Source organism: Felis catus, chromosome B3 (genome assembly GCF_018350175.1).
Source record: "Felis catus isolate Fca126 chromosome B3, F.catus_Fca126_mat1.0, whole genome shotgun sequence".
NCBI classification, from domain to species: Eukaryota; Metazoa; Chordata; class Mammalia; order Carnivora; family Felidae; genus Felis; species Felis catus.
This window is the reverse complement of record NC_058373.1, coordinates 28,745,658-29,184,563: the sequence shown is the minus strand read 5'-3', so window position 1 is coordinate 29,184,563 and position 438,906 is coordinate 28,745,658. Positions and strand designations below refer to the sequence as shown.

Sequence of the window (438,906 nt, the reverse complement as noted above, 5' to 3'; positions counted from 1 at the left end):
GTGGTTTTCATTTACATCTCCTTGATATTAATGATGCCAAGTATTTTTTCATATGCTTTTTGGTACATGAAGACATTTGTATATATTCTTTGGAAAAAAGTCTATTCAGATTCTTTGCCCTTTTATAAAAAATGCATTCTTTTTTATTATTGGGTTGGAAGTGTTCTTTATATATATTCTGGATATAATCCCTTACCAAATATGTGATTTACAAATATTTTCTCCCATTCTGTGGAATGTCTTTTCACTTTCCTGATGGTGTCCTTTGAAGTACAAAGTCTACTGATAATGTCTAATTTTTCAATGTTTTCTTTCATTGTTCATGCTTTCAGTGTCATATCTAGAAGGCTTTACCTAACCTGAGGTCAAGATGATTTACTCTTATAGTTTGTTCTAAGAAGTTTATAGTTTAGCTCTTACATTTAGGTCTATCACTTATTTTGAATTAATTCTCATGTATGCTGTAAAGAAGGTACCCAGCTTTGCATGAAGAAACCTCACAATGAGTTACTTTTTCAAGAAGAAGCAAAAGAATGAGCTTCTTGATGCTTGGCCTCTCATTATTGCATTTAAAATTCAAATGATTAGCTTCTAGCTTTTGCTGTGGCCCTGAATTCCCTTTTATTTCCTTCCTCCCTCCCTCCCTTCCTCCCTCCTTTCTTTTTAACCTTCCTTCCTCTTTCTTTTCTCTTTCTTTCTTCCTTTCTTCTTTCTTTCTTTCTTTCTTTCTTTCTTTCTTTCTTTCTTTCTTATTTCTTTCTTCCTTTCTCTTTTTATAGTTGTTGTCAACTTCTGTTCTTATTCCCCTAAGCAACACCTGCTGTACACCTGTTACTTCACCATGTAATGAAGGGGAATATGTACAAGACATAGACTCTGCCATAAAGGAGTTTACAATTCAGTTGAGGTAGTGAGTGTCACATATATCAAATATTAACTCAGGGGACCTGGGTGACTCAGTCAGTTAAGTGTCAGAGTTTGGCTCAGGTCATGTTCTTGTGGTTCTTTAGCTCGAGGCCCCACATTTGACAATGCAGAGACTGCATGGGATTCTCTCTCTCTCCCTCTGTCTCTTTGTCTCTCCCCTACTAGCTCTATCTCTCTCTCCTTCTCTCAAAATAGATAAAAAAAAAACTAAAATAAAAAAAAACATTAATCCCTAAGGTCAATAACAACCTAAGGCTCAAACTGGCCCCAGGAACACAGTGAAATATTTGTATTGTGGCAAAATGACAAAGTCATATATAGATCAATGGAGTACAATCAAAGAGATGTGGATATGAGAGCACTCAAACACTGCTGGTGGAAATGTAACATGGTGTAGCCACTTTGGAAAACAGATTGGTAGTTCCTTAAATGGCTAGGCATAAAGTTGCCAATTCTAATCCTATAGAAGTGAAAACATATCCAGACAAAAACTTGTGCACAAATGTTTATAGCAGCATTATTCATAAGAGCCAAAAAGTGGGAAAAACCCCAAAACATCCATTAACTGATGAATGAATAAATAAAATGCAGTATGTCCATATAAAAGAATATTATTCAGCCATTTCAAAATACATGTTACAACACAATGAACCTTGGAATGGTTATGCTAATTGAAAGAAGCTAGTCACAAAAGACCACAGATTATATGATTCCATTTACTTAAAAAATGTTCATAATAGGCAAATGCATAATCAGAAAGTAGATGAGTAGCTGCTTCAGGCTTGAGGGGCAGGGCGATAAGGATGTGACAGCTGGAGTGTGAGATTTCCTTTTGAGGTGATGAAAACATTCTAAAATTGACTGTGGTGATGGTTGCACAACTCTGAACTTACCAAAATAATTTATTTGTAAAAATTTAGTGGGTGAATTATATGATGCATGAATTATATCTCAATAAAGTTGTTATAAACAAAACAAAACAAAACAAAACAAACAAGGGCTCCTTGGTGGCTCAGTGGTTAAACATCTGGCTCTTGATCTCAGCTCAGGTCTTGATGTCAGGGTCTTGAGGTCAAGCCCCACCTTTGGTTCCTCACTGGGCACAAAGCCTACTTAAGCAAACAAACAAAAAACAAACAAAGAAGCAAAGACAACCAAAGCCAGAGGGATGAGGAAAAGGGAGAGATAAGTGCAGGTTGGGAGGTCTAAAAAGGCTTCATAGCAAAGGGCTCAACTCTTCATCCATCTATTCATTTGTTCATCCATGAAGTATGCATTGAGCATTTACATGTACCAGATATTGTTCTAGATACAAGGGATACAGCAGTGAACAGAACAAAGCCCTTGCCCTGAAAAACAAAACATAGAAGAAGGATAAAATGGAGAAGGGGCTACATATCAGTGGTTGAAGAAAGCTAAGACCTGACTGAAGAGTGGGAGCAAGCCAGAGTAGAAGCTCTGCAGGAAAAGCTTTCCAGACAGAAGGAACAGCATGTACAAAGGCCTCAAGGCAGGAGCATGCCTATGCATTGGAGATAGAATAAAAGGGTACCTAAAGTAGAAGAAAAGAGATAAAGCAGAGAGCTGAGTAGGGGAAGGTCAAGGAATGATTTGAAGACACCATGAGAGCTTTGGATTTTTTCCCCTCAGTGTTATAAGGGAGGGTTTTGAACAAAGATGGTATAATGTGGTTTATAGTTTAAGAGCATCTCTATTTGTGTTGAGGAGCACAGCCTGTGAAGGCAAGAGCAGAGGCTCAGAGACTAGTTGGGAGGCTTCTGCAATTATGCCAGTGAGAGAGAACATGGCTTGGACCAGAGTGGAAGCAGAAAGCTAAAACCAACAAGAGTTGCTGATGGACTGAATGGAGGATGTGGGTCAGATTTCAAAATGAAATGTTTCAGTTATGTTTCTATCAAGCTGGCGACCAGCTGGGCATGTTTGTGTGGATATGTGTTCTAATCAACTTCACAGAGGTGAAATTTATATATGGTAAAATTCACCAATTTTAAATGTATAGTTTTTTTAGTTTTGATAAATGTATATACTGTCATTGTAAACAGACTACAATCATGATATAGAGCATTTTAATCTCCCTGGAAAGTTCCCTCATGCCCATTTGCCAGGCTTAACTCCTAGAAACGACTGACCTGCTTTCTTTTCCTATAGTTTTGCCTTTTGCAGACAGTCATATAAATAGAATCATACGTCTTTTGTGTTTGGCTTCTTTCACTTAGTATCGTGCTTTTGAGATTCATCCATGCTGTTGCATGTGTGAGTAGTGTGTACTTTTTTTTATTGTTTTACAATGAATGCAATAGACCATACTTAGTCATTTGGGGAAGCCCTAACAAAATACCATAGACTGGATAACTTAAACAACAGAGATGTGTTTTCTTACAGTTCCAGAAGTCTGAGATCAGGGTGTCAGCATGATCAGGTTCTTGTGAAGACCCTCTTCCAGGCTTGCAGATGGCCACCTTCTCTTTGGGTCATCACATGCGGGAGAGAAGAAGGGCACATTAATCCCATTATGAGGGCTCCATCCTCATGGCCTCCTCTACACCTAATCATCAAAAGCCCATCTTCAAATATCAAATTGGGGGAGGGGGATAAGGCTTTAACATATGAGTTTTGGGTGACACGTTCAGTCCACAGCACCACTGACTATACTAGACCACAATTTGTTAATTCATTTGCTAATTAATAGGCATTTAGATTATTTCCAGTTTGGGGCTATGGCAAATTAAGCTGTTATAAACATTTGAGGACAATTTCAACGTAGGTCTTGGGCTAAAATAATCCAATAAAACTTTACCACTGTTAAGTTGTCAAACTGCTATATGATAGGATAAGTCACGATATTCAGCATTTCTGACACACCAAAAATCTTGGAACTGACAATAGTCTACTAGAGTGAATGAAATTCACTATTGACACTGTGAGAAAATAACATGTGATAGATTAAAAATATTTTCAGGGGTGGCTCAGTTGGTTAAGTGTCCGACTTTGACTCAGGTCGCGATCTCAGGGTCCATGGGTTTTAGCCCCACGATGGGCCCTGTGCTGACAACTCAAAGCCTGGAGCCTGCTTCAGATTCTGTGTCTCCCACTCTCTCTGTCCCTCCCCTGTTTGCACTCTGACTCTCAGTCTCTCTCTCTCAAAAATAAAACATTAAAGAAATTTTTAAAAATATTTTCAATGAGGGGCGCCTGGGTGGCTCTGTTGGTTAAACATGTGACTTTTGATTTTGGCTCAGGTCATCATCTCACAGTTAGTGAGGTGGCCTCTGTGCTAACAGATGGAGCCTGCTTGGGATTTTCTCTCTCTCCCCTCTCTCTGCCCCTCCCGCACTCGCATGCACAAGTGCGCATGCGTGCTCTCTCTCTCTCTCTCTCTCTCTCTCCCTCAAAATAAATAAATAAACTTAAAAATATTTTTTTCAGGGGCGCCTGGGTGGCGCAGTCGGTTAAGCGTCCGACTTCAGCCAGGTCACGATCTCGCGGTCCGTGAGTTCGAGCCCCGCGTCGGGCTCTGGGCTGATGGCTCAGAGCCTGGAGCCTGCTTCTGATTCTGTGTCTCCCTCTCTCTCTGACCCTCCCCCATTCATGCTCTGTCTCTCTCTGTCCCAAAAATAAAAATAAACGTTGGAAAAAAAAATAAAAAAAAAAATAAAAAAAAATATTTTTTTCAATGAAGTAACTGCTGATGCACAACACAGTGAATACCTATAGGCTTTGCACACCTTGCATTTTTGCAAACTTTTACATTTGTCTAAGTCCTTTCTGCTTCACACATATTTTTACCACCATCAGTTGTAATACATCTTTGCAGATTCCACTTCAGGTTGTATTGAGTTAGTGTTTCCTCAACTTCTTTGAAAATTCTGTTCATTCAGAGTATTGATGGAGACTAATCCTACCATCATTTCAAATATGGCGTTGACTCCTTGAATAAACAATAATGACTGAGCAGTATCAGTAACATCTATTAACTCATCAAAGCCAAGGGAATAATCTGCTTTGACTTTCAATTGATTGCTGTCTTGCTTCCCACGTTCTCTTCTGCCCCCAAATTTCATAGTAGTAAACAAGTTAATTTTCTCTGCACACATTTTGTCAGCTGATGCAATCAAACCCAATTTAATTAATTCACCATCAGTAAATGGCATTTATTGTTCGGATAACAAATGACTCAGTAACTTCAGCTGCAGCTTCATTTTCCTTCTCTACATTTTTGAAGAAGTTCTGATGTAATGAAATAGTCTTTTAAATATCTCACGTAGAAGATATATTCTCTCTTAAATTTTCTAGTTTTTTCTGATGGGTGTTCTATGAGTCAAGAATGTTGTGTTGAGTTTTTAGTCGATAGATATCATATTTTTTTGGCTATCATTTTATCGCATAATAAACACAATGCATTGCCATCTAATTCAATAACAGAAAATTCACATTCCTTTGGATTATTGTTCAGGCCTACACCTCAGCCCAGCTTCTCCTTCTGCCTAATTCTGCTACTGTCTCACCTTCCACATGTGTGCATCCTAAGAGCGCCCTCCTACTAGCCATCATGTTTCTTGTTCCAAGAGAAAAGCCTGCTTCTGAGAGAAGTAGAAGTGTAGGAGTGGTCTGAGAAAGCTGGTGATCAGATGGGGGTTTTGGAGCTGTATTGCCCTTTGCTAGCCTCACACTGAGGACCCCCTCACTGCCAGTACCTGGAACACAGATAGCTCGTAACATAAAGTGATGGTCCAGTTGTGAAAATGTTCACTGGTGGTGAATTGAGATGGTATGCCTACGGAAGGGAATGTACCAGGCACCTGAGAAACATGGAGGGGGGAAACTAACAGCACAATGGCACTGGGTGGCAATTACTAAGCTTCACTGAGGCCTTAGGGAAAATCTTTTTTAAAGACTAGGAGTAATTAACAGGCAATTGGAAACCATGTATAAAAGCTAGAGGGCCTTTCTGGCAGCATACAGCAAAGCGACCTTCAAGGATCTAAAGAATCCATACTCTTTTTCTTTTTTTTTTTAAAGTTATTAATTTTTTTAAGTTATCTTTACACCCAAAGTGGGGCTTGAACTCACAACCCCAAGATCTAGAATTGCACCCTCAACTAACTGAGCCAACTAGGTGTCCTTCCCCATCATTTTTCTATTTAACTCACCAGTATTGTTCCCACACAAATCAGACGAAACCTAGAGAGTGGAAGTAGATGGCCAGACAAGTCACCCAAGGAGGAGCCCTATTGCAGCCCCCACACCAGGTTTCGTATCTTTGCTAGAAAAATCAACACAGTCTTAGATACATTTTATGTGGACATTGATTTGATGAATGGATTCTTTTTAATCCCTATGAGAAGAATGGCTGAGAAACAGTATGCATTCACATGGGACATAAACCAGTATGTGTACATCTATGGTGTTCCCCCAGAGCTATGTTAACTTTCAGCCTCTCTCATAATGCGGCCACAGAGATCAGGACCGTTCGGACATCCCACAGAACATCACACTGATCTATTACATCGATTGCATCATACTAATTCAGCCAGATGTACAAAATGCAGCCAGCACATTAGAGGCCTTGGTCTGACACATGTACTCCAGAGGTGGGAGATAAGCTGCATAAAGTTCAGGAGCCTGTCCTATCAGAAAGATGTTTAGGGGTCCAGTGTCAAGGACATGCCACATATCCTGTCCAAAGAAAATGATAAATTATTGCACCTCCTACAATGAAGAAGGAAGCATAATGCCTGGTAGTTCTCTTTGGGTTCTGGATATAGTATATTGCACACTAAGAATATTGCTCTGGCACATATACCAGGTGATGCAAAAAGCTACAGGCTTTAATTTGAACTCAGGAAAGGAAAAGGTTATACAGCAGGTTCAGGCTTTGGTGCAAGCAGTCTTGCTACTTGGCCATATGCTTCTATATATCATATAGATGGTATGCATGATATTAGTGTTTTCAGTGGTAGAAAAAGAGGCTGTGTGTAATTTATGGCAATTTCCACTGGGAATCACAACATAAGTCCTTGGGGTGTTGGAGCAATGCCATGCCATCTATAGGAGAGATTTATGGGCCTTTTGAAAAAAAAACCCAAACTGCTGGTGTACTACTGGGTCTGATTTTGAGATGCCAAGTGAACACATGTCAGGAACTACCTTATGAGCCAGGTTCTATCAAACCTACTAAGACATAATATCAGGCAGCCAGCAACAATCCATCCTATGGTGGAAGTGGCACATCTGGGATTGAACACATGTAGGCTTACAGATGGTTTACACAGGTTTTGCTTGAGCAGGCAGCCCAGATGCCAGGCCATCACACCACCATTATAATAGCACTTCCTCAGCTCACACTGATGGCTGTATGTAGGATCCCTTACAACCAGCTGAAAAGAGGAAAAATCCTGTATTTGGCTAGTGTAAAGTTGTCTCAGTTTGTGACCTCAAGCTGAGAATGGATGGCAGTTACAATACAGCCTGAATTAGCGGTGGCCTTGAGAAACAGTGGTGAAAGATCTCAGTGCGCAGAACTTCAGGAGGTGCACCTGGGCATCCACTTTGTGGACAGACAAGTGCCCCCAAGGTTAGAATATATATGAACTCAGGGGCAATGGTAAAGACTCTATGGCTAGTAAGGGCCTGGAAGAAGAAATTTAGGAAGATTAGGGACAAGGATTGTGGGATAGAAGCACAAGGATGGATAGGTGTATAGGTGCATCACCACAAAGTATGAAGATCTTTTTTTAAGTAGGCTTCACACCCAACGTGGGGCTTGAAATCATGACTCCAAGATCACGATCAAGATCGGTGCTTTATTGACTGAGCCACCCAGGCCACTAGTATGAAGATCTTTGTATCACATGTTGACACCCACCAGAAAGCATCCACCATGGAAGAGGCACTAAATAACTAAGAAAAACAAAATTCACTTGGCCAGATGACTTCAGCTAGTCTCTGTCATCAGCCACCCAGTGCTGGCACTAAGGACACGTGAATAAAGAGGTTACAGCAGCAGAGACAGAGGCTAGTATGAGTAATAGCATAGGCTCCCACTTACAAAAACTAATTTTAGCTACTGTTGCTATTGAATATACCCCCAATATAATAACAACTATTCAGGAGACTAATCGGCAATATAGTGGCAAGTTGACTACATTGAACCCCTTCCATTATGGAGGAGCCATGATTCATCCTAACAGGAATTAACATATATTCTGGATGCTGTTTACTTTCCCTGCCCGCAAGATCTTAACCAGCACCATTGTCTGAGGTCTTTTTGAATATTTCATTCACCAGCACAAGTGATCTTACATAACATCATGTCAGATCAGGGACCCAACTCACTGAAGTGGAGGTTCAGGAATGAGTCCATAATCACAGGGTTTGCTCATCTAGTCATATACGGGACCACCCAGAAGCTACTTCCCTGATAGGGCATTAGAATGGCCCTCTTGAAGTACCAGCTTGGAGGCAATACTTTATGAGGATGGGGTTCATCTTCCAGGATACCATGTACATCTTGAATCAAAGACTTTCATATGGTGCCGTGTCCCCACTCAGAAGAATTCATGGACCCAGGAACCAAGGGGTAGAATCAGGAGGGACCTACTACCATCACTCTCAGTGGGCACCTGTGGAATTTGAGCTTCCAACTCTCACAACTCTGGACTCTGCAGGGTTAGAGATATTTGTCCCCCGAGGGGGAATCTTCCACCAGAGGATACAGCAAGAGTACTATTGATCTATAAGCTATAGCTACTACCTGAGCACTTTGGGCACCTTGTTTGCAGGGACCAACAGGCAAGAAGGAGAATCATCATCTTGGCCAGTTTGAATGCTTCTCAGTACTCTCTTGCTCGATTTTGACAATAAGGGGACAAGTGCAGTGACCTTGGCCTGAGAAGGCATGGTGGTCAGGGGCTCATATCTTCAGGTAAGCCACTGAGACCAGAGGAGATGCTAACTGAGGGTGAGGAGAATTTAGGATTGAAAACAATGAAGGAGGCAATGAGTACTAGTTGTGGCCCCTGGACAGGAACAGTAATTGGGGCTGTAGTTCGTCCCACTAACGCTCATCTTCTAAGTTTCCATCAGGAATTCTGGAGGAGCTCTCCTGAAACTGGCCTGTGGAGAAGAAAAAAGACAGTGAGGTGTTTTCCAAAATAGACTGGAGTGTTGTCTTCTAGGGTTGACTGTGGCAAATCCACCCTCCTTTTCCTCACCCATTTCTTCCTTCCTTTTCTCTTTGGACAAACATTTCTATTAACACTCACTAAACATCCACATACATGAACCAGATAATAAAAACCATGGGTCTTACCACCAAAGCAGCTCATAAATTAGTGGGAAAAACAGACACCCAAACATGTATACAGAAATTGCGCTAATATAAATGTTTTAGTGTTCACATTTTGGTAGTACTTGACCTCCATGTAAATATGGAACTCCTCCACACTCCCCCCGAAACTCCCCAGGGAGCATCTCATGTGTGCTCATGAGCAGGTCTGGTCAGTTATTGCAGACTTTGGCAGTTTTCTGCCTTTACCTCTCTTCTGGCTCTGCTCTTCCAGAAATCATCCTGATCCATGGGTATTGCCCTTCTGCTGGCACAGATGCTGCTGATTCACTGGAGCCTGGGAGGTGACAAAGCTGTCCTGTGGTGTGGGGCTAGGGAATGTTCTCCCTCCTTTTCTGTTTTGCTTTCTCATGGGGGGAGGGCATGAAGGAGGTTAATTTGTGTACCATTTTTTAAACATTGCATTTAGTCCCTTTTAGTTTTTACTTAAAGTACTCTTCACTTTTCCTTACACTTCCACAGAACTCAGACATGAGTCCAGTGCGGGACCAGATTGGGAGGCAAATGCAGTGCTGAATGGAATACTGCATTGTCCTTCCCACATATAGATTCACTGGGGGCATCCAATGGCCCGAGTCTACTCATGGGCACAGACATGGTCTCAGTGGTTGCAACGTATGTTCAAGCTGAGTCCTTGTTTGCAGAACCAGGAGGGTGAAGGAGAGGGAAGGATTCATTTATCCTGGAAGATCAGGGAAGACCTTACAGAAGAAATGTCACTTGAGCTGAGTGTTAAAGGTGGAGTAGAGGTGGGGAAGAGGCAGAGCAAAAACTGAGCACAGGCCCCTTAGAATGTTTGTTGACTCAGTGTTCTTGCCCAGGGAACTTACATTCCCATGGAAGCAGATCAACAATAAACAAATGAACAAAAATGTGCATCCTGTTAGGTGGTGACAAATGCCAAACAGAAAAATCAAACATGAGGGAAGGAGGCTATTTTATCTAGAGTGGCCAAGGCTGGCCTTTCTGGAAATGTAGCTTTTGGGCACAGACCTCAGCAAAGTGATGAAAAGAGTCTTCTGGATCCCCAGGAAAGAGATTTCAGGCAGAAGGAACAACCAAAGTGCAAAGCCCTGAGATGAGAGCCTGTTGGTGAATTCAAGAGCAGCAAGGCCTATGTCTGGGGCACGGTGATAGAACAGGGTTTTGAGCAGAGGACACAATCAGTTTGCTATTTGGAGAAGAGACTTCAGGAGGCAAGGGGATAAACAGAAAGAACAGTTAGGAGGCTCCTGAATAATCCGGGTGATAGAAATAGGGACGGTGTAGTGGTAGAGAAATAAATAAAGAGGTGTTGGTATAAGTTGTTGGATTCTAGGCATCATCTGAAGGTAGAGCCAATGGGATGTATTAGTTAGACTTCACCAGGATGGAAAGGTTGTTGATAAATTGGGAATTGAGACCATTTCTGAACATATGACTCCCCTGCTTAAAAGTGTCATGGTAAAGTTCAGACCTTTTTAGTGAGTCATTGATTGGTTTGTTGATTCATCCAACAAATACTGACTGAATGCTTACTATGAGCCAGACACTGTTGAAGACACAATAATTTAAAAAAGGTAGGACATACAGTCAGATGGATGAGACAGACAAGTAACCAGGTCATTACAACCCATGTGACAATTGTCAATAAAGGGGAAAATAGGGGCACATGGGAGAGGTATCCAATTCAGAGTTGGTGGGGGGAGGAGTTTCCAAGCTGAAATTTCAAGAATGAATAGGTATTAAACAGTTAAAGGAGTAAAGGGAGAGTGAGGAAGAAGAGTGGGGAGGCCGAGGGGGTAGGGCATGGAGGATAGTTCTTTATGGCCATGGGGGATGAGAGGGAGGGGAAAGACAAAGCTCAAGAGAAAGGGAAGGATGAGCTCACAAAGGGCTCATAAGTTATATTAAGGGGTTTGCATTTTATCCTAAAAGCCAATGGGGAGTCACTGAAGTATATTCAACAAGGGAGTAATATCACCAATTTACCTTTTTGAAAGAGTCTTTTGGTTGCAATTGGAGATGGATTGGAGGGTGAAGACTAGAAGGTGGGAGAACAGTGAGAAGGAAACTGTAACCATCCAAACACAGAGAGGGGTAGAAAAGAGTCCTAGATGGATTTGGGAGCTATGTGGGAGTGGAATCACTAGAACTTAATGACTGATAGGGTAAGTGGATAAAGGGGAGAAAGGAGTCAAGTATGGTCCCTAGGTTTCTTGCTTGAGCAGTTGGGTGGAGGTGGAAAGCATTTGCTGAAAAGGGGAGTACAGGAGAATCAAATCTGGAGGGGGATGCTGTCAATTGTGTACATGTGGGTTTGAGATGTTGAGGGACATCCTGTGGAGATGTCCAAGTAGGTTGGGGGATATGTGGATCCAAAGGTCAGGAGAGATTTGGCACCAACAGCACTGAAGCCAGGATGTGGGTGGGGTGCCCAGGGACAGGTAGAGGAGAAGAGGAGAGGAAGAGGATAAGGCCAGGGAAGGGGAGAAGGCCAGGGTCGGCCCCAATTCCCCAAATTCAAGGCTTTCCCCAACTACTGTTCCAGTTGTATCTCCAGCCATCCTGCCTCCTTTTACAGCCAGCACACAAAGTTCTGCCCCTGTCCTTGGGTCTTCACCTCACGTTCCTTCCTGGTTTTTGCCCACACGGTTCTTTCCTCCAGAACCTAGCTCAAACATCATCACTTCGGTGAATCCCTCTTTCCGTAATAAGAAATTTGTATGTTTCCTTCAGAGTCTGGTGAGGTCAACTTCTTATGCATCCTTTTATTATATTCCCCTGACCTGGAAAATGTGTTTAGCACGTTACAGGTGGAGCGTTGACATGCGTGAATAAAAAAGCAAACAAAAGAATAACTGGGGGGGGGGGGGACTTCATCCAGAGGGCTGGTAGCCAGGAGACTGACGTCATCAGCTCAGGGTGAAAGTTCACTTTCAGAACGTTGCCCACTGTGGGGCTGAGAGGCATTCTGGGCCACCACTGTCGCTGGTAGTTCACGAGCTCCGCCAGCCATTCAGCCGCTGCACTTCACCCGAGCCTCACCTTTGCCCTACTTCCAAGCCCAGTCCCTAACTTTCCGCCAACCCCGTTGGTTGCGCGACTGCCCAATGGGCAGACAGAAACCGTGAGCTCTCGCTCTTCCCTTGAGCCGTTTCCGCTCTCGTTAGCGCGTCTCGCGAGCGTTACAGTGACTCGCAGAGGCGGCGCTGCTTGGTTAGGCTACCGGAGGCCGTGAGACTGACGGTGCTTCTAGGCGGACGGGAATAGAGACCATGTTCCGAGCGGCGGCTCCAGGCCAGCTCCGGCGGGCGGTGAGTCCTGGAGGGAAAGGCAGAGCCCGATGACGGCCCATCCTCAGTGTACTGCCCCTGTGAGTGCCTTGGCGAAGGTCTTAGTCTTCCACAGACCTGACCAGCCTTAACGCAGGCAGGCCCAGCACGGTCTGTGGCTCAGGCCCGAAGTTCTGGGGTCTGCCCTTGACTCCTTCCCGGTGGACCGCGAGGTGGCCGATGTCAGAGGTCAGGGTGACCCAGAGTATGAAGCCGCGCTTCTGTTTCCCAGCCCCTCTTGAACCTTCCGGATTTACTCCGCATTCTGCCAGGCCTCCAGGTTCTCCAGTTTGGCGGGGAGTGGGCAGCTGCGTCCCGGGAATCTTTACCTGAGGAAGGAAAATGTTGCTGCTGGGATGGCCTCTTGGAAAGAGTTTAAAACCTGAATTCACCTGGAAGCCAACATTTCTGGAAGAATTAAAACATTTTCTCTGGGCGCGTAGGGGCTGCTGCAATCCACTCACAGCCAAGTGCTGGGGGGCTCCGGGGTAAGGGCGGTGTTTTAAGAACTTGCTCTGCTCTCTGATTTATGGGGCAGTGCTGAGTTTAGGGGATTGTAGTGTAAAGTCAGTCATCCAGTTTCACAGCTTTAGCCAGTTTTATAAGGCAGGCGTCTTTTTATACAGTAGATTGTTGGTTAAATAGCCAGGGAACTATTGGTAATGGTAAGTTTTTGGTGCTTTCCTTAGTGACAAATCAAGAGTTTACCACATTTTTCTCTTCTCTCGTGAGAAACACTGACAGAAAATATATTTTTGTCTTTATGCTATGGGGACAACCGTATTTGGAGGTTGACTGATTACAAGGCAAGTAACAATTTATATTGTGGGTTCTGTAAGTTTTCTAAGTTACAGTTAGGTTAAGTGAAAAACAAGATTGCTAAATTGGGTCAGAAACTTTATGGACGTTTTTTTTTTTTTACTTTTTCTGTAGTTTGTTTTATGCATGAATATTTTCACATCCACCACTGGGATTTTTCTCCCTGAAACATAGTTGGCAATATTCCTAGATGTCTGTAGGCTCTTTTCTTGTGTATTCTTTGTTTCATTAAAAAAAAAAAAAAAGAAAAGAAAAGAAAAAAGAAAAATCCTGCATGCCCCTCTACTCTGTGAAAAAGTTCAAATCCCCATCCTTCAGGTCGCTGTTCAGTTTTCTCCCAGGAGATTTTTTTTTTCCTCAGAAGATCTAGACATAAACAAGTTACAGTTGTGAATTTGGGAAAACTCCAGGTATCAGAGCCAGACTGGCAGAAAAATAGCTATGCAGTAATTAGAAGGTAGTTTTGTGGACAAGTTAGGAGTCTGGCATAAGTGAAATAATTTTAGTGGGGGCAATTTAGGACTCAGATGTTTTGTAGATCTCATGGAAAAAATGGAATGATTAGCTTAAGTGATTCTTCTTGTCAACACAGTTTGCCAGTGTGCATACATGGTATTTCCAAATCTTTATTGTGGTTTGCCAAAGAGTTTGACCTTGCCTTATTTTGAGAATTTGAAGTCAAGCTAAATAGAGTAGTTGCTCTAAAGTCATAAGAATGCTTCAGAGTTGAATTTCAAGTATCTAAGGAAGTGGTGGGAACACTTCTAAAATGGATCCATACATACACATACATATTTAACTTTTTAAATTTTGAAATAATTTAAGACTTAGAGAAAAGTTATAAGAATAGTGCATATAATTCTCAAAATCCTTTCAGTTTCACCAGCATTAACAGTTTGACATATTTGCTTTATCTCTTTTCATATATACTTACTATTATTTTTCTGGACTACTTGAGAATATGTGGCAGATATACCACTTATTCCCAAGTAAGTCAGTGTGTATTTTCTAAAAACAAGGAGGTTCACCTTTCATTTCCATGGTAAAATTGGCAACGTCAGGCAGTTTTAACAACGATAAAATACTGTTGTCTAATCTGCAGACATGCAAACATTGCCAATTGTCATATTAATATCATTTTTAACAGTTTTTCTGGCAATTTGGTCTAGGGTCCTTGAGAATCATGCCTTACATTTAGTTTTCTTGTATCTTTAGTCTTTGTTAGAAAAGCTCCTCAGCCTTTCTTTGGCTTTGATGGCATTGACATTTTTGAAGAGTACAGGCCTTTTTTGTTGTTGTTGACTGTCTCTATTTAGGTTTGTCTGGTGTTTCCTCATGATTAGATTTTGGCAGGAGTATCACAGAAGTGATACTGTGTTTTCAGTGCATCGTGTCGGGCGGCTCATAATGTTAATTTATCTCATTATTGGTGACGTTGACTTTAATTCCTTGCATAAAGTGTTGTTCACCAAGTTTTTCCACTCTCAAGTTACTACTTCTCCCTTTGTGATTTTTAACAATTTGTTAAAATTAGATACGTTGAGATTATGTGAGTCTCCTGTTTCTCATCACCTGTTGATGTTGAGATATTACTATGATGTAAAATGGTAATTTTTCTAATTCCATGATTCCTTCTACATTTATTATATTCTGTTATAAGGAAGAATATTTTCTTCTTGCTTATTTTTGTATTTATCATGGATCCTTTATTTAGTAGGTTATAATCCATTACTACTCTTACATTTTTTGATGCTTTTAAGTTGTCTTGTATTTCTAAAGTGGGAGTCCCTTCATGGGACTTCTGTTTACTTATGCTTCTGTTTACTTACAATGTCATAAAGTCAGAAAGCTTTTGTGAAATCTGTACTCTTGGAATTAAAAAAAAAATAGTTCTGTAGCCAACCATGAGTTTTTTTGGAAGATATTTTTCCACAAAACTATATTTTTACTAATAATCTATTAAAAGATTATCTTAAACTGTTAACAATGTGTATAAAGCTAACTATACCCTTAAAAATGATTAATATGATAAATGTTATGTTTTTTTACTGCAATTAAAATTTTTTTAATGTTTATTTATTTTGAGAGAGAGGTGGGGAGGGACAGAGAGGGAGGGACAAAGAATGAAACTTCAAGCAGGCTCTGCACTCAGTGTGGAGCCTGATATGGGGTGCGATCCCATGACCATGGGATCATGACCTAAGCCTAAATTAAGAGCTGAAAGCTTAACCAACTGAGCCACCCAGAAGACCCTGTTTGTTACTGGAATTAAAAAAGGGGCGGGAGATGCCTTAAACTGTTAGAATGTAAGTCAAATGACTTGCATTTGGTATTCAAGTTCTCTTTCCAGTGTTAACCTGATTTGTGCCCTTGAGCAAATTCCTTCATCTTTCGGGGGGCTCCTCAATGTCATCTGTTTAATGAAGGTGGTATTTTACATCTGCAATAAGGAGCTTAGAGAACACATTAAGAGGGAAATAGGTAGGGAAAAAAAAGAGGGGAATAGGTAGGCATTTGCAATTAACATTCTTGCAAGGAAGTTAATCTGAATTATGAGTATTATTTTATATTCATTTGCATTTGAAATTGATTTGTTGACTAATAAGATACCAGAAAAATACTTTATGTGGAGAGTGAAGCAACACTTCTCAAGGTCAATTGAGTGTCCTGTTTTTGTATTCATTACTAGATGGAAGGCATAACAATCATGATTCAGAAGCTATGAAACTGGTATGAAGGAACATGACATTTTTCAGAGGCCATGGCCTAGCATTGACAAATGAGATTGAACTCTATAATTTGCATGCAAATTTTAATTTCTTTTGAAAGAAGAAAGAGAGCCAATTTTGATGGAGTTCTAAAAGATTTATTGTATAAGGTGAATTCCATAAAATTATGCTGCTTGCCAATGTGTCTACCAAGGGTCTTGTCTGTTTTAAAAGTGAAGTAAATTGAGTGTGTTTTTAATATTATAATCAATGTCATATGACATTTCTAGTCATGATTAAAAGCTATCATATTTTATTACTAAAGAGGTTAAAGTAAGTTATTTAAGTACAGAAATGTAATATACATTTTATTATTACAAAATGTATGTTAAAATAGGGATAGTTGACTTTAATTATATATTATTTATCTTTTGCATTAGAACTTGTAAAGATTTTATAGATTATTCATGCCTTTTTTAATTTATTATTTTTTTTTAACGTTTATTTATTTTTGAGACAGAGAGAGACAGAGCATGAATGGGGGAGGGTCAGAGAGAGAGAGGGAGACACAGAATCTGAAACAGGTTCCAGGCTCTGCGTTGTCAGCACAGAGCCTGACGCGGGGCCCGAACTCACGGACCACGAGATCACACCCTGAGCTGAAGTTGGACATGTAACCGACTGAGCCACCCAGGCGCCCCTCATGCCTTTTTATTTTTGAGTTAAGAAGTAAAAAGACCCTCACATTCTCCTTCCCCTTACCCATATCCCACTTAGTTTGCAAAGATGGTGGGGGGGGGGGGTAGTAGGCTAAGTTATTATTTAAAAACATTTTTTTTTTACATTTATTTATTTTTGAGAGACAGAGTGAGACAAAGTGAGAGTGGGGGAGGGACAGAGAGAGATGGAGACACAGGATCAGAAACAGGCTCCAGGCTCTGAGCTGTCAGCACAGAGCCCGATGCCGGGCTTGAACCCACAGACCGTGATATCATGACCTGAGCCGAAGTCAGACGCTCAACTGACTGAGCCACCCAGGTGCCCCTAGGCTAAATTATTCTTACTACTTTAGGTTTTGAGTGGGTTTGTAAGGGAGTTAGATTCTACCTTTTTTTTCTTCTAAGACTTGTGGTAGTTTACTACATGAACATAGAGTTTGTCTATGTTCAGCAGGAACTCTTAAGCAGTAAATCTCCTTGGTTGCTCCTAAAAGACTGAAAAAATCAAAAGCAGTGTCATAATTGTTAAGGTTGAATAAGAGAAGGACCAAAATATTTCCATTGGACTTACTCATAACGAGGTTGTCAGTGACTTTGAAGAGATTGGATTCAGTGTTGTGGTGGAAATGAAAGTCGGTTTGCTGTGAGTAAAGGAGACAGAGAGATGAGGCAGTAGTTGGTGCTTACAGATATCATTTTCAAGAAGTTTGTCTCTGAAAGGGTGGAACCCTTTTAAGCCCTGCCCTAAAAAATTATACTCTCTCATAAAGGCCAGTCAACTCTATGAGGGTATGTAGTTGGTATACAGAAGAAAACTTCTCACATTTTATTACTTAAACTCATTTTAGTCAGTAGTCTTGGTAAGTTTTCTAAGAGCATGATGGGTAGTGATTTAACAAGTTTATATACTGTTCTTGGTAGGTACACATGTAAGTTCTTAGGTAATTAAGTTACCAGTGAGATACAAAGAGTTGCTTTTTAGTTTTTTTATCATTTTGGGGAAACTTCATTTAGTCACTAAACATTCATTGAATATCTGCTGTGTGCCAGGCACAAAGGTAGGTACTAAATTCACAGTGGAGAACAAGACAGACCTAATTCTTGCCCACATGGTATGAATAGATAAGGGAAGAAAGACATTGAACACATTATTTTAAGTATAATCATTGTAACAGAAAGTTGTATAGGGTATTTGGGGAACAAAATGGCAGGATTAATCTAGTTGGGGGGCTGGAGAAATTCTGAAAGGATATCTGAAATTACTTTGTAAACTGAGGTGCTTTACAGTTGTTATTGAGTGATGAATTAATAGTAAGAGGAAAAGATTTTCTTTAGACAAAAAACATCATTTTTGAGTTTTGTCTATCTTAGATCACTTATTTAGTATTTTAATTCTGTTCATATTGTATGTGTTCTTATTAGATATCTTGGTTTTTAATATGGATTGTTTCCAGGCTTGAACTAGAAACAGAAACAGAAACTAGAAACAGTTTGATCGTTCAAAACAAAACAAAATTGAAAGTCCATGTGAATTTTGTCTAAGGTAAGGTGGAACATGCTGAAGGAACCCTGGAAATTAAGAAAAAATAGTCTGGAGTAATGACACCACGTGAAAAGGAATATCTGTAGCACCCTGGCTTCAATTCTGTATGACCCTGAAGGGCCTGCATAGCTTCAGGCCTCCTTGTGAGATCAACTGAGATCTTTGTTGTGACTGCATCACAGTGTTTCGGTTTAGCTTCTTCCACTGCTCAGTCCTGTTTCCTTGATGTCTCATAGATGTTGTTTCCAGGAGTACCCCCCAGAAAACTTCTTCCACACTTACACACACAGAAGGAAGATATGATTGTAAGGTGACAACAAGCATCTAAAGCATCCACTGTATGCAGTGAATTAACTTACTCACCTATGTATCTAGAATGGTCCTAACTGTCTGTGTTCATTCTTGGGAGAATTAAGACAACAGTCATTTAGATTTTCTCTGGCTCAGATAAGCAACTTTGGAGAAAGGTCTTAAAATTGCTTTCTATAGCTCAGTGTATACAGTAGAAGTATTTAAAGGATGTTTTTAAAGCAACAGAAGATTTAAAAAAAAATAGACTTATTTGGAAAAAAAAGACTATATGGGGGAGCAGTTTTAGACTCACAGCAAAATTGAGGAGAAACTACAGAAAGTTCCTATATATGACTCCCCACCCATCCCTACCCCCTCCCTAGCCTCTCACTATTAACATCCTACACCAGAGTGGTACTTTTGTTCCACTTGATTCTATACATTCATTTGACAAATGTACAGTGGCATGTATACATCATTATAGTATTGTAAAGAATGGTTTCAATGCCCTAAAATCTACTGTGCTCTGCTTATTTCCCTCTTACCTCCCTGCTCCCACCCCCTGGCAACTACTGATCTTTTCACTGTCTCCATAGCTTTGCCTTTCCAGCATGTCATCTGAGTGAAACTGTACAGTATATAGCCTTTTTTTGGCCTGATAGCACGTTTGTTTTTTTTTTTAAGTGCTGAATATTCTGTTTTCTGGATGAATTACAGTTTATTTATCCATTTACCTACTGAAGGACATTTTGGTTGCTGTCAAGTTTTGGCAATTATGAATAAAGCTGCTATAGACATCCATGTTTAGGTTTTTGTGTGTAAGTAATTTTTTAGCTCATTTGGGTAAATACTAAGGAATGTGACTGTTGGATTGTATGACAAGAATATATTAGTTTTCTGAAAAGCTGCCATATTCCAAAGTGGCTGTACAATTTTTAATTTCTCCCAGAGTTCCTGTTGCTCCACATCCTCACCAGCATTTGGTATTGTCAGTGTTTTGGATTTTTGCTATTCTAATTTTTTTTTTTTAATGTTTATTTTTGAGAGAGAGAAAGAGAGCCAGATCACGATCAGGGAAGGGGCAGAGAGAGAGAGGGAGAAACAGAATCTGAAGCAGGCTCCAGGCTCTGAGCTGTCAGCATCGAATTTGACGTGGGACCCGAATGCATGAACCGTGAGATCATGACCTGAGCTGAAGTCAGATGCCCAACTTGACTGAGCCACCCAGGCACCCCTGGATTTTCATTATTCTAATAGTATATGCAGTAGTATCTCATTTTTGTTTTAATTTGCAGTTCCCTAGTGAGACATAATGTTGAACATCTTTATATGTGCTTATTTACCATTTATATATCTTCTTGGTGAGGTGTCTGTTCAGATATTTTGCCCATGTATAAAAACCAATTTGTTTTTTTTTTTTTAATATTTATTGATTTTTGAGACAGAGAGAGACAGAGCATGAACTGGGGAGGGTCAGAGAGAGGGAGACACAGAATCTGAAACAGGCTCCAGGCTCTGAGCTGTCAGCACAGAGCCCGACACGGGACTCGAACTCACAGACTGCGAGATCATGACCTGAGCCGAAGTCAGCCGCCTAACCGACTGAGCCACCCAGGCGCCCCAAAACCAATTTGTTTCTTATTGTTGAATTTTTAAGAGCTCTTTGTGTTCTTTTAGATATCTTTTTATCAGATATGTCATTTGCAAATATTTTTCTCCCAGTCTTTGGGTTGTCATCTCATTTTTTGTTTTAAGAGACAGGGACAACATGAGTGGGGGAGGGACAGAGGGAGAGGGAGAGAGAAAATCTTAAGCAGGCTTCAAGTCTAGCACATACCCCATGTAGGGATTCATCTCACAACTGTGAGATCATGACCTGACCAGAAATCAAGAGTCAGATGCTTAATTGACTAAGCCACCCGGGTGCCCTGATGAAGAGGTTTTTAAAATCAATGTTCGGTTCATTTATTGGATATTTCCTTTGTGCTAGATACTGAAGTAGAAGCTAGGGTTATAGTGATAAGAAAATCAGACATGGCCCCTGTACTCAAAATCAAGTGGGGAAGACAAAATAATCTAGTTAGTATAATCAAGTGTGATAAGTGCTATAAGGGAGGCAATTCAGTGTACTGTGTTGGTGCTAACAAAGTTAACTAGTCCAAGGAGAACCAAAGAAAGCTTTTGTGTATAGCTAACATTCATTGAGCATTTATTATGTTCCAGCCACTATTCCAAATAATTCAATCCTCACAACAACTCTGTGAGGTTATTATTATTATCATCTCCATTTTATGATCAGGGAATTGAGACACAGAGAAGTTATGGTGGAGGTGGAATTCAAACCCAGGCAGGGTGGCTCCAGAGCCTGTATGTTTACCACTGCTCTGTACTAAGGCTTCTTGGAAGGATTGGCATTTAAGCAGAAAACTTAAGGATGATTGGAAGCTAACCAGGTAAGAAGGGAAGAGGTCCTCTAGGTAGAGGGAACAATGTGAGGGAAGGCTGGAGGTCAGAGAGAGCAGGCAAGTTCAAGTATCTGAAAATAAGGTATAAACGGAGAGAGGATATATGGCTAGAGAGGTAGATCACACCATAAAATAAATGCCTGATAAGCCAACATAGAGTCTAGTTTACCATATCCTAAGGGGACAGGAAGCAATTAATGTGTTTTAAGCAGAGGAATAACAGGCTAGATTTATGTCATGGAAAGCTCACTGAGAGGAATGGATTGAAGGGGAGAAAGTTAGGTTGGGAGATGGTTGGGGTGATATAGGAGAGAGATAATGGCCTGCACTAACTAGGTGGTGGCACCGATGATGGAGAAGTGAATAGATTTAGGAGATCCTGTATTTAGAAGGCAGAATTGTTATGATTGGCAGTTTATTGGATGTGAGGGTTGAGAAAAAACTCAGATCTGAGTTTCAGATCATGGTTTGTGCAGCTTGTTAGAGAGTGGTGCATCCCCTGAAGAACTCTGGAGAAGGAGTATGGTGAGAGGCTAGAATATCAGGGGAAAGATGAGTTAAGATTTGAATTGCTGAGTTGGAAAGTGATGAGACAGGCACGTTAAGCAGTTGGATATGCAGATGTAGCCTAATTGTAGGTCTGGCGCTTAGCAAGGTTTTTTATCTCTTTCTCCCTCCTTCCCCCAATATATATGTGATTCATGTACAGGTGGTAAATTATAAATTAAGCCATGGAAATGAGAGTGGAATAGTCCATAATTTCAAATAATGCTGAGAGAACAAGTAAGGTAAAGCCTGAATCATATCTGTTGGTAATTTTAGTGAGGACATAAACCAGAATGCATGTAGTTGAGGCATGAATGGGAGCTGAGGAATTAGAGAACTGGAGTGGAAGGTGGGGCTAGTGGGTTTTTAATTTTGGGCTTGTTTAAAATTGGGAGAGCCTCGAACATGTTACATGTTGATGGGAAGGAGCCCTGGAAAATGAAAGAGGTTGGAGACATGACTGAGAGGAGATTATAGAAAAAGTCTTTGACTAGATTTGAGAGGACAGAATCTAAAGCCCAGATAAAGATACCAGATCTAGGACCTGTAGCAGCTTCTATTTTGACAGGGCAGGGGCAGGAATTTTTGTTGGATATCAGGAAAGTGCAGCAGGTCCCCTCTGATGGCTTCAGTTTTCATTGTGAATAAGGAAGTGAGGTGCTTTTCTGAGAGTAGGGAGCAGACTGTTGGCAGTTGAGAACATCAGAGGGGAATCTTTGAAATGGTTGTATGGACAGTGAGAGTGCCAACATGGATATCATAGTAATATTGTCAGGCAGTTTTGAGCGCCCAGATAAGGTTAATGACCCAGAATTTATCGTGACTGCAGTGTGCATTAAGTAATTATAATTTCAGTGTTTTGAAGAGACTGAGATTCCTTTTTTGGCTGTTACCTAATTAAATATTTGGGTAGTTTATCTTTAATGTTTAAGGACTTGGTTTCTTTTCCCCCATAAAAAATAGAGCCCTTTGGGGCACCTGGGTGGCTCAGTTGGTTAAGGCAACCGACTTTGGCTCAGGACATGATCTCACAGTTCGTGAGTTCCAACCCCACACGGGACTCCGTGCTGACAGCTCAGAGCCTGGAGCCTACTTCAGATTCTGTGTCTTCCCTCTCTCTACCCCTCCCCTGCTCATGCTCTGTGTCTCTCTGTCTCTCAATAATAAATAAACGTTAAAAAAGTTAAAAAAAAAATAGGGCCCTAAGTATGCAGATGCAATGGATCTTAAGATAATAAAATGTAACTTTTGTTTAAAAACCTTTTTGGTAATGGACCTGTACCTTTTGAATCTTTAGTGGTATCTATCCAACTCTTCTATATAAAATTGGATTTTAGGGCTATGGAATTTTTAGAGCTGGAAAAGAGGGCTTTGACATCATTTGTTTGTTTGTTTCTTTTTGATCAGTGCTGTTTTTAAAAAAGCAGGGAAGTATTTGCTAAATGAAATCTTATAGGAATGACTCATATACATGTTTCCCCTGTTATGCAGAATAGAGCTTTCCTATGAAACCTTTCATAAGCTGAAATGGTATAAAGTGAAGAAGCAATTGCCATTAATTTATACAGAAAAATGTTTAAGCATTTTCAGACCCCAAAAATAATCTCTCTTAGGCTTAAAAAAATTTTTTTTAATGTTTATTTATTTTTGAGACAGAGACAGACAGACAGAACTCGAGTTGGGGAGGGGCAGAGAGAGAGAGGGAGACACAGAATCCGAGGCAGGTTCCAGGCTCTGAGCTGTCAGCACAGAGCCCAAAGCAGGGCTTGAGCCCATGATTGTGACCTGAGCCGAAGTCAGATGCTTAACTGACTGAGCCACCCAGGCGCCCCATCTCTTAGGCTTTTCTGATACCATAGGACACATCTTGCTAATGGATGCACAGAGTAAGTTGAGACAAATCACAGATGCTCACACAGTTCAAAGCTATGGTGGCTTGATGCTGAGGGTATATCCAGGGAAGGAGCTTTATGGTTCCATTCTTGCTGCTTTGGGATGTGTGATGCTTTGGGTTACAGCTTGCTGCAAAACCAATGCTGAAGGCTATTTTTGCTTGTCGCCTTTTTTTCATAAAAGTGAAAATCCTCTTCGGATTTCTTTTGGTTAGTGGAAACAGGAAGATGTTTTATAAAAGTGAAGTGGTATAATGTGAACTTTTGAAAAGTGGGGAATACCTATATAAGACAGCTTAAAATGATGGTACTTTGATGTGAGCTAGTAATTAAAAACTCAGATTCTGGAGTCTGACTACTTGCACTTTTAAGCTGGCTTTGTTTTCTTAGTTATGTAGCCACTAAGCTTCATTTTCCTTGTCTGTAAAGTCAGGATAATACAGTACCTACATCATAGAGTTATGTGTTTTAATTAAGATATACAGTTGTCCCTTGAACAATATGGGTTTGAACCTCACTGGTCTACTTGTATGTGAAAATTTTTGATAAATAACTGTATAGTACTGTAAGTGTATTTTCTTTTCTAATGATTTTCTTAATATTTTCTTTAGCTTTAGTGTAAGAATACAGTGTGTAATACATATAACATACGGGTTAACCAACTGTTAATGTAATTGGGGAGGCTCTGGTCCAACAGTAGGCTGTTAGTTTTGGGGGAGTCAAAAGTTACATGTAGATCTTTGACTGCACCAGGGTCAGTGCCCTAACCCCTATGTTGTTCAAGGGTCAACTCTATATATTTTGGTTTAGTTAATTTGGTTAAAGCAAAGCCGAGGAGCCATTCTGGGAACCCTGCTTGCCTAGTTCTCACTTCATCCTATGTGGTGGTTCCTGAGATGCCTCCCTGGAACTCTTAGCTTCTTTATATGGAGTATAGTTTGAAACCTTCTGATCTAGTTCATCTCCCTCAATTTGCATGTGAAGAAACTGGGCTCTAGATTGAGGCATATCATTTTATTTTTATTTTTTAAACAATCTGATTTTTAAAGTCTATTTATTTTAAGAAAGAGAGAGTGTGAGTAGGGAAGGAGCAGAGAAAGGGAAAGAGAATCCCTAGCAGGCTCCACACTGTCAGTGCAGAGCCTGACGTGGGGCTCGATCTCACAAACCAGGAGATTATGACCTGAGCTGAAATCAAGAGTCAGACACTTAACCAAATGAGCCCCCTAGGCACCCTACAGCATAACATATTAAAGGCTACAGGCCAATTTCTCCTGCTAAACACAACTATTATTGCTATATTAAGCCATATAACCATGTTTAGATGCTGTAGGTTTTCTTTACATGGTATCTGAGGAATAGAAGGTAGAACACTGAGTTAGAAGGAAGCTTAGTATTAAAAAAAATAATAACAAGGAGTCAATTGATAATGTAACATAGAGTGTTGGGGCTCTGGGTGGCTCAGTCAGTTGAGTGTCTGACTCGATTTTGGCTCAGATCATGATTGTGGGATTGAGCCCCATGTTGGGCTCAACACTGAGCATGGAGCCTATTTAAGATTCTTTCTGTCTCCCCTGCTTTCTCTCTCTCTCTCTCTCTCTCTTAAAAAAAAAAAAAAGTAATATAGAGTGCCTTTGTGATGTATATAGTACTTAGTAAAGATTGATAAGGCAAATGAACTGAGTGTGTTCTTACATATATTCTTTTGTTGTTTACTCTTATAATTTTGAATAGTCTTTTTAAATTTTTTTTATTTTTGAGAGAGAGAGAGAGAGAGAGTCTGAGCAGGGGAGGAACAGAGAGAGGGAGACACAGAATCCGAAGCAGGTTCTAGGCTTTGAGCTATCAGCACAGAGCCCGATGCGGGGCTTGAACTCACGGATCGCGAGATCATGACCTGAGGTGAAGTCAGATGCCTAACTGACTGAGCCACTCAGCCGCCCCTTGAATAGTCTTTTTAAAAGAATATACTGTGTCCCCCTAGGAGTTCTAAAAAGCTTGAGGATTCCTTGGGAGGATGGCCTACTTTATCTTATGATAGGAATATAATTTATAGCAATTATGGGCCTTCTGCCACCAAATCTTGGATTTATTCTTCAAATGGTGATGGAAATCTCATAATTTTTATAGTAAATGATGTGTGAAACATAATCAAAAATATGGTGTCTGATATATATTGGTAATAAGTAGCTTGTTACTGGCAATTCTTGTGAAATGTGATTTAAATCATAAATTATGCCATTGAGTTCTAATTAGAGTTCTTTGCAAGATACTGTGCTCTTCTGATTAAAAAAGAAAAAGTACTATATATTTCTACAGATGTGTATTAAAAAAAAAAAAACAAAAAACATTGTAGCAGACTCTTTGAATAGGCCTGGTATTTGCCTTCTAAGAACTTTTATTCCCTCCCAAGAATTGTGAACTGTTGTGAATTGCCACAACTTTCTGGAGAACAGTTTGTGCCAGTATTAAAAGCCTTAAAAGTGTGCCTGTCTCTTGATCTAACACTTCTAGGAATTTGTCATAAGAAAAGAATCATAAGATCTGCATAAATATTTCTAACCTTAACTTTAACCACTTCCTATAAGAAGGCAATTTTTTTTATCGTTATACAAGCAGGTACTCGATCTGGCAACAACAAAAGTCTCATTTTCCCTCCTTTACTTGCTTCCATTGAGTAAAAAAAAAAAGGGAGGGGGAAAAAAAAAAACAAGAAATGCCATCCATGATACATAATGCAGTGATTTCTTCCTCTGTCATGTCCCTAGAGTCTCTGGTCCCCAGCTCTGGGATTGGTTCATCAAGGATAGAGGGGGTTAGAGGACTGAGGAGAAGGTTGAGGATGAACTGGTAAAGGTAGAAAGCTTAGGGGAGGAAGGGTCCCTGTTGGAAAGTTGCACAGAATCTGGCTTAGTCTTCTATGCAAGCAGAGAAGCTAAAGTCTGGCCAGGTTCTTTTTTTTTTTTTTATTTTTTTTTTATTTTTTAAATGTTTTTATTTGTTTTTGAGAGAGAGAGAGAGAGACAGCATGAGCAGGGGAGGATCAGAGACAGGGAGACACAGAATCTGAAGCAGACTCCAGGCTCTGAACTGTCAGCACAGAGCCTGATGTGGGGCTTGAACCCACCGACCACGAGATCATGACCTGAGCCGAAGTCAGATGCTTCACTGACTGAACCACCCAGGCACCCCATGTCTGGCCAGATTCTGATCAGAAGAGTCTTTACAGACTGAAACAAACTCTTATTTGTTGAGGATGAGTGCAAAGATTTCGCTATGAGGATGGTCTTCCCTGCATTTTTAAAAAAATGTGTTATTTATTTATTTATTTATTTATTTATTTATTTATTTATTTAAAGTAATCTCTGCACCCAACGTAGAATTCAAACTCACAGGCCTGAGATCAAGATTTGCACACTCCATTGAGTGAGCCAGCCAGGCGCCCCTGCATTGTTTTTACAGATTACAGAACTGGTTAAACTGGTATGCTCATATACTTAACACCAATAAAAAGGAAAAGTATTAAAATATGGCAATAGGTATTTATAGTATAGTAAATGAAAACATAAGTATTTTCCAAATTTAATTGTGTAATGAGCATTGTAAGTCCTATGCCTCCCTGCCTTTCATTCATACCCTCCTGTGTAAATTTCCAGCTCTGGATGTAAATTTTATACCATGCTTCCTTCACTCCAACTCCATATCAAAGATTATTGCTGAATTAAGCCATATAACCATGCCATTTGATTTTCAGTGCCTATTTTTCTCATTTCTCATTGCAATTTTTCACAAGGATAATTCCACAGTTTTCTTATTTTCTTAGACTTCGTCACACCTGTGGTACCCTTCCTTATGTTTTCACAAGACAGGAACACCTAAGCTTGTTCCTTTCTTACCCTTGATTCTGTGCTTCATGATCTGCAACCTCCAGCAGTTTGGATCGCTTCATTAACTGAAAAACTGTCTAATAATTGTATGTAACAGGTTTTATTTCCCTTAAAATCTTTGAGCACAGTGAGCATTCTTATTCATTTTTGTGTTCCTGGTGTTTGAATTTATTCCAGATGACCATGAGCTTGATCTCTTGATAGTCCACAGTAGATATAAGTGGATACTGGTTGGTTCCAAGATGCTGTCTGCAAGCTTCTTTTTTGAGTTCAGAAGCATGTTCAAGCAGTTGAAACCTGAGCAGAATTACTGTGTAGCATTTAAAGACATTACATTATTAGTTATTTGGGTATTGAATGCATTTTACGTGAAGCAATAGAAATCAACTTTAGTAAGTGTTCTAACCCATTATTTCTAGATATACTGTATCTTTAGGAGTTTGCTGCAAGTGAGTGTAATTGGTAGTAGTTTGATTCCTGGTTTGATAATTAATCGGTACAACTTAAGAATTTTAAATTTAGATGTATTTAGCAGTTTCTCATTGAACATACAGTATTGAGAAACATATATTAATGGGAAAGTTGTTTTGAAATAATTAAATTTTTCTAACAGTAGAATACAAATGCATTTTCTGTTTTAATTAAGAATATTAGTAATAGAATGATAGACACAAATAGCTTAATTTTTGCCATTGAGCAAGTATTTTATGAATATATTTATAGAACTGAGTTTTGTGTACAGTTTTCTTTGAGGCACACATACTTAATAATTAGAATTTTGAAAACCCTGTTTGCATTACAATATTCTTTTTCACCTTTTTTTTCCTTTTAGGCCTCATTGTTACGATTTCAGAGTACCCTGGTGATAGCCGAGCATGCAAATGATACTCTAGCACCCGTTACATTAAATACCATCACTGCAGCCAAACGTCTTGGAGGTGAAGTGTCTTGCTTAGTAGCTGGAACCAAATGTGACAAGGTGAGAAATTTTTAAGGTCAACCATAGCAAATATAATCTCCATCAAGAGACAGGGAAAGATGGCAACAGAGAATTATGCTGAAGACTGTAACCCAAACTGGGCTCTAATCCTCATTAAATGGCCAATGTCACAATCATTACTACGTGTGAAAAAGGAACTAAAAGGTTTGCTCACTAAGCATTTTGTCTTTTGAAATGAGGTAAAATACTTGATTTAGTTCTCCTGGCACCATCATATGCCATCAGGTACCAAGTAGAATGATAATATTTGAGTCCCCTTAGAGGTTAATAGCCGATCTCTTTTTTGTATTGATGAATATACTAGCTAATTGCTTTTAATTCCTGAAAGTGGGAAATCTGGACAAAGTATCATAGGTGTTAATTTTTAATTGGTATAAGAATTCAGATGGAACTACTATGCTTTTCAAACTGTAGCTCTGACTAAAAGATGTTCTTAGTTTTTGTTGTTGTTGAAATAAGATAATAGCTTTGTAAACTAACCCCTGGAAAGGTACTGTAACAGGGTTTGCAGGCTCTGTACCACTGGGCAGCTGTGTAGTTGAAATCATGCTTCACTTAAGTTGAGCCACCAATTCACTCCCATCCTGTATAGAAGTTACCAAGTGTGCAGTTGGGGACTTGGACCTCAGAGGAAGAAATCTGGAAAAAGCATGTTTCTTTTTAGAGGATTTAATTTATTTTTTTATTAAATGACATTGATGAAGAGCATGTAATATAGTGCAGGCTCAGGATACTACTGTCACTTTTGTCTAATTTCTTACATGAAATTAGTATCTTCAAAGAATGTATTCTTGCGGGTTTAGGGTTAAGTTGTGTGGATTACTTTGCCTAAATCCTGCTAACAACTGTTGAATCTTATTTATTTGATAGTGACCACAATGTATGATAAAATGGCTAAGCTGTCTTTTTTGGTTGCCCTGTATTCATTCATTCATTCATTCACTCGTTTATTTTTTTTATTTAATTTAATTTAATTTTATTTATTTATTTAAAAAAATTTTTTTTTCAACGTTTATTTATTTTTGGGACAGAGAGAGACAGAGCATGAACGGGGGAGGGGCAGAGAGAGAGGGAGACAAAGAATCGGAAACAGGCTCCAGGCTCTGAGCCATCAGCCCAGAGCCTGACGCGGGGCTCGAACTCACGGAACGCGAGATCGTGACCTGGCTGAAGTCGGAAGCTTAACCGACTGCGCCACCCAGGCGCCCCTCGTTTATTTTTTTTATAGAGAGGGCAAACTGGGGAGAGGGACTGGGAGACGGGAAAGAATCTTCAGCAGGCTCCACGCTCAGTGCGGACCCCGGAGCCCGATGCAGGCTCAATCCCATGACCCTGGGATCATGACCTGCACTGAAATCAAGAGTTGGATGCTCAACTGACTGAGCCACTCAGACACCCCACCCTGCTTTTAGATATACAAGTTCTGGGTTTGATTCTTTGGCTGTGATTTTAAATAATTATTCTAATATTATTTTTTAAATATTTGAAATGCTATTTTATTTGTACTATTTTGAGAAAAAGCAGAAATAATCTTCTCTTTAGTTACATTCTTATTGTTTTGTCACATTCTAATCTGAAAGAAAAATAATCAGTATCTGCATAAAGAGACTCCATTAACGGCTAGGCAGATTTCAGTTTTTTGTAGCTATCTATCAAAAGCAGCAAGTGATTCTTCTGTGTAGCGCCAGAAGTTTTTGCTGGTAAAAAAGATAATTTTGATAGTACAAGATAGTCTGCCAGTGATCTGCCAGTGAATTCTTGGCTCAGCAGAGGTACTCTTGCAAACTTGAAAACAGTGAATATTGTTGCAATCTTAACCTTCCATTGATGGGGGCAAGAGGAATAGCTCTTTATGCCTACTCATCAGTGAATCAGTAAACAAGAAGACAAGACCATAATATGATTGTTATGTCTCTGCTAAAGCAGAAATCAGTCTTGGCTGTAATTAGATAATTAAAAGGGGGAATTCTAATTATCTTCTATATATAAGAAATCTGAGTGGTTAAAATTTTATGCTTTCCCAGAATTTAATTATGATTCCACACAGGAAAAATGAGGAAATAAAAATAAAAATTATTTAGCTTCATCATAGATAAATAGATGTAGGTGGGCAGGAGCTCAGTAGTTGACAATGGACTATTATATAAGACTTCTTCTATTGCCTAGATTCACTAATTTTAACAGCAGAAATTATTATTATCAAATAAAGTACAGTGTCCTGTAAACAAATGTGGTTAGGTCCTGTTCTTTACCTCTAGGAAACCCTGAGTCTGAAATATATTGGCTGTGTTATTACTGTATGTGTCAGACCGAGAACCTAAGCACTGCCTCATTTTCACCATTTCTAAAATGATGAATTTACACTTACATTGAGTGAAAGGTAAAGGGCACAATCTACAATTAAATTTGAATAGAGAGCTGTGCTGATTTTGGCTTACCAGATAATACTTATTCAAAGTAAGAATTTTTATTTAAGGTCAGTTGGTAGTAAGATCAGTTGGCCTAAGTTTTGTTTTTGTTTTTGTTTTTTGTTAAAGGGTTTTCTTTTTTCCCCCTAAGTTTCCCTTTCTCTATTAAAAAAAAAAATTTTTTTTTTACTGTTTATTTTTGAGAGAGAGAGAGCAAGTGAGTGCAGGGGAGAGGTAGAGAGTGAGGGAGACACAGAATCCAAAACAGGCTCCAGGCTCTGAGCTGTCAGCATAGAGCCTGACGCAGGGCTTGAATTCATAGACTGCGAGATCATGACCTGAGCCGAGGTCGGATGCTTAACCGACTGAGCCACCCAGATGCCCCTAGTCGCCCTTTTTCTAATAAGAACAATTTCTATAGTTGACCCTTAAGATTTTATGCTCTGTTGGTATTTGTAGTGGTGGCTCTATTTGTATCTTTCTGTTAGATGGATAATTAAAAACTCTTTTAATTATAGGTGGCACAGGATCTCTGCAAAGTAGCAGGTGTAGCAAAAGTTCTGATTGCTCAGCATGATGCATACAAAGGCCTCCTTCCAGGTGAGATTTTTCCATTGGAAAAAGTGCAACGTCTAAATTATACTTGAATATAAGAATATGAAAACATTATGAAGTGTATTTATCAAATGTGTTTAATTCTTAGAGGAACTGACACCGTTAATTTTGGCAACTCAGAAGCAGTTCAATTACACACACATCTGTGCTGGAGCATCTGCCTTTGGAAAGGTGAGAAGATTGAGAATGTGGAATCTGATGTCATTATTTGGAAGGGTTATTAGATTTCATTGTGCTTGAAATGTACAACAGACTGTGTTTAGGTAGCTAATCCTGGCTTTCTGAATTAATATGGTAATAGTTTTGCTAAAATGTATTCTTTTAAGACTTTGTTACAATTTCTGTAAAAATGCCACCTCCACCTTTTCAAATTTTGTCATAGAGACAACTCTGTGCTTTCAAGATTTTGTCATAATTTATTAGAATGCCTCTTCCAGAGTTTCAAATTTTGTCATGGACAAAACTCTAGGATATTTTTTAAAATTATTTTTCTTTAAAAACAATGTTGAACTGTCTCTGTGTGTGTGTGAATGTCATTGTTGTCGTAACCGATCTTAAGCAATGGTTTATTTGGGTGGCTGATAGATATTTACAAAGGCCAAATTCTGTCTACTTGGGGGATTTGGTAATGGCTGTGTGGTAGTTGAAAACATCCTTAGGGTAAAGAAAGCTATAATCTGATCATGTGCATTGTGATATGTCTGAAGAAAGAATGTGCTGTCGGGCAGTTAGTTATCTGCATGAAGTTTTAAAAAAGGGGGAAACTAAGTGGGAGCCCAAGAGAATTTGTCAGTGGGTTGTTCTTGCTCTCTCTGTGGCCATGGGTATTCTAGCTCCCTTTTATCCCATTCTTAATAAGCTGCTGTTTTTAGTTTTTGTTTTACTTTTAAAGATTATAAATTAGTTGTACACAAATACATTTTTATTATAGAGGGTGCATGTAGTACTGAGCAGTATGCAGAGCAGAGCAAGGTATCAAAGTCTCCCTTTCTTCCCAACTCCCTCTTCCCACTTCAGAGGTACAGGTGTGAACAATTGTACGTTCTTTTAGTCCTGCTGCTATGGATTTTGAAATTGTAATACCTGTACAAATTTTTTTCTTTTACTCCTAAGATAATATAACATGAATTATTTTGAGACTGGTGGTTTTTACTTAAGAATGTGTCCTGAAAATATTTGCTCATGTCTGTCTCATTTTTTTGTGGCTGCATAATATTCAATATTTAGCTAAGGATGGACAGTTAGGTTGCTTCTAATTTTTTGCATTTATAAGCCTTACTGTAAATAAATGTCCCTGTACATACATCTTTGTATACATGTGCTGCTATTTATTTAGAATAGAGCTTAGAAGTGAAATAGCTGGGTCAAAGACTGCTTTTAAAATTTTGACATATATTGCTAAATTGCTGTCTTAAGAGGATGTCTTGCCAGCACTTGGTATTATACATTTTAACATTTTCCCCCAATCTTATGGGTGAAAAATTATATTTTGTAACTTTTGCATTTCTCTGATAGTAAGATCAAACATCTTTTCATATAGTTATTGGTTGTTTTTATTTCCTTTTTTGAACTGTCTTGATTTGACTTTTTTTTCTTTTACTATCATAATTTTGGTGTAATTGATTTTAAAGTTTATTTATTTTGAGAGAGAGAAAGAGAAAGCACAGGAGGGGCAGAGAGAGAGAGAATTCCAAGCAGGCTCCACACCACCAGAGCAGAGCCCAACATGGGGCTCGAACCCATGAACCGTGAGATCATGACCTGAGCCGAAATCAAGAGTTGGACGCTTAACTGCCTGAGCCACCCAGGCGCCCCTGTTGTAATTGATTTTAAAATATTAGTTTGAGGAATAAGATATAATCTCTTATATCAAATAACCATGTTGAGTGATTAACAGTGAGCTCCCAACATACTGATCTTGTTTCTTGTGAAATGAATAGTGTTTGTGAATATTAATCTGTGGTATAGTATTGCTTCTAGGCATGAATCACTGCAAACCATGTAGAGAACTTGCAGAATAACTCATGTAAATTGGTGTAGTTTGTTTTTAACCTCTAGAATTATCAATTTGAACTCACTAATTTTTTTCTTTTAAGGTTAACAGAATTTCTAGGCAGTAACAATGTTCCACCTACAATGTAAACACAAGTTTAACAAACAATTATTCTTTTATTAGGTTATCACATTGCAGACTATCATACATTTTTCAGGGTTTTTTTTTATAGAGTTTAGTGATTGATAGGTAAGATGAGTCCACAGACATATATGACCTTGGGCTAGTCATTTTACCTTCCTGACGTCTGTTTTTCTTGTACGTAAAATGGTGTAGTTTGATCAAGTGATGTCTAAGATCTATCAAGTAGAGATGTTAAAAAAAAAAAAGAATGGGTTTCCTCTGTGGTAGGTTGCCCTTTCTCTGGAAAAGATTAAGTCAGGATTGACATCTCACCACTGTTATAGATGAGCATTGAAGTAAAAGATCTTTGTGGACCATTCTATCTGAGGATTTTGATTTGGTACTAGATGATTTAAACAGATTTCATGAGTCTTGAGTTTCTGTGTTGACGGTTCATCTAAAATATTGTTAAACCAAAAAAAGGGCATTCATTGCATCTAATTAGCTAGATTTTAATAGTCTGAGCTTAATTGTGGTGTTGCAACATATGAGAGTTTTGAGAACAAGGGTCACATAATAGTAGCTTGTGCTGTATAGCCTCTGAATGGGTTTGGAATGAAAAAGAGTCCATTAGATGAAGCTGAGCAGTCTGCTCTGTAATAGTCCTTTACCAACTGTGGTTTGAGATTGCATACTTCATACTGGTATGCTAGAATTTAAAAATCTGTCATCCTTTTGTACATGAAAAAACACTGACAGTTGTTTCATCTCTTTCCCTGAAATCATGTGGTCAAGCCTGTTTGGACAGTGTAGAGATAGATCTGTTTACATCTACCCTGTCAGGACATTTAAATGAAAGATCAGATCTGGAGAAACATAAAGCCTTTAAGCACCATGATAAATTTTTTTTCAAGATGTGCTAAATAAAACAGGGATAAGAAGGTACAAAAGGTATTAAAATGCAAGCAATTTAGAAAGTTTAAAACTGTAAAAAGAGATACAGTCTGCACAGCCTAACATTTGTAATAGAATTTGCTCGACCAGATAACAGTATTCCAATAGTATTTCCTGAACAGTTAAAGAAGGTGATTTCTTTTTTTTTTTTTTAATTTTTTTTAAATTTATTTTTGAGACAGAGACAGAGCGTGAGCAGGGGAGGGGCAGAGAGAGAGGGAGACACAGAATCCAAAGCAGGCTCCAGGCTCCGAGTTGTCAGCACAGAGCCTGACGCGGGGCTTGAACTCACGAACCATGAGATCATGACCTGAGCCGAAGTCTGCCGCTTAACCGACTGAGCCACCCAGGTGCCCCAAGAAGGTGATTTCAAGAAGAGTTACTTACTGAAGCAGGCTTTAAATATTGTCAAACTTGATTTCTTTTAAAAGTAGGCATCTTCTGGGGCGCCTGGGTGACGCAGTCGGTTAAGCGTCCGACTTCAGCCAGGTCACGATCTCGCGGTCCGGGAGTTCGAGCCCCGCGTCGGGCTCTGGGCTGATGGCTCGGAGCCTGGAGCCTGTTTCCGATTCTTTGTCTCCCTCTCTCTCTGCCCCTCCCCCGTTCATGCTCTGTCTCTCTCTGTCCCAAAAAAATAAATAAACGTTGAAAAAAAAAAAATTAAAAAAAAAAAAAAGTAGGCATCTTCTAAACTTATTTACCAAGTTAGAAGTATATTTAATGGCATTTAAAAAAAATTTTTTTTCCAACGTTTATTTATTTTTGGGACAGAGAGAGACAGAGCATGAACGGGGGAGGGTCAGAGAGAGAGGGAGACACAGAATCGGAAACAGGCTCCAGGCTCTGAGCCATCAGCCCAGAGCCTGACGCGGGGCTCGAACTCCCGGACCGCGAGATCGTGACCTGGCTGAAGTCGGACGCCTAACCGACTGCGCCACCCAGGCGCCCCTTTAATGGCATTTTAATTGTTTTCCCAAATGCTTCATTTTCTAAGAGATCTTAATTTTTCTAATTGTGGTTTTATAAACTGTGGTACTTTTCAGTGGCTCTTCTGTCATGGTTGAAGGAGAACTGCTATGTAATGAAGGTAAAAATAAACTGAAAGTTAGAAAGTCTTTCCTGTTGGGAGATATGACAGGAGGAAAATTGACTCAGGCTGTCAACCCTTGTTAGCATCAATATATATAGAACTGCTTGCTTATCAGATGTAGGGTAGGGACCCAAGAGGAATAGAAGACACAAAACCTCTACCCTGGGGGTGCCTCTGAGTTTAGTCGTGAATCATTATAGTATGTATATTAAAATTATTTTAAAACTAACCACATGTTAGTGCCAATTAAGTAGTGTAATTTTACATGCAAGTGGGTAATCCCAGGAGAATTCTTAGAGAACAAAGACGGTTTGGGGATGGAATTGAGAGAAAGTTGAATACTGTTAGAGTGAGAGTTTGCCTCCTGGAGATGGTTTCATGTACCAAGTTCAGGAGATGCCCTGGAATAAGCTCTGTGTAGAAAGCAGTGTAGAATTCAGCTTTCTATTTGTGTGATAAAAGCAGCACTTCACTTTTTTCATTACACTTAGATGATGTTATCATCTAAGAAAACCTTTGAGTCTAGAAAGTATGGACATTCAGTCTTCACTAACTAACTCTGTTTTAGAGCCCTAGAGTCATAGAATTTTAGACTAGAAGCTAGGAATTACCTTCCTGTTATTTGTGAGGTGACGTAACTGAGACTTTGGGGAAATCGTGGCTTTCCCAGTGATCCCTGCTAGTGAGGGCAAAGTTATCACACATATCTATTCCAGAGATGTTCTGTGCATATACAAGGAAAAGAATATACATTACTTTTGTTGCTTCTGTACATATTATACAGCTGTGCTTCACCTTTCTCATATGGTTACATAGGATTCCATTATACGGATGAGCTATAATTTATAAACCTATCCCTTGTTGATGGGTATTTAGGTGAGTTTTGATCTTTTTTATTGCAATATTGATTTTTAAAAAGGTGAAAATGTCTGCTTTGATACTTTTTCTTTCATATACATTAAATATATACATGTCTAATCTTTTTCAGTATTTGAGAATTTTATTACTCCTCTAAATATTTTTCTATCTTATCTAAATTAAGTAATCCACAAGGGTCACACTTTGTGAGTAATATTCATTAAAGTGAATATCATATCTTACAATTCAACTTACTGAGTTAAGGTGGTTTATTACTGTAAAACTCATAAAACTCTTAATGTAGTTAGAGTAATGGTAGACTCTTACTTAATCTTTTTTTTAATATGAAATTTATTGTCAAATTGGTTTCCATACAACACCCAGTGCTCATCCCAACAGGTGCCCTCCTCAATGCCCATCACCCACTGCCCCTCCCTCCCACCCCTCCATCAACCCTGAGTTTATTCTCAGTTTTTAAGTCTCTTATGGTTTGGCTCCCTCCCTCTCTAACTTTTTTTTTCTCTTCCCCTTCCCCATGGTCTTCTGTTAAATTTCTCAGGATCCACATAAGAGTGAAAACATATGGTATCTGTCTTTCTCTGTATGACTTATTTCACTTAGCATCACACTCTCCAGTTCCATCCACATTGCTACAAAAGGCCATATTTCACTCTTTCTCATTGCCAAGTAGTATTCCATTGTGTATATAAACTACAATTTCTTTATCCATTCATCAGTTGATGGACATTTAGGCTCTTTCCATAATTTGGCTATTGTTGAAAGTGCTGCTGTAAACATTGGGGCACAAGTGCCCCTATGCATCAGCACTCCTGTATCCCTTGGATAAATTCCTAGCAGTGCTATTCCTGGGTCACAGGGTAGATCTATTTTTAATTTTTTGAGGAAGACTCTTACTTAATCATAAAGACTATCCAAAAAGTTGTACTTGAAGTTGTAGTATGTCTAAAGATACATATGAAATATAAAATACTTGAATTAAAACTTCTACAGAATATGCATTTAGAGAATGTTATTGTTGATAGTTGATAGCCATCCATAAGTATGTATGTGTGTAATTCACTGCTTATTTTGCTTTTAGAACCTTTTGCCCAGAATAGCAGCCAAACTTGATGTTGCTCCAATTTCTGATATCATTGCAATCAAATCACCTGACACATTTGTGAGAACTATTTATGCAGGTGAGTACCCAAGGAAAATAATTAATCAACATAATAACTTTTGGTGAATTTTAAAAGCAGAAATTAATTTGAAGATAGGATTTTATTTATTTATTTATTTATTTGATTTTTTTAAAATATAATTTATTGTTCAATTGGTTTCCATACAACACCCAGTGCTCATCCCAACAAGTGCCCTTGTCAGTGCCCATCACCCACTTGCCCCCTCCCCTACCCCCCATCAACCCTCAGTTTGTTATCTGTATTTAAGAGTCTTTTATGGTTTGCTTCCCTCCCTCTCTGTTTGTAACTTTTTCCCCCTTCCCCTCCCCCATGGTCTTCTGTTAAGTTTCTCAAGATCCGCATATGAGTGAAAACGTATGGTATCTGTCTTTCTCTGACTTACTTCACTTAGCATAATACCCTCCAGTTCCATCCATGTTGCTGCAAATGGCCATATTTCATTCTTTCTCATTGTCAGGTAGTAGTCCATTGTATATATAAACCACGTCTTCTTTATCCATTCATCAGTTGATGGACATTTAGGTTCTTACCATACTTTGGCTATTGTTGAAAGTGCTGCTATAAACATTGGGGTACATGTGCCCCTATGCATCAGCACTCTTGTATCCCTTGGGTAAATTCCCAGCAGTGTTATTGCTGGGTCATAGGGTAGTTCTATTTTTAATTTTTTAAGGAACTTCCACACTGTTTTCCAGAATGGTTGCACCAGTTTGCATTCCCACCAAGAGTGCAAGAGGGTTCCTGTTTCTCCACATCCTCTCCAGCATGAAGATAGGATTTAAAACAAGCCATACCTTTGCTTTAAATGGACCATCTTAAAGGTTTCTGAGAAAAACCTTAATCTTAGAATTGATACTAGACCATGACATTTCATTCTGTTTGATAGATCCAGAGCACTTTTCTTTCCTGCCTGGTTATTCAGTTTACAGAGTGACGAGATTTTTCCAATCATCAATAAAGATTAGATTCACTGTTCAGTACATTTTGTAAGTGGCACCTGGAGAAGCAAAACTTTTCCATTTAAAAAAAAATAGTATTCTTAATCTTTGCTGCTTCTATTCCATTTCCATCTGCATTAAGAAATTCATTTCAGTGTCTCTTTCGTTGATTGATCTTCTAAGCACTCTGGTCTCTAGTGGGGCTAGAGAAAGCAATGAACTCTTTGTTCTTTCTGATTGAAGTTCTGTGTTTCAATTTAATGGTCAGTTCTCAAATTAGATCTTTCGTCTTTAGTAGTTTGAGGGGAAATATTGGTCAAGTTTAGGTCACTCTTACGTGATTGCTAATCCATAAGAAATGTCTTAAATTCTTTTAAAATCCTGGCATATCACACCTCTTGTTCTTTAATACCCTATCATATTTTCATTTGTTTTCCTCTCTTAGCATGCATAGTGGCTTCAGTCTTAAGTTGTTGCAGCTAATGTTGTTGAGTTATGGATTGTTTTTGGAGAAGGAAGCTTTTGTTTATATTTCTTTTAGGAAGACCATGCCTTATTAGGGTGGCTGCCTAGTCTATTCCAGTTCCTTACTTCCAGGCAGGTCAGAACTTGTCCTTCTTTTAAAAACATCCAAGGTTATACAAATATCCACTGATCAGTTTTTTCAGTGTTATGATCCTTTTCCCTGCACTTAGTAAAGGTAGAAAACAATTGGTCCACAGTTATTTCTTCCCTGTTTTCATGAAGTAAATTCTTAACCTCTAAGGAATACATGTCTTTCATGAGTGTTTTTTTAAAAATAAATTGTGTATTTCAGGAAATGCTTTATGTACAGTGAAGTGTGATGAAAAAGTGAAGGTGTTTTCTGTCCGAGGAACATCTTTTGAAGCTGCAGCAACAAGTGGAGGTAGTGCCAGTTCAGAAAAGGGTGAGTGTTCATTTGAAGTTTGTGTTTGTTTTGTTTCTTGTTTTTCTTTTAGTTCATGGATTATTTTAGAGTAAGAGATGGCCTCTGGTTAGATTTCTAATACACAGTGTCTGAGAGCTCAGTCTAAGTAATATTCCCAAGCTTATACAAAAGTAACGTGCCTTTTTCATATCATTTTTGGTACTAGTATAGTTGTTTTTGTAGATCAGAGGGGTGAGAGAAAAGGTCCATTAAGATTAATCTGTTATGTTGATGTTAGGATTTTTTACTTTTCTCTCCATTTCCTATTATAGTACTTGAGAGGTTCAGTGTAATGGAAGGATGTAATTAAAAGTAAATGTTTAGGGGCGCTTGGGTGGCTCAGTCAGTTAGGCTTCCGACTTCAGCTCAGGTCATGATCTCACGGTTCATGGGTTCGAGCCCCGTGTTGGGCTTTGTGCTGACAGCTCAGAGGCTGGAGCCTGTTTCAGATTCTCTGTCTCCCTCTCTCTATGCTCCTCCCCTGTACACTCTGTGTCTCTGCCTCAAAAATAAATAAACATTAAAAAAAAATTAAAAAAAAGTAAATGTTTAGAGGGTGTTACTCTTTATTGTATACAGTATCTTATTTGAACCCCATAAAGAGAGGGTCATTCCAGTTCTGTAGTAGACTCAGCGAAGTAAATGACTTTTCAAAAGTCGTGTAGCTGATAAGGTAAAAGCTAGAACCCAGTCCCTTTAATTCTTTCCAAAAATCCCAGAGAATGAAATGAACACAAAAAATTCACAGTAACTAACAAACTTCAATTTCATGGAATTAATTCTTTGTTTATCTTAAAAATTACTATTATTGAACTTTAACTCGTGGTCATTGTTTTGTTATCTGTATCAATATATACAGCATCAAGTACTTCCCCAGTAGGGATATCAGAATGGCTTGACCAGAAATTAACAAAAAGTGATCGACCAGAGCTAACTGGGGCCAGAGTAGTGATATCTGGTGGTAAGTAGATTATTATAATTTATTAATTTTAAAAGATACTTTGATTTTAAAATACTTTGATTTTATTAGTATTCATTTTAGAGGAGCATAGGGTTTGTTTTTTTTTTTCCAAATGTAACAAGTTGGTAAGTTGCAAGTATTATTCCCATTTTAGCAATTAAAATGAAATCATGAGCTTGATAACCCACTTTGGGCTCTTTATTGCACATCTGTATCTCTGGCACCAGGGGGAGCATGGCACAAGTCATCTCTGTAGCTGTATAGAATGGAGCTTGTGTATTCTTTATGGAATGGAGTTTAGGTTTAGTTAAATTGTTTTTCCCCCATCTGTTTTCAACAAGGCCGGGGTTTGAAGAATGGAGAGAACTTTAAGTTGTTGTATGATTTGGCAGATCAACTACATGCTGCAGGTAAGGTTATTTTCTTTGGTAGAAAAATATTCTTTTTTTGTTGGATATATTTTTTCCTTATTATTTCATTTATACAGAGGTCATTCAAGGCTGCAAATTATTTTGCTTTCTCTGGTTTTGACTTTTCTCTCTGAAATGGTTTTTCTTAGTCTCCAAGTAGCATTCATTGTGGAGACGGTATCCTTATGCTTTTTAATTATTTATGTCACACTCTTATATTTGCCAAATCTTTGTATTTTTTTCTATTAAAAAAAAATTTTTTTTTTAATGTCAGCTTTAGTGTCTACTTCTGATTCAGGAATGTCCTTGTTTTTCTCTTTATTGGTAGTCTAATATAAACCTCTCCTAAAAATAGAAGTTAACATTATCTAAAAATTGTAGTTAATCAGGGGCGCCTGGGTGGCTCAGTCGGTTGAGAGTCCGAATTTGGCTCAGGTCATGATCTCGCAGTTTGTGGGTTTGGGTGCCACATCAGGCTCTGTGCTAACAGCATGGAGCCTGGAGCCTGCTTCAGATTCTGTGTTTCCCCTCTCTCTATCCCTCCCCTGCTCTCACTCTGTTTCTCTCTCTTTCTCAAAAATAAACATCTAAAAAAGAATTGTAGTTAACCATTTATAGAAAAGCTAGTACGTATTAAAAATGTGCTGATCAGAGTGGAATGTCTTTTGAAAAGTCAGAAAATTGACAATATTTTAGTTTTTAATTATAGAACTATTACATGAATATATTCTTTTTTATAAAAAGTCTCCATTCTGTCTTTCCTTATTTAAGGGTTTTGTGTATAACTTTCTAGGTTTTCCCTATGCTTTTATATGAGTATATATTTATATATGTACTCACAGAAACCGTAATGGCTTTGTCTGAATAAAGGCATGATATTGACTCTTTATGATCAGATGGTGTTATTTGAGGGTGTTTCATTCACTTATTCTTTAATTGAAGAAATATTTATTGAGTGTCTGCCATATGTCAGGCATGATTTTAGGAGCTAGGGAAATAACAGTGAGTAAAATAAGCAAAGTTATGTTTGTATTGGGTGAGACTGGACTTTGTATTAGGTTCCTGTGGCTGCTGTAACAAATTGCTGTAAACTTGGTGGCTTAAAACAACAGAAAATTGTGCTCTCACAGTTCTAGAGGCCAGAAGTGTGAAGTGTGTTGAAATCATGGTGTTGGCAGGACCACACTCTGGGAGCAATCTGTTCATTTCTGTGTCTAGAGGTTTCCCTGACATTTCTAGGCATGTGGCTGCATCACTCCAATCTCTGCCTCAGTCTTTATATCACCTTCTCCTCTGTGTATCTGTCCCACATCTCCTTCTGTATCTCTCTAATGAGGGATACGTGTGAAGACATTTAGAGACCACCTAGATAATTCAGGGTAGGCACCCTCTCCTAAGATCCTTAACTTAATATCATATCTGCTGCCATGTTTGTTAATACTCACAGATTCTGGGGATTAGAAAGTGAATATATCTTTGGAGGGGCTGTTTTTCTGCCTACCACAGACACTAAACAAAATAAATTAGTAAATAATATATTAAATTAAGGGTAGTAAACGCTATGAAAAGGATGAAGAGGAGGAGTTTGGAGAGGGAGGGTTTCAGTTTTAAATAAGGTGGTCAGAGGAAGCCTTAAGAAGGAGACATCTGAACAAAGGTTTGATGGATGTGAGGAAGCAAGCCATGAGATCTGAAAGAGAGAGTGTTTCAGGTAGAGGAACCAGTAAAGTAATAAAGGGCCTGACTAAGGCAGAAGCATGTCTGGTCTGTGTGATGAATAGTAGGGAGGCCAGTGTGGCTGGAATGGGAAGTGCAAAAAGGAAGAGTAGTTAAGAGACAAGATTGGGGGTAATAGACCAGACCATGCCTTTGTAAAGAGATTGTTTTTCTCTGGATGAAATGGGAAACCATTGAAAGATTTGAGAAGAGTCACATGATTTGTTTTGAGTCACATCTAGCTACAGTTTTGAGCACAGAGTATAGGGAAATAAATGCATTAACAGGGAGATCAATTAGGCTGTTTCAATCAGGTGAGAGACATGTGTGGTTTGGATAAGGTTAGTAGCAATGGATGTGGGGAGAAATAGTTTTGGGATATATAGTTGAAGGTAAAGAACCACTGGGATTTCCTGACAGATTGGATATATGAGAGAGAGTTTTTTTTTTAAATTTTTTGTTTACATTTATTTATTTTTGAGAGACAGTGAGACAAAGTAAGAGTGGGGGAGGGACAGAGAGAGACGGAGACACAGAATCTGAAGCAGGCTCCAGGTTCCGAGCTGTCAGCACAGAGCCTGATGCAGGGCTTGAACTCACAAACTGTGAGATCATGACCTCAGCTAAAGTCAGATGTCCAATCAACTATGCCACCCAGGAGCCCTGAGTACAGACAGCTCTTTAGAGAAATTTTGCTGTATAGGAGAACAGCAAAATGAACATTATTTGCGGGGGGGGGGGGGGGATGGGGCCAACAAGGGTGTTATAAAGAGGGGACAAATAATAGCATGCTTCTGTGCTGATGGGAATGCTCCAGTTGAGAGGGAAAAATTAATCATATAGCAGAGGGAGGGGAGAGTTGCTGCAGTGATGTCCTTAAGTAGGCCACAAAAAATATTGGTCACAGCTTCAAGTTTATAGGTGTATGTTAGTTGGAGCATGTGAAAGTTTGCTTGTGATTATTTCAGTTTTTTCAGTGAAATAAGAAGCAAGCTCATCAGCTGAGAGTGATGATGTTAAAGAGTATTGGAAGTTTAATGAGAGAAGGAAAACTATGAAATTATAGTTTAGGAAAGAGTGAGAGAATTAAGGCCTATTTATTTAAAGTAAAAGCCAGTTAGCACAGCTTGGTGTTGGTGTTTTTCTCCAGTTATGCTGAACTACAGGGGGACAGGTATGGAAAAGGTAAGGGAGGTTATTTAATCAATTAACCAGAGATGGAGCTTTTCCCAGTTGGGTGTGATGATTTAAGAGGAAGGCAAGGAGGGGCGCCTGGGTGGCGCAGTCGGTTAAGCGTCCGACTTCAGCCAGGTCACGATCTCGCGGTCCGTGAGTTCGAGCCCCGCATCGGGCTCTGGGCTGATGGCTCGGAGCCTGGAGCCTGTTTCCGATTCTGTGTCTCCCTCTCTCTCTGCCCCTCCCCCGTTCATGCTCTGTCTCTCTCTGTCCCAAAAATAAATAAACATTGAAAAAAAAAAAATTTTAAAAATAAAAAAAAAAAAAAAAAAAAAGAGGAAGGCAAGGAAATTGCAGGTGTATGCAACTAAGTGATTAGAGTCATTGATGATAGAATTTAAGCTAGGGTAAAGAAGAGCAAACACAGTGGGAGAGAGGGACAGTGAATAGAAATGTAGATCCCAGTGAGGTCAGAGGATTGTTGGAGTTGGGTATGAAGTGAGTCAGCTGGAAAGAGTAGGTCACAGAGAGACATTGGAAATTGTCAGGGGATTGGTAATTGAAAGTTTGGGGGATATGACCATGGGTGTGGCTGAGGACAGAGATGACTGCAGGAGAGTTGTTTAAGGAACCAAGAAGCCAGGTATTAAAATCTTCGAGAATTAAGACTAGTATTGGAGAAAGTGACAATGACCCAGAAGCTAAAAATCATTGAGAAATGAAGGAGATTGACCTAGTGGTTGATAGATAACACAGCAATACGTGGGTGATTATGATGACATGAGATTCAAAGCTGAAGGCTTTTAAGGAGGAAGGAGGGAAAACTTTCTGAGGGTGTCAATGAGGTGCCCGCCTATAGGCCCAGTGGTATGAAGTTGGTGGCAGATAACTCTGCTGGAGAGGATTGCAGGGGAATCATTGTCCTCAGGGAGCATCTAGACAAATAGGAAGATGGGTGAAGATTAGGACGTATTTAGGGCATTATGGAGACTAGTGTGTGGATTATGAAGGATAACCTTTGAGTCTGGGGCTTGTTGTAGTGACCGATGCAAGTAAAGGGCAGGATGTGATCAGTCATCACTGGTCTAGGTAGTGTTGAGACTGAGCATTAGGAGGTAGTGAAGAGTACTATTTGTGACTTCCTCTTGTCCTCTGTAGATGAAGATGAAGAGGATTGGAGGGTCATTCAACCCCTACTGTGAGAGGGGTGACCTTATTCCCAAGTACAGGGCTCCTTATTGACTCCAGATGAAGGAGGATAGAAGGCTAGTTAACTTCTCATTTTTTTTTTAGATAGCAGATATTGGTTAAAACTTATCTTGTGTTATACGTAACTTGTCTTTTTCTGATCATAGGAAATAATGATATAGTACCTTTCTTCAAAAGTTGTGAAGTTGTCAGGGTGCCTGGGTGGCTCGGTAGGTTGGGCGTCAGACTTCGGCTCAGGTCAAGATCTTGCGGTTCACGAGTTCGAGCACCGCGTTGGGCTCTGTGCTGACAGCTCAGAGCCTGGAGCCTGCTTCGGATTCTGTGCCTCTCCCTCTCTCTCTGCCCCTCTCCCGCTCATGCTCTGTCTCTGTCTCTCTCTCGAAAATGGATAAACATTAAAAAAAAAATTTAAAGAAAAGGAAAAGTTGTGAAGTTATTGAGGCATTTGGGTGGCTCAGTTGGTTATGTGTCTGACAGCACGGAGCCTGCTTGGGATTCTCCCTCCTCCCCTCCCCAACTCGTGTGTGCACATGCTCACTCTCTCTCAAAAAATAAATAAATAAACTTTAAAAATCTTTAAAAAAAATGTGAACTTACTGCATAAAGGACCATTATATAATGGCATGCTAAACAGATTATAATGTATGTTTTATGAATGCCTGAATGTCTTTTTGATAAAGCAATCAGAGGACTTCAGCCAAATTTAAAATCTTAAATCCTTGGGTATAAGTAGAAGGCATTTCTTGAAGTTTTGTGTGTAAAATGCACTAGCACTTCATTTTAGAATTTTTGACCAGTGACAGGAGGATTTTTTTTTAAACAAGGCCTTTATAAAATAAAATTCTGATTGTACTTGTCAGTGTCTTTCTAATACACTTATTAGTGAATATCCCAACCAGTGGAATAAGAGCTTAAAAAAATGACAAATATGTTTTTCCCCATTTAGTTGGTGCTTCTCGTGCTGCTGTTGATGCTGGCTTTGTTCCCAATGATATGCAAGTTGGACAGACGGGAAAAATAGTAGCACCAGTAAGTATTGCAATAAAATATGCCATCCAAAATTCTATGGAGATAAAAAGTGTGTGTATGTGTATGTGTTTATATTTGTCCACTTTATATATATGTATAATTTACTGAATAACTATGTCAGTGATTTATGTTCTATTCAGTGTATCTAGGCAGTTAGCCATTACCATGGTGAACGTGTCCTCCTCACAAGGTCTGTGGATTTCTTGGTCTCAGTAATGTGCTTTGCAGTTCTTAAATCCAGCATTGTCTTTCAGATATTTTCTTAAGTTTTTATTCAAATTCCAGTGTCTTTCATGGGGTACCTGAGTAGCTCAGTCAGTTAAGTGTCCAACTCTTGGTTTCACCTTAGGTCATGATCTCATGGTTTGTGAGTTCGAGCCCCACCTCTGTCATTATTGTATACATTGACCCACATTTGGCCAGTGAGAGCCTCTTTGAGATGGTGGCTCCTGTGTCTTTTTTGACCTGTTCCCATCATTCTTTGAGCCCTTTCTTACTTTCTAACAGAACAATATGTTCCAGGCTCATTTTGTACTTTTCCTATCCCAGCCTGGAATTCGTCTTTTCTCCAAAGAGTCTTGGTGCCCTTTAGCGAAGAATAGTATTTTGTAGGCAACATCTGGATGCTAGTTGCATTCATTGCTATTGGGATGTTGTTATTCCCAAGACCTCTCAGTGAAAAAATCTAGGGAATGTATATAACTTTGTGTATGTGTAGGCAAACACACATTCATAATTACATACAGTACACATTTACATCTGTATTTCTGAATCAGTCTCTATATATTGAAAAGTGTAAGGGCAACTGAGTGGCTCAGTCAGTTAAGCATTGATTTTGACTCTTGATTTTGGCTCAGGTCATGATCTCATGGTTTGTGAGTTCAAGCCCCACATTGGGCTGTGTGCTGACAGTGTGGAGGCTGCTTGCGATTCTCTCTCTCCCTCTCTCTCTGCCCCTCCCCTGCTCACTTGGGAGCTCTGTCTCTCTCAAAATGAATTAAAAAAAAGAAAACTGTAGTTCACTTTGATACTGCCAATTCCAGTCTAATACCACAGAGTCAATTCCAGTTCTCTCCCTTTATCTTTTGTAATGCCCTTACCCCACTGTAAAAAACCTGGACCCTCCCAATATCCTACCCTGCACAGATGCCCTCCTTGCCCTGCTCAGGCTCTGACACTCTGCACTGAACAGTCCTTCTATATAGATACTCTTCCCACTTTGCATGGACTCTGACACCCCTTTCTGGATCATTTCTTCCCAAAGTCCAGTTTTACATTCCTACCAACAATGTATTTGGGTTCCAGTTGCTCTTCATTTTTACCTACCAACATTTGGTGTTTTAGCTGTTCAAGTGCATGTGCAGTGGTACCTTATTGTGGTTTTAATTTGCATTTGCCTGATATCTAATCATGATGAACATTGTTGTATTTTGGGGATTCACATGTCTTCCTTAAGAATTGTCCATTTAACTCTTTGGCCCTTTTTTATTGAATTGCTTGTCTTTTGTTACTGAGATGTTGATATTATATATATTTATATATATAGTTATATTATGTAATTGTATAACCTTCTTGTCAGATATATTTTGCAAATATTTTCTCCCAAAGTGTGGCTTGCCTGTTTATTTTCTTAATGGTCTCAAGTTGAGGAACTTCCCTACTATTCCCAATTTGTTGAGAGTTGTTACCATGAATGGTGGTTGAATTTTGTCAAACGTTTTTCTATGCTTACTGAAATGATCATGTTTTTTCCTACTTTATTTTGTTAATATGATGAGTTACATTTTTGATTTTTGAAAGTTAAATCTGAAAGTTAAATCACTTTGAATTATAGTGATAAACCCTATTTGATCATGATAGGTTGTCTTTTTAAAAAAATTTTTTTTAATGTTTATTTTATGAGAGAGAGAGAGAGAGAGAGAGAGAGCGAGCGAGCATGTGCGGGAGCCGGGGAGGGGCAGAGAGAGAGGGAGACACAGAATCCAAAGCAGGCTCCAGGCTCCGAGCTGTCAGCACAGAGCCCTATGCGGGTCTCGAACCCGCAAACAGTGAGATCATGACCTGAGCTGAAGTCAGACGCTCAACTGACTGAGCCACCCAGGTGCCCTGTGATAGGTTATCTTTTTAATATATTGCTAGTTTTGATTGACCAGTATTTTGTTGAGGATTTTGGGGTCTGTCTTGATCAAAATAATCTGCAACTTTCTTTTTTAAAAATACTTGTCTAAAAAAAATGAAAATACTTGTCTAATTTTGGTATCATCGTGATGCTGGCTTCATAAAATGAGTTGAAAGATGTTCCCTCCTGCTCTATTTTCTGAATGAGTTTGTGTAAGATTGTATTTACTTTGTTTTGTCTTAAATGTGATAGAATTCAGTAGTGATGTCATTTTGGCCCGGAGTTTTCTTTGGTGGAGTATTTGAGAGTTGACTCAATTTCTTTAATGGTTTTAGGGCTATTGAGATTTTCGATTTTATTTTGAGTCTGTTTGACTAAGTGATATGTTTCAAGGAATTGGCCCTATTCTTCTAAGTGGTCAAATGTATTAGATAAAGGTGTTTATGATACTGCTCTAATTGCTTTTTATTGTCTATAAGATCTTCTGGAGTGATAGGTCCTCTTTAATTTCTGCAGTTGTAATTTGTGTCTTCTCTTTTTTGTTCACCTTCTCTTCATCAGTCTAGTGAAAAGTTTCTAAAAAATTTTTAAGGGTTGTGTAGGTGACTCAGTTGGTTAAGTATCCAACCCTTAATTTCAGCTCAGGTCATGATCTCTCAGTTTGTGAGATCAAGCTCCACGTAGTGCTCTCTGCTGACCGTGTGGAGCCTGCTTAGGATTGTTTCTCTCCCTTTCTCTCTGCCCCTCCCCTGCTAACCCATGAACATGCTCTCCCTCTCAAAATAAATAAATAAACATTAAAAAAAATGTTTTTTTAAATCTCATTGATCCAACTATTTTAGAATAACAGCTTTATTGAGGTATAATTCATATACCATACAATTCATTTGATTAAATGTTTAATTCAGTGGCTTTTAGTACAGTCACAGTTATACGACCATTACCTCAGTTAGTTTTGGAACATTTTCATCGCCCCCAAAAGAAACTGCATAGGTGTTTTGTTTTTGTTTTTGTTTTTTTCTCCAACTCCCCCAGGCCAAGGCAACTAACATTCTACTTTCTGTCTATGTAGATTTATTTGCCTATTCTGGATATTTCATGTTAATAGAATTATATAATATGTGGTCTTTTATGTTTTTTATTTTCATTTAGCATAATGTTTTTAAGGTTTATCTATGTCATAGTATTACTTTTTATTGTTAATAGTATTCCATTATGTGGATATGCCACCTTTTATTTATCCATTCATAATTTGATGGACATTTGGGTTTTTTTTACATTTTGACTATTATGAATAGTGCAGATATGAACATTCATGTATAAGTTTTTGTGTGGACCTGTATTTTAATTTTTTTTGAATGTGTATCTAGGGCTGGAATTGCTGGATCATATGGTAACTCTATGTTTAACCTTTGGAGGATCTGCCAAATTGTTTTCCATAGCAGCTATACTAATTTTTATGAACCAATTTTTGGCTTTGTTAATTGTTTTCATTTTCTTTTTTTTTAATTTTTAATCGATTTTTTTCTCTCTTAATTTTCTCCCTTGTGATTACTTTGGGTTTACCTTGTTCCTAAAGTAGAACTTTACTTCATCAATTTTGTATTGTTTATTTTTAAAATTTTGTAAAAAGTTTGTTTACTTACTTACGTACGTATGTATGTATGTAATCTCTATACCCAGCGTAGGGCTTACATGCTTTTTTGACTAGGTCAGTCAAGTGCCCCTCTACTGTTTATTTTTAAATTTTTTTAAATTTGATGTTTATTTATTTTTGAAGGAGAGAGAGGCAGAGCATGAGTGGGGGAAGTGCAGAGAAAGAGGGAGACACAGAATCCGAAATAGGCTGCAGGCTCTGAGCTGTCAGCACAGAGCCCGATGTGGGGCTCGAACCCATGAACTGTGAGATCATGGCCTGAGCATCTGAAGCATCTGAAGTCAGATGCTTAACTGACTGAGCCACCCAGGCACCCCATGTATTGTTTATTTTTAAATATAAATATTAAATATATAAATTTCCCTCTTAAGCACTACTTAAGCTGCATCCCACAAATTTTGATATATTTTTATCTTTTTATGTAAAAAATATTTTCTAATTTATAAAATTAGAAATATTTAATTTCTAAATATTTGTGGGGTTTTTTCCCTAGAAAGCTTTCAATTATTGATTTCTAATTTAATTTTGGAGAATATCTTCTTAATATTTCAGTCTTAAACTTTATTGAGATTTATTTTAATGGCCTAACAAATGCCCTATCTTGGTGAACATATGCACTTGAAAAGAGTGTATATTTTGCCATTAGACACTGCAGGAATAAATGTTAGTGAACTTTGAGGATATGATAGCAAAACTATCTGAAATGACAGAGAGAAAAACACACATACACATACAGGAAAAAAAAAAATAGAGCATTGTTGAGCTGTGGGACAACTTTAACAGGCCTGCTATATGTATGATTGGAACAGCAAAACTCTTTGAGGAAATAATGACCATAAAAGTTTTAAATTTGATGAAGTCTGTAAACCCACAGATCTCAGAAGCTCAGCAAACCCCAAGAACAGTAAACATGACAGAAACTGCAAGGCACATCATAATCAAATCGATTAAAGATTGATAAAAAAGTTCTTAAAAGCAGTAAAGAGACAAATGTGATTTAAATGCTCTAATCAAAGAGCAGAGACTGTCAGAATGTATAAAAAGCAAGACCTCATCTATGGCAATCCTAGTAATTGATAGAATAACTAGACCAAGAAATTCAGTAAGGGCATGAAGAGTATTTAGGCCAGGGGTCAGCATACTTTATCTGTAAAGAGTTTAATAAAGCAAATACTTTTTGTTTTATGGGTCATAGAATGTCTCTTGTAACTATTTAACTCTACTGTTGTATAGCAAACTTAGCCATAGACAGATCAGTAAATGAATGAATGTGGCTGTATTTCAGTAAAACTTTATGTATGGAAACAGACAGCAGTCCACATGTTCAACATTTACAGAACAGTGAGCCACATATCTTTCAGTACTTTTATGCTGGGACTCCAGTTACACATATTTTAAATATCTTTATATTCTTCCACAGGTTATGGAAGTTCTGTTCATTCTTTTTCATCATTTTCCCTCTGTTCTTCAGATTGGGTAATTTCTGTTGGTCTACCATCAGGTCACTGACTCCTCTATAATTTTTAATTTGCTGTTAAAACCATCTAGAGAATTTCTTATTTTTGATTTTATATGTTTCAGTTCTAGATTTACATTTGGCTCTTTCTATAATTTTAATTTCTCAGCTGAGATTTCTTATCTGTGTAATCATTGCAGATATCTTTTCCTTTACATCCTTGATCATACTTAAAATAGCTGCTTTAAAATCTTTGTGTGCTAGTTCTAAAATTTAGGTTATTTCAAGGTTGCCCTTTGATTGTATTTTCGCATTTTCCTGTTTCATTATTTGTGTGGTACAATGGTTCTCAAAATTTTTGTCTTAGGATTCCTTTTAAAAATTGAGAGCTCTCAGAGCTTTTGTTTATTTGGGTCATACCTGTTGATACTTATGGTATTAGAAATTCAAACAGAAAATTTTTAAAAATTTGTTGGAAAATAATAAAATCATTTTTCATAATATAAATAACATTTGGGTTAAAAAAACCAAATCTTCCAAAACAAAAATAAATTTAATGGGAATAGTTGCATTGCTTTACATTTTTGGCTTCATATTTGGTTTAATAGAAAATTACTAGAATCTCATTTCTGCTTCCAGTATGTTTTTTTTATATTAGTCTGATTGAAGTATATGAAGAAAATCCACCATCACACAGATATATAAAGTTGGAAAAGAAGGGAATATTTTAATAGCCTTTTCAGAAAATTGTGGATATTCTTCTTTTATACTACACCAAAATTTGACAAGTAGTAATTTCTTAAAGGTTATTTGCAATGTGGAATACAAAACCATTTGATGAACTTTTCATATTTTTATATTAAAATCCATTGGTCTGTATTGCGCTTTGAATAGATGTTTTACCATCTTGTAACATCATGCATGGTTCATTTAGAAAATACAGGCATATCTTGTTTTATTGTGTTTTGCTTTATTGTGCTTCACATATATTATGTTTTTTTTTTTAAATAAATTAATGGTTTTTGGCAACCTTGCATTGAGGAAGTCTATGAACACTATTTTTTCAACAACATTTGCTCACTTTGTGTCTCTGTGTCACATTTTGATTATTCTTGTGATATTTCCAAGTTTTTCATTATTTTTGTATTTGTTATGCCAATCTGTGATCAGAGATCTTTGATGTTATTATTGTAATTGTTTTGGGGTACCATCACCTCACCCATATAAGGCAGTGAATTTAATCGATGAATGTTTATCACACAGAATACTAAAAAGATGTGTACTCAAAGGCCACGATTTAAAAAACTAATAATTTGCTTCATCATGAACAATCTTAAGTGAAACCAGCTTTTTTATTTTTAAAGTTTTTTAAACTGAGTATGTGGCCATGAAGAATGCAGTGACAACTAGTTCAGTTTGGTGCAGCTATCTTGATTAATGCTAAGGCAGCAGCATTTTGACCCACTATTGTTTTTTGCATCATCAGTACAAAAGTCAATACAGTTTTTCCAGGATAAATAATGAGATTCAAAAAAGTTATTTAACACTGGTTATTTAATTTAGCACCATTTTTGTTGCCAACCATTCACATAAAGGAATTCTTTGATGATTAGTTGTTATTGATTCTGGACAAACAGAACTAAACACAAAACTCAAACTCCAAACTCTGTCTTCTCTTTTAGTTACCAGCCAGGTTACTTAAAAGCCATCTCACACATGTCGAATGCAGGCATCACCAGAGTTTTGAGCATGGTATATATGCAGTCTGTGATTCTCTGGATTTTTTTCCTTCCTTCTCAGCTAATGTGGCAGCCACAAATTCTGTTTCTGTGTTTCCTTAACTGGTAAGACTGCAGGTTTCCATCCAAAGTGACTACTTTCTGACTAGCTTTTATCCCCTGTGGGAAATCTGGAAATGCCCCAAGGGAGAAAATAGATGTATAAGGTAAGCCCATCTTATTATGCCTCCCTCCCCTACAGAATTCTGCCTTCTCCAGTGCTGCCTGTCTTGTCTCCAGTGCACTTAAACAGTTGCTGTCTGTATTTTCAGGAGGTTTTAGAGTTTTTCTCTGCAGGAGGATTAGTCTGATACAAGCTATTCATTCCCTCAGGGCCATAAGCAGGAGTTCTAAGGCCCAGAATTGAATGCATTATTTCACATGTGCTCTGATGAGTACAGAGTTGGATTATTATCTTCCTGAATAATATTTTAATTAATGCTACTTAATATTACATTAGGTTTTTGGCAGCCATATCCCACTGTTGGCATGTATTACACTTGTGGACATCCAAAATCTTAGTCTTCTCCTTCGCCCGTATTTTATTGCCAACCATGTCTCCCTTATCTAATAATAATAAAGTATTCCTTTGTGTTTAAAGCTGAACTGTTACTTTATTAAATTTGGGTTTTTGTTCTCAACCATTGGAAACCTCTTGAATCTTTTTTTTTAATTCTTTTTTTTTTTTACTGTTTCTTATTTTTGAGAGAGAGACACACACACACACAACAGAGCCTGAGCGGGGGACGGACAGAAAGAGAGGGAGACACAGAATCTGAAGCAGGCTCCAGGCTCCCAGCTGTCAGCACAGAGCCTGACACAGGGCTGGAACCCACAAACCATGAGATCATGACCTGAGCTAAAGTTGGACACTTAACCAACTGAGCCACCCAGGCGCCCCGAAGCCTCTTGAATCTTTTAAAGCTTGTTTTTTTCTATTCACATTCCGGTCAACTTTATATTCTTTGAAGATCCTGTGTTCTATTTTGTTGCTATTTTGTATAGCTATGGAAAGCATCACCACAGTTTTCTCTGATGAAAATAGTAAGAAGTTCCCTATTCAGGTAAGGGGACACAAAGGCAAATTTTGTTATCCTCACAAAACACTTTTACTTTTGTTTTTGATTATTTGAGAAAATGTAAAATGCCCAGAAAATGCCATGAATTTAGTTATACTATTAAATACATTTTTATTTTATCATTCACAGCAGTTTATACCATATAGATATGGAAGATTATTGAGTGTGTGTGTGTGTGTGTGTCGCATGTTTATGGATTCATGCTTCCTGCAAGAATTAAGAATTTAGACCGAGGGATAGGGAACCACTGGTTCAGCTTACTGTTGCAACAAAGACTTCCATATTCCTCTTTATTTTTTAATTAACTTTATATTTGGAAGTAATTTCAAACTTAGAAAAAGTTGAAAATTAAAAATAGTACAGTATAGGGGTGCCTGGGTGGTTCAGTTGGTTAAGCGTCCGACTTTGGCTCAGGTCGTGATCTCACAGTTGGTGGGTTTGAGCCCTGCATCGGGCTCTGTGTTGACAGCTCAGAGCCTGGAGCCTGCTTCGGATTCTGTGTCTCTCTCTCTTCTCTCTGCTCCTCTCCCACTCATGCTCTGTCTCTCAAAAATGAATAAACATTAAAAAAATAAAAAGAATAGTACAGTACATATGTATATACACATATATACACAAATTTTCCCTGAACATGCGACAGTAACATCATGACCCCTAAATATTTCAGTGTGTATTTCCTAAGAAAGAAATATTTTTTTATATAACCAAAGTATAAAGTATATTTGGATTTTGTCAGCTTAAATTCTAATTCCAAGTTTCTATATTATAATGGGATATTCCAACTTTATCATTTAGCTTAGTAACCTTCATTATACTACTGTCCCATCTCCATATGGAATCCAGTTTAGAGTCAAGTATTGCATTTAGTTGCTATAGCTCTTTAGCCTTTAGTCTCATGGTTGTAGTAAGGAATAACTCTCACTTCTTATTTAGCCTCAGTCTTAGGCAGGCCCTCTGTACCCAGACCTCAGGGCTGGGGCTTTCTTACTCCTGTTCCCCACCCCTCTACATGTAGCCAAACTCTGCCTTTTGTCTCTTGCAGGGAGGTACTGGGTGGCATTTTGGTCTTGAGATAACTTAGGTGGAAGATAGAGTTTGGAGATACGTAAGAAAATAAATTTTATTCTGTCCATTTGCTAGAGCTAGTCTGTAAGTTTGGCACTAGGCTTTTTAGGAGCCGGTTCATATTGGGAAACAAGATCAGTGTCCTGATTTACAGTGTCCCTAAGGTAAAAATAAACTAATTGCACATGGGAAGCGTAATTTGGCCTGTTATCAAGATCAGAGAGAGATATTTATCCCTTGAGCCCTCATAAAGAGGACACTATTGATTAACATCCTCAACAATACTTTTACTATAAATAGGACAGTGGTTTCATAGGGTGTTTTTTTAATAATGTCCCTCAGTGTCAGCCAGTTGCCTAATATTTTAGGTACAGTTCTGTAAGGAGCCAGAATTATTTGGTTTGGGGCTTGCTGGTGTGGTTTTCCCAGCATAAAATTTCAGAGTAGTGATTTAGTTGTAGAACTCTTCTTCAGATGAAATCTTCTCAGGAAGCCCCATGAGTAGCAGGGAAAGTGGAAATGAAGTGGGGTGGTATAACCAAGAGGGCTGCTAACATAGCCCTTTCCTTTTTCCTGAAAAGGTCTCTATGGCCCCTCTGCAGAATAACTAAAGCCCTGAGCACATTTTAAAAAATCACTTGTCCATGAAAAACTGGATTGCATAGCCTCATATAGTTTTCCACAAATAGATCTACCTGAAATGAATTTTGATTTTGCCCTCTGTTAGCGTATGTCAATATTACGTTGTACCAATTTTTCAAGCTCTTTATTTAGTATTATTTCCCCTATTCTCAGGCACTGATCTTTCTCCTTCTACTTCAGAAGTCAACTTGTTCTCCCTATAAAAGCAAAACAATACAACTTACCTTTATACATCAAAGAAAGAGGTGAGCCCTTTCTAATTTAATGCTAATCTCTCTAACCTGTCCTTGGATTCCATAAATTCCTACCTCCTTCAGGATAGTCCATTATTTACTCCCATGGTCTGGATTCAGAACCTCTCTGTCTCTACTGGCTCATTTTCATAATCTTTTTTTTTTTTTAATTTTTATTCATTTTTGAGAGAGGGGGTCAGAAGGGGCAGAGAGAGCAAGAAAGAGAATCCCAAACAGTCTCTGCCTGTCAGCTCAGAGCCCCATGTGGTGCTCGAACCCACAGAATGTGAGATCATGACGAGCTGAAATCATGAGTTGGATGCTTAATAGACTGAGCCACCCAGGCGCCCCTCCTTTTTATAATCTTAAAAAATAAAATTCAGGGCTCCTGGGTGGTGCAGTCGGCTGACCATCAGACTTTGGTTCAGCTCATGATCTTACATTCGTGAGTTTGAGCCCTGCATTGGGTTCTGTGCTTACAGCTCAGAGCCTGGAGCCTGCTTTGTATTCTGTGTCTCCCTCTCTGTCTGCCCCTCCCCTGCTCACGCTCTGTCTCTCTCTGTCTCTCAAAAATTTTTTTAAAAAGTTAAAACAAAAAAAAATCCTTTGTCTTCCCAACAGCCTCTTTTCCCCACTAAGCTATCACCCATTTCATCTCTCTTGTCAGGCTAAGCTTAAAAAAGTAGCTTAATCCACTTTGCTTCCCATTCTTTTCTATTCATTTTTAAAATATGCATATATAAAAATAATATAGTAAACACCTTTGTTTTTACTACTAAATTAAAAAATATTATAATACAGTTGAAACCCCTGTGTACTCTTTCTTTAATATATATGCTTCCCTTCTCTCAAAAAGTAACCATTACCCTAAATTTGGTGATGGTGATTTCATACATCTCACTTTTACTGTGTATCTACAGTTCCCTAAACAGTCTGTAGCTGAACTTTTCAACTTGAGTACTATGAATGATTTACAAGTGTGACGAGATGTTGATCCTCTCAGCCTTTGGAACAGGAGACATTATGACTAGCCGGTTTTGTAGCCCAGTGCATCATACAAATGGTACCATTTTCTGTGTGCCATGTTGTAAAAAAGTTGAGAAACACTGATAGGTAATATTGTTTTGTATACATTTTGAAAACATTATATCAACAGCATACTGTATGTGTTCTTTATGTTTTTAAGTCTCATGTTTGAGATTCTTCCATTTTAATTCAGGTGAAGGTTTTTCATTTGTGTTTCATTGATGTATGGTATTCTGTTATATAAATATATCACACTTCACCCATTTTCCTACTAATGGATGCTTATTTAGGTAGTCTATAATTTCTGCTGTTATAAATACTGTTCCTTGAAGATTCTTCTGGCTCCTTGTATGTTAATGTTTCCCCAGAGAAGTGTGCCTGAGAGTGAAACTGCTCGATTACCGAAATGAAGTGTTCACCAAAGTGGCTGTTTACACTTACCAGCAGTTTATAAAACTTACCTTCTCCCATCCTCTTTGAACTTTGGTATTTTTGGTTTTTTAAAGTTTTGTGGTTCTGGAGATAGATGGTAGTTCTGGAGATAGCAGTGATGGTTTGCATGACAAGGCAAGTATACTTAATGCCACAGAACTATGCTTAGCAGTGATTAAAATGGTAAATTTTATGTTATGTATACTTTGCCACAATTGTTTTAAAAAAAGCTTTGCTAGTCTAATGGGCATGAATCTCAGTTTTTTATTTGCTTTTCCCTGATACTAGTGAGGTATCTTTATATTCTAAATTCCATTAATTTTTTTTTTTCTCTCTGAATTTCCTGTTCCTATCTTTTGCCCATTTTTCTATTGAATTGTTCTTATCAACTCTTGGAAGTTTTTAATATCTTTTGGATACTAATCTTTTGGTTATGTGTGTCGCATACATGTTCTCAGTTTTTAGCCATCTTTTTCTTTATATCTTTTGATAAACAGAAGCTTTTAATTTTAATGTGGTTCAACTTATTGTTTCCTTTTTTGGTATCTACTGTCTGTATTGTGTTTAAGAACTATTTTGGGGCGCCTGGGTGGCTCAGTCAGTTAAGCATCTGACTTCAGCTCAGGTCATGATCTCACAGTCCGTGAGTTCAAGCCCCGCGTTGGGCTCTGCTGACAGCTCAGAGCCTGGAGCCTGTTTCAGATTCTGTGTCTTCCTCTCTCTCTGACCCTCCCCCATTCATGCTCTGTCTCTCTCTGTCTCAAAAATAAATAAATGTTAAAAAAAAAGATTTTTTTTAAAAAGAAGTATTTCCTGGAGCGGCTGGGGGGCTCAGTCGGTTAAGCGTTCGAGTTTGGCTCAGGTCATGATCTCACAGTTCATGGGTTCAAGCCCCACATGGGGCTCTGTGCTGACAGCTCGGAGCCTGGAGCCTGCTTTGGATTGTGTGTCTTCCTCTCTCTCTGCCCCTCCCCTGCTCGTTCTCTGTCTCTCTCAAAAGTAAATAAACATTAAAAAAATATATTTCCTAAGACAAGGTATTATGATACTCACCTGTATGTGTTTTGAAAACTTTTAAAATTTGCTTTTCACATTTTAGTTTATAATCTACTTGGTTTTATTTTATTTTTTCTTAAAAAAATTTTTTTAATGTTTTTATTTATTTTTGAGACAGAGAGAGACAGAGCATGATCAGGGGAGGGGCAGAGAGAGAGGGAGACATAGAATCCAAAGCAGGCTCCAGGCTCTGAGCGGTCAGCACAGAGCCCAACACGGGGCTTGAATTCACGGACTGTGAGACTGTGACCTGAGCTGAAGTCGGACGCCCAGCTGACAGAGCCACCTAGGCGCCTCTACTTGGTTTTATTTTGATGTTTGGTGTGAAGTAGGTGTTCAGTTTTTTCCTTGTATGACTAATCTCCTCCTCCACTGATCTCTAGTGTTACCTCTTACAAGTTTATATAGCACACAAGTCTATTTCTGGGCTCTCTGTTCTGTTCTGTCAGTCAGTGGTTTATCATTGTACCTGTACTGTATCTAAAGCTTTAGTAATAAAATTATGTAGTTGGGCAGTATCCCTTTTCCCCATTCTTCTCCAGAATGGTCTTAGCTGTTCTTGGCTCTCTGCCTTTCTCTTGCAGTTTTAGAATTAGTTTGTCAAACTCCACAGTTGAAGTTTTGATTGGAAATGTAGGTTGTTTTGCCCAAATTTAGTGTGATTCTTGCTATTGTGTAGTTATTGAAAATTCAGAGAACCTTTAAATGATAAGAATTCACCAAAGTTTTCGACATAATATAAAATATTTAAAACACCAATTACTTAGTTGTTTCACACTTACTAAACTCATTATTTAGTATGTTTCTGGACAGAAGGCAGTGATACTGGATGGTATCAAATATTTCTTCTGCATTGCTCCAAACATGTATGAATTGTTATATGAATAAATAATGAAAGATTTGCTAAAGGCAGATAATTCTTAGTTAATAACCAACGCCATATAATATACTGATTGAGGACTTTCCCAGGTGAGATTTGGTCATGAGAATTAGGAGAATTCAGTGGTGAGTCAGGGTGCATGGGAGGAGTTGGTAAAGGGGCTCACATTCAGATGCTGAGAGGTGATGGACAGTTTTCTTGTCTCCTAAGACTCCAGAAATAGATGCTGTGAATCATTGTCCAAAGCCAGGTAAGCAACAAGATTAAAAAAATCTCAAAATGGATATCTCTTTGTGTTCCCATTAATTGTAGTTATACAGTGTGAACATAAGATACGATCCTGTCAAATAGCTGAGATATAACTGTTGAGTGGACACAAAAGTCTCTGAGATTCATAAGCACTTTACATGTGCACTCATGCAAATTCATTATTATTCTGTAAAAAAATTTATTTGAATAGTGAGTTCTGGATTTAAAAAGTACAAGTTGTAACAAATATTCAGGCAGCAAAAATTCAAGTGAACTTATGGATGCATAGATTCAATGGGGGTGAGTTGACATCTTTGCAATATTTTGTCTTCTATACAACACCATGATTTTATTTCTCCATTCAAATAGTTTTATAATTTCTTTATAAATGTATACAGATAAATAAGGAATGCTATTGATGTTTATATATTGCTTTCATTAACTTATCTGTAGATTCTTGGGTGTTGTACATGCATAGTCATGTCTTGTCTTCTGGAAATAATGAAATTTTGTCTTATCCTTTTGTTTGATTTTTTTTTTTTTTTTGGTGCTGTGTCAGCTATTAACCTGGACATTGTTAATAGAAGTGATTAAGAAAAACAAGAAACAGAAGTTTTCTATAATAGTGTCATATAATTATTGCTTACTTGCTTGCTTGCTTGTATAACCTTGGACAAATCACTTCTGTGTACCACAGTTTTCTCAACTGTATAATGGTGATAATAGTCTCTATCTCATGGTAAATAGTAAAGATAGAATAAGTAATATGTAAAACACTTAAAACCATACCTCACATATAGTACAAGTGCTATGTGTTGGCTATTTTTATAATTATAAATCCTTGTTTGCGAAGAGATTTTTTGTTTTGAAATCATGAACAGATATTGAAATCTTATTTCTATAACTCATATTTGGCAGTCTCATTGGATTTTGTTAGGACATTAATTAATATTTGTTGAGCTTAGTAGAGTGTCAGACTTAAACTATGACTAGAATTTAATTTGGCTTTTTAAGGCTTGGCATATTTATTGGTACTTCCCGTTTTACGTTTTTCTCTGAATTGCCTTTTAGAAGCTCTGTTTGACTTTATGTCCTATCCATCCAAACATATAGGCTTATTGCAGTCATTAAAGAATCTGTTATCTACTGCCAGGGAAATATGTTTTTACACTTAGTGCAACTTCTTAGTGGAAGTAGATTACTTTGTATTTTGGTATTTTACTAACAGATCAGTGGTCTGTTTATAACTCTGAGAGTAGGGGAATAGTTACTAGGTGAAGAAGCAGTTTGGGGGAATTTACCAAAACAAGAAATTTTGTTTTGGGGGTTCTGTTTTGAAAATTCATTTATGCTGAAAAAGTCTGTGTAGGAGCAAACTTTATATAGAGTTATTTGTATACAGCTGGGACTGAATTTATGGACTGCTTTTCTGACTTGCTAAAAAGCTAAAGATTGACAAGCCCTTTCGTACTGCATTATCCAGCTTGGCTTTTAACTCCAAGAGAACTGTGTTCACAAATTGATGCTCTATTCCTTTGGGGTTGGTATAGAAGCATTAAATTGTACTAAAATATTCATATGTGAGTGCATTTAGCTGAAAGCAATTGATGTTCTATTCCCAAGAGGGCAAAGAGAAATGGTGTATGGACCTGCAGTCCAGAAAACACCCTAAGCATGCTTCTTAAAGGTAATTACGTGGCCAGGATGATCAGAGTCCTTACAGTGAAGCTTAAAATGACAAAGGAGAAGTTGTAGAATTTATAAACTGAGGTTAATATGTATAAATTGTTCAGTTGTGCAACAGTTAAAAACTTAATTGGTAAAAATTAGTTCTAATTACATCTTTGAGTTCAAATTATAGCTTTGATTTATTTTCTTAGCTTATTTTCTGATTTTTATTAGACTGATTTCTTTAAACATTTATTCCCAAAGACCAAGATCAGTGAAGTTTTTTATTCATTACTATTTTATATATGAGGTTGAAATTTTTAACTTTTGGAGAGTCTTGAGCTCTTTTTACATGTATAACTGTTTAAAAGCATGCCACTGTTATGATAAACTGACATGTCTTGTAGGCAGTCAATCTAATTTAACAACTGGCATGAAAATCAATAAGAGTAGACAGATCTTTGTTGCTTTGTTGTAGCTATCTTTGTGTGCTAACTTGGAAAGAATAAAACTATTCTAAATTTCTATTTTTATTCTAATTGTATTTTTGGTTCTTTCATGTAAAAGCTAATTTATTTTCTCATGTATAGTTTCAGATGTGATAAACATGCACACAAATGTCAGAGAACATAAGACATTGTAAATTAAATAAAATGGAGAATCGATCATTTAGCATACATACTTCTGTCCTTGTGTTCACTTTAGGGCCAAAGATAATTGAGCACTAAAATCTTGTACAAAAGAACATTTGAATGACTTAATCTAATATCATTCTATATTAATATTAACTGAACTTAGTCTGAAAAGGAATTTGGGAAATGGTGTTTGGGACAGAAGAATGTATTCCATTTCCTTTTTTGTTTTTTTAAAGTTTATTTTAGAGAGAGCATGTGGATGAGCTGGGGAGGGGCAGAGAAAGAGAGAATCCCAAGCAGGCTCTGAGCTGTCAGTGCAGAGCCCAACATGGGGCTCCATCTCAGTGAGATCATGACCTGAGCCGAAAACCAAGAGTCAGTTGTGTAACCGACTGAACCACTCAGGCGTCCCCTCCATTTCCTTAAAGTGGGGTTACTTAGAGGGTCTCTGGTTAGGTTGGATGAATAGTAAATTTATTATTTTCTTACAGGTACTTTCTTTTTCCATATTATTAGTGCCACTAAAAGTCTTATAACTTTAGAAAGTACTTCAAAGAGTCTTTGTGTAACTTGGGCTGAACTTTACAACTCTGGTTGCTTTTTTTTTTATCTTAAAAAAAATTTTTTTAACGTTTACTTATTTTTGAGAGAGAGGCAGTGTGAGCAGGGGAGGGACAGAGAGAGAGAGGGAGACACAGAATCTGAAGTAGGCAACAGGCTCTGAGCTGTCAACACAGAGCCTGATGTGGGTTTCAAACCCACAAACCACAAGATCATGACCTGAGCTGAAGTCAGGCACTTAACCAACTGAGCCACCCAGGCGCCCCTAACTTTTACTTTTTAGAACAGTTTTAGCTTTACAGAAAATTTGCAAAGAAACTACAGAGAATTCCTATAAATCTTGTACTTGGTTTCCCTATTATATTTCTTTAACATTATGTGAACTATTTATTTTTTATAATTGTCAAGACCACAAGATTCTAGAACTTAAGTTTTTTGAAGATGGAGAATTATGTGAAGGCTTCTGTCAAGGTGATAACTTTCTAATAACTTTTTTATTATGGTATAAAATCTAATAAAATCTGCCATTTCAACCATTTTTGAGTGTACAATTCAGTGGTATTAATTACATTTACAGTGTCATGCAACCATCACCACTATCTATTGTCCAAAATTTTCATCACCCCAAACTGAAACTGTATACCCATTAAGTGGTAACTCTCCATTGCCTAACCCCCACCCCTGTTTCTGGTAATCTCTGTGTACTTTATGTCTCTGTGATTCTTGCCTATGCTAGGTATTTCAAGGAGGTGGAATCATATAATATTTGCCCTTTTGTGTCTTATTTCATTTAGCATGATTTCAGATTTCATTTATGTTGTAGCATGTATTAGAATTTCATTTCTTTCTATGGCTGAAAAATATTCCAGTAATCTTCCATGAACATTTTGTTTATCCATTTATCTGCTGGTGGGTATTAGGTTGGTTTGTTTTCACCTTTTGCCTATTGTGAATAATGGTGCTATGAACATTCACATACAAGTATCTGTTTGAGTCTGTTTTTAGTTGTTTTGAGTATACATCTAAGAGTAGGATTGCTGGGTCTTATGGTAATTCTGTGTTTAGCTTTTTGAGGAACCTTCAAACTGTTTTCCTCTGGTTACTTTATAGCTCTCATGAGGTCCTGGGCATAGAAGTTACCTTAAGAATTTTAGAGTAAAGATCAAGAAATCCTGTGCAGAAGCAATGGCCTAACTCTTCTTAGTAGTTTTAGGAAAGCGGCAGCTTGGTAAGTGAAAAGAATACTGCCTGGAGGTCAGGTTCTGGTGCCATCTCTGTTTTGTGGACCTCAATTTTTTCATTGATACAATAAAGTGATTACATAGATAATCTTAGAGATGCTTTACTACTCCAAAATTCTATGTATGTATATATAATTTAGCATGTTCTGACTTAGATCAACTAAAACCTTGCTGACAAAAAATTTTATAGTCAGATTTCTTACTTGACCTGCTAAAATGCAAAGGTCTGTAATAGACTGATTGTATATCTAAGTGTTTTGATGGCATATACCCAAATATTTCAATGTAAATTAATCACCTGAATAATTTTAGTAAAGTATATAATAATATTCACTTTTTCTGGCTTATATTTAAACTTGCATTGCAAGTCACAATGCAGTTGATGTTCTTATTTTCTAAAAAAAATCTTTTAACTTTGCATTTGAGCAAATGGGTTATTAAATTTATATTTTGAACTAAATAGGTGTATAATGAAGTATATGCTAGTGGTATAATTTGTCATCTGCTTTGGACATATTGTAACTAAGCTGTTGTGAAGAAGACATTTACTTGGCTTCTTCTGGGGAGAAAAGGTAGGCCGGAGAAAGAATATAGAAGTACTTATGTCTAAAGATGAATTTAGGATTTCAAAGAATCTTTGTCTAAAAAATCCAAGCTATATATTCTGTGCCTGGTAAACACCAAGTCCATCACATTCATGTGAGGAACCTTCAGAGGCTACATGAAGACTGTTACTTTTTTTCCTAAATGGGCTTTCTGGCTTTGCTTCTAAGCCTTTCCCATTAGGTTATTTAGAACCAGATACTGACTTCATTGAAAACTGGATCAAAGTTTTTATCTGAAAGTATTGGCTAGTTTTTAGTACATGTTGTATAAACATTGTCAACAACAATTAAGAAATAATTTCCAACTCTTGCCTCTTCTGTGAGTCAGTCTCTGACGGACTTGTAGCTAGTCTGTGTTTATGGAGGGCCTGCAAATTCCAATTGATATGCAAGTGGTTGGTAGAGAGAGGAATGTAAAAGATGTAGCTTATGTCCCTTCTCAGAATATGAAACTTATAGCTGTTGTACTAACTGATATCTTTAATAACATGGGATAAAAATTGTTAGCTAAAATTGATAGTACTTTTTTATATATAAACTTCAGTTTATATATAACTTAAGTTTATATATAAGTTAGCTGTTCATTTCATCTCATCTTGTGTTAGTGTTTTTTCTCTAAGGTAAATATGCTCACTGCACTTTTATAGACTAGTGGCTTCAGTTGAAGCATATTACCAGTACTGTCATAATATTCAGTTATTTCTGGTGTAGTAGAAAATGTACTGAATTTAATATTAAAGTACTTGGGTCAAGAAGCTGGCTTTTTATAGGTACACTATATGTATAACCTTGAACAACACACCAAGCCTGCCTGAGCCTGTGCTTTCTCTTCTATAAAATGGGAATACTTTTTAAAAAATTTTTTATTAAAAAAATTTGTATAAATGTTCATTTATTTTTGAAGAAGAGTGTGAGTAGCGGAGGGAGAGAGGGAGATATAGAATCTGAAGCAGGCTCCAGGCTCTGAGCTGTCAGCACAGAGCCTGATGTGGGGCTCGAACTCGTGAACCATGAGATCATGACCTGAGCCGAAGTCAGATGCTTAACCGACTGAGCCACCCCGGTGCCCCTAAAGTAGGAATAATTTCTATCCCATAGAGTTATTGTTATAGTTAAGTGAGATAATGTATGTAAGGTACACCATGGAACTCTAATGATTAGTATACCATCTTGACTCCTGATAAAACCTGAGGTAGTCCTAGTATAGGAGCATTGTCTAATGGCTGGGACATACCTTCAGCTTTAAACCAAGAGTATGGGTAATGTCCTCCATTCATGTTAAAACTCAGTTTAGCCATAATCCTGCCTGAGAACTTCATAATATAGGCAGAGAACTGTTGGAGAAAAGACCCATAGATAGTTGTGCCTTGTGTTTTGGAGCCTCTTCCAAAAAGAAAAGAAGCTTAACACAATTTGGCAAACAGAGGAAATAGTTTGGCCTTATAAATGAGCAACAGGATGAAATACAGCAATATTAATGCACAGGAGACTTGCAGTAATTAGAAAATATAGTTTGGTGAATCTACTTCTCAGAGATATTCATTATTTGCTATGATAAATTCCATTTAATTCCTAACATGGCATTTGTCCTCTATTTGTGTGTTGTGTTTTAGCTGTAACAGTTGCTGTTTAAGATAATGCCTCTGTAGTCTTCTAAATAAGAAGGTTGAGAAAGCATTTGTTATCTTGTAAAACTGTTGTCCTATCTGCGACAGTCTTAGGGGTATTGTTTTTGAGCACGTAATATTGGATCTCTGAACTCTGGAATTGCTTTTATGTTCCTTCCCTAGCTCTGGAAAAGGAGGCTGTTGGTAGAAAAGAAGTTTTAAACCTGATTTTTAAAGAGATGAAGCAAGGGTGCCTTTGTGGCTCAATAGGTTGAGCGTCCGACTTTGGCTCCCGTCATGAACTTGCAGTGCGTGAGTTTGAGCCCCGTGTTGGTATCTGTGCTGACAACTCAGAGCCTGGAGCCTGCTTTGGATTCTGTGTCTCCCTCTCCCTCTGTTCCTCCCCCCTTGGCACTCTGACTCTCTCAAAAATAAATAAAGATTTTTAAAAAATTATTTTTAATTTGCTTAAAAAAATAAAGAGATGAAGCAATGTTGGCTCAGCTTCTCTGCCCTGAAAGCTTCTAATTAAACTAATATATTCTTATTTTGTATAAACAAAAAAGTAAATGTTTACACCTTTCCTTTCTACTTTATTTATTTATTTATTTATTTATTTATTTAATTTTATTTATTTTTTTTATTTTTGGGACAGAGAGAGAGCATGTACGGGGGAGGGGCAGAGAGAGAGGGAGACACAGAATCGGAAACAGGCTCCAGGCTCTGAGTCATCAGCCCAGAGCCCGACGCGGGGCTCGAACCCACAGACCGCGAGATCGTGACCTGGCTGAAGTCGGACGCTTAACCGACTGCGCCACCCAAGCGCCCTCTACTTTTTTTAAAGTAAAGCAGATCTGAAGTTGCTATAGGCAGAATACTGCCCAATTCCAGGAAAAAGTGAATGTATGAGTTTATATCATAAAACTCATGTAATTTCAATTTCATATATATATGTTTTACATAGCCAATATGGGTCTTGGTATTGAAACTGGGGAATGTATCTCTCTATATTAAGATTGTGTTCGAATTTTGCAAAGAAATTTACCCCAACTTTCTAAACCAGTCTAGGAAGTTGGGCGAATTTCTAGCTTTACAGCTAGTGCTAAATGCAATAAAGAAACTAATAGGTATCAATGAAAAGAAATTTTTCCAATATATTATCCCAGAAGAATTGTATCAAATTAATAACTTCCTTGAGATGCTGGTAGTTGCCGCTTTAAAGTGGAATTTAGGGGTGCCTGGGTGGCTGAGTCAATTGACTCTTGATTTTGACTCAGAGCATGATCCCAGTGTCATGGGATTGAACCCTGCATCAGGTTCCATGCTGCGCATGGAGCCTGCCTGAGACTCTCTCTCTCTCTCTCTCTCTCTCTCTCTCTCTCTCTGCCCCTCTCCCCCACTCTCTCTCTCTCAAAATAAAAAAAATAATAAAAAGTAAAGTGGAATTTAGATAATAGTTGGCTGTCCTTTGCCTTCTACTTTAGAGATTTAGTGATCATTTAGTAATAATAACATTAATAATAACACCAAACATATTTTGAACACTATACATGCACTGTGTTATTTAATAATCACAACAGTTGTATTAGCTGCAGTTATTTATCTCCATTTTGCACATGAGGGGATTGAGATTTTGAGAGGTTAAATAATTTGCCTGAAAACAGATGGTAGGGAAGAGTTAAGATCTGAACCCATCTCTCCCTGATCTTTCTTATTTAGTTATATTAGTGATTGAATAAATGTAGTGGTTTTGTGTTGTGTACTTACGCATTTCAACTTTCTTGAGTTGAGATCTTAGCTCGTTAATTTTCTATCCTTGTTTCCTAATATAAAAAAATTTTTAAGTTATAAATTGTTTTTTTGTTTTTGTTTTTTTGTATTACTTTAGCTACATCCTACAGGTGCTGATATACTTTGCCCTTTTTTGGTGTTTTGTTCCAAGTATTTTGTGTGTGTGTGTGTGTGTGTGTGTGTGTGTGTGTGAGAGAATATTCTGGCCATGTTGATTCCACAGGTTGGTTAGATTTCTGTAAAAGTATTTTAAGACTGTATTGTAGTCATCTTTCTGTTTATCAGACATGCAGGTTTATCAGTAAGCTAGGACCAGTAAAACCTGCATTTAATAGTGTGTGTGTTTATTTTATTTATTTGTTTTGAGAGGGAAAGAGAGTGGGGAAGGGAAAGAGAGAGAATCCCAAGCAGTCTCCCTGCTGTCAGTGCAGAGGCTAATACAGGGCTTGAACTCATGAACCATGAGATCATGACCTGAACTGAAATGAAGAGTCAGGTGTGGAGCACCTGGGTGGCTCAGTTGGTTAAGCGTCCAACTTCAGCTCAGGTCATGATCTCATGGTTCATGGGTTTGAGCCCAGCATCCAGCTCTGTGCTGATAGCCTAGAGCCTGCCTTGAAATCTCCCTCCCTCTCTCTCTCTCTCTCTCTCTCTCTCTCTCTGACCTCCTCCACTTGTGCTGTCTCTCAAAAATAAATAAGCATTAAAGAAAAAAAAATTTAAGAGTCAGGTGCTCAGCTGACTGAGCCACCCAAGCTCCCCTTGTTCCAAGTATTTTTAAATTTATATTTAAACATTTTTTTAAAAACTCAGATTATTTAGATACTTTTTTTTGGAAAAGTATGAGTTTTTAAGGATAGATTTTTTAGGTCCTTCTAGAGTTTTAAGAAATATATTACTTATGAGAGGACAAAACTTGATAGTTTCTTTTCAGAATAAAAATTAACTGTATTAAGCCAGTAGTTTTCGTGTGCTTTTGGTTTTCCTGTAATAGTCCACACTACCTGAAATTTGATGGACTTTTGTCATCATTTATGACACTATTGGCTGCTCTTTTGTTTAATCTTGATGCCTCTCATGCTGGTCTTCAGCTTTGTTATACTACTGACTTTTCCTTTTCTTTCTCTTTCAAAGTTTAAAACAACCTATAAATGCTCTTATTCTGAGCCAATACAAGCAAAGCAGACACGTAAAACTAAAGTCGTTTTATCTGTAGCTCTCCTTTCAGACCATGTGCTACAGTACCTTTGTAGAGTGTACAAGAAAGTTCTTTAGCTTATTCTAAAATTATCTTGGATCTGTGCTATCCAGTACGGTAACCACTAAACTACATGTGGCTGTTGGACACATGAAATGTAAATTAGTCTGAATTGAGATTATTATTAAAATTAGTTTCACCTGTTTTTTATTTTATTTAATGTGGCTAATAGAAATTTTAAAATTAAATATGTGGCTCACACTATGTATCTTTTTTGGATTTAACAACATTAGACAAAAATTGGCGTTAGACAAAAATCACAATGTGTAAGTCAGAGACCACTTTCTCCTTAGCTTCTGCACTAAAATCCTCTGGAGAGTAGGACTCAGATAACACCCCTTGAATTCCAGGTTTCCTGCACAAGGTTTGGGTTAAGCAGGAGTGATGTTAGTACATTCTTTCTGAAGAAAGTAACTGAAATTCAAATAATCTACCAGAGAATATTCTGGCCATGTTGATTCCACAGGTTGGTTAGATTTCTGTAAAAGTATTTTAAGACTGTATTGTAGTCATCTTTCTGTTTATCAGACATGCAGGTTTATCAGTAAGCTAGGACCAGTAAAACCTGCATTTAATAGCTTATTTTGTCTGAAGGACTAAGGGAGCCAGAGTAGATGGGATAAGCTGCAAAAGTGGGCTCCTCTTGGGCAGAAGATAGAATTGACTACAGAGCAGTGTCATCCCCTGACCTTTTCATTTCTCAGTGGCAGATACTGAAAGCATTTGCACAAGAGACCAGAGCTCTGTCATACTTTGATGTTTTTTCCCTTAGCTTGGATTATAGATTTTTATTACTTTACCTTAACCTATGTTGCTAGATTGTGAGCTTCTTGAGGACATGGGACAAAGAATCATAGTTGTCTTTATAGCCCCTATAAAGTATAACAGCAGTATCAACAACTATGAAGTCATAGTTAACTCTCAACTTTTTAGTCTCTCAACTTTTTCCTGTTATGGCATACTTAGAAAATTACAGTATTTGTACCACAGAGAATTTTGGCTTCCCTGTGCTTCTAGTCTATACAACTTTTTTGTATGAATTAGGAGAAAAGTACCCCTTTCTCAAGTTACTTTACTGCCATCTGTTGGAAAATTATTGTAATAAATATGCAGTTCTGTAATGACTATAAGTGATGGCTCCCTCCAGAGCTGTTCAGTGTACATAGTACATAGTATATAGTACATAGTTGCTCAGCTGTACATAGTAGCCTTGAGATTACCTCAGGAGCCCACCTGGCCAATGAGTGGGCTGAGAAAATCAATATTTGAGCATACCTGAAGGCACATCAGTGTCTTGGGAAACTAGATACTATGCCAAGGACTGAAGCCTCACAGTACCCTTTGAAGTAGGGTTCTTATAATTCCAGTTTTTCAGGTGAGCAAGCTGGGGCATAGGCTAAATAGCTGGCCCACAGTCACAGGTCTACTAGGTGGCTGAACTGGAATTTAAACCTAGGCAATGAAATTCTAGAGCCTAGGTTCTTAATCATAGTGATATACTCCTCTTGTAAACCTTTGTTAAACCACACTGGATGCAGCACTTTCCAAGCCCTATTCCTGTTTTCATCTCAGCCCACTGTAAGGTATTTTAGAGCCCTGCCCCTGAATTCTTTTGTTGAGCCTGTAGTTGTAGTCTTTTTTAGGTTTTGACAAGAGAAGAGTAATTTGTGCTTTCTCCTACTGGTCCTTGTTTCTGTTGAAGTGAATGCCATCCCTTCTTTCTATTTCAGAATAACCTCTGGTCCTCTTACCACCCTGGTGGCTTTCTTTTTTCCCACAGTCCCATCCCCATTCTTCATTTGCAGAATGACCATCCCAAACTGCTGCCAGCTCATGTAGGTTGATCTAGTCTCACTTCTAGATTCTCTCCCTTTGTTAAGGCTGCTAGGATTTTATCTCCAGAACTACCCCTCCCTACTTCTGTGTCTGTTCCTTTCTTTAATCCTACCTTTTTTTGAACCCTTAATTGCTGTTCTTCCCTCCAAGTCACCTCTCATTTTCTCTCCAAACTATCTTACTTACTATCTGATTTTAGAAGGAAAGTGCCTCAGGGCAGGGATTGCCTTGTTATGTTGTGAAGCAGTGTCTAAAGTGCTCCATAAATTAGCATCTGTGGAGAGTTTTATACATACTAATTATTATTATTGAAATACAGAAATGCTTTCTGAGCCATGAGGAAGCATCCTAAGATAATAGTCTAATTGCCTGTACATGTTTTTTAAAAAAGAAGAAAAAAGTCTCTCTTCCTGCCTCAGAGAGCTATCAGATCTCAGAACAGAAGCCCAAATCCCAGGACTCTTTCTGATTATTATTTCAATGCTTTTATATTTATTCAGAGAACCATGTTTGTAAGACAGTAAAATAAGATCCCATTGGTCATGTGAACCTATTTGGACCACTTATACTGGTCAGAGAGGCAGGAATGGCCCCTTGGTTTGCTTTGGCCCAGAATCTTTTATTTCCTTAGTGACATTTATGGTTAAAGTCAATGGTATTCATATCTCATGGGGTTTAAAGTAAATTTCATTTATATTTATGTAGATGTTTACTGCCAGGATGATCATTTTTATTAGCATTTTATGATGCAAATGGAGAAGCTTTTAAGACTTGTTGAATTTTAATGTAGACATGTATGTTAGAAGGACTCATTTACAGAATTATTGATCCTTTACAATGCTTGCTTTGAGAATACACTTGGAAGAGTGGTTAGTGAGACAGTTTTCTATCTGTACGTTTGTCTTTCTAAATAACTTGCTTTATAAATCTTATTGTCCTGGTTTTCCTGAATGTGAGATTTATTAGTAAGTGTATTTTGATTAACAATTTAATGAATGATCTTTTGTGAAAAAAATGCTAGTCAAAATAAACTGAAATGGTGTTAAAATTATCATTTGAAGTTACCTGTAAATCTTTAATAAAAAAGTGGTGCTTTTTCAAAGAAAAGAAGCTTGTTGACCACTCCATGCCTGATCATATATTATATATATATATATATAGATGAGATATATACATCACATATATATGAGATGTATATACCTCATCTATATCTATATCTGTATCTATCTGTATAGATAGATTGTTGGGATTGGGATTGTTTTTTATCCTTTCCCATACATTTTACTTCCTGCAGCCTAAGACAGTCTTTTAGGCCAAATTGCACTTACTTATCTTTATAGAGCAAGTTGAATTGGGAAACAAGCCCACATAATTTTTAGATGATTTAACTTACTTTGGGGATTAAGTTGTTTCCTTTTACAGGGTACACAGTGGTACCTTGCTGCTCTAGAAGCAGTTGGACAATTTATGCCTTTAAAGATAAGACCCGGGGGATATACCATCCCCTGGCCTGGTCCTGCTGGAAAGAGTTAATAGATTTCAAGCTGCATAAGAGCTTATGGATCATCTATTCTAGTAGTTCTTAGCTCTGGCTGCACATTAGAGTATCCTGTGGAGCTTTTTTAAGAAGCTCTAGTGTTGGGGCTGTACTGCTTCTGTTTGCAATTGGGGAAACTGAAAGAGGGAGAAATTGGCTTGTATCCAGCCACATACCACACACGCTTAGGTATTATGAAAAATCCTTATTCTCAGATCTTAGTTGAAATGCTGTCACATTTTGGAGTGAGCAGTTATTAAATTAGATCATAAGCAGTGCAGAAAACAGGGTGGGACCACCTGACACTGTCATTGACTTTGAAGTGTCTACCCAGTAATAAAACATATAAAAATAAAAAGCCACCTTCAGTGCCTTCCACCTTAATCATATTGAGGAGAGTCTTTACTGTCAGTTGTGATGAAACCGTAGTGTCAATCTGTTTACATAGTGGGTGAACCCCCCTACCCAAGGTAGGACTTGCTAGTTCAGTTTAGGTGTGGGGAAAAGCTTTTCAGTTAAAGCTTTAATTATATCCAATAGATAGAATGGAGCAGCTAAGCTCTTTTAATTAAGCACTGATTAAATTGGTTTTCCATGATAGTTTTAATTTTCAAACATGGACACTTTAAATTTTTTAGATAAGGGGACAGAGAGCAGCAGTCAGTTATCATTTTCTTTATTACTTCAGTTATTACTGGGGGTGAAGGGTTAGGAGGAAGCACAAATACTGTCATCAACATTTACTTAGAAACTACAGTCTGGGGGCCCTTTTATTAAGTGCTAGAAATACAAAGTTTACGCCTATGCCTTCAAGAAGTTTATATTCCTTACTTAGGGAGACTGTGTGTGCATGTACACATGCATATGTGTCTGTTAGAACCTCTTGAGGCTGATTTGTAGTTTTGGTTTTTCTGAATATGAAGTCTCCTAATTATCATTTTTAACAAATTTCTTTTTATGAGAAGCCAGACAAATAAGTCAAAATATATTTTAGTATGTGTTTATATGTTAATGTACATTGTGTGTATATTGTGAATGGGTATATACAGAATGATGAGTTAAAGTGTGATTATCTAAACGTAGCCCAGGGACGCCTGAGTGGCTCAGTCGGTTAAGCGCCTGACTCTTGGTTTTGGCTCAGGTCATGATCTCGTGGTTTCGGGAGTTCAAGCCCTGTGTCTGGCTCTGCGCTGGCAGTGTGATCCTGCTTGGGATTCTCTTTGCCCTTCCTCTACTCGCGCTTTCTGTAAATGAATGAATAAATAAATAGCCTAGACAAAAAGTGCTACCTCACAGGAAATTGTGAGATTAAGTGAAACAGGTGATGTAAAATGCTTAATATAGTGGTTGGCACATATTTAATGCTCATAGATTCTCATTATCCACATGTTTATTATTCAGAGGAAAAAGAAGACTATGGATTAGGGAGATCAGGGAAGGAGGTAAACATAATTTAAGTAATACATATTGCATCTTTTCTATTTAAAATATCTTCAGTCTGAGACCTGAATTGCTAATAGCACATACTGTGGAAGATACAATATAATATATATAATTATGTATTAATGATAATGGTCTCTTTTGTTTCAGGAGCTTTATATTGCTGTAGGAATATCTGGAGCCATCCAACATTTAGCTGGGATGAAAGACAGCAAGGTAACTACACAATAATAATGATCCTAAAAGAAAGATTTTTATATTTTAAAATTTTGGTTTCACTCTGTTTCCATATAGTTATACAGTGTATGTAAGTTCAGCCATTCAGATTAACATTTCTTTCAGGAACTGAAAGAAGTACAAGCTGCTGTTCACTGATTGAAGGTGTACCATTGGTAGGAGAGGCAGTGACATGTCAGGAAAAAAAAGTGTGACCCTGAGTCCCAGCTTTGCTACTAGCTTACCACATGATGTGTCCTGTCTGCACCTCTGTTCTTTGCCTAACACAGGTGTTGGTTGATGATGTCTGAGGTCCCTTTCAGCTCTGAAATTAGTGGATAGAAAATTTAGGGTGAAAACAGCTTGATGAGGTTCTGACCATCTAACTAGTTTATGAGATTTCTCATCCCTGATTCTCTGTCTGCTTTACCCTGGTCCCCTAAAAGTCCCACCCTCATATGTCAGCACAGCTCCTCTTCTCAGGCTGTTACTAAAGTGTGACGGACGCATTTGGAGTTGGAGCATCTTAATATCTGAGTAATTGTTAAAAATACAGGATGTAGAGGAAACACTTGATTTTAAATTGCTGCTTGGACTGTGTCGGGAAGTCCTGTGTAATGACTCTGTGAACATATATTTCAGAATATGACACATTAATTCATGCATACGAATGTACAGTTTGAATTATGAACTTAGTCTTTCATGAAGACAGAGATGCTTCTGGCACTCTGGCTTTTATGCATTCAGATGGAAGTTTGATATAAAAGGTAATAAAACTTTTAACAGGTTTAACTTCTAACTTGAAAAAAATGCATCCACTACCTCCTTGTAACCTCTAAATGAATTGGCCCAAAACCAGTCAGATTTCACAGTTGGATGGCAGGTTTCTTTACTGAGATATGAAAACAAGCAGTGCCAATGGGGAAAATGTTATTGCTGCATTAAAGAAAAAAAAAACACTCTAGTACAGTAACCTTAAAAAATACTTTTAGCTGGGCCAGTTCAGACATATCTAATTCTGCTTCTCTAAAATAAAAGATTCTTCCTGCCAAGAAGTTCCTGGTAAAAATTGTCATCCCATGCCAGCAGGACTAGCTTGCAGGAGAGATGGAGTAGCTAGTATATGTTAAAGCAAAAAGGGAACAATTGAAGTAAGGAGACCAGTGTTTGGGAACAATCTATAAGAAGAAATTTGAGCCAAGAGTTTGTCTGTTTATGCAGTCAACAAATATTTATTAAGCACTTAGTTTGTACCAGATGCTGGGGATGCTTAAATGAAAAAGGCATAGCCCTTGTCATCAGTGCCTTATGTGGGAAACACAACAAATTTTGGTTAAGGTCAAAAATGGGATATTAGAGTAATTGGTTTATGTCTGATAATCACACTGCATACAAGCTACAGTTTTAATTAGCATCATGGTATAGTTTAGAGAATATGAGATTTGGTCGTTATATCAAATAGTCACTGTAATGAAAGCACTTTTTGAACTATATATGTATTAATTTCATTGAATACAATCTGTGCTTTAAAAGTTGTGTAAGGAAGGGGAGCATTCTTAAATACTTTAGTGGTTCCTTGCCCACAGTTGTGTGCTCTTGCTTTAAAAATAACTGCTATACAGTAGGAATGAAAAAGCTTTCAGATGATTAAACTGTCAGGTGTTTGACTAGGTGGCCTCCAGGAAAATCATTAACCATCATTAATTAAATAAATCTCTGCTAGTTGCTGTGAAGCAGGCTTACATATTCCCAGAAGAGAAACACCTCCATACAAATCAAATGCTTGTGATTCAAAATGTTAGTCCTTGTGACTTTGGATTTAAGGTTCATATTGAAACCATCATTTATTGTCTTTGACCACACATGTTTCTCTGGAATAGTAGTTACCTGGACTGCACTGTGCTCTAGTCTCAGATATTCTGGAATATTTTCATCTCTTTGAGGGACCCTAGAGGAATTACACATATGTCATAGAGCCTATATTTTAAGCCAGCCTATATATCAAAGTTCTTCTAAAATGTGTTCCAGCTGTTTTCATGTGATAGAGTAATAGGCATTAGAAACTTAATTTTACTTCTAGAGAAATGAATTATTATAATCTATTAAAATAACACCACATTAGGGGCGCCTGGGTAGCTCAGTCGGTTAAGTCTCCACCTCTTGATTTCCACTCGGGTCATGATCTCTCCATTTGTGATATTGAGCCCTGCATCAGGCTCCTTGCTGATTTTATTTTATTATATTGGCTTCTTGGGATTCTCTCTCTTCCCCTCCCCCACGTGCACATGTTCTCTAAATAAATAAACATTTTTTTTTAAAAGCAAACATTTTTTTAAAGCATTAGAATCAAATATTAGAGTCAATACTTATTTTGAGAGTGAGTGCACACGTGTACACGTGTGCATGAGTGCAGAGAGAGGGATACACAGAATCAAGCAGGCTCTGGGCTGCCACTGCAGAGCCCCATGTGCGGCTGGAACTCACAAACTGTGAGATGATGACCTGGAGCCAGTATCAAGAGTTGGACGCTTAACCGACCGAGTCACCCAGGTGCCCCTAGAGTCAAAACTTTAATTGCAGTGGTGTTAGAAGCACCTATGGAGAATACCAAACACTTTGTAACATATACGTAAATCTGTTATTAATAAATTGGATAATTGGTAAATGCAGCACCTTTTTGTGTGACTATTTCTCCTTAATCTGTTACTAATTGGTCATTATAATCCTTCATGTTAAAAATTCTTGTAGGAGATAAGAGGACCTTTTGGTAGTTCTTGTAGGAGACATAGTAATTTATTATATTATATTTGCTGCATACCTAAGGACTTAAACCTTTTTGTTTTAAAGTTCCTTACTAACAGGCTGACTAGATAACTTCTGTATTGTAATAAAGACCCAGGATAATAATTTAAAAATAGTAAGTGGAATGCAGTATATGGAAGATAAATAGTTTGAGCTACAAACTATATGAATTAGGGTGTGTATTTTTTCTGGTTTTGTTTTTGTCTTTTTTTTTAAGTTGAAATCCAACATTTAAAATCACAAGTTTAGGAACACCTGGGTGGTTCAGTTGGTTAAGCGTCTGACTCTTGATTTCGGTTCAGGTTTGATTTCACAGTTGTGAGATCAAGTCCTGCATCCAACTCTGTGCTGAGCGTGGAGCCTGCTTGAGATTCTCTCTCTCTCTGTCCTTCCCAGACATGCACATGTGCACATGCTCTCTCTCTTTCAAAAATAAAAAAACCCCGCATTTAAATTTATATATTGTTAACAGGACATAGAAGATATTAATCATTTTATAAGTGAAATAAGCTAAAGGTTGACTAATCATAATAAATATCTAATGATTTAATAAAGTAGACTTCTAGCTATCATATTGAATAAAACACACCAAACATAAGGTACTTAATTTTTCATTCAAAGGTTTTATTCAGTGTATCTAAAGTTTTTTGATAAACTGCAGAACTTTTCAGTTACCTTTTGTTTAAGTCAGATTATTGAAGTATAATTTATATATAGTAAAATTCAACTTTTTAAGTGTACTCTACTTAAAATTCTGTGGTAAAATACACATAAAATTTACTATCTTTACCTTTTTTAGTGTAGAATTAAAAATTGTGTACACATTGTCAGTGATATTAAATTATTCATAATGTTGTGCAACCATCACCACCATCCAATTCCAGAATTCTTTTCATCTTGTAAAATGAAACTCTGTACCCATTAAACAATAAGTTCCTAATTTCCCCCCATACCTCCCACCTCCTGATAACCACAGTTGTTATACTTTCTGTCTCTATGACTTTGACTATTCTGAGTACCTCAGATAAGTGGAATCATCACATATATTTGTCTTTTTGTGACTGGCTTATGTCACTTAGCGTATGTTGTTAGTGTTCATCCATGGTGTAGCATATGTCAGAATTTGCTCCTTTTCTGGGCTGAATAATATTCTGTTGTATCTGTATAACACATTTGGCTTATGTATTTATCCATTGATGGACACTTGGGTTGCTTCCATATTTAGGTATTGCAAATAATGCTACTGTGAACATGGGTGTGCAAATATGTCTTTGAGCCCTGTTTTAATTTCTTTTCAGCATATACCCAGAAAGTGGTATTGCTGGATCACATGGCAGTTCTACTTTTAATTTTCTAAGGAACTGCCATAATGTTTTCCACAGTGGTTGTACATTTCACATTCCCACCAATGGTGTACAAGAGCTCCAATTTTCCACATTCTTGCCAATACTTGTGGCTATATATATTTTTTAATAGTAGCCATTCTAATGAGTGTGAGGTGATATCTCATTGTAGTTTTGATTTGCATTTCCCTAGTGATCAGTAATGTGGAACGCCTTTTCATGTGCTTATTTGGCTGTTTATGTATCTTCTTTGGAGAAGTGGTTATTCAGGTTGTCTTTTTGAATAGGCTTATTTGGGGTTTTTTTGTTCAGCTTAGAAGTTTTATTAAAAAATATTCTGTATATTAATCCCTTTTCCAATGTATGATTTGCAAATATTTCTCCCTTTCTCTGGATTGATTTTTTACTCTGTTTATAGTGTCTTTTGATTCACAACATTTAAAAATTCCCATGAAGTTCAGTTTGTCTTTTTTTCTATTATTGCTTATATGTTTGATGGACTATCCAAGAAATTATTGTCAAAAACAATGTCATGCAGCCTTTCCTCTGTGTTTTCTTCTAAGAGTTTTATAGTTTTAGTTAGGTCTTATGCTTAAATCTGTGATCCATTTTGAGTTACTTTTTGTTTTGGTATTAAGTGTCCCAACTTTATCGAGTTTTCCCAAAACCATTTGTTGTAAAGGCTCTCCTTCTGCATTCAGTGGTCTTGACACTCTTGTCAAAAATCGTTTGACCATATATGTGAGTGTCTATTTCAGAGCTCTCTCTATTCTATCCCGTCCGTCTGTATGTGTGTCTTTATGCCAGTACCACACTGTTTTAATTACTGTATCTTTGTAGTAAGCTTTGAAATCAGGAAGTATGGGTCCTCCATCTTTGCTCTTTTTCTAGATTGTTTTAGCTATTCAGTGTCCCTTGAGATTCCATATGACTTTTAGGATAGGTTTTTTTAATTTCTGCAAAAAGAATGTCATTGGAAGGACAGTTTTGATGGATATAAAATTTGGGGTCAACAATTTTTTTCTTTTAGCATTTTGAATATATCAATCAGCTCACTGCCTTCTGGTCTCCAATATTTCTGATGAGAAATCTGCCAATATTGAGGATCCCTTGTATGTAATGAGTCTCATGTCCCTGTTTTCAAGATTCTGTTTTTATCTTTGGCTTTTGAAAGTTTGACTATAATGTGTCTTGTGTGGGTCTCTTTGAATTCATCTTTCTTGGAGTTTGTTGAACATCTTGGATGTTTATATTAATGTCCTTCATCAAATTTAGGAAGTTTTCAGCCACTGTTTCTTCAATTCTTTCTGCCTCTTTTTCTTTCTTCTGGGTCTCCCACAGTACATATTTTTGTTTGTTTGTTGTTGGCCCACAGGACCCTTCACTTTTCTTTAATCTTTTTCTTTCTATTCTAAGGACTTGATAATTTTCATTGTCCTACTTTCTTTTTAAAAAAATTTTTTTAAATGTTTATTTGTTTTTGAGAGAGACAGAGTGCAAGTGGGGGAGGGGACAGAGAGAGAGGGAGACACAGAATCCAAAGCAGGCTCCAGACTCTGAGCTGTCAGCACAGCCCGATGCAGGGCTCAAACCCACAAACTGCGAGATCATGACCTGAGCCAAAGTTGGATGCTTAATTGACTGAGCCGCCCAGGCGCCCCTCCATTGTCCTACTTTCAGGTTTGCTGATTCTGTCTTCTGCTTGTTCAGATCTGCGTTTGAGTCTCTCCAGTGAATTTTTTATTTCAGTTATTATATTTTACATCTCCAGAATTTTCTTTTTGGTTTCTCTTTAAATTTCGCCTCTTTTTTGATATTTCCATTTTGTTCATACATTGCTAGCTTGACTTCCTCCACATCTTTATGATTCTTTGAGCATCTTTAAAATGGTTGTTTTAAAGTCTTTCTATGGTAGGGCTGCCTTTGGATCTTTTACATTAAAAAAATTTTTTTTAATGTTTATTTATTTTTTAGAGAGAGAGAGACAGAGCATGAGTGGGGGAGGAGCAGAGAGAGAGAGGGAGACACAGAATCTGAAGCAGGCTCCAGGCTCTAAGCTGTCAGTACAGAGCCTGACACCGGGCTCGAACTCACCAACCATGAGATCATGACCTAAGCTGAAGTCGGACACCCGGACGACTAAGCTACCCAGGCACCCCGGATCTTTTTCATAGGCAATTTCTCCTGATTTTATTTTATTTCTTTTGCCTTTGAATGGAATTTTCCTTGATTTTTTTTCCTGTTTCTTAGTATGTCTTGTGATTTTGTTGTTGTTGTTGAAAACTGGATATTTAAATCTGATAATATGGTATTCCTGTTAATCAGATTCTCCTCCTTTCCCAGGGTTTGCTGTTTGTTTTTAAAAAAAAAATTTTTTTTTAACATTTATTTATTTTTGAGACAGAGAGAGACAGAGCATGAATGGGGGAGGGTCAGAGAAAGAGGGAGACACAGAATCCAAAACAGGCTCCAGGCTCTGAGCTGTCAGCACAGAGCCCTATGCGGGGCTTGAACTCAGCGGGGCTTGAACTCACGGACCGGACCCTGAGATCATGACCTGAGCTGAAGTCAGACGCTTAACGGACTGAGCCACCCAGGCGCCCCGCTGTTTGTTTTTATTTATCGTTCTTTTTTGATTGTTGTAGGCTCTTTGCCAAAGATTAACCTGAGGTATAAATTTAAGGTCTTTTTGTGTCCTTTCTCAGCCTGAATGTGTGGCCAATTTGTAATTTTCCCTGTATCAGCAGTTGCTTTTGAGGAAAAGAGAACAATGAAGGGAGGCAGCAGAAGTGCTTTAAGGCTTTAAATCCCCTGGAGGTAACTTTAGCCAGAGTAGGGGAGGGACTTGCAACAGTGGGGAAGTGCAACAGCCATGGCCATCCTCCTCTTTGTATGCATCTCTTTGATCAGAAACAGCAGTCAGTAACCAAAGCACTGGTCCCCCAGTAGTTGGGGGACAAGAGTTCTTTTTGCCCACTCTTATTCCTGCAGGCTGTGTGCAAGCTGCTCCAGGAATATGTGCACAGCTGCTTGCCACTGGGGGTGAGGACTGTTACTGCACTAAAGAGCTGCAGTTTACTTTGCAAGCCATGCCCTGGAAGTTGCAAGCTCCAAGAGTTCCAAAATGGTTACATTAGACAGATTCTGCCAGTGCAGTTGTTAACAGTCTAGATGGGGAGACAGATTGCTGATGCTTCCTACTTTGCCATCTTCCCAGAATCCTCTCCTCTGATTTATTACTTCCTAAAATATTTTCTTTCCATAAGTCAGAGAAGAACTTAGAAAAATAATGGTTTAAAATCTTTTAAAATACTGTGATGGGCTAGTGGGGAGTGGGAGATAATTTTGTTATGTGCCAACCCAGAAATTTATAAATTTACAATATTGGCACAAATGAATCAGATTAATCTTATTTGGTAGACATTTTTAACCATATAAATTTGTTGTTGGGAATGTTAAAATACAGCCATCAATCTATATGTTTTCTTGATAAAGGCCAAACTCTTTATTTCACAGACAATTGTGGCTATTAACAAAGACCCAGAAGCTCCAATTTTTCAAGTGGCAGATTACGGAATAGTCGCTGATTTATTTAAGGTAAGCTGGCCATCAGAGAGGTGGCTGTTACCTAGCTTGTCATCCAAGAACCTTTTAGAGTTGGTAGAAAAGAGGCTATTATAGGAAAATCTTGTATGTGTGTGTACTATGTGTCTTTATATATTAATACATTTACCAGTTTTGAGCTACTTAAAGTGAAGTTGTCCTGATAAATACATGACATTTATATAAAGTGTTATAACTTTCCCTTTAAGAGGGAGTCCATTGGGGCCATTTCTGTTTTTCGTACTAACTTTTCCTCCCACTGGTATATCTTAGTGGTCAAATGACTGCCGTTAATTACTGTTCTTATGGGGGCTCCTGGTTGGCTCAGTGGGTTAAGCTTCCAAATCCTGATTTCAGCTCAGATCATGATCTTATGGTTCCTGGGTTCGAGCCCCACATAGGGCCCTGCGCTGGTGGTACAGAGCCTGCTTGGGATTCTTTCTCTCCAGTCTCTCTCTCTGCCCCTACCCCGCTTGCTCTCGCTTTCAAAATAAATAAACTTTAAAAAATGAAAAAAAGAGGTAATCCATATTGTCTTTAAAATATCCACATGACTTTTGGCATCTCGTGTGCATAGTTAGTACACAATGTGAAGTGATTCAGGTAATTATAACCTAGAATCATATTTGACAGGTACCTTAAAGAAATTCACATCAAATACCCTCATTCAGAAATTTGCCAACAATGCTACAGCTTTTCAGGGAAAGAGGGGGCATTCAAGTCCATTTTATCTGACTCAACAAGTATGCTCTGCTTGAGAGTTAAAGGCCTTCCTAACCTGATAAATGTAGGGAGAACACTTATTTCCCACTCTTCATTGTCTTCACTGTTTTGAGTGTTCTTTCCACCCTGCCACCACCCCTGTAGTTACCCTACCCATGAGTGAAATTACTTTAGTGATATTGATGTGCACCTGATACTCATTTGGCCACATTTAAAGGTGATAGCTCATGCATGGCCTAACTGCTTTTTGTCCCTCAGGGCCTGCCTACAAACTTCTAGGTTGCCTAGAAGTGCAGAAAGCACTCATGCAGGCATTGAGGCTCTGAAAGTAGCATCTAGCCCAGGGAGAAGTCGGTTTGCTAGAGTGAGGAACCCCTTGCACAGAATTATAGTGAGCTACCGTGGGCCTTAATAGAGAGGCTGCAGCCTGAGAATAGAGCCAGGGTGGTCCTCTTGGCAAGAGGATTGGCCCATTACCACGGCTCCACTAACAGTGTATATGATCCAGATAAACTAATGAGTGTATTTTGAGAACACGTCTAAACTGTGAAGTATGTGTTCATAGGGCATCCTTCACCTCAGGAGCGCCCCCCACCCCATCCCTCAAAGGGCCTGTATCTTGCCCTGGAAGAGTACAGCCCCACTTCAGTGATCCTGGGGTCCTATAATTGAAATTTAGGATTTAGGTAGTTCTTCTGCAATTGTTACTTGGCCCAGCTGTGTAAGAACAATATATATAAGTTTTAAGTTTATTATGTTGAGAGAGAGAGAGAGCTAGCGCGCACATGCGTGGGTGAGTAGGGGAAGGGCAGAGAAAGAGGGAGAGTCCCAAGCGCAGAGCCCGACGTGGGGGTCAACCTCACAAACCGTGAGATCATGACTTGAGCTGAAATCAAGAGTCCGATTCCTAACCAACTGAGCCACCCAGGAGCCCCTGTAAGAACAGTAATTAATGGCAGTCATTTGACCACTAAGATATGCCAGTTGGAGGAAAAGTTAGTGTGAAAAACAGAAATTTTTTGTATCTCTGTACAAGGATAACTTTGTTCAAGTACCAAGCATTTAGCTCCAGTGAGAAGGGGTAGAGGGGTAAAGACCTTTTAAATAAAAAATATGAAATTAAACACTTCTGAACCCTATCCATGTATTGTGTTGACACATTTGCAAACAGACATCTACTGTAGTTTGCCTTTTATTTTTCTTCAAGAGAATATTTTAATAAATTTGCAAGTTGTTTTGTTTATGTTTTTCTGTTAGCGTATTGTATATTGCAACCTACAGACAGGGCTTCCTTGATAAATGGATGAAGTATTAGTTGGAAATTTGTGATGTTTATACGGTGGACACCTGCCTTGGGGCAGGAGCATCTTTGTAGCAATTACTGATGGAATGGTATCACACACACTGTGCTTCTTGCATTTAGGGGAGCTCCCAGGTTTGACATGAGAGAGAGACAGAGAGGTATGTGAGCGAGTGAGAGCTTGTGTGTGCTGAGAGAGGTATCTTGTTGAGAGAGTCCTAGGATAGTAGAAGTGGAAAGGGACCTCAAGAATCATTCAGTTAGACGATTTCCAACTGGAGATTCTCAAGCTGTTCTTGGTGTTTTAAGAAGCCTACATTTGATAATGTGTTTGGACTAAGACCTAACGTTTATTTGCTTTTAGCTAGAATTATATTAAGTTAGTGATTATCTCATCCTGCTCCGAAGTTCTGAAGCACAGTTATATATACCTTTAATTAATATAAAGGGAGGAAAGTTAATCCTTTAAAAAGCAGTCTGATTAGATTATAAAATATCAAAAATATTGCTTGGGGGGCACCTAGCTGGCTTGGTTGGTAGAGCATGTGACTCTTGATCTCGGGATTGTAAGTTCAAGCCCCATGTTGGGTATAGAAATGACTTAAAAATAAAATCTTTAAAAAAAAATTACTGCTTGAGTTGCAGCTTCCCATTAGCTACTACATGTATAACACAAATGAGTCATGTTCTTTTTTAAATTGTCTATGTCCCAAAGAGATGTGATTTGGGGAAGTTATGCTGCAAGTTTTTGGTACAACTAAGGCTCCTGATTCCATCCTTTTCACTCATCACCCTGCCTTCCCATCTCATCAGGGACTGCCAGGTGGTTCACCACTACTGCTCTTTAATAAATCGCAGTAAAAAGGACTGCACCTTTGGCAGACTCTGGGAACTTAGACAGTATCCATCAGATTGTTTTGTCAGTTGAAATCAGAATGAGTATAATATAGATGAATATTGTAGTAATTCCGACCGAAGAGTGGACAAGGTAGTATAGTGACTATACTCTTCAGGGTCACCCTCTGTCTTTTAAAAATCAAATATTTAAAGGTATAACAATACATAAAAGTACAATTATGCAAAATATGAGTGAGTGAGAGCATAATCTATTTCAGATTAAGACTTTAAAGAAAATACTGTAAGTCAGGGGTGCCTGCCTAGCTCAATTGGGAGAGCATGCAGATCTTGATCTCAGGGTTGTAAGTTCAAGCCCCACGTCAGGCGTAGAGATTACTTAAAAAAATAAAATCTTAAAAAAATATATCATAAGTCAAATAATAGTTATGTAAAAAGGACTTTTTTAGACTAAATTTCTGTGTAAAAATTTTAAATTTCAAACTATCACACATAGCATGACTAATAATTCTCTAAGTGATACGGTATCCACCAAACTTCATGTCTGGAGTAAATGTAAATGTAAATGTAAATTTATTCTTTAATATTTATTGTTTTATTTCACCCTTCAGTAATCATGAGTTAGAGATGACAAGTTGTTTTTTTTCTTAATATAAGAAAAATAATATGGTACAGTAGTTAAGAGCTTTAATTCAGATTCTGTCTTGGCCACATACTAGTTAAATTATCTTGGCCAATTACTTAATTTTTCTGAATGTAAGCTTCCTCAAAAGTAATATAAATAATATACTACCTACCTTACATGGTTGTATTGAAAGTTAAATGAGATTATGCTGTACCTAGTACAGTCTTGGTTAAATATTAGCCTACCTGTTTGTATTTCTTTTCATAATAGGTACATAATAGGTGTTCAATAAATGGTAAATATTATAATCGGAGTCAGAGCGACAGAGCACAGGACACCACCTGACTGGTTGTTGTTGTTGTTGTTTTTAAAAGCTTTCCTGAAATTTAATTCACAAATCATAAAGTTCACCCTTTTAAAATGCAAAGTTCAGTGAGTTTTAGTATATTCAGAGTTATGCAACCATTAGCTATTTAATTCCAGAACATTTTCTTCTCACTGAGAAGAAACCCCATACCCATTTGCAGTCACTCCCTGTTCTGCACTCTCCCCAGCCCCTGGCAACAACTAACCTGTTTTGTGTTTCTATGGATTTGCCAATCCTGGACATTTCATATAAATAGAATCATGTAATATATGGGCTTTCTGTGGTTGGCTTCTTAGCATAATGTTTTCAAGATTCATCTGTGTTGTCTCCTATATCAGCACTTTCGTTTCCTTTTAGTGCAAAATAATATCCATTGTGTGGATATGCCTCATTTTGTTTATGCATTAATCATTTGATGGACATTTGAGTTTCTACTCTTTGGCTATTATAAATGCTACTGTGAGCATTTAAGCTTTTATACATACATATAGGTTTTTATCTTGTTTGGGTATATATCTAGGAATGGAATTTCTGGGTCACTTGAAAACTCTATTTTTAGCATTTTGAAGAACTGTCAGATTGTTTTCCAAAGTGGCTGCCCCATTTTACATTTCCACCAATAATGTATATGAAGGCTCCAATTTCTCCATACACTCACTAACACTTCTTACTATCCCATCTTTTTTGTTATAGACTTCCTAATGGGTATGAAATGGTAACTTGTTGTGGTCTTGATTTGTATTTCCTTGATAGCTAATGATGATGAGCATTTCTTCATGTCTTTATTGACCATTTATAATGTATTTTCTTTGGAGATATGTCTGTGCAAATCCTTTGCCCATTTTAAAGTTGTGTTATTTGTCTTTTTGTAGTTGAGTTATAAGAGTTCTTTATATATTCTGGATACAAGTTCTTTATTAGGTATATGATTTGCAAATATTTTCTTCCATTCTGTGGGTTGACTTTTCCTTTTTTCTCTCTCCCTCTTTCTTTTCTTTTCTTTTCTTTTCTTGTCTTTTCTTTTCTTTTGCAATTTACTTATTTATTTTTATTACTGGCTTTATTAAATGAGTCATGAATCAGGCAGCATCCCATCTAACAAGTAGAGGGGAGCTCCTGTCTTTTCACTTTCTCGGTGTCCTTTGACGCATACAGGTTTATATTTTGTTGAAGTCCAGTTTATTTTTTCTTTTATTGCTGTCCTTTAGTAGGTGTCATATATGTGAAACTTTTGTCTAATCCAGTACAATGATTATAGGCCTACAAATATCTGTTCTAAGTCCCCACTTTGATTTCCTTTGGGTATATACCTTTGAATTGCTGGATAATGTGATAATTCTGTGTTTAGCTTTTCAAAGAATCTCCAAGCTGCTTTCTCTAGTGGCTGCACCACTTTACATTCAGCAGTGTGCAAATGTTCTAGTTTCTCCACATCTTTGTTAACAGCTGTTACTTTTCTTTTTTAAATATTTTAAGACAGAGAGAGAGAGAGAGCATAAGTGGGAATGGGGCAGAGAGAGAGGGAGACACAGAATCCAAAGCAGTCTCCAGGCTCTGAGCTGTCAGCACAGAGCCCGATGTGGCGCTCAAACTCATGAACTGTGAGGTCACGACCTGAGATGAAGTCGGATGCTTAACCGACTGAGCCACCCAAGCACCCCAGAATATCTTATTTTAAATGTAAATTTATTTTCATTTAGTCTTACTGAATAGAGAGCTGCCTCTACAATATCTAAAATAAAAGTAAGAATCCGGATCTTTGAGTTTGCTCAGGCTATAAGATAGTCAGTGAACCGGAGTTGGCATTTTCTTTTCCCTAAGTAAGGCATTGTGTGGTATGCCTGGAAAGTCTGAGGTTGATCTAATAAAAAAGGATATAGATGATGGACAAAGTCCTCTTAACCCTATTTTGGGTAGTGTGGCAGGGAGACGTTCTGTAAGGTTTTTAAAAATTGTGCGTTCTAACTCAGGTTAAATGTTTCATTTAAAAGAAGTTGTTGGGCTCTAGCCTATTTTTCATGAAACACGTCGGTCCCATGTGAGGCTTGTTTAGCATGTCATCTGTGTGACTGGCATAAGCTCATGGTCTCTCCACCGAGGAAAGCTGGGACAAGTGGTGCCAGCACCTAATGCTGCCCCTGAGCTAATGCCTGCTGGCTCCATGGTAAACATGGGCCTTTTAACAGGCTGGAGACAAAGTGACATTCGGAAGAAACAACATGTCGACAATTTCCTTAATAAATTTTGTACGAACACATTATTTCCACCTAATGGAAATGTAGCTCTCTTAAATAATTGAGAGGCTATATTCATCAGTGGCGAGTTCAACTGGGATCTCTCTGAGCTAGGACAGTCGACAGCCCCATGGAAGACTGGGTAATTGATGTTTTACACAAGTGGCTCGGCTAGTTTTCAGGTGGGCTCCGTGTGACCCTCCCCTGCAGTCCCCACTCACAGCCTCCTCTTGTCCAGGCTGAAAGCAGCTTCACGCTGAAAGTTCCAGTTGCAGCCCCTGAACTGCCAAGACTAAGGGTTAGTAATTAATCCATTTTAAAATGGGAGCCAACTCCGTCAGTTTTCCTGTTGACCAGACATGGCATTAGCACAACCTTTATTTTCATAAAGAATGGTGAAATTGAATGTTCAGCGTGAAGCCTGTTTTTAAGTGCAGAAAGATAGTAACGTGCTGAAGAAACAACTGTAGTGTTTGTGGAAGGAAAGATGAGTGAGCAAACGAACAATGAGAAAACAAGTGCTGGGGGGCCAGCAAGAGTCATGACTAAGGAAGAGACTTTGGTATGGACTTTGAAGGAAAGGCCAGAGTACAATAAGGGAAGGAAGAATGCCCAGAAAACATGAAGGTAAAAAATACACATTACTCTCCTCACAAAAGAAAAATTGGACTCCTGTTTCTGTGGTGCCTTTGTAAGGTTTGTGGTTGTGTCAGAAAGGTTCCTAGGCAGTGCGTGGGCCAGTGGTCCTGCCAGCCGTGTGTCTGGGTGGTTTCTCCCTGCAAACGTGTATAGTCTTCCCACAGATGGGAGGGAGGCCACCCAAGGGGGGAGTTGGGTGGGGGAGGGGCACCTCATGCCTCAGCAGTGATGCGCGTGGCTTCTTTTGGCCTCCGTGTACTTCTTAAGGAGCTATGACTGTAGCACACTAAAGGCTCAAATTGCTTAATTACTTTTATTTTTTTTAATTTGCAGGTAGTTCCTGAAATGACTGAGCTGCTGAAGAAAAAATGAGTTACCATATTTCAAGAAGGAATATATGTCAAAGTATTCAGTTGAAGTAGAAATTCATGGCTAGTATAATCAAAAGTATGAAGAGCTAAATATCGTAATTTAAGAAAAAATTCTCACAGATGCCAGAATGCTTTTTTATGAGCCTGTTATTATATTTCTTTTTAATTATTTGTGGTTCCAAACAATTACTTTTTGAAATTTTCTAATTCTGTAATAAAATATATAATAATAAAACATTTCCACAGCTTTAAAACTACTACCAGAAATATGCCTAGCTTCATAAAGAAAAAAAACTGAAGAAAATGAGTAAAAATTGATTTTTTCTTTGCCTGTCTTGTTCATGGAGGACTCTGGGTTTTATGCAAGATTATAAAAACGAATGCTCCCACCAGACTAATCATCTTAATATGATTATTGAGAGAAGGGAACTAGATTGGCAAATTCAGCTAAAAAAGCATGAATATTATCTTAAATATATTCCAGTCTTCAGAAAACCATAACTAATATGACAAAAGCAGATCTGATAAACCTGAATCTACTGAATATATTTAGTTGGCTTAAGTTAAATTTAATTTTCCATTTCATTTTAAAGTTTTGTCAGCTTATAGAGGAATTTGTGTCTGTAAAGAAGAGGGGAATGGAGAAGGAGGGGCTGCTTTGCCACAATATGGCCTCTTTTGTTAACAGATAGTTTGATATTATGTTTAAATTCCTGCTCAGAGATTGCTTTGGCTTTTCTCTGGCCCTCCTGATGCTTCCTTTGGGTTCTCTTAGGAAGCAGCCAGGCATGGGAGATGGCCACACTTGCGGTTGCCTCTGGCACTCTCACTCTGCCCCCTAGGGCACAGCTGAGATCAAGAGTGCCACAGGGGCTAGACGCTAGTATGAGTGCGAGACCAAGAACAGAGGCTAGTGAGGCTTGGTCCATTCTGTGGGAAGGTACAGGCAGTTATCTGGAGTCCTGTAAAAGCCAGGAGCCAGCAGGCAAGTAGAATGAAGACAGCTGTGTCTGAAGCAGGTCTGCAGAAGTTGTAGTAGTTAACAGGACGAGGAAACCTCAGGGAGGGCATAGGAAGTGACCAGTGGTACATGAGGGAGGGGTGGATGTTGTCAAACAGTCCCTTTATGTGGCCAGCCTGGGGCTTGGCTAGTTGAACTAACCAACTAGTTGAACTGATTTGTGTCATAATCCCTTGCTATGAAACTTTTAGAAGTTAAATGCCTCTGGCATTTCAGCCTTCTTGAACCTAATAGGATGAAAAGATGGCAATAAAATGAAGCACAGCATTGTAGAATGTCAGGGCTGAGAGCGATCATCTGGTTCAGCTCCCTCGTTCAGATGGGGCACTGAAGCACAGAGAAGTGGTGAAGAAAACGAAGACTTGTCCAAGACCACAGGTTTGAGGCTCTTCCCAGGGGAGTTCACCTTGCTTAGGGCCCTCTCCCTTTACCCTGTTGGACACTGAACCTTGGGGATAGGAGAGATGCACAGGTGACAAGTGGAGAGGGACCCCTAGTCTGGGGTGTGCTGGCTCAGGGAGGACCAGTCCCAGGTGGCACGTCTGTGTGGTTCTCAGCCTCAGAATGGAACTGATTGGTCTCTCTCTCCTTTGGTTTCCTCCTGTCATGACCACCACACCCCATCTCCATAATAGCATCAAGTACCACGCACTTACTATATGCTAGGCGCCACTGGAACACTTCACACTTGTTAAACCTTCAGTCATCACAGCACCCTGTAGGATAAATGCTATTATTATCCCTATTTTTACAGATGAGGAAGCTGAGGCACAGCGAGGTTCTGTAACTTGCCCAAATTCAGATAGCCTGTACATGAGAGCCAGGATTTTTTTTTTTTAACGTTTATTTATTTTTGGGACAGAGAGAGACAGAGCATGAACGGGGGAGGGGCAGAGAGAGAGGGAGACACAGAATGGGAAACAGGCTCCAGGCTCTGAGCCATCAGCCCAGAGCCCGACGCGGGGCTCGAACTCACGGACCGCAAAATCGTGACCTGGCTGAAGTCGGACGCTTAACCAACTGCGCCACCCAGGCGCCCCGAGAGCCAGGATTTGAAACCAGGAAGTCTGGCTTCAGAGCCATGGTTTCACCAGTGTGGGTTTCTGCCTCACCTCGACCCAAGGAACAGGGAGACTTGCTGCACAGTAACCTCAGGTAAAGGGCGCTAAGTACCCAGTGCCAGGTGGGCTGGGCACACATTCAGGATCCTAGCTGGGGAGGAGAGATGGTGTTCTGGGTTTGTCTCGCCAGCAGGATTTTATTCAACTCAGAAGCCCCTCTAAGTGCCTACTTAGAGTTTACCTTAAAAAGGCAGCTGTGCAGGGTGGTGGCAAACTGTTAAAACTATAATATATGCCAGAAGGTGCAATTTGGTGTGTTCTTTTCATACTGTGTTTTATTGGACACAAAGCTGTCAGCTCCTAATGACTCTGCCCCTATATCAGGCTTGAGGACTCAGAAGAACAGCTGGAAGCAGTGTGGGGAAGGATGTTAGGGGTAGCTTTCTTTAGTGTGGGTGTGGGTGTGTGTGTTTTCTGCTTTTCTCCCTAGTTTTTTGAAGTCTTTGGTTAACCTCCTACAGCCCCTGGGAGTTGGGTGGTCTGATTACTTTGGCCAAACAATCCCTGAGAGAACAGAAATACACATGTTGAAAGCCAGCCCTGTGAGCAAAGAGCTGAATAGGTCCTTGAGGCCATCTAAATCAAGCAAATGACTACCTCACTCTATGGACTGAGACCCAATGAGAGCCTGATCTCAGCTTTTCAGTAGTTGAGAATGCACGAAATCCAGCATTTTCCCTAGTGTAGTTCTCTCAGCAGTACTGTGGGGGGACATTCCCTGCTGGGTTCCCTGGCCCACCTGCTTTGCTGTGTGGGACTACGGAGTAAACACCTAGAAGAGTCTGGCCCAGCCACTGCCCTGAAGTAGCATCCTGCTGGGTTCTAAGAATACAGGCTTCTGGAGGCACAGCCTTTCCCCCCAAGATTTTGCAGCTACCATGAGTGATTAGAAAAGCATACAGTATAAACATATACAGAGAGGGCTTCCTTAGTGGGCCGGCCCCGTCATTCTTTCTGGGGTAGAGGCTTTGATATCAGTATGTGGGGTAGAAGTAGAAACAGATCTGAGCTCACATAGATGCTTGAAGTGGTCAGAGATGGAGACTGGGATTGGAGGGGGTAGTCAGGAAGGGGGTTGAGGCTGATAGGTAATTAAGGCCAGATTGTGGAGGCCATTGACTGATATACTGAGGAATTTGGACTTTTCCCTCATAAGTCAGTGGTTCTCAAACTTTGCCCTCAAGGAATACTGCTATTTTAGGAGCTGGACCAGGAATGGTACCGGGAAAGGTATAGAGGTCTTTTCCTGATTTGCAGGGGAAATCACTAGAATTTTCCCAATCCTGTCTTACATACTTTTTTCCCCCCTAAAACTTTGGTGGCTGCTATGCCTTCTCTTAGGAATATAAGCAATATGTCTGTATATCGGGGCGCCTGGGTGGCTCCATTAGTTAAGCAGTTAAGTTTCTGACTTTGGCTCAGGTCATGATCTTGTGGTTCGTGAATTTGAGCCCTCCATCAGGCTCTGTGCTGAGAGCTCAGAGCCTGGAGCCTGCTTCAGATTCTGTGCCTCCCTCTCTGCCCACCCCCGCCCTGCTCGTGCTCTCTCTCGAAAATGAATAAACGTTCAAAATTTTTTTTAATAAATATGTCTGTATATCAAGAATGTTCCACAAAGTGCTACCTGACTTCCTGAGATCTTGCCACCTGAGCAAGTCTTAAGCACCCTCCTAGCAAAAAATTGACATTTTTTTCAGGAGGGTCCCATAATCTAACCTAGGGAAATAATCTAACCTGGTGGTATATTCAGGATAGATGGAGCAGAAGATGGAAGAGATTGGAAGGCTGTTGCAGGAATCCTCTGGCCTTTTGCCCCAGATGGGTTTGACTGAAAGCTCTTTGGTTACAGAATGGGTCCCTGGAGACTATGGAAATGGGTCCAGTCCTGTGGACGAGGCTGGCAGAGAGTGGGGGCTCTTCCTCCTGGGATAGTGTGGGAGCCATGCTGCCGGTGGAGCCTGGGCGTGTCTATACAGGGCTGGAGGGCTTAAAACGCCAGCCATAAGTGCTCTCTGCTATCTTTCTGAAAGGGATGATCAGCTTGGTTGCATTTCACGCTCTCACGAGGGATTTTTGTCTTGGTCTACATAAAAGTGGGCTTAAAAGGCTGGGAAACCCAAAAAACACTTGATTACAACAGATGGATTTGGTTAGCTATTGCTGAGCTAAAGGAAGTTTGATAATCTTGTAAAAAGCCCATATAGGGTGATATACTGCCACAATTTCATAGTGCCCTCGGTTTTAAATGTTTTGTGGAGAGCACAAGTGAAGAAGAGTTGCTGATAACTGTTGGTTTATAAAACACTTTCATGTAAGTTACCCCATCAGAGGTGGAAAGGGTGAAGAAAGGCTCTCAGAAGGTGATTTCCCCAGGTCACAAAGCAAATGGTGAAACTAGAACACACCAGAATTTGTGGCAAATATTACTTATTAAGAATCTACTAGGTGCATTTTATTATCCTTCCCTAATACAACAATCCCCCAAATGGATATTGTTATCCCTGCTTCGTGGATGAACAAATGGGCTGAGAGGTAACCAGGGAGGCGCAGTGAAATGTGGAATCTGAACAGGACTCCAGGTCTAGAGTCCCTTTCCACCACACCAGGCTGCCTCCCAATGTCTCCCAGCTTCTCCAGGACTCTTCTTCTGCTGACATTGCCCCAAAACAGTGAGCTTGTCATTAGAAGCATGGAACAGAGATGGAATTAGGAATTTATTGGGAAGGAAGCTAGCTGGCAATTACTTTCTACGGTACCTGGATTGGTGCGTGGTCAGGTCCTGGTGAGGCTTCACTTGTCTGGGTTTCTGTCTTTGCCTCCCACAACTGGTTGTCAGGTTTGCTACTATTTGTGCGCTCACCTCCAGCTCAGAGGGCTGTTCTCTTTCCCAGTGTGGGGTTGCATGGGGAACATTGGGGACGGAACAGTTCAGGAGGACTGAACACTGAATGGGCTGGTCATAGGGACACTTGTGTTCTTATCCTGGTTTTGTTACTGCCTCAGAAGCAACCTGGTCATGTTCCTTCTTTTGGGATTCATTTTCATCATCTGTAAAATGGCAAATTGGATTTGGTAATCTTTCAAGCTGTCTTTAAGCTTTAATCTTAAAGCTTAAATGTGTTGGCAGATCTCAAACAACTTAGGCAGATGGAGACAAAAATTATTTTTGAGAGCTTTTTATGTCCAGGATGCTCTGCTGAACCCTTTACATATACTACCTCATTCTCGCCTCCTAATCCCACAAGGCGTAGTAGCGGTCCCCACTCTCCAGGTAAGAAAACCAACACCTACAGACCTTAAAACACTTGCCCAAGGATTCATGACTGGTAAATGGAGACCTTAGGCCAAATTCTGTCAACTACATATCCTGTCCTCTCTGGGATCATGGTGGACGTATCTAATGAATGCAGCCTGGCTGAGGCAGGCTGACATGGAGAGGAGCAAGATGAGACAGCTGAGCCAAGTTCAGAGGGATCTGTCAAAATAACCAAAGAACTGCACCCAAGGCAGAAGGCCCAGCAAGGACAAGGAACAGAAACACCAAGAACATGACTGACTCTGGACCCCAGTCCCTGAGTCCCCATCTAGCCCAACATTCCTGAATTCTGAGCCAGTCTTTGCTAAGGGAAGCAGGGGTCTTTGTACTAGAATCTGGATCTGGTCTGCACACTGGCTATCTTTTGCAACATTTAGCAAACCCAGGTCCCAGAACCCCACGTCCCTTCTTTATGCAGTGGAGGCAGAGGTGAGCCTACCTAGTTATGAGACATAATTGATGTTGAGGAGGCTCCTAGAGCGCTTGGTGAAAGGTGCCCCGTAAATCTCAGACACTGAAGGATTCTTCCACATTCATCACAGTGTTTAATGTCCTGATTGATCTCTAGGGTAGTCAATTTCATTTGCTTGTTTCAAGATGAACAGTCTGCTCCCCTATGCTGTAGCCTAGGGCTCTGCATAAGATTATGCTAGCGTGGTCTCTTTGGTAGCGTGTAGTAAATTCAGCAAATGTTCCATCATTTTATTTGGATAATTGAATTAACTATTCACCAGGAGACACTACCAAACTTTTCAGCACTGGAGCGAAAAAAAAAAAAATCCTTGCTCAGTTTATGTTGGAAAAACAGGCTTTTAGCTTGTACTGGAAAAGGGGGAGGAAAGGCAGATAAGGTGCTTCCTGTCTGGGGAACAACAGTGCTCTCTTAGCTAACTCAGGGTGACTCCAAGGCATTACCTACAAAGGAACTGTTGGGGATATGAGAGCAGGGATGAGCTCTGTAGGAGCAGACAGTGCCTTGGCTGGCAATGGGGCTGGGGGGCAGGGCTCATACCCTGTCACCACCCATATACCTCCATACACCACACTAGCTGCTGCAGCAAATGAAACAACTGAGCATCTCCTGCACAGCTTTCCCCAGAAGTGCTGAACATGGGCAGGCAGTGCAACACCCCAGACATCTATTATTAATAAAGATGGTTTCTGTTTGTGTCTCCCTTGACACATTCTCAAAGGGCTTTCCCTTCCATTATGTCATTAGCTATCCCAGCAACCCTCATGGGGGCAGGGAGGCTGGGAGTTATTATTCCTGTTGTACAGGGGGAGGAAGTGGGTCCAGGGATTCACTTGGAGCCGTGTAACTGGAAACAGTGCTGGATTGAGAATCCAACTGCCTGGGCTTAGACACACTCTAGATGCAGAACAGTACCTGAGGTGAAGGATGGAGGTGGAGTGATCCTGACTTCTCTCCAGTCTTGAGAAGTCCATTCAAAAGTTGGAGTTAACCATGCCAGCCCCTAGAGTTGTTGGGTGTCCTTGTTAAGCAACTCTACACAAGTATCCTGTTGACTGGTTAGTAAGAAACTCTTTTAAGAAGGCTTCCTTGGACCTTATTTGAGGCTCTCTGTAGCTCAGAGAGTAGAGCTTCCATTCTTAGTCTTTCTCTTTAGAGATGAGGAAGTTGCATCAGAGAGGAGCATGGAGGCAACACCAGAACAAGAGCTTCTGTCAAGAGCTGTCTTGGAGTGAGATAGAAGTTCCTGAACTGAGGGTCATGGATGGAATGAATACCCACCACACTAAAGAGAATTCCAGACCACTAGCCTCTGACCATGCAGGATCTATGAAAATCCCCACAGTTGTGGACTTGATCTGAAAAGCCAAGGCTTGGGTTGGATGCATTGCACTGAGCTGGCAGGCAAGGGGCCGGTACGTTCTTCAGTGGGGGAGGGCCTTACAGCTCTCCTGTCCTGGGCAGACTTTGAACCAGGTCTGCAGGGCTCTGGCCCAGCTCTGCTGTGAGCTGCTCAGTAGCCCTGCTAGCTCTGAGCCTTGTCCTCTTGTCAGGGTGGCATCCCGGCCGCAGGATTGGCTCATCTCCAGCTACGGTGGAAAGGCTGAGCAGGGAGGCTGGCTCTGCAAAAGGGACCATGGCACTCTGCAGACACAGTGGGCTGGTACCTCTAGACTGAGAGGGCCATGTGGGCTGATGAATGGCCTGGGGGGCTGAGTCCAGATTTCTATCTCCTGCTTCTCCCCCACCCCCTTTTTCCTTCTTTCTTTTTAAAGAAAGTGCAAGAGTGTGTGAGCCTGGGAGGGGCAGAGGGGGAAAGAGAGAGAGAGAGAGAGAGAGAGAGAGAGAGAGAGAGAGAGAATCTTAAGCAGGCTCTATCTCAAGACAGTGAGATCATGACCTGAATGGAAATCTAGAGTCGGAGGCTTAACTGACTGAGCCACCCCAGTGCCCCTAGCTACTGCTCTCTTATTGACACCCAGTTTAATTCCAGGAAGCTCAATCCAGCATATCCGGCATGACATCTGACTGAGATATACCTGGGTTTGAATCCTGCCACTAGTTTACCACTTAGCTGTGTGCCCTTGGGCAAGTCATTTAATCCATCATTCTGTGCCTGTTGTTTCCTCTGGAAAGCAAGGAAAAGAATGCCACTTTGCAGATTGTGATAAAGAGGGAAGGTGGCAGAGAGCACCTGTGACAACAGGAAGTGAATCAATGGGAGCCATTATTGTTATCACCCCCTCATTGGCTCATAAGAGACAGTGGCTCTTACCTAAGCTCTATTTCCTTCTGGGAGGGCACCAGAGTGGGCTCTGTGAAAGGGTGGATGAGTAAGGGGAAACCATTTCCCAGAGCTGCAAACCTCCCAGGGAGTGCTCAGGCTCCATCTCCACTGACCCCCAGCTGCCCACCAACCATAACTCTGGGCTATGGCACCCAGGGGAGCAGTGAAAGCCAAAGCTTTTACCCTCCTCCTCCTGCATTCCAGGCCTTGGGACTCCACCCCATGCCTGTCCCCAGGCAAGCAAGTGGCTTCCTCCATCCGTGTGCACCCTCTAATGCTATGATTGTGGGCTCTGTCCTCTGAGAGGACCTCCTCTTGGTATCTCTGTCCTCAGTTTTATTTATTTATTTAAAAAAATTTTTTTAACATTTGTTTATTTTTGAGACAGAGAGAGACAGACCATGAATGGGGGAGGGTCAGAAAGAGGGAGACACAGAGTCCAAAGCAGACTCCAGGCTCTGAGCTGTCAGCACAGAGCCTGATGCGGGGCTCGAACTCACGGACCGCGAGATCATGCCTGAGCCGAAGTCGGCCGCTTAACCACTGAGCCACCCAGGCGCCCCTGTCCTCAGTTTTAATTGGCCCAATGCTAACACCGGTACTGCCCGTTCAGGCATGAGGCCAACATTGAGTGCTCAGGCAGACTTTCACCTCACAGCAGTTTGCAAATTCCCTAAGAAATCAGCTTTCAAAAGTAGAGCTCTTCTGTAAACCCCATTTCTAGATGGGGAAACTGAAGCAGAGAGCAGGTGCCACTTGCCTAGCATCTTACCCCATTGCTCTCCTCCCTGTCCTGTGGTTTTCTCTGGAGTAGAAGTCCAGAGCAGAGGCGAGTGCTGGCTAGGAGTGGGGTCTCACCTCTGGTGCAGGGCAGGCTCCACCACCTGTTGGGGTACCCTAAAAGCTGGGTTTGGCTGAGGACTGTAGCTGTTTCTAGTCCAGCAGGTGCAGACCACTAATTACAGACCCTTATGGCTCCTGCCCTAGAGATTATAAATCATGTAATACCCTCCACCCATTATGTGACAAAAGCTGAGAGTACCACTTTGCTTCCAAAAGCTCTGAAAGCTGGGAGCCTTAGCACTCAACACACTACCAGGTGGATTTGGGCTCCAGGTTCAGTGCCTCTCTTATTAGTGTCTGACCTCAGGAAAGTCTCTTAAACCTATCTGAACCTCAGTTTCTTTCATCTGTGTAACAGGGCTAGTATACTGGCCTCACAGGATTGTTGGAAGGCTTAAAGGAGCTCCAGTAGAGGCCCTAGTGAAGAGCTCAGTAACGGAAACTGTAATGACATTGCTAGCCACTCAGAATGCCTCAGATTACTCCCCCCAAATGGCTCAAGTGGACACTGCTCATCTCCCCAGGAATCAAGCGGATGCTCTTTGCCTGCATGTGGTCATACCTTACAATTTAGCCATCTTTCCCAAGTGGCTCTGCCCAAGCTTGTGGCCTTTTATGCACAGTTCTGGGGTTCTAATGGGACCCAGGCCTGATCCCTGTTTTTGAGGACCAAGGGGAGGCAGGCAGGGAAGCAGATGCTGACCCAGCCATGGGATCACTGCACTATCATGATGAGTCCACATGAGGACACAGAAGTCCTGAGGACACCCTGAACTATAGTGAGGGACTAGTGAGATACAGTGAGAACCACCTAAAGGTGGAGGGGACAAAGAACAGGTTGGGAGGGTAGCCAGAAGGACAGGTAAGTGGAAGGGGCTATGAACACACTGAGAAGTTCAGCTGGGGCAATGGGAGCCCTTGGAATTAAGTCTTCCCTTTGGTGTACATATAAAACAAAACATAGCGGTTATAAACACAGAATTCCTTGGAGGCTTTTCAGCGAGGGAGACACGCACCAGGCTCATCAGCCTGGAAGGACCCACTAGTGGAATGTGGAACCAGTGGTGGCGCCTGGGCCTCAGCAAGGCTGTGATGGGGTTTAGGGCAGGTGCTTTGAAGGGCAGAATGGCCAGGATTTACCACTGCTTGTGAGGGATGAGGAGGGAGCCAATGATGCCCATGCCATGCATGGTAATAGCTGGGTAGATGATGGTGCCCTGGCTGGGAACTTGGGAGTAACAGCAGGCTTCAGGCAAGATACTGCACTCAGTTGTGGACCTTTGGAGTTTGAGGTACCCAAGGAATGGAGACCTGGGTCAGGGAACTGGGTGTGGGAACTGGTGTTGTCAGCAAGGAAGGCAAAATTCCAAGCTCTGTTTTGGTGGGGAGATGAAGGAGCGGGAAGAGACCAGTGCAGTCACACAGCCAGGCAGTGTGAGAGCTTCCTGCCTGGGGTCCAGGGCTCCTTCCACTCTGTAGAGGCCTCAAGAGCTGCTGGGTGCGGCTTGGGCCTACCTGGGTGGCTTTACACCAGGCCAGGCCAACCCAAACCCACTCATGCTTCTTCACCTGGGCTAGCAATTGCAAAGGAAAACCTCTGCCAACCAGAAGTCTCAGTGCAGTTGGTTTTTATTATTAAAGCCAAGATTGGAAAACAGCTGTCCCCCCACCCCCCCCAGTGACCCTCCCACCCACCTCCAGATTCATCTCATTATGTCCTATGAAGGTGAAAACTAGACTTGTCTGGAAAAGACTCAGAAATGCTCATGCCGAATGAGAGAATGAGGATGAATGAAATAGGCTCAGATGGTGGTCTTTGTATGATTGTGTTGGCTCCACCCAGGATTCCCAGAAAAGACGGCTTGGGGGTGGGGCTAGATAGCCCCTGCTCACAGTGCTGTTCCCAAGGGTCCGGGGTGGGCGCCAGGAACAAAGGCAACGGAAGAGGCTGGGCTGCCCCTGCGCTCTACCCTGCTGAAGCTGGGCCACAGGCTGGTTTTTGTAAAAATGGTTTAAAAAGACCCCAGCCATGAGCACCACCCTCCCCTGAGCAGGGCCAGAGGAGGCGCCAGCTCTGGGCTTTGAGGTCTGAGGCATGTGGCCTCCTGGCCTGGTGACACCTCCCTGGAGGCAGGCAGCACCCTGAGGGAGGCCAGGTGGGCTCCCGGGCCTTGAGTGATGCCCCTGGTTGCCTCTGGGGCTCTAGGAGAGCATCCAGATAGCTCTCCCTCCTCCTCCCACGCAGCCCAACTGGAGGCTCTAGGCTTCAGGGACCCTGTGCAACTTTTGCTCTTTGGATTCCAAAGATCTGAATTTCTCCTCCAGCAGGGGTGCAGCAGGCTGGAAGTGGATGACAGGCTTGATCTGAAAGACAGTGAAGCCCTCCTGATTCTTCTGGTTGAAAAGACTTACCCTGTGCTCCAGCTCGGGGCTGGTTTGGGCCGAGCCCGCTGGGCTGGGCCAGGTGACAGGGGCTGGGTCCAAGGCCCTCTGGGATGGGCAGGGGTCCTCTGATAGGGAGGACAGCAGGTCCTGGACCGTGGCCTCTGCCATCTGCTGCTGGGGTGGTAGAGGCAGTGGCTGAGGAGAGGGGCTGGGCTCTGAGGACGGCTCCTCACGGGCGGTACTACAGTCTGTGGAAGAGCCCAGTGTCTGGCTGCTGTTGCTCTGGGCCCGGGTGACGGAGCTGTGAGCAGAGCGGGAGGCGCTCTCGGAGGTGGCACTTGCACGGGTGCCATTGCTGCTGAGCTTCAGGGGCACATCGACTGAGAAGAGGTCAGAGGAGACGTTGGGCTGGTGGACATCGATGGCAGCTGTGGTGACTACACACACAGCTGGCTCTGGAACACCACTGTCTGCAAGAAAGGAGGGGATGCTGGTAACACTTCTCCCTATGCCACACCTCTGCAGGCCCTGATGCGGGTGGCTCTGACCGGAATGGTGGACAGTGAGTGTGCCTGGGCTCTGCTGGGGGGGTAGGGGGGGTTGGTCTGTGGTCCAATTTCCCAATGTTTGCTGGCCTGCCCTGAGGGAGGATTATGCCCTGCCCTCGTCTTGGTGAACTCGTGTGGACCTGGGACACGCACTGGTCAATTATCTGTGAGAACTGATCTGTGGCATCTATATAAACGGTAAACGGCTGTTGCTCTGCCTGGCAGTCAGCAATGCTCTAGAATAGATGGTAGCTGTTCTGCCCACTGGGTGCTGAAGGAAAGATGACAACCTGGGAGCAGAGTACCTGGATGATCTGCCATGGACCTTTGTTGATTTAGTTAAACCACAGTGCTGCTGGGGTTATTAATGCCAACATCCTAACTCAGAAGGCATGAGGTGCCAGGACAAGGAATTTGGGTTTCATGGTCAGGGGGAGTCATTCAAAGTTTTAACTGGGGCTAGTCTGAGAGTGACATGATCAGAGCTGTGTCTTCAGAAGACTGATTCATCCCTGAAGGAAGCATTGCAGGGGGAGGACAGAGGACACTTCAGAAGGTCTTTAAGTGAAAAGTATCCAGGGGCCAAATTATAGTGGGCAGGCACAGTGAGGGCAAGGTCTCTCTCCCCAAAGTTGTGGGGTGAGTGCACTGGGTGAGAGGTCTGAGCTAGAGATGATGGTGTTTGAAATCAGCAGATTGGATGAAGCTTTGAAAAAGAGAGGGAGAAGAGAGATCTTGAGGGGGCTAAATTATAGAGAAGAAAAAAATCCAATGCATTATACATGTCACACAATGTAACATTCTAGTCTTACAATGGAATATATAAGGATTTGAAGGCTGTGAAATACAAACTATAAGGTTTAAGACACTGGCTAAGGAGAAACAAGACACTGAAGGCCTGCGTATTATTTTACACTTGATCTTAGCCAAAAGGCTGAGAAGCAATAGGCCTGCGTATTATTTTAAAACTCAACCTTTCCCGTAAGTGGAAACCACTAGGCTCCCCTGAAACTTCTTTCAAGTGCAAGAATGAAACGTAACTGGAGCAAGGACATGCCCCACACCTGTTGCTCCTCAAGCCCAAATACCTCACCCCCATCATGATCATGCTGAAAGGGTCTCAGGTTGAGAGGCACTGAGGTCACTCAGATTTCTAACCTCCAGCCCCCCTTTCATATGAGGGTCCCACATGCAGCCCTCATTGGTAATCACAGAGTACTCCACCCTTGACATCCATAGCTGGGTGCTGGACTTGGCTGGGAGTTAAAGCTCCAGGTCTTTGAACTCTGCCTGCAGTTATGGTTCACAGGCAACAGGAGATGGGCACGCCAGGCCGAGTTGTCCCCACTCTCAACATTAGGGGTTGCGTGGGGCCACAGAGAGGTTCTGGTATGTGCAGATCGGCCCTGGACACAGACTCACCACTGCTGGGCCCATTGTAGTACTGACTGATGTAGCTGTTCATGTCATCTTTCACTGCGGCATCTATGCAGAGGACAGAGAAAGGTGAGTGTGGTGGCTCGCCAGGCTGTGGCCAGTTCATGTCCCTCCCCCAGTACTAAAGCCCCTACCCATCACCATGAGAGAAGGCGTTGTCTCCCAGAGGCTCTCTGCTGCTTTCCAATCCTCAGTGGGGCTCTTCGCCAAGGCTGGGCTGGCCTGGGTATCAGGGACCCAGGTCCTCATGAAGCATCTGGCTTGATGTGTGACACAGGCAGGGCCCTTTCCTTCTCTGTCTTCAGTTTCCCCATCTCTGAGATGAGGAGTGTGGAAACAGTTCCTCAGGGTTTTCCCTGCCTGGATGGCCTAAGTCTCTGAGTCTACCTGAGGTTCTCAGGGTGACCGGAAATGCCATCCTCAGTACAAAAGTCTCAAAGCCCTGCAAGTGGCCACACACAGACAGCTGCAGAGGCTGATCACTGATGACATCCCCTTGGCTCATCTATCTGAGTACCTAGTCTCCCATGCAGTACAGGGATGGACCAGGGGCTGCGCTTCCCCACTACCTAGTACAGGGTGAGTGCTCAGTAAATAGTTACTGCATGAATAATGCATGACAAGGTATAAAGCTGTTCAGATCAAAGGAGATGACATGGGATCAGGATCTCAAAGAAATGGTGGTTCATCATCCTGATAGGAATGAAGAGGGAATGGGAGAGAGGAAAGGTGAGAAATTCAGAGTGGCCTGAGAATGGGAGGACAAGCAGATGACTGGAGACCCCAAAAGCCATCCCAAGGAGCTTGGCCTTCTTATGAGGGCAGTGAAGAACCACATGAAAGTTTGAATGCGGTCAGGTGTGACTCACTCCCAAGGTTGTGGGGTGAGTGGTTCAGAAGGTGCCAGGATTTAGGCAAGGAGACCAGAGACGATGCCCAGGTGAGGCTGACAGGTCCTGGGGAGGGAAGTGGTGCCTGATGGGACAGAAAGGAGGGATCAGAGTCAAGTGATAATCAGGAGGGACCTGGCATGGTTTGGAGAGTAACAAGATGATCTTTGACTCAGTTTGGTAACTTGTCAGCTGAGCTCAGGGTATGCTCCATTAGCAACCGTGGTCTCCCCTGGGTCCTAGGGTCCTACAAGGACCTATGAGAATCAGACCTGATTTCAAACCTCGACCTACCACATTTTAGCCAAATGGTCCTCTCTGAGCCTCTGTTCCCTTATCTGTTAAGGAGATTAAGCAAGCTAACGAATGTCGAATTTCTCCAGTGGGGTCAGGCACACTAAGGCCTTCAACACACAGAAGTCTAGTTCTTCCTCTCCTATGGACGTCTGAGGGAGTCCACACCCCTAGGTGCTTCTCCTAGGAGCCGTGGTCTACAGGTGAGTGGACCAGATGCTTTCTACGGCTGCCTTCCTGGGCACACCTGAAATCACTGCTAAGGCCAATCTGTCCTGATGCTGGAAGTCTGTGAGCACAGGCAGACCTGGCTCTTAGAAGCTTTTTTGGCCTCTTTTGATCTTTAAATGCCTGTGGTGAGAGGTGTGTTTTGCATCAATGCCTCAGCTGAGGGAGGGGCCCGAGGGAGTCTCGCTTTAGGCCCTGTTCCAGGATCAGCCAGCAATGCTCCCTCAGAATCAGACAGCAATACAATTCTCCATGGCTCTTTATAATTTATGTTGTAAATGCTGTCTAGCCCTGCAGGTCACCCTGGGAAGTAGGTGGTGGCTGGTGTGGCTGCTCCCGGCAAGCAGTGACAGGAGGGGGTCCCCCAGGCCTATTGGGCCAGACAGGAGGTTAGGGTCCCTTCCTTTGCGCCATGGCTGCAGGGGCCTTGTGACATGGGCAGAACTATGAACTCGGCTAAAATATCTGCAGACCTGTGAAAATTCATCCTAAGGGAGTTACACACAGAAGGTGGCCTGGGGTGATGAAGAAAAACCCAGACCCTAGAAAATTACATGGACAGCTACATGCAGAATGAAACTGGACCACTTTCTTACTGAATGAGAGAAGTTATCTGCAAATCATATTCGATAAAGGGCTAAAACCCAAAATATATAAAGAACTCCTACAACTCAGCAGTAAAAAAAACCAAACTAATTAAAAAATGGGCAGTGGACCTGAACAGACATTGTTTTCAAAGAAGAAATATAGCTGGCCAACAGACACATGAAAAGATGCTCAACATCACTCCCCATCAGAGAAACGCAAATCAAAATTACAATGAGCTGTTACCTCACACCTGTCAGAATGGCTAAAATCAACAACACAAGAAATAAGAGGTGTTGGCAAGGATATGGAGAAAGAGGAACCCTCTCTTGCACTGTTGGTGGGAATGCAAACTGGTACAGCCACTGTGGGAGACAATACGGAGGTTCCTCAAAGAATTAAAAATAGAAAGACCATGGAATTCTACCAGTGGGTATTTACCCAGAGAAAATGAAGACACGAATTTGAAAAGATATATGCATCCCTATGTTTACTACAGCATTATTTGCAAAAGCCAAGATGTGGAAGTACCCTAAGTGTCCACTGATAAAAGAACAGATAAAGAAGATGTGGTGTACACACACAGAGAGAAATATTACTGAGTCATAAAAAAGGATGAGATCATGCCATTTAAGGCAACATGGACAGAACTAGAGGGCCTTATGCTAAATAAGTCAGAGAAAGACAAATACCATATAATTTCACTTACATGTGGAATCTAGAAAACAAAGAATAAACAGTGGAAACAGATCTGTACATATGGAGACTGACTGATGGCTGCCAGATGGGAGGTGGTGGGGAGATAGGCAAAATGGTTGAAGAGGAGTGGGAGATACAGGCTTCTGGTTATGGAGTAAGTCCCAGGAATGAAAGGTAGAGCATGGGAGATGTTGTCAATGGTATCGTAATAGCATTGTATGGTGACAGATGGTAGCCACACTTGTGGTGAGCACAGCATAATAAACTTGTTAAATCACTGTTGTACGCTTGAAACTAATGTAACATTGTATAAACAAATTGTAACAAACAAACCCAAAACCCAGATCCTGGGTCTTGTCCTGGGGCATGCCACTGCCACAGGAGCCTGAGGTCACATCCTCTCTCTGGTCCTCAGTTTCTTCATCTGTACCACCAGGGGCGGGTGAGGCCCTTGCAGATTGTGATGTTGCTGGGCTAGATGGCTTCCAAAACCTCTGCCAGCTCTAAAGCACCCAGCGGTGAGAGAGCAGTGTGGGAAGGGACCAGAGGCATCTGGGCTATCACCTCACTACCTCCTGATGGGGGGCTCTCCCCTCCATGGCCTGCACACCTGGGGAAGGGAGGGCCTACCTCTTTGTTGAGGAGCTCTAACAGTCAGCTGTGGACAGTTAGGATTTGTGCTCAGTAGGATCACAGTGTGCTGGACCCTGTGCTGGGTACTGAGGCCAGGAGTCCTGGCCTCTGAGGAGCACAGGCGGGGCCTTACCAGGATGTCCATTCCTTGGTCAAACAGCCAATCTCCATTTAATCAAGCCTTGCAGACCCTAGTCCTGTCTTTCACAGGTACCAAGGCTAAGCCCACTGCTCCTCACCGTCTATGTGATGGTGACAGACCATCCAACACTTAAACACTTAAAAGGCCCTCCTGAGAAGTCTCCTCTGGGAAACCACTGTCCATTTTCTACCCCTCCCCAGTTTTCCAGCCTTTCCACTCTGAAGGCTTCACTAGGGGTTACAGATGTGACCAAAACAGGTGGAGGAGGGGAAGGGAGGGAGCATTCACTGTGCCTTCATAGCTCCACACCTTGGGGTTTGGCACTACACACACCGAGATCCTTTAATCCTGGCCACTGCCCTGCAAGGCCAGGATTACTTAATAGACTGGTCCTTCCTAAAATCTGGCGGGATTACTCCCCTAATGCAGTCTGACATTTTCCAAGTGGGTGCAGCAACCGCCCTACTCCACTGACTCACGAGACACCCAAGGCTTCTCTGCAGTAACTGGGGCCAGGCCAAACCCTTACCACACTTGGCTGTGTAACCCCCATGGAGGATTCCTGTTTCTCATCCCAGGCAAATGTCAGTACAGAGGTGCAGCCTGCTGAGGAGGACTTTTTTTTTTTTTAAAGTTTACTTATTTATTTAGAGAGAGAGAGTGGGGGAGGGGCAGAAAGAGAGGAGAGAGAGAGAGAGAGAGAGAGAGAGAGACAGCGAGAGAGCAGGGAAGGGACAGAAAGAAAGGGAGAGAGAGAGAATCCCAAGCAGGCTCCATGCTGTCAGCATGGAGCCTGATGTGGGGCTCGAACCCATGAACTGTGAGATCATGACCTGATCGGAAACCAAGAGTTGGAGTTGACTTAATCAACTAAGCCATGCAGGCACCCCAGAGAACTGTTAATGTTGGTTCAGTCCAAGGTATTAGATCTTTCTCCTATCTCAGTGTTGACTGTTTGAGGTTGCCACATCTTCATCCAAGCCATTGGAAAACACAATCTAGGCTAGGTGAATTGTAGCCCTGATGTCTCTCTCGAACTTCTGACTGATCTGGCAACTGGCCAACTTCGTCTGAATGACCTCTAGCTACTTCTGATTCAACATGTCCCAAATAGAACTGTTTCTCCCTCCACCTCCATCTTGGTGAATGGTTTCTTTGCCCACCCAGGCTGGGAGACTGGCCACTTCTCAGTGCTTTCTCTTTCCTCACCCGACTCCTACCAAGTCTGTGACTATTCGAGGGACCCCTGATGCCCTCTGTTATGGTCCTGTGGTCTAGCCATAGGTCAGATGTCGTGCTTTCCCCTTTGGACTCTTGTCATGTCTTGGGTTTAATGAATGGGATGGCTAGCTGCATGAATATGCCTGACAAAACCTAGGGCCCAGGTGGCCACTGGAGGTTTGTCCAGTCTGCATTTGCTCCCTCTATTCCCACACAGAGGCCTCAGGATGAGCTTTAAGATACAGATCTGAAAGCGAGGCCTGCTGGACTCCTCTAGCAATGCTGACACTGTTCATGCCTGCTCTCTGCTTTAAGCAGGCCTTCTTCTCCAGAACTGACCACTTGGGCTGGGGTTCCATCCTGACCCACACAGGGGCCACATTTTCTTCAGCATCTCTCTAGCACTTAGCATGAGTCTTGCCATATGCCAGCGTCCAATAGTGTTGACTGGACAGATGACTGTGTCTGGGGGCCTGCAGGACCTCCCAGGACCTCCCCCTCTGGGATTCTCTCTCACTGTTCAGCACACAGCCTCTCTCCTTGTCCCTGATCCCTGCCTGGAGACTAGAGACTGTTGGGTGACTGGGAACTTGGGAAAAGGAGAGGAGGTAGACACAGATGCTTGTGGCCAGGAACAGGCCACCATTCATCCTCTACACGAGGGGCTGCCCACCTTCCACCTAAGAATAATCTCCTGCCCCAGAGTTTCTTTTGATTTGGCCCCAAGGGGCCCTAGGGCCATGGAGGAACCACCCCATGGGAGGACTGAGCTGGCTGCCCCTGGAGGGGCTGGAAAGAAGGGTGGGCACAAACACAGGCTCCAGGACAAAACAGCCACCTTGTGGTCTCAGGCAAATCCCTAGGCACTCTGAGCCTCAGCTTCCTCACAGGTGAAATGGGGATGAGAAACACCAACCTGCTGGGAAGCTGTAAGATTTAGTGAGATAATGAATGTCAAGTCTAGCCCTGGGATGTCCCTCACCTTTCTGAACCCCTGGCCCATGGCGTTCCCTACCAACCCCAAAGTCTTGAGGCTTCTGAGGCAGCTGCAGCAGCTGCTCTTGGCCACCTGGCACCTTTCTTCCTGGGGTGTAAACATTCTGAAAATGCATCCGGGCTAATCCTCCCAAAGCCCTTCGAGTGCTGGCCATGGCAACGCTCATTATGTGTGTTTGCCCTTGGGGTGGAGCCCCAACTTGCCTGGCAAGACTGAGGTTGAAAGAAAGGCTGAGGTTGAGTCAGCTGGGCCTCCTGGAAGGGGTGAGAGTGGGTGCTGTGGGGCAGGGTCCCAGGACCCCACATCCATACATCCTGTGCAGACACAGGCCCCAAAGTCCATAGGGAAGCCCTGATTCCTGGTTTGGGGCTCCTGGTCCCTGACTCGGCAGCCCTCATAGAAGGAGGCACGGACATTCACTGGGCACCTGCTGTGTACCATACACTAGAGCTGTGCCTGTGACCAAAAGCCCAATCCTTTGCAGAGAAGATGTGCTTCTGCTACTGTCCTCATTCTGGAAAAACTGGGGCTCAGAGACAGGACGAGCAGGATTTTGGGGTCCCTTGTTCAAAAAGCCAGATCATGGCACAAAAACAGACACATAGACCAATGGAATAGAATAGAAACCCCAGAACTAGACCCACAAACGTATGGCCAACTCATCTTTGACAAAGCAGGAAAGAACATCCAATGGAAAAAAGACAGACTCTTTAACAAATGGTGCTGGGAGAACTGGACAGCAACATGCAGAAGGTTGAAACTAGACCACTTTCTCACACCATTCACAAAAATAAACTCAAAATGGATAAAGGACCTGAATGTGAGACAGGAAACCATCAAAACCTTAGAGGAGAAAGCAGGAAAAGACCTCTCTGACCTAAGCCGTAGCAATCTCTTACTCGACACATCCCCAAAGGCAAGGGAATTAAAAGCAAAAGTGAATTACTGGGACCTTATGAAGATAAAAAGCTTCTGCACAGCAAAGGAAACAACCAACAAAACTAAAAGGCAACCAACGGAATGGGAAAAGATATTCGCAAATGACATATCGGACAAAGGGCTAGTATCCAAAATCTATAAAGAGCTCACCAAACTCCACACCCGAAAAACAAATAACCCAGTGAAGAAATGGGCAGAAAACATGAATAGACACTTCTCTAAAGAAGACATCCGGATGGCCAACAGGCACATGAAAAGATGTTCAGCGTCGCTCCTTATCAGGGAAATACAAATCAAAACCACACTCAGGTATCACCTCACGCCAGTCAGAGTGGCCAAAATGAACAAATCAGGAGACTATAGATGCTGGCGAGGATGTGGAGAAACGGGAACCCTCTTGCACTGTTGGTGGGAATGCAAATTGGTGCAGCCGCTCTGGAAAGCAGTGTGGAGGTTCCTCAGAAAATTAAAAATAGACCTACCCTATGACCCAGCAATAGCACTGCTAGGAATTTATCCAAGGGATACAGGAGTACTGATGCATAGGGCCACTTGTACCCCAATGTTCATAGCAGCACTCTCAACAATAGCCAAATTATGGAAAGAGCCTAAATGTCCATCAACTGATGAATGGATAAAGAAATTGTGGTTTATATACACAATGGAGTACTACGTGGCAATGAGAAAAAATGAAATCTGGCCTTTTGTAGCAACGTGGATGGAACTGGAGAGTGTGATGCTAAGTGAAATAAGCCATACAGAGAAAGACAGATACCATATGGTTTCACTCTTATGTGGACCCTGAGAAATTAACAGGAACCCATGGGGTAGGGGAAGGAAAAAAAAAACAGGTTAGAGTGGGAGAGAGCCAAAGCATAAGAGACTCTTAAAAACTGAGAACAAACTGAGGGTTGATGGGGGGTGGGAGGGAGGAGAGGGTGGGTGATGGGTATTGAGGAGGGCACCTTTTGGGATGAGCACTGGGTGTTGTATGGAAACCAATTTGTCAATAAATTTCATATAAAAAAAAAAGCCAGATCATATGTGATAAGGGGCTAATATCCACCACGTATAAAGAACTCATACAACTCAACAGCGGAAAGAACCAAACCAGTTAAAAGCTGGGCAGAGGATCTGAATAGACATTTTTCCAAAGAACATATATAGATGGCCAACAGACACATGAAAAGATGCTCCACATCACTCGTCATCAGGGGACTACAAACCACAATGAGATACCACCTCATACTTGTTAGAATGGCTATTAGCAAAAAGACAAGAGGTAATTTTGGCAAGATGTCAAGAAAAGTGAACACTTGCACAGTTTTGGTGGGAATGTACATTTTATAGCCACTGTGGAAAGTAGTATGGAGGTTTCTCAAAAAATCAAAAATACAACTACCATAGAATTCTACTCCTGGGTATTTACCCAAAGTAAACGAAAACACTAACTTGAAAAGATGCACCCTCACATTCATCACAGCATTATTTATAATAGCTAACACATGGAAACAACATAAGTGTCCAATGGTGGATGAATAAAGATGTGGCATGTGTACATACACACAGACACACACAGATACACACACACTGGAGTATTTCAGCTATAAAAAAGAAAGAAATTGCGCCATTTGCAACATGGATGTCCCTTGAGGGCATTATGCTAAGTGAAATAAGTCAGGGAGAGAAAGACAAATACTATATGATCTCAATTATGTGTAATCTAAAAACAAAACAAAAATAAGAAAACTCTGAGCTCACAGATACAGAGAACAAATTGGTAGTTGTTAGAGGTGGGGGTTGGCGAAATGGGTGATTGGGGTCAAAGGGTACAAATTTTATTGTAAAATAAATAAGTTATGGGGATATGCTGTATTGCATAGTGACAATAGTTACTAATAATGTACTGCATATTTGAAAGTTGTTAAGCAAGTAAATCTTAGAAGTTCTCATCACATTAAAAAGAATATTTGTAACTGGGGGGTCTGGGGGGTTCAGTCGGTTAAACGTCTGATTCTTGGTTTCGGCTCAGGTCATGATCTTATAGTTCCTGAGATCGAGGCTCACATCAGGCTCTGTGCTGACTGCATGGAGCCTGCTTGGGATTCTCTCTCTCCCTCTCTCTTTGCTCCTCCCCTGCTTATTCTCTCTCTCAAAATAAATAAACTTAAATTTTTTTTTAATTTTATAAATATGTATGGTTACAGATGTTAACTAGATTTATTATGATCATTTTGCAATATATACAACAAATATCTAATCGTTACATAGTATACCCAAAACTAATAAGCTATATGCCAATTACACATCTGTTAAAAAAAAAAAAAGCATTAAGGATTTCAAGTAGACCACAGCAGAGCACTGAACCAAGTTCGAGCCCCTGTATGACCAACCAAGTCACCAGGCCATGGAGCCAGTCCTGATCAGAGAGGTAAAGTAACTTGTTCAAGGCTGAGGTGAGATACAAACCCCTAGCCCTAGCCCTCTGCCCTGTCAACTGTCTCACTATTTTGTGTGAGGCCCTACAGCTCGGGGCTTCCCTGGGTCCTCAGTGACTCCACTAGGAACACACGTGAGGAGGCCAGCAGAAACCCCGACTTGTCTCCATAGCACATAGGTCTCTGCTCTCCTAAGGGTACACCCTGGTGCCAGCTGCTTGGCAGAGGGAAGGCCCTCTGGGGGGACCGCCTGGCCTGGTGCACCTCTGTGGGGGTTTCTCTGAGTGCTGGGGCAGCATACAGGGACACAGAGGTTTCTTGTGATATACAGTGAAACTGTGGCACTCCCACCAGTAGCTGTAATTCATAAATTATGGGCAAGTTTCAAGACTAATAAATTTGGGAGGGAAGTATTAACGACTACACAGGGGCACTGTGAACTTGGCAGGCCCCAAAGTCTGGAACTTTGCAGCCTGGGTTTTAAAAATGATTTGTGCCAGAGCAAGTCTAAACAGAAGCTGGTCGGCGTTAGTCTGGCTCTGACCTGCTGGCAACTGTTGAGACTGTAGGAACCACTCAGCACTCCTGCCCCTCAGGGCCACCCTCCCGCAGTGAGCAAGGCCCCCTCCAGAGGCTCCTGTCACTTCTCACTCATTTCTGCAGGTTAATCCTTGGAAAGTCTGTGTGCTGTTGTGACACAGTGAGCTTCGGAGCCCTCACTGGCTTGAAGGTCATCGTTAGCAACAAAGGCTGCCCTTTCTACATCTCCAGAGTAGCCCAGGGCATCCCTAGCTTGTCTGGCCATAATTTCTAATGTCATGGAAATCCCTCCCTGGACACAGCTCCTGATCAAAGAGAAATCAGCTGGGGGATGCCCTGTCTCACTGGCCCACTGGAGGCTATGAATCACACATGCCACTTGCTGGCCCCCCAGCTTCTGTCCTCTGCTTCAGCAGTGTTGGCTTTGCTACTGATGGCTCTGGAGGTTGGCAGTGAAGTGGCAGAAGTGGCCTGTGGGGGAGTGGACTGTGCATGGCATAGACTGGGGCAGGTACAGGGCAGGTGTGCGTCTAGAGAGATTGGAGGTAGGGGTGTCACAGAACAGATAAAGGAGAGCAGGGGTGGGTTCCAGGTATAGATGGGCAGGGCATTTGCAGCTGCTCCCAGGGATACATGTTTGGCATCTCTATGGGAGGCCTGGGTGCCTTGTTCAGACACCTCCTAGTCTCAGGAGGGTCAGCACAGATGCCATGACATCCTGGCTAGTGACACACAGCTGATCAAATTTACCCTGAGTGGGCTTCGAGTGTGACCCAGCTTTCTCCCTTCTTATTCTGCCACCCTCCATCCCTCCTGGAAGTTGTTCACTATGGGGACAGCAGAGAGAGGGAGCAGGATGGAGAGGCAAGGACTCCTAGAACGTGTAGGATTATTTCAAAGGCTTGGTTTGTTTGTAGACTCTCCAAACCCAGATCTTGACTCCCTGTGGGCCCAAATGTGGCATCAGGTGTTGAGGGTCTGGAGGTCACTGGCTCAGGGACAATAATGGCCATGCTGTTATCGTGAGAGCTAAGGATCCTGATGATAGAGAGGTGCTATAGAATGTGTGGCTGTTTGGAGGTGCTCACCTGAGCTCAGATGTTTATAGGTGAGCACATGTGAAGAGACAACAGAACCAGGCAGGCCTAAGCCCCAGGTGAGCTGCAGCCTCGAGATGGGCTGTGAGCACCACTGTGGGCAGAGGAAGGAGGCTGGCTGCCCAGCAGCTGCTCCTCTGACTCATTCTGCTTTATCAATGAGGAAGACCCTGGGATGAGCTGGAGACTGTGAAGCTCCTGTCCTTGGGAAGCAAGACAAGCAGGCAAAAGCTGCTGACTTCTAAAAGAACTTGCAAAAAGAATATTCTTATATTCTTTTATTCTGGATTCCACAAACACCAGCCTAGGGAGCTGAAGGTCAAGAGGGGTTTCTGAAGTGCACTGCTGCCAGATGGCCCCTGAGCTCAGAGCACTGTAAGGACCCACATTAGCACAAGTGACATCCACAAGCCTTCTTTTGTTCTTTGATCAGTTACAGACTTGCACATTACATTTCACACAACAAGCACTACACGGAGCCTGCTGAGGGCCAGGCCTGGGTGGGCTCTGGAGATAAACAAGTCTTGGGGGGAACACACACATAAATGGTCACAGCAACACGACACAGTTGATTGGGGCCTCATGGGAGTTCATGGAAGTCTAGAGGGGAGAGAGTGGTGGCTGGGAGCTCACCTGGAGATGGGTTCTAAGGAGGAAGAGAAGTTTGGCAGGCAGGCCTGGCCCGCCAGTGATCAGCATGTGGAAAAGTTCCAAGACCTACTGCTGCATAGAACACAGAGCTAAAAGATGTTTCCCTTGCCCACAGTGAAGGTGAAGACAGTGGGAGGAGTTGAGGCTGGGCAAGCGAGATCATTAAAGGTCTGTATGCCACCTGTTAGAGGGTGAATCGTTGTGTCTCCCCCAAATTCATACGTTGCCCTAACCCCCAGTACCTCAGAATGGGGTCTCATTTGGAAATGAGGCTGAAGCAGAAGTCACTAATTAAGGTGATGTCATACTGGAGTAGGGTGGGTCCCCAACCCAGTATGACTTGGGTCCTTATAAAAAAGGAAATGTGAACACAGACACACACACAGGGAGAATGCCAGGTGAAGAGGAAGCCAAGGAACACCCAGCATTATGAGCAAACCACCAGAAGCTAGGGGAGAGACCCTCACAGCCCTCAGGAGGAACCAACCTGCCAAGACCTTGATATCAGACGTCAGCCTCGAGAGCCGTGAGACAGTAAACCGACAGTTAAGCAGTTTGCCGTGCTTCATCACCGTTACTGCAGCCCAAGCAGCCATCAGCCAACGTGTTAAGTCAGGAATCAAAGAAGCTACAGCCCAACACAGATGGATGTAAAGTGCTGCACAGTGGAATGGGAGCAGGGAACGGGGATGGGGGGGCCTCCCAGGGAACACGGGGCGGGGGGCCGGGTCAGCTGTGAGCTCAGGCCAGGCAGCCACATCTAAGGGTTCTCGGTTCAGAACAAAAAAGCAGGGGTGGCCCCTTAGCACTCCACCCTGGTCTTGCAGCTCCCCAAGAACTGTGTTCTGTTCTAGATGTCACTCTAAGAGGAACCAAAACACTGGAATGTTCAAGGAGAGATGATACAGCAAGAACATGGAGAGTTTCTCTCCTGAGGGTTGGCTGTGGGAATGCAGTGACAGTCCCCACAGGAGAAAACACTCAGAGGCCAGTCTTTGAAATGACACCTCAGTATAACACTGTATGTCAAACAGACTTCAATAAAAAAATAAAATGAAAGGTGCCTCAGCTGGGAGGGCATCCACCAAACCAATGCAGAACAGCTGCAGCCAAGTAGGAAAGACAGGTGCTGGGGGGCAGACCTCAGCCCAGAACAAAGAATTCTTTTCTAATAAACAGAGCCATTCAAAGTTGGGTTGGTGTGGGCTTCCCTGGGCGTTCAGGAGCACCTGTTGTTAAAGAAGGTAAGCTGAGGCCAGGGAGCCTCTTGGCAAGAGTTTTAGATGGGATGAACACATCAGCTGAAGGTCTATCCCTCCCTCAGAGAAGTCCCTCCCAGCCCCCGACTTCTACAGTTCTAAGATCCGAAGTTCTCTCTAAAAGATCATAACAGCAATCATCCCACTCCACAAAACCTGTCCACAGTGACTTACAGCCTCCAGAGCTTTCTCATATCCACCAGCTCCTCATGCTACCTGTGAGGCAGGCAGAGCTGGAGCTGTGAGGCACTTTATAGAAGGGAACACTGAAGCCTCAAGTCACAGAGCTGGGGAGTAGTGGAGCCCAAGGCTCTGGCCTCCTGCCTCCCAACCCACGCAGCTCTGCTGGGCTGTCCTGGCAAGGGGAACCTGGCAAGCCAAGGTGAAGTGGGCCCGAGGTCAAGCTGGGGTTTAGGGCCCCACAGCCTGGGTTCTAAGCTCAGCACCATCATTTCCAGTGTGTAATTCTGTGAAATTCTTTTTTTTTTTTTAATGTTTGTTTGTTTATTTTGAGAGAGACACAGCAGGGGAGGGGCAGAGAGAGAGAGAGAGAGAGAGAGAGAGAGAGAGAGAGAGAGAGAGAGAGAATCCCAAGCAGGCTCTGCACTGTTAGCATGAAGCCCAATTCAGGGCTCGATCTCATGAACCCTGAGATCATGACCTGAGCCAAAATCAAGAGTCAGACACTTAACTGACTGAGCCACACAGGTGTCTCTACCCTGAAATTCTTTCAACTTCTCTGGGTCTGAGTTTTCTCCTCCATATGAGAGAAAGGTGACGCGAGGATGAAATGAGATCACACTGTAAAAACCTCCCTCCGGGGAAGGGGCGATTTGATGAACTTTTAATTCCCTTACCTTCAGGTAAAAAATGTAAACTTGAAAATGTATCCTGAATTATTAGGGGAGGTCAATATTTAAAAGAATTTTTTGATAAAGTGACGTAACCCCTTACCCATCACTTTAGTGATAACATTTTCAGGTACAAGTTAGGGCAGGGAGGACTCAGACAGGAACACAAAAGGTGCCTGGGGAGGGAAGTCTGTGTTGAGAGCTCCTAGGATCCCCTTGGGGCCCTAACGTGGGCGCTCATCCTCCTACCTGGCTCCCCAGCCCCCTGAGCTGAGGTAGATCCCTGACTTGGGTCCATTTGAACACAGACTCCCCAAATCCTGCGAAGGTCCAAACTTGACAGGGCTGTGTCACCAGGCAATATCATCTGACATTTGCAGGACTGTTCTGCAGCTCTGGAGGCCACTTGCACCCACTTCCCTGAGCCTCACAACAACACTGTGAGGAAAGCTCAGCACCGTTCCCATTTGCCAGCTAGCACAACCAAGGCTCAGAAGGAGGAAGTTCCCTGTTCAAGATAACACAGCTGGCCATCTATACAGTACTCATGCCCCATGCTCCCATCTCCACTAATCTCTCCTGCCCACCAATTTGTTACCACCTCCAAGACTTAGGTTCTGGGCTGTACTGGCCCTAAGGATGGACTGACTATCTGGCCCCTGCGGGCAGGGTAGTCCAGAAGGAAAGTCTCAAGTCTCTGGTTTGAAGCCTAGCTCCGCCATTTATTAGTGATGCGCCTTTGTACAACTTTTATTTCACCCGTAAAATAGGTAAGTCTTACTTCTAATGCAGTGAGGGATGGGGAGACAATAATGCATGCAAAGCACGCCAGCGGCCCACAGGCATAGACTGGGTGCAAGTCACTGAGATGACTTCGTGGTTGGGGCAAGGCAGCCTGACTAAACGCTTGCTCCAGGGCTAGGAAAGGTCGTCCCGGGGGCACCCCCTCCTGAGGTGAGCCCCTCCTCCCACCAGTCCCGCAAGGAGGCTCGCCCGCCCTCAGGATCCTGGGCCCTCAGCATCCTGGGCGCAGAGGCCTGGGTGGGGGCGGGCCGCCGGCGGGCTCACCTTGCGAGGGCTGCAGCTCCTCCACGACGCTCTCGGCGGCCGTCTCCTCCGCCCACGTGCCGGCCTCCACCACCTTGTAGCGGCTGCGCGGCTGGCTGAGCACGTGAGGGGCCTGCAGCGCCGCCTCGCGCTCGGCAGCCAGGTCCAGGTCCTGCTGAGCCAGGTGCGCCCGCAGCTGCCGGATCTCAAACTGCAAGAGGAGAGGGGCTGTGGGGGGTGGGCTGCGCGCGGGAGGGCGGAGCCAGGGGCGCTTTGCTCCTGGGGCGGGGGCCAGGAGCCTGGCGCTGAGAGTCCTGAGGGGTGGGTGGGGCCTTCCTTACAAATCTCCAACGACACCAGTCGCTAGAGCCTTTGACGTGTATGGAGTCTTTTCCAAGTAATAAAGTGCGTTCCTGTGTGTCATCTCTGGGATACTGTGTAGTCTGGCCCCATTGTGAAGACAACATGGCCATTAGGGGAAACACAGCTGTGGTCTGTGGGAAGAGCACTGAAGGAGAGGCGAAAAACACGGGTTTGAATCTTGTTCTAGTTACTTGCCTAAATGTGAGATCCAGGTGTGCCTTAATTCAGGTGTCTTATACTGATGATGAATGTAAGACAGGATACCTGGCAACATCCAGGGCCAGCCTAACCAGCCGTGGGAGCCCATCCTGATGTCAGGGATCATCACCTGCTTGCTGGGCTGTCGACTGTCCATTTGTCTTCCAGCAACACCCACTTTCCTCTTTTAGGAGGTGTTCAGAAAGGGTTGGGCCCTAGTCCAGGCTCTGTAGCTTCCTGACCATGTGGCTGGGTTCCCTTATCTGTATAACAGGGGTTCTCACACCCTAGATCTCTCTGAGGACTTGGGTACTAAATAAGGGCTTTGAAAAAAGCTGCACACATTTTGATTTTGGTTAATTATTTTTTGTTGTTGTTGGGAAAAGCCAACAAACCCAGATGCTTCTTGGGTTTGTGGCTGAAATGGCTGTTCATCCTCGGGCCTTTCTGGGCCATCTGTGCGAAGACAAAGTTGACGTCTGTCGTTGAAGGGCCTGGCTGTGGGCTCAGCTACAAGGAGAGCCTTCACTGCCACCTAGTGTCCTAAGAACACATTGCATCACTTCTGCACAACCTCCAGACAAACTCTCAAAGCCTGAAACAAGTGGTGGTGGAGGAGGGCAGTCCCAGGGAAGCCCAGTGCCTGGTCTCCCTACCTAGAAGATTACCTACTTGCCCATGATGCTCAGTGTCCTGCTCTGACCCCTCCCTGTAATGTTAGCCTCACACCTCCAACTCCTACCCGACAACAACATGGAACTGGGTCACAGGAATCACCAACTCAACTTGGTCAGAATAGGACTCTTCACTGCATCTGAAAATCACTCCTCAGGTGGTTTCATCTCATCTTAGCTGGAGCCAAAAATGAATCACCTCCTTTGTTTCCTTGCCTTCCCTCCCCCACCATGCAATCTGTCCCCAAGTCCAGCTCCACCTCCAAGTGCTACGCCAAGCCTGCCTGCCCCACCCCCCACCACCTCCACTGCCAGCCCTCACCTGGGCAACTGCAACTTCTACAGCCTTTTGCCATCTATTCTCCAGAAGAAGTCAGAGAGATTCTCCCAAACCTAGATCACATCATGTCACCATCTTGTCTACAAATCTCAACTGGGAGGAAACTCAACTCCTTACCCTTGGCTTACAAAGCAGGTGCATGATCTGGCCCTGTCTATCTGGCTTACTTCGCCTCATCCTTTCTCTCTTTACCTCTCCCTGTGATGCAGGGCTTCTTGTAGTTCCTTAAACACACCAAGCATGTGTTGATCTGAAGGCCACTTCCCCAGCTGTGCCGTTTGCTCACAGATCACATAGTCAGCTTCCCCGCTCAGACCCAACCCCCCCCCACCTGAGGCAGCCACCCAGGTACTTTGTCATGCCAGCCTGTTTGAATTCTCTGCATTGGACTTATCACCTTCTGATATTTTATAATCTATTTTAATATTTTATTATTTTTCTTTTGGTGTAAATGAAATGCACAATTAAAGCATTAGTTAACATTACGGTGGTCAAGTAGGAGGCTGACGTTGGGACAACCTCCCAATGTCAGTGTCCACAGGTTTTGTCTCTGGGACCACTCAGTTTTTCAGAGAGCTCATCAGCCTCTGGCAGCCTCTGTGCTGGGAGCAGGGCAAGGGAATGGGGCAGAGGGTCCCATCATTATACGGAAGGATTATCACTTAATCCTCGTTTTCAGCCCTGTACCCCTTCTCTGACCCTTGCCTAACCCAGGGACCACCTGCAGAGCCCTCTGGTTCAGTTTCTCCAGAGGAAAAACCTCTATGATTCTTGTAGGATGCAGGTGTGTGGTCTCCTGGCTGTTCAGGATTGGGATGGGGCCTAAGGGGCTCAAATATTGTGTGTACAGGCTTTTAGCCAACCCCTCTCCCTTTGGTCAGCTTCCCAATCACTCCTTTCTTCCCAAACTCTCAAGGGTTCTGAGGGCAGAATTAGCCCATTTCCCTCATTATCCTCTGCAGGCACTTGAATTATAAATTCTCCATTCTGCTAGATCGGTTACCCCTTTCTCATCCACTATTTTTCTCAAATCCACTTAAGTCTCTATATTCTTTGTCCTTATGGACAGGACTTAAAGAGACACTTTCTTAATTCTTATGTGTTTATGGTTTTTTAAATAATGATTTTAGTGGAGTTTGAGAAAGCAAATATGTGTAGTCACTCCATCATTTTCTTTAAGGACTATCTTTTGGTTTTCCCCTCCCACTGCAGTGATGGTATGATGGTTAAAAGAAAAAGAAAAAGAAAGAAAGAAAGAAAAAAGTCCTGATGGGTAGTTAATGCCAATCTCTGTGGTGTAAATACTCCACCATAGCCAATTTCAAACTACCAACACAATGTCATGGAGAATTGGGAAGACATGTACACAAGTGGCTGTCAGGGATGAGGGCTCTAGCACAGCACTGCCACCTTCGCCCCCCTAATAAAATATAATCTCTGTAAGAGCAGGGGTCTTGACTGTTTTGTTGCCTGGTGTAGAGAAGGCACGCAATAATTATTGTTGAATTAATGAATGAATGAAACTAATCAGCTCTGCTCAATTCTGTGGTTTCAGACCAAGCCCCAATCTTAGCCCAAAGCTGAGATAGTCTGAGCCCTGATCCTGCTCACACACTAAGCTCTGACTGTGAGCCCCAACCATGGTTACACACTGAGCCCTGTACCTGCTCACACACTGTGCCCTATCTCTGCTTTCAGTCTAGGCTCAGACTCTGGACCTCAACAACTCAGTACTTACATGGGGCCATTGGTTGTAGACGGTAAGAAAGCAACCCTGGCTTATTATACGGTGGTCTTCTGTGCAGGGGGAGAGTTCAAGCTACCTCTCTGGCAGCAAGGTCTCAGAGGTCACAAGGGGCCCATGAGGCAACCTTCCTGAGTTCTGCTGGGGCTGGAAGCCCCTCCTTCCCAGGCTGATCTGAACTTCCCATGGGCATATGTAGACCACTTTCTCCAAGGCTGCTCATCAGGGCCAGTAGGCCCAGCTAATGGCCTTCTAGGCCACTCTGAGCAGATGCATTATTGATAACTTGTAATTGATATAGAGCTGCCCATGAGTGTCCCACTGGAATTCAGGCCAGACAGCCAGAGGCCAGGGCTTGCCCAGCCCAAGCCCACATGTGCAGACATAGGCACATACATTAAAACAAGTTTTAGGCTACAGATATGAACCCCAAGTATATGGGAGTTCTCCTAGACATTCATTCATTCATTCATTCATTCACTCATTCAGATAAAGCATGGTGAGGGCTATGTTAAAATTCTGTTACGTGTTTTAGAATGAAAATGTGTCTCTCAGCTTGGAAGTGAGTCCTCAGTGGCCCCATGTGAGGGGGACCGTGTCTGCTGCACTGCGGGGAGTAAATCTCCCAGGACAGTCTCAAGGGGTGACACCGGGTGGCACTTGTGGCAGGGGAGGCACGATGTGTCCAAAAGACAGAGGCCTGGTAGGTAAGAGAGCCTGGGGAGATCAACAGAAGCCACACCAGGCAGAGCCCTTTAGCTACAGCAAGATGTTTCTAGGATGTCGGCCTTTAAAGAGTGACAGGAAATCACTGAAATCTTTTGAACGGAAGGACAGGTGAGGGAGGAGGTGTTGTGGTGACTCAGGTGAGCACTTTGGAAGGACTGTGCTGACAGCATGGCGAAGGATTGGACAGAGATGGGCCAGGGTGGACCTGGGAATACCAGCTGGGATGCTATTTCTGCAACCTAGGCCAGATAACCAGAATTTGGACTAGGTTGGAGACAGTGGAGACAGGAGGTTAAGGCGACTAGTAGGAGGTAGAAGTGTCAGGATGGGCATGGATTGGAATGAGGGTGAAGGAGAGGGACATATTTTTACAAGCTTCAGAGGGTATGAGTGGCTGGATGCTCTCAGCCCGTGCCCTGAGGAGGAATGACTGACTTCCTACAGAGGAAGTGCATATAGCTAAATGGCTCTCAGCTCAGCTCAATTCAGCTCAGCTCTAGGGGGCTGTCAGGGTATTGCAGCTGGGACACTCAGAGCCTGGCTTCTGCTTCTCCTCTACTGAACATGGCCACATGTACTTCCCCAGCTGACTGAAGGGCTGTCAGGGGTCCTAGGATATCAGGACCTCATTAGTCAGTGGGTGAACTGGGGCTCCAGGGTTGGAAGAAGCCTCTGTGCTGGGAGACAGGGCAGGAGAAAAGCTAGGTCAACAGGGTGCATCAGAAACAAAGCTAGGCCCAGAATCCAGGCCTCTGGCTTCTAGCTTCACAGACTTTGTGTCAAGGAACTCGAAGCCTTAGAGACAAGATGGAAGAGACTAGGCTCAAGCAGAATACAGAGGGGTTGATGGCTATAGGGACCAGGAAAAAGCAGGAGGCTCCAAGTGGGGAAAAAGCAAGGGCTGGAGGCAGGCACCAGAATTCTCAGCCCTTCACCCCTCCCTCACTCTGACTTTGGGTGAGTCTCTGTTCCTCTTTGGACCTTGGTTTTACTGTGTGTTCAATAAGGCAAATGGACTAGCTGAACTCTGAGTCTATGACAAGCTCTGTGCTGGCTCTGGGAGCCTAGCTGGGAGGGAATAAAGTACAAGTGACAGGTGGCTCCTGGTGCTGTCTTGAGGGCCATCCCCTGCTCCCTGATGAAATGCCCCATTCCCGGAGGGCCGACTCTTTACAGAAAGATAACATAATCCAGAATCTCTAAAACACATTAACAGTGTGTAGTACACAAAAAGAATTACTATTCATGCAAATGAGCAAACACACACACACACACACGCACACACACACACAACCAGTGTTCAATTATCAAGACATAAAACAGTCAAGAGGCTGCTTAGAATTTTCATAAAGACTGGCTTATCTAATATTTGAGTTAGCAGATAAGGACTTCAAAATAACTGTGATGATTATATTGAATTAGGAGGAAAGATGAACAGAATGGATGTAGCATTTCAGTGGAGAAACAGAACTTGTAAGAGGAATCAAATGGAACTTCTAGAAGTTCAACATGCAATATCTGAAATTGAGAATTCCATTGGATGGGCTTAACAGCAGACCAGACATTGTAGAAGATAAGATTGTTGGACTTGAGGGCAGGTCTACAGGAAAATATTGCAACATATGGCCAAAAAAAAGGAGGCGGGGGGGGGGGGCGGGTAGGGAGAATGAGTGATCAAAATAGGTCTAAGAGAGATGTGAGACATGCTCAAAGGGCCTAACATAGGCAAGCAGAATTTCAAAAGGAGAAGGAAAGGATAAAGCAAAACAATCAGTAAAGAAATCATGGTCAAGAACTTTCCCAATAAAAAAAATCCACAAATTCAAGAAACTCAGAGAATCTGAAGCATGATAAATACAAAATATGCACACCTAGGCACTCTGTGGTCAAACTGTTGAAACCAGTTAAGAAGAAACATCCAAGCTCTCCAGGGCTCACGTGGGCCTGGGCCTTGGGCCTCGAGGGGCAAAGGCACATGGTGGCTCTGATGACAAAATGAAGCAAATTTTCCATTGGCAAACTGGCCTGGGGGAAAAAAAGACCATCCTGAGACTCAGGGAGAATGAAAGTGCAGTCACAGCCCTTCTTAATGCACATCATTAGCTAAGTATTTCTATCAGATAACCTGACCAGATCAGCCAGCATCCACAGGGAAGCCCTCAGCATGCATTACAGAGTGAGTCAAGGCCTCTTCCATTGGGGCTGGGCTTTTAATGCATGCCCAGGTGGGGCCAGACCCCTGGGGCGGCAGAGCTGGCACACCCAGTACATCTCTGCCTATAATGGTCTGGTTTGTGGAGTACACTTGACACGGCCTTGGCCTGATCAATGCACACTCTGGCCAGAAGCTCGATGCTATCTAATGCAAGAGCAATAATTTTCTTCCATCCTATTAGTGCTGTCTGCACAGACTGCCCTGCCTTCAAACCTATCTGCTATTGGGATGGCATCCAATGTTTATTTCCATTAGTTTCACCATTGTTGGTAACAATAAAAATCAGGAGACAGTTGCAAACTAATGATTTAGGAGCAGGGGGAAGCTGAATTCGACCTTGGCCCCTTTCCATCCATTGTGAAGATGACTAGTAGTTGGCCATAAATTTAAATTATGGCAAAAGGATAACATAAGTTATTCCTCTGATGGCTAATTTTATCAGCTAAATAGGCTTGTCATTAAAGCTATCGGCTGTTTTACAAATCACTTCCCATGCTTAAACACACACACACACACACACACACACACACACACACACACACACACACACTTCCCTTCCCACAGTGGAGATCTTGAATAATCCAGGTAACAAAGGCAATTGTGCTGAGCTGGGGACTTGTGGCCTCTGCGGGAAAAGTGGGGGGCTCTCTGGAATGAGTCAGATCAAGCACCACCCCTAGAACCAGGATAGGACCCTTTTCTGCTCTTTCCAATCTCCTGATGGCCATGGAAGCCCTTCTCTGAGTTGGTGGCCCAGCCTCAAAGGTGAGAATCTGTGCAGCCGTTGGCGTTCTCTCAGAGGTGCTGAGCACCGGGGATCCTGGGTCCCAAGCAAGGTCCGCAGATCACCTCCCACCACCTAACAAGTGGGTTATGACCCCTGCATGATCCCTGCACCTGAAAGTGGAGCGGATGGAGAGGGAGGAACAGGACAAGGCCCTTCCCCCCACCGCCTACTTCCACCAGAAATGCCTATTGCTTGGGGTCAAGATTATTATTCTGTTTTTTACAGAAAAAGGTCAAGGTGACTTGCATCATCCAGAGAGGATTAATAGATGTGATTGTGCCCATGGGATGGGGGAAAGGGGTAGAGAACGTCGTGAGCCCATGGGCCTCATTTTATGGATTAGTCCCCGTGCAAGTGACTGTTTTCTTGCTGGGCACATAGACCACTTTGGTCTGCATCTGGTGCCTTAAGTGCGACTGTGAAACTGAGTCCCATCTACGAAATGGGGGCAGAAGCCTGGCTAATAAAAACCTGTACACAGTTCTCTACTCTCCCCTTCTCTACTTCTCCCCTGCTGAAGGAAGAAAACTGCAAGGACTTAGAAGGAACTACAAAATGGGAGGAGCCTGGAGGCCAGACTGACTGTGTCGAACAGTGGCCCACCACCCCCTGTCCACTGCAACCTGCATTGGGCTGTGATGTGAGAGACAAACTCTTCTTGTGGTAGGTAACTGACATTTCCGTATTTGTTTGATGTAGCAGCTTGTGTTACTCTGCCTGACAGTGACTTGTACAGACACCCCAGGCCTAGTGTAGGCAAGCAGACCCTGACGCTGCGTTCCATCCCTGGCCCTCTACCACGAACTGTGTGGCCTGGGCAAGCAACGGCCTCTCTCAGACATTGTCTTCCCATCTATAAAGGGGTTAATAATACCTAGCCTACCCACTCTGACCATCAAAGCCAAAGGGAGTTAAAATACACTGGAGCGCCTGGGTGGCTCAGTCGGTTAAGCGTCTAACCCTTGGTTTCAGCTCAGCAGTTTGCATGAGCCTGCTTGGGATTCTCTCTGTCTCTCTCTCCCCCTCCCAGGTGCCCTCTCCCTCCCAAATAAATAAAGAAACTTAAAAGAATTTTTTTAAGTACATGGAAGCACATTTGTAAATGGCCACCATTATACAAATGATTTAGTATATTTATTTTCTCTCTCTCCCCTTTTTTTTACATTCCCAGAAAGACTCTGGTAGGCTGGACTTTATATATGTTACTTGACTTAGTCTGATCCTTATAGCATCCTGGTGGCATAAGCCTTGTTTCCTCCGTTTTTCCAACAAGGAAATGGAGGCCCAGGGATTAAGGGGGAAACTAGTCATTGGTGGAGTGGAGGCTGGAATCTTGCTTGCTGGCTCCTTGTCTAAGAGGGCTCCCTCCACCCTCCAGGCTGCCCCCACACAGGACTCCTCTTTCAGGGACTGAAGCCTGCCCAGGGCCCGAGACTGTCCTAAGAGGTTCACTGAGCTCCACTGGCCTCCTTGCGGGCTAGGCCTCTAGTCGCCCTAGATACCTGGGTTTTTGCTAATGGTCTCAGGGTGAATGGTACTCAACTTAGAAAGAGAACTTCCTTCTGTCCTTCCCAAAGGACCCTGGAGAAAAGAAATAAATTTTGACTGTGAGCCAGGTTGGATCCTATTAACACTGGGCCAAAGGCAAAGCTTACAGGGCAAAGAGCAAGTACAATGGGGACTTCAGAACAGGTTTCAGAATTAGAGCAAGATCCTGCGCACAGCTGTACATAAAGCTTCAGAAGTGGTTTCTTAAGACGAGTTAGAAGAATATACAGTGATTTAACCGCTGTTATCGAAAACAGCTTTAATCTCTGAAGCAGTCAGAACACAGGGACCTAAAGCTCATGCTATCTCTCCAAAGGATAGTAACTAGCATCCCACCTCTGGAATCCATCTGTGTATCAGCAAAATTAACCCCTAAGGACATCCTGGCCAGGACTCTCAGACAGAGAATAAAACACAAGTGAATGAGAAGGAACTTTCATCAGCAGAAGGACTGTTGAATTTGGGGGTCTGAGGCTATCTGCTTCTGTCACAGAAGTGAGCAACCTGGAAGCAGGATGCAGAAGGCCTGCCAGAGCTTAGGCAGGGGAAGACTGACCAACAGAGTATCCTCCTTCCCCGCTGGCCCCAGATTTCCAGAAGGAATCTGTTCAGGGTGAGCTGGGCCCATCAGTCAGAAGAGATGATGGAAATACGGGAAGCAGGGCAATGAACCACAAGAGACTTCTGTTTCCATCCTAATCTTCTAACTGCTGTGTGAGGTTGGGCACACCTCTCCCCCTCTCTGTGCCTCAGATTCCCCCATCTGCCAAATCTAGGATTCTGCCAGACGCCCTCTAAGGATGCTTTCAGTATAACATAAAGTGGTTCTGGGGCACCTGGGGTGTGGCCTGTGGTAAGAAATGAGCTGCCACATGGCACAGAAGATAAAATGTACAAGATATTCATGTAAGAAACCCACAGACTGTGTCACCCAAGAGTCTCTACAGCACTTTACCTCTGTGGTCTTCCTCCCCAAACCCATAACTCCAATCTAGTCATGAGGAAAACATCAGACAAATCCCAACTGAGGAGCATCCTACAAAATACCTGACCAGTACTCCAAATGGTCAATATCATTAAAAACAAGGCAAGTCTGAGGAACTTTTATAGCCAAGAGGAGACTAAAGAGACACGATGACCAAATGTAATGTGGTGTCCTGAATGGGATCCTGGAACAGATAAAAGATGTTAGATAAAAACTAAGGAAACTGGAACAACGAATGGACTCTAATAATAACATACCAATATTGATTTATTAATTGTAAGAAATGCATGATATTAATGTGAGATGGTCGCAGGGAAATTGGGTGTGGGGTATACACGGGAACTCTGTACGATCTTCATGACTTTCCTATAAATCTAAAACCGTTCTAAAAAAATAGTTTATTTTAAAAAGAGCTAAAGATGAGTAAAGTCTTGAGAAATATTTACACAGATACATCTTGGGGAAAGAGCAGGATGAATGCAAATTTGGTGTTTCATTAAACTGAAATTCTACACACTTCATGGGAAGTTTGGTAAATTTCAACGTTTTAGGTAGTGCATACAAATTCGATTTGGAAATTGTTTTATTAAACTAGGAGAATTCCAGCAGGGAGACAGAACGCAGGAGTGTTTGACAAAGATGATTGAAATGACCTGGAGTGGGGTTGGAGGTAGCAGGGAGGTGCGCAGCAGGAAGAGACTCTTAGGAATGCTGTTGAAACAGCTGAGTAGAGCTGGGTCTGTGCCTGTGGGAGAGCTGCGCTCAGGCTGTGGTTTAAAGATACTCTGGTGCATAATCTGGCCAATGCCTTCAACTGAGCACCAAGAAGCCATATGAATAGAAAAATAATGTAGAAAGACTCTAAGCAAGGTGGGCTGGGAAAGAACAGTATTCCATTAGGACAACTGAGTCTATTCCTGGCTCTAAAAGCCCTCAATCAACTGTGAACTCTTGGGAAAGTCACCACTCCTCAATTTTCTTAACTGTAAAATAAATGGGTGTATGTCAGGGAGGGGCTGGGCTGACATTAGTTGCCATTCATCATGTGCCGGGTTTTAGGTGACATAATGTCAGAACCATCCTTCAAGGAGTTTTACTATTGCTCTTTTTCAGACTAGGAAAACCAAGGCCCACACAGGTCCCACCAGTGACCAAAGCTACAAGGCCAGGAAGTGGCCAAGCTGGCTTTGCACTCAGGTCTGTTGCTGAAGTCTCTCCTAACCATCCCAGGCGCTATCCTCTCAGAGTGGTTGGCTGCCCTGATAACGCCACGAGCACCCTCATTTTTTAAGGGTATTTGTAGCCCAGTCAAGTCTCAAACCTAGTCCCAAAACACAGGTGGAAATGAGGTAGGTGTCCACTGGCCCCGCCTGTGGAGTGGAGAGCAGCATCCATGGTTCCTCTGCTCTCACCGGGCCCCCTCCTGCCCTCCCTGTGGCCTCCCTGTGAATGCCGCTGGGATTCCAGTCCAGCTGCCTCTTTCTGCTGTCTCAACTAAGATTACAGGCTTCAGGTGTTTTTTAAATTAAAACGGTTTGTTTCTTTCTGTTCATCTCTTTTCCAGATGTCACTACCTAGAGGGAATCTGTCTTTATTTATTGGCTCTTTCCTGTGCAGAATCCAAGGGAGTCTCCCTCTGGCCAAGCCCCCTAGGAAGGAGGGCACATGTGGGGGGTGACTTAAACCAGGACAGCAGGAACACGGGGTCTCTGGGGGCTCAGGACAGGAGTCCTGCTGGAAACCGCTGGGGGTGGGGTTGCCATTAGGGTTTTCTCTCAGCTACGTGGCCCATGTGGTGTTGATGTGAGGCTGCTGTAGGGTCAGCTTGTTCTCTGCCGGGCTGGGAGGCTGTGTGTGAATTTATGAAGGGCAGATGTGGCACCCTGTGGGCGTCTATCATGTGGCCACTGAGGCAGAGTGTTCATTTTCCGATTAGACAGTAGACTGAAGGCTTCCTAAGCTCTAGCCAGGTCCTGGATGTCACCCAGATCTGTCCTCTCCCCTCTTCCTCTATACCTCTGTCTGTCCCAAACCTAGGCCTCTCTACCCAGGCATCCTGTCTCCATTCCTGCCCTCGCCCATCCTGCCTCCAACAGCAGCCAGAGAGATCCATCAGAAACTCCAACCTGATCAGATCTCCTACCCCTGCTTCTAACACTCCAGGCCTCACCCTTCCCTATAGGCTGGAGCCCAAGCTCCCTGATCAACCAGGCAGGCCCTTCCCAAGCCTGCCTCCAGATCCTCCTACTTTCTCCCGCTGCTCATACTCTGAATGGCCTTAAGCGCCCCTGGTACAACAGCCACTCTAGTGCCTCATCTGTCCCCTCTGCCAAACATCCGTCTCCAAGAGACCCTGCCCATGTCAGCTCCCCTGGAAACCCACCACTCTCCTGTCCCCGTGGCATGCAGAACCCCCAGGCACGTCCCTGCTGAAACATGCATGCACCAGATTGCCACTGTTTATGGGCCTGCCACACTCCTTGAGTCACCCAGAGCCGCATGAGGGTAGGGGCCAAATCCTCTCCACGACAGTGCTCCTAGTGCCTGGCACAGGTTGGGATGGTGCTGGCTGACCAGATGTATGGGCGAGAAAATGAAGCTAACTCCAACTACTTAGGGGCTAGGATATTGGTCTTCCCGTCCACAGCTCTGGATAGACCGCCCTACACCCAGGATCCCTTGGATAATGTGCTCCTGAGGGCTATGTCCCCTGATGTCCCCTCATCACCCATAAGCATTTTGTGTTCCCAAAGTAGATAAAAAGATTTGGTTCCCTGACAGACATTCCAAAGAGATGATTTTGAAGACTCTGTGTGCCGGTTCCTGTGGGACATTTCTAGGGATCCATTTGTGGTGACATTCCACAGATTTCCCACCCCCCCCCCCCCCCGCCCAGCTCTTCCTCCAGCTATGAGAGGTTGGGGTTGAGGGGCCAGGAGACCCACAATGTGCAGGGTGCTGGGCTGAGTGAAAACATGAGTCAGGCGAGGCCTGCCCTTGTGGAGCAGTCCACTCAGTGGGAGAAACAGTCCTGGGTGCAAATAATGACAGCCCATGGCAGCAAGTGCCCCATGCTCTCTGGAGGCCAACAGCAAGGGCTGGCGGGTAAAGGAGCAGTGGCTGTGGTGAAGGGGGAGTGCCATGTTTTGTGGAAAAGCAAAGACTTGCAGGCTGTGCACAGGTTCTATAGGCAGAGCTTGCAAGGGGTAAGGATTCAGGGGAGGGGCACAGCACAACCAAAGCTAAGAGACGGGATGGCATGGGGCTTGTCAGAATGACAGGTGACTCCACCTGACTCCATCAGAGTGTTCACGTGCGAGATGAATGAGGCATGAGGTCGACAAGAATGACAGCAGTGTGCGGCCCTCAGACCCTCATTGCGAGTGCCTGGGTGCTCGGCTATGGGGCAGGGGGAGGGAACCAAGGGTGTCCATCCTCACCACACCGCAAGCCAGAAGTGCTCAGCCCCACATGGGGCAAATAGCTGGGGCATTCTATGCCTGGATTGGCCCTGGGCACTAAGGGCGGGGGCATAGCTTATGTGGCTCACAGGGCAAGGGGCAGTGGAGTGTCCTCTCCCCAGCAGCCAAGGCGTAGGCCGGAATGACAGTCCATCCTCTCACATACCTTCCACCACCTTGCTAGCTAGTCCCCTCTCTGGCATTCCTACCCTGCGCACTGGGTACTAGAACATTTCTTCACTGGAGGCTGTGTTTCTACAGAGCTCTGGAGCCTTGTTGCAGGACCCAGCTAGATAAGCCCTCTCCCTGGCCCAGCTGCCCAGCCCCCCTGGCTCTGCTGAGCACGGCCTCCCAGGGCCTGTCACCTTTTTCTCTTCCCCGCAGCTCCTAGAAGACAGAGAACTGCTAACACCTCTTTGGGGTGTCTGCGGTGGAGGGGAGGGGGTCCTGAGTGGTGACTGGCCCACATTGGTGCCCGCAACCTCTGCAGACAGAAGTTGTCCCCTGCTCTAGAGACCACTGAGCTGAGAAGACTCTGATGAACTGAGCTGGTGACTCAGCTGGCTCAGGTTGGAGAGCTGACTGGTCACTGTGGTACCAAAACAAAAGCACCCAGGCCTGGCTGCGCTGAGCAGGAGTGACCTTAGAGACTTGTTTCCCACTCTCGGGGCCTCAGGCTCCCTTTGTGTCCTTGGGGGCCCAGCTGCTCTGGCTTCCTGCAGCTTTAGGCACCAGCAGGGCCCTCAGCCCTGGACAGACTGGAAGTGGTAGGGCGTTACCCCTTGCTCCTGACAGATCTGCGTCAGTCTCTCCAGCTGCTCGTCTTGGATGACCTTGGCCTTCTCGTATTGCTGGATGACCATCTCCATCTCCACCTTCACAGGCAGGACGTAAGCTGGAAGAGAGACAGCTCTGTGAAGAACTTGGCAGTAGCAGGGCTCAGGCTGGGAAGGGGCTGGTCCCAGCATTCAGTCAGCAGCAGGTTCAGTCCAGGAGCAGTTCCTAGAGGGGCCAGGGGTGTAGGGCTTGGGGGGAATGTCTAGGTACCCAATAGCATCCAGGCAGTAGAAAAGGGCCAGAATCCTAACCAGTGGTGACTGAGATATCTGTTTTTCTTCTTTTCCCTAGTGATAACACCCTTACTTTTGGCTGTGTGCACAGCTGCCTAGAGCAAGGACTATGTTTTCTAGTCTCCTAGGCAGTTATGGGCAGCCATGAGACCACACTATGGACAATGGGATGAAAGAGGTGTGATGCAGCAGCTTCCAGGAGCTGGTATTGATGAGGAAGTGGAAATATTGGAACCCTCACTCACTGCCACTTTGGAAAAACTCTTTAGGAGTTTCTTAGATGGTTAAACACAGTGACTACATGGCCCAGCGATTCAATTCTTGGGTGCCTAGGAGAAATGAAAACATATGTCCACACAAAAACTTGTACATGAATGTCCACAGCAGCCCAAAGTGGAAACAAACTTAATGCCCATCAGTTGATGGATACAGAAAACGTGCTCCATCCATACAAAGGAGCACTATTCAACAATAAAAAGGAATGAAGTTCTGATAAATATGCTACACATGGATGAACCTTGAAGACGTTTTTGCAAGGTGAAAGAAGTCAGACACAGCAGACCACATATCATATGGTTCCGTTTCTATGAAATGTCCAGAAGATGCAAATCTATAGAGACAGGAAGTGGACTAGTGCCTGCCCAGGGCTGAGAGGCTAATGTGGAGTGACTATTGGTGGGTATGGGCTTTCTTTCTGAAGTGGCAAAAATGCTCTAAGCTTAGATTTTGGTGATATTTGCACGAATCTATGAATATACTAAAAGCCATTGAATTGTGCACTTCAAATGGGTGTTTTACGGTGTGTGACCTATATCTTAATAACGATGTCTAAAAAGAAAAGGCATCTGGAACTTTCCTTTCGCCTCTTTATCTTCGTCTCTTCCTTCTTCCTAGCTGCTGAAATGAGGATGTGATGGGTGGCACTGGAGCAGCCATCTTGGGCCATGGGTGACTTTGTAAAGTAGACTATATGCAGCAGAGCAACAAAATGGGAGGAGCATGGAATCTTGACTACAGAGAGTGCCACATCAGCCCCGGACTGCCTACCTGCAGACTCTCATGTGACAGAAATAAGCTTCTGTTTTGTTTAAGTCCCTGTTATTCTGGGTCTGTTACTCATAGACAATCATATCAATCACTGATGCACACACTGAGACCCAGAGCAGAGAGACTAGACTCTGGATTGGAGGGTCCCAGTGGTAGCCCCATAGGCCCCTCCCTTGGGCAGTTCTCGGCTCTGTGGAAGTCAACTCCTGACCCAACCCTTATGCTCTGGCCTTCACACTCTCATATCTCACAGAACCAAGCTCTTCCTGAATCAACAGAAACCCCAGTCACATGTCTCTATTGCCACTGTATTCTACAATCTCCACATCTCCACTCTTCAAGTCCCTTTTCCACCCACAATGTCTCACCCTCCAGATGTTCTCTGGCTGCTGCAGGGATCATGCAGAAGAGAAAGCATAACTCTTGCTTGCTTCTAAACTTGAGGGCAGCTCACATGTCCTGCAGACCTATCTCTAGGTTCCAGAGGCTGGACCAAGCGGCTTCTGCCTCCTCAGATCTCTGCTGAAGCCAGTTCACACCCAGGGCAAGAGAAACAAATTAACGCCCACACATGCACACAGCACATGCCTATCCTGCAGCTCCCAGTGGCACAGCAATGCCTGATTTGTATCAGGAAAAGGGGAGGGGACAGCTGGGAAGAGTATCACAAGGGCTGTCAAGATCCATCAGTGTGAGGGTGTCCAGCTGTCCACAGCTGGCAGAGAAGAGCCAGAAGGCACTGTTCCTTCCCTGAAGGGAGAGGATGTTCTCATAAATGGAGCCAAGAGCAGGGCCCTGAGCAGATGGGGGTGAGTGAACGTATGAAGAACACTGGTGGGTGCCAACAATCCTACTTTCCACTTCTGGCTCATCGCCTGCTCTGCTGTGTGACAATTCTCCCTCTTGGTCTCAGTTTCCCCAGTTACCAAATGACAGGAATGGACTAGATGATCTCTCAAAGCCTTCCCACTTGGGCCTTTCAGTTTGATAAAGATTCTGGATTAAGAGATCCCTGACAAGACATCATACCTCACACCGCTAACTGGGTAGGATATGGGGTGGGGACAGGGAAAGGGTGCCCTGCCAAGGGATGAGACCCCAGAATGAGGCTGTCCTTTCTGCCTCAGGCTCCCTAGTCCCTGACAAAGGTTGTCGGGGTACTCTCACAGCCACAATTTCTGTCATTTGCAACCAAAATTCAGGGCTGGAATAACTTTAGAGTCTATATACTATACAGTCTATAGTCTTAGCAGTCTATCCCAGTGATTTAAAAGTGCTCCAAAGGGCCAGAAGATCCTCAGAGATGCCCCCAGGGAGAAGAGAGGGGGCACAGAGGTGGGCTCTGGCGCTCTGCTCCGAGTCATCCAGAGCAGCCCCACTTTTAATCCATTTTTCACACTGGGTAGCTGCATGAGATTTTGCAGAAGAAAGGGGTTTGCTACTTAAAAAAAGACTTAAAAGCTTAGGACTCCTCATCTGGTCATGCCTTGCCCCTCCATGTGACCACCTGGCCTGAAGCTGCCTGCACTCCAGCAGAAGCCCACCTCCTAGAGGCAGACCAGCCCGTCTGTGGATGGTTCTGTGCCTAGTCTACCTGAGGAGAGTGGGCCTCCCTGTCATGTCCCCAGAGGTCCAAGGACCATCCTCTGGAACCCAGAGTTGGTTCCACCCTCTTCCCCCTCCCCAGACCACCCATCCCATCCCAGTACCCTGTCCTGTACTTCAGGGACAAGGCTTCCGGTCTCCTCTTCAACCAAGCATCCCTCCTCTGGGGGGTCACACTCTGGTCTGTCACCACTTTCTGGAAATACATGAACCACCCGGGTCAGGGCACAGCCCTCTAGATGAGGTGGCTCAGGAGGAAGGGTGGCCTTGCCTCTGATGGTAGCAAAGGCAATGATAAAGTGGAATGGATCAGACACTCACTGGGATGGACACCCAGATGGGAGCATGTGCTACTAAAACTGGGTGAAGCACCAGCCAAAACCCAAACCAAGCCAGCAGCTCCCATAGAAACCTTCTCTAGTTGTTTGTAGCTTGACAGGCTTGGGAGGGGCACCCCCCTGCTGGACACACAGGTGAGATGGACCCTGCGGGGAGCAACACCTTGACCAGTAACCGGAACAAAGCCAGTGGCAGCAGGGAGCCAGGGTAGTTGTGCATTGGAACGCTCAGGATGTACAAAGCCACTGCTCCCAGAATGGCAGGCCCTGCTGTGAGCACTCACGTGAAGGGCTGGCCATCCAGACATACCATAAATAGTTATGTGGTAATGAATGCTCAAGTGTTTGCACGTGACATCTGGCCAGTATGCGTGGTTCCTGAACACATGACATCAAGTGAGCAGTGACAGGCTTGGTCTCTCCGTTGCCAATAGTTTCCATCCTCCAATCCCTGAGGCTGGCGGGGTCATCCCTCCCTCCCACCCCATATCACATGGTCTCTCTCCTTAGTTGATAGCTCCATGTTCTATAGCAGCTACCTACCACCCTGCCAGCTCTGCCGACCCATTTGGACCACTCACCATCAATGACCCTCTTCACCCGCCAGATCCGGAGCATGATAATGAGGCTGATGGCGTCCCAGGGGCTCCTGGGCCCATTGGCCACGGTGGACGCCACCATCGGGGCCAAGGACAGGATGATCACAGCTCCGTCAAACACCTGTGAGAGGAATTGGATTTCAGTGCCCTGGGCCACCTTCCTGAATGTCCCAGAAACAGGCAAAGCATCTGGTGCTGGCCAGGACCAGATGCTTTGCCTGTTTCTCCAGGAGGTCTGTTTCCACATCAGAAGGTCACCCTTATCCGTGGCTGCCTCTCCTGAAAGTCCTCAGTCTTTAGGGACCTCCCACTCACAGACATGCCCCTGAGCACTCTTTCCTCTTAGAGACCTCAGCCCATCCCCAGCCTTTGTTCAGATGGCCTTGGGTTGCTTCCAGCATCTTGTGCCTTGGGATGGGGCCTGCATTCCACGTCCCAGAGTTCCTGCTCCAGCCTTGCTGAATCCCTCACTGGCAGTAGGGGCTGAACGCAGGACCCTTCCCCTGGGGTAACGGGAGCCCAGAGCCTGTATCTCATTTCTATCTGGCGTTGAGTCTCTCACCGTGCAGGGAGGCAGGGCTAGGAGAGGAGGGGGCCCAGCACGGGCGATACAGCCTTGGGCCCTGACCTTCTATCTGCCTGTTCCAGCTTGGCCTTGATCTGTGACTTCCATGGGCCAGGCCTCTATGTTTGCTCCCAGCATTAGGCCCAAAGAGGCTAAAATGTGGATGTTGGGTGGGGTTGGGGGTGAGGAAGCAGTTGGGCAGCAGACACTAACCACCTTGCCTTGTCCTAAGTGCACAAACCCCCCAGCAGCAGCCAGGCTTCCTTGGCACCTCATCTCCACCCACTGCACCCCACCCCCTACATGATGCAGAGCAGCTGGATGCTCTACAGAGTCACAGGCTAGGAGGTGCCTGTATGGTTTCCTGCCCAGCTCTCCGACCACCAGGCCATTTTAGAGTGGACTTACTTGTTTGAAAACACCTTTCACAGCTTTTCCAAATGATTCAAGAATAACTTTTCAAATTTTGCAGAATTTAGAGAAGTTTTAGACTGTCCCTTTGCCAGGAACCTTCTCAGTCTGCCCGCTTCCCGACCCTCAACAGCACAGCCGCAGGGACTCCTGCATCCAGTGGGGGAGGACAGGGCCTTTTTGATGCTCCCACCCTGAGGTGGGTGGGATAGTGGCATTTTCCAGCTCCCAGGATGGCTAAGCGTAGGTAGGGGGTAGGGGTGGACACTGGCCTTTACCTCTATTTTGTTTTCGATGTAATCCCAGATCCCAAGTACTATAATCCGCAGAACAGTCTGAGGAGAGGAAATGAAAGAAGAGGTTATGTTTACTGCTCTCCAGCCCCTGCCCCTCCCCCTAGCAGAGAAGATTCTGGAGCTCAGAATCAGAATCAGGGTGGGCCGCTGCCTCCTTATTCAGTAATGGGAACCATCTTCACTATCTGCTGAGTGTTTCTCAGACCACATGCCCTCTCCACCACAGGTCGAGTGCCTCAGCTCGTCTGCATCACCATCACCGTCTGTGCAACCCCTCCCCACCATCTGCCCCTGCTCAACACCCTGCAGTGCAGAATATACCTGGGTCCTTTGAAACAACACTCAAACCTGTCTCCCTCTCCAGAGTCATCTCCTGCACTCCTGTCATGCCACAAATCTACAAACATGCAAGCTCTTTCCTCTTTTGCCTTGTCTTTGCATGTGGCATACTGACTGTTCACTCCTCTTCCCTTTAATCTCTTCTCCTTTTATTTTAGAGAGAGAGAGAGAGAGAGAGAGAGAGAGAGAGAGAGAGAGAGAGAATGCACAAGTGCAGGGAGGGGGAGGATGAGGGGGGAGAGAGTGAGAATCTCATGCAAGCTCCATGCCCAGTGCAAAGCCTGATGTGGGCTCCATCCCATGACCCTGGGATCATGACCTGAGCCAAAATCAAGAGCTGGACACTCAACTGACTGAGCCACCCAAGTGGCCCTCTTCTCTCTTAGAGAATAATTGGATAATTAGCATGGTTACGTAGCCAAAGACGATACTTCCCAGCCCTGTAGACACTAGGTTCCTTCTCCTCTTTCCCTCTTCCCAAAGACTAGAATGTGGGTGTGTAGGTATGGTGGTGAGCCATCTTCAGGTAGGGAGGGCAGGGCAAGATGAAGCATCCTGGGTCCCCACTAGCCCCACACCACCATGTCTGCTTTCACTGTTCACTCCACTTGTCCTTCTGTGAGAGAGAAATGAACCCTGCGTTGTTGAAGCCCCATTGTATTTTCTGTTGTCTTGTTAGAGCAGCTCGGCCTATGTGCTAACCATCAGGGCCATTTCCCTTCTCTGCCTGGAAAGGGCCTTCCTGTCCTTCTGGCATCTGCTCCAGTGTCACCTCTGTGAAGTTCTTCCACATTCCCCAGGCTCAGTGCCTCTTTCCTTGGCATTCCTGTAGAACTTGAACACCAATAACTCTCCACTACACTTCATCATACCTTGTGGTGATTACCTCCCTGATCCCCCGATCAAGGCTCAAGAGACACTGATTTCTCTCCATTACCCCAAATCCCTGACATAGAGTAGCCACTGAATGATTATGCAGTTTGAGTGAATGAACAAATGCATGCATGAATGACTAATTCCTTAAAACCCTCAGTAATTCACTCCAATGCCGTGCTTCAGGAGAGGCTTCCTCACCAACAGTACATCTTTCTACAAAGAGAATATTTAAAAGCTGGTCTCATATTACTGGTACATTTGTCTGTAGGCCCTTCCTTAAACCAAGATGACTAGTTCACAGTAATTCACACCAGGTGGTGTCCCTTTTCCCACACGCTGCAGTACAAGGCCAGCCATCTGGACTCAACAAAGCTGCAGAAAGCCCATGGATCTTCACCCACATTTATGCCACAAAAAGGCTTAGCTGATAAAATTCCCCTCTTCCTTAGAAAAGACTATCCTGACTTCCATGAGGGCATGAGTAGGTGGGACACAGGTGGCATCTCTGAGAACAGAGAGGGCCATACAGCAGCCTGATGTCTGTTCCTACATGGCTTCCTTATCTCCAGGTTGGAGGACCCCTGCTTCACTGCAAGACAGCTCTAAGTGAGTGGAGAGAAATCTGGGTTGAGGTCCAAGATATCCTGAAGTTACAGCTCAGTAACAGGCTGGTTGTGTAGCCTTGGGCAAGTCAAATCCCCTCTCTGGGCCTCAGTTTCCTTTCTGCCAGAGAGATGGGTTATAGGATATGAATCTTCCAATTCTTTATGAAACTAACCTTTGCCATGTACTCATACCAATACGTGCCAGGCCGTGGGCCAGCCCTCCATACATGTGATTCTCACTTTGCAGAAAGGGAAGCTGAAGCTCAGAGAGGTTAAGGAAGCTGCCCGGGGTCCCTCAGGCATTGCATGGTGAGCTGACATTTGGACTCAGAAGTTGACTCCGCATGTTACACTCAAGTGGCGTAAGAGCACCACACATGGGCCTGGGTTTTGTTGTTGTTGTTGTTGCTGTTCATTCTAACTTGTGCTGACATTGAAATTTGGTGTGTGTCTCCTCTGAAATGTTACACCAGCCACATCTGCTCCAAATTCCCAACTGTGAGGTTTCCAAGGCACAAAATCCAGGCCAGGACAGGGGGGAACAAGGCCTGGTCCAAATAGGACTTCTCCAGCTGCTGCTTCTCCTCCTTCTTTTTTCTGTTTCAAGATTGTGGTAAAATACACAGAACATGAATTTTACCATTTTAACTATTTCTAAAAGTGTACTGTGGGATTAAGTACATTCACATTGTCACACAACCATCACCACCATCCATCTCCAGAAGTTTTTCATCATTTACATTAAATACTAACTACCCCCTCCCCCTCCCCCCTGCCCCTGTCAACCACCATTCTCCTTTCTGTCTCTGAGCCTCACTGTTCTGGGAACCTCATATAAAAGGAATCATCTCACTTCTCTATAAACAAGGCAGCAGCCCAGGGGATATGGGGTTGGGGGAGGAAGAGGGAGCTGGCCAGGCATGAGACTCAGCAGACCCCCCCATGAGGGGATGAACAGGCATCACACATGGAGCCCTGTGCTCCAGGAAGGGATGGAAGTTTAATGGGTGGATGACTGAAGTAGTGATGTATAAACAAGCAGAACAGCTGGAGCACTGGCTACCTGCCTCCCTCCAGGCTGGCTCATCCACATGGGATCTATCCTCTGAGGCCTGGCTCAGCTCACCCTCCTCTGGGGAAGCCTTTCCTTCCTAACCCAGCCCATGGAAACAGAACAGCCAAAGGCAGCCGTGGAAACACCTCCTGGTCCAGCCTTTTGGCATAGATGGGGAAATGGTGGCCTGGAGACAGCTGCTCCAAATCAGAGTCAAAGCCAGAATGAGAACGCAGCTCTGAAACACCCCACCTGGTGGCTTTCCCCTGCAGCATCTTTTGCCGAGATCCCTCATCCATGGAGACAGGGACCTGGCCACACTGCCCTGCCAAGGGCTGACCAATCCAGCTGTGGCTATGTTTCTCAATGTACAGGCAAGGATACACTGCTTCAGCAGCATCTGGGGATTTGTCTACAGTGCAGATTCCTGGGGTCTGATGTAGATCCAGATATCAGAATCTCTGGGTGCAGGGCCCAGGAACATGCGTTTTTAACAAACTTCCCCCAGGGCGCCCACCAGAACCACAGGGATGTATAAAGTGACAATTTCCCGAGTGAAAACAGGGAGGCTACATGCCCTGATGCAAGAAGGAGAAAGAACATTATATGAGGAGTCAAAAGTCTGATCCTCTTTCTGTTTCTGACCAGCCCTTACTGACCATGTGACATCGGCTGGAACAAAGGGCGACGAGCACCCCATGCTGCCTGCCTCCCCGAAGCTCCACGGGGAAAGACAAGTGCAGGGCAATGAGGTGAGACTATTTTATCACCCACTCCCACCCCTAGGACCCTCGGTCCTGCAATCCTGCCCCCAAAGTTGCAAAGGGCTTTGAGGAAGGGTCCAAGAGAACCCAAATCCTCAGCTCCACCTGCCTCTTTCCCACCTGGGACTCAAGGTTTTCAGCCTCCTTTGTTCCAACCTTGCCTTCAGGAGACAAGGATGCTCTGACACGTGAGATAGGCCAAAGTCTTAGCAAAACTTCATGGATAGTATCATTTGAGTATTACTATAAGCCCAGCTCTCGTGCCATCTTACAGATGCAGAAACAGGCTCAGGGAGAAACAGATAAACAGGGTCCTCAAGTCCCTCTTCCTTCTACCACAAGTACCCTCATCTTTTCCCTCAGAAAGCCCTGTTTTCTGGAAGGATACTTCTCCTCTCTCCCCAGAGAAGGGATTCAGGCTTCAGGTAGCAGGAGAGCAGAGTGAGAACCTTGCATCTAATCCAGGCCCTGTGTTAGTCAGGTGGCAGCAAGGCCTCCTGCCCTTCCTGCTGAGGCCCAAGCCTCATGTTTTAGGGGACTGAGCTTCTCTCCCTGGGATAGGGTCTGATGAGCTCCTAGGGTTTGGGAACCTTGGGGGATACAGGCAGAAGCATCTGCTGGTCTGTAAGATGCCTCTATGCGAATTTTTCAAAGGTACTCATTTTCCAGGCAGAGGGAGATCCTGGTTCACAGCCTGGTGAGCTGAGTGGGGGCTGCACCCTCGCTCTCTGCAAAACCATTCTGAAACCAGGCCTACCAGCGGGGGAGAACGAGGCAGTGCATGCCTGGCCCTGAGCCTGTGTCCCTGTAACCCTGCAGCTGGCCAGGGTTGGGAGGTGCAGGCTGGCCTAAGGAATACCCACAGTGCGTACTAGGTGCAGAGGGCTGGCCCCAAGCACTTCTTCAAGGAACAGATCTACTCTTGGGCAAATTTTCCCTGCAAAGAGAGCTGCTGGCTCCCTCCTCCAAGTAACCTCCAGACCCAGAGTTAAACTAGAGCAGCAAGAGGAAAACATGGAATCCACATTCCAGTTATGAGGAAAAATTAAGAAATGTGGGAGGGGCTGAAAGCACTCCTGAATTGGTGTGCAGAAGAAAGGTTTTTGGGTAACAAGTGCAGGTTGAGGGGTGATAGTGGGGCAGCACAACAGTGTCTCCTAGGCTTAGGCATCGACAAAACAGGAGCAGAGGGACCAGCTTCACTCCTCCATCCGCACACAGTCAAAACCCATGGAGACAGAGCACGATGAGCCAGACATAGCGCTCTCCCCAGGAGGGTGGCCTCTTGCCTAGGGATCGAAATGTGAGCCCCCTCCACATGCAATAGCCAATACCTCTGGGGGACATGGGTTCACAGGTCCCTGGTGCTAGGTTCATTTTGACAGGAGGTTCCCAGCTACCTTAAAAGAATGGGTACAAGACCTGTAGGGTAGAGAATGGGGTGGTGGACCACATGAACAAATGTCAGTCCCTTGAACACTGACTGTGTGCTCTCTGTGCCCACCCTGGGGTGAGAGGCAGACTGAAACACACAGATGTGCAAAGTTGAGTTCCAGAACTTCCACTTAGCCTAGAAACCTTTTTAGTTTCCTCCATTCTAAAAAATCCCTCACTGACCCCATGTCTCCCTTAAGCCACTCTCCTCTCTCTCTCTTCTCCCAGGTTTTGAAGAGGTGTCTCCACTTAACTCACCGCAATCTGACATGAGCCCACCACAGCAGTGGAACCACTCACACCTTGGTTACTGATGACTATTTGTTGTCAGATCTCATGGGTAATGTCCTGCAATTGATCTTAGTCTGGCAGCATGTGGGGCACTGAGCACATCCCTGCTCTTCAAGGACTCCTCTTTCCTCTCCAGGGAGCTGCATGCTCTGCGTTCTCCTCCCACTGCCCTGCCTATATCTTCTCGGTTACCTTTGCAGATTTCTTTTCCTCCCTCCATACCAAGATTATTTCCCAGGGCTCCAGTTTCTTCTCTTTTTCCTCCCCACATCCCTGGACGATCGTACCCTTGGCTGCAACTCCCACCAATATCCTGAAGCCCCCTAAGTCCATGTGTCTGGCTTAGGCCTCCTCCTGCTGCAGTTCTGACTTGGCAAACCCCATCACTATCCCCTCTCTGTCTTGTCTTCTCCACTGCCACACTCTCTCCCAACCCCTGGCCACCAGTGACGAACATTCCCAAGTCCCACAAAATACAGCTCTTTAATTCATCTCCAGTTTGTCCCTTCCTCCATCTCTACTTGCACTTTCTGGTTCAAACCTTTAACCCCGCACAGCTGAGCCATGCCTCCTACGTGGTCTCCAAATTCCAGTCTTCCTCCTTCCTCCAAACCCAGCTCTCAGGGTGATTTTTCTAAAAAACCAATTTCATCATGCCCCATCATGTCCCTCTTCTGCCTGGAGGCCTCCCGGGTCTCCCCACTCCTTGGGCCCCAACTCCCAAAAGAATGGTTGGGGTCTTAAAAGAATGGGTACAAGACCTGTAGGGTAGAGAATGGGGTGGTGGACCACATGACCAAATGTCAGTCCCTTGAACACTGACTGTGTGCTCTCTATGCCCACCCCAAGGGCCAGTGAGGACAGGCTTCTTTCCTACTAGGTACCTCCTCCAGGAGTTAGAAGTATCATCCCAGTTCTCCCCACTTGCCCAGATCAGTTGCTGCTAAGAATGTGGTGGTAAGGTGCACCTGGGTGGGTCAGTCAGTTAAGCATGGGACTCTTGATTTTGGCTCAGGTTGTGATCTCGTGGTTCATGGGACCAAGTCCCAAGTTGGGCTCTGTGTTGACAGTGTGCAGCCTGTTTGGGATTTTCTTTCTGCCCCACTCCCTCAGTCTCTCTTTCTCTCAACACAAACAAACAAATAAAGGATGTGAGGTAAGCGGAACATTCTGGACCTGAAATTATTCCTAGAATCTCAGAGCTGGAGGGAGAACCTTAAATGTTATGTCGCATGGCCCAACCCCTTTCCGTTGTTTTCATCCCTTATCCAGTAGCCCAATGAGTGGGTCATCTAGCCTGAGCCTGCAAACTTCCAATGACAGTGAGCTTGACACTATCTAAAGTAGTACATTCCAACTTGTCTAAAAAATTCATCTCTGTATCCGACTTTCACGCTCCCTAAGATCACTGCCAAGGTCATGGCAAATGAAAAAATGGAAATGAGATTTTGAAGAATAATTTCTCAAATGTTTATTCACTCCTTCAATGATGAGTGTTAGATGCCCAATCCCATACCAGGTGATCAGGGGAGACAGAAGAATATACTAAGGCTCCTGTCCTACTGCTCACAGCAGAAGGGGAGGCAAAACCTGGGCCCAAGGGAGTGAAATAACAATGGGTTCAGCTTAGAGTAGGGGAGGTCTACATGGGCTGGTGAGGACAGGATGCCTGAAAGAGGTGAAGGAGGGGGACCTGGGCTGAGCCTTGAAGGAAGGGAAGGTGTCAGAGAAGCAGTAGCAAGTAGGACAGTCCTTCCAGGCAGAAATCACAGGCATTTCCAAAATAAGTACATGGAATTTGACAGGGCCACCACTAGCTTATGTGGTACCTCCATGCAAATGGGGAGGTTCCTGACCCTATGGCGCCTCTATCTACTGGAAAATGGTTATGATACACTCACTTTACAAATGAGACATTTGGCTGCCATCTTCCAGGAAAGTGTCACAACACACAAACAGATCTATAATGTGAGTTACCCCCTTTCATGTCCACATAACCCTGCATAGTGGCATTGTTTTTTTTTTTTTTATCTCTGCACAGTACCAGGTGGGGCCTGGCTGGGGTGTGAGGACAAAGGGCTCCTGGCAGTGCTGAAAAAGCAGCAACAAGTCACTGCAGACTTGCTCTAGCGCCAGCCCAACAGAGGCAGGAGGCACAGGCTGGGGATGGCAGGATCGAACCTTCTAAATCAAGTCTGGTCCCTCTAGAAGTCCACTGCTCTGGGCTCTTACCCACTTCTTTCTCTTCAGTCTGTTTAAGGCATGTTCATAAACCTATCAGGCTTTTCCTGTGAGGTGGCGGGGCAGCTGCTGTTCACGTTACAGATGGGGCAAGGGAAGTCAGAAGTGGCAGGATGGGCAGGGACTTCCTCGGCTGGGGGTGAGGCAGGTCTGGGACCCTGATTTCCTTCCACCTCTCTGGAAGTTGGAAAGGGAGACAGAAATTAAACTCTCCCCTAAGGGCAAGCAGTGGCTCCACCTCAGGTGGGGTCAGGAAGGCAGCCTCTAGGACAGCTCCAATTCCTTCAGGTCAAAGATGGGGGAAGCCAAGACACGGAGAGAGGCGGTGACTTGCCCATGGACATATAGCAAGTCAGTGGCCAAACAGGCTCCCTTCTGTTGAGTTCTCATGGGGCTCTGAAGGTACGCAATGGCATCCTCATCTCTCAGCATAAAGCCTTCTACCACCCTCTTGCCTTCTGTGTGGTTACTGAGGCTCACTCCTGCTTGGAAGCAGCGGGTAGGAGGGGGACCCCCTCATGAATCCAGAATCTTGGGGTGACTGCTGATTTGCTAAGAGGCGGCCTTGGTTCAGTTCAGTTGGCACTGGCCTTCTCTTGGCACACGGCACAGGTAACAGGGCAGGCCACACTCCCTCAAGACTGAGAGGCTGCCTTGGGAGAGGAGGTGGCCCTAAGAAGCCTTGATCAACTGATGGGCAGAAACATAAAACGTGGTCTATCCATCCAAAGGAATAGTATTCAGACGTAACAGGAGTGAAACACTAACCCATGTTACAATGTGAGTAAACTTGAAAACATGTTGATATAAAAGACCATGTATTTTGTGATTCCATTAATATGAAATATCCTGAATAGTTAAGTTCACAGACACAGAAAGCAGATCAGTGGTCGGCAAGGGTTGGGTAAAGGTGGAATGGGGAGTGACTGCGTAATGGGTTTGGGGCCTCCTTGAGAGTTGAGGAAAATGCTTGGGAACTAGAAAGAGGTCATGTACAACACTGGTTATGCACTGAATGCACTAGAGGGTAGAGTTTAAGGAGTTATGTTATGTGCAAGCACCTGGGTAGCTCAGTCATTTAAGCATCCAACTCCTGATTTCAGCTCAGGTCATGATCTCACAGTTCGTGGGTTCGAGCCCCATATTATGTAAACTTTACCTCAATAAAATAATAATAATAATAGGAGGAGGAGGAAGAAGCAGATGTTGCCACCACTGCTTTGAGGCTCCTATCTAGAGGGCCAGCCATGGGTCAGCTTTTTCTTCTTCCAGGAAAAGAGCTGGGCTTCTCCAGATCCCCCCACACCCAGCATTAGGGGACAGGGCCAACACCTCGTGGCCTGCACTGGAGCTCTGCTGCAGGGTGGCCCAGTCTGGCCAGGCCCTAAATCCTTGTACAGTCAGGAAGAGAAGCAGCTGGACCCCCTGGCTGCACGTGGCTGGCCGGTCCTGGTGTCAGCCAAGGGTGGGGCAGCCTGTGTTTTTGCAAACACCATTTGTACAATTCTCCATCTGGATCCCAAAGGCTCTGCTCGTTCTTGGGTGCTTCAGAGCCATCTGGAATATCAGGGCCCAGGAAAAGTTCAAGGGCACCCGCTTTCACCTTGGTCACCTTGGGACCCCGCACAGACTGCTCAACTGAGGGAGACTCGCTCTTACCACTTTGAGAAGCATCTGTCTCACTGGAAAATAGCACAGCCTGTTTGAACAGATGTCCTCAAACTAAGCCCAAAGCAGCCTCATGCTTCCCTTCTTTGAGTCTAGATCTGTCCTCTGGGGCCTGCACAGAACGGAGTAACCCATCTTCCCTGAAGGAGCCCTCAGAGCACAGAGATGGGCAAAGGACGACATGGAGCACTTACACACCCACCTTCTGGTCCAGCCTGTCACTCCTGCAGACCCTGGGCAGCTTTCCACGCCTTCCCAGGCCTCAGTTTCCCAATTTGTAAAATGTCACACCCACATTCTGGGTTGTCCTAAAGCTCAGTGGAGACAAGGAGTGGAATATTGCTCCGAACAAGTCAAAAGGTACTATGGCATCAGGAGCCCTTTGGGTCAAACCTTTGTAGAATTTGTCTGTGAATTAACACCCACGCATTAAGTCTAACCAGTCTTGGAGTCCTGGAGAGACCCCCCCACCACCACCTGTGGCCCAGAGACATATCTCTGGGTATTTCCGGAGGAAGTATTTCCCACTCAGCCTTGAAGGAGTGATATGGACGTCACACTAGAGGAGGATGAGCCAGTAGCACTGGGTCTGGGGTCAAATGCACTGTAGGGTTGGACTTCTTCTTTCTCAGCTCCTGGCCCTGGCAGCCCTTCTCCAAGATTCTCTGTCCCCTCACAACCTGCTGGCACCAGGACCACAAAAATATGCAGCGGTGACAGACCAGATTAGGAGCCCAGAAGCCTGGGCCCAGTTTGGGCTAGAATTGGCTGTGTGACCCCAGGCTGCTCCCCTTGTCCGTGTGATTTTTTAAAAGGGTACAACTGGCATTTTCAGGGGGCAAATACACTGGCGTGGTGCACTACTCAGGGAAATTGGCTGCCCTGGCCTTTCTCACCAGAGGTGCTCCGGTCACACAACTCCAAACCCTCTGAGGAACAGGCTAGGGGGACATCTATGAGGCTATTCTAGCTCCTTCTGATGCTTGGTTCTTCCGGGCACTCCATGACATGTGAGAGCCCAGGCTCATAAGCTGGGCTGCCTCATCACAAGATCACTGTCCCAGCCCCTGTGTTCATGCTGGTCAGGGTGTGCTGGGGAGACAGATCTCTCCTGTTACTCTACTGCTAGCCCTCTGTTGCTCCACCTGTTACTCTTCTCTTACTACCTTGTTACAGCTCCACCCAACCCTCTCTTCGACAAGGTCCAAGGTCAGGGGCACAGTCATTCTCCTCCAGCTGGGCCTGTGGGAAGCCCCAGGCCCATCCCCCTCTGGATGTGTGAATGGGAGTGAGTGGGGGGTTTGAGACTGAGATTCCTTTGCACAGGGGCTTGTCTGTTTCAGGTGGCTTGTCTCCGGCAGTGACAGGAAGGGAATGCCAAATTCACGCTGGGTAATAAATTCTGCAAAGGCAATAAAACCAAAGCGGAGGGATAGATGGAAGAACCGCAACAACTGATTAAACATTTTTGTTGGCAGTCACAGACACATGACACATTTTCTGAGGTTTGTAGCAAGGAGACATCTGGCCTTGGCCCATGTGTTTGTGGGAGGGAATCATGGTGAGTGGAGGCCAGGGAGCTGGAGAGGGCAAGACCCTAAAAAGGCAGCAGGCTGGGAAGCAGGCACTGTTTAGGGGGTACTGAGGCACCTCCAGGGCAGCGGTCTCAGCGAGCCGCTTGGGACACTCCCAGGAGGGGCAGTGTCAAGATCTGCCCCCACATTCACAGCTTCAGGCCCAGGCTTGCTTGCCAATTCCGTGGACTGCAGGAGTCGAGGCCTGGAAAGAGAACGCTTTGTGCTTGGAACGCCTGCTGCCCAGCCCCACACCCAGACTCAGGGTTCTGGACTGAAGGCCTGAGGCCCAACCCTCCCCTGATTTTTGCAGGGTATCGAGGGCCATCATATAGGGCCTCCAGCTGGCCCAGAAGAGGACCTTGGGACTCTTAACTCCCTGGGTTTCCTGATCAGGTCTCAAAATATTCTGTACTTCCATACCTTCACTCATGAGGTTCCTTTCCCACTTCATCCTGTCCTTCAAGGTTCTGCTATGCTCTGAGACCCAGAGGCCCCTTTGCCACCAGGGAAGCAGCACCCACTGATCTGTATGTGTGTGTCTGTGTCTGTGTGTGCATGCCTCTTCCCAACAGGCTCTTTGCCTTTTCTCCCCTGCCATTCTCCCCATGCCTGCTGCCCACTGAAATGCCCCACTGGGGCTCTGCGTGAGCTAATGTGGACCTGTGGCAGTGGTGGTAGAGCACATGGGTGGAGAGGGGCAGTGACCAGCCACCTGACTTAGACTAGCCTTCTGCTCTCTTGAGAAGAACCAGATTTCCACATGCAACTCTCCAGTCCCTCAATGACCCACCACTGCTCACAAGATAAAGCCCAGCCTTGCCAGTCACCCTGGGAGACCCCGCCTGCAGCAGGCCCAAGTCAACAGCACTGAAATGCAGGCCAGGGTATCACTGTGACAGTCTGGAAACTGCTTGAAAGAAGTGTCATGCACCCCTGTGTAAAGGCAGAGCAATGTCCTGGGATCTGGTTTACCACATATTTCAGTCCCACACTGGGCTACCAGCTGGCATTAAACCCAGTGCCCACAAGGCCCCAGGAGCTTTTCCCCTCTCACATAGAGATACTGACTTAGGTATCTCACATAGAGATACCTCTCACATAGAGATACCTGACACACGAAGATACCGACTTAGGCTTTACTGGCTGACTTGATAAAGGGAGCCTCTCACCCCTGATCCCACCACTTTGTTCATGTGCCCCTCTGTTCATACCAAGGGGGCAGCTCTCGGCCTAGCCAGACCCCATGGTCCTGCAGCACCTGCTCAATCCACTGGCCAGGCATGCGACTCCATCCTCTCTGCCCTCTGCAGGCCTGAGCATCCCCCCTCAAGGGGCAGCTTCCAAACTGCTCTCTCTACCTCCAGGCCCCCGAGGCATCAGCCCAGACTCTTATCTATAGCTCCTTACTGTAAACATGACCATTTGCTCTCCTTCAGCTATGCCCTACTCAGTCTCACCTTCACAAATGTCATCCCCGCCCCTTACTTGGACAACACCTGCCCATCCTCTCATATTCCATGCAGGGGTCACCTCCTGGGGCCCAGGCCTCCCCGAAGGGGTCGACAGCTGCTCCTCCAGCGTCATTTCCCAGCACAGAGCTCAGTTCTCTGTATTGTTTCTCCCTCTTTGCAGCCTTGAGGGCTAGAAGAGGGCTGGATGCTAGTAAATATTTAGAGAATAAAGCTTGGTCTCCCCAGGGCAGGAGTTGCCCTACAGAAGTTCCAGGGCCCCAGTCTTTACCTACCTCTGAGAAGAACACAGAGAGAATGACCAGACTGATCCAGTGAATTATGCCAGCAAACTGGAATGCACTGGAAACTGCAATGAACACAATAATGGACCAATTTTAGGCACAAGGAGTTAGGTGCATTGATAGAGGACCTTCACAGCATGGAGGCAGACCTCTGCGAGCCCGGGGCCCACTCATGTGAACATTTGGATCCGGACAGAATCAGGCCAGAGAACATCCAGGGCAGCTTTAAGTGGTGTCTGCGATGGAGCTGGTAGGAGGGTGCAGGGCCAGTGGTGCTGCTCCTCCCTCTGTCTGTCCCCCCATAGGCCATGCCTCAGAATTCTAGCTCAGTCCCATCAGCTATGGTGGGCTGTGAGCTATAGCCATCCTCCCAGAAAGGAGCCCTCCAGAAGGGGGCTTATCAAGACATTCGTGGCTGTCAGAGCTGGGTAGGCAGCTTCAGTCAAGTCTACCTGAGCTTTTGGAAACCCTTACCACAATTCACAGCCAAAGCTCTGGGCACTGGGTGGGACTCAAAGCGAGCTTGCTTTGAATTTTCACTGTGAAAACCCTGATGTAGAGATGGCTATGCTGGCAGGGGTATTTGGAGTGAGGCTGGAGAAAGGCCTGGAAGAGGGAGCCAGGCCTGGTAGGGAGATGTCACCTCCTGAACATGACAGCTCAAGCAGCTGGGGTCTGCCATGCTTCCAAGTTGCTCCATTTGCCCTCCAGACTCCATAGTGAAGTAGGGAGAGCCATCAGCCCCTGAAAGCTCCCAGCCCACCTTCCACCAGACAATCCTTAGAGTTAAGGCGCTATCTCTGGAAGACCCCTTTAAAATACGGGAGCCATGGCCAACTTCAGAGCCTAATCAAGGTGTAGTTTATCATGTAGTGACGCCAAAAGCAGGGTTCTGGGCCCAGGACAAGGGTTAGGTGGGCTCTGATGGAGAATGGATGGGAGGGGATGCTTTCCAGAAGGCAGGCCTGAAAGACAGCCGGGCAGAGCAGTGGGCAGGGCCAAAACAAGGTGGAGGAATGCTGCCAAGAACAGGCCTACATTGCTTCTCTGCTGGTCAGGCCTGCTTAGCATGTAGCTAAGAATTCCCTGGGGGCTAAAAGAAAAGTACCCCAGGCAGGACTCAGTGGGGAAGGCTGACCTGAAAGAGAGGAACCCAGAGCCTCCCCCAAAGCTCTGGGATCACAGAGTGGGCAGAAGCCAGAACCTGGAGCATGTCTGGGAGAGAGAGGCTGCGGTACCAGGTTCCAGGTGGGAGACCTCAGGGTCCCCTGGTATTGGGCCAATGTGACCGACCCTTAGAAGCTGGGGCCTGGAGGCACCGTGGATTCTTTCCATCTCAGGCCACATGAATACTAGTGGGAACCGAGAGTCTGAGGCCTGTGTGACTCTGAAAAGACCTCCAGATGATTCTGAAAACATAAAATCTCTCCCCATTATTTCTCAAATGAATTCCTGTGCCTTTTTTTACGGTTTGCTTTAGAAGAGCAATAAATCTCTGATTGTGCGTTTTATGGAATTTAAGATGCCTTTTATGAGCTGCTATTGGATCTCCCACCAAAATCAATCTCCTGGATACTTAATTTTAAGCAAAATTCCAGTGTCGGCCAGGTTCTCAGTTCTATTCAATGCCTTGTCACAACCTGAGCAGCCGAGGGCCCCAAGTATAACCTACAACAGGGAAAGAAAGACTCTGTTATGGCCAGACCTCATAAAAAGCAGACATATGGATGAGTGGGAGGGAAAGTATACAACATGGTTTAATTGAAGACAGGTTGAGTGTAAAATCAGTGCTGGTCACTTTATGCTGGAAGATACTTTGATTGGAACCAAGGGGCCACCAGCTGCACAAAACCCAATGAGGCTTATCAGACAAAAGCAATTCTGTACTGCCTGTCATCCTCTCTAGAGAGTAGGGAGGGCTGATAGGGCATGGAAGGAGCTTTGATGGACCCTGAGTACAGAGGCTCCAGGAAAAGAACTGGGGGCATTTGAGAAAACAAGTCTAAGATGACTGACTGGGTTTGAGGATGGATCTATAGGTCTACACTTGGCCAATGGTGGAATCTTGCAGGCCAAAAATTTTGTCTTTTTTTTTTTTATTTGCATTTGTATAATCCGCCTTCTGAATTGGGGAAATATAGGGATCCAGGAGCTCTAACAGAAACTGCTCACTCATCTGAAGCCAAGAGTAAAGACACCTGGCTCTCCCCAGAGAGCCAGATAGGGGTCTGCGAGGGTGGGGGGCAAGAAGTGGGCACCTCCCAACAGCCATATTGCCATGGGACATCTAGAAGGACAGAAGAGGTAGCAGACAAGCCATTGACTGCCATGTGCATCAGGCTCCCATAAACACAAGACTAGAACAAACACCAAGACTCTATGGTGGGAAAAAAACTGGCCATGCCATTAAATGGCCTGATGGCTTGAAGACCCTTACCTAGGGAAAGTCTCTAACTTCTCCAAATCTTAATTCCCTTGCCTATAAGGTGAGATAAAATCAGTCATGCCACCTCACAGGGTTGCTGCGAGGGTCAAATGTATGGAAAAGTCCTTTCAAAATGATCACATTATGTGTAAATAACACTGCCAAATTATGGCTGGATAAAAACACAAGCAATCATATCATCATTGTGGTTGCTATTATTATTAGTTAGTAGAAGGTGATATGCCTCCACACATGAGAACTCTCTTTAAGATACAGAAAAGTCCAACCTGGAGAATTCCAAATGGGAACAATAAAAAGAAAAGTGCATACAGGGGTCCCCAACATTTTTGATCTCATCAGTTTCTGATCACGGAATGCTAGGGAGGGGGACTGGAGAGGCCACATTGGGTAGAAAGGGGCAAACAAGTACTTGGGGGGACAGAGAAAGAAGCTGTCAGATTTCCTCCCCAGGCAGTAATCCCCATGAGCCATGGGGCCAGGGTCATAACAGTGGCATTGGGCTGGGGGCATATTGCACTGCTGGTTGGGGACCCCTGATGGATGCACACTGAATATTGACATCATATGTATTTGCATATGTATCTCTCTTGCTACTCACACTGGAGAAGCTTTATATCTATTAGAAGTTCCAGAGTCAGGAGAATCACCACCAATATTACACAGGCTACCAGGAAACTGTTGAGACTTGCACTGAGCAAAAATACCTGCCACACGGCTGCTCTCTTCCCACAGCACGGCTTCAGCCAGGTAGACCTGTGGGGACACAAGAGGGAGAGGAGGTAAGATCCTGGCCACAGCCCTGGTCCCAAACATACCCTCATCATTCCTCCCAGGCTCTACGTTTCCCAGCAAAATGCAACCTTATTCAAGAGGCCACTGGGTAGAATCACAAAGAGCAAAACCAATCATAAAAAGGTGCAGCTAGGTTTATAGGCTGACCTGGGCAACACACAGCATCCATCTGGGTTTCAATCTCCTCATCTTTACAGTGGGTGTGAAACCCACATCTCATGGGCTTCTTGCAAACACTGGAGATCACAAAGGTCAGTGGAGAGCCTGGCTAGGTGTAAGAACTGCATGAAAACGAGCTGTTATTACTGTCTGTCTGTCTAGTCATGGAACCTAGCACAAACTCTGCATTTAGGAGACCCTCAGTTCGCCTCTAATGAATGATTGATAAGTTAATGAATGAATTTTCAGTGGTTTTCAGCTATATAAGAAGAGATCTGAGCTAAATCCCTATTTCTCAGAGGGGGTTGTATGGAATCCTAGTTCCACAGAATGTTAATGGTTGTTACTTGATAATTCTATGGTTGGATAGGTTTTGGAAAATTGGGGTCAAAGCCAAATGGCTATTTTTCTAGGCAGGACATTGCAGTGCCTTTAATATGTTATTTTACATCATCATGCTCAAAAGGGATTATAGTATCAGTGCTTTCCAAACTTGCTGGACAGCACCCTCATGTCACAGGGCATCTGGTGGGACTAGTGCTTCACGGAAGATCTTTTCGGAAACCCTGCCTAGATGATCTTGAACAACCACAGGTAGAGATCAAGTCACCGAGGATGGAGTTTTTCCTGAGTAGGACTGGAAGTGGGAAGGAGGTGAAAAACCTCAGAGCTGGGGCAGGCATTTGATGTACTCCCTTCAGGAACACAAGATCCTGGGAAAAAGAGGTGCCTCTGAGGGGGCAGGTGGTATTGAGGCCAAACCTCATTGCCGTCTTGAGGAAGAATTAGACATCCTGAAGTAGCAGAGACAGTGCTAGTCAGGGAGTCCCCACTTCTGGCTCTACCTTCAGACACACAGGACTATGTGTGAAGGTTATCTGTGTATTTCAGGCCTCAGCCTCCCATTTGTAAAACTCCTTAACTCCTAGGATTGTTGCAAGTTAAATGAGGGAATGTATCTGATCTATAAAGCACCATGGAGCTGAAATGGATTGCTAATGATGATGATGATGATGTTGGAAAGTTATCTGATGACCCAGACAGCTGGCTGTCCCCATCCTCTGCACACAGGGATGCTTTATAACTAAAGTGTCCGCTGAAGTGGGTCAGGGCCCGATGCCCTGAAGATCCTAAAGTGTCACTGGAAGAGGGAATTCTGAGATGCTCTCTTCTCCCCAAAGGAATACTGTGAGTGCTTCAAGGAGGAGTTTCTCCCTCAGAATCCATCTAGGGAAAGCTTGACGGAGCCCCCAGTTGTTGGAAGGTGGTACAAAGCTCATGGCTCTTCAAAAAACCTGGCAGGAAATTTGGCTTATTCAAGTCATTCTGGAGAGTTTCCAAAACCTATGGGAATGACAGGTGCTGTCTTGGTTCTAAGGGAATGCAAAGACTCGGGGGTTCAGTCTCCAGCCTCAGGGATCTGGTCCCACAAATAGGGGTAGAAGGATTTCAACAGGTGACTGTGGAAAAGGAAGAAGGTATTTTGGACAGGGTTGAGAGGGGACTGATGTGAGCCCCACCTGGCCCAAGAGTATGGGGTGAGGATGAGGAGACCAGCCAGGCCAGAGAGAGTTCTCACTAAGGGACAAGCAGAAGACAGGGAGACAAAGGTGAGTGGAGACCAGATTGTGAAGGCCATTGATGAATGCCTCCATCACTCACTGCAGATGGGTTTCAAAGTCTGATGCAGAAACACTTCTCTCCAACTTCTTGCAGACTCACATGGGCCAACCCATAAGCAAGAGGCTACAGGGTAGATCCCAAACTGACATCATATGGAGCTCAGTAGGGTTGCCAGATAAAACACAGAACATCCAGTTAAATCTCAGATAAACAATGAACAATTTTCTAGTGTGAGTATATCCCAAACATTGCATAGTTATACTAAAGAAAGTATTCATTGTTTATTTGAAATTCAACTTTAACTGGGTGTCCTGTATTCAGGGCAGAGGGGTGTTGAGGGGGCCTGGTAAGGGTGGCTGTGATTTGGTCAGGTGAGAAGCCAGTGCCTGTGAAGGAAAGGCCATGAGAAGGGCCGCCAGACAGAGGACTAGGTGTGTCTGTCCAGGGTGGGCAGGAAAGAAGGACAGGGGCGCCGAAGCCTCCACCTCACAGCTCAGAGGGATGGAGCCCCAGAGAAGCTTAGAGGCTGCTGCCCACAGGTGCTATCAGCTGCATGTGGATATGAAAGACCCTTTGAACTGTAAGATCTCTTTGGCCATCACTACTCAGCTGACCTCTCCTGATTCATCTGCATGTCTCACCTACTCCCCCTTCTTCCTCTCCCAGTGTGACATTCCTGCCCCCACTTTCCAGTGGCCCTATTTTAATCTTTCACACCTCTCTTGTGGCTCATCACTTCCCCTCCCGCCCTCCTGTCAAGTTCTCCCGGGTCACCGGATCACTGATCACTGCAAGCACTGTCATTGCCATGCCCCAAAGCAGACATCACTCCAGTTCCACATCTTCTCGAAAACCCAGTCCAGTTACTTGTGGCCCCTAAAAATGATGGCCTTTCACTGTCATCTGAAATGTGACGCAAGCACCTCCTGCAGTTATAACTAAAGAGGGGAGCTGCAAGGGCCGTTTGCCTGGGCCGGCGTCAGGGTGAGCAGCGAGCAGGAAGACGGCCTGCACGTTAAACGGAAGGAGCCAGGCCATGTTTTGGCCTCTGTGCCTTGTATACCCCAGAAGAATGGCATACGCCCCTCAGAGTCTGCTCCTTCTACCTCAAGCACAAGGTTCCAAAGAGAGAAGGGGATGAAACAAACTATTTGTTTCCCCACAAACAGGAGACTCCAATCTGTACCTGCTTCCATGGGACGAAAAGTCATTTTATGTTGCTCCTTAAAATGCTGAAATGTCGGGGCTCCTGGATGGCTCAGTTAGTTGAGCATCCAACCTCGGTTCAGGTCATAATCTCATGGCTCGTGGATTCGAGTCCCATGTCAGGCTGTGTGCTTCCAGCTCAGAGCCCGGAGCATGCTTCAGATTCTATGTCTCCCTCTCTCTGCACCACCCCTGCTTACACACTCTCTCTCAAAAATGAATAAATGTTAAAAACAAAAATTAAAAAAAAACCCACTGAAATGTTGATTTTTGTTTTTTTGTTTGGATAGCAAAACTTCCTAACCGGACCAAGGTCTGGTTATTGGAAAGATGTAGGTGTGAAGTGGGCTGGCTGAGACTGGGAACTCACAGCCAGGTAAAGAGCTACTACTGGCAGGTGTCTGGAGCCACCCACAGTCTGCAGTCAGCAATAGCGGGCCTGGCCCTGAGACTGCAGCATGCCTTGGGGTGCAGCCAGGCAGGGCACCAGGCAAGCAGCAGGATTCAGAAACCAGGCAGGGGAAGGTCTGGGAGTCAGATGAATGCCAGTACCCACCACGTTGCTACAGAGGCACTGTCATCAAAACAGGCAACAACCCTCGGACAGCTTACACTTGAGTGGGTGAGAGAGTCAAACAACAAACATAACAAATTATGTTTGTAAATTATGTGGTTTACTATAGGTGGTAGGTACTGTAGGGGAAATACAGAGCATAAAGGGTGACACTTCAGATAAGGCGGTCAGCATAGGCTGCACTGAGAAAGTGACATTTGAGAAAGAGTTGGAGGGAGTGATATCCGGGGACATGGTGGAAATGTACACTAAACAGCGACTCTTCATGGTAAAATTCTACTCAGCCCCAAAGAACGTCTGACAGAATAAACACCAGAACAGGAGCCAGGAGTTGGGCTGAGTGGAGACATCCTCCTTCAGTGCAGAGGGTGGTTTACCAAACCCCACCTAGGGCAGACGCTGCAGGCATTTCTACAGTCCTTGGTGCAATGCACATGGTTCCCAAAGAACCCCAAGGCAGCTGCAGAACGAAGCCTGTGCCCCACTGCTCTAATCCTGTTCTTCCACTCTATGCCAGCTCCACAGTCCCCTCACACTTGCTTTCAACTACCAGTCCTTCAGCCAGGCCCACCTGGGAGTGACTTCACGAAGCCCCAATTTTGCACAGGTTCAAGAGGTACAATTTGCATCATGGTGTATGTGAACCCCAGGACCCCAGGGTAATACACAGGGAGATGGACTGGACTAAAGATGGAGGGAAGCCAACCTCTAAAAGAAAGGGACAGAGTATCTGATGTAGAGCAGATGCCTTGGGGCCCAGAGGCTGGAATCTGCACTGTGGTCAGTGGTCCTTAACATTGGCTGCATCCTAGGACCACCGAGAGCTTTAACAATTCCAGTGCCCAGATCACACATCAGACCACTTAAACCACAACCTCTGGGTTGAGACCCAGGCCTCAGAATGTTTTGATCTCCTTAGGGGGTTCCAATGTGCGGCTGAGATTGAGAACCACTGCCCTAGGTCTCCAGGGATCAGCAGCATCAGCATCATCTGGGAGCTGGTTAGAAATGCAGAATCTTGGGCCTTCTCCGTGCCCTCTGAATAAGGGTCTGCATTTCAGTGAGATCCCAAGTGATCTAGGTGAGAACTGCTTTGAACTTAGCAAGAGGTAACAGGTATTTCAGGAGATGGATGGAGCACAGCAAGGGGAGTCTGGGAGCAAAAGAGATGAGACAATGAAGGCAAGCAGGTGCCAACCCAGGCCCAGGGAGTGGTGAGGCAGGCGGGTCCTCTGGAGGGGCACCAGCTCAGGGGAAGCAGGTGGCAGGGACACTCACTGAGACTGAGTGCGTGCATTTGTTTTTTTTTTAATTAAAAAAAATTTTTTTTAACGTTTATTTATTTTTGAGACAGAGAGAGACAGAGCATGAACGGGGGAGGGTCAGAGAGAGGGAGACACAGAATCCAAAACAGGCTCCAGGCTCTGAGCTGTCAGCACAGAGCTTGACGCGGGGCTCGAACTCATGGACCGTGAGATCATGACCTGAGCCAAAGTCGGCCGCTTAACGGACTGAGCCACCCAGGCGCCCCTGACTGTGTGCATTTGGGGGCGAGGAGTGGGGGGCGGTGGGGAGTGCCAAGGCCTTCCTTGGCCATGGATGTGAGGCTGAAGCCTGAATCCAAGAAGGCTCTGGGCTTCTAGCTCCTTGAAGAGCAGGACCATGGATTCCAAGCCTCCAGGACAGAGGATGGGTTGAAGCAGCAGACTTTCTGGCTGAGGGATTGTTTGGAAATTCCAGCCTGCTAATAAAATTCCTGTGAAATTCAAATGACTCAGACATTCCTAAGAGACTGTGTTTTAGCAGAAAAATAGAATGTGTCCAGTTTCGAAATACTCTTGAGTGGTTAAATAATGACTCAAGGAGCTTAATGGGCCAGAAGGGAAATCAGCATTGACTTGTTAATTAGAGAAGATACTTCCTTCAGCATCCAGCCCAATCAAGGCCCTGGCGCTGGTTCTCAAGATGGTGTTATCCCTGGAATTGTCACTAGAGGGCAGGCGTCTCCCAATTTCATATCTTGGTACAGCAACAGCAAAGGGACAGCTCCAGGAGGCAGGATTGGGCTGCCAAAGTCTGTAAATACCAACAACCAGATGGCATCTCCTGGCAGGTAGGCAGGTGTTCTACCGTGGGTTCCGCTAGTTCCTGAGGCCTCAGAGAAATCCTGGGTGGGAGGGGAGGCTGGGTACCTTTGCTGCTTCTGCTTTATATTCTTAGTTACCTTGATAACACGTTTGAGAGAATAACTTCTAGAAAATTAAAAAGAGCTTTGGCAAATTTCTGATGTACTTTTCATGTGAGGTAAGGCCACGGGGGTGGCCAGAAGCAGGCATCTCCAGGTCACTGCTCCATCAGGCAGCATTCCCAAGCCTGGCACTGGAACAGCCCCTTTCTGAGAGGTGAAGCAGAAATACAAGTGCCAGGATAGCAAGGGCTCTTTGCTCCTGTGGGGAGTGGCCTCTCCTGCCCTGGCAATCCACTAAGCAATTGGGCCACCGTGACTGCCAGGCTGGTGTGGCTGGGAAGATGCACGATAGGAGAAGGGGCAGTGGCTAGAGTCTGGGGAATGTGGAGAACCTTCAAATTGTTCAAAAAAGGTGCTCACAGGCAGTGGAGAGGCATGGTGTCCCCAGAGGAGGTAGCAGGCTACAGAAAAACCTATTTCCCTGTAGGCAGCCAGACCAGATGGCCTTGTCAGTCCTACATTGTGATTTTCATCCCATCAAATCTCCAAAGAAAGGAGCTGAGGGAGGGGGTGGAGTGAGTCAGAGGCCTGTCTGGTAATGGGAGTGGAATGAAGTCTGGAGCACTGGGATTCCCTACCTGCCCCTAAATGCTGACCTTGGGAGGCACTGCTAGATCTGAACCTCAGAACCCTTCTAAGCTGCAGAGCTCTCTGACAATAGATGAAAATTTTGGCCCTATGCCTGGAAAATGCATGAAACCACAACACTGTGCATAACATTTAAGGGGTGCATGGACCTTCTGGATCTCACTGATGATCTCACTGATTAAAGGATACCTGGGTTCCAGGTTCAAACTCTGAGTCCCCTCCTGGCCCCAAGTGCTCCAATTCTGTGATGCTGAACATCTGGGGCTGGATGTCGCAGACTTGGTGGCGGTGCCAAATGTCCACAGAACATCCCATGGCCCCACTTTACTCGTCTTTACTGTATTTATTCCAGATGATTAAAACACTGTCAGTGAAAGCCATGAGGCTGACTTTAATCCAACCTCTGGCATTGACCTATGCTTGATTCTTACTGATTTAACAAACACTTATACAGCATTTACTATGAAACAGGAGCTTTTCTGAGCACTTTACAAATGTTAACTCAGCTAGTTGTTTTAAGGCAATTCTTTCCATTTTTTTCGCTGTTAATGAATGGTGGGGGAAGCTAGACTTTTCCACCAATTGGGTTGGGCCACAACTGGAATTTCCAAATCACGGCCCCATGACTGACTGAACTCTGAGTGTATTCTTTGAGCCTTAGTTTCCTAATCCCCCAAATAGGAGTATTATCTTCCTTTGCAGGCTTGTTGTTCTAAAATATTAAAAATAACATATGTAAAGCCCATAACATAGTGCTCACTACATGCCTATAATACGTATCTACTATGATGATGATTTACGTATGTGGGCATTAGAAAAGGGGTTAATTATCTAAATAAGGGAAGTCTTGACATTCATTCCATTCCATGCATGGTTATTATGTGCCCCCTAAATGTCACTGTATTAGGTGATAAGCACATGAGAGTGGACATGGCCTTCATCCTCACAGAGCCTGAAGCCTTGTAAATGAATTCTGACTAAGGAGTGAGCTCCTAGTACTAGTCCACTCTGAAAAGCAAAACAAATAAAGGGAGAAAAGAAACAGGAGAGGGAATGAGCTCACACACATAGGACTTCTCCAAAGAGACAAATATCCACTAGTGATGATAACTCCATGCCCACAGGGATACCTTTTTGCTAAATATCTGAAATGGTTTTTGGGGCTTCTTTCTCTCCCAGGGAGAACCAGAACAACAGGAAAAGCACTGTCTGGCATCCTCTTTGTTCCTGTATCCAATTCCAGGAGGCAAACCACAGCGGTGCACACAGACCCAGAAATATGAGCACATAAATCTACTTCGTGTAACAGGAACTCTCAGGTTGGAGGTGAGAGATGACTGTCTTAGCCATTTGTGGGAACTAAAGAAATTGGTTTCCATACTGGCAGCTTCAGTTCTGCAATCAGAGCTAAAGGTTAGCCCCATTGCCTTGGGGAAGAGAGGGCGGCATGCAGCTGGGGTCAAATGCAATCTGACATTTGCTTGTCCAAGAATCTCAGATTTCTTGCATCCTCTGAAAGGCCAACTCTGGGAAAGACAGCAGGGTGTGGCAGTAAGAGCTTGAGGCTGGGTGGTAGGAGCCATCACCTACCTTGGTGAGTCACAAAACCCCCCCTCTGGGGATACAAAGGCCCACACACACCATGGACTGGCTGCTCCTACCTGGGGGGACCAAGGGTGTTGTCCACATACATTTGAAGGGTTGCTACAGAGTTCACCCTGACTTATTAGGCAGTGGGGTGCTGTTGGACCAAGTGGCTATAAAGGCCTCCTACCTCAAGAGTCCTCAATTCTCAAAACTGGCCACAAATCTGAGACTCTCCTTTTGTCATGCTTTGCAGTAGGGATGCCTGGGTAAGCTTCCTAACCAGATGGGAACCAGTGGGCTATAGTTTTCCAATTCTCTCTCCAGCTCTTTGGTTCTGAGCTGAGCCAACCACACTGCCCCTTCTTCTATTTGGCCAAAGTGTGGGTTCCAGGTGCCTCCACAGATGACTGAGGACCCCCCAACACCATAAATGCAGCTCACTTTCCCTGGGGAACTTGTCCTCGGGCTTAACACTTTGCCAATTCCAGGCAGCTCTCACGCATTGGGTAAAGGTGGTCAGAGGCACTCTGACACCACCTAGTGGTAGCCTGCAGCCGTATACACTGCACCTGTCAGAGGCCGTGTGGATGGGCGGTTTATTTTGCTGAGAAATAATAAATCTGTGGATTTATTGCCTTAACCAAAGAAAAATCTTTGAGGTTTTTGGACTACCGGAAAGAAGCTAACCTGGAAAATTTCGCCAGGAAATTTTTTTAATCTTAATTAAACCTTTATTGCTTGGCTGGGGCATCAAGAAGAACCTGCCTGGAAGCCTTAGCCTACTAAAAATATAAAGGGTCCCAGGTCACAGGGCTTGGGGTCCAGCTGGTATGCCACAGGAAGAAGTGGTGTTTCATTACAGACAAATCTTACTGACATCACAAAAATGGATTAATGAAGCTCCTTTCAAACTTTTTTCTCCTTGGGGGAAAAATGATACAAAAGACTTTGCCAGCCAAGTGAAGATACAGAACTTCTAGACTGCATTTGCAAGGTCATGGCAGGGATGAACCTGCCTTTTAGCCCTGAACTCCAAAAGGCTTTTCCTTCTTCTAAAAGGACACTAAAATTGTACTAGGTGGAGTTGCCATGTTCTGAGGCATATCTGATTTATTTTCTCTAGGATGACTTTGTGAAGGGTGTGTGGAATTTCCGAGGTGGGCCAGCCACAGATCACAGCCTTGCATTCTGGGGTCTGAGAAACCTAGTGCCTCCCTTGTGGCTTATCCTTGACCCCACAGAGGTCTGGGAGACAGCCCCTAATTCTCTCCAAACAGAACTGGCTTCCACTTCTCTTCATCCCTATCTTAACACAGCCCCATCCATTCACTCACTCATTCATTCAACTCATTCCTTCTTTCCATCAACACTGTCTCTGTTCCAGGCTCAAAGGATCTGATCCTTGCCCTGAGGGAGCACATGATCCAGCACTGGAGGCAGACTGGTGAGCGGACGAGCAGAGTCCAGTGTCAAGAGTGTTGAGATAAAGGGAGATAAAGGGCTAGTGGTACACAGAGATGAGGCCCTACCTTGGGTGGGGTGGGGCACAGAGGAGGAGGAGGAGGTGGTCCTTGAATGAGATAGTGTAAGGAGAAATGAGAGTATTTTGGGCTGTGGTTTAGTAGGTTCCTCCCCTTCCCCTTTGCTTCCAGCTTGGTTTGCTGGCATATCTAAAATTAGTTTAGTTCTTATTTAAAGATGTTGCTATATTGGACCTGTCTCCCCACCACCACCCCCCCCCCCACCTCCAGTCTGACATCTGAAAAACCATCCCTGGCACCTATTATGTTTTTTTTCCTCTGACTGAAGTTCTGACAGAAATGTGCCAATGGCATCATCTTTAAGTAATAACATCCCTTTCTGTCTACCCATCCTTCCTCCAAGCTTCTGATGTCAGGACTTTAGCCCTGACCTCTCACATTAGACCTTTTAGAAGCCTAAAATATAAATAATTACAAAAGACTGAGTATCTTTCATTACTTTATTTTTATATTTTTGACAAAGACTATCCCATCATGTCTCATGACTCTCTCTGCACCCTCTTTCCACCAAAAAGATGGACAGCACTATCTTTCTTTGTGGCCACAGAGTCTCCTCTGTAAAACGGGGGTGAACAACTCTTGCCTTGTACTGCCTTCCTCAACACATTCTATCACCATCATCTCCCTAGGGTGGAGACTCTGGGATTCTCTGAATTTTCTCTTTTGTGGCCTCTTGTCCAGCCCAGACTCTGTAATCCAACCAGGACTTCAATGTAGTGTACCTGATTATAGAAGGTAGAACTTCCAGTCTACAACATGAGGTAGCCTCTTGCAAACCTAGTTTCCCTCTTCCAAAAGTGGACAGTTGGTTCGCTGAGAAGCAATTCTGTGCCTCACTTCTGCATCATTGAATGGGGTTATGTCCGATGCCAAAGAATGAGAACCAGGTAAAGGAGGCTTTGGTTACATGGAAACATAAGCACTATTCACCAGGATGACAAACACAAGTCAAAACTGCATCAAGTGAAAGAATCAAGTTGACTAAGTTATAGAAGAAACAGTCTAAGAAGGCAGACATGTTCCTAGATCTTTCCCAAATGATGGTAAGAAAAGCTGAAGAGGGGCACCTGGGTGGCTCAGTCAGTTGGGCGTCCGACTTCGGCTCAGGTCATGATCTCACAGTTAGTGAGTTTGAGTTCCGCATCAGGCTCTGTGCTGACAGGTCAGAGCCTGGAGCCTGTTTCAGATTCTGCGTCTCCTCTCTCTCTCTGCCCCTCCCCCGCTCACACTCTGTCTCTGTATCCCTCAAAAATAAGTAAACCTTAAAAAAATTAAAAAAAAAAAAAGAAAAGCTGAAGAAAAGATCTAATTCTGGATCAAAGGCTATGAATGGAGACTTGGCTCTCTTAATGGCTGTGGTAACTAGGGTGATTCTCCAATATCCATCCCACTTCCACCCCAGTAGGTAACAGCAATGTGTTTTGGGAAATGATACAGTTCAAGTGGTGGGTCTGACTGGCCAACACATTTTCCCATATCCTTTGTGACCCAATTCCAGCCAATGAGACATGAAGAGAGAGCAGGTAAAGGTTTCTGGGAAAGTTCTTTGTTGCTCTTAAAAGGGAATAATGGGCAGTCATTGTCTCTTACCAGACATGAATGAGGAAGGCAGGCAGCCCTCTCACAAACTGAAGGAAACCTTACAGCGTGAGAATGAAATCAACACTGTTGGCAACAGAATGGAGAGATGGAAGGAATCTGGTCCTTGTTGATGCTGTTCAGACTCTGGAACTGTGCTCCAAGTTACATGGGCTAATGAAAGTCCTCATTATTGAGTATGAGATGGGCTTTCCTTTGTATGCAGTTCACAGCAGCTGGCTGATAGTCACTGATCCTTTGTGAGAAGGGTGGTATAATGAAGAGATATTAAGGCAGCAGAAATTTATAGGACCCGGAGATGGCAGAACATGAGGGATGAGGGCAAAGGAACTGAGCTGCTCCCCCAGGTTATTGATGTAGTACACCATTGTGACCAGCTCAGGTGGGTTTCAGACATGCTCAGATACCTTCTCTGTTCCCCTTCTTCCTGTCTCCTGAGTGTTTACATCTGTGGACATACATGAAGACTTTTTTTTTTTTTTAAGTTTATTTATTTATTTTGGGAGAGAGAGAAAGACAGCTAGCGAGCTGGAGAGGGGCAGAGACAGAGGGAGAGAGAGAATCCCAAGCAGGTTCTGCACTGTCAGCGCAGAGCCTGACAAAGGACTCAAACTCACGAACGGTGAGATCATGACCTGAGCCGACACCAAGAGTTGGACGCTTGACTGGCTGAACCACCCAGGTGTCCCAAGGTTTGTGTTTTATCACTACTGAAGGATGAGGCACTGGTCAGGGAAGGAAGAGGCAGGGAGGGAAAGATTGATGACACAGTGGCAGGATGTGGCAGTGTGGCCCTTTGCACTGGATTGGATACTTGGTGGTAAAGAAGCAAAGGTCAGAAGCACATGGGACCAGAGCTGTGGCCACAAGCAGAGCCACTTCTGGGTTCACTGCTAGTAGAGTACAGTCTGGGGGTGGGTGGGAGGGTGGCTTTTCTTCCTCACCTGGCATGGAGCGCACACTGCATGGGTACCCTGTGGCCTTGTGGTTTCTGAAGTCCCTGAACTGGGCACAAGCATTTCCACAATGGATACTGTTGATGGCAGTGGGTTCATAGGCAGTGGACATGGATGAGAGGAAGCCAGGGGAGGAGGAAGGACACAAATTCCAGTGGTGACCACACACCTGACTAGCTGCATGGAGCTTTGGTGTCTTGGAAACCACTGGCTCCAGGTGAGGCAGCAAGGAGGCTCAGAGTCTCTCTAAATGAGCCAAAATGCACATGTAGCTCATTCTGGTGGTAATGGGTTGCGGAGGCCAGGCAGCTAGGTACATGGATTGGAGCCATAGAAAATACATTTTGGGAAAAGACAGTTCAGTTTCAGGCTGAACTGGTTGTGGTTCCTCAGGCTGGACACGAGTGCTCTTAATGAAAGGGCTATTTTTAGCAATGACTTGTATGGGGACAAGTTTGTGACCAACTCAGAAGAATAGATTATTCCACAGATACTTGTTAGGATTCTGAGGTGTGTTTAGGATCCCTGTGAAGACATCCAGGAAGCAGTTGGATATAAGCCAGTAGTTTGAGAGAGAGAGATCTATACTAGAGACATGGCTTTGAAAGTATAAGTTGAGGGGTGCCTGGGTGGCTCAGTCAGCTGAGCGTCCGACTTCAGCTCAGGTCATGATCTCATGGTTTGTGAGTTGGAGTCCTGCATCAGGTTCTGTGCTGACAGCTCAAAGCCTGGAGCCTGCTTTGGATTCTGTGTCTCCCTCTCTCTCTGCTCCTCCCCCACTCACTCTCTGTCTCTCTTTCAAAAATAAATAAACATTAAAAAAAAAAAAAGTACAAGTTGAAAAATACTAAGTTATGGGACTGTATGGAAGTATCCAGTGTGTAGAATTAGTAGAGACAGAATGACCAAAGACAGAAAATGAAGAGCTCCAACACTGAGGAACCAAGCAGAGAAAAAACAATTTTTAAAAGGCTTAGAAGGAAGAGCCAGAGGGACAGGAAGAAAATCAGGAGCTGGCATAGCAGCTGACACAGGGAGGCTGTGATTTAAGAGGGAGGGGTGGCTGACAACTTCAAATGCTGGGCAGAAGATAGCATAAGGATTCCAGCAAAACACAGGCCATCAATGACCCTGAGGAGAATAGTTGTCACAGCACAGATGAGGCTGAAGCTGGATTGAAGTAGTCTCAGGAATGACTGGGAGGAGAAAGGGGACACGGCAAGTGCAGATGAGGCTTTCAAGAAGTCTGGCCACAAAGAGGAAGAGAGAGAGGGTGGCAGCTAACAGGAGACGAGCAATCAAGGGAGAATGTGAGAGACCCATGTGCATGCCGAGTCAGAGTGAGGATGCAACTGATGGAACCACATTCAGGACAAGGTGGGAGGGGAAGGGAATCAGAGCTCAGAGATGAGACAGGCCCCAGAAGGAGCGGGGAGGACTGAGGGGGTGGGGTGCAGCCCCACTGGAACTGTTTCTACTTTCATAGCAGGAGCAGAGGAGGTCATCTGCTGGGGGCAACAGGGAATTTGAGGAAAATGGAAACAATCTGAAATAACCACTGGGGACCAGGAGCGGCAGCTAGCCAGGACCACAGAGGAACACTGTAGGGCAGAACCAAGAAAGAGAGACTAGAGACATTGAGTCTGAGGAGGTGCTATTATGGATCGAATGTCTGTGTCCCCCCCAAATTTTATGTTGAAGTCCTAACCCCTCAATGTGATGGTATTTGAAGGTGGGGCCTCTGGGAGGTGCTTAGGCAAGGTCAGGGTGGGAATAATGCCCTTATAAGAAGAGGAAGAGACCAGAGCTCACACTCTCCCTTTACTCACATATAATGAGGAAAGGCCATATAAGGACAGTGAAAGAAGGTGGCCATCTACAACCCAAAGAGTCCTCGCCGGCCCTGTTGGCACCTTGGTCAAAGACTTCTACCTCCCAGAACTGTGAGAAAATAACATTTTTAACGTTTAAGCCACCCAGTCTATGGTCTTTTGTTATGGTAGCCTTAGCTGACTAAGGTGCCGATCTGGACAGATGTCTGATTTTCCTCCCTGAACCGTCAGCAGCCTGGGTGTAGAAATGAAGAGAGTAGACAGTGGGTAGCTGTGTAGTCTGGGCTCTGCTAGGCAGATACGTAAGGACAAAGGGCTCTTAGGAAAGTCAAGGAGCTTGATGGAGATGGGGCTTTTCCCCACTGACTGTCTCCTGTACAGTCCCTGCTCCTTCTTCACAGGGCTTTCCTGGGCAAAAGGGAAAGTGGACTTAAAAGCACCCCAACAAGTTAAAGGTATCTGAGAGTGTAGCCTCGCAAGGCATGTTAACCACAGTCACAACTGTGATGTTATAAAGGGATAGGTGACAAACAGAAGCCCAATACTGCGAGTCTGAGTCAGGAGCCAAGAGATGAAGCTCTATTTCAGACTCTGTTGCTGTGTGACCGTGGGCAACACACGGGCGTCCCAGGGCGTCCAGGACGTACTGGACTCTGGACTCTGGAATATTAGAATATTTAGAATAGATGCTTTCTAAGGTCTTTTTCAGCTCTAACATTTTCATATTCTGGGTAATATAAAAGCATTGAAATATTGCTAAGTTCAAAAGAAGTGAATGGTGGGGCAGCTGGGTCACTAGGCACTTTCCTGCTGGGGTCCCTGAGATCTCTTCATTTCCTACAAACAAGATTCACGTCTCTATATAACACTGCCTGTAGCAGTGTTAAGAAAGAGACAAGTACAAAATGGAGTCACCTTTGCTAAGCCCCACATCAGCAAACTGAAACTTAATACTTAGCCTAATTGTAGCTTCAGCCTCTCCCAGGAATGTAACCTTTAACCAGTCAACCTGGAATTACCTGCACCGGTAATCTTCCTGACAGACACCCCCCTCGAGCCACCCCCCATCCCCTGAAGGAAGGTGGCTTTGCCCGAAACAATCCACTCTTTCCTAGAATAACTTCCTTGCCCTGACTCCTGCCTATACAAGCCTTTCATTTTACACAGCTCCTCAGACCTCCTTTCTATCTGCTAGATGGGGATGGCACTTGATTTGTGAATTGCTGAATAAAGCCACTTAGATCTTCAAATTTACTCAGCTGAATTTTGTTTTTTTAACCGTAGAAAGAGGTGTTTTTGATGAGACTTACATCAAACCTTTTTGAAGGCTGACCTGAACTGTAGGTAGTGTTATTTTGCAGCGTTTCAGAAAGGGCCAGGTTGCAAATTTTGGGGAAACCCCAGGAAATGCAGCAAGAGCCAAGAAGCCTTGTGAAGAGAGGCCTGTCCCCTCTGCAGTATGCTTTTGTTTCTCTTCCTCTTCCTCTGGCTTCTGCCCTGTGCCTGCTCTTCCTTCCTCTGGGAAGCCCTCTGGCTGCCAATGGAGCGCCTCACTGAGAGCTCCAGCAGCTAGGCAAATCCCTCCCAAGCCGCTTCCTATTTACCCAACAGGAGTGGCTTTCCAGGGCACACCTGGAGGCTCAAATCAAATCAAGAGCCTCCCTGCCTTGCGGGCACTTCATTTGTATTCTCCCTAATCAGAAGAAACCCTGCAGAGGCCTAGTTCAGGAGCCAGTGGAATGAGAAAGCAGAACTCCTGCCCTCTCTGGTGCATGGGAGGGAGTGGCACACGCCCTGTACAGTGTGCCCATAGGCTGCATGTGTGGAAATTGCCCTGAACCTGAATCCTTGGAGGCTTTCCCGGTTCTTTCCCCACCTTCTGACTGTAAACTTGAAAAAAAGGGCCTAACACTGGCTCCGGCTGGGTGAGAAAGGAGTCCCTGGTGATAAGGGAGCAGAAGGCAAACAAGCAAGGCCCACCCCCGCCCCCAGATGGGATATGTGTGACATTCCTCAGGTACTCCTGGCTGCCCAAGAACAAAGGAAAGGAAAGAAAACAAATGGTTAGCTGATAAGAGATCACAGTCATACAGTACCTGTGTCTCCATCGGTTTACAAATGTCTTAGTAAATTACAAGAAAAAGGCAATCTTATCTATAGCCTAATCTCCAGAAACCTACAGACTCAGTTTCCTGGAGCCCCTAATATCACCCTCCCCTCCACAGTGATGTGGGGAACAAAGTCAAGAAGGAAATGGCAGGTGAAATTAAATTTCCTTATAACCTGCAGCCCATTGACAAATACTTGAGGCAAATACAGAGTATAACATTTCTCTAGGAACCCCCTTCCCTCCTAATGTTAATGCCTTACTAGGGGGAAAACAACCTTAGCTTGACAATAGCAAAGCCCCTGGCATCTTACGAGTCTTCTTTAGCATATCAAAGTACTTCTGGAGGCCTCCCTTTTGTCTTTACCTCCCCCAGCTCCATAGTATATAACCAGTCTCTCCTGAGGACCCAGAGCAGCTCTTTCTGCCTCCTGGTCCTGTCCCACTGCTTTAATAAAATCACCTTTTTGCACCAAAGACATCTTCAAGAATTCTTTCTTGGCTGTCAGCTCCAAACCCCCACCAGCATTCCAAAACCTCACCATTGGGAAAGACTGGAACCTGTTATCAGGCTGCACTCCTACTTTTGGCCACCAGACTGCAGTGATATGCATGATGACCAGGGAAGGACCTAGTTTACAGGCCCCAGTGAAAATGCATGGCTCTTTGTTCAATAACTATTAATTTCAAGGCTGCAGCAGTAAAACATTAAACTAAAGATAGGGCCTTTGCAACTGCACAGGTCACATGAGAATGAGGCTGGCCCTGGCTGGGGCTCGAGGACCTGGAGATCCAGGAGAAGCCAGCCCTGCCATCAGATGGGTGCTGACAGTGCTCGGGATTAGTCTGTCACCACTGATAGTCATCCCTTGGCCATCTCCCACCTGCTTGCCTGTCCTTCTCCCCCAGTGTCCTGCTGACTCTATGCACAATACTTAGAGAAAATTATATTTTCAGAGAAAGCCACTAGGGTACAGTTTTTGAAAAAGGTGCATGGTTTCACAATTGTTAGGAAATTTCTCTCGGGAAGTGGGAGAGCCTCTCTGGGAAACAAGCACAGAAAATCCAAGGTCTGCAAATTTAACTTTAGCTAAGCCCTCTCACTTACTTCTAAAATAACCCAGCAACCTTTCATTTTTATATTCAAAGCAGCCAGCATGTTCCAAAATATGTACAGACACCTGAGAAAGAAGAGTGGCCCAGAAGTGGCTCCCAAGGTCCTGGTCGATGTTTAAAATCCTGTATCTGAGAACAGGGTGGGGCTGGGAAAAGTCTGACCTGCCCTGAGACCCCAGGACATGTTGTTCCTACCCTTCAGGTTCCCCCAGGTAAAAGGAAAAGTTAATTGGGGAACAAAGGCATTCAATCTGCTTTGAATCTAACCACTCCTTTGAATCAAGGACTAGCATATCCTGCAAGTCCTCCCAGAAAAGGGAGCAGGAAAGTCCACAAAGCTCCTAGCTAAATGGTGCTACATTCCCTTACACACTCACATGTTACTGCATGCAGAATGCTTTCTTCCCAGCCTCTTCCCTGGTGAGAGTTGGCTGATAGAGGAGAGCAAGTCCAAGTCCACCCACTATGGGCTCTGTGACCTTGGGCCAGTCCCTAATCCTTATGGGTCTCCTGATTCCCAAGTGTACAGAGGAGGTTGGATGGGCCACTAAGGAGCAATTCAGTCCTGAAACAATTTTATGAATGTCTGAGTCCCAAGTAAATGTCATATTAGAGGTTGTCTAGCAGCGACAGGTATTTTCTGTACCTAAAACATTTTTCTGTGGAAGCAATGCCTGAGGAGAAAAAGAGCTCGGGTGGCAGATGTGAACCTGGGGTCTCTAATCTCTGTGCTGCTTCATTGGAGGTACCCATGGATTATGGGGGTTATGCAAAACAGACTTCTTAGCTATTCAACAGCCCCAGCACCTACCCTTCTCTTTGGTAATCTTCGTCCAGATTTGACAGGAGCTGAGAGCCCGCCGTGGAGAGGTCGACTGCAGCCAGGGGCAGATCACGATAGGCAAAGTTCACCAGCTGCACGGGAGCAATGCTCTTGGTTTCTTCGTCTACTTGTTGGGAGATGATCTCAACTTCAGAAATTCCTCCTTCTATGGCAGGCCTGAGTTGGGGAGAAGGGCGACAGTCAACCCTTAAGAACAAAATAATTTTTCTACTCTCCAAGGAAAGGAGGAGGAAATGCATCAGAATGTATGCTGTGCTGGTGGAGAGTGGGGAAGCTTGAGGTCACCATTCTTACACACTGGCCACCTAAGGGACTGGACTGAAGCCCCATTCTCCTCTACCAGTTGGGGAACAGTGGAAGAATGGAAAGAGGAATTGCTCAGATCTAAAAATATGAGCAATGGAGGCAGGAGCCTTATCAATGGGGCTAAAGACCCAGATGGAAATTCTGCCAACCAGAAAAACCAGGGCTTAGACCTTTAGGATTTTTGGTCCCTAGAGTTTATATCGGAGTAATATATTCTTGTAAACTGTCTCCTGAGTTTCTGTGTACAAGTCCTTTGAAATGTTTCTACCATCTATACCACAATAGAGAAGAGAGGTTTCTGTTCATGACTGGATGTACTGCTGGTGGTCGTGGAGCCCACCTGGAGAGACAGAGTGAGCCTTGGACAGTGAGGACAGCAGGAACCAGCTGTCACTGGGTGCCACTCCCTTCTTACTTGAACTGGTCCTACTACTCTCTCCTTTTAAGGTTGAGAGTAGGAAATGGAGGCCACTTGATCAAACATCTGTGGAGTTATCGGTCTCCTATGTCATTGTCAGGCTAGGGCACTGCAAATAACTGAACTCTGGCATTACAGGGCTTCTCATCCAGGGGCAGTATCCCCTCCCAACCTACCAGGGGATTTCTGGCAATTTGTGGAAATTTTGGCTGCCACACTGACCACAGGAGGTCACTATTGACCTAAGTAGGAGTGGACATTACACATCCTCTGCCCAAACACCAAGAGACACCCTGTGGAGAGATGCTGGGCTGGATCATTTTGCTTTAACTTCCTGGGGTGCCATCTTTGCTCCCCCAACACACTCCTGACCCCATCTTATCCTGTAGAATCTGAGGGGCTGGGTCTTATGCCTCGGGCCAAACAATGAAGGTCAGAAAGAAAAATGGTGTGGATGGAGAGGAATAAAAATTAAATATTTGGGGAAACACTGAGAGGTCAGTTTGAATACTGAAGTGGCAGCCAGTCTTGGCAGCTGTGCCTGGGCTCTGGTGCCCCATCTCTAATGCTGACTTCCATTGGGCTTCTCTACAGCCTCAGTTTCTCCAACTGAAACACACAGGTAAAACAGAGGCTCCTTAAGGGCCATTCTTTCTTATGCTACAGTCTGATATGGATATGAAATATGGGGCACCAAGTGGGGGGAGGAGCTCTGCAGGGACAAGTTCCTACATTCGGGTGGGGGACTCTAAATTCTAGACTTTTCTTTTCCAACCATCACTGAAATCTAACCAGTAATACACAGTGGCAGTTATCCAGGAAGTTTAGAGCTGAATTTGCCTATTGCTCATTTGATTGAATCATCCAGATAATTGAGGAAATAGTGGGATTTTTATTTGAATGCCCCAGGATGGCAGCCTAAACTACCTGGATTCACCAAGTAATTTCCAATGCCCCAATTCTCTTTGGTAGGCATTATTTAAACCTTTGCTTTTTGCTACCTGTCAAGCACAGATAATAGTACTCATCATTGTATGACATTTATAAAATGACTCAAGATCTTTAGACAGAACAGTCATAGGATAGGAGGCTTCTGTGTTTCTCAACAACTGAAATACAAGTGGTGGGTGTTCAGTGGGGGAATCCTGGCTCCTCCAGGTATTTCCAAAAAAGTAGATGCTGAGTTGGGGTGCCTGGGTGGCTCAGTCAGTTAAGCATCTGACTTTGGCTCAGGTCATGATCTCACAGCTTGTGAGTTTGAGCCCCACATTGGGCTCTGTGCTGACAGCTTGGAGCCTGGAGCCTGCTTCAGATTCTGTCTCCCTATCTCTCTGCCCCTCCCCCACTCACACTCTCAAAAAATAAACATTAAAAAATTTTTTTTGAAAAGTAGATGCTGGGTTGAATTTGTTGTTTTCTCTTGGACTACTCAAGGAAACTACGGGTGGCTTAACTGAACAGACAGAACTTTTTGATTAATGGGATGTTCATTGAGGGCTAGGGTGAGTTTCTGAGACTAATAGGATGTGGCTCTGAGAAGCAGGGAACAGGGTACTACTGCCTTTCTTGTTCTCTGTTACCCTCCTGCCAGTGGCCATAGCAGCCAGCACCATCTCTGGTCATGTGGTCATCTCAACAGGAGGAAACAAGGCCTCCCTTGGTAGGACTGAGGGTCCCACAGTTCATAGCCTGGGTATTGATACAAACCTCTGGTCCTGGATATGAAGAACAGCATGATGGACAACATGTATTAATGGCCCCATTCTTCACCCCTCCCTTTGCCATGTGACTCCATAGAACTACTCCCATCAGAAAGAAGAGTGTGTTTTTCCTCCCTTGATTCTGTGTTTTTTTTTTTTTAATTTTTAAAAATACTTATTTATTTTTGAGAGGGAGCTGGAGCAGGGGGAGAGAGAGGGAGACAGAGAATTCAAAGCAGGCTCTACAATGTCATCGTAGAGCCCGACGCAGAGCTTGAACCCATGAACTGTGAGATCATGACCTGAACCAAAATCAACAGACACTCAACTGACTGAGCCACCCAGGTGCCCCATGGGTTCAGTTTTATGATCTGTTTTGGTCAAAGGGATGTCATGTTAGCAGACATGACACAAGCAGAGGCATGAAAAGACACTTGAATTTCTGCTTGTGATTTTGTGTATCTGATATTGCCATTAGAAGGTGACCAGTCTAGCCTAGGGGAGGCTGAGAGGCACCTTGAGCAGAATCCAGTTTCACCTAGATCAGCTGACAGAAGTCAAGCCCCATATCTGAGAGTGATCCCAGATTGGTGGAACTATCTAGCTGGCTACCCCAAACATAAAGTGATAAATACTTATTGCTGTATTCTATTCAGGTACCATGGTTGGTTGGTACACAGCATTACTGTGGCAATAGATAATGGGTTCCTGCTCCAGATGACAGCAGCCAGTCCCATAAACAGGCAGGCTGGGGCAGTGTGGTGTAACAGAAAGATTGCTGTTCTCATCTTGGTATTTTTGCCAACGTGTTGCAGGACACAAATGAGTGACCACTTTGCTGGTATTTGGTAAGACTAGGTGGTGGTCAATGTGGCGTCTTAGATTTTGGGAACTGAAAGCACTTCTCCCTTACAAGTTCTGCCCTTGGTTTCATAAAGCCTGCTTTTAGAAACCCTCTCACGATTTCTAAATTTCCTTGCCAATTCTCATTTTGTTAATTCACCTTAAGTACTTCCTAATCTTATCTTGAGGTTTGCTTTTGAAGTTTTCCTCATTTTCTGAGGCCTCCTACTAGAGGAAGTGTGTTTAGTGGTTGTCTGAATCAGAAGATCCTGTCTTATGGAAAATTCATAGCAACAGTTTTGGACTGCAGAATTCCTCTGTTTTTGTTTTTTTTGTTTTTTGTTTTTTTTTAAGAGAAAGAGGGGCAGGAGTAGAGGGAGAAAGAGAGAATCTTAAGCAGGCTTCACGCTCAGTGTAGAGCCTGATGCAGGGATCGATCTTATGACCACAAGCCCAAACCAAGAGTCATACTCTTAACCGACCAAGCCACCCAGGTGCCCCATCCTTTGCTCTTTCAAACCAAAAACTGAGATGACATTAGTGGGGCAACTCAGAAAAAGCTTAAATGTGAGGTTCAAGGACAAAGTCACCTGGAACGCCTCCATCTACATAGGGCTGAGGAAGAAACTGTTGGTTGCACCCATGATTCTGAATTACCAACTCAGCATCCACAGAGAGGAGATCCTGGTGTTACTTACTGTGGATTGGTCATGTTGAAAGATGCAACCAGAGCCATGGGTTTTCTTGGTGTCTACTGTGGCTCAGCTGTCTTGAAGCTTGCTGTCAGCATTTCTAAGCGTGAGTTCTTACAAGACATAAAAATGGTACCTTGAAAACAAATAATTGAATGGTAGGAATTTATCACACTCAGATGTCAAACCAAAGTCCTCCTAAGCTCATCTAAAAATGGAAGTCCTTAGAACTTTGTTCCATACAGCACTTTTCTTCAAAGTTATGTTTGAACACAGTACATGTTGAAAAGATTCTTACAATTACCCTATGGTAGAATAGGCAGAAATTTTTTTCAGAGATGAACAAATAAGTCAAGAATGACAAAATGACTTTTCTGTGTCACACACAGATAATGGAAGAGCTAGACTGGACCCAGTTTTTCTGACTTTTCATCTATAGTTCTTTCCACCAAATAGCCATGCCTAAGCAAACCATGGTAATGTTCTACTCCAGCTTTGGGAATCTTAAAAATCTGAAGTGTCTTCCCACAAGGAGAGAGGCAGCATACCCTGGAGCCAGACTGCCTGGGGTCAGAACCCAGCTCCCACTTATAAGCCTTGTCACCCTGGGTAAATTCCTTAACCCCTTTGTTCCCAGTTTCTCCACCTATAAAATAACAATGAAAACAGGACTAACTAAATGAGTTAATGCTTGTGAAACACTTAGAATAGTGCCTGGCATGTAGTGTTGGCTTGTATTATCACAAGTATTATTTTATAAATTTAGATTACAGTCTGTTGAATCTGAGCACATTCCAAAACATTTGGATGGCTGGGTGTAAGATTTCCTCTTAAAATTTGGATGAGGTAAACAGAATATACTTTTCTATAAACCACTGCTATGGCACCACCTGGAAGTCTTCTAAGAGACAGTAACGATCTGGCAAAAAGTACACAAAGAGACAGATCCGGGTTCTGGGTGATTGTGTACAAGTTACAACAGAGAGTATTCCAATCCTTGTGGAGACTGTCTCCTATTGCAAAATGCTTTTCCTGCAAGGCAGCAACATGAGAGCAACCCCCTCTCTGAATCCCAAAGCTCAGCAATTAGAGGCACTTGAACGGGAGAGACAATCATGTAAAAGGAAAAGACGCTCCCAGGGTGAAAAGTATCAGGAGATGGTTGGTAAATCTGCAAAGTGGGGAAGCTCCTTCAAGTTCAGTGTAATTAAGAAGTGACAGTTGAAGTTAAAAGTACTTGAGGAAATTTTGGGGAAGTCTTACAGTAGTTACTCTAAGAGAGATGGGGAACTCTAAGAGAGTAGTTACTCTAAGAGAGATGGGGAAGAGAGATGGGGAACTTTCTAAAATTAGAAGGGCTTCAATATATGAAGCCACCGTTTCCATATCAGATGGATGTGGGGCAAAAAAAGAAAGGGACAACCACATGTAGTAAGACGGTTCTGAACATTAGAATCAAAACTCTTCTTTACAGTATTGGGAATTGTGAATTAATTGTATACTAAGCTTTATACACATACATATACATATTATTCCATAATAGAGACATCGTCGGTCTCAATCTTTTTTGTTCTCTTTATAAAGCCTGAAGCTAAGAAACACCCTGGTAGGAAGACTGGTCATGTGGAGTGCTTCAACTCAACTGACAACGAAGCCAAGATCAAGGTACCCACACATGGGAGACCAGCTGAGCAATGCCCCCTTCCAGAATGGGGTTTTCACAAGTTGTATCTCCAAGTGAACACTTTACATGTTTCATAAGGTATTAACCCTATGAAGGACATAACAGGAAGATCTTTGCTCTTATGGACCTTCCAGTCTGGTTGGGCTGACAAGTTTGAAACACACAAAACTTGAAATTTTGTGTGTGCCCTTGGTAGTGAATGAGTAAAAATGGATAGATCTATATAAATAAAAAAAACACCAACTACTGCAGTAATATAGTATGGTCAATGATGAGGGAAACAAAGGCAGAAGGAAATGGCAGGTAAAATTAAATTTCCTTATAACTTGCAGCCCATTGGCAATACTTGAGGGAGGCAGAGTAAAAAGTTTCCCCAGGAACTTCACTGTCTTAATGCTAATGATTTGCTAGAGGGAAAAACAACCTTAGCGTGACAATAGCTAGGCCTCAGGGATCCCGTGAGTCTTTCTTAGCATATGAAAATCTCCTGGACTTCCCCCAACTCCTAGTTATGTAAGCAGTCTCTCCTCAAGGTCCTGGGCAGTTCTTCCTGCCCAGGGGTCCTGTTCCCATGCTTCAATAAAATCACCTTTTTGCACCAAAGATCTCTTCAAGAATTCTTTCTTGGCTGTCGGGTCCGTACCCCACGAACCCGACTATCACCCCTAAAACCTCATCAGCCAATAGAAAAGAAAATTATTTTTAAAAATTCTTTGACTTTTTAGGAAGGAAAATTCCAAATATACATTATTACAGGGAATTACAAAAAGGACTTCCAGTTACCTATCACCTAACTTCAACAGTCATCAACTCATGGATAGTCTTGTTTTCTCTATATTCCTGCCCATTCCTCACCCCTCATGATGTCATTTCATTCATCTATAAGCATTTCAGTATGTAGCTTAAAGGATAAGGAATCCATTTAAAAGATATACCATAAAATCGTCAATGCTCCTAAGCCAGCAATATTTTCTTAATATTGTTAAATATCCAGGCATTGTTCACATTTCCCCATTTGTCCTGTAACTTTTTTAAGGTTTATTAAGTCAGAAGCCAAATGAGGACCACATGTTATGACTGGTTAATATATCTCTTAAGTCTCATTGAATCTGTAGGTTTCCCCCTCTATCTCATTTTTTTCCATGCAATTTATTGGAAAAACTGGGTCATCTGTTCCAAAAGTTTCCCAGTCTGGATTATGGTAACTGTAACTCTTTCATGTCATGTTCCTGTCCTCTACTTTTCCTGCAGTTTTTAGTTAATCTATAGACTTCAATCAGATTCAGGTTCAATTTTTTTTTTTTTTTTGCAAGACTGCATAGGCATGAAAGTGTCATGACTTTCATCAGGAGATACATGTCTTCTTCTTCTTCTTTTTTTTTTTTTTAAGATTTTATTTTTAAAATACACCTAATGTGGGGCTCGAACTCACAACCCTGAGATCAAGACTCACATGATCCACCAACTGAGCTAGACAGATGCCCTAGGAGATACTATACATAATATCTTCTTGTTCCTCTTTTTTGTGATATTAACAGACATTGATGATCACTTCCCAGATCCATAAATTCATTAGGATTTGCAAAAGGGGCATATTATGATTTGTATCATTCCTTCTTCATTTATCAGCTTCTATGAAAACAAATTCCTCCTCACCAACTATTTGATTCCTCTAACATACATTTCACATAGAAAAGAAAGGATAAATGCTTAACTTCTTCTGTTTATTGATTTTCAAAATAATTAATTGGTATCGTTTATCCTCCAAACTTATCAATGAGATATTTTTTTGTTTTCCACAGCATCATGGATTTAACCATTCACTCAGCAGGGGTGGAGTCAAAGAGCAGACTCCCTGGTAAGCAGAACGGTAGTTTCCTGAGGAGATGTGGGAGTGGGTGAGAAATGACTGGCATCTCCAGTACAAGATAAAGATGAGGCAGGAGAGAGGGTAAATCATATTTGGATGGACAGTGAGTAGGTGTGGGACCCAAGGAATTTAACAAAAATCCCCTACCCTTGGACAAGCAGAGCAAGACTAACTCCATTTTGTGCTACACCCATTATCTCATGTATAACCCCCACATGACCTACTTATTGCTTAAGACACTCCCCCACCCTAGTCAAGCCGCTGAGCACACCTTTACTGGAAACCGGCTCATTTAGGAATTCGGAACCCCTAACCGCCAAAGAATGTAAACCCCGCCTTTTGCCCGCCAAACTTGCGCGCCAATTCTGACCAGAGTGATAGGCTAGTTCAAACAGTTACTATAGGGTAAATTGTAATTCAATTGGCCACCTGCGTGTGGACTGACATGACTATGCAACTTTCTGTGTGTGTTACAATCTCATTGGCCACTGGCCCCTATAAAACTGCTACGCCTCTTAACCTAGGGGTCCAAGTCCCTGCTCCACTGTGTCGGGTATACTTGGGCCCAAGCTCGAACTTGCAATAAACCCTCGTGCGTTTGCATCGGTATTGGCTCCTTGGTGGTCTCTTGGATTTGAAATCGGGGGCATTACAGTAGGCTGCTTCAGTCAGTGGTTTTGATCCTTAACAAGCAGCACATTTTAGAAAGCAAGTTCCTTGAAGGTGATGTTATTTAAAAATAATATTCTCCAAATAAAATAACCCCCAAAGCACAAGCCTAGCATGAAGCAGGTGTAGTCTAGCACTCTATAAATGAACATCTGAAGTGCAAACCTGCTGTCTCATAAACCTAGTAAAAGCAGAAGAGAAAACCTGTTTTGGATTTACAGGGTCTGGCTATGGTGGGTGGTGAGGCTGCTTTTTTGACTTTAGCAAAATCCCAGTTTCTTCCACTTGTTGCTCATTCGTCTTTGTAATTACCAATATCATTTGCTTGCTCCAGCCAGATCTGCAAAACTCAAGCTGGCATCCTAGGAATTTTAAACCTGAAAAAGGCTTCTAAAATCAAGTTGTCAGTTCCCTCACTTAACAGGTGAAAAAGTCCATAATACAGCTCACCTGTCCCCAGAGGCACCCAGGTCAATTCCTCATCCCTTACTTGTGTAACAGCCCGATGGCATATGTGACCTGCTTTAATATGCATCCCATTCAGGTTTCCAAGCCTGGTTTACTCAGAATCATCTGGGGGCCTTTGGAGATGTATAGATTCTTAGGCTACCCTGCAGAAATGCTGAATCATAATTCTGCAGGTAGAGTTTGAGAATCTTTTCTTAAGTTCCTCAGGTGTTTCTGACATGCAACCACTCTATTTGACTCTGTATCAACGTTCTCAAACTTTCCATTTCACCAGAATCACCTGGAAAAGATTATTGGCCCCACCCACAAGCTTTCTAATTTAGTATGTCTGGGGTGGGAGCCTGAGAATTCATATTTTCAACAAATTCCCAGGGGATACTGGTTTGCTGATGCACAGACCACGTTCTGATCTTCTGAATCATAAACTGTACTTGAGGTAAAGATGGCATTTTTATCCCTATTTAGCAGATGGAATTTACTGGCTGCAAAGCTACTGTGGTGGAACTGTCAGTAGAACCTACCTGGTCCAGGCTGAAAGAGACTGAGTATATCAGTTGGGAATACTTTCATTTGCAAGTAACAAATATCTGACTAACAGTGACTTAGGCAGTGAAGACTTAAAATTTTTTTTTTGAGAGAGAGGGAGACAGAGGGGCCAGGGGGGACGGGGGTGGGGGGGGTGGGGGTGGGGAGAGGGGGAGAGAAAGAGGGGAGGGAAGAGGGGAGGAGGGGGAGGGGGGAGAGGGGGAGGGAGAGGGAAAGGGAGAGGAGAGAAGGAGGAGAGGGAGGGAGAGGAGAGAAGGAGGAGAGGGAGGGAGAGGAGAGAAGGAGGAGAGGGAGGGAGAGGAGAGAAGGAGGAGAGGGAGGGAGAGGAGAGAAGGAGGAGAGGGAGGGAGAGGAGAGAAGGAGGAGAGGGAGGGAGAGGAGAGAAGGAGGAGAGGGAGGGAGAGGAGAAAAGGAGGAGAGGGAGGGAGAGGGGGAGAGGGAGGGAGAGGGGGAGAGGGAGGGAGAGGGGGAGAGAGAGGGAGAGGGGGAGAGAGAGGGAGGGAGAGGGGGAGAGGGAGAGAGAGAGGGAGGGGGGAGGGGGGAGAGAGAGAGGGAGAGAGAGAGGGAGGAGAGGGAGGAGAGAGAGAGAGAGAGAGAGAGAGAGAGAGAGAGAGAGAGAATCTTAAGTAGGCTCCATGCTTATTAGGACAGAGCCTGGCATGGGGCTCGATTTGATGATCCTGGGATCACAACCTGATCTAAAATCAAGAATCAGGGGCGCCTGGGTGGCGCAGTCGGTTAAGCGTCCGACTTCAGCCAGGTCACGATCTCGAGGTCCGTGAGTTCGAGCCCTGCGTCGGGCTCTGGGCTGATGGCTCAGAGCCTGGAGCCTGTTTCCGATTCTGTGTCTCCCTCTCTCTCTGCCCCTTCCCCATTCATGCTCTGTCTCTCTCTGTCCCAAAAATAAATGGACGTTGAAAAAAAAAATTAAAAAAAAATAAATAAAATAAAATCAAGAATCAGACGTTCAACTGACTGAGCCACCCAGGTGTCCCATCTTAAGTAGCAAGAAGTCTGGAGGCTGTGGCTCTCTGATATTACCAAGGACTCAAACTCTTTTCATCTTTCCCCAATCCTCTGTGTGATGCATTACTCCTACTTTATGCCCTGTGGTTGTAGAATGGCTACTGTAGCTCCAGCTTGCACACCAGCTTCACACAAGAAAGAACCAAAGGCTTTCTCCTATTTTATTCTGCAGGAATGATCTTTCCAAGCCCTGTAGCCAACATCTCCTGATGTCTCTTTGGGCAGAGGTGGGTCACATGGTCGCATGGCTGCAAAGGAGTCTGGGACAATGGGCAGCTGGCCAAAGGAGTAAGGGGTGATATGAGAGCCTAGTTCAGTCATAATTCATCCCTTGGGGCTGGGTATATCGTTTCCATAAACAAATCTCCATTTCTCAGCAAGTAAGCAGTGGGAAGGAGCAGTTGCATGCATAACTAATTGTCTGCCAGGCCAGGTTTGAACACTTCTGATATGGTTCTGAGGCTCAGCTGGATAAGTTTCCTGGGTCTCCAAACAGACTGACCAAATATTGGTAAATGGCTGGCAGGAAGTATAAAGGATGTGCTCTCATAAAATCTCAGGGTTCTTTTATTTAGAAAGCATTGCATGTGTGTAAGGTTCAGTTTTGACATCACCAAGCTTGCTGTAGAATCTGTCCCTAGGGAGAAGCCACTGAGTGCTGGCACCTTTCATGGACATGATGTTCCACACCCCCAGGAGGAGAATGTTGTGTTTCTTGTGCTGAATGAGAAAGGTTTCTGTATAACAACACAAGGTCATCCTTGTTGTTGCCTTGACCTATTAATACCTTGCTCCATTAACAAGGAACTAAAATGAAGACAATCAATCATGTATCCAAGCATTCTCCCACTCTAATCTCCAGTCTTTTGTAAAATTCTTAGCTACCAAATGAGTGGGCAGGGAGCCCACAGTGGCTGTCGTTTCTAGGTGGAGCACAGTGTCTTATGGACACCTCTAACTTTCTATTGTTTGCTCTTCTTCACTTAGACAGTGATGCAGCCTATCAATTATTATGAGTCTCATCAAGTATGGGAAACATAAAACAAGATCATGCAAAACTAGACCAAATCATCCCAAATTACTTGAGTGTTCTGAGAAGAGAATCAAGAAGACTGTTATCATAATCTTTCCATTTTTCTCAATATTTTTTCCTAACAAACACTCCCCTAAATTGAACATACCGTATCCCTGCTGGGACAAAAGATCCACTGCCTTCTCATCCTTAGCTAGCCTGGACAGAAAAGGATGCCACCTAGCAGGCACTCCTCAACCCCAGCCTGATGTCATTTTCCCTCTGGAATTCTGCAGAACTTCTGGAAAACTCCATCATCTATGATTTGGGGAAGTACCAACAATGAGGTAGAGCTGTAATGGCTGCCCTGTTATCCCTTCCCCATCTTCCTGGGTCAAGCAAATCTTTATTTATTTATTTATTTATTTATTTACATTTATTCATTTTTGAGAGACAGAGAGAGACAGAACATGAGCAGGGAAGGGTCAGGGAGAGAGGGAGATACAGAATCCGAAGCAGGCTCCAGGCTCTGAGCTGTCAGCACAGAGCCCAACACGGGGCTCGAACCCATGAACCATGAGATCATGACCTGAGCCAAAGTGGGACACCTAACTGACTGAGCCACCCAGGTGCCCCCGGGTCAAGCAAATCTTAAGTGTATATGCCCCACTTTGCAAATCTCCAAAGCAATATTTTGCTTTATATGATATTAATTAAAATAGATTAAGAAGCCAGATATAATTAATTTTGCCACTAAATTCTACATGACACCAGGCAAGTGACCATTCTTACGTAAACAGAGGGGAGAAAGTCCTCTTCCTTCAATACCTTTTCTACTGCAAATGGTGTGATGTAAACGTCATCCTCATTCTTTACCCTCCCTATATCAATATCTCCTTTGTTACAGACTGAATGTTTTTGTCCCACCTCAAGAGTCCTATGTTGAAATCTTAATCCTAATGATGGTATTAAGATATAGGTCTTTGGGGGTGCCTGGGTGGCTCAGTTGGTTGAGCATCCAACTTTGGTTCAGGTCATGATCTCATGGCTCGTGGGTTCAAGCCCCATGTCGGGCTGTGTGCTGACAGCTCAGAGCCTGGAGCTTGCTTTGGATTCTGTGTCTCCCTCTCTCTGCCCCTCCCCTGCTCATGCTCTGTCTCCCTCTTCCTCTCTCTCTCAAAAATAAATATTAAAGAAAAAAAGATATAGATCTTTGGAAGGTAATTACGTCTTGGGGGTAGTGCCCTCACAAATGGGATTAGTACAGTTATAGGAAAAGACACTTGGCCATGTGAGGATACGAGAATACAGCTGTCTGCAAACCAGGAAGAGAGCTCTCACAAAATACCAGATCTGCCATCACCTTAATTTTGGACTTCCCAGCCTCCAGAACTGTGAGAAATAAACATTTGTGGAAGTCATCCAGTCTATGGTATTATATTACAGCAGCCTGAACGGACCAAGATAGTTCCATAAATTTTCATTGCCCTTTTACCCTGTCTCTGGGTTTGGCCATGTGACTTGCTTTGTCCAAGTATATTGGAAGCTGTGATGGTTAATTTTATGTGTCCCCTTAATATTGATATTAATAATATCAATTCTATCATAAAAGGATAAACATGATTTCTAGGTATGTCTGTGGAGGTGTTTTTGGATGAGATTGACATTTGAATTGGTAGACTGAGTAAAGTAGGTTGCCCTCCTCAATATGGGTGGGCCTCATCCAATCTGTTGGAAGGCCTGAATGGAATACAAGGTTGAGTAAGAAAGAATTCTTTCTCTCTGCCTCACTGTCTTTGCATTGGGACATCAGTCTTCTGCTCTGACTCAGACTCAAACTTATACTAGTGGCTCTCTTGGCTAGACTTCTCAGCTTCCATAACCATGTGAGTCAATTCCTTGTAATAACTCTCTTTATTGATACACACACACACACACACACACACACACACACACACACACACACACAGTATTGGTTCTGTTTCTCTGTAGTACCCTAATATATGGGCAAACATGAAAAGCACTCACATGATTGGGCTGGACCTCTCACTTGTCCGTCACCATGACAACATACACACCCAGGGCTGACCTGCTGGAGGATGCCTAACTGCCTCATTCAAGGCCAGCCACAGACAGTTGCCCCCCAGATATGTGAGTGAGCTCAGTTAAGACCAAAAGACTCACCTAGCTATCCCCAGCCTAGCTAGCCACCTAGCTATTGAATCCAGACCCATGAGTTAAATAAAGTTTTTTAAAAAAATTCTTTATTTACTAGCATCTTTAGCATCAGTTCTTTATTAGCATCTCCCATGTTCTAGGAACAATACTAAAATAAACACTGACATTATTATGATAAATGAGACATGGTCACGGCACTCAAACTTGTGGGCTAGTGATGGAGACAGATGCACAGATAGAAATTAAAATTCAAAAAGGTGAGAAATAATGAAACATTACAAGAGTGTTTTGAAAGCTGTAAATTTCTTTATAAATATTAAGTAACTTATGATTCCTCACACTGGCAGGCATAATTCCCTTCTTCCTTCAGCCATCTGTCAAGGGAAGGCTTGGTTTTTTTAAGCCCACCAAGTTCGGGTATAGTTTATTATGTGATATTACTGTGGCAATAGATCACTGGTACATTATAGACAAATGTCCACTGCAACACATAAAATACAAAGATGTATATTTTTATTTTATTTTTAAAATCTTTATTTTTGAGAGAGAGAGAGAGAGAGAGAGAATGAGCAGGGGAGGGGCAGAGAGAGAGGGGGACAGAGGATCTGAAATGGGCTCTGTGCTCACAGCAGCAAGCCCAATGTGGGGCTCGAACTCGTGAACTGTGAGATTATGACCTGAGCCGAAGTTGGATGCTCAACCGACTGGGCCACCCAGGAGCCCCAGTGTATGTTTTTAAAACACAAAACTTCCCTCCATCTTCCTTATTAACCTTTCGTATCTCAGTTGAGGTCCCTATGTTAGCACCCAGGTATAGAAATCCTTGCTCAGAATAATGTAAGCATGTATTCACATATACAGGCCAATTTTTGTGGGTTTGTGCTTAACAAAAAAAAAAACACCACCTTTGCAATTTGCTTTTAGCACATATCAACATATAAGGACATCCTTTCTGGTCAATAAAGATTTACATTTTTTCTAACTTCTTAATTCACATATATACACACATGCACATATATAACTTTACATAAATTGCTTGTCATAAAATTCAAGTTTTTAGTGATGCTTGCATCCCCTATATTACCTGCCTTACTATTGTCCTCCCCCAACAGACCTATGTGCACACACACATAACCATGTTAAACCTATGTGTATCTTTCCTTACTATTCTGTGTGCTTATATAATTACACAAATGGTTGTTTTATTTAAAAATATATATTATTCAGGGGCACATAGGTGGCTCCATCCATTAAGTCTGACTTCAGCTCAGATCATGATCTCACAATTCTAGGAGTTCGAGTCCCACATTGAGCTCTGCATTGACAGCATGAAGCCTGCTTTGGGTTCTCGGTTTTCCTCTTTACCCACCCCTGCGTGTGCACATGTGTGCATGTTCTCTCTCTCTCTCTCTCTCTCTCTCTCTCTCTCTCTCTCAAAAATAAACATTAGAAGATGTATATATATATTATTCATACTTACCTACTTCCCCCCCCCCCCCACTCAATATCTGGTAGAAACCCCCTCTCCCAAGTCAAGCAGAAAACTCTCATTGTTTAATTAATGGTTGTATAGTATTTCAAGGTGTAGATGTGCCACAATTTAGTTAACAATTTACCCACTGATGGGCAGTTTTTGTTTTTTTGGCCACTGTGGAAAATGCTACAATAAACATCCTTGTATACATTTCAATTTGTATTTATTTTTAATTTATTTTTAATGTTTATTTATTATTAAGAGACTGAGAGAGACAGAGCATGAGCATGGGAGAGGCAGAAAGAGGGGGAGACACAGAATCTGAGCAGGCTCCAGGCTCTGAGCTATCAGCACAGAGCCAGACACAGGGCTCGAACTCACAAACCATGAGATCATGGCCTGAGCCGAAGTCTGACACTTAACCGACTGAGCCACCCAGGTGCCCCATTTGTATTTATTTTTTTTTTTTATTTTTTTTTCAACGTTTATTTATTTTTGGGACAGAGAGAGACAGAGCATGAACGGGGGAGGGGCAGAGAGAGAGGGAGACACAGAATCGGAAACAGGCTCCAGGCTCCGAGCCATCAGCCCAGAGCCTGACGCGGGGCTCGAACTCACGGACCGCGAGATCGTGACCTGGCTGAAGTCGGACGCTTAACCCACTGCGCCACCCAGGCGCCCCTATTTGTATTTATTTTTAATTGGATGGGATAGATTCTCAGGAGTGGCATTAATAGGATGAAGAGTATATATTTAAAATTTTCGTACTTAAAACAAGATTGCTTTCCAAAGGACTGTAATACTTCATACTACACAGCAATTCTTTGAGGGAAGAGTCTAAATCATTCACAAGCTGTTGAGGGTGGCTGTGAACCAGATAAGTCCACATACTTGCTTAATTATACCCTCTTCTCCATGTATCACTAGAGTAAAAACAGAAAACAAAGGTGAAAGCAAAACTAGTAATATATATCTTTATACCACAACATACTCAGGTGACTTAGGGACCATCCTGTCACAGTATTCCTATGAGTTGTTTTAGCAACACTCAATCCCCTGGGAATCCTACTTTCTTCCTTGTGCCACAAACCCTAACCATCCAAAGCAAACCAATCAAATAACCAGTTTCTGGGTTCCCTCTAGTGCCCTAGTGCCCATCCCCTGCTTACTGCCAGGGCTTATAAGCTGGCAAAGAGAAGGAGTAAAATTATGGTGAGTTTAAACTACATATAGCTCCTAACCAACTAGATATATTCTCAAAGGAGAAGAAATTTAGGAAGAGTCACTCTCTTTTTTAATAACTTGAGTAGATCAATATATAGGATAGTGCCCAAAACATTACCAGAAACTGTCAGAAGGTGACACCAGAATTTCCTGAAGTTGTCCCCTTCAGTGTTGTGCTCTCCTGTCCTCACCTGCAGAGAAGTCAGGTCTCCTTTCACAGATCATAGGTCTTTGCATGATCACAATGGTCAAAATGTTGGCCAATGGCTCATCTGAACACCAGCGGCACAGTGTCCATTGGCACTAAGCTGGGGTTCTGTTTTAGGTCAGGATTTGGGGAGAGGTACCATCACCAATACCTCTCTTTGGAGAACCCAAGTCTTTTTGAAGGCTCCCAATTTTGAGCTATCCCTTTATATGATGTAGTAGTGTCATATAGATACAATGGTGCATACATCTCCTGGGATGCTGAAAAGATAGCACTTCCTTCTAAACAGCACTGTATATTTTAAAAGGGTAGAGACTGGAGCAAATGCAAGTCAAGGTGTCTACTACATGACTTTATATTGGTCAGGACCCCTCAGAGAACAGGCATTTATAGAGATCCCAGGAAGGGCAAAGCTTGGTGCTGGGTACTGGGATGCAACATGGTCTAAGGCCATCCCTGCTCTCAAGCTTTCAATCTCACCAGATGAAAGTTTCCAAAGCAGCAATATGTGGATAATGATTGAAGAGGACATGTACAGAGTGAAGGTGTGGCAAGAATAAGGAAAAGGAAGGCAGCATGGGCTGTACAATTGAAAAGGCACTGGTTCTTCACATGGATGTGGTGACCTGGCCTTGTCCTGGACCATTTATCCAGTCAGTGGCAGAAGAAAAAAGAGAACACCAGCTTTCTGGCCTCAAGGCCAAGGGTGTCCACTAGAGGCTCTAGCTGCATCAGACCTGAGACCCACCTACAGAGCTTGTCTAAAATGCAGATTCCTGAGTCACTCTAGTTATCCTGATCCAGGTAGCCAGGAACTGGAGTTTCCTGGGAGTCCTGCCTCACTAACTGCCCCCCCCCCACCATTGGCTTTACTTTTATGTCCCTCCTTCAAGAACCACAATCAGAGTTAATTACACAAACACCTCCAGGCTTCAGTTCATTCCAGTGCACTCTGCTGTCAACCCTCTGTAAACCTACTACCATTCCCAGCTTGTGTGCACTTAGTAAATCCTCCATCAGCTCTAGAAGCGCCTGGCCCTGAGCTCATTTTGCTGGCTTCAATAGTCTTTTCTTATCTGCCTTCAACTCAGAACAAACTACAGATATTCTCACCAAAGTTTACATTCAGGCTCAGAAAACACAATAAAACAACTCCAAGACCCCAACTGGTCAAAACACCCACCTGGGCTCTTCACGCAGTTCAGACTGCGTGGGACAGAGGTTTGGAAACTAGGGAAAATCCCTTAGAGCCCAGTTTTGCCACTGGGATGACATGTGACTGATCCACCTCAGGCACTGTCACAGTATGTCGTTTGGTCCTGGTATGTGACAAAGTAGGACTGCACGTGAGAAAATTTTTTACTGTTACTACCACATATCATTGTCTCTAAGAAGCCATCAATGTAAGGTACAGAGTCAATTTAATAACAGCCTGTCAATGAAAAAAAACTTACATACTGTCACATTAAATCTGTGCATCAACTGTAAGACCCTGGTGGTTTCAATATAGGGGAAATATTAATTCAGTGATAGCACTGAAGGTTGTGAATCTGGTGCTACTGTTAATATTGAACATTTAAAACATAAGACGATAAAAAATAAATATAAACTGAGTATCAGGATATCTGAGGAAGAAGGAAGTCTAGAGCCACCTTACAAACCCAGCCTTCTGGTAATTGGCTAAAACGGCCAAAAAGCAAAGGGAAGGGAGAGAGGGAACTCATATGTAAAGGTACAGAAGGGGACAACGAGACCCTAACAGCCAAGAGAGAATCAATTTGAGGAACCATCTCACTGAGACTCCTAATCTGGAAGGGTAGGGGAGGTCTCTTGGGAGAGCCAAGGGATAGATGTGGCTGCCACACCGGAGGCAACTTTAATATCCACTATCAGCACTGCCCCCAGGCTGCAGAAGTGGGCTGCAAAAGAAACACTTAACATGGCCTTAGCTGCTCTGCAATCTGTTCCTCTGACCCAGTTTCTAAGTGGTGTAGACTTGCTCAGGTGTACCTACAGGGGTAGGTCCAATCACGGAAGAGCTTAGGGCCAATGCTACCCTTGAGGGCTTTTCTCCAAAGTGGCTGTTCAAGTGGGAAGTAGGGAACTGTCAGGAACCAAAGAGTGACTTCTGTCCAACTTCCAACGGAACAGGATGTCCTTCCAGCTCAGAGGACAGAGATACAGGGAAGAGCCCAGTCACAGCCTCACTCTGAGGGGTGCAGACAAGGGAGACTGGCTCCTGGGACTGTGATTTCCACAAACCAAATAAAAGTCACAGACACTAAGATGGTCCACCTTATCAGTAAACAAAGACACATAAATTAAAGCCACCTTTCTCCTAATGGACTGGGAAAGATTTATAAAAACTAGTGCTGATGATGGTATGGGAATAATAGCCATTCACACACATTGTTGATAGGACTGTAATTTGTTGAAAATTTGCTCAGGGTAATTTGACAATATTTATCAAAATTATTTTAATGTGGGGTGCCTGGGTGGCTCAGTCGGTTAAGCATCTGGCTCAGGTCACGATCTCACTGTTCAGGCTCACTGCTGTCAGCGGGGAGCCTGCTTTGGATCCTCTGTCTCCCTCTCTCTCTGCCCCTCCACAGCCTGCGCGCGTGCACGCTCTCTCTCAAAAATAAACATTAAAAAAAATAATTTTAACATGCACACTTTTTGACCCAGCAATTCCAGTTTTAGGGGATACATTTTAAGGAATTAAGCTATTAAATACACACACACACACACACACACACACACACACACACGTGTGAACCATTGTTATAACAGCACCATGCCTAACACATAGCAGGTGCTCCAAAAATATTTGTTGATACAGGAATAAATAAAGTAATAAATTGAAAGCAATATAAATGTCTATCAATAGGAGACTGGTTAAATAAATAAGGAACATGTATGTTATGGGATTGTTACCCAGTTATTGAAAAGGATGAATGTCGCCTAAGAGCTGAGGGTTGGGAGACACTGCCAAGAGATATGAGGGAAGTCTCTGGAATAATGGAAACATTTTAAATCTTGATTTTGATGAGATGATGGTTGCAGTGTGATTTAAAATGAGTGCTTTTTATTGTTTGTTAATTATACATTCAGCAATATGGCTAATTTAAAAAAATGGATGAAAGTATACTATTCTCATTAACATGGAAACTTGTCTGTAATGTAACATTAAAAAGTAGGTTACAAAATAACATATATAATGATCCCACTTATGAAAAATACATATTGGGGCACCTGGGTGGCTCAGCTGGTTGAGCTGCCAACTTTGGCTCAGGTCATGATCTCGTGGTTCGTGGGTTCGAGCCCTGCATTGGGTTCTGTGCTGACAGCTCAGAGCCTGGAGCCTGCTTAGATTCTGTCACCCTTTCTCTCTGCCCCTCCCCTGCCTGAACTCTGTCTCTCTCTCTAAAATAAACATTAAATTTTTTTTAAAAAAGTAGGCTACAAAATAACACATATGATGATCCCACTTATGGAAAATACATAGAAAATGTGTATGTGACAGGGTGTGGAATGGGACTATCCTGTTGTCCTAGAGTTGCGTAGATGCCTTTTAAAAGAGATGCCAGACCATCTATTTGGAATATACTAACAGATGGTCAAGCTGGTCCAGTAACTGCTACTCCCAACAGCATGTAGGAGGGAAGGCTACAGAAACCTATGCCAGACTCCCAGGCTGGCTGGGGCAGTGGGAGATGGCCAGGTGAGGACAGAGGGCAGTGATGGGAGCAGCCTGTCCTTAACCACCAGCTAAGCAAGGATGTGACACCAGTCAAGGTTCTTAGTGAAAATTAAACTCAATAGTTTAAGCAGAGCATGGATTTTTAAAGGATACTGAATCCTGGGTGGGTCAGAGAGCCAAGCATAAAAAACTACATAGTCAGGAACACCAACCAGACCTAATGCTACTCCAGTAAAAGCATCACTGATGCTACTGCACCAAACATCCTCTCCTTTCCCTTCCAAGTCCTAGACCCCACAACTCCATCTCATTGGCAGAGACAGGACAAACGGCTGCATCAGGGCTACAAGGGAGGCTACTACCTTGCATGGGGGTGGGGCGGTGGTCTCAATTTGGGAATTTCCCCGAATCTGGAAAGGCCATTCAAAGGATGTAGGATGGTCCCAGATAAGGAACCACCCTCTATAGTTATAGATTTCCTATGGGCATGTTGACAGGACTCCACCTAAGAAGGCTGCCTCCTAGGCCAGAGGGACCCAGGGACATAGTGCCAAAGCAGGAACTAAGAGTAGCCCTAAAAAGTTAGTGTGTTCAGTGGAATGGTGCATGCAACACTCTCTTCCCTGGCAGAGTGAGCAGAGGGGCTGAGGTGTGTCAGGGCAGCAGAAGAGCTGGTCTGCAGGTCAGGCTGTGTTGACTGGATGAGAAACTGAAGTTTTGATTTGGATGGGATATTTTAACACCTGAAAAATGAGTCTGTCCTAAATCCCGAGAGTGACTAGAAAAGCTAAGGCACCTTCAAACATTCGTATCAGGTGATGGAAAAGGGGAGACAACAGAATATTGGATAAAGTCATAAGCTGAATGCTTCCCCATCAACTTCCATTCACCTAAAAGGTCTGGATGACTATATTCCCAATTACTAATGGCAGTTATACATAGGGAGGCAGGGAAGTGGTATTCTTGAGGAGGGTTCTCAAATCTCAGTGCTTTTTGTTTGCGAGCATCTTTTAAGAAAAAAAAAAAGGATATTTCCATTAAAAAAATCTAGATATAATGAAATTTGAAAACACTGTACTAAGTGAAAGCCAGTCATCAAAGGCCACATATTGTATAATTCCATTTACATAAAATATCCAGAACAGATAAATCTCCAGAGGCAGAAAGCAGATCAGTTGTTGCCAGGAGTGGGAGGCCAGAAGAATGGGGAGTGACTACTTGATGGGTACAGAGTTTCCTTTTGGGTTATGAAATGTTCTAGAATCAAACAGTAATGGTTGTACAACAATGTGAATGTACTAAATGTCAGTAATGGTAAATTTCATGTTCTATGTATTTTACCACAATTTTAAAAACTGGGACAATTAAAACAAAACCCAATGACAACAAAAATCTAGATATATTGATTGACAAGGAAATTATGTCCACCATATATTAGAAAAAGTAGGTTTTAAAACAATGCCCAATATAAGAAACCCAATGTATGAATATATAAAGCATCTGAGGGGCGCCTGGGTGGCTCAGTGGGTCGAGCATCCGACTTCAGCTCAGGTCATGATCTCACAGTCCGTGAGTTCGAGCCCCACGTCTGTCTCTGTGCTGACAGCTCAGAGCCTGGAGCCTGCTTCGGATTCTGTGTCTCCCTCTCTCTGTGCCCCGTCACCGCTCATGCTCTGTCTCTCTCTCCCTCAAGAATAAATAAAACATTAAAAAAAAATTTTTTTTAAATAAAAAAAATAAAGCATCTGAAAGGACAGATCACATAATGTTAACAGTAGTTATTTTTGGGCGGTAAAAATACTGTTAACTGCCTATATTTCCATATTGTCTAATTTTCCTTTACAATGAATGAAATCTGCTTAAAAAATGTACATAGTGTAAAAATTAGTTAAGTGCATAAGAGAGGTACAGAAAAGGGGCCGTGGAAATTCAGAGGCAGAAGAGATGGCTTCCAACTGTATGTGTTCTTGTTACTTCCTTAAAGCAGTCTCCTGACAGGTGTCATTACCTCCAGGCTTCTCTTTTCATATACATCTTATATGCTTCTGCCAGATGACTCTTCTGAAGCACAGCTGTGATTTGCTCATTCCTCGACTCAAATATCCTCAGTGGTTCCCCACTGCTTACTGAACACATAGTCTCAATTCCTTGCCTGTGATTCAGATCCTTCCACTATCTTGTCTCAACCTTTTAAGCCCTTCCTTATCCTTCTCCATGCACTTCACTCCAGCCATCTTACCCAGACACTATATTACTAGTGTGCATGCACGTGCGCGCGCGTGCGTGCGCGCGCGCGCACACACACACACACACACACACACACACACACACACAATTATCTACCTTTCTGCCTATAGAATTTTCTCTGCTTGGAACATGGATTCCCCTATTCTATCGTGCCTGGCTCTCTCACCCAACCTTCTCTAAACCAGTGTCATTGCCTCCACTTGAGGACAGTGGAGAGGAGACATCTTTTTCCTCTCTCCCACCTATTTCAATTGTACCTCTCTCAGGGCATGAATTACTTTTTATTTCCTGTTATAGTGGTTTATGCTCATGTACTTTCTACTTTAGACTATCAGCTCCTTAAAGGTCAGGGTTCCTAATCAGCAAATTAAAAACAAAAATCTCTGGCACGTTTCTATGTACCAGATTTAGTCGGTGGCTTTTCTAAAGACAGAAAAATAATGAAAGGCTCTTGGATGGCCCCATGAGTGTGCTTCCCACATTCAAAAGGTATTCCTCAATAATCCATCAAACTCAAGGACTGTTCTCCACGTGTCAACGCTGTGCTGAGGCAGCTTGCGAAGTGCCATCAGTAGTGAATGTGCAAGGTCATTTTTGTGCCTAAGGAGAAACTGAGCTGAGCTGTTATCCAGCAACTGATTTCCTTTCAGAATTCAGCAACACATGAAAAAAATTAATAGGCTTTATTTAGGGGGGACACAGTTTTAGGCTTATAGAAAAATTGAGCAGGAAGTACAGAGCACTCCCATGTACCCACCTCCCAATAGTTTCCACCATTTTTAACATGTTATGTTAGTGCGGTACATTGTTACAACTGATGAACCAATATATATATGTATCTGTATGTATATACAGATATATATACATATGTATATATATCTGTATGTATATACAGATATATATATATGTATATATATCTGTATGTATATACAGATATATATATATATATATATATATATATATATATATATATATATATCTTTTGATTTTTTTTTTTTGAGAGGTCACAAGTGAGAGAGAGAGAGAAAATCCACAAAGGGCAGAGAGAGAGAGACACAAACAGACAGACAGACAGATGGGGCTCACCTGGGGCTCGTGTTCACCCAAAGTGGGGCTCAACACCAGTGTAGGACTCAAACTCACGAACTGTGAGATCATGATCTGAGCCGAAGTCAGATGCTTAATGACTGAGCCACCCAGGTCTCCTTGATAACCAATACTGATACTTAATAAACTCTTCAGTTTACATTGGGGGTCACTGTGTTTTAGATCTTGTGAGTTTTGACAGATTTATGTCATGTGTCCACCATAACAGTATCATATGGAATAGTTTTACTGCCCCTAAATGCCCTCTCTCCATTCCTCCCTCCATCCCCCTGAATATCTGACAACACTCATCTTTTTAATGTGTCTAGTTGTGCCTTTTCTAGGATGTCATATAAGTGGAGTCAGACAGCTTGTCACCTTTTCAAATTGGCCTCTTTCACTTACTAATATGCATTTAAAGGTTCTCCAGGCCTTTTCCATGGCTAGATAGCTCATGTCTTTTAATTGCTGATTAAACTCCATTGTCCAGATGTACAACGGTTTGTTAATCCATTCATCTATTGAAGGACATCTTGGTTTCTTCCAGTTTTGGGTAATTATGTTCTTTCTTTTTAGTATTTATTTGTTTTTGGGAGAATGTAAGTTGGGGAGGGACAGAGAGAAGGGGACAGAGGATCCACAGTGGGCTCTGTGCTGACAGGCTGACAGCAGTGAGCCCAATGTGGGGCTCAAACTCACGAACCAAACTGCGAGATCATGACCTGAGCTGAAGTCAGACGCTCAACCAACTGAGCCACCCAGATGACCCTTTGGTAATTATGAATAAAACTGCTATAAAGATTCGTGTGCTGGTTTTTGTGTGGACAACTCCTTTGGGTCAATACTGAGGAGTGCAACTGCTGAACTGAATGGTAAGAATATGTTTAGTGTGAACCTGCCACACTGTTCTCCAAAGTAGCTGTACCATACCACGCTGCAGCCCCACTAGAAATGAGTGAGAGATTTCCTGTTGTTCCACATCCTCGCCAGGGTTTGGTGCGTTCAGTGTTCTGGGATTTTTCCATTCTAATCGATATGTATCGATCACTGTGGTATCTCTTAATGACACAGGATGTGGAGCATCTTTTCATATGCTTGTATGACATCTGTAGATCTTCTTTGGTTAGGTAACTGTGCAGATATTTTGCCCACTTTTTAGTTGGGTTTTATTGGGTTGTTTTCTTATTATTGAGTTTTAAGAGTTCTTTGCATAATTTAAGCACATGTCCTTTGTCAGGTATGTTTTGCAAATATTTTTCTTCCAGAAGAAAATATATTTCTTCCAGATATTTTCTTTTGTGGCTTGTCTTTTCATTACATATTGTTTTTACCCTTGGGAAGATAAGCACCACAGCGGACAGACTGGGCCATCTTTGACCTCCGGCATTTACTGAGCAACTCTGTTTGGCATCCAGGTCTATGGACTTATGCTTGGCTCTGTATGTGTGCTCAATTCACTGGCTTCAAAAGAATAACTGATTTTTAAGTCAAATAGAAAAACTTGCCATTGCCACTTTTGAAGTGTGCCAGGAAGTGTGTAATCATTGCTAAGCATATGGAGTCTTTTAATATGTCTTGACCTTCCTTTGTATATTTGTTCAACAAATGGTAGAGCCCTTGAAGGAACTGGGTGCTGGTCCTGGCTCCTTGCTTGCAAAGCAGCCTCACCCCCTCTGCCACATGCTCTGGACACCACATGAGATGAGCCCGCAGCCTTCTCTCTCAATCCATGGACTGAGTTCAGAACGATTCAACATGACTCCCTGGATTCTCTGCCATCTCCCACACTACACCTTTCCCACTTCTATCCTCACCTTGCCCTTGAGGTTTGGTACCTGCTGAGTTCTTCTAGTTCCAGCTTGGGGTCCGCTCCACTGTGCCTCTGATCCCAGAAGCACCTGGTGCAAAAACCCTCCCAGTTGGCCTAGCCTCAGGTAAATGTGCTTTCCACAGCTCATGTGGCCTCTCACATGGGACTCAAAGGGAGATACACAGAAGAGTAAGATATCACCTTGCTTCAAACAGTCTAGCTGGAACAGGATATTAACATAAAGTGGTCTGTGATAAGTGTCAAAGAATTCTGCAGATAGCAAATACAGTTGGTTAGTATAGTTAATATTGAGGAGACTTCTACTGTGATTTTAATTGTAATCCCTCCTCCTGAGTTTCCTCACCTATAACAAAGGCTGACAGAGATGAATTAGATTCATTCTTTTCAGAGTGTGGTCCCTGGACTAGTGGCATCATTCGCATTCCCTGAGAGCTTGTTAGAAATGCAGATTCTCATCTTATCCCAGACCTAATGAATCAGAGAGCTGTATCATAAGATTCCCAGGAGATTTATAGGACATCACAGTTTGAAAAGTGTTGGGAGGCATGATCTTTAAATTCCCTTTCAGTCCTAAGCTTCTGCAATCTGTGCCATTTCTTTTGACCCTGTCAGAAGGAAGGCTGCTAGGAGTTCCTGGGAAGACGCTGATTGGCTGGGCTTGAGGAGAGCCTGAGGGTGCCTCAGCAACCAGGCTCTTGTGCCAGGCGCCCAGGCACGGTAGGTAGGCACCAGCTGCTGGTTGGCACAACCCTCCTGGAGATTCGTGCTGCCTTCCTGCCAGGGAAACAGCTCAAGCTGTCATGATGGAGCATGACCCAAGGTGGAAGTTAGGGGTAGAACTCACATGAGGTGAGCTCTGTCTGTTTATGCAGCTTCCCTTAGAGACCTGGCCTCCCCATCACTGAGCAGGCTTGGCTACTCAGCACACCTTTCAGTCTGCTGAGTAGGGAGAGTGAAGGGAGAGAAGGGAATTTGCAACATTTATGGCAAGTTCGGAGGCTGTAGATTTGGTAGTGGGGGAGAGACAGTGTCTACTAAACCTCTACCTGCAAATACAAAGAAAGTTTCAGATGTCAAATTCCCTTGGTTGCTTTGGGCTGATCACTTGCACCACAACAGAAGGACATGGAATAAGAGTTACGCAGTGGGAATCGGCAATGCACGTTCTAACCCAGACTTCCCTCTTTTGAGGGATTTGGTTAAGTTTCCTTCCTTTTCTGGACCTCAGTGTTCACATCTGTAAAATGAGACCAGATTTGCTCATCCAAATATTTCAGCTCCTGGGATGAGCCTGACACTAGGCTAGATGCTGGGAACACAAGTGATATTTAAAGAGTTGACAGTTTGGAAAAAATTTTATTTTTAAAATTTATTACGAGAGAGAGAAAGAGAGAGTGCGTGTGAGTGGGGGAGGGACAGAGAAAGAGAGGGAGAGAGAGAGAATACCAAGCCAGCTCCTTGCTGTCAGCATGGAGTCTGATGTGAGGCTTGAATACACGAATCATGAGAACTTGGGCTGAAACCAAGAATTGGACACTTACGACTGAGTCACCCAGGTGCCCTATGGAAAAAATTTTATTTATTTATTTTTTATTTTTTAAAAAATGTTTTATTTATTTTTGAGAGAGAAAGAGGGAACATGCGCACACATGTGCAAGCTGGGGAGGGGCGGAGAGAGAGGGAGACAGGGGTCCGATGTAGGCTCAAACTCATGAACCAGGAGAACATGACCTGAGCCAAAGTCAGATGCTTTACTGACTGAGCCACCCAGGCGCCCCTCCCATGTGCCATCCTTCCGTACCCTCAGTGTGACCGTAGTATGACCGGTCACTGACAAATATGCCAGGACCTGTATGTTCAAGGGAACATTGTCTGTAATACATGTTCCTTGGCAGGCCTAAACACTTATTCTAGTACATCCATTCATCTCTCATCCTCTGAAACATTTTCTGAACCCCTACCTGGTACCCAGATCCCCCAATGGTATGGGGGCTATAGAGTTAACTGAGACACCATCCCCACCATCTCCTTGAGCAAGGGTTGGCAAACTAAGGCCTGCAGGCCAAATCCAGCTGACTGCCTGTTTTTGAAAATAGAATTTTATTGGAACACAGCCATGCCCATTCTTGTATGTATTGTCTGGCTGCTTTTGTGATACAATGGCCAACTGAATAGTGTGACAGATTGTATGGCCCATAACAGCTAAAATATTTACTACCTGGTCCTTTACAGAAATGTTTGTGACCCCTCCCTTACAGCAACAGACACATAAGCAAATAATGACAATGTGACATGATCAGAATTCTAAGACAGGGATGGGAAGGGAGGGAGGGAGGTGCCAGAGGTGATTCCCAAGCTATGCCTTGCAGGACCATTGGCTTGTTGGGAAGATAAGCTGGTAGGAAAGTGGAAAGGACCCTCCAATAAGAAAAAACTGCATATGTGAACACATAGAGGCAAAACAGGCTGGATCTGGCAAGAACACACATGTCAAGTAGACACTTGGGGCAGCCCAGCAATCTCTCTTCCATCCCCTAATCCCATCACCTTCCCTCTTTCCCAGATGGCTGCTTGATGCCTTCTCTCTCCTCACACCTCCAATGCCTCTGTTCACACTCAGCTGATGACCTCTTTCCTACAGCCCAAGAAAACTAAGACAATCGCTAGAGAAGTTCCACGTGCTGCCCTTCCCACAGTTTCCTCTTATCTGCACCTTGCCATGGCCTCTGCCTTCCCTCTTCCCTTCAGAGGAACTGTCCAAATCCTAGCCAAGGACTACCCTTCCACTTGGGACTGGATCCCATCTGCTTTCCTTGCAAACAGAGATAACTCTCCACCGTCTATCTTCACTCCTGCATCACCGATTCCTCCCTCTCCCAAAGTGCGACATGCTACAGAGCTCCTCCCATCCTGAAAACCTCCCTTACCATAACCAGCCTGTCCAGCGGCACCCTTTTTTCCTGTTCCTTTCCAGCACATTCATTTGAAAAGGTGTGTACATGTGCTGCCTCCAATGCCTTTCTTCTCCTTCTCTCTTGAATCCACTACTTCACTCAAGCTTTTGCCTCCACTTCCTCAAAACTGCTCTCATTGAGTTCACCAATGCCCTACTTCTTTTTTTTTTCAAGTTTTATTTAGAGAGAGAGAAAAAGAGCACAAGCAGAGGAGGTGAAGAGAGAGTGGGAGACAGAGAATCCCAAGCAGGCTCCATTCTCACAGACCAACATGGGGCTCGGATTCACGAACCACGTGATCACGACCTGAGGCAAAACTGAGTCAGACGCTTAACCTACTGAGCTACCTGGGCGCCCTGACCAATGCCCTACTTATAATCTACTGGTCAAATCTCAATCTTCAATCTCCCTGGCCTAATTGCAGCATCTGACCTGGTGAATCACTCACTCCCTCTTCTTCAATACACTTTCATTACTGGCATGTAGGAATCTACTCCCTTCTGGATTTGCATCTTCATCTCCCCATCTAATAAATGCTCACTTTTTTTGGTATCCGTTCTGGGAATCTCACCAATCTCAAGACATATAAACACTGTCCAACAGAACTTCCTGCAACAATGGAAAGCTACTGTGCCCATGTTGTCCACTATGGTAGCCCCTTGCCACATCTGGCTGTTGAGCACTTGAAGTGTGGCTAGTGTGACTCCTGGCTGGTGGCTTCTATGTTGGACAGAGCAGGTCTATTTGCTGATGATTCACAAAATACATCTTTACCCTCAACTACTCCCCTTAATTCTAGACTTGTGGACCCAACCGCGTACCTGACATCTCCATCTAAATAAATGTCTCACCTGCCCCACTATAGCCTCTCCCATCTCTGCTAATGACAACTCCATCCTTCCATCAGTCCAAAAAGCCTGGGAGTCATTTTAGACTCCTCCCTTTCATGCCCCACACCCAGTGTCAGCAGATCTGTCAGTGCTATTTCAAAATATATTCCCAATCTTCTCACCATGTCCCCCACCCTGTCCAAGCTCCTGTCATCTCTCAGCTGGTTTACTGCAACAGGCAACTAATTGCTCTCCCTACTTCCACCTTTACCTGCCCTCCACACAGCAGACACGTCCCTTCTCTGCTCACCACCTCCCAGTGGTTTCCCATCCTGGCCAGTGTGTGATGGCTTCTAAGTTCTACACTCTGCCTCCTGCTGCCTCTCCAACTTCTGCCCTGCTAGCCACACCAACTTCATTCTTCAAAGACATCAAGCACAATCCCACCTCTGGGCCTTTTCTCTGCCCAGGAGTGCTCTTTCCTCAGGTGTCCCATGGCCTGTCCCATCACCTCCAGGTCTTTGCTCAGCTATCACCTCATTGCCAAGGTCTTCCCTGACCACCCCAATTCAAATAGCACGCTCTGCCCACATGTCCTATCTCTTCTACTTGCTTTATATCTTTCTTCACAGTATGTCTCACCATCTGCATACTATATATAATGGTTATTTATTTATTATCTCCTCCACTAGAATGTAAGCTCCTTGAGAGCAGAATTTTTGTCTCATTTACTATGGTAGTCTCAGCACCCAGAAGAGAAGGTGCTCAGGAAACATTCATTGAATGAATGAAGTGTAAGTGGAGGAGTAGGGAAGGAGGAGAGGCTAGAGAGGCAGATGGTTCATGAAGAGACTAAGGGCACAATGCTGGGGGTCTGGACATGGGTGGAGAGTCACCGCAAGTGACTTGGCCCTCTGTCCAGGTAGTTTCTTGGCCAACCTTCTTGGCCCTCTGTCCAGGTCGTTTCTTTATCCTCCCAGTACTGCTGACCTCCCACAAGCCTCCCTCTTTAGGCAGTAGGAGGAGGACACACCCCTGCTTCCAGTTGAGGAAACTGGATCTTCCTTTACTGTGCAAGTAGCTGGAGTGGTTCCAGGTCCCTCCTCCAATGGAAGGCAGTCTCTGAAGCATAGTGATCTGCTCCTGACTCCTACTCCTTCTTCCAGTTCGAGTGGGCAGCTGACCAGGGATGGGGAAGTTACCTGCCTAAGGGTGCCTCCCTCTGCTCTGGCTGTCTGTAGGGGAGTAGAGTCTGTGCGTGACAAAGGGGTAAGAAGAGGGGTATTTCCCATGTGAGTCTGAGGCTGGAGTCCCCAAGGCAGCAGGCTCTGCCTTTTCAGGATACTAATGAGACATTTTGAAGCTGTGGTGTTGGGGCATTTTCACGCTGGAAGAACCACTGGACATCATCTGGGGACTGGTCTAACTATCTCACTTCTTTTTCTTTTTATTAAATTATTTATTTTTAAAATAAATTTATTTGGGGGGGGGATGGGCAGAGAGAGGGAGACACAGAATCTGAAGCAGGCTCCAGGCTCTGAGCTGTCAGCATAGAGCCTGATGCGGGGCTTGAACCCACCAACTGTGAGATCATGATCTGAGCCAAAGTCAGACAATTAACCAACTGAGCCATCCAGGTGCCCCATAACCATTTCACTTCTAAGGTAAAGAAAAAAAATGCTCAGAGAGGGTTGGTGACCTGCCCAAAGTCACTCAAGGAGTTAGTGCCTGAGCCAGGACCGGAATCTAGGTCTGTCTCCTGTATCTCTTCATAACATGATGGTGCCTGGATTAACAGTATCCTCTGGGTCAATTTCTCTTGGCTCCTCTCTGAGATCAGGCCCAGTGGTTTCAACAAAATGCTGATTCCTGAGTCTAGGAAAGGCTTCACTGTCATAGCCTGGGTAAGGAGCTTCCTCTTTTGGGCCTTAACCTCTGTGGCTGTATGTAAGGTTCTGACCCTGATCCTTTCACAGATGACGGAAATGAGAGGACAGATTGCAGTTGTCACAGCAATAATGAAGGGCATTTGCACCAGGTACTTCAGCTGTTTGGCATCCCTTAGCAAGATGGTTTGCTAAATCTCAGCAATGACCAGCCATGTTATCTTGGGAAAGTCACTAATTCATATAGCTATCCACCCACTCATTATTCACTGACATCCAAAAAGAATTTGTGCCAGCTTGCAATATTACAAAATGTGGCCACCAAAGGAAAAGTAAAAGCTTAAAACAATGTTCAGATAAAAATACGGAGATTATAGGGGAAAAAACTCAAGCCAAGAATTGAACATGTATTGTTTTGGTAATTAGAAAAAAAAAAACTTAAGAATCTAAGCTGATATAGGGGTGCCTGGGTGGCTCAGTTGATTAAGCGTCCAACTTCAGCTCAGGTCATGATCTTGTGGTTCATGGGTTCGAGCCCCACGTCAGGCTCTGTGCTGACAGCTTAGAGCCTGGAGCCCACTTCAGATTCTGTGTCTCCCTCTCTCTCTCTCTCCTCTCCTGCTTTTGTTCTATCAAGAATAAATAAACATTAAAAATTTAAAAAAAAAGAATCAAACTGATATAGTTATTATCTTTTAGCTGTGGGCTTTCAAGCCTTTTTGTTCCCTAGCTTCAATTTCCTCATGTATAAAACGATGGGGTTGAACTTAATGATCTAAAATCTATGTCAGTATTGCTATTCTGCGATTCTGTCTTTATAGAGGGATGGAGCAGAGTGTCCACTCTGCATTTCTCTCTCTTCCCATCTCCTTTTCCCCAGTTTCAAACAATGACCGACACATGGACATACTTAAGCTACATTGTCCAAGTTCTCTGCTTTGAAGGGAACAGACAGTCTGGCATTAGCAGAAGCCACTCATCCAGTTTATTCAACATTTACTGAGCACATACCATAGGCAGGGCATAGTGCCAAGGCTATGGAGATAAGCCAGATAAATCTGACAAAGATGCTGTCCTCAAGACATTTTCAAAGGCAACTGTAGTAAAGTCAGCAGTAGCGGGTTCTAAAGAGGGCAGAGACAAAGCCCTATGGGAGCTCAGAGGATGGAGAGGCCATTTTTTACTGAGGGAATCTGGGATGCTTTTGGAGGAACCTCTTTAATATGGCCTTGAAGTAAGAGTAGGATTTTTAAATGATGAAAGCAATCCACGCACGCACATAGTAAAAACAATTCAAATGATTCAAAAGTATATAAAATGACAGAAATGAAAGATTTTCCCCTCAGCCTCCCACCCCTAGTCCTAACCTACAGAGATAACCACTCCAGGTTACTTTAAAAAACATTCTTAAACATCTGGTCTGCTGCATCAACTTGGGTTAATATACCCTATCAGGATGTGTGATAAGGTCAGTGGCACCTGGGTACTTCTCTCTGCCTCTCCTGAGGAAACAGAACAGTGGAATGTAGATGTAGGCTCTGGAGCCAGACAATGGGGGTACCAATCTCAACGCTTCAATTTTCTAGCTGCATGACCTTTGGCAGGGTACTTCACTTCTCTGTACTTGAGTGTACTTATCTGGAAAATGGGTATTAAAATAGCACCTAACTCAAAGCATTGTTATGAATTCAATAACCCACAAAAGGCTTAGAATAGTGACTGGGACATAATAGGGATTCAATAAACGTTAACCAGCATATTGTTAATATCCTTCCCAACTTTCATCCTGCCAACTTTGATTGGCTGTACCAATGCTTTTTTTACATGGCAAGATTTAAATAATTTAGATTCTGTTTTCAAGCTATATGAAGTTTTTCATGCTTTGCAAATTGCTTATAAATTGAATCTAAAACTTCAATACCACTAAGTAGTACTTATACTTAGGATTAAATTCACAGCAGAATCAGGTAGTGTGAATAAATCATGAGAGAAAGGGATATAATACTATTTCATTAAACCCATGTTGCTAGATGGAATTGTTCAAGTATATAGGTTTATCTTTACATTCCATTAAATTGCTCGAAATCATGGTATATTTCAGCTAGCTTCATATTTAGTCCAGACTTCTTGCACAAGTTTTTCTTTAATGAGGTTTCTCATTGCCTTTTTGGTTATAGAAAATAGAAATATATGTTTTCTTTATCTGATGGTAAGACCGCCAGGATCCCTAATTTTCCTGTTAAGTGGCCAGTTTGGGACACATTACTCAATGGACTTGCTGCATGACTGTCATCCTGGCTTGGCTATATTTTTTTCTCTCAGATTTCATGTCTTCTTTGTTGGATCCATTTAATCTTTGCTGGAGCACGTCCTCAAGTAAATTTTCCTCAGTAAAATTGTGTGGAAAGGAAATTTTCTGAGTCTTTATATGTCTGACATTATTTTACATTACACTTGCTCTAAATTTTCTCCTCTTACTTCAACACTATGGCTTCCATCTCTGGTCTCCAATAAAGTGGTTTTTCTCTGTTAGCCAGTGACGTCCTAATTACCCAAAACAGTGGACACTTTTAATCCTATACTTTTCTGTAGAATTTGACATTGTTGATGACCCTCTGATTCTTAAAACCCTCTGTTCTCTTGCTTTGTGGGACACTGTGTATTCTTTGTTTTTTTTCCTCTCCTTTTCTTTTTATTTCCTTTGAGGTTTTTCCTCCTCTTCCTAACCCTTCAAAACTGGTATTCTTTGATGTCCCATCTCTGCCCACTGATGGTCTTTCTCTGCATGGGCTTTCTGAAATAGCTCATCTAACACTAGGGCTTCAGCCACCATCTGTGTGTTGAAACAGAGCTCTAACTAAATGTTGCATAAGAATTTCAAAATTAGTATGTCCAAATCTTAATTATCTTACCTCCATCCAAAGACTGTTTCCGCTCTTGTGGTTTTAATTTTGGTTCATGGAGTCACCATCCACCCAAATCTCCTTATTTAAGAACTATGGAGTCATCATCAACCTTTCCCTCTTTCACATTTCCCAACCAGGTGCCAAGTCTTCTCAAGTCTATATCAAAACTATCTCTGGAATTTCATCATCTTCTCTATTCTCACTGCTACCTTAATTCAGTTCCTCACTATTTCTCACCTGGCTTACTGAAAGAGCCTCCTAACTGGCCTCTCTGCCCCCACTCTCTCCCCAGCCTCTCTACCCTTCATTCAGCTAGTTATCTTCCAAAGAAAATTTTTTTTTGTTATCATGCCTTTCCCTGTTTAAGACCCCATCTGTCTCTCTGCTACATATAGAACAAAGCTTAAAATCGTTAGGGTGACACACAACACTTTGCAATTTACCTGTCTACATTTATTTACATTTTGAACCCCCCCTCACCCTTCAACCCCACATTTTCTATACTTCAGCCACAGAAATTTCTGAGGATCCCATTCTTCTCATGCACTTCCCTTCACAGCTTTCTTATTTACTGTTTTGTTCCTAAGTTCTTCAAGCCCAGTTGTTTCCTCTATATTCCTGGAGTACCCTGCTAATAACTTCTGAATTTACAATGTTATTGATGTGTGTTTCCATCTTCCTTTGTAGCTATGCTGTACAGTTCTGGGACATCAGTTTCACTTACTGGAATCATCAGCACCCAGCACAGGTCTGACCACTAGAAGATGCTTCAGTTCTATGTTGAGGGAAGAAAATAAGACAGAACCTTGGAGAAGGATTATGCTCAGGAGCAGGAAGAGGAGCCATGAGGGTCACGTGAAGGTAATGACCCTGCAGAGTAGTAAAGGACTAGGCGAGAGAATTTCAAGGAGGAGGAGATGGTCAGCAATGTCAAATGCTACAGGGAGGCTGAAGACGAGGCTGGGAAATAGGTCAGCAGATCTGGAGACTTGGTGGCCTCTCGCCACACTCAGGAAGAGCATTTTAGTAGCATGAGAAAGGAGCTGAGATTTGAAGGGCTTAGGAGAGAGGGAGTAGTGAGGAAGCAGTTCTTTTCTGATCTGACTACTACAACATTTGACATCCACCTTTCCATTATTGAATCACTTTCCCCTTTTTTGGCTTCTTTGATACAACATTTTAACATCACCTCAGATTCCTTCAAGGGCTCCTTGTTCTCTATCACCCTTTAAATGTCAAGGATACAAGGGTTCTGTTTTTTAATTCTTGTCTCTGTTACTCAATAAACTCTACTATTCATGACGACTTCAATGATGCCTATCTCTTGGCAACCCCACATCCTTATTGGCAGCCTGGGACTCTCCCCAATCTTCAGACACATATTTAGTTCTGCCCATTGGACGTGTAGATGCCCCAGAGGTACAACCTCACATTTCTGGAACTCATCTCCTGCAACCAAAACTCTCCCCCAAACACCTGCTTCCCAATTTCCACCAACTATACCTACGCTACCAAAGGGTATAACCCCACTGCTACTGCTTAAATCCTAGCCCTAAAATTTCTCAGCTACTTTCTTACAATCTCCCCAAGTCAAGTCTCAATCCTTTCTTGCAGCATTCTCCACACTGTTTCCAAAGACGCCTTTTTCCTCTAACGTGTAAAAAATTTGATGCATAATTTACACACAATAAAACACATATATTAAAAGCACATGGCTTGGACTGTTTGAACAGAACTACCATTCCAATTGAGATACAGAAGATTTCCATTGCCCCAGAAAGTTCCCTGGTGACTCTTCACAGTTGAACCCCTGACACCCAGAGGCAAGTGCTGCCCGAATTTCTAGTACCAGAGATTGGCTTTGCCTGTTCTTAAACTGTATGTAAATGGAATCACATGACATAGATTATTTTGTGTCTGGATTCTTTAGTTCAACATAATGTCTGTGAAATTCATCTAGGTTCTTGCATCTATCAGTAGTTTGCTCTTTTATACTGCTTAGTAGTGTCCAATTGCATGGATATACCACAATTTATTTTTCCATTTATCTGCTGATGAAAAATTGAGTTGTTCCCAGTTTTGGTTCTTTTGAAAAAGTTGCATGAGCATTCTTGTAGAAGTCTTATTTGAATATATATTTTTAACTTTAGGTAAGTATCCAGGAGTAGAGTTGCCAGTTTGTAGGATAGGTGTACGTTGAACTTGATAAGAAGCTGCCAAACAGCTTTCCAAAGTGGTTGTACCATTTTATAATTCCACCAGCCATGTATGAGAGTTCCAGTTGCCAAAAGAAGTTTTTTTAAAAATGCAAATCTGTCGTACCATTTTCCTACTTTAAACTCATCTCTGTTTTTTTCCATACACGTTCAAATTCCACAGGATGTACGCAAGGCCCTCCATTTTCTGTGTTCCAACTGTCCAGCCTCATCTCTTGCTATTTCTCCACATGCTCCCTTTTCTCCAATCATACCAACCTTACTCAGTTCCCTCAATTTTTGAAGTTCTTTCATAGTTTCGCAGAAGTCCTTCCCTCTGCCACAATGCCATTTTCTGAGTAGCTTTTCAGAGGTGTTTGCTGATTACTTCACACCTGCACCCACACCCCTGTGAGCTAATTGCTGCTATTCCATACTGCCTTGACATACAGGGTATAACTCCATTATAATACTCTGCTTGAAGCATCAGAATACCTTATTTCCTTCTCTCTACCTGACCAGCTCCTGAAAGACACTCTCCCTCGCTTCCTTCTATGATTGAATGATGGCCTACCACCAGACAGAGCCTATGCTAGGAGCTATGCCTAGAATGAGTAGTAAAGACAGTCATGGTCCAGGCTCCCACAGAGCGGTAGAGTGGAAAACAGTCAAGTAATTATGCTCATAAATGCAAAATTAGAAACTGAGTTAAGTTTTCTAAACAAAAGGAATGATGAGTCTATAAGAATGTAACAGATGAATCTGTCCTAAGTGGGGTGGCAGATGAGGGCATAAAAGGAAGGGTTCCCTGAAGAAATAATGCTCAAACTGGGATCAAAAGGAGGTACAGGAATTAAGTAGGTGAAGTGTGTCCCCTTTTTGTGGTGGAAGAGAACTTGGGACTGTTCAAAAAACTGAATGAAACTAACGTGCTAAGGACAGTACAGAGGCTGATGGCCCCACACGAGGGAAGAGAGCTGAGCAAGGCCAGAGCAGAAGTTGCTGAGGTCACTATCTTGCTTGAGACCAAGGAGCAGCGGAACTGGTAGTATTATCCTTTGCCAACAGCCCTGATGGTAGCCCACTGTCTGTCATTGTACCCAACACATTGTCACGCATAATAGACATTTGTGAATTAATAAATTTTAGATGTGTTCAAGAAATTGACAGCTAAAGGAAACACACCTCATGTATCTTGAGTGGGCTATCGCCTTGAAGGAAGAGTGTTTTTAAGAAAAGCATAACTTAGAATTTGTTGAGGGAATACAGCTAACAGAGATCAAGTGATTAAGTATGTATATACAGTTCTGACATAGGTGGGAAGGTATGCAACCATGAATACAAAGATTATTAGGAACAATTCTTCCTTTGAGGTAAGACAAAAGGGCAGGAAAATAGGAAAGCTGTAGAGGAAAAACACTGTTGGGAGAGGCATGATTATAGTCATGTGGCTCTGGGGACATTTTCCTGAATCCATGTGGTGTTGTTAGCCACTTTTTCTCAGCTGTGCCATGGATTCTGGCCAGGATCACAGTAAGCAGATCTATGGAAGGGTGACTGTACAACTGGTGAGGTGCTAGAAGTTTTCATGTACATTCCCCATCTCACTGAATTTTCACAACAACTCTGCAAAGTATAGAGTTTTAGTCCCAATTCACAGATATTTACAGAACTCATGTTCAAAGAAGTTAAGAAGCTTGCCTAGGTCTACCCTGTCAGCGAGTAGCTGACCTGGAATTAGAACCCAAGTCCATCTAACTCCACCACAAGGAGCCACAGCAACTTCGGAGCCTGGTCACTCCATTCCCTTCTCACTGGTTTCAGATGTTTTGTTCCAATATGGCTAGAACATCAAGTTCAGTGAGCCCAGGCATAGAGCAGTGGTGGAAGCAGTTTTTGCCTGCAAAACGGGCTTAATCTGCATAATGTGACTCCCAGGGTCTCGAATGAATGAATGAGAAATAAAAAGGAAGTTTGGGAACCTAGAATGTAATAGTCTGACATAAAACACATTATCTTCTTATTGGGATGGGAAGAATCAGAAAGAAACCAATACTGCAGTGCCTCATAGGTCAACTGAACTAAAGGTAAGGACAATGACTTGTCCATAGTCAATGGCAGGGCAGAAGAAAACTGGAGATATGTCTTCCTGTGACCTTTTGAGCTCTGTACACAAATGCCATGATAAGAATAACTTAGGTGGTAATTACAGTGATTATGGGTGGAGTAGCTCTTAAAAGAGAAACCTATCCCATGGAAAGCTACAAAGCGGTGAAGGCTCTGGGCCAGGAGACAGGTGGCCACACCAGCAGAGAACAGCAGGTGATGTGGCAACTAGCCCCATCTGTAGAGAACAGTACTGCTGGAGTGGTCTCAATTAGATGAAGACAGGAGAGCCCAATGGGCAGGTAGTTGTTCCCAGTTTGGAATGGTGCCCTGGGAGATCTTAACAGGAGACATCACTGTGTATCACTGCTGCCACCAGATAGGGTGGACTCTTGATCTTTATCAAGTTTCTTTATGATAGAGTTCTTACAGTTACAAATTGGGGCCTACTTAATCTGTTGCTATAGTTGACTTATATTTGTTTAGCATAACCTAAGACTCATTCAAGCCTTGGCATCTTTTCCAACTTTAGGAGCTGCCTATAGCAGGTTGAATAGTGTCCCTTCACCCCCAGCCCCCAACAAATTCATGTCTACTCAGAACCTCAGGACATGACTTTATTTAGAAATAGTTTATAATTAGTTAAAATGAGGTCATATTAGATTAGGGTGAGTCCTAAGTCCAATGATAAGTATCATAAGATACAGAAGAGAAGGCTATGTGAAGATAAAGGTAGAGACTGGGGGTGCCTGAGTAGCTCAGTTGGTTAAGTGTCAGACTTCAGCTCAGGTCATGATCTCACAGTTCGTGAGTTTGAGTCCCATGTTGAACTCTGTGCTAACAGCTCACAGCCTAGAGCCTGCTTTGGATTCTGTGTCTCCCTCTCTCTCAGCCCCTTCCCTGCTCGCACTCTGTCTCTCTCTCTCTCAAAAATAAACATTAAAAAAAAAAAAAAAAAGGTAGAGACTGGAGTGATGTGGCCATAAGCCAAGGAAGGCCTGGGGCTACCAGAAGAGGCAAGGAAGGATTCTCCCTTAGAGCCTTTGGTGGGGGGAGTGTGGCCCTGCCAACACCTGGATCTTGGACTTCTGGCCTCCAGAACCCTGAGGAAATGAATTTCTGTTCTTTTAAGCCACCTATTTTGTGGTGCTGTTACACCAGCCTTAGGAAACTAACACAGGAGCCAAGGTCATTCTTCCTAAAGGGACATGTTGAGGGGCTTTCCAGCCCCTAGCAGCCCCTTAGAGTAATTTAAGATTGTAATCTTAAATTAGAGCAATGTAGAAAAATGTCTTCCAGATTTCAAATTGAGGGAGAAGTGTGATGTCTACTGAGGTAGCACAGAGGGCTCAATAACAGTATGATAGTCTCCGGAAGACCCAAAGGCTGTACATCAAAAGGTCTTATTGTATGGTTTTAGCTGGCAAATGTACTGCGTCAGGATGTGGCCTCTAGTTTTGTCAATCTCAAGGTTGAGTCAACCTTTAGCATGATTAGCTAAATCTTGCTGATCAGATTTGCAAGAAATAAAAATTAGGTTGCAAATGTATTCATCTGTACATGTGTGAGAAAAAGAGAAAGCTTCTCTTGCACTATCCGAAATGCTCATGTGCATGACCAGGAGCCCAGAGTCAGCATACCTGGAAGCTGATCAGTGAATGTAAGCTGCATGAAATCAAAGCACGGAGGCAGAGTACCACCCAGCAAGCAAAGACAAGGGGACTCTATCCAGGCCGTGAAGAAACCAGTGGCCCTCTGTGTACCACAACAATGTATTTGTCTCCAGCACACAAAATTTAGGCCTGATAGTCTATGGCATTCATTACAAGTTTCTAGGTCTCTGGCTTCTTTTTATGTTCTGGGGCCAACTGCCCCACTTCTACCCACATAGCTTTTCTCTAAATAAGGTGTTAAATAATTAATTTTAAACTTGCTAAATTGTACTTATGTTCTGAACTTGCCTCCCTAAGACCACAAACCATATCATCTTAACTAATGTACCAGGCTCTTCTAAATTCACATTTACAATTTGTTCATTCTTCTAATAACTAATACCACTTGTATGAATTTCCTATGGCTACTACAACAAATTACCACAAAGTTGGTGGCTTAAAAGAACAGAAATTTATTCTCATGGTTCTGGAGGTGAAAGGTCCAAAATCAGTGCCAGCAGAGCTGTGCTTCTCTCTGGGGGAGAATCTGTTCCTTCCTTTTCCAGCTTTGGTCACTCCAGGTGTTCCTTGGCTTGAGGCCACATCACTCTAATCTGTCTCCGTGGTCCCACTGCCATGTCCTCTTCTCTGTGTCTCATCTCTCTCTGCCTCTCTCTTATGAGCACACTTGTGATAGCATTTTTCAACCAACAATAATCCAGAATTATCTCCTCATTTCAAAGTCCTTCACTTAGCCACATCTTCAAAGACCCTTTTTCCAAGTAAGGTAACATTCATAGATTCCAGGGATTTGATGTGGATACCTTTTAGCATTTTAGGGCCTACTACACTACCATTTGTGGATTTTGAAGACTGGGACCTATCTGTCTTGATTTACCTTCAGTGTCTCATACACAAATGGATTGAATAAAGTAAAGCAATTTTATCTCCAAATTCTTTTTTTTTTTTTTAAGTTATTTACTCTGAGGTGGGGGGGGAGGAGAAAGGAGAGGGAGAGGGAGGGAAAGGGAGAGGGAGGGAGAGAGAGGGAGAGAGGGAGAGAGGGAGAGAGGGAGAGAGGGAGAGAGAGAGAGAGAGAGAGAGAGAGAGAATATCCCAACCAGGTTCCACACTGCCAATGAGAGCCAGATGTGGGGCTCCAACCCACAAACTGTGAGATCATGACCTGAGCCAAAATCAAGAGTTGGCGCTCAACTGATTGAGCTACCCAGGTGCCCTTATCCAAATTCTAAGGCAACTCACTACCACTAAATCCTATCAACATCACGCTAAAAGGTAATCTAGAACCTTTATACTCAAAGGTTTCTCAAGACAAGTCAACATGATTGGGTTTCATGTGTACGTGACTCAATGTGAATTATTTCTGACAATGAATCCATCTCTTTAGGTCAATCTGTCAGTACAAATGTAATCACAATCAGCATCAACTTTGACTATGATATCAGATATCTTACGTTATTATCTTTTTCCCTACCTGTTCAAATCCTTTCTACCTTTCAAGGCCCAGCTAATGCCCCACCTTCCTAGGAACCTTCTATGACATTTTCTTACCCTTCACACCTCAAGATCCTATCTTCCTTTGAGTTTTTTCTGCCCTGCCTTGAGGAATCATTTCTGCCTGGGTCTTGGTAAACTCTTCCTGAGTGGAATTTTCTTTCTCAAGTAAGACTCAATGCATATAATATATTGTTGGACTTTTGTTAAATAATTGTTGGTTAGTGAATGTAAAGGGAACTATTGATTGTTAGAGTACAGATTAGAGTCCACGACAAATGGACTGACTGCTCTCTATTTGGAGCCAGAAAAAAACAAAAAACCAAAACAACAACAACAAAAAAAATAAACACCTATTTGCTTGGAGGGTCCAAGAGAAGACAGAATATTTGTTTTGGGTCAATTAACTTAGAAACTTAGGTGACTGTCTCTTGGAGGATGTATTTAACATTCAGCTAGAAGGGAAAGTTCTCTTACATAACTGGTAACTGGTAAGATAGTCAGGAAATGAGAAAAGTGATTTTCTAGCAAGAAGACTTTGGTGGGAACCACCATCTTCCAGTAATTTGCCAAAATGACCAACACAAAGAAAGGAGAGGAGAGGCACCTGCTATATGTTCTGTAGGCCTTTTAGAACACAAGGATGTCCCTTGTGGACACCAAGGGAATGGGCCGTGTTCAAAAAGGCACACACCACAAATGTTACTGTGGCAAAACTGGAAGAGTCTACAGTGTTAACCAGCATGCTGTTGGCATTATTGTAAACAAACAAGTTAAGGCCAAGATTCTTGCCAAGAGAAATAATGTACCACTTCAGCATATTAAGCACTCTAAGAGCCAAGATAGATTCTTGAGGCATGTGGAAGAATGATCAGAAAAAGAAAGAAACCAAACAAAGTTATCTGGGTTCAACTGAAGTGCCAGCATGCTCCAACCAGAGAAACACACTTTGTGAGAACCAGTGGAAAGGAGGCTGAGCGGCTGGAACCCATTCTCTGTGAATTCATGGCAGAAGTGTTAAAAAAAAAAAAAAAAAAAAAAGACCTCAGACCTTAAAAAAAGAAAAAACGAAGACCCTGGTGACTGGACTCACATCTCAACTACCAGCCATGATCTTCATGTTGCTAAATACAACCCTCAACCTCTCAGCCACCTTAGACACAAATAGACACAACTGATCACTCATTCCTCCTTCTTGAAATACTTTGTTCTCTGGTCTTTCAGGAGACCATACCATCTGGTTTTTCTCTCTCCTCACTGGATGTTTTTTTTCTCAGTTTTCATTCTGGGTCCTCGTCCTCGTCATCCTCCTCCTCTAAATGTTGACATACTCCAGGGTTCTTTACTCAGATCTTTTACCTTATCCATCTATCCTCTCTGCCGGGGCCTAGGTGAGCTCACTCAATCTCATGGCTTAAAATGTCATCCGCATGTGCTGTCTTCAAAATTTTTATCTCCAGCCCCATCATTTCCCCTGAAATCCAGATTTGCATATCCAGGTGCCCGCTTGACACCTTCAGTTAGACATCTATTAAATGTAAAACTTAACACTGAAACACAACTCTTCATTTCCCCCACCTAAAATCTACTCCTTCTCCATCTGTAACCTCAAAAAATGGCAACTTCATCCTTTCAGCTGCTCAGTCCCTAAACTCTGAAGTCCACCTTGAACCCTCTCTTTCTCTCCTACCCCACACCCAATCCATCAGCAAATCCTAGCAGTTCTAGCTTCAAAATACATCCACAATCCAACCACTTGTCCCCGTTCCACTGAGAGCACACTGGAGAGCCACCATCATCTCTCACCTGGGTTACCCAAACAGCCTCCTCATTGCTCTCCCTTTTCTTCTCCTACCCCTGCAGTCTACATCCATACAGCAACCAAGTGTACCTTCTAAGACAAATTAAATCATGTCAGTCCTCTGCCCTCAACTATCCAAAGTTGTTCCATCAAATTTTAAATAGAATCCAAATTCTCACCATGGAATACAAGGCCCTACAAACTCCCTTTCCAGTTTTATTTCCTACTCCATTATCACAGCACTCTCCTTACACAGGCTTCAGCAGGTTATTAAACTGCACACATAATACCTTAAAATATAAAATATAGTATAAACAGGAAATTTGTGACATCAATAACATAAATTGTGTGTGTGGAGCTGTAACGGAGTAGAGTTTTTTTGTTTAATGGGTATTAAGTTTCAGTTTTGTGAGATGACAAGAGTTCTGGACATGGGCAGTATTGATGATAGCATAACAATGTGAATGTATTTAAGATCATTTAACTGTGCACTTCAAGACGGTTAAAATGGTAAATTTTGTTATGTGTGTTTTAAAAATGAAAATTTTTAAAAATCATGCATATTATGTCTCAAAGGAGAGGCACAAAAGGTGAATAATAACTATAGTAGGATGATAGATGATTTTTTTCTTATTGCTAAAAATGTTTCCAGTTTATGTATTGCTTATGTGTAACTTTTATGTATTAGTTCTATAATAAAAATACATAAAAAGCTGCATATAAAACTTACATCTAAAACTTACACAACTTACACAAACACAGAAATAGACTCATATAGAGAGCAAATTGGTGGTTGCCAGAGGGGTGTGACGGTGGGAGAATAGGCAAAATAGATGAAGGAGGAAAAAAAATCCCATTATATTTAGTATAGTATTTAATTACATAAAAATCTGGAAATAAACCATATGTGTCACTAGCTACAGACCCCAAACCCCCCACTGAGTAACATCAATTTTAATGGACACATTTCCACAGGAACTGGACAGGAGGTCTTTAATCTAAATATAGGAGTGCTCAGATTTTCAAATGCAGACTGTGGATGCTATCTGACATAGGCCAATCATGCTATAGATGAAGGAGCTGTTGCAAAAACTCTGAACATCTCCATACTTTGTCATTTGATAATGTGGTGTCTTTTGACACAGACCAAGCTACAGAGCTGCCTACAGTGTATAATTAAGGGTTTCGGATGTACTCCTGCCAAATGCCATTCATCTATGCTTGACTCTTCCAACAACTATAACCGAAGTATAATTTGTAAAGCAAGATCACCGTGTGAATTATTTTGTCCTGCTGTTTTAAGGTACTGCACAGATCAGAGTAATTATCCTGGAATCCCTAAACCACAAAGCCTAATCCCATCATTTTTTGGGAAAGGATGTCCAGACTCAGAAGAGGGAAGTGACTTGTCCAGAGTTACATTTTTAGTGTATGGAATGAATGGTGTATGAGCTGGACTCCAGAAATTCTGATGCCATAATCTGATGCCTCTCTTCAAAACATAGAATGTTACCTTTGGAAAAGGAGAGTAACAAATAACAGTCTCAATGTGGTTACAGCTAGAAAAGGCTTTATTTCTAACTTTTGCCTGTAGGCTCCATAGCTTTCTGGTTATACTTTTAAGAACTACCTAATTTCAGCAAGTAAGACTAATTTTCAGGTGTTAAAAAAAAATTTTTTTTTCTGAGGCAGATAGATTCTTGATAACCTGGTAAAATCTGAGTTGATCATGATATATTTGTAAAATATTTTGTTTAGAACCTTAAACTGTCTTTTTCGTAACATCTAACCATGTCTAACCAATCCTACAACAATCCTGAGATAAACAGGGCAAGTATAAGAACCCTGATGCTTACAGAAGAGATGAACCACAGGTTCTAGGGTAATCAGTAAAAGCCAATATGACGTGAGGTGGTATGAAAAGGGAAATGTACAATGGACTAGAAGTCAGGAAACCTAGGTTCTATGTTCTAGTTCTGCCACTAACCAGTAACTTGAGCTTTGGCAAGTCATTTGCCTCTCTGGGTCCAATTTCCTCATCTGTACAATGAGGATGCAGAATGTGTTAGCCGGGCCTGTAATAAACAAATACGTACACTGAATGGCTTAAACAACAGACACTTATTTTCTTATAGTTCTGGAAGGTAGAAATCCAAGATTGGGGTCCCAGCATGGTCAGGTTCTGGTGAGAACCCTCCTCCTGGTTTGCAGATGGCCACCTTATCACTGAGTTCTCAGATGGTGAAGAGAGTGAAAGAGAAATCTTTCTCTTTCCTTTAAGTTTATTTATTTTTCTTAGTAATCTCTATACCCAATGTGGGGCTCGAACTCAAGACCCTGAGATCAAGAGTCACATGCTGTTCCAACTGAGCCAGCCAGGAACCCCTCTCTTCCTCTTCTTAGAAAGCCATAGTACTATTGGATTAGGGACCACTCCTTATGACCTCATGTAACCTTAAGTACCTCCTAAAGACCCTATCTCCAGTCATGTTGGGGGTTAGGGCTTCAACATATGCATTTCGGGGTGGGGGACACAATTCAGTCCATAATTATCTTTGGAGTTCCTTAAGCACAAGTCTAGAACACAGAAGATGTTCACAGTTGTCTGTGGAATGAGAAATTCTACCTTGCCTCCTTGATTTGAGAAATTGCATGAGGTGTATTTCTAGACTATTGGTTAGTGATCATCTTGAAGGTCTTCTATGTATGTCTTCCCTTAAAATTTTTTTTTAAGTTTATTTATATTTTGAGAGAGAGAGAGAAAGAGGAAGAGAGAGAGAGAGAGAGAGAGAGAGAGAGAGAGAGAGCGAGGATCCCCAGCCCAATTCAGGGCTCGATCTCACAAATTGAGATCAGAACCTGAGCCAAAATCAAGAGTCAGATGTTTAACTGACAAAGCTACCCAGGTGCCCCTATGTTTTCTCTTTTTAAAGGTAATTACAAGCCAAAGGTGATCTTGGGCCAAAGCAGGTCTCTCCCAAGGTTGAAGCCTTAATGCTCTTCAGAAAGTAGTAAGTACATCTAACTGTTCAGCCCTTGGGTGTGACATGCAACTTGTGCTGCTGCATTTAGAAAAAACCATAATGGTGTCAACTGGAGGTGGGTTTGATGGGCCTTCTTTTTTTTTTTTTTTAATGTTTATTTATTTGAGAGAGAGAGAGAGAGAGACAGAGTGCAAGCAGCGGAGGGGCAGAGAGAGAGGGAGACACAGAATCTGAAGCTGGCTCCAGGCTCTGAGCTGTCAGCACAGAGCCTGATGCGGGGCTCCAACTCACAAACTGTGAGATCATGACCTGAGCCGAAGTCGGACACTTAACTGACTGAGCCAAGCAGGCACCCCAAGTGGAGGTGGGTTCTAAATCAGAAGTCTACAGCTAAATTTTCTTTTTTTTTTTTAATTTTTTTTAACATTTATTTATTTTTGAGACAGAGAGAGACAGAGCATGAACGGGGGAGGGTCACAGAGAGAGGGAGACACAAAATCTGAAACAGGCTCCAGGCTCTGAGCTGTCAGCACAGAGCCCGACGCGGGGCTCGAACTCACGGACCGCGAGATCATGACCTGAGCCGAAGTCGGCCGCTTAACCGACTGAGCCACCCAGGCACCCCCTACAGCTAAATTTTCGAACAACCACGAAGATTACTGAGCAATTGTGGTCCTTCACCAAAGCACAAAGTACTTTGTCATTCCTAAGTCGCCCCTGAAGCACCTGAACATGTTTAGAGCAGCTTTGGGATCAAAAACAGCCTCTTGGGGGCTCCTAGTGGGTTAAGCATCCTTACTCTTGAATTCCACTCAGGTCATGGTCTCAGGGTTGTGAGAGCCTGCTGGGCATGAAGACTGCTTAAGATTCTCTCCCTCCCCCTCTCCTTCTGTCCCTTTCCTGCTTGCACGTGCAAGCTCACTCTCTCAGAAAGAAAGAAAGAAAGGAAGAAGAAAGAAAGAAAGAAAGAGAGAGAGAGAGAGAGAGAGAGAGAAAGAAAGAAAGAAAGAAAGAAAGAAAGAAAGAAAGAAAGAAAGAAAGAAAGAAAGAAAGAATCAGCTTCTGGTAGGGAGAACCAGCTTACCTCAGGTCAAATATGATTCCCTCCAATGGCGATCAACTCAAGAGTTCTCCAGTCATTATTTTTTGTTTAATATACTTATTGTCAAAAGTATAAAAGTATTTGGGGCACTTAAATACATTTCAACAAAAATACCCCAAGGATGATTAGGATATTGCATTCGAGTTGTTGTATTCAGACCCAAGATCTTTTAGGAATATGACAGTCTGAATTTCTGTAATTACTTTATTGGTTTACTTCTTATTTATGATATAAGCCACAACTGCTTATACAGACAGTCCCCCAATTGTAATGGTTCAACCGATGATTTTTTGATTTCATGATGGTACAAAAGCAGTATACATTTAGTAGAAATTGTACTTCAAATTTTGAATTTGGATCTTTTCCCATGCTAGTGATATGCAGTACAGTATTTCCCCTGATGCTGGACAGCAGTAGCAAGAGGCAGCTAGCTCCCAGTCAGCCACAGGCTGTCAGGGTAAACAACCGATACATTTACAACCATTCTGTTTTTCACTTTCAGTAGAGTATTCAATAAATTCAGTAGAGTATTCAGTATTCAATATTCAACACTTTATTATAGAATATGTTTTGCATTAGATGATCTTATGCTAATGTAAGTGTTCTAAGCATGTTTAAGGTAGGTTAGGCTAAGCTATGATGTCAGGTGTACTGGGTGTATTAAATGCATTTTCCATTTAACAATATTTTCAACTTATGATGGGGTTATGAACCAAAGATCTGTAGACACTAAATTTTCTCTATGTTAGTGATTTCAAACCCAAATTTACCTTTCAAGCCTATTACAATCTTCATCTTCACTTGATCCAAACTGTCCGAGTTCTGATATTTTGTGAATTGGGAAGACACTTGAGTTTTCTGGATTGATCCTATAGAGCAGTGGATCTCAAATGGGGATGATTTTTACCCAAGGGGACATTTGGCAATGTTCGGAGACATTTTTGATTATCATAACCGAGGAGGGGGCTGGTAGTACAACTGGCAGTAATGCTTATTTTGCTTGGGAGGGATGGCATGGGGAAAGAAAAAAGTCCCAAACACTTTATAAAAAAAAAAAGAAAAAAGCTTCAAAGGTTGGTAGAATTTCAAATTCCTTTTAAAAATAAGTTACTCCCGGGGCACCTGGGTGGCTCAGTCGGTTAAGCGTCTGATTTCCACTCAGGTCATGATCTCACTACTCATGAGTTCAACCCCATCGGGCTCTGTGCTAATAGCTTGGAGCCTGGAGCCTGCTTCAGATTCTGTGTCTCCTTCTCTCTCTGCCCCTTCCCCACTCACGCTCTGTCTCTGTCTCTCAAAAATAAATAAATGTAAAAAAAAAAAAAATAAGTTACTCCCTGTGCTCCCATTATTTTAGTGATTTCTATATATCCCTCATCATTCCAAAAAGGTTCTGAAGTGGTTAATTCTCCCTATGGTGTTGACTCAGTTTTCCCATATAAAGCTTACATGGGCTGTAGGACTGATCAATACAAATTTCAGTTTAGAAAGAAAAATGGTTTTGGAAGGACCAAGAAAAACCATCATGTTTTGGCAGTTAGAAGATAGGAGTTAATTCCTACTATGCACATAGTGCTATATGCTGAGAAGGGTATTTTTAAAAAGTGTAAATCACAGCTGGTGTCCTTAAGTGATTTATAATTTGCCTGAAAGAGGTAGGCTCGGTGCCCAAGGGAGGACATCTTCCATTACACACGGCCTGTGCTAAGGGCCTCCAGGTGGGCACAGCCCTTCTGGCTCTCCCTCCTCTGGCCAGGGAAGCAGGGGCAGAGCAGAAAGGGGTGAAGGTGGTCCTCAAGTGGGGACAGCATGGATAAAGTCTTAGAAGTGGGCACATATTGGGAAAGGCCGGGGGCAGTAACTAAACTTAATTACCTGCAGATACAAGGGAGTCTCTGAAGGTATCCAAATAGAAGTTACAATGATCAAAGTTGGCAGTTACCAAGTGCTTTACTCTTTACCAGGCACATTCATTTAATCCTCTTCCTGACAGCCCTAATGACCTAGCTATTCTTCTTCCCATTTTATGGATAAAGAAACTGAGGATGCGGGGGGGCAGGACAGCTTTAAATAACTCACTAAAGTCACACAGTTAGCAAGTGCTAGAGCCAGGGTCCAAACCCTGGCCAGAGCCTATACTCGTAACCACTTCTCCAGACTGCCTCTTGCTAGACAGGAATGATGAGAGCAGAGCAAAGACCAGATGCCTTAGGAGGGTGCTGCCAACAGAACATTTCAAGGAGTAGAAGAAGTCAAAAGGGTCAGATGTTGCTGAGCCATCAGGAACGAAATCTGAGAATCGGCCATCGGATTTGTGATTAGGCAATCACGGGTGACCTTTAAGAATTCTGTTTCAGTAGAGGGGTAGGAACAGGGGTTCCTTGTAGGACATCAAGGGAGGAGTGATAGCAGATAGAGCCCCCAGGGAAGAAACTGACAATGAAAGGACATGGAGAGACAGGAGAGAAATGTCCAAGCTTTTCTTTTGAGATGATGTCCCCAAACAATAGAACACTTTATTTCAGGGACTATAGTATATTTCACCCTGTTCTTTTGTCTTGGAAGGGCAAAACTAACAAAGTTGAGTAGTCATGGTTAAAGGAGAATTAGCAAGTGTCACAGAAATTGTTCATTAAAAACACTGCATCAAACTGAGGTACAATACAACAATTTAACTGTTTGAAGGGACACCATTATGGGTGAAAGGTTACTTGACTTTATATACTGCATTGGCTGGACACGATGGCAGTTTCGTAACTAAGGTAAGAGACCGTGAGGGAATCACAGATGAAAGAACTCTTTTCAGATCTTTTGAGCCAAAAGAGAGCAGCCAAAATGAATGTGTATGTTCTGGCTTTAGACTGAAATCCAAAGAACAGCTGCCTGATCCCAGTCTGGACTTCCAAAACCCTGGCCTGCAAAGAGCAGAATACTTATTAAAATTCTTTGTTTTAATGAGCTGTGGGAACATGCATTATCAGCCCCTGTCCTAGCTACGGAGTAGTTTTTATGATAAACCAAAAGCAGTTTTAAGGAGGCTGCATTTTTTTTGAAGGGGAATTCTCTACTGGCAGGTAATTCAGGCTGCCTAGGGCAGCAATTAAAGTCACAGAGGAGGAGGAAAACAGGAGGAGAGGAGGAGGAGGAGCCAGAGTGTGAGGCCACCCTGTGGCTGAGGAGCAGTTTCACTGACTTTATCCCATAACCATGAACTCCCTCCAGCACCCCAGTGTACTAAATTCTAAAGGGTTCTAAGGCTGACTTATTCCCCCAAATGCCCATCATTGTGCTGGGGCCCAAGAACTACTGCAAACCACAGATGTATGAAAGGTAACCAGAAGTCTGGGACTGCTTGGGCCAAAAGAATCTCAGGCTGTGATGCTGTTGGTACATGCTTCCTGCCAAAACTCAGACACACGAGCTAAGTGCTTTGGCAATGAACTCTCACACTCTGGCTTAAACAGGAAAGACACCAACAGGTATTTAATCTTTAAAAAATGCAACAGGCTGATGCCGGTAATGCAGTGATTAATCTGCCTGTGTGAGTGTGTAGATTCTTCTTCCTTTCTAGTTAACTCAGGCCACTAGGAAAGTTGATGGAATCTGGTGTCTCCTTCTTTGGAAGTCTTCAAAAAACATTATGTATGCCAAATAGAGGGGAAACTACACAGGTCTCCTCTTCCTCTCTGGCCATCTCCCCCTGTACTTCCTGCTACCTTGTCACACATCCAACCCTCAGGCAACTTTCTTTCCATTTTCCTGAGTCTACCTGGGAGGTTCCTCTCTCCCAGACACCCACTTAAGAGTAAGATGAGATCTCTCCTGATTCTTCTCTACTTCCCTTGCTGTTCCCCACTGCTCACTACATGGAAGTGTAAGGGCTAACAGAAACAAGACGAGTGGAAGGCTGGAAAGATTCAAGGATGCCACAGTGACTTGTCAGTTCTTTTCCTTAAATCAGGGTTCGGGAAGTAAACAAAATAGATAAAATCCCTGTGTTCTAGAGCCTTCATGCCCGGGGTGGGGGTGGGGGTGGGGGTGGGGGTGGGGGAGATGGGCAATAAACAAAATAACCAATTTATATGGTAAATTAGGAGGGGCTATGAATGAAAACAAAGCAGGGAGGAGAGCTAAGAATGCTCATTGGAGAGTGCTTCATTTTATTTTTTTTTATGATTTTATTTTATTTTTGAGAGAGAGACAGAGTGTGAGCTGGGGAGTGGCAGAGAGACAGGGAGACAGAATCTGAAGCAGGCTCCAGGCTCTGAGCTGTTGTCAGTGCAGAGCCTGACGCAGGGCTTGAACTCACAGACTGTGAGATCATGACCTGAGCTGAAGTTGGAAGCCCAACCAACTGAGCCACCCAGGTGCCCCGAGTGCTTCATTTTAAAGGAGTAGTTAGATTTCAAGCAAAGCCAAAAGGAGGTGAGGGAGCAAACCAATCAGATATCTGTGGGAAGGACATTCCAGGACAGGGAACCACTAATGCTAAGGCTATGAGGTAGGGGGAACAGCAAGGAGGTCAGTGTGGATGGGCACAGGCAGAGTGCTATTCATTCTGTATTCTGAAAAAGCCCTGAGTTTGAGCCACACTGATCTGGGCTTGAACTTAGCTTGGCTCCTTAAATCTCCTGTACCTTGGACTCCCCTGTCTCCACACTTATACACAGTTAACCACAAAGGATAACTGTAAAGGGTTAAAGGAGATACAGAATGTAAATCTACCATAGGACACAGATCGTGCCCAGTTCCTACCCACCACACATTAGTCCCTTGCCTCTTCTCCTGGTTACAGGGTTCCTTTCATCTAGCTCTCATTGTGGTTGAGCAAACATGTCTAGAACTATGCCATTCAAGGGTCTCTAGGAGTACAAAAAAGAAAAAAAAAACCTGCAAACCAGTATGCATCTATGTATATAGTACCGTTGGCAAACAGTAATATTTTAGTATCCACATTCAAAAATCTAGAATTCACACCTAACTATTAATGCTGACTATTGCTGAGGAGTAAGATTACTAAAGATTCTAATCATTGATCTTCTATCTTCTATATTTATGTAATGCTTGACATTTTACAATGAATACATACTACATTTGCAAGCAGAAATCACAATATAGGCTAGTGTTGATGCAGAAGAAGTGATTTCCTGGCCCTCTCCTATTGAGTAGCCACCATTCCATCTTGCTTACCCAAGCAAGGCTGCCTGGTGTGACCTAACTTTAGGAACTCTTACACCTTCTATGTGGGGAAACTGGGTACAAATAAGGCCAAAGGGAGCTAGAGGGTTCACAGATCAGACCTGAACTACAGGTCTTATGGTGGGTGAAGGTCTTATGGTGGGTCTTATGGTGGGTGTGCCTGGCCAGCAACTGTGAACTCTGGTCCAGTTTGGAAACGGAATGGATTAACTTATGGATTGTGAACCATTTTCTTAATAAAATTAAAACTTTTAAAATGGCTGCCACCAAGGGGAGAAAAAGAGACTGATGAAAATAAAGTATCTTAAAAATAAGCTGTGAACTTCTTTTATGACTCAAGATTGTTGACCCTGAAAAAAATATCATTTTAAAGAATACTAAATTAAGAATACTATAACAAAAAACACATTTCACAACTAAGTAGTTTACAAGGTCAAAGAAAGACAAATAAGCCAGTTTCCAGTGTCTTACTCAATGATACATTAAAATGTGCATTACAATCAGTCATTGCAATGCATGCTAGCCATAGCTTGGCAAAATTTTAGTTGTTCTCACCTCCAAAAAAACCCCAAAAAGACACTTGGTGAGAGGAAAAAATAATGCTTAAGCATCCATAGTTGACCATACGGTTTTTCCTAGTTTAACTTTTTTTTAATGTTATTTATTTTTGGGAGAGACAGAGAGACTGACCATGAATGGGGGAGGGGCAGAGAGAGAGGGAGACATAGAATCTGAAGTGGGCTCCAGGCTGTGAGCTGTCAGCACAAACCCCAACACAAGGCTCAAACTCACCAACCGGGAGATCATGAACTGAGCTGAAGTCGGATGCTCAACTGACTGAGCTACCTCGGTGCCCCTTGGATGCTTTTTAATTATGAGATTTCTTACTGAAGAAGATAGTGATGCTCTACATAGGAAAACCCATTTCCTCTCCAGAAATCAAACAACACCTCTCTTTACTTTCTGCTGCTTCCCCAGTAACACCAGGACTCAACTTGAGTTTATCTGAAGCATAGACTGGAAATCCCCACGGTGGGAAGACTCCATCTCAGCATTTCCATAAGCACTAGGGAATGTGCTCTTCCACAACCGAATGTTTTCCATGAGGCAAAATGGCTACACAAACTGCTTTACTGTCAACACAACACAGTATAATGAAAAAAGTAAGAATACGGTGTTCTAAAACCAGTCATATTGTCCAAGGAAGAAAATTTACAAGATAGTCTTATATTTCCTACCTAGTATCAGTCACCAATTTGTGATTACAAACTTGTAACTTCCATGGGATATCATTTTCAAATAATCTCTTATATTTACCTATACCTTTTTCACAACCATCTTAAATATGTGACCTGAATATAAAAGTTTGTAGCCCCATAGAGTGCTTTTTCCATTGATGCAACTATAGCAATTTCTAAGTCTATGGAGAACTACTAGGAATGTGTAGCAAAATCCAATATTTGCATTATAATAATGCGCTTGCAAAAAATGATTAAGTAGACATCCATAGCTGAATGCACAGATACTAAGATTTTCAAATGAGTAACTGCAACAATCGCAGAGACTGGATTATGGTCCGTGACTGGTATGGATTCCTTCACCCCATTAAGACACTCACATACAAGTGTGATAGGTAATGTTGTTCTTATGACTAGCAGTGAGACCAGAAGCCAGTGTGCAGGGTGGCAAGACTGGAGTGGGATGCAATAATGAAAAACATGAGTGACTCATTCTATCTGATGCATATACATTTTACAGATTTAAATCTGAAGGGAAACAACTTTTTGAACTTAACTGCTTGTTTGAGAGAGTTAAATGGAAGCATGTTTAAGACACCATTTTTTATAGGCTCAGTGCCACCTCAAAAAATTCCACAGACCCATTCTGAAACAACAGTTTCTCTTACTGGAAAGCTGCAAAGACTGATGTGGAATCTATGAAATGGAAAATCGGATCCAAGCATGTATGCTCATGCATAAGCTTGATCTAAATGCAAATGTAGATACAGCAGCAGCACCAGGGTTAAAGGTTCCTTCCAATACCCCTCCACCTCCAGCAATTACATGCTTTTGAGTGTGCACCTTTATCTGGCTCTGTGTGACCTTGGGCAAGTTAGCTAACCTTTCTTAGTCTTAGCTTCTTCATCTTCAACATGCAGATAATAGGTTTGTTTTAAGGACCAAATGAGATTGTGCACAAACAGCCTTTAGCTCAGTACCTGGCACATATGAGCATTTAAGAATGTGTCCTCATGATTAGATACGGCACACAGACTATATTTTACAAGCTATTAGTTCTACTGTCATATCCCAATGTCTTGTGATAACCATTTATATTCTACGCTTCTAGTTTTTACTATTCTTTTTACCACAGTGAAAACATATATCCCGCTTTTCCGACTGATGCTTGAAGCAAGGTGAGAAGCTAGGAAATAGGTAACATACACACTAAAGAAATTTAGTCTTTAGGATATGATGTTATTAAGTATATGGAATATAAACAAATCATGTAATTTATAACATATGGAGCATCATATCAGAGGTTTTATTTTAAAAGAAACAAAAGCCAAGCAGTATTAAAGAAGATAGGAAGAACCAGTATGGGCTTATCGCTAGGTATTAGTGACTGAAGCAAGGATTGGTGGGCTAAATTATGGAAGATTTCATGGGGTCTGACTTCCAACAGGTGGCAAGCTTTAGTCATCTTCAGATGCAAAACCTTAATGAGTTTGAGTATGCAAGTCTGGAGGGTTCTGTTCAAGGCCTCCTCTTGGCAACCAAGGGAAACAATTTTCGGGGTTTAAGCCTCCTTGGCAAGTTAGCAAGCAGGGAACTGTATGCCCTAGGTTGCACCTGTCCCCTGAAGGGGATTCTGGCCTGACGGTGAAAACCCACCATCCTTTCCTGACAGCCCATCCTGCCGCTGTAGCGCCTCCAGACAAATGGGGGAAGCCCAGTAGGAAGTGGTCACGACCAACCAAGCCACAAATGCCCAGGGTGTGGGATTTCCACTTCAATACCACGCCTGAAAACCGAAAATAGGCGCCACTCATCCCATACTGCAATGGGATTCCCCCAGCAGCAATCCACCACCCCCCCCCCACACCCCAGCTTGCATGTTTTATTAATAAATGCAAGATGGCACACGGAGGCAAAGAATGGGAGGTAAAACATCTGCAGCTGGACCCGAACCAGAGCAGTTTGCAAAAATAAATAAGGAGCATGTGACGAGAAGCAGATTCCCAGGCTGGCACTGAAGTCCTGGGTTGCCCCACGCACCCTCCTCTTGCTCCCCTGGCGAGCGGGGATGAAGGTCAGCGGTGAGATCCCAGCCCTCCCGGACACGCATCCTGCAAACCTCGACTGGCCCCTACCTCCGGCCCGGCCACAGGACCCGGACACAGAGGCGGGGAAGCCCCGGCCACGGCCGGCTTCGAGGACACATACCTGCTGCCTGGGCTCGGGATTCGCTTGGCTCTGCAGCGGTGCCGGCCGCAGCTCGCGCTCCCGGGGCTCCCCTGTCCGCCCCCCTGCCCCCTCGCGGCTCTGCCGCTCCCTGGGCTCCTCCGCCCACCGCGCTCGGGGGCGCGCGCGCGGTCTCGCTTCGGCGGCTTACCCGGGCTCGCGCCTGCGCCCTCGCCTCCCGCCGTCCGCGCGCGCGCCCCCGGCGGCTGCGGAGCGGCGGCGCGGCTGTCTAGGAAACAGCAGTCTCGGCGGGTCCGGCTGGCGGCTGCAGCCGGGCAGGGGGCGGGGGCTGGGCAGCCACCAGGGCCCGAACGCAGCGCGCCGGCGCCGTGGCGTGGGTGAGGGGGTCGCGCGGCCGAGTCGGGGGGCGGGGTGGGGGCGCGTGTGCATGTGTGAAGGAGAGGAGGGGGTAGCGAAGGGAAGATCTGAGCTGGAGGCGGGCGGGGCGCCTCGGGGAAGCAACAAGTGCGCTGGCCCGCAGGGCCCCGCCTGGGGGATTTCGTACGATCGAGCTAAGAAACCTCCTTTGGCTTTGGTGCAGCGCTTTGCAGTTTCCCGAGCTCTTTGCCGGTTTTTCGTTACATCCGCACATGGCACTCGGTGAGGGAGCGAATGGCAGGCATTACCCTCTACGTTTTGAGGCCACCCAGGGGAAAACCACCTCTTTCTGGCCAAGGTCGTAACAGAATCAGAAACCCTTGACCCTCCATGTGCTGTCTTGGGATAAAAATACCTAGCAGAAGCCTCATTTGATAGTCTCAGCCCAGGACCCTTGTAGGGCAGTGTTTCTCAACCTTTTTTTTCCCTATCCATTATCGTCCTCTTAAGACATTTAGACATTTTGCTCACGAATCGCCGCACCCCCACATGAAATTCAAATATGATTGATAAACTGTATAGTTATTTACAGTTAAGTGTAGCTGAATCTTATACATATAGTAAGATTTCACCCCTTGGAGATGATACTGACCTCACTGAGTTCTAGGACCATAGTTCTTGGTTAGCAGGTGGGTAAGTGGAGTAGGTGAGGATTCTGGATGCAACCACAAGTTTTTCTCTGTAGGTTAAAAGAGTCCTCGCATATATATGCACGAGTCTAATGTCTGCAGGTGCCGTGAGCAGTGGAACATGGTCTCTATGGCAGCTTCTGGGATTCATAGCTTTTATTTGTAGTCTGTATCAACTCATGCTAAAAATACAGCCATTTTCCTATGGGGTCCTGACATTTTTGTTAAGATACTTGAAAAGTTTGGAAATCTTCCTTTCTAGGACACTTCAGTGTAGCCTTTGGCTCTGCAGACAACCTTATTTTCTGGATCTCCTACCTCTTCTGAAGCAGATTTTGGTTTTGTTTAGGCCCATTTGGCCTCCCAGGAGTGTTTTTGTCATTCTTGCTTCCTCCTCCCCTTCTGCTTTCCTAGCTAAAAGATGAAAATTGTGGAGTTGAAAGAGTAAAAACCTAGGTCAAGGAATTGCCCCAGGGGCTGCATCATGCTCTTCTCAGACTCAGGAATGTCTGGGTAGGGTGTGAGTATCTAATTTGGCAAGCTGGGAATAGGTAAAATTTCTTTTTCAGGCCACCCCTCATCTGTGTTTCTTACCCTAATGGTGCAATTTCAGAGGGAAAAAAAGCCTTGGAGGTGATATTTGTAGAAGCTACCTGGGTTGCCAGAGAATTTTTCTTCCACATTTCCAGAAGAAAGAAATGTGGACTGGAAGGGAGAAAGTGGGGATGTGTCAAGAAATCTTGGGAGGATGGATGAATTGGGGGTGAGGGGAGTATAGTTTTCTGACGGGGTGGAAGCATTTTAATTACACTCAAAAAAAGGTGTAAAAAAAAAAAAGCCTTAGCATAGTTGGCCAACATTGTTATCCACTCTAGTTTTCCCCCACTTCGTAGAACTTTAAAGATTTGGTTAATACCGTTGAAAAGCACCCAGTTACAATGCTAGTTAAAAGAGTAGGACAAGTATTTTGAAATTTACAGACAAATTGGAACATCACTTTAGTTACCTGGAGTCTTTGTAGTCTAATACAATTTTTGGTTCCAGGTACAATGCTACTTCAAGGGAACTTTCTGTCTACAATGGCTGTTCATAAAGACAGAGAATGAGAAAACTGTAGAAATTGCGTACTAACATCTTTTACCTGTGTCTTCTAAGTGTGGTGCCCCAACTCCCCCCCCCATCCCCCGTTTTTTGGTAATCTGAGTTTATGGAAAATGTAGGTGCAACCATTTTAGGTGGTAGTGTTAAGTCAAAAATCCCTGAACACCTATAATTTGTCAGCTCTATGCTGACCCCTGGTGGTATCCTACTTCACAGCACATACTCCAAATTAAAATCTTCGCCCCTTTAGGTAAATTATACAGGGTGTTGAAAACAGAGATAGGTAGACAAGATGGCGTTCTGCTTTCTCCAAACTTGTCCTGTTCTTGTTTTCAAATACCCCTAACACCCAGGGGAGGACTAGCCCTTGAGGCTGATCAGTTTAGAGGAACTGAACAGCTCTGGCAGGCCTCTAGCTTGTTCTTAAACTTGCCTACAAGAATCACTTGGGGACTCTTGTTTAAAATCAGATTCTGGAGCCTTACCTCAAATCCATTAAAATCTAATCTGCAGGAAAGTGGCATATGATTTTTATTTTTAACTGCCCCAGGGGCAGTTTAACTGTTTAACTGTTTAAACAGAACAGGTATGCTTCAGAAGACTAGGTAACTAACCAGAGGGAATTTTGTGGGTGAGGGAGCCCCCCAGCCATAGGAAAATGGGGTTATCAAGCAAGAGTGGAAGAAATTAACTGGGTTTAAGCCTTGTATGTCACTTTCTTGCCAGATATACCCGGTTTTAACGTGGTTGTAATTGGCATAATATCCCATACCAAAATGTCTTTTGAGGTAAGTCTGATTTTGTTTAAGTTAAAAAGACTCTTTCAAGAGTACTAGAATCACATATCAGAAAGTTTGTGCATGTATGCCGCTGTAAGATTATGAGAGGGCAGATTAGAGATTATGTTGATCTTGTGAATATCTGAAAAAAGATTGATATCAGGGTTAAAATTTGTTCTCTTGAGGTAGTTGCTTGTAAAAATGGAACATATAAATCTGATGCCACATGATGTGAAATTTAATACCAAGAGATCTTAAATTGTTAATGTTTATGTATCTGTTTTAAAACCTTTTTTAAATGTTGGTTTATGATGCTTCTTCATTTATTTGGAACACACAGGGAGAAGGCAATCTGAGTTAGTGAGAATCCTGAAAAATGGAATATATGTGACTTTGTGTGATACTTTTTTAAACATTTAAGTATAGACAGTAAGTGCTAACAAAAGAGCTCTTAAAAAAATCCTGCTGAGATGGCTTTAATGAATAAATATGATTGAATTAAAATCAGCAAAATTCATGTGCATACAGTCTTGTGTGGATAAAACACAAAGCATACTACCATACACGCAGTAGGTCTTCAATTAACATTCATATTAGGGGCACCTGGGTGGCTCAGTTGGTTAAGTGTCCGACTTCGGCTCAGGTCATGATCTCACCGTTGGTGGGTTCGAGCCCCACATTGGGCTCTGTGCTGACATATCAGAGCCTGGAGACTGCTTCAGATTCTGTTTCCCTCTCTCTCTGCCCCTCCCCATCCTGTGCTCTGTCTTTCTCTCTCTGTGTCTCAAAACCAAATAAACATTAAAAAAATTAAAAATTCATATTAAAAAGGTTTTCTTACAAGTAGGTTAAATATAATTCAGCAAACCCATCTTCAAGGATAGTACCTTGATGGTAGATTTCACCTTGAGCAGTGGCATTCAAAGAGTGGGGCAAAAAGGGCATCACCTTGGGTATAGGCAGTAGTAATTCTCATTGTCCTTAGAAAATCTAAACTATCACAAACCCACTAAAAGTTTGTCTACTTCTTATTACTGGTAATTTTTATGTATCAGAAATTCTAAACAATGTCGGTGATAAAAATCTATCAGTCTAAGTTCTAAACAATTTCTCTAGTTTTAATGTATATATAAGCTGTAAGCATATTTTAATTACCATTTAATAACTATATTCTACATGGAAGTTAATTCACAGAACTCCCAGTTATACAGTTGGCCTTCAGTAAACATAGACTCATCTGTATGGGTATTTCCCCAAGTAGATTCATAACAGTTCGGGGTAATTCAGAGCTTTGGGCACAGTTCATGTCTACAACTCCTTTGGTCTATATCTCTCATTTAAATAATTCTTAATTATTAATAAACAGTGGTAGCACAGTGATTATAAGGATGAAGAAACAGAAACTGATTGCTTCAGTGTTGTTACTCTGTGTGACCAGTTAGAGTTTTCATTTGTATGGTAAACTCAAGAGTAAAACAAAGTGCAAACTTGATGGTGTAATATTTTGGGCTGGTAAGTACACATTTTAGTTCATATGTGAAATCATTGTTTTAAATAATTGAATCAGAGAATATTTTTAACTTTGAAAATTATTCTTTTTGTTAATATTTGCTTTAAAACTAAAGAACAAATCAAGAGACTAGGAGATGTAATGTTTTTATTTAGTATGTCAACAAACCAATATGTAGGTTTAAGTTTTTCCTTTTTTCAAAAACATTAATTCCATTACTTTTTTGGGGGTACTATAATACTTATATTGGCATAGACGTGGAGTTGAATAAAAGAATTTCATGATCTGTTTCTTTCCTGGATATTATTATTTGTTTCATTTCATGATCATTACTTGAAATAATTTTGTCACATAGGAGAGGAGGTGTTAAAGGCAAACCCCCTCTGTATGTCATGTTCTGAATATACCATTGGGCTAAAATGATCACAAAGTGGATGGTATTCAAATGAATTGAGCTTTACTATAAGCTTAATATTTGGAACTTTACTTGTTCTTCATGAGGAAACTGTTCTTTTGGTTACATAATTCATGTGTCAAAATGGAATATCAGTGTATATATATATATATATGGTATGTGTGTGTGTGTGTATAATGAATATATATGTATATAATGAATATGTATGTGTATATAATGAATATGTATATAAGGAAAATGATCCTATATTCCAACTATAGTAAGATTGGTCTATTTTAAAACTTAGCAAGCACATGACTATGTGTTTATTGATGGAATCCTATTTTTCTTAAAACAGCCCCTATTAGGAAGGTATAGTTATAGATGAGAAAACTGAGGTACAAAGGGATTAAGTAACTTGCTCAAGATCACATAGCTAGTAGGTTCAGGAACCAAGATCCTGATTCACAGACCCAAGTTCAACCCCAGTGCCTCAAGTGATTCACATGTATACATCAAATTGTGCCTCAATGAGTTTTTGATGTTTTGCAGTTACAAAATTACACTATTAATAAAACTTTTATGTTCATTATTTGTAGGACTACAGAAGGAGCATAAACTTATTTGGGATTGTGCATTCCAAAAATTGGCTTGTTATAAAAACTTATGTTATTCATATATGCTACTTTTATATAATTAAGGTCTTGTGAGCCACTGCCTTTATCTTCTCAGTGCCATATAAAGTAAAGCCTTTTGGGGCATTTCAATACTACCTTATTGAAATGACAATTCTTATGAACTCTCTATGCATAATATTTTTTCTTGGTAGAGACATAATACAAAAAATAACTTTTATAATAAAAGAAATATAATTCCTTGCCATCCCCCAGAACTCCCTGCTTGAAAGGGCATTCCCCCATTCAATACCCTTTTAATAAAATTCTATTTCCCTCTTAATCCAACTTTTAGCCTTGTATTTAATAATGAATAGTTTTCCTGTGGCTTAAAAAAAAGGTTGGGGAAGGAGGAGAAATTAAATATATTAACAAAGTAAAATTTCTGCTAGGGTATCACTAGGTAAAAGAAAGGCTCATACGAAATTGGTAAACATTCTACTTTCCTTCTCTTCATATGTTACTAAAATTGTTACGTAAAATATTTCCCATTTTTATGTTTCTTTATGGCTGCCATAATTTCTATCAAAGCAGAAGAAATAGAGGTGAACTATAAAGTGAGAGCCAGTTGCCTCTCTACTCTGCAATCTAGGAGGAAAAAAGTTTCACCCAAGGACAAATCAGGTAAGTATTTGTTAATTCTTTCTAATGTTTTGGAACCATACATATAGCCATGATTTGTCAACTGTAACCATAGATTATGGGTTTAAATTAACTAAGAGACAATAAGGTAGACTCCACAGTATGGAAGTTCTGTAACCTTTAATTTATAGTTCTGTATAAGAGACAATAAGGTAGACTCCACAGTATGGAAGTTCTGTAACTTTTAATTTATAGAAGCTGGAGTCTCATTTCAGAAGCCTGTACGTGTAGAATCCTGTTCAATTATGTATTAGCTATAAAAGCATTACAGACAACAAAGTTCTGTAAACTGGCTAAATCTAAGTCTGGTCTTTGTGATTTAAAAATAATACGGGTAGAACTAAAGAAGGTTAAGAAAGTTTTGGAGAATAGGAGTCTGGAAAATAGTCCAAGTTGTTGAGCTTAGAAAACAAAGCCTCAGAGGTAATCATACTTTTCAAGCAGGTAAGATATTGTCATACTGAGAATGGTACCTGTCCTTTTCCCATCTCCTTAGGGGAAACACAGCAGGATAAATTTACATTAGAAAAATCAAAGATTTTGAAATTAAGATGTTTAAGATTAGAAGGATTTATGTTAGGAAATTGTAGAATCTGCTTTATAAAAGGTCTAAGTAGACTGATCATCTGCCAAGAATAGCTTATACATCCATCTAATCCACTTATACATCCATCTAATTTTATGATGCTATGGTTGATTTTGAAAAACACAGTGATTTATGTCTAAGGCAGTAGCTAACATGGTATATTTCTAATGACAGAATATGTAAATTTATAGAACTTGACTTCAGGAGTATCATGGAAAGTTATAAAGTTATTTTATGAGCCCAGAAATAGTCATATATTTTATTCAGTTCCATTGTTGGCCATGTGACCATTATTAACATGTTTAATTTTTCTGTTTCACATATGAATATATATTAACACTGACAGAAATGGAATTATGGACTCTTAATGAATCACTTTTATCAAGACTCAAGAGAAGGATGGGAGGATAAATTTAAAGATGAGTGTGTTCAGGATTGTTGAGGACTGCTCTCTGAAATGTGCGATAAGGTGGCAATGTCAAACAATAAGTGGACCACGGTGGGATAGTCTGAACATGGCATTTGGGAACAAAGACAAGACTGTTCTCATTTCTTTCCATTGATTCCGAGAAACAGGGGAAAGTAAGGACTAAATAGTTATATTGGAAAATGCACCTTGTGAGTTAAAGGAAAACCAGATTTTTATTAAAAATGAACTGCAGAGAAGTAAAAAATAAACTTAGGATAAAAAGAGTTTATCCTTAGAGAAATGGACTCTAGGGGCACCTGGGTGGCTCAGTTGGTTAAGTGTCTGACTTTGGCTTAGTTCATGATCTCACAGCTTGTGGGTTCAGGCCCCTCATCAGGCTCTGTGCTGACATATCAGAGGCTAGAGCCTGCTTCAGATTCTGTGTCTCCTGCTCTCTCTGCCCCTCCCTGCTCATGCTCTCTTCTCTTCTCTCTCTCTCTCTCTCTCAATAAATAAACATTAAAAAATTAAAAAAAAAAGAAATGGACTCTAGTCGATGGGGAATGGGGTGGAGAGTTAAGAATGGCTTGAGAAGTTGAAGAATTGGAGTGAGTGTGATTTAGGGGGGTTGAGTGTGAAGATGTGATGGTCAGTGTGATTTAGGGGGGTTGAGTGTGAAGATGTGATGGTCAGAGGCAAAAGGAAAAACAACATGCTGATGGAGGTGACTAAAACAGAAATGAAGGTAGTATTTGAGTTAAAGAGAAAAGTAGGCACATGTTAGAGGAAAATCAGGGCCATTAAGAGAATATTTCTTTATGAGCAAGAAAATATTAAAGATGACCAGTTATGTATACTGAGGAAAATGGGAGAAGATAGTAATTATTCCAGGCCTGAGAAGGGCACATACATGTGAAAAATCACTAGGCTGACTGACCATTTATTTCAAGAAGAGTTTTCCTGGGACAGTGTTCAGAGACTTAACTCTGTTTGGATGTTGATTGTAGAGTGTCTAGTCTTCAAAGCCATAGGAAACCTTTAGAAAGGCTAGGGTACTAGGGATAACATTAAGGGGTTGGGTTGGAAAGCTATGATTTTTATCTTCTTTATATCTCTGTGTAGAGCTGTAGCATTTTGTAGGAGACCTGGATAATTCGAGACTATTCTTAGCAGCAAAGAATGGAAAGTTTGCTATGGCCACGTGGCAGTAGCTTAAAAGAGTTACTTTATTTTACTTTTTTAGAGTGCACAAGTGAGGGAGAGGGGCAGAGGGAGGGAGATCTCATAATCCTGGGATCATGACCTGACACAATATCAAGAGTGGGATGCTCAACCAAGTTACTCAGGTGCCCCTTGAAAGTTTTTTAAATCACTCACCAGTCAGCTTTGAAACTGTAATTCTTGATGAATTATTAATTTGGGAGAATCTGTGTTATTTCGAATTTTATATATAAAATGAATCTTTATTATCAAATCATTTCCTATTTGCGTAAAATGCAGCCATGCACTATTTAGGTTTTCCCATTAAGAGTAATAATAGCTGGGATACCTGGGTGGCTCAGTTGGTTGAGTGTCCGACTCTTGATTTTGGCTCAGGTCATAATCTCATGGTTTGTGGAATTGAGGCTCACGTGGGGCTCTGTGCTGACAGCATGGAGACTGTTTGGGATTCTCCCTCTCCCTCTCTGTGCCTTTCCCCTCAAATAAATAAATAAACTGAAAAGAAAAGAGTAATGATAGCTAACATTTGTTGACTGTTTCTTATGTGCCAGGCACTTTACATGTATAGATTCATTTTATATTCAGAAAACTCTTTGAAGTAAGCACTATTATTCCGCCTCAAGCTGCCTCGTATAGGTGAGGAAATTGGGTGCAAAGATTTTACCCAGTGTCACACATTTATTCTGTGGTGGAATGCTTCAGTGTGGAACTGGGATTTGCATTCTATGTCTCTGGTTCCAGAATCCATGCCCTTAACCCTTATACTACATACCTTTGTATATATACTTACACTTATACATATATTATGTATAATACATAATGTATAATACATATGTATATAATTATACATATGTATACATAATGTATAATACATATGTATACATAATGTATAATACATATGTATAATATGTATAATACATATATTATGTATAAGTGTATGTATATATATGAAACATGTATATGTGAAATATATGTATAATATATATATAAATTGTGAGTTGAAGGTTGCTTGAAACTATTCTTTGAAACATTGGTGATTTGAGTATATTGATAAGTGGCACAATTTACATAAAAAATGGCTTTTGTGAGCTGCTGTGTAGAATGAAAATTGACTTAGTGCTTCTTTTAAAAATTTTTTTTAATGTTTATTTATTTTTGAGAGAGAGAGAGAGCATGACAAGGGGAGGGGCAGAGAGAGAAGGAGACACAGAATCTGAAGCAGGCTCCAGGCTCCAGCTGTCAGCACAGAGCCTGATGCAGGACTTGAACCCATGAACCGTGAGATCATGACCTGAGCTGAAGTCAGATGCTTAACGGACTGAGCCACCCAAGTGCCCCCCCCCACTTTTTAAAATTTTTTTTTCCCTTCTATAAATGTGTTAAAGAAGTCATGCCAGTACACTTAGTGATGTGAAGGGCTATTGCTTTGGTTAGGCCAGTTGCTGTTATTCAGAAGACCACATTGGTAATATAACCTTACTTAGTGAATTTACCAGGATCTGAGTCTCAGTTTTGTGGTCTTAGAAACCTGATCTGGTCATTAAATGTCTCATAGAGCATTACATTAGTCTAACAACCTCATTAGCTGAATATGTAAAGCCAGAATGTAAATTTATTACTTTGCAGTGAGATAAAACTGTTACATAAACCAGTCATACCAGGATGCTCAGTGTATTTTTCTTTCAGGTGTTGGACCTAGATGGGAAACCAAATTATAATCAAGAAGTTTCTTGGTGAACAACAAGCACCATGAATATGTCTTGTTTTTTTGTTTTTTGTTTTTTGTTTTGGTTTGTTTTCACAAAATTTATCTCTTTCAGAAATTCCTCAAGGATATCATCAATAATAGCAGTCCTTAACTTATAAATAGCCTCCACCCCTGTGCCCTACCGCCAGGGGCTCTGCTGCCATAGAAACAGTTGTTAATAAACATGGGTATTTTAGAGAATCTGTGGGTTCAGAATTGAAGGAAGGGAAAGTCTGTGAAAAACTGAGTTGCTAAAGGGTGCTAATTTCAGGGATGGACTCCTATGTAGGATGAGTAGAGATCTCTTTACTTAAAATATATTTCTGTAGCACTGCCTGAGGTCCTTACCCCCACCCCTGCCACTTCTGTTATATTGCCTGAAATTTCACCAAATAGAGATTGGTTTTTATTTGTTAAATGTTCTCTTAAAACTATAGATACCTATGCATGGCAGATATTCTTAGTGACCTTTCTAATACCCATTCCCTGTTGCTCACCTTCATTTTCTTAGGGGCAACAATGTGCCCATCTTCAAGCAAAAAACCCTAGTTAAAGTCATTTATAACCATCCCATTCTCTTTTGCCAGTGATCCTGAAGACAAGTCTGCTGACTTTAGGGAAGGCTTTTGTTTTCCTAATATAGAGACTGTTAGGTGGCTGGTACTTTTTCCACTTTCTTTGTGCCTTAACTGCAGACATGCAGCTGGGAAATGTAGCAGCCATCTTGCAACCATGAGATGGCAAGCATGATACTGAAAATGTTGATTCCAAACAAACTGAGGACTGTGGAGGAGAAGGATCAAAAGAGTCGAGAACATTTTTGGACAGTGTGTCCAACCTTAGACTGCCTACCTCCAGGCTTATTATGGGGGAAAAAAGGGGGAGAAAAGTTGTAACCTTTGTTGTATAATAGCAAAGCATTTGATTAACCTGTGCCTACTGTTTCTTGGAAGGCTGACTGTGCAAATTGAAGCTGCAGTGTTAGGAGAAATGATAGGAGAAATTTGGAATGTTGTCATGTGTTGGTTACTTTTTGTGGCTTTTCAGAAGGATCCTAGAGAAGGGGTGAACTCAAATTACTGCCCCTCAGCACGAGAGCAGTGGAGGCAACAAAATATAGCTTTGCTATGTAGGTATTCTACCTTTAGCTCACACTCTAAATGGACAAGGAGTCTCATAATTTGGAATTTTGTAGGATTATGTGCAGTACCTCCTCACCTAAGACTATTTTTAGAATTGCTTCAAATCTTTCATGAGAGTTCAGAGGTCAGTAGCTAAGAGATGAAAATCTCCAAGCCTAAAACTTATTTCCAGAAATGATTTTTGGCTATGGTTACTCATACAAGGAATTGATCTGGAGAAAATAGTCCAGAAGCTTGATGCATCTTTGAGGGAACTATAATATAGAGGTGGCAGCTAGTTGTGATTGTTTTTACCTTCTAAGCAGTCCACATTCCTTCTTTCCTAAGTCAAACCAACATGAAGTAGACTACAAAAGCTGTGGAGCCCCTGAGAAGGGCATCTGCTTCAAAACCTACCTTAGATATGGCCATAGAGGACAATGTCAACGCAGATATTCCAGAGATTTAAACTAAGAGCTGCCAGATTGGCTAACCAGGGAGTTTACCTTATTGCCTGCTAAGGAATCTCTGATTTCTGACCAATGAGATTATAATGTGGGTTGTGAACTGTTGACCACTGTGTGCTTCCTGTTGTCCCCTTTTCGCAATAGAATTTTTATTGAGGGGCACCTGGGTGGTTCAGTTGGTTAAGTGTCTGACTTAGGCCTAGGTCATGATCTCACCATTCCCGAGTTCAAGCCCTGGGTCAGGCTCTGTACTGACAGCTCAGAGCCTGGAGCCTGTTTCAGATACTGTATCTTCCTCTCCCTCTCTCTGTCCCTCCCCCATTGGTGCTCTGTCTCTCTCTCAAAAATAAATAAACATTAAAAAAAATTTAAAAAAAATAGAATTTTTATTGAGGCCACTGTGTTGTTTCTTTTTCATTATTTTATAAATATATATAGAAAGGGAATCGTTTAGAGACAGGTTATCTTTTAGCCATATAGATGGTCAGATAAGAGTTGCCATATTTGTACTACATAGAACAGATAGAAAATCACCCAGACATCCGATTTCATGCAGTAATTGGGTGAAATAGTGGGGTTGTCTTCCTTGAAGAAATGATAAGTCTGTTCTTTTTAACATATGTGTAAGAAATTGTGTGTGTGTGTGTGTGCGCACACGTGTGTATTGAGTTGAGGCCTGACAGACATTGTTGGTTGGCCATCCCATATCCATTCCTTACTGCCACCATAAAAATTAGGAAGTTAAATATTTAATTGCAACCTTTCTTACTGCTGCAGTAATATAATTCTAATCCATGAATCTGGGGCGGGGGGGAGAACTTCATGGAAGGCTTTCCCTGTTTCTAAATAAAGGGTCAGACAGGGCTGGGGTTAACCCCATTTTCTTGCTTTGACCTTAGATATGATGTTTGGAGCTGCAGTGATCATCTTGCAATCATTAGACAACAAATATGAATACAAAAGGTCAATATATTCAGTGTAGTGGAGCAAAAATATTGAAGATATTGATGAATTCATTCACTACTAAACCAACCTTAGCAATCACTGAGTTCAAGATTTTTTGTTTTTTGAAAATAATGAGTCCATATTTGTATATGCTATTGTGAACTAAGTTCTCTGTTCCCTATAACCCAGTGTCCTTAACTGTTACAGTATAAACGTCTATTTCTATACAATGTCAAGGATAGTTTTTGTTCATTGTTAGTCATGATGTCTTATTAGTAAATAATGGTTATATGAAGAGAGGAAAAGATTTTTTAAACTTTTTACAATAGACTGATTCACATGTGAAATTGCATTATTGAAGTGTTAACTATGGCATCTTCTCAATATGTGGCCCAGATTATATTTTTTTACTTTTTGGAATCGAATATTGCCATAGCTCAGCATTGCACTTTTAATATAATTAAGAAATACCTTTTGAAAATTAGTTTCTCATGCTGAGTTATATAATAAGAAATGCTAAAGATTGTTAGAACCCTGTAAAAGTCTTCAGGAAGAAATTGCTGACTCCAGTGGAACAGGTCGATATAAAAGTCTTGGCTTTTGTGTGGAACAGTCTTTTAGTTCTGCGTCATTGACTACTAGTAAATGTTTATTCCAAAGTGATGTTTTACTTTAACTGCCTTATATCAGAGCATGTACTTTTTCTTCCAATGTCCATTTAGTGTTTTTGTTCACTTCAGACATTTGTTTTATTCCAGTTGTTAACTCAACTTTATGAGGTTTAAGATTATGCTTTTTTATTTTTGCCCTTTTTAAAATTAATTAGAAGTAATAGCCAAGTGTGCCAGTTTTTGTAACATAAGGAAATGCTTGAACACCATACAAAGGTAAATATGGAGCTAAGCAGAATAGACATGTTTCTTTGGGTGTATTTCATAGAAAAATTATATTTGGCTTCAGGAAAAACTCGCTTTCTAATTTTTATTCACATTGACAAGATGTGATCCAAGTACTTTCTTAGGAAGAGAAAGATTATTTTGACCTGATGTTGGGTTTTTTTTTTTTTTGTACATTCTAAAAACAAAAGCTTTTAAAATTATTTAAGAAATAAGCTGAAAGGCCTAACACTAATTATTACTGTATTACCATACCATCTATTATTACCATACCTAAATACATAGTAAGTAATTTTGAGGTGTTGAGATGTACTGGTCTCCACTGTGGTTTTGTTGCTGGCCTCATACATAATATTTTGTTTTTCTTTCCTAATGTGCCCTGAGTCAGGCCTGACAAAAAACTAATATTGTAAGATTGTTAGCAAGCTAACATCTAAGTGGGAGGCTCTTAAATGTATTATAAGGGTGGTTTTAACCAACTGGCTAGAAAAATCTGATCTATTTCTAGGGAGATTTATACATTCTACAGGAAGAATTTGAAACAAAATTTAAAGCTTGGGTTTTTCGTTATTTAAATTACTCTTATTTTTAAGAATGTGTTATTAGAGTGGTGGCTTTTATGACTATCCTATAAAGTTTTTCTGCTGGATGATTCTCCTATCTACTTTTCCTGGCTACCTTGTTTACAGGCTGTTCTTAAATTGTATTGATATACATGTGCCCATATTCTTTCACTGTGGGAGGCAGCATTGCTGTGTGGATACTTTCCTCTCTGACCTCATCTCTTGCCACTATCTGCTCAAACTGCACAGCTCTTCTAGTTAGCTCACTATTTATTATTTAAGCCCCCATAGTCATGAGATTGCAAAGGGAAGCCAAAATTATATTCAGATGAACAGATCACTTATAAAACTAGTTGTCCTTCATATAGGCATGCCTGTTTAGTCTATGGGCATTGTTAGCCAGTCTTTTCCGGGTTGTTGAATACTCCTGTAAAACACTTAATGCAATACAAAGTGATTTTAGGGTTCAATTGCAAACTTTGAAAAGATGTAGATAGATGATGAAAATGATGTTGTTGAACTCAAATTACAAATGAAACTGAAGACAAATGAAGGTTTGGCAGAGTTAGGCCACTGCAATTAAAAAACAGAGAAAATAGAAAGATGATGCTGACCCTCTCATCTCTTAAAAAAAATTGAATATCGGGGCGCCTGGGTGGCGCAGTGGGTTAAGCGTCAGACTTCAGCCAGGTCACGATCTCGCGGTCCGTGAGTTCGAGCCCCACGTCAGGCTCTGGGCTGATGGCTCAGAGCCTGGAGCCTGTTTCCGATTCTGTGTCTCCCTCTCTCTCTGCCCCTCCCCCGTTCATGCTCTGTCTCTCTCTGTCCCCCCCAAAAAAATAAATGTTGAAAAAAAAATTAAAAAAAAATTGAATATCATGATTAAAAGAAGGTCTTGGAAAAATTGTCAACAATCTCAGATTTTTTACAATAAAACCTTCTTTACAATTATGATATAGAAGCTAGACGTTAGGTGAAGTTAGTTTGTATGTAACAATTTTGTTGGAAAATTATGCCCAAATCTTTACTTCATTTGTTCATGATTAAGAATTAGTACATAATTGCAATTATAACTGAAATTTGTTAAATATAAGATAAACTGATCAAAATTCTTACCACTATATGTGAAATTTTCATCCCTTTTTTTAAAGTTTATTTATTTATTTTGAGAGTGTGAGCGCAAGCGATGGGGGAGAGACAGAGAGAGAAGGAGAGAGAGAGAATTCCAAGCAGGCTCCATGCTATCAGTGCAGAGCCTGACGCGGGGCTTGATCTCACGAAGTGTGAGCCAAAAGCAAGAGTCAGCCATTTAAGAGTCGGCTTCTTAACTGACTGAGCTGCCCAGGTGCCCCAAATTTTCACCTGCCTTATGTGGACTGACTTTAAATGGCTTTTTTCTAATACCAATTATATTTAGAGGAAGAGGATCTCATATACACTCTGTAACTGGGATTTAAAAGAATTTTGTATATTTTATATCTGGTATTTAGAGAATATAATTACATATTACATTCATACATAAATTCATAAGAATAAATATGCATGGTGTACTTACCATGGCAAATTCTTTATAATTCCACATATAAGAGGCTGCTTAGTTAACGTCCGCCCATTCTTCAGATCTTGACTTCTTCAGGAAAACCTCCCCTGACAACTGCAATTTTATATATATGTGTATGATTCCTTCATATGACTCTTTCATAGCCTTCGAGGTTCCTGAGGTAGGGACCTTTTTGGATTGTTCATCATTTTATATTTTCTCTGCCTGCTAGGGTACCTTGTCTGTATTAGGCATTCAAAAATACATTTTGAGTTTTTTTAACATTTATTTATTATTGAGAGAGGAAGACAGACCATGAGCATGGGAGGGGCAGAAAGAGGGGGAGACACAGAATCTGAAGCAGGCTCCAGGCTCTGAGCTGTCACCACAGAGCCTGACATGGGTTTCAAACTCACAAACTGCGAGATCATGACCTGAGCTGAAGTCAGATGCTTGACCAACCAAGCCACCCAGGTGCCCCTCAAAAATATATTTTGAATCAATGAGGAATGATATGAGTGTGCCATCTGAAATGTGGCGGACCTAAGTTTAAATTGTGGTTCTGCCACTGACAAGCTGTAGTTTTGGGACAATCCATTTAACCTCTCTTAGATTCCATTTCCTTCTCTCTAAAATGACAATAATCTACATTGCGAGATTATTGGTAAGGCCTGTATAATATATGTGAAATTTTTATTTCTATTATTTTTTTGCTTGGAATTTTTTTAATTTTATTTTTATTCCAATGTAGTTAACATATAGTGTTATACTAGTTTCAAGTGTACAATATAGTGATTCAACAGTTCTGTATATTACTCCGTACTTACTATAAGTGCACTCTTTAATCCCCCACCTAATTACCTATCTCCTCACTCACCTCCCCTCTGGTAACTATCAGTTCTCTACAATTAAGAGTCTGTTTCTTGATTTGTCTCTCTTTCTCCTTTTTTTCCCTTTGCTTTTTTGTTTTGTTTCTTAGATTTGACATATGAGTGAAATCATATAGTATTTGTCTTTCTCTGACTTCTTTTGTTTAGCATTATGCTCTCTAGATCCATCCATGTTGTTGCAAATGGCAAGATTTCATTCTCTTTAATGGCTGAATAATATTCCATCATGTATATATACTACATCTTTATTCATTCATCAGTCTGTGGACACTTGGGCTGCCCCCATATCTTGCCTATTGTAAATAATGCTGCTATAAACATAGGGGTGCATGTATCCCTTTGAATTGGTGTTCTTGTATTTTTTGGGTAAATACCCAGTAATGCGATTGCTGGATCATTCGGTGGTTCTATTTTTAACTTTTTGAGGAGCCTCCATCCTATCTCCCACAGTGGCTGCACTAGTCTGCATTCCCACCAGCAGTGCACGAGGGTTCCTTTTTCTTCATCCTCGTCAACACCTGTGGTTTCTTGTATTATTGATTTTAGCCATTCTGACAGGTGTGAAGTTATATCTCATTCTAGTTTTGATTTGCATTCTCTGATGATGAACATCTTTTCATGTGTCTGTTGGCCATCTGTATGTCTTTATACCACATCCTGTTTATCCATGCATCTATTGATGGATCTATCGATAGATATCTATCTAGATATCGATATCTGTCTGTCAATAGATAGAACTTGGGCTGCTTCCATAGTTTAGCTTTTGTAAATAATGGTGCAATAAACATAGGGGTGTGTACATCCTGTTAAGCAAGTTAGTGTTTTCTATTCTTTGAGTAAATAGCCAGTTGTGCAATTACTAGATAATAGGATAGTTCTATAGTTAATGTTTTGAGGAACCTCCATACTGTTTTCTACAGCAGCTGCACCAATTTGCATTCCCACCAATAATTCATGAGAGTTCCTTTTTCTCCATATGCTTGTCAATACTTGTTTCTCATGTTGTTGATTTTAGCCATTCTGACAGATATTAGGTAATATCTTAATTGTGATTTTGATTTGCATTTCCCTGATGATGAGTGATATGGAACATCTTTCTTTTAAAAATTTTTTTTATTATTTATTTATTTATTTATTTATTTTTATGTTTGAGTGTGAGAGGGGAGGGGCAGAGAGAGAGAAAGACAGAATCTGAAGCAGGCTCCAGGCTCTGAGCTGTCAGCACAGAGCCCAAAGTGGGGCTTTAACTTGCAGACTGTGAGATCATGACCTGAGTTAAAGTCTGGTGCTTAACCTACTGAGTCACCCAGGTGCCCCATTGAACATGTTTTCATGTGTCTATTGGCCATCTGTATGTCTTCTTTGGAGAAGTGTCTGCTCATGTCTAATGTCCTTTTTTAGTTGGATTATTTTTTGGTGTTGAGTTGTATAATTCTTAATATATATTTTAGATATTAACCCTTTGTCAAAATTTCATTTGTGAATATCCTTTCTTATTCAATATGTTGTCTTTTAGTTTTGTTGCTTGTTTTCTTTGTTGTGCAGAAGATTTTATTTTGATGTAATCACAATAATTTATTTTTGCTTTTGTTTCCCTTGCCTTAGGAAACATATCTAGAGACATGTTGCTACTGGTGATGTCTAAGAAATTACTGCTCCCTTCTTGAATTTTTGTGGTTTCAGGTCTCACATTTAGGTCTTTAATCCATTTTGAGTTTCTGTGTATGCTATAAGAAAGTGGTCCAGTTCCATTCTTTTGCATGTAACTGTCCAGTTTTCCCAGCACCATTGTTGAAGACACTCTCATTTTCCCATTGCATATTCTTGCCTCATTTGTTGAAGCTTAATTGACCATGTATTCTGGGTTTATTTCTAGGCTTTCAGGTCTGTTCCATTGTTCTGTGTGTCTCTTTTTGTGCCAGTACCATTCTGTTTTGATTATTACAGCTTTGTAGTATAATTTGAAATCCGGGATTGTGGTACCTTCAGTTTTGTTCTTCTTTTTCTTTTTTTTTTTTTTAATTTTTTTTTTCAACGTTTATTTTTATGTTTGGGACAGAGAGAGACAGAGCATGAACAGGGGAGGGGCAGAGAGAGAGGGAGACACAGAATCGGAAACAGGTTCCAGGCTCTGAGCCATCAGCCCAGAGCCTGACGCGGGGCTCGAACTCCCGGACCGCGAGATCGTGTTCTTCTTTTTCAAGATTGCTTTGACTGTTCAGGGTCTTTTGTGATTTCATGCAAATTTTAGGATTTTTGTTCTAGTTCTGTAAAAATTGATATTGGTATTTTGATAGGGATTATATTAAATCTGTAGATTGCTTTAGGTAGTTTGGACATTTTAACAATACTTCTCCCAGTCCATGAGCGTGGAGTATCTTCCCATTTATTTGCATTGTCTTCAGTTTCCTTCATTAATATCTTATAGTTTTCAAAGTACAGGTCTTTTACATCCTTGGTTAAGTTTATTCCTAGATACTTTATTATTTTGGATGCAGTTGTAAATAGAACTATTGCTTATTTTCTTTTTTTTGCTACTTCATTATTAGTGTCTAGAAAGGCAATGGATTTCTGTATATTGATTTTATATTTTGTAACCTTACTGATTTATCAGTTCTAGCAGTTTTGGCAGAATCTTTATGTTTTCTTTTTTAAAAAAAAATATTTTTTTTTATTTTTGAGAGAGAGAGCATGAGCAGAGGAGGGGCAGAGACGGGGGGATACACAGTGGGTTCTGTGCTGACAGCAGCAAGCCCAATGTGGGGCTCAAATTAATGAACTGTGAGATCATGACCTGATTCGAAGTCAGACACTCCACCAACTGAGCCACCCAGGCTCCCTGAGTCTTTAGGGTTTTCTATATATAGTATCATGTCATCTGCAAATATTGAAGGTTTTACTTCTTCCTCACCAATTTGGATGTCTTTGATTTCTTTTTCTTGTCTCACTTCTGTAACTAGGACTTCTAGTACTATGTTGAATAAAAGCGTGAGAGTGGACCTCCTTGTCTTGTTCGGGCTCTTAGGGGGAAACTCTCCGGTTTCTGCTATTGTATATGATGTTAGCTGTGGATTTTTCATAGATGACCTTTATTGTGTTGAGGTATGTTCCCTCTAAACCTACTTTTTTGTATGTTTCTACCATGAATGGTTGTTGTACTTTGTCAAATGCTTTTCTGCATCCGTTGAAATGATCATATGGTTTTTATCTTTTCTTGTTGATGTGATGTATCACGTTGATAGATTTGTGAATGTTGAACCATGCTTGCATCTGGGAATAAATCCCACCTGATCCTGGTGAGTGATTTTTGTAATGTATCATTGCATTTGGTTTGCTAATACTTGTTGAGGATTTTTGCATCTATGTTCATCAGAGACATTGGCTTGTAGTTCTCTTTTTTCTGTAGTGTCTTTATCTGATTTTGGTAGCAGGGTAATAATGCTGGCCTCATAAAATGAATTTGGAATCTTCCATTTTGGGGGGATATCTTGAGAACAATAGGTATTAATTCTTTAAATGTTTGCTAGAATTCACTTGTGAAACCATCTGGTCCTGGATTTTTTTTGTCGGGATTCCATTTCCTTGCTGGTAATCAGTCTGGACAAACGTTCTGTTTCTTTCTGCTTAACTTTGGTAGGTTATATGTTTCTAGGTATTTATCCATTTCTTCTAGGTTGTCCAATGGGCTGGCATATAGTTTTTCATAATAATCTCTCATAATCCTTTGTATTTCTGTAGTGTCAATTATTGTTTCTACTCTTTCGTTTCTTATTTGAGTCTTCTCTTTCTCTCTTTTTCATGAGTCTGGTTAAAGATTTTTCAATTTTGTTAATCTCTATAAGAACCAACTTCTGGTTTCACTGATCTGTTGTTTGTTTGTCTGTTTTACTTTCTATATCCTTTTTTTTTCTTATCTAATAATTTACTTTTTATAATTTACACCCAAGTTAGTTAGCACATGGTGCAATAATGATTTCAGGAGTAGATATCTTAAGCCCCTTACCCATTTAGCCCATCCCCCTCCCACAACCCTTCCAGCAACCTTCTTTGTTCTTATATTTAAGAGTCTTTTATGTTTTGTCCCCGTCCCTGTTTTATGTTATTTTTGCATCCCTTCCTTTATGTTCATATGTTTTGTATCTTAAAGTCCTCATATGAGTGAAACCATATGATATTTGTCTTTCTCTAACTGACTAATTTTGCTTAGCATAATACCCTCTAGTTCCATCCACGTAGTTGCAAGTGGCAAGATTTTATTCTTTTTGATTGCCGAGTAATACTCCATAGTGCGTGTGTGTGTGTGTGTGTGTGTGTGTGTGTGTGTGTGTGTGCGCGCGCGCACTCCACATCTTTTTTATCCATTCATTCATCAATGGACATTTGGGCTCTTTGGCTACTGTTGATAGTGCTGCTATAAACATTGGGGTGCATGTGTCCCTTGGAAACAGCATACCTGTATCCTTTGGATAAATGCATAGTAGTGCAATTGCTGGGTCGTAGGGTTAGGGAACCTCTATACTATTTTCTAGAGTGGCTACACCAGTTTGCATTCCCACCAGTGGTGCAAAAGAGATCCTCTTTCTCCACATCCTCGCCAACATATGTTGTTGCCTGAGTTGTTAATGTTGGCCATTCTGACAGGTGTGAGGTGATATCTCGTTGTTGTTTTGATATGTATTTCCCTGATGGTAAGTAATGTTGAGCATTTTTTCATGTGTTGACTGGCCTTCTGAATGTCTTCTTTGGAGAAGTGTCTATTCATGTCTTTTACTCATTTCTTCACTGGATTATTTGTTTTTTGGATACTAACCCTTTATCTGATATGTCATTTGCAAATATCTTCTCCCATTCCGTCGGTTGCCTTTTAGTTTTGCTGATTGTTTCCTTTGCTGTGCAGAAGATTTTTATTTTGATGAGGTCCAAATAGTTCATTGTTGCTTTGGTTTCTCTTGCCTCCAGAGAGGTGTTGAGTAAGAAGTTGTGCAGCCAAGGTCAGAGAGGTTTCTGCCTGCTTTCTCTTCGAGGATTTTGATGGCTTCCTGTCTTACGTTTAGTCTTTTATCCATTTTGGGTTTTGTGTGTGTGTGTGTAATGTGTAAGAAAGTGGTCCAGGTCCATTTTTCTGCATGTCACTGTCCAGTTTTCCCAGCACCATTTGCTGAAGAGACTGTTTTTATTCCATTGGATATGCTTTCCTGCTTTGTCAAAGATTAGTTGGCCATATGTTTGTGGGTCCATTTCTGGGTTCTCTATTCTGTTCCATTGATGAGTGTCTGTTTTTGTGCCAGTACCATACTGTGTTAATGATTACAGCTTTGTAATACAGCTTGAAATGTGGGATTGTGATGCCTCCAGCTTTGGTTTTCTTTTTCAAGATTGCTTTGGCTATTTGGGGTCTTTTGTGGTTCCATACAAATTTTAGGATTGTCTGTTCTAGTTCTGTGAAGAATGCTCATGTTATTTTGATTGGTATTGCATTGACTATGTAGATTGCTTTGGGTAGTATTGACATTTTAACAATATTTGTTTTTCCTATCCAGGAGCATGGAATAATTTCCCATTTGTATGTGTCATCTTCAACTTCTTTCATAAGCTTTCTATAATTTTCAGTGTATAGATTTTTCACCTCTTTGGTTAGATTTATTCCTAGGTATTTTACGGGTTTTGGTGCAATTGTAAATGAGATCAATTCCTTGATTTCTCTTTCTGTTGCTTCATTATTGGTGTATAGGAATGCAACCGATTTCTGTACATTGATTTTATATCCTGTGACTTTGCCGAATTCATGGATCAGTTCTAGCAGTTTTTTGGTGGAATCTTTTGGGTTTTCCATATACAGAATCATGTCATCTGTGAAGAGTGAAAGTTTGACCTCCTCCTGACCGATTGGATGCCTCTTATTTCTTTGTGTTGTCTGATTGCTGTGTCTAAGACTTCCAATGCTATGTTGAAAACAGTGGTAAGAGTAGACATCCCTGTCTTGTTTCTGACTTTAGGGGGAAAGCTCTCACTTTTTCCCCACTGAGGATGATATTAGTGGTGGGTCTTTCATATATGGCTTTTATGATCTTGAGGTATGATCCTTCTATCTGTACTTTCTTGAGAATTTTTATCAAGAAAGGATGCTGCATTTTGTAAAATGCTTTTCTATTGAGAGGATCATGTGGTTCTTGTCCTTTCTTTTATTGATGTGATGTATCACATTGTTTTGCAGATATTGAACCAGCCCTGCATCCCAGGTATAAATCCTACTTGGTCGTGGTGAATAATTTTTTTAATGTATTGTTAGATCCAATTGGCTAGTATCTTGTTGAGGATTTTGCATCCATGTTCATCAGGGAAATTGGTCTATAGTCCTCCTTTTGAGTAGGATCTTTGTCTGATTTTGGAATCAAGGTAATGCTGGCTTCATGGAAAGAGTTTGGAAGTTTTCCTTCTATTTCTATGTTTTTTGGAACAGCTTCAAGAGAATAGGTGTTAACTCTTCCTTAAATGTTTGGTAGAATTCCCCTGGAAAGCCATCTGGCCCTGGACTCTTGTTTTTTGGGAGATTTTTGATTATTGATTTGATTTCCTTACTGGCTATAGATGTGTTCAAATTTTCTATTTCTTCCTGTTTCAGTTTTGGTAGTGTATATGTTTCTAGGAATTTGTCCATTTCTTCCAGATTGCTCATTTTATTGGCATATGATTACTTGTAATATTCTCTTATTATTGTTTTTATTTTGGCTGTGTTGGTTGTGATCTCTCCTCTTTCATTCTTGATTTTATTTATTTGGGTCCTCTCCTTTTTCTTTTTGATCAAACTGGCTAGGGGTTTATCAATCTTGTTAATTCTTTCAAAGAACCAGCTTCTGGTTTCATTAATCTGTTCTAGTGGTTTTTTTTGTTTTTTTTTTTAATTTTTTTCAATGTTTTATTTATTTTTGGGACAGAGAGAGACAGAGCATGAACGGGGGAGGGGCAGAGAGAGAGGGAGACACAGAATCGGAAACAGACTCCAGGCTCTGAGCCATCAGCCCAGAGCCCGAAGCGGGGCTCGAACTCACGGACCGCGAGATCGTGACCTGGCTGAAGTCGGACGCTCAACCGACTGCGCCACCCAGGCGCCCCTTTTGGTTTTGATAGCATTGATTCCTGCTCTAATCTTTATTTCCTGTCTTCTGCTGGTTTTGAGTTTTATTTGCTGTTCTTTTTCCAGCTCTTTAAGGTGTAAGTTTAGGTTGTATATCTGTGACCTTTCTTCCTTCTTTAGGGAGGCCCAAATTGCTATGTACTTGCCTCTTCTGACCACCTTTGCTGTGTCCCAGAGGTTTTGTGCTGTTGTGTTGTCATTTTCATTGGCTTCCATGTACTTTTTAAATTCCTCTTTAACTTCTTGGTTACCCCATTCATTCTTTAGTACGGTGGTCTTTAGTATCCAAGTATTTGTTACCTTTCCATATTGTTTCTTGTGGTTGATTTCGAGTTTCATAGCATTGTGGTCTGAAAATATGCATGATATGATCTCGATGTTTTTGTACTTGTTGAGGGCTGATTTGTGTCCCAGTATGTGGTCTATTCTGGAGAATGTTCCATGTGCACTGGAGAAGAATGTGTATTCTGTTGCTTTAGGATGAAATGTTCTGAATATATCTGTTAAGTCAATACGGTCCAGTGTCATTCAAAGCCATCGTTTCCTTGTTGATTTTCTATTTAGATGATCTGTCCAATTCTGTAAGTGGGGTGTTGAAGTCCCCTCCTATTATGGTATTATTATCAATGAGTTTCTTTATGTTTGTGATTAATTAATTTATATACATGGGTGCCCTCACATTTGGTGCATAAATGTTTACAATTGTTAGGTCTTCTTAGTGGATAGACCCCTTGATTATGATATAATGCCCTTCTTCATTTCTTGATACAATCTTTATTTTAAAGTCTAGATTGTCTGATATAAGTATGGCTACTCTGGCTTTCTTTGGCAAACATTAACCTGATAGATGGTTATCCATCCCCTTACTTTCAATCTGAAGGTGTCTTTAGGTCTAAAGTGGGTCTCTTGTAAACAGCATATAGATGGGTCTTGTTTTGTTATCCATTCTATTCTGTTACCCTATGTCTTTTGATCAGAGCATTTAGTCCATTGATGTTTAGAGTGAGTACTGAAAGATATGAATTTATTGCCATTATGTTGCCTGCAGAATTGGAGTTTCTAGTGGTTTTCTCTGGTCCTTTCTAGTCTTTGTTGCTTTTGGTCTTTTTTTTTTTTTTTTTTTAATCATCTTTTCTCCCCTCCGAGAGTCCACCTTAAAATGACTTGCAGGGCTGGTTTAGTGGTCATGAAATCCTTTAATTTTTATTTGTCTGGGAAACTTTTAATCTCTCCTATTTTGAATGACAGCCTTGCTGGATAAAGAATTATTGGCTGCATATTTTTCTGATTTAGCACATTGAACATATCCTGCCACTCCCTTCTGGCCTGCCACATTTCTGTGGTAGGTCTGCTGTTAACCTGATCTGTTTTCCCTTGTAGGTTAAGGACTTTTCTTGCTGCTTTCATGATTCTTTCCTTGCCTGAGCATTTTGTGAATTTGACTATGACAGGCCTTGTTTGATGATCAGTTTTTGTTGAATCAAATGGGAGTCCTCTGTGCTTCCTGGATTTTGATGTCTGTGTCTTTCCCCAGGTTAGGAAAATTTTCCACTATGATTTGCTCACATAACCCTTCTATCCCTGTTTCTCTCTCTTCATCTTCTGGTACCCCTATGATTCTGATGTTGTTCCTTTTTAATGAGTCACTGATTTCTCTAATTCTTAAATCGTGCTCTTTTGCTTTAGTCTCCTTCTTTTTTTTCTGCTTCATTGTTCTCCATGAGTTTGTCCTCTATATCACTGATTTGGTGTTCTGTGTCATCCATCCTTCCGCTATGTCATCCATGGAGATTGCAGCTCAGTTATAGCATTTTTTATTTCATCCTAACTTTTATTGCTGCAGAAAGGGATTCTAATGTATTTTCAACCCAGCCAGTATTCTTGTTATTGTGATTCTAAATTCTGGTTGAGACATCTTGCTTGTATCTGTGTTGATTAAGTCCCTGGCTGTCATTTCTTTCTGTTCTCTTTTGGGGTGAATTCCTTCGTGTTGTCATTTTTAAGGAAGAGAAGGAATTAAAACTGCAAAAAAAAAAAGAAATTAAAATTTAAAAACTAAAAACAACACAAAAACATCAAGTAAAGGATGCTATTTCTTAGGTGTGCTCTGCTCTGGTTGTTGAAAGGAGCTTGACAGATTAGAGAAAAAAGGGAATGATAAGAAAAGAAAAAAAAAGAAATGTTTGATAATTTGAAAAAATGAGTACAATGAAATAAAATGAAATGATGGAAGTAAAAAAATATAATTTGAAAAATTTACAAAACGTTAAAAAATATAGTAGAAAAAATAAAGAGAAATATTTTTAATAAAAATTTAAAATAAATATAAATTTTTTCTCTTTCTGTATTCATGAATTAAGTGAAGAAAATAATTAAATAGATGGACCAGCAAAAAGACTGAAGTATGATTGAAATTATACTGGTTTCCCTTAGAAGTCAAACTATGAAGTGCTTTACAGTCTATAAACTAAGCAGGCAGAGAGACTCGTGGTGTTCCTGAAGAGCGAGGTTGGCCCAGTTTGGTGGGGCTTAGTGTAACAGCTCAGTTCTCCACTGGATGGCGCTGCTTAGCTTACTGGGGTGGATTGTTGTAGCGCATGTAGGTGTGTATGTGCATGAGTGGGAGGGGTGAAAATGACATCACCCACCTACCCAGTCTTTAGTATCAGAACCCTGTGCTCTCCCCAACCAGCAATTGTGCACCCCTCCTTTGTCTCCAGCTTCCTACCACTCCTCACTTTTACACTGTCCGTGACCAAGCTGTCAGATTGCCAGGCGGCACCTCCCTCCTGAGTTTTATCTCAGATGCGGCTGTGTTTCCCAACCCCTCACTTCTGAGGGATTGTGGCTTTGACCCATTCTGACCCTCTTGGGGAGGGTCTTACTGAGCAATGGCCGGGTGCTGGCCCACCCCCAGGAATGTTCACAAGACCGTGCTGCTGCCGATGCCCAGAGACTGTGGCTGGGTGCCACAGAAAAAGTTCACACAATCAGGTAGCAGCAGTGTTTCAGGGATTATGGTTAATCACAACACATATCTGGCACCAGGCTTCCCCCTTAACATCTTTGTTCCAGTATCAGCAAATGTGGTTCTGGAACACAGGACCTGCTGAAACAAAGAGTCGTCTGGGCCCTTCACCTTTGGAGTGGCCGCACAGCCTTTACCAAATGTTCTCCCAGCAGGGGACCTGCCTCTCCCTTTCTGGCCCAAGGGCCCTTTGGACCTTGCTCTCTGCTCCTGGGTATTGGCCCTTCCCACCAGAGCACCTCCAGGTATTGAGCTGTGGAGTTTCAGACTCTGCTCTCCCCCTGTTTATAGAGTCTTAATGGAATTTAAACCCTCTCTTTTCTCCTTTATCCCTTTTTTGTTCAGTCCCTTGCATACTCTTTTCTCTCCAGCTGCTTTCAGGCAGTGGGGGTGGGGGGATGCTTTTGTTACTCTCCCCGCCCCCCAATCTCTCTCCTCTCTCCACAAGCAAAAACAGCTCCCTGCCCTCTGTGACATTCTCCCCCAGTTCATCTTTCCATGCCGCATACCTGCTGAGTTCTGTGGTTCAGGTTGTGCAGATTGTTGTGTTAATCCTCAAATGGGTTTTCTAGGTGTTCAGGTTGGTTTAGTGTTGATCTGGCTGTATTTCAGGGATGAGAGATGCAAAAAAACCCTTCCATGCTATTCTGCCATCTTGGCCCCTTGAGAATATATCATTTATTTCTGCTCTAATCTTTAGTATTTCCTTCTTTCTTCTGGCTTTGGGGTTTGTTTATTGTTCTTTTTCTATATACTTTATGTGTAATGTTAGGTTGTTTATTGGAGATTTTTCTTCATGGGTTTTCTACATGAGGTAGGCATGTATTGTTGTAACCTTTTGTCCTTAGGACTACTTTTGCTGCATCCCAAAGATTTTAGACCATTTTGTTTCCAATTTCATTTGTCTCTGATTGTTTTTTACTTCTTCTTTGATTTTTTGGTTGATGCATTCATTGTTTAGTAGCGTGTGGTTAATCTCTATTTATTTGCGTTTTTCCAGATTTTTGTTGTTGTTGATTTCTAGTTTCATAGCATGGTCAGAAAAGGTGCATGGTATGACTTCAGTCTTTCTGAATTTGTTGGGACTTATTTTGTGGCCTAACATGTCTGGAGAATATTTTAAATGCATTTGAAAAGAATGTGTTTTCTGCTTTTTAGGATGGAATATTCTGAATATATGTTAGATCTATCTGATCCAATGTGTTATTCAAAGCCACTTTGCCTTGTTTTTGTGTCTGGATGATCTATCCATTGATGTAGGTGGGGTGTTAAAGTCCCTCCTTTATGTTTATTTGTGGCTTTATGTATATGGATGCTTTCATGTTGGGTGTATAAATATTTGCAATTATTTTATCTTCTTGTGGTCATATAGTGTCTCTTTTTGTTTCTTGTTACAGTCTTTGTTTTTAAAGTCTATGTTGTCTGATATAAATATTGCTTCTGTGGCTTCCCTTTCACTTCCACTTGCATGATAAATACCTTCCATCTTTTTTCACTTTTAGTCTGCATGTGTCTTTAGGTGTGAAATGAGTCTCTGGTCTTGCTTCTTCATCCATTCCATCACCCTGTGTGTTTTGATTGGAGTGTTTAGTCCATTTACATTCAGAGTAATTATTGATAGATATGTATTGACTGCCATTTTTTTTTACTAGCTTTATGGTTGTTTTTGTAGTTCTCTAATGGTTTGCTGCCTTTTTTTAGTTCTACTAGATTCCTTTCTATTTATTTTTTGCATATCTGTTATTGGGTTTTGACTAATGGCTTTGACCATTAGGTTTATATATAACATCTTATGCATATAGCAGTCTATAATACGTTTGAGCCCATTCTAAAAGCACTCAGTTTTTACTCTTCTCCGCACCCCCACCCCATTTTAGATGCATGGTATCATATTTCACATTTTTCTTTTATTTTTTGAATCCTTTGACTGATTATTATACATATACTTACTTTTACTGCTTTTGTGCTTCCTACTTTTCTTACTCCTGTTTATGGTCTTTCCTTTCCACTCAAAGAGTCGACTTTAACATTTCTTATCAGGCTGGTTTAGTAGTGATGAATTCCTTTAGCTGTTGTTTTTCTGGGAAACTTTTTATTTCTCTTTCTATTCTGAATGATAGCCTTGCTAGATAGAGTATTCTTGGTTGCTGGTTTTTTCTTTCAGCACCTTGAATATATCATGCCACTCCCCTCTGGCCTGCATAGTTTCTGCTGAAAAGCCTTATTTTGTTTCCCTTGTATGTGACTGATTTCTCTTGCTGCTTTTAAAATTCTCTCTTTATCACTACTTATGAACATTTTAATTTTTGTGTCTTGGTATGGTTCTACTTGGGTTGATTTTATTGACGGCTCTCTGTGCCTCCTGGATCTGGATGTCTTTTTCTTCCCCATATTTAGGAAATTTTCAACTATTATTTCTTCAAATAAATTTTCTGCCTCCTTTTCTCTCTCTTCTTCCGGGGTCTGTATAACATGAATGTTATTATGCTTGATGGGATGTCTCTGAGTTCCCTGACTCTATTTTCATTTTTAAAAAATTTTTATTTAAAATCCAGTGAGTAAACATACAGTGTAATATTAGTTTCAGATGTACAATATAGTGATTCAACAGTTCCATACAACACCTGGTGCTCATCACAAGTATACTCCTTAGTCCCCAATCACCTATTTAACCCATCCACCCACCCACCTCCCTTCTGGTAACCATCAGTTTGTTCTCTGTACTTAAGAGTATGTTTCTTGGTTTGTCTCTCTTTTTTCCCTATGCTTGTTTGTTTTGTTCCTTAAATTCCACATATAAGTGAAATTATGTGGTATTTCTTGTTCTCTGACTAACTTATTTTGCTTAGCATAATACTCTCTAGCTCCATCCACATAATTGCAAATGGCAAGATTTCATTCGTTTTTATGGCTGAGTAATATTCTCTTGCATATATATACACCACATCTTCTTTATCCATTTATCAGTCAGTGCACATTTGGGCTCTTTGCTATTGTAGATAATGCTAGTTATAAACATTGAGGTATGTATATCCCTTTGATTTAGTGTTTTATATTCTTTGGGTAAAACCTAGTAGTGTAATTGCTGGATTGGAGGGTAGCTCCATTTTTAACTTTTGAGGAACTTTCATACTGTTTTCCAGAGTGGCTGCACCAGTTTGCATTCCCACTGACAGTGTAAGCGGTGTTCCCCTTTCTCCACATCCTTGCCAATATCTGTTGTTTCCTGTGTTGTCTATTTTCATTTTTTATTTGTTTTTCTATCTCCTTTTCAGCTTGATTGCTTTCTGTTACTCTGTCCTCCATGTCACTGATCCACTCTTCTGCTGCCTCTAGTATTTTATTCCATCTAACATACTTTTAATTTCCGTTATTGAATTTTTCATCTCTGATTGGTATTTTTTTAATGTTTTCTGTATCTTTGTTGTAGATCTCACTGTGGTCCTCCACTGTTTTCTCAAGTACAGTGAGTATCTTTATGACCAATACTTTAAATTCTCTATCAGGTATTTTACTTATCTCCATTTTGTTTAGCCCCCTTGCTATGATTTTGTCCTGTTCTTTCATTGGCAACATATTCCTCTGTCTTCTCATTTTGTCTAATTCACTGAGTCTGTTTCTATGGTTTAGGAAAGTCAGCAACATCTTTTGCTCTTAAAAGTAGTAGCTTTTTGGGGTGCCTGGGTGGCTTGGTCGGTTAAGCGTCGACTTCAGCTCAGGTCATGATCTCGCGGTCCGTGAGTTCGAGCCCCACGTTGGGCTCTGTGCTGACAGCTCAGAGTCTGGAGCCTGTTTCAGCTTCTGTGTCTCCCTCTCTCTCTGCCCCTCCCCTGTTCATGCGCGCTCTCTCTCTCTCTCTCTCTCTCTCTCTCTCTCTCTCTCAAAAATAAATAAACGTTAAAAAAATTTTAAAAAGTAGTAGCTTTTAAAAAAAATTTTTTTTCAACGTTTTTATTTATTTTTGGGACAGAGAGAGACAGAGCATGAACGGGGGAGGGGCAGAGAGAGAGGGAGACACAGAATCGGAAACAGGCTCCAGGCTCTGAGCCATCAGCGCAGAGCCTGACACGGGGCTCGAACTCAGACCGCGGACCGCGAGATTGTGACCTGGCTGAAGTCGGATGCTTAACCGACTGCGCCACCCAGGCGCCCCTTTTTTTTTTTTTTAATTTTTTTCCAACGTTTTTATTTATTTTTGGGACAGAGAGAAAAAGTAGTAGCTTTTTAAAGAAGTCCTACAGTGTCCTGCACCGCAGTGTCCTCTGTTCACCATTGTCTTCTATGTGTGTTTTATGCCCTTCTTTTGTGGCCGAGCCACCTTTGTCTTCAGTCCAGTCAACTGTAGTGGTTCTCTTAGCCTGTTGTGGGCAGGGTTTGATCCCTGTGTTGTTAGTGGGCCAGTCTGAGGCCACCTTGGGCTTGAATTGAGTTGGACCAGGTGTCTGCTAGAGCTGTAATAACTGAACTCCCTATATCACCCCCTGAGAAGCTTTCACTGATGGGCAGGGACCTGTAGTCAGACCTGACATCTGCCCCTGGCCCACTGCTGTGGCTGCAGTTGGATTGGTGTGTGTGGTTATCTTACTCTTTTCCCAGTACAGGAGTCATTTTGGAGTGATGGTGGATCCTGTCAGGGCTGCCATACTCTGCCAGGCTTGTGGCACTGCCTTGGATAGCCTCTTGCCAAGGTCACATTAGAAAGTTGTTATCTGCAGGAGAATGTGGTGTGTAGTGTGTGCTGCCAGCCAGCATTGTGCTGGTCTGCTGTGGCAGGGGACCTGCAGCTACCTGGGAAAACTCCTGCAGGGTCCAGGCTGGGATGCAGGGGGCAGGTCTGCAGAAGAGCAAGATGGGTGCATGCTGTTAGCAAGCTAGGGGAATGGTAATGCTGCACTGGTTCCTGCATGTGTCTGTGTATCTAGACAGGGGCAGGGAGAGAAATGCTGTTCACCAGCTCTTTTGTTCTTGGAGAAGTCTCCTAAGGATCCCTGCCCTGCACAAGCTGAGATTAGTAAATAAGTCTTCCTGTGTACCCCAAGCATTTTTCAAACTGCTGCTTATATGCTGTATCTCAGTGAGGCTGTTTGTTGTGCTGTGTTTTTAAAGGTTGGGACTCAGTTTCCTCTTGCCCTCCCAGCTCTTCTAGAGCTGAATGCTGCTTAAAAAAAATTTTTTTTAATGTTTATTTATTTTTGAGAGAGAGGGACAGAATATGAGCATTACAGGGGCAGAGAGAGGGGGAGACATAGAATCTGAAGCAGGCTCCAGGCTCTGAGCTGTCAGCACAGAGCCTGATGTGGGGTTCGAACTCACGAACCATGAGATCATGACCCAGGCTGAAGTCAGACACTTAACCAACTGAGCCACCCAGGGGCCCCATGAATGCTGATTTTTTAAGTTCCAGGGGCACCTGGCTGGCCCAGTTGGAAGAGCGTGCAACTCTTGATCTTGGGGTTGAGTTTGAGCCCCACACTGGGTACAGAGATTACTTAAAAATAAAACCTTAAAGTGATTGTAAGAACCTGTGAACTTAGACCCCTCTGTTTTTCACAGCCAAATGTTATGGGAATTAGTCTTCCTGGCTTGGGACCTAAGTTCCTGATGTGGGATCTACTCCTCTCCCCTCTCCACACCTTTGGCGTCCCCCTACCTCCCCTGGAGTTTCATGGGTTAATTTGGCTCCTGACCACATTTCTGCGCTTCATACCCTCTTCAGTGTGGCATTTTCTCTACATTTAACTGTGAAGAGTTTGTTCTTCTAGACTTCTGGTTATTTTCTGCTTTATTTACTCTGATGTGGGTGTTCTCTAGGTGTAACTTTGGGACAAGGTGAGCCTAGAATCCTACTCTGTTTTCTCTGGACATCCCTGAAACTTTTTTCCCCTAATGTTTATTCATTTTTGAGAGAGAGAGAGAGAGAGAGAGAGAGAGAGAGAGAGAGAGAGAGAGAGAAGAGAGAGAGAGAGTATGGGGGAGGAGTAGAGAGAGAGAGACACAGAACCTGAAGCAGGCTCCAGGCTCTGAGCTGTCAGCACAAAGCTGGACGTAGGGCTTGAAGTCATGAACTGCGAGATCATGGCCTGAGCTGAAATTGGATGCTTAACCAATGAGCCACCCAGGTGCCCCAGAAATGTCTTCTGTATTTTTATACCACAAAAGCTAAAATAAGAGCCTTGGTATAAGGAAACTATTCTTATGTAGTTGAGTACAGAAATGTCCATGTAGTATGATAAAAGGCATTTGAAAGAAAGATCTCATTTCCAGTTTCCCTTTTGATGAAGTGAGGCCAGCGTTGCCTCACTGTTTCCTTTCACCAGGTGCCTTGGAATTAACAGAAATGGAAGAGAGTAGTTAGGGCTCAGACTTTCTAGCCAGCTAGTACTATAGTGAGTGACCATAACTAGCTGTTCTTTAACAATGTGTTGGGTTTTAAATTTATCAATTGGGAACTTCTTGATGAATTTGTTTTTTATACTAATAGAATTTTACTGAGGTGTAATTTATATGCAATAAAGATTACAGATCTCAAGAATTGAGCTTAATTAATTTTGAAGAATGTGTAGCCACCACTTCAGTCAAGATACAGAACATTTCCATTACCCTAGAAAATTCCTGCCAGTCAAATCCCTGCTCCCAGAGGCAGCCACTGTTTTTATCACCCACTCTTAACTTTGCCTGTTCTTGAACATCATTTAAATATAATCATTTGGTTTATACTATTTTGTATATGGCTTTTTAAGCTTAGTATTATTATGTTTTAGAGATTCACTTATGTTATTATTTGTGTCAGTTCTTTAAATTGCTGAACATTATTCAGTAGTATGACTGTACCAGAGTTTGTACACCCATACTCCTGGTAATGGGCCATGGATTGTTTTTTGGTTTCTGACTATTAAAAATAAAGCTGGTGTGGATATTCTTGGACAAGTCTTTTTATGGACATAGGCCTTCATTTCTCTTGGATATACTTAGGATTCCTGGGTCATAGGTTAATTGAATGTTTAACATTAAAAACAGCAATAATGGTTATACCATTCAACACCCTCACCAGTAATATATGAGAGCTCCCAATTGCTCTGCTTCCTTACACTTGCTATCATCGGTTCTTTTTAAATTTTCTTATTAATTTTTTTAATGTTTAATTTTGAGAGAGAGAGAGAGAGATAGTGTGAGCAGGGGAGGGGCAGAGAGAGAGGGAGACACAGAATCAGAAGCAGGCTCCAGGCTCTGAGCTGTCAGCACAGAGCCTATCGCAGGGCTCGAACCCACGAACTGTGAGATTATGACCTGAGCCAAAGTTGGATGCTCAACCAACTAAGCCACCCAGTTGCCCTGATATTATCAGTTCTTTTAATTTTGGCCTTTCTGAGGTTGTGTGATGTCCCATTTCAATTTTCATTTGCATATCTGTGATAGCTAATGACATTAACACTTTTTCATATGCTTATTGGCTGTTTGAAAAAACGTTTTTATCGTTTCCAAATCTTTTGCCCTGTTTAAAAATTGTTCTAAGAAATCTTCACAAAGCTGTGAAGATACTCTCCAATTTTTCTTTCAGAATTTTTATAGTTTTAGCTTTCACAATTAGGCCTATGATCCATCTCAAATTAATTTTTGAATACGATGTGAGGTAGGGGACTAAAGTTAAAGACTTATCCAGAACTAGTACAGACTCACTTCTATTGTATTTATTGGTCAGAGAAGTCATCAGGCAGTCCAGATTCAAGATGGGGAGAAACACTCCACCTATTTATGAAAGAATAACGTGTGCATACAGAGAAAGAGGAATTAGTGTGGGCCATTTTTGGAGATAAGCTACTATGTTAATCTGAAGTAAGATTGACTTTAGTATATCAACCTTGTATCCTGTGATCTTGCTCAATTTACTTATTCTAGTAGCTTGTGGGTTATTTTGGGTTTTCATATACATAGTCTTGTCACAGGTGAATAATGACAGCTGTACTTCCTCCTTTCCAGTTTTTATGCCTTATTTCTTTTTATTGCCTAATGCACTGGTAGAGACCTGTATAATGTTGAATAGAAGTAGTAAGATTGGATGTCCTGACCTTACTTGTAATTTTAGGGGAATTTTTTTCAATATTTCAATATTAAGTATGATGTTAATATTAGGTTTTTATTAGATACTGTTTATTGGATTGAGGAAATTTTTCTAGTTTGTGGATATTTTTCTACAGGTGTTGAATTTTATCAAATGCCTTTTCTGTATCTTATTGAGGTGATGGTATGCTTTTTCTACTTTATTTTGTTACTGTGGTGAATTATATTAATTCATGTGGGGAATAAGCTTAGGAATTCCCTGAGCCTGCACCTATGGGTTAACAAGGCATAAAGAATTACAAAGCCATAGGATGCTCACACCCAAGTTTGGGTAAACAAGATTAGGCAAATAAGGATGGAAAAGAGGGGCTAAGGCCTCCAGAATAGAGTAGGGGGTGCAAAGGCCCCCAGAATAGAGCGGGGGCAAAGGCCCCCAATACAAAGGTATATGAGGTAAGCAAGATTAGGTATTCAGGGCAAAAGCGCCCCCCAATTTATTACTACAGCAGAAAGCTGCTTTCACAGGAAGGAAGGGCCAAATTAGGGAAACAGGTAAATAGGGCTATAGACTGCTGTGCTGCAGGTGAAGCTGCCCAGACTGGAGCTGATTTACAAAGAAAGGTGCCTTGTTAACCCTGAGGTTGCATGCTCTGTCTTACCCCTAGGCTAGCTAAGATAAATAGACACGGTGCCTCCTGTCTGCTGTTAACAACCATCTGCCCATCCACCCAGTGCCAGGATTTTGTTTTGTATTAACCCAAACCTCTAAACCCTAATATCTTCAAGACCCTCTTCCCCTTACATCCATGAGTTAATGTTCACACATTTATTGTCTCTTTGTGCACGTCCATCACCATGTTTGTAAGCCTTGCTGATCCTAATAAAAATGGAGCGAGGACCCTTAATCAGGACTCTTGTCTTTTCCCAGACATTAGCCATCTCTCTCATTTGAATTCTGCATCTGCTTTCTTGCTGGCCAAGAAAGAACTTTAGACTTAGAGTCTATGACAGATTCATATTTGTTAAACTAACCATGCATGCTTGTGATAAATTCCACTGGTCATGATAAATTATCCTTTTACCCTATCACTGAATTCACCTTGCTAATATTTTGCTTAGGATTTTTAATTTTTCAGTTCATGTTCATGAGGATTAATGGTAATTTTATTTTAATATTCTTGTCAAGTTTTGGTGTCAGAGATATATTGGCTTCAGTAAAATGAGTTGTGAGATGTGTATTTTTTCTCTACTCTCTACAAATTTGTATAAAATTGTTATCAGTTTTTCCTTAAATATTTGGTGAGATTTACCAGTAAAGTCATCAAGGCATGGTGTTTTCTTTGTGGGAAGATTTAAAATTTTTATTTTTTTATTTATTTTTGAGAGAGAGAGAGTGACAGAGTGCAAGAAGGGGAGGGACAGAGAGAAGGGGACACAGAATCTGAAGCAGGCTCCCGCCTCTTAGCTGTCAGCACAGAGCCCGATGCAGGGCTCGAGCTCACAGACTGTGAGATCATGACCTGAGCTCAAGTTGGACGCTTAACCAACTGAGCCACCCAGGTGCCCCTAAATTTTTTTTAATGTTTATTTATTTTTGAAAGAGAGAGCGAGCAAGCAGAAGAAGGGGAAGGGCAGAGAAAGAGAGAGGGAGACACAGAATCTGGAACAGGCTCCAGGCTCTGAGCTGTCAGCACAGAGTCCAACCCAGGGCTTGATCCCACAAACTGTGAGATCAAGTCCAGAGCCAAAGTAGGATGCTTACTGACTGAGCCACCCAGGCACCCCTAGATTTCTATTTCTTATGCCACTTTCAGAAATTTTTACTGTTTTTTTAAAGTTTTTTTTTGTTTTTTGTTTCTAACATTTTTATTTCTTTTGAGAGAGAGAGAGAGAGAGAGAGAGAGAGAGAGAGAGAGAGAGAACATGCAAGCAAGGGGAGGGGCAGAGAGAAAGGGAGAGGGAGAATCCCAAGCAGGCTCTGGACTCTCAGAGCAGAGTCCAACGTGGGCTCAATCTCATGAACTGTGAGGTCATGACCTATGCCAAAATTAAGAGTTGGAGGCTCAACCAACTGAGCTTCCCAGGCACTCCTGGAAAGTTTTACTTTCACAGGAATTTTGTTTCATCTAAGTCATCAAATATAATGGCATGAAATAATTCATAGCAGGCTTTTATTAAAATGTATGAATCATTGTAATGATGTTGCTTTTTTTATTCCTGATATTGGTAGTTTGTTTGTATGTTCTTTTTCCTCTTTATCTAGTCTGACCACCTATGTCTTTTATTTGAGGTATTTAGTCCATTTGTCCTTAATACTTAATGATAGAATGATAGGAGAGGGCATAAGTCTTCCATCTTGCTCTTTAATATCTGTTTCTCCCACCTGTTTTTTGTTTTATGATTCGTACTTTCTGACTTTCTGCCTTCTTTGGTTAAGCAAGTTTTTTTGTTTTAAATTTTAAAAATTTATTTATTTTGAGAGGGAGTGCAAGTAGAGGAGGGGCAGAAAGAGAGAGAGAGAGAGAGAGAGAGAGAGAGAGAGAGAGAGAGAGAGAGAGAATCCCAAGCAGACTCTGAACTGCCAGCACAGAGTCTGACATGGGACTCGATCCCACAAACCTTGAGAAAGTGACCTCAGCCAAAACCAAGAGCTGGACGCTTAACCAACTGAGCCACCCAGCTGCCCCTGTTTAAGCAAGTCTTTTAAAAAATATTTCATTTTATCTCCTTTATTGCTGTTTTAGCTATACCTGTGTATAATTTTTTTTAGCTGTTCCAGTGACAACAATAAGCATTCTTACATTGTCACAATTTACCTTGAACTATTAATCATTTCAGATGTGTAACAATATTATGTTATATTTCCATTTCTTCTTTGCTGTTCTTTAAGTTACTGCTGGCATGAATTTCTACTTGTATTATAAATCTTACCATCCATTTTTATTATTTTTGCTAAAAATAAGTTTGTATTTGCCTATATGTTTGCCACATAGTGTTCTTCATTCCTTCTTTTTTTTTAATATATGAAATTTATTGTCAAATTGGGTTCCATACAATACCCAGTGCTCATCCCAAAAAATGCCATCTTCAATACCCATCACCTACCCTCCCCTCCCTCCCACCGCCCATCAACCCTCAGTTTGTTCTCAGTTTTTAAGAGTCTCTTATGCTTTGGCTCTCTCCCACTCTAACCTTTTTTTTTTTTCCCTTCCCCTCCCCCATGGGTTTCTGTTAAGTTTCTCAGGATCCACATAAGAGTGAAAACATATGGTTATCTGTCTTTCTCTGTATGGCTTATTTCACTTAGCATCACACTCTCCAGTTCCATCCACATTGCTACAAAGGGCCATATTTCATTCTTTCTCGTTGCCACGTAGTACTCCATTGTGTATATAAACCACAATTTCTTTATCCATTCATCATTGGATGGACATCATTGGATGGACATCCATTGATGGACCTTTAGGCTCTTTCCACAACTTGGCTATTGTTGAGAGTGCTGCTGTAAACATTGGGGTACAAGTGCCCCTATGCAACAGTACTCCTGTATCCCTTGGGTAAATTCCTAGCAGTGTTACTGCTGGGTCATAGGGTAGGTCTATTTTTAATTTTTTGAGGAAGCTCCACACTGTTTTCCAGAGCAGCTGCACCAGTTTGCACCAACAATGCAAGAGGGTTCCTGTTTCTCCACATCCTCTCCAGCATCTATAGTCTCCTGATTTGTTCATTTTGGCCACTCTGACTGGCGTGAGGTGATATCTGAGTGTGGTTTTGATTTGTATTTCCCTGATGAGGAGCGACATTGAGCATCTTTTCATGTGCCTGTTGGCCATCTGGATGTCTTCTTTAGAGAAGTGTCTATTCATGTTTTCTGCCCATTTCTTCACTGGATTATTTGTTTTTTGGGTGTGGAGTTTGGTGAGCTCTTTATAGATTTTGGATACTAGCCCTTGTCCGATATGCCATTTGCAAATATCTTTTCCCATTCCGTTGGTTGCCTTTTAGTTTTGTTGATTGTTTCCTTTGCTGTGCAGAAGCTTTTTATCTTCATGAGGTCCCAATAGTTCATTTTTGCTTTTAATTCCCTTGCCTTTGGGGATGTGTCAAGTAAGAAATTGCTATGGCTGAGGTCAGAGAGGTCTTTTCCTGCTTTCTCCTCTAGGGTTTTGATGGTTTCCTGTCTCACATTCAGGTCCTTTATCCATTTTGAGTTTATTTTTGTGAATGGTGTGAGAAAGTGGTCTAGTTTCATCCTTCTGCATGTTGCTGTCCAGTTCTCCCAGCACCTTTTGTTAAAGAGACTGTCTTTTTTCCATAGGATATTCTTTCCTGCTTTGTCAAAGATTAGTTGGCCATACTTTTGTGGGTCTAGTTCTGGGGTTTCTATTCTATTCCATTGGTCTATGTCTGATTTTGTGCCAATACCATGCTGTCTTGATTATTACAGCTTTGTAGTAGAGGCTAAAGTCTGGGATTGTGATGCCTCCTGCTTTGGTCTTCTTCTTCAAAATTACTTTGGTTATTCGGGGCCTTTCGTGGTTCCATATGAATGTTAGGATTGCTTATTCTAGCTTTGAGAAGAATGCTGGTGCAATTTTGATTGGGATTGCATTGAATGTGTAGATAGCTTTGGGTAGTATTGACATTTTAACAATATTTATTCTTCCAACCCGTGAGCACAGAATGTTTTTCCATTTCTTTATATCTTCTTCAATTTCCTTCATCAGGTTTCTATAGTTTTCAGCATACAGATCTTTTACATCTTTGGTTAGATTTATTCCTAGGTATTTTATGCTTCTTGGTGCAATTGTGAATGGGATCATTTTCTTTATTTGTCTTTCTGTTGCTTCATTATTAGTGTATAAGAATGCAACTGATTTCTGTACATTGATTTTGTATCCTGCAACTTTGCTGAATTCATGTATCAGTTCTAGCAGACTTTTGGTGGAGTCTATCGGATTTTCCATATATAATAGCATGTCATCTGCAAAAAGTGAAAGCTTGACTTCATCTTTGCCAATTTTGATGCCTTTGATTTCCTTTTGTTGTCTGATTGCTGATGCTAGAACTTCCAACACTATGTTAAACAACAACGGTGAGAGTGGACATCCCTGTCGTGTTCCTGATCTCAGGGAAAAAGCTCTCAGTTTTTCCCCATTGAGGATGATATTAGCTGTGGACTTTTCATAAATGGCTTTTATGATGTTTAAGTATGTTTCTTCTATCCCAACTTTCTCGAGGGTTTTTATTAAGAAAGGATGCTGAATTTTGTCAAATGCTTTTTCTGCATCGATTGACAGGATCATATGATTCTTATCTTTTCTTTTATCAATGTGATGTATCACGTTGGTTGATTTGCGAATGTTGAACCAGCCCTGCATCCCAGGAATGAACCCCACTTGATCATGGTGAATAATTCTTTTTATATGCCGTTGAATTCGATTTGCTAGTATCTTATTGAGAATTTTTGCATCCATATTCATCAGGGATATTGGCCTGTAGTTCTGTTTTTCTACTGGGTCTCTGTCTGGTTTAGGAATCAAAGTAATACTGGCTTCATAGAATGAGTCTGGAAGTTTTCCTTCCCTTTCTATTTTTTGGAATAGCTTGAGAAGGATAGGTATTACCTCTGCTTTAAATGTCTGGTAGAATTCCCCAGGGAAGCCATCTGGTCCTGGACTCTTATTTGTTGGGAGATTTTTGATAACTGATTCAATCTCTTTGCTGGTTATGGGTCTGTTCAAGCTTTCTATTTCCTCCTGTTTGAGTTTTGGAAGTGTGTGGGTGTTTAGGAATTTGTCCATTTCTTCCAGGTTGTCTAGTTTGTTGGCATATAATTTTCATAGTATTCCCTGATAATTGCTTGTATCTCTGAGGGATTGGTTGTAATAATTCCATTTTCATTCATGATTGTATCTATTTGGGTCCTCTCCCTTTTCTTTTTGAGAAGCCTGGTTAGAGGTTTATCAATTTTGTTTATTTTTTCAAAAAACCAACTCTTGGTTTCATTGATCTGCTCTACAGGTTTTTAGATTCTATACTGTTTATTTCTGCTCTGATCTTTATTATTTCTCTTCTTCTGCTGGGTTTGGTGTGTCTTTGCTGCTCTGCTTCTATTTCCTTTAGGTGTGCTGTTAGATTTTGTATTTGGGATTTTTCTTGTTTCTTGAGATAGGCCTGAATTACAATGTATTTTCCTCTCAGGACTGCCTTCGCTGCATCCCAGTGTTTGGATTGTTGTATTTTCATTTTTGTTTGTTTCCATATATTTTTTAACTTCTTCTCTAATTGCCTGGTTGACCCATTCATTCTTTAGTAGGGTGTTCTTTAACCTCCATACTTTTGGAGGTTTTTTCAGACTTTTTCCTGTGGTTGATTTCAAGCTTCTTAGCATTGTGGTCCGAAAGTATGCATGGTATGATCTCAATTCTTGTATACTTATGAAGGGCTGTTTTGTGACCCAGTATGTGACCTATCTTGGAGAATGTTCCATGTGCACTGGAGAAGAAAGTATATTCTGTTGCTTTGGGATTCAGAGTTCTAAATATATCTGTCAAGTCCATCTGATTCAATGTATCATTCAGGGCCCTTGTTTGTTTATTTACCATGTATCTAGATGATCTATCCATTGTTTTAAGTGGGGTATTAAAGTCCCCTGCAATTACCACATTCTTATCAATAAGGTTGCTTATGTTTGTGAGTAATTGTTTTATATATTTGGGGGCTCCCGTATTCGGTGCATAGACATTTATAATTGTTAGTTCTTCTTGATGGATAGACCCTGTAATTATTGTATAATGCTCTTCTTCATCTCTTGTTTCAGCCTTTAATTTAAAGTCTAGTTTGTCTAATATAAGTATGGCTCTTCCAGATTTCTTTTGACTTCCAGTAGCATGATAAATAGTTCTCCATCCCCTCACTTTCAATCTGAAAGTGTCCTCAGATCTAAAATGAGTCTCTTGTAGACAGAAAATAGATGGGTCTTATTTGTTTATCCATTCTGTTACCCTATGTCTTTTGGTTGGTGCATTTAGTCCATTTACATTCAGTGTTATTATAGAAAGATATGGGTTTAGAGTCATTGTGATGTCTGTAGGTTTCATGCTTGTAGTGATGTCTCTGGTACTTTGTCTCACAGGATCCCCCTTAGGACTTCTTGTAGGGCTGGTTTAGTGGTGATGAATTCCTTCAGTTTTTGTTTTTTTGGGAAGACCTTTATCTCTCCTTCTATTCTAAATGACAGATTTGCTGGATAGAGGATTCTCAGCTGCATATTTTTTTCTGTTCATCACATTGAAGATTTCCTGCCATTCCTTTCTGGCCTGCCAAGTTTCAGTAGAGAGATCTGTCAGTAGTCTTATCGGTCTCCCTTTATATGGTAGAGCACGTTTATCTCTAGCTGCTTTCAGAATTTTCTCTTTATCCTTGTATTTTGCCAGTTTCACTATGATATGTCATGCAGAAGATCGATTCAAGTTATGTCTGAAGGGAGTTCTCTGTGCCTCTTGGATTTCAATTCCTTTTTTCTTCCCCACTTCAGTGAAGTTCTCAGCTATTACTTCTTCAAGTACACCTTCAGCACCTTTCCCTCTATCCTTCTCCTCTGGAATAACAATTATACGTAGATTATTTCTCTTTAGTGTATCACTTAGTTCTCCAATTTTCCCCTCATACTCCTGGATTTTTTATCTCTCTTTTTCTCAGCTTCTTCTTTTTCCATAATTTTATCTTCTAGTTCACCTATTCTCTCCTCTGCCTCTTCAATCCAAGCCGTAGTTGTCTCCATTTTATTTTGCAACTCGTTGATAGCATTTTTTAGCTCCTCCTGGCTGTTCCTTAGTCCCTTGATCTCTGTAGCAATAGATTCTCTGCTGTCCTTTATACTGTTTTCAAGCCCAGCGATTAATTTTATGACTATTACTCTAAATTCACTTTCTCTTATATTTAAATCATTTTTGATCAGTTCATTAGCTGTTGTTATTTCCTGGAGGTTTTTTTGAGGGGAATTCTTCCGTTTTGTCATTTTGATAGTCCCTAGAGTGGTGCAGAACTGCAGGGCACTTCCCCTGTGCTGTCTTCAATAAGTTGTGTTGGTGGGCGGGACGCAGTCTGACCTGATGTCTGCCCCCAGCCCACCGCTGGGGCCATAGTCAGACTGGTGTGTACCTTCTCTTCCCTTATCCTAGGGGCGGGATTCACTGTGGGGTGGCATGGCCCATCTGGGCTACTTGCACATTGCCAGGCTTATGGTGCTGGGGATCTGGCGTATTAGGTGGGGTGGATCGGCAAGGTGCACAGGGGTGGGAGGGGAAGGCTCAGCTCACTTTTCCTTTGGTGGTCCGCTTCGGGAGGGGCCCTGTGGCACTGGGAGTGAGTCAGACCCACCACCAGAGGGATGGATCCACAGAAGCACAGCCTTGGATGTTTGCTTGGTGCAAGCAAGTTCCCTGGCAGGAACTGGTTCCCTTTGGGATTTTGGCTGGGGGATGAGTGAGGGTGATGGCGCTGGCAAGTGCCTTTGTTCCCTGCCATGCTGCGCTCTGTCATCTGGGGCTCAACAACTCTCCCTCCCGTTGTCCTCCAGCCCTCCCGCTCTCCGAGCAGAGCTGTTAACCTATAACCTTCCAGATGTTAAGTCCCGCTTGCTGTCAGAACACACTCCCTCCAGCCCCTCCACTTTTGCAAGCCAGACTTGGGGGCTCTGCTTTGCCGGCGGGCTGCCCCTCTGCCCCGGCTCCCTCCCGCCAGTCTGTGTAGCGCGCACCGCCTCTCCGCCCTTCCTACCCTCTTCTGTAGGCCTCTCATCTATGCTTGGCTCCAGCGAGTCCATTCTGCTAGTCTCTTGGTGGTTTTCTGGGTTATTAAGGCAGGTGTGGGTGGAATCTAAGTGATCCACAGGACACAGTGAGCCCAGCGTCCTCCTACGCTGCCATCTTCCGCTCCTTAAAATCTCTTCATTCCTTTTTGTGGAATCAGGCTCCAGTCTGGGATCATTTAATTTTAGACTGAAGAAATTTCTTTGGGACTTTTTGTAGTGTTGGTCCATTAGTCACAGATTCTCTATAAACCTTTTTTTTTTTAGTTTATTTATTTTGAGAGAGGGAAAGACAGAGAGTGTGCATGTGCACAGGTGGGGGAGGGACAGAAAGAGAGGGAGAGGCAGAGAATCCAAGTAGGCTCCACGCTGTCAGTGCAGAGCCTGATTCAGGGCTCGGTCTCACTAACCACAAGATCATGACCTGATCCAAAATCAAGATTCAGATGTTTAACTGACTGAGCCAACCAGGCATCCCTCAACTTTTGTTTTAAAATATCTATTTTGTATAATTTCTTTGTGTCATTGTCAAGAATATTTTTGTTAGGAAATGAATTCTAGGAATTTCTGTCTTTCTTCCAACACTTGAAACATCATTTTGTTATCTTCTGACTTTTGCAATGAAAAATTAACCATTTTTTCATGTGTCTGTTGACCATCCATAAGTCTTCTTTGGAAAAATGTTCAGATCCTCTGCCTATCTTTTAATTTGATTGGTATTTTTTTTTGGTGTTGAATTGTATGAGTTCTTTATATATTATGGATATTAACCTCTTATCAGGTATATCATTTGCAAAAATCTCCCATTGAAGTTGCCTTTTCATTTAGTTGATTGTTTCCATTACTCTGCAAAAAAATTTTAATTTTATGTAGTTCACTGTTGCTATTGTTTTCCTTCCTGAGGAGGCCGATCTAGAAAAATATTGCTAAGGCTGACATCCAAGAGATTACTGGCAATGTTTTCTTTTAGAAGTTTTATGGTTTCAGGTCTAACATTTAGATCTTTAATTCATTTGAGTTTCTTTTTGTATATAAGAAAATGGTTTGGTTTCATTCTTTTGCATGTAGTTGTCCAGTTTTCTCAACACCATTTATTGAAGAGACCATCTTTTCCCCATTGTATATTCTTGCCTCCTTTGTTGTAGATTAATTGACCATATAAACACGGGTTTATTTCTGGGCTCTCTATTTAGTTCCGTTGATCTATGTGTCTTTTTGTGCTGGTACAATACTGTTTTGATTACTATACCTTTGTAATATAGTTTGAAATCTGGGATTGTGATATTTCAGGTTTTTTTTTTTTTCTCTCTCTCAAGATTGCTTTGGCTATTCAGGGACTTCTGTGGTTCTATACAAATGATAGGATTATTTTTCCTAGTGCTGTGAAAAATATTATTGGTATTTTGCTAGGGATTACATTGAATCTGTAGATTGCTTTAGGTAACATGGACATTTTAACTTCCAATCTTTCCATTTATTTGTGTCATCTTTAATTTCTTTTATTAATGTCTTACTATTTTCTGAGTACAGGCCTTTCACCTCATTGGTTAAATTTATTCTTTCTCCTAACTCATTATTAGTGTATAGAAATGCAATACACTTCTGTATATTAATTTTGCATCCTACTGCTTTATTGAATTTTCAGTTCTAACAGTTTTTTTGGTGAAGTATTTAGGGTTTTCTACACATAGTATCATAGAGTATCATGTCATCAGCAAATAGTGACAGTTTTCCTTTTTTTACACTAATTTGAATGCCTTTTATTTTTTTCTTATCTGATAGCTTTGGCTAGGAATTCTAATACTGTGTTGAATAAAAGTAGTGAGAGTGTACATCCTTGTCCTGTTTTTAATCTTAGAAGAGATTTTCGTTTTTTATCTTTGTGTTTACTGTGAGTTTGTAATACGTAGCTCATATATGGCCATTGAGGTTTCTTCCCTCTAAACCCACTTTGTTGAGAGTTTTTATCATGAAAGGATCTTAAATTTTGTCAGATGCTCTTTCCGCATCTATTCAGATGATTGCAGGATTCTAATCTTTCATTTTGATAATGTATATTATATTGATTGATTTGTAGATATTAAACCATCCTTGCATCCTCAGAATAAATGCCACTGGATTGTGGTGAATGATCTTTTTAGTGTATTGCTGACTCTGTTTTGGAGATATTGCATTGAGAATTTTTCATCTACCTTTATCAGGGATATTGGTCTGTAATTTATTATTGGAGGTGTCTTTGTCTGGTTTTGGTATCAGGGTATTGCTGCCCTTGTAGAATGAATTTAGCAGCGTTCTTTACTCTTCTGTTTTTTGGAGTAGTTTGGAAGGGTAGGTGATAACTCTTCTTGGGGCACCTGGGTGTCTCAGTTGGTTTAAGTGTCCAACTTCAGCTCAGGTCATGATCTCACGGTTTGTGAGTTCGAGCCCTGCATCAGGCTCTGTGCTGACAGCTCAGAGCCTGGAGCCTGCTTTGGATTCTGTGTCTCCCTCTCTCTCTGTCCCTCCTCAACTTGTGCTCTCTCTCCCTCTCTCAAAAATAAATAAAATGTAGGGGCGCCTGGGTGGCTCAGTCAGTTAAGTGTCCAACTTTGGCTCAGGTAATGATCTCACGGTTTGTGAGTTCAGGCCCCACGTTGGGCTCTGTGCTGACAGCTCAGAGTCTGGAGGCTGCTTCATATTCTGTGTCTCCCTTTCTCTCTACCCCTTCCCTGCTCATACTCTGTCTCTCTCTCTCTCTCAAAAATAAACATTAAAAAAGTTAAAAAAAAAAAAAGAAAAAAGTAATTAAAAAAGGGGGGAGCGCCTGGTTGCTCAGTTGGTTGGGCGTCAGACTTCAGCTCAGGTCATGATCTCACTGTTAATAAATTCAGGCTCCGCGTCGGGCTCTGTGCTGACAGCTCAGAGCCTGGAGCCTGCTTTGAATTCTGTGTCTCCCCCTCTGTCTGCCTTTCCCCAACTCATGCTCTGTCACTCTCTCAAAAATAAATACACATTAAATTTTTTTAAAAATAAAAAACAAAATAAAATGTAAAAAAATAAAAATAAACTCTTATTGTTTTATTTAAATTAAATGAAATTTAACTTAAATTTTATTTAAAAAAATTTTTTTAACATTTATTCATTTTTGAAAGGCAGAGAGACAGAGCACAAATGGGGGAGGGGCAGAGAGAGAGGGAGACACAGAAACAGAAGTAGGCTCCAGGCTCTGAGCTATCAGCACAGAGCCTGATGCGGGGCTCGAACTCATGGACTGTGAGATCATGACCTGAGCCAAAGTCGGCCACTTAACTGACTGAGCCACCCAGGCACCCCACTTAAATTTTATTTTAACTTAAGTTTTATTTTAATCCAAGTTGGTTAACATATAGTGTAATAATGATTGTAGGAATATAATTTAGTGATTCATCACTTACATATAACACTCAATGCTCATCCCAACATGTGCCCTAATTCCCATCACCCATTTAACCCATCCCCCCACCCAACACCCCACAGCCACCCTTAGTTTGTTCTCTGTATTTAAGAGTCTCTTATGGTTTGCCTCCCTCTCTGTTTTTATCTTATTTTTGCTACCCTTCCCCTATTTTCATCTGTTTTGTTTCTTAAGTTCCACATATGAGTAAAAACATATATTTGTCTTTCTCTGACTGAATTATTTAGCTTAACATAATACCCTCTTGTTCCATCCATGTTGTTGCAAATGGTAAGATTTCATTTTTTTGATCTCTAAGTAATATTCCATTGTACATATATATACCACATCTTCTTTATCCATATGCAGTTGATGGACATTTGGGCTCTTTCCATACTGTGGCTCTTGTTGATAGTGCTGCTATAAACATTGGGGTGCATGTGCCCCTTCAAATCAGCATTTTTGTATCCTTTGCATAAATACCTAGTACTGCAATTACTGGGTTGTAGGGTAGTTCTGTTTTTAATTTTTTGAGGAACCTCTATACTGTTTTCCAGAGTGGCCACACCAGTTTGCATTCTCACCAGCAGTGCAGAAGGGTTCCTGTTTCTCCACATCCTCACCAACATCTGTTTCATGAGTTGTTAATTTTAGCCATTCAGATAGGTGTCAGGTGGTATCTCATTGTGGTTTTGATTTGTATTTCTCTCTTGATAAGTGATGTTTCAGGTATCTATTAGCCATCTGGATGTCTTCTTTGGAAAAGTGTCTGTTCATGTCTTTTGCCCATTTCTTCACTAGATTTTTTTTTTTCAGTGTCAAGTTCGATAAGTTCTTTATAGGTTTGGATACTAACCGTTTATCTGATATATTATTTGCAAATATGTTCTCCCATTCCATCGGTTGCCTTTTAGTTTTACTGATTCTTTCCTTTGCTGTGCAAGAAGCTTTTTCTCTCCTTTTTTTTAAATTTATTTTTTTTAAGTTACATGCAAATTAGTTAGCATATAGTGTAACAATGATTTCAGGAGTAGATTCCTTAGAACTCCTTACCCATTTAGCCCATCCCCCCTCCCACACCCCCTCCAGTAACCATCTGGTTGTTCTCCATATTTATGAATCTCTTATTTTTTTCCCCTCCCTGTTTTTATATTATTTTTGTTTCATCTGTTTTTTCTGTTAAAGTCCTCATATGAGTGAAGTCATATGATATTTGTCTTTCTCTGACTGACTAATTTCACTTAGCATAATACCCTCTAGTTCCATTCACATAGTTGGAAAAGAAGCTTTTTATCTTGATGAGGTCCCAATAGTCCATTTTTGCTTCTTTTTCTCTTTCCTCTGGAGATATATCAAATAAGAAGTTGCTGTGGCCAAGGTCAAAGAGGTCATTGCCTCTAGCATTTTGATGGCTTACTATCTTATGTTTAGGTCTTCATCCATTTTAAATTTATTTTTTTGTATGGTGTAAGAAAGTGGTCCAAGTTCATTCTGCTTCGTGTCGCTGTCCAGTTTTCCCAACACCATTTGCTGAAGAGACTCTTTTTCCCTTGGGTCCTCTTTTCTGCTTTGTCAAAGATTAGTTGGCCATACATTTGTGGGTCCATTTCTAGGTTCTCTATTCTGTTGATCTATTGATCATTGATCTATTTATCTGTTTGTGCCAGTACCATACTGTCTTAATGATTCCAGCTTTGAAATGCAGCTTGAAGTTGAGAATTGTGATGCCTCCAGCTTTGGTTTTCTTTTTCCGCGTTACTTTGGCTATTTGGGGTCTTTTCTGATTCCATACAGGTTTTAGAATTATTTGTTCTACTCTGTGAAGAATGCTGGTGTTATTTTAACAGGGATTTCATTGAATATATATAGATTGCTTTGCATAGTACTGACATTTTAATATTTGTTCTTCTAATCCATGAGTATGGAATGTTTTTCAATTTTTTTGTCTTCAATTTATTTCTAAGCTTTCTGTAGTTTTCAGTGTATAGATTTTTCACCTCTTTGGTTAGATTTATTCCTTAGGTATCTTATGGTTTTTGGTGCAATTGTAAATGACATTGATTCCTTGATTTCTCTTTCTGCTGCTTCATTATTGGTGTATAGAAATGCAACCAATTTCTGTACATTGATTTTATATCCTATGACTTTGCTGAATTCATGTATCAGTTCTAGCAGTTTTTTGATAGAGTCTTTTGGGTCTTCCACATAGAGTATTATGTCATCTGCAAAGAGTGAAAATTTGACTTCCTCCTTCCTGATTTGGATGCCTTTATTTCTTTGTGTTGTCTAATTACTGAGGCTAGGACGTCCAACACTATGTTGAACCACAGTGGTGAGAGTGGACATCCTTGTCATGTTCTTGACCTCAGGAGGAAAGCTCTCAGTTTTTCCCCATTGAGGATGATATTAGCTGTGGGTCTTTCATATATGGCCTTTATGATCTTGACGTATGTTCCTTATATCTCTACTTTCTTGAGGGTTTTTATCAAGAAAGTTTGCTGTATTTTGTGAAATGCTTTTTCTGCATCTGTTGAGAGGATCATGTGGTTCTCATCCTTTCTTTTATTAATGTGATGTATCACATTGTTTGATTTATGGATATTGAACCAGGCTTGCAGCTCAGGAATAAGTCCCACTTGATCATGGTGAATAATTCTTTTAACATACTGTTGGATCTTGTTGTCTAGTGTCTTGTTAAGAATTTTTACATCCATATTCATCCATGTTCAAAAGGGAAATCATCTCCTTTTTAGTGGTGTCTTTGTCTGGTTTTGGAATCAAGGTAATGCTGGCCTCATAGAATGAGTTTAGAAGTTTTCCTTCCATTTGTATTGTTTGAAACAGCTTCAAAAGAATAGGTGTTAACTCTTCTTTAAATGTTTCATAGAATTCCCTCCTAAAGTCCCTGGGCTCTTGTTGGTTGGGAGATTTTTGATTACTGATTCAATTTCTTTCAGGCTATGGGTCTGTTCAAACTTTCTATTTCTTCCTGTTTCAGTTTTGGCAGTTTATAGGTCTCTAGGAATTTGTCCATTTCTTCCAGATTGCCCAGTTTGTTGGCATCTAATTGCTCATACTATTCTGTTATTATTGCTTGTATTTCTGTATTGTTGGTTATGTTCTCTCCTCTTTCATTTGTGAATTTATTTATTTGGATCCTTTCCTTTTTCTTTTTGACTAATCTGGCTGGGGGGTAGGGGGTATCAGTTTTGTTAATTCTTTCAAAGAACCAGCTCCTGGTTTCATTGATCTGTTCTGTTTGTTTTTTTTTTTTGATTTCAATATCATTGCTTTCTGCTCTAATCTTTATTATATCCCTTCTTCTGCTGGTTTTGGGCTTTATCTGCTGGGTTTTTCCCCCCAGCTCTTTTAGGTGTAAGGTTAGGGTTAGGTTGTGTATTTGACACCTTCCCTCTTTAGGGAGGCCTGAATTGCTATGTACTTCCCTCTTTTGACCTCCTTTGCTGCATCCCAAAGTTTTGGACTGTGGTGTTTTCATTTTCATTGGCTTTTATGTACTTTTTAATTTCCTCTTTAATTTCTTGGTTAACCCATTCATTCTTTAGTAGGATGCTTTAGTTCCAAGTATTCATATCTTCCCAAATTTTTTCTTGTGGTTGATTTAGATTTTCATAACTTTGTGGTCTGAAAATATGCATGGTATGATCTTGATCTTTTTGCACTTGTTGAGGGCTGATTTGTGACCCAATATTCAACCTATTCTGGAGAATGTTCCATGTGCACTGGAGAAGAATGTGTATTCTGCTGCCTTAGGAAGAAATGTTCTGAATATACCTATTAGGTCCATCTAGTCCAGTGTGTCATTCAAAGCCATTGTTTCCTTGTTGGTTTTTTTGCTTAGATGATCTGTCCATTGTTGTAAGTGGGGAGGTGAAGTCCCCTACTATTATGACATTACTGTCAATGAGTTTGTTTATGTTTGTGATTAATTGATTTATGTATTTGGGTGCTCTCACATTTGGAGTATAAATGTTTACAATTATTAGATCTTCTTGGTGGCTAGACCCCTTAATTATGATAGAATGCTGTTTTTCATCACTTGTTACAGTCTTTATTTTAAAATCTAGTTTGTCTGACATATGTATGGCTACTCTAGCTTTCTTTTGATGACCATTTACATGATAGATGGTTCTCCATCCTCTAACTTACAACCTGCAGGTGTCTTTAGGTCTAAAATGAGTTACTTGTAAGCAGCATATAGGTGGGTCTTGTTCTGTTATCCATTCTGATATCCTATATCTTTTGATTGGAGCATTTAGTCTATTTACATTAGAGTGAGTACTGAAAGGTATGTATTTAGTGCCATTGTGTTGCCTATCGAGTTGGTGTTTCTGGTGATGTTCTGTGGTCCTTCCTAGTCTTTGTTGTTTTTGTTCTTTTTTGTTTTGCTTTGTCTTTTCTTCACTCAAAGAGTCCCTTTTAAAATTCTTGCAGGGCTGGTTCACTGGTCACAAACTCCTTTAGTTATTGTTTGTCTGGGAAACTCTTTCCTTCTTTTTTGAATGAGCGCCTTGCTAGATAAAGAATTCTTGGCTGAAATTATGGAAAGAGCCTAAATGTCCATCAACTGATGAATGGGTAAAGAAATTGTGGTTTATATACACAATGGAGTACTACGTGGCAATGAGAAAGAATGAAATATGGCCCTTTGTAGCAACATGGATGGAACTGGAGAGTGTGATGCTAAGTGAAATAAGCCATACAGAGAAAGACAGATACCATATGGTTTCACTCTTATGTGGATCCTGAGAAACTTAACAGAAGCCCATGGGGGAGGGGAAGGAAAAAAAAAAAAGAGGTTAGAGTGGAAGAGAGCCAAAGCATAAGAGACTCTTAAAAACTGAGAACAAACTGAGGGTTGATGGGGGGGTGGGAGGGAGGGGAGGGTTGGTGATGGGTATTGAGGAGGGCACCTTTTGGGATGAGCACTGGGTATTGTATGGAAACCAATTTGACAATAAACTTCGTATATTGAAAAAAAAAAAAAGAATTCTTGGCTGCGTATTTTTCTGATTCAGCATGTTGAATATATCTTGCCAGTCCTTTCTGGCCTGCCTAGTTTCTATGAATAGGTCTGCTGATATGTGTTCCCTTATAGTTTAAGGACTTTTTTCTCTTACTGCTTTCACAATTCATTCATTGTCTATGTATTTTGTGAATTTGACTGTGATACGCCTTGGTGATGGTCGGTTTTTGTTGAATCTAATGGGAGTTCTCTGTGCCTCTTGGGTTTTGATGTCCATGTCCTTTCCCAGATTAGGAAACTTTTTTGCTATCATTTGCTGACATTGACCTTCTGCCCTGTTTTCTCTCTCTTCTTCTGGGACTCTTATGATTTGGATGTTATTCCTTTTAAATAAGTCACTGAGTTCTCTGAGTCTTGTTCATGATCTTTTGCATTTGTTTCCCTCTTTTTCCTCCTTTATTATTCTCTATAACTTTATCGTCTGTATTGCTGATTTGCTGCTCTACTTGGTCCATCCTTGCCCTTGTGGCATCTATTTGAGATTTCATCTCAGTTTTAATATTTTCAATTTTGGCCCAGCTAGATTTTGTATCTTTTATCTGAGCAGAAAGGGATTCTCTGGTGTCATTTATTCCTTTTTCAACCCAGGTAGTATTATTTTCATGGTTCTAACTTCTAGTTCAGACATCTTCCATCTGTGTTAAGTCCTTGACTGTCATTTTTTCCTCTTTCATCTGGGGTGAATTTTTCATTTTGTCATTTTAGAGCAAGAAACAATAAAATTAAAAATTTAAATAAAAAATTTAAAAACAAAATAAAAAATCAAATAGGCATCTTGATCTTAGGTGTGTTTCAGTGTTCTTGTTGAAAGAAGCTTGATAGACCAGAGAAAAAAGGGAAAGGAATAAAAAGGTAAGAAAATAAAAAATTTTAAAAATTATATAATAAAATATATAGGAAAGGAAAGGAAATAGAATAAAAAAAATTTTTAAGGAAAAAAGGGGCACCTGGGTGGCTCAGTCAGTTGAGCAACTGACTTCAGGTCAGGCCATGATCTCACATTTTGTGAGTTCAAACCCTGCATCTGGCTCTATGCTGACAGCTCAGAGACTGGAGCCTACTTCGGATTCTGTGTCTCCCTCTCTCTCTGCCCCTCCCCCACTCATGCTCTGTCTCTCTCTGTCTCAGAAATAAATAAACACTAAAAAAATTTTTTTAAAAAGGAAAAAAATTTTTTTTCTCTCTTTATCCTAAGAAAGAGAAAGAATGAAAACAATTTTTAAATAAAAAATAGAAACAAAGAAAAACAACAAATAAGTGAATCAGCAAACAGAATGAAACCCGAATGAAGTTATACCCAGATTCCCTAGAACTGAAACTACAGTATGACTCTATAGTCCATACACTAAGTAGGTGGACTGACTTGGGCTTGTCTTCTGGGGGATGTGCTTGGAGGGTGCAGTTGGGTGGAGCTTTGAGTAACAGCTCCATTCTCCACTAGGTGGTGTTGCTTAGCTTTTTGGGGTGGGAATGTGTGTGCCCAGATGTGTGTGTGGGGGAGAGGTGGAAGTGGCTTTGCTCATCTCCCTTGTCCCTGGCACAGGAGCTTTGCACTCTCACCAACCCAGGATCAAGCACCCCTCCTCTGTCTCAGGTCTTTGTCTACTCCCTGCCTCTACCTGTCCATGTCCAAGCTGTCCATCTGCCAGATGGCAATTCCCTCCAGAGTTTTATCTGAGATGTGATTACCCCACACTTCAGAGAACCCTGTGGCTTGGACCCACACCATCTGTCTGAGGATGTTTCACTGAGCAATGGCTGGGTGCTGGCTTGCCCCAGAAAACGTTCATGTGAGTGCGCAGTGGCAGGGGATCACACATTATGGCAAGTCACAACACACAGCTGACACCAGGTTTTACCACACTATGGCATCTTTGTTCCAATACCAGCAAATATGGCTACTCTCTGGGGTCCGCTGGGACCTTTGCCTGTGAGGAGGCCATATGGTGTCTACCAAATGCACTGCATTCAGGGGAATTGCTTCTCCCCATGTGTCGCGACCGGCGCGACAAACACCGAGGTCAGGGTCCTGAGGGTAGGGGAATGCAAGAAAAAAAGAGAGAAGAGAAAGTTTGGGAACAGGAGGGTCCCCTGGGTGATGGCCCAAGTGACGGCTTTATTGTTGCTGTACACAATCTTTTATAACCAGACTCTTATGGGTTAGGTCATTCTAAGAATAAACAGGTTTCACATAATTGCTGCCCACCAAAACATTTAGTTCTGTGTTTCTTGTGCATTTTCTAGACGGGTCACAAGACCTTGTTGATAAGATTGCTAGCAAAACACAATTCCCATGTTTGTTTCTATCTGACTCGGGGTAGAAAAAGGGAGGTAGCATTACTGTCAACACCTGCAGACCACAGTCTTCAGGAATTAACTTTCTCAGCCTTGACAAGGCTTTCGTATGCCCTTGAAAGTGGGGGAATGGGAGGGGGAACCACCGGGTTGGCTTGAGTCAACAGGGAACGTTGCTCGACCCGGTCTCAGCCTGGCGCCGGGGCCCGGCCTCCCACATGAATGGGAGGGGGAACCACCGGGTTGGCTTGAGTCAACGGGGAACATTGCTCGACCCAGTCTCAGCCTGGCACCGGGGCCTGGCCCCCCACACCCATGTGGCACAGGGACCCCTCAGACTGTGCTGCCTGCTCTTGGGGATCCATCCAGCTTCCTCACCATAGCACCACCAGGCACTGAGCCCCGAAACTTCAGACTCTCCACTCCACTGTTTATAGAATGCTGTTGATATTGAAACCCTCTCCTTTCTCCCCATCAATGGTTTTGGGGAACAGATTTCTTGTTCAGTCCCCTGCGAGTGTTTTCACTCTTTGTCTCTGGCTACTTTTGGGGGGGAATGCTTCTCTTGCATGATCCCAGTGCACCACATTCTCCCCCTTTTTCTTTCACTCTTGGTCCTCTCTCCAAGAAAACAGCTCCCTAACCTCTGCAGCCTTTCTCTTCCCCAGTTCATCTCTCTGCACCATGTACCTGCCAAGTTCTTTGGTTGACATTATGCTTATTGTTGCGTTTAACCTCAGATCAGTTTCCTAGGTGTTCAAAATGGTTTGGTGCTGATCTAGCTGTGTTTCAGGGACAAGACAAGCTCAGGGTCTCTATGGTGCTCTGCCATCTTAACTCTGAGACTTTAACTCTTCTTTAAATGTTTGATAGGGGCACCTGGGTGGCTCAGTCGGTTAAGTGTCTGACTTCAGGTCAGGTCATGGTCTCGCGGCTCATGAGTTTGAGCCCTACATCGGGGTCTATGCTGACAGCTCAGAGCCTGGAGCCTGCTTTGGATTCTGTGTCTCCCTCTCACTCTGCCCCTCCCCTACCCACGTTCTGTCTCTCTCTGTCTCTTAAAAATAAATAAATGTTAAATATTTGATAGAATTCACCTGTGAAGTAGTGTGGTCCTGGACGTTTTTTTGTTGTGAGTATTTTGATTACCAATTCATTTTCATTACTAGTAATTTGTTCAGGTTTTCCACTTCTTCCTGAGTAAGTCTTGGAAGATCATATGTTTCAAGGAATTTATCCACCTCTTTTAGGTTGTCCAATTTGTTACCTTATAATTTTTCATAGTAGTCTTTTATCCTTTTCAATTCTGTGACATTAGTTGTAATTTCTTTCTTTTCTGATTTTATTGTTACTCAGTTTTTGTATCTTAAATTTAAAAATTTTGATTCCACCATGGTAAACATAATCATACAGTATTATATTAGTTTCAGGTATACAGTATACTGATCATCAAAATAAGTATAGTCTTAGGTTGCCTGAGTGTCTCAGTCAGTTAAGTGTCCAACTTTTGATTTCAGTGGGATTGAGACCTGCATCGGGCTCTGTGCTGACAATGTAGAGCCTGCTTAGGATTCTCTCTCCCTCTCTCTCTGCTCCTCCCTTGTTTAAAAACAATTTTTTAAATGTTTTATTTATTTTTGAGAGAGACAGAGTCAAATAGGGGAGGGGCAGAGAGTGGGAGACACAGAATCTGAAGCAGGTTCCAGGCTCTGAGCTATCAGCACAAAGCCCGATGCAGGGCTTGAACCCATGAACCGTGAGATCATGACCTGAGCTGAAGTTGGAAGCTTAACCAATTGAACCACTCAGGCACCCATGCTCCTCCCCTGTTCATGAGTGTGCGTGAGCTCTTTCTCTATCAGAATAAATAAACATTTTTTAAAAAGGTAAATGTACTCTTAATCCCCTTCATCTATCTCACCCATCCCCCACCTAACCTCACCTGTGGTAACTATCAGTTTGTTCTCTATAGTTAAAGGAGTCCTTCTTTTTGTTTTGTCTTTTTCTCCTTTTTTCTTTGTTTCTTAAGTTCCACATATGAGTGAAATCACGTGGTATCATTTCTGATTTTGTTTGAGTCCACTCTCTTTTTTCGATGAATCTCGCTAAAGGTTTATCAATTTTGCGTATCTTTTCAAAGAACCAGTTCTTAATTTCATTGATCTTTTCTATATAATTTTTAATTTGTATTTCACTTATATCCATTCTGATCTTCCTTCCATCTAGTAACTTTGTGCTTTGCTCTTCTTTTTCTAGTTCCTTTAGGTGGGAGGTTAGATTGTTGAATTTTTTTCTTGTTTCTTGAGATAGGCCTGTATCACTATAAACTTCCCTCTTAGAATTACTTTTACTGTGTCTGAAAGATTTTGAATTGTTTCCATTTTCATTTGTCTCCAGGTATTTTTCAATTTTTTCTTTGATTTTTTTCATTGACCAATTAACTGTTTAGTTGCATGTTGTTTAGCCTTAATGCATTTGTGGTTTTTTTTTTTTACAGTTTTGTTTTGTTTTTGTAATTGGTTTCTATCTAGTTTTATGCCATTGTGGCCAGAAAAGCTGCTTGATATATCAGATTTCAGTTGTCTTAAGTTTATTGAGTTTTGTGGCCTAAGATGTGACTTATCTTGGAGAATGTTCCATGTTCACTTGAAAAGAATGTAGATTCTCTTCTTTTTAGATGGTTCAGTATAAAGTCATCTGACCTGCTTGGTTGTTCAAAGCCACTGTTGCCTTATCTGATCTAGCCATTGATTTAGTGTATTGTTATTATATTACTATCAATTTCTCCCCTGATGTCTGTTAATATATTTTTTTAAGTGTTAGGTGCCCCACATTGGGTGTATAGATATTTACAACTGCTATGGATCTTCTTGTTGGAGTGACCCCTTTATTGTTATGTAATACCCTTCTTTGTCTCTTGTTATAGTCTTAAGCCAGAAGGCTGAGAAGTGATACTACCTGATTTCAAAATTTGCTGGTAACCTGGAGTAATCAGTAGAGTCCGGTTTTTCCAGGAAGAAAAGAAAAATGCTAGTTTTAAGCCACTATCTTCAAAGGAGATGTTTTTCTGTTTAATTTCTTGTTATTGTGACTGTAATCTATTTGGTTAGTCATCTGCAGAGTTTCTCCTTGTCTGTAGTGGGTAGTGTTTGGATCTTGGCCAGATTATGGCCAGTTTTAACTAGGTGTGCTCTGGAGTGTCTGTTAAAAGAGACTGGATGCTATTTCCACTAGAGCTGAAACTTTGCAGAACTCCATGGTTCCTGTAGAGGTGCTGGTTTTCTGGGGGAGGGGCCCATTGTGCTGGTTCTCAGGTACACTTTCTGGAGAGAAGCAGTACCAGCAGAGCACAGGGGAGGCAGGGGGGTTGGTGTAAGCAGATTAGGCAGCCAATGTTGGCACTGTGCTGTTTACCAAAGTTAGTTTAAGCTGAGGAGGGGAATGGTGCCAGGGTGCTCCTCTGTCCCTGGAGAGGGGAGCTCAAGCCTGCTGTTGTCAGGGAAGCCCTTCTAGAAGAGGGAACAATTTTGCATCATGAGTTCTAGGTGTTCTCAGATGGCTGTTCTCATGCAGTCTGTCTCTGGGTTGCTTGCCTACCTGGAGTAGTGCAGTGCATCTTGGGCTCTATCCTAGCCAGGTCTGCTGAGATCCAGAACTTTGAACTTGAGGGACCTGGTGTGGCAGGAACTCAGCAGGTGTCTCCGTGCCTATGCTGAGGGACAAGGAGGGAAGTGGCACCTGCTGGTTCTTTTGTCTTCAGAGAGGCAATGCCACCTCTCTCAGATGTGATCCAAGAAGGGAGAACCATCTGTCTCAGTGTGTCTCAGGCAATCCTCAGATGGAGCCTTCTGCCCTCTGGTTACCTGCCTGTCTTCTCTACTGGAGCACTGGAGCACCCTCAGGTTCTATACCAGCCACAGCATGGACCTCTAAAACTCTAGTCTTTTAGCCCTGCTGGTTATCAGAACTCATGAAAATCAGTCTCTTTTGTTTTCCCAGTCAATGGCTTTGGGGAAGTGTTTTCCTTGTGTGATCTCCTGTGTGCTCCTCTCTCTCACTTCTGTCTATGACCAGGGCACCCTTTCCCTCCACAGCCCCCTCAATCCCTCTCTCCCCACAAACCATATCTCCATACCTGCTACTTTCTACAACGTAGCCTCCTCTCTCCCTCCAGGTGTGCACTTTGTTCTGGCAGTCCTCAGATTGATTTCTTGGGTATTCAGTATTTTTCTAGCTGTGTTTGGGGGAGGTAGCAAGCCTACGGTCCTACTACTTAATGCACCATCTTAGCTCTTCTACTGTAATCTGTTTGGGATATTGCAAAGGCATAACCATCATGGGTATTGAAAAATTTCAGCAAGTTTTCTGGTTGATGAATTTTTTTGAGATAAGATTAGTAGCAGCTAACATTCTTTCTCATGTTTAGAAGGTGAACCAGAGGAACTTATAGAACCTGTAAAAATGTGATTTAAAGGCATGTCACTGACTGGTATGTTCATTTGGGGAATTCCATGTCATTCCATACAAAATTATTTTTTAGGGTTCATGAAACAAATATTTTTTTAATTTATTTTATTTATTTTTTACTTTTTAAAGTTTATTTATTTTGAGAGAGAAAGCATGAGCAACGTGGGGGCATAGAGAAAGGGGAAAGAGAGAAACCCAAGCAGGCTCTGCACTGTTAGTGCAGAGCCCTATGCAGGGCTTGAATTCATGAACCGTGAAATCATTACCTGAGCTTAAACCAAGAGTTGAATGCTTAACTGACTAAGCCACCCAAGTGCCCCTGAAACACATATTTCTATATAGCTTATATTTAAGAAGGTGATGGTTGAGGTGATGATAATTTGCCTTACTCATATACATTAAAATGAAATATGGAAAGACTGATATGCTCTTTCAAGAGAATGCCTTAATAATTATTCAAAGTTCTAATATTTTTAGTAAAATGTAAGTAATTATAAGTGACTCTAGCAGTCAGCCATCAACAATAAATTCCTAAAAAATATTTGTTAAACATCTACCATTAATAAAGCAACAGGCTAGATTAGGCAGAAGGAATAAAGATGATTAAGACGCAATTCCTGGTTTAGTAAACCTATAGTCTAGTTAAGGAAATAAAGCATATTCTTATAAAGACTAAAGAAAAATCCAGTGTAGTAAATGAAGAAAGTTTTTGAGTTTCTACTTTTTATCTTTTCTCTACATGATTCATTCTTCATTTTTCCTATAAGAATTTTGTTCCCTTCATAAACCTGGTAGTGTCCTTTGGATCTACTCAGTACTAAAATATGCTATACAGCACAGAATACCATAGACATTCAAATTGTAGACTAATCTGGTGGTTCTCAAAGTGTGGTCAAAGACCAGCAGCACTAGCATCACCTGGCAAATTGTTACAAATGCAAATTCTCAGACCGTATACCAGACCTATTGAGTTAGAAACTCTGAGGGTAGAGCCTAGCAGGCTGTTCTTTAACAGACCTTCTGAGTAACTCTGATGTATACTAGTTTATCCCTTCACCTGTTGATGGACATTTGCATTTTTCCATTTTGGGGCTGTTGGGAACAATGAATACCCACATACATGTTTGTGCAGAAATGTTTTTTACTTCTCCTGGAGAAATACACAAGAGTGGAATTTCTAGATTATATGTTAGGTTTATTAGTTATTTATTGCTGTATAACAAATACTCAGAAGTTGAAAATAAAAATTTATTATCTCACAGTTTCTTAAGGTGGGGAATACAGCAATGACTTAGTGAGATAGTTCTGGCTCAGGACAGTCAAGGCGTCAAGGTGATTTGTGGCTTTGCTCATCGCAAGGCTTGACAGAGAGAATCCACTTCTAAGGTAATACATATGGCTGCTGTCAGTCCTTAGTTCCTTGTTATATGAGCTTTTCTACGGAGCTGCCTCATTATGTGGCAGCTGAATTCCCCCAGAACAAAGCAATCTAAAAGGGAAAAAGAGAGCATATAAGACATAAGCTACAGTCTTTATAATCTAGTTTTGAATGCGACATCTCATCACTTCTGTCATATTTCTTCTGTAGAGGTGAACCAGTAAGTCTAGCCCACATTCAAGAGGAGAAGATTAGACAAATAGCATAAATATCAGAAATGGAATTCACTGATGTTCACCTTAAAGGCTTTCTACCATAGTAGGTATTTGTTTAAATTTATAAGAAACTATCACACTGGGGCGCCTGGGTGGCGCAGTCCGTTAAGCGTCCGACTTCAGCCAGGTCACGATCTCGCGGTCCGTGAGTTCGAGCCCCGCGTCAGGCTCTGGGCTGATGGCTCAGAGCCTGGAGCCTGTTTCCGATTCTGTGTCTCCCTCTCTCTCTGCCCCTCCCCCGTTCATGCTCTGTCTCTCTCTGTACCAAAAATAAATAAACGTTGAAAAAAAATTTTTTTTTAAAAATAAAAAAAAAAAAGAAACTATCACACTATTTCTCAAAGTCTTTGTACCCCTTTATACTTCCACTAGTGATGACAGGCCTCTTTCATTTTAGACATTCTAACAGGTATGTAGATTTTTACTATGGTTTTGAGTTGCCTTTGTCTGATGATTAATAATACTGAGCATCTTTTTCATGTGATTGTTAACTATTCATATATCTTCTTTGGTTAAAATGGCTTCACATTTTTTGCCCATTAAAAAAAATTTTTTTTACATCTATTTATTTTTGAGAGACAGAGAGACAGCGTGAGCAGGAGAGGGGCAGAGAGAGAGGGAGACACAGAAACCAAAGCAGGCTCCAGGCTCCGAGCTGTCAGCACAGGGCCCGAAGCGGGGCTCGAACCCACGAACCGTGAGATCATGACCTGAGCTGAAGTCGGACGCTTAACCGACTGAGCCACCCAGGCACCCCTTTGCCCATTTTTAAAAATAGTTCATATATATGTGAAATAGTTGCAATACTTCACATATATACATATTTTAATATGTAAATATATACTATATACTAGCAGAATTATTAACTAATATTTATGATAATATATAAAATTATATATTATAATACAAATCTTTTGTCAGATACTTGTGTAAGAAATATGTCTCCCAGTCTATGGCTTCCCTTTCCATTTTCTTAATCGTGTTAAGCAAACATTTTTATTTTGATCAAGTCAATTTATCAATTTTTTTATGGTTCAAATTTTTTATATTCTTTTTTTTTTTTAACATTTATTCATTTTTGAGAGTGAGAGAGACAGAGCATGAGCAGGGGAGGGGCAGAGAGAGAGGGAGACACAGGATCAGAAGCAGGCTATAGGCTCTGAGCTGTCAGCCCAGAGCCTGATGCGGGGCTCGAACTCATGGACTGCAAGACCATGACCTGAGCCGAAGTCGGATGCTCAACCAACTGAGCCACCCAGGCACCCCAATATTTTTATATTCTAATAAATCTTTGTTTTCTCCAAGGTTGCAAGGATTTTTCGAGATTTTGTTTTTATTAATGTAAACTGATGGGTAATTGGGAACTCTCAATATTATAACAATGTACTATAGCAATTAACTGTGTAATTTTTGTATATATGGTATATATAAGCTGCTTTGTAGGACTATACATTTACTGTTGAAGTTTTTGTGTTTTTCATCAACTAGACTGTATATACTCAGTAGAAAATTAAGAGTAGAAAATTGTTTTGATTCTTTTTTTTAATATATTTTTTTAATGTTTATTTATTTTTGAGACAGAGAGATACAGAGCATGAACAAGGGAGGGGCAGAGAGAGAGGGAGACACAGAATCCGAAGCAGACTCCAGGCTCTGAGCTGTCAGCACAGAGCCAGACATGGGGCTCGAACTCATCAACCATGAGATCATGACATGAGCCAAAGTCGAAAGCTCAACCAACTGAGCCACTCAGGCACCCCCCAAAATTGTTTTAATCCTTTTGTGTAGCTTTCCTTGCCTGGTATAAAGTAAGGACTCAGTAAGCATTTGTTGGTTTAATGATGTGTTTTGACTTTAAGGTAGCAGTAGGGTACTTACATTTAAGTGTTCAAAAGTGGAGCTTTATCAGAATGATTAGGGCTGTAAATAACAAATGAGAATCTTTTCAATACAGTAATAATTGAAGCCATGGGAATGGATGAGATCTCCACAGAAGAGAATGTATAGAAATAGGGTTGAACCTGGGAGCGTAGCACCTCTGAGCCATAATGAACAAGGATGCTCCTGAGAAGGATGAATATGGATCAGTTATTTGCATTATTTTGACATCTCTGAATGTGCTGTGTCTAAGACATTGAATACTAAAACAGTATTCTTCATTTTGAGTAGTAAGAATAAAATCTTTCAGTAGTCAAAAATTAATTTTCTGTCCCCTTTTCTCTTCTTCTTGGGACTCCTATAATACATATGTTATTACATTTCATGGGGTCACTGAGTTCTCTAAGTCTATTCTCATGTTGCACAATTCTGTCTCTGTTTTGTTCAGCTTTATTATTTTCCATTATTTTATCTTCTAGTTCACTAATTTGTTTCTCTTATTCTTCCAGCCTGTTGTTCATTGCATCAAGCTATTTACAATCTCATTTCTTGCATTGTTCATCTCTGATTGTTTCCTAACTCTTTCATCTCTGTTGTAAAGGTCCCACTGATGTCTTCTATTCTTTTCTCAGGCTCAGTGAGTATCTTTATGATTGTTGCTTTAAATTCTCCATCAGACATGTTACTTACATCTCTTCACTTAGATGTCTGGCCCTAACCTTATCTAGTTCTTTCATTTGGGATGAATTCCTCTGTCTTGGCATTTTGTTTAGGTCTCTGCCTTCTTCTCTAATTTTGAAAATCCAGTTATGTCTCCTACTCCAAAAGTAATGGTCTTATGAAGAAGAGGTCATGTAGTGCCCAGGGCCTGGCATTTTAAGGGCGTGTCTCTGGTGTGTGCTGCGTGTGCTCTGCTATTGTGTTTTAGTTGTTCCGTCCTTCAGATGCTTCAGATCTACAAATGCTATCTTTGCCTATTGTGGGCAGTGTTTTGTTCCTGGTCTGAGTGTGACAAGTTTTAACTAGATGTGCTCTTGTCTGGTTGTGAAATGAGACTTGATACCAGTTACACCAGAACTGAGGTCCTGCAGAACTCTTTGGTTGGGAGATGTGATGTGGGCAGGGGTTTATGCTGGTGTTATTGGGGAAGGGCCTTCTGCACTGGGACTAAGGCAAGCTTGACTGTGAAGAGTCATCCCACCAGTACACTGTGGTGTGAGGCTTGGTGTAAGAAAGTTTGGCAGCCAGTGTGGGCGCTGCACTGCTTCCTGCAGGTAGCTCTGTATTTATGTGATGGACGGTATAGGGACATGGTGCCAGCCAGCTCCTTTGTTCCCGGAGAGGCATCTCCATGAATGCTGCTTCTCAGGGATGTGCTCCCAGAAAAGCAAACAATGTCCCCCCCCCCCCACAACCTCCCCTCTGCCGTCCTTAGGCATTCTTCAGATCACAGTCTCCGCACTATCTGCCCCTGGATTTTTTTGCCTGCCTTAGCTCCAGGAGTAGCACAGTGCCCTCTGGGGTCTATCCCAGCAAAGATGACTGATCTTTAATACTCCAGGCTTTAAGCCCCATGGTTGTAAGAACTCACGAAATTCAGCCCCTCTTGTTTTTTTTTTTTTTTCAACGTTTATTTATTTTTGGGACAGAGAGAGACAGAGCATGAACGGGGGAGGGGCAGAGAGAGAGGGAGACACAGAATCGAAACAGGCTCCAGGCTCTGAGCCATCAGCCCAGAGCCTGACGCGGGGCTCGAACTCATGGACCGCGAGATCGTGACCTGGCTGAAGTCAGACGCTTAACCGACTGCGCCACCCAGGCGCCCCAGCCCCTCTTGTTTTTCAAGCCAGTGCTTTTGGGAAAATGTTGTCCTTGTGCATTCCCCTGTGTTTGTCTCATACTTCTCAGTGGCCTTGGCTCCCTTCTCTCTGCAGCATCCATGATCCCTTTTTCCCCTGAACCACATCGCTGTACTTCCTACCTTCTTCAATGTGGCCTCCTCTCTTCCTTTAGTTGTGAAGTTTGTTCTGTTACTCTTCAGGTCGATTTCTGGGGTATTTAGGCTGATTTGATAGTTATCTAGTTGTTTTTGTGGGACAAGACAAGCTTAGAGCTCTCCTCTACCACTATCTTCCACCTCTCTAGCACACCTAGATTTTTATATATTGATTTTGTATCCTGCATCTTTAGTGAATTCATTGATTTCTTCTAACAGTTTTTCTTGTTGGAGTGTGTTGGCTTTTTATATATAGTATGTCCTCTAGAAACAGAACTGTATTTCTTTCTTTCTGATTTGTATACTTATTAAATCTTTTTCTTGCCTAATTGCCCTGGGTAGGGCTTCCAGTACTGTGAATAAAAGTGGTGAGAGTGACCTAATACCAAAACTAGATAAAGACACCACAAAACAGAACTACAGGCCAATAAATCTGGTGAATATAGTTGTGAAAATCCTTGACAAAATACTAGCAAACTGTATCCAATAATATATTAAAAAATTTAGTTATCACAATCAAGTGGAGTTATTCCCAGGATGCAAGGGTGGTTCAGTATTTGTAAATCAATCAACATGATATATCATATCAAAAGGGGAAAGATAAAACCATATGATAATTCTGATACAGAAAAATATTTGACAAGTACATTAATTCATGATAAATGTCTTCAACAAAGTAGGTTTACAGAGAGTATACCTCACAATAATCAAGACTACATTTGGAAAACCCACAACAATCATCATACTCACTGGGAGAAACAGAGCTTTGTCAGGAACAAGACAAGGATGTTTAGTCTGTCTCATCACTTTTATCCAAGACACTACTGGAAGTCCTAGCTACAGCATCCGACAACAAAAAGAAATAGAAGGCATCTGACTTGGTAAGGAAGAAGTAAAACTTTGACTATATATTTGCAGATGACATGATGCACTATATAGAAAACCCAAAAGACACTAACCCAAAAAACTGCTAGAACTGATAAATGAATTCAGTAAAGTAAAACTTTGACTATATATTTGCAGATGACATGATGCACTATATAGAAAACCCAAAAGACACCCAAAAAACTGCTAGAACTGATAAATGAATTCAGTAATGGTGCAGGATACAAAATCAATGTGTAGAAATCTGTTGCATTTCCAGATATAATAATGAAGCAGCAGAAAGAGAAATTAAGGAAATAATCTTATTTACAAGTGCACCCAAAATAATGAGATACCTAGGAATAATCCTACCCAAAGAGGTGAAATATCTGTACTCTGAAAAGCATAAAACATTGATGAAAGAAAATGAAGATGATACAAAGAAATGGAAAGACATTTCATGTTCTTGGATTGGAAGAAAAAATATTGTTAAAATGTCTATGTAGCCAAAGCAATCTATACATTTAATGCAATCCCTATCAAAACACAAACAATAGTTTTTACAGAACTAAAGCAAAGAATCCTAAAATTAATATGGAACCAGAAAAGACCCTGAATAGCCAAAGCAACCTTGAAAAAGAATAGCAGAGCTGGAGTGTATCACAATTCCAGACTATATTGTATATTACAAAGCTATAGTGATCAAAATAGTATGGTACTGGCACAAAAAGAGACACATAGAACAGAAAAGAAAACCCAGAAATGAACCAACAATTATATGGCCAATTACTTTTCAACAAAGTAGGAAAGGATATCCAGTGGGGAAAAGACGGTCTCTTCAACAATTGGTGTTGAGAAAACTGGACAGCAACATGCAAAAAAATGAAACTGGACCACTTTCTTACAGCATGCACAAAAATAAACAAAATAGATTAAGGACCTGAATGTGAGACCTGAAACCATAAAAATCCTAGAAGAGAGCACAGGCAGTAACGTCTCTGACATGGGCTGTAGCAACATTTTTCTTGATAGGTCTCCTGAGGGAAGAGAAATAAAAAATCATTGGGATTCCATCAAAACAAAAGGGTTCTACACAGCAAAGGAAACAACCAACAAAACTAAAAGGCAACTGACAGAATGGGAGGAGATATTCGCAAATGACATCTGATAAAGTGTTAATATCCAAAATATATAAAGAACTGATACAAGTAAACACCCCCCAAAACAAACAATTCAAAGAAAATGGGGAGAAGACATGAATAGACATTTCTCCAGAGAAGAAATGGCCTAGAGACATGAAAAGATGCTCAACATCACTCATCATCAGGGAAATGCAAATCAACACTATAATGACCTATCACCCCATACCTGTCAGAACGGCTAAAATCAAAAGCACAAGAAACGACAGGTGTTGGCGAGGATGTGGAGAAAAGGGAACCCTCTTGCACTGTTGGTGGGAATGCAAACTGGTGCCGCCACTCTGGAAGACAGTATAGAGGTTCCTCAAAAAGTTTAAAGTAGAGCTACTTTAGGATCCAACAATTGCACTAGTGGATATCCCCAAAATACAGAAATACTAATTCAAAGGGATAAATGCACCCCTTTGTTTATTGCAGCATTATTTACAACCATCAAAATATGGAATTCCCCCGAGTATCCATCAGTTGTGAATGGTTCAAGAAGAGGTGTTTTATATACACAATGGAAAATTATTCAGCCATGTAAAAAATGAAGACTTGCCATTTACAACAACATGAATGGAACTAGAGAGTATTATGCTAAGTGAAATAAGTCAGAGAAAGACAAATACCACATGATTTCACTCATATGTGGTATTTAAGAAATAAACCAAAAGAGCAATGGGGAAAAAAAAGAGACCAACCAAGAAACAGTTTCTGAAGTATCAGAACTGATGGTTACCAGAGAGGAGGTGTGTTGGCGAATGGGTGAATTAGGAGATGGGGATTAAGGAGGGCAATTGTGATGTGTACTGGGTGATGTCTAGAATTATTGAATCATTATTTTGTCCACCTGAAAGTAATATGACACAGTTAACTATGCTGGAGTTAAACAATTGGTGGTGAGAGTGACCATCCTTGTCTTGTTCCTGATCTTAGACGAAATGCTTTTATGTTTTTACCATTCAGTACGATGTTAACTATGGGCTTGTCATATAAGGCCTTTATTATGTTGAGGTACATTTACTCTGTACCTAAGTTGTTGAGAGTTTTTCTTATGAAAGGATGTTGAATTTTATCAAATGTTTTTTCTGCATCTATTGAGCTGATTGTAGGATTTTTGTCATTTTGTTAATGTGGTGAATCGTATTTATTGATTTGCATGTGTTGAACCATCCTTGCATCGCAGGAATAAAGTCCACTTGAGTAGGTTGTATGATTCTTCTGTTGTTCTGAATTTAATTTGCTAGTTTTTTGCTGAGGATTTTTTGCATCTGTGTTCATTAGAGATATTGTCCTGTCCTTTTTTTTTTTTTTTTTTTTTTTTTGTAGTGTCCTTCTCTGGCTTTGGTATCAGGATAATCCTTGCCTTGTGAAATGAGTTTGTAAAAGTATTCCATCCTGTTCATTTTTTTGGGAACAGTTTGAGAAATATTGGTATTAATTCTTTAAATATATGCCTCAAAAGTTGGATAGAATATGACAGGGAAGCCATTTGGTCCTGTACTTTTGTTTTGGGGGAGGTTGAATCTCCCTGATTCAAATCTGATTGAATCTGATTGAATCTCCTTACTAGAAATCAGTCTGTTCAAGGTGACTACTTGTTCATGATTCAGTCTTGGTAGGTTTTATTTTTCTAGCAATTTATCTATTCCAGATTATCTAATTTGTCGATACATGATTATTCATAGTAATCTCTTATGATCATTAGTATACCTGTGTTCTCAGTTGTAATGTCTCTTGTTTCTGATTTTGTGTCTTCCTTCTTATTAGTTCATTAAATGGTTTCTTTATTCTGTTTGTCTTTTCAAAAAAAAAACAGGTCTTTGTTTCATCATTGATGTCTGTTATTCTAGTCTCTATTTCATTTATTTTCACTCTGATGTTTGCTATTTCCTTTCTTCTACTAACTTTGGACTTTGTTCTTTTCTAGTTACTTGAGATGTAAGGTTAGGTTATTTATTGGAGGGCTTTCTTTCTTTTTAAATGTATGTGTTTACTGCTGCAAACGTTCCTCTTAAAAGTGCTTTTTTTGCATCTGATAAGGTTTTGTATGTTGTGTTTCCATTTTCATTTGTTTCAAGATATGTATTTTTTATTTCTTTTTGACTTATAACGTATTAGTTATTCAGGAACATGTTGTTTAATCTTCACACATATGTGACTTTGTACCAGCTCTTGTATTGAATTTCTATTTGCATACTATTGTGGTCAGAAAAGATAGTTGATATGATTTTAATCTTCTTATATGAATTAAGATTTTTATTTTGGTGGCCTAACTTATGATATATCCTGGAGAATTCCATGTGCACTTGAGAAAAATGCGTATCTTGCTGCTGTTGGTTGGAATACTATATCTATTTGTTTAGTCCATCTGATCTAATTGTGTAGCTTAAGTCCAGTGTTCCCTTATTGATTTTCTGTTTGAATGATCTATCCATTGATAAAGGCTGGGTATTGAAGTTCCCTGTTAATCATTGTATTGCTGGTTATTTCTCCCTTCAGATCTTTTAATTGCTTTATAATATTTAGGTGCTATGATATTGGGAGGATAAATACTTAAAATTGTTACATCCTCTTGATGAATTTACCCTTTAACATCATATAATTACCGTGTTTGTGTCTTGTTACACTTTTTTTGACTTAAAATCTTTTTTGTCTGCTAAATATAGCTACCCTATTTTCTTTTGGTTTCCATTTGCATGGGATATCTTTTTCCATTACTTCACTTTCAGTATATATGTGTTCTTAAGGCTAAGTAACTGTTTTCTAGACAGCATAAGATTGGTTAGAGTTTTTTCATTGAATTCAGCCAGTCTGTATTTTGATTGGAGAAGTTAATTCATTTAATTTTAAATTTTTTTTTCAACGTTTATTTATTTATTTTTTTGGGACAGAGAGAGACAGAGCACGAACGGGGGAGGGGCAGAGAGAGAGGGAGACACAGAATCGGAAACAGGCTCCAGGCTCTGAGCCATCAGCCCAGAGCCTGACGCGGGGCTCGAACTCACGGACCGCGAGATCGTGACCTGGCTGAAGTCGGACGCTTAACCGACTGCGCCACCCAGGAGCCCCTAATTCATTTAATTTTAAACCAGTTATTGACAGGTATAGATTTTCTAGTAACATTTTGTTAATTGTTTTCTGGTTGGTTTGTAATTCCTTTGTTCCTCTCTTCCTCTTTTGCTTTCTTTGTGATTTGATGATTTTCTGTAGTGTTATGATTAGATTCCTTTCTCGTTCTCATTTGTAAATCAACTATAGGTTTTTATGGTTAACAGGAAGCTTACATAAAACATAGTAATGATAGTATATTTTAAGCTGATAACAATTTAACTTTGAACACAAAAGCACAACATTTTTATACCCTTCCACTTTGTTTCTGATGTCACAATTTATATCTTTTTTAGTTGTGTAGCCGTTAAGAAATTATAGTAGTTATAGTTATTTTTATTACCTTTGTCTTTAACCTTTATACTAAAGTTATAAGTGATTTACCCACCATCATTACAATGTTAGAGTATTCTGAATTAAATAAGAAATTTCTTTTATCACTGAATTTTATACTTTCATATGTTCTCATGTTACTTATTAGTGTCCTTTCATTTCAATTTGAAAGATTCCTTTTAACATTTTTTATATGAGTGGTCTGTTGATGAACACCTTCACCTTTTGTTTATAGGAAACTCTTTTTTTATCTTTCCTTCAGTGCTGCAGATCAACTTTGTTTGGTGATGTATTCTTGGTTGCCATTTTTTTTTTCTTTCAGTAATTTGTATCATCCCATTCCCTTCTGGCCTTCACGATTTCTCCTGAAAAATCTGCTCAAAGTCTTATGTGGGTTTTGTTGTATGTAACAAGGTTGCTTTTCTCTTGCTGCTTTTAAGAATCTTTCATCATCTTTTAACAATTTAATTATAATGTATCTCAGTGTGGGTCTCTTTGGATCCATCTATGACATTTTTTGGGTTTCTTGGATCTGGATGTCTGTGTCTTTCTCTAGGTGAAGCAAATTTTCAGCTATTGGTTTTTTTTTTTTTTTTTGAATTAGCTTTCAGTCCCTTTTTCTTTCTCCTCCCCTTCTGAGAATGGGTGTCCTCTTGTCCTCTTGCTGGTGTCCCAGAAGTCTCTTAAACTATCATCTCTCCTTTTTTTTTTTTTTTTTTTTGTTCCTCTGATTGTATGATGTCCACTGTCCGGTCTTCCAGGTCACTGATCCTTTGTTCTACTTGGTTTAGTCTGATTTTGAATCCCCCTTTTGAATTTTTCAGTTCAGTTATTGCTCATCCATATGATTTGTTTGGTACTATTTTGTATTCTTTGTGAAATTCTCACTTTGTTCATGCATTTCTCTCCTGATCTCACTGAGTACCTCTGTTATTGTTATTTTGAACTCTTTATGGGACAAATCACTGCTCTCCATTTCATTAAGGTCAGTATCTGCAGATTTAGCTTGTTCTTTTGTTGCAAACATATTTTCCTGTTTCTTCACTTTCCTTGATGGTTCTGTGTTGGTTTCTGTGCATAAGGTAAAATAGCCACCTCTCCCAGTATTGTTAGACTGACCTCATGTAGGAGATGAACCTCATCAGTCAGCTTAGCCTGAGTCTTGGTTGCCTCCCAAACCTTTGTGTTTGCCTGAGTTGCTGTGTGTGTGTGTGTGTGTGTGTGTGTGTGTGTGTGTGTGTGTTTTAGTGACCCCAGTAGTCATCAGTGTGTCAGATCTGTCAGTGTTCTAAAGGTATGGGAAATGCCCATATCCCTGTTAGGTTCTTAGAGGGCTACTAATTGCCTGTTTAGTTTCCTCATGCAGGTTTATTGGAAGCGGACCTTCTAGCAGCATTTGGGAAGTCAGGACATCAGATATGCAATCTAGCCCCTGCCAGGGAGAAACTGGGAGCTACCAGTTTATGCTTACTCATTCTGTGGTAATCCAATGAGAATAGTCACTGGGCATGCTTCTAACTTGTTCTCAGATAGAACCACCTCTTTGTTTTGTGTGGTTGCAGAATGGTGAATGCTGAGCTCTAGAGGTAGGTAATTTGAGAGTCATTTCCTTAGGTGGCAGCCATAAAAGTTGAGGGCACCTTGTAGACAAGGTCCTTTTAGGGAGAAGCTGGAGACTTGTTTTTACTGTTGGAGTGAGCTGAGAGAAGACAATTGATAGGAGGTACCACCAACTCTCTATAAGGTTCCTGGGGGGATCCCAGTCAACTTCCACATGAAGGCTGATTAGAAGCTGGACCCTCAGGCAGCAGGTGGAAAATTATACAGTCAGATCCCTTCTAGGGAGAAACCGTGAGATGGCATTTTGTCTCCTCCCTCTGTGCTGAGGGAAGGGGCAGGAGACAATATTGCCTGAGGTGCTTATATGCCCATTTGAAAACTGCTCTTTAAAATTTTTTTTAATGTTTGTTTATATTTGAGAGAGAGGGAGAAGGAGAGGGAGAGCGAGAGAGTGAGGGAGAGAAAGAGAAAGAGAAAGGGAAAGAGAAAGAGAAAGAGAAAGAGAAAGAGAAAGAGAAAGAGAAAGAGAAAGAGAAAGAGAAAGAGAAAGAGAATGAGCAGGGGAAGGACAGAGAGAGATGGAGACAGAATCTGAAGCAGGCTCCAGGCTCTGAGCTATCAGCACAGAGCCTGATGCAGGGCTCGAACTCACAAGATGTGAGATAATGACCTGAGCTGAAGCCTTAAGCTTAACCGACTGAACCACTCAGGCACCCCCAAAAATTCTCTTTTTAAAATATTGTTATGTGGGACTTGTGAATGCTGAGCACTGTTGGCTATGACAGCTAGGTGATTTGAGGGCCTGTCCCTTTGGTGGCAGCTGCAAAAGATGAGGTACTTTATATGTGGACAAACTCCTTCCAGGGTGAAGCTGGAGACTTGGTGTTATTGTTGGAGTGAGCCAGAGGGAGAATGTGTGGGAAGTGCTCCCTGGCTCATTCAGGCTCCTGGGAAGATCTCACTTGGCGCGTAGATTCAGGCTAATTCGAAGTTTGACCTCAGGCAGCAGCTGGGAAGGTGCGTAGTCAGACTCCCTCCAGGGAGAAACTGCAAGTTGGTTGCTTTTGCCTGCTCCCTTTTCACTGAGCCAGGAGGGAATAGTCACATAAAACTGTGTGTCTGCTAAAACCACTTCTTTTTTTACTGTAGTCTTGTAGGACTTGTGAATGCAAGCTGTGTTGACTCACAGAGATTGGTAATTTGGGGACATGTCCATTACATGGCAGACTTAGAGGCTGAGGTATTGTATGTGTGGTACAAACCCTTTGCTTCTCATGGAGAAGCTGAGAGTTGGGAGATCCTTTCCTATTGGAAAGTGTTATGCCAGGGGTAGGGTTTGTAGTGAGAATGTATCTCAGCCTTTCCAACCTGTTTCCATGTGGGTATTTTCTCAGTTGCCCAATATGCAGTAATCACTCAACTAGTTTCTGCATTTCTCACTAAGAGAATTGATCTGTGTGTAGCTGTGTATTTGGTTCATCCAAGATAGGATGGAAATTCAGGAGACTTCTGTGTTGCCATCTTGGTGATGTTCCCCACCCCCCTGCTGAGTTTTTAATTTCAGTGAAATATAACTTATCCTTTTTTCATGGATTGTACCGTTAGTGTTGTATCTAAATGGTCATGATCAAACCAAAGATATCTATATTTTCTTCTATGTTATCTCCTACAAATTTTGCACTTTACATTTAGGTCTGTAATCCATTTTGAGCTAATTTTTGTGAAGGATGTAAGGTCTATGCTAGATTGATTTTTCTAAAGGTGGATGTGAGTTATTCAGCACTATCTGTTAAAGACTGTCTTTTCTCCATTGTATTCACTTTGCTCCTTTGTCAAAGATCATTTGACTATAGTTGTGTGGGTGTATTTCTGGGCTCTCTATTCTGTTCCGTTGATCTAGTTGTCCATTCTTTCACCAATACCGTATTATCTTGATTGCTGTAGCCTTATAGTAACTCTTAAAGTTAGGTAGTGCCAGTCCTCCAACTTTATTCTTTTACTTCAATATTGTGTTGGCTATTCCTGAGTCTTTGGCCTCTATATAAACTTTAGAACCAATTTATCAATACCCATAGAATAACTTGCTGAGATTTCAATTGATATTGCATTAAATCTCTAGATCAAGCTGGGAAGAACTAGTATCTTGACAATGTTGATTCTTCCTATCTGTGAACATGAACTGTCTCTCCATTAGTCTTTTAGTTTCTTTCTTCAGAATTACATTTTCCTCATATAGATCTTGTACATATTTTGTTAGATATGTTCCTAAGCATTTTATATATTGGGGTGTTAATGTAAATGGCATTTTTGATCTTAATTTTTTTTAGGTAATCTCTACACCCAACATGGGGTTTGAACTCATGACCCCGAGATCAAGAGTTGCACACTCTACTGACTGAGCCAGCTAAGTGCCCCAGCATTTTTCATTTTAAATTCTGGTTGTTCATTGCTGGTATATTATAAAGCAGTTGAGTTTTGAATATTAACTTTATATCCTACAACCTTGCTAATATTCACTTATTCATTCCAAGAGCTTTTTGGTTGATTCTTTAGGGTATTTTATATAGACAAACATGTCACTGTGAACAAAGACAGTTTTGTTTCTTCCTTCTGAATCTCTGTACCATTTATTTCCTTTTGTTTTAAAACATTAAGCTAAGTCTGCATTAGCTAAGACTTACAGTATGATACTGAAAAGGGGGTGGTGAGACGAGACATTCTTGCCTTGTTTCTGATCTTAGTGGGAAAGCTTGTAGCTTCTCACCATTAAATATGATGTTGGCTGTAGATTTTTGGATAGATGTTCTTTATCAAATTTAGGATGTTCTCATCTTCTAGTTTGTTGAGATTTTTTTTTATCGTAAATAGATATTGGATATTATCAGATGTTTATTCCTGCAATTATTGATTTAATCATGTGATTTTTCTTAAGGCTGTTGATATTGACAGATTACATTAATTTTTGTCTTTTAGATTATACTGATATTTGAATTTGAACTAGATTTGTGTAAGTGGAATAAAGTCTACTTGGTTGTGGTGTCTAATACTTTTTAGACACTGTTGGACTCAATTTCCTAATATTTTGTAGAGGATTTTTCAATTTGTGTTCATGAGAGAGAATGGTCTGGCGTTTTCTTCTAAAGTCTTTGATTTTGGCACTAGGGTAATGCTGGCCTCATTTAGTGAGTTAGAAAATATTCCCTCTGCTTCTTTCTTCTGGACAAGATTTTATAGAATTGGTATAATTTCTTTCTTAATTGTTTGGCAGAATTAGTGAACCTATGTGGGCTTGGAACTTTCTGTTTTGGTAGGTTATTCTTAATTCAGTTTCTTTAATGCAGATAAGTCTTTTGGGGACTATTCTTTTGTGGGCTTTGGTAGATTGTGTCTTTCAAGGAATTGGTCCATTTTATCTAGGTTATTAAATTTGTGGGCATAGAGTTGTTAATAGCCCTTTATTATTTCTTTAATGTCCATAGTATCTATAGTATTTTCCCCTCTTTCATTTCTGATTTTAGTAATTGGTATCTTTTTTTCAAAATTTTTAATGTTCATTTTTTTGAGGGAGAGAGAGAGAGAGAGCATGAGCTGGGGTGGAGCAGAGAGAGAGGGAGACACAGAATCCAAAGCAGGCTCCAGACTCTGAGCTCTCAGCAGTGAGCCCGGTGCAGGGCTCAAACCCACCAACTGTGATATCATGACCTCAGCTGAAGTCAGATGCTTAACTGACTGAGCCACCCAGGTGCCCCATAATTTGTATCTTCTTTCTTTTTTTCTTAACCTGGCTAGAGGCTTAATGAATTTATTGATTTTTATGAAGAACCAGCTTTTGGTTTCATTGATTTTTCTCTATTATTTTCCTCATCAATTTCACAGATTTTTGCTTTAATTTTTATTATTTCTTTTCTTCTTACTTTGTATTTAATTTGATGTGTGTGTGTGTGTGTGTGTGTTTTACTTTTGTAAGGTGGAAGCTTAGATGATGAATTTAAGTTCTTTCTTCTTTTTTAATATATGTATTTAATGATGTAAATGTTACCTCTAAGCACTGCTTTCACTGCATCCCACAAATTTTGATAAGTTGTAATTTTGTTTTCATTTAGTTAAAAATATTTTAAAATTTCTCTTGAGATTTCTCCTCTTTGACCCATATATTACTTAGAAGTGTGTTATTTAATCTCTATCTATTTGGGGATTTTCCAGCTGTTATTATTTTCTAGTTTAATTTTGTGATCTGAGACCACATATTGATGGTTTTTATCTTGTTAATTGTATTAGGGTATATTTCATGGCCCAGAATTTGGTCTCTCTTGGTGAATATGCCATGTGACCTTGAGAAGAATATGTATCCTGCTATTGGATGAAGTATTCTGTAGATGTTTGATTATTATATTTGAAATATAGCTATTTGATGATGTCGTTGCATTTAGTTATGTCATTACTGATTTTGTGCCTACTGGATCTATTACTAATAGAGGGGTATTGAAGGCTTTCAGTTGCTTTTTTTTTTTTTTTTTTTTTTTGGCTTGGTCTGCTGTTCTTTCTTGGTTTTAATTTATTTCTTTAAATTCAAGTTAGTTGACATACAATATAGTATTGGTTTTAGGAGTAGAACCCAGTGATTCATTGTTTACATAGAATACCCAGTGGTCATCCCAAGTGCCCTCCCTAATACCTATCACCCATTTAACCCATCCTTCCACCCACCACCCCTCCAGCAACCCTCAGTTTGTTCTCTGTATTTAATAGTCTCTTATGGTTTGCCTCCCTCTCTGTTTTTATCTTATTTTTCCTTCCCTTCCCTATGTTCATCTGTTGTGTTTCTTAAATTCCACATATGAGTGAAATCATACGGTGTTTGTGTTTCTCTCACTGATCTTGTTTAGCATAATACACTCTGGTTCCATCCACATTGTTGCAAATGGCAAGATTTCTTCTTTTTGATCACTGAGTAGTATTCCATTGTATATATGTATATATACCACTTTATCCATTCATCAGTCAAGGGACATTTGGACTCTTTCCATAATTTGGCTATACTTTCTTCTTGTCCCACAATCCATACAGTTTAGGAGGGAGATCCCATAACGGGTTAGTTCTTACAAATTTAGACCATTTATTTGAGGAAAGTTGTTGAATATAAGTCCAATTTCATTTTGGTCTCAGAATTGATGAAAAATATCATTGGCAAAAAAGTTATCACATACAAAATCCAGAAACAAGTTAATTATCTTAATTTTGTCTAATTAAATTCTTCATACCTTTGCTTTAGTTTTTCAAACTATACCTAAGATATAAGTTAAATAACCATCCCCTGGATCAGTTTGGGTGAGTTGGATATTTTTTGAAGCCTTTGGTTATAGCTTCATTTTCTGTTTTTAGTTTTGTAGAATTTTAGCTCAGGGCACTAGGGGAGGCATTTCATATTGGCATTGAATGAGTGGGCGTGTCTTTTTGAATGGTGGTTTCCTTGTGCTGTGACAGTTTGTCAGCTTAGCTTCCTCTAGTCCAACTGTCTTAAATCTCGGGAATTTGATCACCTAGCTATGCTTATTCTTGATGTAGTATAACCTGCATAAAACCAATAAATATTAATGTTTGTTGTTATTAGCTAATATTTAGTTGTATTAAGAGCTAATATTTATTGATTACTCATGTATCAGGAACTATTCTAAGGGCTTTACACAGGTGTTTGTTTTGAGGATTAAAAGAAATAAGAGGTTGATAATACTTATATCTCCATTTTACAGGTGAGAAAACTATTAAACAACTTGCTCAAGATTACAATTGGTGGCAAATCCAAGTTTTCATCACAGGGCTGCCTTACTCCAAAGCTCATTCTCTTAATTGCACTACCTGCTGCTCAATCCTGAGGACTTTCTAAGTTTTAGGAACCAGTTGCTTAGGCTTGAAACTATAGAATAACATGAAAGTAATGGTCTCTTCTAACAGCAAAACACATATTTCTAAGTTTTCTAGTTCTCAGCCCCAAATCTTATTCTTATAAATATAGCTTTAGTACTTTTTACTTCCTAACAGGGACAAGTTGTGGTTCATACAAAATTGAGAATAGAAAGTATAGCAAAGGTGCTTTAGATATGTTTACTATTTTAGAGGGAGGAAAATCTATCCATCGGTATTTTAAATTTTAGTCCTAATAATACCATCACTAACTTCCTCTCTCCCTTCCTCTCTCTCCCTTCCTCCCTTCATTCGTTTCTTTCCTTTTTTCCTGCTGGCATTGATTGTGGTACTTTGTGGAAATTATCTAAGCTTTTGGTATTTTAGTTTGTAATCTTATAAAATATGCCCTTTTTCTATATTTGAAAAGAGAGGTTTAATATTTTCATTTGAAATAAATTTGGGTTACCAAGATTAGTGTTATTACTATTGGGGCACCTGGGTGGCTCAGTTGGTTGCAGGTCATGATCTTGTGGTTCTTGAGTTTGAGCCGTGTGTCAGCCTCTGTGCTGACAGCTCAGAACCTGGAGCCTGCTTTGGATTCTGTGTGTGTCGCTCCCTCTGCCCCTCCCCCACTCATGTTCTATCTCTCCAAAATAAATAAATGTTAAAAAAATTTTAAGTGTTATTACTATTAATGTTCTATGAAATTTCATCTATCACTGTGTTTAATAAAACCTCTTCTTATTTATTATTTCAAAGCTTTAATGAAAACCCAGTTATATATGTTCTCTTTCACAGAAAATTGCTTTGTGTAAAAATGTTTTTATTTTAGTGTCTATTTTTAAAAATAGGGGTAAAAGTCCTCTCCATTCTCTACCAACTAGATAGAATATTTTCATCTGGATTATTCATATTAATATTTCTAAAAAGTACTGATTTTATTTTCTATCATAGAAGTTAGAGTAAAAGCCTTGGGTGATTGGATGATAAAATTTCACCCTGATAAAATTATCAGGTTTTTTTTTCCCCACGTGAAGTTAATAGTGGCTCCATCATTCTGTAAAAATGTAAAACTACAATGAGATATCATCCCACACCTGTCAGAATGGCTAAAATCAATAACACAAGAAACAAGTGTTGGTGAGGATTTGGAGAAAAAGGAACCTTGTGCACTGTTGGTGGGAATGCAAAATGGTGCAGTCACTCTGGAAAACAGTATAGAGGTTCCTCAAAAAGTTAAAAATAGAACTACCCTATGGTACAGCAATTGTACTACTGATATTTACCCTAAAAATACAAAAACACGAATTCAAAGGGATACATGCATCTCTATGTTTATTGCAGCATTATTTATAATAGCCAAGATATGGAAGCAGCCCAAGTGTCCATTGATAGATGAATCAATAAAAAAGAGGTGATATATATACATAATGGAATATTATTTGGCCATAAAAAAGAATGAAAATTGGCCATTTGCAACATGGGTGGATCTAGAGAGTATAATGCTAAGCAAAATAAGTCAGAGAAAGACAAATACCATATGATTTCACTCATATTTGGAATTTAAGAAACAAAACAAATGAGCCAAGGGGGAATAAAGAGACAAACCAAGAAACAGACCCTTAACTACAGAGAACAAACTGATGGTTACCAGAGGGGAGGTGCATGGGGAGATAGTTGAAATAGGTGATGGGGATTAAAGAAAGAGAACACTTATTGGTGCACGTGGGGGGGTCAGTCAGATAAGCATCTAACTTCGACTCATGATCTCACAGTTTGTGGGTTCAAGCCCCGCATTGGGCTTGTGCTGACAGCTCAGAGGCTGGAGCCTGCTTCAGATTCTGTGTCTCTGACTCTCTCTCTGACCTATTCCCTGCTTACACTCTGTCTCTGTCTCTGTCTCTATCTCTCTCTCAAAAATAAATGATAAAAAAATAAAGAGTACACTTATCATGATGAGCACTAATGTATAGAATTGTTGAATCAATGTATTGTCCACCTGAAACTAATAGTGTATGTTAATATACTGGAATTAAAATAAGCAACTTAATAAAAAAATAAAAACAATTTTAAAAGCTTTTTTTAAATGCACAGTACCTTTTCTTGCTCAAATTTATCTTTCATACGGATTTTTCTGGTTGTTTAACTGAACTATTTGAAGACCAAATGTATAGTTGCAGCTTGAATTAATCTGTCTTCTACAAAATTGTCCAGGGGCTACATAGTGACAAAAGGGAAAAAAAACTGGTTTCAGTGCATTTCAATCATAAGATTGAAGTGATCTATTTTAATCTTTCATATTTGCTTGAAAAAATACATATATTTTCTGGGTACAAAGATCTATGATATTTACTGGATCAAGCTTTTTAAATGTGTTATTATCTTTTTAGATTCTACCTTACCTTTTAACTTGAGAGTAAGTTATATTAATATCCCTATAGTGAGATTAAGGACTTATGTATTTCTATCCATTTTTATCTAATACACCTATTTCAAACAGTGTTGTTAAATGCATTATTTTTTCTTGGAGGATTGTATCTTTTATCAGTATGAACCATTCCTCTTTATCTCCTTTTATGATTTTTGCCTTGAGATCTATTGTCTGATACTGTTATTGCTGTGTGTGAGGCTGGGTTAGCATTTAACTGCATTCTTTTTCCATTCTCTTATTTTTTTAACTTTGTCAGTTATTTTCAGGTATGTCTCATGAAAACAGTACAAAGCTGGATGTTGAGCGTTATTTTGTGTTTTATTATCTTATATTACTCAATTTAAAAGCCTTTGTCTTTTCATATCAGATAAAGAGTTAGCATCCAAAATCTATAAAGAACTTATCAAACTCAACACCCAAAAAACAAATGATCCAGTGAAGACATTGGCAAAAGACACAGACACTTTTCCAAAGAAGAAATCCAGATGGCTAATAGATGCATGACAAAAATGCTCACCATCACTCATCATCAAGGAAACACAAAACCACAATGAGATACTATCTCACACCTGTCAGAGTGGCTAAAATTAACAACTCGGGCAATGACAGATGTTGGTGAGGAGATGTTGCACTGCTGGTGGGAATGCAAACTGGTGGGGGTTCAGCCACTCTGGAAAACTGTATGGCAGTTCCTCAAAAAATTAAAAATAGAACTACCTTACGACCCAGCAATTGCATTACTGGGTATTTATCCAAAGGATATAGGAGTGCTGTTTCTAAGGGACACATGTACCCCAATGTTTATAGCAACACTATTGACAATAGCCAAAGTATGGAAAGAGCCCAAATGTCCATCGACTGATGAATGGATGAAGAAGATGTGTTATATACATATATATATATACAATGGAGTATTACTTAGGGATCAAAAAGAATGAAATCTTACCATTTGGAACAATGTGGATGGAACTAGAGTGTATTATGCTAAGTGAAATAAGTCTGTCAGAGAATGACAAATATATGACTTCACTCATATGTGAAATTAAGAAACACAACAGAAGAACCTAGGGGAAGGAAAGCAAAAATTAGATAAAAACAGAGAGGGAGACAAAGTATAAGAGACTCTCAAATACAGAGAACAAATTGAGGATTGCTGGATAGGTTTGGGGTGGGAGGATGGGCTAAATGGACAAAGGGTATTGAGAAGGGCCCTTGCTGGGATGAGCACCAAGTGTTCTATGTAGGTGATAAGTCACTGGATTCTACTCATTATTGCATTATATGCTAACTAATGGATATAAATTAAAAATAAATAAAAAATAATGTAGTCTGAGATTAATGTCCTTATATTTATGATTATTGATTTTGTAGAGTTATTACCAATCTATTTTATGCTTTTTAAATTCATTGTGTTTTCTTCTTGCTTTTATTTTTTCCTTTCACTGTGCTTTCTAGATTGATCAATTGTTCTTTATTCTGTCATTCTTTTTCTTTCTTTTTCATTCAGTGGTTTAGAAATCTTTGCATTTTTACCTTGTCTTCCAGTTGTTTCTCTTACAATTTGACCTCACATTTAAATGTATTTTTGTATCTAATCATTGCTTACAAAAATCTGTATCCTCTTTTTGACCAATAATAAAAGGTTTCATATTCCTTCTTATCTCTCAGTTTGGGTTTCACATTATTTCATTTTTAAAAAAATTATGCATCAGCTATTTTTTTTTTAATTTTTTTTCCAATGTTTATTTATTTTTGGGACAGAGAGAGACAGAGCATGAATGGGGGAGGGGCAGAGAGAGAGGGAGACACAGAATCGGAAACAGGCTCCAGGCTCTGAGCCATCAGCCCAGAGCCTGACATGGGGCTCGAACTCACGGACCGCGAGATCGTGACCTGGCTGAAGTCGGACGCTTAACCGACTGCGCCACCCAGCCGCCCCTGCATCAGCTATTTTCACTCAAAAGGAAAAAAAATAACAGTTTTATTTCTTCCTCATCTAGTCTCTCTCCATACCATTTGGAATTCTTTTAATGTCTTGTTGGAATTTGAGGATCTATTCTTCTGTCTCTCAGGTTTTTTTTCTCATGATTTTCTTTTCTTTGCCTTTTTGCATTAGAACCAGAATGTGTTACTTGGTTTAATCTTCTAATTCACTATATCTTTTTCATAGTGCTTTTCTCCAATACAGTTCTAATGGTAACCACCTGTAGTTAGTGTCAGATTCCACAGATGCCTGATGCCACTGTGCACACTGCCTGAGAAGACTACCTTACTTCAGATGCCAGTTGCAAGTTAGGACTCCCCAGGCCACCTATTCTTTTGGCTTCAAATTTGGGTGTTCCCATAACCCATTGGGTTCAGAATTTGCTAGAACAACTAACAGAACTCAGGAAAGTACTCTACACATGATTACAGAACAGGACCAGCCAAATGAAGACACCTATAGGACAAGGTTTAGGAGGGTCCTGAATGCAGGACTTCCACGCTGTCTTCCTGTGGAATTAGGACATGTCACTCTCCCAGCATATACATGTGCTCACCAATGAGGAAACTCTACTGAACTTCTGTGTCCAGGGTTTTTATTGGGATGTCATTACATAGGTATGATTGATGGAATCATTGGTCACATGATTGAACTTAATCTCTAGTGTCCCTTCTCTCCTCTCCTCCCCAATGATTGGACTGGCTCACAGCCCCAACCCTCTAATCACATGGTTGGTTCTTGATCATCTCATTAGTATAAATTCATAAACTTGAGAATGATTACAAGGGGCTGATGAGTAACAAAGACCCTCCTATTACTTGGGAAATTCCAAAGATTTACTTTCCCTCCCAGGAACCAGGGACAAAGACCAAATACATTCTTTATTATATGACACATGGTATTGGTTCTCTTTAAACATTTGGTGGTTCTTAGTTGTATGCCTACTCATATTTGAGGTTTATTCTGCTTTCCTCCCTCTAAATGATGTTTCTTCATATTGTAGTCCATCCCCTTCTTCAATCCTCTTGCCACTTGGGATCTGCCGGTATTCCATCCTGGGGCAAACTTGCACGTTGCCTACTGCTTAGCTAACATAAGTGGAAGATTCAGTAAGAAGGTTTTATCTGCCTATATGTTGTTTCGTTTGTTTGTTTGTTTTAGTCTCCCTATTGTTTTCCTTACTAGTGGATGCAGGATACCCTTCTTTTATCCATTGCCTCTAAACACAGAACATTCTTAGAACTTTTCCTACCTTTTACATCAGTCCCTTCCTACACATATTTAAGCCTCATTCATTTCCTCTATAATTGCCATCCCATCTCTTTTCTTTTAGAGCTCTTAATTTTTTGTTCTGCAGATTACACTATTTTCTTTCACTCATACTTTTTACTTTAAGAAATGTTTGTTTTGGAGGTAGAGAGAAAGCAGACACATATTAATTTTAGAATTTTGTTCCAATCTCTTTTCAGTTATATTTGCAGGCTGATTATTGCCAATCTATAGAAAATACCTTACTCTTCATATTCATTTTGTAGTTTGCTACTTTATCCTCTTACTAGTTCTATGACTTTCTTGTTTTATTTCCTTTGGGTTTCCCAATTATATTTTGTTCTTCTCTAATTTCTTTTAGTATATATAGAGTGAGGTTTTTTTTATTATCTCATTAGATACTTCTGAGGCAATATTTGAAAATAGTGCAGTAATGGGTCAGAGTTTTTATTTCTTAGTTCAAAGAGTAGCTTTTGGATTTATTCACTAAGTCTCTTCTCTGTCTCTTCCAGTTTATGATTTTATTTTTAATATCTTCTTTATGCTTTTTTGAGGTTTGTTTTATTGACATGCATGTTTAGCAAATGGGTTATATATCAGTTACTGTTGCAAGCACTCTACATAATCTCTAATCCTCACAGATTCTCTTTCAATATAGGTTGTATAATTCTCATTTTACATCTGAGGAAACTGGCTCAGAGAGTTTAAGTAGCTTGCCCAAGACCACATTACTAGTAAAAGGTGGAGCCAAGACTCACACCCAGTTTTCATTTTTACTGTTCTAAAGGAAAACATTTAGGACTATGAAACATCTTCCTAGGATACCTATTGTAATATATAGTAATCTTGCATGGTTTGGTGTATTGATAAAAAATTTTGAAAACAGATTCCCAAAGGTTAGGTTCCAAAATTTTAAATTTTTAATTAATTTATATTGCATTAAAATTAGAAATTGTAGGGGCGCCTGGGTGGCGCAGTCGGTTAAGCGTCCGACTTCAGCCAGGTCACGATCTTGCAGTCCGTGAGTTCGAGCCCCGCGTGGGGCTCTGGGCTGATGGCTCAGAGCCTGGAGCCTGTTTCCGATTCTGTGTCTCCCTCTCTCTCTGCCCCTCGCCCGTTCATGCTGTCTCTCTCTGTCCCAAAAATAAATAAACGTTGAAAAAAAAATTAAAAAAAAAATTAGAAATTGTACAACTTCTGGTCTTAAGGAATATATGGTAGACACTGACTGCTTCCTTAATAGCCACTCCCCCACTCTTCCTTTATTGTTTCCTTTATTTGGTATACCCATATTTTGTTGGTTATCAAAGTGGTCATCTGTTTCAGGTAATGTTTGGTCCCTTCTGAGCTATAAAGTTTCTGACTCTTGATAATCTAACTCAAACAGGGTGAATCCACTCCTCTTGACAGTGATTGGTTTAGAAATGAGTAAATGATATCATTCTTGCCAATAATACTGGAGGAAAAGTCTGTTAGGTACTCTGGGAAAGTTTTGCTTACTTAAAAGAGACATAGGTAAAGGGAGTTTTTTTAAACCTCTGAATGTCATCTTAGTTATTTCCAGATTGCCATAGCAGTCATGAGACCATGAATATAGGCAGCCTACAAAGAGGTTGGCAGAGCACAAAACCAGAAAGATCCTGGGTCTTTGATGACATCACTTTAAATTTTAAATCATTTTGCACTTACAGACAGAGCATCTTAACAGAGAATTTATTGAGATTGTGATATGATATGTAACCAAATCATATGTTTTACAAGTGCTAAGCAAGGTATACTTTTTGATTTTAGAGTTAAAAGCAGAGTTTTATAGTTAGTCATATTCTTGCTTTGATTCTAGACTCTTCTGCTTAATGAGCAAGTTACTTAATTTCTCTAATCCAGGGATTGGCCAGCTTTTCTATAGAGTCCAAAGAATAAATATTTTAGGCTTTATGGGCCGTACAGTTTCTGTTGTACCTACTTAACACTGCTGTTGTGGTGTGAAAGCAGCCATATATAAATGAATGAGTGTGGCTGTATTCCAGTGAAACTATTTATATTTGAATTCCTTATTTTTAATGGGTAGGATATAATTTTCACATATCATAAAATATTCTTTTTTGTTGTTCAACCATTTAAAAATGTAAAAAAAATACATTTTTATCTCAAAGGCCATACAAAATCAGCTGGAGGGCTATAACACTCATATATACACTCTATAACACTCATATAACCTTGGAAAATCTATTGAGGAATAAAAGAGTTCTTACTCATTTGCTACATGACATTTCTTTATGTAGGGAGGAATGGGCTTGATAAACTGGATTTTTGGAGCATACTGCAAAGCCTTGGTAATTTCATTCCAAAAGCTAATTTATGTAAGTGACAATAGGGGGAAAAATGGAAGCATAAATGTTCTGCCTCTTAAATATAGGTCTCTGTCTGGAGACATTAAGTAGAACTTACTACTTACATTATTTATTTTAGAAAATAGAAGCTGTCTTCCTCTCAGTGTCTCAAATGAAAAAAGTTATTCCATATCATAACTGATCTGTTATAGAAGAAGGGGTCCTGCCACTTTGTCCCTTTTGGAAACAGGGCTTATCCAAAGGCACTGACCATGGATGAACCCCCCCTCCCCCACTTTTTTTCCTCCTAATATTTTCCTCCTAATAATGACTGACAGAGAAGAGGCAGTCCCAACTGCTCAGGCATTTGTAAGAAAAAAAACTCACTAGCAGATATCTTAGAAACCAAAGCAATCTGATTATAACATAATATTAACCTGACTAGAAATAAAAGGATCTTGTTGCAAAAAGCTCTTTGACTGATTTCTGTCTCTTAGATTTTGGAATTTTTTACTTTCAACTTTATAAAAAAAAAGAACTAATGAATTAATTAGGGTCTGGCAAAAAGAGGTGAGTTCTCTCTGATCTTTGGCAAGAATTCTTAAAATCACTAAATTAGGATTCATGTAAAAATTAAAGGAGATAAGTGTAAAGCACTTAGCTTTGGGAATTCAAAAGTTAGCTATTGTTTACTTTTTTTATTATCTTCTGCATCCTTGCTTATTTTATGTCTACTGGACCTGTCAAAAATTGAGAAGTGTAGATAAATCTGTACTACTGTAGTATTTCTATCCATTTCTCTTTATATATAACAGTTCAGTTTATGTACTTTAATGTTATTTGGTATACAGTGGTTTACGATGTTGCATTATAAAATATACCTTTTACTAATATAAAGTGAACTTTCATTATTCTATTTGTTTTTACCTCAAATTCCATTTTGTCTGATATTTCTTCAACGTTTATTTATTTTTGGGACAGAGAGAGACAGAGCATGAACGGAGGAGGGGCAGAGAGAGAGGGAGACACAGAATCGGAAACAGGCTCCAGGCTCTGAGCCATCAGCCCAGAGCCCGACGCGGGGCTCGAACTCACGGACCGAGAGATCGTGACCTGGCTGAAGTCGGACGCTTAACCAACTGCGCCACCCAGGCGCCCCCGTCTGATATTTCTATACAACCTAGTTTCTGTTGTATATTCTCATAATTTTAATCTTTGGTTTTGGGTGCTTTTCTCTGAATAACATATAGTTGTCTCTTCATAGTCTTAAGGGTTTTATCTTTTACGGTGGGTGATTTACTAATAATGAATATAAATAAATTAATGATATATTTTTATTTTCCTCCAGTCATCTTATTTTATGTACCATTTTTGTTCTGCCTTGATTCTTTATAACATTTACCATATGATTTATTTCTTTTAATTCCACCAGTATTGTAAAATTAAATATTTGTGTTTAATTCTATTGGTTATTTTTACCAGCAAGCTAGCCAACTTCTCTTTAATCTGTAATTCTTCTCTGTTTGTCAGAATCATGAGTTGAATAGTGAGAACTGTTTTCTGGTTCAAGATTGTGGATTTAGCACATGTGGACTCATGGTCTTGTTTCTTCTTAAATCCCGTTAAAATAGATTAGGTAGATATGAAGAGGTGTCAATTTAAAACAGCAAGGAGAAAAGGAAAGGAAGAGTTAAGGGTTATCAGTAGACATGTGATTTGGCCACTTTTCTGGAAGATGGAAAATGGATGTTGGTGGATTAAAACCATAGCCCAGAGTGTGCTGTAAGTAGACTGCAGTGAACTGGGATTGCTACCACCCTGCTCTCCCCTAAAACCGCAGAGGGACTTTCAGGCATAGTCTTACCAGGCAGGACAGAGAGCAAGAGTAAGAAATAGGATTGACTAAGGTAGGGAGGGGTGGGAAAGACTTAACTGAAGATAAGTATATAAAACACCTGTGATAATACCCTCCCCACTTCCTGCATGCAGAATAGGCTGGAGAGAGTGTCAGGTGTATATACCCCCAAGAAAAAAAGAAGTCTCTTCTAAAGAGATTAAGTGAAATCAGTGGGGAGCTAGGACTTGTAGTGTGGGTTATTGGCTCTGGAATAGGGGTCAGCAGACTTTATGTAAAGTGTCAGATGGTGGATATTTTAAGATTTGCAGGCCACATGAGGTTATGATTTCAGTGGAATATGCCTCTTGTAGTTTTTGTGTTTGTTTTCTATAACACTTTATTTTATTTTATTTTATTTATTTATTTATTTATTTATTTATTTATTTATTTATTTTTATATGAAATTTATTGACAAATTGGTTTCCATACAACACCCAGTGCTCATCCCAAAAGGTGCCCTCCTCAATACCCATCACCCACCCTCTCCTCCCTCCCACCCCCCATCAACCCTCAGTTTGTTCTCAGTTTTTAAGAGTCTCTTATGCTTTGGCTCTCTCCCACTCTAACCTCTTTTTTTTTTTTTCCTTCCCCTCCCCCATGGGTTCCTGTTAAGTTTCTCAGGATCCACATAAGAGTGAAACCATATGGTATCTGTCTTTCTCTGTATGGCTTATTTCACTTAGCATCACACTCTCCAGTTCCATCCACGTTGCTACAAAAGGCCATATTTCATTTTTTCTCATTGCCACGTAATATTCCATTGTGTATATAAACCACAATTTCTTTATCCATTCATCAGTTGATGGACATTTAGGCTCTTTCCATAATTTGGCTATTGTTGAGAGTGCTGCTATGAACATTGGGGTACAAGTGGCCCTATGCATCAGTACTCCTGTATCCCTTGGATAAATTCCTAGCAGTGCTATTGCTGGGTCATAGGGTAGGTCTATTTTTAATTTTCTGAGGAACCTCCACACTGCTTTCCAGAGCGGCTGCACCAATTTGCATTCCCACCAACAGTGCAAGAGGGTTCCCGTTTCTCCACATCCTCGCCAGCATCTATAGTCTCCTGATTTGTTCATTTTGGCCACTCTGACTGGCGTGAGGTGATACCTGAGTGTGGTTTTAATTTGTATTTCCCTGATAAGGAGCGACGCTGAACATCTTTTCGTGTGCCTGTTGGCCATCCGGATGTCTTCTTTAGAGAAGTGTCTATTCATGTTTTCTGCCCATTTCTTCACTGGGTTATTTGTTTTTCGGGTGTGGAGTTTGGTGAGCTCTTTATAGATTTTGGATACTAGCCCTTTGTCCGATATGTCATTTGCGAATATCTTTTCCCATTCCGTTGGTTGCCTTTTAGTTTTGTTGGTTGTTTCCTTTGCTGTGCAGAAGCTTTTTATCTTCATAAGGTCCCAGTAATTCACTTTTGCTTTTAATTCCCTTGCCTTTGGGGATGTGTCGAGTAAGAGATTGCTACGGCTGAGGTCAGAGAGGTCTTTTCCTGCTTTCTCCTCTAAGGTTTTGATGGTTTCCTGTCTCACATTTAGGTCCTTTATCCATTTTGACTTTATTTTTGTGAATGGTGTGAGAAAGTGGTCTAGTTTCAACCTTCGGCATGTTGCTGTCCAGTTCTCCCAGCACCATTTGTTAAAGAGGCTGTCTTTTTTCCATTGGATGTTCTTTCCTGCTTTGTCAAAGATGAGTTGGCCATACGTTTGTGGGTCTAGTTCTGGGGTTTCTATTCTGTTCCATTGGTCTATGTGTCTGTTTTTGTGCCATTCTATAACACTTTAAAAAATAAAAGTCATTCTCAGCTCAAGGGTCATACTGAAACAGTCTGACCTGTGATCTGTAATTCACTTCCACCCTGTTTAGGAAGAAGATCCTCCTCAATCTCTCATCTGATGGCTGTGCAGTTGGAAAGCTAGCTCCTTACCAGCTCTTCCTGAAAATAAACCTGCCTGTCGAGTGTTCTTCCTAGGTATATGGAACACCTAATCCTACTTCTTACTCAAGGTGGGAGGTCTGTTGGGAAACAGATCTACTTACAGAACAGCAGAGGAATCCACAGCTCTTATCTAGAATAATCAATCAAGTACTGCAGTTTTTTTTTTTTCTCACATTTACTTATTTTTGAGAGAGCAAGACAGAGTGTGAATGGGGGAGGGGCAATGAGGGGGGCAGGACACAGAATCTGAAGCAGGTCTCAGGCTCTGAGCTGTCAGCACAGAGCCCAATGCGGGGCTCGTACCCATGGACTGTGAGATCATGACCTCAGCCAAAGTCAGACACTTAACTGACTGAGCTACCCAGGTGCCCCCAAGTACTGCAGTTTTAAATATGAATAGACAACCAAGCTTTACCAGATACTTGAGGAAAAGCAACATAATAGAGAAGACCAAGGTAAACAGAAAAACTGATACTGGAAGGAAGTAATGTAATGCAGGGCACCAAAAAGAACCTAGAGATATTTTTTAACCAGTGTATTATGAGAGATTTGAATTGTTGTTGAATCCCTAAAATGGGAGCAGCTGTGGAAAATTAATAAGAGAATAAATAGCTTTTTAGAGATTAAAAATATCACTGAAGTTTTAAAAAAGTAGTAGGGATGAAAGGTACAGTTGAAAAAAATCTCCCAGAACAATGATGAAAGGAAATATGACAAAATTTAGACCCAAAGGGGACAAATCTAGGGTGTCCAATGTCCAAATTAAAGGAGTTTTATAACAGGGGAAAATTATCAAAATAAACAATAATAACAGATAAATTGCCCAAGGCTTAAGGAATATGGACCTTCCTGTAGAAAGGGACAAAAAACGATTGTCCAGCACTATTTGGGAAATTTTTTTGTGTGAAAATGAGACCAGGTGTCTCAAAAGTTTAAAACACCAAACATAAATTGAAGATTTTAAATACTTCTAGGGGGTGGGGAGAGAACAACCAAACAGGTTACCTTCAAAGTTTTAATGATCAGACTGGAATTGGACTTCTATCTATATCACTGGATACTAGAAGAAAATAAAGCAATATAAAAATTGAAGGGCAGTTGTTATCCATGTAAAGTAATATGACCAGTCAAGATGTCTTAGTTATGCAGGAATTCAAAGTTTCTACCGCATCCTGTTTTCGGAAGTCAGTTGACAAGGTAATGCAGGAAAATAAAGTAAAACCCACAGGAACACATGTGATCTAGGAAGGTGGAATCGGTCCAAAAGATCATTTAAGGGAAATTTTAGAATGCCAGCTGACTTTGGTAGCAGTTCTAGAGAACATTCAGTCCAGATTTGAGCAGGAGGTAGGGGAGAGCTTTGAAAAGAATCTCTCAGAAAAAAAAAGGGGACTACATGCAGTAAATTGTATGATTAAGAGCTAAATATTTGAGATGTTATGATACAGCACATTTGTTTTTCAGTCTCTCCCCAACCACCCCAAACTATGTAAGAATAGTGTGGTACAAATAAGATGCACATTAAAATCATGCTACATGATTTTAACCAATCTACAGCTTAAGAAAAGAGAATCTATTCTGTGTTGCTGCTGGAAATATTATTAGTGGCCCAGGTATGTGACTCTGAAACAAGAAAAGGAAATGTTATTCTTCATACTGCATGAATTTGCTGTGAATACTATTTACATAGTTACATTAATAAAACTTAAGTTTATTGTTTTTCAACTTTTAAAGTAAATTTAGAGACAGAGTTATGAAAGACTTCATTAGGGTTACATACCAGAATGTAAATGTTAAAAACCTTCATGTTGCGGGTGCCATGATGGCTCAGTTGGTTAAGTGTTTGTCTGGCTCTTGATTTTGGCTCAGGTCGTGATCTCACGGTTCTTGAGGTTGAGCCCCACTCCATCTGTGCTGTCAGCACAGAGCCTGCTTGACATTCTTCCTCTCCCTCTCTCAGCCCCACCCCCTGCTCATGCTCTCTCTCTCTCAAGAAATAAATAAATACACTTAAAAAAAAAAAAAGAACCTTCATAATGAAGAGTTAAGATACAGCCATCACAGCAGAATGAGGAAGCAGAGGGAGACAAAAGGTAGAAGCAGAGTTTGCAGTTACTTATTTTACATGATAAGGAGTCAGTCCATAAGTTGACTCAATTCATTGATTAAGACATAGAAGTATGTTATTTAAAATTACACATGTAACCAAGAGAAGAAATAAAGATAATGTAACTTACCAAATATTCAAATTAAAAAGGAAGAGAGTAGTGTAAGGGAACAAAGCCTCATCTTTGCTGGCTGGGATTTTGTTGTCTAGGATACTGATTATTGAAATAAGAATAAGTGTTTTGAATTATGGAAGTAAACACCAGCAAACTGAAAACAGAAACTGTTTAAGAAAATCTTGCCATTGGTCACATTTGTTCTTCTCTTATTTCCTTGGTAATTTCTTAATGGGCTCCTTCTGCAACGATTAAATGTTGATGTTTTCCAGGGATCAATCCATGGTCTCTGTGTCACATGACACATGCACACTCTGAGCTAGTACATTCACATAAATAGCTTCAGTAACCCCTGTGGAATTTGAATCCCAAATTTCTCATGTCAAACCTCATTTTAACCTAAATGCAAGGTCTGCATTTTCAGACATTTCTTTCCATAGGTCCCAGTAGCACTTGAAATTTAATATGACCTAATGGAAATCTTTATTTTACTCATGAAATCTGTTTTTATGTTCCTTTATTTTTTTATTCATTTATTTTTTAATGATTATTTATTTTTGAGAGCAAAAGAGACAGAGCATGAGTGGGGGGAGAGACAGAAAAAGAGGGAGACACAGAATCCCATGCAGGCTCCGAGCTCTGAGCTGTCAGCACAGAACCGGCATGGGACTTGAACCCAAGAACTACGAGATCATTACCTGAGCCGAAGTCAGATGTCTAACCAACTGAGCCACCTAGGCGCCCGATACTCCTTTATTTTTTAAAAAGCTTTGCAGGGGCGCCTGGGTGGCGCAGTCGGTTAAGCGTCCGACTTCAGCCAGGTCACGATCTTGCAGTCCGTGAGTTCGAGCCCCGCGTCAGGCTCTGGGCTGATGGCTCAGAGCCTGGAGCCTGTTTCTGATTCTGTGTCTCCCTCTCTCTCTGCCCCTCCTCCGTTCATGCTCTGTCTCTCTCTGTCCCAAAAAAAATAAATAAACGTTGAAAAAAAATTTTTTAAGTTACTATACTCTTTAAAAAAAATAAAAAAATAAAATAAATAAAAAGCTTTGTTGAGGTATTATTATGGAACCAGGCTGAATCGCTAAAGGAAGAACGAAGCGGTGCTCAGAGATCTTGGAGGATCGGAAGTTTATTTACATTGATGGGCTCAGGGGAGATGGTTTCTCCAAAGATCTGAGCCCAGAGAGCATAAGCATGGGGGACAATTTATAGTCTGCTACTTCCTCATTAGTGGCAATTGGTGTGAGCAGCAAACGGGGCAGGAAGAAGAACCCAGGAGAGTCTTCAGGCGAGGACTGGAATTCCCGATCAGTCCTGTTGGCCATCTTATAACATAATTTTTCCCTATCAAGGTCAGGGTTTATTATTTTCCCCATCAGTATAATCTATATGCCATAAAATTCATCTATTTTAAGTGTATAATTCAATGACATTAAATTTAGAGTTTATGTAACCTTCTCCACAATCCAATTCAGAACATTTCCACCACTCGAAAAAGATTCTTTATGCTCATTTGTAGTCATTTCCTGTGTCTAGCTGTAGTCCCAAGCAATCATTAATCTACTCCTATCTCTATTGATTTGCTTTTTCCAAGGATTTTGTATAAATAGAAACATACAATATGCAGTCTTTCATGACTGGCTTATTTAGCGTGTTTTTGAAATCCACTCATGTTGTAACATGTTCTAATACTTTTTTCATTTTTATTGCTGAATAGCACTTCACTATTTTTTAATCCATATTTTTTATCCATATATTGGATAAATATCCATTTAATCCATAAACATATTTTTTAATCCATTTATCAGTTGATAAACATTTGAGTGGTTTCTAGTTTTAGGTATTATGAATAACGTTCTACATTTTCATATATGTCTTTGTGTGGACGTGTGTTTCCACTTCTCTTGGATACATTCATGGTAAATTTATGTTTAACTTTTTAAGGAACTGTCAAACTATTTCCCAAAGTTGTACCATTTTACAGTCCCACCATCAAAGTATGAGAGATACAGTTTCTCTGTATTCCTGCTAGCACTTATTATTGTGTATCATTTTTATTATAGACATTCTAAAGGTATGATATGATACCTCATTGTGGTTTCAAATACGTGTCCTTCATGGATACTCAAAAGTAAGCCTTCATTTCTTTCTTTCATATACTGCTCACCCATTCTCTGGATGTACCTGTTAAGTGTATCTTTAATTCTCCTTCTCATCTTCATGCCCATTGCTTTACTTCTTCACTTTCTTGATTATTAAAATAGCCTCTAAACTGCTTTGCCTGATATCCATTCCTCTGCAGGTCGCAGTCTATTTTCCACATTGCCATCCAAATGAATTTTCAAGAATGCAGATGTGATCTTCTCTCTCCTTTGCTACAAATCCTTTAAGCCTTTAAGATAATGTCTATCATGTGGACCCTTTTTATTTTACATTATCTGTTCCTGCCACTCTTTCCCCCCACCATCCTGCCTTCCTACAAACCCTTACTCACTCTACACACATATTCTGCACAGATCGTGGCCTGCTATCTACCTGTAATTATTTGAGTACATTAGGAATACATTCTTTCTTCTTTGCCTTTGAACATGCTGTTAATTCTGCCTGGTGGAATGTTCATCTATCTCTGTTTATAAGCTCTTACTCATTCTTCAAGGCTCAGCACAAATAATACCTCCTCTTAGAATCTTTTCCTGTTTCTTGGTAGCAGTTAAGCTTTGTTTTTGTATATGTTAATATAGTGACATACATAGGTGTCTGTGAGAATATATTAGTATGATTTGAATGAAATTGTCATTTTTGTAAGTCCAAATATGATTTAAATGAGTCAGCCTAAAACATTTTTGTAATTACTTATGTACCTGTCATTTGTTAAAAGCAGTAGGCCACTTACTACATTTTTGTTGATAGGTAAATGAACAAGTAAGTTGTTCTTAAAGACCAAGACTTTCATTTCGAGTTAAGTTATCTTGAAAAGTGTTAGATTTTTGGGGGTGCCTGCGTGGCTCAGTTGGTTAAGTGTCCGACTCTTGATTTTGGCTCAGGCATGATCTCGCATTTTGTAAGTTCGAGCACTGGTTCGGGCTCTGTGTTGGTGGTGCAGAGTGCCTGCTCAGGATTTTCTCTCTCCCTCTCTCTCTGCTCCTTCCTTGCTTGCACATGCACTCTCTCTCAGAATGAATAAATAAACTTAAAAATAAAGAAAAATGTTAGATTTTCTACTTTAGAATCACATAGACTCAAAGGTTAGGTTCATTTGCATTGTGCAAAAATAATACCAAACCAATTTCCAAGATATATCTCTGAATAATACATCTTGAATGTCATGGATGAAGTTACAGATTATTATCTTTCACATTAAGATTTAGTAGTCGTTTTCATGTTAGTGTACAGCATCATAGTTCTGTAGTTCAAATAAAATAATAAAGTTTACCGTTTTTCTTAAAAATACCATTTTAAAATGCAAACACTGTAAATAAACTAACATGATTAATATATATTTATATGTGTATGCATATGTATATATAAAGATTGTAGCTGTGTAAAAATTGCCTTTGAATGTGAGAAATAATATGCAATAATGATTTGTTTTCAGAGTATGGGGTTATATGAGTTTATTTTAATACTTTATTAAAATAAAAATTATACTAGTTTCACATCAAGTAGTAATGTCTGAATTGTTATTTTAGAGAAGATAACCATCTAAATGCTTTGCATACTTTAGGTAATTATATGATGAAGAACCCTGTACTTCATTTTAAACAAAATTATAGTTTTAGTCAACATTTTAAAATTATTTGTGATTTTGGGGGCACATCGGTGGCTCAGTTAGTTGAGCGTCTGGCTCTTGGTTTCTGCTTGGGTCATGATCTCACAGTTTGTGGATCTCACAGTTTGTGGAGTGTCTGACTCTGCACTGGCAGCACAGAGCCTGCTTGGGATTCTCTCTCCCTTTCTCTCTGCCCCTTCCCTGCTCACACTCTCTCTCAAAATAAATAAAGAAACATTAGTAAAATAAAATACAGTAAAAAATTTATGATTTTTAAAACTCAGGGTTTGCTTAATGCATATATTATAGCTTTACCATAGTTTGCAGGTAGTTTCATTGCCATTAATATTAGTCATGCTCAGTAATTATATTCATTTCAAATTGAACATGATGTTATCTGTTCTGTTGTAACTATTACCTCTTTTTAGTTTTGTAAGTCCTTCATATCATCATTTATATAAATGTCATGTGCCTCGTAAGGAAATTCGTTTTTAAAAATACCCTGTGGAAACTTTATCCATTAGCTCTCAATTAAAATTCCTTTTCTCCACAAACTTATACAGTGCTCTTGAATTATTCCTACATGAAAAGATAAATAAGGAGTCTAAAGAATGTGGTTTATTTTATAACTTTAAAAATTGGACAGTGATTTGAGAGGGCAGCTTAGTACAAGTCCTTTTATAAATAAAATTCTGCTTCATTTGCAACTCTGAACATGAGAACTGAAAGGGGTGTTTCCCTTGGCTGGTGCCTGACCTCTGTGCACACCTTGGTCTTTGTCTCAACCTTGCCCACAATGCACACTACAGCCATATAAATCAGATTTTCAATTGGTTATAAAATGCAAGGCACAGATGTAGTCCGCAGTATTCAAAAACTTTTGAAACGCTGAATATCCAACAAAATTTGTTGTTTGTATGAATGTAAGTTTTTATTGAGGTAAGTCTGTTTGTTTGAAAGTTAGCTAGTGATTGTTTCAAATTAAGTAGATTTAATTTCTCTCTATGTCTCTTTCTTTGCTTGTTTGTATAAGGCTTTGGGAAGAAACCTTGATATTACACCTGTGTTAATAGGAAGCTGTTGATTGAGATTTCTGTTACAAAGTCTTCCTGTCAGGAGTAAGTCACTTTATAAAACGAAATTGAGAGCTTGTAATCATAGAGTGAGTATCCTTCATCTCTTCATGTGTTTTTTTTAATTCCTTTGTTTCTGTTATAGCAGGTAACTTCACATACGTCTTAATAGCTACTTTGCTGTGCCAGATGCCAGATATTTTTTAAAAGGAAAGTATATGTAAATTGGTAAAATAATGTTCAATCTACAGTAAATTTGTAAAAGTACAGTTCTTTTATAAAAGTTTTAAAGGTTCTATAGAAATGCAAACCTTTAAATGCTATTAAAGATTTTTCCATAGTATATTCTTGGCCATTTTCGATAAACTGAAAATTTGGAAGTTTTTGATTAATTCTGTTTAAAAGTCAGATTAGTAATAGGCTTTATGAAAAAGTAAAAAGTCAATTCAGGTCATTCAGTTTCATTTACTGAGTCATATCTTTTATATTTTGTATATACTGAGTCATATACTTTTATACTTTTTTTATGTACTGTATTTGTACTTTTTAATGTTGATCTTTTAGTTTTTTATGTTCAGATGTTTTTATTGATATGTAGTAAGTATCTAAACAAATAGATAAACTAACTGAAGAATTTTGTCACTAACATATAAATGTCTTCATTTTCATCATTTAAAAATATTTGCTATTAGAATATTTGACTTTTATAATGCCTTCAAAAGATAATTTCTCCTAAATTATTAATTCTAGGTGCTGTTTTTCAATCTTAAACTTTTGACCAAGAATGAAACTATTTAAAAGTTAAGATGCCAACAGGTAACCTCTTGTAAATTTATATGTCAGTGTATGTCACATAGCAATTGAACACTCCCGCAAAAAAAAGTGTGCTAATACAAAGCTATATTTTTCCCCATCTAAAATTGTTCCAGAAATCTGAAATGTTTTGGTTTTGAAAGATCACTTTTTTTAGCATGAAAATATTTTATTTTAGACATATTTTGTTGCTTTTTACAAATTGACAAATTCTAGCTTACCCTATATCTGATACCAACTTTACAAAACAGTAAGTGATATCATCATATGTGGAATTTAAGAAGCCAACAGATGAACATAGGGGAAGAAAAGGAAAAATTAGATAAAAACAAAGAGGGAGGCAAACCATAAGAGACTCTTAAATACAGAGAACAAACTGAGAGTTGCTGGAGGGATGGTGGTTGGGGGGATGGGCTAAATGGGTGATGGGCATTAAGGAGGGCACTTGTTAGGATAAACACTGGGTGTCATATGTAAGTGATGAATCACCAAATTCTACTGCTGAAACCAATACTACACTGTTAACTAACTTGAATTTAAATAAATAATTTTTTATATTAAAAAAAATTGTTTTTAATGTTTATTCATTTTTGACAGAGAGACAGAGAGACAGAGAGTGAGTGGGGGAGGAGCAGAGAGATAAGAGACACAGAGTCCAAGGCAGGCTCCAGGCTCTGAGCTGTTAGCACAGAGCCAGATGCAGGGCTCAAACTCAAACTGTGAGATCATGACCTGAGCTGAAGTCAGTTGCTTAACTAAGTCACCCAGACGCCCCTTAAATAAATAAATTTTTAAAAAAGGAGTAAATGAAATCAAAGTAACAAAATAGATTGAGAGATAATGCTTCAAGTTAGATGAGCATTCTTTATAGGTAAAATACCAGTAGAAAACCCTATGTGATGATTCCTGTGATTCTGATGTAATGTTAATTGGGATTTTATTTGTTAGCCAAATTATTCCTGAAAAATGGTAAGCATTATCTTATTAAAAGTTGTTTCATTGTAAAGAAGCACACCATTGTGTAAAAAAGAAAAAATCCAGAAGGATTAGTTCTGATTGGTTTACTTTCTTTTTTCCCACCTAAATTTTTTTGTAATTCTGTTTTCTTCTTTGTATTTTTATACTTTTATAGTTATAATGTCATGGTGAAACCAATTCTTCTTAAATCTGAAGTAAAAGAAATATTTAAAAATTTTAAATTCTGGTGGCGGAGACATCTGGCTCAGTAGCAATTATATCTTAACAACTGTTGATATTCAGTGGCAAGTAAATGCTAGCTGATTTTTTTAATGCCAAATCTGAGTAATGCCATTTTCTTCACATAAGATGATTCTAGGTCATTTTCTAGACAGTTAGGAAGCAGTAATGTGCAGTTTTATCCCTCTTAAATTAAGGCTGAAAGATAAAGTGTTCAGCAATTTGTTCTTCTAATTATAAATAGTGATATAATGACTCAGCGAATTCTAGAGATATTTCTAAATTTTTCTATATAATGGTTTTGGAATAAAAGAAAAAAGTTAAAAAAAAATAGGTGTGGGGAAGGAGGTGCAGGATGGAAGGAAGGAAAGGGACCATGGGAGACCAGGAAGGCAAAGAGATAAAGTAGGATAAAGGAAGGGTCAAAGATAAAGAAGGACGTAAGGATGGAGAAAGAAGGGGGGAGGGAAAGCATGCAAGAAATGGGAGTTTATTTTTTCAATATTCTAAAAGTTTTGGCTGTATACCAAGCAATGACTTAGGTTTTTAATTTTACTTTAGAACTTTAGATGTCTTTTCAGTTATCAGCTATTACCTAAAATCCTCTTGCAAATCAAAACCTTGTAAGATTACTTTTTGGGTTTGTTGTTGTTGTTGTTGTTGTTATTTTAAAGATTTTATTGTTAAGTAATCTGTATACCCAATGTGGAGCTTGAACCCACAACCCCAAAATCAAGAATCTCGTGCTCTACTGACTGAACCAGCCAGGCATCCCTGGGTTTTGTTTTGTTTTGTTTAATTGTCATACATGAAATATTTAAAGATAATTTTGGAAATCAGAATTTATTTCAATTACATAAATCATTTTCCAATAGCAGTTTTCATAGTTTAATGAATTTGAGACCAAAGGGAAAGATAAGAATTTAAATATACCTTTGGAACAGAGAAACTCTAAACAAAAGCTGTTGCAGAGTCTTAGTATTAAATGAGAAAGGCCACCATTTATTTTAAGATCCTAATCCCCTTTTAAAAATCTAATGAATATAGAGATTCCTTATGTCTGTAATATAACCTATAAATCTGTTATAATTAATGGTCATATCCTTAGGACATATTATTTTTTTCCCTCAAAGGGACAGAAGTCCCTGCTTATCAAATAAGGAATAAGATTAAGTTCTTCATTTTGAGAAGCAATTCTTCATTTAATTTTTAGAATCGCCACTTCAGTCTAAGATACTTAGTCCTTTTCTTGTTTTATTAGAAAAACTTAATTTGCCTTTCTCTAGTTTCATTTATGTATATGTTTAGATCACGAAGAGGCCTGTGGTCCCAGTCACAGGTCATTTTGCCTGAATGGAGGGATGTGTTATGTGATACCCACTATTCCCAGCCCATTTTGTAGGTAAGTAAAATGTGCTGGGGTGGGGGAAGGCAATTTTATTTTTTATCAGCTACTAACTTCTTTAGAGGTGATAAATATTGATCAAAAAGTGTAAGATGAAAAAGTGTGAGGAATGCTCTATATAAAACAAAATTATACTTTAAAAACAAACAATGTGGCAAATCACAATCTTGCTCAAAGTGTTTACTTTGGAAGTTGTAGTGATTTCAAGATTAGTCTGATTTTTTTTTAATAATCCATTTTGGTGAACTCTATGATTTTAGCAATTTAGGGAAGACAGTCTATGTTTAATATTACTGATAAAACAGGTAGAGAATTCATTAATATAAGAAAGCCCAACATGAGGTGTTTGAGTTCAGAATACATAAATACATAACTGTGTTGGTACCAAAACTTACATTTGATATGTTAAAAAGAAAATGAAACATTAAGTTTCTCTAACGGTGTTAAAAAAAAAAAGTCTAAGCCACTATTGTTTTAAATAATATGATTCACTTTGGGAGTATATAGCCAGGTCAGTAAAGGACTTGAAAATAGTACTTGTTTAGCTGGCTTCCTTTGAATTTGGTTGAATGGGATTTAAGGGGGGCATAGTAAACCTCTTTTAATACATGAATTAACAACATAATACTACCAATGATGTCCATAGACTTTAGTGGAGCTGACACTTAAGGACTTCAAGATATTTTGTGGCATGTGCATGAATTACTCTGTTTTTGTTCATTAACTGAGATGAGAGGTATAGAATCTAGATTTAAGATCTTATTGAAGTAAAATTCATATGAAAAATGAAAAATATTGGGATTTGGTGTGGAGGAGAGGAGGCAGAGAAATAATCTCATAATTATCTCAATCCGTTTTTAGAGGTTTTCATATGGGAAATAGTGAGTAGGTATTTTTCCTCTCAAGTTAATAAAATGAAAAAGGAAGAGGATAGAGGAACAAATCAACAATTGCTTTGTACCCCCTAGGTGCCGGTATGTTTTTCTTTTTAAAGTTTATTTACCAAAATGTAATTTATGAATGATAAACTACATTCTTTTTTATTTATTTTAAAAAAAAAATTTTTTTTTCAACGTTTATTTATTTTTGGGACAGAGAGAGACAGAGCATGAACGGGGGAGGGGCAGAGAGAGAGGGAGACACAGAATCGGAAACAGGCTCCAGGCTCCGAGCCATCAGCCCAGAGCCCGACGCGGGGCTCGAACTCCCGGACCGCGAGATCGTGACCTGGCTGAAGTCGGACGCTTAACCGACTGCGCCACCCAGGCGCCCCAACTACATTCTTTTTTAAAAATATTTTTTAATGTTTATTAATTTTTTAGAAAAAGAGACAGAGTGCAAATGAGAGAGGGGCAGAGAGAGAGACACACACACACAGAATCTGAATCAGGCTCTGGGCTCTGAGCTGTCAGCACAGAGCCTGATGCAGGGCTTGAACTCACAAACCCTGAGATCATGACCTGAGCTGAAGATGGATGCTCAACTGACTAAGCCACCAAGGTGCCCCTAAACTACATTCTTAAAAGTACACAACTGATGAATTTTGACAAATATTTATACCCATGAAACTGTCACCACCATAACAAGATCCAGAGCATTTCTGTTATCCCACATTTGCTGACCATATTTTTCATATTTTCATTTCACAAAAACATTAGAGGAAAGGGGGAGAAATGATGTAAGGAAATAGAAAAATAAAGGGAAAATGAGAAATTAAGCGACTTGCTAAAGGTCATACAACTAGTATTAAATTAAGGAAATGGCCTTTGAAAAGTACAACTCCCAAGTTTCACCTAATCTTATGGTGTATTCATTCTGAATTCTTTCTAATGGGATAGGACATGTAGCATTCATTAAATGAAACTAAAATACTCATCAAAACAAATACATTTAATAATTAAAAGATACTAACTTTTTTTTCTTTAATTTACATCCAAGTTAGTTACCATATAGTGCAACAATGATTTCGGGCGTAGATTCCTTAATGCCCCTTACCCATTTAGCCCATCCCCCCTCCCACAAGCCCTCCAGTAACCCTCTGTTTGTTCTCCATATTTAAGAATCTCTTATGTTTTGTCCCCCTCCCTGTTTTTATATTATTTTTGCTTCCCTTCCCCTTTCCCTTATGTTCATCTTTTTTGTATCTTAAAGTCCTCATATGAGTGAAGTCATATGATATTTGTCTTTCTCTGACATAATACCCTCTAGTTCCATCCATGTAGTTGCAAATGGCAAGATTTCATTCTTTTTGATTGCTAAGTAATACTCCATTGAAGATACTAACATTTTGTATCTTGATTGTAGTGATGACTTCTTGGGTAAAAAGGCTGTCCTTTCTCCATTGAATTACCTTTACATTTTTGTCAAAAATCAATTGATCATATATGGTGGGACTATTATACTCCATTGATCTATGTTTCTATCTTTCATGATTACCAAACCATCTTGATAACTGAAACTTTATGATAAGTGAAATCAGGTCATGTGAGTCCTTAACTGTTCTTCAGCTCATTGATCTTTAGTCTTCTTTTCTAAAAGACTGTATTTAATGTTAAAAATTTCCAACTACATTTTACCTGCATCTTACAAATTTTATAATTTGTTCATTTCTAAGTTAAATATTTTTTCCGTTATGATTTCTTCTTTAACCTAGGTGGGTTTTTTTTGTTATCCTTTAATATTTATATCTAATTTAATTGCATTGTGGTCAGAGTACTTGGTCTATCAAGCTGTCTCTGTACTAAAGCCGTGTTTATACTGCACTGAATAAGTTGAGAGAAAGAATTAAGAGTACTGAAATTTGGAGACTCACTGGGATGGGAAGAAACATAGTCTTAACTAAGGCTGCTATAGCAAAAAAACATAGGCTGGGTGGCTTATGAACAATAGGAATTTCTCACAATTCTGGAGGCCAGAAATCTGAGATCAGGGTGTCAGCATGATTGGGTTTTGGTGAGTGCCTGCTTCCTGGCTTGCAGATGTATCTGGGTAGATCTCTTGACCAGCAGGTTTATTTTCAGGAAGACCTGGCAAGGGATCAGCTTTGTAGACCACACAGCCATCAATGACAGAAAGAAGAGCATCTTCTAGAGTAGGATGCCAGCAAATTACAGACTATAGGCCAGATATTTGGGGGGCAGGGAGCAGATTACTTTTGTATGGACTTTTTACTAAGAATATTTTTTGGTTTTTAAAGAGTTGTAATAAACAAGCACACCAAAAAATACAGAAGATTAGGGGCACCTGGGTAGCTCAGTTGGTTAACTTGATTTCAGCCCAGGCCATGATCTCATGGTTCGTGAGTTTGAGCCCCATGTCAGGCTGTGCTGACAGTGCAGAGCCTGCTTGGGATGCTCTCTCTCTCCCTCTCTCTCTGCCCCTCCTCCACTCACTCTCTCTCTCTCAAAATAAATAAACTTAAAAAAAATAAAGAAGATTATGCCACACATGGCAGGAAGAGAGAGCTCTCTGGAATCTCTTTTATAAGGGCATTAATCCCCTTTATGACAGCTCTATCCTCATGTTCTAATTACTTCCCAAAGTCCCCACTTAATACCATCACATCGAGGTTAGGATGTCAACATATGAATTTTGGGGGTACACAAACATTCAGTCTATAACACTTAGGTTGTCACTCTGCTTTTGTATTTTGGGCAAGTGTATTTTAAGTTTATTTTCAAAAAGTTACCAATGGAAGTGAATGGACCACTTTGCTCACACTGGGTTGAGGAATACATCTAATTTCTTCCTAATCTGAACTTTAATAGTAGTAATTAAAGAATAGTTGAAACTGTGTCCCTGGTTTTATGGTGGATAGGGAAGGAAGCAAAGTTATCATGTTGCACAACAGCAGAAGATTTCTGTGGGATTAGCACCCCCTGTGCAGTATGGATGGTGTACCCTGGAGTTGTTCAACACCCTGGAAGGAAGTGAAGTCAGGGAGACAGAGAGAAGGAAGGAATATAATGGCTAAGGTTTAAATAAAGTTGGATGGCAGAGACATTTTATATCATATGTTAGTTTTAAAAGTAACTGCTTTCCAATAATTTTAGGGCCATCCTTTCTTATATAGCACTATAGGTAAAATAGGTCTGAGGATGATAAACTCATTTCCATCTCAACTCCTACTACTTCCTGTGTTCCCTATTTCTGTTAATGACATCCCAACTGTTTTATCACTGAGAATCTTTGACTCTATCATTGACCCTTGTCAAGTTGTCAAACCGTAATTCTGCCTTTGTTGTATGTCTCTTATCTGTCTAATCCTCTTTGTTCTTACTATCACTATACTAGTTCAGACCTTTTTAACCCCTCATTGTCTATAGAAATAATTTTCTAACCAATTTTCCTCTTTTTTTAAGTTTATTTATTTATTTTGAAGAGAGAGGGAGCAGGGGAGAGGGAGAGAGAGAATCCCAAGTAGGCTCTATATTGCCAGCACAAAGCCTGATGTGGGGCTGGTCCCATGAACCACAAGATCATGACCTGAGTGGAAACCAAGAGTTGGATGCTCACCACCACTGAGCCACCCAGGTGCCCCACTAACCAATTTCCTTGCGGCCTAATTCTAATTACTACTTCTGCAGTTTGCCACCCAAACACTTCTACGGCTTTCTCTTCTTCCTTGGTCTGTGTTCTAACTAGAACCATTTACTATTTATGTTAAATGTACTCCCATCCTTTTTCCTGTCTATGTGTATTGAAATCCTACTTATATTTCAAGGCCTTTTCCTCTCTCAACCCTATCACAAATCAGAATTAACCTCTTCCTCCTTTGAACAGAGAAATATGTGAAATTTATTACTTTATATTTTGTCTTTGTATACTCATCTCCTTTTTTGGACTATAAATATTCCCCACTCCACCCCACCACCTAGGAGAGTGTGTTGGTCATAGTAACAAAATTTAAGTAATTGTTGACTTATAGATAGTGAATTTATAGAAATAATTTCATCTCAGAATCAGTAGTCATTATATTTTTCTTTTTTTTTTAATTTTTTTTTCAACTTTTATTTATTTTTGGGACAGAGAGAGAGAGAGCATGAACGGGGGACGGGCAGAGAGAGAGGGAGACACAGAATCGGAAGCAGGGTCCAGGCTCTGAGCCATCAGCCCAACGCCTGACTCGGGGCTCGAACTCACAGACCGCGAAATCGTGACCTGGCTGAAGTCGGACGCTTAACCGACTGCGCCACCCAGGCGCCCCCATTATATTTTTCTTAAGTGAATGGGTAGGTAATAAATAAACAAAATAATTAGAAAGACTGCAGTGGCAATAAACAAGTACAGTTTACAAATTTAATTTAGTTTTATCATACATTGGTCTTTGTCCTCTTGTCTCTATTTTTTTTTCTTCTTTGTACTTTATTTAAACCAGCATACTCTAGTTTTTCTTATCTAATTTCTTTAGTTGACTATTTAGCTCTTTGGTTTTTTTAAGCTACTTTATTTTTTTTTTCAATATATGAAGTTTATTGTCAAATTGGTTTCCATACAACACCCAGTGCTCATCCCAAAGGTGCCCTCCTCAATACCCATCACCCACCCTCCCCTCCCTCCCACCCCCCATCAACCCTCAGTTTGTTCTCAGTTTTTAAGAGTGTCTTATGTTAAGCTACTTTAAAATTGAGGACTGCTTGGTATCAGTTGGTGTTGAGATCTGCTTTGAAGCCTAGTTCATGTATAGTATTTTAAATGGCCTATGTGTAGTAGAGAAGAATGTGGATTCTTTAATTGATGGGTGAAAGGTTTTATATATGTACATAAGATCAAGCATTTATAATGTGCTGTTGAAATCTGTTATGCCCTCAACTAATTTTTTATCTGCTTGATTTATCAATACCTGAAGAGGTATGTCAAAATTTGTCACAGTGATTTTGGATCTTCAGCATCTCACAATTTCTGTTAATTTTTGCATAAAATATTTTGAGACAATATTATTAAGTCCATATAAATTCAGGATGGTTATGTCTTCTGGTGAGGTATCCCTTTTATCATTATATAATGACCTTCTTTATCTCTAGTAATGCTTTTTGCTTTGGAATCTATTTCATCTGACATTCATATAGCCATGTCAGCTTTCATTTGTTGAACATTTGAATGGTTTCCTTTTTTTTCTTTCTATTTTCCATTAGGTATGTCTGTAAACATATATAGTTAGTTGGATTTCTTTTCTGTCTTTATTGGAGTGATTGAATTTTATTTGTCCATTCTACATTTTATTAGCTTATTTTCATTAACATGTCTTGAAATCAATTTAGTTGTGGGCATCATTTATTTAATGAAGAGAAAAAATAGAAAATTTGAGGGTAAATAGTGCATACTGAGTGGAAGTATTATTTTTGAGACTTTTGTTTCAGGGGTGTGTGTGTGTGAGTGTATGTGTGTGTGTGTGTGCATGTGTGTACGTGTTTTGGAACACATTTGATTAGTCACCAAGTCCTGTCTGGATTATCTATGGAATTTATCCTTACTACCCTATTCTCTTTGCTGTTGCCTTAGTATTATTTCCTTTCTGAAGTTTTGCAGTAGCTTTCTTTTTTTAACCCTAGTCTTAGTCACAATGCTTTTGTAGTGATTGTTCTAAAAGGTAGATTTGGGTTTTTTTTTTAACTATTATTTATTTATGTAGTAATCTCTATACCCAACTATTATTTATTTACGTAGTAATCTCTGTACCCAATGCGGGGCTAGAACTCACAACCCCGAGATCAAAAGTCACACGCTCTTCTGACTGAGCCATCCAGGCACCTCTGACTTTGTCTTTTTGATTCACAAATTATTTCAAGGGATTCCTATGTCCTAAAGTACATCTTCAAATGTTTTAGCTTATCACTCAAGGCTGTTTATCATAATAGTCTATTTGATATCCTCTTCTATAACTTCTCCAGACATACCTTGATTCTAAACATTCTGAAAACTGCATGTAGGTTCCCAAACATGCTAAGGCCTGACTCCATGCTCTGCATATGCTAGTCTCCTTCCTGAAACATCTTTACTCCTTAGTCTTTGAAGTAAGCTAATTTATTGCTCTTCTGTGAGCCATCTTTGTCCTAACCAGAATGATTCTGGGGCTCTTTAAGTTTTTTTTTTAATTTTTATTTATTATTGAGAGAGAGAGAGAGAGAGAGAGAGAGAGAGAGAGAGAGAGAGAGAAAGAGAGCACAAGCTGGGGAGAGGTGTAGAGAGAGGGAGACACAGAATCTGAAGCAGGTTCCAGGCTCTGAGCTTATCAGCACAGAGCCCTATGCGGGGCTCAAACCCACAGACCGTGAGATCATGACCTGAACCAAAGTCAGACACTTAACCAACTGAACCACCCACGCGCCCCTTCACTGATTAATATTTTAATTATTTACAGTCTTCCTCAAAATTATGAGGAATTGTGCCTAGCAAAGTAAATAATAAGTTAATAAGTGAAGGAAGTAATAAATTACACCTACATATTGCTACCAGTGATTACAAAAAACTCAAATTTTAAATTTTCTTGTAAAATGTACTATATTATCTTAGCCCTACAATATCAGTAAATAACTTTTATGTAGCGATTATGGTTTTTTAAAAAAATTTTATGTGGTTATTAATAAATTTCAAGTAAATGAGAAAATGACCTTAAACAAACATTTTTTTTAAATGAGGCAATATAAATGCCAGTATAAATATATATATGAAAGTATGATTAGCATTCACCATAACTCAGTTTAGAGGTCTATATGAATTCTAATAGTATTTTGAATTATTTATCTTTTCTAGTATTGTGATGAAATATATGTAATATGAATTTACCATTTTAATCATTTTTAAGTGTTAAGTGACATTAAGTGCATTCACATTGTACCACTGTCACCACTATCCATCTCCTTCAGAACATGTTTATCGTTTCAAATTGAAATCATTACCCATTAAGCAATAGCTATTTCCCCTTCCTTTTGCCTTTGGTAACCATTGTTCTACTTTCTGTTTCTATGAATGTGAATATTCTAGGTACCTTTTGTAAGTGGAATCATACAATTGGCATCTTGTGTGTTTGGCTTATTTTACTTAGCATAATGTCTTCATCATAATGTTTTAGCATACTGTTGAATTTCCCTCCTTTTAAAAGCTGAATGATATTCCATTGGATGTAGGTACCATATTTTGTTTATCCATTCATCCATCAAGGGACATCTAAACTGTTTCCACCTTTTGGCTATTCTGAGTAATGTTGCTATGAACATGAATGTACAAATATCTCTTTAACAACCTGCTTTCAATACTTTTATAATCTAAGGTGGAATTGCTGGATCATTTGGTAATTCTATGTTTAACTTTTTGAGGCCCTGCCATACTGTTACAGTGGCTGCACCAGTCTACATTCCCACCAGAAATGCAGAGAGTTCCAATATGTCCACATCCTTGTGAACACTTACTATTTTTTGGGTTTGTTTGTTTGGTTGTTGATAATAGCTTAATGGATGTGAAGTGGTATCTCATTGTGGTTTTCATTGGCATTTCTTGAGTGATTAGTGATGTTGAATGTTTTTTCATGTGGTTATTGGCCATCTGTATATCTTCTTTGGACTAATATCTATTTAAGTCCTTTGCCTGTACTTCATTCGGATTGTTTTTTATTTTTTGCTGTTGAGTTTTCTCTATACATTTCAGGTATTAATTCCTTATCAGATAGGTCATTTACAGATATCTCTTCCATCCTGTGGCTTGCCTTCTTACCTCTGTTCATAATGTTATTTCACGCACAGATCTTAAGTCCACTTTGTCTATTTTTTCTTTTGTTGCCTGTGCTTTTGTTGTCATGTGAAAGAAATCATTGCCAAATTCTGTCATGAAGCTTTTTCTCTGTGTTTTCTTCTAAAAGTTTTATAGTTTTAACTCTTATAGTTTTAACTCTTATGTTTAGGGATGTGATGTGCTTGAGTTAATTTTTGTATATAGTGTAAGGTAAATCCTTTGGCATGTCAGCTTTCCCAACACCATTTGCTGTAAAGATCATTTTTTTCTTTTCCCATTGAATGCTCTTTGTACCCTTGTTGAATTGACCATATATGTGAGGATTTATTTTTGGCCTCTATTCTATTCCATTGGTCTGTATGTTTGTCCTATGCCAGTACCACATTGTTTTGATTACTGTCACTTTGTAGTAAGTTTTGAACTTGGGAAGTGTTAGTCCTCCAACTTGCTTATTCTTCACAATTGTTTTGTCTGTTCAAGATTTCTTGAAATTCCATATGAATTTTAAACTTTTTAAAAATTTTTTATTTTTTAATTTTTTTAAAGTTTATTTATATATTTTGAGAGAGAGTGGAAATGGGGCAGGGACAAAGAGAGAGAGAATCACAAGCAGGCTTTGCACTATCAGTGCAGAGCCCAACATAAGGCTCGATCTCATGAGCCCTGAGATTATGACCTGAGCCAAAATCAAGAATCAGACGTTTAACTGACTGAGCCGCCTAGGTGCCCCTAAATATTTTTTAAGTTTATTTACTTATTTTTGAGAGACAGAGCGAGCACAAGTGGGGGAGGGGCAGAGAGAGGGAGAGAGAGAATCCCAAGCAGGCTCTGTGCCGTGAGCATGGAGTCTGATGCCAAGCTCAGTCCCACCAACCATGAGATCATGACCTGAGCAGAAATCAAGAGCTGGATGCTCAACTGACTGAGCCACCCAGGTACCCCAACCATATAAGTTTTAGGATGAGTTCTTCCATTTCTGTGAAAAACATTTATTTGGTTTTTATCAGATTTTCTTGAGTACTCCTATAGGTAGTTATTTTTTTTTTATTGTGTCAGACATTGTGTATGAAAACTGTAGAAATATTTTAAGGCTCTTGATTGTATTATATTCTTTTAGAGAGGACTTATACAAACTGGCAGATGTTTAGAGGCACTAATGATCATAGATTGCCTAATCTAATTAGTGATTGAGATAATTCAGAGCTGCTGCATACCAGGCTTTCTGGTTTACCATTTTGGCTAAGATAAATTCAGGGATTAACTTTGTCATCTTCCAGAAAATCCTGCAAGGATTTTGATTGGCATTGAATCTTTAGGTCAAGTATGAGTATTGACTAATAAAGTGAAGACTTTGAATTTATGAGCATGTTGTGTACCTTAATTGATTTATGTGTTCTTAAGTTTCTTTAGTGTCTATTTAGTAGTCTTAGTGTGGTGGTCTTACATATCTTTCACTAGTTTTTAAAAATAGATATCTTAATATTTTTGGATGATATTTTCTTTTTTTAAATTTATATCCAAGTTAGTTAACAAGTACTCTAGTTCCATCCATGCGTTGTTGCAAATGACAAGATTTTATTCTTTTTGATCACTGAGTAATATTCCACTGTATATACACCACATCTTTAGGATGATATTTTCAATGACATTTAAAAGATTAAATTTCCTGGGGCGCCTGGGTGGCACAGTCGGTTGGGCGTCCGACTTCAGCCAGGTCACGATCTCGCGGTCCGGGAGTTCGAGCCCCGCGTCAGGCTCTGGGCTGATGGCTCAGAGCCTGGAGCCTGTTTCCGATTCTGTGTCTCCCTCTCTCTCTGCCCCTCCCCTGTTCATGCTCTGTCTCTCTCTGTCCCAAAAATAAACGTTGAAAAAAAAGTAAACGTTGAAAAAAAAATTAAAAAAAAAAAAAGATTAAATTTCCTAATGCTAACTGCTTGTATATGGAAATAAAATTATTTTTATACTGACTTTATGTGTAATGATCTTGCTGAATTCATTTATTAGTTATGATAGTTGTGTATGTAGGTAGTCCTAAAGAAACTATACAATCTTGTTGTTATCAAAAATGTCAGTTCTGTTTCTTTCTATCCAATCTTTACCTTTCATATTTTTGCTGCATTGCATTGGCTGGAATCTATAGTATTTCTTTTGAATAGAAGTTGTGGGAATGCTCATCCTTGTCTTGTTTCTGATTTTAAGAAAAGAGAGCTCAGTATTTCATTATCAAATATGGTATCAGCTATAGGTTTTTATTGATATCCTTTAATAGATTTTATTTTAGGCTTATTTTATTTAGATTTATTTTATTTTATAGGTTTTTATTGATATCTTTTAATAGATTTAGTAAGGTCCCTTATCTTCTTTGCTGAGAGTATTATCATGAATGAGTTTCATATTTTATCAAATGCTTTATTTGTGCCTATCAAAATGGTCATATGATTTTCTTTTATTTGACTAAAGTGTTAAGCTACATGAATTTTTTTACAATTCATTATGGTATGTTTATGGTATATTTTATATGCATATATTTAAAGCATACAGTTTGACTTTTGACTCAAAGTATGCAGCCATGAAACCACATGCACAATCAAGATAATGAACATACCCATCATCTCTAAAAGTTTCCTAATGCCCCTTTGTCATTCATCATTCCTACCATTCCTGTGTTCTCAAGTGAACAGTGACCAATTTTTTGTCATGATTGGTTTGTGGTGCCCAGAATCTTATCTAAATGAAATTATGCTTGATAAACTCTCTATAGGGTAATACTAGCTTCATACAATGAGTTGGAAAGGGTTCCCACCTCTTCGTTTTTCTGGAAGAGTTTGTGAAGGGTTTGTAATAATTCTTTCTTAAATATTTGGTTGAGGTCACAAATGAAGTCATTGTGTCTGGAGTTTTACTTGTGGGAAGATTTTTAAATATAAATTCAATGCCTTTAGTATATTCAGGGTTATTCAATTTATCTATTTTTTCTTGAATAATCTTTGGTAGTTTGTGCCTTTCAAGGAATAATTCCATTTCATCTAAGTAATTAAATTTATTGGTATAAAACCATTCTTAATATTTCCTAATTTAATATAAAAACCTTAATTTGATAGGGCACCCGGGTGGCTCAGTTGGTGAAGTGTTTGACTTTGGCTTATGTTTTGATCTCATGGTTCGTGAGATCAAGCCCTGCATCAGGCTCTCTGCTGTCAGCATGGAACCCGCTTTGAATCTTCTGTCTCCCCCTCTCCCACCTGCACATGCTGTCTCTTTCTCTCTCTCAAAAATAAATAAGCATTAAAACAACAACAACAACAACAAGAAAACCCCCTAAAACTCTAATTTGATAAAAAGGGATTAACTATTAAGAGGGGTAGAGAGAACTCCAAAGAATACAGGAATAGGAGATGCTGAGAGTTGCCACTACCTCTAAGCTAAAGGAGAGCACCAGGAAGGAAGAAACTTAGAGGACACTCCACCAGTGTGGAGATTCAGATCTTCATAGAGAGGGTATAGCTGTGACTCACTGGATGGTGAAGAAATTCTTGGGACCAGGGCTGTTAAGCAGAAAGTCACCAACTGGACTACTGATGTGTCTCATGGGGAGGTTGCTTGATAGTGTGTGAACAAGACCTGCTGGGTATTTTTGAAACTTTCCACAGAGTGTGTGTCACTGTGTCTACCACAGGGAGGCCTCCAACTGGTCATCACACCAAAGGAGCAAGAAGAAAAGCCCCTTCTTACAGTGTCCTTCCAGTGCTCTTCACTGATAAGGCCTAACATTGTGCAAAGGAGAAATGTTATAGATTCAAGCCCCCATTTCATAAATACAGAACAGAGAAGCATTGATTTAGAGGTGAGAGACAATAAATTGATAACTGGCATATCTTCCCTTTGGCTACTTAGCTTCTGTATGCCCTTTCTACACACATTTGAACTTTTGCACACCAAAAAATTCTCACAGTTTTCCTAAGGAAGAGACATCCAGACTCAGCAATAATTGTTTTCAGAGTTGGCAATATTAGTCCTCAAATTTAATCATAGTGTGCCTGAATATACTGTTATATAAAGACTAATTGCTAAGATTAACCTCCAGTAATGGCAAGATGGATAATAAGAAGAAAATGATTAATATATCCAAACATATACATAATAAGCAGAAAATAATATATGTTATGGTCCTTTTTGTAATTATTTTGTTACAAAACCATAGGTGATATCTATGGTTCCTTCTTCCAGTACCCAGCCCATATTTCCCATAGCTTCAGTCATAACTTCAGTAGGTTTTTTGCTGGGTGACCCAAGCCATCTTTCCTGAAGGATCTGAGTTCTCAACACTTTTGCCTTTTTACATTGCTGTGATTTGCTGTTAACCTCTATTATTGAGAATAGATGTGCTGAGAGTCCTGAGAGGAGACACCCCAGAGAATTCCCTGGATTCCAGGTATAGTCTTCCTTTCCCACAACATATATCAACAACCCAACTTTCTCTCGGTAATTGGGATCAATCATTCAGTGGACTAACCCCCTCTTCATTTTTGGTTCAGTAGCTTGAAGAGCGTCAACTGACTAGGGGAACTAGAATCTCTGAACTCCATAGGCATGAAGCTCAAAATTTGTTGAGATGGTGAAAAAATTCACCAAGTAGGTTATTAGCTGTAATAGTGAGTGAAACCATTATCAATTCCACCTCTTGATTCCCAGGCCCATGTAATCTGACTGTGTGGGAGACAGCATCATGTAATGATTTCTGATTCAAAGCATATACTACATCCTTTTAGAATTTTTTCTCCCAATGGTACCATTTCACTTCTAATTGGCCAGATGGTTCTGATTGATGTCATATGGTATAAAACCAGTTAATTGCATGGATATGAGCTCAGATCTGTACTTCCTTGGTTGTGAAACCATAATCAGAAGCAATGTTATATGTAATACCATGATGGATGATGGATAAGACATTCTGTGAGTCCATGGATGGTGGTACTGGCAGAGCATTGTGAAAAAGTAAGGCAAGTCCATATCCAGAATATGTGTCTTTTCCAGTGAGAACAAATCTTTGCCCTCATCTATGATGGAAAAGGTATGGTGTAATCAACTTACCACCAAGAGGCTGGCCATTCCCCCAGGAAATACTTCTGTATCAGGTATTCATTGTTGGTCTCTGCATTGGCACAGTTGGCACAATAGTAGCAATAGCTAAATTAGTTTTGGTAAGGGGAAGTTCCTATTGTAGAGCCTATTCACATCCTCCACTCTGCCACCATGGCCACTTTGTTACTGGACCCATTGAGCAAGCACTAGCGCAGCTAGGGAACGAGGGTAAATGATAGAGTGTGTCATTTTGATTAAAGAGCACATCATCTGATTATTAAGAAGCCCCTCTGCAGTGAAGGCCATTTGGTAGGCAATCACATGGGACACAAATATCTTCAGTGTGCCCACTCTGAAAAATCTATCCATCTACTTGTCCTTGTTACCTATCTTCCAGCCTTGGTATTTCCTTCTTTGATAATCCAGCCTAGGTTTTAGTAACTGCTCATGCATCTGTGTAGATCTTTTGAGCAACTATGGATCCATGCTTCTCACCATCTCTCCAGAGAAAGTGGACAGGCAATATACTGATCAAGGTTCTGTGCACTGGGAGGATTTTCCTTCATCATTGTGTATGAGTCACCCCTGAATAGGAGTGTAATGCTGTAGCTGTCCACTTTCAGGTGGACATATTGTGCAGGCCTATTTATAAACCAGATTTGAATATTTTCTTCCTTAGCTAGTCATAAGGTACTTCTCAGAAGGCTGTAAGCATAGATTGAGAAGAATAATGCAACATAGGTCAGGGTCTGAACTACTTGCTCTTGTAACTTATTTCTGGATTTGCCTGTACTTGGTCTCTTATATACTATTTCCATTTGACAATGAATTGATGTTGTGCATGATCGAACACCCAGTTCATGATGGGAAGTTCAGACTACATGGTCATCTCACCTTCCATGTTGGCATCAGCTATGATCTATGTGGTCTATACAGGAGAGCAGCAACAGAGCTTTTCAAGCATACAGGTGCTGCCCTCACTAATGTATTTACCAACACTTTAGTGATAAGAGTGCCTTCTAGGCCCTCTTGGGAAATATAGTTATAAGGTGGACATGCAGATTACACGTGATAAATCCACTCCAGCATTTCTAACCCTAAACTTTCATGTTCCCTTGTTTACAGCATGTCATGGAAGCTACATCATTTCATTTTTATTAAATGTAGGCCATTGAGTCCAAGTTTCAGACAACTAACCGAGTAAGCTTTTAGCTCATACAGTGGGAAGTGGCTCTAATACATTAAATCCCGTAATCTCTAGTAAGTGCACATATATCAATAAACTTATCCCTGTTTGGTCCAACATTCTTTGAGTCAACTCCTGCACATATTCCTCAGGATAGATGGGTGTGCGTGTGCACACGCACACACAAAATCTTGTAATCATTTTGGTGTGTAAGATGTCTCCTCTTAGGTTACAGAGTATACATTATTTCCTGGAGTATGCTGATCCTAGTTTTTGGTCTAGTGGAAATTAGGGGAGATTTTGGTGGGGTTGAGGAAAGTGTCCCCTTGCCAGACATTTGCCCTAGGTGAGGTTATCATAGATTTCTTTAAGCAAAGGAAAGCTAGGGGTTTTTTTAGATATAGGAAGGCCAACTACTTCCACTGGTAAGGCAGTCTCAGAGTGACTGGGGATTTGAGATTGTCGTTTTCATCTGGCCTACCAGAAGCCCCCATTTCAAGTTTTAGGGGCTCATTCTTTATTCATCTATGCCCTGATATTCACATAAGAAGCTTGGTAAGACTATGAATCCAACTAGTATTGTAATTCAACAGCCTGAATAGTATATTTTTCATTAGGTTTTCAGCAAAATCAGCTCTGTGGCTACAAGAAATAGATTAATTTAGGGCTGCTATGGGAGCTTTCTAGTTCTCAGATAGGATTTGAGCTTGTTGTTTTCTTTCTGTAAGTGCCTAGTGCATCAAGTCAGTTTACCCCATTCCTAGTCCTTATGATCATATTACTACCATAACAGTCAAGAGCTCCTAAGGTACTTACTTCAGCTGGCACTTTATCACAATTAATTGTGATGCCACTGCATACTATGAATCAATAGCATCCCATTTCTTGTTGTTAAGGAGTTCATTCATGCGCTTATGCCTAAGGGCATAAGCAAATCAGTCTCAAAATCTTATCTTTGAGATTGTGTTTCTTGGCATCACACCCAGTGCCAATTCTGTTTTTAGTGAGGTCCAGTCAGAAGATAGGAACCAAAACAGTAATTTTAACAGGGAATATTTAATATAAAAATCATTAAATTTGTAAAAAGAGGATTAACTACTAAGAAGAGTATAATGAAACCCAAAGAATACAGGAATAACACACAAAGAGAGCAGTCACTACCTCTAGCCTAAGAAGATATCTATAGAAGAAACAAACTTAGAGGACACTTCATCCAAGTTGAGATTTAGACCTTGTTGAAGAGGGTGAGGCTGTTTTCATGGGGAAGCAGCTTGCTGAGGTACCTTAAGGCTAGAGCCAACAAGGGGAAACCACTCCCTGGATTGCCAGAAAAACATGCTGGGAGCTGCTTGCTGTGATGCCATTGTGACTCACTGAAGGTTGTGTGCCGCTCAGTGTCCCGTAAGTCACTCGCTGGCTGCCACACCTTCGTAGCCAAATAAATGCACCAGATCCAGGGAAACTAAATCCCTTCCTTTTTCGGCTTGAACAAATAAATTTTGCATAAGATTTTCAGCAAATTCAAGGTGACAAATATAGGCTTACTAACATTGTGCCAGCTTGCAAAGTATTAATGCTCTACTATTACAAAGAGTGGGTTTGGAGCTGAGAGGCAATAAATTGGTAACTGGCACATTCTTTTTAAAAATGTTTTTACATTATTTTATTTTATTTTATTTTATTTTATTTTATTTTATTTTATTTTATTTTATTTTTCAGTTGTTTTAGAGAGGGGAGGGGCAGAGGGAGAGGGAGAAAGAGAATCCCAAATAGGTTCCATGCCCAGTGCAGAGCCCAACCACCAGGCTCCATCCCACGACAATGAAGTCATGACCCAAACTGAAATCCAGTCAGATGCTTAACTGCCTGAGCCACCCAGGTGCCTCACATTTTAATGTCTGTGGGATCTATAGTGATGTCCCCTTTCATATCTGTAATTGGTAATTTAGGTCTTCTGTTTTTTATCATCAGTTTGGCTAGAGGTTTATACATTTTATTGATATTCTCCAAGAGCCATCTTTTGATTTCATTGATTTTTCTTTTTTAGGTTTTTTGTTTTTCTATATTTCCTTTCTTCAGTTTAATTTGGGTTTAATTTACCCTTTTATTCAAGTTTATTTTTGTATTTTTTTAATTTTTAATTTTTTTATTTGAGAGAGAGAAAGAGCTCATAAGTTGGGGAGAGGGGCACAGGGAAGGAGAGAGAAAGAGAGAGAGAGAGAGAGAATCTTAAGCAGACTCTATGCTCAGCCCCCAATGCAGGACTCAATCCCATGACCTTGGGATCATGACCTGAACCGAAATCAAGGATTGGACTCTCAAGTAACTGAGACACCCAGGCACCCCTCAGTTCTCTTAAGGTAAAAACATAGGTCATTGATTTGAGAACTTTTTCTTTCCTAAAAAAAAAAAATCTTGTGCTATAAATTTTCTAAAAGCACTGTTTTAGTTACATCCCATTATTTTAGACATGTTGTGTTTACATTTCCATTAAGTTCCAATTACTTTCTAATTTCCCTTGTGATTTCTTCCTTGACTCCTAGATTATTCAAACGTGTTGTTTAGTTTCAAGAGATTTTGGAATTTTTCAAATACTTTTTATTCTTTAATTTAATGCTATTGTATTCACATTATATACTTTGTAGGATTTGAATTCCTTTAAATTTATTGAGATTTGTTTTATGGATCAGAATATGGTCTAGCTTGGTAAATGTTCCATGTATTCTGAAATACATATATTCTGGAAAGTACTTAAAAAGTACTTGAAAAATACATATACTCTGATTTTAATGAGTGGAATGTCCAATTAGATCAACTTGGTTAATAGTGTGGTTCAGATCTCCTGTATTCCTATGGATTTTCTATCTATTCTATTGGTATTTAAAACTATAGTTGTAGATTTGACTATTTGTCATTTCTCCTTGTGGTTTATATTTCAGGTATCTTGAAGCTTTGCTATTAGGTGCAAAACAACTTAGGATTGTTATGTTCTCTTGATGAATTGGCCGCTTGATCCTTATGAAATGACTCTCTCTTTCCCTAATAATGTTATTTGCTCTGAAATCTACTTTGTCTGACATTAATATAGGTATTCCATCTTTCTTCCCATTAGTTTTAGCATGGTAAATCATTTTCCATCCTTTTAGTTTAAACCTATTTATGTCTTTATATTTTGAATAGGTTTCTTTTTAAGATTGTTTTTTTAATTTAATTTTGAGACAGAGAGACAAAATGTGATTGACAGAGGTGAGAGAGAGAAAGGGACACACAGAACTTGAAGCAGACTTCATTCAGTCTCTGAGCTGTCAGCACAGAGCCCAACATGGGACTCTAAGTCACGGACTCACGGAATGTGAGATCATGACCTGAGCCAAAGTCGGCTGCCCAACTGACTGAGCCACCCAGGTGCCCTGAATAAGTTTCTTAATTGACAGCATATAATTGAGTTTTTATTTTATTTTATTATTTATTTATTTATTTTTATTAAATATAATTTGTCAGATTGGTTTCCATACAACACCCAGTGCTCATCCCAACAGGTGCCCTCCTCAATGCCCATCACCCACTTTCCCCTCACCCCCCCACCCCCATCAACCCTCACTTTGTTCTCAGTATTTAAGAGTCTCTTAGAATTTGCCTCCCTCCCACTCTGTAACTTTTTTCTTCCTTTTCCCCTCCCCCATGGTCTTCTCTTAAGTTTCTCAGGATCCACATATGAGTGAAAGCATATGGTATCTGTCTTTCTCTGCCTGACTTATTTCACTTAGCATAATACCCTCCAGTTCCATCCACGTTGCTGCAAATGGCCAGATTTCATTCTTTCTCATTGCCAAGTAGTATTCCATTGTATTTATAAACCACATCTTCTTTATCCATTCATCAATTGATGGACATTTATGCCCTTTCCATACTTTGGCTATAGTTGAAAGTGCTGCTATAAACATTGGGGTACACGTGCACCTATGCATCAGCACTCCTGTATCTCTTGGGTAAATTCCTAGCAGTGCTACTGCTGGGTCATAGGGTAGGTCTATTTTTATTTTTTTCAGGAACCTCCACACTGTTTTCCAGAGTGGCTGCACCAGTCTGCATTCCCACCAACAGGGCAAGAGCGTTCCTGTTTCTCCACATCCTCTCCAGCATCTGTAGTTTCCTGAGTTGTTCATTTTAGCCTCTCTGACTGGCGTGAAGTGGTATCTCAGTGTGGTTTTGATTTGTATTTCCCTGATGAGGAGCGACTTTGAGCATCTTTTCATGTGCCTGTTGGCCATCTGGATGTCTTCTTCAGAAAAGTGTCTATTCATGTCTTCTGCCCATTTCTTCACTGGATTATTTGTTTTTTGGGTGTGGAGTTTGCTGAGTTCTTTATAGATTTTGGATACTAGACCTTTATCCGATATGTCATTTAAAATATCTTTTCCCATTCCGTTGGTTGCCTTTAAGTTTTGTTGATTGTTTCCTTTGCTGTGCAGAAGCTTTTTGTCTTCATGAGATCCCAATAGTTCATTTTTGCTTTTAATTCCCTTGCCTTTGGGGATGTGTCAAGTAGGAAATTGCTGCAGCTGAGGTCACAGAGATTTTTTCCTGCTTTCTCCTCTAGGGTTTTGATGGTTTCCTGTCTCACATTCAGATCCTTCATCCATTTTGAGTTTATTTTTGTGTATGGTGTAAGAAAGTGGTCTAGTTTCATTCTTCTGCATGTTGCTGTCCAGTTCTCCCAGCACCATTTGTTAAAGAGACTGTATTTTTTCCACTGGATACTCTTTCTTGCTTTGTCAAAGATTAGTTGGCCATATATTTGTGGGTCCAATTCTGAAGTCTCTATTCTATTACATTGGCCTATGTTTTTGTGTCAATACCAGGCTGTCTTGATGATGACAGCTTTGTAGTAGAGGCTAAAGTCTGGGATTGTGATACCTCCTGCTTTGGTTTTCTTCCTCAATATTACTTTGGCTATTTGGGGTCTTTTGTGGTTCCATACAAATTTTAGGATTGTTTGTTCGAACTTCGAGAAGAATGCTGGTACAATTTGATTGGGATTGCATTGAATGTGTAGATAGCTTTGGGTAGTATTGACATTTTAACAATATATATTCTTCCAACTCGTGAGCATGGAATGTTTTTCCATTTCTTTATATCTTCTTCAATTTCCTTCATAAGGTTGCTATAGTTTTCAGCATACAGATCTTTTACATTTTTGGTTAGGTTTATTCCTAGGTATTTTATGGTTCTTGGTGCAATTGTGAATGGGATCAGTTTATTTCTCTTTCTGTTGCTTCATTATTGGTGTATAAAAATGCATCCGATTTCTGTACATTGATTTTGTATCCTGCAACTTTGCTGAATTCATGTATCGGTTCTAGGAAACTTTTGGTGGGATCTGTTGGGTTTTCCATGTAGAGTATCATGTCATCTGCGAAAAGTGAAAGTTTGACTTCATCTTTGCCAATTTTTTTTAATATATGAAATTTATTGTCAAATTGGTTTCCATACAACACCCAGTGCTCATCCCAAAAGATGCCCTCTTCAATGCCCATCACCTACCCTTTCCCCCACCCCCCATCAACCCTCAGTTTGTTCTCAGTTTTTAAGAGTCTCTTATGCTTTGGCTCTCTCCCACTCTAACCTCTTGTTTTTTTCCTTCCCCTCCCCCATGGGTTTCTGTTAAATTTCTCAGGATCCACATATGAGTGAAAACATATGGTATCTGTCTTTCTCTGTATGGCTTATTTCACTTAGCATCACACGCTCCAGTTCCATCCATGTTGCTACAAAGGGCCATATTTCATTCTTTCTCATTGCCACGTAGTATTCCATTGTGTATATAAACCACAATTTCTTTATCCATTCATCAGTTGATGGACATTTAGGCTCTTTCCACAACTTGGCTATTGTTGAGAGTGCTGCTATGAACATTGGGGTACAAGTGGCCCTATGCAACAGTACTCCTGTATCCCTTGGGTAAATTCCTAGCAGTGCAAAGTCTATTTTTAATTTTTTTAGGAATCTCCACACTGTTTTCCAGAGTGGCTGCACCAGTTTGTATTCCCACCAACAGTGCAAGAGGGTTCCCGTTTCTCCACATCCTCTCCAGCATCTATAGTCTCCTGATTTGTTCATTTTGGCCACTCTGACTGGCGTGAGGTGATATCTGACTGGTTTTGATTTGTATTTCCCTGATGAGGAGTGATGTTGAGCATCTTTTCATGTGTCTGTTGGCCATCTGGATGTCTTCTTTAGAGAAGTGTCTATTCATGTGTTCCGCCCATTTCTTCACTGGATTATTTGTTTTTTGGGTGTGGAGTTTGGTGAGCTCTTTATAGATTTTGGATACTAGCCCTTTGTCCAGTAAGTCATTTGCAAATATCTTTTCCCATTCCATTGGTTGCCTTTTAGTTTTGTTGATTGTTTCCTTTGCTGTGCAGAAGCTTTTTATCTTCATAAGGTCCCAGTAGTTCATTTTTGCTTTTAATTCCCTTGCCTTTGGGGATGTGTCAAGTAAGAAATTGCTGCGGCTGAGGTCAGAGAGGTCTTTTTCCTGCTTTCTCCTCTAGTGTTTTGATGGTTTCCTGTCTCACATTCAGGTCCTTCATCCATTTTGAGTTTATTTCTGTGTATGGTGTAAGAAAGTGGTGGAGTTTCATTCTTCTGCATGTTGCTGTCAAGTTCTCCCAGCACCATTTGTTAAAGAGACTGTCTTTTTTCCATAGGATATTCTTTCCTGCTTTGTCAAAGATGAGTTGGCCATACTTTTGTGGGTCTAGTTCTGGGGTTTCTATTCTATTCCATTGGTCTATATGTCTGTTTTTGTGCCAATACCATGCTGTCTTGATGATGACAGCTTTGTAGTAGAGGCTAAAGTCTGGGATTGTGATGCCTCCTGCTTTGGTCTTCTTCTTCAAAATTACCTTGGCTATTCAGGGCCTTTCGTGGTTCTATACAAATTTTAGGATTGCTTGTTCTAGCTTTGAGAAGAATGCTGGTGCAATTTTGATTGGGATTGCATTGAATGTGTAGATAGCTTTGGGTAGTATTGACATTTTAACACTATTCTTCCAACCCGTGAGCATGGAATGTTTTTCCATTTCTTTATATCTTCTTCAATTTCCTTCATAAGGTTTCTATAGTTTTCAGCATGCAGATCTTGTACATCTTTGGTTAGGTTTATTCCTAAGTATTTTATGCTTCTTGGTGCAATTGTGAATGGGATCGTTTCTTTATTTGTCTTTCTGTTGCTTCATTATTAGTGTATAAGAATGCAGCTGATTTCTGTACATTGATTTTGTATCCTGCAACTTTGCTGAATTCATGTATCAGTTCTAGCAGACTTTTGGTGGAGTCTGTTGGGTTTTCCATGTATAATAGCATGTCACCTGCAAAAAGTGAAAGCTTGACTTCATCTTTGCCATTTTGATGCCTTTGATTTCCTTTTGTTGTCTGATTGCTGATGCTAGCACTTCCAACACTATGTTAAACAACAGCGGTGAGAGTGGACATCCCTGTCGTGTTCCTGATCTCAGGGAAAAAGCTCTCAGTTTTTCCTCATTGAGAATGATGTTAGCTGTGGGCTTTTCATAAATGGCTTTTATGATCTTTAAGTATGTTCCTTCTATCCCGGCTTTCTTGAGGGTTTTTATTAAGAAAGGATGCTGAATTTTGTCAAATGCCTTTTCTGCATCGATTGACAGGATCATATGATTCTTATCTTTTCTTTTATCAATGTGATGTATCACGTTGATTGATTTGCAAATATTGAACCAGCCCTGCAACCCAGGAATGAATCCTACTTGATCATGGTGAATAATTCTTTTTTTATGCTGTTGAATTCGATTTGCTAGTATCTTGTTGAGAATTTTTGTATCCATATTCATCAGGGATATTGGCCTGTAGTTCTCATTTTTTGCTGGGTCTCTGTCTGGTTTGGTAATCAAAGTAACGCTGGCTTCATACAATGAGTCTGGAAGTTTTCCTTCCATTCTGTTTTTTGGTATAGGTTGAGAAGGATAGGTATTAACTCTGCTTTAAATCTGGTAGAATTCCCAGGGAACCCATCTGGTCCAGGACTCTCATTTGTTGGGAGATTTTTGACAACTGATTCAATTTCTTCACTACTTATGGGTCTCTTCAAATTTTCTATTTCCTCCTGTTTGAGTTTTGGTAGTGTGTGGGTGTCTAGGAATTTGTCCATTTCTTCCAGGTTGTCCAGTTTGTTGGTGTACACTTTTTCATAGTATTCCCTGATAATTGCTTGTATTTCTGAGGGATTGGTTGTAATAATTCCATTTTCGTTTATGATTTTATCTATTTGGGTCCTGTCTTCTTTTTGAGAAACCAGGCTAGAAGTTTATTGGTTTTGTTTCTTTTTTCAAAAAACCAATTCTTGGTTTCATTGAGCTGCTCTACTAGTGTTTTGGATTCTATATTGTTTATTTCTGCTCTGATCTTTATTATTTCTCTTCTTCTGCTGGGTTCGGGGTTTCTTTGCTGTTCTGCTTCTAGTTCCTTAGGTGTGCTGTTAGGTTTTGTATTTGGGATTTTTCTTGTTTCTTGAGATAGGCCTGATTGCAATGTATTTTCCTCTCAGGACTGCCTTTGCTGCATCCCAAAGGGTTTGGGTTGTTGTAATTTCATTTTCATTTGCTTCCATATATCTTTAAATTTCTTCTCTAATTACCCATTCATTCTTTAGTAGGGTGTTCTTTACCCTCCATACTTATGGAGGTTTTCTGTCTTGGAGAATGTTCCATGTGCACTCGAGAAGAAAGTATATTCTGTTGCTTTGGGATTCAGAGTTCTAAATATATCTGTCAAGTCCATCTGGTCCAATGTATCATTCAGGGCCATTGTTTCTTTACTGATTCTGTCTAGATGATCTATCCATTGTTGTAAGTGGAGTATTAAAGTCCCCTGCAGTTACCACATTCTTATCAATAAGGTTGCTTATGTTTGTGATTAATTGTTTTATATATTTGGGGGCTCCTGAATTCAGTGCATTGACATTTATAATTGTTAGCTCTTCCTGATGGATAGACCCTGTATTTATTACATAATCCCTTCTTCATCTCTTGTTATGGCCTTTAATTTAACATCTAGTTTGTTAAAGCTAGCTACTCCAGCTTTCTTTTGACTTAGAGTAGCATGATAGATAGTTCTCCATCCCTTCACTTTCAATCTGAAAGTGTTATTATTGAAAGATATGGGTTTAGAGTTATTGTGTTGTCTGTAGGTTTCATGCTTGTAGTGTTGTCTCTGGTTCTTTGTGGTCCTTACAACATTTCACTCACAGAGTCCCCCTTAGGATCTCTTGTAGGGCTGGTTTAGTGGTGATGAATTCCTTCAGTTTTTGTTTGTTTGGGAAAACCTTTATCTCTCATTCTAATCTGAATGACATGCTTGTTGGATAAAGGATTCTTGGCTGCATGTTTTTCCTGTTCATCACATTGAAGATTTCCTGCCATTCCTTTCTGGCCTGCCAAGTTTCAGTAGATAGGTGTGCTACTACCCTTATGTGCCCACTTTTGTATGTTAAGGCCTGTGTATCCTTAGCTGCTTTCAGAATTCTCTCTTTATCCTTGTATTTTACCAGTTTCACTATGATATGTCCTGCAGAAGATCAATTCAAGTTACGTCTGAAGGGAGTTCTCTGTGCCTGTTGGATTTCAATGCCTGTTTCCTTCTCCAGATCAGGGAAGTTCTCAGCTATGATTTGTTCAAGTACACTTTCAGCCCCTTTCTCTCTCTTCTTCTGAAATTTCTATGATATGGATATTGTTCCATTTGATTGCATCACTTAGTTCTCTAATTCTCCCCTTGTACTCCTTGATTTTTTTATCTCTTTTTCTCAGCTTCCTTTTTTTCCATAATTTTATCTTCTAATTCACCTATTCTCCCCTCTGCCTCTTCAATCCATACTGTGGCCGCCTCCATTTTATTTTGCACCTCACTTATAGCATTTTTAAATTCATCATGACTTTTTTTTTTTAGTCCTTTGATGTCTGTAGCAGTACATTCTTTGCTGTCCTCTATCATTTTTCAAGCCCAAAAATTAATTTTATGACTATTATTCTAAATTCTTGTTCAGTTATATTGCTTAAATCAGTTTTGATGAATTCTGTACCTGTCACTTCTCCTGGAAATTCTTTTAGGAGAATTCTTCTGTTTCATAATTTTGGCTAGTTTTCTGTCCCTTATGTGTTTTAAAAGCTTGATGTGTGCTCTGCACCTGCAAGCACTGCTATATTAAAGAAGGGTCATACACTGTCCAGGGCCTGGACCTTCAGGAGGTGTTTTTTGGAGTGTTACTTGTTCTCTGTTGTTGTGACTTTGCTTGTTTTATTTCCCTACTAGTAGTGATTTTTGGACCCTCCCCCAGGTGTGCTTTGATTTGTTCCTTGGAGTAGTCCTGTAAAGGAAAACAAACAGAGAAACAGAAGACAAAAACATGCAAACACATAAGCAAAACAAACAAATAAACAAAAACAAAAGACAAAAAACTAAAAACAATCAAAAAAACAAAACTCCAGCTACAAGTAAAGAACAGGGTGGAGGCGTGCTGATGGAAGAGCACATACAAAGAGAAATGACTGGAGCTGGGGAGGGGGAGAGAGAAAAAATAAACATTGATTAGGCAGAGAGACTAAAAGGCTTAATCAGAAAGAAAGAGAGGAAAATAAGGAAGGAGGTGGGGGAAAAGAATGAAGATAAAGTTACCCAGAGAAACTATATGGCTTGATTATTCCAGAGAGAGAGAAAGGAATGTAAAGAGGAGGTGTGGAACATGTATCAAGAGAATGGATTAAATACATCTGTTTAGACAAACCAATAACCAGAGTAACCAGCCTAGAGAAGGGAAGAGATAAAGAGCAGAAATGGCAGGGAGAATATATCTATATATCCAGAATTGACCTAGAATTAATCCAGCCAATGTTGCAGCATTGGTCTGGAGGAGCTGTTCACAGGGTCTGTCCAGCTCCCGTAGATACACAGTTACCGGGTTCCGAGGGGCCTGGTTTGGTGTAGGCTGGTCCCGCCTCCACTGTGGGCCCTGCCTGTTGGCCCTCCACTGTGGGCCAATCACTGTAGCCTTGCCTTGGTGGGTGAGCAGTGGGGAATGGAGATCCCCCAGTCTCTTCTCCACAGACCCAGACCCAGTGGACTCCGTTTGAGTCATCCTCATTGTGCCATGGGCGTAGACAGAGCAGTCCTTCTCACTCTGCTAACTCCCCTGACCCTGTGCTTGGCTAAGATTCAAAGACCCACTCCATGTGCTCTGGCACTGGGGAAGCACCTTTCTGTGCAGCCTGGTATGTAGTCCCGGCTGGCTTTGGCTGTGCTGCAGCACTTCAGGGAGAACCGCCTTTTCCTGCTGAGGAGTGGGCTGCTGACCTCACCGCCAAGCCCGGGGTGGTGGAGGCAGGCAGGCTTTGTCCTTTCCCATAGCACTCCAGGGAGGGGGCTGCTTTCTCCTACTGCAGACTGCACCCTTGACCTAGCCACTGAGCCTGGGGGCCTGGAGTGGCATACACAGGCAGGCTTTGTCCTGTCACACAGCCCTTCAAGGAGAGGACCACTTTCTCCTACTGCAGACTGCGCCCCTGATCTACCACCGGACCCAGGGCTGGCTCCCCTCCTCCCCAGGTATGTGAACAGGGAGCCAGCCCCAGTCTGAAGAAAGCCCCACAGTTAGAGATGGGATCCCTCTCAGTCCCAGTCCTAGGTTTTTCTCTTGTCCAGATACAGTCCTACACGTCCCCAGCCACTCTTTCTCTTCCCTTTGTCTCTCTGCAGAAAGGGATCCCTCCCCTTCATGCCTATGCAGCCCATTTTATCTCCCCCAGTTTGTAATCACCCACCTATGGTCTCTCAAGTTGTTTCATTTTCTTCCTAGTAGATTCAGTTTCTTTTCCTCCCAGATTTTTGGGGTTCAAAGTCCTTTGGCTTCAGCACTTCTTTGTTTGAGAGACTCAGGAAGTATGGATCCCCTTACTTCTCTGCCATGTGGGCCCCTCCCTCTCTATAATTGAGTTTTTAAATCCAATCTGGCAACCTGCCTTTTAATTAGTGTTTAGACTATTTACATTTAATGTAAACAGTGATACAATTAGGTTTAAAATCTGTTGTCTTCTTGTTGTTTTTTTAACTAGTCCCCTCTGTTCTTTGTTCCCCTTTTCTTTTTTCTTGCCTTCTTTTAGATAGAGTGTTTTTATGATTTCGTTTAATTGCCTTTGTATTAGCTACAATCGCTTCACTTTGTGTTTTGTTTGTTTGTTTTTGGTGGTTGCTTGTGGGTTTTAGAATATATCTTATCATAGGGGTGCCTGGGTGGTTCAGTTGGTTAAGTGTCTGACTCTTGATTTCAGCTCAGGTCATGGTCTCATGGTTTGTGGGATCAAGCCATGCATCAGATTCCAGAGGCTGACAGCATGGAGCCTGTTTGGGATTCTCTCTTTCCCTCTTTCTCTGCCCCTCCCCCACTTGCTCTCTCTCAAAATAAATATATAAATTAAAAAAAAATAATATACCTTATAATCTACTTTCAGTTAATACTATACCACTTCAATTATAAGAAACTTTCTTTTTTAAAATATTTATTTGTTTATTTATTTATATTTATGTATTTATTTATTTATATTCCAGGAGCCCTCCCATCCCACCCTACTCAGCATCCCCTCCCACACCTTCTATAATAACCTTTCAAAAGTATACCTATATTTCCCCACTTTTGGTCGTTCTACTATCATTGATGTGTACTTTAGGTCACCATATGTTATAAACCAACACAATACATTGTTATAATATCTTGCATAAACAGAAATTAGCTCTTAAAGAGATTTATAACATGAAAAATATATATTCTATAGATCTCCTTAACATGCTCATACTTTCTACCTTTATGGACATATGTGATATTTTTATAATAGCTGTTTTAATATCCTTGTTCACTAATTCTATTCTGTTTCTATTGGTTAATTTTTCTCCTTATTATGGGTTATATTTTCCTGCCTTTTTTGCAGGCCTGGTAATTTTTTATTGGTTACCAGTCTTTGTAAATTTTATACTGTTGGGTGCCAAGTTGTTTTGTATTTAAGTAATTTTGAGCTTTCTTTCTAGGACTTTGTTGATTTATTTGAAAATCTTGTGATTCTTTAGCTTTTCTTTTAAACTTTGTTAGGTGAGACTAGACTAGAGAAATATTTAATTTAGACATAATTTATAATAACCCACTACTGAATACCCAGTATCATTCTGAATACCCAGTATCATTCTGAATACTTTACCTGATATCCATGTTTTACCAGCTTTCTAATCTGGTTATCAGGGGCATGAACTGTTCTACCCCTGTATGAAGATCATGAATTTTTCTTTACCTGCTTTTTTCCGGTGTTTTTTCTCCTCCAATATTGATTGACTTCTTAACATGTATTTGCTATCTGTATTCAGTTGAAGGCTTAAGTGGAATCCTGTGCAGATATGAGGACTTTTCTCTCTCTGGGCAGTACTCTGTCTGGTATTCTGCCATGTAAATTCTAACTGCATTGGCCTCTTCAGATTCTCTTCTTAAATCAGGAAAACCTCTGTTTCTACCTGGATATCCTTCCCTGTGCTGTGCCCTGGAAACACTCTAGCCAGTAAACTATGGTGATCATAGAGTTTATTACCTCATTTATTACTCTCTCTCAAGGATCATGGTTCTCTGGTACCTGTTGTCCAAGATCGTTTCATATTTTTGTCTTTAATTTTTCAGTTAAGATAGGAAGGTAAATTTAGTATCTATTCTTCCATCATGGCTGGAAATAAGCATTGTTTTTTAAATGTTTAACCAACTTGTACTCCTGAGATAAACCTTATTTATTTATTCTTTTTATGTATTGCTGAACTTGATTTTCAAGTATTTTGTTTGCAATTTTTACACATTCATTCAAGAGTATATTGGTAATTTCCTTTTCTTCTAATACCCTTACTAGATTTTGGTATCAAGATTATGCCAGTCTTATAAAATGAATTTGACAGTGTACCCTTTTTTCTCTCTATTCTCTTGACAGAATTTGTGTGAAATTGGTATTGTTTGTTAAATGCTTACAAGAATTATGGTGAGACCATCTGAAAATGGCATTTTCTTTTTGAGACAGTTGTATGTTTAAAAAAATTTTTTTTAATTTAAATCCAAGTTAGTTACCATATAGTGTAATAATGGTTTCAGGAGTAGAATTTAGTGATTCATCACTTACATATAACACCCAGTGCTCATCACAAGTATCCTCCCTAGTACCCATCACTCATTTAGACCATCCCCCCACCCAACACCACTCCAGCAGCCTTCAGTTTGTTCTTTGTATTTAATAGTCTCTTATGGTTTGCCTCCCATCTGAGACAGTTTAAAATGGTATATTTAGTATCTTTAACAGAAATAGGAAAATTTAGTTTTTTTATTTATTTGAGTGCTAGTATTGGTAAGTTGTGTTTAAGGAATTTTTCAATTTTATAAGATGTCAAAATGTATTGGCAGAATGTTTATATTATTCCTTTAATATCTTTTTAATTTATATAAAAGTCTGTGGTGGTGGTCACCTTTTAATTCCTAGTTATGTTTTCTTTTTTATGTTTTCTTTATGTCTTCTTTATTTTTCTTTCTTTTTTCTTGATTAATCACTCTAGTAGTGATTAATATTTTCAAAATCAACTAGGTCTTGTTGATTTTTCTCAATTACATATCTGTTTTCTGTTTCATTAAATCTTTTTTATTGAAAACTTTCTAATTAGAAATTTACTTTAATCCCCATACCAAATTACCGTAACTTTTCAAATAATTTCATTTCTTACACTGTGCTTCATTACCAATTGTTTTTAACCAGAAGAGATAACAGTAGTGTAGTCAATTTTTTTCCTTTAACACTATCTCATAAATGTTTATATCATATTCTTCACGGTGATTATTTTAATGTCTGCATTTATATCTTATTAAGTTGCTTACAGATGTTTTTGGCACATAATGAGCAATCAACATATATTTGTGGAATGAATGAACAGTTTTGTACATAAAGAATTTTCTTTTAAAAAAAAATTTTTTTTTTTTTTCAGAGAGAGTGCACATGAGTGGGGTTAGGGGCAGAGAGAGAGGGAAAGAGAGAGAATCCTAAGCAGGGTCCATGCTCAGTGAAGAGCCCATTGCAGGGCTTGATCCCATGACCCTGGGATCATGACCTGAGCCGAAATCAAGAGTTGGATGTTCAACCCCTTGAGCCACCCCAGGTGCCCTTTTTTTTTTTCTTCAGTTTTTTATTTAAATTCTACTTAGTTAACATATAGTATAATTTTGATTTCAGGAGTAGAATTCAGTGATTCATCACTTACATATAACACCCAGTGCTTATCATAACAAGTGCCCTCCTTATCACCCATTTAGTCTGTCCCCCACCCACCTCCCTCCATCTCAACTCTCAGTTTGTTCTCTATCGTTAAGAGTCTCTAAGGTTGAGCATTATATTTTCCATGAAGCTTTTCTAGGTAGACTTAACCATTCTCCATCTAGCACCCTTTGTCAGAGGCTATTAGTGTTCCATAAATATCTATGTGATCCTCTACTTTTCCCAGCCTAACTTTCAGTTAGGTTGTGCTCTGTGATTGGGTTCTGGGACAATGTGATTATGAGCAAAAGGGTTGTAAACCATCCAGAAAAACTCTAGCCTGTTTTATTTCCTGCCTCAGTGATGTTGGAGGCTGTTTTCTGGGTAGCAGATTCAGGAGATGGGGAAGGGCTGCCTGACCATTATTGGGCATTAGACTATACTATAAGCCAGAAATAAACTTTTATTGTATTAAACCACCAATATTTGAGGGTTTGCCTTAAATGACAGCTAATATTAATTTGGTTGACTATTATAAGTCTACATTATACTCAGATACATTTCTGTCTTATAGCTCTTTATTTCGTTTAGTGATTTATGTATCTGCTACTCTTTAACAGAATATAAGCTTCTTGGGACAGACCTATCCTCTTATGTCTTTGAATTGCCTGCATCCGGTATAGGTTCTGGGATAAAATACTGAAATAAAAATATTTGTTGAGCAAATTTTTGAGGAGAAAAACCAGGATAAAAAAGAATGTACAATTTTATCACTAAAAAATAGGGATATTTAACACCAAGCAAACAAAGCTATGGTAAGATATAATATATTCTATGAAGAAAAGATCTTTGCAATATATTAGTGATTTGAAAATATTAAGTTTAATTACTAGAAAAAATTAAAATTTTCTTATGTTAGGGAAAATTAGGAGCTGATAAATAAAAAAGTTATTTGTGGGACGCTTGCGTGGCTCAGTCGTTTGAGAGTTGGACTCTTGATTTAGGCTAAGGTCATGGTATCCAGCCCTGTGACAGGCTCTGTGCTAAGTGTACAGCCTGCTTGATTTTCTCTCCCTCTGCTCCTCTCCCCTGCTCACATACTCTCTCTCACTCTCATAAAAAAAAAGTTATTTGTAATTTTCTACTGAGATGTTATTGAATCATTTTTTGCCCTTTTTAAGATAGAAAAATATTTATTAATCTCTTTATTTGAAGAGATTTTAGTTTACTGCTTTTAGAACAGTAGCATTTTTTTTTTATTTAAAAATTTTTTTTTCCAACGTTTATTTATTTTTGGGACAGAGAGAGACAGAGCATGAACGGGGGAGGGGCAGAGAGAGAGGGAGACACAGAATCGGAAACAGGCTCCAGGCTCTGAGCCATCAGCCCAGAGCCTGACGCGGGGCTCGAACTCACGGGCCGCGAACTCACGGGCCGCGAGATCGTGACCTGGCTGAAGTCGGACGCTTAACCGACTGCGCCACCCAGGCGCCCCAGAACAGTAGCATTTTTTAATGAGTATGTACCTTTCAGTTTTGTTTTCTAATGCTGACTTTTAAACTGTTACATTTTCTCAAGAACTAGAGGTTTACAACTTATATATATTAAACCACAAAATATTTACTGACCCTGTTAATGCCAAGAGTCTGAAAGAGGAAGAGGGAAATCAACATGAAAGAAAGAGAGAGAGAGAAAGAAAGAAAATAAGTAAGTAAGTGGAGGGGCAGAGAGAGGGAGAGCGAGAATCCCAAGCAGACTCCATGCTGTCAGTGCAGAGCCTGTTGTGGGGCTTGAACCCATGAACCATGAGATCATGACCTGAGCCGAGATCAAAAGTCAGATGCTTAACCTACTGAGCAACCCAGGTGTCCCTCAACAAAGTAAAATTAATAAAATAATTTTAAAACTCAATTCCCTAATTCCTTTCATTTATTCTTTTTTTTTTTTTAAAGCATTCTCAAACTATTGTCAGTAAATATTCTGAATATCTCTGGAGCTGTTTTAATGCTTCAGTTTTCATTAGTATGATCCTAAAACCTGACATCGATGCAATATAACCTGTAGCTGGTACCTCTTCTTGAGGCACATTCAAATGTTTTGGGAAACAATAATAAAGGATCTAAATGCCACATACATTAAAACTTCAAGCTTTACTGAGTCACACTGATTTCATCCCTTTGATCTGCCTTTTCTCCAAGAAAAATTTTCAGGAGATCCAAATTCCAGTAGTTGTTTTCTTTGTGTTGTTTCTAGTTCTTCCAGGCTTTCATGAAGTAGAGAGTTCCCTTTGATCTTTTCCTCCTGCATATGAGGAGGAAAGGATAGATGGTTGATGACTGGAAGCTAACAGGCTTGATGGATCCTGTTGGAGATAATGTTAGGAACCAGAATCAAACTTCAGTTTTCATTACGTCTTCTCTGTAAATCCTGTAGTCTTTTTTGAAGCTTTGCATATTCTTCAGATGGAACATTTGTCTATTTAACACTTGATTTTCTGTTTCTAGTTCTTCTCTCTTTGTCTCTAAGAGTTCTGTGTTCTCCTTTGTTCCCATGAAGAGATTCTCTCTCTTTCTGGGCAATTGCAGCTTGCTGCAGGTTTTCTCTAGCTTGATTATACTTTTCTTCTCTGTCAGTGATATATTCCTGAAGCATATGCTTTACTTCCAACCCTTATATCTGTTTCTCTTCCACTGTCTGATTTTCAACTTCTAGTTGTGGTTTTCAGCTTGGCTTCTTAAATTTCAGCATTCCTGGTTTAACCTCTCCACCATTTCCTTCAGTATTTGTTTGAATTCAGCAACTTATTCTCTGAGTATGCAAGCAAGGTCACCTGGATCTGCTAACTACTAGATTTACTGTTTCAGGTCAGAATTTTCAGTTTTTTTCTTCTTCTGCATTTTCAGTATTCACAATTTGTTGTTGAAGTTTTAACCTGATGCTCTGTAGTTCCCTTCCAGCTGGCTCTTCTGCTACCTGTGAAGCTTGCAATTTCTCTTCACACTGATCCTTTTCAGATTGCCTTCAGACATCATGTTCCACTTTCATTTTCTCTAAATCCACTAATTTGTTCTCTAGTTCTTGCTTTTCATCTTGTCATACCAGAAGTTTTTGATAACGTTTTTCCTTCGCAGCTTGTGCTTTATGTATTCGTTTGTGATCCTTTTCTATTAGGAGCTACAACTTTGTGGTGTTCAACAACTGAATTGAGAATTTCATTGTCTGACCATTTAGTTTAGTTTAAATGTTATTCCTTTCTCTTTCTAGTTCACTCTTAGCTCTTGATGCCTCCAGTTTGAAGTCTCTTATTTCAAATTTGTTTGAATATTTAAGTTCTTTTACTTTACTGGTCATTGTATTTATTTCCTGTTCAAGTCTATGCACTTTACTGATTAAAACAGTGTTTTGTTTATTGTTTGACTGTAACTCTCTCTCCAAGCATTCAGCCTGTAGTTTAGCTGTTTTTCAGCCTCAGGGGATATGACTGTATCCTGCATCTCAGTCAACTGCTGCACCTGAATTCTTTGGACATTTTTTACCTGAGCACCAGAATTCTCTTTTTTACCCCTTAATTCTGCTACTTCAGCTTCTACACCCTGTGATTGCTAACACAAGTAGACTTTCCTCAAACAAGTTGCTCCCCATTCATTGGCTGTCTCTTGTGAGATCAACACTAAGCAGTTGGTTATAATAGTTTTCTTCTTTATCTTTCTCCAGCCTTGCAGTCTTTGATTTATATTTTATTTTTTTCTTCTTCTTTTTAAAATTATTTATTTTGAGAGGGAGAGATTGAGAATGTGAGAGGGGCAGGGGCAGAGAGGGAGAAAGAATCCCAGGGAAGCTCTACATTGCCAGCACAGAGCCCAATGAGGGGCTTGAACCCACAAACTGTGAAGTCATGACCTGAGCCAAAATCAAGAGTCAGATGCTCAACTGACTGAGCCACGCAGGCACCCCCATATTTTATTTTTTCTTCTAAAATATGTGAAAATTCTTTCTGGTGTTCAAACGCTGATTTGAAAAATGTATGTTCATAGTAAAGCTTATTGTATTCACTTCTATACTTTCCACTTCTTCACCCAGATTCCTAAAATGCTCTCTCATTGAGGTTTCTAATTCTAATTGTTTGGGCTCGTAACAACTCCAACTTCTGTGAAGTTAACACTTGCATTGTCATTCTTCCAAGTCTTTAGTTTTCTCTACTAATTTCCCTCTTAGCTCTTTAAGCAGCAGCTGAAATTTTTCTTGGTGAGTTTGCTTTTCATTTAACAGGCGCTTGAATTCATTTTGTGACTTTATGTATTCATCTTGCAACCCTGTGTGTTCAACTTTCAGAGTCAGATAGTTTTATGATGTTTACATTGTAATCTTTCATTAATTAACATTTTTTGGAACTCAGACTGAGAACTTGTCAACCTACTTTCTCCGCTAGGAGGAAAAAACTGTGGGAAAAGTGTCCATATTGGTAAGTGAGCTGATAACCATGTAAAAATAAGTTCTAGCTTCCTTATTGTCTTATTTTTTTTCTAAGAGTTTTTTCTACTTACTTGCTAAGAAAGAATCTCAGGATGCCAAATCATACCGACTCACGTACACAGTCCTTGCAATGTGAGTGCATAAAACAATGACTGGTGTTGTGGCCAAACTTGCCACTGGGGGACACCTCTACATCTCCAACCATTGGCACCCACTCAACTCTCCTTCCAGAGACACTGGGGCTAAGGGATATGGTCCCACAGGCAAGGTGCTGGCTTGGCCCACAACACCTGTCAAGGTCCTGGCAGACACCTGTGGCAGAGGCTGAAGAAGAGGAGTAGGAAAAGGAGGGTCGAGCACATCCTTGGGCTTCTGACTCATGGGGAAATGTGAGGTATTCTGGAAGGCGAGGGCAGTAGCAGCTGAGAAAAGCCTCATTCCACCTTTTTGGGAATATGGGGCTGAGACGTCCTGCTCAGATACCCCTCAAGCCCAGTGGAGCATCTGCCCATTTTTAGTTTGCATATTTGCCTTCTCTCACTAAGTGTATAACAAATCAGCATTTCCAAAAATCTCTAAGTTTTCTTAGTCTAATGGAGTATTAGGATGGGAAAGGATTCAAATGGGGGGAGGGCATGAAAAAAGCCTTTAAAATAATTGTTTTACACCTGCCTCATCCTTTTTATAAAGTATCTCAACCAAAATGTGTTAAATGGAAATTCCAAATATAGAGCTAATCCTGGCCATCAAGAAGATGTGTAATACTGATATTTATAGATCTTTATGATGCGGTTCCCATTACATATTTCACTGGGAATATTTGAGGTTTACTCTAGGACCTGTTTATTTTCACATTCTGATACAGCCATTTTGTCTGATTTCTACCAAGACAGTACAAGCAGATATAGTAATAATAATGAGTATAATATCGAGATCTGGTACTGTCATTATGTACATGAATGATCTTAGCAATTCACTAGTCACTGTAAGAATAAATGATTATAAATAGAATGTTGGCAGTTTTTTCTAGTTTGGTGAATGGATCTCTTCTTTGCTGTATCTAAGGGAGATTTTATGTCAGGGACTCTCTCTTATTGCCTGACCTTTCACTAAAGTCCTCTTTTGCCAGCAGTGTCTCTTTATTCTACTGTATCTTATGTAGTTAAGCACATATGATCTATTAAAAAACAAAGCTAAGTTTTTTAATACCATTAAGGTTTGAATTTCAAACTCCTGTAGCAAAAAATTAAGATTTAAATACTCAATGAAGTTAGTATATCTAGGAAGTAAATAGCTTCCAGAGTACTGTGTGATCATTGTATCACATCTGGAAGTCTCTCCTCAGCTTTAATCTAATTAAGCACATTGTGAAGGGATCTCGTTTCTCATAAGCAGATACATATTGACTAGGTTTACAAAGACTAACGTCTAAAGCATTCCAATGTATTAATTTATAATATGTATAAGTGACACAGACTAGAGTTACAGTAGGCCAGGCATTCTTTTTCTCTGTAGACTAACATACATGGAGGCCAAGTTTATAATTAGAACATTTAATGAGCATAGAATAGAAAAAATTACATAATTTGAGTTTATATTTACAACTTGTCTGATGCATTCACAGCCACAATAGTAACAATCTTGCCTACGACTGTAATAGTAGTACTTAAAGTCTTCTGACCACAACTTTCTCTATATTTGACAGTGTTTAGGTGGGTACTACTAATGTTCCCCTTTGTGCCTTTCCTTTCTCTCCTTGACCAACAGCTCCTCAGATTGACAAGCTCTTTCTTTAGATATGTTAACACATATTCAGTCAGTCTCCGTGGTTTAAAGGAACTTTGCTTCATTCAAGTCTGATTCATTGACTTTATAATTCAACTTGCATCCTTCATTTCTAAGTATTACAGAGCATCTCACAGTTGCCCACTTGTATTTGATAACAATCTAACTACAGTTGAAGTGTATTACAAGTATTACATATTCTTGAATTGCTTATTTTTCTTTAAGTGTCCTTCTAGTCCCTGAATTTCAAGAATATGATTCTTGTGTCTAGCACACCATTCAGTGTTAGAAAAAATATTTTGATTTTACATCCCTAAGGTCCTTTCATGCTTGATTATCATCAGTATAGATTCTGATTAAAACCATTTGCTTTATGTAAAACTGGAATAGCTCATATTCCAGACTTACCTACTCCTCTCTAGAGATAAAAATTATAAACTCTGCACCAATAGAAATAACACTGTACAGAGGCACTGGAGAGTAACTAAAAGTAGCAGAAACAGAAAAGAGTTCACAGAAGAGGGAAATATCATTGGGTGAGTTTCCCAATTTTTGGCTATCTGCCTAAGATAAGGCTCTAATAAGTGCCACAGAAAGTGGATAAAACTGAATAGAAACTCTAGGCAATCACCACAGCTGGAAATTGATGAGGGACATCCTGGAGAGATCCACAGGGCAAGAGCCCAACTTCTGTATGTAAACTGCCCAAATCTTTAGTTGGTCCTGAACTTGTATGCATAGGAAATTCCAGACAGCCTTGCCAAGGCTAAGAAAAATGAACAGAGATTTCAGCTGTTGCCACAATTGGGGAGACAAAGTTTAGAGTTTCAGTTAAGCCAGGTTATTCTACTGATAAAACAATAACAACAACAACAACAACAAACATTAGTGCTATAGCAAGGGATATGTAGCGAGAATCTAGAGTCTCTATAAGAAAGAGCTCAAAAGTTAGGGAGACTGACATGGCTGGAACTTGTGGGCTAGAGTACCAGAGAAGAGGAAGCTGTGTAGACAAAGCATTCCAAAATCTGCATAGGGATTCCTTTTGAGTATCTTGCTGAATACTGTGTTACACATGTGTAATATGTAGTATAGTGTGAAAATCTACAATGCTGGGGAAGGATCTACTGAGAGCTATAAGCTGAACAATTCCCAAAGCTAAGGCAGGATTTGGAATGCTTAAGTGCCAACCAGCCAGAGTGGAATGTCCAACCCAGGGCATTCAGTTGAGCTACTCTTTAGTAGTAGGGCTAAAGTAGGTCTAATGACTAGGCTTACCCTCCAAAAAGCTTCAAAAAAACTTAAAAGGATAAATTTTATTCACAAGTAACTTAACTGCATCCCAAGCAAATCCAACACTCTTGAAAGAAAGACAACAAAATCCAGCACTCAACAACATAATATTCATAATGTTCAGAAAGTAATAAAAAGTACTAGAATATACTAGGATATATAAAGAAGCAGGAAAATATGACTAAAAATTCAGTCAAAAGAAACAGACGCAGAAATGTCAGAGATAATGGAATTAGCAAGCATGAGTTTTAAAGCAATTATTATAAATATGTTAAAAACTTAAAGGAAAACTTGCACTGAAGAAGAAAATAGATTTCTAGAAGTTAAAAAGTATAACATCAAAATGAAAAGTCCACTGGATTGACTTAACAATTAAATACTGCCGAATCAATATTAGTATGTTAAAGGCAGTGATAGAAAGTTTACAAAGTAAAGTACAGAGAGAAAAAAGACTAAAGAACAGAGCTTTGGTGACCTGTGGGACAATATCAAGAAGTCCAACATACATGTGATAAGGAATCACAGAAAGGAAAGGGAGCAGAAAAAATATTTTAAGAAGTAATGGCCAAAAAAAAAAAATCAGTAGATTCAAAATATTTCACATTCTAAGAGTTTTACAGATAAGCAAAGTTGAGAGCATTCATTATTATTAGGTATCATTATAAGATGTTAAAGGAAGTTCATCAGCAAAAGTAAACTGAAACCAGAGGGAAACTCGGATCTACATTCCTACAAAGGAATGAAGAGAGCAGAAATATGGCATTCTTCCTGTAAGTTCAAAGGATCCACATTGCTTTGAATTGAAGCAGAAATAGCACTCTTTTAACTGAAGAAGTTGGTGCAGGATTTTATGTTTGGCACCTTCTGCAGTAAATTCACATCTTTGGTCACTAACCCAGAGTTTTTGTGTCCCTTTGCGTAGACTGATTCCCACTCTCTCTTTCCAGTTAGCTTCTCCTGATATAAAGAAGGACATAGACTTGTTGATTCATATCAGAGCTACTATTATTGGTTAGTTCCTTGGCATTATCCATTTTATACCACTTACAGAGTTAATGTCCAGTGTGCCATACAGAACATAAACAGTTCTGTATTCATCTGGGACCTGTGTTTGTCAAGAAACTCAGGAAATTTCATATGCTTAAACAGCTTTGTCACCTATGAAATCTGTGAAATATTTCAACATAAAAGTGAGAACATTAGAAGGAATTGTATAAGAGTCAACTTCTTTGAGGCTGGCCCCCTCTTCAACACATATTTTAACTGTAAAACTTCTCCTACCTAGCTGCTCAGTCTTCACACATGTTACAAAGCTTGGCTTACATTCTGAACTGCCATGATATCCAGGGTGATGGTAAAGTCACTATCAAACTCCTTGGTGATGGAGACACTGAGAACTTTAGAACATCTGTCTGTTATTGTCACCAAATATAATTCTTGTATGGCATCCACAACGTGCATCTGAAATTCATGTGTATTTTCCTTTTGACTGTTGAAGCATCTAAGTAGTGTTGGATGTCACAGATGTCATAATGTGATCTGAAGACTCCTTGCTAGTAACAAGTTTTAGAGTGTTCTTTGGATAGCATGTAATTGGCAAGAGGTGGTATGTATGTCATATTCTGAAGTGTTGTGTTCACTTCATATTCTGAAGTGTTGGTATTCACACAGCAGTGGTTATCCATGTACTGGAACAGCCATTTCCAGTGGGTTCCATTGGATTCTGTCCATTGCATTCTCTCCCACAAACCATCCACCTAAGCTCCCATCCAATTTGAAGCCCATATTTCTGGGTAATTTATAGTTTTATCCAGAAGATCCAGATTTGGCTCCTTATCCAGCAGTCTATAAACTAAAAGTTATTAGCCATCCCTATCCCCCCACCCAAATATACAACAGTGGCCTGAGAATAGGATAATTCTAATGAAGTTAGGAAATATAGGGAAATAGAAAAAAATAGGAAACATGTAATAGTTTCTGGTGCTTAGTAGTTATCATATTCTCCTAACAAAACTTGTGAAACCCCTCCTGCTCTGAAGTGAAGTAAATCCCTTGGTTAGCCATTCTGGAAGCTCCTCTGGGAGGAGCTGTCAAGTCATTTGACCTCTGTAGCCCTGGCTCTGCCTTGTTGGATTTGTCTTCCTTAAGAATTTTCTTCCAAGGCCACTGCTGAGGTAGTCATTGCACAGTATGTCCTTGTAGGGGAGAGGAAAAAACATCTTTTTCCTCTACCTGTCTTAGATTCATTGCTTGGAGCCCTGCAAGTTAGACTGACAAAGACAGATTAACAAGAGAAAAACAAATAGAAGTTTATTAATGCTTCCATTTATGTACACATGAGAGTACTCAGTGACGCATAATTAAAAGGTATGGTTAGAACTAGGGGGCTTATATAGCATCTGAACAAAGAACAATAAATTTGTAGATAAGTGGCAAGTTACAAAGGAAAAGGGATTTTAACCTTTAAAGGGTGGCACTCCATGAGAAGGTAAATATATGGCAAAAATTAATGGCAAATATATATGGTAAAGGCTAGTTAATAAGTTTTGTTCTATAGATTTCTCTGGTGTCACCTCCAGGTTGATAAGAGTCTAGAATTGCCTCTGGTGATTAACAATTCTCCTGCTCTTCCTGGTAGAGAAGGAGAAGGCAGAGAATCTGTTTCTTCTCAGTTCCCTTCAGCTCAAAATAATCCTTTGTCAAAGTGGTATATTTTGAGGTGGACTGTTCTGCTACCCTTCACCATTCTTGGGGACTGCAAAGTTTTCATCACACTGCCTGCTGTTTGGATTTGGAGGTCTAGGAATTGCTTGAGGATTTTAACAGGCTTGTGCAGGTAAGGTTTTTTTTGGTAATGCAATCCATTAAAAAATTTACTAGGCTCTAGATATTTCTGTGTCTACTCAGTTCAGCGTAAGTAACCACACTAACGATCTCAAATAAACAATTTTTAAATGTAAAAAGTTTATGTCTTTCACTTAATGTCTTCTATTCTGAGTCCATTCCTTCTCTTTGAACTTAGTGGTGGTTGTTACCTTGAGGCCATCTGAAACAAGAAGCTTGGTTTTGGAAGGCCACTTCCTCAATCTCATTTTTGTCTCTGAGCTGGCTACCATTGCCTGGCAAAGATATGAATGAAAGGTCTGGGGTGCAGTCTTGCCTCAGGCTAAGATTATTCCTTAGCAACTATTTCTAATCATTGCTTCAGTTTTGGTTACAAAATCTGTTGGCATTTTAAAATTTTGGTGACAAATTCACATGGTCAAAATCAAGCAAAAGGTATACTGTGCAAATTATTATTTCTATTATTTCTATTATTTCTTCCCCTGATGTGTCAGTTTTCTACTCAATCTTCATAAGTCACCAATTTTAAAAGTTGGTTGTTTATCTTCTAACATATTCATGCATATATAGGCCAAAACCAGCCTGAAATCTTATTTTCAATAAGTTTTAACACTGTATTCTACTTTGCTTTTTTATTTTTTTGTATGTATGTATGTATGTATGTATGTATGTATGTATGTATGTATAGGGAGAGAGAGAGAGAAAGAAAGAGAATCCCAGGCAGGCTTTGCACTGTCAACGCAGAGCCCAGCGCAGGGCTCAAACTCATGAACCATGAGATCGAGACCCAAGCTAAAGTCAAGAATCAGATACTTAACCGACTGAGCCACTCAGACACCCCTGCTTTTTATATTTCATAATACATTTAGAGATCTTTTCATGGCAATACACAGAGTACTTTATTATAACTGCTTAGTATTATATTTTACAAGAGTACTATGGTCTATTTAACCCTGTTGATAGACATCTGGGTTGTTTCTCATCTTTTCCTAATGCAAATAATGCTGCATATGTATGTAATTTTATAGAGTACAAGTTAAATTCCAAGAATTTGTCTAGTCAAGGGTATATGCATTTGTAATTTTGATAGATATTGCCAAACTGCTTTGCATAGACATTCCTACCAGCTATGTAAGAGAGTGTTTCATTTCCCAGAAGACTGCATTATCCAACTTTGGACATTTACCAATCTGATAGATGAGAAATGGTATCTCAGTATTGCCTTAATTCACTTTTACCTTATGACAGAAGAGGTTGAGCCATTTGTATTTCCTTTTCTATGAAATATTTATTCTTTATATTCAATCCCAGCTTTTCTTTCTTTTTTTAATTTAAATTCCAGTTAACATACAATGTAATATTAGTTTCAGGTGTAGAATTTAGGGATTCATCACGTACATACAACACCCAGTGCTCATCACAACAAATGCACTCCTTAATACCCATCATCACCTATGTAACCCACCCCCTTACCCACCTCCCCTCTGGTAACCATCAGTTGGTTCTTTATAGTAAAGAGTCTGTCTCTTGGTTTGTCTCTCTCTCCCTCTTTTTCCCCTTTGCTCTTAAATTCTTGTTAAAGAATTTAAATTTGTTTCTTAAATTCTACATGTGTGTGAAATCATATGGTATTTATCTTTGTCTGTGACTGACTCATTCACTTAGCATAACACTCTCTAGCTCCACATCATTGCATATGGCAAGATTTCATTCTTTTCTAAGGCTGGGTAATACTCCATTATATATATGTACCCACAGATCTTTATTCATTCATCAGTCAGTGGTCTTTCGGGCTCTTTCTATAATTTGGCTCTTGTTGATAGCACTGCTGTAAATAAACATTGGGTACATGTGCCCCTATGAATCAGCACTCCTGTATCCTTTGGATACATACCTAGTAGTGAAATTGCTGGGTTGTAGGATAGTTCTATTTTTAATCTTTTGAGGAGCCTCCACACTGTTTTTCAGAGTGGCTGCACCAGTTTGCATTTCCACCAACCAGTGTAAAAGTGTTCCCCTTTCTCTGCATCCTTGCCAACATCTGTTATTTCCAGAGTTGTTCATTTTAGCCATTCAGACAGGTGTGAATTGGTATCTCACTGTGGTTTTGATTTGTATTTCCCTGATGATGAGTGATGTTGAACATCTTTTCATGTGTTGGTTGGCCATCTGGATGTCTTCTTTGAAAAAATGTCTATTCATGTCCTGCCCATTTCTTCACTGGATTATTTATTTTGTGGGTATTGAGTTTGATAAATGCTTTATGGATTTTGGATACTAACCGTTTATCAGATATGTCATTTGCAAATATCTTGTCCCATTCTGTTGGTTGCCTTTTCATTTTTTTGATCATTTCCTTTGCTTTGCAGAAGCTTTTTATTTTGATGATGTCCCAATAGTTTGGTTTTGCTTTGGTTTGCCTCAGGAGACATATCTAGTAATAAGTTACTATGAACAATGTCAAAGAGGTTGCTGCCTATGTTCTCCTGTAGGATTTTGATGGTTTCCTGTATCACATTTAGGTCTTTCATGCATTTTGAATTTATTTTTGTGTATGGTGTAAGAAAGTGGTCCAGTTTTATTCCTCTGCATGTCCAGTTTTCCCAGCACCATTTGCTGCAGAGACTGTCTTTTGTCCATACTCTTTCTTGCTTTGTGGAAGATTGGTTGGCCCTACATTTGTGGGTCCATTTATGGATTCTGTTATTTTACACTGATCTATGTGCCAGGTCCATATTGTGTTGATGATTACAGCTTTGTAGTATAGGCTAAAGTCCAGGATTGTGATGCCTCCAGCTTTGGTTTGCTTTTTCAACATTACTTGGGTATTTGGGGTCTTTCTTGGTTCCGTACACATTTTTGAATTGTTTGTTTTAGCTCTGTGAAGATTTCTGGTGTTATTTTCATAGGGATTGCATTGAATGTGTAGATTGCTTTGGGTGATATTGACATTTTAACAGTGTTTGTTCTTCTAATTCATGAGCAAGGAATGTTTTTCCAATTGCTTGTGTCTTCAGTTTTTTCCACAAGTTTTCTATAGTTTTCAGTGTAAAGACCCTTTACCTCTTTGGTTAGGTTTATTCCAAGGTATCTTATGGCTTGTGGTGTAATTGTAAAAGGGTTGATTCCTTGATTTCTCTTTCTTCTGCTGCATTATGGGTATATAGAAACACAACCAATTTCTGTACTTTGTTTTTCTATCCTGCAACTTTGCTGAATTTATGTATCAGTTCTAGCAGTTTTTTTGTGGAGTCTTCCAGTTTTCTGAAAGAATGAATCTGTGAAGAGTAGAAATTTGACTTCTTCCTGGCCAATTTGTATGCCTTTTATTTCTTTTTGTTGTCTGATTGCTGAGGTTAAGACTTTCAATACTGTGTCGAACCACAGTGGTGAGAGTGGACATCCCTGTTGTGTTCTTGATCTTAGGGGGAAGTCTCTCAGTTTTTCCTCATTGAGGATGATATTAGCTGTGGGTCTTTCATATATGGCCTTTATCATGTTGAGGTATGTTCCTACTATCCCTACTTTCTTAAGGGATTTATGAAGAAGCGATGCTGTATTTTGTTAAGTGCTTTTTCTGCATCTATTGACAGGATCATATGGCTCACATCCTTTCTTTTATAAATGTGGTGTATCATGTTGATTGATTTGCAAATATTGAACCAGCCCTGCAATCTAGGAATAAATCCCACTTGATCATGATGAATAATTCTTTTAATGTATTGTTGAATTGTATTTGTTAGTATCTTGGCTGAGAATTTTTGCATCCAAGTTCATCAGGGATATTGGTCTATAATTCTCCTTTTTAGTGGGGTCTTTGTAAGTTTTTGGAATCAAGGTAATGTGGGCTTCAGAGAATGAGTTTGGAAGCTTTCCTTCCATTTCTATTTTTTGGAACAGTTTGAGAAGAATAGGTATTAACTCTTTAAATGTCTGGTAGAATTCCCCTGGGAAGCTGTCTGGCCCATGAATCTTGTTTGTTAGGAGATTTTTCATTACTGATTCAATTTCTTTCCTGGTTATGGATGCGTTCAAATTTTTATTTCTTCCTGTTTCAGTTTTGGTAGTACGTGAGGAATTTTTCCGTTTCCTCTAGTTTGGCCATTATCTTGGCATGTAATTTTTCTAGTATTCTCTGATAATTGTTTCTATGTCTGTGGTATTAGACATGATCTCTAATCATGTGATCTCTCCTCTTTCATTTGTGATTTTATTTATTTGTGTTCTCTCTTTTCTTTTTGATAGGTCTTGCTAAGGGTTTATCAATTTTGTTTATTATTTCAGAGAACTGGTTTTTTGTTTCATTGATCTGTTCTGTTTTTTTTTTTAATATCATTTACTTCTGCTCTAATCTTTATTTTTTCCCTTCTTCTCTTATGGCTTTAGGCTTTATTTGCTGCTTCTGTTTTAGCTCCTATAGGCATAAGGTTAGGTTGTGTATTTGGGACCTTTCTTGCTTCTTGAGATAGGCCTTTATTGCAATGTACTTTCCTCGTAGGACTGCCTTTGCTGCATCCCAAAGGGTTTGGACTGTCGTGTCTTCATTTTCATTTGCTTCCATGTATTTTTAAATTTCTTTATTAATTTCTTGGTTAACCCATTCATTCTTTAGTAAGGATGTTCTTTAACTTTCATGTATTTGTGGTTTTTCCAAACTTTTTCGTGTGATTTATTTCAAGTTTCATAGCATTGTGATCCATAAATATGCACGATATCATCTCAGTCTTTTTGTACCTGTTGAGAGCTGATTTGTGACCCATTATGTGCATTCTGGAAAATGTTACATGTGCACTTGAGAATAATGTGTTTTCTGCTGCTTTATGATGAAAAGTTCTGACTATATCTGTTAAGTCCATATGGTTCATTGTGTCATTCAAAGCCATTGTTTCCTTGTTGATTTTCTGCTTAGATCATCTGTCCATTGTTGAAAATGGGGTATTAAAGTCCCTTACTATTTTGGTATTATTATCAGCAAGTTTATTTATGTTTATTATTAGTTGATTTATATATTTGGATTTTCCAAGTTGGGGGCATAAATATATTTACAATTGTTAGGTCTTCTTGGTGGATAGACCCCTTAATTATGATATAATGCTGTTTTTCATCTCTTGTTACAGTCTTTGCTTTGAAATCTAGTTTGTCTGATATAAGTATGGCTACTCTGCCTTTCTTTTTACTTCCCTTAGCATGATAAATGGTTTTCAATTCCCTCACTTTTGATGTGGAGGTGTTTTTCAGTCTAAAATATGTCTCTTGTAGGCAGAATATAGATGGATTTTTTTTTAATCCATTCTGATACCCTGTGTCTTTTGACTGGAGCATTTAGTCCATTTACATTCAGAGTGATTATTGAAAGATACGGATTTAGTGCCATTGTGTTGTCTATAGAGTTGGTGTTTCTGGTGATGTTATCCAGTCCTTTGTAGTCTTTGTTGCTTTCATCTTTGTTTCTCCACTCAGAGAGTCCCCCTTAAAATTTCTTGCAGGGCTGGTTTAGTGGTTAAGAACTCCTTTACTTTTTGTTTGTCTGGGAAACTCTTTACCTCTTCTTCTGTTCTGAATGACAGCCTTCCTGGATAAAGCATTCTTGGCTGCATATTTTTCCTGTTCAGTACATTGAATATTTCCAGCCACTCCCTTCTGGCCTGCCAAATTTCAGTGGACAGGTCTACTGCTAACCTTATGTGTCTATCTTTGTCAGTGAAGGACATTTTGTCCCTAGCTGCTTTCAGAATTCTATCTTTTTTTGCAAGTTTCACTGTGATGTTTTGTGGTGTTGACCTGTTTTTGTTGATTTTGAGGGGAGTTCTCTGTGCTTCTTAGACTTGAATGCCTGTTTCCTTCCCAAGATTAGTGAAGTTCTCAGCTATAATTTGTTCTCAGCTATAATTATAATTTGTATAATAACAAAAGGTTAAGTAAACCTTTTGTCCTTTTTTCCCTCTATTCTTCTTTTGGGACTCCTATGATATTGTTGGGAAAATAAGTAAAGTTCTGCACCATAAGATGGCCGACGGGACTAACATAAGCTCTAGTTTCTAGCTTAGAGACTCCTCTTCCAGGTTCTTCCTGCTCTGTTTGCCACGCAAAGCACCATGAATGCAGAAGAGACAACGCTATAAATTACCCCTCCCACTTGTGTTCAGGGCTCAGATCTCTGGAGAAGGATCTCCTCTGAGTCTGCTGGTGTAAAATAAAACACCCATCCACCAACATCTCCAAGTGCCATGTGGTTTTTCTGCCAGCGATCCAGCCTGGTTCCATGACATATTTGGTTCTCTGATTGGGAAACCCAATTGCGCTGGCCCATTGTTGCCACCAGTTTGGGAGAATGGCGAGGCGGTGAAGGAATAAAGAATTGCAATGGAGAAGGTGCTCCCTGCAGGATTTTTGGCAGTCTCCCACTCGGTCTCCTCAGACCAGCCCCGCTCCACCATTCCCACTGGACTCAAGGAGACTTGGAAGTGAGGACCTGGACCTGATGTCAGATACTGGTAAGGCCTGTGGCTCCAATTCTGTCTGGCCCAGCCATAGTGGTGGAAGGGGGACCGGATCCCAGAGACCTCAGAGGTCTCACAAGTAGGAATTCTGTGGGAGGGAATGTAATAACCTCTGATGTATATGTGAGTGCGAATGTGAGACTCAGTGTAGCTTGCCTGCCAAGTTCGATTCTGTGGCTCCATGGGTGGGCACCCTTAAGGTTCCCAAAAGCCCACGGAGTCTGAGTGGGCCCATCTGCGATTCTGTGGTGAATGGCATATAGCCTATGGTGGCATTGGAATAGTTTCTGATCGTAAGTCACAAAGCTGAGACCACTATGGCTGAGTGTCACCTAAGTGCCTTTGGGACATGGCCAAACAGACATCTGACTGGTCTCCTCATTAGAAGGGGCACCCCTACCCCTCTGTCTGCCTTTGTGACACCAGACACAGGAAAAGGATTAATAATGGGGTCAAAACAGAGTAAGCCCATGATCCTCAAGGTCATGCTTAAGAACTTCAAAAAGGGATTCTCAGGCGACTCTGGGATGAAAATGACACCTGGGAAGTTAAGGACCTTTTGTGAACTAAAATGGCCCATGTTCAATGTAGGATAGTCCTCAGAAGGAACATTAGGTGTCCAACTGGTCCGCAGGTTTGGCAAGTAGTCACTGGAAACCCAGGTCACCCCGACCAATTTCCATATATCGATTCCTGGCTTGAAGTTGCCCCAAATCTCCCACCTTGTGTGTGATTCATCCATAACAAGCAGAGTCAGGCAAAGGTTTTAGCTGCCTCACCCAGAGAACCAAAGAAGCAGCCCACTGTTCCCACAGTATTTGTGGGAGACCCAGAGGAGGATCCTGTCTTTCCTCCACCTTACCCATTGAGCCCCCACTTCCCCCCCACACAGGGACCTGAAACTCCTCCACTCTTCTCTTCTCCACCCCCAGGCCCGGAGAATCCTCTCTCACCAGGGCCAGCAGCCAGACTGTGCCTCGGACATCAGGAGAAAACTCCAAAAGCTAGAGGGCTTAGCTAGGATGAATATCACTCAGTTGATAGAGGTCACCAATAAAGTTTTCATGAACAGGTAGGTCACAGCTGAGAGGGAAGCTGAAAAAAGAGGGTCACCCTTCTCACAGCAGCACTGAAAGAAAAGGACAATGCAAAGATGGAGAAGCTTCAACCACCAAAGTGGGGAAAGCCCAGAGCCCCCTTAGCAAAAGACTAATGTGCCTACTGCAAGGAAAAGGAACATTGGAAGAATGAGTGTCCGAATTGGAAGGGACCCCCAAAACCCAGCCAATATCGGGAGGAACCTTGAGAAGGAGAACTTACTGGTCTGACCAAGGTAGAATCAGACTGAAGGGGATGTTGACTCTCTCTCTCTCTGTTCTTCTGCCTAATAGATGTGAGGGCTTCTCCCTCATTCATTTCTGGGGTTAACAGCTATAATTGGAGCCAACTATGGTTAGTCTACCTTGGGATGGGGACTTTAAGGAATATTCCCAAGAAGCTGCTGAAACTCCATTTGTTTTGGGGAAATTCCCGGTCTTCCCTGGCTTAATGTGGACTCCATATTTCCACTTTGGTAGAAAAACATGGCATCTGCTCTTCTGTCTGAGCTAAGGTTTTGCATTGGGTTTTCCTTCTCTGCCTTCTGCTGGCACCTTGCCTCTTCTGCCTTCTTCTCCCCTTCCTGTTTCTGCACCAATTTGGGTGAGGCCTGTATAACTGGTTCCTATACCATTCTTAGTGCCTCAGGCACCATTGGCTCCTCCTCCCACCCTGGAGGTCAAGGAGCAAAGTGTACCCCCTTGGACCACCCACTTTAGGTACCTCCACTCGAGTCCCAAGTGAAAATTAACAATGGGGGACAATTGATTGAGTTTCAAGTGGACGCAGGTGAAACATATTCGGTGTTTAAACTAATTTAAGTTTGTTGGATCTGTCTTTAAAGTTATCAGCATTAAATATGAAACTTTCATTCTACCAAGGTTGACTAAAGGTCAAATAGGCTCATGTTATCTCTATTGCAATTTGTTAGCAAAAAGATGGCTTAAAATGGTAGTTAATTTTGTCTATCTCAAAGTTTTCATGTGTAATTGTTAAGATAGCTTTCAAGGTCTTTGGTAACCTGAAACTTTAAAGTTTTGATTGCATGATAAAATGAGATTCAATTCATTGGACATCTAGGTCTTTTCCAAATAGGATAGAGTGCTAAAGCTTTGATTACTGAACATAGGTTTGTGTTTTTAACTTCTTATTGCAGAGAAACTAAGGCTATTTGGACCTATTGGAAGACACGCTTTGTGCTTAATTGGTTCATTAATTTACCATCTAAAAAATTCTGATGTAAACACCTCTCTGTTGGTTACTAAGTCCTCAATTGGAGACTAAGGTTTCCTAAGAGTTAAAATTCTGCCAAGTGTACTTAAGACTGATGAAAATAAGGAAAGCAACCCTGTATGTAGGAAAGTGGGAGATATGTAAGAAAGATATAAGGAATGGAAATACATTTTTTGTTGAGGGCAAAAGAAAGTAATTTTGCCCTAAATGAGGCTGGTGGTTTGGAGAGAAATGGCTTTGGGACAAAGTTTGAAGGCAAAGGAAAGTTGTAGAAGGTTCATGAAGGGAAGCCTTTGGAAAGGAATTTTATGTGTGCTCAGGATGGACTAAGGTTGAGATGAATGGAATTTTTTTTTTTTATTTATTTATTTTTGGGACAGAGAGAGACAGAGCATGAACGGGGGAGGGGCAGAGAGAGAGGGAGACACAGAATCGGAAACAGGCTCCAGGCTCTGAGCCATCAGCCCAGAGCCTGACGCGGGGCTCGAACTCCCGGACCGCGAGATCGTGACCTGGCTGAAGTCGGATGCTTAACCGACTGCGCCACCCAGGCGCCCCGATGAGTGGAATTTTAAAAGTACATTGGTATAAGGTTGAAATTCTGCTTTTCTCTCTATTCAAAAGACAGTTTTCTTGGACTGTTGATCTACTCTTGATAAGACGATGTAAACAAAGGTATTTTTCTCTTTTTGCCTGCCAGGGAAACCAAAGCTTTAGGTTTCATCTTTATCAGGTCTTTGATTGCTAGTTAAAACTTCTCAATGTTAAAGGAGCTAGGTTTTGCTAACAACAATATAATGCTATACATTCACCTTTAAGATCTCTTATTGCCACCTTGGTTGAATAAATAAGGTTTTAAGATTTGTAATGATCTGTAATCCTATTTAGGATGTGCTTTATTACTTCCTAAGGTTTTAACAAACTTCCCAGGATTTAAATGGTAAATGAAGTCTTTGACCAATTAGGCCCTTTTATTTGGGATGCTAAGTTGCTTGGAAAAGCACTGTCATAAAATGGTAAGCCTTAGGTTGTATTGCGTGGGTAAATGCTGTAACTGCCCAAATATATATGCAATTCCTAAAGTTTTAATGTTTTGGGATAAGGTCATCACTTAATATTCTGATTACCTGAAGTGTTATGTGTCACAGAAATAACCGAATTTCTTTGTTAATTGCATCATAACGAACTCTCATCAGATCTTTAACAATGTCCATTTCTGAGATTTTGTCATTTATAATTGTTCTTATTCTCTCACAAAACGTGTTTCTTCTTCAAGGAGATTTATAAAAAGGACTTTTAGGACAAATACAGGTATTTGACATCTTTAAGGTTAATACTAAAATGGGTAAGAATTTCCAGAGCTAAAAAGCTGCATTCAAACTGAACAAGAATTAGGAACATGGGACTAAATGAACTGAGGAAGATTACAGTTTTGTGACTCTTGTTGGAAATATTGCTGGCTCTCTAATGTTTGCTCTTCCAGATTAAGGAGACTTTCTCTTAAGATATGTCATAACATGTCATAAAGAAGTGTCATAAAGTATTCATTTGTAAACTGAAGCATTTATCTTTTCTCTCAACCTAAACCCTCTGAAATTCAAAAACTCTCAGTGAGTATTCTTTCTTTCATGGCAATTACAATTGTTTGCATAAATTCAATAAGAATCTGTTCATCTTGTAACAGGTCACCATTGGAAATACTGGTTATTTTACCAAGGCTTTGACTGGAATGTCATATTTGAGAGTGACATGCATAGATTCAGATATGACCAGACAGCTTTAAGGAACTTGGGGTGACTTTATGAAACATGGAGCCATAAAGGAAATGTTGGCCTGATACCTTGCTTACAGAGCTCCCAGCAGCCTCACCAGGTGAATAAAGAAGGTCACTTCCTGGCAGGTGCAAGAACCTAAGGATACCTTGGGGACCTGGTGAAGAGGAATTCGCCCAATTCTACAGGTATTGCAGGCCTGTCCGATGGCAAGTATTTGGCTTGGCTTCTGGCCTGGAGAAGCTACTAAAAAGTTCAACCTGGAAATTCCTTATAAAAGTTTCCAGCAAAGCAAACTTTAAAGATCCTCATGATCAATCGCTATTCTTGCTGAGCTTATGTAAATAATTAGGCCAGGTTTGTTAAGACTGGGTTTGTTCTACAAATGCATTGGTCTCAATTTGGCTATCTCTGGAAATGGGGGTTTTTAGAGAGAAAAACTATGTTTCAACAATGCACTGTTATGGATGTTAAATTCTAGTTACGATTGTCTTTAAATGTTTGCTGTTTGCCTAAGCTAGACAACTTGAGGTAAACGTCAGAAAAATTGTCCACAATATTTCATGTATAGACAGTCTTCTGTGCTTGTTATTCTGTGAGGATAGTAATAAAACCCCATGGGCACAAGATTATTTAAACAATTGGAAGACGGGATGGATCTCTAAATATTCAAACCATATCCTCCCTAAACCAGATCTGACAATTACTAGAAACCCACCCAATATAAACCCAGGAGATCTGGTTTATTCCAAGAATGGGGCCACCCCTTTTGAAGACTTGGAGGTGGACTTTACAGATATACAACCAAGCAAAGGATTCAGGTACTTCCTTGTAATAATCTGCACATATTCAGGATGGGTCAAAGCCTTCCCAACAAGGATGGAATGAAGTCATGAGGTGGCCAAAGCTCTTCTACAGGAAATCGTGCCTTGATTTGGTCTGCTCCTAACCATACCCAGTGACAACGGACCTGCATTTGTAGCGGACATTATGCAAAGCCTGACCAGGTCCCTCAACATTACCTGGAAACTGCAACATTCATCTTAGCCCTCTGAAGGTACCAACCCCTAGAGCTAAAGGGTGATGCCTACTGAAACAGATTTTTTTTGTTAAAAAAGGCATCAAAGGGGGGAATGTTGGGAAAATAAGTAAAGTTCTGCACCATAAGATGGCCGATGGGACTAACATAAGCTCTAGTTCTTAGCTTAGAGACTCCTCTTCCAGGTTCTTCCTGCTCTGTTTGCCATGCGTGTACAAGCCACCATGAATGCAGAAGAGATAACGCTATAAATTATCTTTCCTACTTGCGTTCGGGGCTCAGATCTCTGGAGAAGGATCTTCTCTGAGCCCACTGGTGTAAAATAAAACGCCGATGCACCAACATCTCTGAGTGCCGCTTGGTTTTTCCGCCAGCGATCCAGCCTGGTTCTGTAACAATATGGATATTGTTTTGTTTCATCGAATCACTAAGTTCTCTAATTCTCCCTTTATGATGTAATAATTTCCTTTCACTCTTTTTTTTTTCAGCTTAAATATTTTCCATAATTTTGTCTTCTGTATCACTGATTCTCTCTCTGCTTTTTCAATCCTTGTTGTGACTATATCCAGTTGGTTTTGCATCTCAGTTATAGCAATTTTTATTTTGTCCTGACTAGTTTTCAGGTCTTTGATCTCTGCAGCAAGAGTTTTTTCTGGTGTCTTCTAGGCTTTTTTTCAGGCCTAAATAGTAGTCTTATGACTTTTTCTAAATTATTGTTCAGATATATTGCTAATATCCATTTTGAGCAAGTCTCTGGCTGTCATTTCTTCTTTTTGGGAGAATTTTTTGTGGGGAGAATCCTCCATCTTGTCATTTTGGCTAAATTTCTGTTTTTTGTGTGTTTTAAAAGCCCGTTATATTTCCTGTACCTGGAAGTACTGCTATATTAAAAAAGGGTCATACACTATCCAAGGCCTGGCCCTTCAGGAAGTGTTTCTGGTGTATGCTGTGTGCACTCTGCTATTGTATTTTGGCTCCTCTTTCCCACGGTCAGTCCTCTGCAGAGCTCCTCCCTGCTTGTAGTGGGGGAGTGTTGGGACCTTTAACTAGGTGTGCTTTGATTTGTTTGTTCAAGTAAGCCTGGAGAAAGGGGGAAAATGAAAACCTGGTCCCAAAGAGAAAAGGAAAAGGAACAAATAATATGAAACAGAGAATCAAAAAACTGTAAGTCTATTCCAAAGAAAAAGAAAGGAAAAAAAAAGAAGAAAAGAAAAAAGAAACAGAAAAGAATAAAAAAAGCCTGATCCAAAAAGAGAGAGAGAAAGAATATGAAATGAAAAAAACAAAAAAACAAAAAAAAAACCAAGAATGTATGAGCCTGATTCCAAAAGATAAAAGAGAAAAAACTGCAGGTGTCATTTTGGAGCACTTGATTTTCAGTGTACTTGGTGCATGGGGATGCTCTCTGTGCTGGTATTGTGGAGGAGAGGTTCACTGCATTGGCTCAGAGTCAGTCAGTCTTGCCCCAGTAAATAAGCAGTTGCCCAGCACGTGGTGGAGTTGGGGGTAGGTGGGAGACGAGTTTGGTATAAATGCCCTCCTCCACTTGGGGGCCTCTGTGTTGCTCTCTGATGCCCCACCATGTTGGTGTTGGAGTGAAATTGGTGCCACCCCAGTCTCTTGTCCCTGGACTGGGATCGCATACCCCTGCTGTTCTGGCAGCCCTCACAGAATAGCAAGGGCAGTCAGTTTACCCTGCATCACAATTCTCCTACATTTTTTCTTTGGTCAGAAGCTGGGACTCAAAACCTGAAGTCTTAGAGGACCACACAACATGCAGGTCTGCTCCCCTCCTCTGGAGTACAGCCTTTCCAGGCTGTGTCTGAGGCTCTCTGTCCCTGAAAAATAGTCCTGTGCCTGCAGGGTATGCAGAATCTATGGTGTAGCACTGCTAAAAGCAGCAAAGGTTATATTCCCTCTGGGTGCTCTTCTGTCCCCTGCTAATGAAAGGCCTTTGGCTGGCCCCTACAGGGTCTTTCATCCTTGGGGAGACGATATACCCTCTTCCAAAAGTATTCCAGGAAGGGGAATGTTCTCTCACAGTGGACCCTGGAGACCATCTCCTACACCTTAGTATGCACTCTGGGGCAACCCCCCTCCTCCCCAGGAGCATGTGCCACAGCTCCATTCTGGGAAAGTCTTGAACTTCGAAAACCTCAGAGTTTGAGCTCCAAATGCTGTTTCAAAAAAAATAAAATAAAATAAAACCTGCAACACTCAGCCCTAAGTACTTCTTGCTCCCCAGTCCATGGTCCAGAGAGGTTTTCCTCTTGTGCGAACCCGAGGCTGCCTTCTCTCAACCCTTTACTTTCTCTCCTTTTTGTCTCTCCATGGAAAGGGTTCCCTCCCCTCCACAGCACCTCTGTTTTTCTCTCTCCTAATTTACTTCCATGCACCTTTTACATGCCAAGCTGTAGATGGCTTTCCTGGGTGTTCAAGTGATCTGACCTCGATACAGCTGTATTGGAAAAGCCCAGGGTCCCCCTGATGAGGTTTTAGTGGGGTCCGCAGCTGACAGCCAAGAAATAGTTCTTTAAGACGTTTTTGGTGCAAAAAGTGATTTTATTGAAGTACCAGGACAGGACCCATGGGCAGAAAGAGCTGCCCTGGGACTATGAGGAGAGACTGGTTTTATACTCTGGGGTTGGGGGAAGTAAAGTCCAGGGGAAGTTTCCAGTGAGGTTTCCATATGCTGAAGAAGACTCCCACTCCCAGGATACTGGAGGTCTAGCTATTGTCAAGCTAAGGTAGTTTTCCCTCTAGCAAAGCATTAGCATTAGGACTGTAGGGAGGTCCTGGGGAAACCTTTTACTCTGCCTGCCTCAAGTATTTGTCAATGGGCTGCAGGTTATAAGGAAATTTAGTTCTGTCTGCCATTTCCTTCTGCCTTTGTTTCCCACATCACTGTGGAGGGGTGATGTTGGGACTCCAGGAACCAGAGTCTATAAGTTTCTGAAGATTAGGCTATTGATAAGATTGCCTTTTTCTTGTAATTTACTAAGATACTTGTAAATAAATGGAGACTCAAGTCTTTCAGAACTATGATCTCTATCAGTTAGCCATTTGTTTTTCCCCTTTTCTTTGTTCTTGGGCAGCCGGGAGTGCCTGAGGAATATCACAAATATCCCACCTGTGGGTGGGGAGGGGGTGTTTGCGACAGCCTGTCAGCTTGCCTTATGCTCCCATCTCACCCCTCCCCCTGCCATTGTTATGCCCAGAATTCGTGATCCCCAAAGACCCCCAAAGACCGCCAGGGAGCCAAGTCCGACTTAAAGCAAAAGAGCCTTTATTTGAGCTAGCTCGAGCTCAATCCCCTACCTGCACTGACGCAGCGGTGAGATACCGGGGAGAGAGAGCGAGTTTCAAAAGGACAAAGGTTTTATTGGGGCCTAGGGGCAGTTGGTGAGGTAATGGCTGTGGCCTCAGCCGATTGGCTGGGGAAGGGTCGGAGTCCTGTTAGGCAGGTGAGCGGGAGGTTACTCAAGGGGAGGAGGCGTGGTCAAGGTGAAGGGCACAGAACAAGATGGAGTCGGCCGGCGTAGGCCCGCCCTTTCACCATCTTGATTCCTGGCCCAGTGTAACCTTTTAAACCAAATTTGAATTTCAGCTACTTTGAAGTTCATTTATTTTTATTGAATATAATTGCCATATAATGCTGTATTAGTTTCAGGTATACAACATAGTGATTTAACAATTCTATACATTATGCAGTGGTCATCATGAAAAGTGTAATTATCTTCTGTCACCATACAAAGTTATTACAGTATTATTGACCATGTTCCCTATTCATTCCTATGACATATTAACTTTATAACTGGAAGTTCGTACCTCTTAATTCTCTTTACATATTTTACCTATCCTCCCTATCTCCCTCCCCTTTGGCAACACACCAGTTTGTTCTCTGTATTTATGACTGTTTGTTTTGTTTTTTTAGGTTCCACATTATAAGTGAAATCATATGGTTTTTGCCTTTGTCTGATTTATTTTACTTAGCATAATATCCTCTAGGTCCATCCATGTTGTTGTTGAATGGCAAGATTTCATTATTCTTTATGACTAAGTTATATTCCATTGTATATATCTACCACATCTTACTTACCATTCCTCTATCTTTGGACACTTGGGCTGCTTCCATATCTTGGCTATTGTAAATAATGCTGCAATAAACATAGATGTGCATATATCTTTCTGAATTATTGTTTTTGTTTTCTTTGGGTAATTCCCAGTAGTGGAGTTACTAGATTATATGGTATTTCTATTTTTAATTTTTTGAGGAACCTCCATACTGTTTTTCACAGTGGCTTCACCAGTTTACATTCCAACCAACAGACCCCCACATCTTTGCCAATATTTGTTATTTCTTATCTTTTTTTTAAATTTCTTTTTAATACTAGCTGTTTTGACAGGTATGAGATGATATCTCATTGTGGTTTTGATTTACATTCCCTGATGATTAGTGATTTTTGGGAATCTTTTCACATGTCTGTTGACCACCTGTATGTCTTTGGAAAAAATGTCTATTAAGGTTCTCTGCCCATTTTCTAATTAGATTATTTGTTTGGTGTTGAGCTGTATGAATTTTTTTTTTATATTTTAGGTATTTATATCATTTGCACATATCTTCTTCCCATTCAATGTGTTGCCTTTTTGTTTTGTTGATGATTTTATTCTCTGTGCAAAAGTTTTTAATTTGATGTAGTCCCAATAGCTTGTGTTTGTTTTTTTTCCCCTTGCCTGAGGAGTGATATCTAGAAAATTGTTGTGGGACCCAAGGAATTTAACAAAAATCCCCTACCCCTGGACAAGCAGAGCAAGACTAACTCCATTTTGTGCTACACCCACCATCTCATGTATAACCCCCACATGACCTACTTATTGCTTAAGACACTCCCCCACCCTAGTCAAGCCGCTGAGCACACCCTTACTGGAAACCGGCTCATTTAGGAATTCGGAACCCCTAACTGCCAAAGAATGTAAACCCTGCCTTTTGTCTGCCAAACTTGTGCGCCAATTCTGACCAGAGTGATAGGCTAGTTCAAACAGTTACTATAGGGTAAATTGTAATTCAATTGGCCACCTGCATGTGGACTGACATGACTATGCAACTTTCTGTGTGTGTTACAATCTCATTGGCCACTGGCCCCTATAAAACTGCTACGCCTCTTAACCTAGGGGTCCAAGTCCCTGCTCTGCTGTGTCGGGTATACTTGGGCCCAAGCTTGAGCTTGCAAATAAACCCTCGTGCGTTTGCATCGGTATCGGCTCCTTGGTGGTCTCTCCGATTCAAAATTGGGGGCATTACATTGTTACGAAGGCTGATGTGTACGAGATTACTGCCTGTGTTTTCTTTTAGGATTTTTATGGTTTCAGGTCTTGAATTTTAATCCATTTTGAGTTTATTTTTGTGTCTGGTATAGGAAAATGGTTCAGTTTAATTCTTTGCATGGAGTGGTCCAGTTTTCCCAGCACCATTTGTTGGAGAGACTGTCTTTTTACCACTGTATGTTTTAGCTATTTGGATCTTGATAAATGGTATTTCCAAAATGGCACAAAAATAAAATTATCTGTTTATATTTTTACCTTCTAAACTTTCATATTCAAAGGAACTTCATTAAAACAGTTAATCATATTTCCCACATAATAAATTATTTGAAAATATAAAAGTAAGCTATGGCGTGCCTGGGTGGCTCAATCGGTTAAGTGTACAACTTCGGCTCAGGTCATAATCTAGTGGATTCGTGAGTTCTAGCCCTGCATCAGGTTCTGTGCTGACAACTCGGAGCCTGGAGCCTACTTTGGATTCTGTGTCTCCTTCTCTCTCTGCCCCTCCCCCACTTGTGCTCTGTCTCTCTCTCTCTCTCTCTCTTAAAAATAAATAAACATTTAAAAAAAATGTTTAAAGTAAGCTATATTGTGGGTATGTATATTTGTATTTTATAGGCATAGAGAGAGTAGGCCCAACTCCAGAAAAAAAAAAATGGGGGTCAGATCCATTCAATTTGGAGATAAAAGAATAATATAAAGAGTTTTGCTGATACAAGCACAGATTAATGCTATTAGTGCCTGAATATAGCTATGCTGAGCTGTCCTGCTAGTATTCAGGTGTCAACATTTCTTTAATGGACTTACATTGTAGTTATAAGAATTTATTGTAGTTTATGGCCTGGAATAAAAGCATGCTATTGTTTTTGAACTTCAACTGTGAATATTAACACAATAGGAAGAAAATATAGCATGTTTGAGATTTCCATGAACATTGTTCAGGTTTTCTTCACTTAAGAAATTTACATGGGACGGGGCGCCTGGGTGGCGCAGTCGGTTAAGCGTCTGACTTCAGCCAGGTCACGATCTCGCCGGTCCGTGAGTTCGAGCCCCGCGTCGGGCTCTGGGCTGATGGCTCAGAGCCTGGAGCCTGTTTCCGATTCTGTGTCTCCCTCTCTCTCTGCCCCTCCCCCGTTCATGCTCTGTCTCTCTCTGTCCCAAAAATAAATAAACGTTGAAAAAAAAATTAAAAAAAAAAAAGAAATTTACATGGGACTATCTAAAACTTTTTAAAGAAATGCAGAAAACTGAGTAATCATTTTACATCTTTGAATATTTGTATGTAACTAGTATTATTTTAAATTTAATCAAATTCTCTCCCTGTATGTTTTTCCAGTTTTGCAAATAAATTTCAGAAATCCACAGTCCAGACTTCTGTTTGGTGGATCTGATGTGCATTATCCCTTTTTTCATTTATTTATTCTTTTCCTTCTCTGACTTTCTCTATTACACCATTCAAAAAATTACAACAACCAGCATTTATTGTATGCCAAATGCTTTGAAATACATTATCACATTAGATTGCCCCAAGATGCCTTTTGGGTAGCTGTGAAGCTTTACATTTGAATAACTTATTTCAGGCCACTATCCCTTTCTACTGTCACATGCCTTCTTACCTTTGTGTACCCAAGATTTCTCTCAAAAGCATAAATTCTAATTTCTGTTCAGAATGAAAGTGGTTGTTATCAGGGGACCAACTGTGAAGTAGAATTTTATCTTTTTGGCTATTTCAGTCATGACTCTTTTTTTTTTAATGTTTATTTTTGAGAGGGAGGGAGCAGGGGAGGAGCAGAGGGAGAAGGAGACAGAATCTGAAGCAGGCTTCAGGCTCTGAGCTGTCAGCACAGAGCCCAACACAGGGCTTGAACTCACAAACCGTTAGTTAGATCATGACCTGAGCTACATTTGGTTGCTTAACCAACTAAGCCACCCAAGCACTCAATTCTGTCATGACTTTTTCCCCTATACTATGCATTCGCTGTTCTCTGTTCTCAAAATTTTTTTCCAAAAACTCTTCATTCACATGGAGGTTTAAATAACAGTGTAGCTTAATTTATGACTTTTCCCAGAGATATTGCCATTTTCATTGTTTTCTGCAGAAAGAGAATTAGAAGGTGAGGCTGACTCTCATGGCTCCAACTGTCTAGCTATTAGGAATCCTTTACTCATGAAAACTGCCACAAAGTTTGTTAGGCTTAATCCAAATGGATTTCATTAATATATCATTTAGCTCTTTGTAAGATAAAATGAATTACAACTGCTTGTTGCCTAACATTCTATTTCAAGTTATTACTAAATTTCTTTTCAATGTTTATTATTTATTTTTGAGAGAGAAAGAGAGAGAGACAGAGGGAAAGCAGGGGAGGGGCAGAAAGAGAGGGAGACACAGAATGTGAATCAGGCTCCAGGGCTTGAACTCATGAAGGGCTTGAACTCATGAACCACGATATCATGACCTGAGCAGAAGTCAGACACTTTACTAACTGAGCCACCCAAGAGCCCCTCTTCTAAATTATTTTTGGTTTTTGAAAAATTCTATTGCAGCATACAACTGGCAGCATACAAATGGAAGAATCACAATGGAATATTGTGATTCTGAAGGACATTGCATTTTTATCTAATTTTATATTTTTAGTTGTTAAAGATAGGATGTTAGAAAAAAATGCAAAAGTATGATTCTTTTCCAGTAAAAGTTTGATCCAGGATCATTTATTTTATCATGACTTTCATCTCCTAGTGTGTTCCTGAAAACATGTTTGAAAAGTCATTGTCTGAAAGTTAAAGATAAAATGGTATAAGGGACCCTAGAGGCCTATAATATGTTATAAAATTCCCAAATATGATAGTGTAGTTGCTACCTTGGCAATCCAAATGGAAGGACTAGAATCTTCCCAGGCTCTGGAGCCTAGGGTCAGCCTTCCTGATGGTATAACATATATATAATATATACTATATGTAGTATAGTATATATTTTACATATATAATATGCAATATGTTACATATATAATATATAATTAATAGATAATATATAGATAATAGATGACAATATATAATATAGATAACAGATAATAGTATAGATAATATATGTAATATATAATACATATATTAGTACCTATTAATATAATACAATAGATATATCTATAATAGATAATAGCTATAATATTTTATATATATTATATATATTTTAGAAAAGGTAAAGTCATGATCTCATATAAATATAAATTAACATATCAAAGATATCATTTAACTCATTAATTATTGAGGAGACCAGTAGGATGTTACAAACAGTTCAAAGCAATAGATAAATATATAATGGGTAATTATTATTATATTGCTGAAAGGAATTTACAAATACATGCAAAACTGATCAGTGTCTAAAGGAAATAATTATATTCCACCAGGCAAAATTCATTTGAACTTTTTTTCAAGTTTATTTATTTATTTTGAGAGAGAGAGCAAGAGAAGGGCAGAGAGAGAGGGAGAGAGAATCCCAGGCAGGCTGTGCTGTCAGTGCAAAGTCCAGTGAGGGGCTCAAACCCACGAACTGTGAGATCATGACCTGAGCCAAAATCGAGTCAGAGGATCAACCAATTAAGCCACTCTGGTGCCCCTGAATTTCTTTTTAAGTTTACTTATTTACTTTGAGAAAGAGAGAGAGAAAATGGGAGAGAGAGAGAGAAAAAAACATGACTGGGGGAGGGGCAGAGATAAAGAGGAAGAGAATCCCAAGCAGGTTCATTGCTGTCAGCACAGAGCCTGATTCGGTGCTTGAACACATGAAACTGTGAGATCATCACCTGAGCTGAAACCAAGAGTTGAACGCTTAACTGACTGAGCCACCCAGGCACCCCTCATTTGAATTTCTATGGCAAAGGATCATTTGTGTTAGTATAAGTTTTCTATATTTTACAGAGTTGTAGAATAGCTGGAATGAGAGCTGCAGACCCTTATAGAATTGGATAACCTGAAAGAATATATTGGACAGGACACCCAATAATAATTTTTTGTCCATTTCAAAGTATTTCATAATTTTTCATGACAGCCAGAGCCTGGAGCCTGCTTCAGATTCTGTGTCCATCTCTCACTGCCCCTCCCCTGCTTGCTCGCTCTCTCTCTCAAAAAAGATAAATAAAAATAAATGTTAAAAAAAATTTAAAAAAAGATGTGATGGTGCAGCTTGTATAAGTGCAACAAGGGTGTTAAACATATAGGTCACCTTGATTTGCTTTTGCACATTTGTGCCATTCCGTATTGAACATCCATGAAGGTTATAAAATTCTCTCTGAAAGCTTTCATAAAGAATCTTGGAATGGACTTTTATTTATTTTTAATTTATTTAAAAAAATTTTTTTAATGTTTATTTATTTTTGAGAGAGACAGAGACAAAATGTGAGTGGGTTAGGGGCAGAGAGAGAGGGAGACACAGAAGCAGAAGCAGGCTCCAGGCTCTGAGCGGTCAGCACAGAGCCCGATGCGGGGCTTGAACTCACGAGCTGTGAGATCATGACCTGAGCCGAAGTCGGACGCTCAACAGACTGAGCCACCCAGGCACTCCAGGAATGGACTTTTATAAGCCTCTATTATTCACTATCCTGAGGCTAAGAAACCAAGCCTAAGAAACTAACTCTTCCAGACTTTGCCTGTAGTATCTATAAATATGGATGAGTTCTTCTTTTCTTAAAGTCCTCCAAATTTGTCAGTGGTCTTGGTGTTTCGATAAGTGACTTCCTCACTACCTGTAATGCTTGACCTGTAAACCAGGTACCAGGCCAGTATTCCCAGGTGGTCTTTGTAGATTTTGGATCTATAGGTAAGGTAAACCTTAGTTCTGTAAAAATGACTTATCTTACCTAATTCAATGAGAATCATTCTCAAATATGATAGTTCAGGTAAGGCCTTGGTTGCCTAAATGATTTAACCAGTTTTATCCTAATAATAAGAGAATGGATTCTTATTGGGCATTTGAAAGTAATAATAACAATACTGCCATTAAGAGTAAGATGAGGGCACTCAGTCCGTTAAGCATCTGACTTCTGCTCAGGTCATGACCTCATGGTACATGAGTTTGAGCCCTGCATTGAGCTCTCTGCTGTCAGCATGGAACCAGCTTTGGATCCTCTGTTCCCCTTTCTCTCTACCCCTCCCCCTCTCCTTCTCTCTCTCTCTCTCTCCCCCTCTGTCTCTTTCTCTCTCTCTCTGTCTCTCTGTCTGTCTCAAAAATAAACATTAAAACAAGTAAGATGACTCAGTTTCTGAATTTGTGGGTCAAGGGGATGCTCAATGAGTATCAGACATTTCAAAATATTTTAATTTAACAAAAGTACTATTTACTAAATTGTTGTGGGATATTCATAGCTTAAGAAAGAGGTCAGAAAAGTACATCATTACAATATTAATAATATTCTAAACGAATAACTACTCAATTTTCCCTCATCAGTTTATTCACTATGTTCCTCAGCATGTTGAGTTAGCAGTCTGCTCTCACAAAGCTGTGAGAGTCTGAATTATAAAGACTCTTGGAAATCCTGATTCAATCCTCTCAGAAGATTGTACTTAAGAATTTTTTTTTGAAGTATCAAAAATTTGCAGTAAATTGTACATTTCTTGTCCATGAGGCTCTGGGGCTGTCCTTTTTGGTTTAGGACACAAACTCTGCATCACAAAACATAAACTATGTAGATGACAGATGATTGTGGGTAATTTATTTCTGTGACCCATAATATCAGAATGGATAAAGGTAAAATTCTCTATTGGAATCTGTAAGAATTCTCGTTAAGAGTTTTGATCTGTATTTGCCCTGAGATTAAAAACATATTATGGGCAGAAAAGGCATTGACAAATCTCCAGGAAATTCTGGAGATTTTTGTTCAGTGTGTTAGTATTATAATTATTTCAATGATCTCTATTTTTATGTGGTAAAAGATAAAAATAGTGTGATTTTCTAGGGTCTTCTGGGAAATCCCAATGATAGTTTTAGGTGTCAAAGATAAACTGAAAGTTTTACTTTTTCTATATTTAGGATCTAGTTCTGGGAAGGCAGAGGACATTTGGGCAGTGGATTAATACAGTTTCAAAGGTGCCTGAGAAACCAGACTTGGTTGCCTTTCTAGTTGAAAGAGACAAAATAAAATTTACTTTGCAAATTTTGTCCTTCATTATGCTTTTTTATATTCTAGAACGAACTGACCCTTTAGTTCTCCCTGATTCTTTCTCATGGGTTTTGCTAGTTCAAACCATTTTTATAATAACATGAAGATGTTATGTATAGCACACTGTATTATTCTTGTCTCCAATGAATCATAAGGAAGTATTTAAAAATTTTTATTTCAATTTCCAATATAGTAAATACCAATAATCCTAACCAATGTAAACGGAAATTCTGGAGTCCTCAGTTAAGTCTGAAAGTCCTTTGGTTTGGAGACCAAAAAACCTCAAGACTGCAAACTGCTACTTTCAGACAAAACTACTCTTATTCCTTGAAAAACAAAAGTATACACAGACTTGTATTTCTCTGTCACAGTTGTTCCTAGTACAGTCTTATTACTCATATCAATTATAGGTTTCAACCAAGTAACTAACTTCTACTTCATAGACAAAACTGAGGGATGGGTAGTTTAGAGCTGTCTAGCATATACAAGCCATTTAGTAGATATGCAAATGTCATGACTACACATCAACTTTTTACTGTCACACACATCCCTTTTTTAAAATCTCCCTCATTGATATTTATTACATTAATAATATTTCTAGAAAAAGCAAATAAGATCAGTAACTGAATTTACATTAAGTTTCATTTTGATCCATTAGCCAATTTGGAAAAAAGCCATATTGATCAAAGGGATTAAAAGTAAAATGTTTTCTTTGGTACATACAGTATTTTTTAACATGGTGGCCCGATAAACTTTTTTTTAAGTTTATTTATTTTGAGAGAGAGAGAGAGAGTGAGTGGGCTCGAACGCATGGGGGAGGGTCAGAGAGAGGGGTAGAGAAAGAATCCCAAGCAGGCTCAGGACTGCCACTGCAGAGCCCCACGCAGGGTTCACACCCTTGAACTGAGAGATCATGACCCAAGCCGAAGTCAAGAGTTTGATGCTTAACCGACTGAGCCACCCAGGCACCCCGCAAAGCTATAACCTTAAGCAAAAGTAACTTAAAGATTAAGGGTCTTACGATATTAATTCAATTAATCAGTCTAAGACTTTAAGTTACCTTGGAAATGACCTACTATAAAACATAAATACTACAAAACATAATTATGATTGAAGTAAAATATTTGTCAGATCAATTATTCAATGAAATTGAACACAGTTTTATATTTTTCCTAGGTTTTAATAATATGTAGGAATAGTATGAGCTTATTTAATCAGTAAGCCTGTATAAGTTTAGGGAAAACACACCCTAGGAGAATTAAATGTATGCTTGTGTTATACTTAACACTGATGAAGAAAAAGAGGTGTTTTTTTAAGCCAAACTATTAGGTTAGCTTTATTTACTACAAATCTACTCCTACTAATGTGAACTTGGATTCTTCAAATATTTCTTAGGGTCACTGAAAATAATTTTATATAAGTTTAGCATTTTAAAACCATTAGAAGTTCAGCTTCCTATTCTGGGAACTTTATGAATACTGAATTTTATATAAAAGCTTATTTTTCTCTTTAAGTCAATCTGAGCAGAACTTTAAGAGACTCTGTAGTATAATTTTTTAAATACCTTCTGGAGATAGGAAGACATTTCATATAGAATGAGAGGTAAAGGCTTTTTATTTTTTTATTTTTTATTTATTTTTATTTTTTCAATATATGAAGTTTATTGTCATATTGGTTTCCATACAACACCCAGTGCTCATCCCAAAAGGTGCCCTCCTCAATACCCTTCACCCACTCTCCCCTCCCTCCCACCCCCCATCAACCCTCAGTGTGTTCTCAGGTTTTAAGAGTCTCTTATGCTTTGGCTCTCTTCCACTCTAACCTCATTTTTTTTTTCCTTCCCCTCCCCCATGGGTTTCTGTTAAGTTTCTCAGGATCCACATAAGAGTGAAACCATATGGTATCTGTCTTTCTCTGTATGGCTTATTTCACTTAGCATCACACTCTCCAGTTCCATCCATGTTGCTATAAAGGGCCATATTTCATTCTTTCTCACTGCCACGTAGTACTCCATTGTGTATATAAACCACAATTTCTTTATCCATTCATCTGTTGATGGACATTTAGGCTCTTTCCATAATTTGGCTATTGTTGAAAGTGCTGCTATAAACATTGGGGTACAAGTGCCCCTATGCATCAGTACTCCTGTATGCCTTGGGTAAATTCCTAGCAGTGCTACTGCTGGGTCATAGGGTAGGTCTATTTTTAATTTTTTGAGGAAGCTCCACACTGTTTTCCAGAGTGGCTGCACCAATTTGCATTCCCACCAACAGTGCAAGAGAGCTCCCATTTATTTCTCCACATCTTCTCCAGCATCTATAATCTCCTGATTTGTTCATTTTGGCCACTCTGACTGGCGTGAGGTGATATCTGAGTGTGGTTTTGATTTGTATTTCCCTGATGAGGAGCGACGTTGAGCATCTTTTCATGTGTCTGTTGGCCATCTGGATGTCTTCTTTAGAGAAGTGTCTATTCATGTTTTCTGCCCATTTCTTCACTGGATTATTTGTTTTTCGGGTGTGGAGTTTGGTGAGCTCTTTATAGATTTTGGATACTAGCCCTTTGTCCGATAAGTCATTTGCAAATATCTTTTCCCATTCCGTTGGTTGCCTTTTAGTTTTGTTGATTGTTTCCTTTGCTGTACAGAAGCTTTTTATCTTCATAAGGTCCCAGTAGTTCATTTTTGCTTTTAATTCCCTTGCCTGGTAAAGGCTTGTTAAAGTCATAGACACGAAGAGAACTTATAGATCTTTAGATCTATAACTTTGGCACAGGTAAGAGTAAACAGAAACATGAAATTTTACTCATAAATATCAAAAAAGTATTCTCCTTCCCAGTGCATATAAAAGTTTTAATTGATTTGAACTTAAAAATGGAAAAATAAAATTTTAATAAAAGTCTAACAAGACAGATTCTCTGTCATCTTTAATAGAGAATAGATGTCTGTCATCTGTTTACAGAGATCATCAGATTATCAAACTCCAAAACCAAATTACTTATCAGTATTCTTACTAATGGGAAATAACTTATCAGTAGTAAGTGAACCACCACCACAACCATAAAATTAGTAAATAGGGGGAAAAACTAAAGACACAGAAGCAGCAAATTTTAAGATCTATTCCTGCTTGGAGTTCACGTCTGGGAGCCAGGAAAAGACATGTCTGGGCTTTAGGTGCCCAGGGGGTGTATTTCTCTGGCAACTTTGTTTATCTAGCTCTGTCACATGACTCTGTCTCAGTGAAGGACCTTCAAAACTGGTTAAAAAATATATACATACATTTTTTTTTAATGTTTATTTTGAGAGAGAGGGAGAGCACACACCGGGGAGGGACAGAGAGACGGGGAGAGAGAGAATCCCAGATTAGGCTCTGCGCTGTCAGCTCAGAGATGGCTGCAGGAGATGTGGCGCTCAATCTCAGACCCCACCAACTGTGAGATCATGACTTGAGCTGTAATCAAGAGTTCGACGGTTAGCCAACTGAGCCACCCAGGTGCCCTGAAATAAATTTTTATGAAAGGAAAAATGATTTTCATACAAATATAAAATGAATGTGTATCAAAGATATACTTAGTTCATTAATCAATGAAGGAACCAGTGAAATGTTACAACTGACTGAAGGGAGAATTCAAACAACACACACATTTAGGTGTTGAAGTGAATTTACAAATAGATACAGATTAATATCCACAGGACAATCTATTTTGTTATATTGGACAAACTTAATTTGCATTAGTATAAGTTTTAAAGAGTTTACAAAGTTGTAAAGTAACTCAAATACAGTGAAAAGCACACCCTGGAGAGTCAGACAACCCAAGGAGGTACATTAAGACTGGGTACCTAGTAGTCTTTTTTTCTTGTCGTTTTCAGAATCTTTCACTAGAGAACAGTTCAGGCAGCAGCCCTTTCCAGCTCTTGTTTTCTTGGCCAATTAGCCATAAGGTTAGCCAGCCCCTAATCTTTCAACCACCCATCTAGAACTTTCTAGGTTCTTGGAGCAAGGTTAGGGAAAATGGGTTTGTCTGCACCTGTCTTTCTTCACTAGCTGGATGAGGACTTTCCTTGCTGCCTCACTTTCCTTCATGCATCTTGTAATCACCTCAGAGCCAACCATTGCACAGTGTGGAGGTGGAGCTCTGAGACAGAAGGTTTAAATTGGCCAAGGGATATCTGTTGGAATAATTACCCCGAGTGACTTAAGTAAGCTCTGATTCCCTGAGCCTGATCACCGGGATTTTCCCAGAGGGGAATTCCAAGAAGTATCTGACTACACAGTCACAAGCTCAGACCCGGGAAGGTCTCTGCTGCCTTGGCTGATGCCAAGTTCTGTCCCCTATTCGCAACAGTAGCATTCCCACTGTTAGGTGGAATCACCATTTGTCAGGTGATAAAAGGCTGAATTCTATTTGAGAGGCAGTTTAAGGAGTACAAACGTGTAATGTATGAAAGGATACTTATTCAAAAGTAAAATAATTGAGACTGAGGATCACTTAGAATTGGAAAATGTAAGAAACCGACATTTATTGTGTTTCTTTATTTGGCATGTTGCCTCATTTAATTATGTATATTGTTTGTGTCTATCAGTAGTTTTTTTTTTTTAATTTTTTTTTCAACGTTTATTTATTTTTGGGACAGAGAGAGACAGAGCATGAACAGGGGAGGGGCAGAGAGAGAGGGAGACACAGAATCAGAAACAGGCTCCAGGCTCTGAGCCATCAGCCCAGAGCCTGACGCGGGGCTCGAACTCACAGACGGCGAGATCGTGACCTGGCTGAAGTCGGACGCTTAACCGACTGCGCCACCCAGGCGCCCCATGTCTATCAGTAGTTTTGCTGGGCCTCTCTATATGTTTTACTAAACTCAGTTACCAGAAGAAATCTGGATTTTATGAGTTGTTTTATTAGCCACAGAAAGTTTTAAAGTTTTCTGAAGGCCATTTGGTTAAAATAGGCTGAGTCTTGGCACTCTTTATAGATAAGACTTCTGTTTTTTTCATCTCTAAATTTAGTAGAGGGTTATAGTACAAAGAAAAAAGTTCAAATGCTACTGTGATATTAATCACAACAAAGTCCTCTTTAATTTGACTTTTGGCACTGTACCATATACTTTATTAAACGTCAGGATTTAAACTGATCTTTAGAACACCATTACAAAAGGGAAATAGCCACCTTTGAAGCTTATTTGCAAATGCATAAAACAGTTGCTCTGTTTAGTTATGCATTTTGTTAGCACTTTTCACAGTAATAATCTTATTTCTGTAGTCTTCATTAGAATACTCAACAGAAACAATTGATACATCTATCTTGATTTTACCATGCTTAGAACAAAACTTATAAGAGAATAAATCTTGAAACCTCACATTTTTCCAGATCAGACACTATGCTTATCAAACATGGTGGAATATGGTTATGAAACAGTGGAAGCATTCCTTCTCTCTTAGGTCTCCTTATCTTCTGAGTTTGTCTTAGTGATTTGTGTCATTTGTCCAAGAGTAGAAATGATTCTTCAGAGCTAACTTGGGTTAGCTTATTGCTGTTCTAGGAAGCACAGTGCCAATTAAAGACAATATATATCTTTAAAGCTCCTTCATTTTCTTATTTGTTGCATAATGAAATTGTATCAGATTTTGCATTTGCTTATGAATTTCCCTTACCCTTTTAGTGTCTTTATTATCCACCATTTCCATTAGAAGACAACTGAAAAATATTCCCATTTCTCATCAGTAAGATTTCATTTTCAGTGTAGGAATACAATGCAAAGTGACAATTGTGACTTTTGCCTAGCTCTAATACTTAACTTCTTTTGTCAGGAAGTGAACTGATGCTTGCTTTTCTTTGTCTTATTCCAAGTTGGGGCATGAGATTTTCCCTGCATTAGAAGGTTGTTGAGACCTGAAGCCTGGGAAGGTAAGATGCCAGCATGAATATTGTCCACTTAGAACTGTGGTTGAACTGAGTGTCCGGTGATTTACGAGCATAAGTCATTCCAGCTGTTCCCAGTTTATAAGCTCACCATTTGTTCACATGTTTCCTTCATTCATTGTGCCTTAGCTTGTTTTAGTAAATAAAATACTTCAATATTTCAGTGATTTGTTTAAGCTAAAAAAGTAGAACTTTTCACAATAAAACTATAACAATGCCCTACAAAATGACAAATGTGAATTCTTCTTTATGCAATGTTTTATCCATTTATATTCAGATTTAATTGGTAGTCCATTTCAGCATATGAATTATCTGGTTAATAGTCAATCTTGAAAGAGTCTAATAGATTTTGCTTTTAACTAAGGTTAGATTATACTTACACATATGAAGTGTAGTAATTATTTGTTTTTTGTGGTGCTAGTAATCATATAAATATAACATTAAACAAAATTTTTGCAGGATTGAATATTAATTAGCTAAGTATCTGTAGTGTTAAGAATCTAGTAAATACTTAATGAAGTTACCTTTATGTCACTAGTTAATAAAAGAGGAAAAGGTCATGAATTAGTCTTCCCTAATTGAGTTCTTGCTTCCAAAATTCCAGTAGGAGTTTCATAGGATGTTGGCGTGTTTGTGTATTATTTTATGTCCTGGACTACTAAAGGGGTTCAAGCTCATGTTGTCAGTTCATATTTCTTGAGCACTCTAATAGTTTTATTTTGTTTTGTTTTAACTGTTTTTCATGGATTTCAGGTTGAACTTTTATTATGCTACAGAGTATTGGTCAATGTAATTCAATTTTGGCGTGTGCCAATATTGTACTTTTGCTTTCCAGAATAGATTATTCCAAGTAAAGTGATATTGACATTGAGTCTCCACTTGGTTAGTGAGCTATTCTATAATACAAACTTGTTTCTGAGAAATATTTACTACTACTACTAATAATAAACAGTAGCATTTATTGGTTGTCATGCTCTTAACCTTTTCTGGCTATAATTTTTCTTAGGCATTATATTCCCTATAGTCCAATATGAGATGTAAACATGGTCTTTATAAAGTCACTAATTTCAGTTCCATTTGTATAGTGTGTTTCTTTTTCTTTTTTTTTTTTAATTAAAAAAAATTTTTTTTCAACGTTTATTTATTTTTGGGACAGAGAGAGACAGAGCATGAATGGGGGAGGGGCAGAGAGAGAGGGAGACACAGAATCGGAAACAGGCTCTAGGCTCTGAGCCATCAGCCCAGAGCCTGACGTGGGGCTCGAACTCCCGGACCGCGAGATCGTGACCTGGCTGAAGTCGGACGCTTAACCAACTGCGCCACCCAGGCGCCCCTGTATAGTGTGTTTCAACATTCAAAGCACTTTTAGACATTGTTTGATTCTGACAATAGCCCTATGAAATAGCTAAAGCAGGTGTTGTTATTTTGATTTTACGGAGTCTTAAGAGAGTTTACTTGTACAAGGTCACACAGCCAACAAGCACAAGTGTGGGTTCAAGAGATTAGTTTTTTCTAGCTCATAGTTGAATACTCTTTCTTGAAGCTAAATGCACTATATTTGTTTACATGATTAAAAACTTGGTTCTTTTATTATGGTAAAGGTCTCTAATGTGTAACAACTTACTTTAAGTGCTGTATAATCTAATGAATTTATTTCATGTGCAATGTACCATACATAGCCTCTGGTTTTAGGGAAAGATTATTGGCGGTATTCAGCCAGAAAACCAAATCATGACTGGATTTGGGGCTTGGGAGTTATATCTATTCCAGGTTTCATCTTTCAGTTCCAGGAGAATGTACATGATCTCCCTCACTAGGTAGACACTAGATGTCACAACTGTTTGCTACTTGGCGGTCTGTGCAGAAATGAGGTCCAGAAATAATTTAGCAATATAGTTGCATAAAGACTGAAGGCTACTTAGTTCTGTGTACTCAGTTCTGTGTAAAATGCTGGTGCAATACCTTACCTTTCTGTCTTGCTTCAACTAGTACTACCAGTTGTCTGGCTAGATCTTAATTCATCCTCTTTACCCATAAAATAATTGGTTAACTGCCTGAAATTTCACTTTTATGTTGTAACTGAGGTTGTAACATTTTCATAAATGAGCTTGAGCTTTAAAAGTGGAATCCAGATGTGCCTTGCTGGTTCAGTTGGCTCAGTTGGTAGAGCATGCAGCTCTTGATCTTGGGATCAGGAGTTTGATCTCTATGTTGGGTGCAGAGATTACTTAAAAAACTAAAAAATCTTAAAAAGAAAATCATAATCCATATACACACTCATTGGTAAGCTGTGTTTACTTTTTTGTATGATAAATATCTAAAAATTTAAAATTAATTTTTAGGTTAATCATTCCTACTTCTTCAACATAATATTTAAATTTCTCTTTGCCTTTCTCTAAATTCTAATTTGACTAGTTAAAAAATAACAGGATTTTTTTTTTCTTGACCTTGCTTTATTTAAAGATAGCAACATGTTTTTACTTTCCCACAAGCGTATGTGTTTGCTTTGCCCTGCTGTAAGACCACAGAACAACACTCTAGTGTTGATTTCCTTTATATTCCTTTTTGTTTGTTTATCACCTGATCTGACCTCTCAATGTCTATTATATTATTCCCCTGACTCCTTTCAACTCAAAGTTTTTATCGTCCAGGTAAAACATTTTTAGTTAGTTCCATCACCTAGTTTGTCATCTTCCTTCAAGTTCAATCTTACCTAACCTTGAGCAGCATTAAGAAATTTGAGTAATGAATTTATAGGCTTTTAAGAAATCCTACTTATGAAGAATTATGCTGTCTCATTTCTGGATTTATTTCTTTAGGGTTCTAATTATCTTTTCTAGAGTAGAAACTGAGCCCCATTTGCACATTATTTCTAAACTTATTTTAAAGCTACGACACTGAGTGGGAGGGAGGAGAGAGTGGGTGATGGGTATTGAGGAGGACACCTTTTGGGATGAGCACTGGGTGTTGTATGGAAACCAATTTGACAATAAATTTCATTAAAAAATAAATAAATAAATAAATAAATAAATAAATAAAGCTATGACACCAACTTTCTTTCAGTAGCTAAGCCTTTTCCTTAAAAACCTTCAGAAGTAACAAATAATTGTTATTTATCTTCTAATTCTAAATTTAGAATTCTAATTTTAAAAATTAAAGAAGCTAGAGGAGTTTTTCCTCTTTTTTTTTTTTTGGTCATTTTAGAGATACTTTGGCCAACTAAATTTAGAACCTAGTTTTTGTTTTTGTTTTTTTACTGTGTGGAATGCCCCTTTCCTTTGGTTATTTTGTGATGATATATGTATCAGTTTTTATGACAGTTGCTATGTTGACATTCCAGGTAGTGTGTGTGTGTGTGTGTGTGTGTGTCTATTTATTCCCCTTTGAGGAGTGGGATGTGGAATTATAGGAGAAAGAAGTTATTTTCATTAATTTTTTTTCTTTTCACATTTATTTATTTGACTCAGTCTATGGAAAAAGAAGTATTTTCTATTTTATTAGATAATTGTGTTTTCCCCAAAATAATTTTATTGCCACTTCAGTTTTCCACTCATGTTATTTCCTTACCTTTTTTTCCTGTGTCTCAGCTCCATCTTTACAATAGTTTGAGAGAATTGAGACTGCTTTTTTGCTCAAACTGATACTCTATAACCAATAATGCTACCGCCTCACAGTGGGTAGGGTTTGGGATTAATAAACCATCTTTCATTTTTAAGTAAGATATCTCATTTAAGTAAGATTGATATATCTTGTACTATATCTTGATCTTTTCTTATATCTATGTATATTATTAGTGTATCACATTAGTTATCAAAACTTTGTTAGTAATTAGTTCACTAAGGTGGGAGAAAGGAGATAGATCAACATTTCTAGTTTTGGTAATACCAGCTTAAAGAAGAAAAATACACACACACACACACACACACATATAATGTACACATATACACACTTTTTTATACATGTACATGCCCATGCATACATACACTCATACACATATATTTTTTTACACTGAATTATTGCTAAGTGAAATTTACTCCATAACTTCTTAGGTTTATTAAACAATGTATACCATTATTTATTTTAACTGCAACTACAAAATAATGAAATTGATTTGGTGCCAAACAGTGTCATTCTTATTAATCCATATCAATCTCTGTGTTTTTTTTAAAGTTAAAAAATTTTTAAATGTTTTTATTACTTATTTTTGAAAGAGAGATAGAGGAGAGTAGGGGAAGGGCAAAGAGAGAGGGAGACACAGAATCTGAAGCAGGCTCCAGGCTCTGAGCTGTCAGCACAGAGTCCAATGCAGGGCTTGAACCCATGAACAGTGAGATCATGACCTGAGCCGAAGTCAGATGCTGAATGGACGGAGCCACACAGGCGCCCCTCAATCTCTGTGTTTTATAATTCTTTGAACATATTAATAGGGTAAAAGGAACTGATTTATAATATGAAAGATTATAGTCCTTTACCGTATAGTTTTAAGGAGCTGAAAGTAATTGCCTTTAAAATATTTGGTTGGTTGGGGCGCCTGGGTGGCGCAGTCGGTTAAGCGTCCGACTTCAGCCAGGTCACGATCTCGCGGTCCGTGAGTTCGAGCCCCGCGTCAGGCTCTGGGCTGATGGCTCAGAGCCTGGAGCCTGTTTCCGATTCTGTGTCTCCCTCTCTCTCTCTGCCCTCCCCCATTCATGCTCTGTCTCTCTCTGTCCCAAAAATAAATAAACGTTGAAAAAAAAATTTAAAAAAAAATAAAATAAAATATTTGGTTGGCAGAAGTACCTGGCTGGTTTAGTTGGTAGAGCATGTGACTCTTGATCTCAGGGTTGTGAGTTTAAGCCCCACATTCAGTATAGAGCCTACATAAAAAAAATAAAATTTGCCATAAAATATTTGGTTGGCAAGTGAAAATATAAAAAATATTCTAGAAAAGGAAATTATAGGAAATAGAACTACCAGATATTAAAACATATTATAAAGCAACCATGTTGAAGCAGTGTAGTAGAACATTAGATGTGTAGAACATGGAAGAATAGAAAGAAATGTTCTTTATATAGATTTGACATGTTAACAGAGGCCCTATTAAGCAGTAGGAAAGGGAATGATTATTTAATAAGTAGGGTGAGAATAAGCAGTTAGCAATATTGTAGAAAAGTACATTTAAACCCGCATCTATACTGGATGTAACAAAATAAATCTCAGATAAATTTAAGTGTAGATAATTACATTATTGAAAATCTAGAAGATAAGAGGACTTAATATGTTTTAATTTCTCTGGAGTTTCTAAGCACTGAGAAAACCAGAAAAAGAAGATTAGAAAGATTAGATTGCATATGCTAATGTGTTTTATTATAACTGTAGCTCTGTGAACATTATAGGAAAGCATGCCTACTTTATATCCACAACCTGAAAAATTAGTCTTCTTTACTCTTCATACCAGCTGAAAACCTTTTGTTTTCTATATTAGTTAATGGAACAGAGAATGCAGTTCTTTACCTAAAATTTTATTCTGTAGATGCACTGAAAATTATACAGGAGCTCGTTGTGAAGAGGTTTTTCTCCCAAGCTCCAGCATCCAAACTAAAAGTGACCTGTTTGCAGCTTTTGTGTCATTGACTATTCTTCTAGGAACTCTTATCACTGGAGCCCTCTACTTCCTTTTCAGGTAACCAAAATAGAAACATACTTTTGAAAAGAAAAAAGTAATGCATAAAGTAGTTTTTCTACTAAACAACTAATATGCCCTTTGGATCTAGATATTTTTACAGATAGTGATTTCTATTTAAAGTTCTCTAATACAGTTGTTATTAAATTAATAAGTCATTTTGAAAGTATCTTAAATAGTCTCTATTTGTCCTTTGTTACTGACATCAAGCGTTGATTTCTGTAAACTAATTAGGTAGACCCACATTCACTAAAGTCATCATGCCAAAGCACCTAAATATTAGGGCTAGGTCTATTTAAAGTACATTTTGAATGTGAAAGGAAGGAAACAACTTATCCAACATTGTAAATATGAATTTAAGGCCTGTGGTTAATATCTAGGATTAATTCTTCATTTAGTGCCTACTATGTGCTAGGCATTGTGCTAAGAATAAAGAATACAATAGTGGGGAATCTATTTCCAAAGCCAAGAGCACACTGTATACACTGTATGTTAGCTAACTTGACAATACATTATATTAAAAAAAAAAAGAATACAATAGTGAACAAGACAGACATGTTCCCTAATTGTAGAGACTTAAATCAACTTGGAGAGAGACAAATAAGGAGGCAATTAATTTGGGAAGACTTGTAACTCATAAGACAAAAGGAAAAATTACTCATATGAAGCAATAAAATGTGGTGGAGATTACTTTCATTTATTAGTTTTGGTCTTCACCTTTTTCTGGAATTTTATGAAAATAATAAATATAGAATTTATAAGTTTAGGAGTTATCTGGTATTATAACTCTCATTACTACTATTTATTAAGTGCACACTGTAATACTTGTGAAATATTTTTAATACTATGTTCTCGTAATACTTGTGAAAATGGAGCTGCGGGTAATAATAAAAGAGATGCAAAAGGGCTTAAGAAGTTTATATTCTAGGAAAGGTTTTATGTATATGTAAAATTATATTTCATAAAATCCTCCTTTCTGAATTCCTTTATACCATAGAGTAATTAAAAGTTGGAGAGAGACTGCTCTTTTAAAACATATAATTACATATTTTATTCTAAAATATATCATTTAAGCAATCTCATGTTTTACTTCAGATGAAAAAAATTCAATAGAAACTCATTGTATCAGATTGTATTTTCCCAAAGATAGCTACAATATCTCATTCCCACATGCTGTTCTAACCCTATTTAACCTTAATTACCTCCCTAAAAGCTCTGTCTCCAAACATAGTTACATTAGGAATAAGTGCTTCAATTTGTGAATTCTGGGAGATAGAGTGTAACCTGTAATGGCTAGTATGTGTGTTAGTTAGCATTCTCCATACAAATAGAACCAATAGAATGTGCAGAGAGACAGATTTATTTTAAGGAATTGGCTCATTAAGTTGTGGAGGCTGGCATGTCAATAGTCTTCCTGGTGGCCTGGCAGACAGGAGACTCAGAAAATAGTGAGTGTTGCAGTTCAGCTCTGAAGACTATCTGCTGACACAATTTCTTCTTACTCAAAAGAGGTCAGTCTTTGTTCTTTTTAAGCCCTTAGACTGATTAGATGAAGCCCACCCCCGTCATGGAAGGCAATCTTCTTTACTCAAAATACATAGATTTAAAAATTAATTTAAAAAAAACACTCTTATAGAAACATCCAGAATAATGTTTGACCAAATATCTGGGCACCATGGCCCAGCCAGGTTGATACCTAAAGTTAACCATCACAGTATGAACAAAAAAATTATGAGCCAAGGGACGCCTGGGTGCCTCAGTTGATTAAGCATTTGCCTCTTGATCTTAGCTCAGGTCTTGATCTCAAGGTAGTGAATTTAAGCCCCACATTGAGCTCTGCACTGGGCATGAAGCCTACTTAAAAAAAAAAAAAAAAAAAGGAAAATTATGAGCCAATCTTATTCATTTAACCTAGATATAAAAGATTAAAAATTAGCAAACCAAGTTCAGTAATGTATTAAAAAACTATGATCTTGGAATTATTCCATTATTATAAGAACACAAAGTTGGTATAAAGTTATTAACTAATGTATTTTATCTAGTTTGTATATTAAAAGAGAAAAAGCTTTTTTTTAATGTTTATTTACTTTTGAGAGAGATAGAGACAGAGAGAGAGAGAGCAAGCTGGGGAGGGGCAGAGAGAGAGACACACACACAGAATCTGAAGCAGGCCCCAGGCTCCAAGCTGTCAGCACAGATCCTGATGCGGAGCTTGAACCCATAGAACGTGAGATCATGACCTTAGCCAAAATCGGATGCTTAACTGACTCAGCCATCCAGGCACCCCACATCCTTACCATTCTTAAAGAAAATAACATTCTTGAAAATTTTTCAGATAGGGTTGCAATATGTTTGAAATTGTGTATTTCGCATTTTTGAATGAGAACATAAGCAGAGTCATGGCCTTAACGATGCCAAGAATAAATTTGAAAATGAGTCGCTATTGCTTATAGAAGCTACACTTATGATTTGGGCTCATATGTATTGACTAAATGAAATGTATTTGTCAGAGTGGTGCTTTCAAGAATGAAACCAAGTCTGTTTACTAAAATAGTTTTTGGGTCCATTAGTGGTTGAAATTGCTTTAAATGTGGGTCTTTTGAAATTTAGTAACTAATTAGTGTGATCTTTGAATGAGGTCAAAAATGATACCTCACTAATGCTGAAATCTAGCCTAGAATCAGTAATGTTTCATGAGGAGGAATCAGGGTTTTTTAGAAGACACATTTCATTTTGCTGTGGTAAAATGGTTTTGAATTCATTTTCACTAATATATACTCTAAGCACTGACACTGAAAAAAATTAGAGCAAGTGTACATTTCAAAATCTTGTTTAACATTAAAAGTAGTTAAAAAAAACTGTCATGATCATCTGAATACAATTATAACCCATATTAATTGGCCAGATGACCTAAAAGATGGATGAACTACAACCTTAAAAAGGCACAAAATGAGGTTTTCAATGTCATTAATAGTGAGTAAAGCTACCCCATATCACAAATGTCTCAGCTAATAATGAAAACCTCTTTTAAAAGGGCAAAAACATTACACTAAACATTAAAACATTACAAAAACATTACATTAATAATAGCTTTCCAATTTCAAAGGAAAAGAACTAAGTGCATCATCAGCATCTGAAGTCCCCATAATGAACTCCCTGACTTGGTGGATTTGTTGAATAATGGGGCACAGTTTTAGGTCAGCCTTGTCAGTTTCAGGTAGTTCTGGAGAAGAAAATAGACCTCCAAATTTTCAAGTTTAAACTTCCTTCTGCTTTTCCACTTACCTGCTTTTTATTTGTGTGTTTCTTCTTTACTGTCAGGAAGGGCCACCTTCAGAGGGCCAGTTCAGTCCAGTATGATATCAACCTGGTAGAGACAAGCAGTACCAGTGCCCACCACAGTGAGTAAATTCAAAATAAAATGCTCGTTTTAAAGCCCTGGATGAGATTGTTGTTGTTACATGTAGAGATTTGGATCTATCCAAAAAGGTTGACTCAAGAAAACTTTTCTATGAGTTTTGACATTAAGATGGATTTCTTTTTCACATTAAAATGGATTTCTTATTAGCATGGCACTGGTCATTTTTTTTCCCCCAGAGAAAACCATGTTATCTCAGTATGTGAAATTATGTTTTTAGCTATAATGTGTTATAATGTGTTACACATATATAAGGGATTAGTTTCTCCAGAAGTAATTTTTTTAATATTTGTTTATTTTTGAGAGAGAGAGAGAGAGTGCATGCAGGGAAAGGGTAGAGAGACAAGGGTACCAAGGGGTGGGGCTTGAACTTATGAACTGTGATATCATTACCTCAGCCAAAGTTGGAAGCTTAACAGGCTGAGCCACCTGTTATTTGAAGTGGGCTGGTATATAGAGAAAAGGATATTTACCTGTGTAAGGATAGGCAAAACTTTGGGAAACTTATAGACCAATTAACGTTTGAGAAGTTTCTTGAGACTTCTACTTCTGGCTAAGATGGAGTAGCAGGTACTAGGACTGGATTTACCTTCTACTTGAAACTGTAAAGAAAAAAAAATGGATATAATACATGAAACACAGGTTTTCAAGACATTGGACATCAGGAAACAAAGGATCATGATCCCTAAGAGATGGGAAACAGAAGTAAGCCAATGATTGCTTCAGATTATTGCGTTGAAATAGTTTACAGGCTGTGGCACAGAAAGGGGGAACCCAGGCTGAGCTTGGTAGACTCCCTGAGTTAAGAAGATGAAATTCAGAGTCTAGAAAGGTTGAGGTGGCTATAATTCAGTGAACAGAGTACTGGAAAAGATAGCTGCATAGAGAAAATTCCAGAGATCTCCAGTTCAAATATTCAGCTGAATATTAATCAGCACATATGTAGTAGGGAAATACTTGAGGTTAGGTATAGAATTACTTGAAAGGATTAGAGATGTCCAGTACTCACACAGGGCTCGGAAAAATGTCTGTTCCAAAAGTTAAAAAACAAAACAAAACAAAAAATTGTTATTCGTGGGACATTAAGGAGACTACAGAGCAGAGTGTTTCCCCAGTAGAGGGGAATAATTAGCCTTATATTTAAGCACTGTTCCAGCCCTGCCTGACAAACCTTAAAAATTTTCAAATAACTGCATCCCAGATTAAATCTCAGTAAGACAGCAATAACAACAAAAACAAACACACGCACATGCACACACACACTCACACACACCAAACAAACAAAAAACCAATACCCAATAGGTACAATTCACTGCCTTGCATCCAATCAAAACTTACCAACCTGTTGGTTTAACATATGAAATCAATGTGAAAGACCACATTAACAGAATAAAGATAAAAACCACACAATAACCACATTAGATGCAGAAAAAGTAGTTGACAAAGTTCAACATCCATTAATGATAAAAATTCTCAAGAAAATAGGTATAGAGGAAATTTCCTCAACATAGATAAAGACCATTTATGAAAATTCCACAACCAACATCATTATCAGTGGGAAAAAACTGATCGTTTTGTCTCTTGTACTTTTCCAGTACAAGGCAAGGATGTTCGCTTTCACACTGGAAGTACTAGAAGAGCAACCAGACTTTTTTTTTTAATAATGGCATCCTATCTAAAAGGAATAAATTAAATTCTGTTTGCAAGCGATATGATTTTATATGTAGAAAACCCTAAATACTCCATTAATAAAATATTAGAACTAATAAATGGCTTCAGTAAATTTGCAGGATACAAAAAAACATGTAAGAAAAATTATAATTCATTATACCAAAAATGATCTATTTGAAAAGGAAGGAAATCAACAAAACAATTCTATTTGTAATACCACCAAAATCATTACTTAGAAATAAATTTAAGCAAGGAGGCCAAAGATCTATACATTGAAAACTATAAAATATTTATAAGAGAAATAAAAGACACAAAAATGCAAAGATATCCCATGTTCACGGATTAGAAGAATTAATATTGTTAAAATGTCTATACTACCCAGGGTGATATACAGATTTAATGAAATTGCTATCAAAATTCCAATAGTGTTTTTCACAGAAGTAGAAAAAAAAAAAAACAACCTAAAATTTGGAACCACAAAAGACCCTGAATAGCCAAAGCAATCTTTAGAAAGAAAAAGCAAGTTGGAGGCATTACATTTCATGTCTTCAAATTATATTACAAAGTTATTGTAATTAAAACACACGTGTAGACCAATGGAACAGAATCAAGAGCACAAAACTAAATCAAGCATTTACAGTCAATGAATTTTTATAATATTCATATTCCAGTTAGTTAACACACAGTGTAATATTAGCTTCAGGTGTACAATATAGTGATTTAACACTTACATACAACACCTGGTGCTCATCACAAGTACACTCCTAATCCCCATCACCTATTTCACCCATCCCCCACCCCCAACTCCCCTCTGGTAACCATAACTTTGTTCCTCTATAGTTAAGATTCTGTTTCTTGGTTTGCCTCTCCGTTTTTTTTTTCTTTATGGTCATTTGTTTTGTTTCTTAAATTCCACATGTGGGTGAAATCATATGATATTGTTCTTCTCTGACTGATTTATTTTGCTTATTAGCATAATATGTTCTAGCTCCATCCACATCATTGCAAATGGCAAGATTTCATTCTTTTTTATGGCTAACATTCCATTGTATAAAAACCACTTCTTCTTTATCCATTCCTCAGTTCTTGGACACTTGGGCTCTTTCCATAATTTGCCTATTGTAGATAATATTGCAATAAACATTGGGGTGCATGTATCTCTTTGAATTAGGGTTTTTGTATTCTTTGGGTAAATAGTAGTGCAATTGCTGGATGTTAGGGTAGTTATATTTTTAACTTTTTGAGGAACCTCCATACTGTTCTCCAGTGGCTGCACCAGTTTGCATTCCCACCAAAGTATAAAAGGGTTCCTCTTTCTCTGCATCCTCACCGACATCTGTTTTTCTGTGTTGTTAATTTTAACCATTCTGACTGGTGTGAGGTGGTATCTCACTGTGGTTTTGATCTGTATTTCCCTGATGGTGAGTGATAGTTGAGCATCTTTTCATGTGTCCATTGGCCATCTGTGTGTCTTCTTTGGAAAAATATCTATTCATGTCTTCTGCCCTTTTCCAGTTGGATTATTTGTTTTATGGGTGTTGACATGTATCAATTCCTTATAGATTTTGGACACTAACCATTTATGGGATATGTCATTTGCTAATATCTTCTCCCATTCAGTAGATTGCCTTATAGTTTTGTTGATTGTTTACTTCACTGTGCATAAGTTTTTTATTTTGATCAAGTCCCGATAGTTTATTTTTGCTTTTGTTTCCCTTGCCTCAGGAGACATATCTGGAAAAAAGTTGCTGTGGCCAGTGTCAAAGAGGTTACTACTGCTTTTTTTCTCCACTAGGATTTTTATGGTTTCCTGTCTCACATTTAGGTCTTTAATCCATTTTTGTGTATGGTGTAAGAAAATGGTCCAGTTTCATCATTTTACATTATGCTGTCCAGTTTTCCCAACACTTTGGTTGAAGAGACTGTCTTTTTCCCATTGGATATTCTTTTCTGCTTTGTCGAAGATTGACCATATAGTTGTGGGTCCATTTCTGGGCTTTCTATTCTGTTCTATTTATCTTTGTGTCTCTTTTTGTGCTACTACATACACTACAGGTACAGCTTTGTAGTAAACTTGAAGTCCAAAATTGTGATGCCACCAGCTTTGCATTTCTTTTTTAGGATTGTTTTGGCTATTCATGGTCTTTGTGGTTCCATACAAATTTTAGAATTGTTTGTTCTACATCTGTGAAAAATGCTGCTGGTAATTTGATAAGGATTACATTAAATGTGTAGATTGCTTTGGGTAATATAGACATTTTAACAGTATTTGTTCTTCTGATCCATGAGTATGGAAAATCTTTCCATTTCTTTGTGTACTTTTCATTTTCTTTTATCAGTACTTTATGGTTTTCAGAGTATAGGTCTTTCAGATCTTTGGTTAGGTTTATTCCTAGATATCTTATTGTTCTTGGTGTAATTGTAAATAATCCCTTAATTTCTCTCTTTTTTTTAATTAAAACATTTTTTAATGTTTATTTTTGAGAGAGAGAAACAGAACGCAAGTGGGGGAGGGGCAGAGAAAGAGGGAGACAGAATCTGAAGCAGGCTCCAGGCTCTGAGCTGTCAGCACAGAGCCTGGCATGGGGTCCAAACTCACAAACTGTGAGATCATGGCCTGAGCTGAAGTCAGATGCTTAACCAACTGAGCCACCCAGGTGCCCCCTTAATTTCTCTTTCTGCTGCTTCATTATTGGTGTTTAGAAATACAACAGATTTCTGCATGTCGATTTTGTATACTGCACCTTTACTGAATTCATGTATCAGTTCTAACAATTTTTTTGTGGAGTCTTTTGGGTTTTCTGTATAGAGTACCATGGGACTTCATCAAATATAAAAGTTTCTGCACAACCAAAGAAACAATTAATAAAACGAGAATATAGCCTAAGGAGTAGGAGAAAATACTTGAGATAAGGGGTGAGATAAGGGGTGAAGCACCAACATATATATATATATATATATATATATATATATATATATATATGAAACTTGTACAACTCAATAGCAAAAAATCAACTAATCCAATTTTTTAAAGTTTATTTATTTTGAGAGAGAGAGAGAGAGCACGCACTTGTGCACCCAAGTTGGGAAGGGGCAGAGAGAGAAGGAGAAAGAGAATCCCAAGCAGGCTCTGAACTGTCAGCACAGAGCCCCATGTGGGGCTCAAACTCACAAATGGTGAGATCATGACCTGAGCTGAAATCAAGGGCCAGATGCTTAACTGACTGAACCACCCAGGAGCCCCTCAACTAATCCAATTTAAAAATGTGGCCCTTCAACATCTTTAGCTCTTCTTTGTTTTTGAGGAAAATGTATGTGTATGCCTTTCGTCCCTATTATTTTAGGTAGATGAAATACTAAAATAACTGTCTATATCTGTCTTCTCTGCACTAGGAGCAGCTTTCCTGCTACAGCCCTCCTCCCCTAAAAATGTATGCCTGCACAAAGTTTGTCTCAACTCCCTTCTTGGTCAGGAACACTTTTCAGCTGTTGAGCCGATCACTGACAGATGAAAGCTTCAGCAGCTTGGCAGCCCTATGTCACCTGACCTCATTTATACTAGGTGCAGTTTCCAAGCCAGCATCATTTCACAGGACATTGATACAGTGCAGCCAAGTTCATTGAATCTAAGCCTTCCACAATGGGGGTGGCTGGCTCTGGGGTTATAAATGGGACTGTGTTTAGGAGTTTCATCATTGGTTATGCCAGAAACCCTTCTCTGAAGCAACACCTCTTCTCCTACACCATTCTGGGCTTTGTCCTCTCAGACATGGGTTATTTTACCTGATGGTGGCCTTTCTCATCCTCTTTAGCATGTGAAGGAGCCATCTCTGCCTCTGATAGGTCTTTTTCCTGTGTTTCATTTACCCTGCATAGTCTTCCTGTACCTCCCCAGGCCAACTGGGGAAAGTGGTTGGTTTAGGGAAAACAAATACTGTATTAATAAGAAATAATAATAAAATAAATGTTTATGAAATAGTCATGCATAGGATTTTAAATGTAAGATGTATTTTTTTAAGTTTTTATCTATTTTTAATGTTTTTTCTTATTTTTGAGAGGGAGAGTGAGCGGGGGAGGGACAGAGAGAGAGGGGGACAGAGGAACTGAAGCTGGCTCTGCCCTGACAGCAGCAAGCCTCATGTGGGGCTCAAGCTCACAAACTGCAAGATCATGGCCTGAGCTGAAGTTGGATGCTCAACCAACTTAGCCACCCAGGTGCACTATTTATTTATTTTGAGAGAGAGAGAGAGAGAGTGAACACAAGAGAGGGAGAGAGAGAATCCCAAGCAGACTGTGCACTGTCAGCACAGAGCCCCATGTGGGGCTCAAACTCACTAACCGTGGGGTCCTGACCTGAGCCAAAATCAAGAGTTAGCTTAACCAACTGAGCCACCCAAGTGCCCCTCAATGTAGGATTTCTTATGAATTAATTATAGGTGTTTTGTTTTAACCTTAAGAAATTTAAGTACGATTCCTCTCTCTCATTAATGAGTGTCATAGAACTAATTGCATCTTAATATAGAGTCAAAGAAGACAAAAAAAACACACAACTTTACAGACTTAATCCAGAAGTTTTTTTTCCTTTGTAAATGTGATCCAAAAAATGTGCAAAGAACCTGAATAGACTTTTTTTTTTTAAAGAAGACATACAAATGGCTGACAGGTATATGAAAAGTGCTCAACATTACTAATCATCAGGGAAATCCAAATCAAAACCATAATGAAATATTGTCTCATACCTGTTAGGGTGGCTTTTATAAAAAGATAAAAGATTAATGTTGGTGAGGATGTGGAGAAAAGGGCACCCTTGTACACTGTTAGTAGGAATGTAAATTGACTCAGTCATTATGGAAAACATTATGGAGATTCCTCAAAAAATGAAAAATGGGACTGTAGGGGCAGCTGGGTGGCTCAGTCGGTTGAGCATCTGACTTCAGCTCAGGTCATGATCTCGCAGTTCATGGGTTTAAGCTCCACATCAGGCTCACTGCTGTCAGCATGGAGCCTGCTTCAGATCCTCTATCCCCCTCTTTCTGCCCTCCCCTGTTAATGCTCTCTTTCTCAAAAATAAGTAACATTAAAAAAAAAGGACTATAATGTAATCCAGCAATTCTTCTGGGTATATGGGAAATGAAATCAATACCTCAAAAGAGATGGTTGTGCTCCCATGTTTTTTGCAGCATTATTCACGATAGCTAAGAAATGGAAAAAACCTGTTTCCATTTGCAGATGTGTCCCAGACTATGAGTCTGGAGTTCTCTCTTGTCCAGCAAGAGAATAGATGCAGAATTGAATACAAGAGAGGCTAATGTCTGGGAGGAGACAAGGGCCTGGTATGGTGGTTTGTCTCTGTATTTATTGAGCTCACAAGATCTTACCCATATGGTGAGTGTGAAGAAAACACGATTGTATGCGTGAACATGGTGAACGTGAAGAAAACAGTCAGACAGTAATCATTAACTTGTATGTGTAAGAAGCAAAGGGTCTGGGGTGCAAGTGGAGTTTGTGATCAGAGTACAATAGTATATTGGTGTCAGATGGAAAGTAATTTCCTGCAGGTCATATAACAAATTACTTGTGATTCCATTACAATATCTCACTAGCTAACTTTGGGCGTTTTCACCCTGTGGGAGCAGCTTTCCACCCTAAGCTTTTTTCTAACCCATTTATGTAAGTAGCACCTATTCCCCCACTAGATGAATAGAAGAATGGTAGCGTATATATACAATGGAACATTATTCAGCCTTTATTTTTTTTAACTTTTTTTAAATTTATTTTTGAGACAGAGAGAGACAGAGCATGAACGGGGGAGGGGCAGAGAGAGAGGGAGACACAGAATCGGAAGCAGGCTCCAGGCTCTAAGCCATCAGCCCAGAGCCCGACGCGGGGCTCGAACCCACGGACCGCGAGATCGTGACCTGAGCTGAAGTCGGACGCTTAACCAACTGAGCCACCCAGGCGCCCTTATTCAGCCTTTAAAAAGAAGTTCCTGGGATTTATGACATCTTGGATAGACTTCAGAGAACATTGTGCTAAGTAAAATAAGCCAGCCAGAGAGAAAAATAGTACATGATCTCACATATATGTGAAATATACAAAAAGAGAGAAGAGAGTAGAAGAATGGTAGTTACCAGAGGTGAAGAGGTTGGGAGATACTGGTCAATCAGTAAAAAGTTGCAGTTATGTTGGATAAATAAGTTGAGAAACCTAATGTACAAGTATGATGACTGCAGTTAATAATACTCTATTTTATATTGGAAATTTGCTAAGATATAGATTTCAGGTGATCTCACCAAAAAGAAATAGAATGATAACTATGTGAGATGGATATGTTAATTAGCTTGACTTTAGTAATCATTTTCCTACATATTTATATTAAAATGTGCTGTATACTTTAAATATATTAAATTTTTATTAAAAGTAAATTTAATACAGTCAAAGATAGGTTAAAAAGAAAATTTGCAAACTGCAAAGAAGCAGGAAGTGTGTTCAAAGTAAGAAAAATTAATAAGTTGAAACTGATCCAGAACTACTACAAATCTTAGAGTTAGCAGGCAAACACATTAAACAGTTATTATAAACGTATCCCATGTATTCAAAAGTTAAGTAGGAATATGGAAGATATATATTTAAAAAAATCAAGTTGAACTTCCAGAGATGAAAATTAGTATATGAGATGAAAAACAGTGAATGGTATTAACATCAGATCATACACTATATAAGAAAAGATTGATGAACTTGAATATACAGTAATAGAAATTATTACATTTTTTAATGAAAAGAACATTATGTGATGCTATGCAACAACTTAGGTGGCATAATATAGGGTTAACTGGAGTCTCTGAACAAGACAGACACGAGACAGGAGGGGACAGAAAAAATGTTTGACAAAAGATGAGAAAGGCCTATATACTGAAAACTAAAACTATTGCTGATAAAAATGAAACAAAGAGCAAAATAAATGGAGTGATAAACCATATTCGTGGGTTTGTAAAACTCAATATAGTTAAGATGTCAGTTCTTAAATCGATCTAAAGATGCAATGTTATGCCAATCAAAATCCTAGCAAGTGTTTGTAGGAATTAACAAGCTAATTCTAAAATTCCTATGGAAATTTGAAGGAACCAGACGAGCAAAAGCAGTTTTGAAAAACAAAAGTGAGGATGCTTCATAGTGTCTGATTTCACATCTTACTACAAAGCTACAGTAAGTAATCAAGACACAGTGCTATTGGCGTCAAGATAAACAAATGGATCTAGAAATAGACTCGATTTTCAACAAAGGATCCAAGGCAATTCAGAATGGAAAGGAAATCTTTTCAAAAAATTATGCTGGGACAGTTGGATATCCACATGTAAAAAGATGAATTTAGATCTTTATGATACATAAAAAATAACTCAAATTGGTTGTAAATGTAAGAGCTAAAACTATAAAACTCTAAAAAAAAAAGCTTAGAAGAAAATTCTTAGAAGAAAACCTAGGAAGTATTTGTGATGTTAGATGAAGCAAAAATTTTTAGGTATGGAAGAAAGCACAACTGAGTAGAGGGAAAAGTCTGGGATTGTGATGCCTCCCACTTTGGTCTTCTTCAAAATTACTTTGGCTATTCAGGGCCTTTTGTGGTTCCATATGAATTTTACGATTGCTTGTTCTAGCTTCGAGAAGAATGCTGGTGCAATTTTGATTGGGATTGCATTGAATGTGTAGATAGCTTTGCATAGTATTGATATTTTAACAATATTTATTCTTCCAACCCGTGAGCACAGAATGTTTTTCCATTTCTTTGTATCTTCTTCAATTTCCTTCATAAGCTTCCTATAGTTTTCAGTATACAGATCTTTTACATCTTTGGTCAGGTTTATTCCTAGGTATTTTATGATTCTTGGTGCAATTGTGAATGGGATCATTTTCTTTATTTGTCTTTCTGTTGCTTCATTATTAGTGTATAAGAATGCAACTGATTTCTGTACATTGATTTTGTATCTTGCAACTTTGCTGAATTCATGTATCAGTTCTAGCAGACTTTTGGTGGAGTCTGTCGGGTATAATACCATGTATAATAGCATGTCATCTGCAAAAAGTGAAAGCTTGACTTCATCTTTGCCAATTTTGATGCCTTTGATTTCCTTTTGTTGTCTGATTGCTGATGCTAGAACTTCCAACACTATGTTAAACAACAGCGGTGAGAGTGGACATCCCTGTCGTGTTCCTGATCTCAGGGAAAAAGCTCTCAGTTTTTCCCCATTGAGGATGATGTTAGCTGTGGGCTTTTCATAAATGGCTTTTATGATGTTTAAGTATGTTCCTTCTATCCTGACTTTCTCAAGAGTTTTTATTAAAGAAAGTTTGCTGAATTTTGTCAAATGCTTTTTCTGCATCGATTGACAGGATCGTATGGTTCTTTTCTTTTATTAATGTGATGTATCACATTGGTTGATTTGCAAATGTTGAACCAGCCCTGCATCCCAGGAATGAATCCCACTTGATCATGGTGAATAATTCTTTTTATATGCCGTTGAATTCGATTTGCTAGTATCTTATTGAGAATTTTTGCATCCATATTCATCAGGGATATTGGCCTGTAGTTCTCTTTTTCTACTGGGTCTCTGTCTGGTTTAGGAATCGAAGTAATACTGGCTTCATAGAATGAGTCTGGAAGTTTTCCTTCCCTTTCTATTTTTTGGAATAGCTTGAGAAGGATAGGTATTATCTCTGCTTTAAACGTCTGGTAGAACTCCCCTGGGAAGCCATCTGGTCCTGGACTGTTATTTGTTGGGAGATTTTTGATAACTTGTTCAACTACACTCTACTACAAAGCTGTAATCATAAAGACAGCATGGTACTGGCACAAAAACAGACACATAGACCAATGGAATAGAATAGAAACCCCAGAACTAGACCCACAAACGTATGGCCAACTCATCTTTGACAAAGCAGGAAAGAATATCCAGTGGAAAAAAGACAGTCTCTTTAACAAATGGTGCTGGGAGTACTGGACAACATGCAGAAGGTTGAAACTACACTTCCTCACACCATTCACAAAAATAAACTCAAAATGGATAAAGGACCCGAATGTGAGACAGGAAACCATCAAAACCCTAGAGGAGAAAGCAGGAAAAGACCTCTCTGACCTCAGCCGCAGCAATTTCTTACCTGACACATCCCCAAAGGCAAGGGAATTAAAAGCAAAAATGAACTATTGGGACCTCATGAAGATAAAAAGCTTCTGCACAGCAAAGGAAACAATCAACAAAACTAAAAGGCAACCAACGGAATGGGAAAAGATATTTGCAAATGACATATCAGACAAAGGGCTAGTATCCAAAATCTATAAAGAGCTCACCAAACTCCACACCCAAAAAACAAATAACCCAGTGAAGAAATGGGCAGAAAACATGAATAGACACTTCTCTAAAGAAGACATCCAGATGGCCAACAGGCACATGAAAATATGCTCAACGTTGCTCCTCATCAGGGAAATACAAATCAAAACCACACTGAGATACCACCTCACACCAGTCAGAGTGGCTAAAATGAACAAATCAGGAGACTATAGATGCTGGCGAAGATGTGGAGAGACGGAAATCCTCTTGCACTGTTGGTGGGAATGCAAATTGGTGCAGCCACTCTGGAAAACAGTGTGGAGCTTCCTCAAAAAATTAAAAATAGACCTACCCTATGACCCAGCAGTAGCACTGCTAGGAATTTACCCAAGGCATACAGGAGTACTGATGCATAGGGGCACTTGTACCCCAATGTTTATAGCAGCACTCTCAACAATAGCCAAATTGTGGAAAGAGCCTAAATGTCCATCGACTGATGAATGAAGAAATTGTGGTTTATATACACAATGGAGTACTATGTGGCAATGAGAAAGAATGAAACATGGCTCTTTGTAGCAACGTGGATGGAACTGGAGAGTGTGATGCTAAGTGAAATAAGCCATACAGAGAAAGACAGATACCATATATTTTCACTCATATGTGGATCCTGAGAAACTTAACAGAAACCCATGGGGGAGGGGAAGGAAAAAAAAAGAGGTTAGAGTGGGAGAGAGCCAAAGCATAAGAGACTCTTAAAATCTGAGAACAAACTGAGGGTTGATGGGAGGTGGGAGGGAAGGGCTGGTGGGTGATGGGTCTTGAAGAGGACATCTTTTGGGATGAGCACTGGGTGTTGTACGGAAACCAATTTGACAATAAATTTCATATATTGAAAAAAAAAGCACACCTCTGTCCTTAAAAAAAAAAGAAAAGAAAAAAAAAGAGAAAAGCACAACTGATAAAAAAAAAATTGGGCTTCATCATTGGACCATAAACTGGACTTCATTTAGTGCTTAAAAAGACACCATTATAGGAGTGCCTGAGTGGCTCATTTAAGGGTCTGACTTTGGCTCAAGTCATGATCTCACAGTTCATGGGTTTGGGTCCCACGTTCCACCCTGTGCTTGACAGGTCAGAGCCTAGAGCCTGCTTTGGATTCTGTGTCTCCCTCTCTGCCCTCCCCCACTTGTGCTCTCTTTATCTCTCAAAAATAAATAAACATTAAACAAATTTTTTAAAATATACCATCATAAATGTAAAAAGACAAGCCCCTATCTTGGAGAAAATATTTGCAAATCATATATCTAATAAATGACTTATAGTCAGAGGAATAAGGAATTCTGTCAACTCAATGAGAATTCTTTCAACCCCATTAAGATTTGGGCAAAATATGGGGCGCCTGTGTGGTTCAGGCTGAACGCCCGACTCTTGTTTTCGGCTCAGTTCATGATCACAGGGTTGTGCGATGGAGCCCCGTGTTGGCTCTGCACTGAGTGTGCAGACTTCTTAAGATTCTCTGTCTTCCCTCTTTGCCCAATCTCTCTCTCTCTTTCTCTCTCTCTCTCTGTCTCTCTCCCTCCCTCTCCTCATCTTTCCCGTTCTCCCCCTCAAAAAAAGAAAAAATTTGGACAATATATTCGAATAGGCATTTTATCAAAGAAAATATACAAATAGCTAATAATCACACAAAAAGATACTTGACATCATTAGTCATAAGGGACATAGAAATTTTTTATGTATATTTTTGAGAGACAGAGACAGAGTGCAAGTGGGGGAGGGGCAGAGAGAAAGGGAGACACAGAATCTGAAGCAGACTCCAGGCTCTGAGCTGTCAGCACAGAGTCAGACACAAGGCTTGAACCCACAAAACGGGAGATCGTGACCTGAGCCGAAGTCCGATGCTTAACTGACTGAGCTGCCCAGGTGCCCTGGGAGATAGAAATTATTATTAACACTGCTATCATCAAAGTGTTAACAACTAGTGGTAAGGATGTGGGAAACTGGAATACATAGCTGATGAGAATTAAAAATGGTATAGACACTTTGAAAAACAATTTGGCAGTGTGCATAGATACATTTATTGTATCACCCAGCAATCCCTTCCCTAGATAACTACCCAAAATAAATGAAAACGTATATCCATACAAAGAAAAGACTTGAATATGATTTTCATAGTGGCATTTTTCATAATAACCAAAAAGTGAAAATAATCCAAATACTCATCAACCAGTTAGTAGATAAATAAAATATAGTGTATTTATGAAGTGAAATACTGTTCAGCTATTAAAAGGAACAAACTACTGATACATGGTATAACGTGGATAAATCGCCATTTTACTGATACCGCATGCAAAAGACCACACATTGGTAAGCTTACATTTATAGTAAAATAGATGCTACAACATGGATGAACCTTGAAGTTACTATGCAAGTGGTTTCCCAGGGTTCCAGGTTGGAATGGGGTGTGATTGCAAATGGGCAATGAGATCTTTTAAGGGTGACGGTATTATTATCAGCAAGTGGATTGTGGTGATGGTTGCACAACTCTAAATTACTAAACTTTGTTGAATTGTATACTTTGAAAAGGTGAATTTATAAGATGTAAATTATACCTCAGTAAAGTTGTTTTAAAGAAAGCCAGTCAGCTTTTCAACAAACAGTGCTGGGAAACCTGGATGTCCACGTGCAAAGGGATGAATGAAGTTGGACTCTTACTTGGGAAAAGATCTAACATAAGAGCTAAAAAAGCTTAGAAGCAATCTGAGAAGCAATCATAGGGGAAAGACTTCATGAAAATGGATTTGACAATGATTTCTTAGATATGACATAAAAATCACAGGCAACAAAAGAAAAATTAGATAAATTGGACTTTATTAACATTACAAACTTTTATGCATCAAAATATGTTATCAACAAAGTAAAACTGCAAACCAGAAAATTGGAGAAAATGTTTATAAATCACATATCTGATAAGGGATTGGTATCAGAACACATAAGCTAGCACTCCTAAAACTCAACAACAAATCAACATAATTCAAAAATGGGCAAAGGACTTGAATGGACATTTCTCCAAAGATATACACATGGCCAAAAATCACATGAAAAGATTCTCAATATCATTAATCTTTGGAGGGGTGGCTGGGTGGCTCAGTCAGTTAAGTGTCTGACTTAGGCTAAAGTCATGATCTCACAGTTTCGAGCCTTGCATTGGACTCTGTGCTGACAGTTCAGAGTCTGGAGCCTGCTTTGGATTCTTTGTTTCCCCCCTCCCTCTCTCTCTGCCCCTTTCTACTTGTGCTCTCTCTCTCTCTCAAAAATAAATAAACATTTAAAAAATACATCACTAATCATTGGGGAAATGCTAATCAAAAACCAGGGGGTACCACTCCACACCCATTAGGATGGCTATTACAAACATAAAAACAAATAAACAACAAAAAAACCCACACAAAACAGAAAACAAGTGTTAGCAAGGATGTGGAGAAACTGGAACTTTGATGGGTTGTTGTTGAAATGTAAAATGGTGCGGCCACACTAGAAAACAGTATTTCAGCACCTCAAAAACCTGAACATAGAATTACCTTGTGATCCACCAATTCCACTTATGGATATATACGCTAAACAATTGAAAGCAAGGACTTTATGGTAAGTGATTGAAAGATCCACAGCTAACATCATTCTCAGTGAGGAAGACTGAGAGCTTTTCCCCCATGGTCAGGACAAGGCAAGGATGTCCACTCTTACCACTATTATTTACCATACTACTGGAAGTCTTAGCCTCAGCAATCAGACAAGAGAAATAAGTAAAGGCATCCAAATCAGCAAGGAAGAAGAGTCAACTTTCACTATTTGCAGACAACATGATCCTTTATATAGGTAGGAAACCCAAAAGCTCCACCAAAAAATTTCTAGAATACATGAATTCAGCAAAGTCACAGAATATGAAGTCAATGTGCAGAAATCTGTGGCATTTCTATATACAAGTAACGAAGCAGCAGAAAAAGAAAGCAAGGAATTGATCCCATTTGCAGCTGCACCAAAAACCATGAGATACCAAGGAATAAACCTAACTAAAGAGTTAAAATTTCTGTATTCTGAAAACTATAGAAGACTTATGAAAGAAATTGAAGAGCACACAAGGAAATGGAAAGGCATTCCATGCTCTAGATATCTAGAATTGGAAGAATAAACATTGTTTAAATGTCTATACTACCCAAAGCAATCTACACATTTAATGCAATCCCCATCAAAAACCACTAGCATTTTTCACAGAACTAGAACAATCTTAAAACTTGTAGGAGGGGCGCCTGGGTGGCGCAGTCGGTTAAGCGTCCGACTTCAGCCAGGTCACGATCTCGCAGTCCATGAGTTCGAGCCCCGCGTCAGGCTCTGGGCTGATGGCTCGGAGCCTGGAGCCTGTTTCCGGTTCTGTGTCTCCCTCTCTCTCTGCCCCTCCCCCGTTCATGCTCTGTCTCTCTCTGTCCCAAAAATAAATAAACGTTGAAAAAAAAAATTAAAAAAAAAAAAAAAAAAACTTGTAGGAGACCACAAAGACCCTGAATAGCGAAAGCAATCCTGAAAAAGAAAAACACAACTGGAGGCATCATGATTCCAGACTTCAAGCTATATTACAAAGCTGTAGTCATCAAGACAGTATGGCACTGGCACAAAACAGACACAAAGATCAATAGAACAGAACAGAAAACCCAGAAATGGGCCCAGAACTATATGGTCAACTCATCTTCGACAAAGCAGGAAAAAATATCCAATGGAAAAAAGACAGTCTTTCCAATAAACGGTGTTGGGAAAACTGGATGGTGACATGCAGAATGAAACTGGACCACTTTCTTAACACCATACACAAAAATAAATTCAAAATGGATGAAAAAGACCTAAATGTGAGACAGGAAACAGGAAAACATCAAAATCCTAGAGGAGAACATAGGCAGCAACCTCTGTGACCTTGGCCTGAGCAGCTTCTTATAGACATGTTGCCAGAGGCTAAGGAAACAAAGGCAAAACTGACCTACTGGGACTTCCATCAAGAAACAAATCTGCACAGCAAAGGAAATCATCAACAAAACTAAAAGACAGTGTATGGAATGGGAGAAAATATTTTTAAGCAACATATCTGATAAAGGGTTAGTATCTAAAATTTATAAAGAACTTATCAATCTCAACACCCAAAAAACATATAACCCAGTTAAGAAATGGGCAGAAGATGCGAATAGACACTTTTACAAAGAAGACATCCAGATGGCTAACAGACACATGAAAAGATGTTCAACATCACTCATCATCAGGGAAATACAAAACAAAATCACTATGAGATACCACCTCAGTGTCAGAATGGCTACAATTAACAACACAAGAAGCAAAACGTGTTGGTGAGGATGTGGAGAAAGGGGAACCCTCTTGCACTGTTCATAGGAACGCAAACTGGTATAGCTACTCTGGGGAATAGTATGGAGGTTCCTCAAAAAGTTAAAAATAGAACTACCATATGATCCAGCAATCGCACTACTAGGTATTTACCCAAAGGATACAAAAATATAGATTCGAGGGCACCTGGGTGGCTCAGTTGGTTGAGCGTCTGACTCTTGATTTTGGCTCAGGTCAGGATCCTAGAGTCATAGGATTGAGCCTCATGATGGGTTCCAGACTGAACATGGAGCTTGCTTAAGATTCTTTCTCTTCTTCTCTGCCCCTCTACCCCACTCAGGCACTCTCTCTCTAAAATAATTAAAAAATACAGATTTTAAGAGGTATATGCATGCTGATGTGTATAGCAGCATTATCAACAGTAGCCAGACTATGGAGAGAGCCCAACGATGCATGGATAAAGAAGACGTGGTATATATACAATGGAATATTACTCAGCCATAAAAAATGAAATCTTGCCATTTGCAATGAGATGAATAGAATTAGAGTGTATTATGCTAAGTGAAATAAGTCAGGGAAAGACACATACCATATGATTTCACTCATGTTTGGAATTTAAGAAACAAAACAGATGAACATATGAGGAGAAAAAAGAGGGAAACAAACCATAAGAGACTTAAAGATAGAAAACAAACTGAGGGTTGATGGAGGGAAGTGGATGGGAGATGGGCTAGATGTGTGATGAGTATTATGAAGGGCACTTGTGTATTACTCATGAGTATTATGATGGGCACTGGGTGTTGTATGTAAGTGATGAATCACTGAATTTTATTCCTGAAACCAATATTGCACTATATGTTAACTATGAAGAATTTAAATAAAAATTTGAAAAGAAAAAGACATTATGGTAAATGAAATAAGGCAGACACAAAAGATAAGTACTGTATGATTCCATTTAGATATCTAGAATAATCTAATTTATAGAGACAGAAAATAGAATGGTAGTACCAAGGGCTGAGAATAGAATGGGAGTTACTACTTAATGAGTACAGATTCAGTAGGGGTTGATGACAATGTTCTAGAGATGGATGGTGGTAATGGTTGCACAACAGTGTGGAGGTACTAAATGCCACTGAGCTGCACACTTAAAAATAATTTATGGGTGCCTGGGTGGCTCAATCATTTGAGCATGGGAATCTTGATTTTTGGCATAGGTCATGATCTCACAGTTGTGAGATCGAGCCGTGTCAGGCTCTGCACTGAGGGTGGGGCCTGCTTAAGATTCTCTCTCTCTCTATCCTGCTCCTCCCCTGTTCATGCTTTCTCTCTCTCTCTCAAAAAATAATTCAAATGGTAAATACTGTTACATAATATATCACATTAAAAAGGCAGACCGAAAGAAATGCCACTATTAAGTGATGCTATCAGATGTTGCATTGTGATATGCTCAAAATTATCACTTGAGTTATCAAGAGATTGAGATGTGTTCCTATATTTTATAAGTGAGTAAAATGTATTTTAATGGTTTTGCACATTGTTGTTCTTTGTTATATTTGTAATGATAATGTCTGGGACCACATTCATCTGTAAAGTTTCACCAAGAAACTCCCCTTGACCTTATTCAAATCATTTATCAACTACCCTGTGAATGTTTGTTAAGTAAATTCACAGCCTGAAATCCTACCATGCATTTACACTGTAACTGTGTATCCCTCTATTGGAATAATGCTCTAGTTCTGAAAGTATAGCTCTTCAAATGCAAAGAAAGCAGTGTAATGAAATATTCATGAATATCAGATGCCTATACATGCCAGGCACTGTGGCTGACATTTCATGTTATCTCATATAAATCTTAACTCCTGTTGTGAGGCAGGTGGTGGTATTCTCATTCTATGAAAGAAAATAGGCAGTGAGGAAAGATAGGGACACTTATATTTGTGAGACCTGAATGGGGTGCTGATGCAACTCTTCTGTGTTCTGATGAGCATTGTAGGCAGGATACTGGCTTGTTTAGATGTTCTAGGCTAGCTTACCTCAACTCTTCACATCACAAACAGTAGGTTTATAAAGGTAAATAAAACTATATGTATTGGTGGTATGCATATAAAGAAAAATTGAGATGGAGAAAACATCTTAGTTCTTATTTTCCATAGGTCATGGAGAACACTGAAGAAATATCACACTGAACAAAATCATTCCTTGTTTGTCACAAAGGCAGAAAATGAAACTCCATAAGGTAAAAGAGATCATAGGATTTATTCCTTCTTTCTTCCTTAAAATAAAAAAGACTGAAGTTGCCATACCATGAAACAGTCTTTTCTGCAAGATACGTGCGTTTCCATAACATATTTTATTAGTTCATATGCAGCTGGTAAGTTGGGGAATGATACAAGTCCTGTGTGGAAGTTGTACTGGTTCAAACATCATTTTTATAGTAAGCTAAAGTGTTAAAGCAAAGAGAGACAAACTTTCTCATGACTGAAAAAATTAACTCTTAACAATATATGATGACTCTAAGAAAAAAAGGTGAAAGTCCTTAAAGTGCAAGGAATGGCTAGGTTAGTGGCTTCAGAAACCACCTAATTTATGACCATGCTAAGCTGTCTGGGGGAGCTGCAAGTACAGATAAGCCATGAAGACTTTTCACCTGGTGATTACAAAAAGAGCATTTATTAAAAAGGTTACCTCTGGATCATCTTTTTAATATTAATGAAATGGTTTCTATTAAAAGGAAATGATTTCTAGAACCTATACCTGAAATGAAGAAACACAAGCCCACAACTTAAAGCCTGCAAAAGATTGATCAACTAATTCTCAGTATAAATAATCATAGATACTTAGGATTATTGTTTTTGTTACCACTTAAGTTACAAAGTTCCAAACCTCTTCATAAGGTTTAATTTTTAGGGCATGATTTCACAGAATGTGAGGTTTTCATCTTATTAGGGACAATATAAAGAATTCATTAGGCCAGGACAATTTCTTCAGACAGCCTTTTCCAATTGTAAAGTTATCCTGAAATATAAACAAAGTAATAGTGACTTTCAGGTAGTATGAAAATAAAGAATTGTAGGATAGTCTGGAGCTGTGGATGTTCTGAATACCACAAATCTTGAACTAGTAAATAGTTGAGGCAAAGGAGAAAACACTGGCCCAATGTACCATCCCTTCTGTGAACTATTTCTTCCTCAAGCCAATTTCTCCACATCTTTGCCAATTATAGTTTTGTTGTTGTTGTTAATAGTTATCCTAATAAGTGTGAAATGGTATCTCATGGTGTTTTTTTAATGTTTAAGTTTATTTTATTTTTTAAAGTTATTTAAATTCGGTTAGTTAACATACAGTATAATATTAGTTTCAGGTGCAGAATTTAGTGATTCCTCACTTGCATGTAACAGTGCTCATCACAACAAGTGTACTCCTTAATGCCCATCTCATGGTTTTAATTTACATTTCTGTTATAATTAGTGATGTTGAACATCTTTTCATGTGCTTATTGGCTATCTATATAACTTCTTTGAATACCTTTTAATTCAAGTCTTTTTTATAGCTTTGAACTGGGTTGTCTTTTGGTGTTGCATTTTAGTTTTTTATTATATTCTGTATATTAATTCCTCATTGGATAAATGATTTGCAGCTATCCTTTCCTATGGATTGCTTTTTCACTCTGTTAATAGTGTCCTCTTTACATAAAAGTTTTAAATTTTGATGAAATCCAACTTGTGCATCCTGTTGATAACTTGTGACATTGGCATCATATCCAAGGAATCATCACCAAATCCATTGCTTTTTGTCATTTTTCTTTTAAGAGATTTATAGTTACAGGTCTCACATTTAGGTCTTTGATCCATTTTTAAAATTCAAGTATAATTAACATACAGTGTTATATTAGTTTCAGGTGTATAGTATAATAATTCAAAAATTCCACATATTTTTCAGTGCTCATCAAGATAAGTGTATCTTTATCCCCTTTATCTGTTTCACCCATTTCCTCACCCTCCACCTTTCTGGCAACCATCAGTTAGTTCTCTATATTTAAGAGTCTTATGTTTGTCTCATTTTTTATATCACACATGTGAGCGAAATCATATGGTATTTGTCTTTCTCTTACTGATTTATTTCATTTAGCCTTATACCCTCTTGGTCCATCCATGTTGTTGCAGATGGTAAGATTTCATTTGTTTTTATAGCTAAGTAATGGTATTATTCCATTATATCATATCATATGATATATGTACATATATGTATCATATATGTATCATATATGATCATATATCACTTCTTTGTATTCATTCATCTATCCATGGACACTTGGGTTGCATCCCCTATCTTGGCTATTAAATCATCCATTATATCATATCATATGATATATGTACATATATGTACATATATGTATCATATATGATCATATATCACTTCTTTGTATTCATTCATCTATCCATGGACACTTGGGTTGCATCCCTATCTTGGCTATTAAAATAATGCTGCAGTAAACATAGAGGTACATATATCTTTTCAAATTAACATTTTTATTTCCTGGCATAAATACCTAGTAGTGGAATTATTGGGTTGTAGGTTAGTTCTATTTTTAATTTTTTGAGGGACTTGTACAATTGTTTTCCACAGTGGCTGCACCAATTTGCATTCTCACCAATAGCGCATGAGGGTTCCCTTTTTCTCCACATAATTGCCAAATTTGTTATTTCATGTATTTTTGATTTTAGCTATTAGTAGTTTAGCTAGTAGTAGTTTTGGTTTGCATTTCCCAGATAAGTGATATTCAGCATCTTTTCATTTGTCTCTTGGCCATCTGTATGTGTTCTTTGGAAAAATGTCTATTCAGTTCTTCTCCCCATTTTAAAATCAGATTTTCTTGGTGTTAAGTTGTAGAAGGTCTTTTTATATTTTGGATATTAATGCCTTGTGATGTATATCATTTGTAAATATCATTTCCCATTCAGTAAGTTGCCTTTTCATTTTGTTGATGGTTTCCTTTGCTGTGCAAAAGATTTTTAGTTTGAAATAGTCCCAATAGTTTCCTTTTGGTTTTGTTTCCCTTGCCTGAGGATACACACACACACACACACACACACACACACACACACACACATTTCTATACCTGATGTCTAAGACAGTACTGCCTATGATTTCTTTTTAAGATTTTTACAGTTTCAGGTCTTACATTTAGGTCTTCTGTTCACTTTGAGTTTATTTTTATGTATGGTGTAAGAAAGTGATCCAGTTTCTTTCTTTCTTTTTTTTTTTTTGCATGTTGCTGTCCAGTTTTCCCAGCACCATATGTTGAAGAGACTGTCTCTTCTCTATTCAATATTCTTGCCTCCTTTGTTGTAGATTAATTGACTTTATATAAGTGTGGGTTTATTTCTACACTATTCTGTTCCATTTATCTCTGTTCCATTGATTACTACAGCTTTGTAGTATATTTTGAAATCTGGAATTGTGATACCTCCAGCTTTTTTGTTCTTTTTGAAGATTGCTTTGGCTATTCAGGTCTTTTGTGGTTACGTGTAAATTTAAGAATTTTCTAGTTCTTACTAGAGCTAGAATATTTTCACAAATACTGTTGGTATTTTGATAGGGGTTGCATTAAATCTGTAGACTGGGTAGTATGGACATTTTATCAATGTTTGTTCTTCCAATCCATGAGCACAGAATATCTTTCCATTTGTTTGTGTCCTTTTCAATTTGTTTCATCAGTGTTTTATACTCTGCAAATTACTGGTCTTTCACCACGTTGGTGAAGTTTATTCCTAGGTGTTGTTATGATTTGTGGTGCAATTGTAAATGGGATTCTTTTCTTAATTTCTCTTTCTGATACTTCATTATTAATGTAAAGAAATAAAACAGATCATTGTATATTAACTTTTTCTTAGTTTTTATTGAATTTATTTATCATTTCTAGTATCTTTTTAGTGGAGATTTAGGATTTTTCCATATATAGATCATGCCATCAGCAAACAGTGATAATTTTACTTCTTCCTTGCTGATTTGGATGCCTTTAATTTCTTTTTCTAGTCTAATTGCTGTGTCTAGGACATCCAGTAATATGTTGAATAAAAGTGGTGAGAATAGATGTCCTTGTATTTTCCTGATCTTAGAGAAAAAACTCTGAGTTTTTCAGCATTGAGTATGATGTTACCTGTGTGTTTTCCATAGATGTCCTTTATTATGTTAGGTATGTTCCTTCTAAACCTACTTTGTTGAGGGTTTTTATCATGAATAGATGGTATACTGTGTCAAATGCTTTTTCTGCATCTATTGAGATGATTGTATATTTCCTATCCTCATTGATGTGTTGTATCTTGTTGATTTGGGACTACTGAATCACCCTTGCATCCCAGGAATAAATTTAATTTGATCACGGTTACCAATTTATTTAAAATGTATTATTGATTGTGTTTGGTAATGTTTTTTGAGGATTCTTACATCTACATTCGTCAGAGATAATGGTGTGGAGTTTTCTTTCTCTGTAGTATCATTATCTGGTTTTGGTATCAGGGTAACTATAGCCTCATAGAATGAATTTGGAAGTTTTCCTTCCTTTTCTATTTTGTGGAATAGTTTGAGAAGAATAGGTACTAACTCTTCTTTAACTGTTTGGTAGGATTCACCTATGAAGCCATCTGGCCCTGAACTTTTGTTTGCTGAGAGTTTATTACTGATTAAATTTCCTTGCCGATAATTGGCCTGTTCAAAATTTCTATTTATTCCTGCTTCAATTTGGGGAGATTGTATGTTTCTAGGAATTTATCCATTTCTTCTAGGTTGTCCAATTTGTTAGCATACAGTTTTTCATAAAATTCTCTTACAATTGTATGTATTTCTGTGATGTCAGGTGTTATTTCTTCTATTGTCTTTTTAGTTTCTATTTTGTTTATTTCTGCTCTGCTCTTCATTATTTTCTTCCTTTTACTGATTTGGGGTTTTGTTTGTTCTTTTTCTAGCTCCGTTAGGTGTAATGTTAGGTTGTTTGAGATTGTTATTGCTTCTTAAAGTAGGCCTGTATTGATAAACTTCCCTCTTAGTTTAGACTGATGCATCCCAAAGAGTTTAGACTGTTGTGTTTGCATTTTATTTGTCTCCATTTATTTTTTAATTTTCTCTTTGATTTTTTTGTTTATGCAATCATTTTCAGTAGCATGTTATTTATTCTGTATGTATTTGTGGCCTTTCCAGATTTTTTCTTCTGGTTGATTTCTAGTTTCACAATGTTGTGGTCAGAAAAGATGCATCGTATGACCTCAATATTTTTTGATTTCTTGAGACTTCTTTTGTGGTCCGTTATGTGGAGAATGTTCCATGTACACTTGAAAGGAATGTGCCTTCTGCTGCTTTAGGATGGAATGTTCTGAATATTTATGTTAAATCCATCTGGTCCAGTGTGTCATTCAAAGCCACTGTTTCCTTATTGATTTTCTGTTTGGCTGATCCATTAATGTAAGTGGGATGTTAGAGTCCCCTACTAATATTGTATTACTATCGATTAGTTCCTCTATGTTTGTTACTAGATGCTTTATGTATTTAGATGCTTTCCTGTTGGGTGCATAAATATTTATAATTTTTAGATCTGCTTGTTGGATTTTTCCATTTTATGATTAAATAATGTCCTTTTTTGTCTGTTACAGTCTTAGTTTTAAAGTCTATTTGTATTTTGTATTGCTACCCCAGCTTTCTTTACACATCCATTTGCATGATAAGTGCTTCTCTATCCCTTCATTTTAAACCTGCAGATGTCTTTTAGTCTGAAATGAGTCTTTTGTAGGCAGCATATAGTTGGGTTTTGTTTTTTTTTTTGTTTTTTTTTTGTTTTGTTTTTTTTTATCCATTCCATCACCCCATGTCTTTTGATTGGAACATTTAATCTTTTTACATTCAAAATAATTATAGATAGATATTTATTTTTGCCATTTTGTTAACTTGATTTGTGGTTGCTTTCTTCTCTCACACTGTTCTTGCATGATTAGTTGTCTTTATTTAGCGATATACTTGGATTCCTTTTTCCTTATTTTTCACATATCTATTACTGTTTTTTGATTCATGGTTACCATTAGGTTTGTACATAACATTTTCTTTATATATTAGTCTATATTAAATTTCTGGTTGTTTAAGTTTGAACCCAATCTTTACTCCTCCCCGCCGCCCTGCCATGTTTTAGGTCTATGGTATCATACTTTATATCCTTTTATTTTGTGAGTTCCTTGACTGATTTTTACAGATCTACTTGCTTTTACTGTTTTTGTGTTTCCTACTTTTGATACTCTCACACTCTTTTCTTTCCATTCAAGTAGTCCCCTTTAATATTTCTTGTAGGGCTGGTTTAGTGGTCACAAACTCAAAAGAGTTTGTCTAGGAAACTCTCTATCTCTCTTTCAATTCTGAATGATAACCTTGCTGGATAGAGTATTCTTGGTTGCAGATTTTTTTTTCCTTTCAGCACGTTGAATATGTCATGCTACTGTCTTCTGGCCTGGAAAGTTTCTGTTGAAAAATCAGCTTAATAGCCTCATGGGGTTTCCCATTATTTATTTGCTTTCTTTTATCTTTGTTCCTTTAAAATTTTTCTCTTTTTCATTACTTTTTGCCATTTTAATTACTTGTGTCTTGTTGTGGACCTTCTTGGGTTGAAGTTGTTGAGGTATCTCTGGGCCTCTTGGATCTGGATTTCTGCTTCATTCCCTAGATTTGGGAAGTTTTCAGTTATTTCTTCAAATAAATTTTCTGCCCCCTTCTCTCTTCTCCTTCTGGGATCCCTATAATGTGAATGTTATTATGTTTGGTGGTGTCGTTGAGTTCCATAAGTCTATTCTCACTCTGCATAATCTTTTCCCCCTCATATGCACAGCTTGATTACTTTCCATTCCTCTCCCCTGCAGGTACCTGATTTGTTATTCTGCTTCCCATAGCCTACTATTTATTCCATCTGGTGTATTTTTAATTTCATTTACTCTGTTTCTCATCGCTGATTAGTTCTTTTTAAAAAATCTTTGTTAAGGGTCTCACTGATGTCCTCCACTCTTTTCTCAAGTCCAATAAGTATCTTTATGATGATTACTTTGAATTCTTTTTCAGGTATATTGCTTCTCTGTTTTATTTCTCTTTTGTTGTGATTTTTGTCCTGTTCTTTCATTGGGACATATTCCTTTTTCTCCTAATTTTTTGTAACTCTCTGTGTTTCTCTGTGTTAGGAAAGTCAGCTAAAGTTCCTGATCTTTAAAGCAGTGGCCTTATGAAGAAGAGGTACTGTGGTGCCCTATAGTGCAATGTTCATTGTTCCCCCAAACCAAGCATTTCAGGGGTGTCTGCTATGTGGGTTGTGTAAATCCTAATGAACTGAATTTGCATTCAGTTCAGTCAGCTGCAGTGGCCTACTTTGCCTGTTGTGGTCAGGGTTTGGTCCTTGTGCTGTTAAAGGATCAGTCTGGGGCCACTGTTGGTTTGTAATAGGGTGGTGCTCTGTACTGCAGAACCTGCTTGGGATTCTCCCTCACCCTCTCTCTGCCCCTCCCCCTGCTCATGCTGTCCCTCCCACTCTCTCTCTCTCTCAAAATATTTTTTAAAAAATATTAAAAAAAATAAAAAATCCTGTCAAATTTTTGTCAAATGCTTTTTCTGTATCAGTTGATGTTGTCATATGGGTTTTTCCCTCTTCATTCTGTCAATATAGTATATTAATTCATTTTCATTTGTTGAACTCTTCTTGAATTGCAGAAATAAATCCACTTGTTCAAAGTATATAGAACTTCTAATGTGATGTTTCAGTTGCTAATAATTTGTTTAGGATTTTTGCATTAATATTCATCAGGGATATTAAGCTATAGCTTTTCTTCCCCCTTCTTTTGTAGTCTGGCTTTAGTGCCAAGGTAATACTGGCTTTATAGAATGAGTTAGAAAGTTTCTCTTGAATTTTTTGGAATAGTTTGAGGACTGGTGTTATTTCTTGTTTAAATGGTTGGTAGAATTCTTCAGTGAAGCCATCAGTTGCAGAGCATTTCTTTGTTGGGAGGGTTTTGATTACTAATTCAGTCTCCTAGTTATAGGTCCATATAGATTTTATTTGTTCATGATTCAGTCCTTGTATTTCTAGGAAATATATTCATTTCATCTGGGTTATCCAATTTATAGCTGTTCATAATTGTACTCTAATCCTTCTATTTCTGTAGAATAATTACTAATACCCCTACTTTTATATCTGCTTTTAGTAAGTTGAAACCTTTTTTTCATGTTCTAATTAAGATTTTTCCACTCTTAAAATCTTTTTGAAACACTATCTTGCCTATTTCAGTTTTAATCTTCCACTGGCTTTAGGTTTATTTTTTTCCTGGGTGTTTTAGAATATTTATTTCATATATTTATATTTATATATTCAAGGTAAGCATTTACAGCTATGGATTTCCTTAGCAGTGCTTTTGTTGCATCACATACGTTTTGTTATGTTGTGTTTCGCTGAATATATTTTGAGGCTCTGTTATTAGATGCATGAATGTTTATAACTGTTTAATTTTGATGTATTTTAAACCTTTTATCAGTAGATAATGTCCTTCATTGTTTCTTGTAAGCTTTTTGGGTTTAAAGTCTTTTTTTGTCTAATGATAGTATGGCCACCACTACTCCCTTTGGGGACTATTTGCATGGAGTATCTTTATCCATCCTTTTACTTTAGATCTGAAGTCAGTCTCTTGTAGACTGCAGTTAGGTCATGTTTTTAAATCCATTTCACTAGTCTCTGTTTTTTTAATTGGAGTTTAATCCATCTATATTTATTTATTTATTTATTCATTTATTTTTAATGTTTATCCATTTTTGAGAGAGAGAGAGAGAGTCAGAGCATTAGTGGCAGAGGGGCAGAGAGAGAAGGAGACACAGAATCCGAAGCAGGCTCCAGGCTCCAAGCCATCAGCACAGAACCCATTGTGGGACTCGAACTCACAAACCATGTGATCATGACCTGAACTGAAGTCGGACACTCAACTGACTGAGCCACCCAGAAAGTAATTATTGAGGGACTAATGTCATACTATTTATGTGCCTTATAGCTTTTTGCTCATTTTCGATGTGACTTTTGTGTTTTAGTTGAATTTTTTTGTAGTAAAACATTTTCTCATTTCCTGTATTATTATTTCCTGTATTATGTTATTATTCCTCATAGCTGTATTATTATATAGCTACTTCTTTGTGGTTACCTTAGGGATTCCATTTAACATCCTAAATTAATAACACTCTAATTTGAGTTTATGGCAGCTTAAGTGTACAAAAACTCTTTTCTTATATACAACCTTGTTTTCACCCCCTTTTGGTTATTAATGTCACAAAATTACATCTTTAAGTATTGTGCATCTGAAAACATAGACAAGTAACTATTTTAAGTCTCTTAAATTATGTACAAAATGAAAAGTAGAGCTACAAATCAAAATTATAATACTAGCTTTTATACTTGCCCATGTATACTTTAATTAGAAATCTTATTTCTTCATATGACCTTGAGTTCCTGTCTACTGTTCCTTCTCATTCAACCTGAAGTTAGCACTTATTTCAGGGCAGGTGTAGTGGAATCTGTCTCCTTCTGTTTTTGTCTGGTAATGTTTTATTTTCTCCCTCATTTTTGAAGGAGTCTTGTCAGATAGTTTTGGTAGACAATTTTTTTTTTCTTTTAGTAATTTGAATATATCAAACCCCACTGTCTTTTGGTCCCCAAGGTTTCTGATGAAAACTGGACAACCTTATTGAGGATCCCTTTTCATTCCTGCTTTCAATATTCTGTCTTTTGCTTTGGATAGACTGATTCTAATGTGTCTTGGTGGGTCTCTTTTGACTTTCTCCTATTTGGAGTGCAATGAGCTTTGCAAACTGTTCAAATCTGTTATTGAAATTCACCCTCTAGTGAAAATCTTTATTGTACTTTCTGCTCCAGAATTTCTTTGATCCTCTTTTAATTTCTTTGTTCATGTTCTCATTTTATTCATTTTCTTGATTTCCTGTATTTCTTTGAATATATTTAAGTCTCTGTCTAGTAAGTTCAAAATGTACACACTTCCTCAGGGTCAGTTTCTGTTCTTCTAAATAGACCTGTTTTCTCTTTTTCTTTGTATGACTTTTTATTTTCTGCTTTTGAAAATTGGGCATTTCACTATTATAATATGGTAATTCTAGATATAGGATTTTCCTGTCACCAGGGTTTACCAGGTTTTTCTTTTTTCTTTTTGATTTGCTGCAAGCTGTTTTCCATTTATTTTGAGACTATTCCAAAGTATTTTTACAAAGACCTTGTTTTGTGAGATCATCTCTGTTCTGTTTACCTCATGTTCAGCTGTTTTGACAGTTTTCCTTGAATGCCAGTTCTCTGTCTTTGCAGATTAGATGCGTGCTAGAGCATTCCTGCAATATGTAGCTAGGCTTGCTCTGAGCCTAGGGATCTGACTGAGGTGAAAACTTAAGGTCTTAGATCTTTTCTGAGCATGTGTTTTGCCTGGATGTGCATATGGCATTCTAAATCCCATCCTCCCCTCATATAGAGCTATTTCTGAATGTCCAGTTTTCAAAAACTCTCACCCTATCTTCTTCCCTAGGCCTTATATGACCTATTCTGTCTCCACCAATAATTGATCGCCCCAGGTATCTGAGTCTGTAGTCACCTTGCGGCTTTTACAAGTAATGCCTGCCACTCTTCCTGCCTGATTTCCAAGTTAATGGCAAAATAGAGGTGAGCACTTAAGACATACACAATAATTTGCAAATAAAGTCTACTCTACCTCTTCTGGTTTGAAGGTAGGAACTGGAAACCAGGCCTCTGCCACTTTTTAAATAAGACTGCCACTGCACTGGGACAAAGGCAAGTAAAATATCTCAAAATTTTCCTATCATTTTGAAGATGATTTTTCTTCACTGGACATGGTCTTGTTTGCTGTAATCTTTTATTGTTTTCCAGGGCTCTGACGGTGCTGGTTCATATAGTTGCTGTTGGTTTTGTTGGGGAACAAGAGCTTAGATTGTCCAAGTCCACCATTTTGCTGGTGTCACTCAGGTCACTTATTTTTCACTCCTGTCTGTAATTGTAGTACCATGACAAGGCCTTCAACAGAGTATGTTTTAGATACATATATGGTGAATTTTGGTTAGACTTGTAAGTACTGTGTAAATGTTAAGAAAATTATCCTCACTCTAATCATTGTGCTTATTTTTTATTATAAAAAATTTTTTTAATGTTTATTTTTGAGAGAGTATAAGTGGGAGAGGGGCAGAGAGAGAGGGAAAAAGAATCCAAGGCAGACTCCAGGTACTGAGTTGACAGCACAGAACCCAATATGGGGCTCAAACCCATGAACCATGAGATCATGACCTGAGCCGAAGTCTGATGCTTAACTGACTGAGCCACCCAGGCACCTCTGATCATTGTGTTTAAAATTAAAGTTAAGGAATTTATCAATCTTGCCTTTTTTGCTGGTTGTGAGGACAGTTTACATAAACTTTTAATGAGATGAAAATGCTCCATACTCTCCTAATACCAAATATTAAATGAAGTTTATTGGATTCTGCTAATGTTTTCTACTTTACAGTAGCATATAGTCTTGTAACTTCTTTTACTGTGTAGGGTAGAAGTAAAATATATAAAACAAAAATAACATGTTTTGCAAATATTTCACTATTCTTTATATAAGGCCAATATTACAATAATTTTCTGTTAATACATTCTTTACATAATGTAGAATTTTGTTCACTTAACAAGGATGTTATTACTAATGCTTACTATGTTTTATTTTAGGATTTTCATTAAGCAAACTCATACTCAGTTTCTACAAATGAAAGTCAAGTCAGTCATCTAAACATCTCAATTTCCAATCAAGAGGATTTAGTCTTCTGTTTCCAATAAATCTGAATTTATGGTGGTGCTAATCTGGTTAGATTGTGTGGGCACAAAATGCCGAAAGTAGTTTTATTTTTTTGTCAAAAATTTCTGTAGAATGTATGGAAAATTATCAGATTTGTAAAAGGGTTTCACATTCTTTGTATGTTCAATGTGTTAAATTAGCAACATATTTCTGTGGCATTGTGATCTCTCCTCCTTCATTTGTGGTTTCATTGATTTGAGTCCTTTCCCTTTTCTTTTTGGTAAGTGGCTAGGGGGCTATCAATTTTGTTTATTCTTTCAAAGAACCAGCTCAGTTTTGTTCATGTTTTACTGGTTTTGTTTTGTTTGGTCTGATTTCTGTATCATTTTTTTCTGCTCTAGTCTTTATTATTTTCCTTCTTTTGCTGGCTTTAGGCTTTATTTGCTGCTCCTTTTCTAGCTCCTTTAGGCATAAGGTTAGGTTGTGTACTGGGGACCTTTCTTGCTTCTTGAGATAGACCTGAATTGCAAGGTACTTTCCTCTTAGGACTGCCTTTGCTGCATCCGGTGTTCAGATGGACTGTTGTATTTTCATTTGCTTCCATGTATTTTATTTCTTAATTTCCTGATTAACCCATTAATTCTATAGTAGAGTGTTCTTTAACCTCCATGTATTTGTGGTCTTTCCAAATTCTTTCTTGTGGTTGATTTCAAGTTTCATTGCATTGTGATCCAAAAATATGCATGGTATGATCTAGATAATTTTGTACCTATTGTCAGTGACCAGCATGTGATCTATTCTGGAGAATGTTCCATGTGCCTTTGAGAAGAATGTGTATTCTGCTGCCTTAGGATGAAATGTTCTGAATATACCTGTTAAGTCCATCTGATGCAGTGTGTCATTCAAAGCCATTGTTTCCTTATTGATTTTCTACTTAGATGGTCTGTCCATTGTTGTAAGTGGGGTGTTAAAGTCCTCTACTATTATTGTATCATTAGCAATGTTTCTTTATGTTTGTGATTAACTAATTTATATATTTGGGTATTCCCCAATTGATCTTGATGGATAGACCCCTTAATTATGAGATAATGCCCTTCTTCATCTCTTGTTATGGTCTTTGGTTTAAACTCTACTTTGATGTAAGTATGGCTCCTCTGGCTTTCTTTTGACTTCCATTAGCATGATAGATGGTTCTCCATCCCCTTTCAATCTGGAGGTGACTTTGGGTCTAAAATGAGTCTCTTATAGGCAGCATATAGATGGATCTTGGGGTTTTTTTTTTAATGCCTTCTGATACCCTGTGTCTTTTGATTGGAGCATTTACTCCATTTACATTCAGAATGATTATTCAAAGATATGGATTTAGTGTAATTATGTTACCTGTAGAGTTGGTGTTTCTGGTGATGTGCTCTGGTCCTTTCTAGTCTTTATTGCTTTGGCCGTCCCCCCCCCCCCCCCCCACTCAAGTCTCCTTAAAATTTCTTGCAGGGCTGGGTTAGTGGTCATGAACTCTTTAGTTTTTGTCTGGGAAACTCTTTCTCTCTCCTTCTAATTCTTGCTGGATAAAGAACTCTTGGCTGCACTTTCTTCCCATTTAGAACATTAAATATTTCCTGCCACTCCCTTCTGGACTGCCATGTTCAGTGGACATGTCTGTTGCTAACCTTTTGTGTCTATCCTTGTAGGTTAAGGACCTTTTGTCCCTAGCTTTCAGAACTCTTTGTATTTTTTTTTTTTTGTAAGTTTCACTGTGATATGTTGTGGTGCTGACCTGTTTTTGTTGATTTTGAGGAGAGTTCTCTGTGCTTCTTGTACTTAAATGCCCGTTTCATTTCCCAGATTAGGTAAGTTCTCTGCTATAATGTGTTTAAATAAACCTTCTGCCCCCTTTTCCTGCTCTTCTTCTGGGACTCCTTAGATACCGATATTTCACTCTATGGAATCCTTGAGTTCCCTAAGTCTTTCTTCTTTATCACCTATTCTCTCATCTGCTTCTTAAATCCATGTTGTGACTGTATCCAGTCAGTTTTGCATTTCAGTTATAGCATTTTTTATTTTGTCCTAGTTTTTAGGTCTTTGATCTCTGCAGCAAGGATTTCTCTGGTGTCTTCTATGCTTTTTTCAAGCCCAGCTAGTAATCTTTTGAGCAAGTTCCTGGCTGTGATTTCTTCTTTACCTTTCTTTTGGGGATAATTCCTCCATCTTGTAATTTTGCCTATGTTTCTGTATTTTGTATGTTTTGAAAGCTTGTTATGCTTTCTGCACCTGAGAGTAAGGCTATATTAAAAAGGAGTCATACACAGTCCAGGGCCTGGTGCTTCAGGAAGGTTTCTGGTGTATGCTGTGTGCACTTTGCTGTTGTGTTTTGGCTGCTCTTTCCCACTTGTCAGTCCTCAGCAGAGCTCCTTACTTACAGTGGGAAGTGTATGGACCTTTAACTAGGCGTACTTTGATTTAAGATAAGCATGGAAAAAAAAAAAAAAAAAAAAAGCTTCATCCCCAAAAAAGAGACAATGTAAAGGAATGAAAGAGCCAAAGAACTATAAACCTGATTCCAAAGAAAGGGAAAAAAAAGGAAAAAGAAAAAAAAGAAGCCTGAATCAAACAAAAAAAAAAAAAAAAAAAAAAGAGAGAAAAGGAAATGAAAAAACAAAAATCTGTAAGTTGATTCCAAAGGAAAAAAAAAAAAGAAGAAAAGAAAACAGTAAACCTGACCCTATTTCCACCAGAACTGCAGGTGAGGCTTTGAAGCACTCTATTTTCAATTCACTTGGTACATGCAGAGTACTGCCTATGCTGGTCTTCTGGAAGAGAGGCCTGTTGTGCTCAGAGTCCATTCTGCCCTAGAAAGTATGTTGACAGGCACAAGGCAAGGGGGTTTGGTGAAAGTGGGTTCTGCCTCCACTGGGGGCCACTGTGTTGCTCTTTGAATCCCACCAGGTTGGTGACAAAAATGTCACCACTTTCTCTGGTCCTTCGACAGGGGATCTCACACCCCCCACTGTTTAGGAAACCCTCACATAATAGGGCAGTTGTTGCATCCTGCGCTACAGCTCTCCTGTCGTTCTTTGATATGCACCTGGGACTCAAAATCTTAAAGGACCTGGCACCATGCAGACTCACCCCTCTCCTTCCAAGGAGAAACTCCCTATGCTGTAGACAGTGTTCTTTGTCCCAGAAAAATTCCCACACCTGTGCAATGCATGGAATCTATGATGTAGCACCGCAAAAAGCTGCAAATAGGTTATCTGCCCTCAGCCCACACCTTTGCCCCCTATGAAAGGCGTTTTGCTGACACCTGCAGAGTCTTTTGTGCAATTAAGGAGATCCTTACATTCTGCTATGCATCCACCAGCTCCTTCTGCCTCCCTGAGAGCATGCACCACAGCTCCCCTCCAGAGAAAGTTGCATACTTTCTAAACCAGAGTTTGAGCTCCACAGTTTGCAAAAAAACCTGTGCTACTCAACTCTAGCTCACCCACCCGTTCATGGTCGGGAGAGTTCTCTTATGCAAATCCGATGCGGCACTCTGTCATCTCCTTTCTCTCCCTTTTGCCTCTCCCTCCCCTCTGTGGCACCACCATTTTTCTCTCCCCCAATTCACTTCCATGCACCTTGCACCTGCCAGTCTCTGTCCAACTGTGAAAATACGTCTGCCAGCCTTCAGATCAATTTTCTGGGTGTTCCAAGTGATCTGACCTCAACACAGCTATATATGAGGGAAAAAGAAAGCCTAGCTTCCACCTACTTCTCCCATCTTAACTCCTTCCCAAGAATACCTACATTTGCAGTATAAATCAATGGCAAAGCTTTTGCTATCTGGCCTCTTTTACAAGTTTGAGAAATTGCTGTGTTTGCTAATAACCCAGTTTTAGAGATAACCCAAGTTGAGAGAACTATAAGCGGTGAAGTGGCCCACTGAATGCCCTTCATTGGTATAGATCATGGTAGATTATTATGTCATTATGCAGCATGTCTGTTTCTTGATCTTAATCCCAAGAAATACCTTTCCTCCTTTTCTTTAGATCACTATGCTTCCTTAGATGGCTTATAGGGAGTTTAGTTTTACTGGGATGAAAAATAATCAAAATCTATTCCTTGAAACAGTGTTTTGCAGGGCAAATTACGGCAAAATTGTGCTTTGAAAACATAAAAAGAAGTATTTTAAATGTCTTGATTAAACCATCCTATTAGTCTGCTCATCATCTGAGAGAAGGCAGTTCCGTGTATGAAGACACTAAGAGTGTAACTGTGTTTCTCGTGTGCATGTGTTTTTTCAAGTGTGATCTTTTTTTCCACTTTCAGAAATGACTATATGAAAGATGCCATTTCTAGGAATTTAGTATGTTTTTAGCTGAAAAAATAACTCTTTAATGCTTGCTTTTAACACTGGTCTTTCAAAATTGTAATTCATTTTAACTTTGCTTAAATTCCTGTACCCTTCCATGGAACATCATGGCCTCTAGAGGCAGCTTATATGGCTTCTATTTTCACCAGTACTACTTTTATTTCTATTGGGTCAACTTCTCCCCTTTCTGTTCTGCACCAAGATTACAACCTTGTAGTCAAATGAATTTACCATTCATAACAAGCCCCAAAAGCTCAGCTATACAAAGGAATCCTAGTAACCTCACATACTGTATTGAAATGATCTTGCAGCAGACTCTCCTTTGGAAAGTAACAAAACATTCTGTAGGAGTATTAATTTGAAAAAAAATA

At 40.4% G+C, this 438,906-nt stretch overlaps 3 protein-coding genes, 3 long non-coding RNA genes and 2 pseudogenes across 23 annotated transcripts; 5 read left to right on the top strand and 3 right to left on the bottom strand.

The window, feature by feature from the left end:
- Nucleotides 1-790: 790 nt before the first annotated feature.
- On the bottom strand, nt 791-12,310 carry LOC109501146. 2 transcript variants are annotated; one of them, XR_006598991.1, is made up of 4 exons: nt 11,267-12,310; nt 9,485-9,572; nt 8,702-9,063; nt 791-3,412 (listed from the first exon to the last, which is right to left on the bottom strand). It is a non-coding gene; the product is annotated as an uncharacterized LOC109501146 (long non-coding RNA). The 2 variants fall into 2 exon arrangements; XR_002159103.3 differs by lacking the exon at nt 791-3,412 and having other exon boundaries at nt 4,631-9,063.
- A 122-nt stretch (nt 12,311-12,432) lies between these two features.
- ETFA (electron transfer flavoprotein subunit alpha) lies at nt 12,433-89,357 on the top strand. 4 transcript variants are annotated; one of them, XR_006598703.1, is made up of 12 exons: nt 12,433-12,591; nt 28,312-28,458; nt 31,406-31,487; nt 31,591-31,673; nt 37,620-37,719; nt 39,478-39,588; nt 40,469-40,570; nt 40,912-40,980; nt 46,028-46,110; nt 63,757-63,874; nt 74,112-74,177; nt 89,002-89,357. XR_006598703.1 is itself a non-coding variant. In NM_001287554.1 (12 exons), the coding sequence occupies exons 1-12, from the start codon at nt 12,553-12,555 to the stop codon at nt 89,038-89,040; spliced, it is 1,002 nt and encodes a 333-aa protein (NP_001274483.1). In that variant the 5' UTR covers nt 12,470-12,552; the 3' UTR covers nt 89,041-89,295. The 4 variants fall into 4 exon arrangements, 3 of the variants coding, with proteins under 3 accessions (XP_006932403.1, NP_001274483.1, XP_006932402.1); NM_001287554.1 differs by lacking the exon at nt 63,757-63,874 and adding an exon at nt 81,839-81,919 and having other exon boundaries at nt 12,470-12,591; nt 89,002-89,295; XM_006932340.5 differs by lacking the exon at nt 63,757-63,874 and adding an exon at nt 81,839-81,919 and having other exon boundaries at nt 12,512-12,650.
- A 10,432-nt stretch (nt 89,358-99,789) lies between these two features.
- Nucleotides 99,790-225,669, bottom strand: TMEM266 (transmembrane protein 266). Of its 2 annotated transcripts, XM_045058980.1 has the most exons (12): nt 225,537-225,669; nt 173,741-173,870; nt 169,743-169,931; nt 151,708-151,756; nt 150,138-150,225; nt 148,549-148,622; nt 135,938-135,994; nt 134,666-134,804; nt 130,804-130,919; nt 117,002-117,191; nt 102,455-102,517; nt 99,790-100,954 (listed from the first exon to the last, which is right to left on the bottom strand). In XM_045058980.1, exons 2-12 carry the CDS (start codon nt 173,776-173,778, stop codon nt 100,359-100,361), a joined length of 1,599 nt encoding a protein of 532 aa, XP_044914915.1. In that variant the 5' UTR covers nt 173,779-173,870; nt 225,537-225,669; the 3' UTR covers nt 99,790-100,358. The 2 variants fall into 2 exon arrangements, with proteins under 2 accessions (XP_044914915.1, XP_011281292.1); XM_011282990.4 differs by lacking the exon at nt 150,138-150,225 and having other exon boundaries at nt 151,602-151,756.
- On the top strand, nt 225,260-434,417 carry NRG4 (neuregulin 4). 13 transcript variants are annotated; one of them, XM_023255039.2, is made up of 12 exons: nt 225,692-225,892; nt 228,389-228,450; nt 231,551-231,643; nt 321,667-321,795; nt 322,457-322,522; nt 325,025-325,118; nt 400,400-400,549; nt 403,871-403,950; nt 422,497-422,579; nt 432,928-433,009; nt 433,127-433,382; nt 434,121-434,417. In XM_023255039.2, exons 5-9 carry the CDS (start codon nt 322,513-322,515, stop codon nt 422,511-422,513), a joined length of 351 nt encoding a protein of 116 aa, XP_023110807.2. In that variant the 5' UTR covers nt 225,692-225,892; nt 228,389-228,450; nt 231,551-231,643; nt 321,667-321,795; nt 322,457-322,512; the 3' UTR covers nt 422,514-422,579; nt 432,928-433,009; nt 433,127-433,382; nt 434,121-434,417. The 13 variants fall into 13 exon arrangements, with proteins under 13 accessions (XP_044914918.1, XP_044914923.1, XP_044914920.1 ...); XM_023255040.2 differs by lacking the exon at nt 432,928-433,009; XM_023255038.2 differs by having other exon boundaries at nt 432,928-433,382.
- On the bottom strand, nt 357,365-359,246 carry LOC109500562 (annotated as a pseudogene).
- Nucleotides 371,620-374,339, top strand: LOC111560796. Its single transcript, XR_002742847.2, has 2 exons — nt 371,620-372,349; nt 373,288-374,339. It is a non-coding gene; the product is annotated as an uncharacterized LOC111560796 (long non-coding RNA).
- Nucleotides 376,467-377,841, top strand: LOC123385846. The gene is made up of 2 exons (XR_006598990.1): nt 376,467-376,646; nt 377,312-377,841. It is a non-coding gene; the product is annotated as an uncharacterized LOC123385846 (long non-coding RNA).
- LOC102899900 lies at nt 408,886-409,457 on the top strand (annotated as a pseudogene).
- Nucleotides 434,418-438,906: the final 4,489 nt, after the last annotated feature.

Coding starts and splice junctions, on each gene's coding strand:
- ETFA (NM_001287554.1), top strand. CDS start 12,553: ATGTTCCGAGCGGCGGCTCCAGGCCAGCTCCGGCGGGCG. Junction 12,592..28,311: donor CAGGCCAGCTCCGGCGGGCG/GTGAGTCCTGGA, acceptor TTTTCCTTTTAG/GCCTCATTGTTACGATTTCA. Junction 46,111..74,111: donor CGGGAAAAATAGTAGCACCA/GTAAGTATTGCA, acceptor CTTTTGTTTCAG/GAGCTTTATATTGCTGTAGG.
- TMEM266 (XM_011282990.4), bottom strand. CDS start 173,778: ATGGCTCTGGTTGCATCTTTCAACATGACCAATCCACA. Junction 169,932..173,740: donor TTCAACATGACCAATCCACA/GTAAGTAACACC, acceptor TCCCCAACTCAG/GCCTGCCATAGAAGGAGGAA. Junction 151,757..169,742: donor GAAGATTACCAAAGAGAAGG/GTAGGTGCTGGG, acceptor GTGTCCCCACAG/GTCTACCTGGCTGAAGCCGT.
- NRG4 (XM_045058983.1), top strand. CDS start 225,397: ATGAAGGTCAGCGGTGAGATCCCAGCCCTCCCGGACACGCATCCTGCA. Junction 225,893..228,388: donor GCGCCGGCGCCGTGGCGTGG/GTGAGGGGGTCG, acceptor CTTTCTTGCCAG/ATATACCCGGTTTTAACGTG.